General features: G+C 40.1%; 2 protein-coding genes, 1 non-coding gene and 3 pseudogenes across 30 annotated transcripts in view; 2 read left to right on the forward strand and 4 right to left on the reverse strand.

Moving 5' to 3' along the window:
* The first annotated feature begins 49891 nt into the window (after positions 1-49891).
* GRIA3 (glutamate ionotropic receptor AMPA type subunit 3) lies at positions 49892-361367 on the forward strand. 4 transcript variants are annotated; one of them, XR_011385359.1, is made up of 17 exons: positions 49918-50262; positions 51438-51596; positions 135583-135822; positions 211445-211632; positions 243594-243647; positions 267080-267241; positions 270495-270662; positions 275790-275894; positions 278375-278482; positions 279623-279829; positions 292783-293159; positions 303513-303711; positions 335791-336038; positions 336602-336716; positions 351221-351335; positions 353941-354188; positions 359166-361367. XR_011385359.1 is itself a non-coding variant. In XM_008273165.4 (16 exons), the coding sequence occupies exons 1-15, from the start codon at positions 50154-50156 to the stop codon at positions 354184-354186; spliced, it is 2685 nt and encodes an 894-aa protein (XP_008271387.1). In that variant the 5' UTR covers positions 49892-50153; the 3' UTR covers positions 354187-354188; positions 359166-361367. The 4 variants fall into 4 exon arrangements, 3 of the variants coding, with proteins under 3 accessions (XP_008271387.1, XP_002720316.1, XP_017205348.1); XM_008273165.4 differs by lacking the exon at positions 336602-336716 and having other exon boundaries at positions 49892-50262; XM_002720270.5 differs by lacking the exon at positions 351221-351335.
* LOC127485104 (U6 spliceosomal RNA) lies at positions 76255-76361 on the reverse strand. The gene has a single exon (XR_007912277.1). It is a non-coding gene; the product is annotated as a U6 spliceosomal RNA (small nuclear RNA).
* Positions 189464-191855, reverse strand: LOC127484941 (UPF0690 protein C1orf52-like; annotated as a pseudogene).
* A 30835-nt stretch (positions 361368-392202) lies between the features above and the next one.
* LOC100342238 (peptidyl-prolyl cis-trans isomerase A pseudogene) lies at positions 392203-392683 on the reverse strand (annotated as a pseudogene).
* A 27214-nt stretch (positions 392684-419897) lies between these two features.
* On the forward strand, positions 419898-462354 carry LOC108178708 (tyrosine-protein kinase Fer-like; annotated as a pseudogene).
* THOC2 (THO complex subunit 2) overlaps positions 459332-576716 on the reverse strand; it is a 119067-nt gene continuing 1682 nt past the window's right edge. The window contains exons 2-41 of one of the 25 annotated variants that reach the window (XR_007912187.2): positions 558724-558782; positions 556645-556736; positions 550874-550925; positions 545680-545750; positions 544728-544849; positions 544067-544200; positions 535912-536078; positions 529332-529424; positions 527984-528139; positions 526188-526360; positions 524750-524945; positions 507627-507827; positions 507090-507131; positions 506547-506677; positions 506346-506447; positions 499987-500071; positions 498958-499051; positions 498123-498203; positions 496103-496199; positions 494586-494703; positions 492995-493174; positions 490383-490547; positions 487239-487400; positions 484558-484833; positions 483075-483216; positions 482463-482620; positions 481468-481596; positions 480978-481109; positions 480707-480891; positions 480014-480192; positions 479645-479747; positions 478318-478748; positions 477348-478126; positions 476515-476550; positions 471238-471375; positions 470837-470906; positions 470597-470754; positions 469684-469760; positions 469227-469272; positions 459332-462168 (exon numbers count right to left, since the gene is read on the reverse strand). Coding sequence is in view for 23 of the 25 variants with exons in the window: in XM_051827766.2 (XP_051683726.1) it covers positions 469245-469272; positions 469684-469760; positions 470597-470754; positions 470837-470906; positions 471238-471375; positions 476515-476631; positions 478068-478126; positions 478318-478748; positions 479645-479747; positions 480014-480192; positions 480707-480891; positions 480978-481109; positions 481468-481596; positions 482463-482620; positions 483075-483216; positions 484558-484833; positions 487239-487400; positions 490383-490547; positions 492995-493174; positions 494586-494703; positions 496103-496199; positions 498123-498203; positions 498958-499051; positions 499987-500071; positions 506346-506447; positions 506547-506677; positions 507090-507131; positions 507627-507827; positions 524750-524945; positions 526188-526360; positions 527984-528139; positions 529332-529424; positions 535912-536078; positions 544067-544200; positions 544728-544849; positions 545680-545750; positions 550874-550925; positions 556645-556736; positions 558724-558782 (5155 nt within the window). In the remaining 2 variants the exon portion in view is untranslated. Of the gene's footprint in view, positions 462329-469226; positions 469273-469683; positions 469761-470596; positions 470755-470836; positions 470907-471237; positions 471376-476514; positions 476632-477275; positions 478127-478317; positions 478749-479644; positions 479748-480013; positions 480193-480706; positions 480892-480977; positions 481110-481467; positions 481597-482462; positions 482621-483074; positions 483217-484557; positions 484834-487238; positions 487401-490382; positions 490548-492994; positions 493175-494585; positions 494704-496102; positions 496200-498122; positions 498204-498957; positions 499052-499986; positions 500072-506345; positions 506448-506546; positions 506678-507089; positions 507132-507626; positions 507828-524749; positions 524946-526187; positions 526361-527983; positions 528140-529331; positions 529425-535911; positions 536079-544066; positions 544201-544727; positions 544850-545679; positions 545751-550873; positions 550926-556644; positions 556737-558723; positions 558783-576716 lie in introns of those variants that run through there. The other 24 variants (XM_070066517.1, XM_070066516.1, XM_070066513.1 and 21 more) reach the window with 24 other exon arrangements.

A 576716-nucleotide genomic window follows, 5' to 3' on the forward strand; every position in this document is an offset into this window, starting at 1 on the left:
TGAACTTATGTATGTGCTGCCATCAGCCATGAGTCCATGAAAGTACCATCACGTCTAGACAGCACACCGATATCAGTAATAGAAACAGAGTAAACCATTTGGATTTATTGTCAATATCTGAATGTTAATTTGCAAAATACGTAAACATTCTTCATGCTGAAACCTAGGTAAAAAATTTTGTGCCTATATATTGAAATTCTCATTAACTGATTGAAGTGTAAATGTATTTGGTATTGCAGTAATAAGATGTTATAATAATCGATAGTGATTATGAAAACTATTCATATTATATACAAAAAACCATTATTAAAGATACCCGGTGGGTTATATAAATAGGGAAAAAACTTGAAAATTAATATAAAGAGGGTGCATTAACCAGATAACCTTAAGGGGAATATTATATAATTTGAGTTAGCAAATAGCATACATCAATATATAATCTTAATATAATAATTATAAAATCACAATAGATTTTATCATAATTTTAGTCTCTATAAAACTACTTAGTATACTAGTTAAATAAAATGGAATTTTAAAACTCCATTTAACTGACTCATTTAGTTATATTCATTTCAAGAAAAAAGTCATAATGTGGGTACTATGCACATCTTATGAGAAAAAATTAAAAGCAAAATGTCAATTTTGTTATCTCAAATTTTCATGACAGGGGAAAGAAATCCAAAATCACATACAAAAACCACTTCAGTAAATCATCCTTGATCCAAACAGAATAAAGAATATAGAGTATGAACAGTATCAAAGTATTAGAGAAACCTGAGTCACCTTATTACTCTAAATTTCTACAAACTTTAGCTTACAATGATCACCTGTTAGGATCAACAATGTGTAGTAGAATCACCCAGTAGTAATCTAGTATCAGACAATACTAAGGAATTATTGTTCCTGCAGTATAATGTCAAATATTTTGACTATTAAATGTATAAAATAAAATTATCATAATTAATTTGAGGAAGGAATTTAACATTTATCCTTATAACATTTATCCTTCTATTGTGATAATACTTGGGGACTTTCAAGCTTTATATTGATTTTTTTTTTACCATTGACTACTTTTCTTAAATATTGATGTAATTCTCATACCATAACGTTCATCCTTTAAAAAATACAAATCCGGGGCCAATGCTGTGGCATAGTAGGTTAAGCTACTGCCTGCACCACAGGAATCCCAGATAGGTGCCAGTTCAAGTTCGGCTGCTCCACTTCAAATACAGCTCCCCGCTGATGGCCTGGGAAAGCAGTAGAAGGTGGCCCAAGTCCTTGGGCCCCTGCACCCACGTGGGAGACGTGGAAGAAGCTCCTGGCTCCTGGCTTCGGATCAGCTCAGCTCTGGCTGTAGCAGGCATTTGGGGAGTGAATGGAAGACCTTTCTCTCTGTCTCTCCTGCTCTCTGTCTGTAACTCTGCCTCTCAATTAAATTAAAAAAAGTCTTCTTAAAAAATGTACAAATCTGTGGTTTTTAGTATATTTATGAAGCTGTACAACCACCACTACCAAATTCTAAAACATTTTTATCACTTTAGCAGCCACTGTCTACTTCCCCCTATCTCCAGCCCCAGGCAACCACTAATCTACTTTTTGTCTCTTTCAGTTTGCCTTTTGTAAACATTTTATTTAAATGAAATCATACAAGATGTGAACTTAAAAAGAAGTGTATTTATTTATTTGAGAGGCAGAATTACAGACAGAGGGAGAGACAGAGCTCAGAGGTCTTCCATTCGCTGGTCACTCCCCAAATTGCTGTAACAGCTGAAGCTGGGCCAACCCGAAGCCTGGAGTCAGGAGCTTCTTCCAGGTCTTCCACATGGATGCAGGGGTCCAAGCGCTTGGGCCATCTTCTGCTGCTTTCTCAGGACGTAAGCAGAGAGCTGGATTGGAAGAGGAGCGGCCAGAACACGAACTGGAGCCCACATGGGATGCCAGTGCCACAGGTAGAGGCTTAACCTACTACACCAGAGTCCTGACCCCTAGCCTTTTCTACCTGGCTTCTTTTACTTACCATATGTTTTCAAGTTTAATATATGTTATAGCATATGAAGGCATCATCAAAAAGTTCATAGAAAGGTATATTATTAAATAATTATACATGATTTCAATTTTTTTCACCATAATAAACTTTTCTTTTAATTTCATTCTCCATGAACTTCTTGAAGCACACTCATATGTCAAAACTTCATCCTCTTTTATCACCAAATAATATTCCATGACAGAGAAATAGCATATGATATTCATTTATCACTTGGTGGATATTTGGGTTGTTTCCATTTGAGGGCTATTATGAATAAATGCTGCTGTGTAAATTAAAGTGTAAGTTTTTGAGTGGTTATATATTTTCATTTCTCTTGAATATACACATAGAAGTAGAATTACTGAGTTATATGGTAATTCTTTATCTAATTTTGAGGATGTGCCAAACTATTTCCAAAGCAGCAGCACAGTTTTACATTTCCACAGAAAATGCTTGAGGGTTCCAGTTTCTACTTCTCATACTGGCCCCTCTGGTATTGGATAGCTACCAAAACTAAATAGGATTTCATCACTGCTCCAAATACTTGGACTACTGGCCACCCATACCTTGGACTACGACCAGTAGGTTCAGTCCTACTTCCACATCGTAGTTTATTGCTGTCTCCTCCTGAAAACCATCCACTAAACTCCCCCATATGCTCTGTGTCCAATTCCACATAACTATGATATGTTTGGGGTGATTGCTTATTCAAGTTATAATGACCTACACAGAAATTCTTAAGCAGTATAATTTCTTCTTGAGTAGCCCTTTAAAATTCATAAAATATTATTTCATTTATTTCTTACAATACATTGATAAGCTAAGTAACAGTATTTGAATTTTAAAGATAAACTAAATCTCAGATAAGATAAGGGATTTACCCAATGTTAGAAGCCAATTAATGGTAAAACCAGGTCCCAAATTTTGACTCTTTTGAATGCAATTCCAGTATACTGATTACCTAATACTGCCTCTCTAATATAAAATTGGTTGCATAAATTGTACTGTGAGGACATCTTCCCAAATTATTTTTGGCAGCTTCAACATTCTCCAAAATCTTTAAAAGAATTGTTCTAGTTTGCTTATGATGAAACATTGTCCAACGTCCCTGCCTATCATCAAATTCATGCAATTAAATATTCTGAAAGAAGAGTTTAGTCAGTATTGGCATCAGAGAATGGGGCAAAAGTCTAAATTATGGTTTCTGTCTATAATGTCCAACTAATAATCACTATAGGTCCCCCCATAATATGTTAGTTCTTACTCATTTTATTAGGTATTTGTAATATATGCTTTTTGTACCCTAATTGGGTTGAATTCAGACTCTTTAGTTTAAAATGCAACATTTTCATAAAATACTTTTGCTTCACTCTACTTTTCAAACTTTATTTTTTCATATGAAATCTGCCTTCAAATTAAACAAATCTCATTGATATCCTCCATATACATCATGCTCACTACTACCTCAGAGTTTTTGCTCATGCTATTCCCTCTAAAGGAAATACCTTACCCTTTCCTCTGACCAACAGAATATGTACATCTTCATAAGGCCTGACTCAAATACCATCCAATCTATAAAGCTTTTCATTCCACAACTGTAGCCCTTCAGTAGCCTATCCTTGCTTTGGATTCCAATTGCATCATAATAGGAAATAAAGAAAATATAAATGGGATTGCAATTCAAAATATATGTTCATAAATATGTACAGATGAAGTACATGAATCTTGTATAACTTAAATAAAATTTTTTAAAAATAGTATATTCCTTTGGAGTACAAGTTCCAGTACTTTCACAATCTCTAATATTCTTAACAACTTTAAAGCATCAAGATAATCAGTCTTTATTATCTTCTTGTGATAAAACTGAGAATAACATAATCATTTTCAGTGAAAAATCTATTGGAAAAGAAACTAACAAAGACCCTTAAATAGAATTCTTTTTGTATTCAACTTTGATGATAATGAGACAAAATACAAAATAAGCTAATTTACTTTTTGATCACCTTCCAAGGGGGTATCTTGGTCTTGGTAGGCCTCATGCCCATTCCTACCACATATTTATAGAAATTGGGAACAGATTGTTCAAAGGATGAGTCGATGAACCTGTAAATGTATTCATTGGATGAGTGTTTGGCCTAGCAATTGAGATGCCTCTTAAGACACCTGCATCCCATATCAGAGTTCCTGGGTTCAAGTCCTGACTCTGCTGCCAATTTTATTTTCCTGCCTCTGCACGTACTGGGAGGCAATAGGTGATGGCTCAAGTGGTTGTTCCCTGCCACCCATGTGGGAGTTCTGGATTGAGTCCCTGGCTCCTGGCTTCAGCCTGGTCCAGTCTCAGCTGTTGCTGGCATCTGGGGAGTAAAGCAGCAGATGGAAGACCTCCCTTTCCCCTCTCCCCCCCCCCTCCCCTCTCCCTCTCCTCTTTGAAATAAATAATTTTTTAAAAAAAATATTCAGTTTGTTCTACTTTCCAAGGCAGGAAAGTAGACTTAGATTAAAGAACTTCCAAGAACATAAAGAAAAAATAGGATTTCAATTCACCAAGACAGTCAAGATACACTATTAAAAAGTGTAAGTTCCTTGAAGACAAGAACTGTCTTAATTGTCTTTGTCTGTCCTGACACATGCTGGAATCTCAGTGAAGAAATTCCCTATACAGAGATTTTCAATGGATCCATTTGGATGTTTTATTTTAAAATCTCCTCAAAGGCTGAAAATTTCTGCTGCTTTCAATTTAATAGCTTCGTTTACATATATCTCTTCAAGGTTTTTTTTTCTTTCTTTCTTTAGCAATTTCTTCCTCTCTTTTGCTCTCTTTTCTCGTTGGAATCCTTTTCTTTTCTTTTCTAGGGACATATTGAGCACAGCACTCTCAGTAATTTTCCATTTTTCTTCTTGTTTTTAAATCAACTGTATGTGTCCCCCCCCCCATTAATAACTGAAGTTCTCATGATGCTGGCTTTCCCCTTTAACAAAATAGTTGTGTTACAAATCTCTCTCATAGATACAGGGCTCACCTAAAATGGAGATCCCTTATTTTGGTATTATTAAATGCAATATTTTACAATGGAATATATGGGTACTCTCTCCAAAATTTCACCAGGCAAAAGCCCCAGTTTGGAATGCCTTTACATTAATCAGCTTTCCCGGCAGCATAATGATGCTGGAAATTAGGAAAGCAATGGAGGATTCTTAGTCAGATTTAATAGGCTCGGGCACTTTGCTAACACACTGCAGTGGATCAATTGAAGTTAATTATTATACAAGATTAAACCCCAAGTAAGTACAGTACATCAAACCAATGCAAAAAGCTCTGACTCAGGAAGGAGAAGTAAACAAACATGAATTCTGGAGGCAAGACTTTTCTATCTAGTCCTTACGTCACTACATTGCATATAAACATAGTGGACTAATAGAATATGAAATTCAGAATAATAAATTCTGAAAGTGAGTTATAAACTTCACTTACTATCTCTATGGAATACTTAACCTGGAGACCTGCAGGAATAGCTGTGAATTTTCTTAACATTTCCATTTATTTTGGGGTAGTTGATTTGTCTTCTACTGTTTGCCCAGATTTTACATTTTCACTCACCAGGGACTCAACCTTTTATGATCATTGACCATTGTAAGAAAAATAAATATATGAGGAAGCCACAGAAGCAAATAAATCAAGCCTCACATTTATTCACTGTCTGAGTCACTTTGAGGGAACATGGCTAAGGCTGCAATAGGTATTTAATAAATAACTATTGATAAGTTGAAAGAGAGTGATTTAAGTTCTTTAGAGTCATACCTATAAGAGACAAAGAAATATACTAAAAACAGAGGTAATAATCACAAGGCACATGTCTGCTACTCTGGGTCCATGAAGTGATAGTGATGGCCCTTACTGGCAGGATAACATTTTGAAAATATCAACCATTTCTTCTGGAGAGTTCTTTTTTTCTCCTTGCCCTTCCCTTCATTAAACAGCTAAACAACTCTCTGCTCATTTTGCTTTGGCAGACAGCGGACAGCAGAAACAGCACAAAGCAGTGGGGAGCAAAAGGTTTCTCATCTTGGCATTTAGGTTTCAAAATCCCAGAAAAGGGCTCACAACATTGACAATATTTGTGAGAAAGCAAAGATTATCCCAACCTTCCTTCACAGCAAAAGATTTCCCAGGATGAGACAATAAGAAAAGTTAGAGTGGAGGCAATCAGAAGATAAATGTCAAATGATCCCAGGGAAGGGACCAGAAATAAAGGCCACTTGGGATTTTTATTTCCAAGACATAGGGAATTTGGGCCTCAGTTTCAGATAAAGACCTTGGGGACAATAAGATTTACTGGAGGCAGAACGAGGCACAGACAGCATCACAGAAATTGGCTGTACCTCATCCTGGTACAGGAACAGCTGAATGATCCCCATGAGCAAAAGGGCAACATGGAAAGTAACAGAAAAAAACATTAACCTAAAGGAACCGTGAAGATCTGAGCAAGGATCAGACCCTTGATGGTGTCTTTGGAATCTTGATATAGGCTCTAGTGGGAGCATGGAAATAGCAGGCGCTTACCTAGGCAGATGATATTGAGGCTATAATAGATTACCTTCCATTATCTTGGTACGTTCTCCACTTACCCTTCAATAACTTGGAAAAAACCCAAAGGAAAGGAGTGTGATATCCCCACACCAACTACAGTTAAATTACAAATCCTGTTAGAATAAAGATTCTAAACAGAAATTTATCAGAAAAGTAAAATTTCATTCTATGTCCATGTGAGTTGTTGAATTGATATTCATGTCTATATACATGTAAACATGAGTGAAACAAAATACAGGCTAAGATATTTAAAATAAGTGTGGGAAATTCACTTGTTCTATAAACTTTTATGGCTGTCACCTTGGTTTTGTTTAGGGGCGGGTAAGGGAACATAATGGTAGGGAGAATTTGGTGGAAATTCATAGAGCCCTAACCAAAACATTGTAAGTTCAAAGGCAGTACAGGTGGTAAAAAAGGCAATATAGGAGATTCTGACCTAGGAAGAAAATGATAATCACCTAGGTATTTCACTGTATGTTAAAAGATTGACTCCTAACCTTTGATGCAAAAAGGTTTGAATTTGATTTTTTTTTTCATAATACATACAGCCAGGCCCAACTACCAGAGATTTTGCTTCTGAAGGTGTAAAGCAAAGTCAATGAACTTTTTCCATAAAGGTTCAAAATAGAAAATACTGTAGGAATTTTTGGTGGACTCTGTCAAAACCACCAATTTTGTACTGTAGTGTGAAAGCAGTCACAGACAACACATCAAAGAAAAAAGAGGTCCCTGTGTTCCAGTAAAACTATTTACAAAAGCAGGTGGCAGCTTATAATTGACCCCCAGGTCACAGTGTGCAGAGATTTGGTCTCAAGCAAGACCTGGAAATCCATAATTTTTTAAAGGTCTGCAAGTTATTCAAATGCACAGCAAAAACTACTGGGAAAACATTGAATTAGAACATTATTTTCCAGAAAGCCGTGATTTGAATACAAACATGTTACCTATGAGGGAGTAATAGATTAATCCTTTATCAATCCTCACCAAAGTTGCAATTTAAAAAAAAAAAAAACAAGCAATTGGTATAAAATGTTCGTGGGTCTCATTTATGAACAGTTAATGCAAAATAAAAATTATACAAAATATCCCAAATATTATCAGAATCGAATAGCACATTAAAAGAATAAATTGGCATGATTCACTGGAGCTAATTCCAGCAATACAAAGATATTTCATACATTCTGTACCAATAATTATTAACAGGAGACTGGTTGAAGCTACATATTGAGTATGCATAAATATCTCTAGAAGAATATACTACAACCTGATAAAAAGTAGATGCCTTGGCCGACGCCGTGGCTCAACAGGCTAATCCTCCGCCTTGCGGTGCCAGCACACCAGGTTCTAGTCCCGGTCGGGGCGCCGGATTCTGTCCCGGTTGCCCCTCTTCCAGGCCAGCTCTCTGCTGTGGCCAGGGAGTGCAGTGGAGGATGGCCCAAGTGCTTGGGCCCTGCACCCCATGGGAGACCAGGAGAAGCACCTTGCTCCTGGCTTCAGATCAGCGCGGTGCGCCGGCCGCGGTGGCCATTGGAGGGTGAACCAAGGGCAAAAGGAAGACCTTTCTCTCTGTCTCTCTCTCTCACTCTCCACTCTGCCTGTCAAAAAAATTTTTAAAAAAAAGTAGATGTCTCTAGGAAGAGAAACTGATTGACTGAGAAACAGTTGAGAGGGAGAATATCTGTATGTACTTGGAGGAATTACAGTTTTATATAATGTGTAAGTACTATATATTCAATTCCATCAAATGTATCAGACAAAATGAGTTATTTATAGAGAAAAGAGACTTAGACTCATATTAAACTTCACTTACTCAACACTGGAAACTGGAAGACATTGGACATTATGTACATATTTTTAGGAAACAAGGATTTAATCAAATATACATATGTGGGGGTAAAAATAAACCAGACATGAGTGACTTCAGAAAGCCTACCATTAAGATATACTTTATAAGTAAATTACTCAAAGGAAGATTTTTTCAAATAAAAATTAAGATTCCTCAAATAATTCAAGATAAGGGAAGATAAAATGTATACAAAAGAATGGTAAACTTTGTAATTAAAATTTAAATTAATAGCAATAATATCAAACTGTACTAAGAAATACTATCAAATACTAAGATATACTATCAAATAATAAGAAAGGTATATTGAACTTTAATTAGATCTTGTAAAAATATAATAATATACTGGAAGCAAAATTTGTATATATTTCTGGTATACAATGTGATGTTTTGATATGTATAATTAACATATACAATCCTTCCTTATCATTTGTTTATGATAACATTTAAATCTAATCTTCTACCCATTTTTAAATACACAATAAGATATTGACTATAATCACCATGCTGTACAATAAATCACCAGAACTTATTTCTCCTAACTGAAAATGTATATGCTTTGACCAATATGTCCACATTCCCTACCCCCATCTCCCACCCCCACCCCTCAGCCCCCAGCCTCAGTTAACTATTGCTCTATGCGCTAGTTCTACAAGTTCAACTTTGCAATATTTATTTATTTATTTATTTATTTGAAAGGCAGAGTAATAGACAGGAGAAGAGACAGAGGAGAGAGTGATCTTCCTTCCATCTGCTGGTTCACTCCCCAAATGACCACAAAGTCCAGCTCTGGGCCACACCTAAGCCAGAAGCCCGGAATTTCATCCTGATCTCCTACATGGGTGGCAAGGGCACATCTTTCAGTTGTTTCCCAGGTGCACTATCAGGAAGCTGGACTGGAATCAGAGCAGCTGAGGCTTGAATCAGAACTCATATGGGATGCCAGCATCACAAGCAGGGGCTTAGCCACAATGCTGGTCCCACAAGTTAGTGAGATTATGCAGTATTTTTCTTCCTGTGCTTGGCTTATTTCACTTAACATAATGTTCTCCAGGTTCATCCATATTGACTAACGTGACAGGATTGCATTCTTTGTATGGTGGAATAATATTCCATTGTATATACATACATTTTATTTATACCTTCATCTGCTGATGGACACTTTCTTTGCTTATAATTATAATATATTGGCTATTATGAATAATGCTGCCATGAACATGGGAATGCAGATATTCTTCAACATACTGAATATTCTTCATTTAGATATACACCCAGAAGTGGTATTGCTGGATAATATGGTGATTCCAGTTTTAGTTTTCTGAAGATGCTCCATCCTGATTTCCATTGTGTCTTTACTAATTTACACTACTACCAATAGTGTGCAAGGGTTCTCTTTTCTCCACATTCTTGACAAGACTTGTTATCAATCACCATTTTGAAAACAGTCATTCTAACAAGTGAGGTGATATGTTATTGTAGTTCATTATAGTTTTCATTTGCAATTCCATGATTAGTGATGTTGAAGATTTTTCCATATATCTGTTGGGCATTTATATGTCTTCTTTTGAGAAATGTCTATTGATGTCAGTTGCCCATTTTCCTTTTTTTAATTATAACACTTTATTTTTTTTTTATTTTTTGACAGTGAGAGAGAGAGACAGAGAGAGAAAGGTCTTCCTTTTGCCGTTGGTTCACCCTCCAATGGCCGCCACGGCCGGCGCGCTGCAGCCGGCGCACCGCGCTGATCCGATGGCAGGAGCCAGGAGCCAGGTGCTTTTCCTGGTCTCCCATGGGGTGCAGCGCCCAAGCACCTGGACCATCCTCCACTGCACCCCCTGGCCACAGCAGAAGGCTGGCCTGGAAGAGGGGCAACTGGGACAGAATCCGGCGCCCCTACCGGGACTAGAACCCGGTATGCTGGCGCCGCTAGGCGGAGGATTAGCCTAGTGAGCCGCGGCGCCGGCCAATTATAACACTTTATTAAAAATTACATTTTTTGCACAATCTAATTGCCTTTTCTTCTTGCTATTGAGCTGTCTGAATTCCTTACATGTTTTGGGTTATAGCACTTTATCAGATGTATGGTTTGCAAATAATTTCTCTCAATTCATAGATACTATTCTTTTTTTTAACTTTGGACTTAGGTTTTATTCATGTATTTTTTTAACTTTTATTTAATGAATATAAATTTCCAAAGTACAGAATATTGATTACAATGGCTTCCCCCCCATAACGTCCCTACAACCCGCAACCCTCCCCTAATCCACTCCCTCTCCCCTTCCATTCATATCAAGATTCATTTTTGATTCTCTTTATATACAGAAGATCAGTTTAGCATACATTTAAGTAAAGATTTCAACAGTTTGCTCCCACACAGAAACATAAAGTGAAAAATACTGTTTGAGTACTAGTTATAGCATTAAATCTCAATGTACAGCACACTAAGGACAAAGATCCTACATGAGGAGTAAGTGCACAGTGACTCCTGTTGTTGACTTAACAAATTGACACTCTTGTTTATGGCCTCAGTAATCACCCTAGGCTCTTGTCATGAGTTGCCATCATGCTGAGTGAATTAAGCCAGTCCCAAAGGGACAAATATCATATGTTCTCCCTGATCGGCAACTACTAACTGAGCACCAAGGGGGAAACTTGATGAAGTGAAATGGACACTATGAGAAACAGTGACTTGATCAACTCTTGTCCTGATGGTTGATGTACAATGTAATACTTTATCCATTTTAGTATTTTTTTGTTCTAGTACCATTGGTTGAACTCTGTAATTAACACACAATTATTCTTAGGTGTTTAAATTTTAACTGAAAAGTGATCCCTGTTAGGAATTTGGAAAACATTATGTTGAGTGAAATAAGCCAATCCCAAAGGGACAAATACCACTTGTTCTCCTTGATAGGTGACAACTAACTGAGCACCAAAAAGGAAACCTCTTAAAGTGAAATGAATATTATGAGAAACGGTGACTTGATCAGCCCTCACCCTGACTGTAGATGAGCAGCTTAATATGTTATCCCTCTTAGTATTTTTTTTGTTTGTTCTACTTAATACTTTTGGTTGAATACTGTAATCAATACACAATTCTTCTTAAGTGCTGAAACTTAACTGAAAAGTGATTGCTGTTAAATATAAGAGTGGGAATAAGAGAGGGAAGAGATGTGCAATTCGGGACATGCTCAAGCTGACTTACCTCAAACAGTAGAGTTAGAAACATACCAGGGGATTCCAATTCAATCCCATCGAGGTGGCATGTACCAATGCCATCTCACTAGTCCCAGTGATCAATTTCTGTTCACAATTGATCACAATGATAGGACTAAGAACCAAAGGGATCACATAAACAAGAATAGTGTCTACAAATACTAGCTGATAGAATCAAAAAGGGAGAGAACAATCCAACATGGGAAGTGAGATACACAGCAGACCCATAGAATGGCAGATGTCCTAAACAGCATTCTGGCCTCAGAATCAGCCCTTAAGGCATGCAGATCCGGCTGAAATGCCCATGAGAGTATTTCAGGCATGGAAAGCCAAGACACTCTGGGGGAAAACAAAAACCTAAATGAAAGATCTATGTGAGTGAGATCCCAGTGGAAAGAATGGGTCATCAAAGAAGGAGGTACCTTTCTCTGAAGGGAGGAGAGAACTTCCACTTTGACCATGGCCTTGTCTAAAAATGATCAGAGTCAGTGAACTCAGGGGGCTTCCATAGATACTATTCTTAAGTCTGTCAGTCAGAAAACTGTTAGTTTTCCTTTGCTGTAATTTTTAATTTCATGCAATCTCATTGCTATATTTTGCTTTGTTGAGTATACATTTGGGTTCATATTCAATAAGTCAGACCAATAACTATCAGACCAATGCTCTGATAGTTTTCTCTGGTGTTTTTTTTCTCTAGTTTCTATAGATTCATGTCTTGGTTGGAGGTGAATCCAACTTTATTCTGCTGCATTTGGGTACCCAACTCTCCCAACACCATTTATTGAAGAAATTGTCCTTTTCACATTGTTATTGGAATCCTTGTAAAAATAAGCTGATTGTACATTGATGTGCATTTCTATATTTCTGCACTGATCAGTGTGCCTGTTTTTATGCCACCATCAGACCAGTTTGATTACCATAGCTTTGTAATATTCTTTGAAATTGGAGAGTGTTCTGTTTTCTTAAGATTGCCTTAGCTATTCCAGGTCTCTTTTATTCAAACAAAAATGTGAAACAAATAGCTTCATAGCAAAATTCTGCTAAACATTTAAAGAACTTATACTAGGCCTTCTGTAACTCTCCTGCAAAAAAATTGAAGTGTAGGGAATATTTCCAAACTAATTTCATGAGACCAGCATTGCTCTTATATCAAAATCAAATGAGAACACACAAAAAAGAAAATTACAGACCAATATCCATGATGAACTGAGAATCAAAACTCCTCAACAAAATACTAGCAAACAAAATTCACCAGCATATTTAAAGAATTATTCACCATGACTAAATGGGATTTATCCTTGTGATGCAAGGATGGTTCAGCACACAAATCAAAAAATATGGTACATATTAACAAAATAATGGAAATCATATTCTCACATCAATAGATTCAGAAAAGTCAATATATTTTCATGATAAAAGTTCTCAACAAGTTAGGTATAGAAGTAATGTACTTCAAAATAATAAAAGCTACATACAACAAATATACAACATCATATTAAGGAAAAGATGCTCACTTTCACCACTTCTGTTCAACATTGTACTAGAAATCTTGGCCAGAACTACTAGGTAAAAGAAAGAAATAAAATTCATCCAAATTGGAAAGGAAGTGGTAAAATCATTTTTGTTCGCAGATGATATGATCTTATATGGAGAAAACCTTTTAGAACTCCATAAAAATTGAACTGATGATGAATTCAGCAAAGTAGCAGAATCCAAAGTAAACACACAAAATCGTTAGCATTTCTACACATTCAAAATGAACAATCTAAGAAGGAAATTCAGAAAAATTCTATTTATAATAGCAGAAAAAATAAAACTTACAAATGAGCTTAACTAAGAGATGCAAGACGTATACATTGAAAGCTATAAAATATTTGTTCAAAGAAATTAAAGAAGACACAACTAAATGGTGAAAGAAAAAATATTTCTACTCACAGCACTTCCAACAGCAAGTATTTGGGAATTCTTTTCCTATAACCCAAGAAATTCTCGTTTTCTGCAGGCACCAATTGGGTGTCTAATGATTTAATTCAATCTTGAAATTGGCAACCCAGAGATAGTGTCAAACCCCATGTGAGTCAAGAGCTCAGTCCCATTAGACAGATCTCCCACTTCAGTTGTCAGTTGTTAAGTAGTGGGTTGCCAGGTTACTCACATTTCTGATGTGGCTATAAATGAGAGGTTCCAGTGATTATTTCCTCAGGTTTAATAGTTTACAATAGCAGCTCATAGAATTCAGAGAAACACTTTGCTATTTCCTTATATATAAAAGTGCATTCTAAGATGTATCATTCTTGAGTTCTTCTTTAAATTTAATAAAGTTTCTCAAAAAAAGGAATGCTTAAAAAAAACTGATGTTAGTGAAATGCTGCTGTCTTATCTAAAAGTGCCATCCTCAAGTCCTAGATGCCATCTTGGCATCCCCAGGACGCAGCCTGGCTTACTAGGAGTCAGGTGACCAAATGGTCCAACCACAAGCATCAGTTCCACCCCCACCCTAACAGGATTTGCTGCTCCCAGTTCCCTACCCACTTCAAGGCTATAACAGGACCTACTTCCCCCATACACACACGCACTCTTGACCTGACCTCTCTCTCTCTCTCTCTCTCTCTCTCTCTCTCTTGACCCCTCTCTTTTCACCCTCTTTCACCCTCTCCCTCCAGCCTGTGGAGTTTCCCCCACCTGACAACAAACCTTTCCATTGTCGCTCCCCCTCTTCATGGAGGAACGACACAGGACCCTGCGCTGTTCTTTCGTCTGCTCGGCCCTCCCCGGGTTTGCTGCTGGTTCTTCCCGGGTTGGCTACTATCCCTTCCACCTCCGTGGAAGGGCAGTTCCCCCTGGCCACATTCCCCACTTCCGCAGGGGAGCGGCACACCGCCGGCCGGCTTTCTTGGGGGCTGCACGGGTTCCCTTAGATGTTCCCCATAGATGTTCCTGGTGCATGCCGTTTCTCTCCTCCTTTATAGTCCTTCTCTGCCAATCCCAACTCGGCTGCCCACACGCCGAGTACGCTGCTCTCCAATCAGGAGCAAGTCCTACAGTTAATTGGTTGAACTGGAGGCAGCTGTGCGGAAGCTGTTTACTTCTCTCCCAGCGCCATATTGTGGGAGAGCAGATGCATGGAATAAGTCCTAATTCGAGTAACTTAGTCTAGTCCGGATTGCTCCCCACAGATCCCCCTTTCTTTTTATTTTTTAGCGTTGATACGCGCCTGTCTTCGGTGTCCCGCGGCACACACTAGAGTTGCCACAGGCTCTTACAAGTCCTATCCATCAGGCAAACCGAATCCGGGTCCTCTCTTCGCCATGTTGTGAGGAGGTTTTTAGGCGCTGATGCGTGCCTGTGTTCGGTGCCCTGCAGCGCATACTCTGCTCTGCTAGAACTGCCTGCAGGTGTTTACAAAACCTATCAGGCAAACCGAATCCAAGCCTTCTCATTGCCGTATTGTGGGGGAGACTTATTAGTGTTGGTTCGTGCCTATCTTCGGTGACCTGCAGCTCATACTCTGGTCGAGCTTTGCTGGCGCTTACCGCCTTAAATCAGGCAGACCGAATCCAAGCCTCCTAATTGTTGCATTGTGGGGAAGCTTTACTGATGTTAATTCGTGCCTGTCTTCGGTGACCTGCGGCTAGCCGCCCAGGTGCTCATCGCCTCACTAATCGGGCAGACCGAATCCAAGCCTTCTAATTGGCATGTTGAGGGGAGGCCTTATTTTTCTCTATTTCTCTATCTCCGGGCATTCCTACCTCTCCCATTTCACTTCTATCTTCCAGCATTCCCATTTCTCTTTTACTTCACTTCCAAACTTCTGTTTCTCTTATCCCCGCAGCTTCCCGGCACCTCGCCCCGCCGGCGGGTTCCCGGCACCTCGCCGCTTCAGCCCGCGTGCCTCTCTCATCTGCGCAGCTTCCCGGCTTTGCGCGGCTCGGCTTGGCTTTGCGCGCTCCGCGGTCTCCACGCTTAACCCTTTCGCGTCTGAACCACGGCCTACGCCAGCGTTCCCTATCTATTCACGCCCCGTGCTCTCTCTGCACGCGGCGGCTTCCGCGAGTAACACAGCGTAGCTTGCGTCTCCGCCACTAGGATTCAATCTAAGTTCCCCGGGCTAGCCTGGCGAATTCAACCCAGCGTACGTCTCCGCCCCACGATTTGGCTTCCCGTCCTTTGCTCCCCGGGCTAATCAGACGGATCCCAATCTGGCTTACGTCTCAGCTTCTGGTTTCAACTTCTCGCCCCCTATTCCCGGGCTAACTTGAGAACCCCAAAGTGGCTTTCGTTTCCGCCTCGGCCTGCCCCCCGTGGCTTCAATTTCCCTAACATTTTTCTCTACCCGGTATGTTTCCCCAAGCTTTCTTCCAACAATACTCCTCCCTCATTTCTCCTGGCCTCTCCCCACAGTCTGCATCCGAGTCTGTTTGTTCTAGCTTTCACTTTCGACCTTAAAGATTTCTCCCAGCTTCCCCCCGTAGTCCGTATCTGAGTCTATGCCTAGGCTTTCAATAGCTTCTTCCGGCACCCTTTTCGTCCGGCTTTTCCCTAGGCTGTTTGCTAGTCTCTCTCTCCGGTATTTTCCCTAGGCTGTTTGCTAGTTTCTCTCTCCGATATTTTCCCAGTTCTTCCCGTTTCTTCCCTCCTAAGTTTCATATCCGTCCTAGGTTTCCTATCCGAGTCAGGTTTCCTATCCGAGTCACGGCACCATTATGTCGCTCCCCCTCTTCATGGAGGAACGACACAGGACCCTGCGCTGTTCTTTCGTCTGCTCGGCCCTCCCCGGGTTTGCTGCTGGTTCTTCCCGGGTTGGCTACTATCCCTTCCACCTCCGTGGAAGGGCAGTTCCCCCTGGCCACATTCCCCACTTCCGCAGGGGAGCGGCACACCGCCGGCCGGCTTTCTTGGGGGCTGCACGGGTTCCCTTAGATGTTCCCCATAGATGTTCCTGGTGCATGCCGTTTCTCTCCTCCTTTATAGTCCTTCTCTGCCAATCCCAACTCGGCTGCCCACACGCCGAGTACGCTGCTCTCCAATCAGGAGCAAGTCCTACAGTTAATTGGTTGAACTGGAGGCAGCTGTGCGGAAGCTGTTTACTTCTCTCCCAGCGCCATATTGTGGGAGAGCAGATGCATGGAATAAGTCCTAATTCGAGTAACTTAGTCTAGTCCGGATTGCTCCCCACATCCATTAACTCCAGTTGTGTGTTTTGTGGTGTCCTTTCAAGTGAAATCAACTTCGAGATGCAATGAGTTTGAACAGCCTTTTCTCAACTGTTGAGGAATGGTTTATTTTTTTCCTTAGAATTTGTTGAATTCTTTACTTAGTATAGCATTTACCTTCTATGCATAAAGTTAATTGAAAATAGATCTAAGTAAAAAATAAGCCTGGAAATAGGAGAGGGAGGAAGAAGAGGGAAGGGAGTATGGGTTGGAGGGCAGTTCCAGTGGGAACTGGGTCCCACCAACTCAAAATTAATTCAAGGAGGCCAGAGTGTGGCACAGTGGTTTAAGCCACCACCTGGGACACCAGCATCCTGTATCAGAGCACTGGTTTAAATCCAAGCTGCTTTGCTTCCAGTCCAGCTCCCTAATAATGCTCCTGAGAAAGCAGTGGAAGATGGTCTAAGTAACTGGGTCCCTGTCACCCACTTGGGAGACCTGGATGGTGTCGCTCCCCCTCTTCGTGGAGGAACGACACTAAACCCTGCCTAGGCTTCATATCCGAGTCACGGCACCATTATGTCGCTCCCCCTCTTCGTGGAGGAACGACACAGGACCCTGCGCTGTTCTTTCGTCTGCTCGGCCCTCCCCGGGTTTGCTGCTGGTTCTTCCCGGGTTGGCTACTATCCCTTCCACCTCCGTGGAAGGGCAGTTCCCCCTGGCCGCATTCCCCACTTCCGCAGGGGAGCGGCACACCGCCGGCCGGCTCTCTGGGGGGCTGCACGGGTTCCCTTAGATGTTCCCCATAGATGTTCCTGGTGCATGCCGTCTCTCTCCTCCTTTATAGTCCTTCTCTGCCAATCCCAACTCGGCTGCCCACACGCCGAGTACGCTGCTCTCCAATCAGGAGCAAGTCCTACAGTTAATTGGTTGAACTGGAGGCAGCTGTGCGGAAGCTGTTTACTTCTCTCCCAGCGCCATATTGTGGGAGAGCAGATGCATAGAATAAGTCTTAATTCCAGTAACAGTCTAGTCCGGGCTGCTCCCCACAGATGGAGTTCCAGGTTACTGGCTTTGGCCTGGCCCATCCCCTGGTGCTGTGGCTATTTGGGTGCAAACCAGTGAATGGAAGATATTCTCTCTCTCTCTCTCTCTCTCTCTCTCTCTCTCTCTTTCATTTGTACCACCTTCTTAGGGTGTAAATAGATTCACCAATCTGAAAGCTCCCCAAATTCTGTTGTTTAAGGTTTTTTATTTTTTTTTTATAATGAAGATTCCCTTACTTAAGGATGATTGACTAAACTGCTGGCCATTGATTACTGAATTCAATCTCCACCCTCTGTCTCCACATGGAAGTCATGGAGTAGGGCTGAAAGTTCTAACCCTCTAATCACATGATTAGTTCCTTTGCTAACCAAACCCCTTCCCAAAGCTACCCAGGGATCCAGCAACCAGTTACTTCACTAGTAAACAAACAATCTCACCACTCCAGAGAATCAATAGTTCTTAAAGCCTTTTCATAACAAACAATGCTTCTATCATCCCTATCACTCAGGAAGTTAGAAAGATTTTAACAGCTCTGTGTTAGTACCCAGAGAAAAGACAAATATATATTATGTCAAAAATGGATAGCCATTCAATATTCATGGATTAGAGAACTTAATATCATTAAAATTTCAATATTACCATTGTAATTTCAAATTCCCAATGATACTTTTTTGCAGAAATAGAAAAATCCATCAAAAGTTGTGTGAAATTTCAAGACATCCAGAATAACCAAAGAAACATTGGAAAACAAAAACAAATTTGGAGGATTCATACTTTATGATTTCAAAACTTACCAAAATTTTATGGTAACCTAAACAGTATGATACTAGTATAAAAACAGACATATAGATCAATGGAATAGAACAAATAACCCAGAAATAAACTCTCATATATATGATCAAATGATTTTCCACAAGTGTTCCAAGATCATTTGGTGGGGAAAGGACAGTATCTTCATCAAATGGTAGTGGCAAAAGTGGATATCCACTTCCAAAAGAATGAAATTGGACCCTTTCCTAATACCATTTACAAAAATTAACTCAAAATTAATCAAAAGCCTAAATGTAAGAGCTAGAAAAATTCAAATCTTATAAGCAAATAGGGCAAAAACTTCACTAGATTTGGCAATGATTTCTTGACCAAAAAAGGCATAAACAAAATGAAAAACAAATTTTATTCCCTAAAAATGTTTTTAAATAATGTGCATAAAAGGACTCTTCAGCAAATTGAGAAGGAAACCTATGTAATGAGAGAAAATATTCAAAAGTCATGTATCTGTGAAGGAATTAATATCCAGAATATATAGAGAACTCTGACCACTCAGCAACAAGAAATCCATATGACACAATTTTGAAAATACATGAAAAAACTTGAATTGATATTTCTTTAAAGAAGATATACCAATGTCCAATAAACATGCAAATATCAACATCACTAACCAATTGGACACTACAAATCAAAACCACAGTGAGACACCACATTATATCCATTAATATGGCTATATAAAATAACAGAAAATAAATATTGGCAAGGATGTAGAGAAATTAGAACATTTGTGCACTGTTGATGGGAACATAAAATGGTTAAACCATATGGAAAATGGCATAGATGTTCCTCAAAAACTTAAAGTAGAATCATCATATCAATATACACCTCTATGTATATCTCCCAAAGAATTGAAAGCAAGTTCTCAAAAAGGTTTGAACAGCCATGTTTATAACAGTATTATTCACACTAACCAGAAGGTAAAACAACCAAAATATCCATCGACCAATGAATTGACAAATAAAATGCAGTAACTCCACACAATGAAATACCACTGAACCATAAAAAAGACAGAAGCAATGATACTAGCTAAAATATGGATGAAATTTTAAAACCCATTCCAAATGAAAAATAAGTCACAAGAAGTCATGTATTACATAAATAATCCAGATATTTTAAAATAATTTTCGAATATAAAAAATAGAAAACCTCCCAACTCTTTTTACAAAGTGTTCATAACCCAAAGTCAAAACATTATAATGAATAAAAAATGTGAATCATACAAAAATTTTAAACAAAATAGTTTTAAAATTCCTGCAGTATATGAAAGACACTAAGAAATCTATCAATGTAGTCTATATTTTAAAATTAAAACTAACTACAGAAATTTGTTTCTTTTTCTTTAGAAATTTGTGTCTTACAGAGATTGGGAAGTTCATCAAAGTGATGGCAGACACAGTGTCTGACAAAGACCCATGTTCATTTATAGATGGTGCCTTCTTGCTCTCTCCTCACAAAGTAGAAGGGACAAGGGTCTCTTTGGAATGCCTTTAAGGGCACAAACCCCATTAACGAGGCACTCTCATGGTTAATGATCTTCGAAAGGCTTCACCTCCTAATACCTTCACCTTAGTAGTTTGTATTTCAATATATAGATTTGGAGGGGACAAAAACATTCAACATTCTATGGTAATTTTCTGCATTTGAATTGTACCATATTTAATAAGCAGTAATTGTAATGCACTGTTTTTTATCCCCATAATAATCTGTAAATTACAAAAGCCTGGTATATATAGCACTAATTGGATTTAAGAAAAAAATGAAGACTGGAAAGGTAAAGCCATTTGTCTAAATTCACATGCCTAGGAAGTGATAGAACTGAATTAGAAAAGCTTTCCATGGGGCCAGCATTGTGGCACAGAAAGTTAATCTGAGGCCTGCAATTCCAGAATTCCATATTACAGCTGCTGTTTGAGTCCTGGTGCTCCATTTCCAATCCAGTTTCCTGATAATGTGCCTGAAAAAGCAATGGAAGATGGCCGAAGTGCTTTAGCCCCTGCTACCAACATGGGAGACCACAAAGGCACTCTAGGCTCTTGGCGGGCAGACATTTGGAGAGTGAACCAGCAGGTGGAAGATCTCTCTCTCACACACACACACACACACAAATAAATTAAATAAATCTTAAAAGAAAGAAAAGCTTTCTACTTCCTTTAGTGTTTATGACCAGCAACTGAATATTTCAAGAAACATTAATTCACTTTAATATTTATTTATTTATAATATGTTATCATACAATTGCAGAACTGGTACACAGATGTCAATACAATCATGACCATGCATTACTTATAGGATTCTCCAAGTAGCTAGTTACTTCTTCTACTAAATTTTGCTCATGTAATGCTTTTCTAATTCTAACCAATTTTTAATAAGTTACTAATAGCGGCCATTTGGGGGGTGAGCCAACGGAAAAAGGAAAATCTCTCTCTCACTGTCTAACTCTGCCTGTCAAAAAAAAAAAAAAAGAACATAGTGATTCTTCCCACCCTACTCTTCCTCCCCCTCACACTCCTCACTCTTCTTCCACCTCCCTCTCCTATTCTCATTCTCATTTATAAAAAAAAAAAAAAGTTACTAATAGTGTTCCTCAAAACCCTACTACCAATTTGCAGAATTTCCATTTTAAGATTTATTTATTTACTTGACAGGCAGAGCTACAGAGAGAGGGAGAGACAGAGAGAGAGAGGTCTTCCATCTGCTGGTTCACTCCCCAAATGGCTATACCCCTGAAGCTGGGCTGATCTGAAGCCAAGAGCCAGGAGCCTCCTCCAGGTCTCCCACGTGGATGCAGGGGCCCAAGCACTTGGGCCATCTTCTACTGCTTTCCCAGGCCCTAGCAGAGAGCAGGATCAGAAGAGGAGCAGCTGAGAATCCAACCAGCACTATTATGGGATGCCAGCACTGCATCCGAATGTTTAATTTAATACACCACAGCACCAGCCCCAGAATTTCCATTTTTATTTGCTACAAACTACAGTAAATAATAATAATGTCATCATTAAATATTTTCAGTTTTGGAGGTCTCTGATTTCTCTCATTTAATATTTTAACATTATGTGTGTAATTTCAAAATTGTGAATCATGCTATTTTAAAATTTTTTATATTTATAGAGCCTACTAACCATGGTGTCATCATTGGATTCTAGTGATAAAATTTAATTTTGCAGCACCATTCGCAATAGCCAAGATATGGACTCAACCATGGTATCCATAATTGGATGAATGGATAGTGTGTTGTACAATGTGAAGTAATGCTATAACTAGTACTGAAACAGTATTTTACACTTTGTGTTTCTGTGTGGGTGCAAACTGATGAAATCTTTACTTAATATATACTAAATCGATCTTCTGTATATAAAGATAATTGAAAATAAATCTTGATGTGAATGGAATGGGAGAGGGAGCGGGAGATGGGAGGGGTGTGAGAGGGAGGGAAATTATGGGGGGGGGGAAGCCATTGTAATCCATAAACTGTACTTTGGAAATTTATATTTACTAAATAAAAAATAAAAAAATAAAAAAGAAAGTGTAGTAATATACACAATGGAATATCACTCAGGCATAAAAGAGTGAAATTCTGTCTTTAGCAGCAAAACTGATAGAACTGGAGGATACCATGTTGAGTGAAATAAACCAGACACAGAAAAACAAATACTGCATGTTCTCCCTCATATGAGAGCTAAAGAAAAAGAACTGAATCTGATTACAGAGGCTGGGAGAGGTGAGGACATATAGAAAGTTTGGATAGCAGCTTTCAAATCAGTTATAGAAAAGAAATCAGTTCCCAATGTCACACAGCAAAGTGGGGAGACTGCAATTCTCAATAACCTAGTACATGTTGTATGAACAGTTAGAAGCTCCAAATCTCCAACCATAAAGTAACATCAAAGAAGGGAAATGTTGATTACTCTGTTTTGATCAGTACACATTGAATACGTGTATTTACATGTCACAATGTAGGCCATAAGTACGTACAATTATTGCTAATATTTTAATTGAATAGAAAAAATTCATACAATTAGGTAACAAATAATAATTAAAGATACTAAATTTTGTAGCCACTTCAGATAAAAAGTTCAAAGAATAAAGGTGATATGATGTTTAAAGGCAAAAACACTAGAACCTAAACTACCTGGGTATGAATCTGGGCTCCAATATTCCTAGGTGTGAAGTTAATTAACATCTTTGTGTCTCAAGTTCATCAATTTTCAAATTGAAATTATAATGTTAGTTCATTTCTGAATTAATATATGTAAGATACTTGGACTTCTACCTGCTTTCCAGAAAGGCAGAGTGATATAGTACCTACCAGTGTTCAAATTCTAGTCCATATCCATGAGCTGTGTGACTCAGAAAGCTAACGTCCCTCTGTTTTTCCTCCTTGTATAAAAGAGGGATAACACTAAATCTACGTCTGTAAAATAGGTAAAATAATAAACCTACTTCTAATAAAACCTTTTTTAGCAGTATTTTGTGTATAAAATTAAAGCCAAAGGCACTTAGGCTACTGCCCGGTACATGATCAGAGCTATTATGACAACACACAAGTCTCTGGATTGCCTCTCCATGGCTTCATAGCTATGGCAACCTATCACACAAATTGCAGTCTCTTTAGCAGTCCCCAAACTATGATTTCTGCCTCTTCTGCTCACTGGAGCCACCATTTCCTGGTTGGGCTCTGCCATCCTGGGAAATATACCCTGGGAGCCTGGGTGACTATTAGCCTTGAATCATGTACCTTCTCTCAAAGATTGTACCACTGCTTTGATTGCTGTCAAATGTCTTAAATAGTTGTTCTTTATATTTTGTCAACTTGTAGTTGCTTATGGCAGGAGAATAAGCCTAATACCAGCTACTTTTTCGTAGTCAGAACTAGAACTCATGACATTAAAAAAATAAAAGCATGCTGTGCTATTGAATGTTTTGGGAAGTATGTATTCTCAGATGCTGTGGGTAGAATCATAAATAAATATTAGGCTTTTAAAAATAATAGTGACATTTATGTTGCATAATTTCTAAGCACTTTATATAAATGTGCTATCTTGTTTAACCTTCACAACAAACATGAGATAGATATTTCCTAATTATAGAATTGGAAACAGTAAGGCAAAGAAAATTAAATAACTTGTTTATAGTTACATAGCTAGTAAGTGGTAGAGTCAAGATTTAAAATGCAGCACTTTTGTTCTGGAGCCCATGCTGTCAATCACCATACTATACAACCAATGTGGAAATATTCACTGAAAGTAAAATATGTATAACTATTTTTCCAGCAATCCTACTACTGAGAATTTATCCATCAGATACAAAAGTACAAATACATTAAGATATATATTTTTATATACTTACTGCAGAATTTTAATCATCAAAAATGTAGACGACTGTCTATTGATAAAGGAATAGTTAAATAAATTATAATACATTTGTATACAATATGGACTACTATACTAGTAAGGCTACAAAATGAGATTGATCTGTATGTATTTAATTGAGGATGCATGTGACATATTAAGGATGAAAAGGAAATTACAGAATGTTATGTATCGAGTGACTCATAAATGACTCAGCTAATTAATGTTCCCAGTGTAGACCTTTCCCCTGAACTTCAGACTTCCCACTCAACCTCTTGCAGCCTCAAAAGCACTGCAAATTCAATATGTCCCAAAACTGAATTTAGAATTTGTATCTCCAAACCTAATTGCTTCTAGTGTCCCATCTTCCTAGTTAATGACATTTTACCACCAGCACACCTTCTGCACACTGTACACATATGGAAAGTATCTCATAAAAAGCTGATGGCAACATGGAAGTAAAAGACAAATTTGGGGGGCTGGCGTGGCATAGTGAGTAAAGGTACCACCTGTGATGATGGCATCTCAAATGAGTGCTGGTTCGAGTCCCTGCTGCTCCACTTCTGATCCAGCTCCCTGCTAATGGCCTAGGGAAAGTAGCAGAGGATGGCCCTGTGCTTGTACCCATGTACCCATGTGGGAGACCCGGATGAAGCTCCTGCCTCCTACCTGGCTTAGTCCTGGCTGTTGCAGCCAGTTGGGGAGTGAGTCAGCAGAGGGAAGATATCCCTCTCTCTCTCTTTTGACTTTCAAATAAATAAACCTTTTTCTAAAAGATAATTTCATTACAAAGTATTTTTAAATCCATGCACAGTTTTAATATACCTTTCCATGAACTTTCAGAAGACACAGCATAAAACCCTTCACCAATTTCTGTTGATTTTATAACTTAAATATATCCCCAATATATCTACTTATTATTTCCATCATCACCATTCTAGGACAAATTACCAACACCTCCCAGTTGCATTGCTAAAATTTTCTAACCCTACCAGTTTCTTTATGTGCATTCTAGCCCTCCTTAATCCATCTGTTCCCTGCCTTGTAAAAGCAAAGAGAGTTGTCAATTTTGAAAGCTTTTGCCCTAATCACTCTTGATCAGACAGAAAACAATACAGAATTATCATAATCACAGCCTAAAGAATTCAATTGTCTTTTGTTATTAAAAGGAACAACAGCTTTACTATCTGGAAAACATTTTGAGTTATAAATCCCCTTACCCTAACACATTCAGGGAGCACAGGAAATGTAACAATAAAATCCACTTTAAATTCTTCCTGAAAATTTGTCCTTGCGGGGGAGCGTTGTGAAAGAATTTCTTTCTAGAGAATTCCTCCAGCAACCATGCCCCATTTATTCATCTACCTGTTGTTATTAAATATATATTTAAATATATATTGTTAAACATTAAGTATATATATTCTCTTGAAGGTTAAAATCTAAGTTTATGAGTGGGGAGAGGAAAGAGAAAACAATAGCATGTGTTTTTCTTGTATAAATAAAAGAAGTTAGAGCAAGTAGTCATGAAGTAAATCTCAGTCCCCAGGCCTTCAAGCTCTTGGTAGGGCAAACACATTGCACAACTCCAGGTGGCACCACTCACGTGGAATACAGCAGCCCTGTTCTCAGGAAAGTGTCCATATACCTAGAAAGGTATTCATGAAAAAATTCTCTGTATCTTGATAATATCCTCATAACATACAATATAGTTTTTAGACTATCCACAGTTAATAAAAGCTCTTGCTGAGGATTCAGGATGATTATTGCTATAATTTTGGAGTCCAACCACCTAGAATGTTTTGTTGCTTTAGTTACTATTAGGCATTTTAAGCTTAGCAAGGGAAGAGAGAAAAGTATGTTTGTGAGTGGGGGCTGAACGGAATTACATATTGATATTGGTGTTAAAACCAAGTACAGAGGAAACAAATAGGCAATTTACAAAATAAGAATGGCCAGAAAAGCATATAAACATGCTAAATCTCAACACTAAACAATGAAAAATACAAGTAAAACTTATGTGAATTTTTATTAAGGAAATTAACTGGTGTTAAAAACCATGGATGACAGCCAGAATTGGATAGATTCAGGGAAACATACACTCTCACACATAGCTTGTACAAGCATAAATTGATAAAAATTTTTCTGGAGGAAAATTTAACAATAAGTAGTAAAAAAAAATCTTAACATTTTGCATATCTTTTGACTCTGCAATATCATATCGAGGAATCCATCCTGTAGAATGAATCACAAATGAGGAGAAAGATATATGTTAATAGGTCCTCACTGCATCTTAACTTGCCATAGTGAAATATTGTAACCATCTTATATAGCCAATAATAAGAGATTGATTAAGTAAATTGTCGCATATATATATACATATATATATATATATACAGCTATTAAATAGCACCTCATAGGAGAAAATTTAAGGACATGAAAAATTTTATTTAAAAAATATATTGAGGTATAAAGCTAGTCGCTTTATATCATACAATAATATGTAGAGTATGACTTTTTTTTAATTTGCATGCTTCTGCTAATCATTAGGATTGTTCATAAATATTCCCATGCTCTCCTTCAAGGGACATAATATAATTGTGTATCTCATCCCTTCTGAAATTAAGCAAGGCCATGAAACATAATTTGGCAAGTGAAATATGAGCAGAACTGTGTGTGGAACAGAAAAACAGAAGAAAAAAAAATCACCTAGATTTTTTTTCTCTGTTAACTTCTAGGCATTTTATGTTTCTGTGTTTACATTAAAGTCATCGTTCATTTTAATTTAATTTTTGTGAAGAGTGTCGGGTCTGTGTCTATATATATATATATATATACACATACATTTATATGTATATATATATATTGTATATGGATATCCAGTTGTTCTGGTACCATTTGCTGAAAAGACTATCTTTGCCCCATTATATTGTCTTTGCTCCTTTGTCAAATATCAGTTGATTATACTTCTGAGCTCTGTATTTGGTTCCTTTCCTCTATTTGTCTACTCTTTCACTAATACCATACCATTCTGGTTACTACAGCTTTAGAGTAATTCTTAAAGTCAGGTAGTGTCAGACTTCCAACTTTGGTTACAGTTTTCATTTCTTGTACTGTCATTGTCAGGTTTTGGTTTGAGAGGAATGCTGACTTCATAAAATAGGACAAAATGTTTTCTCTCTGCTTCTGTCATTTGAAAGATATTATAGAGAATTGATGTAATTATTTATTTCTTAAATGTGTGGTAGAACTTGCCAGTGAATCCATGGAGGGCTAGCACATTCTGTTGGGGAGATTATTCTAAGTCAGTTTCTTTAGTAGATATAGCTCTACTAAGATTGTCAGATTCTTCTTGAGTTTTTGCAGACAGTGTTTTTCCAGGAATTGGTATATTTCTCTAGGTTATCAAATCCGTGGGCATAAATGCATTAATACTCCTTTATTATCCATTTAATGGTCATGGGTTCTGTAGTGATGTCTTCTCTCTCATTTCTGACATTAGTAATTTGTGTGGTCTCTCTTTTTTTGCTAATTATCTTGGCTGGGGACTTGTTAATTTTATTGATCTTTTCAAAGAAACAACTTTTGGTTTAATTGATTTTCTCTATGGATTTTGTGCCTTCAATTTCAATTATTTCTGCTCTAATTTCCAGTATGTTTTACTCCTGCTTACTTTGGATTAATTTGCCTTTTTCTTTTCTAGTTCCTAAGGATGCAACTTAGATGATTGGTTTTATATCTTCTTTACTAAAAAGAGATGCATTCAGCGCTATAAATTTCCCTCTAAGCATTGCTTTCACCAGATTACTCAAATTTTTTAATGGTAGGCCAGTTTTGCAACATTTTTTAATATTTATTTATTTATGTGTATTTGAAAGCATGCTAGGGGAGAGGGGAGAGAGGAAGAGAAAGAAAGAGAGAGAGAGAGAGAGAGAGAGAGAGAGAGAATCGATCATCTGTCTGCTAGTTTATTCCCCAAATGCCCACAGCAGTTAGGTCTGGGCCAGGGTGAAACCAGGAGTCTGGAGCTCTATCTAGATCTCCCACAAGGTAGTACAGACCCAAGTACTTGAACCATCATTTTCTGCTTCCCAGGATGCATTAGCAGAGCAGGAAGCTGGATTGGAAGTGGAGTATCCAGGACTGAAACCAGCATTCATATATGGTATGTGGGAATCCCAAGCCAGCAATTTAACCCAATGTGCCACAAAGCCCACTCTAGAATTATAGAAATTTTGATTAATTGCATTCTCATTTTTACTTAGTTCAAAATATTGTAAATGCCTCTCAATATTTCTTCTTTGACTTACATCTTATTCAGAAGTATTTAGTACTTAGGGGATTTTCCAGCTACCTCTGCTACTAATTTCTAGTTTAATTCCATAACAGTCAGAAAGAACACATTCTATTATTTCTACTCTTTTAAATTTGTTAAGGTGTGTTTGATCGTCCAGAATGTGGTGACTGTGTCATGTGGGCCTGAAAAGAATGTGTATTATTCTCTTGTTGGATGAAATAGTCTATAGATGTCATGTATATCAATGATAGTGTTGCATCAACTATGTCCTTACTGATTTTCTGACAAAGGGTGTTGAAGTCGTCATCCATAATAGTGGATTCATCTAATTCTTAAAGTTATATCAGTTTTTTTAAAGATTCATTTATTTATTTGAAAGGCAGAGTTACAGAGAGAAGGAGAGGGGGAGAAGGAGGGAGGAAGGGAAGGAGAAAAAGGGAAGGAGGGAAGAAGGGAGGGAGGGAAGGAGAGAGAGAGAGAGAGAGAGAGAGAGAGAGAGAGGTCCTCCATCTGCTGGTTCACTCCTCAGATGGCTGCAAAGACTGGGGCTGGGCCAGGACAAAGCCAGGAGCCAGGAGCTCCATCCAGGGTCTCCCACGTGGGTGCAGGGGCCCAAGCACTGGGGCCTTCTTCCACTGCTTTCCCAGGTGAATTAGCAGGGAGCTGGATCATAAGTGGAGCAGCAAGGACTCATCCCATATGAGATGTCAGCGTCACAGACAGCAGTTTAACCTGCTATGCCACAACTCCAGCCTCATGTTGTTAGGTACAAACACATTAAGCTTTGTTACACCTTTTTGGAACATCAACTCCAGTATCAACATATGACAAGCATATCTTACTCCACTTATTCACTTGTAATTTACACATGTCTTCATATTAAAAATTAATTTCTTATATACTATATATCATAAGGTCTTATTTTTATGCACTCTGACAATCTCTATCTTTTAATTGGTGTGCCTGCATAATTGATATTTAAAATGATTGTGATATAGTTGGTTAATATGCACCATATTTATTACTTTTTGTTCCTTTTTTGATTTCTCTTGTTCCTTTTTTAGAGCTTTTAAAATTTTTATTTATTTGAAAAGAAGAGAGACAGATGGAGATCTTTCACACACTGGTTCACTCTCCAAATGTCTGCAACAGCCAAGACTAGGCCAGGACAAACATAGGAACCAGGAACTCAATCCATATCTTACATATGTGTAGCCAAGACTCAATTACTTGAGCCATCACCTGCCAAACCTGGGGTGCCTATTAGCAAAAGGCTAGAATCAGAACTGGAGCTAGGGACCCAGCACTGTGGTATAGTGGGTAAAGCTACTGCCTGGAGTGCCAGCATTCCATATAAGTACCGGTTCAAGTCCCATCTGCTCCACTTCTGACCCAGCTCCCTGCTAATGCACCTAGGAAAGCAGCAGAAGGTGGTCCATATCTTTGGACCCACGCACCCATGTGGGAGAACTGGAAGAAGCTCCTGACTCCTGACTTTGACCTGAACCAGCCCTGCTGCCATTTGGGGAGTGAACCAGCAGATAGAAGATAGATTCATTCTCTCTCTCTCTCTCTCTCTCTCTCTCTCTGCCTCTCCCTCTCTGTAACTCTTTCAAATAAAATAAATAATTCTTTTTTTTTTAAAGAGTGGAGCTAGGACTTGAACCCAGGCACTCTGACATCGGGTACAGGTATCTCAACTGTTGTCTTAACTGCCACACCACACATCTATCCCTGCCCTTGTTCTTTGCTCCTATTTTTGTCTTTCACACTTGTTCTAGCTCTTGTATTTTAACTGTGCATTTTACAATTCCACTTTTTAGTTTCTCTCTCCTCTCCTCATATCACTGCTGTTATTCATTTAGCTTACACACAAGGATACATAAGTGTGTATATGCATAAGTATACATAATTGGATATATCCTTGCTATTATTTTAAATGAACTATCAGATCAATTAATAAGTAAAGTTTTTATTTTACCTTCACTTATTCCTTCTTTGATGATTCTCACTTCTTTATATAGGTATGAGTCTCTGACATCTATCATTTTGTTTCTCTTTGAAGAACTTTTAGCATTTCTTGAAAGGATTATCTGATGGCAATAAATTCCCTCAATTTGTATTTATCTGATAGAGTTTTATTTCTCCTTAATTTATAAAGGATAATTTCACGGGGTCTATCATTCTGGATTGGTGTTTTTTCTCTCAACACTTTAAATATTTCACAACACTCTTTATTTGTTTGCCTGGTTTCTGAGCAGAAGCAATATTTACTTGTTATCCTTGCTCTTCCATATGTACAATGTTTGTTTTCTTTTGGCTTCTTTCTTTACCTTTGATCTTGTAGAGCTTGATATGTGTAGATATAGTTGTGTTTGGCATTTATACTGTTTGGCGTTCTCTATAACTTCTTAAATCTGTGCTTTGGTGTCTGAGATTAATTTGAGGAAATTTGTGGTCAGTACAGTTTCAAATATTACTTCTTTCCTTTCTCTACTCTCCTACAATACTATTATGTGTATTTTATATGTTTTGCATTTGCTTCACAGTTCTTGAATATTCTGTTCTTGAGGATTTTTTCAGACATTTTTTCTCTTTGATTTCCAAAGTTTCTAATTCAACAAATTATTTCCTCAGTGGTGTCCAGAGATTATTTCTTCAGTGGCATTCAGTCTACTAATGAACCCATCAAAGGCATTCTTCATATCTGTTACAGTGTTTTTCATCTCTAGCATTTATTTTTCATTATAATTCCCATCTTGTTAACATTTTCATTATTCTTGCACGTTGTGAACTTTTTCCACTAACACCCTTAGTGTAATGGTCATAGCTATTTTCTTTAATTCCCGGTCTGATATTGTAACATTCCTGACATACCTATATTTGGGGCTGATACTTGTTCAGTCTTTCCAAAAGTGCTTTATGTCTTTTCTGTTTTTGTTGAATGGTGGACACCATGTACTGGGTAAAAAACAACTGCAGGGGCTGGCGCTGTGGCACAGTGCGTAAAGCCGCTGCCTTTAGTGCCAGCATTCCATATGGTTCCAGTTCAAGTCCCGGCTGCTCCACTTCCGATTCAGCTCTCTGCTATGGCCTGGGAAAGCAGTAGGAGATGGCCCAGATCCTTGGGTTCCTGTAACCATGTGGGAGACCCAGAAGAAGCTCCTGGCTCTTGGCTTCGGATTGGTGCAGCTCTGGCCATTGTGGCCATCTGGGGAGTGAACCAGTGGAAAGAAGACCTCTCTCTTGCTCTCTGCCTCTGCCTCTCTATAATTCTGCCTTTCAAATAAATAAATAAATCTTTCAAAAAAAGAACTGCAGTAAGTAGGCCTTTCATGATGTAGAGGTAAGATGGGTGAGGAAGAGAAGTGTTCTATAATCCTATGATTATGTCTCAATCTTTTGGTGAGCCTAGAAATTTATTCTATGAACTGCATCACAAGCTTCAGTTTTTTCCACTCTTAAGTAGGACAAGAGAGGTACATGGGCTGCAATTGGCTATTTCCCTTCCCCCAAATTGGTTAAGCACTTATAAAACCCCAGTAGATCAGGCTGTAGTAAAACAGTTTCTCCTGAGAGTAAGTTCTTTTAAGGAGAACAAAGTGCTCGGGTGTATTTCAAAATTATTCATTTTTGTTTAATTCAGCTAGAAGTTTGGAGGAATTTTTCCCCGATATTCACTGAGAGGATATAGTAGAGATTCTGGAGATAAAATTCACACAAAAAAATCTGATAGAATCCTATAACTAAATTCACCTGTAATTTTAACCTCTTGGACTTGTCCATACTGAACCTCCAGTAATCTGCCAATTACAGTTCAAATTTTCCTACCCTGGGCACTGGTTCCCACAGTGGTTTCTGCTCCTATATGTTACAATTTTCTATATCTACCTGTCTCGCCAATTATTGGGACAGTAATTTTTTCTGAGACTTTACTTCTCTGATGGATCTAAGACAAATTGTTGGTTTTTCAGTTTGTTCCACTTTGTACATGTTCATGAGACATAGTAATAGTAGCAATTTCTAACTATTTTACATGCCAGAATGGAAACTAGAAATGGCTATGTGCAATATTGATCTCAAGAAAAAATGCTTTAAAAGTGTGTACAATTTACCTTTTCCTTTTTTCATCCACTCTGGTCCCCTCAGACTTCCATACAGTTCTCCTGAACCCTTAGGAGAATAAGATGAACTTTACAACCCTAAGTAAATCATTTAGTCTCTCTTGCTTTTCCTTCTATCTCAGTGTCTGCTTTTCAATTTCCTTTGCAGATTCCTCTTCATCTCCCTAATGTTTCAATGTTCATGTTCTTCAGGGCTTGGTACTAAACTCTTTCATCTATTCTCCCTAATCCTTTTAACTAACAGAATTCATCCATTTCTCTGACTGAATTACATTTATACACTGCTGAGTTCCTAATCTGTATATCTGACCCAAACCTTTCTTCAGGGCTATAACGTCTCTTATATTGTTATCTACTTAATTTTTCCACTCGGCTATCTCACAAATATCTCAAACATAACATGCCTAAGTATTTGTTAAATGAGTGATTAAATATTACATCCTATGGAGACTCAACTACTTGAAATCCATGGATAGTTTTTTTCATAATATGCATTTTCATGAACTTTTAAAGACCCTCCTCATATACTAAGAAATAAATTACAATTGTCCTTTGAAACTGATTTCCAAAAGAATCCTAATGCCTAATATTTTAAACTTCAATTTCAAAGGAATCTAGATGGAGGAGATACTAAAATGGAGGGTTGGGAATTTTACCTCAAAGAGCTCTTGTCCATCCTCCCAGCAATCAATGTTTCATCATCCGAAGAAGGAAAAAAGCAATTCTACTCCCAAGGTAAGACAATCATTTCTAGACCTCTACTACTTTAAAGTTAGTTCATGTTCCTTCCTGGAGCAGATCAGGCACAAACCTGGACTATTTTACTCTTTCATCAACTTTAACTATTATGAAAAGCATCTTTATTGCCTTTTCATAAGCAAATCTAAGATGATGGTACAATCCCATAGAGCATGCATCTAAATGGTGGCAGGAGGCTTATCAAGAGGCATTATAGCTTATCCAGCTTTAAAACCCTCACCAAGACAGGTTCTATGTGGCATGATTCAGATCATACTAAGATGTTATATCTTCTAACCAAAAATTACCCTTAATTTTGCCAAGGTGTCTGAATTCCTACCATTATCACTGATTCATTGAATTAACAAGCTTATGTCTCCAGAAGCCCCCTTTTTGAATGTGAATATATTGCCTAGAGAAGCTAATATGTTAATTTTTAACATTAATTTTTTAACAGAAGGCAAAGTCCTAGGGGAATGGAATGCTGTAGAGAATAGTGACACTTTAACAGATATGATGAAAGAAAGAAAATTATGGATATAGGAGGAAACACAGACACTGGGGAGCCAGAGAAACAGAGAGTAAGGAGATGAGGAAAATATCAAAAGGGAAAACCAGTAAAAACTCAAAATCACTTATTTTCTCCAGGTCCCAAATGGCCCTGGTACTAGCTGATTTCTCACTTATGGAAACCTAGCAGGAAGAAAACATCATCAGTCTCTTATGTATCTCTTTGTGAAAAATGGTGACTAGAGCAAAACAAAATAATATTAGATGATAGTAACTATATAAATAGAAAGTCATATAACGAAAAGGGCTAATGGATCAAACAGATTAGAAAGGTACACATTTCAGAGAGATCTATCCTCAGTAGTGCTAGTCCAGAAAACTAACCTGGGATAAGGTATGATTGATTTAGGTGATCAAATTTCCTAGTTTGCCTGCTTTTCTGGCTTAATTATTAATAGTGGCCCTTCCCAAGAGTATCCAGGTTGCATGATAAATGGTATAGTTACCCTTATGGAAGACTGGTTATGGTATCGTGTGAATAGATTAGAGATGTGCTATGTCAGTAATTCCCTTCAGGCCTCAAGGCCTGGAGTGGCCACAGTCTCCCATTGTGATGAGTTGACTCTGCTATGTTGTAAAAACATTGGGAATAATGTACCATATGTAAGTAGCACTGCTATTTTAATAGAGTTCCCAAAGAAGTAAGTGAAAATGAGAATTTCAGAAAGCACAAGGCTAGCATTGAGAATGAAAAAGGCTTAAAATAGAAGCGTTAGTAGCCTCTCAAATCACAAACAAAAGAATCACTCACCCACTCTACCTATAGGTAGGGCTAGACCTATCTATGTATATAAACATTTGCCTTGCCCTCCATTCCCACCCCAAAAGAGAAAATACTGTTTGCTCTACACAGGATCACTCAGTCACAGGCTGTACTAACATTCACAGATGGATCTCACCACTTATTTAGCCTTCAACTGGTTAGAAATACATCAGTCCCCACATAGTGCCAAGTCCAGAACAGCAACTATTACAAACAACAACAAAAATGTAATAGCCCATGCACAAAGAAATATAAAAGCTGCTATACTGATATGTATAAAAATACTGATTTGATTATGAACATTGGATTCTAGTTCTCATCGTGCAGCACCAGAGACGAAATTGTTCCAAAATTGCTAACTTGTGCTTTTCCTTTCCAAAGTTCATGTTCCCACTCAAATTGCATTAAATCTTTAGAGACATTGCCTTCTGAGCCCAAAACCGATTTCTCCACCTAATTCTCATCTCTCGGTAAATACTTGTAATGTATCCATGAAATCAAAGATATAATTCCTTTTCCAATATATGCAAAAGGCATTTGTCTCCTGTGGTTGAGGGGATGAGTTAAATGCTGCAGAAAATCAGAGGAGAGCGGATGGAGGCTTTGGTGTAGCTCCTTGTCCCTCTGGCACTGTTTTTCTTTTCCTGCAGCAGCACCAGTGTGTGGAGGAAAAATAAGGTTCTGGCCTCTTGGCTGCTGCCCGAAAAAGCCAGCATTATCTCAATGTATGCTGAGGTGCAAGTGAGCAGAGGGAAAAAAGAATTAAAGCACTCACACCACTCCCTTGCCTCTAAAAGAGCCTCAAACTCTTCTGTTCTATCTTTTGCTGTGTGCATAGAGAACAGGTAATCAGCAAAGCTAATCAAAAAATACATTCATTACTGCGGAGTGGCAGTGGGAGAGAGTAAGTGCAGCTTTCACTTGGCAAAAGGTCTTCAGACTGGTACAACCCACTTTCCTTAACTCTTCCGCAAGCCTTTCACATCCTCCTGCTCTGTCCCCTCTGCTCAACAGCCCAGTAGTCTCTGCTTGCTCAACTTGGCTTCTCTGTTAAAGGCAATCTAATTCCTACACTTGACAGTGTTTTTTACTCAGTAACCACAACATTGCTCTGTGAAAGCTGTTTTCAGACTAATAAGTCTTCTGAGTATTTTTATGAGCCTTTAAAGGTGTTACTTCACTTGAAAAATACATTTGTTTTCTTTGTTTTTGAAATAGAAAGCCATTTCTTGCCAGGGCTAAAAAAAAAAAAAAAAAAAAAAAAAAAAAAAAAAAAAAACCTCAAATGCGAAAGATCCTTATAATGCAAAAACCTTTCCTACTTTCTCCACCTTAGCAAAATGGACTCTCTCACAGCTTCCAGAACCAAAAGCAAGTCAAAGGGAATTGTACTAAAATATGCTAATGAATCTGGAGATAATAACAACAATAGCTAACATTACTGAGCATTTATTTTGTGCCAGGCATCATTCTTTGCACTTTAATGATCTCGTTAATTCTCAAACAGCCTTGTGAAGTATGTGTCACTACCAGCATCCACATGTATAGGTGAGGACAGTAAGACCCAAGGAGATCAAATCAGTCTACAGCTAGTTGGAGATAGAGGATTTTGAACTCAGGCATGTGACTCTTCCTCTAAACACCTCCCCACAGAGGAAGGAAGCATAGCACAATCCACACCGCCCCACCCCTTCTCAAGCAGTGACATTAACCCTTTCAGCACAGGTAGTTATCACTCAGAAAAAAATGTTTTCAAGGACACAGACACAAAACACTCTTGAAAACAAAAATAAATGTGCTTAGCTAAAGTGAAAAGGGAAATTTATTTGAAAAAAAAATCCTTTCCCAAGTTTTTGTCACAGTCTACTATGCTGCTTGAGTGGCCAATGAGTTTATATGGCATACAGGCAGCTGTCTTGCTCTCCACCCTTTGGGAACACACAAAGTAGTTGGAATGTCAGAATACACACACACACACACAAAGATACAACATAATGTGGAAACCTCGTGAGGCCTCTACCACTTAGGGCTGTGTAGGCAATTCATTTACTCTCTGTGCATTTTTTCCCTCAGCTATTAAATTGAAATAATAACAGGACTTACTATTAGGATTATATGAGCTAACATATTAAAGTATTTAGCTCATGCCTGGCACATAGTACTTGAAAATTATAATTTATGCTATAATTCTTTCCCCCCAACATGATATGTATAACTTGTGTTGTATATCCAAGACACCAGTGAAGAAGAGACTGGTAGCAATGTGGGGTAGGGTGGGAGCACAATACTTGTCTGTATCATTAATACTTCGATTTTGTCCCAAATAAACTGGCAAATTTCTGACCATCATTCAGAATTGTGCCATGAAAAGATACCACATTGGAATATTGGGGATTTAAGAACACCAGATACTCTCTTATTTAACCTTTGGTAACACTAAAGTTTTGAAAAATAAATATTCTGGAGCCGGCGCCGTGGCTCAATAGGCTAATCCTCCACCTTGCGGCGCCGGCACACCGGGTTCTAGTCCCGGTTGGGGCGCCGGATTCTGTCCCGGTTGCCCCTCTTCCAGGCCAGCTCTCTGCTATGGCCAGGGAGTGCAGTGGAGGATGGCCCAGGTGCTTGGGCCCTGCACCCCATGGGAGACCAGGAAAAAGCACCTGGCTCCTGGCTCCTGCCAGGATCAGCGCGGTGCGCCGGCTGCAGCGGCGGCCATTGGAGGGTGAACCAACGGCAAAGGAAGACCTTTCTCTCTCTGTCTCTCTCTCTCACTGTCCACTCTGCCTGTCAAAAAAAAAAAAAAAAAAAAAAAAAGAAAAATAAATATTCTAAAACTACCTCTTTTAATTCAAAGGAATCTGCTTCTTAAATTATGGGGGTATATATTTTATTTTTAGTACTACAAGTAGGAAACCACAAAAATGACAAAATTATCAACTTTTTACTTGAAAAAAATGATTTGCTTCAGGGTTCTTTAAGTGGTAAGCACCTGTCCTGAATTGAAAATAGGATTCAGTTTACCTACAGTCATTTTCCACTCATTTTTTAGAAGCATGCCTATTACATAAAGTAATATTTGTTCACATTATAAGTTATAGAAACAAACTGCTGATGTCCATTTCCACTTTGTTAGAATTTGCAACCTAGTCTCTTATCATACAGTGGCCAGCTACAGACCTGGTCAGCCAATTTCTATGTTCTTGAGAAACAGGAAATTTTATACTAGCTCACACCTTCAATTCTTCTCAACTGCCATCTTTCTTTTCATGGTAACATAAGGACTGTTTTCTACCAAGTATCTACCAACCACTTTTATCTAACAGATTATTGACAAGAAGAGGGAAAGGAGGAGTAAGTTTTGACAGTAGGAGGCAAGAAAATGTATTTCTTCTTTCCCCTCTTCAGTTCTACCCTCCATTTTTCACCATGATCACCACTTCAAGAGGCATTGTCCTGAGCATAACGTATGGCCATTGCTCTCTAAGGGCTTGCCAAATCGAATTCCCCAGACAGAAGGGCATTTGATATCTTCTTTTTTAGTCCGTCTAAATAATCAGAAATGTTTTCTCACTTGTGTTCCTGATACATGTACCATAACATTAAAAACAACACCACTGAACCTTGCCTTTGGCTAATTCATACACTTATCAGATTTGAAAAAGAAATATTCAGCAACTCATCTGTTCCAGACATTTTTCTGGGTGCTGTGTACACAGAACAGCCCCAAAACATACCTGCCCTCATGGACCCCACAATCTTAAATACATAAACAAACTTAGGAAAACATCTACTTCGAGTTCAAAGAGTTACGGTATATCCCAATATGAAAAAATTAATCCTGATCTATTGAGTTTCACCCTAGTTAGAAGACTAATAAAATATTTATATTTTAAAATGGATTATCTCGGAAATCTAAACCTTACATTCATTCTTTAATCCAAACATTTCATTCATTGTAGTTATTAATTATGGTGACAATTCCATAAAGAATTTGAAGCAGCCTAAAAGACATAGAAATGTGTTTATTACTATAAATCTAAGTCAAAAGTCAAGTAATATATTCGATGAGAAGAACAAGATCACTGTTTGTCTACTTGGGTAATTTGTCTGCAATTATTTCAAACTTCCACAAGGTGGTGATAACAATTCCTTAGCTTATAACCATATCCAACAGGACAGGTTCATATATCATAGGTATGATTTATCTGAAACGAAGATACAGCATATTTCTCCAATCACAAATTTAGTTTCTCAAAAACTTTCTAGCAGAATTCATGTTTAAAGAGTTTAGGGTGTGGGGCCGGCGCCGCGGCTCACTAGGCTAATCCTCCGCCTTGCGGCGCCGGCACACCGGGTTCTAGTCCCGGTCGGGGCACCGGATTCTTTCCCAGTTGCCCCTCTTCCAGGCCAGCTCTCTGCTGTGGCCAGGGAGTGCAGTGGAGGATGGCCCAAGTGCTTGGGCCCTGCACCCCATGGGAGACCAGGAGAAGCACCTGGCTCCTGGCTTTGGATCAGCACGGTGCGCTGGCCACAGCACTCCAGCAGCGGTGGCCATTGGAGGGTGAACCAACGGCAAAAGGAAGACCTTTCTCTCTGTCTCTATCTCACTGTCCACTCTGCCTGTCAAAAAAAAAAAGAGTTTAGGGTGTGTTCATAAAACGTCTTATGAAAATTTTGATCTTGAGTCCATGAAAGTCTTCATTTATTAATCCATTCATCACATTTTTCTTGAGACGTCTCTAGGTATCAAGCATAGTACAAAGCATTTAAAAATAAGTTTTATGTTCACAAAAATACACGATAAGGGAAGCATTCCAAATAAAAGGGAAAATCTATCACACTTTTCACATTCTAACTTGTTAATAATGAGAACTAGGCAATTAGTTTCCATTTAACATCCCTTGTTTGATAGATGCTTTTTAGGGTCTGTTTCAAGGTTTGTATGAAATGCTTCTAATTTTAGATTCCATTGAATGTGGGGATACAAATGGTTCTTACCTCAAAGGTTGCTGTAATAATTCAATGAGACAATACATTTATGCCCTTTAGCAGAGTATCTGACATGAGGTAAAAAAATAAATGTTAGCTATCATCATCATGACAGTGGTCTACATTATCATCCTTATAGTCATCATGATCATCATATCATCATCATCATTATCATCATCAGGAAAAAAGTATCAAGTTAATCTCAATATTCTAGAAATGTGAGTAAAGTGAATTCAGAATTAGAAAGAAGTCATTACTTTCCCTCTGTTAGCAAAATGTGACAATGTTCTAAACTCTAAACTCTTAACCACGATTTTAAAGGGAAGGACAGGTTTGTTTATCTGTTTAAGCTTTGTTTTATTTTGTTCTGTCTTGTCTTGTTTTTTAGGCACTGCCTCCAGAGAAGTTTCCCAGTGTGGTGCCTCTGGATATAGAATGTTCTTCCCCCCAGGGAATTCAATTTGAGTTTAGATAGCAAGGCGGGTAAGATGGGTAAGACCACCTTTGACTTACCTCCTACCAAGATACAGTGATTTTAAGTGATTTTCTCCTGCTATGTAGCATGGGAACTTCTCCTGGGACTGGGGCTACCCACTGAGGGAGGCTGGGAAAAGCAGTGAGGAACTATTTGCAGTCTCCCTAAAGGAAGCCCTTTCATTTCCTTTGGACCCTGCTGGGCCCTTAGTGGATGAGCTTTCTCCCTGGGGCCTGGCATCATGAGCGCAAGAAGTGAGGAGAGGACTACTCCATATTAAGCCATTTTCCTCTAGAGTAGACCCTGCCTCAGGACCACCTGTGTATCTGTACAATGTCCCATGCTAGAAGTTCCTGAGATTGGTTTAATGCTTTGCTATCACTGTCTTGAAATTCTTTTTTTAAGGTTTATCTTACTTATTTCAAAGGCGGAGTTACAGAAAGGGGGGAAAGAGAGAGAAAGAGAAAGAGAGAGAGAAAGAGAGAGAGAGAGAGAGAGAGTTTCCATCTGATGTTTCACTCTCAAAATGGCCATATCGGCTGAGGCTGGACCAGGTTAAAGCCAGGAGTCAGGAGTTTCTTCTGGGTTTCTCACATGGCTGTAGGGGCCCAAGCACTTAGGCCATCTTCTGCTGCTTTCCCAGGCACATTAGAAGAGAGATGGATCGGAAGCAGAGCAGCTGGGACTTGAACCAGCATCCATATGGGATGCCAGCTTTTCTAGCAGCTGCTTAACCCATTATGCCTCAACACAGGCCCCATTGTCTTAAAATTCTTAGACATGTTTGAAGAAGGGGCCCAGCATTTTCATTTCACTCAGGACTCCATAAATTATGTATCCAGTCCTGGCCACTCTGAAGACATTCTAAACACTAGATGGCCTTTGTTCTTAGCACCACCACCCTCACCTACCTGCTGCTGTTTAGCAGAATCCACCTCACTTCCTGCTCTCGAACCCCCGTCACTTTTGGCTCAGCAGAATCCAGCTTTCTACTTAACCCTGAGCTCTGAAGATCACTGTAGAGATATTTTCATTATTGCTGCTTTCTCTAAACTGAGAAAAAAAGAGCATTAGTAACAACAATAATAATATTCCTTAAAGTACTGATAACTAGTAATATGCATTGTAGGTACCTTGATGTGATTTAAAGCAAAAGAGCAGCATAGGAAATCAGAAAGCCTAGACTTCTGCTTCGAATTCCTGATCTGCCTCAGATTTTCACCAGTGAGCCAGTGAGAATGTCTAGAGAAGTACAAACAATAGAAATCTTCTTAGAAAGCTCAAATTCTCTTTTAATTCTATGACTTGAGCTAATCTACTTCATCAACTCAAATGCTGCAATATTGAAAGGATAGGAGCAATGATCTTTCTCCCTTCTCCCCACTTGTCTCTCTCCCCTCACCTTCTCTCTCTAGTGTTTTATATGGAAAAGTACATAGACGTATTCCCAATTTACAGATCAAAACACTGAGGAGCAGAAAATTTAAATGATTTTCTGAGGTCCCATTTCTAATAATTTTGGCAGAACTCTGATAAGAATCTAGGTTTTCAAATTCATGATACAATATTCACATTTCAGAAGAGATACATATAAATCATTTCATTTTTTAAAGCAACTATTCTGAATACATTTGCATGACATTTGGAACTGGATAACTCATTATTGTGGGGAGCTGCCTTGTACATGGGGAGGGGTTTTGCAGCGTTCTTGGCCTATACCCCTGCCCCCATGCCTGTAGCATCTGGGCCTCTACCCCCAGATGTGACCATCAAAAGAGAAAACTGCTGATTTTAATTTTGTGGGTAATTACCCAGAAAAATTTTGTATGATTAATTTGCTTTTCTTTTCCCTCAAAATATTATTATGTCCATGAAACTGATATCTCCAAAATTCAAAAGAATATGCCCATAGCACACAGATTATAACATTAAACTTTAGGAACACCAGCCATTGCGATTCTGCTTTAAGAACTGGCCTTAGGCAAGTATCCTGAAATTCAACTGTTCCCAGTTATCTTTTCATTCCCCTAAATACTCTGAATTCTCTTTCAAAGCAAGAAACCAGGACTTCCTGTATCTAAAGGAGTGTTAAAAATACCTTATTCCTCAAGACAGCTAAGTCAAATCTCCAGATGACAAATTAGGAAGCAGAAATTAAGAGGTAGAAGTAGGGCCAGCGCTCTGGCTCACTTGGTTAATCCTCCACCTGCAGCACTGGCATCCCATATGGGCACCAGGTTTTAGTCCCAGTTGCTCCTCTTCCAGTTCAACTCTCTGCTGTGGCCCGGGAGTGCAGTGAAGGATGGCCCAAGTGCTTAGACCCCTGCATCCGCATGGGAGACCAGGAGGAAGCACCTGGCTCCTGGCTTCAGATCGGCACAGCTCCGGCCGTAGCGGCCATTTGGGGTGTGAACCAATGGAGGGAAGACCTTTCTCTCTGTCTCTCTCTCTCACTAACTCTGTCAAATAAATAAATAAATAAAAGAGGTAGAAGTAGCCAACAGACAGCAAGTCTTCCATCTGGCCCTTAAAGCAGCCGCATAAACCCCACGTGGCCTCAGCTAGATTGACCATGCATGTTATCATCCAAAACAGGATACTTTTGTGCCAGGAAAATGGACATAAGTTGGAGGGTCTTGGGCAAACAAGGACACATGGTCATCGCAGCCTTGGCTCTCTCATAAGCACACCACTGCCAGAAGCCTGCTGTATTAATTAGATACTGCTATGCAACAAGATACCCCCAATTCCCAGTGGTAAAGCCACAATCATTTGTCCTTTCTCACCCATCTGCAGATTGTATGTGGTTCAGCTGATCTATCTGGACTGGCTCTGCTTCTTCAGGTCCGTGGGACAACTGGAGCAGTTCTGCTCCACATGTCTTTCATCTATCTCAGGCCAGTAAATTAGCCTGAGCACGTCCTTCTCCCGGCACTGACAGTACATGAAGTTTCTTAAGACATAAGCTGTAATTGCTGCACTGTAATTCCTCCCCACAAGCCATTGGCCAACACAAGTCACCTGGCCAAGTTAAAGAGCAGCAAAATAAGCTGCCCATAGTGAGGTCATGACAAAGGCATGCATTCAGGAAGGTGTAAATAATGAGAGCACTCATTCAATGTGCTTCACCCATCCCAACACTATCGCAAGCATCCCTATAGGTACATACAAATCAAAAATGAGAAAGGGGCAGGGGAAGAGGGCAGGGAATCTATTTGTCTTCATATGCTGTTATCTAGCACAATGCTGACTCAGTTCCTTGCATCCAGTCATGATAATTTCAGAATTCACAGTCAGTTTCCAATTTTCATAAGTACTCCAAAAATGAAAATGTTTCCAGTTGAGTATAAAGCATAACTCTTCAAACAATTGGCACTCAGAATTCCTCTATATCTCTAAAACTCTCAAATCTACTCCAAGTGCAACCCCTCCCCAGGTAGGGCTAGGAGGCTGAGCTAGTTTTAGTGAGGAGGCTGAGGCGGGTGTGGGGGGCTTACTTGCCTATGTTGTTACACAGTGACAGTCTTTAACCTTCCCAGAGGGGTAAAAAAAGGTGTATGCTAATAAGAATTCAACAATATCATCTCTGGGAGGTAAGCTGAAATAATCCACAATAAATTGACACTCGGATCAGAGAAACTTCGCAGTTTATAAGAATGGCACTTTGTGAGAAGTGGGAGTCCAGGAACCACGTGATTTCCATCTGCAGTTTTCGAGCCCATTCAGAGCCCATCAGGGGATAATTACTTGCTAAGATGTACCCATCTCAGCAGAATATATTTGTTATGATTCAATCCTCTCACATCCTCATTCTCACAGCATAAAGGAGACTCTGGTATGATGCAGAAAGCCCAAGAAGGATAAGAAATTCCATTGTCACTTGGCTATGGGATCTTGGGCTTTTCATTTTACCTCTCTGACTGATCAATTTCATAGTCGATGGAGTGACACCGTAAATCTCGTTTGTCCTGAGAAGGATGTAGTAAGGAGTAACCAGATCTTTATTGGAAAGGCTCTGGAAGACTATTTACCTCCTATTTACCTCCCAGCTAAAGGACTTATTTCCATGATGTTAGTCACCTTGGACTCTCAATGTAACAAGAGTCTTAAGAGCAAAATTAGATATCAGGCAGATGCGTCTTGAACTGAATCTAGGGGGTTGAGTTACTAAAGTTATAGGAGCTCACCATTGAGCAGTCTACCTATTACAGACCAAAGACAATTTTAACAATTCTGCAAGGACCTCTAGCCATTTTAAATATTTATTTATTTATTTATTTATTTGAAAGGAAGACTTATGGAGACAGAGAGAGAGACAGAGAGAGAATGAGAGAGAGACGGAGATAGAGAGGTCAGTCCTCCATCTGCTGGTTCACTTCCCAAATGGCTGCAATGGCCAGAGCTGTGCTGATCCAAAGCCAGGAGCCTGGAGTTTACTCCAGGTCTCCCACATAGGTGCAGGGGCCCAAGAACTTGGGTCATCCTCTGTTGTCCTCCCAGGCCATAGCAGAGAGCTGGACCAAAAGCGGAGCAGCAGGGATTCAAACAGCACCCATATGGGATGCTGGCATCGAAGGTGGTGGCTTTACTCGAAATGCCACAGTACCGGCCCCCTCTAGCCATTTTAAAAATAAAATGATTGGTGCTGGCGTTGTGGTACAGCAGGCAAAACTGCCACCTGTTATGCCAGCATTCTGTATGGACATCAGTTCGAGTTCCGGCTGCTCCACTTCTGATCCAGCTCCTGATAAGAGCCTGGAAAAAGCAGCAGAAGATGGCCCAAGTGTTTGGGCCCTTGCACCCATGTAAGAGACCCAGAAGCAGCTCCTGTCCTGGCTCCTGGCTTTGGCCTGACTGATCTCTGGCCATTGTGGCCATCTAGGGAATAAAAGAATGAATAGAAGATCACTCTGTCTCTCCCTCTCTCTTATAACTCTAACTTTCAAATAAATGAATAAATATTAAAAAAAAAGACTAAAATTATTACCATGGATAATTCTTAGGCATCAAACCTTGAGGAAGGCAGGGATTTTAGTGACTATTGTGGTTGTCTCCCAACCTACACACACACACACACACACACACACACACTGTGTCAATCATATGGTTTGGTAGTAGAAGGACTGACTCTACACTAAGCTGTCTGGATGGGGCTTAATCTTGTATTTCCATGCCATGGTAATTGGTGCAGATAATTCAGGACTAAGTATAGCATTGCTTGGTCACAGGGCTAGATTGGATATGGTTATGAGATTGAGTTTGAATCAATACAAGATGATGTGATGCAAATATGAATCCAAGAAATGCTAAAGTCATTTTGACATCATGAGGAAAACAGAAAGGAGACAGGAAAAGAAATTAGGCCTTTGATAGAATTGTTGAACCACTGAGTATAACAGTTCTCAAGCTATCCCTGCCTCTGGCCCTTCCAATTATGACAGCCAAATTCTGTAGCAGTTGGTGGGTTTGTTCTTACCTGCAGCATGGAGCATCCTAAATTATACAGAAACTGAAAGGATCAACAACATAGCCACTAGATCTGAGGGTACCTAAAGGAGAAGTTGTGAAAATGTTTAGTCCAGAGATAAAGATGTTGGAAGAGAGACACTAAAGTATTACCTCCAAGTAATTATGCCTCCAAACAACTCCTGGACATGTCTTTGGGGGTCAAAAACTGAGTTCTAAACTCCTTTACCATATAAAAAAGCAAGAAAATCTGAAAATAATCTGAGACAAAAAGAATTGCTCCGATGACCACTGCTCAATTTGTGTTACTGCCTCCTTCTAGAAATTTCTATGGATACATGTATGGGCATATTAAACCAAAATTCATAAGGTTTCTTCTCTGACTCACACATATACTCCCACCAGAAGTAGCTCCAGCTAGGCCCATGCCTGGAATCTCAGCTCCTTAGAGCTGTACATTTATTGAGCAATACCAAGGCTGACACCCACATAGAAGAGTTCTACAGTGTTTCTGGAGGGATGATTGAATAAAGAAGCTGAGATAAGAGAGAAGTGGGATAGAGGACTTAGCTTTCTTAGATGCCATACCCAACGTGAATCTCCAGATGTGCCTGACCTCTGTTCTTCCCAGAGAAGCTGAGATTCGAAATGCAAGAGACAGCAATAAAGAATCAGTTGTTCTTAGCTTAGTCTCTTGATTAGAGCCCTAGCTTAAGTTTGGATGGTTTTTATGATCCTAAAATAATCCCAGTGCATGGAATCATAGAATGTTAGAATATAAAAGCAGGAACTGTACTTAGAAGTCACCTTATTCCATCTTCTCTTTTTAATGGTTTTGGATTGAATCTGGGATAAGGGAAATACTTTTTTTCACATATGTAAACACTCTCTGTGCTGCCACGTTACCTGGTATTTATTGTTTTCAGAGCACTTATATTGCATTGTCACTGCTAGTGAATACATCTGCTCCTTCTCTGAACATCAAATTCATTCAAAGTAAAAACTGTTCCTTCTTTCCTTATATCCTTGGTGCTTAGCAGGGTCTGTCATACAGCAGGTGGTCAACAAACATTTGGTCAAGAAATCAAAGTTTCATGTTAAAAGGTGAGAAAATTACCTTCCCATTGGGCAAAGGATATAGTATCTTGGTTTCACTATCTTTAGAGGGTAGAACAGTTTCCTTCCAATGAATCAGGATGATTTCAGTTTCTAGTTTCCTAAGTTGCAAGGTACCAAGTTAGCACTTATGAGGCTCAATGTATGAAACAGATACCGTCTCCAAACTTCACTGGCCAACATCTCAATTTTTTTTTTATCCAAGTGTATCTATCCTATGCTTTAAGGAAGCATCAGCCTCACAAAGAGAAGTGCTATTCTCACTTTTCAATATAACTGAAATTAATTGTTTACTTGTTGCTTAAACCATATAATAGAGCTTATTTAAAAGTCCAGGCTATAGAGTCTATAGGAGGTAATCCTGAATCCAGCAGGGATACCTCTTAACCACAGAGGGATAGCTAGATTTGGGGATTTGTTGGCAGCTCCTGGTGGCTATGATGCTGCTAGTATAATCTCTAGCCCCTCGGTGGAAAACCAAAGAGGAAATTCAAAGAGAGTCTCACTGTTCTCTTGGGTGAGGGATCGATTGCAATAGAATTTGCATGTATTATACAGGCTTTTCAACCAACAGCAATATGCTTAGTCTACCACTGTGCTCCTGCTGGCTCAGATGAGACTAGTCCAACTCTGCCAACAGCTGCCACTGACAGCTCAGAGTTGACAGAGTGGCAACAGATGAAAGAGAGGGGGAAAGGTAGTGGGCAGGGGAGGATGAAAACAGAAGGGATGGGATGTAATTATAGTGATGACTTCAAGGAAGGATTTTCAAGTGCGAAGGCACTGAATGTCCACCTTCCCCTCGTGTTTTGTTACTGACCCACCCTCATGACTCTTCAAGCCAAATGACAGTGAAGGTGGCCGCAAATCTCTCTTTAAACCTTTTCTCATGGCTGGTCAGGCATGGGTGGGGACCTGAGTGCTTCCAGGAGTGGAGTGAGGTGTGCTGAAAGCCACCTTCCCCAGTACAAAATACATTGCTCACCCACATGAAATCAAAACTGAAACCTCACTAGAATTATTCTTGGGGGGGTAAGGCATTGAAAGCTCCTATTAGAATGCAACCATGTTAGCTAAGAGAAGGAGCATATAGTGCCTGGCACAGAGGAGAGGTTCTCTTAATGTCACATTATTGAATTGTCATTGTCTCCCATTAGACCCTTAGTAAAGATCCATCTATCAGATTCTTCCCTGTCTCCTAGGATTCTTGAGGAGCTACCACGGGGAAATGTTGATGTGGAACATGGGCAAAGACTTGGCAGGAGAGTGCGGTAGTGGGGATGATGGAGAGAGGACAGTGAGCATGAGAAATTTTTGAGAAAAAGGACACTTTCAAAAGGTGAGAAAGAGGGAAGGGAGTTTGGAAATGAGTATTTATTGATTCTTCAATGAGTCAGGTATGAAATTAGATGCCTTCACATCTTTATCTTATTTAATCCTCATAATTACCTTGCAGGCAAAGACATTAATATTCTCTTTTTGACGAAGAGAAAACTTGTGTTCAGATTAACAAATTTGTTCAAGGTCAAACACTGCCTGCATGTCTGCACGGGATGGAATTTAGATTTGAACCTGAACCTATCTCCTAGGCCTATATTCCCAAGCAATGCTATTTCACTCTCCACATTTGTCAAGGAGTGGCCAATCTTGTCTATGCTACCCTCTTTGCCATAATGCTCCTTCCAGTGGAAAAATGAGTCTGCTCAGGCACCCAGATCTCTCCCTCATTCCTCACCATGGACTACCAAAATATAAACAAAAGATTTCTATTGGTGGGGTATAAAGAGGTTATGCATTATCAGAATGGATAGAAATTTTGGAAGAGTCTAGAATCATTTGTTTTGTTGTTCCCAAATGGTTCGGAACCCTTTTTTTTCTGGGCCTTAGTCATCTTACTAAATGCAAAATTCCTGAATGATCAGAGTGTTAGCTGGGCCTCTATCCCCTGCCCCACATGTAACAGTTTGCTGTATACTGTCAGGAAGGCACTTATACCAGGAGGAGATAATGTGAAAAGAAGAAAAGCAAGTGCAGGGAGAACAACAAATGCCTTCCAGAGTAGCTGTGTGGTAGGAAAGACTTGGGAGATAAAGAGGATCTTTTTTCTCACTGCTGGAGAAAGGGGCTAGGGAGAGGAGTCTGTAGCCCAACACACTGTGCAGCAGAGACCCAGGCTGGACTGGATGACTTCCTAGATTCTTTTGCCCCCTTAAAGCAGAGACAGGAAGAAGAGTTAGGGAGAACGGATAACCTCTGGGGTCATCAGAGGCTTGCTACCTAGAGAGACAACACCGAGGGAACAAGGCAGCTAGGGCCAGTTTCATCCCACGTTAACTTTCAATCCCCACCGCCATCCCAGCTCCTTCCCACACCCCTTTCCTCCTTGGTCCTTGGGACTAAGTGTCCTTTTCATTAACCTTTTAGTTACCACCTCCACGCACGTACTTTTCTTCTATGCGCTCCAAAGCAGTCAGCCCCACTCTGCCCAACATTGCCTCCCTCAACCCCCACCCCCCGCAAGCCCGCCTCAGCTCTCGGGTGAGAGGAGGGGCACATCTCCCGGAGCTGCGGGGATGCGGATGGGGGTTGTTCACTCGCCCTCGGATCTCTGCTGTAAAACTGAGCGGCACAGACCGGGCATGCGCAGCATCTCCGGGCGCATTGTGATGGGAACTGCTTCTCCGAGTCTCTACAAAGACTCCCGAGTAACCACTAACCGCCCCCCTAAGACCCCCCTTCTTTAAGATAGACACGCAAAACGCAGAGGCAATGCAGCTTTTTCTAAAGGGAAGGTTTGCCAGTTACGGTTTGAAAGCCTGATCCACGTGAGGACTGGTGTGTTTCTATTGATCCCATCTCTTGTGTTGACAAACGCCAGCGCCTATGCTTTGCAGTCCGGGGCTGCAGTTTGCAGTGGAGCTAAGCGGTGTGCGGCTTTAATTCCACGTCAGATCAACTTTGATCAATATCCCCCTACCGGCCCAATTGGAAGAGCCCAATTCACGGGCGCTGAGCCTTTTCACTCTTACCTTCTTCACCCCCTCTTTAGACCCTCCATCTTTTAGGAGGGGGGAGTTTAAGGCTTTCTTTATAATTTCTTTCTTATTTGTTTCTCTATTTTTGTTTATCACTGTTTTGTTTGTTTTGTTTTTGGGATTTAGGTTTTTATTCTCTCGCTTGCTCGCTCGCTCTCACTGTGATAGGGAGAGAAATCGCTTTGGCGAACCCAGCTTGCAGCCAATGAACCCGCCTTCCAGATTGGTGTGAAGACAGAAGTGAAGTGGGGGGCGGGGAGGGGGGTGTGAGAGATCCTGGGAGCGAGAGGGAGAGAGAGGGAGCGAGAGAGGAAGAGAGAAGAGAGAGAGGGGAAGAGAGGGAGAGAGAGAGAGAGAAGAGGAGGAGGCGGCGGAGGAGGAGGAGGACTAGTGTGGGGTGGAAAGGAAGAGTGAGCGAGAGCAAGTTGAGGGGAGGGGGTGTAAGAGTCAGCGAATTCTTTTTCTTTTTCTATTATTATTTTGACGACTCCCGAGTTGCGCCCATGCTCTCGTCAGCTTCGTTTTAGGCATAGCATGGCCAGGCAGAAGAAAATGGGGCAAAGCATGCTCCGGGCTGTCTTCTTTTTGGTCCTGGGGCTTTTGGGTCGCTCTCACGGAGGATTCCCCAACACCATCAGCATAGGTAAGCGCTAGGGAGCCGGCCAGTCGGCCCAAGAGCTCCTTCCCCCGAGACCACTGCCCTGGCGGGGCTACCGCGGCTGCTGATCCTTATCCTGCATGGCCTGGGGACAGTGACTGGGGACAGTGACCAGGAAGAGATCGCGGGGATCTGAGTCCCCAGTGAACTGGCCGGTGTAGGAAGCATCGGGGACGAGGGAAGGGTCTCCTGGGGCCGGTGGGGTGGACTGCCGGGTTTTCTGAGCTAAGAAGAGCCAGGGACTTGAGCAGGAACCTTGAATGCAGCAAGGGGGCAAAGAGTCGCGGCTTTTTCCGCTCGCCGCTCTGCACTTTACCACGGTCTGTGTGCAGCCCCTGGAAGTTGTCCCAGGGCGATGCTGCCTGTCTGGATGCTCCAGGGCGCGTAACCCCGGGCCGGGGGCTCTGCGTCCCGCGTCTCTGGCTCTCGGGAGACGGGCTAGCGCTGGGGGAAGTGGAGCCCACGCTGGATCCCCTAGACCTGAGCAGCAGCCGGGGTCTGGGTGATTGGGGCGGGAGGAGGGGGTGAGACAAGGAGCTGAGCAGGAGAGTGGCGAAGTCATGCAGACCATGAATTCATGAATTGCCGCTGTGTCTGGTCTGGAGCCCGGCTCCTGGGCACTGGGAGGGAGTTCTTTCAGCTTCTGTCTGTATTTACAAGTCAAGAAGTTAGAATTGTTGCCATTAGGGAACCAGCCCCTGTACTGGAGCGGGGGAAGGTGGCTGTGAGGAACGGGATGGGGAAACAAGGGGAATGAAATTGTTTTTCTTCCCAGCCTTTCTCTTTACCCCGGGAAAAGATGAACCAGCTGTGCGGATAGGCGCGGGGCGGGGGGTGGAGGAGTGGGGGTGGGGGGTAAGAAAGCTGTTGCCTAAGAAAGAACCAAATCCCACTCTGAGTCCCATCGTCCTACCCCAAAGCAGCCCTCCTCGTCCCTTTCTCCCTTCTCTCTAGCCTCTTCTCTTCCGTGGAGAGAAACAAGGTTTCTCTTGGCCGAAATCTGACTTCCCAAGTCTTGAAAAATACACAGGTTGAAAATCAGTCCTCAGTCATGCAAGCCGGTATCACAGAGAGGTATCAGTAATCGCTAGTATCCTCGGCTTTCTAACTAGTCCAGGGGTAGGGGACACAAACCAAATTTCGGTTCCCTTTGCTTCTAGGTGGACTTTTCATGAGAAACACGGTGCAGGAGCACAGCGCTTTCCGCTTTGCCGTGCAGTTATACAACACCAACCAGAACACCACTGAGAAGCCCTTCCATTTGAATTACCACGTAGATCACTTGGATTCCTCCAATAGTTTTTCTGTGACTAATGCTTGTAAGTAAGATCTGCTTTTCCTCCCTTTGGGACCTTGAGGATCTCGTTTGCATTTTGCTTGGGGTCCGCGTGTGTGCTGGGAATGATTGCCTCAACAGAGCATTTTGGGGGCTCTAGTCAATCCTGGTTTCAGGCTGCATAAATCAACTCAGGAGGATCCTGCTGGGAGGCTTTAGGCAGTGGGCAAAACTCAAGGCACTGGGCGAAAGTCGTTTGTAAATAATGTCTGATGCAAAAGTTTCATTTTTCTCCCTGCAAAGCTGACATTCCTTCCCCCATGCCATATTTTGCTGAAGGAAAAAAAAAAGAAAGAAAAAAATAGCATGGTAGGTTGGGGAGATTTCTTCACACAGGATTTTAAAAAGCAACAGCAGCAGCTTCTTGATTGAGTCAATTCAGGATCTACATTACTTGACTGTTAAAGCTAGTGCCTGACTGTAGCCATGAGCTGAATTTGACACATGCCTAATATATAGGAACAAAATATGAGAAAGTCTGCAAATAAATGACCTTGAGGGACAGATCAGGCCGATTCCCTGGCCTCTTTCTGTCCTAGAATATCACCTTTCTTACCCAGCGAGTTCTGATAGGAACTGATAAGACCACAAACTGATTGCAAGTGATGAATGCCTGCCAAACTGAGGGGAAGGGAGATGACAGTGCTCAGGTGAATATTTCAAAAGCTAGTTCTGCCTCCTCCTAGTATGGTTCACTCCCCTGATTGTTAAGGACAACATCGTTGTTCTTAATTTAGTACAAGAGGTCAGGGGTGGTGGGAGAAGACAGGCTGGAAGCAGGAAAATGGAATATAAAAAAGGAAGAATTTCAGCAGCCCCAAAGCCATTTCTGAAACCCATAATTGTGCTCCATGATTGTTTCTCTGCAAAGCGGACATTTCGAGAAGTAAAATCAAAGGAACTCAACTGGCTAATAGCCTGTTGGGCCCAAGGTTTTAGTTGGTTTGAATGCTTTATGAGAAAGAATTCTTCATTGAAGCTTATTTCACCAAAAGTTTTCCCAACAGTGAAGCTGATGATGACATAAAATATGTTTTGCTCTTGTGGCTGGTGCAGTTTGGAATGTTTGTCCTTTTTTTTTCATTTTTCTTTCAAGAGAGGAATGATATTTATGTTTGATTGGGGGTAACTTTAGAGTGATTTTCTTCAATTCCTTCTGCCTCAAAGGATATGCGATTTCCAAAACACTATTGAAAATGTCCCCAGGGCGTAGATTCCTTAGATTTGAAGACTTGGGCCAAAGGGATGGGAGTGAAGTGCTTTGCAAGAAATGTGACAGTTATCAGCTTTAAGAAAATTTTAGCTGAAGTTACAGATCCTTATATGAACATGTTCTGAGATACTCTGTGTATTTGACATTCTTTGGCTTTCCGACATTGACAAAAATAGGAATTTATTAATTCCAGCTAAGTGTGAAAGTTATAAAATGTCTGTCTATACTTTGCATCTTATTTCAATAATCCTAGCCTGTCTCCACAGCATTTACAACACACATCTGACTCTTAATCCTGCAGCACTGTGATCTCATCAAGAGGCTGAGTCTCAAATTCAGCTTCCTAAATATCAATTAGAACAGATTTAAAGCCAAATACATGAAACTACTAGGGTTTATTGACATTAATAATGAATAATATTTATTTCAACTTACTTCACTATCCCTCCACTGATGAGGACGTTGATAAGAAAGACATTAACTTCTCAGGAATGATTGATTTCCCAAGTTTCTGGTCCTATTCTTATGGTCAAGCCAGAATGACACCTGTCAGCTCAGGGCCATCAGAACCCTACTCAAGGAGCAGACAAGAAACAGTCCTTGCCACATTAAAATCCAAGGTTTGGGAACAGGCAATAAGTCACTCATATTGGGGTTGAGTTACCTTAATGCCTTACCTCTCACAGCAATAAAGAAACCACCATGCAAAGGAAAAGAAGTTGATCAAATTCTTTTACCTTAAATCCATAGCACTTACATTTTAAAAGGTGGGTTATGCCTAGGGGCTTGAGTGTGGGAGCAGGCATGTGGCTCTTTGAGCAACAAGAAAAACACAAAAAGATGACTTTGCCCTTTGTCATGCCAAATGTACACATATGCATACACAGACACACACAAAGAAATATCTAGAAACCAGCGATTTGTACCTAGCTGCCTGTTGCACTCTTGGACTTCACAGCTCAAAAGACAGAGGAGAAAAGCTGTCATCTTCTCTGGTTCCAGAGACAGTCATCTCTGAATGTCACAATCACTGAATGCGGGGCCAGATCTCAAGGCTATCTCCCAGCAGCTGCTTAGTATGAGTAAGGAAAATAATCCAACCATAGTTTCTGAATGCAGAAACCAAATATTTCAAGGGCCAGGGAAGCCTTGTAAGTGTATCTCATTTCTCCCACTGGCCTAAATTGTTCTTTTTTGCTGATGGTTCGTGGATGGGGGAGGGGTGTGATTGGAGATGGAATATTTCAGAAGTCAGCAAAAAATTCTACTTCATCACTGTAGCCTACCCGGTGAACCCAGGTTCCATTCCTCCAAGTGACTACCCTGATGGTGCAAAGAAAAAACTCCTGCGCTCTCTGGCCTGGCCCTCTTGAAAGCCCAGAGAGAATTCAGGAAAACCCCAGATGAGTCCAAAGCTAATCACCCACCCCCTCCTTCCTGAGCAGTATGGAATGGGCTGGCACAAATTAAAGAAACTTTCCCTGGTTGCCATGCAGAATTCCTAGTTCCAGCTTCCTCTAGCACCAGAATGGATCTCTTCTCATTATATTTCTTACAGCCTCAATGCTGAGGCAGGCACACACTTTCTAGGGTATGGGTATGCAGGTAAATAGAATCATAAATAAACAAAAGGTAGCAGCACCTTCTGTGTGTGCTCTCTGCTCTCCCTCCATACTGTCTCCTCGCCCCCACCCGCCCACCCACGCATAATGTATTCAGAAGATCTCCTTGCAGACAATCTCAGGCATCAGTTATTTAAAGACTCTTCTTCACCAGCAACCTTTTTTTTTTTTTTTTTGGCATAACCCCCAAGAGGTTTGCTTAAGACAGACTCCAACTTCATTCTGTGCCTTAAGAGGCCAATAAAAGCCTCCCTGGCTTTGAAAGGTGGTTCACTTGGGATCTAAGCTCAGAGGTGAATTGAAGTTTATCGAGGAGACTCATCTGATTTGGAGCACATGTTCCCATTTCATAGGGATTAATAGAGTTTGCTGCCTTACTTTTCAATTTAGCTAGATAACCCCAGAAAGAAGAACAGCGTGAATATTCTGGCTTCAGGATACTTGCATACACACACAGACTCACACACACACATACACACACACATACACACACAAGCACTCATATACCCACAATCAGTTTATATGAAGAGATGTCCACACATGTTGTTGAATGATGTGTCTGTTCTTCAAAAAACAGATCTGATCATCCCAAGGCTTTGTGGGGGGTGTGTGTGTGTGCGTGTGTGTACACCAAGGGACTGCGAGTCCCCTTTTGTGGCTTTGCTGTCCTGGTTCCTCAGGAAATGTTGCCGATTCCCTTGAAGTCCCCTCCTGTGTCTTGCTGCTGTGCACTTGTAGTGCACTCCACACTACACCGCCCCAGCCTCTGCAGTGTCAGCTCATTAGCACACAGATCTCATATTCCCTCTCCGCACTGTCATTGCAAAAATTGCTGTTGTACACCTTTACAGCCAACAAATGTGCTCGTGGATTACGCACTGTTTGCAGGAAGCAGGGAAAAGGCAAACGTAACCTTAAAGGTTATTCACCACGGAATTGTGCTCTAAACGTTGGTTTAAATAAAAAGCTGTTGATGGAGGTGCAATGGTGATGGTGAGACTGAGTGGGACTTAGGAGCGAAGGCTCTAATGGAGCCCCAGGCAAAATCCCTTTTGCTATTTAGACCTAACCCATCAACTGCACATTTTTCTTACATTAATTTTTTCAAGTCATTTGAAATATACCTGCTAACTGAGAACATGCTCCTTTTATAACTAAGAGCATTTTGTTACCAAGTGTACTTAGCCGAGACAGGTTTCGGTCTCTTGCCTACAGAGAGTCACAATCTAATTATCTAATTATTCTAATTGGCAGGATCCATTTAACCATTTAGGTCCACTTGGGAAGAAAATGCCTCCCTTGATCCCATTCTCTGCCTGTTGGTGGGTTTGCTTTGTTTTGGTTTTCTTTTGGTGTTTGCCCCTTCCATGTAAGCTTTGGATCCAGGGTGAAGACCCCAGGGGATCACAGCTCCTGCCTTGGAACAGATCTTCACATATTAAACCCGTGTGTGCTCTGGCTCCACCTCCCACCCTCACTCCCCCCATCTTTGCGCATTTGCTGTTCTCCCTCTCTCCTCTGTCTGCTGGCCAGTCTTCAGTGAGCTCACTGGCTTAGCTCACTTCTCAGTCCCTCTGGCTAGCTGGCTGTCTTAGCCTACTGAAGCACAAAGAAGTCGCCTCAGTGGTGCCAAAGATTTAAATCACCTTCTCACAAGGTTTACTGTGGTTTTTTTTATTCATTTTTATAGGGGGAGGAGGGAGGAAGGTGATGCTGTTCATTTGGGCCATAAAAATAGATGGCAATCAGCAGGCTGTAAAGGTGAGCTTCCTGCAAAGTGTAATACTTCCCCTAGAAGGTAGCTTACTATTGGTCTACTACTTGGGAGGATGGAGCCATAACGGGGGCGAGGGGGGGGGTTGGTTGGAAGGGTTGTGAGGAAGGAGTGAAGATAATTATTTTGTTATCTATCTGTGCTTACTGCAAAATGGGCCATCCTTTTTCTTCCTCTCTGCAATTGCAACTTTTTTCCCTAGAATAAAAGTAGTTTTCCACATCCCCTTACTTCTGCCTCTACAGAGGTTGTTTCCTTAATTTTTCATTTGCCTCCCTAGTCCCGAAGATTGAACGAGAGTAGTGAAAGTTGGTTGAGATTTTTATTTTGTGTTTCTGGCTCTGGATATATTTTTAAATTTCATTGTTATGTGTAGTCAGAGGTGATTGGCTGGTTTCATTTTAACAAATTGAAAAATAAATGAAGCTAAAAAATATAAATAAATAAATAAAGCTGCTGAGGCATTGTTATTTGTCTTCCTTGGTAGACAAGAGATTTGTCATTTTTATACAGTTGGTTTAAGGATTAAAATATGCCATGCTTTTTAAGAGGGGGTCAGAATTTCAAGAGGTAAAATTCATAACTTTGGAGAATGAGTAAAACATACTTATCCAGATTATTTACATTTGAGCTTCTTAGATTGAGACTGTAAATATATTTGAAGGACCTTTCATAAAACTTCCTATCTTCTAAGATCAAGAAAAACATCTCTATACTCTATCTGCTTCCTAAAACAATCAAGTTTTGACTTTATTCATTTGGCTTTGAGACTTTGGGTATAATTAGATGAATTGTCCACTGGAGGGTGCAATTAAATGTCCAGGTAGGGGTTATGAGTATCCTTCAGCAGGAATGTGGGAGTTGCAAAGACACAAAAGGAACTCCCTCCTGCTGAGGAGGTGCTCTGGAAATGTCTGGGCTCCAGACACAGAGCTACAAATAGCTTCAGCCTGTGGGTGGGATGAGGCCTGGGCTACAGCATCAGCTCCAGAAAGGGGCCAGCCCTTAGTAAAAGGTTAACATGGACAGAATGTGTCTTTCTCATATTTCTCCCTCTTATTGCCATTATGTTCTCCTGCTGTGTCCATCTTATTCCCTTTTGCTGGTCTCCAACTGCCTACTCACTAACTGACCCCTGGCCCTTGTATCCTATGCACACTAAACTTACCAAGGAACTTTCTCTGCCCTGAACTTTTCCAAATATAAATTTTCTTTTCCACCAAACACCGCTGTTTTTGGTCCACCCTCCTCAGGGCCTGAACTATACTTTGGAAGTGGCAGCTTTTTATTCAGTACAGGAATATAGCTGAAAGTGGAAGATAAAAAGTGAATATACCTAACTGGGGAACATTTGCTTTAAAAGAGACTATGAGAACCATAGTGCCTCAAACTCAAGGAAAGATAGTTAAATGAGGATATTTCTAGATTTGAGGTTCAAAGTGACTGTTCACTCTAACCCAAGCAAATGGTAACTGGCTTTGGTTGTGGAAGAGCATCACAGGCCACAATCAAAAGGTAGCTGCATAAACTGTTGAAATCTTTACTTAGTATATACTTACTTAGGTGATCTTCTGTATATAAAGATAATTAAAAATGAATCTTAATGAAGAATGGGATGGGAGAGGGAGTAGGAGATGGGATGGTTTGAGGTGGGAGGGTGGTTATGGGGGAAAAAACCGCTATAATCCAAAAGTTGTACTTTTGAAATTTATATTTATTAAATAAAAGGTTTTTTTTAAAAAAAGGAAAAAAGGTAGCTGCATATAGATAGAAGGCTGAGTGTAAGTATACCCAAGGCAAAGGTAGATTCAATTTCTCTGAGTTGAATCTAAAAGCTTTTGGAGTGATTTGGGAAGCGAGCTAAGTTCATAGGGATCCATTTTCTTAAAAAGATTGTTATGGAGTCTGGAACTGCCTCTGTGGGCACTCGCAGGAGGTGCACTGGCACAGAAGGAAGGTCACAGGAGAGGAGACGGGTGGTGGGGAAGCTGAAAATCAGGCTGAAAGTTTCCTTTTCCTGAGATAGCATGAGGAATGCCATGTTTATGGGGCAACAGGACTCTCATGGTCAATAAGTGGTAGCTCTGGAGGCGCTCGGAAGGCTAGCTGAGCCATATCTCCTCCTCTTCCTCCACCCCTCCCTTGCCTTGTTTCAAGCATACTTTTGGCCTCCCTCCCAATGGTAATAACCAGTAAACTGTCTTCTGGACTTCCATGAGGGTACTGGTCACAGAAGTAAGTGTTTATTTCCTTCTGTCTTGATCTCCCTGCTCTTCAGTTAACAACTGTCAGTGGCTCCATAAGCAATGATCTTCAACATGACCATCTTTATTTGGAAGAGATACAGGAGCAAAGATACAAATGAGGAGAAGAAACACAGCTCGTAATGATCCCTCGACCCTATGGGACACAATTCAGTGTATAGCATTTTTCAACCTTCCACCTGTACACCAATCACCTGGGGATCTTGCTCAAATGAAGATCCTGATTCACTAGGTCTGCAGTGGGGCTCAAGAATTTGCATTTCTCAAAAGTTCCCAAGTGATGCCAATGCTGCTGATTCTTGAACCACGCTTTGGAGGAAGAGTCCAGAGTAAGGAGGCTGTGATCACCAAAGAAAAATCTCTTCCAAATAAGATCTTCCCACATTTGTAGCTTCTTCCAAAGAAAGTTCTGTACCAGACATATTTGGTTCATTCTGACTCAAGAATGTATCATATTCCCAACAACTGTGGCCATTTCAACCACATGTAGGTGGCAAGAATAGATGTCTGATGAGAGCACTTACTTATAATTGCGTTTTAAAGGGATATGGAGTGGGAACTGGAAGGCAAGCTGACAGTGGAGGTAGCTCATGACCTAGGGTGAGAGTTTTCTGGATTTTTGCCACACTGCAAAGTACCCCTTTTTGAAACAACTTGCTCAAGAGAGCTACTGTTGGTATGCAGTTCCAACTTCCTTTCCACTTAGCTTCCTGCGTCCCTTAAGGTGTGCAGGAAGAAGGCATATAACACCTGCTCCTCAGCTGTCTGACTTCCCTTAAACAGGGTTAAGAACAAGAAGTGCAACTCAACTCAAATACTATCTACTTACCTAAGAGCCTAAAAAGTTTACCATTTTGAAGGTCTGTTCCAGATACTCACTGACAGGAGAAAAGGAAATAATGTTGCTTTCTAACATATCTGAACCAAGACTGCTCCCAGGAAGTCATTAAAAGCTTACCTAGTGTCATTTGAGGAATGCAAAACAGTACCTGATTCCCTCAAAATACTAACTCCCAACAGTCTGACATTAGTTTAAAATGCTACAAATGCATTTATTTGTGTTACTGCACTGCTACAATGGAAGTGTACTATCTATCTGGAAGGGAATGAGTTGAGCCCTTTTCAGCAATTAATATTTCAACCAGAATTCTTTGTTCAGATTACAACCCATTATTTTGCAGGATACTCAAGGGGCCTTTCCAGGACAGGTAAGTGACCCTGCCCAAAGAGGTGGGCCAATAAATTGGTGATGGGAATTTAGGGGGCACTTGGAAACCCTTAAGGATGAAGAAGAGTCCTCAAAGTACACTTCACCTATTTTCCAACATTTTACTTTCTCCAGGGATAAGTTCTAGACTTGGATTAACTATGATTTTAGTTGCCTTTGACTATTTTATTTGCCTTTGCTCCATCAAGTCACACCCTTCTGATGGTAGTGCACATGCCACCTATTCTGTGCATAGTTGTTTGCTGCAATAGATGGACTCAGCCTCTGTATTCTCCAGTTACAGTGCAAAACTTTCAGAAGTAAAGTTAGTTTGTGATGGAGGGGCAGTATGGAGGCAGGCATAATGGTAGTCAGGATTCTTTAAGCTTTTAAACATTGTTGGGATGAAAAATAGTCCCCTCTCAATTATCCATGATTAACTGGTCTACCTTGCCAATTACTCATTGCAGCCAGGGTCCAGGGCCCTCATCTTTGCAGCTGCCCAGAAGGAAGCCAGGCCAACAGCAATAGATGAGACAGAAAGGTATCAGGACCCAGGCCACAGAGGAGTAAATGCATGGATATGCATATGCATCAATTTATGGGTAAATACCCTTGTAAATTTAAGGTACTAAGGGCACTAACATCCACAAGCAACCAGAATCTGTTACAGATTCTCAAATATCCATATATTTCATTGTAATTTCCAAAGCTACTTGTTGATTAGTTCAAAAGAGTATTTCTTGATTTGGGCCATCTATATCAGAATCACCAGTAATGCCTGTTAAATATGAATTCATAGGTCATACCCCAGATGTATTGAATCAGGACATATAAGAATAGGCCTTTTTTTGCAAACTCTATGGAGGATATTAATGCATACTCAATTTGGGAATCACAAGTTTATTGCAGGCTCAATTTGGGAATCACTAGTTTAATGAGCCCTAGTACTGCAAACAGAGATATACAGATACAAACTGAATATTTATTGGGCACCTACAAGCACCAGGTATTGTGCCAGGAGTTTTTTGCATGTTATATCTCTATCTAAGTGAGGTGCCATTGGCCCAAGCAAGTATTAATGAGTTTGGCTCCCAGTCTGGAAATCCAAGAGTTAAAATAATAAAAAGACCACATTCAAGGCACAATCTCTAAGGGAAACAAAGCCAAGATGCTCTTCTGGATGATAAGCAGAGACAAAAGAATGCTCTTCGTATTAACAATGCTGCTTCCCTTCTTTGCTTGGCAGGTAATGATTGGTCCTTAGCCATGCTATAAACTATGTGTCATGGAAAATGCCAACGCATTTGTTATAAATAGATGCATTGCAATCAGTTTATTATAGCATTTGGTGTGCCTTCCTCTACATCCTTGCTATCAATGAACTTAAAACTAGAGCTGAAATAATAGTAACAATGATGGTAATAACCGCCTTTTATTGAACCTGTGCCACACAGAAGGCACTGGATATTTGATATGCCTTATTTCATAGAAACTTTACAATATTGCTAAAAGAGAGAAACTCTCTTCCCCAACTTACAAAAGAGGAATTAGATCAGAGGTGGTTCAAAATGTAGAAGGGTATTTCAAATGGTTCATGGAAAAGTTAATTAAAAGAGAAGTTTATTTTGGTGCACTTAAAGCAAATCTATGCATAGTTTTTTTTCATATTACACATTTTTCATGAACTTTTGAAGACCCTTGAATAAGGAACTAGCTCAAGGTCACACAGCTGACTAAGTAGCAGAGCCAGAATTGTACCTGAGATCTTCCTGCTACTAGAACCTACTAGAATCTCAACCGGGGTTGAAATCTAAAGTGATTATAGAGGCGAGGCAGATCACATAATTGGGGAACTGGGTTGGGTTTGTCATAATAGGGAGTGGTAGGGCTTCTGGCAATCTGGAGAGCCCACGCCCCTACCTGAAAATTTTCAAATCCAACTTTTTAAAAAATGTTGTGAGATAAACAAAATGCCTACAACAGAATCTGAGGTGATCAGAAGTGGAAGTTGCAAGCTTCTACACTATACTAATCCTTTCAGCAGCTAGGTTACTGGTTAAGGTAGCTCCATTAACCGGTAGTTACAACTACTGAGAACAGCAGAGAAAAGCTCCTCTCAGAAGAAACCCTATTTTGAGTTTCTCCTCTTACTGTGCCATCAAGGTATCTCAATACTGTGGAGCCTTCTCTTCCTTGTGCATATGCTTATAGTCCTTCTCATATATACCTTGTTGAATGCAATCTCAACTCTAAATAATCTCTCCCCACGCAATGCTGAGGCCTACAGTAAGGTCAGAACACTGGCACAGAGTCATTAAGAAGTACTCATCAAGTTAAAAGAGACACTTCTAGAGGGGCCTGTTTGGGGGTACCTGTTTGTTCCAATATATGCAAACCATAGGCCCACAGTTGGGAAGCCATTGAATTAAGTAAGGATCTGTCAACAGTCACCCATGGTAGGAGAATCCCACATACTCTAAGAAAAGAGGTTGGGAGCAGGCATTTCGCCTAGTGGTTAAGGAGACCATATACCATATCAGAGTACCTGAGTTCATATCTGACTCCTGATTCCAGCTTCCTGACAATGCACACAGTAGGAGGCAGAAGTGATGACTCAAGTATTTGGGTTCCTGTCATCCTAATGGGAGGCCTGGGTTAAGTTCCAAACCCCTGGATTCAGCCCTAGCCCAACCCTATCTGTTGTGGGCACTTCGGTACTAAACCAATAGATGGGAGCTCTCTCTCTCTCTAGCTCTCTCTCTCTCAAATATGTCTTTAAAAAAAAGAGGCTAACCACCTTCAGGCCAAGGTCCAAAATAAAGATGTATGGGTGTAGTTGGTTACCTGAAGTTGTAAACTGACCTAAGCCAACTTGATCATTCACATTGATTAGGTACTTTTTGTTGAATATTAATAGCCTGCCATAGTTAGAGTGGGAGGTATAGGTCTTCTCCCCCATAACCTCACTACCAGGTATAAAAGCAAGCCTCAGACAACATTCTACTTCCTATTAAAGTAATATCAAATAGAAACAAAGCACTTGTGCAGCCTGTTTTATAGGCTCAGTCGAGTTCAGCTTCTTTTCCTTTTAGGTGTTCCAACAGCACCTTGCCTGAAGGTTCACTTAAGGCAGACAAGACGGCATTCTAGTGGCAGAATTCAGCTACCCAAGAAACCCCATTAGTGACTGCCCACGGGACAATTTACAAATTGAACCTAGGATACAATTTCTAAGGGATAATACTACAGAGCTTATTAGAGCCTTGTATATTCTTTCTGCAAGTTTGGGAATACCTCTACCATATTTCTAGCTGGTTCACATATAATGAACACTACTAATTTCATCAATGATATGAATGTTAATTAACAAAGCATCTGGTGTTCAGTGGAGATAAACTCCTGAGATGCTTTTAGAACTATCCTTGATTTGAATTTTTTAAGTGGACTCAGTATTCTCCAATGAGAGTAACTGACCACTTCTAGGGTATAGATTAAGAATAACCTACCCACATACATAGTACACGATTTATGTCAATGTCTTATAAATTACAGAAAACACTTGGGATACCATGTTTTTTACAGCTTACGAAGCTGTAAAGGGGTTATGGTGCATTGGAATGATCAATAGGCTAGGAATTAGGAGATCTATGTTCAAGTCTCAGTTCTGACATCAACTGCCTGGATGACTTTGAACAAGTCTCTCCTGTCTCTGACTCTAGGTTTTATCATTTGTGAAGTGGAGGAGTTCTTCTGGAGGGGCTCTGAGATTTCCATCTTTGATATCCTATCATTAAGTCTTATCTAATTTTTCAGTTATCACCTCACTTCATTTCTTACTGAGAAAAGATCATTCAAAATAGAGCCCTCAAATTCTCTTATAAGAATTTCTATAGCTAGAAATTTCTATAGCTAGAAATTTCTCTTCATATTCATCTATTCTTGGCCTTCATGACACTCTATGATCCTTGCTCATCTCATCTCTTCCACTTACAAGCTGTGAAACCTTGAGCAATTCACAATAACTTCATTTTCCCTCAGTTTCCCCAAATACAAAGTGAAAAAAAAAAACAATAGTTCTTACCTCCGAGAGTTGTTGAGAGCTTTAAATGAAATAATTCACAAATCCACATAAATCACATAGGATAGTGCCTGGCACATATTGGATATTACTATCAATATCATTATTAGTTGAAGAGCTTTGGAGCTTTTCGTCCTATAAACAGAAACCTAGTTTCATCTGAAATGTAAAATCTCTTGTCATTTGAGGGATCAGATTTCCTTCCTGAATAGCTGGCTTCTGAGCCTTTCTAGCTTTCAGTTCTTCCCCAAACCCAAAATTATTTTTGCCTGCCAACAAAGCCATCAAAGCACCCCTTCAGATCACCAGTCTACCACCCTGCCCTTGTACATCTCTATCCATGCATCCAAACTTGCCCAGCCAGTTTGCCTCTTGACAGCAACAGCTACTCAGATATTCTGTGGTCAAAGAACTCAGCAATTCATATTTCTTCATAATCTAAAGGCTAACAGATTCAAGGAAAGCCTAGAATCTTCTTTCCCAAAGAAACTATATTCATCTGGAATTCTGTCTGCTTCCAATCAAAATGAGTCATCCTTTTGGCTCTTTTTATGACAATTCATTATCCAACGGTACACAAGTAGCCCCTGTGACTTCCAAGAGACCCAGGGGACATCTATTTGTACTCCTAAAATTGATTAGGAAGAAAACACTTAGGCCAAGCACCCAGGGGACTGGCTCTGCAGTCAGTCCTCATAAATTTTGTCTTGGAAATGGGGCTGCCCACCGATGGGCTTCAGAAAAAGCTCCCTTTCCTGCAGGAAGCCCCCTCACTTCCTTGGATGCAACAGAGCTATTAGTGAGCAAGATTTCTTCCTTGACCCTGGAGTTAAAAGCCCAGGGCACTGAAGAGAGAAGCATGCCATACTGCCCATTCTCCTGGGGAGAAGGCATTGCCCTGGCACACACATTGGCTACATCTTCCCCTGGTTCTTTCCCATTTCCTGGTGACACTTAGCAGTTGATAATCATTTTAGACTCTTGTCATTCAGATGATGAAAGCTCAACAGAGACCCACCTTTGGCACATCTCTGAGTCTAAGAATTCTTCATCTAAATATCATAGACTCTTACAAGAGATCAGTCAGCCTTGTGCAAGACCTACCAGTGGTGTCCCTCAGCATCATGGCTTCTTTCACACCTAACTCTTACTGTCCCTAATTCTTCCTTCCACAGACTATAGATCTGTAAAACATGAGAAGAGGAAAACAATGAGGAAAGGTGACCTTTCCCCTGGGTAAAAGACCTGGTACTACCCAGCTCTTAAATCACTAACTCCTGTCTCTTGGGTTTTACACCTAACTCTCTGGAAGAAAGGATTATTCTTTGACCCATGCCTAGTGGAAGGCTGTTTTTTATACTTATTTAGGGAGCCATCAAAGGGCAGAGAATGTCTCTACACTGGACTCTCTGCATTTGAATCTTTCTTCTCTTACTAGCAATATGACCTTGGGCAAATTACATAACCTCTCTGAGCCTCATTTTTCTCACCTGTGAAATGAAGGTGCATTCAATAGTAACTATCCTTATAATGTTACTGTAAAAATTATGAGATTATACATGTGAATATTTACCACAATGTCTTGCATATAGTAAGTCTTCAACAAATGTTAACTATTATTAACGCAGAGTAGTGAGGTGGTTGATAAATGGAGAAGAGGAATCAAATTGGTGAGAACCAAACTGTGAGAGATTTTTCTCATGTGTAGCCATCCATATAGCTCTACAAACTAGCTGGTAACCCCTGAATCTGTAGCTGAGAAGAAGCTGGATGGGGTAATTTTTGAATACGTACTGCATGTCCTTGGCATTGGAGATTTGCCTTGAGACAAAAAAAGATAGAAAAAGAAATAAGTGATAAGATACCTAAAAAGCCAGGGCATACATACTTCAAGGCCTAAGCATACCACCATTGAATTGGAATTGTCTAGAAACCAGATCCCTTCTGATTTTTTCCTCTGAATAACATATGAAATTATTAATTTGAATAAAACCACATAGGAAGTAAGATGATAACCTTGGCACTTGCTGGCTTGAAGGAAAGAACAATTTTCTTTAAATGTAGAGTCCATTTTAATGTACTTGAAATGAGAGAGTGGCAAGCTAGATCTTGAAGTTTTTCACTCAGACAAGGAAAACTGTGCTGCCAGTTGAACTGGTCCAGCCATGACTTTTCTGAGTTCTTTAATTGCATGTGATGTGTAGATGGAAATTTAGAGCATATCCATTTGAGTGGATGGATTTTCCTCATTTGATGGTGCTTGCCAAAGTCAAACTGCAAGTAGCAAAAGAAGGAGATATGGAAAAGCTGAAAGAGAAATTTTGCTAATGTGATTTTCCAGCATTTCAGTCTCCATTCTCTCCAGAGCAAAGGTTAACTAGCTGATTCTACAAGCATAGATTCACCAGAAAGGATTCTGCTGAGGACCACCAGGCAGTGCAGACTTTCCCCACCCACTCTGGTTCTCAGTCTTCTGCAGCTGATCTAACAGCATGCCATCTCCAGCAGGCCAAAACCTGGGGGATGACCAAAGGCAAATGTATTCCCTCCAGATCCCAGGAACCCAATGCTCCACAAGTACTACCTTGTCTCCTCATTTCTTACCCAAGCCCATTGCTGTGTTGTCTTAGGGGATCACAGATCATATTTTTTAGCTGAGGAAACTGAGGAACAGAGAGGCTAAGTGAGTAGCCCCAAGTCACACAGCTATTTGATAGGTGAGCTGGGATTAAAGTCTTCTAACATTAGGAACTTCTCCAAGATGCCTTGCCAACACAATGCTTCTCCTCTTAGCTTTCACTGCTGCACAATGATATTGCATATGACAATGACAACCCTGTCAGTTTTAAATAGGTGGCAGAGAAGATGAATAGATGCACAGCAAATGAAGCAGAAATCCAGTAAAGTGTGAGTTTCAGGGGCCATGGTTAATAGCATCTTCTATTCAGCACCTCCAGTGTTAATCTGTAATCATTTTACCACCTTCTGATTTATAGTTGGGAATGAGCAAAACAATGCCATCACATTCCATTATAGATCACAGACTATTGGCACTAGGTCAAGTAGTTCTAGTCCAGCTACGTCATTTTGTGGATGAGTAACATGAAGACAAGAAAGGAGGAGAGATTTGCCAAATGTAATGTATCTCCCTTGTAACAGAGTCAAGATGAGAATCTAGACTGGCAGATCCACAGAGTGGGCTATTTTCCACCATGCTTTTCATCTTACAGGCAGAAAACTGTACTTAATATTTCAGATTTTATCACTTTACTATTTTCTGTTTCTCTAATTGTTGCATATAGGTAAGACATATTACCCCAACCTGATTTTTTTTCAAATTGTAAATCATTTGGTGATCTTAGACATTAAAGTGTAATATTAATTCATGTTCACTGTGAAATAAAAAAATAATTAAAGACATTTATTTGTTTGAAAAGCAGAGTTACAGAGAGGGAGAGGCAGATGCTTCATCCAGGTTTGCCATGTGACTGCAGTGGCCCAAGGATCTGGGCCTTCCTCTGAGGCTGCTTTCCTAGGCACATTAGCAGGGACCTGGATCAGAAGCAGAGTGGCCGGGACTCGAATCAGTGCCCAAATGGGATGCTGGCGCTGCAGATGGTGGCTTAATTCTGTACCACAGTACCAGAATCAAAAAAATTATTGATGGGAAGACTCACCCAGGTAAAGTAAGAATCATACAAAATTGAGTTTTACCATATGCATCTGCATCTTGCATTTTTAATTTATATTATATTGGCAACATTTTTCCTTTTTTTCCCCTTTAAAAGTCCTTTAATTTTTTTATTTTTTGATATGTATAAATTATTGTAGCACAGTTATTTTATGACATATATGTATATTTCAAACCAGTATCCAATTTTATGTATGCAGGTGGACTCCCAATTCACTAAGGATTACAATTATCCCTCATCTTCCTATAGTACCTGCATACAAGCACAGTTGTGTGAGCATAGTAATAAATGCCTTCTGACTTTCCATTGCCTTGGTCTTTCTGAAATGACCCTTATTTCTCCACCAGATAGGGCAACAAAAGTAGCAACTTGACCTTCCATTCTCTTTAAGGCGCATGCTTTATAACTCAAGACCAGCCATAGAGCAATGACGGTTATGCTCAGAAACTTGGCTCTCAGGGTTCCAACCCGAGATCAGTATCTTTCTAGTCTTAAAGCCACAGGTAAGGAACTTCATGCCTCCAGGCCTCAGTTTTGCTGTCTGACTAATAGAGAAGATAGTGGTATTCACCTCATAAGGTTGTGGTAAAAATTTGATTATAAAATATACAGAAAGCACTTGGCATATTTGAATACTCCAAAAATATTAATTGCCATTCTTATATTTGCCAAAGGAAAAGGGCACCAGACTTGAAGTTAGAAAACCTGGGTTCTCAAAATAGCTAGGATAGAGGCTTTTCAGTGTTCCCAATACCAATGATAAATGCTTGAGGTGATGGGTATACCAATTAGCCTGATCTGCTCATTACATATTGAATACATGTACTGAAATGTCACACTCTACCCTGTAATATGTATAACTTTGTGTCAATTAAACTTTTTACATTATACTTAAAATTTCTGAACTAAAAAAGGAAACCCAGGTTCTTGTTTCCTCTTTACTATTATCTAACCCTCTGACCTTGCGTGAGTTGTTTTTACTAATGTAGCTCTCAAAGTTTCTTCATGAACAAAATGGGGATGATAATGCCTTAGCTGTGTGCCTTGCAGGGATGTTATCAAGATCACATGAGCGAATAAATGTGAAAGCACTTTGAAAACTAAGAAATGTGATTGTTAGGTACATGCAATTACCTGAAGTGGATGATTATCTCATGGGAGGACTGAAGATGGAGATGACCCAGGAGACTAGTCTGAATATACTAAGCCTTGGGAGATGTCTTGACAAGAAAACCCTCAGTGTTGCAAAGCTAGACCATGACAGACAGAAGGGACCTTAGAGATCAACTATGCCAACATATTTATGTTATATGCAAGAAAAGAGATTGAGACAAGAGAGCTCAACCTCATAGAGCCAATCAGAACTGCCACTAGAACTCAGTTCGCCTGATTTCCTAAGAACAATCCGAAAGCAATCATTGCAGCTCTTTGTTTGTTGACCGTTATTGAAAAGGGAGAAAAGAAAAAAAAATCCAGTTGCCTGTGGATATCATGTAAGTGGGACCTAATTAATTGGGTGTTTGTGGCCAGAATAAGCCTCCACTACATTTCAAAATGCCAACTTCATTGCAGGTGAGGGAGAGTGAGGGGGCAGGAAGGTAATGGGAAGGGTTCAGTCAGGTGCGGAGAATGCCTTCAGGCTTGCCCAGATTCCCAAGAGACTTCTGTTGTCCCAGCAATGACCACTGCAGCAGATGGCCTCTCTCCGATGATTCATATTTATCTTCGCAGCCAGTTCTTGCTTTATGTGTTTTTGGAAAACTTAGTAAAGTGGATGAAATTGCCAGTTGCTTGAAACTACAATTGCCAATTGTTTGAATGGAGTACATAGATTACAGCCAGAGTGTTCATTTCACCCTGACACACATATGGTCCCACATCAGGCAAGGGCTATGTCCCTGATGGCAGCTCAGATATTGCTGCACCTCCTGAATAATATCTCTCCAGGTACTCGGTAAATATACACGCTGGGTACTTTCATCTTTACATTATTTTAGCTGAGATGAGAACAGGTAAACCCTTCCGTCTGATAACCTTTTCAAGTTCACTTGCACAGAAGGTTATGCTAAAAAGAAACAAGAAAGGAGTTTTTCAATAGCAGGCTCCAAAAGTGACTAACAAATCCTATCTGACAAGGCAGCCCCTTAAGAAATGTAGTGTGAAATGTGTTAATAGAATAAGCCCAAATGAGGTTTTACTGTCCTTAGTTTCAGAATTTTGGCTGCCTTCCACAGCTGCCACCGTGGTCCAGACAGTGTCCATCCAGGTTCATCTCCTCCCTCCCCCAACCCGGAAGTGCCCCCTTTCTGCCCTTTAGCCTAAGGGGACCCTATTGCCAGTGGCAGATCACAGCTCTTCCTGAAAGTGCCTTCCTACTTTGGCCAGGGAGTACTGGAGAAAGCAGTCACAAAGCACCCTATGTTGTAGCAGAGACCACTGACCGTTGGGCCTAAAATGTTCACCAGGCAAGAAGCATCCCCAAGGGGGCCCCTTATGTCTGTAGTAAGTGGCCATAGTCCACAAGATGAAACGAATAGGGAAGCAGCCTTGCTCACCAAGCCCTGTTTTGCCACAACAACAGGCTCCTACCCCACCCCCACCCCCACCTCTAGAAGCTTGAAAGGAACAAATTTCGGGCAAGTCAAAGTCAGGCCTACTTTACCCTGTGGGGAGTAAACATATGGAACCCCCTCACCTAGAGCTGGTGCCAGCTGAAAATAAATAAATAAATTCTGTCAGAGAAGGTTCAATGCATTTATGACTGCTAAGGCAATGATAGGTTATTAAGGGAAACGAGGCTGTTTGGGGATGTGTTTAATCTCAGAGCTCGAAATCAGAGGACAACGAGATCCTCTGACAGCCTCAGTGAATGAGTGCTGAAAACACACACGGTCTGAGAATTGTGATTGTGTTTTCCGGTGAAGCGGGAAGTGGGGCGGAGGTGGGAAAGGTGTGGTATTTCGGGTTGGTTGGCTCAAACTGAGAAGCTGAGATGGCTGGGGCTGGTTTGTGCAGGGTGATACTGTTCAAGGCCTATAAAGGAATCAGTATGTTATGGAAGAAAACGTTCTTACTTCCCGCACCTGGCCCTGCCACTATCAACTAGCTGGGTCATAGGTCACTGCCACATCTTTTCCTATTGATAAAAATAGAGGCATTAGACTAAGTTACCTCCAAGGTCCTTTCTAGCTTCAACTATGTTTAATTCAGATCATCTCATGGGAGAACTCCGCCCTCTTCCTTGCTCTTCCTCGCCTTTCGTTGCTAAGGAGCCCAGGGCATTGAGGATGCTCAGAAAATGCCCCTAACTCTACCAAGGCATTGCACTCAAGTCTGGTCTCCACAGCGGAGGCCCACACTCTGGAATTTATATTTCATGACCCATTCTCCCACTCCTCAAGTCCCTTGTAAGGACGGCATGCTGTTTAGATAATATGGAGTTTTCTTTTGTTCAGTACAGTAGGCAAACTTGGGCTCCAAATATTAAAAGCACCATTATGTGAGCTTTAAAGCTGGAGCTGACCTGGGTTAGAATTCTGGTTCTGCCTCTTCTCTTCCAGCTGTGTGGCCCTCAGCAAATTACCTAACCACTCTGGGCTTTGGTTCATAGTACTATCTCCCTTATACGTTGATTGTCAGGATTAAATGAGAAAAATCACACTGGATGCTCTGTTTGATGCCTTGCACATAGTAAACGCTGTCGCCAATGGGCATCCTTCTCCATCCTCCACTGCATAGATGCTGAGCTAAAAGCCAATACCAATCAATCGATACACATTGTGCTAGTAATCAAGTCCATAACTTTCCAGCCATGGCAAAGTATTGGGCTTTTCAGGGCTCCTGTATCCCTGAATAGGGGGATGAGGCAGATATTATTACTCTATCAATTTTACGGTTAAAGGATCAGACTCAAAGAAGTTCAAATGTTGTTTCCAGTAAGTGGCAGGGGTGGGACCCAAACCGAGGCTAATACTGTATTCTTTCCGTTCACCATGCTATCTCCGTTTAACTAGCATTATAAGGGAATGAGTGGTTCCATCTAAGCTAATTTTCCAGATAATTGAAGCACACATCTTTCAGCAGTGCAAGTGCTCTTTTTATTTTAACCATTTTCAAGAAAAACTTTTGACAATGCATCACACACCTCCACGCCTTATTATGCAGAGGATACAAATCACCATGCTTTTTAATCTTTTTTCATAGCCTTCTATCTCTTCTCTCACAGTGGCTGACAGTGTTCCATCCTTGCTAGATTACCCAAGATAGCATATTAGAAATGGGGTGCTCCTAAAAGAGGACATACAGAAATGTGACAGCTGACAGCGATAGAACAGCATGCAGAATCACCAAGTCTGCTGCTATTTCGTGTAGGAGCAAACATTTCAGAGGGCAAATAGACTCACAGACAGCAACTGGGTGCTAGAATTGAAGTGCTCAGTAAAGACCCAGAACAATCCATGGAAAACTGAACTGTGTTCATTTGAATGCACTGAGATACAAGGGGTATGGGGTTATGGGAGAGGTCCCTCCAAGCCATCAGTACTGTTTCCACTGATACTGTTTAGAAATGCCTGTGCCTTGTGACAATTAAAAAGCAGACTTTAACAGCACATCACTGCCTTTCAGTTCTCTACAGTGCACTGGGCAGCCCACTCCCACCACCCCTGCCTAGATGTGCCAGTGCTCTACTGTGTTTCAAAAAGCAGAGAAGGAGCTTTCCATTTTAGAAAGATTTCAGTCTCAACTGGTTCAAGAGCTGGTATGTCTAAAGGGCTAAATCTTCACTGATCTGGAAAACGGAGCCCTTGTGAGATGCATAGCAAATCAGTATGTGTTTAGCCTGTCGCTCGCCTTTTCTCCGTTCCACCTGTAATTTCAAAGGGGAAAAAAAACTCTACAAGCACACCCTCCAAAGATTGCTAGCCTATTGGCCTACTGCAAGCATTCGGATCTTTTGAAATTCCAATCAGAATGGGCTCTGCTTTGCCTTCTCCATCTCTGTCTCCTCTGACCCGGCAAAGTTTCCCATCTTTCATCCTGTCACTTAGCTAATGGTGTGTGTCCCTCTTGCATACATTCCATAGTCACCAGCTTCTTTCAGTAGTGGAGTCGTCAGCGAGATGCTCGGCAGATGGCTCACTGGCTGCTGTTCTTGTCCCCTCACTGCAGCAATCTGTTGTTCTAAATCAAAATGTTAATGAAAAATAAAAGAACGCAGCGCCAGTCTCTGTCTGATTTAAATTAATATAGAGTCATACCTTTGGAGGCAGTTTTTACTGGCACGAGGTTCTCCATACAGGCTACCCATAGTGTGTGTGTGTGTGTGTGTGTGCGTGCATGTGTGCTTCTGTCTAATTAAAATGAAGCACTTTCATTTATCTGAGTCTCTCTTGGTACCCTCAACCTGTTCTTTTTAATAATAATAAAGGCCTAACAAACAGTTGATTTCAGCATTCCAGGGAATGGCATCTCACCTGGTGGAACATAATTTGGAGAGATATTATATGTGATATGTAATTATAAACATGCTTTGATTAGATTCTGTCTTCAATACTGAGATGACACATTTGCTAAATGCTTCAAGTGCAGCTCTAAGTTAGGCATGCCGTTATTGAAATCTCTTTCAATCCATTTGTTTTAAAACTGCTGGCAAAATCATTGCTAATTTGCTACTTTATTTACAAGGGCCCTTCACTTTCTGTGTACTCAGCACACTGTTCATTTCTGCTGCAGCAACAGGACTGCTCTCCTCTTGGAGGAAAATGTATGTGTCTGCAAGATCATCTCTGCAAGACAAATTTCAACTTCCGTTTAGAGAAGAAGGGACCACAGTGATTTGAACACACCTGGTGGGGGGAAGGCCTTTCAATATCTTCATTTGCAAAACAGTCTAGGAACAGAAAGAGTGGCAGTTTCAACCAATTCCAGATGACCACACCTTTCAGTTTGTTCTTCATTATGACCACTTTGTAGGTGCTAACAATAGTATTGGAAATAATAGGAGCTAACACAGTGCTCCCTACATACCAGGCATCCCTCTAAATGATTTATACTTATTTACTCTTCCAGTCATCAAAACTACATATGACTTAGATCTATTTCTAGATGAGGAAAGTGGGTATGCAGAAGTTAAGTCATTTGGCCAAGGTCACATAAATGATGGAGCTAGAGATGAACACAGACAGGCTTAAAGCCTTCTTTTTTAACCATTATACTATTCCACACTGTGCTGGAAGGACTATGAATTCTAGCATCTTTGGAAGAAATCTGTTGTCTTCTTTCAGATTGGTAGGAGGGTTTCTTTGCTCAAACTACTATGTAAGTTACAGGTGGGCTTCTACTTTAGTGGGGCTTGCTCCTTGATGAATGCATGTGCTATTTGCATGTCTCACTGCTATGAAGACTAAAGTGAGCCCGGTAAATCAAACTGAGGCAGGCAGAAGAAAACCCTGCCTGGGACTTTGGGTAGGATGTGAGACTCAAGTCTTTAAGTCAAGCATCTCGGGGATGTGCACTAGTCTGCTCAACAGTCCTGACAAGGGAAGGCCAAAAGAGGCAAGACCTACAAAGTCCACATCCGAACCAGTAAATAAAAAGGGACTCCCTGCTAAGGACACAAGTTAGATCCCTCAGCTTCAGGCTCAACTCTTTTCCCTACCTGCAGGCAGTACCACCATACAAACCCAACAACACTGAAGATCACCTTTTCTCCTGATTCTCAAAGGCCAGCTCAACCAGAAAAGCAAAGAATATGAGATGGTTCTAATTAGATATATAATATATAATTATATGTGATATCAAGCCCAGTGATATACTGGGGTATCAAGTTTTACTAAAGAAAAAAGGTCCTAGTGGGAAGAGATTGAGTAGAGAGGCAATTATTTCTCTCGCTAAACCTCACTTTGATGGTTGTATTTTTCTGATCTTTACTGGAGACTAAATAAAAATACAAGTTTTGAAAAGGATGTTATCAAACAGTGGGGTGGGCTGGGAGCCCGGTATCCTGGGTTCCAGTCCCAGCTCAGACTCTTAACAAATCATGACATCTCTGGATCTCAGACCCTCTGTGAAATGAAAAAGCCCTGTGAGGGCTTTTCCAACATTAAATATTATCTGATGAAGCATCCCTCCCACCTCCACTTCTTAGGGAAAAATGATTCTCCCCAAAGAAACAAGGAAACTCAGAGGATGATTTGACCAAATAAAGCAAATATTTGAGCTGTTTTGCAATGTTTCTGAGCAAGTAACTCAGATCACTAGTCAGTAGATTGCTTTTTGGCCTGATCTCTCCCAGCTGAAACCATTAAACAACTGCTCTCCCTCCAAGTCATCACATCAAGGACTTATTGAATCCCTGAGAAGAAAAGGACCTCAAAGGTCATCTTTTCCCATCTTCCCTCAAGGCTGGGCTCCTTTTCGTCTAAACACAGCCAGTCTAGGTGGTGGGGCCAGCATCAGCTTTGTATATAGGAAGAAAAAGTGCTGGTTACTTCGCTGGATGTCATAGGTGCTAGAATGGACCATCTAACTCTGGCCCCAAAGAGCTCTTCCCTCCTGCTCCCTGATGTCACGGTACCTTGAACAGAGAGCCTAGACTTTCATTCTACACTGAAAATATTTAAGATACAAATTCCCTTGAAAGATGTAGCACAACATATCTGCAGATTCTATCATGAGAGTAGATTTCAATAGGGAAGAAAGCCAAAAAGAACATGGAATTCTTGAAAAGACTCAGTTTCCCAAAGTGTAATATGGAGATAATAATATCTACCACACATAGTTGTTAAGGATAAAATGAAATGATCATTCAAAGGCATAATTACAGCATGATTCATTTAAGTATATTTTCAGCCCCAAATCTATAATATCATCATAGTTTAATTGCTTTTGATATGTTTATCTTTAACTCTGCTTCTTGAACACTTATGGGTATGAATGACATAGATGCCCAGGTCTGTAGCCACCAGTACTATTTTTAACTCTCTTAGCCATCCATGCAACTAACTAAACACCTGATTCAGACATCAGCCAGAATATCAATTGTCAAGCAACAGAAATGCCCACCTAGAGCTTGATTGACATTTGAACCCACAAAGAGATCAGTTCCATGCTAATAATTTGAGAGAAGCCAAGATTTTCAAGATTGTCCCAATTTAGCCCAAGCTAAATAGGAGTTCCAGGTGGTTCCCCTAATTAATTGGTCCCAACAACAAATAAGCATGCACAATGACTTTCTTGAAAAATGTTCCCAATGTATATTTCATTTAATATGGGAGAAGAAGGCTAACAAAGTAAATGCTAAGCTCAGTATGAATTCTAGATTTAGAGAAGATAGTAAGCCCAAGTGCTTTTCAAAGATAACGACAGGAAGATTGGAGGTTAGCACCTGATCATACTACTGGATGGCCTTCAAGCCCCTGTGCAATTTTTTACACTATTATCTTGAATGATATCAAGTTTGGGACAAGGTCTGGCTCTGTATGTGTGTGTGTGTGTATTTTATGTGTTTTATTTGTAAATAACAAATTCTTTTCTTAAAATTTTTATTAGTATATAGTAATTGTACATAATTATGGGGTGTTGTATGATTTTTTTTTAACACTTAAGAAATTTTATTGAAAACAAAATACAGAAACACCAAATTCTCAAAGTAAAACTGACAGCATCTTCCAGAACTTTGCTAGTACTGCACCATTCTTGTCACTATCAAAAAATAAAACCAAGTTCTAAATCCAAAGTAACAAATGAACCTGCTGGTAAACATTCTTTTCATGGTCCTAGTTCCTACAAAAATATGGAACGCTTCACAAATTTGCGTGTCATCCTTGCGCAGGGGCCATGCTAATCTTCTCTGTATCGTTCCAATTTTAGTATATGTGCTGCCAAAGCGAGCACTGTTGTATGATATTTTAACACATGTATGCAGCACACACCACTGTGTTTGTTTTGGGAGGTGTTAGATTGAACAGGCTGATGAACTCTAAAATTCATTATTTTCTATCATAAAAACAGGAAAAGTTTGGGATCAATATATCCTTTTGTGCCTTTCCAAAATGCTCAAAACTCCCTATTTTTTAAATCATTTTCAACCTGCTTTTTTATACTTTTTTTCTGCTTTTTCTACTTCTTTAACTCCTATAATCTGGGAATTATGTGAGTTGCCTCCATTTTCTATCCCACAATTTGTATTCTTGCTAATATATGACCAATTTTCTTTTGAGTTTGCCAAAAACCTTTTTCTTACCCAATCCAAAGGCTACTTTTCACTTTTTCATCTTCCTAAATCTCTTTGAAGCATTCAACACACACTGGTTTTATCTACTCTTGAGGTGCTGTCTTTCTTTGGCTTCTGAAACTGTACTATCTTGTTTTTCCTCTGATTTTCCACCTACTGCCTTTTTGCCTGTGATATCAGACAAGTCTTCTTTCTGGGCTTGAGTTTCTTAAGTAAAATAAGGTGTTTAAACAGGATGACATCTAAGGTCCTTTCCATATCAAGCATTCTGTGGTGAGAGAATTAATGAGATCATGTTTTTGACTTTAAAAGGTTATAATGTTTTTAATGTTGAAGGTTTTGTAGCTAATCCTGTCTACTGTAGTGTTCCAGTAATTAATGCAAGTTTTACAAACTTTGTAAGGCTGGGTCTTTGATGGTTTATAAATATCTAATTTGTGTTTGATGTCCTTTAAGAGTGTGTATACTTGAAATATCTGGATACTACACTATGTCTTTTTTTGAAAATAGATGCAAGGCACATTCTAGAACAATATCCTGTTGCTTATGCTTTAATATTAATCCTCAAAAATGTATATGGGTCAGAAATGTTTTATATTGTTCAATTTAATTCAGATATTTAGAAAATGAGGCAACAATCTTTTCATCCAAGTAAAGGCATTATGACCAATCATATGAGCCAGAATTCACCAATGTGATCAATAAAGATCCACAAGTAATATATTTGACACCTTCACGCTGAATTCATATGTTACACACAGGTAAACTGTAGTGGTTCAGTTAACCCTTAGTGTGTGTCCATGTAACATCACTTGAAGATATTGAAGAAAACATATTACTACTAAGATTTTTTTCTCCACCTACGCTTTACATGCCATACCTGATGTTCTCAAGAGTTTTCTGAGACCCTCAGGCAAAAGATTGGCTATCTATACTTACCTGGCAGGAGAGATACCATGATCATGAAGATTGGCCATCTATGCACTTAAAGCCATACTCACAAATGCTAGCATAAGAAGATTCTCTTGTACCAATTAAAAGGGAGGAATGCAATTCCCGAATCCAAAGGATAGCAATAAATATAATCTTGGTAATAACAAAGTTGGACAAAGAAAATTTTGAGTGTATTAAGTAGAAATTGCCCACCCTTGCTAAAGAAGCCAGTCAAGAGTGGGGATAAGTATGGGGATAAGCAAGCCATATAAAAAAGTAGCTGAGGTTATTATTGTTATTATTGGTGGTGGTGATGTTATTCATCAAAGCACATGTGATTTGAATGACCTTGCACACAAAGGAGTTCTCTTGATCCATGGAATATGAATGTGTCAGTCTCTTGATGAGGCATGATATAACATCACCCCTCCTTTAATAGAAGAAATTCAATGACATAACCAAAGTTCTAAGAGTCAATTACTTAGTCAACAGGCCCCCAAATCTATATCAAAAATTCAAAAACTGTTAATTTATATAAAATATGATAAATGCTAGGTGCCACTTCTCACACTTACTCTCTTCTTTCCTGCTTCTCCCCTTTTCTCTCTCTCTCTCTCTCTCTCTCTCTCACACACACACACACACACACAAGCTACATAACACCTAAGTGATTCTCAAAATCTTCTTGATGAACTGATTTTTATTATATAATCTAGTTTTGTTATTGAGAATCATCAGGGATCAAAGTGTTCAAATGAATAGACTCGGTATTCAAGCTGATAGAGAACCACTAACCATGCAATATAAAATTTACCAATTCTAAAAGTCATAATAAAATAAAATTTACTCATGACTAAAATTATACTGTGCATAAAGTTTGCTTACATTAGTGACTCAGCACTTCCCCAAAAGGACTTCCTGCCATTAAGTAAAAGGCACCATATTAGGAATGACAGGACCATGAAAGTCTGTGTTAAGTAAAATAACTGATCTCTGTGTCTCTGCAGAAAGAAATAACCCAGAGAACTTTGAGAGTAAACATTGTGAGAATCATTATATAAATGTTTTTAAAAATTGTACCCTTGGGGACCGGCACCATGGCTCACTTGGTTAATCCTCCGCCAGTGGCGCCAGCATCCCATATGGGTGCCGGGTTCTAGTCCCGGTTGCTCCTCTTCCAGTCCAGCTCTCTGCTGTGACCCGGGAAGGCAGTGGAGGATGGCCCAAGTGCTTGGGCGCCTGCACCCACATGGGAGACCAGGAGGAAGCACCTGGCTCCTGGCTTCGGATCGGCGTAGCTCCGGCCGTAGTGGCCATTTGGGGAGTGAACCAAGGTAAGGAAGACCTTTCTCTCTGTCTCTCTTCTCACTAACTGTCAAATAAAAAAAAAATTGTACCCTGAGATTGCAAGCTCAAATATTCTTGACCTCCTTTTAATTTCAAATCAGAAAACCCAACTCTAAGTTCTTAAAAATAATAATGTGGTATTTTATTTTATAGCTAAGAATGTTTACTTCTCTAGAAATGTCCACATATTTGGGGCTTTTAAGATATTACCCTAATGAGGTCAATTTTACTATATTGCACTGTCACAACTTTAGGCTTAAATGGAGTCAACAAAGTGCCATTTTATCAATCAAGAGCTCCAGGTGGGATGGTGACAGGGACAAAGCTTTTGTTGTTGTGTACCAAGAGTTATATTTAGGTTTCTGGCACAAATTAATAATTTATTGATAATATTTTATAAAACCAAGGCATTGTCCCCACAGTCTTTTTTTTTTCTTTTTTTTCTTTTTGACAGGCAGAGTGGACAGTGAGAGAGAGAGACAGAGAGAAAGGTCTTCCTTTGTCGTTGGTTCACCCCCCAATGGGCACTGCGGCCGGCACGCTGTGGCCAGTGCACCGTGCTGGTCTGAAGCCGGGAGCCAGGTGCTTCTCCTGGTCTCCCATGCAGGTGCAGGGCCCAAGCACTTGGGCCATCCTCCACTGCACTCCCAAGCCACAGCAGAGAGCTGGACTGGAAGAGGAGCAACCGGGACAGAATCCGGCACCCCGACCGGGACTAGAACCCGGGGTGCCAGCGCCACAAGGCGGAGGGTTAGCCTATTGAGCCACAGCGCCGGCCATCCCCACAGTCTTTCATCTAAAGCAACACCATTTGTTCTGTTAGATTGGGGAGTTTGTGCAGTATCAAGGAGAAAATGATGGGTAATAATATCTGGTGCGCCGGCCGCAGCGCGCCAGCCGCAGCGGCCACTGGAGGGTGAACCAACGGCAAAGGAAGACCTTTCTCTCTGTCCCTCTCTCTCACTGTCCACTCTGCCTGTCAAAAAATAAAAAAAAAATAAAAAAAGAAAATCTTTAAAAAAATAATAATAATATCAGTAATAATAGCTACTAATATCATTCTGTTTTATAGTGCCACATGCTTTTACATGAATTTGGTCATTTAAGTACATACAACAAACTCTGACATAGGTACTTTGTTAGCTTCATTTTACAAATAAGGACACTAAAGCCTAGAGGGCTGGGAGTATCTGTGGGATCTTTTGCTCAGACAAAATGACTTGGGTGAAGAACTGCACAGATTGTTTCCTATGGAGGAGCACTCATATTTAGTGAGCATCTACCATGTGCCAGAAACTGGGCCAAGTGCTTTACATAAGTTGCCTCATTTAATATTCCCATTAGCTTTATGAGGCAGCTATTTTTAAACATACTTTACAGAAGAAGGGAAGGGGATACAAAGAAGTTAAGGAATTTTCCTAAATTCATGCTACTGATGAGGACAGAGCTGAAATGTTTGTCTACCTAAGTTTGATCCTAAAGTTGATGCATTTCAATTTAAAGTGAAAAGAAAACTAGAAAAAGGGAGGAAATAAATTTAGTTTGATAAAGCAGTCCATATTGTTTCCTTGGAACTAAAATTTTAATCACAAAAGTCAATCCTCAACTCAGTGCCAACACTACATTCCTGTACAATGAGCTTTTTATACTGTGGAACTAAAGGTTACAACATTCTGATCACTTTTAGAATGGGAACAGGTTGAAGCCATTCTCCATAACTCGTTTCATGCAATAAAGAAAAAAAATAGACAGTGAAAGTGAAATGATCCAGACATGTCAACATGCAGCAGGGCAGCTTCCTTTGAGATGATGAATTAATTCTTCCATGCCATTAGATCTGTCCCTTAGTACAAGAAGCCAGTCAGTCCCTCTATCCTCAGTGGCCCAAATAGAAGCACATCATCAGTATTTCTCTTCGGAATCCCTTTGTCAAAAATTGCAGATTCCCAAGCCCCAAGTTCTGAGAGCAGGACTAACAACTCTTGTCTCAACCAGCACCCCAGATCACTTGTATAACACAGCAAAGTTTGAGAATCACTGCCTGCACACAGTGATAAAACTCTCAAGCCTAGTGTTCTGAATGCTCAGGCACAGATAAGCTGAATTTATTTTCACCCTACACAAGGAAGGAAAGGCTCCTTTGAGTTAATTAATATTAAGAAGCTACTTAACATAAGCTATTAAGATACTTTAGCAGCACTCACTGGCAAACAAAGGGTAGAGGTCAGTTGCCATTTTTCACATCCATTCACTATAGCAGACATAGGATCTGCAATGTGTCCATGCAAAATACTTCAGCAGTCCCCCTATTAGACTTTAAAGGTCTGCATATAAAGATCAGTGTTCACCAAAGAACACTCTGAAACACAGACTTTAGCTTCATTAAGAATGACCTTATGCCAATTTCATCCTAAATAACCAAGTTTAACAATAATTCCTTTCTCACGATTGAGATCAAATCTAATGCAAGTAGTAGCCTCCATAATGAACAGCAATTAGCTGAGTGCTTACAGTGTACCAGGCACTATTGTGACGTGAAATACTCCCTAGATCAAAGGAAAAGAAATCAATTTCTTGTTATTAACTCAGAGATATCAGAACTTATTTGATCACATACCTTTTTTATGAGGAAAACCTGACAAACCTGACACACACATTGAGAGTGGGCTACTAGATGCCAGTATTCCCCAAGGCAAAGTCAGGAGCCCTACCCAGATCTGTAAAATCCATTACAGTGGGGACTTCAGAAATCTGCATTCTTAGGTCACTCTTAGGTATACTGCTCTAGGCTGTACCAGGAAAATCAGTGGTTGTCCTAAAGGTGACAATTGAAGGCAATTGTTACAGCTGCATTGGCAAGGGTGATGGAAAAATCGAACTCAAAAGTCCGTATAGGGAAACTTCCAAGTGACAACATTTTGACACTTGATAGTTCATCATCTAACTCATCCCAAAAACCAGGATGCTTAGAAGAGTGAAATCTTTGCTCTTACACCACTGAGGTCCAGAAATGACACATAAAACAAGTCCAACTAAATGTTTCCCCAAATTCGGCTGCCCCATTGGAATAGTAAGAGAACACAGATAGGTATATCTGTTTTCCTACCTTGCTAAGTTGTAGCACTTTAATAAAGCCACTTCCCTCTCTCAGCTTTCCCATCTATAAAATAAGAACAATTATCCCTGCCCCCAGAGAGCCACTGCGAAAATTAAATGAGGTACCTACATACAAAGCTTTTGTGACAAACACGAAGCTCAAGAAATGTCTGTTTCTGTTGCCCCTTCCCTCATCCCTCCTTCCCCTGGTATAGTATTGTGATACCAGCTTCAATAGTGCAGGGAGACAGGGAATCTTGCTGTTGGTTTTAGAGTAGCTACTCTCTGAGAGTAATTTCCTTTAATGGGCTCCCATGTCAGTGAGGCAAGGTCAAATGCAAGGCACTGAAGCAGCCATTCAGTTCCGTGCACTAGGAGTCGACAGGTACTGGAGTATATAGAGATGAAAAGATGAGTCCTGCCCTCCAGTTGCTAATAGCAGATTAAGGAAAATACCCAATATGCCTAGCATGGCAGAAAATGGCAACTCTTTATCTGGGGCTAAAGAGATGGATACAGCTGGTCACAGAGGCAAACCAAGCAGATGCAAACTGCTTCATGGCTAAGTTCAATCATGGAGTCCAAGGATACCCAATGTCATCTTTATCTACCCAGAAAAGCCAAGCACTGATCTAACCCAGGGCTGCAGTTCCAGGGCTCAGTTCCAGCAGCCAGTGCAAACTCAGTCCCAGGCTTTGTACTTTGTGCCCAGTGCTGCACTACATATAGGACAAAGCCACTAAAGTAGAGGTGACCCCTGTCCTCTAGGAGGAAAGTCACTGACAAAGGCAAACTGCTAGACAAAAAATAATCTAAAATTAGCAAAAATTTATAAATAATCTAAAAGCATCAAGTAAACAGATAAACACCATATTCACTCACACCATTCCCTCCTTGGGATCCTGTTCATTTTTGTCTAAGATGAAAAAATCTTAGATGAGACCAAAATAAGTAATCCTCAAATCCCCAGATATCCCTACCTCAGAAACTTGTCAGGAAGTTGGAGATTCTCACCACCATTATGACGTCCCCAGAACATTGATTTTATCAGGGTTTCATGATAATCAGTAGTCAGACTAATTGGAATATGGCTTTTCCTAACATGTCTTCCTTCTTTTTACAATTCTTTGTGCTTTGCTGTGCTGTGCTGTGTGTGTGTGTGAAGAGGGGAAAGGGAGAGAGTGAGTGTGTGTGTATATGTGTGTGTGAGAGAGAGAGGGAAAGAGAGTGTGTGTGTGTGTTAGTTGAGGTTCCAGCAATGCTTGCAAGGAACATTTCCTTTTCTATCAATGCTCCCATCTGAGTCTTAAGTTTCTTTGGTCAGTGGGAGAAACTCCAAAAAGCTGCTGTAGTGCCCTCTCCACTTGCACTTCTTCCCATATCTAAGAAGACTTTGGGGATCCCCAAGGTTTCTACTCTTCAGAAAGGAAGAAGAGGAGGACAACGGTTGAGAGGCAGGACAAGAGGATGAAGTGCACACTTGGCCGGCAACCTTTTGCACCTCCCATGTAACCCTATGCCAAGACTCCACTACCACTGAGGATGAGGCATACCACAGTGACCGGGGGTTGGGGGGGGGGGGGTTTGAATGATTCAGGTGTTGTTTCTAAATAGGAAAAAATGGTGGGGGAAAGGGGTTATAGGAACCAAACCTTTGGGAGCTTTATCCCCTGATTTGCTTTCAGTGTGTAGAGAGACTGCAATGAAGCACCAAAGCTGAATAAGACTTAGACGGAACTGTGTAGACCATCTCAAAGTCTAAGCGGGGTTTAAAGCTCTGGTCTAGTCACACTGTTCAGCCTAGAATCCACTGGACACCTGTGTCTCATTGCTAACATCTAACTCCTCAAATAGCGTTTCAGTACTAACTAGCTGCTGCTGCTGCTGCTGCTGCTAAAGGGCAAAAGGTGCCGACGGGACCGCGGACATTTTGGCAATACCTTTTTTCCCCCAGCAGAACAAATAGTGTTCAGATCTTGCAAAGCCAACAAAACCGCAGCATAGGTCAGCTGCAAACTCCCCCTCATCTGAGACCTCCCTGAGCCAGCAAAGTTAAAGCCGTGAGCTTCAGGCCCTCAGAAGGTCGCTGGAGAGGACAGTGAGTCTGCAGGATGAGTCAGGAGAATTGAGAAAGCCCAGTCAGTCCCCAGAGCCAGGCCTCTCATCAGGCAGCCAAGGAAAAAGCTCAGTAAAAACCTGGAACACCCTGATAATGGAAGCGAGGGTGGGGGAAAGAAGCAACAGAGAGGCAAACGACCTATCCTCGGCATCAGCAAAAGAAGGAAGCATACCAGCAAAACGGCTTTATCCTTGACATGTCCTTAGCCTATTTCAATACCCTCTTCCTTCCCAAAGCACCCGAGATGCCCATAGTGGTGCCAGCTGATCAGACGTTTCCTCCCACCCTTGAGTTATCCCTTCTTCCAACAGGCTCAGACATCCCCTCAATAGCCTTCTGTATTTCAATGCAGTGTCTTGCTTCCTCAGCTCTGCTCTGTCTTGTCATTTTCATGATAACTGACCTGGGCCAGTGCTCCAGTTCACAAGTTACTGTGGCCCCCACTGGGGTCACATACTGGCAATTAAACTACTGTCTCTTTGTGATGGGGTTCTTTTACTCCAAAGAGCATGCACATAGTGAGAGGATTTCTAATGAAGGGGGGACCTCAGGCAGAGATATCCCAGGGTACCTCATATTCAAGTTCATGTGCAGGAATACCTCCCTATCTCCTTGTATAAGTGTAAGCCAGCCCAATAGATAGTCACCTGGCCACAAGCCTAAAACCAAGGGCACCAAGGTACGTTCTTAATATGGGCTCCAAGATGTAAGAACTTCATCTGATCTATTTCCAACAGATTGCAAACTACTAATTTGTGAGGGTGGGGAGAGAGGAATATATAAGAGTTAAGAGAATTGGCCATATTATCAAAACGCGAGGAAGAAAATGTCCAAAGCAACCCACAGTATTACAAAAATTTCCTGCTTAAAAGTTTTTGAAATCCTACAGTCCTCCAAAAGTGCCAAAAAAAGAGAGTAACTGGGAAGGCCTGCCCATGACATCAGCTTGTGTGCCTGGCACCTGGGAACAAGTTGGCACAGTGAGGGCTAGCTGGGAGGAAGAAGGTAATGATTGGCTGGGGAGGCTCTTGGTAAAATGACTGAGGATGAGATAAACAGCTGGCATTTGGTTATCCAGCTTATTAGAGGCCATAGACTCTTTAGGATACTGTTGGACTTGTGATGGGTCTGAGCTGCAGCTGAATTTTCAAATAAAAACATCTAGCAATGCTGATTCCACTTGGACATTATTATAGTTTAATGAGACTTCTCAGGACCAAGAATGCTGTGATCTCAGATTGCTTGTGCAAGTGGACTTAACTGAGCAGGCCTAGTGAATGGACCAAGCTTGCCTTTGCTTTCCTTCTCCTTCCTATTCCATAGCTGAGTCTCCCCACACCCCTATCACTGAGATCCATTTCTCCCCGACACCTGAGGGCTCCCATGGCTCTTACCCAGTACAGGTTGCTCCTGATGCCTCCACAGTCTGCAGTCGTTTGTCTCCCTGCTCCCTCACATCACAACATCCCTGAATCCATTCTCTGATGGCCTTGTGCTTTCCAAAGAGACCCATGAGCTATTATGTGTTACAGGATCATGGTTGAAAATGAATTAAATTCCTGAATGAACTTCTAGTGCTAGCATTTTTTGCTTGTAGTAAGTTAGTGGGATGGCACGTCTGGATAGGGTAACCATTTGACAAACCTGTCATACAGTGGAAATGACTGCCTACTTTTCCCTAAACTTAGGAGGGAGGACATGCCTTGACTTGTATTGGAGATGGAAGCAACCAACCTATAAAGGGTGCAAAATTCACAAATGACTTTTTGGTATGGCCAAGATTCCCTTCATAGGCAACTGTACACCCCTAAGAAGACTAGATATTTTCCTATGTTTTTTGCTTTGACTTTTTCATTTCTGTCTTTCTTAACTGAGTACACTTGAGGCACAGCGGTTGCTGAATTGATATCACATTTACCCTAGGTCATTTAAAAAATTGTCTTCCTAATGTTTTGAAGTGAACTTTACCCTAATCCCCATCCCTTACTCCCTTTCAAGGCTCAAGAGGTACACCTCATTTTACCCAACAATTGCACTACTGAAAAGATGTATATATGAGAAGGGTCATACCAATAGACACATCACATACCATTGAATCAATGGAAAATGAAAATTGCTGATCTTTGGCCAAATTGACCAGTAAGAAAGGCAAATCTGTTTTCAATGGGTTAATAGCCACTAACCCTTGCCCTGGCTGCTTCGGTCCCTACTCTGAGATCCTCAGAACTTTACAAGATTCAAGAACTAATAGAGCAATGCCTGGCACAACAAAAAGTCTCCAGGTACTTGCTCCAGGACTACACCTGGAACCTATTCTGATTTGTTGTTTCCTGTGCCTTTCCACGTGAATATCATCCACAATATGAAACCTACCAAGTAGCAGGTACTGGTTGTGGCCATGCATGTGGATCCAAATCACTTTGCTTAAAGCATTACAGAGCTACTGAGGTTTATCTTAGTTCACTGAGCCCCATGTGTTCCCATGAAGCAGAACATCCACGACCTTCAAAGGATGGACGACTTGAGCCCTATTTCCAAAATAGCACTTGGCAGGCAGCCTAGACTCAGATGAGGACAGCAGACACAGGCTGTGGGCATGATGGGCCAGCCCCCTGTCACATCACCTCAGGGGATCCTCAGCCCCGTGGGACTCACCAGAAAATCCTACACATTTGAAAAACAGAAATTATCTAGTCCACCTGAGCACCCTGGGAGCAGGTTTGTATTCTTAGTCTCATGCTTCAAGTGCTGAGTTTAGAACATAAAGCTTCTGTTCAAGGTCATATGATGAGTCAGCTACAGAGAGGGGAGTGAAAAGACTGGGGGAAAAACAAGCCACAGCAGGGTTCGCTTAAGTTGCCTGCACCTATGAGAAAAGCCTGGCCAAACCATTCATATTCTTCATACATAGGTAGTTTGAGGAATTGCCTTGGAAGAGTGTTAATGAACATAGGCAAGGAAGAGGGATGATAGTGGGATGTTTCTCTTTGATCTGCAGTCCCAGAGACCCAAACCAGTGGTAGCCTTGCGATATAGGTGACTAATACAGCAAACTTCTCCTTGCTGCCCTTATTTGTTTCTCAAGAAAGAACTCATTCATCCTGCTGCAGGTAAAAGCTCACTCACAGCACCAAGGCTACTGTCAGTGTTAAAATAGTATAAATTAATTTCCTTTGTGGCAAAGGGAAGCAGAAAGAGCTCTATGTATAAATTTGGAAGACCTGAATTCTACTCTTGACTCTACTAACTCTCTTGGTAACGTTAAGGGATGCACATTGTCTCACTTCATTTTCATCACTTATAAAATAGGAATGACACCGCTACCAGCCACATGACCTGGCATAGGGAGAAAAGATTACTATAAACAAGAACACTATTTGAATGGTCCAATAACCTCCAAATATATAGGGAAATATGACTGCCTTCAGAAATGCTCCGGAGATGCCTAGAAACCACTGTTTATCAATCACCTATTATGTGTCCATCACTTTCACATCCATTATTTTCATGAATCCTCACAATGATCCTATGCAGTACATACTAGTGTTTTCCATGTAAACATACCAATAAAATAAATCATTGGGTTCAAATGCCAATGATATTCCTATACATGATTTCAAAATTGTTCACACAAAAATAAACATATCTTTTCATTCTACTTCCCACAAACTAATACTTTAGAAAGAAGTAGATTTGGTGCTTGCATACACACACACACACTAACTCAGAGTATGAATGACAATGACAAAACAAGTCAGCTAACATCGACTTGTATCTATAACATAAATTTGAAAGTAAACATGCAATTCCTTCCATATTTCATTTTGCAAAAGCATAATATGGTTTGTAGAAAGGTGGAAAACATTTAGAGTAAGGATTATTACCATGGGAGGAATGCAGTGGTGCTTAAATGGAAGTCAATAAATCCAAAGAACTTCCCATGTTAAAATGACATAGTACACACACTTGTAGAAATACAAGTTTATATGTGACTTAAAGTAGCAGCACTGTAGGACCTTCCAGGAGGGCATACAGACTGCCTTGAGGAAGATACTGTGTAGAGACCCAAATGGAAATACAAGGGGAGATAAACAAAGGGAGATTGACCTGTAGAAAAGTAAAATGCAAGCACACATGTGTGAGAATAATCAGGGTACCACAGACCTGTACTTTCTTCCCTGACCAGTGACAGGCTACTGCTATAGCTAACCCTGTTCCTTACAGCCTTGATCAAAGGAGAGAGGAGACCCCTGAGGGGGGAGAGGGGAAAGACAGTGTTCTTGTCAACATTTTTATCCTCACCTAAAAACAAAAATGGAGCTCGGAGAGTTGTTTCCCTAGGCATATATAGCTAATATTGGGGGAAATTGATGTTCAAACCAAAGCACAAAGGGTCTTCAAAAATGTTATGGGAAATGCCTAGTATGAAAAAAACATGAATTTCAAAAAATTGCAATAAGATAAACCTACCTTTTAATTCCATGTTTCCATGCAATACTCTACCCTCATACCTTCCCATACCCATTCCCATGTCTTTTCCAGAAAGATGAACCACTTCCCCAAACCACATACCCTGCCTCAGAAATGCTGCCAAACCTTGGGACATAATGAGACACTGTTCCTGGTCCTTTCTTACCTAAACACCTCTCATGATGACCACCCTCTAGCCATACATGACTACATTCTGCAACCATTCATCCAAGTGCTAAACATCACTGATGCAGTGTTCAGTGAGAGTGGGTTGTGTGACCCAGAAACAGAGCTGTTCTCCATTAACAAAGTTAACTGACTTTTCCAGGGGCTGAAACTCATCCCTGGCCTTAGTCTGTATCCCTCTTCTTTTCTCAGCCTCCCAGGCTCAGAGACATTTGAAGGCCAAAACCTATCTGAAACATTCAACCCAAATATCCCCCATAGCATCCAGCACAGGACTTAACATATAGCAGACACTCAAAATACTTTATAAGTGAATGAAGACCATGTGCATCCCTCACTGTGTGCAGGGAGGAGTATGTCATCAACGTCTTCATTTTATTAGAATCATTGAGAAATTTTATCAGAGATCATACACACAAAAGGCAAGAAATTAGATGAAGATACTGATTAACTTTTACTAAGAAAACTCTGTGTCACCAATCTTATACCATCAATCAGAGGGACTAGAAGAAAACATCTCCCCTCTTTAAGCCTCAATGTCCCCCACTTTAAAAGTAACTGTCTTGAGCAGTGTTTCTCATCCCTGACTTCAAGGTAGAATCACCAGGGGAGCTTTCAAACCTATCCTTGGGTTTCGGATTTAATTACTATGAGGTAAGGCCTGAGCATCAGTATTTTTTAAAAGCTCCCCAGTGAGTCTGATATGCTGCCAGGAATGAGAACCAGTGGGATAGATGGTCCCTGAGGTCTCTCCTTACTTTGAAAATCAATACACTGACTACAGCTGGATCTCTCGTGGTATCAGGGCTGCCCTACCTGTTATCCACTTTCCTCTCTAACACTACACACCATGCAATCTATCAATCGAGTTGCTCAGTAGCCTGACATCTTGTTTCACCCCATTTACCTATTGACTTAAAACTCTGTGTACTCTTGGGGCACCTAAGCACTGCTGTTGAGATCTATGTTTTTATTTGAGAATCCAAGGGACAAAGAAAAACAGAGAAAGAGGTCACATTTGCTGGTTCACATCCCAAATGCTGTCAACTGCTGGGGCTGGACCAGGCTGAAGCAGGAAGGGTAAAACTCAATCTGGGTCCCCCATGTGGGTGGCCAGAACCCCAATACTTGAATCATCACTGTTGCCTCCTAGGGTGCACATTAGCAGGAAGTTGGAATTAGGAGTGGAACCAGATGTTGAACCTGAATACTCTGATACGGAATATAGTCACCTTAAACAGCATTTTAAACTGCTAGGCCAAACACCTGCCTCGAGATCTACTTTTTAATGCTATGTGGGTTATTTTGTCACCAAAGAAGCTACCCTGATACCAGTAGGTATCCCCAGAGCACTAACTGGCCTGCCCTGATTCTGGGCTGGGAAAGCCCAGCAAGCAAGTCTGAGCAGCCCAGAGTGCTCCTGCTGGACTGCAAGGAGTATATAAGCACAACACACAACTTTCCATTTCACTGGCTCTACCATGGCACTAAGCCTGCTCCCTCCATTCAGCTCTTTGTCAAGAATGTCCTTGACACTTAAGGAATTGATTTCTTCTTGCCTTGCTTTAAATAATAAGCCAACAGTTACGCAGGAGTTTTATAAGGTATTGATTTAACATACAAACCACATTATGGCCCTTGAATGCTGCAGCAAGAACCAATGCCTCAACAGCCAGGAAGACCAATATAGTGATAGCTTTGGTTTTCTTAACCTGTCAAAACATTCCTGAGCTCTGGGCTTACTGAAAAGCAGGCATGCCAAGGATTTTGAAATGTAAAATTAAAATATTCTGGGCTATTTTCAAAAAGACATGAGTCTTTTTCATCACTAGTGTTATACCAACATTTTTTTTTTTCAGAACAGGGGCTGCTAAAGGAAGGCTGTCTCTCAGAAGAAAAGTGTGAACATTATACAGGGAACAGAATCCCTCAAGGTCATAAAATGGTCTTACTCTAGAAGCACTCTACCAAACATGCACCTGATCAGTGGGTGCGCAAATAAAAAGGATTGGAAATGCAGCAGGATAAGACTGGAAGGGAGTGTGGGGATCTGAGTGAAAAATTCCCATGCTATCAAGATCCTAAAAACCAAATTTGAAAAATTGAGATCTGGCATGGCCTTTCAGTGACAGCTTATGGGTGGGAAAATGCAGAGGTGCTTTGTTATAGACTCCTGGTCAAATTTCCAAAAGTGCATGAAAAAGTGCATGAGATCATTCTTCCCTTCATTGCCAAATGCCTTGGAAGAGTGGTCATCTATTCACCCATGTCTGTTTATTTGAAAGGCAGAATTACAGAGAGGGAGGGAGGGAGAAAGAGAAAGGGAGGGGGAGAGAGAGAGAGAGAGGGAGAGCGAGAGAGAGAGAGAAAATCTTGCATCAGTTGGTTCACTCCCCAAATGGCCACAATGGCTAGGGCTCGGCAAAGCCAAAGCCAGGAACTTCATCCAGGTCTGTCATGTGGGTGCAGGGTCCCAAGTGCTTGGGCCATCTTTTGCTGCTTTCCTAGGTGCATTACCGGGGAGCTAGATCAGAAGTGGGGCTGCTGGGACATGAACCGATGCTCATATGAGATGCCAGCATCACAGGGGATGACTTATCCCTTTGCACTGATGCAAGTCCCTGATTCATTCTTCAAATTGTTTCCCATATTTGCCACTCGGCTGAAACTGCTCTCACCAAGATACCACTGATCTAGCAGCCAAGTCCTGTGATCAGTTCTCAACCCTCATTCTGATTAATAACTCTATAATCCTTTGATACTCTTGTCATTCCTTCCTTCTTTGAATTCAATAAGATAATCTCTCTCCAAATTGTCCTCTCATTTCTCTGCTTTTACTTTCTTTTTTTTATATTTTTTTTTTGACAGGCAGAGTTAGACAGAGAGAGACTGAGAGAAAGGTCTTCCCCAAATGGCCGCTACAGCCGGCACACTGCGCCAATCCGAAGCCAGAAGCCAGGTGCCTCCTCCTGGTCTCCCATGCGGGTGCAGGCCCAAGCACTTGGGCCATCTCCCACTGCACTCCCAGGTCACAGCAGAGAGCTGGACTGGAAGAGGAGCAACCGGGACAGAAGCAGTGCCCCAACTGGGACTAGAACCCGGTGTGCTGGCACTGCAGGCAGAGGATTAGCGGCGCCGGCCTTTTTTTTACTTTGTTAGCTTCTTAGACTAGTCTCCCTATATCCATCCCTTAAATGATAGACATTTTCTTGGCCCTTTTCTCACTTCTACAAAGGCTTCCAAGCTATGACAAAATCTTTATCTCTTGCTCCAATCATTCTTCCAAGTTCTAAGCCCATAACTCAACTCTCTTTTGGACATTGTCACCAAGAAATCCAGCAGATACTAATCCCCATTCCCAATCTGCTCCTTTTCTTGGATTTACTCAGTTGCTATAATAACTTCATAACTAGTATCCCAATCTTCAGTCTCTTTCTCATCTCTGGTCTAGCCCCCTCATTTTTTTCCCAGAATTTTCTTTGGAAACACAGGTATCTATATCTATATCTATATCTATATCTATATCTATTTATAGATATATAACTATATATATCTATATATAGGTATATAATTATATATATCTAGTAAGTATATAGATATAGATATAGATTATTACCATTATGTTTACAAACTTAACTGGGGCTTTCTTCTACCTATAAAATAAATCTACTCCTCACCTCATAACATTCAAGGTATCTAATATGTTGGTCATATTGTACCTCTTTTTTTTTATTTCTTGTACCTCACCTATAGTCCCCACTACTTTCCAATAACTCATTCTCATCTATCCTATGTTGTCACTTGTTAAATATACCATGCTAACTAAGTTAAATGATTTGTTTCCCACTGTTTCTTGTAGCTTGAAGAATCCTCTCTCCATCCCATTTCCAAAACATGTTTTTAAAATGTCACCTTGTCTAACTAAAATGTCACCTCTTATTTAAAATACCCTGGCATAATTAATAGTTGTCTCCTCTGAACTCTGAACTTTCTATAGACCAGGCTCATAACTCTGGCACTCATGCACACTGTTTTACAATTAGGTGTGTGAGAACTCTTCAAGAGCTGGGGTTCTACTTCAGTCTTCATGTTTACTACCCGAGCCTCTGAAATCAGATGGACCTAGAGTACAGGCTCTGATACTTACTGGATACGTGATCTTGGGCAACTAGTGTTTCTAACCCTCAGAAAAACAGTGTTTCAGGAAGAATAAATGAGATAATGCATATCAAACATTTATAGTTCCTAACACATAACCACTCAACAAATGTTAGCTATGACAATTTTGTTCTGTGTCTGGCATGTGGTCTTGCAGAGAGCAAGTACTCAATAAACGGTTACTGAATAAATTAGTCTTAGTATGAAAGAACTTTAAAACCCTTGATAAATAAATAGACAGTTTCTTCTTTTCTTGGATCTTGGGATTTCTATCAGAGGCACAAAAATTAGATTATCAAATGAATTTCGTTCTCTGTAGTAAAATCATTACATATCAATTGAGGCAACTAAAAGCTTTGTATGTGCACTTTATCACTTGAACCTGAACTTACTACATTTTCATTCCAAGTAAATATGTTTTAGAAGTATACACTTAAAACTTCTTTTCCCAGATGACTCCCAGATAAATCCAAAGACTTTTTTTCTACTTTAACATTTCACAAATAGGATGATTCAATTAATGTGATAATTGTTTAATACAGCAAGCAATAACGTTTAAGATGTAATGGTAAATTGAGCCCAGCATGCTTGAAAATACCATTCTCTGAGTCAGGTTCAGCAACATATGTTAAAGTTGGGACCTTGGAGGTTTAATTCATTTTAAACTCCTCTACCAATAAAAATTTAAATTAGTGGCATTTGTGATTTTTGTCCCCTTTCACCTATAATCCCTCTAAATCTCTTGACCTTCATTTTAGTCATGAAATCCTGAAAGATTACCTTTCATATTCAACCTATAGTAATCTGTTTAATATCCCTTGACAAGGAATATCCTTTAAAAAAGCCAAATTCTCATATTTTTGAAATGAAAACCCTATTGGTTGAGAAAAGACAAATATTAATTGTCTTTTTCCATTACTGGGTCCTAGAAAAGGCCTAGAGGAAAATACATGTCAAGTCGATTGTAACTGAGTATGGGAATATGGAAACCAGACACTTGAAATGTTACCATCATCATCATCACCATCATCATTATAAACCACAAAACAGCAGTTCAAGAAGTTTGAAAGATGAGAGTAGGGTTACATACAGAACTCCAGGATCCATGTACAACTAGAATTATACTAGTACATAATTCTTTTGCCTATAGTTTTTAAAAGCTTTCTTCTGAAACATTCCCAGGTATGCTAAGGATATTTTAAGAACTTCAGAAAAACTGTAATTCTAATTGTATGACTACCTAGAAGGTTTCCAATGGTTTTCTGTTTTTCAGAGAAAGAAATTCTAAAAGTACAGATGGCTTAATGTCTCGAATCTACATCTTATAAGACAAGGTGTTGGGGAATCAGCTGATGAGCTGATCTTTTATGTCTACCTGAGGACCAACCATGCCCATTACTATCCTGGGTAAAGGCAAGGACCATCATGCTTTATTTCAATTTGGACTCTGAAACAGAAATTGAATGAGGACAGATAGGGATTCTCTAATGATAAAACCTTTAATATTCATGATATTAAAAAATAAGAATCAAAATATGAACACTGAAAATTCCACTGAGATCTAAAAAAGAACAAGATAATATGCAAATATTCATTATTGCATCATTGACAAACCATGAAAAAAGAAAGGAGTTGGAATTTTGGAGTGCAATGAATGCTATTTACCTACAATTTTTAACTTCCTGTCTCCTTTCTGGTCCCTTCCCCCGAACACTTAGGATAATATTTGCATGAGATAATGTTTTGTACATTCATGAAAACCAGATATTGGTATTTATGAAATCTTAGGTTTAGGGCCTTCTTAGTTTTGTTTCTCAAATTTATCATCCTTCATCATCTTCTGCAACTACTGAAACCCACACAGAGCCTTTATCCCACTTCATTGTCTAAATTAAATAATTTAATTTTGAATTTTATAGTATGTTATTTTTTAACAATTTGATGTGTTCAAACCTTGTCTCTCTAACTAGCTCATGAGTTCTTTGACATTTTATACCTAGTATTTCCTTTCTGTCTGCTGTTGTCCTTTTCATGTAGACTATGAGCTACCGGAGAAAAGGACCATGCTTTGTTCACCTTTGTATCCACAGCACTTATTGCAGTACCTGACAGCAGAGATAGTCATAACATTAATCACTGAATGAATCATGGAAAAAATAAATAGATAGATAAAATGACAGCATCCTAGAAATGTTAGCTAGTTAATTAATGCATTTAAGAACACTTACCAACAAGAAAGGTGACCACCAAGTATTGAAATGTCAGTCAACAATTACATATTCTGTTCCTAACATCTGCCAGAAACAGATATTTCTTGGTACAGGGGAAGAAGAGCCAAGAGGGTATAGCCCTAATATTGAAAATCAACTGTGTATAAGTCACAAAGTGGAATACAATTGCCCAGTGGCCTTTTATTCTGTTTTCTATGTATAGCATGGTGAATATTTTTCTCTACCACATGAAGTAAAATAATTTGGGAGTCAGAATACTGCCATTTTTTAGGGTTCTCTAAGGTTGAATTGAATGACTCAACTATTAGGATGTGTAGTCACTTCTTACAGTGTCTTCCCTGCTCTATCACCATCCCTTTCAACCAATGAGAGCATGAGTTAAAGACAATCTGGGTTCTAGTGAAGTCATTGAAGCCATATGGCCCATGACTAATAGGTAAAGACCTAGGGTGTGAGGAAGGAATTTCATTTCAGGCTGTTTGTACTTCCCCTGTAAAGCCTTTGCTTCCATTTTAGAGACTGGAGCTTGTCTGCTTCTGCTGCTGTCCTTCTGGCATCTCTTGGGAAAATTTTGCTTCAATAACAATAATGGGCAGCAAAAAAGGAAGAACAGAAATTGTCATAATAGCATGGGCTTTTTGCCCCAACATTGTCAGCCTCTCAGCAGCCAACCCCATGGAGCTGCCCTATGCTTGTCAATGAGAGGATATAAAATATATGGAGGAGACATTTTATGGGGCCAGTTCAGCTGTTCATTTTAAATATACCCTCTATCAAATATTGTGAGCTGGGATTTTGAGATCGCAGACAGCTGGGCTGCTTAAAAAGGGAAAAGATATTATGGGAAATTGTATTATGGCGCATTTACTGAGTTCTAGGGTATCTGGGAGGGCCTCAAAGGTCCAAGGGAGTATTTCTAACCAGTAACTTGAAACGTTGCTAGGCTGGAGGTAAGCCCAAGGCCAGCTGATGGGTCTAATGATATGAGACCAAGATTTTGGTGGTTTAGAATTTGGTTAGTGTTAGCATGAACATGTTTTAAAGTAGAAGCACTTGGCATGCAAGCCCAAAATGAATATTTTCATGGAAAGATTTAGTAATACCATTAAGTTCACTGCCTGGACTCAGTGATGCCTTCTGGTATTCAAGATCAATTCAAAAGCAGATGTTGGAATCTGAGGTTTTATGACAATGCTTCATCATGTCCACATCATTCACTGTTATCCATCATTCCTTGGCACTTAGGCAAGCACATGTAAGATATATCTAATCCAAAAGCACAAATCAGACAATTGTCCTAGCACTGCTAGAAAAGGTAGCTGGCTTCTTTAGATTGCCAGACACCTGGGAAAATCAGGATCCTGCTGATGGAGGGAAGTTAGGGTTGCCAGAGAAGGAGGGAAGTTTATCACAAAGGTCAGTAAAGCAGTTGGTCTAATTAAATAACACATGTGACAAAATGGAGCACATGCTTTATTGAAGCCTGAAAGCCTCTGGAAACATACTCACTTAATTCAAAAGGAGAAACATCTCACTGGGGGTGAAATGCTGGAAATGCTGTGTTCAACCCACCAGGACACTGCTCATCTCTCTATACTGGATAGTGAGAACTTGCAATGGGAAAATATGAGAGCTGGAAGATTCCTTCCAGAGAAGAGACTAACCTCTCTTTGCTGATAGAGAAATTTAGGCCCAGGGGTCTACCCAGGGTTGCATTGCTATCAGTACAACTCAGGTCATCTGACTCCCTGAAGGAATGACTTTCCACTATACCACATTATCTCTCACTCTTTATAGCACATTCATCATGAAGACCTTAACACCATAAAAGACCCTAAGGTAACTTCTAAATTATTAGAGAAAACCATAAGCTTTTCCTTCTATTGCCAGGGTGCCACAAATTCTATTGCACTAGCTTCTCCCATTTATTTTTAGAAAAACTCTCCAGTCAACAAGATTTTAAACTAATATGAGTAGACTATTCCCTAATCTTGCTAGATAGTATATTATACTAAGAAATGGAATGTGCCCATTCCCTCAGCCTTCCCTGTTCTGGCTTACTTGGGGGATCCATGTCTCTATCCAAGAACTAGAGAAAGGAACCTAGGAGTAAAAGACACAGGCCACCTTTCAGAATGAGGACATGTCTGGTACTATATTTTCTCTTTCTGATTCCTGCGTGGTATCTGGAGCAATGTGGGGGTACACAGTTATTTCTGTAATTGCTGGTAGGATGGATCACAGAGGTCCTCAGTCTGTGATGCTCTATTGGAGCTGGGGGGAAGGGCATGGGCTTAGTAAAATGAATCACTGTAACTTAGCAAAAAGATTGCACACTAGTACTTAAATGGCCCTGCATTGAGATAACACATGTAGGGCTCTAGCATGGTGTCTGGCAGCTAGTGAGTGCTCATCAAATGGCATTCATCATTATGATTATAATGAAGCAAATATGTGTTCCATAAGAACTAAAGCTGCAAGGGGATCCGGATCACTGCCAGGATGCTGAGGAAGAAGTGGAAACGCTGGAACATAGGAATCTTTGCTAAATGCAAGAATTTGAGGAGGGGGTAGGAAAGAGAATGAAAGAATTCCCCTTTCCTATAGTTAAGGACCACCTTTCCGTGTGCTCACCTGATGTGCACAAAGTAGTAGCAGATGGGTTTCAGTGTCCCACTGGACTTTTGGTGGCAATTCCATATAGTGGAGGACAAAGCCCTCATGTTGAACACTAGCTACTTGAGGGAAGCTTACTGTGATACTCCCTACTCTCCTGAATAGGCCTCTATGTTCTACAGTTGTAATTCACCCCTGTGGTCCTAACTAGCCTACCTTGTGTCCAACACCCCTAGGTCTCACCTTAACTAATACAAACTCTAATTCAGCCCAAGGTGTTAATGATCTCCAATGCCCCAGTTTTTCCAGGTGATCCAGATGTAGCATTTTCACTTTAATGAACCTCCTGGCCTATCTAGAGCAGTTGGTAGAAATTTCTGGTACCTGAGAAGGCTGGTGGGGCACTATTCATGGCCAAATAGGAACATTTCATTAGTCCTTAAATCACACTATGTGGGCAACTCTGCTTCAGACCACTCCAGAAAATAAACCAGATATAATTCATAAAAATTAAAATATCAAAAAATTGCCCACCCAACCTATGTGTAGGTTCTCCCAGCTGTCACCTTATTTAATTCTGTAGACATTTTTAATACCTACTCTGAACCTGGCATTGTGCTGGCTGTTGTGGATACAAAGATAGTTGCAACACATTTTGGAGCACCTGGTTTGATGGCCCAGCTGAGCCCTAACAAAACTTAGAGCTGCTTATTTGATCTCTTGGCAAAGGAAATAAAACACCAGAAAAAAAACTCGCAGCTGTTTGCTTATAACCACTTACCATCAAAGATTTCCCTCTCTGGATTAAATACTTCTTTTTGTTTCAAACACAAAGAGAATAGAGATTTCCATGTGAAAGCAACTAATCTTAGAGGTAAAAGCTAAACAAAGAGCAAGTGATCAGAGAAGTGAATTCTGTGGTGGACAAATGGCTAGTCTTTTCCCAAAGAAACCAACATTGTCTGCTACCAGGCAAGAGCCTTTGAAGAAGAATCCACTAATTAAATGTTTTTCCCATGACTAGTCAAAATATTAGCACACTGGGGATCCCTGGGAAAAAGAGGCAGCAAATTCCAGGTAGTTTAACTGAAATACTTTCTTCCACCAGTGAAAACCATAAACCTGACTTTATTGACATCATAAAATGCTCAAGCCGGAAACAATCTTAGATCTCATTAGTTCTTCATTTTTCAGGTGAGGACACTAAGGAAAGTCAAGTGATACACCTATGGCCACACATCCTGAAAATGACAGAGCTAGCACTAGAATTCAGGGCTCTTGTGTGCTATGTATTCATTCCTCTACCAGTCAACCAAATTTCTTGAGCATCTACTATGTATCAGGCATTGAGATAAGGTCTGGTGGTGGTGGGCATACAAGTAGTCCCACTCCTTGGCCTTATGGTGCTGGTAGAGACAGACATTAAACAAATGACAAAATACTCACTTATAAAGCCATGCCGTGAAGGTTAAGTACAATGTGCTATGAAAGTGATCTAGCCTTGTGAAGGTAGGAAAAGAAGTTGTAGTTTAGGCTAAGAAATATGATATGAGAGTAAGTCCACTAGCTGGGTAAAAATTGTCCATGCGCTTACTGGTGAAGGGTTTGAAGAAAGAGAATATTCTATATAGCATATGGAGAGGTACAGTTAGTCTAAAGTTATCTCAATTTCCCCATTCTGCCCCTCCCAGAATCCAGATGTCTTGCCCTTTTTATAAAGCAGCAAGATCTCTAATACATTTTTTTTTTCAGAAATACAGGTAAATAATGGAAAGAAAGGCATTGTAGCCATCTGAACCTATTAAAATACTAATTGAATCACTTCTCTGATTAAACAGTTATTTTTTCTTAGCAATGCCATACACCTAGGCAGATAATCAGCATTTTGAGCTTTTGAAAAGGTCACATCCTCATTCTTTTGCATGGAACCTGAAAAGAAAACAAACCTACATTCAAAGCAGTAGATTTTAAGTGATGCTTACTGAAAATAAGTCCACAGTTCGAAATAGAAATAAAAAAAAGATAGAATTTTCACGTATGTATGCAGAAGAGCCTATACACCACCATAGGTCAGCAGATAACAATCAGGACTTAACCCCTCCGGGCTCGCACTAGAAGTGGTTTGTCTGCAAGGGCAAGCAACTAAAATTATGTGGCAAGCGCTGTCCCCACAAGGGGTATGGAGTCCCACATCCCGGATGTGGAAGAATAATTCTGAATCTCTCACAGATCTTCCTTTCCACTGTGTCACTTTGAATGTGCCTATGACCCAGAACCCCACTTTCACTTCAGGTAAAAATTAACTGTTAATAAGAAAGTAGAGGAGCCGGTGCTGTGGCAAAGCTGGTAAAGTCGCCGCCTGAAGTGCCGGCACCCCATACGGGCACCAGTTCGAGTTCTGGCCGCTCCACATCCGATCCAGCTCTCTGCTATGGCCCGGGAAAGTAGTAGAAGATGGCCCAAGTGTTTGGGCCCCTGCACCCGCATGGGAAGACCTGGAGGAAGCTTCGGGCTCCTGGCTTCGGATTGGCGCAGCTCCGGCCATTGCTGCCAATTAAGGAGTGAACCAGTGGATGGAAGACCTCTCTCCTCCTCCTCCTCCTCCTCCTCCTCCTCCTCCTCCTCCTCCTCTCCTTCTCTCTCTCTCTCCCTCTCTATCTCCTTCTGTCTCTGTATAACTCTGACTTTCAAATAAATAAATAAATCTTAAAAAAAGAAAGTAGAATGATAGTTGCAAGAGGATTTGGATAGGAAGGCATGGAGAATTATTTTTTATTGGTACTGAGGTTTAATTTTACAAGGTCAAAAATTATGGAGATACATGCTGGTGATGGTTGCAAAACATTGTGGATATATTTTAATACCATGGGACTTTACATTTAAAATGCTGAACATAGTAAATTTATGTTATTTATACTTTGCCACTATAAAAACTATTTAACAATTGACTGCTAATATTTAACTGTGACCAATCAAAACCAGCACAGTAATAATGAAAGCTTGTCTATTACAGGCACTGTTTATTTTATATGCATTATGTCATTTAATCCTTACAACAGCCATTTGGCATGGGCTGCATTCTTGTCATGTATACAAGTGAGAAAGCTGAGCCTCTGAGAAGTTAAATAATTTGACCAAAGTCAAACAGGTACTAAATCAACCCCCACAAGAATATAAACTCCATGATGTCAGAAGTTTGTGTCCGTTGCTCACTGTCACATCCCCAGCACTGAAAACAGTCATTTGCACAAAGCAGGTGCTCAGGAAATGTTTGATGGAGTTGGAGCTCAACCAAAGCAGGCTTCTTCTAGTATCTAGTTAGCCACTACAATAAATGCCCCCAAGGTCTCTATCCTTTAGTCCCCATCCACTTAGGTCCCTATTATCTCTTATCTGGAAACCACAGTGTGCTCCTAACTGCTGTCTTCACTGCCCTTACCAGGCTTCCCAAGTTTTGCAACTCTTCCTGACATAATACTGAAACCTAGGGATACCGGTTGCCGACCAGCCTTCCAAATGTCACACTCCTTGCTTGGCCACTGTTAGGGCATTTTGGATGGTTCCAACTTTACATTCTAGCTCTGAGATGTGTTAGCTATGTGACATTGGTCAGGTATGTTAGTTCTCTGAGCCTCCATTTCCACATCTGTGGAAAGGGAAATCACTTGCGAAATCACATGTCTCTCAGTCTCAGTTTCCTGTCTATCTCCAGGTTCCTACTTTCCCTCCTGTGTGACTAACAACACTGCTTCCCAGTTCTCCAGCTGTCCCAACCCTGATGCCTCACCTTTGGTTTGGCCAAAGTCCTGCACATTGGTCTGATATCTTGAGAATTTGCTAGACTTTTCAGATAGTGATGAATCTGCCTGCATTTCCAAATATGCAGAATCCAGTGATTTCTTACCGCTTTTGAAGAGCCACACTTACTATTTCTGCCTTTATCCCAACCCAAGTCCTTTTATGCCTAACTTCTAGAAATGAAAGAATGAGCAGGATGTCTTCTGCCAGGGAATTTGATGATCAGAGGTTGAAACCATGAATAGTAAGTAGTTGAGTAGAAGTATTAGCTATATAAAGCTGTTAGCTTGTTGGTGAGGCCTAGAAGGACTCCTATGAATAATTCCTACATACTTACTTTTGTCATATGTTCCTTTTCTGAAAGGAAATATTACATTAAAATTAGGAAAATAATAGTTCCTATTTTATAGCCAAAAATATTTCATTCATTTTCTTCTTGCTTCCTTCCATTTTCATGAGTAATACTACTAGGAAAATAATGTTATCCTTGTAGATGAAAATGCTGCTGTTTTCCCAGCCTTGCCTGGAGCTATTCCCTTCTGTGGCCCCATCCTTTTTATGAGCTATCACCCTGCCACATACTGCCACCTGAGAGGCAGGAATTTACACAGTGGTGGAAACTTAATTGGTCCCCTTACAATCTGGCGTGGGCGCAGAATTTCCAGCTACTTCTCTCATTGTCTCTGTGTATATCACTTTGCATGTACAGCAACAGTCATTCCCATGACAAACACCCTCATGGTCCTTATGCCACTCCCCAAGCATTATACCCTGAGAGGATTTGTGTTTTCTCCCCTGGAGTCCAATTCACAATTGTTTCCAATCCTGGAATACTGATGGTGTTATTGTAAGTACAGTGGCAAAGTGATATGTAGGGCAATAAGTATCCACAGGATGGGCCAGTTCAGGGTGAACATCTTAGAGGAAATTACATTCCAAGCCAGCAGCAAGCAGTGCCATTCTGGCTTCCTGAAATTGATTGGATGACAATCCAATTACAACATGTATCTGATCATTTCATACATCGTGGCAACATATTGAGATCAGGAGACCCTGCATTTCAGGGGAGTAGAATATTCCCCCTCAGCACTTGGCTCACTGCTAATGGGAGTTTAGCATACAAATAAGGCTATGACATCAAATAAAATAATAACTCTGCTCATTAAGAACTAAGGAATCCACTGGCAAATGTGTTATACCATAGCAACAATATGCCAGGGAATAAGGTAAGAGAGTGCAAATGGCAAAATCTCTTCTAAAGACGCATAACTGAATTGTAAGCTCCAATAGCAAATATGCAATGAGGGCCAGGATAATTGGTCCTTTATCTTCTCCTTATAAAAACAAAGGTTTATTTGCCCTTTAAGTGGTCCCATAAAATTAAATTGGCACCCTATGGTGTGTGCTGAATACATAATCAGAAACAGGAAGCAATAAAAAAAAGAGGGAAAAAGCACAAAAATCCAAAATTATGAACGTTGTGCAAAAACAGTGTAGGAAAATAATGCAGTTCTCAAGAATGCCTCCTCTGGTGCAGCAGATCCAGAACAGCTACTCCTTCTCCTGAAGGCCAGAGATCACTAACTTGATTCAGAGTACCTCAAAGGAAGAGGCTGCTAGGCTTTGCAGCACCCCAGAGGAGGGGAGGGGCAGGGCAGAGCAAGGCCAGAAAGGAAATGACTCTCCACCAAGGAGGAATTCACAAAACTTTGAAAGTAAATGCAGGACTCATGAAAAGGAATTCTTTGTGCTGCTCAAAATATCTTTTAATGTATATTCCCTGTAATCTTTCCAAAGCTGCTCATGTTAAGATCTTCAGAGAAAAAAAACACAACAAAAACTTCACAATATGTAAGCATACAGCAATCCAACCTCCAAAAAAGTCAGTGTTGCTAACTGATGAACATGAAACATGACAAACTCTTTTTTTTTTTTTTTTGACAGGCAGAGTGGACAGTGAGACAGAGAGACAGAGAGAAAGGTCTTCCTTTGCCGTTGGTTCACTCTCCAATGGCCGCCACAGCCGGCGCACCACGGCCAGCACACTGCGGCCGGCGCACCGCGCTGATCCGAAGGCAGGAGCCAGGTACTTCTCCTGGTCTCCCATGGGGTGCAGGGCCCAAGCACTTGGGCCATCCTCCACTGCACTCCCTGGCCACAGCAGAGAGCTGGCCTGGAAGAGGGGCAACCGGGACAGAATCCGGCGCCCCGACCGCGACTAGAACCCGGTGTGCCGGCGCCACAAGGCGGAGGATTAGCCTAGTGAGCCGTGGCGCCGACCCCATGGTAAACTTTTTAAAATATCATTTTCCGCCTGATTTCTAATTTTGATGGCCAGACACATAAGCTTTTTTAAATGAGTGACAACACATTGATAATACTTTCCTGTATTAACTGGATAGATGAAAGAGAAGGGAAATGGTATTATCATTCAATTATTTTTGTACCTAATATACTCACATGCTGTACTCACAGAAATTCTTAATCATGTATACAAGAATTTTGAGTTGGAAATCTCAGAACACGTTATAGAAATTCATTGCGTGCAATGATCCAAGCAGTCAGATTTTTAAGTCAGGAAAATGAGGATACAGAATGACTTCCAAAAGAGCCTTTACTTTAAAATGTCTTTCATTTGGAGCTTCTTAGTGAAGGTGGAACTATCTAGAGCTCATCTCTATGTCTCTAATCAGGAAGATATGGTAGCCATCCTAAATAAATTAAATGCATTGACTTTCCATGCTGAAAGCTTCTTCAACCTTTCTAGGGACCACCCCTAGTTTTTCCCAGCCTCAATAGACCAAAAGATCTTTTCATAACTAAAGGAATATACAAAAGATCTTTTAAAAGTTTGTGTGAAATGTGTATTATGAAAAAACTAAGTAAGGATTTCAAAACTTTTTGCAGCAAAATAAACTCATCTTTTTCTTTTAAGTCCCTTTTTTCCACACGATTTTTGAAGTGCCTTCATGTTTTATATCCTGCCTGTCTCTCTCAGACATTTGCCAAAGGGCTCTGTATTTGGTGTTGCCCTCAAATGGCATTGATGCCTAGCTGACACTTAAGTTCAGCGCCACCCACACCACTCTGGAACTGAGATTCCTTCTCAGAGACAGAGAAAAGCCAACATGGGAAGGAACATTGGCTGCAGTGAGAGCCTCAAAGGGGAAAGATAGTCAAACGCAGGTATAGAGTCACTAGGTCTACAGCATTGCTTTGGGAGGCCTGGTCCCATAAATAATCTTTAACCAACTAATCTTTAACCAACTTCACCAGGGATTCTATTTAAAAGGCAAAGAGGCCACTAGGCCCCAGTGGTGCACAGAAACAAAAATCACAAGTAAGAAAATAAAATTAAACATCATAATTGCCTAATTACTGGTACAGTTGGCTGCTTACCCCCTCCCCCAGAGAAGGCATCTTTGTATGTACAGCTGCAATTATTATTATTCCTATAATAATAGGGTTGCCACAGATCTTCATATTTTTACATGTTTTATACTCATTATGGCTAATGCACAAAACATCTCTTTAGGATATGTAAATACTGCCCTTGCCAGTATGCTATAAAGGAGCTAGAGCTCAGAAAAAAGGTAATAAGAAAGTCACAGATTGAGTCAGTAGTGGCTTAAGAAATAGAACTGGAGAATTCTGCTTCTCAGTACCAATTTAAGTCAGCAGCTCTTTAAGTGCCTACAGTATGAACCAAATTATACTGACACTGACAGAAAACTAACAGAACACGAATTTCCTGGCTCTCCAAAAGCTTCTTGGCCATTGACAGCAGTTCACATTGATACCCACGAGGCAAGCCGGCCACAGCTCAGTCCAGGCATGCTGTATTCAAGTGCCAGAATGGGGGCTGCAGGCCAAGTGCTGCTGGCTCTCAGAGAAAGAATGGGTCTCTTAGGGGATGAAGCAGCCACCAAAAGCTCCGTGGAGGATGGAGCTTCAGCCAGGTTTTGAAAGGTGCACGGGAATTGGACTGACATTCCAGGATGGTGATGCAGCGTGATGAAATGTTTAGCAGAAGGGATGAGTAAGAAGCATATGAAGCATAGAAAGACCAGCTAGGCTGGGACACAAAGTTCCCACTGGCGGGTTATGGCAGATAATTTTGGATAGATCATATGTCTCAGTGGTGGAGAGCCACGGGATACAAAACAAATACTATGTATTGAGCATCAATTTTGTGTAGTCTGGTGCTTCCTGATTTCTTAATATGAATTCCAAGTTAAAGGGTTTGGACTCTGACAGGCAATAGCAAGTTTATGGTCAAGTCACTGGGTCCCAATACCTAAAATAAGACAGTGTGTGCTCAGTTGCCTCACTCACGTGTCCTTGGCCAACCTCTGAAAACTCACTTGAGTGCTTTTATGACTAAGCGTGCAGTTTCTCTCAGGCAAATGCCATAGTTATCTGAAAGCATGAAGTCTTTAATTTTGCATGGCATTGCACAAAGAGTATTACAGAGGCCTAATTCGTCTACTCTTGCAGAAGAGGGACAACTCTGAAGTGGTCAGATACATTCAGCAGCAGCACAAAAAAAGTTCCATGTTAATACATGACTGAGCAGCCAAGTGCTGCAGGGGGCTACTTCTGCAGAGGAAACTACACTCTACAATTTGTGTGTATGTGCTTAATCCCAGCTATTCTTAGTCAGATTCTTCCCCGTGGATTAAATTGGGAACTTTGGGAGGCACAGTCTTACTCTGAAGCCACTGAAGGGGCATCTGTAGCCTCCACAGAAGGGGACTCTGCTGTTCTATTTTGCTGCAAGAGGTTGAAGTAGGAATTCACATGAATGACACCATGCACCAGTGATTTCTCTTAGCACCACGGGAATGGAAATAGAAGATGTGCAATCTTGCTAGGATACAGGTAGTCTGGTTACCAGAGCTGCTGGTTAAAGCATGTGGCATGCATGCCAGAACTAATGTACAGCAACTGAACCTGACCCCACTGCATGCTCATGTTTATGTGGGAAGATGTGTTCCCCCTTCCCAACCAGAAAGTTCAGTGACACATGTCCCCAGATCACTCCCGTCTGAGACAGTGGGAGCATAAATACCCCCTTGCTTTCATTTCTAGGTGGCAATTCAATGTGATTTCAACTAGACAGGAGATGAGTTCAGATGGAATCTCAAGGGAGGAAGGATGGGTTGTGAGAACAGGAGAAAGAATAAGATAGGACCTCTGCAGGAGACAATAAACAGTAAGGACACAAATGTGAACCAAAGAAGTACTTGGCTTGGAACAAGGAATGGAGCTACAATGGTGTAAGGCGGAAAAGAAAGGGATTTTCTTTCATGACTTACAACACATAAGTACACATTTGACAACCAAACCATAGATTTTATGAAACAATATTAACCCTTATTACAGGGCTGTACTTTTTTTCTGTTCTATTTCATTTACATTTTTCTAAGTGGTAGGTCATGCCTCACTACTATGATTTCATAAGGCACTAATGTGTTGTATCCTGCACTTCGCAAAACATTACTATATGAAAAGAGAAAATACAATTAGTTTCTTTTTATTCTTTTCCTTTCTCCTTTATCATAGACTCCGACCTAAAGCAAACCATAATTGAGATTGGAAAACCGGGAACTGAGTTAAAGGGAGTGAAAGTGGGTTGTGGGTAATACACAGGGAGACGAGTCCAGTGGGGAGGAAGGTGAGGTTGTACTTTTGCCAACTTAGCAATGAGTTCCCTATTAGAAGCTCATATGAAAGGGAACTTGGTAACAGAACTCTGTATCCAGCACCTGGCACGGTACTTGGCACTGTTCAATAAACAAATTGGGGAGGGAGAGTGGGAATAAGGGAATATTATATTCTGAGAATGGCATCTATGAACTATATTGAATATTAAAAGTTAAAATACTAAAAATAAAAATTAATTTAATAAAAAAGGTTTACTGAATGGGTGTAATTAAGTTAGAGGCTGCAGGCTGGCACTGTGGTGTAGCAAGTAAAGCCTCCTCCTGCAGTACCAGCATCCCATATAGGGGGCATCAGTTTGAGTCCTGGCTGCCCACTTCCAATCCAGCTCTCTGCTATGGCCTGGGAAAGCAGTGGAAGATGGCCCCTGCACCCTCCTGGGAGACCTGGAAAAAGCTCCAGGCTCCTGGCTTCAGATCAGCCCAGCTCCAGTCTTGTGGCCATTTGGGGAATGAACCAGTGGATGGAAGACCTGTCTCTCTGCCTCTGCCTCTCTGTAACTCTGTCTTTCAAATAATAAATCTTTAACAAAAAAAAAAAAAACACAGAAGTTAAAGGCTATTTGAACATACATACTGGATCAAAATATGGTGAAGATCAGTATCTGCCTTTGGAAAAAAGCAGTGCTATCAAGGTTAGTTGTTAGCAACTTGACCCGTCCCCCTTTGTCTCTGCCCTGAAAGCATCCAACATTGCCTTCAGATGGCAAAAGACCCTCATACTGAGGTGTTCCCAGATGAAACTATATTTTCCTAAGGGATAACAGAAAGATTTGGATCTTTTCTGATTCTCAAAATTTACCTGACCTGTGTCCTATTCCCTCAGTGCCTGACATTCAGTCAGAATTAAACTTATGAGGCAAATTGGGTTAAGCCACTACTGTGACATCTCCATCACATAGGTTCACATCCTGGCTACTCTGTTTCCAACCATATCCTTTCTAATGCATACTGGAGAGCAGCAGATGACAATGTAAGTGCTTGGGTCACTGCCACCCACATGGGAAACCCAGATGGTGTTGTGGGCTCCTGGCTTTGGCCTGGTCCAGCCTCAGCTGTTGTGGCCACATGGGGAGTAAACCAGCAGGTAGAATCAATCTCTCTCTCTCTCTCTCTCTCTCTCTCTCTCTCATTTTCTTTTTTTAATTTTGACAGGCAGAGTTAGACAGTGAGAGAGAGAGAGAGAGAGAGAGAGAGAGAGAGAGAAAGGTCTTCCTTCCGTTGGTTCACCCCCCAAATGGCTGCTACGGCCGGTGCACTGCGCCGATCCGAAGCCAGGAGCCAGGTGCTTCCTCCTGGTCTCCCATGTGGGTGCAGGGGCCCAAGCACCTGGACCATCCTCCACTGCCTTCCCGGGCCACAGCAGAGAGCTGGACTGGAAGAGGAGCAACAGGGACTAGAACCCAGCGTCCATATGGGATGCTGGCGCTGCAGGCAGAGGATTAGCCAAGTGAGCCACAGCGCCGGCCCCTCTCTCTCTCATTTTCTAATAAATAACTAAACAAATCTTTAGAGATTGGAATTAATGTGACAATCCAATCCACACTGAGGTTGTCATGAGTAATACTGACAATATATTCTCCTTCCAAGCCACATTTATAGTTTAACAGAGGACTTCCCACTCCTAGCTTACAGAGGTGGATGTGTCAAACCTTGTAGTAGTCAATGGAGAAGACAATAAAGGCAGGCTGTCTTTGTAAAGGCTTTCATAGCACACTACGAGGCCTGTAACTACTGTGCCTACAAATTGGTAATTTCTACAATCATTAAACAAAGTGCCCTCCAAAAAGAATGAAAGTTGGCAGCCAAATGCCTAGAACAGAGTGAGTAATGAATAAATGCTTGTTTAATTAGAATCTAAAACATTTAGGTGGCTAATCATAGGACCTACTAGACTGGAATTATCTGTGATTATAGAAATGTTATGCATTGCACTGTTCAAAATGGTAGCCAGTAGCCACATGTGCCTATGGAACACTTGACATGTAGCTACTATAACTGAGAAATGGAATCTTTAATTTTATTTAATTTGGATTAATTTATTTATTTTTGATGGTATGGCTAATTTTATTTTTTATCTCCTCATAAAGCAAATTTTTTTTTCTTTTTTATTTATTTATTAAATATAAATTTTCAAAGTATAGTTAATGGATTACAATGGCTTCCCCCCCCATAATTTCCCTCCCACTCACATCCCTCCCATCTCCCGCTCCCTCTTCCATTCCATTCACATCAAGATTCATTTTCAATTATCTTTATATACAGAAGATCAATTCAGTATATATTAAGTAAATATTTTATCAGTTTGCACCCACATAGAAACACAAAATGAAAAATACTGTTTCAGTACTAGTTATAGCATTATTTCACATTGGACAACACATTAAAGACAGATCCCACATGAGAAGTAAGTACACAGTGACTCCTGTTGTTGACTTAACAATTTGACACTCTTGTTTATGGCATCAGTAATCTCCCTAGGCTCTAGTCATGAGTTGCCAAGGCTATGGAAGCCTTTTGAGTTTGCTGACTTCGATCTTATTCCGACAGGGTAATTTGGATTAATTTAAATGTCAATTGCCACAAATGGCTAATGGCTATCAGGTCTAGACAATCACTAGACAGAAGAAACACATCTTGAACAAGTATCTGTCTCTCTGCTGCCCTTGTAAAAAAGCTGAGTCTTTTTCTGAATTAGTCCCATGATCCAAAATGCCTCTACCCCACAGGATATCTTTTTCTTCAGTACAAAAGGGTGCAGGGTGGGGAGGTCATGGGAGCTGATTTCCAAGGACCTGGTTCTTACATTCCAGCTAGAATACCTAGTCCCAATCAAAGCAACTTTAAAGAGTAGCAGAACTCTGCAACATCATGCAGGGGCCACTTGGTGTTGCCTGGATGTAAACCTTACATGTGACAAACGCCACTGCCTGGAATTCCTTGGTACCTATTATGCACAGACCTAAAGCCTTCTCCCAAGCCAAGATTGAGGAACTACTTTCAAAATTCCAACCAAATTCAAGTTAGAAGAAATGGCTTTAACTGAAACTTGCTGTTTTCCCAGATGGAAAATGGGCTCTTCGTTCTTTAGGCTGTTGAGACATATTTGAAGGAACTGAGGTTGTGTAGATTTTTCATGCAGCAATAAGATAAATGTTGTGTATAACTATTGATCATGGGTATTGTGAAGATGGCTTGTTAAGAGTGCTTTTCATCAGGTTTGCATGTGGGAAATTTTATAAGGCTGCTTATAGTTTCTTTAAAGTCTCCAAATGGGCAAAGGTTTTGAGAACCATGGACCCTAGGAGCTAATCACACAGCAATTATTCTACCCATAAAATGGATGGGCCCTCTACTTTGTGACAACAAAGAGTGATAAATAGTCCTTTTGCAATTAGGTAATGAATACCCTGAGTTAATGTGTAAAAAAAAGGATTTCCCAATTCTTCTTGTGGCTCCTTTTTTACCAAAGGGTACTTTTGTCTCATTATACTCTCTCCTCTCAGCATCCTCTTCTTTTTTAACTTCCTCTCCATAAAACTCAATGGTAAATAGTAAGCATACATCATCAGAGAGGATAAAACCAGAAGAGAAGAAAATCATGCCAGTTATTTTTTCTGAGATCCAGGCATGTGGATGTGTCTGAAGAACCAAGGTCAGAGTTAAGGGTCATTCATATTGCCTTGACTGTAAGTGTATTAAGATACATTTGGGACAGACTGAAGAACTATAGCCAGAGAACATTTATTACCTAATTATTTTCATCCTGGATCTACAGGGGTGAAGAAGGAAGTAGCTTGCCAAGCAATTCCGTCCTTGACCCTGTCCTCTTCTGAGGACTTTGGATAATGCTACTCAAAGCAGGCTGATCAAATCTGCACATGACATATAACTGGTAGTGACACCTAATAAACTTGTTAAGTAAGTCAAGATTAAAAGTGGTCCCCAAGAGGCTGGGTCAAAACCCTGAGGACAATTTAAAAGGGTGAAAGTCTATATTTAGGTACAAAAGGATCAACAGCACCTATCCAAGGTTAGGGTAGGCCTGGCTTGGTAGAAGTCCCTTAATAAGAAATCTTGGGATTTAAATTCAAGACTACAAGGTAAGAGTAGATTCCACAGGTTCCATGGTGAACCATTAAAAAAATCAATACAATTCCAGGCAGCTCAGATGGGGCAGAGCATTAGTTCACTGTTATCTGAACTGTTTTCACCAGTTTACTAGCAGTTTGGTGCTAAGTCTTGGGCCCTAAACTCTAAGAGCAACATCTGACAGACTGGAACATGTCCAGAGAAGGATGGCCAGAGCGGTAAAGGGCATGGAGCCTATATTATACATCAAAAGAACAGTTGGTAGAAGAGATGAGTAGCCCAAAGACAAGACACAGGCAGGTGCAAAGCCTGCCTTCATATGTCTGCTGCTCTGTCATTAGAGAAGAGAGTAGATATTTCCCAGGAGCTTCAGACCAAAGAAAGGACCCATAGATGGTAAAAGTTACATGGAGATAGGTGCAATATAATGAAGAAATTTTTAATAATTAGAGTCATCCAAAAGTAGAATATTACTGCTTTTGGAAGTGGTGAGACATTCAAGAACTAGTCACTAGTCACTCAAGCAATACAGGGGATTTTTTTGCTCTTTAGGAGGCTCAAGAGGTCAATGTAAGCCTTCACACACAAGATTAAGCAATGTAATGCTGAGGACTTCAAACAGAATGGGAATTAAAAGCATGTCTTCCTGAAAGACAATGGACCTGAACATTTTATTATTTTTATGTTGCTTTATTTTTAATTATGAAATATTTCAAGCCTATAGAAAATAAATATAATAGACAGCTATTAATTAGCTTTTAAGAATACTTTTTTTTGGAGGGGGCAGCTCATCATCCTTACAGCATGGGCTGCAAAATTCAAGAAAATTATTTTCAAATGTTACATGGCAATGACATAAAACTTGCAGCTCTTATCTGTCCATGACAAATCTTGGGTCTTATTCAAAGGCATCATAGGACTTCATCACTTTCCTGCCCAGATTTAGAAATTGTTTCCTTGAATGTAATGGGATCACCAGATCAATTATTTTTTCAATTAAGAGTCCTGTTAAATCCCATGTAAAATGAGTTGCCAATCGAGATAGGACCTTGAATACATCAGATGATTGATGAGATATGTGGATGAATGGCAGAGACTAAGGCTAAGAATGACAATTCAGTTGAGCTATTTGTAATGGGGGTGAGTACTGGGAACCAAGTACAAATACTACTCATCAACTAATACTCAGATAGCAGATTCTATAAATTTTCAAGAGGGAGTTTCAACACATTTATTTTCTTCACAACTTTGATAAGTAGGCAGGGCAGGTATTAGTACTGCTGGCTTACAAATGACAGACTTGTAGCCCAGTGAAGGGACTGGCCCAAGCATAAACATCAAATTATTAGCTGAGCCGCCGGCGCCGCGGCTCACTAGGCTAATCCTCCACCTAGCGGCGCCGGCACACCGGGTTCTAGTCCCGGTCGGGGCACCGGATTCTGTCCCGGTTGCCCCTCTTCCAGGCCAGCCCTCTGCTGTGGCCAGGGAGTGCAGTGGAGGATGGCCCAGGTGCTTGGGCCCTGCACCCCATGGGAGACCAGGAAAAACACCTGGCTCCTGGCTCCTGCCATCGGATCAGCGCGGTGCGCCGGCCACAGCGTGCCGGCCACGGCGGCCATTGGAGGGTGAACCAACGGCAAAAGGAAGACCTTTCTCTCTGTCTCTCTCTCTCACTGTCCACTCTGCCTGTCAAAAAAAAAATTTATTAGCTGAGCCATATAAAAACCTATCTCAGTGCAAAAGCATTGAAAAAATAACTTTCAATTAATAACAGATAACGTTTATCAATTTTACATACACTGTATGAGAGTCATAAACACTTTACCCATATTCAATTAGTTTACGCAACAATGCTATGGGGTAGGTATTATTATGGTAGGTATTGATATGGTTATGTAAATGAGGTTTTGGAAGTTTATTATCTAGCTCAAGGGTTTTTTTTTGTTTTTTGTTTTTTTTTTTTTGTTTTTTTGACAGGCAGAATTAGACAGTGAGAGAGAGAGAGACAGAGAGAAAGGTCTTCCTTCCATTGGTTCACCCGCCAAATGGCCACTACAGCCAGCGTGCTGTGCTGATCCAAAGCCAGGAGCCAGGTGCTTCCTCCTGGTCTCCCATGCAGATGCAGGGCCCAAGCACTTGGGCCATCCTCCACTGCCTTCCCGGGCCACAGCAGAGAGCTGGACTGGAAGAGGGGCAACCGGGACAGAATCTGGCGCCCCAACCGGGACTAGAACCCAGGGTGCCAGCGCCAGAGGCAGAGGATTAGCCTAGTGAGCCACGGTGCCAGCCTAGCTCAAGGTTTTTTAAACAACAATCTAACATCAAAACTCTGCACCTTCATTGCTACAACCCAATCCAAGCTATTATCATTTCTCACCTATACCACACCATACCCACAGCAAAGCTTCCCAAATGTATTTCCTGCTTTCACTGATGCCACCTTTCTCCCCATATAGCAATCAGAGAAATATCTTAAAAATATAAATTAGTTCATGGTATACCCACAATCAAAGTCCTTCTAAGATTTCCTTCCACGGACCTTAGCAGAACATCCAAAAAACCTACAAGTACTCCATGGTTGTTTCCCTGCCTTCTTTTTTTAACTTTTATTTAACAAATATAAATTTCCAAAGTACAACTTTTGGATTATAGCAGCTTTTTCCCCCCATAACTTCCCTCCCACCCACAACCATCCCATCTCCCACTCCCTCTCCCATCCCATTCATATAAAGATTCATTTTCAATTATCTTTGTCTACAAAAGATCAATTTAGTATATACTAAGTAAAGATTTCAACAGTTTACACCCACACAGAAATACAAAGTATAAAGTACTGTTTGAGTACTAGTTATACCATTAATTCACATTGTATAACACATTAAGGAAAGAGATCCTACATGGGGACTAGGTGCACAGTGACTCCTGTTGTTGACTTAACAATTGACACTCTTATTTATGGCATCAGTAATCACCCGAGGCTCTTGTCATGAGCTGCTAAGGCTATGAAAGACTCTTGAGTTCGCCAACTCCGATATTATTTTTTTTTTTTGACAGGTAGAGATATAGACAGTGAGAGAGACAGAGAGAAAGGTCTTCCTTCCACTGGTTTACTCCCCAAATGCCCGCCATGGCCAGCAATGCACGGATCCGAAGCCAGTAGCCAGGTGCCTCCTCCCATTCTCCCATGCAGGTGCAGGGGCCCAAGCAATTGGGCTATCCTCCACTGCCCTCCTGGGCCACAGCAGAGAGCTGGGCTGGAAGAGGAGCAACCGGGACTAGAACCTGGTGCCCATATGGGATGCCGGTGCCGCAGGCGGAGGATTAACCAAGTGAGCCATGGGGTCAGCCCCCGATATTATTTACACAAGGCCATAGTCAAAGTGAAAGTCCTCTCCTTCCTTCAGAGAAAGGTACCTCCTTCCTTGATGGCCCGTTCTTTCCACTGGATCCCAGTCACAGAGATCTTTCATTTAGGTCATTTTTTTTTTTTTTTCCAGAGTGTCTTGGCTTTCCATGCCTGAAATACTCTCATGGGCTTTTAGCCAGATCCACATGTCTTAAGGGCTGATTTTGAGGCCAGAGTGCTGTTTAGGACATCTGCCATTCTATGGTCTTCTGTATATCCCACTTCCCATGTTGGATTGTTCTCGCCTTTTTAATTCTATCAGTTATTATTAGCAGACACTAGTCTTGTTTATGTGATCCCTTTGACACTTAATCCTATCATTATGATCAATTATGAACTGAAACTGATCACTTTGACTAGTGAGATGGCATTGGTACATGCCACCTTGATGGGGATCCCTGCCTTCTAAAAGACACATCTTGCACCACCTTCCTCCTAACTGACCACACTCCAGCCAGGCTAGTGTATCAGCACCTCAAGTGCACTGAATGCTGTCCTGCCTCAGGGCCTTGTCATGTGCTATTCTATCTGCATGGGATTCTCTTTTACTCTCAGGTGCCAGATCAAATGTCACATCAATACACAACTGTTCCTTGACCAAATCTAAATTGAAGTCAAGGGCTCTTGTCAAGGACTCTCATAGCACTCCACAATTTCCTTCTTAAACAGGCCATAGGAATCACACATTAGTATGGTTAGTTGATTAAATTATATCTCTACACTAGACTTTAAGCTCCATGAAAACAAGGATGCTGTACACTTTGCCCATTGCTGTATCCTAGCACTTAGACACTGTTTGTCATACAATAGGAACACAAAATTTATTTAAGGGGCTGGTGTGGCACAGTGAGTTAAGCTGCTGCTTGCAATGCCAGCATCCCATATGAGAGAAATGGTATGAGTTCTAGCTGACCTGCTTCCAGTCCAGCTGCCTGCTAATGTACCTGGGAAAGCAGGAGATGTTGACCTAAGTGCTTGGGCCCTTGCCATCCACATGAGAGATCTGGATGGAGTTCCTTAATCCTGTCTTTGACCTGGCCCAGATCTGGCTATTGTGGCCATTAGGAGGGAACCAGCAGATGAAAGAATCTCTCTCTCTCTCTCTCAATCAATCTCTCTCTCTCTCTCTCTCTCTCTCACACACACACACACACACACACATACTCACTCTTCCAAATCAATACATCTTTTAAAAATAGCACAAATTAAAATGTGTTTAATGAACAAATATATTAATAAGCAAAGAAAATTAAAACCCACATCTCACTCTTGTGCTCCAATGCTTAACCATATTGTCTGGGTATAAAAGGACCCAAAAGCACCATCTTAACCCCACCCATTCCAGCACATCTCCTGCCACTCTGATACTGCTATGGAAGCGTAGTTTACACTTAAATTTGCAAAAATGAACTTTCCAAAATATATGTGTATGTTAATGCCTACATTTGCAAGCCCTTATATTCAAGTAGGATCAAGTGTTGATAATGAATGTTTTCTTTGCTAGCATTTAGATACATGCCATGTAATTGCAAAAATAACTGGTTAGACTGTTGGAAAGCAGTGTACTCCTGAGAGCAGAACAAAATGTTCAAGGGAATTAATCCCAAGATGATAATTAAACCATGGGATCATCAGTTACAGAATGGAGCTGACACCTTGTTGTGATTCTGGAAACTACAAATACCCTCTGTGGTACTAGGACCTAAGAATAAAGGTATCAAGGTGGGCAGTGGCTGATCTATGTGATCCCAGGGAACTATGAGCTGACCTCACTCACTGTACCACATCCATCCTCTAGCTAATCCCCCCTTTTCTACATCCACAGGTTAAACACAAATAGCCGGCTGGCGCCTGCAGCACTGGCACCCCAGGTTCTAGTCCCGGTTGGGGCGCCAGATTCTGTCCCGGTTGCTCCTCTTCCAGTCCAGCTCTCTGCTGTGGCCCGGGAAGGCAGTGGAGGATGGCCCAAGTGCTTGGGCCCTGCATCCACATGGGAGACCAGGAGGAAGCACCTGGCTCCTGGCTTTGGATCAGCACAGCGCTGGCCGTGGCAGCCATTTGGGGGTAAACCAACGGAAGGAAGACCTTTCTTTCTCTCTCTCTCTCTCTCTCTCTCACTGTCTAACTCTGCCTGTCAAACACACACACACACACACACACACACACACACAAATAGCCAATTAAAAGACAGCACCAATAAGGCAGCTGCCTATTTGGTGGACTTTGAAGAGAACAAGATACTCATTCTTCCCAAGTTTCCACCATTAAAACAACACCTTTGGAATCTTCCATATCTGTATGCATTTATCTTGGGCTAAGGCTTTGTTCTCTACAAGGCGAAAGTTATATACTAATCATTTGGTTCTCAGTGTGGGAGTAGGGGTGATGTTGCTCCCCCAGGGGATATTTGGTGAGATTTTTCAGGCATGTTGAATTGTCACAACTGGAGGTGGGGGTAGTGCTCCTGATATGCGGTGAATAGAGAAGTGCTGCTAAACATCCTACAATGCACATGACAGCTCTCACAACAAAGAATTCTCCATCCCACAATGCCAACAGTGCCAAGGTTGAGAAATCCTCAGCTGACTTATTTGCAAAGATTCATCTACCAGGCCATTAACAACTCAAACAGGGCAGGTTCTTGCAGAAATGGGAGTCGTGGTGGGTCAGATGGAACAAAAAGGAGGAAGAGTAACCTGATAGCAGTAACAGGCAGGCTAGGAAAAGACTGGAATCAGGTGATCAATTAAAGAAACTACTCTCACTGTCTAAGAGACGGAAGGTGGACCTGAACTGAAGATGACCACAAGGTGAAACTCCACGTGCCTTAGAGGCATAACTGCTGTAGCATTACAAAGGAACAGTATGGGGTAGTGAGAAGAGAGCAAAAGCAAAGATGACCATTAAGTTTCTTTCTAGTGTGGCTGGAAGAGGAGTGATGCATTAGAAGAAATAAAGACAAGAGGAGCAGACCCGAAGTTGGAGTTTGGGAGTGGAAAAACAAGATGCTTAGGTGCTGTTTTGAGAGCAGTTGGAAAATGAAGCAGCAACAGCTGGGACTGCAAGGTCCTCATCATGCCATCATTAGTGAAGATGCTAAAGGAATATAGTGATGGTTTATGGAGGCAACAGGGATTTATATTTAGGGGGAAACGGGATCTTTTGAAAAGGCAGCAATAGAGAGACTACAGACATAGTGCAATGGCTACTAGCCATTACATATATCCTGAGTATATCAACTAACTTTTTGAACTTCCTGAAAAACTAAGGTGAGGGCATATGAAAATGGAATTACCTGAGTCTGTATATATGAAATTTATATACATTAAATAAAATTTTAAAAATAAAGGATAGAAAATAAAATGATTTTTTAAAAAATGGAATTAGATGTATCATGTGCCATTCAAGAGGCCCAGGGGGTAAAGCTGGCTTCAATTTAAGAAAGAGTTTGCCAGCCATAACAGCTGCCCCACACACAGGAGGTAGTGAGCTTCCTTGTTACTGAGCATATTCAAGAAGAGGCAATATGACCTTATGGGAGGCAGTTCCTGTGTTTAGTGGGAGGTTGGACTAGATCATTAGTTTCCAAACTCCTAAATGTCTTAAGGAAGTAATATTTTAAGGGGCAAAATGGTGGGAAGAGTATAGATTGATCCAGGGACTTACAACCTTTTTTTTTTTTTTTTTTGCTATGCCAAGTACATTAGTTCTCTGTTTACTGTTATAACAGATCACAAAATTATCAGCTGCAAATGACACAAATTTATCATCCTCCAGGTCTGTAGGTCAGCCATCTGGCATGAGTCTCACCAGGCTAAAACAAAGGTATCAGCAGGGCTTCCCTCCTGCCTGGAGTCTCTAAGGCATAACCTGTTTTCTTGCTATTTCCTTTAAAGACCACCCACATTCCTTGGCTTGTGGCCCCCTTTCACTATCAAAGTTAGCAATAGGGCTAACAAGGGCTTCCCATATCATATAACGCTGATATCTTTTATTTTTATTGCCTCTGTCTTCAACATTTAGGGAGTCTTGTGATTGCATTGTGCCACCCAGATAATCCAGCATAATCTTGTTCTTTTAGGGTTAGCTGATTGGCAAACTTAATTCCATCTGAAACCTTAATTACTCTATACTGTGTAAGCTGATTCACAGATGTGGGGGGATTAGGATATCGACATTATAAGGGAGGGCTTTATTTTGTCTACCACATAGGAGATGATACGGATATAGATATGAGAGTGCCTCAAGAAATTTGTGCCTTGTGGCACAGCAGGTAAATTGATGCTTGGGACTCCTGCATCCTATATCAGAGTACCATCCAATTCAACTTCCTGCTAATGCATCAAACAGGAAGCAGATAATGGCTCAAGTTGGGACCCTGCCACCCATGAGGGAGACATGGATTGAATTCCAGACTCCTTGTTTCAACCTTGCCCAGTTCCAGCTTCTTTAGGAAGTGAATCACTGGATGGATGCTCTCTGTCTCTGTTTTTATCACTCTGTCTTCTAAATAAACGAAATTTAATAAACATTTTAAAAGTTCATGCAAATTGAATTAAAATATAAATCTATTCCGGTGTAAATATTTAAAAAAAAAGAACAAAGTATATTAAAATGTTGCTTGAAATTGAGATATCAAATGTTTTATTTCATATTGCATTCATCTTTCTAAAAAAATTTCCACATACACGGTTATTTATAAAAGTTGATATAAGTATTAAACTTTTAAAGCTTTAATACTTTGAAAGGAATCCAATGAAATAAAGTCTAAGGTGAGGAAAGATCCCACTTAAAGATACTACTTTACAATCATCCCACATTAATAGTCTGTTTGAAAGTTTTATTGAAAGATATAGTGTTTTAAACAATGATTTTGGTTTACTGGTTCTTTTTTTTTTAACTTTTATTTAATGAATATAAATTTCCAAAGTACGACCCGTGGATTACAATGGCTTCCCCCCCATATCCGGTGTAAATATTTTTAATGTGAGGGAATGTCAAGAAGTTCATGGAAAATACGCATTGTGAGAAACTGCATGGATTTCACATTTTTTGCACTAAAATAAACTTATTTTTAAATTCTGTTTTACCATGAACTTTTTGAAATGTTCTACTACATCTGTAGATACACATGTACACGTATGTCCTAGGTAGTAAGCATCTCACCACTTATTATAAACATCACCACCATTTTAGAAGAGAAATTATTCTATTTACAGTACTAAACACTAGGAATGATACAAAGAAAAAGACCATCCTTCCTAAAAAGTAGCTATTGATTTTATCTCAATACACTCACACACACACACACACACACACACACACACTTATGTCAGCAGACTGCAAACTTCACCATGGACCAATGCCACAGCTTCAGAAAGCACCAGACTATATGATCTCTTAAGATCCTTCCCCCTCTAAGCTTCTTCAGTCTACTGGAATTCACTGTACTATGGTATTACTTAAAGAACCTTCTTGTGATATATCTATCAGTTCCTTCATAGCTATATTTTTCTGCTTCCTGCTTGCTTCAAATGTGATCATTAAGTCAGCAAGAGACTTTCCTTTCCTTTTTCCCCTTGTTTCAAAAGAGTATGAAAAGTGCTCTGTAAATGATATGCAATATTGTTACTCTGATCTTCGGGACAATCAAGTTGTTTGACATTTTGGTAATGATGCCTTTTGGAATGTGGGTGGTGTAATTAGCTGCCACACTGTACATGAACAATACCTGTCCCGACCCTACAGACTTGGGGCCTATAAATAAAAGCATGACAGCTGGCTCAAGCCTTGCTTGTCACTCACCATTGAAGGGAATGCAGCTGGGGAGCTACACTAGAGCCCCCAGGAATCCAGGATGAGGTCAGAAATGACATCTTCAGTGAGAAGAAATTGGTATTTTGCTTGTGGGAAGAGATGGAGACAGGTACTTTTAGGAAGCAGACAGCCAAGCTATTTCCTACTGAGAAGGCACAGAGGCCCCAGGGAGAGGAGAGCATTTTACCAGTACAAGGGCATTACCCAGGAATGGGAAGAGACAGAGGACAGCAGCTTGTTCTTCAACCAAAGTAGCAGGGATTCGTTCTTAACCCATTATGATCCAGACATGAGAAGAGAAGGAAAAAAAGGCACTGAAGAAATGATACAGTGGAAGAGAAGCAAAAGTGTGCATGTCTGGGGACTCAGTGTGAGACTGAGGGCAATAATTACTGTGGGAAGGATAATGTACCGAAGCTAATAGAGGGCAAATATGTTAACAAAGAGATCAGGCCATGTGAAGCTGATGTACTTTAAAGCTTACTTATTTTCTTCATTTCTTATATTCTGTATATATGTTCTAACAGGAACTTTTTCTCACTCCTATGTCTCCTATTAGCCATAGTAGATGCTCAATAAAAATGCATTAAATGGTTGAATTAATACATAGCTAGTATTCATTTAGTATCTCTATTATATATGTCAGGCAGTTTTAGGTGCTTCCAATCAATGAATTAATTTTAACTTTCACAGCAATGTTGAGAGACACTATCATCCTCCTCCCAATTTTTCAGTTGAAGAAACTGAGTCAGAGGTACAAAGATACTAAGTAGCTGGCCAAATAAAATGATGGATGTAGGATTTCAACCTTTATGGTCCAACTTCAGATCCTGCTTGCATAAAAATGATCATATAGTGCAGCTCAGAGAAGTTAAGTAACTTGCACAAGGTCATGCAACATGTGATGGGTAGAACCATGACTGGGACCAAGGTCTACCAATCACAGAAGCTGCTGCACATCAGAAGCCTTCTTTACTTCCTGATGTCCTAAGATTGCCAAGACAAATATTTCTTCTATCACCATTTTACCAAGGATGGTCTTCTCAGATACAGAAATGGGCTCAACCAAAGGAAAGAGATATTCCCTTAAAAGAATCAGGAGTACCAAAAGATCACCTATCAGCCACAAGCTCTCACTGTTGAGATTTGGAGCTGCACAGAGCATGGGAAGCAGCTGGCAGATGAGTCATGGGAAACCCCTGGTGGATCCATCTATCCTACCTTGGCTGAGAGCTAGAGCTAGATTTGGAGGGTAAGTCGCTTTCATGCCAGGCAAATCCTGACCCTTGCTGCCTTAGATATCTCTGGAGTATCAATGGAAAGGAGATGCTGATAAAGCATTTCTAAGACTCTGGTTCATAGTTAATTGTGTGACCTTGTATAAGACACTTCATTTTTGTGTCACAATTTCTTTAAGACAGGGAGGCATCAGACCAGTGGGACTCTGTTCAATCAGAAGAGAGCCACTTCATATTATTTATATAGTGGACTTTTCCACATAAGATTTTATTTGCATAAAAAGGATCCCACAACTAAGAAGCATGCCTGAACTGCCACCTCATAAAAACTCTAGATGTTCCATCTAGCTCAAAAATTTTAAACATTTGAAAACATAGACACTGCCCTATGGCTCAGTTCAGTGTATCATTCAACTCTACTTTCTGCAGCCAAAATTGGGCAAGGATCCTCTTGAGAGCACATGCATGGATCCCTTACTCCCCAGTTTCTTTCAGATGCTATCAACCCCATCCTCATATGACAGTTGTCTTCCCCATTGGTCTACTGCTCTCCAGGCCTTTGATTTATGTTACCTGTACATGCATATGTTGGAGTGTATGGAGTAAAATCAGTATTTGCAGGACAGCCATACCTCTGTTTTATATGCTTACATACTGTTTTATCTGCTTATTTAGTCTCTCCAAAGACTTCCTTTCCATGTCCACCACCACGTGTCTACCTTTGGGGCAAAGGTAGCATTTTATTCCCTGAGGATTGTAACTAATCTTTAATGCTCCTGAATTCCTTGCCTGGACCACAACCAAAACTGCATGCTTAGCTTGGATTTTTTTCTTTTTTTTATTTAGTAAATATAAATTTCCAAAGTACAGTTAATGGATTACAATGGCTTCCCCCCCCCCCATAATTTCCCTCCCACTCGCACCCCTCCCATCTCCTGCTCCCTCTCCCATTCCATTCACATCAAGATTCATTTTCAATTATCTTTATATACAGAAAATCGATTTAGTATATATTAAGTAAAGATTTCATCAGTTTGCACCCACATAGAAACACAAAGTGTAAAATACTGTTTCAGTACTAGTTATAGCATTACTTCACATTGGACAACACATTAAGGACAGATCCCACATGAGAAGTAAGTACACAGTGACTCCTGTTGTTGACTTAACAATTTGACACTCTTGTTTATGGCATCAGTAATCTCCCTAGGCTCTAGTCATGAGTTGCCAAGGCTATGGAAGCCTTTTGAGTTCGCTGACTTTGATCTTATTCCGACAGGGTCATAGTCAAAGTGGAAGTTCTCTCCTCCCTTCAGAGAAAGGTACCTCCTTCTTTGATGGCCCCGTTCTTTCCACTGGGATCTCACTCACAGAGATCTTTCATTTAGGTCTTCTTTTGTTTTTTTTTTTTTTTTTTCCAGAGTGTCTTGGCTTTCCATGCCTAAAATACTCTCATGGGCTCTTCAGCCATATCCAAATGCCTTAAGGGCTGATTCTGAGGCCAGAGTGCTATTTGGGATATCTGCCATTCCATGACTCTGCTGTGTATCCCGCTTCCCATGATGGATAGTTCTCTCCATTTTTGATTCTATCAGCTAGTATTAGCAGACACTAGTCTTGTTTGTGTGATCCCTTTGACTCTTAGACCTATCAGTGTGATCAATTGTGAACTGAAATTGATCACTTGGACTAGTGAGATGGCATTGGTACATGCCACCTTGATGGGATTGAATTGGAATCCCCTGTCACGTTTCTAACTTCACCATTTGGGGCAAGTCCGATTGAGCATGTACCAAGCTGTACATCTCCTCCCTCTCTTATTCCCACTCTTATATTTAACAGGGATCACTTTTCAGTTAAAATTTAAACACCTAAGAATAATTGTGTGTTAATTACAGAGTTCAACCAATAGTACTAGAACAAGAAAAAAAACTAAAATGGATAAAGTATTACATTGTACATGAACAGTCAGGACAAGAGCTGATCAAGTCACTGTTTCTCATAGTGTCCATTTCACTTCAACAGGTTTTTTTTTTTAATTTTCAGTGGGTTCTCTCACATTTCCTCCCCACAATTCTTATAAGGTCTTCTTTTGTCTCATTCTGCTTATCATATACACACACTTAAAGATCTCACTAGACAAATGTTCCTGGAAACTATTCATAAAATTTTGCCCAAGTCTGGATTCCACAATACAATGTGATTCCCTTGTTATAAAACTTTAAAAAAATCAAAAGCTACTATTGGTGGGAATGTAAACTGTTACAGCAATTGTGGAAGACAGTATGGAGATTTCTCAGATATCTGAAAATAGATCTAACATACGACCCAGCCATTCCTCTCCTGTGAATTTACAAAGAGTACTTAAAAGGAAACCTGTAGAAGTGAAATGGACACTATGAGAAACAATGACCTGATCAGCCCTTGTCCTGACTGTTGAGGAACAACTTACTATTTTATTCCTTTTAGTATTATTTTGTTCTACTTAATATCATTGGTTGAACTCCTTAATTAACACACAATTACTCTTAGGTGTTTAAATTTAACTGAAAATTGATGCCTGTTAAATATAAGAGTGGGAATAAGAGAGGGAAGAGATGTACAGTTCGGCACATGCTCACTCGGATGTACCCTTAATGGTAGAGCTAGAAACGTGCCAGGGGATTCCCATTCAATCCCATCAAAGTGGCATGTACCAATGCCATCTTACTAGTCCAAGTGATCAGTTTCAGTTCATAATTGATCATAATGATAGGATTAAGTGTCAAAGGGATCACATAAATAAGACTAGTGTCTGCTAATAATAACTGATAAAATTATCCAACATGGGAAGCGGGATACACTGCAGACTCATAGAATGGCAGATGTCTTAAACAGCACTCTGGCCTCAGAATCAGCCCTTAAGGCATTCGGATCTGGCTACAAAGCCCATGAGAATTTCGCAGGCATGGAAAACCAAGACACTGTGGCAAGAAAAATGACCTAAATGAAAGATCTCTGTGAGTGAGATCCCAGCAGAAAGAACGGGCCATCAAGGAAGGATGTACCTTTCTCTGAAAGGAGGAGAGAACTTCCACTTTGACTATGGCCTTGTCTAAATAAGATCAGAGTTGGTGAACTCAGGAGGCTTCCATAGACTTGGCAGCTCATGACAAGAGACTCGGGTGATTACTGATGTCAAAAATAAGAGTGTCAATTGTTAAATCAACAATGGGAGTCACTGTGCACCTAGTCCCCATGTAGGATCTCTTTCTTTAATGTGTTGTACTATGTGAATTAATGGTAAAACTACTACTCAAACAGTACTCTATACTTTGTGTGTCGGTGTGGGTGTAGTCTGTTGAAATCTTTACTTAGTATATACTAAATTGATCTTCTATATATAAAGATAATTGAAAATGAATCTTGATGAAGAATGGGATGGGAGAGGGAGTGGGAGATGATATGGTTGCGGGTGGGAGGGAGGTTGTGGGGGGAAAAGCCTCTATAATCCAAAAGTTGTACTTTGGAAATTTATATTTATTAAATAAAAGTTGAAAGAAAAGGAAATGAAATCAGAATACAAAAAGAGCTATCTGTACCCCCATGTTTAGAGCAACTCAATTCATAATAGCTAAAATATGGAATCAACCCAGATGTCCATAAACTGATGACTGGATAAAGAAAATGTGGTGTATGTATACTATGGAATACTACTCAGCTATAAAAAGTATAAAATCTTTTCTTTCTCAGCAAAATGGATTCAATTAAAGGCCATTATTAGTGAAATATGCCAGTACGTAAAAGATACATATCATGTTTCCCTGATCTGTGATAACTAATATACAGAGTACATAAAAATATATAGGAGCACATTGACATTTTGAGATTTGGTTATTGTTTATAGCCTTTGTCTATACTCTTGAAGAGCATTGGTTTTTCTACTTACTACTGGCTGAATTCTTTATTTAGTGGAGGGTTATACTCATAATTATAAAAGTAAATTGAAAATATGTCATGGTAAAAATTAAAAGAAAAATAAGAAAGCAAGGAGGAAGGAAGGTGGGAGTGTGAGCGAAGAGGGTAGAGTAGGAAGTATCACTGTGCCCTTAAAACTGTATACATGAAATACATGAAACTTGTTCACCTTATATAAATAAAGGAATAAAAAAACCCATAATGTATTATTTGTGCACATGTTTGTGTATTTTTAAAAGACCAAGGCAATAGGGGCCGGCACCATGGCTCACTTGGTTAATCCTCCGCCTGCGGCACTGGCATCCCATATGGGTGCCGGGTTCTAGTCCCGGTTGCTCCTCTTCCAGTCCAGCTCTCTGCTGTGACCCGGGAAGGCAGTGGAGGATGGCCCAAATGCTTGGGCCCCTGCACCCGCATGGGAGATCAGGAAGAAGCACCTGCCTCCTGGCTTCAGATCGGCGCAGTGCCGGCCGTGGTCGCCGTTTGGGGAGTGAACCAGCGGAAGGAAGACCTTTCTCTCTGTCTCTCTCTCTCACTGTCTATAACTCTACCTGTCAAATAAATTTTAAAAATTGTTTAATAAAAAAATACCAAGGCAATAATAAATATAAAAGATAGCAGTTACCTGACAAAGAGATAGAAAAACAAGTTATAAGCAATGTTTTTTGGTTAGGTATAGGTTCGTGGGTGTTCCCTATAGCCTAAATTAATAGATAAATGAATGCAATAAATATTAAAATTCTATGTATTAACTAGTAAGGATTTATTAATTCTATACACTGGAAGTTCAAAAACAATGATTAGAAGACCAATAGAAGACTTTTTTATTAACAGAATCTCACAACTATTAACATTCTTATTTATTTCTTAAAATATTTTTAAAATTTTTAATTAATGTGCAATATTTGTACATTTTTATGGGATACAGTGCAGTATCTCGACACATAAACCAATCTAAGTAATTAGCTTTTCCATTTCCTTATCTTTTCTTTTTCTTTGGTACCTACGAATTCCTACTTTCCAGTTCTTTGGACAATATACAATACACTATTGTAAACTATAGTCACCGCACTATGCAACGGCGCCACAGAACTAGTTACTTTTATATGATTGTGTTTTGGTACCTGTTGTCCAACTTCCCTCTAATCTCCCTCCTCCCATCCTACTTATCCTCTAATAATCACTGTAAGTTCATATTCTAAGTCCTAGTCTCTAGTAACCATTCTAATTTCAGATTGTCTATTTCTGTTAATTTCCACATATGAGAGAGAACATACAGTATCTTTGTTTCTGTGCCAGGCTGATTTCACTTAACATAATGATCTCAAGTTCCATCCATGTTGCTGAAAATGTCAACATTGGGTTATATTCCATTGTGTATATATACCAAATTGTCTTTATCTATTCATCCTTCAGTGGACACCTATGTTATTTCAACTTTAGGCTATTGTGAATGATGCCATAATGAACACGGGAGTACAGGTATCTCTTGCATGATGATTTCATTTCCCTCAGATATATATCCAGAAGTGGCATAGCTGGGCTATACGGTAGGTCTATTTTTAGTTTTTGTGGAATCTACATACTGTTCACTGTAACAGCTGTACTACTTTACAATCCCACCAACAGCATGTGAAGGTTCCCTTTTCTCCCCATCCTCACCAGAATTTTTTATTTTTTTGTATATTTGAAAATAGCCATTCTAAGTGAAGTAAGATGACACCTCATCTTGCTTTTGATTTGCATTTCCCTGATGGCTAGTGTTATTAAGCATTTCTTTTGTGTATTTGTATTTAAGATAGTTGGTTTCATGGCCACTTGTACTTCTTCTGAGAAGTCTATTCAAATACTTCGCCCATTTCTTAACTGGATTTTTTAAATTATTGAGTGTTTTAAATTTCTTATATATGCTAGATAAAAATTATGTTACATGTATAGTTTCCAAATATTTTCTCCCATTTTGTCAGTTGTCTCTCCACTCTGCTCATTGTTTCCAGGCTGTGGAGATGCTTCTTAGTTCGATATAATCCATTTTATCTATTTTTGGTTTTGTTGCTTTTGCCCTATGCTTTCTTCTTGTAGTTTTGAAATTTCAGGACTTTCACTGGGATCTTTCTTCCATTTTGAATTGATTTTTGTATAGCGTGAGAGGTGGGGGCGTCAAAGTTCAATCTTCTGCATATGAATATCCAGTTTTCCTAGCACCATTTATTGAAGAGATTGTCTTTTTTCTGGCATATGTTTCTGGAAACTTTAACAAAGATCAGTTGGCTGTAGATGTGTGGATTAATTTCTGGGGTCTCTGTTTTGTTCCATCACGTTTTCTGTTTTTATGCCAGTACCATTCGGTTTGGTAACAATAATTTTAGTATGTCACAATCTGGTCTTGTGATGCCTTTTTAGCTTTGTTCTTTTTGTTCAAGATTGCTTTGGCTGTTTAGATACTATTGTACTTCCATATGAATTTTAGGATTGTTTTTTCTAGTTCTGTGAATAATATCATTGCTATTTTGCTGTGTTGAATCTGTAAAATGATTTGGTTAATATGGATATTTTAATAATATTAATTATTTTAATTTGAGAGCATGAGAAGTCTTTCCATCTTTGTGTCTTCTTCAATTTTACCCATCAGTGTATCATAATTTTCATTGTAGAGGTCTTTGATTTTGGTTAAGTTTCTTCCAAGGTATTTTTCCTATAGCTATTGTGAATGGTACTGCTCTTGCAATTACTTTCTCAGTGAGTTCATTATTGATGCACAAAAATGCTACTGACTTTGTGTTGATTTTGTATACTGTAACCTTACTAAATTTGTTTACCAATTCTAATAGTCTCTTGGTGTAGTCTTTAGGTTTCTCTCTATAGAATCATGTCTCATCTGGAAACAGGGAAAATATGGCTTCCTCCTTTCCTATTGTGTGCCCTTTATTTCTTTCTTAATGGCTCTGGTTAAAACTTTTAGTACTATATTGTATTGAACGAGTGGAAAGAGTGTACATTTTTCTTTGGTTCCAGAACTAAGTTTTCTGCTTTGCCCCATTCAATATGGTGTTGACTATGGGTTTGTGATATATAGCCTTTATTGTGTGGAAGTATGTTCCTTCTATAAACTATGCTGTTTTAGATATTCATCATAAATTGATGTTAAATTTTTTGCTGAGATGATCATGATTTTCATACTGCATTATGTTGATGTGATGATTTATGTTGCTGATTTGCATATATTTAACCATTCTTGCATCCCTGAAATAAATCCCACATAATCATAGTGGATTTTTTGAGGAGTTGTTGGATTTGATCTGCTAGTGTTTTATTGAGAATGCATCTATGTTCATGAGGGAAATCAGTCCACAGTTTTCTTTTTTGTGTGTCCTTCTCTAGTTTTAGAACCAAAATAATTCTAGCCTTGTAGAATGATTTTCAATAGGTTCTTTCCTTCTGCATTTTATAAAAGTTTGAGAAGGATTGGTGTCATATCTTCCTTAAAAATTTGGGATAATTCAGCAATAAAACCACCTAGTCTTGGGCTTTTCTTTTGGAGAGACTTTTGATAAGTGATTCAACCTCATTATTCATTCAACTTTTCTATGACTTCATGGTTCAATTTGGGTAACTTATATGTATCTACAATGTATTTATTTCTTTTCAATTTTCCAATTTTTTGGCATACATTTGTTCATAATCAGAGATTATTCTTTATATTTCTTTGTTATCCACTGTAATACCTCATTTTTCATTCCTTGATTTATCAAATTGACTCTTCACTCTTAGTCCAGCTGAAAAAATCAACATTTCACAAATCTTTTGTATTTTTTAGATTCTATTCATTTCTTCTCTGATCTTTGTTATTTCTTTCCTTCCACTAACTTTAGGTTTGCTTTGTTCTTGTTTATGTAGATCCTTGGTATGCATTGTCACATTGTTTATTTAATATGTTTCTATATTTTTTATGTAGGCACCTATTGCAATAAATTTTCCTCTTAGTACTGATTTGCTGTATCCCATAGGTTTTGTTGAGTGTCCATTTTTGTTAGTTTCAAGGAATTTTTTCTGATTTTAGGAGCACATGTGTGTGTATACTTGCCATAAGTTCTCTTACTGTTGATTTCTAGGTTTTTTTTTTTTCCGTTGTGGTCTGAAAAGGCACATGATATGATTTTAATTTGTTCAAATTTGTGGAGATTTGTATTCTGGCCTGATACATAGTCTATTATAGAAAATATTTATCTGCTGATAAAAAGAATGTGTATGCTGCAGCTCTTAGATGGAATATTCTCTAAATGTCTTTTAGGTCCATTTGGTCAATAGTACTTTGGTATAGCTTAACTCTCAAGTTTCTATGTTGATTTTTTGTCTTGGAGTTTATCTCTCATTTCATAACTAATAATGTTTGTCTTATAAAACCAGTGTACCAGCTTTAGATGCATATACATGTACATTCTTCATATCTTCTTGTTGAATTGATTCCTTGATCATTATATAATGACCTTTTTTGTCTTTTTTTTTTTACAGTTTTTGTTTTAAAGTCCATTTTGTTTGATATAAGTATAGATATGCCTGCTCGTTGTTTCCATTTGTATGGAATATCTTTTACATATTTTCAATTTCATTCTCTGTGTATATCTTTAATGATGAAACTATTTTCTTGTAGGCAGTATTTCATTAGGTATTGTTTTTAATCCATTCACTCAGTCTATATCTTTTTTTTTACTTTTTTTTTAACTTTTATTTAATGAATATAAATTTCCTCAGTCTATATCTTTTGATTGTGAGATTCAGTCCACTTGCATTCAATGTTATTATTAATAAGTTAACTTAGTCATGTCATATTTATTTTTTTAAGGGAAAGAGTTTATTGGACAAAATCCAGCAGACCGGAGGGAAGGGGCAAAGAAGGAAAAGAGGGAGGAGAATGTAAGACAGATCAAGAGAGATAGACAGAGGTATCAGGAGATGGAGAGAAGGAGAGAAAGAGAGCAGAGGAAAGACGAGGAAAGCAGAGAGAAGAGAGAAGAGAGAGAGCCACGTGTTAAAACCCAGCAGGACAGAGGGAAGGGGCGAGGAAGGAAAAAGGGAGAAGGAGAGTGTAACAGAGAGGAGGGAGAGAGAGAGATCAGGAGATGGAGAGGAGAGAGAGCAAGAGAGCGAGGAGACCAGAGAGAGAGTGGAGGAGCAGAGAGCACAGAGAAGCCATGTCATATTTCAAAATTTATTCTGTCTATTTTCAATACCCTTGGTTCTTTTTCTAGTGGGCTTTATGATGTCATGTTTTCATGATAGTTGTTATCTTTCTTTTGCTACTGTATACAGGACTCCCATAAGCATCTTTTGTGAGGCTGATGAATTCCCTCAGCTCTTGCTTATCTTTGGGAAAGATTTTACTTCACCCTCATTTATTAAAGATAACATTGCGAGGCTGGTATTGTGGCATAGCAAGTGAAGCTTCCACCTGGGATGCCAGCATCCCATATGGGCACCAATTCTTGTCCTGGCTGCTCCACTTCTGATCCAGCTCCTTGTTGATGGCCTGGGAAAAGCAGTGGAAGATGGTCCAAGTGTTTGGGCCCCAGACACCCCCATTGGAGACCTAGATGAGGGTCCTGGCTCCTGGATTTGGCCTGGCCCAGCACTGGCTGTTGTGGCCATCTGGGGAGCGAACCAGCAGATGGAAGACTTTTCTCTCTCTCTCTCTCTCTCTCTCTCTCTCTCTCTTGCTCTCACTCTAATTCTGCCTTTCAAAATTAATAAATAGATCTTTTTTTAAAGAAAGAAAGATGGGGCCAGTGCTGTGACATAGTGGGTAAAGCCACCACCTTCAGTGCCAGCATCCTATATGGGTTCCAGTTTGAGATCTGGCTGCTCCACTTCTGATCCAGCTCTCTGCTAAGGCCTGGGAAAGCAGTAGAAGATAGCCCAAGTTTTGGGGCCCCTGCACCCGTGTGGGAGACCTGGAAGAAGCTCTTGGCTCCTGGTTTCTGATTGGCACAGCTCCAGTCATTGTGGCCAATTGGGGAGTGAACCAGCAGATGGAAGATCTCTCTCTCTCTCTCTCTCTCTCTCTCTCTGCCTCTCTTTCTCTCTGTGTATAACTCTGACTTTCAAATAAATAAATAAATAGTTGAAAAAATATAACATTAGTAAGGTATTCTTGGTTGACAGCCATACTTTGGAATATATTATTCTATTCACTCATGGCCTGTAAGATTTCTGTTCATAAATCTACTGTAAATCTAATGGGAATTCCCTTAAAAGTAACTTGGCACTTTTCTCTTGAAAAATTTGGAATTTTCTCTGTGTTGCACTTTTGAAAGTTTGACTATAATGTGTCACAAAGATCTTTTCTGGTCATGATACTGGGAGTTCTATGGGCCTTTTATACTTGGATGTCCACATCTTTCTCCAGATTGGAAAGTTTTCAGCTATTATGTCATTGAATTTATTTTATAATATTCCACTCCTCACCCTCAGGAATTTCTCCAATTTGAATATTTGCTCATTTAATGGTGTCCCAAAGGCACAGGAGGCTGTTTTCTTTCTTTTTAAATCTTTTTTCTTAATCTGACTGGAATATTTAAAAAACTTCATTCCCAAGTTCAGGTATTCTTCCTTCTGTTTTATCTAGCCTGTTATTGAGAACTTCGACTGTATTTTTATTTGTCTTATTTATTCCTTCATTTCTAAGATTTCTACTTGGATCTTTTGCAAAATCTGAGTGAATTTCTCATACATGTAATGTATTGTTTCTCTGATTTAAGTTGTATTTTTTTATATACAAACATTGAATACTTCAGGAGGCATCTTGTCCATCTTATCCTCTTTTAAGTCTGTTACCATAGCATTGTGCTTCTTTGGAGGTGTAATACTGACTTGCTTTTCATATTTCCTGTGTCTCATATTGATCTTTGTGTTTCTGGTAGATGAGTTATTTATATCACTTTTGATAAGTGGCTTTTTCCTGAAGATCTATCATCAAGTATCCATTTGGTAGCTGATTTTGGTTATATTTCCAGTTGGACACTGTAGTATAGTCTTCCCTATATTTTCCTCTACAATAATTGGTGGCAGCAGCATTATATGGTGTGTTCTTCTTGGTCCCAGAAGCAGTATATGGGCCATGGCGACAAACCATAGGGCAGGATCTGGAGTTGTGGGAACACCATCCCTCAGTCTACTATGGCTGGGGTTGTGAGAGTACAGGCCTGGAGATCAAGTATACATGTTAGCAGCAGAAAATATTTACTTTTACTTTCTGTTTCCTTCCAAGATGTGAATGGCTTTTGGAAACTCACCATGGATCACAGCTATAGGTTTTTCTCTTTTTCATTGGGATTCTCATTATTGAAAATTTGCTGCATTTCCCCAAAAGGCTCTTTCTTCCATAGAGTTCATAGATCCTCATTTTTCTCTTGTAAGTTGATAAGGGTCTGAGAGTTATTGGCTACCTTCTGAATCATTTCAGTTGAAAGTCCATGAGTGCTTGTTCCAGCTTTCCAGCCTCATGATCATTATTAAGGACAGCTTCTTTCTAGGGTTGCAAGATAAGCTACAGGATGCTCAGTTAAATCTAAATTTCAGATAAATAATAAATAATTTTAATATATATTATTTGGAGCATAATTATACTAAAGATAAAAAATAATTTGTTATTTATCTGAAATTGAAATTTAATTAGACAGCCTATATTTTTATTTGTTAAATTTGGAACCTCTATCTTATACGGAATAAATTACTCTTTGATGACACTGTTTGAAGTGTGAGTTTTGAGATTAGATTCAAATTCAAATTCTGGCTCCTCGACTGACTAGCTAGAAAATTTTTTTGTCTCAGAATTCTTACCTATTAAACAAGATAATTTAAATACCTCATAAGGTTGATAGAAATATTGAATCAGATAATTCTTGTACAGTATTTAGCATAATCCTGGCTATTATTATTACTGGCTGTTACAATTACTACTGATATTTTAATAGAAAATTATGTGTACTGGTCAAAATTTATCCTGGTACTATAAAACTCTCCTTTTAGAAGATGAATTTGAAAATGAGACTTTCTTTAGTATCTCCAAGACATCCTTTTTCTTTCTGAGTACTCCATTTGGCCTTCTGTAATAAAGTACCCTAAATTCATTCTCTAGTTGGCTTTTTCCTTTTAATATAAAGACCTTTTCTGTGCATGCTTGTGTAGGCCACTCAGAATTCCTTTTGGAGATGGCCAACTGAGTAATAATCACCTTTGAAATGCTACCCTCAAGCCAATAATTTGAGTGTGACTGATAGAGAACAGGCCTGATCTACTTAGATTTAAACAGGATGCAAAAAAAGCAAGATGACACGGACACTGAGAACTCTATTTCTCAGAACAAGGTCAACAAATGAATGATATCGGTTATTACTTGTCTCCATCCTACTTTCATTGACACCCTTCTTTTAGGTGTGCCAATGCTTTCATTTTGTCTCCTCTCAGGAAGAGCTTCATACCCTCTCTTCAGACACATTCTGTTTTTTGATTCACCCATCCCTATCAAAACTTACAACCGTGGCTTTCCCTACTTGTCTTGATATCTAAATAGGTCATATTAATATATCTTGACATAATAACAGCTTTAAAATATTCTATTTAATCCCTCCCCAAAGTCACAAACTGTTTTCAACACCATGAACTTGAAGAAGTGAGCTTACCACTGGTATTTAGGGTTTCCTGGAGATCATGCAGGACCCCTTAAATCATACCATATTATGCCTGTTATGTTTCCTTCGCATGAATGGAATGGAGCAATGGTGCAGATAATCTGAAGATCATTTCCACTTGGCTTGGGAATGCACCACACGGTGTTGTTGTAGCTGATTTGTTTTGCTAATTACATTCTACTGAAGCTAATATTGAAATTGGTTCATATTTTTAAACTCATCTGGGCAAAAGAGGGATGAGGCAGTGGTATAGCCCACTTTGGAAAGAAGGAAAGCTGACAACAACCATGAGGGAGACATGAGCGTTCTGTAGGTGGGCTAATAGAGTAACACAAAAGGATCAAGCTAGAACTTGGCTGATTATATACATGGGCAGAATAGGCAGCCACCTACCCTCTGTGACTCCACAGGCACTGAAAAGCTAGTCTCTCCCATTACCTGCCCAAAATCTTAATTTTTTTAAATTAGTAGCATATATTAATGGTCTTAATCATAATGTGACCATGGTTAAAGCATAGTGCCTAGAACAAGTAACATATTTCCTTGCATACATGTGATTAGTTAGTCCAAATCTGCAGTCATTATCATCCCCTAGGGGAAAAATCACTGAAGGAGTAGGACACGAGCCAGTTACACCTTGATGGGGGCTTAGTTACACTAATAAACCCCTGGGTAGCTATGGTGGTAGTACGAATGCAGCAACTGCCACAGAGGTGAGTGAGGAAGGGCACAGAAAGAGGGTAATACAACTTTCACCTCTTCCCACAATCTCTTAGCTTGCTGCTCATGGTAAACATAGTAACATGTAACTGTGTCAGATAAATTCTTCCCTTTCTTACTTTTCTGTTGGGCGACTGAACTTAAAAGGTTTTTCAAGATTTTCTGAGGTCTTGGTTTTCTTATGAGGCATGTAATTTAGAGCCTAACTGTGCATTCTATTGCCAATCTTACAAGCTGCAGCAAAAGACCATGGGGCTATTGACATTTGTTTCCTTTTCTCATTGCAGTCTGCTCCCAGTTCTCGAGAGGGGTGTATGCCATTTTTGGATTCTATGACCAGATGTCAATGAACACCCTGACCTCCTTCTGTGGGGCCCTGCACACGTCCTTTGTCACGCCCAGCTTCCCTACTGACGCAGATGTGCAGTTTGTCATCCAGATGCGTCCAGCCTTGAAGGGCGCTATTCTGAGTCTTCTGGGTCACTACAAATGGGAGAAATTTGTGTACCTCTATGACACAGAACGAGGTAAGAAGGGGTATCTGCCCTCCTCTTGGACATTTATGTGGTTGTGATGTTTAAAGATCCTCAACTCATGTGCCCTTTCCTTCTAATAAATAAAATCAAGTACTCTTTTTAAATTGTATTTGATATTCAAAATAAATAAAATATTAAAGCCTAAGACACAAAGCAATGGTACTTTTAAAACCTAATTTTTCAGCTATATATGTCATCCCTGGAATGCAGTTTGAGATACCTTCCTGGTTGACTTAATGCTGTTGAAAAAGGAACCCCCCCCCCCCAGCTCAAAAACTTTATCTGATCTAAAATTCACAAAGTCAAAGCAGCTTAATGTAAAGTAGAGACCTAAGGTGGAAAGTTTTGGAAACTTAATCCTGCCAGAAACTATAATTATCCCTATTCATAGAGGAGCTCAGTAAAACCCAAAAAGGAAATGTGCCTTTCTCACAGCAGTTTAACCACAGAAGTAGCAATGTCTCCTGCTTCCAGGGCTTGTTATACCATACCACATTAGGTCTTCAGATTACAAAGCCTCAACAATTACCTGATGGAAATGAGTAGATTGGCTAACCTGGGCTTTGGGGATGGACGATTTTAATACTATTGAGATAATATATTGGGGACACATTCTATTTTTTTTAACACATTCTATTTAAACAAACTGCAAAATTAGGCCTGATCTTCATGTACTGTAAAAATGTCAATTGATTATCTAAACCATAAAAGTTATAATTCGACTAAACAGACTGCTCCAAAACTCCATTATCTTTGAGGGGTTCCTCAATAAAACAGACCCCATTACAGTGACATTCCAGACCATGTTCCTTTATCCATGTTTGCCTCTAATTCTGGTTATAGACTGGGGATTGTTCTATCTGGCTCAGGGTTTTCAGATTCAGGGAAAGAAGGAGCAAATGAAAAGCCTGTCTTCCTGAGGAGTATCTGGGAGGAGGTTCTTCTTGGTAACAACCTGATAAGCCATTTTGTTCTTGGGAACTCAGAGTATTAATCACTTTCCTCTCGTTTTGCTGTATTCAAATGCTATCAGGAAATGCATAGGCCCACAGTTGCCTGGCATACTTACCTCCAAAATACCAAATTTCATGAACCTGAAACAGTAGACCAGAGTTCTAGTCTAAGCTATGCCACTAACTAGCTCTTTGACCTCGAGCAACTCACTGAAGCTCTTTTGGCCTGCATCTCCTCACCTAAGTTGTATCCCTTCTTAATGTAAAATTATATGATTTTGCAGTTTTTTGAGATGTTATGACAGACACAGCACACTTTGTATCTTGCTGCTAACTCTAACTTATATATTATCAGCTAATTAGTCAATTTATTCTACAAGCCATTATCAGTCCCAATGGTGTGTTCCAGTCCTTTGATAGATGCATATATAATATGTTTCCAGTAGAAGAGAGCAGAAAGTGGTAATCATAAAACAATTTATGAACAAGGGATAATATCAAATCAAAGTCTACACTATAGACTCAGATTGCTTTAACATTTGTGGAAAAAGGCCATACTCCAGAAATGCCAAATTGTCAGAAATGGCTTGCTAGAGGAGCCAGCATTGAAGGATTCGTAAGACACAGATTGCAAGACAGGTGGGAGGCGGGGGCTTAGGAAGAGGAAAAAGAGCAGGAACAAAGGGCAGAGTCAGGAAGGAGTACTCTGTTCAAACAGAGCCTTGTCTGACTCAAGTACTAAAATAGTTTGATTGTTCTAATTCACATTTCACTAAATTTGAATGTATTTCACTTTGCTCAAACACTACCAATGAATTAGCCTATTTCCATGTACTAAATATAATGTAATCTAGTGCATAGCCATTTAATCTTCAGAACTGAAGTTTGTAAATTTCCTGATTTTTTTTAAAAAATTAAATATCAGCTGTACTAATACCATAACCTCTCATCTGTTCAAAAGAAGAGACTACAATGAATGTATTTTCTCCTCATCTCCTATGACCCATCTCTGATTATTAGCTCTCAGAGGGGGAAAAAAAGTCAAATCATGTGTATTTCTTATCTCTACATATTTTCTCATTAATTAGGTAATTCTATTGACTTGGAGCTGAAAGAAACCTTTCTGACTAATATGAGTTCGTATGTTTTTTATGTAACCATTTAGTTGGTAGGACTAATTGTTTCTGATCTAAGAAACACTTTCTAAAAACTTTTAATTTCCTCCTCAGAAAGCCTTCTCCAAATACTGCCCAGAATCCCACACCAAAATTTCTCAGTGACTTTCTATTAACCACATTGAAAAAAATAAAAAGCAATCATAAGACTCAACATGATTACATCTGAACCAACTAATAAACCTGTTCTCCCTGTGCTACCTAATCAGAACCTTCCAGCACACATAGCTCTCATTTTCCACTGCTGTCCAAATGTGCCAGAATCATGCCTGCCTCAGCAACTTCACTTATACTGCTATCTGGAAATTCTCTCTTTCATCTTGATTATGAGAATCTTTCCATTTTTCAAAAACTTATCTCAAATCCTTCCTCCCCAAGTTAGCCTTCCCTGACCACTCTAGCTAACAATGATTCATTGGCTCATTCATTCAATAAATTCTAAGGTTACAATGATAAACAAGATAGATATGGCCCTTTCTGTTATAAAACTTGCATGCTGATGAGAGATATAAACAAAAATCAAGGAAACTGACAAATAATTACACATTCAAAGAAGGTGATCTGAAGAAAAGAGACAGATAATGGGATAAGATGGGATCTAATTTTAAAAGTATGCTCAGTGACATCCTCCTAGAGAAGGGGAATTTAAGCTAAGAATTAAAGGATTGGAAGGAGCTAGCCATATAAAGAATATAGAGAATGAGTTTCAAGTAACGTAAATAGCAAGTGAAAAGGTCCTGTGGTATGTCTAAGTAACCAAAACAAGACTGAAATTGCTTACAAAGGATAATGAGAAGGTAGAAAATCACCTGAGAGGAGACTATAGAGGCAGATGGAAGTCAGATCATAGCCATAGAGTATAAACAGCAGTCATTTATTCTAACTGCAACAAGAAAGTCATTGGAGAATTCTGAGCAGGGGGTCACATGATCTAAGTGTCAGTAAAGAATACAGCGCAATATAAGAGTGAAAGAAAGAAAACCAATTAAAAGGTCATTGTAGTCATCCATATGAAAAAGGATGGCAGCTTAGACTAGTCTAGAGATGAAGAAAAGTGTGTGGAATTGCAATATACTTGGAAGACAAAAATCAACAGAACTTGGGGACAGATTGTGAGATGTGAAGGAGAGGAAGACTTAATGGATGACTACTACACTTTTGGCTTAGGAGACATGGTAAGATGGTGATGTTATTTAGTGAGGGTCCTGGGCAGGAGGAAAAGCAGTTTTGAAGAGCAGAGATCTTGCCTACCTCCAAACACCCACAGAACCTTGAATCCACATCACTCCTTTGACACTTTCCATAGCTACTTTCAATTGTTATTTCACTATGTACCTTCCCAAGCCCTTCTCTCCAGTGTGATAATAACCAATTGTTTAGCTCCTAGGTTTATATTTTGCACCTCCTCTAGTACATAGCATAGGTCCATGTACATACATAGTGTTGTCCAGCCTCCATTACTGATTCACCCAGAATAAGCCCATGTTTGTTTTTCGGTGCTAGAGTGAAAGAGGAAAAGAATGAAAGGAAGGAAAGGAGAACATGGGAAGGAGGGAGAATAGAGAGGAAAGAAACAAAGAAGATGGAAAGGGAAGAGAATGGGAGGAAGAAAAGAGTGAGGGAGGGAAACCAATTTATAAATCAAGCCATTTGACACATTTCTTTAAAATATTCAGTAAAGTATCCATTCTGTATTTTCTCATTGTCTGGAATGATCATTTATTGCTTCAGTAATAAAATTTATGGGGGAAATTGAAGTGGCAGATTATATTTTTAGATTATTCAAATTACATAAGACTTGGAAGACAGAGATAGACGGGAACACTTATTATAACATTCAAATAAGCTAAATATATAACTGATATGACTCCTCTGCATAAGGGCAGGGATGAATGAGGTGCTTAGCAATGGGTTAAATATTTGAGGTCATTTAAAAGATTTGTAGCACAACGAGGGTAATGTTTTTCCTAGAATTATGAAACACTTTATGGATTTTGGAGCTTTGTTGCCTTGGCTGGGATTTCTGTCAGCAGAGAAAGATCTGATTTAAGGTTTGCAGGTCATTACTTAGTTACCAAAATACCATCTTGGTTCATTAATACCAAGTTGAAAATTATGCTCTTGGTGCTATATTCATAAAAGACCAGTTCCTGGCAAAATTATGAGGTTGACGAAGCATGTGATCTGTCCCCTTGTACCTCGTCTTTATTGACACCCACATTACTTATTTTCACAGGACTCCTCACTCTGACACATGTATACACCTGCCCTCCCTGGCAGGAGCAAAACCTCACCCTTTCTGTCTCAACCTGCCTCTCACCTTCATAAAAATTGTCCGCTCCTGCATTTGTTCCCACTGATTAATAATCTTTCTCAGCTGGAACACAGCTCAGCTGACCAACAAATTCATGCTAATTTATCTATGGCTGTTAATGACTGGACGTGTTACTGTATCCAGGGAAGAGGAAATTTCTATTCAGGCAAGGATCTCCTATGGACATAGATCCTAAATCCAAAATGTAGCTTTCTAACTCTGGGATCCCAGGCATCATGAGTCCAGTATAGGAGGTCCTTTGCACATATGCCTTCCTATATAGAAAGGCCTAAAACCATGTTAAGGAGGTTATCACCTCTTCTCATTGTTAGACCTGGTGTTAACATCTCTTCTAGAACGGCGACATACTTGAGAACTGCAGTCAGACTCTCTCGTGCACCTGACAACTCTCCTTGGCTTCAATGGGCACAGCCCACAGAGATGAAAGAGCCCAGCCCAGCTGTGACTCTCAGTTTAGATAATGAAATAATAGCTGTGGGTGCCCTTTGAGGCAACTTGTCCCTACCTTTTTGGCAGTGTTCAATAAACTCCTGCTGTCTTCCATTCTCAACCTGAAACTCCCTACTCAGTTCCCAAGTAACTTCCTGGAAGTCAACAGCCTTCTCACAGGTCTTTCTATTCTCTCTGGAAGGTTGTGGCAGGAACATGGGCCATTGTAATAATAATCCCATCAGTCAACAGCAATGATTGGGCTTTCCCTAGTGCTAATTTAGGCTTGGTTTCTGGTGAGGTTTAAAAGGAGCATAATTAGGGATAGGTATTTGTCCTAGTGGTTAAGATGCCAGTTAGGATGCAGCACCTCTTATAAAAGTGCCTGGGTTCAAGTTCTGGCTCTACTGATTTCAGATTCCTTCTAATGTGTATCCTAGGAGGCAGTGGTAATGGACCAAGTAGCTGGGTCCCTACCACCCATATGGGAGACCTGGATGAGTTCCAGGCATCATGAGTCCAATTTAGGAGGTCCTTTGCACACATGCCTTCCTATATAGAAAATCTTAAAACCATGTTAAGGAAATGATCACCTCTTCCCATTGCTAGACCTACCTTTTGGGTGCAGGTGACCTAGTTCTCTATGGTGCTAACATTTCCTCCAGAGCAACGACATACTGGGGAACTGTAGCCAGACTCTCTTGTGCACCTGACAACTCTCCTTGGCTTCAATGGGCACAGCCCACAGTTCCAGCTGTTGTGTGTGTTTGGGTAGTGAACCAGCAGATTGGAGAAATCTCTCTATCTCTATCTCTGCCTCTCAAATAATTAAACATTAAAAATAAATTAGGTATTGCCTTGAAGAAACTGACAATTCTGTTGGAACCATGACTTACCTCAGAGACCTGAAAAAAAATCATTTTTACTCAACTGTTCCCACACCCACAAAAGACATGTGCATTCATTAGAGCAGGCAGCTCCTGAAAAGATCAAAGGTTGTCAGATAGCAGAGAAAGTAGAAAAATGGAAGGTCCTGAGGTAGAGATTCCTCAAGACAAGGAGAAAAAGGCCTTTCTTTAGAGGACTATGAATGTTTTTAGAGTGGCTGGATTTGAACTCTACTGAGGGATAAAAACAGATTTTTGATACCTCACACCTTCCTGTTTGTTGTCATTCACCACCTGTGTATATAACCTATCCACATCCCTTCCTCATTCCTTCCATCCAGTTCTACTGCCCAAAACAAAGCACAGAAACTTACTCTCTCTCCTTCCCTCCCTTCTTGTTCTCTTTTCTTCTCTCTATCTCCTCTCCTCTCTTTTCCCCGTTTTCCTTACACACACATACACACACACATACACACACACACATCCAAATAACAGTCCATATCACAAATCAATAAATCCTTCTTATTTTCATGATTTTATTATCCTATTTTGATAAGAGCAGCTGTCATTTCTTAATCACTAATTCTACACTGAACCATGAGCTATGGCATATCATATTGAATCCCAATAGCATCCTGGAATCTTTACAACTAAGGAAGCTGAGTCCTATAAATGTTAAATGATGGTTCCTAGGGTCATACAGCTACAATGTAATGCAACCATATCTCAACAGAGGTCTACCAAACTCCAAAATCTATGTGTTTTTTCCCTGGCTATCACACTGCCACACACATGTTTAAAATTTGCAAAAAGCTATTACCTCTGCCTTTAGCATTCCATTTAGCCATTCTTCAGAGGCTCTTGAGTTTAGACCCTTCTTATCCTTGTGGTCTTTCTGTGGATGTAATCTAGTTGTTAATTTCCTTAACAAAGCATGGAGTTCACAAATTAATCCAACATCTTGTGGTACATGAGTACTAAGGTTCCAGATAGGCAGCAGGTCAAAAATCCAGACAAAGGGGCAGATGAGTCACAAAGGTACAGGCAGGGAAAAAACAGAACTCCATGGAGTGTTGGGGTAAGAACCAGATTCTGAGTTGAAGGGAATTCATATATATTTTTCTGAGACAGAGAAAATTTACAGAGCACAGAAAGATATGAATGTGCAGGCCCTCATTACTAAGAGGCTATTTCTTATAGAAGAAGAAGACAGCAAGAAGTGGACAATGATATGTTACTATGTTACTATCAGGACCTTTATAGAAAGTAACAGGTACACTGATTTAAAAAAAAAAAAGACAAAGAAAGAGAATAAAAGGACAATCGTGGGTTTTTTTTTTCCCTCCTTCACTTTAAGAAGTAATTAAAGGGGGGTCCCAAGATGGTGGTATAGCAACAGGATTATCCGAGTCATGTGGGGCAGAATAGGTATTTAAAAAGGAGAGAAGATACATGCCAGATATAGAGACATGGGAAATTCACAACGGGAAGCCCAGAAGACCAACAGAAACTAGGCAAGTCCAGAATACTGTACCTGCAAAGCTGTAACTTATGAATGAAGGTGAAATAAAGACCTTCTATACCAAACAGAAATTGAAAGAATTTGTCACCACTGATCCAGCCTTACAAAAGATGCTTAAGGATCTGCTACTCACAGAAACTTAGAAACACGGTCATCACTACGAAAGAAGGTGAAGGCAGAAAAATCTCCCAGTAAAAATACAAAATAAATTCAAAGTAAAAAATAAGAACATTTTTGGGGAAATGGCAGGGCCAAGTCATTACTTATTAATAGTCACCTTGAATGTAAATGGCTTCAACTCTCCAGTTAAAAGATACAGAGTGGAGCCTGCAATGTGGTGTAGAGGGTAAAGCCACCACCTTCAGTTCAGGCATCCCATATGGGCACAGTTCAAGTCCCGGCTGCTCCACTTCCAATGTAGCTCTCTTCTATGGCCTGAGAAAGCAGTAGAAGATGTCCCAAGTCTTTGGGCCCCTGCACTCATGTGGGATACCCAGAAGAAACTCCTGGCTCCTGGCTTCTGATCAGCATAGCTCCAGCCACTGTGACCATCTGGGGAGTGAACCAGCAGATGGAAGACCTCTCGCTCTCCCTCCCTCCCTCTCTCTCTCTCTGCCTCTGCCTCTCTGTAGCTCTGCCTTTCAAATAAATAAATAAATCTCTTTTTTAAAAAAAGATACAGACAGAATGAATGCATTGAAAAACAAAACCCATCTATTTGCTGCCTACAAGAAACACATCTTACCAACAAAGATGCATGCTGAGTGAAAGTGAAAGGAAGGAAAAAGATAATCCATGCAAACAGAAACCGAAAAAGAGATGGTGCACCAATACTGATATCAGACAAAATAGACTTTAACACAAAAACTATTTAAATCCAACATGGGAAGTGAGATACACAGCAGACCCATAGAATGGCAGATGTCCTAAACAGCACTCTGGCCTCAGAATCAGCCCGTAAGGCATGCGGATCCGGCTGAAAAGCCCATGAGAGTATTCCAGGCATGGAAAGCCAAGACACTCCAGCCAAAAAAAAAATTGACCTAAATGAAAGATCTCCGCGAGTGAGATCCCAGTGGAAAGAATGTGTCATCAAAGAAGGAGGTACCTTTCTCTGAAGGGAGGAGAGAACTTCCACTCTGACTACAACCTTGTCTAAATATGATCAGAGTCGGTGAACTCAAAAGGCTTCCATAGCCTTGGCAACTCATGAAAAGAGCCTAGGGTGATTACTGATGCCATAAACAAGAGTGTCAAATTGTTAAGTCAACAACAGGAGTCACTGTGCACTTACTCCTCATGTAGGATCTCTGTCCTTAATGTGCTGTACATTGTGATTTAATGCTATAACTAGTACTCAAACAGTATTTTTCACTTTGTGTTTCTATGTGGGTGCAAACTGTTGAAATCTTTACTTAATATATGCTAAACTGATCTTCTGTATATAAAGAAAATCGAAAATGAATCTTGATGTGAATGGAAGGGGGGAGGGAGCGGGAAAGGGGAGGCTTGTGGGTGGGAGGGAAGTTATGGGGGGGGAATCCATTGTAATCCATAAGCTGTACTTTGGAAATTTATATTCATTAAATAAAAGTTTAAAAAAAGAAAAGAACAACAGCAACAAAAGACCGATCATAACAAATGCCAATGCAGACACAGGATTGGAATTCTCAACTTTGTTGGTGTGAATGTGAACTTGTAGAACTACTATGAAAACCAGTTTTTTTTTTGGTTTATCCAAGAAAAATAAAAGCATATGTTCATACAGAGAAAAAAAAGACAAAAAAGGACACTATATAATGATTAAAAGAGCAATTCAACAGGAAACAGTGACTATTATAATATATGCACCTAGGAGATGGTGCTGTGGAAAGCAGATTAATCCTAGTGTAACAACAGACACCACAGAAATAAAAAGAATTATCAGAAATTATAACAAATAAATCTATGCCAACAAACTAGGAAACCTAGAAGAAATGGATATATTGCTAGACACATAAAACCTACCTAAATTGAGCCATGAAGACATAGAAAACCTAAATAGACCAATTACCAAGACAGAAATTGAATCAGCAATAAAGACCCTCCCAACAAAGAAAAGCCCAGGACCAAATGGCTTCAGCACTGAATTCTACCAGATATTTAAAGAAGATCTAACTCCAATTTTTCTCAAGTTATTCAAAAACAATTAAAAGAGAGGGAATCCTGCAAAATTCTTTCTGACGCCAGCACCACCTTACTTCCTAAACCTGGAAAAGACCCAACAGAGAAAGAAAACTACAGCCCAACTTCCATGATGAACATAGATGCAAAAATCCTCAACAAAATTCTGGCCAATCAAATCCAACAACACATCAGAAAGCTCATTCACCAGAACAAGTAGGATTTATCCGTGGTATGCAGGGATGGTTCACCATTCGCAAGTCAATCAAGGTAATGCATCACATTAACAAACTGAAGAACAAAAAACATATGATTGTCTCAATAGGTGCAGAGAAAGCATTTGATAAAATACAATACCCTTTCAGGATGAAAACTCTAAGCAAACTGGGTATAGAAGGAACATTCCTCAACACAATCAAGGTAATTTTTGACAAACCCAGGACCAGCATTCTACTGAATGAGAAAAAGTAGGAGACATTCCCACTGAGATCTGGAACCAGACAAGGATGCCCACTCTCACCATTGCTATTCAATATAGTCCTGGAAGTTTTAGCCAGAGCCATTAGGAAAGAAAAGGAAATCAAAGGGATTCAAATTGGGAAAGAGGAAGTCAAACTATCCCTATTTACAAATGTCATGATTCTATAAATAGGGGATCCAAAGACTCCACCAAGAGACTATTGGAACTCATAGAAGAGTTTGGTAAAGTAGTGGGGTGTAAAATCAATGCACAAAAAACAACAGCCTTTGTATACACAGAAAATGCCATGACTGAGAAAGAACTAAGATCAATCCCATTCATAATAGCTATAAAAAATTAAATACCTTGGAATAAATTTAAACATGTCAAAGATCTATACAATGAGAATTACAAAACATTAAAGAAATAAATAGAAGAAGGTACCAAAAAATGGAAACATCCCACATGTCTGTGGAGTAGAAGAATTAATATCAACAAAATGTAAAAAGTACAAAAGCAATTTACAGATTCAATGCAATACCAATCAAAATACAAAAGATATTCTTCTCTGATCTACAAAAAAACGATGCTGAAATTCACACAGAAACACAGGAGACCTCGAATAGCTAAAGCAATCTTACACAACAAAAACAAAGCTGGAGGCATCACAATACCAGATTTCAAGACACATAACAGGGCAGTTATAATCAAAACATCCTGGTACTGGTACAAAAACAGATGGATAGACAAATGGAACAGAATAGAAATGCCAGAAATCAAGCATCTACAACCAACTTATATTTGAACAAGGAGCTAAAACCAATCCTTGGAATAAGGACCGTCTCTTCAACAAATGGTGATGGGAAAACTGGATTTTCACATGCAGATGTATGAATTAGAACTCCTACCTTACACCTTGCACAAAAAATCCATTCAAAATGTGTTTAAGACCTAAATCTATGAGCTGATACCATAAAATTAGGGGGCACTGGGGAAATCCTGCAAGACATTGGCACAAAGAGTTCTTGGAAAAGACCCCAGGCACAGGCAATAAAAGATAAAATTAACAAATGGGATTACATCAAATTGAGAAGCTTCTGTACTGCAAAAGAAATACCCAACAACATGAAAGGGCAACAGACACATGAAAAAATGCACGAGATCACTAGCTCTCAGGGAAATGCAAATCAAAACCACAGTGAGGTTTCACCTCACCCCAATTAGAATGGCTTTCATACAGAAATCAACAAAAAACAAATGCTGGCAAGGACATGGGGGAAAAGGTACCCTAATCTACTGTTGGTTGGAATGTAAACTGGTAAAGCCAGTATGCAAGACAGTTTGGAGATACCTCAGAAATCTGAATATAGTCCTACCGTATGACCAAGCTATCCCACTCCTGGGAATTTACCCAAGGGAAATGAAATCAGCAAATAAAAGAGTTATCTGCACCCCAATGTTTATTGCAGCTCACTTCACAAAAGCTAAGTCATGGAATCAACCCAAATTCCCATCAATGGAAGACTGGATAAAGAAATTATGGGATGTGTACTCTATGGAATACTACACAGCATTAAAAAATGAAATCTGGTCATTTTCAACAAAATGAATGAATCTGGAAAACATCATACTTAGTGAAATAAGCCAGTGCCAAAGGAACAAATACCATATGTTCTCCCTGATCTGTGATAACTAATAGAAAACTTAAAAGGAAATCTGTAGAAGTGAAATTGACATTTTGAGAAGCAATGACTTGAACACCCCTTGTCTTGTCTGTTGAGGACCAGTTTTTTTTCTTCTTCTTAATGCTATTGGTTGAATTCTTTACTTAACATAGAGTTGGGGCCGGCACTGTGGCGCAGCAGGTTAACGCCCTGGCCTGAAGCGCCGGCATCCCATATGAGTGCTGGTTCTAGTCCTGGCTGCTCCTCTTCTGATCCATCTCTCTACTATGGCCTGGGAAAGCAGTAGAAGATGGTCCAAGTCCTTGGGCCCCTGCACCTGCATGGGAGACCTGGAGGAAGCTCCTGGCTCCTGACTTCGGATCGGCACAGCTCCGGCCATTGCAGCCAGTTGAGGAGCAAACCATCGCATGGAAGACCTCTCTCTCTCTCTCTCTCTCTCTCTCTCTGTGTGTGTGTGTGTGTGTGTGTAGCTCTTTCAAATAAATAAATAAATAAATCATTTTTAAAAAAAACATAATCATATGTGTATGAAGTCAATTGAAAATAGATCCCAGTAAAAAATAAGAGTGGGAATATGAGAGAAGGATGTTTGTAACTGTAAAGCTGTATAGTTCTGCATACATTCCTATGGACTTACTTCTAAGGGCACCATTTAAAAACTTGCCATGGGACCCCAAATCCCATTAAGCTGGGTGGTAATAATGCCATCTTAAGTGTTAAAGTGATCATATTAAGTGTTAAAGTGATCATACAATAGGATTAAGTGGTTAAGGGATCATATAAATCAGATCAAGTGTCTGGTAATAATAATAGATAGAATTAAAAAGGAGAGAATGTTCCAACATGGGAAGCAGTCCACACAGCAGACTCACAAAATGACAATCACTTTAAACAGCACTCTGACCACAGAATCAGCCCTTAAGGTATCTGGTCTGGCTGAAAAGCCCATGTGAAAATTTCAGGGATGGAAATCCAAGACACTGTGGTAAAAAAAATGTCCTACATGAAGGATCTCTGTGAGAGAGACCTCAGTTGAAAGAAGTGGCCATCAAAGAAGGATGTACTTTTCTCTGGAGGAGAGAACTTCCGCTTTGCTTATGGCCTTGTCTAAATACTGACAGAGATTGTGGATTCAAAAGGCTCCCATAGCCTTGGCAGCTCATGTCAAGAGCCTCAGGTGATCACTGACATCATAAATAAGAGTGTCAATTGTTAAATAAACAATAGGAGTCACTGTGCACTAACTTCCCATGCAGGACTTCTGTCCTCAATGAGTTGTATTGTGAGAATTAACTGTAAAACTTGTTCCCAGAGTTTTTTTCTTTTGTATGTGTGTGCGCAAATTGTTGAAATCTTTTTTTTAAACTTTTATTTAATGAATATAAATTTCCGAAGTACGATTTATGGATTACAATGGCTTCCCCCCCATACCGTCCCTCCCACCCACAACCTTCCCCTTTCCCACTCCCTCTCCCCTTCCATTCACATCAAGATTCATTTTCGATTATCTTAATATACAGAAGATCAACTTAGTATACATTAAGTAAGGATTTCAACAGTTTGCTCCCACACAGAAACATAAAGTGAAAAATAATAGATGATTTTTTTTAAATGATGATGAAATCAGATCAGACCTATTGTCATGTTTAATCCCAGTGAGAGTCAAGTTGGGAGTTGATAATTTCTTTTTTTTTTTTTACAGAGGATCAGTTTAGTATGCATTAAGTAAAGATTTCAACAGTTTGCACCCACATAGAAACACAAGTGAAATATATTGTTTGAGTACTCATTATAGCATTAAATCTCAATGCACAGCACATTAAGGACAGAGATCCTACATGAGGAGTAAGTGCACAGTGACTCCTGTTGTTGACTTTACCAATTGACACTCCTGTCTATGGCATCAGTAATCTCCCTATGCTCCAGTCATGAGTTTCCAAGGCTATGGAAGCCCTCTGAGTTCTCTGACTCTTATCTTGTTTAGACAAGGTCATAGTCAAAGTGGAGGTTCTCTCCTCCCTTCAGAGAAAGGTACCTCCTTCTTTGAAGACCTGTTCTTTCCACTGGGATCTCACTCACAGAGATCTTTTGCCAGAGTGTCTTGGCTTTCCATGCCTGAAATACTCTCATGGGCTTTTCAGCCAGATCCGAATGCCTTTAGGGCTGATTCTGAGGCCAGAGTGCTATTTAGGACATCTGCCATTCTATGAGTCTGCTGAGTATCTCACTTCCCATGTTGGACCACTCTCCCCTTTATTTATTCTATCGGTTAGTGTTAGCAGGTACTAGACTTGTCTATGTGCTCCCTTTGACTCTTAGTCCTTTCATTATGATCAATTGTGAACTGAAATTGATCACTTGGAATAGTGAGATGGCATTGGTACATGCCACCTTGATGGGATTGAATTGGAATCCCCTGGTATGTTTCTAACTCTACCATTTGCGGCAAGTCAGCTTGAGCATGTCCCAAATTATACATCTCTTCCCTCTCTTATTCCCACTCTTATGTTTAACAGGGATCACATTTCAGTTAATTTTCACCACTTAAGAATAACTGTGTATTAATTACAGAATTAAACCAGTCATATTAAGTAGAACAGACAAAAAACTACTAAGAGGGATAATGTATTAAGTTGTTCAGAAATCTTTACATACTATAGTTGGTCTTTTGTGTATAAAATTAATTGAAAATGAATCTTAGTGGTGAATGGGATTGGGGATGGGATGGGAGGAGGAGGTTGGGTGGGAGTGGGGGTAGGAGGGCAGATATGGTGGGAAGAATCACTATATTCCTAAAGTTGTACTTATTTGTACTCATTAAATAAAAGGTTTATTTGAAAAAAAAAAAAAAGAAGTGATTAAAGGATGTGCATAGGTAACAGATGGCTCCAATTCCAGTCATGTCCATTTGCCTTCCGGGAAAAGTGAAGTCAAGAGAGTTTTTATTGAAATTCAAGCTACTTTTTACATCTGAATAAATTAGAAAGACCCAGAGAGTACATTATCCTGTGAGAGACAGATACTAAATTCCCCTGTTTGAGCAGCAATAATCAGGGTTGACAGTACTTGAGACATTTGGTAGTTTCTGCAGCCTGCCTAACCTTTTATGATGAGTCTTCAACTATGAGAGCATCCTAAGAACCTGAACAATAATAATAGTGAATGACTATTTGGACTAGATTGTGAATAAAAGGCTATACATATGTCTGTAATGAGAATTTCATTGAAAATGAAAATACTGAAGCTGTCATATTTTTTAATACTTCGATTTGCACATCCTTGACTGCTTTGGGGCATAAAAAGAGAAAGTGCCGAGCAATTTGTTGTCAGCTCTTGAAATAAATTATCATTTAAACACTTCCTCTCCACAAAGGTTATTAGCTTAGTAGCTTGTTCCTGGGGTTGGACCATCAGTAGGGGAAAAAGAAATCACAAGACATTAAACTATCCTTTCTAAAGCTGAATATGAGTTACTGTGGAAATTGTTCTCTCAGTAGCTTAACATATTTTGCTGTAGCTCTCCAATGCTGCAGATTAGACTGCAGCGACTATTAATAAATACTGTCATATTTTACAGCTGTCATGCAAAGCTGAAAAAAAGGCTTCTCTGTGATTAGATCCTGTTTACTGTAATATTTCCAGCTCAGACTCAGAAAAGCAGTTTTCCTATAAAGGTATTTTCCATAAGTAGAATATTTCTCTGTCGAATGACATGACTAATTTTAATATATCATTAACTCCTTGGTGGCAGTGAATCTGAGGTTGAACTAACTTCCCAGTCACAGATACAGTCCTCTCTAAAGCTAAATGTCAGATTTTCTCCTTTGGGTTGTCCTTCCTAGGCAGAGATAGCTTGACTGTCAGGACATGGGCTTTCAGTAGCTCTCTCCCCCACGGAAGGACAAATTGTCACTGGTTTATCCCTCTTCTTTTACCCCGTCCCTCTTGTGACCGATTGCATTGTTTTCAATACAGCTGGTCAGGATTTAGGTTAGGAATGTTACTACAGTGCGCTGTCTAGAAATTCTGCCTCCTGAGCTAAAATGTCATCAGATGAGAAAAAGAAATAGATCTCTAGCCCCCCTACCATGCATTAGCTGTTTGGAACAGTACTCACATTTCTGAAAAAAAGGAAGTGACAGCTGGCAGGGTTGCTTTTGCTCTGACCTTCCAGTGCTTTCATCAAGTTCCTGGAGGAATTAACCCTCACTAAGCTGAATATCTGATTTTAAGGAACGGGTAGTCCTTACACCATTAAAGGTTAGTTGGAGTGTTCTATTAAGTCAGGGTTTTGCGTTCAGAGGTCTTAGAAAGGGTCTTCTAAACATTCCTTGGGGAAGGGGCAGACTGCAGTGTAGACTTGCAGTTGTGACTGCACATTTCTCCCTTGAAGCCCTTTAAACAACAATGTGAGTCAAGGGAGAATTGTTTTGGGAGTTAAACAAAGGAATGTGTAAATCTTTAATACTAAGCTGAAGATGGTAATATGCTCAATGGATTTCAGCTCCTGTGATTACCGTTATAGAACAGTGGTCCTCAGTGGAGAGGGAGACTAATCCCCCACAGGGCACATTTAGCAATATCTAGAGACATTTTGGTAGTGAACAGGGGCCAAGGATGCTGCTACACATCCTACAATGCAGAGGACAGTATCCTCCCCCCAACAAAGAATTACCCAGCCTAAAATGCCCATAGTACCAAAGAAGCCACAAGTCAAGGGAATAGTTGACAGGCATTCCTCCAGGGATTGTCAGTGAACCAATCCAGCATTTATTAAGTGTCTCTTACTGTGCCTAGATCAGGATTAACAGCTATGTTCAATAAAAGGGAGAGCCTTTGACTCCAAAGAGGTTACAGCATTGTCTGAGAACCAGGTTAAGATTAATGCACATGAAGCAAAGATTAGAATGAAACAGCAGTAAGACAAGAGCTAGAGCATGTGCTACATATTTGAAGCACTGTGGGAGTCCAAAGAAGAGAGTTCATGGTAGGCACGCAGGACTAGTCTTGGAAGGCTTCATGGAAGAAGCTATTGGTATTCATGGGCCCACCACAGAACTATCCATCCTAGCAATCACTTTGCCTTCATTGCTAAGGCCAAGATGATGTCTAGAACCCAAAAAAGCATGGCCTTCCCATCAACACTCCCAAACATCAGAGATCTGGGCAAGAAACATAGTTAAAAAATCAGAAAAGGAACAATGTTCCTTTTACTAAATGGAAAGCAATTACCGGGCTGTTGAAAATAGGCAATAAACAAAAGGAGGGAGCAAAATACTGGCGAAATTCCATTTTCCCAACTAATCCTATAGCAAAAGTGCAATTTGCAACAAAATCAACAGCACTCTTTCTCCTCTTTCTCACAAACATATTGGCATCAGCACAGCTACATGTGATGCCTCAGTTGAAAAGTATCTGCAAGCTGGGAAGACAGAATATGGAATGGGGAGGAGGGGGGAAGGGCAAAGGTAAGGTGGAGAGCACAGCTCACTCCGCACCCCAACCCCGCACCACAATCTCTGCAGAGCATCTTCATTCAAAGGGAAAGGAAGGGGGCACAAATAGAGACTACTTTACACCCCCCCAATCTTCCTGGAGCCTTTCCAATCAATAAGTTGCTAGTGTCAGCTGCTGTCCTGCTTTGTCAACTCCACAAACGATCTGATTAATTCTCTGGCGCTAACTGCCTCAGCGGGCTTTCTCGGCAGTAGAACAGAGGCTAATTAAGATCATGTCAGGCGGCGAGTCTGACAGGTTATGTTGCTGGACCACACTGAACTTTTAGAGGGTGCTTCGACTTCACTGCAGGCATCCAGTGCTTGGTTAGGCATCGATTCCGTAGCAGGCTGCCCATTTATTTCCACATGTCCCTGCATCTGCATCAATGGGCCTCCGTTCCTCAAGGATTTACATTCTTCTCCTTGGGGTAATTAGCCACGCCTGTGTTCGCTTTCAATGGCATTACTTCAATGCCCTTTCAGTTGAATTTTCAGTATGCTTGTAAACAAAGACAACAATTACTAACTGTCATTCGCCCTCCTAAATCCTGTGGATGTGTGTCTGAGTGTGTGTATGCTTGTGTGCCTTACCAAAATATGCCTACAGAGGTGAGTTTAGGACAAATGGAGGAAGCTCTACTTCTCACAGCAGGTAGAAAATGGAGGCAACATATGGAACTCCTTACACCAAGTGGTGGGTTAGACTGAAAATATAAATAGCTTTCCCCTCCCCCTAAATAAAGGCAGAGATGAATTCACGGATGACAGACCCATAATGAGTCATTAAAGTACTGACATAGTTTGAAGATTTCTCTCCACTGAGGTGGACAAAACTCTCCTAGAAGATTTTTGAGGCCCCATTCACTTTCTCTAGGAGTTCTTAAAGATAGTCTTAAGAGTCTACTATGCATCTAGGAGGCATGGAGGAACGTTTTGAAATATAAGCAGAGGAAAGTTTCCAGGAACATTGTTTAGTCTCATCACATAGGAATCTCTAACCACAGTCAAGGATAAACACGACTAGACACTGGTTAAATAGTAAGACAGACTGGTCAGTAATACACTACTGCGACAGAGAAGAGTTCCATATAAAATGAATCTGCCTTCAGGGTATAGAGGTGACTAGACATTTTAGAGGGAGAAAGAGGCAATGGGGCAGGAGCTCAGTAGAATCAGGAAAGTGGGGAGAGGGAGTTGGTCCTTGGGAAAGCCATCTGGGATTGTTAACTGCCCTTATTGAAGTTTAACTCCTTGTCTTCCACAATGACTGGGAGACAGGGACACTATATTTGGGTGTTGGCTGGGACAAACAGTTCATTCTTTTGGCTGTCTTGCATTTTCTCAGGAAGGCACTTTTAGGGGGCTAGGGACATCCTAAGAATGGCTCATGAGCTGTCAGAAACTATGTCAGTGTTTGTTTCAGTCTGTACCAGCCAGCCTTGGGGCCTAGCTGAGCAGTGTTCTGAGGAGCCTGGTGGGAGTTTGATCAAGGAGAGAATCTTTGTCACCACATATCATGAACACCCTGCTCTGAGAGGTGAATGGCCCAGCTAAGGGTGTTGAAAAGTATCATCCAGCCCAAATGTCAGTTCTGGGCCCAGCTTTGCCACTAAGTATTGATGTGATGCTAGACAAATCACAGACTTTCTGGTCCTTGGTTTTCACATCTATAAAATGAGGATCATCAATCATTTTGCAGCCACCAAGTTCTAAGTGCAGGAATCTTGTGTCGGGCCCATTACTGAGGTTATAGAAATGAATGAGACAGAATGCCTCCCCTGAATAAGCTCACTTTAGAAGGGTAGCATATACGCATGTAAATAAGTCAGTAGAATCTTTTTTTTAAAAGATTTATTTTTTATTTATTTGAAAGACAGAGTTGCAGAGAAGGCAGAGACAGAGAGCGAGGTCTTCCATCCGATGGTTCACTCCCCAATTGGCCACAACAGCCGGAGCTGCCCCGATCCGAAGCCAGGAGCCAGGAGCTTCTTCTGGGTCTCCCATGTGGGTGCAGGGGCCCAAGGACTTGGGCCATCCTCTACTGCTTTCCCAGGCCATGGCAGAGAACTGGATAGGAAGAGGAGCAGCCGGACTAGAACTGGTGCCCATATGGGATGCTGGCACTTCAGGCCAGGGCTTTAGCCCGCGGCGCCACAGCGCCAGCCCCGAGTAGAATCTACAATGATTATTTCTGCTTCTAAAATTCTGGGGATTGTTATAGCACTTCCATTTGTTTTTTGTTTTTTTTTTTTGTTTTTTTTTTTTTTTACAGGCAGAGTGGACAGTGAGAGAGAGAGACAGAGAGAGAAAGGTCTTCCTTTTGCCGTTGGTTCACCCTCCAATGGCCGCCGCTGCAGCCGGCGCACCGCGCTGATCCTGGCAGGAGCCAGGAGCCAGGTGCTTTTCCTGGTCTCCCATGGGGTGCAGGGCCCAAGCACCTGGGCCATCCTCCACTGCGCTCCCTGGCCATAGCAGAGAGCTGGCCTGGAAGAGGGGCGCCCGGGACAGAATCCGGCGCCCCAACCGGGACTAGAACCCTGTGTGCCGGCGCCGCAAGGTGGAGGATTAGCCTATTGAGCCACGGCGCCGGCTAGCACTTCCATTTGTAATGAAACTAGAACTCCTTTTCAAATGACCACTGTGGGGATGGTTATAGAGACACAAATAACTACCCACTTTAGCTTTGGAAATTAGCCAGAGACCTTCAGACCATTCACATGTCTCCTCCTTCCTTGCCTCTTTGTGTTCAGCCCTGAACCTTTCTGGAATCCTTCTAGGTAGGGAAGAAAAGGGAAAACCTAGTTACCACTTTAGGATGCCCAGTAGACCTTAAAATCCTCCCTGGTAGATCTCTAATCCAAGGACTACCACAACACACTTCTAACAAGTTTTCTTTAACAAGGTTTTCTAGAATTCTCAGCAGTGGCCTGCTCCCCTCTCAAGGCCTTTAGTGCCAGCACCCTTCAAGGACTCCAAACATGCCCTTACACAGTCATCTGCAATCTGTGGGCCTCCTTAAAAGGAAAGGAGTGTTTCTTACCAAAATTATATGGATTTCTGAGACAAAAATAAAGCAGTTTTGTTTCTTGACTATATTCAATTTCTCTAAAAATTCAAAATGCTTCACTAGACAAAGTATAATTTCATGTGCACTTCCCAGGGACCCAGGCCTCTCTTCCCAGGTCTAGATCCAAAGTTGGAGCTTCCCTCTCCCACTTTTACCTGGTTTCCCTACCTGGACCTCAAGCTCAACATTCTGAACTCGGAATTTATTCATGTGTTCCAGAAAGCCAACACCTATGTTCCCAGGCTCAATGAACAGCATTGCCCAGTTGCCCAAAGTAGAAATCTCATCCTTGAATCTTCCCTTTTCATCATCCCTTACATCACATCATCAAAGATCATCTTCTACTTTTCCACTACTGTACTGACTTGAGTTCAGGCTCCCATCATCTTCTGCCCCATCCTCCTAACTGAGATTTCCCTGATCTTAATCCACCACTGCCCCAAACGCAATCTCCCCATCCCCTGTCTAAAAGGTTTTAAGGGCATCCCATTGCTCAGAAGAACAAGTCCTAATTTCTTAGAATGCCAGAGAACGCCCTTCATGATCCAATTAAACTCTAACCCACTTTCTTAGTCTCACTGCTGCTCATCCCTTACCTACTAGTGCTCCATACTGGAACCACACAGTACTGTACCACTTTAAATATGCCACATGTACCATGCTGCTTTTTGCTTCCATTCCTTTCCACATGCTGTGCCTTCTTTCTAGCACTCAGCCCCCTTACTCCACTACCCCAAAACACACACACACACACACACACACACACACATACAATCTGATAATGACATATCCTACAAAACTCTGTTCAAATATTTGCTTCCCCAGAACTAGGTCTCCTTGTTCTCCTACCAACTTCACCTTGTGTCCTCACAACACTGGCAGCACTATGGTAAGTGCTGGGTATAATACAGTGTCTGGATGATGATAATGGTTGTTATTATTTTTTATAAATTGAATAAATGAATAAGTGAATAAGAAACCTTTACCTGAAAACAAAATGTGGGATCATAGAGGCCTGGAGGAGCTGGCAAAGTACAAGGAAGTGGACTTACTGTGCAGTTTGGGTATATTGTGTTCTTCTGTCATCATTAGAGAGCAACTTACCTCCTATGCACTGGGCTAACTCTGATGGCAAGTCCTTCCATGCCCACCTCTGTACCAAAGACATCACCAACCAGATTCAAGCACCTTAGAAGAAGGAAAGATATTTTGAAGCTGGGAAACTTAGTTATGAGTTTTCTGGCTAAGGGACAAACATGAAGTACACTAGATGGTCCCTGATTCTCAGCCAATACGGAGTCATTAATATTGGAGGACTGTCAAGAGCTGGGGTGGAGATGTTGCAGTATTTCATACAAACCAATGCTATTTAGAGATCCACATGAATTCTCTAAAGACAAGGGCAGCAGGATATTAATTTCCACAGCTCCCAGTGAAAAACTAAAGAAAGCATATTATTTCAAAATGTCTGTGTGTGAGCAATGTGACAAAAATGAAAGGTGATGTGATAGCTGATGAAGACAGTTTTTAGCTATCCACTCCAAGGCGGGGGGTGGGGGGGGATGGCGAGCCAGTCACAGATAATTCAAATGAGTTTTCTGTGGGCAGGAAATAGCAACTTTTCCTAATGGATCTTTGGCTTGGCTGAGCATGGGAAGTGAGCGAGTTGTCCCAGGGTAAGGGGCCTTTAGACCGTCTCTTCAGTGACTGATTCCCAAAGGGCATATACAAAATAGTTGTTTGGGAAAGAGAAGTGGCCGGGTGGACACAAAAGAAAGGAAAGGGGCCCTGAAGCCAGGGAAAAAAGGAGCAGTGTTAAGGATTCAAAGACAGACTTGGACGGTCTTACACAGTGACCAGCCCGGTTCCTAAAGCTGTAATGACTGAAAGACATAAATAAGGAACATGTAAAGCAACAGGGAACATCACAAGCCTAGGAACTTTTGCGAAAGCTTTATATTGTTTAAGAAACCCAAAAGCAATGCATGTGTTGTTAAAAAAAAAAATAAAAACTCCAAATTCCAACAAGTAAACTAAAGAATTATTCCACAGAAACATTTAATACCTCTGAGAGGCTGAAAACAGGATTCCAAAGATTAGTCAGGTCTCTTTCTCTCTTGGGACACTCTTGGCAGAAGTGTATTTCTTCTGAAAATCTAAAAGAAGGAATTACCGCTTTCAACTTGGACCAGTATGGAAGGAGGCGAGACAATGTTATTTACCAAGACTACCCACTATTTCCATTTTTTACTCCTTTTGATAAAATAAATGTGTCTGGTTCATCAGTGGAATGAAAACATTGAAAAGTGGGGCCCAGGGCTTTTGTAAGTGATTTTTTTTATCCCACCACTTTTATCCACCTAGCATAGTGTTGAAGAGCAGCAGTAAAAAAAATGATCTCAGGCATGTCAAGCTAAAAAGGTCTTTAAAGTTCTTAAGGCTGAGGTTTCAGGTTCTGAAAAATGAATTGCCCTGTACTTTGTCAAGATGGTGAGTCTCCTAATCTATAATTCTGCTTAAAACATGGGATTCCAAAATCTAAAGGCTAGCCCCAGATTTATCGTATTAAGCCTTTTCTACCCTGTCTCAATTCTTTTATCTGCATAATGGCAGTAATGTACTTTGCACTCTGTCTTGCTGGAATAAAGAAGAAAGGCCTAGTGATGTAAGCTAAATCAAACGCTGAGTATGACTGAGCAATTGCCTAAAGCCAAAAGAACTGCTCTGTAGATAAGTGGTTAAGATGCGAGAGGAAGTCTCATCCTTTTGTGCCCAGGGTCATGGTGCTTTGTGTAGGGCTTTACTCAACAGAATTGAAAGAATCAGTGTACCTTCCCATGTGCGCTCTGTACTCATCCACTCAGACAATCCAGCCAGTTCTCCATTCTTCACATTAGCAAGTCAACAAGCCACTGCATTGTGTTAATTATCCCTAACTCAGGATTGTCATACAAATTACATTACAAAAGGCACCTAGGACGGTTCTTGGCACATGGATAACATTCTGTGTTCCCCATTTTGTTCTTACTATGGTTACAGGAAAGCAATGATGCTGAGATACAGAATGAAGAATTGGCTGCCCCCACTGGTCCTCCTGTGCCTTGGGACCATACTGCTCATCTCTCCAATGTGCTAATTTTGCTTTATTTCTATCAGAATCTAAACTTGTTTCTATGAAAGGAGCTAGGAAACTCATTTACATTACATGGAGGTGGAAATAGCTGATGCAAATCTCTCTCAGACATCTCTGCATTTTAGGCAAGTGCAGAAATCTTGGACCACAGGGAGAAAGCCTTGCTTTTGGAATTAACAATACTGTAGATCAGGAAGGGGGACTCATTTGCTGCCTGCAATCCTAGCTTCAGAGCCAGCCCTCCATCTCTCCCACACATCGCTAAGCCTTGGCTTATTGCTGAAGAGAAGAATATGAATCAATGTGTTTTTGTCGGTTTCCTGGACACAGATTTTGGAGAATAATAATAATAATAATAAACAGCATTTTTATTCATAAGCAAATGGAAATGCCTAAAAGCAACTTAAACTGAACAGACAACCTCTTTGGAGAGCATGGAAGTCAGAGGCTCCACCAAAAATATAAATATACGTTGTCATCTTTTAATAAGCTGACAGAAAGCAGAGTATATGTCTTTTCTAACACATTTGTAGGCTCCTCTGGACTCAGAGTATTTTGAATGCTAGAATTGCAAAGCCCAGTATATGGTCTTGCATTTGTTTGGCTTAAGCTGGTAAAGGTAAGGAATTAGGAAGAATGAGTGGTCTCTAGTTCCAAATCTCTCCCCTCACCTGCAGACCCATTCCCTGAGGTCACTGCCAGTCATTTTTGTGCATCACCCACCCTGAGAGCTATGAAAAGAAAGCAAAGGACAAGCATTACAGAGTATGAGAATCTCTAGTCATTTTGCAGGAGATCACAGGAAGATTTGTGCGTGTGTGTGTGTGGCCTTAAAGAGGAACAGCTAAGCAGATAAGACAACAACTACCCTCACTGACAGCCAACAAAAACCACAAACTCCTGCTTCCCTCATTGCTTGGTCTTAGGGACTGTACCTACCCAACAGAGGTTCAAGAGTCTGGCACAGTGGCCCACGTTTTCTGAATGTAGAAAGAAGACACTTGATTTGAAAATCTGTGTTCCTTTGTTGTTTTGCCAAAGACTTGAGGTTTCAGTCTCAGTTCTGACAATAATCTATGTGACTGTGGGCAATTACCTCTGAGCTTCTGTAAAATGCCAATGATTGTAGTATCCATCTCATTGAGCTGTTAAGAAAATTCAGTTTGATATTGTGAAAGTATTTAGCAGTGTCTGATAAAGACAAATACACTCAATATATGGTAGCTATTCTGACTTATGATCATGAACAACATCTCCCAAAAGCATCAACATGAAATCACATTTAGTTACCAAAGTCAGGAATCACCTTTATAGAGAAGGGAGACACATAAAATTCGGACTGCTCCAGAAAATCCTGCGTATCTTATTGCTGTATCTTTAGGCTCAGCCTCCCTTTACGTTTAATAAAGTATCTTAGAAACACATGCAAAAATACAAAGATAAGAGGCAAAGGCAACCTTCTCACTTGAACCCATAAACCCTGATAGCTGCTGATAAGCTGTTGGGAGTTCTGTTGCCCTGATTTCTGTTCACAGCACCCATCTTTTGGCTCTCTGAATGTTCCAATCTGAAATTAGAGAAATCATTTCCATAAACTATTTCCTTTCATGATCTCACTTAATAGTTACTGAGAGCTCAAAATTATTGTTCAACTGGAACCCACTGAAATGGAAAAAGCTTCAGTTATTCTAATTGATAATGTTCAAAAGAAAGCCTATCCGTTTCAGATATGTCATTGTCGGTTTACAGATAAAAGAAATCTGAATTACCAGTGAGGGGAATGATTGGCCCAAGGTCACACAGCTAATGAGCAGTGAAAGGAGGACTAAAGGGCAAGTTTCCTAATACCTAGCCCCCTAATTTCTCCCTCAACCAGACTGCTGAACACCTTGGCGACAAGGGATTATTTTCCTTGCTGACAATGAAAGATTTAGAGTTTTGGAGGAAGTTTTGGAGCTAACAAATAATCGGTTCCTCAGACTAATGTCTGGCCTTGACTGAGCACTCTGCTCTAAGCCGCTTAAATGCGTCATTTCCTTTAATCTTTGGAACAGTTTTACCAGGCATGTACTGTCATGATCCTCATTTTACAAATGCAGAAGTAGAGGCATGAAAGGCTGAGTGATTTGCTCAATGTTGCATTCCCATGGAGCCAGTGCTACACACATAATTTCCTAACTCCCAGTTAAAGTGTTCTTCCTCTTGCTCCACATCGACAGTCACTTTCAGCTCTCTTATTAAGGAGAAAAGGATGTTATTTTTTAAAGATACTTTAGGGCCAAAAGATAAGGTGGTCCTCTCTCAATTCCTCACACTGATAGAGGGGAGAAGAATGGAAAGCAAGCACATCATGCCTAAACTCAAAGCCATGGATGTGCAGCTGTGGAAGGACAGATAGGGACATGGGGTCCAGCGAGGAGAACTCAGGGGAAGGGATATATACTCTGTCGCCTACTTGTGTCCTCGACTCCATCACAGCTGGTTCTCATCCAGATAGAAGGGTGATGCGGGAGTAGCCCTTTCCTCCCATGCGGAGCCCGTGGTCCTGACCATGTTTCAACCAATCCCGCCAACCCTCCCAATGCCTGGGGACTGAGCGCTCATGGCTGTGCACCTCTATGACATGGACTTTTTTATGAAGTGTCTTCTAGGCCTTCACCTTTGAGCACTGAAATGGGGGATGCAGGACCAAGTTGCCAGTTATGAGAGGGTTAGGGGGAGAGTTGCCATGGCTAGTTATTGAAAGTTGACCATCCTTATTTTCTTGCATCCAGAAAGCCTCTCCTGAGGCTACAAATGTGTGCAAATCACCCTAAAGACAGGAAAGGTGAAGCTCCAAGTACACATTTAGACTGGCAAAGGGAAAAATCAGTTCATTATTTCAAGATCTCTTGAGATGCTGTAAATACACAGTCAACACAGAACAAAGATCCCTTTCTCCCCCCCCTTACATTATTTATGTGCCATCTAAAAATTACATGCTCGTTCTCTTTCCAGCTCTGAGGGAGAGAAACATGCATATTCATGATCTGATAAATATTTAAGTGGGATTTATTTAAATGAGAGAGTCCATTTACAAACATTCCCTGGCTCTGAGATCTTATCCTGGGCACACAGAGGGAGGATAATTTCCTCTGGTAGATTCAAAACCTCCGCTAGCCACCTGTCCCCCTAAACTTGGAGCTCTTCCTTGAGAGCTCGTGAATGCCACCCGCAGTATTTCAAGGGAGTCTTCCGTACCTCCTCCCTCCAGTCCAGCCTTCCTGCTCTGAGCTCACTCCACGGGAGCAGTCATTGGCAAGATGCTAAAACTGGCAGTTTATCTGAGGGCAGAGAGCTGGCCACAACTTGCTTTTCCTGGGCCCTTCTTCCCTACCACAGCAGCTCCACAGCAGCACCCACCACTGATATCCCTTGCCTTCCTGCAGGTCCATCTAGCCCACAAAAAAGACAGTTACATGATACACTGGATTGCTTGGCTGTGCTACCCTTACCAGGAGGACATGCATCTGAATGCTTTCAAAGCATTTTGTTAGTACTTGTTTTCAGAGGACTTACACAGTCTGCATTCACTCGTCACAACAATCCTACAAGACTTTCAAGTCAAGAATTGTTTTCCCAGCCTTAGAGATGAAGAAATCAAAGCAAGCACACCCAGTTTGCACAGCTTAAATCACACAGCTAGTGAGTTGTCGAGTTAGGACTCGAACTCAGTTCTGACCATAGATCCACCATCTTTTTATTACACAAGGCTGCCTCTCATCTGGAACGATACCTGGCAAGTAAGCAGTAGTAACCCAGAAAAAAGACTAATGGTGACCTATCTGGCACTGTGGCTGCAGGGACAAAACCTTTACAATCCTATCATAAAGGTGACTGTTTATGAAGTTAATTCCAGGATCTCCATTCTGCTGGCCATTATTGGACAGCATTCTGACTCTAGTTCTCTCCTAGCTGTCTCTCTCACAGGTTAAATTCTCCTGCTCTATTCTCATTTCATCTAGACTTTATAAGATGATCATTGAACTCACTAGTAGGATTAATGTGGGCTAGGGCATTAAACGCTAGTCAGTGGCTCAGTGCACAACTCCTTCCAGGTGATATACAAGTTTTCGCAGAACCTTCTGATACCTTAATGTAAGGACACTGTATATGGAAAGAATTTCAAGTAACGAGCCAGGCCAGTGAAAGCGGTATCATAGAGCAAATGGATTTCTTAGAACTCTAACTTATGCTGTATAAGTGACAATTTATTCTGTGTAAGTTAAAATTTCTAGATGAAAAAGAAATACTTTGGAGTGGGCATTGTGGCTGACACTTGGGATGCCCAAGTGTCAATATCAGAGTGTTTGGAATTAAGTCTACATTCAGTTTCCAATCCAACTTCTTGCTAATGCCCACCCTGGGTGGCAGCAGATGATGGCTCAAGTGCTTAGGTCCCTGCTACCTATGTAGGATACTGGTTGGAGTTCCTGGCAGCCTTGTGTTCCAGCCCTGGCTAGTTAACCAGTGAATGGAAGATCTCTCTCTGTATGGAGAGAGAGAGACAGAGACACAGAGAGAGAGACAGAGAGAGAGAGATCTATATAGATATAGATGTTTGTATATATATATATACACATTCAAATACATACACATATATACACACATATCTCTCTTTCACTCTGCCTTTCAAATAAATAAAAACAAATACCCTTTAAAAGAAAGAAAAACAAACACTTTTGCATTCCTAAATGTCACATGGGACACGTTTACAATAAGAAAATTATTTACCACACCAGAACTTATGCTGCTATCTACTTGAAATTTTGTACCCATTGACCAACCTATCTCCATATTCATATACCTCATTTCCTCCTAGTCTCTGGTAACCACTAGTCTACTTAGTGATTCTAAGAGTTCAACTTTTTAAGATTTCACATGTGAGTAGGACCATACAATATTTGTCTCTTTGCTAATGTTTTTTTTTTCCAGGTCAGTTTATTTAATTTAAATTCTTTTATTTATGTAAATGGGACAAATTTCATGTATCTCATATATACAATTTTAAGCACACAGTGACACTTCCCACCACATCCTCCCTCCCTCACTCACTCCTACACTTCCTCCTGCTTCATTTCTTATTTTTCTTTTAATTTTTGCGATAATATACTTTTTTTCTTTGAGAGCAGCTTTGTCATTAATTGAAGAAGCACCTAAGGAAACAATCAATGGAGCTGGGCAATTAGGCTTATCTAAAACTTATGAGACATAAGAGTATCCTCCACTTAATACGTTAACACAAAGTAAATCTTTGAGAACAAGTTTTACTATTAACTCTCATAATACAACTCTTTGAGGACAGGGGTCCTGCATGGGAAGTTAGTGCACATTGACTCTTGCTGTTACTTTAACAATTAACACTCTTATGTATGATGTCAGTGATCACCCAAGTATCTTTTTTTTTTTTTTTTGGACAGGCAGAGCTGACAGTGAGAGAGAGAGAGACAGAGAGAAAGGTCTTCCGTTTTTTGCCGTTGGTTCACCCTCCAATGGCCGCCATGGCCGGTGCGCTGCAGCCGGCACATCACGCTGATCCAAAGCCAGGAGCCAGGTACTTCTCCTGGTCTCCCATGCGGATGCAGGGCCCAAGGACTCCCGGGCCATAGTAGAGAGCTGGCCTGGAAGAGGGGCAACCGGGACAGAATCTGGCACCCCGGCCGGGACTAGAACCCGGTGTGCCAGCGCCACAGGCAGAGAATTAGCCTATTGAGACGCGGCGCCAGCCCCAAGTATCTTGACATGAGCTGCCTAGGTTATTGAAGCCTTTTGAATCCACATACTCCTTCAATATTTAGACAAGAATTTTTTAAAAAAAATACTTATTTAAGATGGAAAGAAAGAGAAAAAAATAAAATACATAAGTGCCATTTATTTGAAAATCAAATTTACTGGGCATCTTGTCTTTTTATTTGCTAAATCTAGCAACCCAAACTTAATTGTAAGACATGACCCACTGAGAATCATTGATCTTATAGCATGTCACACTGTACTGAAAGAGTGAAGGCAATGAGGGAGAAAAAGAAAAGGCAGATATGGGAGAAAGAAAGCTATCCCAGCATGAAATTTCTCTTTTTTAAATATTTACTTATTTATTTATTTACTAGGAAGCCTAAGTGACAGAGAGAGAAGGAGAGTCTACTATCCAAGTGCCAGTAACAGCCAGGGCTGGGCCAGGCCAAAACCAGGAGCCAGGTCCATACAGGTCTCCAACGTGGATGGCAGGGGCCCAAACACTTGGGCCATAAACTGCTATTTCCCAGATGCATTAGCTGGAAGCTGGATCAGAAGCAGAATAGCTCGAACTTGAACCAGCCTCCTCATGTGGGATGTTACCATCACAAGCAGCAGCTTAACCTGCTATACCACAAAACTGTCCCCAAAACGTGAGATTCATCTTAATCACTTGGACATAACATAAAGGTAATGACATTAGGCCTTTTCAGAAAATAGAACTAATCCTGTATTTGCCACTCATCGCCAAGCCCCTCTACACGAATCTGGTATGATATTCTATTCTGTTCCTTGATAAATGATAAAGGATCCCATTTTGGCAAATGCTCATGTTCTATAACAGTAATCTGGGCCTCAGAAGGTGTATCACAAGCAAACAGCAAGGTAGGCTGGAGGGCAAACAGCCAGACCACTGCACAGACAGCAGGGCTGCCCAAATGTAATTATGCACCAGGCACAGACCCCAGGAGTGACAGTGGGAAGAGTTCCATGACAAGGAAAATATTAGAGAAGTGAAGTGGAGAATGTTTACAAGCCTAATTAGCAATTTGCACAACTCCAGAATTAAAAGCGGTGCTAGCATCAGGCAGCGTTGGAGAATGACACTATGGGAGTCAAACTGAGTCCGAGGAAAGGGGTTGATTGGCCCTATTCAGAGGCTAATGCACCTACAAAGACAGTGAAATTGAGAGAATGATCAAACTAGAGTACAGTGGGCTAACTCACATTCAAGATCATAATGGGCTGGTGCAGTGCCGTAGTGGGTAACGCAGCTGCCTGTAATGCAGATGCCTAGCATCCCATATGAGCATTGGTTCATGTCCCAGCTGCTCCACTTCAATCCAGCTTCTTGCTAATGTGCCTGAAAAAGCAGCAGAGGATGGCCCAAGTCCTTTGGCCCTGGCACTCACATGGGAGATCCAGAGGACACTCCTGGCTCCTGGCTTTGTTCCAGCCCAGTTCCAGCCATTGTAGCCATTTGGGGAGTAAATCAGTGGAAGGAAGATCTCTCTCTATCTCTCTCCCTCTCTCTGTAACTCTATTTCAAATAAATAAATAAATATTTTAAAAAAAATCATAACAGAGGCCAAGGAAGGCAAACTCAAGAAATGAACCTTGAGTAGTAATAATAATGAAGATGTTAATCATAGCAGAAGCCAGCTTTTTTTAAAGATTTATTTTTATTTGAAAGGCAGAGTTACAGAGAAAAAGAGAGACAGAGAGATCTTCCATCTGCTGGTTCACTCCCCAAATGGCCACAACAACCTGGGCTGGGCCAGGCCAAATCCAGGAGCTAGGAGCTTCTTCCAGATCTCATGCATGGGTGCAGAGGACCAAGGATTTGAGCCATCCTCTGCTGCTTTCCCAAGTACATTACAAGGAGGTGGATCAGAAATGGAGCAGTTGGAACTCAAACTGGCACCCATATGGGATGCTGGCACCGCAGGCTGTGGCTTTAACCCACTGTGCCACGGTACCAGCTCCCAGCCAACATTATTGAATACTTATTCTGTGCCAGGAAATGTTCTATGTACTTTATATGAATTAATCATTTAATCCTGAAAACAACCCTATGAGGATTGCAATCCACATTTTATGAGGTAGAGGGAGATTGTATAATTTGCCTAAATTCATACAAATATTAGATGATGACACAGAAAAGCAAACTTAGGCAGTTGTTATTGAAGATATTTTCCCCAAAGTAAATGGACTTACTGAGCTTTTCTCACCACCTTTTCCTGGATGTTGCTGGTATAGGGGACACCTATTTGTCAATCAGACATAACGTTTAAGGGTACGTCCCATAGACCTAGGACAGAAAGAACCCAGAGACATTCTCAGCATCATCAGTTTCTAATTAAATGAAATAACGTCCACTGTGCTCTTGAGAGAGTTCTAGAACTAAGAATCCAGGCCAAGTGTGGGGAATGTCCAGTTCATGGGTCATATAAGGCCAGTGAAATCAGTTGGTGTGGCCCTTCCAAAGCAACTACAGATGGAACACAAAATTCAATAAATCTATAGCAGGCTAACTTTCAAGTTCATCACTTTGTATGGCCCGTGAAGGATGTTATAAATATCCACATGGCCCTTGGCAGAAAAAAGTTCTCCACCCTTAATTTTGGGTATGGCTTACATCAGCATGGTGGACACTAGAGAGACCATACATATCTGATAGCACTTTGGAACTTAGAAAGGACATTGGACAGCATGTAAGTCTGTCAATATTTTAGCTATCCTTTAAGGCCCCTCTTAAATAACAGCACTTCTTTGAAGCCTTCCCTACTCTCGCAGATGGAATTGTTTGCTCCTTCAGGCTCCAACTGGGCAATTTTCTCCATCACTGTATCTAGCACACATCTGTTTCTCCCACAAAAATACAAATATTTGAGGCCAGATATTCTTTTATTCTTTTTTATATCTGGCCTACATTTCCCCCAAACACATTAAGTCTTTGTTAAGGAAATACACATAAAGCTAATTTAACCCATCATTTTACAATATGAGAAGACAGAGACCAAGAGGTGGGAACTGACATACCTAAGGTTTCAGACATACACACACACACACACACACACAGAGGTCAATGGCTACTTCCTGACTCTGAATCCTATATTCCTTCTAGCATCTAAGAATGCATTTCTGGGGATACTAAACATACACAGTTTCTCTCTTCTGTATTCTTGCTCTTTTAAGTGTATTTTCTTTTAGTTCCAGAACATGCTGGTTCCATGCTTTCCAAGCTCATTTGGAAAGCAGCCTCTGTGACTCCTCTACCCACAAGCTATTCCCCTATCTTGGAATCATTTTTTTCCTTTGTCACTATAAACTCCCATATCTAGGTGATTATTTGCAAAACATTCAATTTTTAATTGACAAAGATGCAGCTGGGTCCTGTGTAACAGCTGAGCAACCCAGGACTCCTCCCTCACTCATTGGTATGCTCACTGCATGTCAGGCACTATGCTCAAACAATGCATGCACTTGATCTCAACTCATCCTCACAATAACCCTATGACGTGGGCAGTATTGATGTTCCCAGTTAGCAGGTGAGGATCCTGAGGCTCAGGGGGCTTAGGTGATATCCCAAAGTTATTCAGCTAGTAACTAGCACAACTGGAATTTGAACCCAAGTGGTATAACTTCACTGTCCATGCTGTTGTCTTTACATGATTCCTCCTGGAAAAAAATGACATACTGCCACCTTCCCTACAGTATGCCATCATCATGTGTCCTTCCCTACTACTGTCTCTAGATCTGTGCTCTCTGATACATTAACTAGCTGCTTGACCTATGTGGCTATGGAAATACAAGTTTAAATCAGTTGCAATGAAATGAAATTTATAATGCAGCTCCTCGGTCCCACTAGCCACATTACAAAGTAATGTAAAACTGTAAAGTAGAGCCAATAATATCTACTCTCCAGGTTTTTGTGACAATCAAATAAGATAATGAGGAAGGTGAGATAATTGTCTGTGCTAGGGTAGAGACTTTAAACTCTTTCATGTTATTATAAAGAGCATCTGAACAATTTGGTAGATTTTTTTCATACTATTTTTTGAGCTCTACTTAGTATAGAATTAATCATATGTGTATAAAGTTAGTTGAAAATACATCTTAGCAAAAAGTAAGAATGGGAATAGGAGAGGGAGGAGGAAGAAAGGTAGGAGTTCGGGTGGGAAGAATCACTATGTTCTTAAATTTGTATTTATGAAATGCATGAAGTTTGTATACCTTAAATAAAAGATTTCTGGGTAAACAAAAAAATTCATTCACCAGAAAGATCTCTGAGGTCACGTCCAGCTTTTAAACTCAAGCCTTGATCACAGTAAGAAAGGCTATCAATCCGTTTGGACAAAATGCTGACCTGGGTTCCCACAGCAGGCTCATTCAGTGATCCAACCTTTAGGGATGGCCTAGATTTGCAGGCAAAACAGCCTGTTTGATAAGAGTATAGGGCCCGTGTTGGCTTCTTGACAGATTCCTTTCCCATCAAATGGCACATGCATCTGGAACCTCCAGCCCAGAATTGTACCTTCATTGGTTTGTATTGTCCTCAAAATTAGCCATTTAAAAGATCCATTGGATTTAGAGTTTGGATATTGACTGAAAGGATTGTCTTATCACATGGATTTCTTGTTTTAAGGAAACAGAAGTTTCAAAATATCAAACAGATAGAAATACAGAGGTATGCAAAGTGAAGGGGGCTGAGAGGAGCAGGCAGGGGGGAAGAGAAATGAGAGGGGATATTCTAATTCAGATAACATCCTGTCATGTCCCCATAGAATAGCACAGCCAAAGCTAGCTTCCCAACATTTTAATCTTCCAAAGACTTCTCTATCAGTCAGCCCTTCTAGATATGAGCAACACATGGAGACTTGGCATTCCACCTCACAGCTCAGGAACCCTTTACGGCCTCAAAGTGTCTCCTAAAACCACCAAGTAAGTACCTAATTATGCTCAACATAATGCAATATTATTAATTATAATTTGCTTTCTATTAACTCTGAAAATCACAAATCCCTGAAGGGTGATAGGGAAGCATTCTGTTAAAGTAGACCACTAGGCACCCATTCCCAGCTGTGCATAAAACTGAAAGTTTGCAGAATTTCAGGCAGTTGTAATTCCATCTTGCAACTAGAGAAAAAGAATCAAATGGAGATGAGCAGCTCTCGCTTCACAAATGAATGTCATGGCTCCAAAAAGGGCTCCCGGGGCAAATCGATCATCATTGCCTTGATTCTCAATCACAGCTGCACTCCCAAGTTCATCTCAAAGAAATACGCCAAGGTTTTAGACACCAAAACCAAAACAAATCATGTAGAGATTTCTTCTTTCTACTATATTCTCTATTTATTGTTCAACTGTTGCCCCTAAACTATACAGAAAACACTTTCTCTTTTTTGTGGTGCTTTTGGGCTTGCCTATCGAACTGTTTCCATGGCAGGAAGCCAAATTAAATACACTCCCTTTTTATTCTTAAAAATAAGGCAGCTGAGAATTAGTTCATCAAAATTCTCAGGGAATGGACTGTTCTAATTAACAGAGTCTACTGATAAATGGTTTAGTTAAAACAACTCATTTAGTTTGGTCTACTTTTGGCAAATTTTCTGAAATGCCTGATATTGAATCTTTGGTATTTGAGGCTCTTGCAGGGTCTTTGGGTTATCATTTTGAACACCTGTCAATGTCCTGGGTTAGAAATGACAAAAAGACAAGGCTATCACATGAACTGGAGCTCTCTACACAGCATTGCCGAAACCTCCAATTGCAGAGGTTTATTGCTTATTGTCTCTTTTAAGTCAAGGACATAGGAAGAGGACAATCTTGTCTATTGAAGGTTCTGATTACATCAAATTTAATGTAATGATGCTTTCAATTTTATGCCTGAACTCACTTGATCTCCATTACCTTAGTGAAGGCAGACTACTTGTTTTATAAACTGAGGCATAGAGCTGCTCTGGGACTTATCTCAAACTGAGATTAGCTTGCCAGGCTTCTGAAGTGTCAGTCTAGTGTTTCTTTCAGTATACCACACAGTGATATCCATATCAATTCTACTTACACTATATTTTTATTGACTTCCTCCCACATAGCTCACATTGGGTTCCACTAATCTCACTGCAGTAGGAATAATATCTGAATGTGTACTCAACTTTCATAGCACTCAAAATAGCTTAGGTGAAAGTCATGACTAAGATAATAACAGTTGCCATAATAGTGTCCTTAAGCATCCCAGTTGAGAGCCATTTATTTTGCATAATATGATCTTGGCATACTAAATGCTCATTTGCATCTTTGTGTTGAGGATACTTTACTTGTCTGTGGCATCATTGTCTGTGGGGATAAATTTTCTTCAGGAAGTTTTTATTGTCTCCAACAATACACTGCTGGACTTCTGAGTAGCCCAAGAATACTAATATTTGAAAAGAAGGAATAACACACATTTGTGTATCCTGAAACTGTTTGTGTGTCTTTTATGTAATATAAAGGAATCATGTCCATTGATCTTTAAAGTAGTCTTAGGAAGAGGGTAGAGCATTTATCATGACCCTACTTTACAGAGGTCAGTCTCCAGGTTCAACTAGGTTGTCATGGTACCCTAAAACTAATCGCACATCCCTTCTCTCTACAGTGCTTACTAAAGCTCACTTATCATCAGAATGTCCTGGAATCTTGTTACAATTAGAGATTTCCCTGCCCCTCCCCAGAGCCATTGAAAGTTGAGTGCAATGCCCACTTTACAAGATTAGTATCAAGATCAACTGATTTAATTTTAATGCTTAAAATGAAGGAGTTAAGATACTAGAGAATGCAGCTGCTTAGAGCAGCAATTCCACGATCACTTACTCTGTGATCAGCACAATATTCCATACAGTAGGTTGCATGGGGATGAGGACCCACAAAGTACAGAGGACTTAGACGTTGGCCTTAGAAAGTTTATAAAGTAGTTTGTTGCCTAAGTCAATGGTTCTCAAACTCTAGCATGAATTTGAATCATCTGGATATGTTAAAACCAATTACTGGGTCCAAGCCCTAGAGTTTCTGCTTCAGTAGGACTGCAGATGGGACCTTGAGAATTTGCATTTTCAACAAGTTGCAGATAATGACAATTCTACTAGTCCAAGGAACATACTTTGCAAATCACTAGCACAGGCATCATTTAAACTCTATGACCGTCTTAAGGTTTAAAAGAGATTATTCAGAATATATGTTGAAAGTAAATTAAAAGGAAATAGAATGATCTGTACTATTCCATTGCCTCACATGTGCCCCCCTCCTCTCTCCCATCACTGCTCACACAGGATCACATGTCCACACACCTCGGTCACAGAAAGAAATCCTCCTGACATCTGATAATGTCCTCTTACCACAAAGGCACTGGCTGGCATCATTTCAAATGGAAACATTTGCTTCCTCCACTGCCTGGTTTGTCCAGATATAGAAAAGCCCCCTGCTCTGGAGTCCAGAAGGAGGCCGCAAAGAGAACCAGTTCTCTTCCCACTGTATGAGGCAGTGCTTCTTATAGTCTGATTCCCAGATCCACAGTGGCAGAATCACTTGGCATATTTGTTGAGCTTATGAGGATCCTCTACCTTCCAAGTGAATCCGAATTCCCAGAATTGAGAACTGAGAATGCAGTCCTGTTGTGTCATCAGGCATTTCTGAGGCATACCAAAATTGGGGAACCACGAGTAAAAAGATTTAGCCAACATTAGGTTTGAACAAGTACATTGAGGAAGGTCTCATTTCCCTTAAATGACCACTATTCCCCTTTCCTGGATCTACAAGTTCCATATTAAAACCTTAGGAGACCAGGGGAGACACCAGGCTCCTTCTGTGTTCACTTTTCCACATGACCTTACCCCAGTCATGTAAATCCATTGGCCTGGGACTTTTCTCAGCTTGCTAAAGCTCACAGGGCAATGCCAAACTCCACCCATGAGGGAAAGATTCTTTTCTTTCAATGTTTTGTTTTGTTTTACTTTCTCTCTTTCTCTCAATGTTTCAAATGGTTTTTTTTTTCTCTCCTGCTTCTTTATTACACATTCTGGAGTTAATCCAAAGCAATTTATATTCCATATTGGCTTTGGTCTCTTTAATGTTCTGAGAAATGTGATAGTTTATATTGAAATGATGCATTAAGATATGAGAGAAAAGGAGAGAGAGACGGAGGAAGGGAGGGAGGGAAGAAGGGAGAGAGGGAAGGAGGGAGGGAGGGAGGGGGAGAGGGAGAGATGGAAAATAACTGAGAGCAATGTTGATAAGAAAGATGGTCAGACACAAGGGTTGGAACTCCCCTTCTACAGCACTAAAATATTGTCAGTTCATTATCTGATATGTACTTTTCCTATCTTTCCAGAGTAGGGAAGACTTTGGAAGCTTGTGGATGAAATGTGGTCCTTTCCCCTTTTGGCAGCTGTGAATCTGCCAGTGTTTTTGCTTCGGGGTTCATTGTTGAATTACAGTAAATATATATTTTGTGCCCCCTGGGATAGTGACTGTATAATTTGTGTTTTTTCATTATGAGTTTCTCAATACAATTCCACACTGAATAGATTAACTAATGAAAGTCAGAAAATACTATGAGGCATAGGTTGCTAGGATACAGAAACAAACAAATGAATCCTCCATATGGGAGGGAACCCATACCAAAGGCAATTCATCAATACTCAGCTTTAATTGACTTCAAAATTTTGTTTTCTTTGCTCCCTCTCCTTAAGTCAGGGTGGGGAAACAGAAAAAGTATATCTGTATTAGACTTCATAGTCATGCTCTCAATTTATATAACACAATAACTTTTATAATTCTGCAGAGGATCACATCCAATGCTCTTTTTTTCTGCATTACTTTTTTGGGAGCATGCAAACATTACAGAGAATTTCAATAAAAGATAAAAGTAACAAAAAGTCATCCCCACAATAGTTCAAAACTGAGCTAGGTGTTTTGAATGTAGCCACATCCAAGCTGAGATTGATTGGCATCCAAAAATCTTTCTCCAACCCAAAATGTGTCCTTTGATTTACCTGCCAAAACTATGGAAACCCAATTGCTATAATGAAAGGGATCACTCTCTGAGGCTAAAACACTGGACAACTCTGCTGTATGCTCAATTCTAAAGCTTTAACACAGAGACCTTTTATTAGCTTCTATCCACTTTACAAGGCCCTGAGGGAATAAGACATAGAACAGGTTAAGCTTCAGTTTTGTTGGTGGTAGTGGATAGAGGTCAGGAAAGGCCTAAAACTGGGCAATCTGGCATAGCAGGCTGACCTAGATGAAGTGCCCTGGTAGGGAGCACTGAATAGCCAAGAGCCAACATGAAAGTCCTGGAATCCTGGCAGTAAGGAGCTATGTATCTATTATGATCACATTAGGCTCCTAGTAAAAAAAACTTGACTATCAATGATTTTTAAAAAATAGTGATTGTTTTTATTTGATAAATGCCTCTACATATGTAATTGTAGGCATCGGTTCTACTGCTCAGGAAAGCCATCCCCATCTTTAGCATGCTGGGTCTCACCTGCATGCTTGTTACTTCATGGTTACGAGATGACTGTGAACAGGGCAGGTGTTGTGGCATACCAGGTAAGGCTGCCGCCTACAGCGCCGGCATCCTACCTGAGTGCCAGTTTGAGTCCCAGCTGCTCCACTTGCAATCCAGTTCCCTGCTATCAACCTAGAAAAGCAGTAGAAGATGGCCCAAGTGCTTGGGCCCTGACACCCAAGTGGGAGACTTGGAAGAAGCTCTTAGCTGGTCCAGACCTGGCCATTGTGGCCATCTGGGAAGTTAACCAGTGAGTGGAAGATCTCTATATCTCCACCCTCCTCTGACTTTCAGATAAATAAATTAATCTGTAAAAAAAAAAAAAAAAGACTGTGACATCACTGTTCCTAGAGGTAGGAAACCATGTTTGTTTCCTTTAATCAGGACAACAAAATCTTGCCAGAAACCCCCAACAAACATCCATTTACATCTCATTGGCCAGAACTATATTGCACACCCCACCCACCTACTTAACACAATTTGCAAGGGAGCCTGGGAAAGTGAGTATTTAACTGGGCATATTGCCACCTTGCACAAAACCAGGATTGTGTTAGCAAAGAAGAAGGCAACATCAGAATCAGCCCTAAAGGCACTCGGATCTGGCTGAAAAGCCCATGAGAGTATTTCAGGCATGGAAAGCCAAGACACTCTGGCAAAAAGATCTCTGTGAGTGAGATCCCAGTGGAAAGAACAGGTCTTCAAAGAGGGAGGTGCCTTTCTCTGAAGGGAGGAGAGAACCTCCACTTTGACTATGACCTTGTCTAAACAAGATAAGAGTCGGAGAACTCAAGGGGCTTCCATAGCCTTGGAAACTCATGACTGGTGCATAGGGAGATTACTGATACCATAAACAGGAGTGTCAATTGGTAAAGTCAACAACAGGAGTCACTGTGCACTTACTCCTCATGTAGGATCTCTGTCCTTAATGTGCTGTACACTGAGGCTTAATGCTATAACGAGTACTCAAACAGTATATTTCACTTTGTGTTTCTATGGGGGTGCAAACTGTTGAAATCTTTACTTAATGTACACTAAACTGATCTTCTGTTAAAAAAAAAAAAAAAAGAAAAGAAACTATCAATTCCCAACTTGACTCTCACTGGGATTAAACATGACAATAGGTCTGATCTGATTTCATCATCATTTAAAAAAAAATCATCTATTATTTTTCACTTTATGTTTCTGTGTGGGAACAAACTGTTGAAATCCTTACTTAAGGTATACTAAGCTGATCTTCTGTATACTAAGATAATCGAAAATGAATCTTGATGTGAATGGAAGGGGAGAGGGAGTGGGAAAGGGGAGGGTGGTGGGTGGGAGGGACGGTATGGGGGGGAAAGCCATTGTAACCCATGAGACGTACTTTGGAAATTTATATTCATTAAATAAAAGATAAAAAAAAAAAAAAAAAAAAAAAAAAAAAAAAAAGAAGAAGAAGGCAACAAACAATTCCTGCCAAAGACTAAAGGAGAGCCTTAGCTGCTCTAATTCAGTGCAAAAAAAAATATTCATTAGCACCTACTAGGTGACAAACACTCTGCCATGGCTTGGAGATGTGGCTGTTGCCCCAGGCTACCATAATTCAAAGAATGAAGCTTCTCCAGAGGGGTACATTACCAAAAGGAACATCCAGCAGTGTGTCAAGTTTTATTTGTTTCATAGCCATCAAGCTACACTGAGTTTTTAGGACCTAATTTCATCTAATCTCTCAGATATTCTGGGGGCAGAGATGCAAACATCAGCGAATCTGCTCCATATATGGGCCTTTACAAAGAAAGGCCTTTGAATTTTAGCTATCAGGGTCATTTTTTAAAACCATGCATCAGAGTTATTTTATGCATGCAAATCCCTTTCTGCTTTTTAATTGGATTTGTGCCTGGATGTACTGCAAATTGCTTTTGAAGATGGACTACAGAATAGGTTCCAGCTATGGACAGCAGTACAATGGCACAGGCACCTTAGATGCCAGCTCACCTCCATACCTTCTTTTCCACACAGCCTCCAATCTCATCCCACTTGCTGACTAGTCAGCACAAAGAAATTCTTATAACCTGAAAACGAGCTGCAAAGACCTCTGCCCCCACCTCGAAGAAAAGGCAGAGGCAAATGATTAAGAGCTCGAGAATGATTTTTATTAAGGATTTGTTCCTGGGGATTCTCTCTCCCAGGCAAAAAGAATAAATGGCTCTCAAGAAAGAAAGGGTCTTGGCTGCTTTGATGTGGATGGGGCCAACCAGAAAAAAAAATGCTTGCAATTAGAAACCCAAGCTCAGTATCAGCTTGTTTTTAGTAAAGTCACAATGGAGAAAGACTTTTTGAAAGTCAGGGAGTGGCCTATAAAATGTGATTCAGAAAGGAATTTCGTGCCCACAGATTGCTTTTTCTTTAGCCTATCCTGGTAAAAGTCTCATTGGTGTTGTTTCTTAAGGGCCTTCTGGTAATGTGAACTCTACTCCCAGCGGAGGATTATCTGGTATATCTGCTTGGTCTATTGTCACCAAGAAGATATTAGGGCCCTAAGGGCATGGAGGAGGTGGTAGAGAAAGGATAGTTTGCAGTTTCCTACCCAGGCAGAATTCAGTGAGGCATCCCAGGAGGAAGTCCAGGAGAAGCAAGGAAGAGAAGATAGCTGCTAGACTTTTGAGGAGAGGGGTTGCTCAAAGAGGAGCTGGGTCCTGGAGTGAGACAATCATGACATCGGTCCTTGACAAGCTTCTGTTTCAATCAAAGGACTAAATAGCTGGGCTATTTAGATCTTTTCTTGAATGAAGCAGAGTTTTGTAAAGCACCCAGTACAGTATCTTTCAGAGACTTATAGAAGATAGGAAATAAATCCTACCTAGGAAACATGTCATAGAGAATGAGTTTGAAAGGGAGGATAAAGTAGATGGAGGGGCAAAACATCAGTGGAATAAACGAAAGCCACCAATTACACTCTGCATCTTCCAGTATATCCCTGTACTTTCCCTGACCCGCAGCTGATGTAAAATCCCACCCAACAAAGCATTTCTACAGGTAAGAGTCATTGCAATTGAGGGATGGGGAGGGTGATGGTAACTTGTGGAACAGGAGAAAGAGAAAAGGTAGGAAAGAGACAGTAGGAAAAAGAATAAAAGAAGAAGTTTCAGGCAGAAGCAAAAGAGAGAATGGGTGTCAAGAGGTGAAGGGAAAACATTGGGAAAAGGTTTTGAATATTACAATAAAAACAGCAACAACAATAACATAATGACAGCTAGCACTTAGGTAAGGTATATGATGTGCCAAGTCCTATTGGAAGCCACCTCAAATGCAATAACTCATTTTATCATCACAATGATTTTATTTTATTTTATTTTACTTGAAAGGCAAAGTTAAAGAGAGAGAAAGGGAGATGCAGAGAGAGAGAGAGAGAGAGAGAGAGAGAGATCTTCCATCCACTGATTCACTCCCCAAATGGCCACAATAGCTGGGGCTAGACAGACCAAGCCTAAGCCAGGAACCTGGAACTCCATCAAGGTCTCCCACATGGGTGCATGGCCATCTTCTACTGCTTTCTCAGGTACATTAGCAGGGAGCTGGATCAGAAGTGGAGCAACTGGGTCTTGAACCGGTACCCATATGGGATTCCAGCAATGCAGGCCACAGCTTTACCCACTACACCACAACACCAGCATCATAATAATCTTATAAGTTTTATTATTGTTATTATTATCCCATTTTGACAACTAAGACACTGAGTCACAGAGAGTCTAAGTCAAAATCTGGAGTTTGTGAAGCAGAGACAATGGATGAACAAAGAGCCTGAGTTCTGAGGCTTTTCAGTTTCTTAAGCCAACAATTCCTACTTTTCTCAATGCAATTTATGTGCCTTGCAACCAAAAGAACCCTAACTAACAACAATAAAAGAGCATTAGCTGTTCATAAGGGATAAAGCTCTGAGTTGAATGTCTCATATATATTATTTTATTTTATTCTGACAACCCAATAAGTTAGGTACTGTATTATCATCCCTATTTTGAAAATGAAGAAACTGAGGCACTGCAAGGTCTAGTAGCTAACAGGTAGCAGAACTGAGAGGTAAACCCCTGTTTCTGACTTCAGACTCTGTACTTGTGACAGCTATACTAAACTTTGGTTGGGCAGACTAATAAAAGAAGAGTGTGTCACCAGTCAGCTGTCAATAGCTGAAGGCAGCTTAATTCCAAGTGTTACCTTTTAATAACTAATCTGACAAACTTTTATAACATTAAATAAAGTGGCTATAAAGTTATAGGCACCCTTTTGTATTTCCACCCTTTTGTATTTCGTCTTTTTAGAGGCTCCTTACTCTTGGGAAGCCATTATTTGTGACACCATGCAGCCTTGACTCTCCAGTGTGAACTCACTTAGCACAAACAGAAGCTAGTACTAGAAATGCCTGGGCCCAATGAGACTCCCTTACAAACAGGGAAAGAAGGAAGTTACAATGACAATACCTCAGTGGCTATGGCTGGGAATTCTTCTTGTAACAGGAAACGAGTAGCATCCCAGCCTGGGAAGCACCACACTAGGAAGCCAGCATGAATTGAGCAAAGTCTATTTCTGTTCCTTATATGCCTAGCCTCCCCTATAATCGAGTCTGGCGTCATCCTTGGGGGCTTTTAGTCAATCCCTGTGAGCCTTCTTTCTTCCGCAACCATCCTACTCACAATTAATTGCTGCCGCTTCCCTGTAGAAAAAAGGAACTGTGTGTATGTTTTCAATGCTTTTGTTGTTTGATTTTTAATGCACACAAAAGCCTGTCTCCACAGGATAACTATTGGCTGAAGAATGATAGTCTGTCCAACCAGAATTCAAACAGTTAAAGATAACAAGTGGCTTTCATTGTTTGTATAACTATTAGGAGGCTTCCCTGATAATTTGAAGCTGATTTATATCTTGGCCTCTATTTCTGCATAGAAACCATAAAAAATAGTATGTTAAATAATTTCATGTTAAAAACAAAACTAGGACTTAATCTCCACTGAAGGGGCAAACAGTCATTTTTATCAGCCTTTGCGAATGGGCCTTGTTTTCCATTCATTAAATGTCTATAAATGTTTGCTAGTTCTTAGAGGTTGAATGATTAAAAGGATAGAAGAGATGTGAATTCTAAAAAATCAATCACTGTTTGTAGCTCCATCCAAAAATATATCCTGCATGGCACGGTAGATCTTCTCCATGAGACTAGTTAATAACAAGCATTCTGCATATTTTATAATTATGTGCACTGCCAGCAGAGTGCAGTTGGATTTATTGTACATTTGAGCCCCCAGAATCAGAGTCGTGCCTCACAGCACCTATCATAACAAATGGCACGGAGGGGTGCTTTATGCTGCAGGATGCTGAGTTGGATGTTTAAATAGCACACCCCAGAAGTGTTCTGAGTTATGGTCACCCTGCAAGAGGGACACCATCCAAAGTACACTGTGATTTAAGTGTCATGGCCCATGGCTGCAGCTAGCAGCTCACTGACTCAGAATTAGCATCTATAAAAAGGAGAAGGAATAACTGTTCCAACAAAACCCTAGTTGATTAGAAGCACATTGAGCAGAAACATTTACTGGTTCTGATTGGGTTTTTGGCACACTCCAATTTTTAGATATATGAGGTAAATCACACAAAGATAGATACAAGGCTCATGTTACTTTTTTTTCTTCAATCAGGGACATATTTGGTAGAATATAAGACAGGTTCCATCCTCCTATATTCTTTTGCTCTGTACATCCTTTACAAATGTTGGAATGTATCAGTAAGGTAAATGGTATGTAGGTAGAGACCCTTTCATTCTCTGGCATGGACGATATTCTGCATAAATATAAGCATTTCACCCATTCCTTTCCTGGAATAAAGGGAAAATGACCTTTGGTTTTCCGTTACATGAAGAGTTTGAAGAACAATTTTTCATTTAAATGTGTGTCAAATAATTGTTAATGCTACCCTGGGTTTTTATACCATTTTTTGCTTGTCAACCTAGTATCCCCGGATAATGGTTTTGGAACTGAATATTAACACTGGTATGATTAACTCTCCTTTGACATGCTTAGAGGAGTGAGGCAACTTCTTTAAGGTCCCACCTCCAGATTGATATAAAGGACAAAGTAGCTTGCAGGTCTGACGTCTGGCCCAATGTTCTTACTCTGGTACTATGTTAGTACCAGCTTGTACCACCTCTGGTTAATTTACTTTGAGAAAAATATGTAAATAAGTGTCTAGGATGTTGTTTGTTTACCCTATGCTCATGAATCAAAGTTGCTATTATTCTTCCTCCTCCTGTTAGTAACACTCTCCCCATCCACCACCCGGCCTCCACACATACTATTTAAAGTCCATGTCTCCTACTACTGTTCAAGACAGTCAGACACTCAGATTATCTAAATGGGACCTGATATAAATTACACTATATTCCCTCAGAAATTACCTTGACGAACAATTATGCCAATAATAAACAGCAGAAAATATAGTTAAGAAAAATCAGCCAATCTCGATGGCCTTAATTGGCATTAGTAATTATTGCACATAAATAAATCATTAAGCCATTTTCCTTCCAAATTTCAATTTGGACATACAAAGTCAACATAGTTCACTGAAGCATAAAACAGAAGCCTTTACCAAAGTTGACAATCCACGTGATAATGTGTAGCCTACACTTTAAGCTCTTCTTCATATTGTCTACAATAACTATCAGCACAAGTCTTTGCATGTAGTTGGGGGTTTTTTAATGAGGGTTAATTAAATGAATGTATTACCTCATGATAACAAAATGTTTGATTTCACCTTATATTGTGATATGTAACAGGAATCCTTACATACTTGAGCTTATTAAAATAGATGAAATCATGCCTCCCCTAAAACATCAATTATGGAAAGACCCTAAAGACACTACCCTATAGCTTTGCTAACACTTGAAGTTAGCAAAGTGTGGTGCATAGATCTGAAATATCAGCATCACCTGGGAACTATCCCAGATCTATGGAATCAGAATGCACATGTACAAGATTCTTTTTTTTTTTTTTTTTTTTTTTTTTACAGGCAGAGTGGACAGTGAGAGAGAGAGACAGAGAGAAAGGTCTTCCTTTGCCGTTGGTTCACCCTCCAATGGCCGCCGCGGCCGGCGCACCGCGCTGATCCGATGGCAGGAGCCAGGAGCCAGGAGCCAGGTGCTTTTCCTGGCCTCCCATGGGGTGCAGGGCCCAAGCACCTGGGCCATCCTCCACTGCACTCCCTGGCCACAGCAGAGAGCTGGCCTGGAAGAGGGGCAACCGGGACAGAATCCGGCGCCCTGACCGGGACTAGAACCCGGTGTGCCAGCGCCGCTAGGCGGAGGATTAGCCTAGTGAGCCGCGGCGCTGGCACATGTACAAGATTCTAACATGATTTGTATGCATGTAAAAACTCAAGCTCCACCATGTGAACACCTGTTATTCATGTTACCTGACACCAGCAGTCACACTGCATATTCCAGTCCACAAATATTTCTTAATCCCCTATGGTTAATTATGCACTAAAGAGAATACAGACAAAGGGGAAAAGCTAGATTTTATCAGGATGACATATAATTTAGTCCTAAATAAATAATGCAATCATTGGGAACAATGCAATCACTGGGAATATTAGGTATGTTGGGTTATTTAGGGAAAGCTTTTTGAAAATGGAATAATTTACAGTTTACTAATCAGTATTTAGGGAAAGAGGGAAACTGGTAACAAAAGTTAATGTTTATTGAGTACCTACTATTCAACAAGAACCTAGGTTACACTTTTTCATATATCATTTCACTTATTTCTTATATTAACTCAATGAGTTAGATATAGTGTACCAGGTCTAAAACAAGCTAGTCTGAGTTTGAATCCCACCTTTACTATTTCTTAGCTGTGTGATCTTGGGCAAGATTTTAAACTCTCTGTGTTTTGGTTCCTTATCTATAAAATGGAGACAACAGTAATACCTACCTCACAGGGTAGCTATGCTATGAGTATTAATGGAGTTAATATGTATGAAACTCTTAGAGCAATGCCTAGCACATAATAAATATCCAATAAATGGGATATGTTACCATTTTCATTCTATAAATGGGGAAAGAGGTATATAGAAAAGTTAAATAACTTTTCCAAATTCACAGAGCTAGTAAGAACTAGAACTTGATCCCTGTTTGAGATGACTATGGAGCTCAATAATCTTAATTCTATGGTATATAACATAAAATATTTCAGAAGAGGGAGTAGGGGAAAATTATTCTAAATCAAATCTTTTCAAATTACTGTGAGCCCAACCCTGCCCTGGAGCACTGGGCCCATAAAAGAATTAGACAATTAGCGAAAAATGCTTGTTGTAGTGGCTCAGTACAAGATTTCAAGCAGATTTCACTATTTGAAACAATGTTCATTAAGATTTTGAGTTATTTTTCCAGCATTGGTTCTGGCTTTACCGAACAATTCAAATATATTTTTTGGACAGGATAACTCCATGACCATTGACTTCCTAGATAGCTGATTAGATTAGGAGGATGCAGGCTTTACCCGAGGCCTAGAAGAAGGGCATCTAGCCCTCATAAGACCATGATGTAATGAATGAGCTTTCTGAACAAACCATATCTTTCAGAGATTTAACAACAGGACATGTTCGGGCTAATTGGGAATCAGGGTTTAGACATGGAATCAAATGTCACTGGATTAAAGAGTAGATTTTGGTTTTATCTGATTGCTGATTCCTGTTCAGATGAGATGAATTCTGAATTAAAATCTTGGCTAAGCTCTCCTTTGTGTGACCTTGAATCACTCTTTATCCTTTCCTCTGGATCTCAGTTTCTGTATTTGTAAAATAAAACTGATTAGACAGTCTCTAAATGTCTTTCCAACACTGATATATTCTTTATAGTTTTGCAAGCATCTTTTATCCACATCACTTTTCTCCTCACCATCCCCTAGTAAAGTGGAAAGAGCAGAGACTTTGGAATTAGACAGATATAGGGTTACCTCCTTGCCATTGACTTATAAGCTGGGTGATGTTGGCTAAAACCTGACTCTATCTATGCCTCCATTTCTTCCTAGAAATAATAATATTCCCACCTCACAGGGTTACTACTGGGAGTTGAATGTTGTAGGAGGCATGCAGTTCACTGATATATGTCTCTCATTAACTTTCTGAGGATCATCATGTGGGTCTATTACTCCATCTGCACTGAGCCACTGCTGTGTGCCAAGCAAAGTCAAGGGTAACATGGGCCCATGAGCTCCCCTAATACTGAAATATTTTCTTAAAAGCAGAAGGCTCCATTGAAGGGTTTTGATCTCTTGATAAACTCAAAAAAGGGCCAGGAAAGTACCTGTTTCAAAGGTCATGACTTTCCCTTTGACAATTTCATACTCTGTCTAAGCCTAAAGGACAAGTGTCCAATATCACACAGCCACAATAAGATTTATTTTTTATGGGCTGAGCTTCTGGGAACAGTTTAAAATCCAAGCTTTTCAGAACATAAAACTTCTACTTCCAACCCCTTCATCATTGATGCACCCCAGAAAGGTCTCTATTGCTTGCAATATGTCTTTAAAATCAAATTAATTTTAATGCATCTAGACTTTATTCACATATGCCCCGCAGCACTTCAAAGGAAAAGTAGACTGCAGGATCTAGCTACAGGGCATGTAAGCTCCTGATCAATCACACTGGAAAGCAGAGTTACTCAGTAGTGAGCAGCATCTAGATTTTGCATTGACCCACCAAACTCATCACAAAATCTCTCACTTGTTTTCAAAGCAGTGCTTTGGTCCAGGTAGGAAGGCTTAGTTCCCCCTGGTTCGGAACCATCCAGAAAAATGAAAGGCAACATCCAAGGAATATTTGTCACCTTGGTTTGGGTAACTGTGTGATGTATATAGGAAAGAATTTTAAGGTGAATTAAAATAATTCATCCAGTGGGAGTGACATCTACTGCTGGGAATTGTTCGTCACCCATTGATGAGAACCAAATGTTCCACTGCTTAAGCATTTTAAGGAAACACATGTCTGGGGAGGCACTGTGGTTAAAAGGTTCATCCTTTTCTCTAGGTTCCCTCTCCATGCTTCATGATTTGCATCATTACTAATTTCAGACACAGTCAGTACTGGTCTAGTACTACTCTTTGCAATGAGAACATGATCTTTGGCCCCATAATCTCAACCATACTACCCCAGCTCTGTCTTCCAAATCCCTAGAGCATCCCAGCTCACTTCAGATACTTCCTCTGCAGAGAGGACCTGCTGCCAGCCCTAAAGACCCCAGTTTGAGTGCTAAGTCCAAGGAGAAGCCAATGAAGGCATACCATGTGTCTGCCCTAATTTCAGATTCCAAAATAGCATTCCACTTTCCTTTTATAGTAAAATCTCAGTCAATCAGAGTCTGGTAGGTCAGAATCTTCAAATAGCCAGAATTTCTGCCCAGAATTTTTAGAAATGAAACAAGTGAGTACAAAATAAGCAGGTAGTATCAGATATTTAGTAAAAGTGACAGTTTCCTTGGGCTGCTCCAGGGTCAGGGCACATTTGGCTGACTATCTCCACTTCTAACTTCTATATACCTGGGTAATGAATACCTGTGTTCAGAATGATGACCCTGATGCATTGCAAGATCCTTCAAGATTCTTTGGCAACAGGAAAGATTCTACTATATTCATTTACTTACATTTATTAAGGAAGACAAGTGTACTTAGAGAAATATTCAACAGTACTTCAATAACAACAAGAAAGAACTTTCTGCTTAGCACTCAAGTACCCATAAAATTCCATACACATTACTGAAAAGCACTTTTCTCCTTCTCCTCCCTGTGCAATTCTTTAAGCATGCCACATTCTCCTCTAGCCCACAGTATGTACATCTATAAAAAAAGAAAAAAATGAGATTTGAAGATACACTAGTGTTCTGTATTCATCTCTCTGATCTCTTACATAGCCTCTATATTTTTGAAGTTATGCATAATTCGAGTACAGCCTAGCTCGGAGGAAAATAATTTCAGCAATTCCTTCTCATTCAATGCCTTTGAAGTGCCAAAGGTCAGGAGCAGTCTCAGGAGTAGTAGCTTCAGTTGACCAAGGACAGAAATTTTGCTGGTCCCATTTGTGGAAGGCTATCGGAGTCCTTTGGATTTCTATCCTCCAGAGACCTGATGAGGATGACTCTTGACTCTAGTGTAAGAACAGAAGTCCATCTGATGAGTGTAGGGTTGTAGTTTGAAAAATTAAAGAAAGGACAGTTTAGCAGCTCCTTCCAAAAGGCCATATTGGCCTGGAGCTAGTTTGAAATTAAGTTTGTATTATTAATTGAAAGGCAAGAAGAGAGTCTTAGAATAAATCAGATAAAATAAATAGATGATTTTACTTACTGTCAGGAATGCCGCAGGCAGTCTTGGGATTTGGTGGCAGTCATAACAAAAATGCCTTATCTTCCTAAGGTTTTCCTTGCTAACTCTCAGCAGGTTCAAAATGCACTTCTAGATTCTCTTTCCCCCCAATGGAGATAAAGCTAAAATGACAAAAAATATCAAGGCTTGCAATTCTATAATGTTAAATATTTCTGAGAACACAACTCACCCACCAAATAGAGCTGGCACCTGGATATTTCTTCCCACAAGAAAGAACTGATTGCTCTAAGAGCTAGCTTAAACCACATTTGTTAAATTTAGGACTCAGGCTTTTAGGTATCTAAGGAAAACTTACTTTCAAATCAAGTTTATATTAGATGACCTGATTTGGGGCCTACACCCACACAAACACAAAGTAAAACTCTGCTACTAATTTGGACTACTGGAAAGTGATTTGTTCCATTTACCAAAGAATGTGACACCAAGACTTAGGAGCCAACAAAAAAAGACCAAGAAATCAGAAATGTAACTGCCTAAGCCCTGTATTTTCTGTGTAAGTCTCATATGCCAACATATAGACATTTCTGCACAGATCCAAAGATACATCTTATAAAATAAACACTGAGACTTTGGAAGATTTGTCTCCTGTATTATCCTTGTCCTATTACAAAGGATTATTTACAATGCCAATAGTACTTTTGAACTTGACCATTAGCAAACATTTTTATCTTAATATTTTATTATTTGAGAGGTGGAGTTCCAGACAGAGAGAGGGAGATATAGAAAGAAAGGTCTTCCATCCCCTGTTCACACAATAGCCAGAGCTGGGCCAATCCAAAGCAAGGAGCCAAGGAGCTTCCTCCAGGTCTCCCATGCAGGTCACGGGCCCAAGCACTTCCGTCTTCCACTGCTTTCCCAGCCCATTAGCAAGGAGCTAGACACGAAACGGCATCCATATGGGATGCTGGCACCACGGCCACAGCGCTGGCCCCTTGTAACCACTTTTTAAAAAAAAAAAAAAAGATTTATTTATTTATTTGAAATTCAGAGTTACACAGAGAGAGGAGAGGCAGAGAGAGAGGGAGAGAGAGAGGTCTTCCATCCAATGGTTCACCCCCCAATTGGCTGTAACGGCCGGAACTGCACTGATCCAAAGCCAAGAGCCAGGAGCTTGCTCCGGGTCTTCCACCGGGTAGAGGGGCCCAAGGACTTGGGCCATCTTCTACTGCTTTCCCAGGCCATAGCAGAGAGCTAGATCGGAAGAAGAGCAGCTGGGACTAGAACCAGCACCCATATGGGATGCCAGCGCTCCAGGCCAGGGTGTTAACCCGCTGAGCCACAGCACCAGCCCCATGTAACCACTTTTTAGAATTACTTTGCTGGATTTAGGGGAGGGCAATTCTACATGGATATGTTATATAAGTCTAAGAGATGAGTACAGAAAGAGTGGGGAGGACTATAAAACTTACAACAGATAAGTATAAGAAATTGAGTTTCCCATCTCCTCTAGCATTAGGCCTTCATGCCAAAATTCATTCCCATATCATGCAGATGCATTCAAATATAAAGTATAAAAATGGATTGCAAAATTAAATATAAGTGTAAGGTTAAGTATACCCACTATTTGGTACTATTCACACTTTGGATTCACTGTCCTGGTCACAAATAATCAAGAAGAATACATCTTCGAAAGCAGATAGATAGGATGGCTGGAGATGAAAGATGAGGCAAAGCAGGGTTGGATAGACTATACAGTCTACTGAGACCTCCACATGCTCTAGCATTCTGTTAGGAGTCATTGATGGTAATGCTCTTTGTTCAGTATGAAGAAGGCAAATTGTAACAGACTCAGAGAGTGATCATTCAGCAATCTGAGGCCTGTTTTGAAAGACTGAGCTTAAGTTCTTTTTTTATTCATCTCTTGGGTATGTGGATAATTCAAAAGCAAGCACTAGACATATCTGATGGGTCTGTCTGGCTAATTGGCCAGTTTGATCTTAAATACTAGACAGTCACTACTCTAGCTTAATCTAAGGCTTTATGCTTCTCTGATGCCACCAGATCACAAACTGACCAAATATCATACATGCAAATACAAGCCTCAGAGAGCAGAACATGTGATTATCATGGTTGTAGCCCATACACACTCTTCTCTAATAGCAAGGGAGTAAATAAACATTTAGTAAGCTCCTACTGTGTGCAAAACATTGTGGTAAGAATATCCAGATAATGGAAGGTGAAAAGGAAAGAGGAATTGGACAGGGGTGTTGCATATAGAAATCAATAAACCCAACAACAAAACACTGATCCAAGAAGTACCAGTATCCTCTGTCCTGAGGATTTACCTTCCACAAAGATATCCTCACGCCTCAGTCAGCTGAATATATGAATGTCAAAAGGCTCAGGGAAAGATGCCCATCTCTAGAATGATCACAGCAGCCGTATTTCTCTAAGCTACACTGAGCTTTCTTGGCAGCACCGACAGAGTAGGGTAGCCTAGGGTTGGACCAACACATATGTACCCATCCAGCTGTGCCCACATATCTACCACTTCCAGAAAACCCTCTCTCTGGTCCTGGGGCAGAAGCTGATTACACACCATTTCCTGAAAAGAATTCTCTTCTGTCTTGCTCCAGGGACTCTGGCAGAGGATGGAGGATGGAGCTTTGTGTATCCTCTGGCATTCAAGTAACTATCTAATGCCCAGAGCTTGGAGCCAGAGGAGGTTTGCCCAAATGCCTGACCTAAAAGGGCCATGGCTTCACTTCTTTTCTAATTAGGATAATTAACCTCTCCTGCTCATTCATTCTATTCCAATCCAAAAAGCTCAAATTTAAACAGCACAGGGGACTGCCAGGCTCTAGGGACAGAAAACAGTCTACAAGCCTTTTATCTCCATGCAGTCACCATCAAGGCAAAGCCAGCACAAGCTTCGTCACAGCAACTTCACCCTTGAAACAACCTCGGATTGTCTTGAAGGCCACTTTCAGAATTTTCATTAGTGTAAACATCCCATCAGTTAGAATATTTTACACAGTTCCATAACACTTGCTGACCAAATTGGGGTGGGGAGGTTGACAGTGAGAATGCTAAGAAGGTACAACATTTCTCCTTGTATTGTCACGAGGCTTTTGTGGCTCATTTAAGGAGAATAAATCCTGGATGGCCTTGAGTTGGTAGCATTTAATATGGTATTTATAGAATTTATTCTTTGGGAACAACCACCGGAAGCAAACCTTCAGGACCATTTCAAAAACTGGGCTTGAATAGCAGCATTTCTTTTAGCAATACTGAATAAGTAATTTTATTTTCATGAACTATTTACACCGTGCACACACCATTGAAAAGCACCCTACAGGTTCACAGTACAATATGTTACTTTAAAAATATATTCTTTTATAAAAGGTTCATATGGAACATTGGCATGTTAACATGTGACAAAACTCTCAAGCATGTCACCAGTTCTGTGTGAATGCTTTCCAATGTTGTCAGTTTCACAATCACAGTTCACTATTTGCATTTTAATACATACAAGTTTTAAATAAACAAATGAATTCTACAGTGGAAAGTTCTTGAGGCAATATGTATTAGTTCATTAACATATAAAGATGTTCTGACACAATAATCCACAATATCAACTTAATCAGCCCAAAGACACATTTTCACACGTCTAGCAGCACAGAAATCCCAGGCAGTTGTTGTTTTCTAGTTTTTTATTCTTTGCTGGTTCTCCTGGTTCTACTTTGCACTTTTGAGAAGTATGCTCATCTTTTTCATCATCTGACTCCAATGTCTCCTCCCCTTCTGGTAGAAGCCTGGCTTTCTTAGCGTTCTGCCGGGCATCATCGGCATTGTCCTCGCCGTATATGTTAAACCATCGCATTGCCATGTCCAGCTCTGGAGGCAGAGGTTTCTTCTCCGTTGTGTAGGTCTTCTGTGGAGGCACATAGTCTGACTTCCATATTATGAACTCCTTTGGAGGCAAAGAAGAACCCAGTCTCCGAGATACGACACCAAGGCTGACCCCTCCAGGAGGCTACAGCAGCCACTGTCTTGGAGGCAGCACCCAGCACCGCAGGCACTTTGATGTCAAAGGAAAGGGGTCTCGGGGAGAAACTCCTCCAGTGCCTTGACGATGTGCCTCTTCCAGTCTATCTGCCTGTTGCGTGGATTGTAGACAAAGGCAGAGCAAGTCACACCTGTTCTATAGCCGCCCACTGACTTCGCCACATCCGGGGCCCCGCGACCCGTCTCCTCCAGCTCTCTGTTGTCCTCCTCTCCTGAGGACCTCAAGCTGCTGCTTCCCTAAGCTATGAAGTAGCTCAGTGGGTCCTTCTCCTCCACTGCCGTGATGGCTGCACGGGACCACCTGAATAGCAGCATTTCAAGAGGTTGGATTCACACTGAGCAGGTAGCAGCACTGCAGTTCTCCCTCTGCTGGCTTTAACTGCCCATTTCCCACCTGCTCACAGGTCTGAGAGTTTCCCATCAGGCATCTGCAGACTCCCTGCTGCCTAGGCAGACAGGAACAGAGGGCAGTCCTCTGGATCTTTTTCTCCTCCCCACTACAGAATTCAGTCCAGGGTCTTCCCTACATGCAGCCCTTCCTACCTGTAGAGGAAGCCACTATGTTCTGTAGTCTCCATGCCAAGAACGCTTTGACTGTATATCTTTGGGAGCCTCTATGGCAGGTGAGAAGGGCAAGAGAACAGGGTAATATGTGGGATTGGACTGCCCATTTGGATTTAGTTATGCTCCAGTAATGAAAGGATTTTCCCTGGTCTGACATACCTTGAGTTTTAGAATATCCCCAGCAGAGGAGGGCCCTTTCCACTCACTATGTAATAGAGCCCTATAGACAAATTTCTCAGCAAGTTGTTAAGAAGTTTTGGGCGTAGGCTGAGAAAATTAGTCATCCTGCAGGATTTTCAAATTCATGCATTGTTCCCCCCCCCAACACTACACTGTTCACTTCCCATCTGTAATCTCTACTGCAGCCTGGGCCTGCCATCTTCCCTTCCACCCATCTATGTTAACCAGGCAAAATGTAGTTCTCAGTAGATACACAATAATGACTAGAACAGCACCTCTAAAATTCTGATGTGCTAATGAATCACCTGGGGAGCTTGTTAAAATGCACATTCTGGTTCATTAAGTATGGGATAGGACCCAAGAGTCTGCATTTTAACTATCAACCTTGGTGATGCTGATGTTGCTGGTTCAAAGACCATACTGTAAGTAGCAAAGGTATAGCATCCTTAGGGTCTTCTCTCTTTTTTTAAGATTCATTTATTTATTTGAAAGGCAGAGTTACAAAGAGGCAAAGGCAGAGAGAGAGAGAGGTCTTCCATCTGCTGGTTCACTCCCCAATTGGCCGCAACAGTTGGAGCTGAGCCAATCTGAAGCCAGGAGGTTCCTCCAGGTCTCCTATGTGGGTGCAGGGGCCCAAGGACTTGGGTCATCTTCCATTGTTTTCCCAGGCTATAGCAGAGAGTTGGAACAGAAGTGGAGCAGCCAGGACTCAAACCAGAGTCCATATGGGATGCCAGCACTGCAGGCAGTGGCTTTACCCCTATGCCAGAGTGCTGGCCCCCTAGGGTCTACTTTATAACTAGTATGTTGATATAAGGTCCATGCTTTAAGTATCAAGAACATATACTCCCTTTCTGGATGAGTTAAACTCAACTGGGCTGCTTAGAATCAGATATTGTGGCATATCAACCTCTCTTCTTATCAGTTAACAATAGCATTTATTTCATACTGAAGCTAAAAGTATCCTTTAGTGTAAGCAGAACTGGGCAGAGGGTATGGCAAATATGAACCTTGGCATCAACTCTCCTTCCTGGGACCTGGATTATTGGAATAAGCCTTCCTGGGCACTTTTCCTGCTTCCTGAAGCCAATCCTGCAGGCCAAACTCATTTTCAGTCCAGCCACTCCATTCATTGCATCCACTTTCACATAGTAGCTCTGGATGGCTGCTGCTGCCTTATCACTCATGCTGTGATCTGCATCAGTGGTTGAGACAATGGAAGCAGCTACATCATCCAAGGCACAACCCATTTATTTCAGGCTGGAGAAAACAATCTCTTATCCAAGTGAGGTCAGCTAAGATGCACAGTTGCCAGAGCTTTGAGGTGGTAAGAAATATGCCTTTTGCATTACTTAGCTCCTCAGTGGCAAGCAATGTACCCCTTTAGGAGGTCCCAGTTGTCACAGAATCAGCACCATGCTGTACCAAGCAAGTCCATTTCTCCCCTGAGGTGTAAGACATATAATTCCAGGGTTAGTTAAAGTATAAAATTTTATGGAGACATTGACTGTCTCATATCTCTCCTAAGGTAATTCTAAAATCCTCTCCTCATTAGCATTGCTGCAAATTGTGTTCCTTGCTCAAAATAGCTAATAAACTTTAGAGAACATCTGTATTTTGTGTTTAAGTTTTATTTATTTTTTAGATTGACATAACATTGCATGCTTATTTTATATTATACAACAGGATACTATGAGGTCCATATACATTGTGGAATGGCTAAGTCTATCTTATTAACAAATGAATTACCTCACTTATTTATCATTTTTGTGATGAGAGCACACACTTTATATTTTTTAAGACTACACTAAATAATCACTAACTATTCCTCCAGGGCCTGGTGCTGTGGCATAGCAGGTTAAGCTGCTACCTACAGTGCCAGCATCCCATATGGGCACCAGTTGGCATCCCAACTGCTCCACTTACAATCCAGCTTCTTGCTAATGGCCTGAGAAAAGCAGCAGAGGATGGCCCAAGTGCTTGGGCCACTGCCACCCACGTGGGAGACTCTGTTCAAGCTCCTGGCTCCTGACATTGACCCGGCCCAGCTCTGGCTAGGGAGTGAACCAGGAGATAGAAGCTTTCTATCTGTCCCTCTCTCTCTCTCTCTGTAGCTCTGACTTTCAAATAAAATAAATCCTTGAAAAAATTATTCTTCCTATCTAAAAGTAACCATATATCTTTTGTCCAACATCTCTTCATTCCTTCACCCTTCCCAGCCTCTGATAACCAATAGTCTCCTCCCTACTTTCATATTGAACATTTTTTTAGTTTCCACATGTAAATGAGATCATGCAGTATTTGTCTTTCTGTGCCTGGCTCATTTCACATAATACAGTGACTTCCAGTTCCATCCATGGTGCTACAAATGGTCAGATGCTATTACATTGGCATTCACAGAGTTAAATAGTGCAGGTGGGAAGGTTCCCTTAAGAAGATTCCAGAGCATTATAATTGTGTGGTTTCAATCCAAAACATAAACTTGCTTTATGGCCTAAGGGGGTTGTCAAATAGTTTTTTAAAACACACTGGAAAATTTAAAACAGCCTAAAAGTAGGCCAACTTGAAGATCCAGAATGGCTCCATACCTACACTTCCCAATGGCTGTGTGGAAACAAGTCTTGGAGACTGAATCATTACTGGCTCTGATGGGGTATCCAAGCTAAAGAAATATTCATCTTTAGCTGTTTGCCTCTTGTCTACTTATCTTTGCCCTCCTAAGCTGGTTACTTAACTCTCCTGGAGAGCCTGCTACTTTCATCTACAGAGGATCCTATAACTGCCTCTTCCTCAAAATGACACATAAAACCTAGCATGCTGGCTGGCACCACGGCTCAATAGGCTAATCCTCCACCTGTGGCGCCAGCACCCCGGGTTCTAGTCCTGGTCAGGGCACCGGATTCTGTCCCGGTTGCCCCTCTTCCAGTCCAGCTCTCTGCTCTGGCCCGGGAGGGCAGTGGAGGACGGCCCAAGTGCTTGGGTCCCTGCACCTGCATGGGAGACTGTGAGGAAGTACCCAGCTCCTGGCTTCAGATTGGCACAACACCGGCCGTAGCGACCATTAGGGGAGTGAACCAACAGAAGGAAGACCTTTCTCTCTGTATCTCTCTCACTGTCTCACTGTCTCTCTCTCTCTCTCTCTCACACTGTCTAACTCTGCCTGGCAAAAAAAAAAAAGAAAAAAAAACCACTATAGTTGGCAACTTTAAGCAATTTAGGGTTCCCCTTCTGAAAAACCCTCAGGTTCTAGTTCCTAAAGGACTCCTAAATTCAATCATAGCCATGTGGCTGTTTGCCTATGCAAATAAGTTGTCCCAGCTTGGTAGATCCTCTGGCTAAATGAAGCCAAGGTCATGACTTTGATGGCTAATAAGGCCAGTTAGCTTCCATCTAGTCCATGGGTATAGAGCTTTTCCTATACCTTGGCCAAACAATTTTCTTATTTACTTATTTGAAAGGCAGAGGGAGGGAGAGGGGAAGAGAGACAGAGACAGATACAGAGACAGAGAGAGAGAATATCTCCCCATCTGCTGGTTCTTTCCCCAAATGCCCATGAGAGCCAGAGCTGGGCTGGACTGAAGCCAGGAGCCCAGCACTTCCACATGGGTGGCTCAGACCAAGCACTTGGGCCATGATCTCTGCTTTCCCAGATGCATTAGCAGGAAGCTGGATAGAAAGGGGAGGAGCTCAAACTTGGACTGGCACTCCAACACAGGATGCAGTTGTCCCAAGTGGCAGCTTAACCTAACGTGCCACAATACTTTGCCCTCAGCCCACCTTCTTGTTTTTTAAGAAAACTTTTATTTAATAAATATAAATTTCAAAAGTACAACTTTTGGATTATAGCGGTTTTTCCCCCCATAACCACCCTCCCTCCCACAAACCATCCCATCTCCTATTCCCTCTTCCATCCCATTCTTCATTAAGATTCATTTTCAATTATCTTTAGATACAGAATATCAATTTAGTATATACTAAGTAACGATTTCAACAGATTGCACCCACACAGACACACAAAGTATAAAGTACTGTTTGAAGACTAGTTTTACCATTAATGCTCATAGTACAAGACATTAAGAATAGAGATCCTACATGGGGAGTAAGTGCACAGTGACTCCCGTTGTTGATTTAACAATTGACACTCTTATTTATGACGTCAGTGATCACCCGAGGCTCTTGTCATGAGCTGCCAAGGCTATGGATGCCTCCTGAGTTCACAAACTCTGACCTTATTTAGACAAGACCATAATCAAAGTGGAAGTTCTCTCCTCCCTTCAGAGAAAGGTACCTCCTTCTTTGATGGCCCCTTCTTTCCACTGGGATGTCACTCACAGAGATTTTTCATTTAGATCATTTTTTTTTTTTGCCACAGTGTCTTGGCTTTCCATGCCTGCGAAACTCTCATGGGCTTTGTAGCCAGATCCAAATGCCTTAAGGGCTGATTCTGAGGCTAGAGTGCTGTTAAGGGCATTTGCCATTCTGAGTCTGCTGTGTATCCTGCTTCCCATGTTGGATTGTTCTCTCCTTTTTAATTTTATCAATTATTATTAGCAGACACTGGTCTTATTTATGTGATCCCCTTGACATTTAATCCTATCTTTATGTTCAATTATGAACTTAAACTGATCACTTTAACTAGTAAGAGGGTATTGGTACCTACCAACTTAATGGGATTTGGAGTCCCATGGCACGTTTCTAGCTTTACCATCAGGGGTAGGTCCAAGTGAGTGTGTGCCAAACTGTACATCTCCTCCCTCTCTTATTCCCACTCTTATTTTTAACAGGGATCAATTTTCAATTGAATTTAAACACCTAAGAATAATTGTGTGTTAATTAAAGAGTTCAACCAATAGTATTAAGTAGAAAAAGAAAATACTAAAAAGAATAAAATAGTAACCTATTCCTCGACAGGACAAGGGCTGATCAAGTCATTGTTTCTCATAGCGTCAGTTTCACTTCTACAGGTTTCTTTTTAGGACCTCAGCCCACCTTCTTAGTAATCTGGAAATTGATGGAAAAGGAGGCTGGCCCAAATGATGGGTTTAATATCTCTTTGCTTTATGTCTCATAATCAAAGCATCCATTTCCAATTAAAGCATTAATAAAGGATAGTAAGGATGAAAGTGAACAGAAATTTTTTAAAAATATTTTTCTATCTGCCCCCTTTCAGATTATCTTTCCTTTTTATCTATATCCTGGCCTCCACTTGTCTCTTATCCAGGTAGAATTCTCTTGACCCTCCCTCTAAACTCAGTCAAACAGTACCTATTTATACACTCTTTTGAGGACCCCTAAAATAGAATAGCATTTTACAGATGAGGATATTGAGTTCCAGAATGGGAAAGGAACTATTGCAAGCTTGCCTAGTTCAATGAGCTGCTCAAGACTTTCTGAAAAGGTAAATCCTAGATTGCAGGCAAGTTGAAATATCTGTGACATGTACTCTGCACTATGTCCCATGGGTGAAGAAAAATTTTTAAATTTTGAGAATAAACATGGACATAGCATAATCAAAAATGATGACAGTAAAACTTGCTTTCTAAGCAGCTTAATGGAAGGGAGAGAACTATTGCAGTTGCCCACAGAACTACCAATAGTAACTTCAAAATAGCTGGTATTAATGGGAATACAAAGAAAGAAGCAGAGACATGAAGGATGAATTGACTCCATGAATGCTGAGGGCAATGGAAGAGTCCAAGATAGTGTTCAGATTTTACAACTAATGAAAGAAATTAGAAATCAAAGAAAATTTGACAGAAATAGGGAAATCAGAAGAAGCTGCTACTATGGGAACAGAGGAGTACCTGAGACTATGAAAAATAAGGACACAAGCAAGGATAAAACCCACTGAGTCTAGTAATTCTAACTCAATCCCAAAGCTGTTAACTGATGGGAGAAATACCATTACCTGGAGAACCCTAACTGTGTTTCTGCTAAGCATTCACCTACAAACGGCTGCATGGCATGTGTCCCAGTAGGCCTCCAAAATTCTGGAGTGTCCTCAGGTAGTTACACATAAATGTTTTCTAGAGATTTCCCTGCCATGGAGAAACATATAGAAAAATATCTGACTCCCTCCCTATCTGCTGGGAAGTCACACATGTCTGAGAAATTTCATTGCTGACGAGAGGAAAGGAGAGAGTGTATACTTAGAACGCAGACCTGGATATAGATCATAGCTCCAAAACTTACTAGTTACACGCTTTTGTTCATCAACATGGACCTTGCTGAGGCTCCATTTCCTCATCTGTTAATAAACATAACTACCTACTGCTTAGGCTTCTGGGGGATTAAATGTGATAATGTATATAAATAGCACAGTACTCAGCCCAAATTAGGCATTCAGTAAATGCTAGTTTCTATCCTTACCCCGATCTTACCAATGAAAGGAAAGGGAGTTCAATTTCAAATCTAAAGGATGAGAGAGAGAGATTTATATATAACAACACAGAAAACAAATCTCTTATTCAAACAGAGACTCAATTCCTTAGAAGTCATGCACATCTTCTGTAACCTAAGATTTTCAGGATAAAAGAAGATGGATGTGAGTGCTTGGACCCTTCATTTCCCACCATCTCCATCAGGTTATCTGCTCAGTAATAAGTATTTTGAATAGAATCTCAATGAATGAGAGGTTATTGGGATGGGAGTAAGGCTTTTCCAGGAGGAGAGGGCAGCCATGGGAAATCACTAGAGGTTGCAGATGCCAGGGCAGGCTGTGACCTGCAAGGAAATTTGTGTGAATAAGCAAGAGGAGCCAAGCCATGGGCTTCAAAGCCCGCGTAGTTTAGAATAAGCCCCAAATGGGAGTCCCAGCAAGATTTAAGGAGGAAGACGGGCTTTAATGTATAAATTTGTTGCCAAGCACTCTGATTCCTCCATGAGAAGTCATTGAAGGAAAAAAGGTTGGAGCCTTTAAGGAAGTCACAGAAGTCCTGGAGGCAAAGTTGCAAAGAATGTAACTGTCTTGATATCCCTGTTGGATTTTAACTTTTACTCTATTTCAAAATGAATCTTTATCCAAAAATCACAAGAATATCACTAAATATTAATATTGAAAATGAAAGCAAGACAAGGGTTGTGGTTATGGCCAAATTTAGGACCTCTCATTGAGTAAATCATTTGCCCTCTCTATGCTTCAATTTCTCATTTATACCATGAAGAGATTGGAGTCATCACTAATTCTCACTCTCATATCTGAGAATTCTAAGATACTTGGAAGGATTGTGGCCAATGAAAAGAGCCTGACTTTTCTACAGATAAGGCAAGATTCCGTCATTGTTTCTGGACCCCAAGGCCTAGGGGAGGTGAAATATTAGCCTATAACCCTCCCCCATCCTGCTAAATCCATTCTCATATCCCCATTGGAATAACTCAATCGAAAGAAAGTGATCAAAGTGAATTGCTCTTGTTGGTGCTTTTATGTGGGTTTTTTTGTTTTTTAGCATGGAGGAAACATGAATGTATATATTTACTTGGTGAGTTTTGCACATCCCGCTTTGGATCTTTCCCAAGCAAGTTTTAGACCACAGTGTTAAGTCCAAGGGAACTTTTTTTTTCTCAAGGGAAAAGTGTTATCTGTTGCCTTCAGGACTGTATCTTTGGCCCTTCTCTGTCCTCTAGGCAAGAGCTTGCCCTTAATATCACCTTTGACAGCCTTCCAATAGTATTAGGATCAAGAAATCTCAGCACTCGTGGCAGGCACAACATGCAGAATAAGCCACTGACCTCTGCAAACAGCTCCATCCCCTTTCATCTTTGGCATATACTTGCCCCCATTTTTCTATCCCTTTCCTTAACACCGTTAGCCATCATCCATATCCCTCACTCCAAAAGGTTAAGGTTTGTCCTAGCCTTGCTCTCTAAAATTTAAGAGTGCTGAAGAATGTTCCAAATAAGGCACTTTCCTGATAAGAAGCTGTCTGCTTATTGAAAGCAAAGCGCATAATGCCAGGTCTTCCAAAAGCTTTTTGAAGTCCCCTCATAATTTCCAAACTCAAGACCCAACTGGGTCAGTTCACTTTACTATTCCATAGGCACATGCCACAATATAAGAACTGTTCTGCATAAAGCAAGGCCTAAGGTGTAGATGGTCAATGCAAAATATACCCACTTCTGGGTATCTCATCAAAATCCATCCCCCTGAAGGGAAGTGAGCAGGGTGGGCAGGCATTTTATTAGTGGTCACAAGATTCCATCTGGAATAAATTGGACCTGGTAGTACTCCTTCCTCCAACCTGTAAGTGGGTCCCTTTTTAATCACACAAAAGGCTTACCTTCCACTGCAACTCAACCAGAGCTGGCTACTACATTCTCTAGTCAAAATCTATGGCTAGCTCTCTACCTCGTACTTATAAAGCGTCTAGTAATACTCAGACCACTCACTGCTTGCTTGGCCAGGACACTCAGTCATGTGATTGGCGCTGGAAATTACTGATTTCAAGAGGATTAAAAACCCAAGTGAGGAAATGTAAGAACCCTGTTAATGGGCATGATCAATCATCAAATGACATCTATTAAGTGCTCAGCAGCCCACAAAGCAGCTTTGGAGGACTTCTGCCCCCTGTGAGTTTGCATTGCAGGCAGTCTATCCCAGGACAAATATCCAGATACCCAACAGAAACATGAAGAAACAATACACAAGTGTTATACTATCCCCTTTAATCTAAACCCCAGTTGCTTTCTGTTGTTCTGTTTTGTTTTGAATATCAGACCTTGTGTGGTTGAGGATCAGAAGCTCAGCCTATTTTGCTTTTCCCAGACGTTAAACACATGTACTACAGATGGTCTTAATTTCCTTTCAGCTGACAATGCAAAGTAAGTTTACTTTCACTCAACAAAACTGACACATCTATTTGGGCACATTTTCTCAATTTATGATGAGGAAAATGGAGCTACGTAATTCACCAGCAGGAAGACAAAATTCATAACGAAGAACAGGATGAAAGGGAAAAGTGGAAAAGGCAGGGTTACATGCACTGCCAGCTTCAGAGCCAACTTTAAACTTGACAAGTAGCCAGCAATTGCCTCCTCAAGAGAGGAGCTACCAGGAATACCTCAAGTCGCTTAATCTTGTCCACAATTTCTCTATTAGAGGTGGCTCCATTTAAGTCTCCAAAATTCTAATTTCAAAACATGAATCTTTCATGGAGGGGGTCACAATTGAAGCTATAACTAGTCATGCACAGTATAGTATAAGTAATGAATTTGACTTAGATTGAGGAGGATTTGTATTGGGGAAGAGGAGAAAGAACACAGGACTGGGAAACTATGGACACCTCTACTCACCAATTCCACAAGCTTAGGACCCACCCAATCATGCAACTGCAAGGAAAAGAAGACGTGCAGTCATCTCTTAATTAAAGAAAAGCTTAAGTAAACACAATTGTGAGGAATGAAGGCCTCCAGGAAATCTTAATTTGCCACGGGTAAATTGGACTGAGTGTGGGTGAATATTTGTTTTTATACTGTTCCATAAAATTCACAGACTGACATCCATATGCAAACACAGAGGGGTTTTTGATCTTCCCATCTCAAGCTCCTCACAGAACAGTTTCTGAATTAGCATCTCAAGCTTAGATAATCACTATAGTGATTTTGATGGAAACCAAAAGTGTTTAAATCAAGTTAAACAAAAATAAAAACAACAAAATGTGGATTCAAATGCACTAATGGGACTCTTTCAATGAATTATTTTAAAGGAAAATACACTTTGTAATATGAATAATCATACCCTGAAATATTGGCTCTGAGTTCACATTTTTATGTATCAGGTTTCCTATTTGAGGCAAAATATAATACAAAATAACTGAATTGGGCTCATTGTCTCTCTTTCCTCTGCCTCTGTTTTTACACTCTACTTCTGTGTCAGAAACCACCTTCACAGTCCTTATCTAGTTTCCTCATCCCCTTATTTTGCCACAATCTGCAAGACAACTTTATTTAGAAGTTCATGGAAACCAAGAAAGTTACAATAAATAGAGAATGTTCATATAAGATTTGATTGTAAAGTCCAGGTGAACACTAGAATAAGAGTAAAAGAGTAATTTTCATTTGCCTCCTTACACCACCATGATTGTTTTTGATGAACAAGAAGATTAATTTCATAAGAATGTTAAATTTCTGTTCATTGAAATGTATCAGAAGCATTAAAAATCAAGTAAACTGTGTTAAAATATATAACTTCTATTACAGACATTTAATATAAATAAGAAAAATATTACTATCACTAGAGATGTGAACAAAGGAAATAAACAGGCAGTACTCAAAATAAGGAACAAACTTGGACAAAAAAAAATGGAAAAAATGTCACTAACTTCATTAGCAAAGAAATGCTAACCAAAAAAGAAAATCCTTTTATTCACTTATCAAGTGGACAAACACTGCATTCAAAGCTGACAAGGAGACAGAGATACAAGTATTCTCTCATATTCTGCCGATGGGAACAAAAAGTAGGACAACCTTTCTAGTGGGCAATTTGTCAATATGTATCAAGGGCCTCAAAAACACTCATAAATGTTTGGCTCAGTGGTCCTACTTCTAGACATTTGTCCTAGAGAAATAATTAAAAACATTGTGTGAGTATTATTATCACAGCATCATTCATAATAGTGAGAAATTAGAAGCAATCAAAATGTTCATGTTGGTGAATGGTTAAATAAGAAATGCCTGAGTCTATCATTGATTTGTCAAACACTGTTTTAAATATTTGTCCAAAAAATTGGTAGGAATTACATACTAACTATTTTAATGATTTTGTGATTATTTTAAAATTTACTTTACATGATTGAAATTGAACATAGCTTCCTTTGATTATTGTGTATGGTCTTGTACTTATTTTACTTCTGGAATATGGCCTTTTCACTTTATATTTGTTGAGCTCTTTATTTATAGTGAAGTCAATAAACCTTTAACTATAATGTAAACTTAAAATATTCTCTAAAAATAAATTTTAAATTTTTAAAATTATAGCATGTCTAAGGGATGGAATATTATATAGTCATTAAAAATAATGTTTGAAGACATTTAATGCTGTAAGAAGCTGTTCAGAATATAATGTTGGGTTTTTTAAAGGCAGGATATGAGTAGTACAATCTATTTTGCTAAGTTGAGAGCAAAGTATACTTACATAAAATAGAGTAAAAAAATAAAATAGAGCAAAAAGAGGGAGTCCTCCATACTTTGTATTTTTTATATTTTTCATGTTTTCCCAAATGTTCCAAATGAGCACATATTAATTTTAAACTTAGAGAGAAAAACACAGATGCTACCTCCAAAGAAGAAAGACATTTATAAAGTGTTTTGAGTACATTCAGGTCTGTTTCCTATATACCGAATATACCCAGATTCATCATTTATGCAGGAAGAGGCAATTTGTAACTCTGGTCCCATCCCTCCCTTCTTGCCTCTGTGCCTTTGTTTGTTGATTTCTAGGTGTATACAGCCTTTCTCACCTAGCATGTTTCTGTCCATCATGGAGGACACCTAAGGAAAGAGGCCTGCTTCATATGCCGCATTTGTTTGATTGCCCTCAAGAATAGATCAGTAGTTCTCAACTCTGCCTGTTCATGAGAATCCCATGTTGGGTTTCAAGTAAAACAAAGCAAAGCCTGGGATTCACTCCCAGAGATTCTGGTTTTATTGCTCCAGGGTGGGGCCTGGCAATCAATTATTTTAGAGCTTTAATGTAAAACTAGGGTTGAAAAACCAGAGAAGTAGGCAAAGACATAGAAAGGGAGACCAGTGCTTTCTTCAGGTGAATTCAGTTGAGCAACATAGACAGGATGGGCATTGACCCTCTAGGGATCTATCTCACTATTGTCCTCCCATTTTGCCAGCCCCTGAGATATCTATAAGCTACTACCTGTTCATTTATTAAATGCCAAAATATCATAAAGCAGATAATCAACTTTCATATGCATCATCTGAATGACTGCAAAAGATGAGCAGACCCCAAAAACAATGATCAACATCCCTTTTCCATTCCTTTTTTTAAAAAGATTTATTTATTTATTTGAGAGGCAGAGTTATAGACTGGGAGAGGGAGAGACAGCGAGAGAGGTCTTTCATCTGTTGATTCACTCTCCAAATGGCCACAACTGCCAAAGCTAGGCTGCTTTGAAGCCAGGAGCCAGGAGCTTCTTCTGGGTCTCCCATGAGGATACAGGGGCCCAAGCACTTGAGTCATCTTCTATTGCTTTCCCAGGCACATTAGCAAGGAGCTGGATCAGAAGTGGAGTATCCAGGATCTCTAGCCATCAGGGAACTGCAAATCAAAACCACAATGAGGTTTCACCTCACCCCAGTTAGAGTGACCCTCATACAGAAATCAACAAACAACAAATACTGGAGAGGATGTGGGGAAAAGGGTACCCTAACCCACTGTTGGTGGGAATGTAAACTGGTAAGGCCAATGTGGAAAACAGTATGGAGATACCTCAAAAATCTGAATATAGACCTACCATATGACACAGACATTCCACTACTTGGAATTTACAAAAGGGAAATGAAATCAGTAAACAAAAGAGCTATCTACACCTCCATGTTTATTGCAGCTCAATTTACAATAGCTAAGACATGGAAGCAACCTAAATGTCCATCAACCGAAGACTGGATAAAGAAATTGTGGGATATGTACACTATGGAATACTGCACAGCAGTAAAAAAAAAGATGAAATCTGGTCCTTTGCAACAAAATGGAGCAAGCTAGAAAACCTCATGCTTAGTGAAATAACCCAGTCCCAAAGAGACAAACACCATATGTTCTCCCTGATTTGGGACAACTAATAGCACAACTAAAATGAAAGCTATAGAAGCGAAATTGTCACCTTTAGAATCAATTTCTTCAAGAATCCTTGACCTGATTGTCGAAGGACAGTTTACCATTGTTACTTTTTACTGTGTATATCCTTTTTGTTTTGTTTTGTTAGTTTTTCTCTGTTTTCTTTTTTTCTCTCTCATTTCTCTACTTCACACTATATGCTGAACTCTCTATGTAACACAGAGTTAATTATATGTATTTTAAGGCAATTGGAAAAAGATCCCAGTTAAAAATAACAGAGGGACTAAGAGATGGAGGAGGTAGTGTAAAACTGTAAAACAGTATAGTTCTGCATACAGCCATATAGACTTACCTCTCAGGGTACAGCCTAAGAACTAGTCATGGGGCTCCAAATTGGTGGTATAAACGCCATCTTCACTGTTAAAATGATCATATTAAATGTTAAAGGCAACAGATAGACCGGTCTAAATTTAAAAGGGACGATATAAATAACATCAAGTACCTGGTAAAAATAATAGAATTAAAAAAGGAAGGAAGCACCAACATGGGAAGCAGTCCACGCAGCAGACTCCTAGAATGACATTCACAGTAAATAACACTCTGACCTCAGAATCAACCCTTAAGGCTTCCTGGTCAGGCTGAAAGGCCTGCGAGAGCATTTCAGGCATGGAAAGACAAGACTCTGTGGGGAAAAAAAAATCCTACACGGAGGATCTCTGTGAGACCTCAGAGGAAAGAAAGGGTCATCAAAAAAGGAGACACTCGTATCTGAAGGGAGAGGAGACCATCCACTTTGCTTATGGCCTTGTCCAAATACCAATGGAGTCTATGGTCACAAAAGGCCTCCATAGCCTTGGCAGCCTATGGCAAGAGCCTCGGATGATCACTGAGGTCATAACAAAAGGGTGTTAATTGTTAAAGGAACAACAGTAGTCATTGTGCACTTGCTCCTCATGTAGGACCTCTGTGCCTATTAAAGTGTAATATGAGAATTGACTGCAAATTCTCTCCCCAAATTGTACACTCTATGTTGTGTGTGGGCGTGGGTACAAATTGTTTAAGTCTATGATTAGCATAGAGTTAGTCCTCTGTATATAAAGTCATACTAAAAATTATCCATAATGAAGAAAGAGATGAGAGAGGGAATGGGTGGTGGGATGGGAGCTGGGGGGGGGGGGGAGAGCATGGGGGAAAGAATCACTATATTCCTAAAGTTGTATCTATGTAAAAATATATTCATTAAATAAAAATTTTTTTAAAAAAAGAAGTGGAGTAGCAGAGACTCAAATTGGCACCCATATAAGATGCTGGCGCTGCATGCCAGGGCATTAACCCACTGTGCCACAGCACTGGCCCCCTCCTTTCCTTTCTTTTTTTTTCTTTTTTAAAGATTTATTTATTTATTTCAAAGTCAGAGTTACATAGAGAGAGGAAATGCAGAGAGAGAGAGAGAGATCTTCCATCCGATGGTTCACTCCCCAGTTGGTCACAAAGGCAGGAGCTGTGTCGATCTGAAACCAGGAGCCAGGAGCCTCTTCCAGGTCTCCCACGCGGGCGCAGGGGCCCAAGGACTTGGGCCATCTTCCTCCGCTTTCCCAGGACATAGCAGAGAGCTGGATTGGAAGCAGAGCAGCTAGGACTAGAACCAGCGCCCATATGGGATGCCAGCGCTTCAGGCCAAGGCATTAACCCACTGCGCCACAGCACCGGCCCCTTCCTTTCCTTTCAAACTCACTTATGCTGGCATCTGGAAAAGGGCAAGGTGCTAAGAGAATTAGAGCTAGGACAGAGAAGTTTTGAAGTGAGGAAGGAGGAACTAAAAAGCTGAAAATGGTGGTAATAGGCCTAGTTGGGGCACTGGGTAGACAGCAAACATCAGGGTTGTGTGTCATCAAAAAAAGCAGATGAAAGAGTACACAAAGAGACAAGCCCTATGCACTTCACAGTGTTGCCAAGGGTCATCCTGAAATAAGACCTATAAAGTAAGCTGGACAGCATGATGTACTTGAAAGACCACTAAATTGGAAGTCAAGAGACTTGCTTACAAGGCCAAGAATACCATGAGGCAAGCAAAGCTGTGCTTGTGCAACCCTGAGAAAGTCCTTTCTTAAATTCTGTGCCCTGGCTACTTCACCTGCCTCACCGTAGCTCCAGCCTGCTTCCTCGTATTCTAATCTTGTTTCTGACCCTAAGCTAGCTGTGTGGGCTGGTGCAAGTCACTTCCCCTCTCTAAACACAGCTTCCTCAAACCAGAGTAACTCCACTTTTATGTTTATCGTACACACACACACACACACACACACACACAGAGAGCTTCTATAAAAATTCCATTTCAAAAAAAAGCTACACAGTTTTAAAAGTTGTCTCCTACTTCTTCAAGTCATCTGTAAGACTCCTTATAGCCTGGAATCCTGGAATGCTCTGATTCTGTGTGACAAGTACAGGCCGCATGAGTTTTCATGCACCAGTTTGAGCCTCTCTTTTACAACCTGAAAATATTGCAAAGGCAGTTTCTAACATAGGCCACTGGACAAATAATGAATTACCCTCTGGGAAAGAGCAACTTGCTCCTTTTGAGAACATTTCCAGAGGGTCAGTCAACCCTTTTGGGGTCTCATAGCAAACCCTCTGAGAATGCAAGCCTGACACAAATTGCTATAAATGTCAACATTTGTGTGAAGCCCATTCATCAATATCAGAGACTTGCATCATTTGGGAGACTTCTAGAGACCATGTCAGAAGTACAGATAATGTGGCTCTGAGAGATCTTGTACAGGTGCATGAGCAACAACATATGATGATAGCCCCTATTGGAAGATGAAAAAGAAAATTATCTTCAACTATATTTTGCTGGCTGTCTTCACTACCAACTTCCATATGTTAATATCCTATGTATTGTTCTATGTTTTCAGATGAAATACTCTATTTGCTCAGCATGGAGTGGATTTGTATTTTGTTTGTACATTGAACAAATTCATGGCCTTCTCTCTCTCTCTCTAGGATAATGATTTTGACAAGTGTAGATTTGAGATATTTTTGCGTCTGTTGTCATCCCTGGCATTTGATCAAACTACTAGTCACAGACTGAATGCCTTGGGAGCAGACTCTGAGATGGAAATGCCCATGCAAGGTGTTTGTTAAGGTGTACTCCCATTATAAACCCTTATGGGAGGAAGAGAAGGATACAGATTTGGGCAGATGGAAAAATGGGCTATGCTGCAATCATAACAAGGCCTCAGCCTTACCCCTCAGGGAGTTGTGAAATTGGGATGACCCTTTAGAGTTATCCCATTGAGCGTGAGATGACTGTGCCTTTACATCCCGTGGCAACCAGTCATTGGATGCAGACTGCCCTGGGAATGGGGCGAAAGCTGAAGCCAGGCAGCTCTCTTCCACTAACAGCTTTCCCACGCAGAAGGAAGACCTGGGCAGTACATCACAGTATCCACTTCATTGCCCTTTACCAAGATAGTCTCGTTGTTTGCCAAGAACAGCCTAACAACTTGTCCAGTAGGGTTAGACTGGTCATGGCTGCAGTCCAGCTCCTCGTCTATAACTGTCTGGATACTCTATTGTCACACTCCCCTGTGATCTTGGCTGAATGCGGATGACAATCTAGCACGCACCTGTATGATAACTCCCATCCCTTAAAATGGGGAAGAAAAAGTGGAAGGCAATGCTGGTCTGGAATCAGGAGAGAATTTCCTGCTCAAAAGAAGGTAGAGTTCAGCGTGGCAAAGTTTGGCATGTTAAAGCTCACACAGAGCAGATGACAATTTGGAAGCTGCTAAAACAGCAGGCTTATTTTTACAAAGCCAGGGCTTTGTTACATACCTCACCTCCCACAAGTACCAGCGCCTGCTTTTGCTCTGCCTCTCAAGTCTAATTTTTTTCCTTTTTTTTTTTTTTTTTACTCCCTCAAGCCCCTATGCACTCACTTTGGTCAGCTGCCATGCCCAACAGTCAAACCACAGTAAATTAGCTATAAAGATAAATAAAAGCATTTCTTCAAGTGCTTCCTGACATGCACTGAACTGAAGTGACCATGTAGTGTCCGAATTTCCCAATCAATGCACAAGGCACAGTCGCGGATGCAAAAGCAGAGGTTTATTTGTTACCAGCCGGCTGGGGCCCCTACCTGCACACAGCCATTTAGCCATGCACAGGCAAAAGGCCCTCTCGTTTGCATAAGAGAGGTTTTTAGAGCCTCACACTTACAAGGGTGTATGTCATCTCCTGTATAGGTTACCTTCTTATTCTCTATATGGCAAGGTATTGGGACCTAACATGTTCATTGGTTCATTTAAATGTAAAGACTATATACGTTATGTGGTGGGAAGGCCACACAAAGGAGATGGCACGGGGAGGAACTGGCGGGAAGCATTGGGCCATAAATTCCGGGGGAGCTGGTGGGGAGCAAAAAGTCATAAATTCCAGGAGAACTTACTCTCTTTGTTCTCAAGGACCCAGCCTGCCCCCTTCCTGGTCCAGGATGAGGCCTGTCATGGCATTACAGCAGGCAAGCAAGCAAGCCAGAGTACAAGCAAAACCGGCATTTAGCAAGCTAGGGACTCCAACTCCCACAACCATTCCCCCACCTCTCCAGGGTCCTAGAATGCACAGCCCCATAGTGCAACAGACACAGACAACCCTGGCTTGGTAAAGACATGGCAGTGGGAAGCCACATTTCTGACTTGCTCAAAATGTGCGAGCAAGTTTCTAGCCTAGGGGTTCCCAGACGCACACTCATTAAGAAATCAGTGTGCTTTTTCTACTTAATTTTTGAATAAGTAATGCATTTGCATAGTTCAAAGAACAAAAGCATAAAAAGCCCGGAAAACATCAGTGTTTATGAAAAGGCCTCTGATTTGTGGCAGCAAGCAGCATAGAGAGGAGCACTCATCTGCCAACCATGTCTTCCAGGAGCTTAGGTTTTGAGAGGACAGCATGAGTCACACACTTTGTAATCTCTGTTGTTTTGGAACTTACAGAAAATACTGCCTGCTTCTTGTAAAATTTTCAAATGTTATATAAATAAATGAAAGTAGAAGCTCTTGACAATCCTACACCTCACAGATAACTCCTGCCAATTCCTTCAGGTTTTTTTCTATACATATATAAAACCTGGGAGGCTTTTTTTTTTTTACAAAAATGGAATTACACTATAAATGTTATTTTGAAGCTTTTTTCTACTGTTACATATTACATAGTGTGTCACATACATTGCAGAAATCTTTCCATATTAATATGTGCAGATTGAGCTGTCTTTTTAATAGCAGCATAGTATTTCACACATATGTATTACAAAGTATTCAGTTTGATTTTGAATTTTTAAATGTCTATAAAATAGTTCTTTAAATCAGTTTCTCTATTGGTTGTAATTGATTTACCTTGGATTAAAATCCATTCATCTCTGGAGAAGTTAATGAGAAGTCAGTAAAGGAAGTTCAATGGGTGGGCAGAGAATCACCAGGAAATTTCCACAGGTAGCAGGGGTGTGCCCAACAAAGACAGAGATAGCTGCAGTCTCCCTGAGTAGATACCACTGAGAGTACTGAAGAAGTGGGTGAGATAATTTTCTAGATTTAAATCAATGCGGAAATAAGGGAGAAGTGAGGCATGGAATGGAGTGAGGAATTAAAGAAATGAAATAAAAGCAAGTTAGAATGGAATTCATCTTGATACACAGATTATGAGTCATTGCAGAGCAAAAGTTTTATGGGAAGAACTGTCATGTTTTAGTTGAATTCAATTTGTTACTAATGAACAATATAATCTGGCAATGTAGAAGTATTAGCGATCCTAGGCTTTAAGAATAATAACCCAGATCAAAGCAATCTATAATCCCATTTTCATCCAGATCCAATTACATCTAGAATATCAGGAATAATTAAATATTGACAAATATCCATAGAAGAGAGACAGAACAATGAGGGAACTTGTCATCATGTCATGGTAGTTGAGAGATTCTAACATCTTTAACCAGAAGGAAAAGAAGGTTAAAGAGACACATGTTAATTGCCTTCAAAAATGTAAAGGACTGTCATATGGAAAAGGGGTTACATTTGTCCTGTATTATCCCAAACTATGGAGCAGGACCAATGAGTATAAGTTATAAGAATGCAGATTTTGATTCAACACATGAACACTTGTATTTTGCAAAAGTACTTTTTTAAAAAAAAGTTTACTTTAAACATATCAAAGACTCACTGTGTAATTTCATTACCATTATTATTCAGCAAATACATCTCCATAAATAGCAAAGATATAAACTAAACTTTGTTGAATTTCCAACAATTCTTAATTAGTACGATTCAAAATAATGAGGTCCTATTGTACACTGCTTAAGAAAGAGTTTCAAATGCTTTCATCTCTTTCTTCCTATGTTTATTTCTTAATCCCATGCCCTCAACTCCCACTGAAGCAGAGAACACATCAAAAACCCACAAAAAATGGAAATCTGAGAAATCAATATGTGTGGTTGGTTTAAAAAGAGTAAGAATTAACATTTAAAGCAATGGCAATTTACTGTGATCTGTAATTTTGAGCTCCTATTCTGAAATAGCTCATTTGGAAATTACCAAGTGCTTAGATCTCATTTGTGACCTTCCTGCACACACCCAGCACACAAAGGAGTTGTAACGGTTGAGTCACCACTACCATCTCCCTGAAGCAGGCTCTCCAAATGTCAATATCATTTTCAATCCAGGGAAGAAGCTTCTAAATTGTAGCCTGCTTATACTACAGGATAGCCTGAGAAAGCATAGAACCTGGAGTATGTTCAAAGGGCAGCACAGTCTTCCTCCATTCTCTGCTGCCCTGCTGACTGAATTGTTATGTCACAGATCAGTTTGGTTTTGCAAATCATTCGTATCATCCATTACCATGTGTCATTCATTACTTGACTATAAATGAAAAACTATTTAAATTATGTGGGAATGGAAGACCTCTCTCTCTGTCTCTACCTGTCTCTCTAACTCTGTCTTTCAAATAAATAGAAATAAATCTTTAAGAAAAAAAAAAGACCTCTCTCTCTCTCTCTCTCTCTGCCTCCCCCTCTCTATAACTGACTTTCAAATAAATGAATCAAATCTAAAATAAATAAATAAATTTATGTGGGAAAATCGAGCTGCTTTTGACAATACTCCAATAAAATGGTGTCTATATTGATGGAATTATACTAGATTATGTAATCATACCAGAAGCAAAAACATTGATATAATATTAGAGGTATAAATACTCTAAAAGACCAGTATATAGAAAATACCTATGCTCTTCTTGTGGTATATTGAACTTCCCAACTTCTCAAACCCTAAGCCCAAAAATGTTACCCAAAACTGAAGCATCAGATCTTTTTTCTTTCCCCTTCAACAGAGATCCAGGGCGTTAGTTGCTAATAGATGCCTGATTTAAATTAACTAAAAAGAAATCAGGAATTCCTGGTAAGCTTAATTGAGAAAGAGGAAGAACTCATGAAGACTTAATATGATTGAACTTTCTCATAATGTTGTGATCAAGGGACAAATAAAATCCTTTGTTACAGACTATCAGACTTTCAGAGGGTTATTTTGCTTGGGAGACATCATTTTTACCTTGTTAGATCATCATATCCATGTAAGGATCAGCACTAAAGTTGTTTCTCGGTCTGAAAAATGCTTATGTAGAAGATGAAAGAAATAACCTTCAAATGCAATAGGAAAAAATGCAGCCAGATATAAGGAGTAAGTTTTTGACATTCATTCCCTAGATATTTTGATAATGCATATCAATAAGAGCGATTAAGTACTAGAATTTAGCTGTGATTTCTTTGGTAAAGGCCTGATGACTACCTGGCCCAGTGTGGTGCGCACAAGTTATAGAATCTTCTTCCCTTTAAAACAGAACGGAGGTGCCAACTGTGTAGGTTAAGGCTGAGGTTATGAGTAAGTCTGCTCTGCACAATGGATAAGGTTCAAAGGGACCAAATGGACTAGAAAGAGCAGCTCAGTGGGATCTTTAATACCTACAGGGAGATTTTTACAATTTAAAAAGTCATTGTAGCCGTTTTCCCTTCTACAGGATTTTCCATCCTCCAAGCGATTATGGAAGCAGCAGTGCAAAACAACTGGCAAGTGACAGCAAGGTCTGTGGGAAACATAAAGGACGTTCAAGAATTCAGGCGCATCATTGAAGAAATGGACAGGAGGCAGGAAAAGCGGTACTTGATTGACTGTGAAGTCGAAAGGATTAACACAATTTTGGAACAGGTGCGTTGAGATTTATTCCATCCCCAGCCAACAATGTTAAATCATCAACCTGAGGCAGTTCTCATATCTGCTAATAAATTAAGTAGCCAGCAGACTAAATGTGCCACCAGTTCTTCTCTAACCCTTTTTTCCTCCTCAGTGGCTGCAGAGGTGATGGAAGCAGGGCCTCGGGGCAGGGGGTGTGGGGGCAGGGAAGAGGGGAAAAGAGGAAAGAGAAGAAAATCTAAACCATTGAAAATTGCATACCATGATGAATCTGAAAGTTTCTGCGATTTAATGCCACCTATCAGATTTAAAAAAAAACACACGTCCACACCTCTGTATCATAGAAAACTTTTCAAAGTAATCCCCTTCCTTCTCCATACCTTATTCCCATTACAGAAAAGATGAAAGATTAGGAAGGGTAGGAGGAGAGGATTTTGTTGCAGGAGCCTCATTGCTAGAATCTATGCACTATTCCCAGGCTCTTCCAAAAATCACCAGCCATTCTTGATAAATATGTGTACGCAGAGTGTCAGGGAAGTACTCACTAAGGTCAAATTTGTCAATATTTTTGTAGATTATCCCTCAGGGTGTCAGGGGAGAGAGAAAGAGGGAGAAATTTAAGGTCATTTGTAAGATAAGATGGTATATGAGAAAAGATGTTCATATTTTCAAAATGTGAACAAAGTGAAAAAGTACAGGAGGGAAAATTCAATGGGCCACAGGGTATTCATTATTAAATTTTGGATATGTAAATTTCAGGCCAAAAAATATTAGAATAAATGTTTCACCCTAAACTAAATGGATACTCAGTTTAGGGTGAAGAGTCAAATTGAAATGTGCTAAAACTTTATCATTCCCCTTAGAGGTCTCAACTTGCCAGTTAATAACAAAGTACCTATGCTGCCATAAACAAAACTGTAAGGAAAACATTTCCATTCTAATTCAATACCAGCATACCTGGGGGCCAAAACAGCTTCAGAGATTGAAATTATAGTGAGCACTCTTTGCCTGCGAGAGCTGCTTTATAGCAAATTAAGCATTAATGATTTGTCAAATATGCCACCATAAGGAGAGAGTGCACAAAAAATGGTTTTCAAAAAGGAAAGGAAGGGAAGGGAAGGGGAGTGGAGGGAAATTGCTGAGTGTATATAACAAAGCAGTCCCCTTGTTAGGAACAGCATCACTCTGCTGAATCACACTTCAGATAGGGAAAATCTAGAGCACTAGCCTGGTTAAATCAAGTTTCCCAACTAACATTCTTTTGAGATACTCAAATGATCCCATTCTCCCCGTGCCCTCCCCCCCCACCACCAAAAAAAAATCTTCCTTTGATTTCCTTACATCTTAAAAGTGAAGAATCAGGTCAGTGATGCTGGTGTGTGTACTACATGCCCTCTAAAATTTTATACCAAAATAGCCTTTTAGTGGGTGACCTACTTAATAGTCCAAAGCAGAGGGAACATCTTCCTTGTCATTCTTTGTTTTTCCTCTTTTTTATTAGTGAATTTAGCTTTCTGAATATCTTACCTTCTGTTAAGTCCTTTGGATTTTATGGACCCTTGTACTCAGAGTCCGAGGTTTCTTAGCAGGACGTGATAGAAAAAGCAGTGTAGAGTTCTGACTTCTCTCTAGCTGCAGGACTTCAGCTACTTAAATGACTATGCCTCAGTTTTCTCATCTAGATAATGGAGAAAATAAAATTTGCTTTACCTCATATGGTTGGTATAATTGCTTCAAAAGATACAAGATGCTATAGAAAAATAACCATTATTACTACATACTTTCAGGAAAACTGAGTTAGCATTATTTAAAAGCTCTCTACTCTTCATGCTTCATTTCTCTGGCTTTCTTCTATATGCACAATATCCCTCAGAATTACTTGATACACAATTTTTCAGAGAACATTGCCAAAGAAACATTTTAGCAACATCTGGGTAAGGGGTAGAATTCATTTCATATATTCCTTTTTCCTCTTTCAAAAAATTGCCACAAAACCATCAACACGTGATTTCTTTTCCTACCATTTAAGGAGTTCCTACTACACCATCATTTCTATGAGATAGGGACCAGGTTATCTTGCTCACTGTTTTATATTCAGTGTCCAACAGAGTATCTGGCACATAGTATTGGATAGATGGATGGATATTGAGCAAGCACATTTCAGTAAGTTCCTCTGAAATTTCATTATTTTCATTCAAAGGCAAAAAGTGCCTACAGCCCCATGATGTGATTATAGAAATACACTTTATTAGAAAGGTTTAAGATGCTGGCTCTCTGCTTAAGTCTATTCCAAAAATATCATGAATTTGCCATAATTTATTTCTTTATATAAAAATAAATTTCTCATTAAATAAATTATTTAAAATGAGCTATACTTCAAATATTTCTTTAGAGAAAACCTTTTTTTTTTCAAAAGTTGAATGCTACAATACAGAGATATTTTTCTCACTGGTTTTTAACCATTCTTTTGACAAACTTACCAAACACAATTCACTAGGAAGATCCTGGCTAGAATGACAACCTTTACAACTCAATCAGTGTCAGGTTCTCCCTAGAGATGTCCTCATTCTCCAAGAATGTTTTTGACTTTGCTTGGGGTTATTTTCATGGAAGGAAACTTCTACAGTAGCCCACAAAATGATACTTCATACCACCATTTAAAGTAGAAGAACCTGTTACACTATAATCCCACTACTCCTAATGAATCAGATTTTAGCATAAAATAAGTTTATACTGCATTCTATATCCAATGGGTGTTAGTGAAAATACTTCAGTATGGTATAATTTTTCAAAAATAACCAGACTTTCAATGTGGTGTTATACAACATAACCTTCCCATTTCATAATATGAGTTTTGATTTTTCCCTGTGAATAGTCAAACACTTATACAGTAAATCAAAATTCTTTCACCATTTCTTTCCAAAGCTGTGTTTTAAACTCTTTCAACCCTTCAGACTACAGCACAGGAAAAGACTCAATTAGGTACTAATATGTCCTTAATATCTCTCTTCACCAGTTCATCTGCAAGGGAGGCTTTCTAAATTTAGTTATAAGCATTAACAAAGAGAAAGCAAAAGAGACAAATGACACCATGAAAGACTGTTGGATCTCATAGACAAAATTTAGAAACAATAGATTCTGAGTCCAAAACTTAAGAGTACTTTCTACAGGGAGGTTGAATTATACTAAGGAAAATGTATCAATGACCTGAACCAGTATAGAATTTCTAGCAATGTGTTGTATTCATGATCCTTTTCCTACTAATTGACTGCTGCATTAATTCAATGATCAATCTAAACAAGAACTTTTGAAAAGGTTGCCCCTCAACGAGTTATCTACCCATGACTCTACTCCAGTAGTATACACACCTGTGAAGAGCAGGTCCCCCAAATAAAATGGCTTTGTTGGAACTATAATGTCTATTTGGAGAGGCAGCAGAGCACACCATTTCAGACCATAGACCCTGCAGCTAGCCTACATGGATTCTGTCACTTACTAGTTGTGTGACCTTGGGCAAGTTCCTTAATTCCCTGTACCTCCATTTTCTCACAGTAAAATGAACATGACAACCATACCTTGGTGAGTTAATAAACACTAAGCAGTTAGAAAGGTGCCTGACACACAGTGTTTGTATAGTGTGTTGATGCCAAAACAAAGTGTTTTCACATAGATTATCATATTTAAGATGCAATGTGGGAAGTAGGCAGGTGTAGATGTGCTTATCCCACATTTACAGATGATAAACAGGCTTAGAGACATTTAGATGACTTGTCCAAATGCAGCTCTCTGTCCAATCCTAGTCAATGGCAGAGTAAGGACAAAAGTCAAATCATCTGACTCCTAGACCCCTCCTCTTGCACCACCACCCTTAATTTCTAAGTCATTCATTAAACAGATATTCAGCAGCTGCCAAATCCTGGCTTTGGCCTGCTCATCAGTTTACATCTTCAAACAGTTGCAAAGCAATTAGAGGCGATCCAAAGAAGAGCAGCAAAAAAATGATTAAAGTATTGGAAAATAGGACCTGTGAGGAAAGGCTAAATGAGTTGGAGTTGTTTAGCCCAGCGAAAGAGAGCCAAGAGGCAGTTTAATCACTGTCCTCAAGTATAGCGAGTTACCATAAAGAGGGCACTGACCAACTGTTCTGCATACCTAAGGACAGTATCACAGCAAATGAGCTTAACTAGACTAGAGAGAGAATCAGCATTAGAAAGAACTCATTATAAAGGAGGGAGGAAACTGGAAGAAAATAAAATATCACCAGTTCAGGCTATATGAAGGTGATGCCATGCTGAATTAGTAAAATATCAGATCTGGAAAATTTATGATTGTTTTCAAGAATATATAAAAATATCAAGATAATCCAATGTGTTCACAAGTAAAGATCGTTGCAGAAGACTTGTGTTAGAGATTGATTGATCTGAAAGAGTAACAGAGAATGAGAGCGAGACAGATCTGCTACTCCCTGGTTCACTCTTCAAAAGGCTGCCAAAGCCAGGTCTGGGCCAGGCTGAAGCCAAGAGCCAGGAACTCCATCCTGATCTCCTACGTGGGTCACAAGGACCCAACCAGTTGAGCTATAATTGTCTGACTCCCAGAATGCATTTGCAGAGAGCTGGATTAGAAGCAGAGCAGACAGGACTCGAACTGGCACTCTGATAGGGGACACCAGTGTCAACAAGTGGCAGCTCAACCTGCTGCTCCACAATGCCAGCCCCTAGAAGACTTATTTTAATGCACAGAAAAGAGTATTTCCTAATTTACCTGTCCATTAAATACATAATAGTTTGTCCCCATAAAGAGATTTAAACATTGTTCCTTCAGTCTTTTTTTAAAGATTTATTTGTTTGAAGGCAGTTACAGAGAGAGAGGGAGAGATGGAGACAGAGATCCTCCATCCACTGCTTCACTCCCCAAACGGCTGCATTGATTGGGGCTGGGCCAGGCTGAAGCTAGGAGCCAGGAGCACCTTCTGTGTCTCCCATGTGGGTACAGAAGCCCGAGGACTTGGACCATCTTTTGCTGCTTTCCCAGGCCCATTAGCAGGGAGCTGGATCAGAAGTGGAGCACTCAGGACAAACCACTGCCCATATAGGATAACAGCACCACAGGCAGCAGCTCAACCCACTATGCCACGTAGCCAGTCATGCTCCTTCAGTCTTTACCATGTTCCCTTTCTCCCATAGGTATTTCCAAAGTAAACCTCAGCATGTCTTCTGCCTGAATTTTAACATGTGCAAACTGAGTGGGCCTGAAATCAATACACTTAATGTTCTACCCAGGAAAATTACAGAATATATGAATTCCCCTGGAGATATTCCAGGTTAAAATTGCTTCATCAAGATGATGTAGAAGTAGCACTTCTTAAGTAAGCACTAGCCCTGAAGCAGGTCAATCCCTTAAGTCTCTTTCATTTGAAGAGCTCTAGGTGTCACCTCGAAGACAGTCATTTTGAGAAATGAAACAACTAAGTTAGTAAGCCAGGTTTATAAAGTTAACAATTTTAGTAGGACGGACAATATTAGGGGCCCTTCTAAAGTATGAAGCTGTCAGACAAAGGAGACAGGGTTCACTGTAAAATATGTCTAGCAAGGGGCCAGCACTTTGGCGCAGCAGGTTAATGCCCTGGCCTGAAGCGCCAGCATCCCATGTGGGCGCCAGTGTGAGACCCGGCTGCTCCACTTCTGTTCTGGCTCTCTGCTGTGGCCTGAGAAAGCAGTGGGAAATGGGCACCCGTGTCAGAGACCCGGGAAGAACCTCCTGGCTTCGGATTGGTGCAGCTCTGGCCATTGCGTCCAGTTGGGGAGTGAACCATCGGATGAAAGACCTCTCTCTCTCTCTCTCGCTCTGGCCATTGCGTCCAGTTGGGGAGTGAACCATTGGATGGAAGACCTCTCCCCCCACCCTGTATGTGTGTGTGTGTTTAACTCTGACTTTCAAATAAATAAATAAATCTTTAAAAAAATATATGTCTAGCAATCGCAGGCACCACAGCACGGCTGCCAACAGCCTGACCTGGTAAAAGTGAAGCAAAAATGTTAGGGTTATGCCTGCTCCCTGCCTCACCCTCGGCTCAACAGAAAGTGGTTGTTGTCTAGTTCCTCTCCCTTTTGTCCAGCTCTCACTCTCAGTGTTCCCTGTAGAACATTTGGCCGACTTACCAGTTCATTAGCTTCTTTTGGTTAACAGCCTTTCCTCTTGGAGTAATTTGTGGTACAGGTGAGGAAACACATGTTTCGAAATCAAACAGACGTGACTTTAAATACTAACCCTGTCAAGTCCCCATTATGTGACACAGGAGAAAGTGACTTGATTTAGCCAAGGCTCAATTTTCTCATCTTAAAAACAGTTCCCATACTGCCTTTCGTGGTTATTATGAAGATCAAATGACAAAATATGTGACGAGCACCTGGCATGGTGTTTGACACCCAGTAAACACTCAATAAGTGGTAACCATAGCCATTTACTCACAAATGGTGAGTTTCTGTACTTATATAAATAAGATATTTAAGGACTGTCGGTCAAGAACAGTGTCTTCATGGCTTTTCTAAGGTAACAGTTCAATAGAAAGTCGTATCTTAAGAGCAAATTCAGAGACTTGAGAAATGCATAGATTTTACTGAATGTAGCTAGTTTTAAGACCTCTTTTTTTCTTTCTGACATGATATTGGGTAACATGTTGATTCATAAGGGAAGATTATTGGAAGAGTAACTAGATTTTTCAGTATCACTTGGAGTAAAGACACTAAAACTTTGAGCCACATGTGCTAACTGGATGTTTTTAATAACAAATATGCATTAAGTGCTTACGATGTTCTATATACTATTTTAAGCAATGTCTTTGTGTATACACAAGGGTAATTCCAAAAGTTCATGGAAAATGAGTATTATTAAAAAAAAACTATGCCTAGACTTAAATGTTTTTGCACTCAAATAGACCTGTCTTGATTCCATTTTGCCACAACCTTTTTGCAGTACCCTACTATATCTCATGTGAGTTAAGCCTCATCGTAAGGTAAGGAAGTTGTGATTTACAGGTTACAGTGCTAAGAGGTGGTGGAGCTGGAATGTGAACCCAGGGAGTTGGACTCCAGATGCTGACTGTTAAACACAGCACTAATCAGCCTTGCATATGATGACTGAGCTTTCTGACAGGAGTAGATTCAACCAGTTTTAAGAGACAGGCATCCTGATGAGTCCTGGAGCATCTTCACGTATGCCACAAGCATCTCACAGATATTTTCTCCACTTAATGAGGAGCCACATCCCATTAACACACGGAATTGAAAATATGCCCCTTAATTCCACCCTTTGGAGAAGAGTTCATTTATGAATAGATTCATTTGCCTATGGTACCAAAACAATCAAACTAAAAAATGGGCCCCAGAAGAGTGGAATAAATTGAAAAAGGTACTTTTGCTCAGAGTCACATGTACAAAAGTACTTCAAAAAATTGATGGAAAATGGAATTAAATGTTAAGATTATTTTAATGCAAAAATCTGGGAATCTGTACATAGGTTTTTCATAATATTGATTTCCATTAACTTTTTGAAAGCTCTGTGTATACATGGATTTCAATTTTTTTACACCAAAATAAACTTCCTCTTAATTTCATTTTTCACAAACCCTTTGATGTATTTTCATTTGTACAACTGGCATTCCCATCTGCACGCATTTCTTCTCCAGTAAAGAACCACAACCTCCATCGTTTTACCAAAAACTGTCCTAGGTGTTTCTCAGTTCCTCCTTCCCTTGCAAAGGAATAACTCAAATGTAACTGGCAATGTCTGGCAGGTACAGCTCCGTTTCCCCACCCCATTAGCTTCCAGAAAAACCAAGCATAAAGTAGGACTGGTCACGGGGAAGCACAAATGCCCATAAGATAAGGATTAAGGGATGTCGTTAGCTTTTCTGGGCCACCAAATCTGAGCAGCAGTGCCCCAAGGTGCATGTTTCTCCCTCCCACACAGGCTAACCCTTAGATCCAGGTGAGAAAGGCTGCTGTCCAGACTCATAGAATGACAATCGCTTTAAGTAACACTATGACCTCAGAATCAGCTCTTAAGTCTTCCAAGTCTGGCTGAAAAGCCCATAAGAGCATTTCAGGCATGGAAAGCCAAGACACTGTGGCAAAAAATGTTCTAGATGAAGGATCTCTGTGAGTGAGTCCCCAGCAAAAAGAAGGGGCCATCAAAGAAGGATGTACTTTTCTCAGAAGGGAGTAGAGAACTTCCACTCTGCTTATGGCCTTGTCCAAATACTGATGGAGTTTGTGGACTCACATGCTTCCATAGCCTAGGCAGCTCATTTCAAGAACCTTGTGTGGTCACTGACTCCATACTTAAGAGTGTTAATTGTTAAATTAACAACAGGAGTCACTGTGTGCTAACTCCTCATGCAGAACCTCTGTCCACAATGAGTTATATTAGAGTTAACTGTAAAACTAGTTCTCAAACTGTTTTGTGTGTGTGCGTGTGTGTGTGTACAAGTTGTTGAAATCTTTACTTGGTATAGAGTTGATCTTCTGTCTACAAAGTTAATTGAAAATGAATCTTAATGGAGAATGGAACTGGCAAGGGGAGAGGGAGGAGGAGGAGGGGTGGGAGTGTGGGTTGGAGGGCGGGTATGGTGGGAAGAATAACTATATTCCTAAAGTTGTGCTATGAAATTTGTATTCCTTAAAAAATTTTTTAAAAATTTTTTAAAAAGGCTGCTGCGATGAGCTTAGTGCTCTAGAGAGTTCCTCATAGAACAGATAGTGAAATACAAAGACTTTGTTTTCTTTTTCTTTTGGTCTTCAGAGTTTTTTTGAAAAGCTAATAACTGGTTGAACATCAAGGGGAAAAGGGAGAGGGACAGAAAAGCGAAATTGGGTGCCACAGATCAAAGCAGGGAGTCCCATCAAATTTTGGGAAAATTATGTCCTACTTTTCCGGTCTGTCAGGAGGGGACTATAGGCTACTCCTGGGAAACCTTTCTGATATCTTTATATCATTTATTTTATTCCATAGATATTCCATTTCACCTTATCCAAAGTTTGAGAGATAAGATAATCAGGAGGCATTGTTAGAATAAATTACACGTCTGGATGGACAGACATATCAAATCTCTTCTTCTGCACTCCATACCCACTGCCGCAACTTACACCAAAGCACTATGTCTGCTTATATTATTTTCAACACTAGAGTTTAATCTAAGAAAAAAAAATTATTCTTAGAATTCCAATGTTCTAGAAACCTGCTGCCATGTGATTATAAGCTGAGGGCTAAACATTCTTCTACCACTACAAAGTATAGTTCTATAGTTCACATGTATGCCTGTGTCCTTCATGACATTCAGATTATATGGTGGTGGGATACCGGACAAGAGGCAGGACAGCAACACTGGGGTTACATGAAACCAAAGCAGGATGCCATTTCTTTGCCTGCCTGGACTGGACGGCTGGTGAGCAGTCATACAGAACCTTCAAAGATTTGGCAGATGATAATTAACTGGATTTCAAAAGGTGATCTGAGTTCATGCCTCCATGAGAGGAAGAAGGGCTGTATGGAATGGGACCTATTGGAGTAGATGAGGAATTACTCAGCTACCTAATAAAAATCACTGTATATTCAGGAGGTAACTCATGAAAAAGAGAAAAGGCAAATGGGATCAGATCACTAGAATAGGCATTGTAACTGAAATGGAAATTTTTCCAAAGGTGAGCTAACTGTTCTGAGGTAAAAGCATCACACAAGGGCTTATATTCAGAACACTACACTAGGCACTGTTGGGAGAAACAAAAGGTCATTTGTCTGTCGTTCCTGCCTGCCTGCCTTCCACTGCCTCCATCTCTCTCTTTCTCTCTCTCTCTCTCTCTCTCTCTCTCCCCCTTTCTTTTCCTTTAGAACTTTTAATAATCCTTAGCAATGTGGATCAAGTTGAAGAACAGCATCTTGAGGGGTGCAAAATAATATCAGGCTAGGTATATAAGTTCTGGTAGAATAAAAGGAATTAGAAAAAGCCTAGAGGTTTTTTTCATGTCATTAATCACAAAATGTAAAGTCAAAGTGTTTATAGTACCTATAAATGTGTCTCTGTCGTCTTCTCCCAGGTGCATATTAATGCCCATGTGTGAAAGAAGAGACCCATTTCTCTTTGCTTTCTCTGCTCCCAATCTCCTAATGAGCAAGTTTGCAGACATCAAACAATATATACCCATTGACCTTAGTTCACCTGCTATTGTACATTTCCAGGTTGTTCCCCTTCTTTCCCTGCCTCCAACGAATCCAAGCTTCTCTCTAAAATTGGCTGCTTTTCAGGAACTTTTTTGGTTACTAACTAATCAAGGGGTCCAGCAGTCTCTATTACTTAATATGGTGATTTTATACTTCTTAACATATATTGGACTGTCTAAATAAATATTTGGTAACAAAAATTTACCTCCAAACTACACAGTGGTGTCCCATAGAAAAACCCCTGTCTTCTCTTCAGTCTAACCTCATGTCCTCCCAGATCTAAATGAGTGGAACTCTGCATTTGCAGTAAAAAGCTTTTACTTCAACATGTTAGCGACTTCGACATTCACTGGCAGCCTTTTATAAACTTGTTCCCTAAAATGCAAAGATATTTATCCTAGGAGTTAGTAGCAGACATAAGTATTCTATATTTAGGGGTTTTATCTTCGGCTTATTAAAAAAGATGGCCTGATTCTTTGGTCATACTTCACATTAGACTAGCTAGACTGACTTTGTGACTATTTAGAAGCAAATCCCCTCTGGGAAAATAAAGAGAAAAAACTCATTCAAGATCATTACTTTGAATCAGCAAGACTCTTGTTTGTATCAGATGATAGAAGCTTTGGTCTTAAAAAGGAAATGTTCCTACTCCGCCAACAATTTCCTCTTTCCATTTAAAAAAATTGTGATACCTCATTATTTGCTTGATTATTTTCTGTGAGGTTTGAGGGTTTTTATTTTAAAAATCAACACAAATTCAAATTAGGTTTTATTAGGGAACTTCATGAGAGTCCTTAGGATGACTGAAGACACCGGGGATTTGGTAAAGCTGTGCAGGGAAGCCTCGAGGCAAGAGACTTGAGTTCTTGCCTCAAGCAGTATGATTTAAAAAAGTCAATCTATCTTAGTCTCCATTTCCTAAGCTATAAAGTAAATGTGTTGAATATGATGGTCCTTTCCAGTTCCAATAGGCTGTGATTCCCAGAGCTGTGAAAAACAAGGTAGGAAATTCAATTCCAGACATATCAATTGAGTTTCCAACCCATTTTGCCATACTCAGTGCTAGCTATGGTATTTTAGGGATGGGGAGAAGTATATATCTTCCCTGCTAAAGCAGCTCACAATCTAATAAGGGGATAAAGCAACACAATAATTCTCTAAGGCAGAATATCTAAAGAGTTGTGAATCAACGTTCCTGCTTTCTCAGATTGCCAGGCTAGCTACCATCATTAAATGTTTCTTTGCTGCCTGAGACTCTTGCAAACCCCAACGTGAGTGAGCTTTGCTGAGACTTGTAGATAGAAATGATAGGGAGATTGAGATAATATGCCCTAAGGCCAAGACACGGCCTGGAAGTTTATCATTTACCTGTCTCTCACAGAACAACAAATGTCCCCATTAATAGGAGTTTCTGGTTGATCAAAGCTGTGCCACATATGTATATATAAATATCACATGAGCCCTTCTGGAAAATGCCTGGGGAAAATTCCTATTAATTAAGGGCTTCTGGTAGTTGGACTCTGATTAACTGAGATTTGTTCCTCACAAGCCTACCATAATTCACTCATTATATCTATATCCACTGTTATACTCCTGCTCAGCTGCCCTTTGCACACAGCACCATACAGTAGATTCCAGAAAAACTGTATTCAATCAAGACCATCTCTTCCACTCATTAGCACCAGCATTTTAGGATGAAGGCTGGCACCTTATTTTAAAATTATAAAAATCTGAACCAATTCAAAGGGAACAAATTTCGAGTTAACCCTATCACTTAAATCAAGTGAGATCTCAGATCCATTCTTTAAAAAATATACAAAGAAAACGTTAACCATGTACAGCTATTTTATACATCCACAGGCAATGAATATGTTTTCACTTGGCATAGGAGGGAAGCACCCTGATACATCCTACTTTTTGTGGCTTACGCTGCGAACACCCTGGCTAAGTCTTTGCAGGCACTGAGAGGTTGACAAAGTCCAACGGGTTAGAATTACCAGCTTGTAAACATTAACAAATTTTTAAAAATCATCATCCAGCTGTATTAGGAAATTTTCCCAATTAAGAGCAACACAAATGTAGCAATTAGAAGGTTTGTCACACAGCTGCATGATTACACGAGTCCTGTCCTAGATTCTAACAGATGCTTTAACAGTTTCATGAGGGCTGTAAGAACCATATTTTACAACAACATTACAAAAGCTAGTGTTTGTTCAAGTTCACCAGGACCCTTACGTTTAAAATAACTTAAACATCTGGACTCCCCTACAGAGAAGAACCAAGCAAATGCAAACTAAGAGCAGTAACAAAAAATAAAATGTGCAGTCACATTCTTTCTGCACTCATACTGCAAAGACCATTTATTGATACATGCAGAGTTCTAGACTGCTGTGAGATTGACTGTGGATAACAGCCCTGGACCACTTTGATGATACTGTTACCAGCCACCCACCTGAATGCTTCTAGTCAAATTAACCCCATCCTTGTTGGAACAATTTTCCTTCAGTCCAGATTTGACAGGATCACACTGCCTCTACCCAAAGGTTACAATAAATTGACAAGTGATGGGCACCATTCAGTAGGACAAGGTCAGGGTTTGGGGAGATTGGTGATAATTAGTGTCATGTCACTAGAGGTGGAGCTAAAATGGAAGAGATTAGTAGCCAGATACCAAGATTCTACCTCCAACCTTTTAAAATAGATAGATACAAAATAGCTTCCCAAATATACATGTACCACCATCATCCTGCTCTAAACCAAAATAATAAACTGACCAAGTGCTTTGTGGAGGAATCCAGTGCTAAACCAAACTAGAAATCAGGCTGAGTTATATCTCAAGATTATTGGATGAACTTGTATATCCACCTCATGTTTTATCATCTTAGTGACTTTCAGCCATAAAATATTAAAATCTTTCTCCACCTTACTAGGATGACATCAGGATGAATCAGACAATTTCTCTAAGGTATTCTAAGATCCTTGAGTGGGTAAGTCTACAAATACAAGGTGTAATGGAATTGCTGCACCTAATTTCTTAAAGGGAAGAAAATGCATGAGGAAAGGAACGTGTGGTCACTGAGCCTGAGAACTCAAAAAGTTCCTTCTATAATCTGAGGCAGAAATCAAGAGAAAGAGACTGACCTGGTAGAGTCCTAGAAGACTTCATTAAGCACCTTCATCTGGCTCATGAAAGCGGTTAGGACATGCTCCCAGGACATTAGAAGCTCTCTTACCTGTCTTCAACAGTATGATGCTACCTTACCATGATCATCAAGGTATAGACTTATGAGTACTACTAAGACAGTGGCAAGCATTTTGAATATAGTTGTATAGGCCCAACAGGTCTTCCCTAACAAAATGGGATGAATGGATCAAAAAAAAAATGTAGTGCATTCAGATTTAAGAGGTTTGATTTAAAACTGTTTTCATGCCTTTAGCTGCCTCAATAGCAGTAATCCTAGCTCTAGTTCTAACAGGCTTGTTATTGAGGACTGGGACAGGAAGGATGTGGCTTAGCATTGGCAGAAAATGTGCCTTCCAATCTTAGTAAAGGGAATACAGAAACATGGTAACTGAGTGAACCAATTTGCAAATCAGAACCTGGATATTATGCTATCTAAAAGACCTACTGTACACACTTGCAGGGGTAAACATAATAAATAAAGACAGAATTGAGTGTGACATCAGTAATAGCATATCTCAGATTAAGAGTTGAGGACCCAAGGACATTGATGCAATGGAGTCAAAGAGGGTACTACAGAAGGTTTCTTCATGACCACTCTTAAGTGCCTTGCCTTCATTGCCATCTCTTCAGCAGCTCTGAGAGTCCCCTGCACTTCTCTTGACCTATTTCAAACTACTGCTCATGCTTAACTTGAGAACCTCCTCCTACTCAATAAATTACTCCTCCTCCCTCTTCCCTGGCCAATATAAATCGATTGTTGCTTGAAAGACTTCTTTGTTGCAGTTTTCTTAGAAGCAGAAACAAACAAACAAAAAAGATACCTTCTGTTTACACACATTAACTTCATTTCAATCCCCCTCACTCAAGCACAGCACAATCCTTCAAACTCTAGCCTAAGCCTCCTCGCCATTTGGTGTCCATGGCAACCACCATCAAATCTCTCAAAGAGAGTTGCAGGAAGTGGCAGGAAATTGCATCTCTGTACAGAGCCATCAGCTCTTCTGCATTCACCACATCAATAACAGGTGTCAGCCAGCCCATCCTTGAATCCTCAAGCATTCTCCTTTGTTAGGGAAAAGTAATGTTGTTCTTGTCTCCTTCCCAGAAAGTGAGAGTTGGATGTAGCTACTTCTCACATCTAACCTGTTGAGGATAAGGCACTGAATCTGCATTATTGAACTAAGTAGGAAGATAGTTTCACCTGAGAAAATTTTCTAGTGTTGCTTCCCCCAATGACTCAACTGCAGCCTTCACCACAACACCCTGCTTGCTAAACAATAGCCAGTTAACCTTGACCTCCCAAAAGACAGTATATATGAAATTTTAACCACTTTCTTTTATGGTCCTTACCACACAATGACCTGCAACTCATACTCTTTAACTTTCTTAACACATGTCAAGAATGCAGGCATGCCAATATCATGCCATCAAATTCTATTAAAGAAAAAGAATAATGTTAATAATGATTCAGGTACTGGAGGGTTTATGAGTTAATACAAAATGATATGGTTTCTCCAAATACAGAGAAAGCTGTTCATGCAGCAAACTGTTTTCTTGAAGTCTATATCATTTGCTTTGCTCAGAGCTTAACTGAAAAGTTGTCAGATAGAGATAATTTTTCCTTTATTGTACTCTAGAGTAATATGGGGATCGTTTGTAGGGATGGTTCTTTTTGTAATTTCATTACAACAGAATGCAACATATCTAATAGAAACACTGCATAGAGAGGACCAGTGCAGACTCCTTTCCTTGGGGAAACTGAAAGGGACACATTATTCTTGTGTTCCTTTCACAGAAACTACATAAGTATGAGTAATATTTGAAGTGAGAAAAACAAGTGAATGGCTTTGTCTTCTTAACTGTACAAAAAAAGAAAAAGAAAGGATGCTATTATGCATAATTTTTTCCAAGAGATATGTTGAAATGTAAGGAGATGGTTTCAGGCTCTCCTCGAAAGCAAAACAGCATTCCTATTCATGCTTGTATCTCTGTAGTCCTTGATAAGAATTAGTATGCTTAAATAAAAAGTAAAAAACAAATAAGGCACGATGCCAGCGCTTAAGGAGCCATGATTTAGTAGAGGGCCAGCCAAGTAAACAGATTATCATGGTCTAGTGTGAGAAGTGACAGAGAGGAACACAGATTGTAAAGGGGATGCAGAAGAAACACCTTAGCCTGACTCAGGGATCAGAGGGGGCTTTCCTCTCATAAGTTATTGAACTGAGTCTTCACACAAATACTCATCAAACTTCATTTAGTTTGGGGAAAGGAGATGGAAACACATTTGCCAAGGTATGACAATCCCCATTTACTTGTCAGGGTAAATGCTTATAAATAGTACCAATTAAGAAATTGGGAGGGTAGCATTTGACATAACAGTTAAGGTGCCACTTGGGATGTCCATATTCCATATTGCAGTGTCTGGTTTGAGGCCCTGGCTGTGCTCCCAATTCCAGCTTTCTGCTAATGTGAACCTTAGGAGGCAACAGGTCATGGCTCGAGTAATTGGGTTCCTGCCATCCACATGAGAGACTTGGGTTGAGTTCCTGGCTACCTGGGGCTCCAGCTGTTGCACGCATTTGAGGAGTGAACCAGTATTTGAAGGCGCTCTCTCTCTCTCTCTCTCTCTCTCTCTCTCTCTCCCTCTAATAAATAAATAAATACTTGAAAAGAAATTGAGATGGACTCAGATGTCATAAAGCAGAATAGACGTCTCATACCAATAAAAACAGCATACACAGAGTACAACTTGACCTTTCATCATGGTCTTCAGAGCCACAAGAAATATTTTTCCCACAAGCCAATACAGTAATATGGTATCTTACTTGAAAAGATTCTGCTTAGGCTTTAAACTACCCCTTCGTTTTACAATGAGAAATTGAGGTGCTGAAAGAGGTACTCACACACATAATGACTACATACAACTAGTGAGTCAAATAGCAAGGATTTAAACATAGATTCTGCTCTAGCACCCATACTATTGGTGCCACACCACCCAAGATAATGGCAATACATGTATTAAATAGACATCTACATATTAGTTCCCTGAATAAGTCACTTGATTTCTTACCCCATCCCATTTCCCACCCAACTGCCTTGAATTAGTGTTTAGGTTAAGGTGATCTGTTCATCCGAAAGCATACTGGACCAGAAAGAAAACATTTAAAGGGAATAGCACTTCCCAGCCTTCGTCCCTGTTTCTGGAGCCCTTTCCTTTATCATCATTCCAAGCAGCCACGGAATATCTGTCTCCAGGGCACTGCATAAGGAGTGATGTGCACACTCAGAAGTATGAAACTGGGACTGCCCCCAATGACTTAAAGTCCAATTGGGATGGCAGGATATTTGTTGGTTAATAATTAATAATAAGTTGGGTTAATAATTAGTAGGCTGAGAGAAAAATGAGAGGTAGACACCACTCAGGAACTCACAGGAAGGAGTGTTCACTAGACAACTGAACTATAACATAGGCTTCATGAGGGCAAGGTCTTTTCTGTTTTGTTCACTGCTATATGCCCAGCATCTAAAATGGCTTGTAATCTGGAAGGTATTCAGTAAATATTTGCTGAATTAAATAAATAAGCTTTCTGACTCTTTTAGAGGAAAACAGTCCAGACATTGATTGTTTGGCGAAAAATCACTAGTCAGGTATGTGATGCACATTGTGGCTTTTTTTTTTTTTGACAGGAAGAGTTAGACAGTGTGAGAGAGAGAGACAGAGAGAAAGGGCTTCTTTTTTCCACTGGTTCACCCCCCACCAAGTGGCCACTATGGCCGGCCGGCGCGTTGCGGCCAGCGCACTGCACCGATCCAAAGCCAGGAGCCAGGTGTTTCCTCCTGGTCTCTCATGTGGGTGCAGGGTCCAAGTACTTGGGGCATTCTCCACTGCCTTCCCGGGCCACAGCAGAGAGCTGGGCTGGAAGAGGAGCAACCGGGACAGAACCCAACTCCCCAACCGGGACTAGAACCCGGGGTGCCGGAGCCACAGGCAGAGGATTAGCCTAGTGAGCCACAGCGCTGGCCCATTGTGGCTTTTACTCATGGTGTACAACAGGAACTCCGTAGGGAGACGTATGGGGTGACTACATAGCCACAATGTAAACCTTTGCAAAATTCTAGCAAAGCTTTGTTCTCTGATGCTCCCTGCCATCAATCAGTGTTTTATAGAGATGATGGGTAATGTGGAGCCAGGGCCTTTTGTTCCATTGATTTATTTGTTTGGACCTCAAGCTCTTTTCGGCAAAGGGAACAGCCCTAGGATAGTAACAGCATTCTGAGAGATTCAACTCCCCTTATTTGCTTAGCTCATCTAACAAGGCAGAATGCAGATTCTGATTTAAAAGCAAACTGCTTTAATGAGTTTTGGTTAGGGTTGAAGGATAAACAGTTGTGATTACTGTCAGTAGGCATAGGTTGTAAATCTCTGTTCAGATGCTTATATTCCATTAAGGGGGACTCAGATGGGCATAAAAACACAATTTCTCTTAAAAAGTGCAATTGGAAAAGAAAGGCAGTTTCAAATGTATTCATTTTGTGCATCCCCAAATGGCCAAATTCTTCATCTTGTACGGTTTTTTCATTGGGTTATGATTTTTTCATTTATTTAATTTTTACCATTGTACAAATTCTTATTACTTTTAGCTCCCAGAGCTTAGGAATATATGGGCAATTAGAATGTATCAGAACACTAAAGGGAAACCCAAGTATTCATATGAAAAAATCAGCGGGGATAAAGCCATCCCACTGTCACTGTGACTTACTCTCACCTCATGGTACCCCAGTGCTGTGCCAGAACATATTTTCTTTTTATAAAAAAGATTTATTTATTTATTTGAAAGTCAGAGTTACACAGAGAGAGAAGGAGAGGCAGAGAGAGAGAGAGAGAGGTATTCCATCCACTGGTTCACTCCCCAATTGGCCGCATCGGCCAGAGCTGCGCTGATCCGAAGCAAGAACACATTTTCAAGGAAAAGATTTATATTAACATGAATATAGAAGAATCCAATTTTGTAATTAAAAAAAATACAGAATTTGTGTGCTCTCTGACTTCCCCCCAAAGCCCACAAAGCCCAACTCATTTTCAGTTCTGTGGGTGCTTAACACCGTGCCTCTATGATCTTTTCACCTTTTGACACAGTATCTGCTTCATGGAAAAGTCTAAGGAAAAACATTTAAAGGCCATACCTAGAGTAACCATATATTCTAAAATCAAAAATCTTTGATTAGTAAACTCTATTGAAGTGAAGAATATATATTGCCTTGTAGAGCTGTCCATATTTTTTCAAAGCCTTTTCATAAAGTACCTTCTTCCATCCTCTCAGGTAGGTAGGACCAATATGGTTTTTTTTTTACATTGCACAGAAGAGAAACAGACATAAGAAAGTAAAATAACTTGACTAAGACCACATGGTTAGGAGTGCTGAATTCTAGTCCTTATTTCCTAAAGAGCTAGACCTACTTTATTACCATATCTAAAAGGCTGCATTTGGAAAGATAGCAAGGGAAGTCTTGTTGTACAAAATTAACTGTGCCATGCCCCAGTCAGCTCCCCTATTTCTTAGAGGTATGGCTAATAACCTGTACTTTGGACTTAGGAATTTTCTCTTTCCCCTTTCCCCACTCTGTTTCCTGAAATAACAATTAAGATCCATGTGGGACTAATTATAGCAATTCTTGAATTTGAACTTGCAGCCATTACCCAATTGAGGTCACTCATTTTAAATTAACTTGCCTGGTCAGAACACAAGTTTGGTTCTCTTCAGAGCCCAGTACAGAGAGGCACCAGCTTACTCAGACTTTTAATTAACTAGCTAAATAACCTGCACTGTGACAAGCTGCCTATGATTTGATGGAGTCATTCATTTGCATTCAGACAAGGATCAAAATACATTGTCAGAGCTTCAGGAACTGAATCCTAGAAACCTGTGCAGTCTCTTGTTCAAGGCTGTGAGCCACTTCTCTTTGGTTCCCTCTAATTATTTTTCCTATACTTTTGTTCTGATTATCCAACATTCATCACAAGTACAGCTTGTGATTAAACAATGACAACTCATGTCACATGCTGATAGCGGATGGAAAATTGGAGTCGTGATCATATGAACCAAGCACAAATCTTTGCAAAATAATTAGAGGAAGCCAAAGGGATATCCCCAGCAACAAAAGGAGAATTTCTGAAGATTGAGGCCACAACTGTTCCTTACTTGGGTCATAATACATAATAACAGTAGGTGTTCAGTCTTTGTGAAGGGAATTCATGGTGGGAGCTGACCATCCCACAGCCATATAGTTCTTATCACTAGTAATGATTATTATTATCACACCAACACTTAGTCAATGGGTTTTTGAATTGCACAAATCTGATTTTAACTTCAGGTTCCATCATTGTCTGCCTGTGAGGCCAGAAGCAAATTACCCCCACTTCTCTGGGCCTCCATTTCCTAAGCTGGAAAATAAAATGAATAATAGTTCCTACCTTAAAAGGTTTTGGTAAGGCTTGAATGTGATAAAGTAAAAACCATTTAACACAGTGCCCTGTATACAATACATGCTCAATAAATGCTAGCTTCTGTGATCTCCTGCTATGTCGCATTACCAGGGCATCTTCCCACCAGGGAACTTCTCTTTCCTTATCACTGCCAGCGACAGCCTCTCCCTCTCCCCATCATTCAAAACCTGGTCTCAAAGATGCCCCCTTCCTCTCCAGGAGAAAACCTTCCCCAGTCCTCTCTTCTATATCTCAACCTGTTCAGTGCCCATCCCTCACTATGCCTTTTTTCCGGGCTGCATACTATTTTTTTAAGATTTATTTATTTATTTGAAAGGCAGAGTTACAGAGAGACAGAGAGAGAGAGAGAGGTCTTCCATCTGCTGGTTCGGTCCCCAAGTGGCTGCAACAGCCAGAGCTGAACCAATTGGAAGCCAGGAACCAGGAGCATCTTCCAGGTCTCTCACAAGGGTGCAGGGGCCCAAGGACTTGGGCCATCTGCCACTGCTTTCCCAGGCCACAGAAGAGCTGGATCAGAAGTGGATCAGCCAGGACTTGAATTGGTGTCCATATGGGATGCTGGCACTGCAGGCACCAGCTTTACCTGCTATGCCACAGTGCCAGCCCCTCTGCATACTATTTTAAACGGCACCATCTTCTGCTTCATCAGCAACCTGGACTTTTCTCCAGGGTACGCTATCCTTTAAGCCGTCCATGTTAGAAACACTACCTCAGTGTCACACACTGCAGGTTTAAGCTGTGGGGTTACACGAGACGAGTGAAGAGTTAGGGATGGAAGAAAGCGAAACAGCACTGGTTGAATCCCTTTACATCCCAGGCACTCTGCTAGGAATTTTAACTGCGCTTTCTCCCTTTAGGCTTCACAATAACCCAAAGAGCAGTACCATAATGATTCCTAATTGACAAATGTGGAACCTGAGGTGTGGAAAAGTAAAATGACTTGCCCAACGCCTCCTCAGCCAGGAAGAGGAGGAACTGGTCAGTCTCACTCCAGAGGCCAGTCTCATCTGCTATGCTTTCTTGCCTACTTCATGGATTGGTTTGGTTTGATCACTTGCAGTGATGTATGTCAAGGCAACGTGTAAACTTTAAAGTGCTGTATATGTGTGACGTAAGGGTCATCGCAGTATAGCAAAGGTGTCCTACCCGTATGTATCCCCTTGGCACTAGCCTTTCCTGTACATGCCAACAGCCTCCTATTGTAAGTACATGCTGTTCTCCACTTGAAGACTTTGCCTCAAGACAGAAATGTTGGGGAGGAAGTAATACTCCTGACAACAGCTATCAGCCCACGGGGAATGGGAATGGAAAGTCAAAGACACAACTTCCTGGCCCTTCTGGTGGATGTGTTCCCCACCACTCCCAGAGGTCACCAGAGCTAATCTGCTCATTCATGGACCTGTATGGGTTGCTTGCCCTTCCCTGTCTCATTTTCCTCCTCCCTGTCCAGTTCTTCCTGGAATTACCTCCAATTACACTACTGGTCCTTAAGTCTTTGTGGCAGTATCTGACTCTGGGGGAGTCCTATTTAAAACAAAAAATCGTTCAGAAATTCCTCCTCTGGCTCTTTTCTCAGCAGGCTGGTTGAGTGCCTTCATATGGCTCCTGCCTGCCCAAGGTTTCTCATGGGAGAGTCTCATACACTCACTGAGCACCTGGAACACTCAGAGTCTCCCTTCATACCCCCCTTACATGAGGATCACATCATTGAGAGTCCTGCTGTTGGGTTTTCCAAGTGCTTTTATTATCAGGCAAAGAGTGGTTCCTAAATTTCAGTGTGCATCAGACTCTCTTGAAATGAAATGTTAAAATGCACACTCCCTGGCCCTAACCCAGACTTGTGAATTCGACTCTCTGGAGAGGAGGTCAGATGCTTGAATTTCCACAGATTTCCCAGGTGATCCACTTTGAGAACTACTATTCTAAGACATTCATGTAGCCTGGGCCTCCAGGGAATATACTTTGTGTTCCATAGTGTTCTCTCTACCCCAAGGCCCCTGTGGATACAAGTAAAAAGGCCTGGCAAAGATACGCCTCCCTGCTTCTGAAATGAAGTGTGCATAGTGCCAAGGTCCAGTTGTGACTGTCAGAGTGGGGAAGCCCTAGACCCCCAGGCAATGTTCTGCAGTGCAGAGGAGAGATCCATCTTACTGACATGGTCAGATTTCTTTTCTCTCCTCCTTCACCACCTGCCCCTACCCCCAATCTCCCCTGTGGTAGAAACACTGGGATGACTGCATATGCCTACTTAGGTTAAGACCTGCACATAGAGGCCTTTCACACACACACACACACACACACACATCCTTCCTGAGCCATGGTTACTGTAACCCATCTGGAGCTAAGAGAGGAGAGATTAGAGGAAGATGGAAGGGTGGACTACTTTGTTCCTGATGGTTTACCCTCAAATTTTTATCCTTTTTGCACCCTGAACTCAAATGTCCAAATGCAAACCCCATACTTTCCCTCCATCTGTAACCTAGTGCTATCCTAACCAGTGACCCCACACACCTCTGCACCTGAGCACTGATGCCTGTCCATATCCTCCACCCCATAGCAGGAGCAAACCTCTTCTCTAGCTTTTGGGGTTGGAGGACCTGAAATCAGGGGAGGCTTCATGGAGTAGGCTCTATATGAGCTGGGCCTTGGTGGATGGATGTGACTTCAGTAGGGATGGGGGACAGGGTGGGAGGAGAAGGGGGCATTGCAATAAGGAATAAATAAGATAGAACTTAACTAATGTAGGATAAGCATTGGTCTTCATGCTAAGAACTACAGATTACATTATTTCACATATTCTTCCCCGCAATTCTATGAAGCAGCTACTAGTAATAGATTCATCTGACAGATAGGGTACTGAGACCCCTAAAAGTTTAAGTTAATTGCCCAAAGTTAGGCCAGCGCCGCAGCTCAATAGGCTAATCCTCCGCCTTGCGGCGCCAGCACACCGGGTTCTAGTCCCGGTCGGGGCGCCGGATTCTGTCCCAGTTGCGCCTCTTCCAGGCCAGCTCTCTGCTGTGGCCAGGGAGTGCAGTGGAGGATGGCCCAAGTCCTTGGGCCCTGCACCCCATGGGAGACCAGGAGAGGCACCTGGCTCCTGCCTTCAGATCAGCGTGATGCGCTGGCCGTGGCAGCCATTGGAGGGTGAACCAATGGCAAAAGGAAGACCTTTCTCTCTGTCTCTCTCTCTCTCACTGTCCACTCTGCCTGTCAAAAAATTAAAAAAAAAACTGCCCAAAGTTACACAGCAAAGTAAGAACCCTGTAGTCTTGACCACTCTATTGTACTGCCTCTCGACTATCATGTTTTCTGTTTCACAGATGGACAACTGGGGCTGAGAGGATACGTGATTTGCCTAAGGTTATCCAGGTTACAACTGCCAAGGCTGGGCTATGCTGCCATTCTATTTACTATCTCAGCACGTATTCCCCTTCACGCTTAGCTTTTCTCACAAATCATTCCAGTCACAATTTCTTATGGAGTTAGCCCTGGATACCACCACACTTAATGCTTTTACTTGCTCCAAATAAAAAATCTCTCCTCTAGTGTGTAAGCACTGGAAAACAGCAAGGCTCTCATGAAATCAAGAGAAATAGTCTCCTGAAACGCATCTCTCTTCATTTTCAAAGTAGCATTCTATTTAGCTTACCTATTTGTCGGGTTCCCACTTATAAAAGCCTCAGGAAAAAACAGTGATCAGATCTTAGGTCAGAGACAAAGTTCTTTCGATGTATAGCAGGTTTTGAGTTCATCCTTCTCTCTCAGTTGTACCTTGTTCATATTTCTGTTCTCCTAGTGGCTTGTAACTGTCTGTTAGCTTAGCTGTCTTTCTCACTGGAGTGTGAGCTCCTCCAGGCTAGGGACAAGCTTTTGCTGACCTCTGTCTCCCCAGGGGCTAGCCTCAGAATTGGTACAGAGCAGGCACTCAACAAATGTTCATTAAAAGAAAAGAAGAATCAAACATGGTTAATAGAGGCAGCTCCTCCAACCACTAGAGACCTCAATCCATAGTCCTTCTGAGCCCAGTGGCGTGCTGGAAAACTAACTCTTGGAAAAAGAAAAACAAAAGCCCTGGTTTGTAGCACTGACCAATTTCTGTGATATTAATGCTCCCATCATAGCTGATTTCAAGCTATCAGTGGTTAATAGCTGGCTCACAAAATTCCTGAATGCTGAACAGTTGGCTTTCAGGAGCCCCCTGTGTTGAGCTGAAAGTCTGTAATTCTGCCTGGAGTGCTTGAACTGTTTGTGTGTCCGTGTGATCACAAAGGTCTGTGAGCTGGCAGAGTGGGGAAGATAGTGCCAGATCCAGACAGCAAGTGTGGAAGGACCCAAGCAAACATTTGTGAATTAGGAGAATCCTCTGTTTTACCTCCCATGAACTAAGCCTCTGTCATTTGTCATCCATTTGCAAAATGAGACCTACTTGAATGACATGGCTCCCAGAAGAGGGAGAAACCTGCCAAGTAAGCAATTACCCTGAAAATCAAAGGCCTAAAAAGCATATTGAGTATCTGAGAGATATTTGCTTTTATTTGAAAATATAAATGTGGTCACTTACCTACTTCAGTAGTCAAAAAAAAAAAAAATCAAAGAGGAGCCAGTGTTGTGGTACAGTGGGTTAAATCACCACCTGCGACACTGGCAACCCATATGAGTGTCGGTTCAAGTCCCAGCTGCTCCAGTCCTGATCCAGCTCTCTGCTAAAATGCCTGGGAAAGCAGCAGATGATGGCCCAAGTGATGGTCCAAGTGCTTCCAAGACCTGGAAGGCTCCTGGCATCAGCCTGACCCAGCCCTAGCAGTTGTAGCCATTTGGGGAATGTACCAGCAAATGGAATATTGATCTCCTCTCTCGCTCTCTCCCTTTCCCTCTCTCCTTCTCTCTGTAACTCTGCCTTTCAAATAAATAAATCTTTTAAGATCTCACAGATTGAATGCTGGAGACAACATTGCAGAAAGAGAAAATGCATTCATATGTCTTAGGATACATACCTGCACCTCCCTGTTTTTTGTTGTTTTTAACTTTTTTGTTTGAAAGTCAGAGTTAGAGAAAGAGAGACAGACAGACAGACAGACAGACAAAGACTGATCTTCCATGTGTTGGTTCACTTCCCAGATAGCTACAACAGACTGCCTTGGGCCAGGGCAAAGCAAGGAGCCAGGAGCTACATCTGGGTCTCTCACATTGGCCCAAACACTTGGGCCATCTTCTACTGCTTTTCCCAGGCCCTTACCAGGGAGCTAGATTAGAAGTGGAACAGCCTTCCAGCCCTCTCTCCCTCTCTCCCTCCCTCTGTAAGTGTTCCAAATAAATAAATTTTTTAAAAAGCACTATCTCAGAGAGGGCATTTGGTACAGCAGTTAAGATACCACTTGGGATGCCCACATCCCACATTGTAGTGCATGGGTTTAAGTCCCAGCTGTGCTCTCAATTCCAGCTTCCTGCTAACACACACCCTGGAAGGCAGCAGGTGATGACTCAAATAATTGGGACCATGCCACCCACTTGAGAGATCCGATCAAGTTCCTAACTCCCAGCTCCAGCCTGGCCCAGTCTGGCTATTATAGGCATTTGAGGAGTTAATTAGTGGATAGACGACCACTAGCTGTCTACCTTTCAAATAAATTAAATAAATAAATAATTTTAATGCACTGGCTAAACTAAATCTATCATGAATTTGGGTAGATACCCTGTACAAAATACAGAGACTCTACAAAAGTCATATATAAGGACATGTTCAAGAGAAACTAATTTCCTTCTGCTGGACTACTCTAGATTGGAGACTGAAACCATTTCAACCTTCTCTCCAAAAAAAAAGTGACTGGAGTATTTACTGATATAAATAAGGTGCTAAAAAAAGGTTCTCTAGATGAGGTACTCCAAGAAAAGGTACAGTGTTTGAAATGCATTGTACTAGATAGCATTATTCTACGGAAGCTGGCTGGTGGAAAGATCCAGGTGCTTAATGTACTTATTATTGGCCCAGGACTAAGGACTGTAGCTGATCGAAGACGCAATGCTTCCTGGGAAAGGCAGTACATGCAAATTGCCTAAGAATGGTTGTGTGAGTCTAGATGCGTCAGTTGTACCTAATCCCAGGTATCATTTGCTACCTCCTAAACTGTCCCATCATTTGGCTGCCTTACAAGGCTCGAGGATCTTTAGAAGTAGGTGGGAATAATACTTAAGATTTGAACCAGAAACTAAGGCAAATTAACCTTTTCTTCAGGACAATGGAATGTGATCTGCAGTCTCTTTCCTAAAGATACAACTATTTCCCACCACTCCTGATGGTATAAGAGAGGACTTGGGCTGACACTTGCCTGAATGGATATATTTTCATAAGTAGCACTTATTTTCTTACATGTGGTTTCATGGTTGTTATCACTTTGGATATGGCTAAATGTTGGTAAATAGGTAAGTTAAAAATGTTAAGTAAATAGTAGTAGTGTGTTCTACAGACAAGCTACAAAATCACTAAGGAAGTTTTAGGAGTGAAATTTGAAAACTCTTGTTTTAGGGCTAAGACAACCAAACATTCCCACAAAGGTCGAAATGCACTTCAGTGGTTCCTTATCCCCAAAATTACAGTCTTGATAAAGAGTAATCTGTTGCGCCTTTAACTTAGTTGTAGTCATTTATTGCATCTTACTTGTATGAGTTATTTGTCTTTCCTGCTGTTTAGCATTAAATCTTCCACATATTCCATTCGGTCGTGATGAATGCAATAGTAAAACATGGGGAATGAAACTTCCAACAGACATGTTCCTTGGTAAAATCCTTGTCCTCTAATCCTCACATCCTAGCATTGTATGTAATGCCTTCTTCAATTGCTGTCTGTCTGCATAAGCTTCTGTGTAGACAGCATAAGCATCAATGAGAGCTCATGGTTTTATCTCCATTCTCCTTCTTTCCAGAAAGCTTCAGCCTTTATTTCTCCATCTGCACCCTCCCTACCCCCATTGCCATTGGACTGACTTTGGTACGCGTGATTGGCTCCTCTGTGCCTCACTAACCCAGCGCATTTACTCCAGTCAGATGACTGCAATGTGAAGCACTGCCACTCAGTTATAGGAGAGCATGTGTGTGCAGACTGAGATTATTAGAGAACAAGTCTAACAGAATGGACTTCTGATATGTATTTACTAAGACTTAAGTAATTTCGTAGATTGGAGTTTTCATTCACAGTGATGAGCACCTCTTACCATATCTAAGATTTCTTCTGAGAGGTGTGACATGTTCTAAGGCTGCTCTCTGTAGCATACCATTCATTACACTTGCCACACTGCCAAAATGAGATAGGGTGCCTTGGGCAATGGGAACTATTTTTTTTTTTAACTGAGTGCAGAAAAGGGAGAAGGAGGCTAAAATGTCTTCTCATTGAACATAAATAATATAGTTTAATAGCTTTTTCTTACCGAGAAAATATTCATACAATAAATGAGGAAAACCAGCTAAACTAGAAACCAGAAACCCCTGCACACTCACACTTCTCCCCCAGCCGCCCTGAATCAAAGAAAAACTGATTTTTTTTTTTTTTTAAAAAAAAAAAAAAAAAAAAAAAAAAAGAAAAACTGATTAAGGTGAACATCAAGGAATGGTCTGTACCCAAAGCAAGATCAATCTTTATACATAGATCCTTTTTTGGCACTGATGTAGAAAATCCAAACATGGAGATACTTAGGTCTGCAAATAACCTAATCTGCATACCAGATGGATCTAAGGGGGAAAAAACATACACACTTCTCCACACATATTTTTTTCTAAAATGTGAGCATAGAAAAACAGATGCTTTTGCCTCCCAAAGGATCTGTGGGCCTCTCTCAAGTAGTCTTGTGGAGCAATTTCATTTCAAATTTCTAAAATTATAAAAAGTGTCTAGATTAAACATTAAATTGAAAAAGAAAGGGCCTCTTATATAAAAAACCAACTGAATATTGTATAAACTATTTTTAACCAGTGATACCCAGAACCTAATGGCACGGATAAGTGGGTGAGTGGGGTAGGTAAGGGGAAATCTGGAAATGGGTAGATGATGATTCACTGACTTGACAAGAAATTTGGTGCTCTATGCATGGCAGTGTTACTATGTAAGACCTTCTTCTTCGGCAAATTGCTGTTTAAGCTTCAGTGAATGAGACTGAGGCATTTTTTCTTCCAGATCCCACATTTAAGAAGAAAAACGGATTTCTTTAAACCAATGAATTTTATCTACATCTCACACATTTCCCCATATTGCATTTATCATACCTGTCATTGTATCAATCCATCCGTCCTCTCCAACAAACCTTAAAAGGCAAAGTGAATGCAGAACATGGGTTGGGGAACTTGGTATTTTTTTCCTTAAATTTCATAGTCAACTGTAAAAACAGCTTTTATACTTAAAGTTCTGAAACTAATTCAGAAAGAGCTATTATAATTACTGTAAAAGCAAAGTTGAATATTCTCGTGGTTACCAGAGTCATTATATAACTGAGGGTACAATTTATACCTCGATCATCCATGAAAAGAATAAAGATTCAGGGCTCATTGAACAAGAACCATTCCCATTAACTATATAATTATTTTTATAGCAAATACAATACTCCTAGCCCCCTCTATTTCCATAACCCTTGTACCAAATTTTTTTTTAAAAAATGGAAATGCCAAGAGCAAGATGTGACATTTTTGGCAGTGAGGACTCACCTACACTAGCATGGTCCTCAGCAGGGTCATAGCTGCTTCACAAAAAATTTCATGGTAACTGAAATTGCTCTCTTAAGGGCTGTGACTTTGTCCAACTGTAGGCTCATATAAGTGCTCTCAGTATGTTTAAGGCAGGCTAGGCTAAACCATGATGTTTTGGAGATGAGGTGTATAAATGCATTTTTTGCATATAATATTTCCAATCTATGATGGGTTTATTGAGATGTAACCTATTCTAAGTGGCAGAGCATTTCTATGTGCTAAATACCAAAAGTCCATACTTGCTTTAAGTTCTTAGAGAAGAGGAAAAAGAGATGTCTAAAGCCACAGATAGGGAAGTCTTCAGGAAGAGACAGGTTCAAGGTGCTCCAGAGAAATGGAACCATACATCTGAATGTTGTGCTGGCAAGGCAAGCCCTTAAGTAATTTCAACTGGAGAGAGGGAGGGATTGGGGGTGGGGGTGGAGAGACAGAGAGAGAGAGAGAGAGAGAGAGAGAGAAACATGATTATGAGATATCTGTTTTCAATTAATTTAAACTATGAGCTACATTTCTGACTGATTATTTATAGAGGAAATGAAAGGTTAATGAATGTCTTGAGGAGGTGATTTCTCATGCTGCCATGACACAAAATGAGTTGTTAGGTACCTTCTGGGACATATTCTTCAGTATCTGCTTGTGAGAAACATCCTTACTGAGGACATTTGTCAACTTTGGGTGGCAAGTTGGGACCATACATTTGTTAAATTTTTAATTCACTGACAAGCCTCAACATAATAAAATCAGAGGGCTTTGAGTCTGCCAGAAAAATGAGCAATATTCCCAAGGACATATGATAGAGCTTAGACAGAAATAAGGAAAGAACCTGAGAGGAAACAGCGTAGGTCTCTCTCACCAGAGGCAGAGTTTACAGTCCTTTGCTCACAGGGAAGGTGAGAGGAAGCAAAAGAAAACCACGGGGTAGTGAGAAGAGCCCCGAAGAAGCCAAGAGCCCAACCTCATCACTCACTGTTTGTAGGCAAATCACTCACCTTGCCTGAGCCCCCATTTCCCTGCCTGTAATCTGGCCTTCCTGTCTCAGTGGGACCTGACTGTACAACATCTACAAGACTGTTTTGAGAGGTGCATTATGTAAGTACATAATGGATAGAAATGTGGGAACAGGTCATTCATGAAGACATTGTTTTTCAGGTTCAGAAAAACTTGAAACGATTACAATATCTGCTTTTAATCCAGGCACAGATGGTCTGTTCAGAGCAAGCTCACTTATTTGAAGGTAGCTCTTTCACATCATCCTTCCAAAACTTAGCCTTAAACTAGAAGCCATGGGAAAGTTTGCTAAAGATAGGAACACTTAGGTGTCACAAAGCTGCTGTACTAAAGCCCATAATTAATTCCTCATCCTTGCTTCCAATGCTTTCTTAACTCTTTCACATACGATTCTTACCAATCTTAGTTTTCCAGTTCAGAGTAAATTAAAAGCTGCAAACAATAAGGGGTGTAGATGCAGGCAGGGAGTGATATTAGAAAGAGGTACATTGTTGGCAGAGGAAGTGACAGACTGACTTAAAGAAGAAGGAGGGGACAAAACGAAGTAGACCATGTTGTACCACTGCACAGTATAATCATGGATATTTGTTGTGAATGCCTGAGTCATCAGCCTATGGTTTATTGTGTTCAGTAACTTCTGCTGAAAAACTCAGGGCTGTGTATATTGTATTTTAGGGAAAGATTCCATCAGAAATGCTCAAAACCCAGTACTTAAGAGAGTAATGTCTATTATTTCAAATTCTTTCTTTTATGCGGCAGCTATGACCCTACTGATGTTGAGATAGGTGAGGTTTCACTGCAAAATGTGTCATGTTTTGCCCTTGGTCTTTTCTTTTTTAGAATTTTTGGCATAGGGCTTGTGGGAATAGGGTAAAATGGGAGTATTATGTGTAAAATAGTGCGCAGAATTATGAAATCCTCCATTTGCCAGAAATTTTGCTGTGCTTTTCTACAAGGAAGTAAATTTAAACCAAGTATTTAGTGAAAATCTTCCAACTTCCAACCAATACATTTGATTGCAAAATAGTCAACTCACATACATATGTTAAGATAATAAAAATGGGGGCAGTGTTGTACAGCAGATTGGACCACCACCTGCAACACTGGCATCTCATTTTGGAGTGCTGGTTCAAGTTCTGGCCGCTCCACTTCTGATCCAGCTCCCTGCTAATGGCCTGGGGAAGCAGTAGAGGATGGTCCAAGTGCTTGGGCCCCTGACACCCAGATGGGAGACCTGGATGGAGTTCTGGGCTCCTGGCTTCAACCTTTTTGGCTGTTCAGGGAGTGCACCAGCAGGTGGAAGATCTCTCTCTCTCTCTCACTGTAACTCTGCCTTTCAAATAAATAAATAAATCTTTAAAAAGAAATAAATCTAAAAATAAATAAATATTTTAAACATCTCTAACTCTGCCTTTTCAATTAATAAATAAATCTGAAAAACACATAACATTTTAAAATAACAAAAATGTCATCTCTAAACTAGAAGGTGTAGTATTAATACAGTTTCCTCATGAAAGCTGTGATAAGAATGATGACCTCGAGGAAGGGGTTCTCTGCCTCAGCACTACTGACATTTTCATTGGTTGTGCAGGCTGCCTTGAGTGCTGCAGGATGTCTAACAACAAGCCTGGCCTCCACCCACCAGATGCTAACAGTACACCTCCCAGTTGTGACAACCACAAATGACTCCAGGCATTGCCAAATGTCCCCTGAGGGGAACCCCCTCCCCGACTGCCCTAAGGCATGGTGATCAGCACCAAAAGATGTGCAGGGAATCACAGGTGTTTCATATTCAGGTAGGAAATGGAAAGAAAGCCTTTTAGGAAAGTTTTCAATAAGCAAAAGCAACCTCAGTTAACCTGAAAATCCCATTAACCCCATTCTTCAAGTGTTCTATTCCCTAAGCATTCCAGATAACCACAAAAATGTACAGTACATTCTATTTTCTAATTTGTATGCAAAGTTCAGCTCATTTTCTATCTCAACAGCTAAGTACAGAAATCCAGTTCATGGGTGGAAGAATCATCAGCTTCATTGCTTTTGCCATCTATTTTAAGTGACAATGATGCTACTGACCTGGAAGTTTAGAGGATTTTTGCCCCTCTTTGTTTTGACATTTTAACTTTGATATTGTCAATTCTTCCTGTTTTATCTGGCTGCAACTGAAATGCATCAACAAGGAATCTGGTCCAATTAACTGATTGTACTGTATTTAAAGTCCTAACACCACTTTGTTCATCATTTAAAAGCATGTTCCAGCCATTTCACTGTTTGTGCAGTTGAAAATGCCCTTCCTGAATAAGTAAAATTTCTTCTTTCTTCTTTCTGTAGGTCGTGATCCTGGGAAAACATTCAAGAGGTTATCACTACATGCTTGCTAACCTGGTAAGAACAAGCAAAGTGTCCCTGGGCAGCATGCTGTATTTAGTTTGTGTCATCTGTAATCACCCAAAAAGGAAATACATGAAGTACCTAATGTATTCTCTAGGAGCTTGGAAAAATGACTTCAGTAAATACTAAAACCTGAATGCAGTAGCATTCAATTATACTGTCTTCATTTTATCCATGAAGATACATTTTCTCCTCACTTAAAAATTATTCGACATGATTCCTCACTTATTATTCTTGGATTCAATTTAGATTTATAATGTAAACTATAGTTTAATCAGCTTTAAAATATAAGCCATAGGACAGATGACACAGGAAACCGACTCTGTCCCAATTAATCCAAGAATATATGCACATCTCTACAAGATTTTTTCTTTCAGAAGATGAAACCAAATCTTTTCAAACTAGATGCCAGAGAAGATTTCAACGTAGTGTATTAAGTGACCCTGTCAAAGTGTATAGCCACCTTTCTACTTACATGCATCACAATTTGAATCTTTACCTTCAAACTTACCAGGCCTTTTAAAGGTGTGATATTCTAGATGCCAATATGTCATTAAGGTTTATATTATAGTATATTTCTTCTTTCCCTGTAAGGGCAGTTTGTTTAGGAATGAACAAAATGGCTTATAAATTAGTAATATCTGTTTGGCAGAGGCTCTGAATAACACTATCTCCATAGAATGAAAGAGAAATATGAAATTACAACAACAATACTAAGAATCTATTCAATTAATACAAAACATGAGTTCTAACCCCAATTTTGCTTCATTAGCACAACAGAATCATGATCATTATAAAGCTCTTAAACCAAAAGAATAGCAACAAAGGTGAAAGATTATTGTAATTATATTCTCAGGTTCCTTAAATCAAAGGAGAGATCTTATTTTAATAATGAGTATTTTCTAAATGAGAAGCCAAATGTTACTTAAGCTTCTTTCCTAGGAAGTATGTACAAACACTTTATAAGACGAAGACTAGAGCTACTACTTTGAAATGTAGTGTGCATCTTCTCTAATAATTGGCTCCAAGTGGAGCACTTCAGTCCATTTTGGGGACATATGAACCAAGTTTTTATGAGGACAAATCTCTTAATCTGAATACATTCAATTTGCTGCTTAGGTACTCGATTAAGTAAAAGATTGTGGTTCTTTTTCTCTCAATGCAGTTTAGATTAAGGCTTGGCAGAAAATATAGATGTCACAACAAGGTACCTGACACAATTATTGATTTTTTTTTTCATTTCTGCCTCACCAATAAATATTCTGCTCTCCTTCCTCCCTCCTTCTTCCTTCCTTCATCTCCTCTTTCCTTCTCTTCTACCTTATTTGACCTAGAAAGAGAGTATACATTGCAGTGTTTAAAAATGTGGGGTCGGCCAGTGCCGCAGCTCAATAGGCTAATCCTCCGCCTGCGGCGCTGGCACACCGGGTTCTAGTCCAGGTCGGGGTGCTGGATTCTGTCCCGGCTGCTCCTCTTCCAGGCCAGCTCTCTGCTGTGGCCTGGGAGTGCAATGGAGGATGGCCCAAGTGCTTGGGCCCTGCACCCCATGGGAGACCAGGAGAAGCACCTGGCTCCTGCCTTCGGATCAGCATGGTGTGCTGGCCACGGCGCGCTGGCTGCAGCGGCCATTGGAGGGTGAACCAACGGCAAAGGAAGACCTTTCTCTCTGTCTCTTTCTCTCTCTCACTGTCCACTCTGCCTGTCAAAAAAAAATGTAGGGTCCACTTATCACTGACAGGACATAATGTGACTTTACATAATTTTAATGGAAATATATTTTAATATGTATTGGCAAAATATAAAACTAGCTTATCAAAATCAAAACTATAGATATTATTACTTCCTACAGGGCTAAAGTAGTAATTTAACAGAAATAAAATATTTTTTAGGGGCTGCCATTTGGCCTAGTAACTAAGACACCTGTGCCCATATAAAAATGCCTGGGTTTGATACCTGGCTCCACTTCTGACTCAGCTTCCTGCTAATGTTGACCCTGGGAGGTAGCAGTGATAGCTCAAATGACTGGGTTTTTGCCACCTTCATTGGGAAACCTGGATTGAGTCCCTGGTTTCCAGCTTCAACCTCAGTCAGGTACTGTTGCGGGCATTAACCAGCAGGTGGGATAGAGGGGTAGAGGGGGAGGGAGGGGAGTGACAGAGATCTGTTTCTTTCTCTCTCCCCTGTTTTTAATTTAAAATACATTTATTTAAGAGTCAAAGAGAAAAGAAATGAACATATTTTTTAATGTTCAAGTACTCAATAGCATAAACTATAGAGAGATATATAAAAATCCGCTTTTTGTATATGTGATTGTGGTTGTACATGGTGCTGAAGTTTAATATTGAATCGGGGGTTGGAATGTCTGAGTTGTCACACAGACTACAACCAAGAAGCTATGGATTTCAGTTTTTTTAATATAAAACTCATGTGAGAATGGAGGGAGTTCATTCATATGTTGAATGAGTCCTTTGGATGCAGAAGCTAAGATAATAAGAAGTTCAAGATATATGTTTATGAGTAATACTCATGAGAGATAAAAGGGAGGGAGACACAAATATACAGGGAGAACTTCAGACTATAATACAGGTACGAAGGAGGGAAGGGGAAAGGAGGAAAGTTCGGTAGGAAGGGCTTCACACTGTGGCATAGCTCTAAGAAAGCGCCAGCCTACACAACTGAGAGTTCCAGTGCGAAGATTGCCCCTAGAGGAGCCACATGCTGCCCCCAAATGACAAACTATTGCATACTGCATCCTCTCTCTGCTCAGTCATTGACTGGCAGCTGCCCAGCAAGCACACACCTTGAACGCTGAGGCAGACCCTGAAGGCACCAGAAGCTGGAAGCTGTTGCCTAACGTTACTCCCTGATGCAAGCTCTGTCCTCAGGAAAGATCTGAGCCATGGTTGTTTCAGTTGGCCTGGGATGAGCAGATAATCTATAAGGACCTTTACTGGTCTAGAATTCTGGCTGATGCTTCTTATTCCTACTGACAATCCTTCAGATAAGCTTTTGTTTCAACTTCGAGATACGGACCTGTGATAAATAAAAACTTGTGTGATGAAAGTCCAAGAGAGAAACACTAGGACAAGGCTATGGGAAAGAATCATTAATTGAATCCTAACACACAACTCAGAATCATGAAACCTTGTACTGAGTGCTGCCAACAACCCAGTGAACCCTTCCCTTGTTGAGCCTCTGGATGGGAATCCAACCCTGGATTACAGCCTCATGAGATCCTAGACAAAAGACCCAATTAAATTTTGCCTGGACCTCTGACCCACAGAAATCATGAGATAATAAATGTGAGAAGTTTTATGCCTCAAAAACTAGAATTATGGAACCTTGGGGGGAATGTCTACTATAAGAACAAGCAAAGTCTGTTCTTTCAAAAAGTAAGTAATATATAGTATCATGTCAGTCTGAGTAATGAAAACACGAACTCATTTATCATGTCTTGAGCTGCCACCCTTTCTGTTCCTCTAGTGACTTTCTTCTCATTTGAACTCAGCCATGTGTCGCCGTAAGTTCCTGTACTCTATATTAAATTGTATTTGGCAATATAGATAAGAAATACTGTCCATCTCTGATAATAATAATGAGACAGATTATCCCCACTATGGTTTCCAGATTTTTTTAAGCAGATGAAAATATCAAAAATACCTCATGCAAAGACACAAACCCAAAAACTAAATGAAAACCACTTAGAAGTCTTGTGGATGATCAAAAAAGGGAGAAGTGGAGCTAAGAAGATGCTTCCTTTTCAAATGAGTCAGCAGGCTGAAATCTGAGGATATATAAACACACACACACACACACACACACACACACACACAGGAGCAAAGTCTAACCTAAGTTTTGGTGTTGCAACATCACAGAACCACTCCTTTCTTCTACAAATACAAATCCAAGAATATTCACATTGCCTGACTAAGCTTCCTGGAATCATCTGCACCATAGTTTCTAGTTTCCCCATTGATCCTGGGCTCCATCTATCTAGCAAAGACTTCTTTGTGCTTTTACATGGACCTTCTCTAGTAACAATCCTAAAGTGAGAAGGCTTGGCTATTCCATGAGTACTTCAACAAAGTCCTGTCACAGATCAGGGTGCACATTTCAGAGTGGACAAAAATCTGCAGAAAATTTTAGCTTGGTGCAATTCCTGGAAGAAACAAAAGATTACACCAGGAATAAGGCCAGAGGTGCGATCTGTCAAGGCAGAAGTGGATATCCCAACAGAGAAAGTAAGTCTCTTTCAATTCTGTATTAGTTAGTGATGCCTTTTTTGAAAAAAAAAAAAAAGGATTTATTTTGTTTATTTGAAAGGCAGAGTTAGAGAGAGAAAGACAAAGAGAGACAGAGAGTCTTCCCTCCACTGGTTCACTCCTAAATGGCAGCAACAACCAGGGCTGGGCCAGACCAAAGCCATAACTCAGGAGCCAGGAGATTCTTCTGGTTCTCCCACATGGGTACAGGGGCCCAAAGACTTGGGCCATCTTCCGCTACTTTCCCAGGCCATTAGCAGGGAGCTAGATCAGAAGCAGAGCAGCTAGGACTTCAACCCATGCCCATATGAGATGCCAGCATTGCAGGTGGCAGCTTAACCACGAATGCCACAATGCTGGCTCCTGTCTTCTTTTTTTTTAAGAAGTTTTCCCATAATCTTATTTTCTCTTCCAGGACTGTAAGATGTTGTTGTTTTTATACTCTGGTCCCAGAAACAATCAGCATGTTCAATGGTACTGCAAAAAGTTCATGGAAACTGGAATTAAAATATAAGTTTATGTGGTTGCAAGCAATTTTGAAATCCATGCATACAGGCAGTCTTCAAAATGTTCACAAAAGTGCATTTTATGAAGAATATGCATGATTTCAGATTTTTTGCATCCCAATAAATCTATCTTTTGATTCTATTTTCTAGGACATTTGTGAAGTGCCCCTGTAGATACTCTATCAGTCAAGCAATCTCTTTTGCTCATGTTAAGGTCCTGGATTAGGATCCTTAAAACTGTATTCCTAGGCATGTTATGTATCATAATTTATTTTTTATATCTGTCAATAATACTATCTCAGTGATTGTATGAAGAACCCTAGACTTAAAAAAAAAGGAATAGATGATGGAGACAATGTGGTATAATGCAATAAAGCACTAGACTGCGAACTAGGAATCAGGTTTGAATCCCAAGACTTCATCCAACTAGCCTTATGGCAAACCAAACCTCTGTGAGTTTATTTTTCAATCTATGAAATGGAAGAGTTTTACCTGATCACTATCTCCAAGAATGTGCTATTTGTATATGAGATGGCAAAACTTTTTTAACTCACAAGTTTTGAATTTACATTAAATGTATACTAGGAAAAAAAACTATCCAATCAATTCTGCGATTTTACAGATACTACTCTAAAGGCATGAGGCTAGATACTTATGTTTAAAAATGTAGTCAATGTAAAGAAAACTATTAAGTAAATTGTATTTCAGGTATTCTACCTATACGGGACAAGAACTACAAAGAACTATAAAGGTATAGTAATGCCTAAAATTTGGAAAACACTATAAGATCACTTTGAGCTCCACATTTCTTCACTTTTGGAGGTCAGTTTGGACTAAAGTAAAACAGGAGTAATTACATAGGCAGAGCAGCTGGGTGAATGCTGAGGACACGAACAGGAAGCAAAACCAAAGCCCTGTCATCCCTGAGGATATAAAGTCATAAGGCACACTGAAGCTTTGAAATTAGTCCAAGTGGGCAAAAGTCAAGAGAGGTATGTGTACTCTTAGCCAGGTTCTAAGCAGAGCTGAGAATCTGAAGGACCAGTGAAAAGACACAAGGCAGACAGGCTCTGGGTTGAGATGACCCAACAGACATTTAGTAAACCCAAAAGACAGACCAAAAAAAAAAAAAAAAAAAAAAAAAAGAACCCAAGCAATTGAGGTGCCCAGAGGAGAACACGAGCAATAACAGGGCTCATTCAGTGCTGTACTGATCAACCACAGTCTCAGAAGATCTGATAGTTTCCCTGCTGAGGTCAACACCAACCCCAGACAGTTGACAAAGTTGTTGACGCTGCAAGTGGCAGTTAGGTAATGTCAGCTGTCAGCCATAGCAGCAAGCAAGCAAGTCAATCATTGTACTAGGGGAAAAAAGAGAAGGAAGTCCATGTATCTTACACTCTTTCTGTTGTGCTAGCTATTTTCTTTGGACTTCTCAATTAATCATCTCAAAATGCCTATGAGGGAAGACTTCCTGCCCACTTACCACCCTGAATCTTTTTTTTAAAAAAAAGATTTATTTATTTATTTGAAAGGCAGAGTTACAGAGAGGCAAAGGCAGAAAGAGAGAAAGGACTTCCATCTTTTGGCTCACTCCCCAATGGCCACAACAGTGGGAGCTGGACCTATCTGAAGCCAGGAGCTTCTTCCGGGTCTCCCATGCGGGTGCAGGGGCCCAAGGACCTGAGCCATCTTCCACTGCTTTCCCAGGCCATAGCAGAAAGCTGGATCAGAAGTGGAACAGCCAGGACTCGAATTGGTGCCCATACGGGATGCTGGCAGTGCAGGCGGTGGCTTTACCTGCTATGCCACAGTGTCAGCCCTCTGAATCTCTTATAGATCAGGAAATGGGCTCAGAAAAATGTATAACTTGCCCAGACTCTCTTGGCTGATCCAATGCCAGTCTAGATTTTCAACCCCGGTTGGTTAGATTCCTAACAAAGCACCTGGCTCTTCCTGCTTTATCCACTCAACCATCTCAGTGAAACAGAAGGCCAGCCCTCCAAAAGTAACATAAGAGCACTTATAAAGACAAACACTAATGAATGAAGCAAAAGCTGCACATTCATGATGGTGAAATGGCAAAAGATAAAAGGGCTTAAACAACAAAAACAGCTTTGCAAATCTTGGCTTGAAATCTGTCCAAGGGGCCAGTATCTTAACTGGAACCAATCACATCTTCATCACTATCTCCTATCCTGTCACCTTCTCCCCCTCATTTCACATACACACACACACACACACACAGAGAGAGAGAGAGAGAGAGAGAGAGTGTGTCTCATGCCCCTTCTTTCTTTCTCACTCTCTTCTCTCTTTCCCTCCACAACCACCTCATTCACATTATTAGTATGCCAGAAAATAATGATGGGAGCGTGCACTAGATGAAATCTAATTTTCCCAAAATTTTACTAAAATAAAAGCTTACTCATAAAATAGAACCCAAAGAGACAGACAGAAATAAACTAGGAATAAGAAAGTGAACTCTGTGGCGTACCAGATCTTAGAATGTTCTTGAAACAGAGAGGAGCTTGCTTTGTTTAGGAGAAAAAAAATGAATTAGAATGAGATTGAGTCATGCTGTTTGGCTTGCCAATAACAACTATTCCTTATGCTCCCTTCCCCTTCCAGGTCTTCTTGTTCTGTTCTCTACTTTCCCTTCCTTTGTTCTCCCATTTGTAATGTTCTAAATACAAAATTCAAATGCTCAAAGCCACGTGTTGTGATCCCTGACACCTCAGCAGATGGCATGTAAACACAGAGCGCATTGGGCTAGAGCCTAGCTTTGCAAGCAAGGGAGAGGGCTTTGGAGGGAAAAACTCCCACTGGTCCCAAGTGCCAGAGAGCCCAGTCATCTCCCCTGGGTACACAATGTCTCTGGTAGCTCAGGATTCCTTTTCTTCTCCAAATGGATATAGGATGCTGCAGAACACCAAGGACATGAGAGTGGAGACTGGGCTGAGGTCCAGCTTCCTACTATGCATTTAGAATGTCACAGGCACTTGTCAGCTTAAAGTAGCCAACTTGAGACACTCATTCTCCCTCTGCCAAGATGCTCCCATTATAGTAAACACTCTCTCCTCCCCGCTCTTGTCTCCTCCTTCCCCTGTCTCTCTCGCTCTCTTTCTCTCTGCTCTTGCTGTTTCATTGTGCTGCATGAAACTAACAAGGAAAGATCACCTCTAAACCAATATTCTAACAAGTTAGGGTGAACAAATTCCGTCTTCTCCTCTATGCTTCTTGATCATGTCCTCTAAAATAGTGCTTTTTACAATATCTGTGAAGATGGGCCAGGCTTTCCTCCAATTTTCATGGACCAACAAAAATGCAGTTAAAATAAGTTATAAAAGAAGGAAATAAAAAAACAGGATATATAAAATATACTCCAAATTTTAGTATATTCAATAGCCATAATATTGCACTGTCAAATTACTATAAAGGTTTGGAAAGGCTTACTTTCAATTTCTTTCTTTATATCATCTCAGTCTGGTAACAAACAGTGAAACAGCCATCAGTAAGCATGCACTTTGTATAGCAATGTTCTTTTCTTTTTTTTTTTTTTTTTTTTTTTTTTTTTTTTGACAGGCAGAGTGGATAGTGAGAGAGAGAGACAGAGAGAAAGGTCTTCCTTTCGCCATTGGTTCACCCTCCAATGGCCGCCGCGACCGGCGCGCTACGGCCGGTGCACCGCGCTGATCCGATGGCAGGAGCCAGGTACTTATCCTGGTCTCCTATGGGATGCAGGGACCAAGGACCTGGGCCATCCTCCACTGCCTTCCCGGGCCACAGCAGAGAGCTGGCCTGGAAGAGGGGCAACCGGGACAGAATCCGGCGCCCCGACCGGGACTAGAACCCCGTGTGCCGGCGCCGCTAGGTGGAGGATTAGCCTATTGAGCATGGCGCTGGCCGAATAGCACTGTTCTAAACACCTTCACGATAAGTCTTGTTTCTCTCTACTGCCATGTGCCCAAGACCTTGTTCAATTTACCACAAAGGAGACAGAGCATAGTGTCCTGACAAACCTTATAATTATATAGGACAACAAAAAAAATATATAGGACAAGTCAAACTTGCATAGCTTGTGATAGTTAGCACGGGGATAGAACAGGTGCTAGGAGAGGGAATGAAGAGAAAGTAGAGAGGGGAATAAGTACTCTACAGTGTGGCCACAGAAGACCTTTTAGAAAAACATGGCTTTTGAAATAATGATGTGAAGAGTGAGAAAGATACAACTACATGTAGAATCAGGAAAAGTTTATACATAGAGAACAACACACGTGAAGGTCCTGAAATGGAAAAAAGACTGATATATTCCCTTACTGTCAGAAGGCAATTTTGGCTACAGTGGAATGAGTGACAGTACAGATTATGTAAGGTTTTATCAGGCCAGATTAAGGAGTTGAGCTTTTTTCAACAGAAACAGAAATCCATTGAAGAATTTCAAGCAAGAGGTGGGGGTAAAGACATGATCTGATTTATGCTTTAAAAAAGATCATTGTGAAATTAATGAATTTTATGATATATAAATTATACCTCAATAAAGTTATTAGTAAAAAATATATTAGTGGATATTTTTCCCCACTAATAAGCACATATATCAAGTTTTGATTATTTGTTTACTCATACAAATAACTCCCACTGGACTGAAGTATCATGAGGACAGGGATAAAGTTTGATATGGTTCACCACTGTACCAATAGCTAGTACTTAGAAGATTTCAAAGTACATTTTTTGATTGGATTCAAGAATAAAAGAGTAAATAAACAATTGAAACAACCTGTAATCAAGTGCTAATTCGTATGGTGTAATCTTCAACTCTACACACTACACCCTCCCAGGAGGATGCACCAGCTTTCTAGAAAAAGACTTGTATCTCTCATAGCAAACTGATAACTGAGTCACCACAATTACTCCGCAATTCCTTATTGAAGCATCACCCAGATGAACAATTCAAATAGTAATAAATGAAAAGCCAACAAACCCAAATTATGAGATAGATAGATGTCCTTGGAACTCTTCCAATCCTCATCCTACTACGTCTATCTTCCCAATAGGCAAGTCATGTTTCCCATTCCTCAAGCATAATCAATCATCAACTCTATGAACATTACCCAACTTATCTTGTCTCTATTTGCACCATGTGCAAAATGTGCCCTAAGAATAGTACTATATGAAGGAAATCGTGTATCATATATTGAAAATAAACACTTTAAAAGCCTTGACTACATTGATTTCCAAGTTTCAATTATCCACACTACTGGAGGGAAAGTGACTTATAATATGTACAAATGTAGAGAGAAGGGATAATACCAAACTCATTTGAATCTTTGGAAGATTCCATCTGCTTGAATGCCAGTTGTGTAAACAATGTCTGTGTAAAAGATAGCTTCAGGGAACCAACCAAGGTTGCTTAAAGAGTCCTGTATGAACTTCTTATGTACAAAGTTCATAGCTTTATACAGTTACATTCAAATGTGGGCATCAGTGTACTGAATCAAACAAACAGATGCAATGTGATTGAGACATTAAACTAGTGATGAAATAAAGCATAATTTAAAAATCCAAATGAGAGTCCTGGCTGCTCCACTTCTGATGCAGCTCCCTGCTAATGTGCCTGGGAAAGCATCAAAGGATGGCCCAAGTGTTTGGGCCCCCGCCACCCACATGGGAGACTAGGATGAAGTTCCAGGCTCCTGGCTTCAGCCTGGCTCAGCTCCAGCCATTGCAGCCATTTGGGGAGTGAACCAGTTGAAGAAGGATCTTGATTTCTTTCTCTCTCTCTCTTTCTCTCTCTCTCTCTCTCCCCCCATCTCTAACTTTATCTTTCAAATAAATCAAAGAAATCTTTTTAAAAATCCAAATGAGTAGTTTCCTTCCCAAAGAAATTACTTCTGCAGATTTTACCCATGTTGTCAAAAAATATCACTATTGTTGCACAGAGGTGAATAATTAAATGAACAGATACTTGGTACATAGAAAGTAAGAAAGTGAAGTTTCGAAATGCCATATCTATGAACATAGAATTGCCTCCAATATTCCCCTGCCATTTCTCATATCCTCTAATCCCTTCCTTCTGCACACAAAGTTTACTAAACCAACCAATGGAAACAATACCCATATGGCCAGCAAAACCATAAGTATCGACCAAACAGAATTGGTGAAACACAAGCAACACTAAAATTTAATAAGTTCAGGCTAAGCACACAAAAGTCATTGAGTATCTAATTCTCACTTCTAGTTATAAACTTCCTATGAAATAATAAAATGAGTTTGACAGAAATTCCACTTATCACAACAGAGAACTTGGACTTTGGAGTCACTTAGTAATGATGTTGTGGAGCATTTACATATATTTATTGCATATAATGCATGGGAAGTAATACAATAAAGAAGACAAAATCCACAAGCCTACATAAGAATGTACAACTAAGGAGCATAATTGACTCTCTTACTACGTGGTAGAGGATACAGTGACAAATTTGATGGAGCTTTTTCTTACCTATTATTTTACTAACTTAAAATACTGGTGAAGATACAGGGGAAAGGGAACTCTTAGACACTGTTGACAGGAAAGCAAATTAGCACAGCCGTTATGGAAAATAGCATAGAGTTTCCCCCCCAAAAAAAACCTAAAAATAGAACTGTCAAATGATTGAGTGATCCCACTTATAAGTATATATACAAAGGAAATAAGTATGGGGAGGAGATATCTACATTGCCATTTTCATTGCAGCATTTCTCATGATGGCCAAGATATGGAATCTGGAAATCAACTTAAGTATTCATTAGTGGACAAATGGATAAAAAATATGTAATAAATATGAACAAATGTACATATATATATATATGAATATTTAGTCTTCAAAGAGGGAAAATCCCTTCCCTTGAAACAACATGGATGAATCTGGAGGACATTATGCTAAGGGAAATAAACCAGGCACAGAAAAACAAATACTGCATGATCTCACTTCTATGTGGAATCTAAAAAAATTGAACTCATAGAAGTTGGGAGTGGAATGAGGCTGGGGAGGTAGGGAAGGGGGAGTGGTTGATGAAAGTGTACAAAGTTTCAGTAAGCAGGATAAATAGGTTATGAGATCTATTGCACAGCAAGATGATTATTGTCAACCATAATGTATTCTTTATTTCTAACTAAGCAAATTTCAAGTGAATCAACAAAAAATGATAGGAGAGGTGATTGATGTTAATTCACTTTATTTAATCATGCCACATTGTATACATGTATGACAACATCACATTGTATATCATAAAGGTATATAATTATGTATCAATCAAAATAATATTGATAAGAAATAAGTGGAAGGACAGGAGAGTCAAGAAAAAATAAATTTCAATAGAGGTTCCTAGAGCTATTCAGTATGAGATAGGAACTATTTCTAGACAAAGAAACCAAAGTTTAAAAGGGATATGATGGTAGGAGCCAGTGTCGTGAATAAAGCCACAGCCTGCAATGCTGGCATCCCATATGGATGCCAGCTCATGTCCCAGCTGTTCCACGTCCAATCCAGCTCCCTGTTAATGGTCTGGGAAAAGCAGCGGAAGATGGCCTAAAGTGTTTGGCCCTGGAACCCATATGGGAGACCGAGATGAAGGTCCTCGCTCTTGGCTTCAGCCTGACCAAGGTCATTGCAGCCATTTGGGGGGTGAACAAACAGATGGAAAATCTTGTGTTCTCTCTCCCTTTCCCTCTTCTGCTCCCTCTCCCTCCCTCCCTCTTTCTGTAACTGTGACTTTCAAATAAATAAATATTTTTCAAAAGGGATATGAAATGGCTAGAGCATGATGTCTCCTTTGGGGAAAATGGTCTAGGAGTAGAGGGGAAGAGATCATGAAAACTCTTGAAAGTCAAGCTAAGATACTTGGCTGTTAATATGCATGGAGAAAGTAGGGAACCACTGCAATAATGTGAGGTAAGGTTTATTATTCTCTGATTTTTAGGCTGGCAAATTTACTTTGTGAAGGTTAAACTGGAGAGGTGAAGAACTGCAAGTCAGAGTAGCAGCTAGGAAGCTAGGACAAGAGTGTAGTTCTGTGGTTCTCAAAATCTCAGCTTGTGCTTAAAACTCACTTGTGCTGTTGAGTTAGGTACTTGGGTCCCATACTCAGTAGGTCTAAAGTGCCACTAATTAAACAAAGGGATACAGAAGAACAAAATATTTTGAGGCAATGCAATAAGTTTGTATGGAAGCATATTCTTTTTAAGTTGCACAAGGAATATGGAAGTGAATTTAGTCAGCAGGCAGTCAGAGAAAGTGGTTTCTTGGAGCATGAGGATCTAATTGGAGAGTCATCGGTGTCTCAAAGTAAATTCAAGTTGAAAATTCCAAAATCAAATAAGGAATCCATTTGTTTTACAGATTATAACTGCCTCAAAGTATAATAAATTCATTGACTGAAATTCTTGTGGCATGAAGATTATCCTCTTTTTAAAAAAAAGCAGACTCTGTGAGCCCAGCTACAGAACTCATACCTGCTCTCATACTCAAACACTCAAAGTGAAAAATGAGAAAAAGGAAATTAAGAAAGGAGAGATTGTAATGTCTTTGTGTGGAAAGGAGATGCCAGAAGAAGAAACTTGTTTTCAAGCAGAAATGAACTGCTAGTGAAGGGATAAAGCAGTTGCTATAAAAGAGCAATCTGCTAAAAAAAATCAAATAAATATACTGGAACACATTTTTTTCTTTGGTGGAAATGTGTTTTTTTTAAGATTCATTTATTTATTTGAAAGGCACAGTTACAGAGAGAGAGGAAGAGAGAGAGAAAAGGAAGGGGAGCAGAAGGAGAAGGAGGGGGGAGGAGAGAGAGAAAGTGATCAATCTTCCATCTGCTGGTTCACTCTCCAGATGGCTGCAACAGTCAGGAGCTTCATCTGGGTCTCTCACGTGGGTGGCAGTGGCTCAAGCACTTGGGCCATCTTCTGATGCTTTTCCCAGGCCATTAACAGAAAACTGGATTGGAAAGGGAGAAGCTGGGATTTAACCAGCACCCATATTGGATGATATTGCCATAGGTAGTGGCTTAACCTGTTACACCACAATGCCAGCCCCACTCATTATATATTTAAACCAATAATCAAACTCATGCTTTTTCTAAAGACATGATATTTCTGATAATTTTTTAAAAACTGTGTGTTTTCACGTATGTGGCTGTCTTGGTGGTCACTGAACTGCTGCTCACAGAACTCAGGATACACAGGGAAAATGGAGCATAGAGAGGAGACAAGACCTGTGGGCTAGAGAGATACCTGAGTGGCAGCAGTTGGAGTATGTCTGATAACAGGAATATTCATGGAAGTGGTCAGAGATGATTGGCTGAGGGAGTCATGCCCCACCCACAGGTGTTTCTGTCAGGAAGAAAGAGTGAGGATGGTAAACTGTTATATTAGTTCTTTGCTGAAGCTGTCCAAAAAAATCTAGTCTCAGTTTTCTCTACCTGAGCACTATGCTGTGCATAGTCCCAGTAGAATCTAGCAGTATGTGATGGAAAGGTAACATGCTTTGGGTCATGTTAGAAGGGAGACAAGTGAACCAGAAATTAGTTAACTCCTAACCTTAGCGCTTAGATCCTAGCTTTCTTCTTTCTGCCAATAGCCTTTTGCACATCTATTTTTACCTTTTCTTATCAAGATATTCTGTAGTTGTTTCTGTTGTGTTATTTAGGGAGATTTCAGTCAACTCAGCCAGATATCCCCACATCAGAGTATGCAAGTGGTCAGCTCAGGAAATGAAACCTGACAATTTTTTTTTTATCAACTAAATGCCTTAGAATATTGTGATACTCTTCATGGGAAAATGGTCTAGTAATACACTCATTTGTAGTGTACCATTGTCCCTTGCCTTCAATTCCCATCTTACATCCTAGAGAAGTACTGCTCAGCTCTGCTTCAGTGGTATCTTTGCTAAAGTTGTCCAAATAATCTAGTCTCCCTCTCCTATACTTTGCATACTCTATTTGCACCTGTCAGCCACACAATCTAGAAATATGTGGCAGAAAAATAACATGCTTTTTTAATATTAGAAAGGAAGCTGTTAGACTAGGAGACAGACAATTCCCGCTATTTATAACAAAACTAGATTCCTGGTATTCCCCACTTGCCACAACCCACCCAGTTTTTGTTGATTACATCCTGAGTATTTGGTAGTAAGTTGTTACATTAGCATCTTTGCTGAAGTTGTCTAAAACATTGTCAGCGTTCTGTATCTTCAGACTCTCTTATGCATATCATGAAATCTAGCAAGTATAACGGAAAAGACAACATATTTTGAACCATATTAAATGAGAAGTAGTAAACCCAGAGTCAGCATTTCTCTCCTACTTTCCTTATGTCTACCAACACCCTTCCTGCTTTCATTCACACTTTTCAACTTCCTGATATTTGGTGGCTATTTCTATGGCATTATTTTATTTATGGATTTCAGATGGACTCAGTCCAGTATCCCAGTTGTAGTTCTGATGAAAAGGTGAAATGTCTTAAAACATTCTGACAAGAGGAAAAATGTGGTAAATTCCCAGTAAATTTATATCCTGTATATAAAATCATTCTTCTAATAATAACATTTTTTACTATAACCTCATCCCCTTGTGTCATTGCTTTCATTTCCTGGCTATGTGGTAGTAGTACCCAGTAGTCAACATTTCCTTTCCTACCTTCCTGTACTCTACCCATGGCCTTTCCGCTTTAATTTCCACCTTTTTCCCTCCCATTGAATCAGTGTACACTTCCATTGCAATTTTTTAGAGATCAATGGGTTTCAGCCAAATATTCATACCTCTGTGATTTGTTGGCTCTAGAAATGAATTGTGGGTAGCATTTATGTACAAGCAAACTTCTTTACATATGATAATAGGCAAGGCAATACAAGAACATTCCAACATCCTCCCTTAACTATTCATCGCTCAGCATTCTCCTTCATGTCACAACCATCTCATTCCCCTACCTTCTTTTACATCCTAGACACTTTTGGTAAGCTCTGCCATATTATTGGTGTCTTGGCTGAGCTTATCCAAAAAAATCTACTCTCAGTATTCTGTATCTATGTACAGAAGCTAGATGTATGACAGAAAGCACAACATACTCAAGCCATGTTGAGTAAAAAAATTCATGAACCAGGAGTTAGCCAACAACTGCCCAAGAGTCATCCTTTCTCTTTTAACTTCCTTATTTCTTCCACTGTTCTTCTGAATTTTATTTTCCTCTTTTATGCTCCAAATATCCAGTGGTTGTTTCTGTTGTCTTATTTTTAAAGGGAGATTATGGGGTCAGACCAGATATTCTTGCTTGTTGATTTGCAAGTGGCAAGCTCAATAAGTGAAACCTAGGAAGAGGTTATGAGCAAATGAAATGCCTTAAAATCCTGTCATAGGAGGAAAGACAGCATCAGATGCCAGGGAACTCCTGCCCTTTTTACAAAGTTTGTTCCATAATACTTCTGTTTTTATCACTCCCATTTTTCATTCACTGTCTTCCCTTGTGGATATTTACTAGTCAACTCTGTTATATGACTTTCTTTGGGAAGCTTTCAGGAGACTGATGCTTCTTTTGTTACTTGGAGCTTGTATTTGCACATACCAGTGGTTGAAGCTAGCAATATGTGGTATGAAGCAGTATGTTTGAAACCCTGTTAGAATGGAAACAGGTAAATGATGAATCAGCCAATTCCTGCCCCTGGGTTGGCAATTCTCTCTGCTAAGTTCCTGATTTCTTTCAGTGATACTTCCAATTTTATTTTCTCATTTTTCCATTTGGATTGTATTTAATATATTTTTAACATTCATATCATTGCAAAGATTTAGGAGAGAGTCCACCTCAATAAACTCACTTCGAAGTCTGAAGTCAGACTCAAATGGAGAAGTTTAGAGAGAATTATAGACAAGTAGAATTCCTTAAAATCATGAGCAGGAATATGTGAACCATGAGTCAGCCAAGTCTTATGTTTGTGCCCGACAATTTCTCCTCATTTCCATCATCATGCCACTATGTCCCCTGAATCAACACCACTCTGCTTCCATCTTCATAACCCTGGTTGTTGTCTGTGCTCTCATCTATATTACTGCCTTTACACTGGTTCCAAGGATTCCCAGACTCACCTTTACCAATTTGACTGCTGTGGGTATCTTCTCTGATGGAAAATATATACAAGACATTATAGAAATGCGTATTCCCTTAATATTTTTGGATATTAACAAAGGAGTTCCAGGAACCAGATATCACCTCTCTATCAAGATCCTCATTCCTAAAATACTATGATCCTCAGTTTCTCTCTTTCACTCCCTTTTAATCTATCTTTTCATGCTTACTAAATGCTTCATGGTCATCTCTCCCCCATTAGTGTCTTGGCTAAGCCTGTGAGAAAAGTATGGCCTCTGTTTTCAGTCCTTGAAGGTGCTAATGTGTGGAGAAACGCAGTTCATGCATTACAAAGTGAAATTCAGGTGGAAAGTGGCCTGGGAGCCAGCTAGCCCCTGCATTTTCTTCAACATCTCTCCCCTACTTTCCATCTTCCTATCACTGACCTTCCTCCTTATTTTTTCCCTTAATTGTCTGAATGGTTAATGTTCATTTTTGTTATCATAGGGTACTCACACAGGTTTTAGAGTATCAGTATTTTCAACTTTAAGGCCCTTTTGCAGCCAGCTCTTAAGAAGAAATCTAGGGGCCGGCACTGCGGCTCACTAGGCTAATCCTCCACCTGTGGCGCCGCACCCCGGATTCTAGTCCCAGTCGGGGCACCGGATTCTGTCCCAGTTGCTCCTCTTCCAGTCCAGCTTTCTGCTGTGGCCCGGGAAGGCAGTGGAGGATGGCTCAGGTCCTTGGGCCTTGCACCCGCATGGGAGACCGGGAGGAGGCACTTGGCTCCTGGCTTCGGATCAGCGCAGCGCAATGCACTGGCCATAGCGGCCACTTTTGGGGGGGGGGGGTGAACCAATGGAAAAGGAAGACCTTTCTCTCTCTCTCTCTCTCTCTCTCTCACTGTCTAACTCTGCCTGTCAAAAAAAAAAAAAAAGGAAGAAATCTAGGAAGAGCTGTGGACAGGTGAAATGCCTTAAAATAACGAGATCATTCATGAGTGTGGACTAGAAGTCAGCCAATTCTCGCCCCCAACTTGTAGCCTAACTTTTAATTTCTATAAATGTCTGTCATCTTGGATTTTCCCCTTCACCATCCACATTGTTGAAGGTCATTTTCATTGCAGTAATGCCTGGACAGACACCTTGAGATTTCTGTGTAGCCAATCAAGATCTGAATTCTACACAGCAAAAGTTTGGTATAGCAGTTAAAATGTTGCTAGGGATGCCATCAGGGTGCCTGGGTTCAAATCCCAGTTCCACTTCTGATTTCAGTTTCCTGTTGTTAGGCACCCTGGGATGTAACAGTAGATGGCTCAAGTGGTTGAGTACCTGCTACCCGTGTGGGAAACCTGAAGGAGGTTCCAGACTCCTGTCTTCAGCCTGAGCCAGTCTTAGTTGCTGTGGGCATTTGGGGAGTGAACCAGCAGATGGCTCTCTCTGTGTATCTCTGTGCCTCTCAATTAAAAAAAAGTGAATTCTGGCAAGAGTAATGGACAAATGAAATGTCTTCAAATAATCAGACAAGTGGAGAAAGTGAACCAGAAGCCAGTTAACTTCTCCCCTGAATCAGAACATTTCTCCTAACTTCCATCATCCCACCGTGGCCCTCCCTGTCACTACCATTTTATTTCCCTTTTTATATACTCGCTTTATGGTCTGTTTTAGTATTTTTACATTGGTTTGGCACCATTATAAACACCATGAGGGTTGTTTACTGAATTCTAACAACATGTCACAGAAAAGTACATTGCTTTAAAATTTGGATAGCAGATAAACAGGACAGGACTGATGACATTTCCTGTTTTCTAGCCAGAACCCACCTCCTACATTCTCCATTCCTACCACACTCTTCCCTTCCTTATTTCCTGCCTGCTTGTATGTTTGCTGCTTAGCTTTGTTGCATTAGTTATTATACCAAGGTTATGGGTAGACTCAAGCCTCAAGTTGTAACTTTTCCACTATGATTACACACAGCAATAGACTCTAGCAAGTTGTTTTAGGATTTTTGAAAAGAATGCTTTTAAAAATAGAATCCATGTGGGAAGTGGAACAGGATCCAGCAAAATCTTCCTCCTTAGCTATCTCCTCCCTCATAATTTCCATCCTTCTACCACTGACAACACTTTCATTCTCCCTTCTTACCATCCTTGTGTTTGGTGGTCCTCTGCTTTATGTCAGTGTCTTTCGAGAGACTTTAAGAGACTCAGCCTCAGTGTTACCACTGTGAGGAATGTGGTACACCAGCCTAAGACGAATATCTAACAAAAGGTTATGCATAAATGAAATGCCTTAAAATAATGAGATAGAAGGAGAAGGATAACACTAGCTCTTGGACCTTAGCCACTAAGTCTCTCCTATCCTCCATCTCTCTTCCACTGATGTCTATCTACCCTTTTATTTACTCCACTTGTCCTTTTTGGATAATTATATTATCACCTTTGCTGTGTTCATGTCTTAACATAGTTTTGAGGTGAATATTTGACCTGGCTTAGGGTTATAGGTATCATAACCATAACAAATCATCAAAGATTGTTATAGAAAGCTACAATGTCTTAAAATGCTGGGAAAGGAGAAGGCAGCCCAGAAACTAACAGAATCCTGCTATTATGGAGAAACTCCCTGCTAATTTCCATCATCCTACCCTCTCTCTCTTTCCTCCTTTCCCTTCCTAGTGCTGGATGTCAACTCTGCCGTCTTTGTGTCTCAGAAGAGGTTGTGGAGAGAATCAAGCTTGAATTTTTATAATCCTGTAGACTCAATGGTCACTTCAAGCATAGAGTTTCTATTTGATTTATTTGATACAAAATAAAATAGGTATTTGATACAAAAATAAAGACCTTTTTTAAGAAAGCATCATGAAGAGAAGGATGACCAACAGCAAACTAACTTTTGCCTTTTGGCCAGCAAACAGTTTTCTTTGTATACCCTGACACCACTGCTCACCTCCATTCTCTTTTCTCCTCCCATTTCTAGGATATTTGCTGGTCAGCTCTGCTGCATTAGTGTTTAAGAAAACTCAGCCTTAGTTATCTCAACCTTGAGGGCTGTGGGTTGATTTATCTAAATGCTGGGCACCAGAGTGACATGCAAATCACAGAATCTGACAAGAGATTACAGTCAGCAAAATGTATGCGAATAACAGAGAGAAAACTAGGACCAGGAGCCAGCCAACTCTTGCCCTTAGCATCAAGATGTCTCCTTTTATCTCCCTAAACATCTGTTACCTCCTTTCTTTTTCTACCTTCCTTCTGCTCTCCTCACACTGTCAACCGGGCTGGGTTAGTGCTATCTTCCTGTAAAGCCTAATAAGCTTTCAGGGCACTCAGTGGAGCTATTGGTCTACAGTTCCTATCACCCAGAACAAGTCAAGTAACCTCCCCCTGAATTGGTTTGTGCTGTTATGGATGCGTTTCATCCCTTGATAACAACCAGTCTAATTCAAGCCTGACAGGTGCCAGATACATCTGTTTTAAAACATAGATTGACTAAGAAACGTTTAGGTGCTCAGTGGTACATTTGAGGAGCAGTAGAGAGATCAGTGCACAGTATTCCTATAAAGATGTTTCCATGGGGCTGACTGCCTGCAACGCTGGCATCCCATATGAGTGCCGGTTCCAGAGCCAGCTGCCCAACTTCCGACGCAGCTCCCTGCTAATGCATCTGGGAAAGCAGCAGAGGATGGCCCAAGTGCTTGGGTCCCTGCCACCCATGGGGGAGACCTGGAAGAAGCTCCTGGCTCCTGGCTGCGGCCTGGCCCAGCCCAGGTTGTTGTGGCCATTTGGGGAGTGAACCAGCAGACAGAAGATCTCTTAATGTTTTAAGTAAATTTTTTAAAATAAAAAAATAAGATGTTTCCAGATTATAATATGCTCATTGACGTGGAAGACACCTAAGTGGGAGCATGCAGGGCCTACACGACTGGGTGAAGCCTTCAGGGAGTGAGGAGATGATTGCTGAGGGGAACTTGAGCTGGACCCCTCCTTTTAGTTTATTCATCCAAGAAAAAAGTACTGATGGTAAATATCTAAGAAAAGAGCAATATGTTGGACAGTAACCAGATTGAAGTGCTGGCTCTTGGGCCATTAAGACAGAAATGAGATTTCTGGAATCCTCTCTCCCTTTTGTTAATCTACTTTCCATCTTAACATCCTGAGGGTACTAGAAAAATAGGAGTGTGATGTAATCAAAGTGAGAGATATTGCTTTCTAATGCATATTTTGTCTATTGACCCTGGGGACCAGGATGGTGGCAGAAGCATTCTCAATCCCTTTTCTCTTAGGAAAGGAAGTGCCACTTTTCCATCCCAGGTTTTTAAAATACAGGCCAAAAATTGGGGCCGGCGCCATGGCACAATAGGTTAATCCTCTGCCTGCGGCACTGACATCCCATATAGGCACCAGTTCCAGTCCCAGCTGCTTCTCTTCCAATCCAGCTCTCTGCTGTGGCCTGGAAAAGCAGTGGAAGATGGCCCAAGTCCTTGGGCCCCTGCACCCATGTGGGAGACATGGAAGAAGGACCTGGCTCCTGGCTTCAGATCAGCACAATCTGGCCATTGAGGCTATTTGGGGAGTGAACCAACGGAAAGAAGACCTTTCTCTCTGTCTCTCCCTCTCACTATCTGTAACTCTACCACTCCAATAAATAAATAAATAAATATTTTTTAAAATACAGGCCAAATAAGCACCAGAGAGCCTACCCATCACCTACAATAGCAGACAAATGGGTTGTTGGTCCCTTTTTTTGATGTAATATTTGTTAACTGCCAAACATGTTCTGGCATGAAAAATTAATTAAAGCTATTGTTAAAGTTTCATATCAGCCTTTTGTTTATATGTTTAGGGGTTGGGAGTGGGGAGTCAGCTTAAGCCCCAACAGTAGTCAGCAGGCGGCAAATGGGAGAAAACAGAGTTTAGATTTTCTAATAAAGGAGGCTTTGGGGAGAAAACTCACCATAACAAGTTAATATTAATTTTCAAAACAATTTTAGTTATCAGAAAGGAGGAGTCTTTGTGATGCAAACTATTTGGCTCTTTGTCCAGTCTCCATTGACTCAAATTCCACTTATGAAATCAAGACAAAGGGGGCCGAGTAATAACTGGAAACCTTATTTCACTAAAATATTTTCTAAGACTGCCTGATTACCCATGCTAAAGAAATGTAAAATTAAAGACAGCAGAGGTTGGGGTGGTGCCTGGAGAAGCACACAAAACAGGGAGTAGAGAGGGCTTCTGGAAATTGGTTCTATTAACATTTTCTGTTTGTAAATAGTCATCAAGCTATACACGTAAAGATATGCGCACTTGTCTATATGATTACTATACTTCAATAAAACGTTCTTAGAATTAAAAAGGAAGGAAAACTAAAGAATTGATGGAGAGCTGAGTGATTCAGGTGTGCGCATTTATCACAACTTACTGAATAGCACATTTAAGATTTGTGAATTTCACTGGAATGTAAATTTTACCTGAAAAAGAAAGGAAAACAAAAAGAACTGTACACAAACACTGAGCTCTAATTAATGGTTTGCATGCTGAAATCTTCAGAGGTGAAGAATACTAAATACTGCAACTTGCTTTGAAATGCATCCCAAAAGTGGAATGGATTGATGAATGGATAAAAATATTAATTATAGAATCTGAGTAATGATTATATTGGTGTTCACTATGATTTTTTCAACTTTATTGTATATCTGGAAAAATATTAAAATGTTGAGCATAGGTCTAAAGAAGGGAGAAAGAATTCTCTCCATTTCTCTATGACTAAAAATACCGACTTCAATCCTTTGAGGCCCCTAATTAGCAGCAATTAGCGGGAGCTAGGTTTCCAGCAGAAGCGGCAGCAGTTCCTGGCCCAGTTGTCCCAGAAGACAACAACGCCCAGTAGAGCTAGTGGGGCCCAGGTAGAAATGGCTGAGGTGTGAACGCTGGAGAGATTCCTTCAGGAGGTTTAGGTGGCAGAGGCACCAGATGGTAAACAGAACAAGTTAAGAAGAAAATGGTAGATGCTATGCAGATGTCAAGATTCATTTATGGACACATGTGAGATGTACCCTGGGGTTTGTACCATTGTATACAACCACGCTGTCAGTTTCACTCATTGGCATTTCTATAAATCACAAATGTCTAAAGTACTTGTTACTAGAATCTGAAGCACTCTGCTGGGTTTGGCATGTTAGGCTGAAGAAAAGGTTTTTATATCTCTTGTGAGGGTCAGACTTACTCAGCACTTTCCAGTTACATAAAGCATTGTATTTGGAGTCAATGAAGAAAGGCTGAAAATACAAGCAAATGAAACCAATTGAAATATTGGCTTAAAATCAGCACCTATGTTTGTCCATGTGGCAGCTACACTAAATAAAGACATGGGCACTAAAATGAAGGAATTTCTCCGTCACGAATCAATTTTCTAAGACATATCACCCTAAGGATTAATTTTATAGCCAAGGCTTTCTTCATTGCTAGTAAGTGGTCCCAGGGATGGAGATTTCACTTCATGCTCAGCACTCTAGTGGACGTGGTGAGTAAGAATACTCAGCTCCCACAATCATGACTTCCTTTCAATGTCTTTCTAGGGTTTTACTGATATTTTGCTGGAAAGAGTCATGCATGGAGGAGCCAACATTACAGGTTTCCAGATTGTCAACAACGAGAACCCTATGGTTCAGCAGTTCATACAGCGCTGGGTGAGGCTGGATGAAAGGGAATTCCCTGAAGCCAAGAATGCACCATTAAAGGTAACAGATAAAGCCAAGGCCAGCTTTTCCAACCATCTGGGTGTGGTCTTCATATACTTGCAACCATCCTGTGGTCAAGTGGTCTTCCCTCAGAAATGATTCAAAGAAGCTACTGCATTTGAAAAATAAGGCACAAAACAAAGAAGCTGTAGAGAATGAGATCTGAGAATTCCGGGTTTGGGAATAAGTTAACTTAATTTTTTAATGAATTTCATTTGTAATATGCTCATACCAATTTACAATATTGCAAGAACCTGAGCCAGGCAAAGGGTGGGGGCAATGGGAATAAGTGAGGAAGACTGATAGCCTGAAACAGAAAATTAGATTTTACATTATTTATGTGATTGCTTTGTGTTAATAAGTTCCATGAATCTCAGAACACCCAGGTGAATTAGGCTCTAGTACAGAGTGTGTGTTGCCTATATGTGTATTGAACAGAAATGTTTTCCTGCCTGCAAAAGTATCTTTAGAAATAATTAGATTGCCTTAGTTACTCATTTTCACAAAATCAAGATAAGACTATTAAAAGCAGAAACTCATGCTTAAGGTGCATATTTCCATATATATATTCCCCTAGGGCTAGAAATCCTATTATTTAAAAATCAGGAATTAAAACAGATAAATTAGAGGAAAGCTACTAATATTACACAAAGGCTCCTTCAAATGTACTTTTTAAGTAACTCATTCCCTCAGTACATTGATTCAAGTATGAAAACAACTTTAAATTCTTCCTTCCTGGTATAGTGAAAGTATGTGTCACAGCTGTGACACCAGATGAGGGATCAAGTAGAGTGGGAACCTTTCCTTAAAAAAGGGACATGGAGGGGGGAGTCTCCTTTCTCATGGCTTTAAGACAGGCATCTTCACATCCTTACCCTCTGGCAAGAATAGAGGATAACAGAGAATACAGACCAGAGAAAAGGAGATACAATCTTTACCATCTGTGTAGGTCCACTCTAATTGGGTCACACTAGAAAGTAATCCAAGTGGAACTTTAATTACACACTTGGTATGTCCTAGAAAAGTTGTGAGCTAAACAAAGTTTTATGATCAGTTAAGTCATTCATTAGCTAAGTGGTACCCTGTTGGTGTAGGAATTATACATGCCAGATTTCTCCAGGACAGTCTTGTTTCAAAATATTCTACCCCATGATCAGTTATCCTAATTTGCTTCAGTTAATATAGCCACAGTCCCTGTGAGGGATCATTTTCTAACAAATCTTTTTTTATGTACTAAATAGTATTTATCCTTTCACTACACTTAAGTAAGTTTATATGAGAGTACTTCAAAAACTTCACAGGAAATGAAATTGAATGCTCATTTCAGTGCCAAAAACTTTTGAAATCCATGCATACATTTTTTATAATATGCATTTTCCATAAACTTTTTGAAGGCCTCTTGTACTCATGCATTTCAAAAAATTTTATACCAAAATAAGCTTACCTTTTAATTCAATTTTCCAAGAACTTTTTGAAGTACTATTACACAAATTTAGATTTTCATAAAATTTCCTATGTGCATTGCTTTATGGTCCTTACATGTAGCTGATAATAGATGAGATAAATTCACTTATTTGAGATTTTAGGAGGGTACCTACAATGTGCCAGGCACTAGTAGGCACAATAAAACAGACAAAAATAAAGAGTATGAAAACAGTTCTACAAAGTAATTTATGCCTGTGCTGAGATACAATTTGCACAAAGAGAAGGAAGAAATCTCAGCTTTGGATTATTCACTGATGATATGGTATGGATAACGTAACGTTCTAGAACCTGCTGAGAACTTTTCTGGTTTATAAGTAAAAGCCCTTCAAATAAGACAAATATTTAAACAGATAGTTATAACTTTCAGATTTCCTTGCTTAGTACTAGTCACTTCAGAAGCCTGTACTGAATGAATCAGACAAAAAAAAAGTTCACTTTAAAAATTGGTGTAAAGTGTCATTGATTTGGAAATAAAATTGTCTAAAGATTAAAATCCTGATTGCTTAATTTAATCTGTTTTAGAAACACTTCCTTTTAGGGCATTTTTCAGAAGGGGGCATTCTCATGAATTGGTCCTTAGAAGTTAAATAAAGTAGAAAATTAAACGGTTTTTATGGCATGGCTTAGAAAGGACTATATTAAGATTGCTGACAATTTATGCAATCTTCTGGAAAGAAAACCACCACTATGTTGAGTTTGCACAGGACAACAAAAGACACAAAGATTCTTCTTCACGAAAGAACATATGGCCCCTGTTAGTCATACTTGATGATTTGCTTCTGAAAGAAAAGTAGCATGAGAAATGTCAGAAAAGTAAATTGATAGTTGTAGAGACAACCATATACTCACTCCCAATTGTATTTGTACATAATATATAGCAAGAGAACTCTCTCTAGGACTTTTAAAAAAATCAGCAATATTCTATATTCTACCAGTATTTGTCAGCCTTACAGAATGTGTCAGCTCATTTTAATCATACTTTGTTGATTTGTTTAATGAAAAACCATCTACCATTTCAAAATTGCAGATAATCAAATCCCCTATATTAAGTGACTTCATCCCTAGAAGAGCATAGCAATATATCCAAGAACAGAAAATAAATATTCTTGCTTGAAAGAGATAGCATCATGGAGTATTGCCTATGAATTGTCAACATTATCAGATTTAAAACTCAATAACAATTGCAATTTGCTATAATCAAAAACCAGCTTTACTTTTTGTGGCCCCCCCAGGAAACAAAACTGATTTATTGCTGGCCACAGGTCCTAGCTCACTAGAAACATGGTCCGGACAGAAATGATTAATGTTCCCCTCAAAATTAATTTCAAGCTGTCTAACTTAGCTATTTTCATTTTCCCCTAAGTAAACACTAGATCTGAATTTTCTATTATAAACAGCAATAACCCAGTCTTGCTTTAGGATATGCTGTTTCCTCTCCCATCTATATATGCCATCCCTTAACTTCACATTGTAAAAGACCTGGGCTTTTAGTAGTCACTCACTCAATGTGAAGCACAGTTTGGAGAGCAAGAGAGGGATTCCCTTGAGCCATTTCATCTTAATAATCTTAACACTTGCACACATGAGGTAAAAGGCATTTTCCTAGGATGAATCAAAGCCAGGCTTGCCAGAGAGATCTCTTGACTCAAATAATTAGAAGAGTGACTTCATAGAGCAAGAGGTGGCGATGAATGAAAATTATAAGGAAGAGGCAAGTTTTGAGGATGTCACTCGTCATGCTATCTTGTTTTCCATGCATCTATTTCAGTATACATCTGCATTGACACACGATGCGATACTGGTCATAGCAGAAGCATTCCGCTACCTGAGGAGGCAGCGAGTGGATGTGTCCCGGAGAGGCAGTGCTGGGGATTGCTTAGCAAATCCTGCTGTGCCCTGGAGTCAAGGAATTGACATTGAGAGAGCTCTGAAAATGGTAAAAGACCACAATGGGTCACTGCGGGGCCAGGGGTTGGGGGGATAATAGAGACACCAAAAGATGAGACTTGGATCTTAAGAAAAGACATACTGAAAGGAGTAGGATTGGAGTCTATAGAATCTTGGCATGTGCAGATAGGATGAATATAGATATTTATTCACCCAAAACTAGAAATCTAAAAATAGGACATTCTTTTTAAAATAAAATCACATTATTTATTGGAAAGGCAGAGCAACAGAGTGAGAAGGAGAGACACAGATCTTCCTTCTACTGCTTCACTCCCCAAATGCCCACAACAACCACCAGGGCTGGGCCAGGCCAAAGCCAAGAACCAGGAACTCTAGCCTGGTCTTCCACGTGGATGGCAAAGGTCCAAGTACTTGGAGTCATTTTCCACTACTTTCCCTGGTGTATTAGCAGGGACCCAGATCGGAGGCAGAGCTGCTGGGACTCAACTCAGTACTCCAGTATGGGATGATGGCATCACAACCTGCTGCGCCTCAACACAGGCTCCAAACATTTCACTCCTGAAACTTGAAAAATGTGGGGTTGATGCTGTGGAGTAGGGGGTAAAGCTGCTGCCTGCAACCCTGGCATCCCATATGGGTGCCAGTTCTAGTCCCGGCTGCTCCACTTTCAATCCAGCTCTTTGCTATGGCCTGGGAAAGCAGTAGAAGATGGCCCACATCTTTGGGCCCCTGCACCCACATGGGAGACCTGAAAGAAGCTCCTGGCTCCTGGCTTCGGCTCAGCCCATCTCTGGCCATTGTGGCCATTTGGGGAGTGAACCAGCAGATAGAAGACCTTTCTCTGTCTTTCCCTCTCTCTATGTAAACTCTGGCTTTCAAATAAATAAATAAATCTTAAAAAGAAAATATAAAGAATTGAAACAAAAATTTTTAAAAACTTGAAAAATGGCAAATTCAGAGCAAATGTATGTTCATTTCTGTACTGTACTGTGGATAGTAAACAGAATTCAGTAGTACCCTCAGAAGTTATGGACTAAATGTATAAATAGTTTCAAAAAATTTCAAACTTTCTAGAAAGATGGTGTTTCATACAGAGATTGGGATATTGTGTGAGACATTCCTAATTTCACAACAGACATTTAAAAGAACAACAGCATCCTCTGGCTCATCAGACAAATCATTAGCCTGGATAGAGTGCGGAACTGAGCCAGCATGGTAGTATTAATGTTGCCAAAAAGAACACTTATACTGTTCTACAAGAAGAAATGCAGGAACATGATACATTTGTAGGCCTACTTAAGAGCCTTTTGCCCAATGCCTCAAAGAAAACGCCTGTAGAAAAGTACAAGGAATCAATGGAAAGACAGTCAAATAGGTCACTTGTTTTTACTATTTACTGGGTAGGGGATCATTTAAGGCTCCAAGCAGTGTCTTTTGAACAGATTCCATTATTTACACTAGGAGCAGCATCACCCATTCATTGCACTTTTCCAAGCAAGAGCTCTTTCCTGAATATTTTGCTTTATGCCTGCCTCATGTGCCTGCATACATTAAAATGAGCCTTCAAGAATACAAGAAACGCTTATTTTTCCTTATTTAATTATCCTGATGTTTGGGACATCCAAATAAACAAAAAGATAGGCCATGATAAGATAATTCTGTGTATAACCCAGCAATGAGGAATTTGTAACAGCCTCATAGCGTACATCATTCTGTGTAGTTGGCTCGCTTACTGCTGTCTTCAATTTGCCAAGTTGGAAGCATTCAATCAAAAGGGGTTAGTAGCCCCTGTGTCTCTCTCCAAGAAAGAGATATGACTCATTCTCCCATCATGCAGATTTTGATGTCATTATGTCAGTTCCCTAACAAATGCCCTAAGTGTAGTTTTATGGAGGTAGCACTACACAATTTTGAAGAGTAGTTAATTAAATTCAACCTTCACAGCGGTTACAAGATTTGTATTGTCAGGTGAAACAGAATGATGAGTGAGATAGAAAACTCCCTCAGAATGAATCAGAAGGATTTTTTATCAACAAAATCTCAAGGGATAGGAGCCAGCATCTCCAAATGACTTGCCATGTATGACACAAACAACCACCTTCCCCAAATAAAGAACTGGCTACCAGAATGAAAGACAAGAAATTAATTTGGCTAGAAATAATTAGATTGGTCACAGTATTGCAAAGAAAAATTTCTGCACATCTAACTCACTGATAAAGCTCAAGCTATAAGGCAGATAGGTAACTTTGCTCTCCAGGCCTCCACACACAACTAAAAGGATGCTTTACCTCTTTTACAGGACCCCTCCTCCTATTGCTCTAGAAAAACTAGAAAGCATCAACCTTTTCCAAAAGCAGACACTAGAATTGCACAGGGACTGGGAGGGAGGCTGGTCTAAAGTGCTGAGTGTTTTATCATATTAAAAGAATTCCCATTTTATTTGAGTTCATTAAAGTAAAATTGTAGAACATAAAGGCACTCCTCATTGTGACTATCACGTTGTTGTTTCTCAATAAGTCATTCTCTCTTCATTCAAAGAAATCTGCCAAACAAAATTACTGTCTGATAGGGGTTCCTAAGGGACCTGTGCTAATGAATAAAACAAGACATCATTCATTGACCAAATATTTATTGATCACCTATAACCATGTATCAAGCTCCATATTAATATATGAACACGAGAAAAGATGAGGGAGTCCACATTTAAATTGCAATATCTAAACAAGTGCTTTGAAATATTTGAAAGCCACTTGCAGATTGGATAATCATTCTCTCCACAATCTGCAAGTATTGCCAAGATCAGCTTTAGCCCTTGTCTGCTGAAATATCTGTCCCAAATTTAAAGTCATTGAAACTTGTTCAATAAACATGTGTTGAGCACCTGCCCTATCCCAGTCACTATATTATTTGCTGAAAGCACAGAAAAAGAATGTTTCTCATCTTGAGATGTTGTCAGTCTAGCAAAAGAGTTGGAAATAGAGAGGAGGTTAGAATATTCTGGTTAAGACCTATACAGGGTGTTAAGAATTAAAGAAGGGATCCCAGATGGGACTGTAGAAAACTGTCACTGACATTCAATACCAGACCACATCTTTAAAAGCAGATTCCTCTCTTAGTGATAGTCCAATTCTACTTCTACCCATTAACCATTAAAATCATGGGGTCTGGAATCTCTTGGATATATTTTGCCTGTCCAGTTCATACAGCATATTCAGATAGGCTGGATCTTTTGAAATATATTATTTTTTAATTTTATTAATTTTCATTTTATTTTAAAGTCAGCGAGAGAGAGAGAGAGAGAAAAGGGTGGGGGAAGTCTTCCATCCACTGGTTCACTTCCCAGATGGCCACAAGAGCTCTGGCTGGGCCAGATGGAAACCAGGAGGGGCCCAAGTACTTGACCCATCACCTTCTGTCCCTAAGGGAGGGCATTAGCAAGAAGCTGGAATCAGAAGTAGAACCAGGATTTGAACCCAGGAACTCTGATATAGGATACAGATGTCCCAAATGGCCTCTTAACTGCTGTACCAAACACCTACCCATAGAAATATACAATTGTTAATGAGACTTGAATCCCTTGCTATTTCCACTAATGAAGAATTTCCTTAATAAACTCCTTTGCCATTGTCTCTGCCCTAATTCCTCTCCAAGAATTCAATGCTCAAAATGGAGTATAAAGAGTTCCTCACAGCATGCATTGGTCCCATCCTACTGGATAAGTAATTTGTATCTCAATCAAAAGTCCTTTTATTTAGAAGTATGATGTCACTTTCTCTGCAAGCCTATGCTGACAATAGTACTTAGGTTGGTTCGGTCAGCTGGACAATTATCTTGCTTCCAGTTAGTTATGTTGGAGAATTTCTCCTTCAACAGAAACAGGTTCCTACTAATGATGTGCAAAACCCCTTCTCCTTAAAAAGATGGTTCCTAATATTTGACATCAATTTTCCCTTCTACATCACAAGCCCATTTACCTCTGACAGCTTGTTGTTTTCTGTGAGGGAAAAAGTATTCCATTCTTTCTTTCATTCAGGATAATGAGAAATTCTTTTTCTTTGAAGCAAAATCTTTGACCCTTATTCAACAGACGAGTAGTGCAAGGGGTTAGCAATGATGACATATTTAGACAGGGTCTTTCATCCGGTGTTCTATACCATAAAATAGGTAAGGAAAGCTCTCCTCCCAGCAGAAATGGCCTCCTATTAGTTCAAAATACTAGGCCTACATCTATGAAAAATTGTGGCATACACGAAATCTGTATTTAGTATCCCAAAAAGGTATTAAGGCTTCCAGAATCTCTTTCTTGTCTAGTGCACCATATACCTGGTCCATTAGACTTGAAAAATCTCATCAGTCTTTGGATTGTTCTTCAATGGCTTAGCTCTCTGCTACATGTCTGTAGCCAGGCAGAGGTTCAATAAGAGGGCAAACTCATTTCTATTGCTTTAGTAGCTGGCAAATGTGTAACTCTCTCAAAAAAGTAACTAAATTAACTTTTATTAATAATAATAATGAATATAGCTAGGATGTATTGCAGTGCTGACTACTTGCCAGACACTGTTCTCAACACCATATATGTATAACTCATTTAATCCTTCCCAAAAATCTGAGGGGTAGTTACTTTAGTACATATCACTTTAAAGATTAGGCCACAGAGGTTTTAAAAATGCATTAAGGAGTATGGCTAAAGTCTTCCAGTTAGTAAGTGATAAGGCTAGGAAATGAATCCAGGAGGCCCAGAGCCCAAGTTACTGAAATCAGATCATGTTCAGGTATCAGGGATACTAACATAAGACACACCATGGTTCCCAAGAAGCTCACAGTTTAGTAAAATACATTAGCTTGGAGTAGCCTGAAGAATCTTCTTCAGAAAGAACTAATGGAAATTTCAGGCCCTTGAATAAGTGGTGGTAGCATTGTCACCATATAGGTAACTGCCTCTCACTCAAAAATTCTTAACTTTTTCAAAGCCATACCAAGAAAATACTGTGAATGAAATGAAGAACTGTATAGACTTGATCTAGTGTATAGAGCTCAATGACTCAAGATAAAAGTTCCCAAGATTTCAAGATCTGACATTGAACCTCATCCCAGAGACCTACAAGGCAATAATGAGATGCTATTTACAAATTTTACACTTTTCCCTTTCTACCAGGTACAAGTACAAGGAATGACTGGAAACATCCAATTTGACACTTACGGACGTAGGACAAATTATACCATAGATGTGTATGAAATGAAAGTCACTGGTTCTCGAAAAGTAAGTAACCAAAATGGACATCCAAAGAAAAAGTCTTTTCAAGGTTGACAGCACTCAGATGCAAGAAAATAGATATTAGGAAGCACACACAAAGCAAATGCCCACACATCATTTTTGCTTTTCTATTTGGTGAGAAGTATAAGAAGATATGATATGCAGAGTTTTTTTGATAATAAAAATGATCCAGCCATACACTTTTTTGAAGTTTAATCTTTTATTTGTGGTTCTAATCATTGCATATTATTATTTATTAATAATATGTATTATTATTACACAATTTAATATGTATAGTTAATCTATAGGGTTTTTTAACTTTTATTTAATAAATATAAATTTCCAAGGTACAGCTTTTGGATTGATTACAGTGGCTTCCCCCCCCCATAACTTCCCTCCCTCCAGCAACCCTCCCATCTCCCACTCCCTCTCCCATTCCATTCACATCAAGATTAATTTTCAATTCTCTTTATATACAGAATATCAATTTCGTATATACTGAGTAAAGATTTCAACAGTTTGCACCCACACAGAAACACAAAGTGTAAAGTACTGTTTGAGTACTAGTTGTAGCATTAATTCACATTGTACAACACATTAAGGACAGAAATCCCACATGAGGAGTAAGTGCACAGTGACTCCTGTTGTAGACTTAACAATTGACACTCTTGTTTATGGCATCAGTAGTCACCCGAGGCTCTTGTCATGGGTTGCCAAGGCTATGGAAGCCTCTTGAGTTCGCTAACTCCAATCTTATTTAGACAAGGTCATAGTCAAAGTGGAAGTTCTGTCCTCCCTTCAGAGAAAAGTACCTCCTTCTTTGATGGCTCTTTCTTTCCACTGGGATCTCACTCACAGAGATCTTTCATTTAGGTCTTTTTTTTTTCCCAGAGTGTCTTGGTTTTCCATGCCTAAAATACTCTCATGGGCTCTTCAGCCAGATCCAAATGCCTTAAGGGCTGATTCTGAGGCCAGAGTGCTATTTAGGACATCCGCCATTCTATGAGTCTGTTGTGTATCCCACTTCCCATGTAGGATCATTCTCTCCTTTTTAATTCTATCAGTTAGTATTAGCAGACACTAGTCTTGTTTATGTGATCCCCTTGACTCTTAATCCTATCATTATGATCAATTGTGAACTGAAATTGATCACTTTGACTAGTGAGATGGCATTGGTACATGCCACCTTGATGGGATTGAATTGGAATCCCCTGGCACATTTCTAACTCTACCATTTGGGGCAAGTCAGCTTGAGCATGTCCCAAATTGTACATCTCCTCCCTCTCTTATTCCCACTCTTATATTTAACAGGGATCACTTTTCAGTTAACTTTAAACACCTAAGAATAATTGTATGTTAATGAAAGAGTTCAACCAATAGTATTAAGTAGAACAAAAAAATACTCAAAGGGATAAAGTATTAAGTTGTTCATCGATAGTCAGGACAAGGGCTGATCATGTCAATGTTTCTCATAGTGTCCATTTCACTTCAACAGGTTTCCTTTTTGGTGCTCGGTTAGTTGTCACCAATCAGGGAGAACATATGATATTTGTCCCTTTGGGACTGGCTTATTCCACTCAGCATGATGTTTTCCAGATTCCTCCATTTTGTTGCAAATGACCGGATTTCATTGTTTTCTACTGCTGTATAGTATTGTATAGAGTACATGTCCCATAATTTCTTTATCCAGTCTACTGTTGATGGGCATTTAGGTTGATTCCAGGTCTTAGCTATTGTGAATTGAGCTGCAATAAACATTAAGGTGCAGACAGCTTTTTTATTTGCCAATTTAATTTCCTTTGGGTAAATTCCAACAATTTTAAAGGGAGGATTTCTCTCCGAGGCTGGTCCTATAAAAGTGACAGAATCAAAAGTTATAAATAGCTTCTTGCAATAAATGAAAAAAATCACAAATGTTATAATATGTTGTTATTTAATCAGAGTCTTCCAGAATATGTAAGATTTTAGCAAAAGAATTGAAAAACAGTTATCTTTCCACTTTGTCAACTCATCTATCAAATGGACTCTGGATAAAGTACCTTTATCTATAGCTGAATTCCATATGACCACTCTACTTCTATCACACTAAGGGTTGAGTTAGACATGAAGTGGCAATTTAATATGCATCTGATAAAACCCCTCAGAACATAAAATATATTTGTGCCATTTCTATAAGATACTCACTGGTTTCCCAGCCATCCTTCATCTCCCAGCCAATAACCCTACAGTGACACAAATTATTTAATAAAACATAAGCAAGGGTGAGGTAGAAATGGGAACTCCCAAGATGAAGGAACAGTGCATCTGTGTGTGTCAGTGATGGGGTACTGGTGGGAGTGGAAAGACAGAGGGAGATAGATGGATCCTTATAAAGGTCAAAATGCTTTAAAAAAAAAAAAAGTTCCATTCTACAACAGCACTTGAATTTCTTGCAGTACTTTTTGAGTGAAAAATACGCATCCAGGTCAAACATGTGCTTTTTCTAGGCTGGCTACTGGAATGAATATGAAAGGTTTGTGCCTTTCTCAGATCAGCAAATCAGCAATGACAGTGCATCAGCAGAGAATCGGACCATAGTGGTGACTACCATTCTGGTAAGTGTGGACAGAGGTAAGCAGGCTTTCCATTCAGCAAGATTGCTGTATTCTGAAAAGCATTATTCAGCAGTAGGAAAGACTGAAAGCTCAATCAGTGAGAACTTCCAACAGGACATCTCAGGAACCCCTTGCCATGACAAGAACGGGATGTCATTTTTTAAAAGAAGCAAAGAAAGAAAAAGAATATTAATTTGGAGCAGTCTCAAAGATAATACTCCTCTTTTTACCTCCTCACCCCATACATCTGATATTTCTGGACTTGAAATCTAATTCATTGTGAAGGAGGCAGCACTGTGTGGAGGACAGAGCAGATCACTAACCTATATAACCTATATAACTCTGGAAGTTCCAACTTCTCTGACCCTCATGTTGTTGTTGTTGTTGTTTAATTTATGGAATGGGTAGAATAATAATCTCCTACCTATGTCACAAGACCATTTCAAGGTACAATTTACCATATAAACATTGTCTGCAAGATTCAAAGTGCTATTAAAATGTGAGATAGTATTTTAATTTATTTTTATTTTTTTTCCAAAAGCTTATTTGTTTTACTGAATGAAGTACAACCCTGGCTTAAAAATAAGTATGCCACTAGGTGTGAAATTGTGATTAACTGAATGAAAACTTAGCTCTATTTGACCTTTCATTTAAATATACATAGCAAATACTCACTTTGTCCAAGGTACTGTAGTGGGCCCTAGGGATAGAAAAAACATGTAAGCTACAAACTTTGACCTCAAAGATCACAGTGTTTCCCCAGAGCTTGTCTGGGCTGCTTCTGGATCAAACCTGGAAAATTCTGAGAAATCAAAAGCAGTTCACCTTCATGTAACTAAGGGAAATACCTCTGCCCAATTTGACTAAATCAAAGACTTTACAGGCAAAAACTGATGCCTCTTTCAAACTCTGAAAAAGAACTTAAATCCTCCTCTATTTCCCTCAATCATCAGGTAGGAACTGCAAGGAATATGTGACCCAGTGAATTGTCAGTTGAGGCTCATCTGCCTATTAAGTTAAATACTTTCAAGGCACTTTTCATACACCAAACCTCAATAGACACAAAGGGGAAAGTATTAATTTTATTATCTCTTAGAAAAATACTTAAGTAATCCTTTGATCTTCCTTTTGATCCCAAAGGAATCACCATATGTAATGTATAAGAAGAACCATGAGCAACTGGAAGGAAATGAACGATATGAGGGCTATTGTGTAGACTTAGCCTATGAAATAGCTAAACATGTAAGGATCAAATACAAATTGTCTATTGTCGGCGACGGGAAATATGGCGCCAGGGATCCAGAGACTAAAATATGGAACGGCATGGTTGGGGAACTTGTCTACGGAGTAAGTTTATTTTCAACTGTGCTATCATTTATTTCTGTGCTTTCTGATGAACAAAAATAGATGGTTCAATTTTCAAGTGCATCACATATCCAAGTGTACAGTTTTCATATAGGCTGCAAAAAAAACATTCTATTCAACAGTTGAATGCTGTAAAGGCAGGGTGTCAATGTCATCCTTTGGGCAACAGGATTATTTTACTCAAAGGAAAGTAGAAGTGGGGAATTTTATTTGGCAACATTCAGCACAGCCTGCCTTCTATTGAAAACCTGTTCCTTCTGTATTCTGTGTCTCAGGCAGCAAAGTCACCACCCACATAGTTGCCTAAGCAACGTTGCCCAAGCAACCCCATCATCTTTCCTTATTGTTACCCTCATACCTAATCAGTTACCAAATCCTACACATTTTACTCTTAAGTCTTTAAAACCCAGACACACTCTTCATCCTCGCCATCATTATCTTAGTTAAGGTTCTTACCATTTGCCAGGTACTGAAATTGGGTTTTTTTCCTGCCTCTGTTCTTACCTGGCAAGTCAGATTTCCACATTACTATAATTTCCCACTTTAAAAAGTCAAGGATAAAATTCAAATTCCTCCGCATAGCAAATAAGGCACTTCATAATCTAGCACCCGCCTACCCCTCTAGCTTCATCTTGTACTCTTTCCCCTCCACACTCAATGTTCCAGCTATAGCAAAGTATGTACTGTTCCCTGAAGATGCTGAGCTCTCACTTACAGCATGCCTGGAATTACTTTTGCCTCTCTTCCGCCAACTACCACCACCTACTAGTCCTCCAGAAGTCAGGGGTGGGACCTTTTTCAGGAAACCTTCCCTAATCCTATCTACTTGCCTGCAGTCTGAGTTAGATGTCCCTGATTTTAGCCTCCTTACAGTGCTGTTTGCATTCATATAGTACTTCCGAACCTGTACTGGTCAGCCGCCCTATTAGATAAACTATGAATTTCTTGAGGACAGAGACATATCTGATTCATTTCAATATCCCCATGCTTGGAACATGGAAGTTCAAGAATTACTTTTCAAAATGATGAATTAATAAATGAATAGGATGGCTCTGCCCAGGGCTTGGCCATGGGCCAAGCACAAAAGATAACTAGGATGTTTAAGAAGAGTATAATGGTATCTTTAGAGTTTTTCAGTAGCTTATTTTTAAGTTGGGCTTTGATTGAGAATGCCAGACATTCAGCAGCTCCATGAGGCATATGGAGATAAGCAAAACTGGATATAAAAATTGCCCATCAAGTGAACCAATTGCTAACCAAAATGCAGGTAGTATTGACAGAGACTTAGTTCTAACAGAGAAGCATTATTTGCAACAATCAGTCCCTGTCTAGAAAACAAATAAGGGGAAGACAGAGGAATCTAATGGGTAGAGATACTGAGAAATCCCATCTGACAGGAAGCAAAGAGCGGTTATCTGTTGGATAGTGCTCAAAATGGGAACAAGCAAGAATAAGATATAGCTCTCTAATCCCAAGAGAGTAGTAGGGTCATGAAGTAAGATTTTAGAACTGGGCCGTGGCTCAATAGGCTAATCCTCCGCCTGTGGCGCCGGCACACCGAGGTACTAGTCCCGGTCGGGGCTCCGGATTCTGTCCTGCTTGCCCCTCTTCCTGTCCAGCTCTCTGCTGTGGCCCGGGAGTGCAGTGGAGGATGGCCCAAGTGTTTGGGCCCTGCACCTGCATGGGAGACCAGTGGAAGCACCTGGCTCCTGGCTTCAGATCAGCGCGGTGTGCTGGCCACAGCGCGCCGGCCACAGCAGCCATTGGGAGGTGAACCAACGGTAAAGGAAGACCTTTCTCTCTGTCTCTGTCTCACTGTCCACTCTTCCTGTTTAAAAAAAAAAAAAGGATTTTAGAACTGGCCTTTGGGAACAAGCACAAATCTAGAAACTCATTTCTAAAAATAAGGGCATAGAAAGGTAACTAAGGCTGGGGCCGGCGCCGTGGCTCACTTGGCTAATCCTCCGCCTGCAGTGCTGGCATCCCATATGGGCGCTGAGTTCTAGTCCCGATTGCTCCTCTTCCAGTCCAGCTCTCTGCTGTGGCCCACGAAGGCAGTGGAGGATGGCCCAAGTGCTTGGGCCCCTGCACCTGCATGGGAGACCAGGAAGAAGCACCTGGCTCCTGGCTTCGATCAGCGCAGCGCCGGCCGTAGCGGCCATTTGGGGAGTGAACCAACAGAAGGAAGACCTTTCTGTCTCTCTCTCTGTCTATAACTCTACCTGTCAAAAATAAATAAAATTTTTAAAAAGGTAATTAAGGCTTAAAATGAGGATGGACTCGAGGTATCAAAACTGAGCCACCATCTGTAGTCAGACAAGCAGCAAGGCAACTTGAATCTGAGCCCCCTTCTATGGAGTAGACAATCATCTCCTGTCTTAGGTCAAGATTAATCCTGGGAAGTGGGATAGGTTGAGTTGTAGATGAGATTTGAGTGAAACCATCAGTGAGAAAGAAGATAATTTCTAATGCCAGAGAGATCTGAACGAGGGGCAGAGTACATGACATAATTTGTGAGGACTCTGAGAGACTCCAAATCATCGTGACACAATTCTAACCTCTTATTTTACAAGTTGTTAATAGGTCTTCTGTTGTCTGTCCCTCCTCTCCCCAATATCCAGTTCCCAAGAGCTTTTGTCTTGCTTACAGCTCTCCCCTGCTTTTAGCACATTATCTGATGCATAGTAAATGCTCATTTTTTTGCTTTAATGAATCAGTCCCTGGCATACAGTAATTCCCTAGACAATATTCATCAATTTGAGTTCATGGTGGGAAATAATCCTATAATATTTTTATTATACATTATTATTAGCTACCATCTGACATATAATTACTGGTTGCCAGATACTGTACTAAGTGCTTAACTATAGGCATTATGTAACTTAATCCTCAAAACATGTCTCTGAGGAATGTACCCTTTATTAACCTCATTCTACATGTAAGAAAATTGAGGCTAAAAGGTGAAGTCACATGCCAAACACCAAAGACCTTGAAATGACTATCTCAGCCCATTCAGGCTGCTATAACAAAATACCATAAATTGGGGGCACACATTTGATCTAACAGTTAAGATGTCGATTAAGACTCCTGTATCCCATATCTGAGTGCCTGATTTTGAGACCTGCTACCAGGTGCTGACACCAGCTCCCTGCTGATACAGACCCTGGGAGACAAATGTGATAGTTTAAGTAGTTGGGTTCCTGCCAATTGCATCAGAGACGCGGACTGAGTCCCCAGCTCACGGCTTTGACCTCAGCCAGCATCAGCCATTGTAGGAATTTGGAGAATGAACCAATGGTTAGGAGCTCTTTCTCCCTGTATATCTGTTTCTCTGTCTCTCAAATAAATGTTTTAATACTAAAAACTGGGTAGCTTATTAAAAAAGAGAGAGAGAGAGAAACTTCTCTCACCGTTCCAAATGCTGGGAAGTCCAAAATCAAGGCAAACTTAGTGTCTGGTGAGGGCCCACTTTCTGGTGTGTCCTCACTTAGTGGAAAGGGTGAGGGTCTCTCTTGGGTCTCTTTTATAAGGGCACTAATTCCATTCATAAGAGCTCTGCCCCATGACCTAATCACTTCCCAGAGGCCCCACTTCCTATCACCTTAGATGTTGGAATTTCAACATATCAATAAAATTCCAGAGAACATTCAGACCACATCAAGGGTACAATATTTTGCACCCAGATCTTTGATTATAAAGTGGGTGCTGTTTAACCATTATACTATACCACCCAATAGACACAGTACGGTTTCAGGCCCATCCCATCCTGAAAGATAGTCTAAACTTACTAGAAAGGCCTTTGATACCTTAGCATTCTGGAGAGAAGATTGTTTGGCCACAGCAGCACAGCAAGAAATTGACAGTGTCCATTTCTTCTGGCCCAGGGTATCTGACATGAGCTATAGCATGAGCTGTACCAGCTCGTCACATCGGAATGTCCAGAGTTCTCAAAAGAAAACCTGTCATGCTTTCTAAACAGATCAATGCCCTCCCGGCATTCAGCAAGACATTAGACATAGTGATATAGAGCAAGACAGATTTCCTGACATTGTTCAAAGATCATTTTCTCACTGGGTTTTGGTTTCTCCTCTGGCATGTCATCGGCACTGCACTCATTCAATTTCCACATGGTTGTTCCCCTTTCCAATTCCCTCATTTTTTGTGAGTGAAAGAGTTTGAGAACTAGAATGGCTTATTTGTTTTTGTAATTTAGATGTCATCTCTGCACTTCTGAATAGTTAAACATTCTCCTGGAGGAATCTACTCATCTTGTCCCCGTAGTTCTTTCTACTAAAGACAAATGCAAAATAGCCAGGGAAGGCTCTTCTGGAAATGTCCTTTTCTCTCCCGTCAACTACAAGTTTCTGATACTTTCTGAGCTTGCCACACAAGATGATTTCAGAGACCTGACAGAAAACAAACCCATTGAAATGGACTGCCTAATTCAACTTTCCTCTAAAACCCATGGTTATGAAAAATAGACATTCTTATCCTGCTTGGAGTAATAGCTGTTAGGGAAGATGATCTCATAAGCTAAATGTATCTTCATCTTCATTTAGAAGTTTTAATCTTTCAGCACTGAGAAGTTTCCAGCTACTCTGTCAATGAGAGAAATTGAGAAAAATTACAGCACAGGCTTTCATTTCTGGCAGGTTTGCTTCTTGTGGTTTGCAAGTTGCTTAAGAAAGAGAAGGGCCAAAACCCCTAATGATTTCCCTAAGTGTTTATAGAGCAAACGGATGGAGAACTGGGAACCATTTCTTGCAGTGAACATGCAAAGTACACAGACAGGTATTGCTTTACCTTTAGGGTATTTTCTCTTAGGCTTTTAGCATGTAAAAGAGATCAGAGCAGGGAGAAAAATGAAGACAAAGATGAAGAAAGCTTTGCAAAGAATATTTCCGTATCTACCATATGATTTTAAGAAAAAGTCAAAATGAGTTAAATCTGTTAAAGAATGAAGAAACCAATCAGCCTCTTTTCAGATGATTCCTAATTTTTTCCTCTAAAAGAAATTCAAATCAAAGTTGATGTCAGGGCACCTTGTATTTCTAAGAAGTCTATTTTTGAAACCAACGTCAGTAGGATACAGTGTGCCCCATTATGTAAGCCCTTCAGAACATTATGGACTTGAAAGTGTCCACCTGCTTTGAGCAGTTTTGATTCAGAACTGAATGTCTGTAATATTACCACATGGTAATTGTCTCAGCTCAAATGGATTACAGACCAGAAGTCTTTATGGCTACCAAATAGTGTGTATTTTAAGATGACATTTGAAAATAGCACTTGGTTGCTAGCAGGGCTCCTTAGTATATTTTGGCCTGTCATTCCATTCATTTTATCCGTGACTCTGGGGATTAGCCAGGACTAAACAAGAGAACCACCCCTACGGTAAACTAGGAAACCAAAGCCTGATAGACAGGAGTGCAAAAGTGGTGGCAGGATTGTGATAAAGTCATACAAACAGCTTGGCAATTCAGTTTCCATGACTCTTGGTCTACTACTCTCTCCACTGGGACACACTGGCTCACTTTGGTAAGCTTGTTGAATTATGGGAAGATTGGTGGCATATGAGTCAGATACGGCATCCTTGACTCACTTCAAGGGACTTACATTCTAGTTGAATTTTAAGCTTTTCTATCCAAGATACCTATCCTGCTTAACTGTGGCCTCCAGGATAATATAACACACACCTCTAGGTATCATTTAAAATATATGGGAACCCCATCGAGACAGCTGGGGAGTTCTGCCCTTCCAGAGGAAATATTACCTAACCACCAAAAAAGAGAGGCAGGAAAAAGGCTAGGAAGAAATTGAGGACCTAATTAAGATGATGCCTCTCAGTGGGCAGCAGCCATGTTCCTTACACTCCTAGTGCTTAGAACTAAGGATAAAGGTAGGGGAAGGGGTTACTTTGGGAAAGGCCAGACATGCTACCACTCAGGTTTCTGTTCTGGCTTAGAAAATGGAAGAGAACTTGGAGATGACCACAAGGCTAGGGGTACAGTTGATTTTAGGTCACATTTCCTGAGGGTCCCCAGATTCCATACTCCCAGGACAAATGGTAATTTTACAGATTCTATTCACACTAACATTTCTCAGCCTAGAAGAAATTCTCTTAGGTTATCACCATTCTGAGATAGATTCATTTTCTCATTTTCTGCTGAGAAAGGCAAAAAGTTGATCCATCCTATCTAAAAGGTAGTGAAGCAAGCAAGGGTCCAGTAACAAATGCCAAGTAGTCTATTCTTCAGGTGATTACATTGGGCTTTGGCAGAAGCACGGATGATTTGATTTAAAATGTCCCTCTCCTTCAAATGATGCCTATGAAGTCCAGGAAGGAGCATTGATGACACATGGAAATCTGCCATTCTGAGATGCTGGAAAAATATTCCCAACAAAATTTAGTCTCTCAAGGCCTTCCTCAAGCTCTAGGGACACTCCTTTATCTTCACTTTGTCTTTAACTCTCTCAGTTCTCCCGAGGACAAGAAATTCTAATCGATAGATCCAGACTGGGACATCTGTTCTGGAGAAAGAAATGAGGAGATCCTGTTGTGACACTGCTTGTTGTTGCACAGATTTAAATAGACCTCATCCCTTTCTCCAGATCTTAACAATCGCAGACAGAAAATATCCCATAGAGTACATCCAATAAAGCAGTTTAAGTCCTGTTCCCCAACACACAGCAATTATATTCCTACTGACCAGCGTGATTCTTCCCCATTCCTTTCTCCAACATATTTCAACTTCCAAAAGAAATATTTGTCAAAGATCACAAGAGCCTATGGTTGATACAGGGATAAGGGATCAGGTCATGTCTGCTTCTCAGATAAGATACGCTACCTTATGCTTTGCACAACAAGACACTGTCTGCTCCCTCTCTCCATCCTCTCCCCTGCTTTCATAAAGAGCTTTAAAATGGTAGCTGACAAGCTGCTGCTCATGCGCAGTCTCCAGGTGGGTAACAAATTTTCTATCAGCTAAGCAGATGGGAAGGCTTTAAGATATCACAAGCCTTCCAGCTGAAAGAATTTTTAAAATTACATTTAAATATCTGCCTAAAACCTGTGAGATTCCTAAGTGCATCATCCCTATACGTATGAGTTTGTTGGTTTTTAAGTTTCATGAAATTTACAACTTTGGCAGCCCACCTATGAAAGGGATTATAAATCCCCTCAAGCTAAATCCCCTCCAATAATGCAGTTGCTCTGGGTTTGCCACTGGTGAGTGGAAAAATCAAACCTAATTTAGTGTGTTTACTGAGCCCACACAGCCACTCGTAAGCCGCTTGATTAAAATCCTTTAAGTAGTCAGAATGCAAGAAAAAGCACTAGCAAACTCTTACCCTGAGCTCTTTCCATTTGCTGGTTTTTGTCTGTCAACTGGAGCACCCTCATAACACCTACTTACCCACCTAGGTTCTGAAAATGACTTGCCTACAGCTGTTGCCTGCACAGGCAGAGGCTTGAGGACAAAAGGCTGCTGGAGTGGTTCAGGACACCACAAGAGAGGCACTTCATTACTGAGTCAAAATTTCACCTACTCCCTAGCCCCATCCATAATTCTTCAGGCTCTCTCCCAGCCACAGCTGGCTTTCATAAGAGCAGAGACCAAGAGTACAATCCATTCCGGGAGTTGGCTTTTTCAGTTCTTCATCAATGTTGGCTTCCTTGTCTTGAAAATAACCTTTCCCCTCCATCTGAGTGCTATGGTAGAACCAGGAGGGCTAAATGGGTATTTGGGGACACTTAATATTGCTCCTCTCCATTCCTTTAAGACGTAAGTTCATAGTTCCACAAACATTATACCAAGCGGGCTGGTGCCGCGGCTCACTAGGCTAATCCTCTGCCTTGCGGTGCCGGCACACCAAGTTCTAGTCCCGGTCGGGGCGCCGGATTCTGTCCCGGTTGCCCCTCTTCCAGGCCAGCTCTCTGCTGTGGCCAGGGAGTGCAGTGGAGGATGGCCCAAGTCCTTGGGCCCTGCACCCCATGGGAGACCAGGATAAGTACCTGACTCCTGCCATCGGATCAGCGCGGTGCGCCGGCGGCAGCGTGCTGGCCGCGGCAGCCATTGGAGGGTGAACCAATGGCAAAAGGAAGACCTTTCTCTCTGTCTCTCTCTCTCACTGTCCACTCTGTCAAAAAATTTAAAAAAAAAATTATACCAAGCGGATCTTAAGCCCTGAAATAAACAATCATCAAAACTACCTTTAAATATGGAAGAGGGGATAGTGGTGGTAGAGGGTAAGGGCTTCTCTGTGGCTGGCTCTGAGCAGACAAGATGGTTCTTCTGCTTTGTTCTCTCACCAGCACACTCATATGCATGGATTTCAAACTTTTTTGCACCAAAACAAACGTATATTTTAATTATATTTTCCATTAACTTCTTGATTGTGAACTCCCCTTGAACAAGAGATGGGAGGAGTTGCTAAGTCTCTTATTTAGCTGACTGTCCTTGGGGCTCAGTCAGTAGCTCCCTTCCTTTCTGTTGCGTGAGCGCTCTTCCACCTGCTTTTCTGCTTTCCCTCTGCCTTTCTGCACCTGAAATAGATATTTTAAAGGTGTGGCATAGGGAGTCGCCTTTTGGAGCCAGGTGTACATCAGTGAGGCTTAATTAAGCACAGGTTTCACGCCATTCTTAGCTGGGGGAAAGACTCCCAGAGACACAAACTCTGCCTTCTTTGAAAAAGTTCCTCAGAAAGAAACAATTCAGAAAAGGTAGAAATGGTAGGGGATAAAAAGGCAATGCCTGAAGCGAGTAGATTCTCCCTTTTATGATTTCCAAAACACATCAAACTACAAATGGCCTTCTCTGGGCATTTGTTTTGTGGTTGAATGTTCTTGGGAACCAGACACAAAAAGTGCTGCTTTGTCCATCTAGCCACCTCACAATAGTATTTACTAGTGCTTACAATGTAGTGGGGCTTCAGTTCCAGGGCTGACTTAGGGGGCTTTATTTTTCTTTTGAAGGGGATCAGGATTCTCAAACTCTTTTCTACACCCGCTTAAAAATAGTTCAGTTCCCCTAAACTCCTTGTAAACTGATTAACTGACTTTCTCACACAAATGCCCCCTTATTTCTTCCTTCCAAAACAAAGAAGTGGCAATTGCTCCTAGAACTATCTCAAAAAAAAACTAGTTACATTAAATAATTATATTCCAATGACATCAAATGGGTAATGATCAAATGGTATTTGCGTGTTCTGAGCAGGAGGCAGAGACATGTTGGCAAGAGGAGGAGGCTGCCCTATCTGTGAATTCTCTTGGCATGACAGGACTCTTTGTAGATGACTCAGATTCTCTGCCAGAGAAACCCTGCTAGCTTCCTGGCCTCCTCCATTCTCCCCAGTAGCCTTGCTTTCTAGAACCAGGTCTAGCACCAGGTAAAAGGGTGAAATAGATTAATTTTGTCATTGGCTCCCCTCCAGTTAGCATGAGGAACTGGATAATCAGGAGTCACCTGGGAACAGAGAGGTGCAGCCACAAGCAGTAATGCTGAGGGAAGCAAGGGAAGGCGAGAACCTGATAGGATCTTTCTTATTCCACAAGCCTTCACTGACTATCACCTATGCCAAGCAGAACAAATGGACTCTGATAGTACAAAGATGCACTATGACTGAGAGAGCAGAATTAAGAAAAAAAATCCAGGGAAGGGGCATTCAGAGAAGAGAGCAACTTACAGTCTTTAGTATCAGAGAGCCAAGGAAAGAGGATACATACTCGGGGCCAGTGCTGTGACATAGCAGGTTAAGCCTCTGCCTGCAGCGCTGGCATCCCATGCGGGCACCGGGTCAAGTCCCAGCGGCTCCTCTTCTAATACAGCTCCCTGCTAGTGGCCTGGAAAAAGCAACAAAGCAACGGAAGATGGTCCAAGTGCTTGAGCCTCTGTACCCACATGGGAGACCCAGGAAAGGCTCCTGGCCTTGGCCCTGCTCAGCCCCTGCTTTTGCAGCCATTTGAGGAATGAACCAGGGGATGGAAGTTCTCTCTCTCTCTCTCTCTTTCTCTTTCTCTCTGCCTTTCAATTAAATAAATATTTTTTTTTAAAAAAAGGGTACATATTCCAAAAGGCTATGAGCAGTGCATATTCAAGGAAGGTCTTTAAATTTGGCAACCAAGTATACAGTTCAAGAAACCCGTTCAGTACATGAGAAGGGCTAGATGTTATATCTCAGGTATAAAAGAAGAAAATGATGTTGCAATAGATAGTAAAGGTAGTTCTTCAAGAAGAATGGTGCTATAAGGAGAAATGTAGTGAGGATAACAGAGTAACCGAATATAAACGTGGGTGGAGTGATTTTTGTTTCTTTTTTGTTAGAAAACAGAATTACATGAGTATGATTTTAAGCAAATAAGACAAGTCAATGGTTTTCAAATTAAGCATTATAATTTCCTGGAAGGCCACCTGAGTCCCGCCCCCATAGTTTCTGATTTCATACACGAGAGGCCTGAGAATTGGCACTTACAGCAAGTTCCCAGGTGACCCTTTTGGGGCTAGTCCAGAGACCACACTTTGAAGACCACTGGGACAGATCAACAGAAAAGTAAAAATTAAAGATGAAAGAGAGACAACAGCTGGAGCTGGATATTATGGACAGAAAATGAGATGTATGGAATGAGTGGAGTAAATCTTAGAGTATCACGTTCTATGAAATGAAAATTGCACAGAAGGAATGGAGGAAGATTCAGCAATATGATAAGAAGGAGAGGGACACTGAGGTGACAGAGCCCATATCAAATGGCCTGCAACTTCTCAGTATAGAAAGAGGCAAGACCATCTGCAAAGAGGATAGGACTGGTAAGGATTAGGAACAGGGAGAATTTGGAAATAAGCATTATTCACAGACTTAAAGGAGAATCTACTTTGGGGTGATACATGATGGGTTTAATTTTAGCAATGATGAGTTTGAGATGCAATGAGCCGCCAAGGTAGATTTGGTCAGTAGACAGTTGGCTTCAATAAACACATGCTTTCTGCAACGTCCACTGGGATGTAGAGGGTGTAAAATATCCTCTTTGCAAGGAAGTATTTTTGTCTATTTCATCTGTCTTGTTCAGTGCTTCATCCTACCATCTAGAATAGTGCTTGACACAGAACAGGCACTCAATGGTGCATTACGAACCTAATAAGGGTTGATAGAGGTTTATAATTGCAGATAAAACTAGTATATAGTGTATAGGAGAAACCTGCAAGTGAAAATCTGTGGTTAGAACATTATGCTGGTTAAGGGAGTGGGTACTGGAATCTGAAAACCAGGATTCTAATCTCAGCCTCTCAGTACTCCAGTTTCTCCTTCTCTAACATGGGGATGGTAATTGTACCAACATTAAGACTGCTGTGAGAATAAATGAGGTAATATGTATAAGGTGCTCAGTACAGGGCTTCCCACAGAATGAGCACTCAATAAATGTTAGCTAGCTGTTTATCATCTGCATTTCCCCTTACATTAATTAAGGGGCTTGAGTTACCATCGTAATTCAAGGCACTAAAACAGCATTCTTTGAAAAGACAGTCTATCTCAGCCTTCATCATTCTTCTTCCACTTCTCCTCATTAGTAGGAATATTGAGGCATAACTCTAACATGGTAAAAAATTAGTCCACATTGGTGTTTTCATTTCCTATCTGATATACCATCCCAAAGCCTTTCCTTAATCAGAAGCATTTTTCTATGTTTGTATTTTAAGACCTGGATCCAAACTAAGGCCTGCTGCTGTTCTAAAGGAGAACAAAAGAAATAAGGGCAGAAATTGCTAGTGTCCATTTTCATGGGACTATTATAACAACGTGGCCTCTTTTGCCTGAGTTAATTATGTAGTGCACTACTGACATTGATTTTATTGATCTGATACATGTAGGTGCTATACTAATATTTATCACTAGAAAATATAGCTACTCTATACATTAATATGTATCCTTATAAATGTTTTACCTTATTATTGTCCATGCACGAATATATCACATGTTCATGTGTGCAAATATCACAATTATCAACATATTTTCTAGGCATCTACAGCTTCTATAGAATCTGTTGCAGTGATAGATACAAAATTAGAAGATTGAACAAAGAACTTATGTCTTAACAGCCATACTCTTGAAAAAATAATTCAGGAATAATACAAGATGGCAAACACCAAAGAATTATTATACTGACTACTGTGGCCCTCTATTGCCCTTCATGGTGGAGAAGGAGGCAGATACAAGAATTATATGCTATTATGCTTGCGCCTCAAGAGTTTCCAGTCAAATGAGGGAGATAAGACATAAGAGCATGAAAATTGAAAGAAGCAAACAAGAGTTAGACAGTTATATGTCACAAGGGAATGCAAGCTGAGTTGCAAGATAGCAAAAAATATTAGGACAATAATATGGAGGCAGGGACAGGCATTTGACATAACAGTTAAGTCATAGCTTGAGATTGGATGCCCGCATCCCATATCCAAGTGCTTGGGTTTGAATGCTGACTCTACTCCTGATTCCAGCTTCCTGCTAGTGGACACCTAACAGGCAACAAGTAGCTGGGTTCCTGCCACCCATGTGGGAGACCTGGATTGAGTTCCTAGCTCCTGGCTTCAGCTTGGCCTAGCCCCAGCTCTTGCAGTCATTTGGGGAGTGAAGCAATAGATGGGACATCTCTGCCTGTCTCTCTGCCTTTTCAAATAAAGAATATAATAAATACAAATTTTTAAATGGAGTCCATTTCCCCTAAAGTGCTGTGTCTCAGAGGACAAAACGCCAGTGCCCTGCCCTTATTTTATCATCAAGTAAAAACATTGTAGGCCCACTGAATGCTAATACTTTTCTAAACCAAGCACTGACAAATTGATTGGTTGCAGTGATTTAAGACCTTATGTTTCCACTGAAAAAGTATATTTGGTGACAAATAACTGATTGAAATGCTGACTCTAAAAGTCATATATGTATTTGTTTTTCAGAGAGCTGATATAGCTGTTGCTCCGCTAACTATAACACTGGTCCGTGAAGAAGTCATAGATTTTTCAAAGCCGTTTATGAGCCTGGGCATCTCCATCATGATAAAGAAGCCTCAGAAATCAAAACCAGGCGTATTCTCATTTCTGGATCCTTTGGCTTATGAAATCTGGATGTGCATTGTCTTCGCTTACATTGGAGTTAGTGTAGTTCTTTTCCTAGTCAGTAGATTCAGCCCTTATGAATGGCACTTGGAAGATAACAATGAAGAACCTCGCGATCCGCAAAGCCCTCCTGACCCTCCAAATGAATTTGGGATATTTAACAGTCTTTGGTTTTCCTTGGGTGCCTTTATGCAGCAAGGATGTGATATTTCTCCAAGGTTTGTTTCCATGTCATTCCCAGTGCGTCCTTGCATTTTATGGCCATACTCCATTCCGTATGCCTGGCATTCACCCATCTCAACTCCAGATTTCTTCCATTCAGCATTCCATCCAACGACAAATTATCATTAAGCCATTTTGTTTGCTTGCTTACATCCATGAGCTGAGTGGCTACTGGTATGGATTTGATGTCTTTCATGAATTTCTATGGTATCATATATTTATATACATTTAAACTGTGGGTCAAAGTAAACATTTAAACTGTGGGTCAAAGGCAACATTGCTGGCTAACTAACATTAATGCTATTCAGATAAAACAAATACTAAATCTTAGATAAGATGTGGTTTCCTCATTAAGTGAGCTAAAACATTTTCTCATTTTTCATGAAATTGTATCTAAACAAAATTTGCAAGAAGACAGAACTCTTTTTCAAACCCTCCTATCTTCTCCCTTTCAGCGCTCTCCTGTTTTCCGTTTGCTCTCAGACTTGCTAGAAGTATCCATTCTGATAGCCCACCCACGTTTTCTGGTTAAAACTAGAAAACTTCTTAAAGGAAACGTGAGACAATCTGTGTGACTTTGGATTGGAGAAAGAATTCTTACAGAGAATATAGAAAGCACAATTCATTAAAAATTTGATAAACAGAACTTCATCAAAAACCAAAATGTGACATTGCCAAAGACATCCTTACGAAAAAATGGTGCTACAGCATGGATAAATCTTGAAAAAATGCCAACTGAAATGAGCTAAGCACAAAAGGCCACATGTTATATAACTCTATTTATTGAATGTCCCATAATATATTATTGCATATTCCAAGATAAACAAATCCATACAGACAGGAAGTACATTGTGGTTGCCGGGCCATGAAGGGAGCAGAGAGGGGATAATCAGAGCCAAGGTTAGTATGAGGCAAGTGAGCCTGGGAAGAAAATATTAGCAAGTTACATAACTGATAAAGGACTTATATCCAAAATATATCACAACCTCTTGCACTCAATAAAAATAAGACAACTCAATTTTGAAAATGGACAGAAGATTTGAATAGACATTTCTCCCAAAGAAAATGTACAAATGGCTACTAAGCACTCGAAAAGATTTTCTACATTGTTAGTCATTAGGGAAATACAAATTAGCCACAATGAGATAGCTCTGCAGGTGCTCTAGAATGGTTATAATCCAAAGGGCCGAAACAAGTGGTAGTAAAGATCTGGAACAACGGTAACTCCCATCCATTAATAGTAGGAATGCAAAAGCCTACTGTCACATTGGAAAATAATTTGGCAGGTTTTGATAAAAGTAGACATATGCGTTAAAATATGACACGGCAATTCTATTCTTAGGCATTTACTTAAGAGAGAGGAAACTATCCAAAGACTTACATACAAATGTCCATAGTAGCTTCATTATTAATAGCCAAAAAGAGGAAACAACCTAAATGTCCATCAAGTAGTGAATGAATAAACAAAACATAGTATACCCATAAAAAGGAGTACTATTCAGCAATTAAAAAGAACAGAGGGTTGAAACATGGGTAAACCTTGAAAACAAGCCAAGTGAAATAAGCCAGACAGAAAGGGTCACCTATTATACAATTCCATTTATTAAATTCCATTTATGAATATTCTATAATGTATTATTCCACTTGTCTGAGATAGACAAATCCATAAAGACAGAAAGTACATTAGTGCTTGCCAGAGCCCTGAGGGAAGTTAGGGCATAATCAAGGCCAAGGTTAGGATGAGGCAAGTGAGGCTGAGTAGAACAGGTAAGGGATCAGATCCAAGCTTTATGTAAAAATTAGATATTGTACTCATCATGGGCCTTTTGCATTCATTCTGACTCTTTAAAATATTGTACTCAAATGCTATTTACCTTAATGAGATTTTGACACCCTCCCTCCTGTTAAATGTTGCCTGTGGAGCAAATGCCTCACTTGCCTCATGCTAGTCTCAGGCCTGCCAAGATTAACTGCAAATGGGCATTTTTGAAATGTCAAGGTTATTCCAAAACTGTACTATAATGATACCTGCACAACTCTAACTTTTCTAAAATCATCGATGGCACATTTACATTGGTGAATTTTATGGTATGTATATTTTGTCTCAATAAAGCTAGTGAAAATATTGAAAATCTTGCTTTTAAAGCTCAAAAAAAAAAAAGAAAATATTGAGTATGAATGTCCTGGGTCACCCTCACCCACTTAAAGTGTCAGCTCACTGTTGGTGAATTCATAATAACAAAATGTTATAAGTCAAGGTTGCATCCTTATTTCAGGAAGAAAACCAATTTTTTTCTCAAACAAAAAGTGCTATATTTTACAAAAAAATTGAACATTAACAAAATACTGACGGGAGTCAATCACACAGAGGTATAGGGATTTCTTTTGGTTCCTTCCATGTTTTCACAGTGTATTTCATTCTGAGATCATCTTCTTGAAACATAGGACATTGAAAATGCAACTTTGCAGCATAACTTGCTGTTAAGCATCTGTAGTAGCTTTTTATACTAGCCTGCATGTAAGTCACATGTTTTCTGCCACCCTCAATGTGCTTAGTCAGGTTTTCTAAATTATTTCACTCCCTGTTCCTTTTGTGCTAAGATTGTGTCATTCTGTGATATCATCTGGGAGTTCATTTGTTTTGCTTGTTTTTTTCCCTTTTTTTATGTTTTGAAATGTTCACTTCAAGAGAATAGGGTTATTGGATGAGCCTGTAATTGAAAGATTTTTAACAAGGCTGGTAATCTGTGTTGAGACAATGCTGAAGAGTCATTAAGGCTGGAGATTTTATTAGTTTCTGTAAATGGATTTTCAAAACTAAATTTGTGATAACCACACTGGAGTGCTGATTGCTATTCTGCATACTCAAACAGGTCTCAAAAAAAACATTTTTAGGAATATTTAAGCATATTGCTTTGTTAAGTAGTAACTTCAAGATAATAACCTAAAATAACAAGTTAGATCTTTTTTTAAAAAAAAAATTTATAGCAAAAATTTAGGCTGTGGCTCTTATAGGGCACTGAAATACATCAAATGCTTTTTTCAAAGTACAGACTTATATACTTCTAGATAATGTCATATGGAGCAATGGCTTTCGTTTTTTTTACCATGACCCAGAGTAAGAAATGCATTTTTCATCATAACTCAGTAGACATACATGTATATAACAAAACATTACCCTTAGCATGTGCCATGTACTCTGATATTTCCTGCTCTGTTTCATTTTTTTTTATATGCTGGTCATAACTCAACCCAGCATTTAAGGCCCGGTCTATGGACTAACACTGGTCTCAAGGAACAATTATTATCCTGATTGTGCTTTCCAGTAATAAATTATTAACTTTATGAGCTCTATATTTTCCACCATATGGATGATCCCTCCTCTGATACTGTCTTTTGTGTCCTTTCAAAGAAATTATGTCTTTAAGCCTTTTAATAAAATCTTATACTTCTTATCATATTTATTATATGCCAGTAAGGAGGAAACATGTTTCCACTTATCTTGAGAGCTGTATTGATTAAATAGTCGTGCTCAATTGTGTAACAGCCAAACCCCTACTGTAATGTGTTTTTCAATCCACAGATGTAGGAATTCCTGATAACATAGTTACACTCAAGATTTGTGGTTGCCTTCACTGCAAACACCAGCATTATAATTTATTTCTGCTTAATGGCCATATTTGGAATGCAGAAACTCTCCAGAAAGCCCAGAATGTGAGCAAGCATTGTCCATTCTGACTTTTCTCAAAATTGAAGCAATTCAAGGACTTATAAGAGAACACATTTTAAAGTAACATTAACAAATATTAGAGCAGGAGGTGTCAGAAAGAAATTGGTCCAATTGCTGTTATTTACTGGAGGCTAGGGACCAACAATCTTCACTGAGCTCCCACTGTATGGGCACTTTACCTGCATTGTCACATGGATCTTAATCATCAAACACTGCCAGGAGGCAGGGCATCAGCCTTATTTTTAAGCTGAAGAAAGTGACAGATTAAATGATTTGCACAGGCCCATAGCTAGTGGCAGAGGCAGAATTCAAATCTAGTTCCAATTCCAAAACCTATCCTTTTTCCACTTTGTGGTGCTTTTTCTCATATCACAGACAAAGTAACAGTAACTCAAATAGATGACATGCTGCAACCAAAAGCTACGGAGGTTTGGAAGCCAACAGAACAGTTGCAAGAGTACTTCAACAAATTCATGGAGATTGGAATCAGGTTGATTTGGGTGCAAAAAAAATATTGAAACTCTTGCATAGTTTTTTCTTAATACTCCTTTCCATGAACTTCTGAAATTATTTTAGAGGCAGAGAAAGGGAGAGAGACAGACAGACACACAGAGAGTTCCCATCTGCTGGTTCACTTCCCAGATACCCATAATGGCTGGGGCTGGGCCAAGCCAAAGCCAGGAGATAGGAATTCAGTGCAGGTCTCCTATATCAGTGACAGGGATCCAACCATCTGAGCCATCACTGTTGCCTCCCAGATTCGCAACTGCAGGAAGCTGGAGTCAGGAGCCAGAGCTGGGACTCAAACTTGGGGATGCAGTGGGATGCAGATGGCTTAACCACTCAACCAGAAACTTTTGAAGACCCCTCATATGCATGGTTTTCTTTTTTCTTTTTCTTTCTTCAAGTATCTCGTGCTTCCACTCCCACACATTGCTTCCCACTACCGACCTGGAGATCCACTGTTTGTTCCATTCCTTTTCTCAGGCTGAGGCACAAGAGCTTTATTGCAGCCTCCCAACCTCTGAAGAAAGTCTGCCTCTGCCCTGATTGTTAATGAAAGTAGGCAGTGAGCATTCAAAATGCTGCCAAGCATGTATTCACTCGAGGTAAAAGACTGGAAAATCAGCAATGAGACATCAAAACTTCTGGCATCATTCCATTTCTATCAAATAAAGTTATTGACAGTTACACAGAGGCTTAAAGAGTCTATGTCAATATTAGGTTTGATATTTTCAACTACTGCAATTGTTCAGAGCAAATTACTTTGTTCTACATAAAGCTGGGGGCTGGCTCAACTTTAGAGAGGGTAATCAATGTAATAAGCTGAGGCTCTATCTATACCTGAACTGATTTGTTGTGGGCAATGGTGGGGGGAGGTGTAAAAAGATTCAATTCAACCCTCCTCCCTTTGAGTGGAGGGTGGAGAGATCAGCAGTGGGTGTAGCCAGATGGAGGGAGCCCGCTGGTTAAGCATGTGGGTGTTGGAATTAGCCTCACTGGATTCACAATCTGCTTAGCAGTTGTGTAACCTGGGGCAAATTACTAAACCTTGCTAAGCCCCAGTTCCTTATCTGTAAAATGTAAAACACAGTGCCTAGAGTATACATTTGCAACAAATATTACCTATTGTTATTAAATTGGCATCTCTTAATTATCCCAGATTCATAAATACTAATGGAACCAAATGCACTTGCATTTCAGTTCCTAAAACTCCTTAGAAATATGGCTGAAATACTAGGCAGTAAGAAATAGCTGGCCTCTGATGAGAAATAGCTGGCAACATTCCTTCTTGATTCCATATACTGCTTTCTTTAAGGATTATGCCTCTTACAAATACTTTGATTGCATTATTCCACAATGCTTTACTGACATTGGCATGTCACAACTTTCTTTTAATCTGAAATTTATTTCCTTTTTAAAATGTTGATACAGCCACTAAGCAGTATCAACTAAGCAGAGCCCAAGTCCTTCCAGGCAAATGCTCCCCCTGCTGACATCCTGTGAAGCTGCAGGGACACGTGAGAGCTTAACCAAGATGAAGAGGGTTGGGGGAATTAGTACAGAGAAAATGGAAGAACAGCTAATTTGAACCCAATTACTGTGTGCAGATTATTCCAAAGGTATTACTCTCCTAAGTTTTCAAGATACCTGATACGTGGGAGAACAGTAGAGGGGATCCGTCCAGGTTAGTTGACACATAGATCCTCCTTTAGAATGGAAAATGTGCGCAGAATAATAAAAAGACATAAGGATATAAAATGAATGGGATCAAAGACAACAGGAATTTTGGGCTCCATTTTAAGCACTATCTTTGCCTCTGCTGATGTATCACCTCTGTCTTAACCCTCCTGCAAATTCACTTCAAAGCAGTAGTGATGTGGTAATAAATTAATGATGTAATAGCAGAATTTTTATTACAACTATTTCTTGACTTTTCTGGATGAGAGCTGTAGTTTTCAGTCTTTGGAACATGGTTACTTATTCTCATCAAAGAAGAATGTAAGAGCTAGAGATTGATTCTTCCCATTTTTAAAAAATCTGTCACAGTCACAGCATCGAATGGAGTGTAGAAATGATGCATTCCTTGGAAGAAAGATTTAAAAAAAGAAATGATGAAGAGTTTGTACAAAAGAGAAGTGGTTTTCAGTTCCAGCACTTCATCTTATGAAGCTAGTAAAGTACAGATTGCAAAATTTATTTACAAGATGAAAGTTATAGCAAACAGCTCCCTTTCATTATAATTTCACATGTCATAAAATGCATTCTACTATTAACTCAGAAACTCTATTCTCATGATTACAGATAACAAGAGTATTAGATCTTATTTGATATACAGATTTTGCAACGTTTTATGTCTGTTTTTTGTTTGTTGCTAATTTACTTTCATTAACATCACGCCATCTCTTACATTGCTTCAAAAGGTATGATATGTGTGTTATAATGCACTTTTATAAACACAGAATTGCAGCATCTCACAGCCATTTCATTATGCTAAACGCAAAGTCTGTCTTGTGCAACAGAACTATTTGAAATTAATGTTGAACATTTTGCAGCTACATTAATGGAGGGAAAGGTACTGGAAAATGACAGGTCTTTTTAATTTAACTATAAAGTCTGGTCTTATTTTAATAGATGCTTTATAAAATGTGATGGGGTTGACCCATCAGTCACTTTTTATACAGCCTCCATGTGAAATGTGGGTGTAAAGTGGCTGCAGTTTTACTAATGAGAAAAGGGAAATGTAAAAATGCTTATAGAGTTTCTTCACTGTGGGTTCCACTGCACTTTTTCTCAGGGAAAGGAATTAGGCATCCTAGCAGTAGAAATCTTTTGTCAAAGCTGCTCCCATCTTGGGAGGTTACCGGTGAGTGCAACCTCATACAATCCACATCAAGTCCACAGAAATGTTTTTTGTTCCATCTATGCTGAGATTTCTGGATACTACTATACGATTTCTGCGTGGATCATCACTCAAATGCTCCATGCCCATAGGTATATGACCACAACATTAGCCACATAATTGCCAAAGTTAATAACCATGTAGACAAGAGGCCACAAAAATGAACATTTTGCATTTAGGTTTATTTTCAGTCGTGTCAACAACCAATCTCAGCTGAGTCATTCGGATTAAGCACATGATGATCTGAGTCAGTATAAAGGTGGCCAAAATCACCAGATGATGATGTGCAAGCTTGATTTTAGATCAGACAGACACAGCCACAGTCCATTAGTCTCAATAGAATGGGACAATGTAATTTCCAAAAATTACAGTATTTTTCTCCACATTCCAAGTAGATAATGCATAAACTACCATTAGTATTCACAGCAGCAAAATATACCTCTTTCTGCATCAAACTGTGGTTCTGGAATTACTCCAAAGCCATTTTGCCTCTTGGTCCAGGCAAAACCCCATCATTCCAAATAAGGAAGACATTGACAATTCCACTCGAAGTGAACAACAGATAATAAACAATAACTAGCCACACATATTTGGTTCCCCTCCAACTGTACTTTCCAGTGTTTGCAGAAAAATAGCACCTTCTATAATTTATACACTCTTCTGGATTGTCTCATCCAAAATAGGGGTATTTTGTACTAAGAAATGTGGGTGTTTATTTCCTAATGTGTTAGTACAGATGTTTAATTTCCACTTTCTCTGTTCTGTGCCTCAGTGTCTGTCTATAAAACACCTCCTTTTATTTACCTATAAAATAGTACCTGATATAGGGATGATTATAAGAGTTGTACATGTCAAGCAATTAGAACAGAGTCTAGCACATGGGAAGTACTTACTAAGCAATGGCTATTATTGTTAGCATTTTTATTTTCCTACTGCTATGGATGGTACTTTGGAGCGTTAACCTTACAGTGACATTATTTCTGAAGTCAGATTAGTCCACAATAAATTAAATGTGCATGGCAACAATGAATAAAGACTATAAAAGGCCTGAATTACTAATTGAAACACTGAATACTTTGAGCATTTGGAAGTGGGACACATTCTTTTCTGACTCATCCAGATGTTTTTACCTCTTCTGATTAAAAGAGAAGCATTCCCGGATGAAATCCTGAGAGAGTATAACTAGTAGTTAGAAAAATCTGTTGCAAAGCAAATTTTCACATCTGAAAAGTTAAAAGTAATCATGTTCAAGAAAAAAAGAAATGAGTTGTTTCAGGCATTCAGGGACCAATGGGAACTGCAGACAAATTAAAAAATCAAGTAGGTTTGTTAGAGTTAACTAATGAAGAATATTATTTAGCAAAACCCCTGCCAAAATTATTTGATCAGAATGTAGCATTTAAGTCAACTGAATCTTCCAGAGGCTGGGAAAAGGTTATCTTGGGACACAGAAATTTAAATTTGCTTCCAAGTGGTAAAATGCTAGCACAAAGAAGAGCTTGCTTTTCCAGCTCTCAGCCCAGACTGCCCTCTTCCCACAGAGTCTGGAGATGGGCCAGGCTCCTACGCCTATTCTTGACTTTATGACAGAGTGGGTTCTCTTCCTGTGAGCTTTTCTGGGCCACAGAGAACACAGTCCAACCAGGATGGAGCTCTGTCACACAGAACTCTCCTCGGGATGATGTGGCAATACCTCAGAAAACTTAAGGAGCAGATTTTCTTTTCTGCAGACAAAAGCTGCCTTCAGCTTCACTGTGAAAGAGATGAAGGTTTCTGAGCATAAGCCATTATCCAACGCTGAGCGTTAGGGGCCCTTACACCGCCCCTAACTGCCCTCTCCTTGAGCAGCACTCAGGAAAGATGACCATAACTTGCAATCCTGGCTGCACCTGGAGAGTTTTATAAACTGCAGCTGCTTGGGCCCAACCCCCAGAATTCTGATTTGATTGGTTTGGAATAGAGCCTAAGCAAGTGAGTGTGTGTGTGCGTGTGTGTGTGTGTGTGTGTCACTTTGTTTTGTTTTGTTTTGACTCAAGCCCCCAGATGATATTAATACGCAGGCAGAGTTGGAGAATCGCTGATGGAGACGATTCCATTCTCAGTTTGGGCTGTAGACCGCTTGCAGCAGAATCACCTACTGAAGTGCAGATCCTTGGCATTCGGTGTGCATTTTAACAAACACTCCAGTTAGTGCAAGGCACAGCCACATTCCAGAACAAAATTTTTCCCTTATTAATACTTACCCATCTTGTATCCCATTCCCTACTCATTGGATAGATGTTGCTTGCTGGTCAAGTAATGTGGTACATGATCAAGCCTCCTAAATACAATACAGAAGGTGATTCCAATAGTAAGGATTTCTGGGGCAGGCAAAGAGAATGGCTTTGTTTGATTGAGGGCTTATTTTGGCATGAGGCAGGTGGAGGAAACAAACTTTTGAGGGCTCTCAAATCTTACTACACAGATAGTTTCCAACTTCACTTGGGGCCTGCCCTCAGTGGCTAAGGCTTGCTAGGGATAAAGGAAGCTTTGATCTCCTGAGTCCCACTAGCCATTAGCTTCGTGCATCCGTGGGTGACCAACTCCTCCAAGTGGCTCATTTACCCATTTCTCTTCAAATGCTGAAAGAACTTTGACTCTGTTTCTCTCATGACATCACCTTCCATCAGTAGTTCTCAACCTTACCTGCACAGTTTAATAACCTGGGGAGCTTTAAAAAATACAAATGTCTTTGCTCCACCTCCCAAGTTTTTATTTAATTGGTCTTGGCTAGAACCGGGTTTGATATTTTTAAAGAACCCAGGCAATTCTTTTGTGTAGCCAAGGTTGAAAACCACTTGCCCACAGTTATGACTAGCAAAGCTCACAAGAAGATAACACAGTAAGTTCATGACTAGCAAAGCTCACAAGAAGATAACACAGTAAGTTCAGCTAGCACATGTAAGCAGTAGATGGTCAAAAGATTTTTGTTCTGCCTTAAAAAAATACTGCCTTGAAACCTGTACAGGCCTGAAGAATAGTATGCATGCATCATCATCATTTTCCATCATGACCTGGGGTGTTGTTACCATGTGACTTTTGTGTGCTGTTTTGATTCCTTCACCTGGCTCCTTGCTCAGCTGTACTGAAATCACTCCTCTTGCTAGAAATAAAGACAAAGATTTCATTGCAAGCTGGCCCCTCCTGGATTTCTTTTTGCTTTGTTTTGTTTTGTAGATCCCTTTCCGGGCGCATTGTTGGAGGGGTTTGGTGGTTCTTCACCCTGATCATAATTTCTTCCTATACTGCCAATCTTGCTGCTTTCCTGACTGTGGAGAGGATGGTTTCTCCCATAGAGAGTGCTGAAGACTTAGCTAAGCAGACTGAAATTGCATACGGGACCCTGGACTCTGGTTCAACAAAAGAATTTTTCAGAGTAAGTGCTTTGTAGTTAATTGGGCCTGCTGGTGTGTATTTTATCATCTCCTCTTGGTGCTTTTAAAAGATGGTTGGGAAAGGGTGGGAATGTTATCAAAGGAGAGCATCTTAAATACAGCACTGCTTTGTTGGTGATCTAATTCAGTGTCCTTTAGAACTGAGACGCTTGTGAGAAATAACAGGTGGCCTATTGAGAACACTAAGTTTGAACTCCTGGGCTTGAATCCTAACCCTGCCACGAAGTGATTATTTGTCCTTGGGCAAGTCATTTAACTTCTGTCAGCTTCAGTCCACTTACTTGAATAATGAGAGTATTGAACTAAATAATATCTATTCTCCCTTCTAGCTTTTAAGAAAGCAGCGATTTTATGTCTCAATGGCTCACAGAAGTTAGGTAATTGACTCTAACACTCTGATGAGTGAGGGACTATAAGAAATGACCGATTCTCTTTTAGACATTGGTTTTCTGTTGAAATTGCATTTATTTCAAGTATTCATGTATGTGGTGATAATTCAATTTTAAGGGCAGCCGATAATTGTTTTAATGTCTTGAGTAGGTTTATTCTCCCTGCCCCACAGGCCAAATTTTATAGAGAAAATGGCAAATTGTTCACTAGAAAAAGTAAAGCTATGTAAACTCAGTCAAGAGGAAAGATGAAAGGCGATTAAAGCAGAAAATGATAGGATAATATGATGGACAAGCCACATTTACATAAACTATCAAAATCTTCATTCTGCAGGAACTGGATTATAAGGAAGAATAGCAATAGGGTTTTAAGAACTTGCATGTTTTTCAGTTTTGCCCCAACAAGGAAATATGTTGGTTTAGATCATTCTATACATTGCCACTGTCTCCTAATGTAGCCACAATGATCCAGAATTTATAAGTAGGTAGAGAGGAAATTTTCAGTTACTCTCTTCAACCAATAGTCAAGTTATTGGATGGCAGTTATAATTACTGACTTTTCCTCAAAGGTGCAGAATAAACAGATGTTGGTTCTAAACCAGCTTATTGTAATAAATCAGTAAGAAATAGATTTCTACATGTATTATCATGAGATTTGTCCAATTATTTCATGGAAAACCAGGAGGAATCTGTTTCTTGACATTATGTCAACTAGTTAAAAACCATTTTCATTCCCTGAAGGAGAAAGAGTGAGTTCTGGGACCCTTTCCAGAATGATCAGTGGTTCAGGATATCCATATCTCACCTCGACCACCTGTCTACAAGAGCAAATCATAATCCCCAACTGGGGAGAGGGCCTCAATGTTAGAAGCATCAAAATGATATGAACACCCTCTGGAACTAATCTGGCCTTGACCCTCACTATAATGGCAGTCCCAGAAGCTTATTAGGGAACATTCACTACCCTCATAAAACCACTCGCATGTGTCAGGGTTGTAAGCCAGGGATTTCTATCCGCTGAGCAGCCAGCATATTATCAGCTCTGTGAAAATCTGGTTTGGTATCAGCCTTCCGCAGAGCTTATGTTCACCATCCCAATAAGCACCAAGTTGCTCTATGAGTTAATTGACCACTTAGTATATCAAGACACACACGTGGACCCTCTGATAAGAGATTCTTGTTCCACTAAGATGCCCTCTTCCTTCAACCACAATTAAAGATTAGGAAGGTGTGTTTTAAATGGTAATGGATAGACGGCATCAACTCCCATTAAACTTTCAAAGTTCATTCATCCATATTGCAGGCAAAAGGGGGTTCTCTAGGAAGATTCGTTAGCACAAAATCTTGACAAAATAGTCCTGTCACCACACCCAGACCGCATCCTCCACTCATAGGTGTTTCTCTATCTACTAATCCATTGAATGATGGTTTCCTTATAGAACATTGTATTACCAGAGCCCATATAAATCAACATTCATTTGTGAGCAAAGCTATTGCCGCAGTCTAATTGGTTTGTGGTTTCTAATGCTCACCCACTCTTAGTGGCCTTTACAACCAATGAGTGATTCCTATGGTAATAGAATTCTTTTGAAAATCTGATTAAAGATGGAGCTAGATGTTTCTAAGTATAAGGAAATGAAAATCATTTTCTAATTCCCACATGCCATTTCTTTTTACCCCAAATGGTCTCTGGTAACAGCATTAAGTACTCTGTGGAGTGGTTATTTAGGACAGCACACAAAGGTTGATGATCTAAGAGTGCAACTGAGCATTACAGAAAACTCAACTCTTTCATCTGCTTGTACTGAAAATGTTATATAAACCTAACAAAGGGTATGCTTGGTATTCACATAATACAGGAAGGGCCAGCCAATGGGTCCCCAAGCCATTTTTTCCCACTATGTCCTCCACTCCCCTCCCCTTGAACCCAATGGGTACAGAGGATGCAGCCAGAAAAATCACATCATCTTTCACTCATGGACTTGACTGCCATAGCCATGTCTTTCCCCCTCAATCCTCAGTGATCTCAAGGCAATTTTAAGAACAATAACTACACACACTCAATTGGGGACCTCTGTGGCATGCCTTTCAGACTGTAGAGGATGAAACAAAATCACATACAATATTTACAAACATAATGTGAGCTCAATTCTTCCCATTCTCACTCCATACAAAAACCACAGGGACCAAATAGTAATACCGTGAAACAGCCTGAGGCTAGCCCTCTAGTTCTTCCACTAAGAGAGAAATAAATAAAATAAAATTCTTTTCTAATTGCCCTGAAGACATTTTTACTCATCCTGGGTGAGGCTGCCATTAAAATGATGGTATTTTGAAATGATTACTTTGTTTCTCTCATTTTTCTAAACTTTCCCACCTGTCATCTTACAATCACATACAGTCACTGGCACAGAGGGACCTGTTCCATCAGGAAAGACAGGGGGCTGAGCAAAATACACGCAGCTGGAAGAGACATCTGGAATATTACCATTAACCCTCTTGACTTGAAAACTGATTTCCTTAGACAGCAGCTCCAGAACTAAATAATACAACCAGAGGTGGAGGCACACATGCTAAAAAAAAAAAAAAAAAAAAAAAAAAAAAAAAAAAAAAAAGTCGACAGCTTTATTGCCATTGCCTAGAGAAATGCCACTATGATTTGGAAAGCTGCCCCAAAATGTTCATTCTCCACTAAGTTTCAGAAATTTAACCTGATACAGAGTCATGTTAAAAGGTAGCACTGGGGGTAAAGAAACAATTCAAAAATTCTCCCTGCCTACACACCCCTGGAAATACTAGAAGACAACTAGGATGTTCGATTTCTTTTCAATACTTGATTATATCCCCATTTAAGATAACTTGGGAAATAAAGGGAGTGATAGTTTTTTTAGTGAAATGTTTATACTAAGTTAAACCCCTTTAAGAAAGTAAAGGAGATAAGTGGAGACTGGAGGGTTGCTCCAGTGCCCTAGGCAATAAAACAGAATTTAGCTTTACCAGGAGACCACTGAGGGGATTATCCTGTCTTCTGAGTTGTAGACATTGTTAGCCCCATGAAGGCCAGCTGAATTATAAGGAAGAATGTTCTGTCAAGACTCTTTGACTCTTGTCTCTGTCATTTAATTTTTAATGAATTGAATGTAGGTGGTGAAAGGAGGGGCCCTTCCAAGCTGATGTGGGAAGCAGTCATTGCTAATAGTATTTAGATTCTGCTTACACATTCAGACTCATACTCAAAAAGCCTTATCAATTAGGGTACTCATTTTTTCAACGTTTATTGGTCATCAGTAATAAGGTTTTTGAAGAATATAGAGAAAGGAGAAGAAAAAACTTTCCACAAATGCACCCATGCCGTGTATGTTGACATTTTGACAAGATCAAGGAAATCAGCCATTAAGCCTTAAGCTTTATTGCCAGCTGAGTTGTGTACATAACAGGCCTCCCTGGCTCTTAACCCATCCTCTAGCCTTAGGAAAGCCATAAAAAAGTAAAAAACCTTTTGGTTAAAAATTTTCTCACAAAATACTATGTGAATTTGAAATCTTAACAGAAACTTATCTGGACAGCAACAAATACATTTCATTAGTTTGAAGACATATACGACATGACCAAATGTTTGAGACATAGCCAAACCATACACCAGGGAACACATAACATCACCAGCAAGAGATAAGTTGACACCAAAGGATAATGGGTCAGAGATATCTGTTGTACATACTACTTGGCAATTTTTAAAAGGAAAAACTGTCTCAATTTTGAGATGGTTGTTGTGATGCCATCTTATTTCTAAAAAAAGTCTTACTTTCTTGTGTCACATAATACATTATACAGCAAAAGCCATAGACCTTATAGGTCAGGACTAGAGGTAAAGCAATAGCCACAGTATAAAAATGAGAGATCTGGCCAAATATAACTCTGGACAAGGGACATACTCATTGAGAGAACAGTTGGCCTTTGTCATCCCTCAGCAGCTAGGGATCTGGGTTTCTAAAGGGCTTCCCCGCAGACAAGTCTCAGGCTGAGTAGAAAGAGCAAGGAAGCAGAGATCAACTGGACAACTATACATATAACTGAAAACAGATCTGATATCTGTCTCCAAGAGAAAGGAGACAACACAAATATAATGACAGGCTAATAACACTTTGGAGCCCATTATTTATATATCATTCTTTTAATAACATTTTTTCAAGCAAATTCCATGTGCCAAGCTCCATGCTAAGGACTGAAGATCCCTACATCTCTATAAACAAAATTAAATTCCTACTTTTGGCCAAACTACAAACCACCTGAAAACACCTAGACAGGCTTCTTCACCATATTTGGAGTGTTTTTTTTTGGGGGGGGGGGGAGGCTGGCAATTGACTTAAAATATAGACGTCTCAGATAACTTAGATGATTATCCCTCCAAAGAAACTGATGCTGTTTATGTCTATGGAGCTACGGACCAGATTGGACCAATCTATGGGTGTGCTTCATGGTGCCTAACAACAAACTTAGTGATTCTCTATGACCATAGTAGGAAGGTCAACTAGTTAATGAATTAAGCAGAAATGTTCTCTGCCCTCTAGAAACTTACAAGTGTAGTGAACTGTCACTATTCCACACCCATTCATAATGCGCTACCAAATTCAATCCCCACAACAGCTGTGTGGTGCAGCCAGAACAAGTACTATTACACCTATCTCATGGGGGAGACAACTGAAGCAAAAGGACGCAGCGACTCGCTGAACATCACTTAGCTCAACGGAGAAGAACTGGGACTATAATAACCCTGATGCTTTGCATCCACATTGGGTCCTCTTCCCACCCCCACCCCCCACTCAGTGCCATTCTGGTATGAGTACTCACAGAAACATTGGGGCATTCTGCATGAATCAAGCCTCTGTATCCTTTCCTCTTTGGTCCTTGTTTCAATTCCCTGTGATGGCTCAATTAGAAAAGGAAGCCTGTATCTGTCTTTGAAAGACATCCTTCCATGCTCTGACTACTTCAAAGGGAGCAAGACAAAGAAGGCAAAAAAGGGAAGGCATCCATAAAACTAGAGTGAATGCTATAGCAACACAGCGAACCCCTATTATTGCATGGCTTTTTATAGCTTCTGATACGATAAAGGTTGTTATGTGTGTGGATAAAATCGGACAGAACAAGAGAAAGATAAAAAGCATTTCTAGTTCCACTTCCACCAATGACTTCCTTGTTTTTCTTTGGATAAGAAATATTTGATGTCAGTTTTCTCATTTATCAAGGAGAATATCACAAAAAGCTCTTCAAAACTATCAAGGGTTCTACAAATCCCAGGAGACATGAGGAAAAGGGCCCAGCAACCGTGAAATTAAAGACTCTCCAGACCAGGTGCTGTAGAGATGTAAGGAGTACTTCTAAAAATAAAATTAGACAATCTCTGCTTTCTCAGAGATACAAGGTTTTATTTTTTGTTTTGTTTTTTTTTTTTTTTCTTTTCCTGGGTTTGGGAGAAGAGAGAAAGCTCATTTACATCCTTCAGCCATTCTCTCCACTCCTATGCCCTAATTTAAAAACATCACTACTGACCTCATCTCCTAGTAAGTCCATCTTCAGCCATTTCTTCTGCCCTGCAGATTTCGACAACTTTAGCCTGCACAATTTTGAACTGCCCTTGAAGACCACCTAGAAACTTGAGGTATTTCCAAGGTGGCATGTGGGCCATCTGCCCAAAGTGACCAACCATATGGATTTTATTAGCCTATCTCTGTTAGTCCTTTCCAGGTAACCTACTTGCTTATGAGAGCATTTCATAGCCTGAAAAGCCTAAGGGGATTACGTGTCCATTCTCTTTGAAGCTGCCAACCTTCTCAGGCATCATCAGGGTAATTAACATCACACAGGACCCCCAGGTCTTCACCAAAACTCTAAAACTAGAAAAACTCATCTTAAGATCTCACTTTCTTTTCTCATCTGACAAAGTCAAATCATCTAACAGCCTTCCAGTTAAAGCATGAGACCCGTGTGTTTAACCAGACTTTCCTTGGGTTCACCTAGCAAGCTTGCACAGGTTAAGAATTTTACAGTTCTTCTTTATCACCAAGAAGAAGGCTAAAAACTTGACCATAAAGATCAAATAAAATGTCAGCTTACTGAAACTCAACTCACAAGAACAATGAACTGGAACGCTTGGTTGCACTCCACTTTTGAAAGGAAACAACAATGTACACCAAAAAAAAAAAAAAAACCTTGATACGAAATTTTTTCTTTTTTTTTAAGATTTATTTATTTACTTGAAAGTCTGAGTTACACACAGAGAGAGAGGAGAGGCAGAGATAAAGGTCTTCCACCCAATGGTTCACTCCCCAACTAGCCACAACAGCCAGAGCTGTGCCGATCCAAAGCCAGGAGCTTCTTCCAGGTCTCCCACATGGGTGAAGGGGCCCAAGGACTTGGGTCATCTTCTACTGCTCTCCCAAGCCATAGCAGAGAGCTGGATCGGAAGTGGAGCAGCCAGGTCTCGAACTGGCGCCCATATGGGATGCTGGCGCTTCAGGCCAGGGTGTTAACCTGCTGCACCACAGCACCAGCCCCCGAAATTTTTTCTAAAAGGCTACAAGGTGATGTCCTGCAATCAGATTTGTTCCAGTCTTCAACATCTTCTATATTTTTACTCATAGAGTAAATAAGTATTGAATGCCTTCAATAGCAATTTAGGCACCTGGGCTACAGTACCAGAAACATGACAGAATTCCTAACTTTAAGGAGCTTGCATTCTGTTGGAAGGAGACAAATGATAAACATGTAAGCAAATACAAGGGGACATCAAAAAATTCATGGAAAATGTATTTAAAATAGAAACACACTTTGTTGCAAAAAAATTTCAAATCCACACCTGGGTTTTTTGGGTGCATTTTCTACAAAGTTTTTGAGGGCTCTGCATATGCACAAATTTCCATTTCTGGCACCAACATAAAGTTACTTTTAAATTCCACTTTCCATGAAGTTTTTGGCATGTCCTTAGAAATCTAAGAGTGAAACTGCTGAAACATGTCAGTTATCTGTTTATTTGCTATAACTTTTTGAAAGTCTATTTTGAAACAAGAAGGATGAAGGCAACTGTTTTCTTCCAGTTCCTGCTTAAGCAATCCTAGACTTCCCTGAAGCAAGAGATGCTTCTGATTTAATAGGAAAAGAGTTATTGGGTAACTAGTGTGGAGAGCAGAACTAAAGTTAATATCACAAAGCTTCATCTTTCGCATGACTGAACTTAAGGAAAGGTGTATATATGTATGTATGCATATGTATCTCCAAAACAGATCTAAGTTCTTGTCCACATCATGCATTTGTGCAGAAGTACTGAACACTTTTTCCTAGTGACTCTAGCTTGTAACAAAAATTCAGGGGGAGCGTGCTTCCGCTGTCTGGGTTGCAATTCTAGACAGCATACAGGCAGAGGGTGGTAAAATGAAACCCGTTGTCCTCCTCTGGTTCTGAATGGTTTAGAATGTTACCTGTTGGAAGAAAGGGGCTTGGCTAGAGATAACCTAGTGTGTTTCTTCCCAGCTTGGGATTGCAGGCATCTATCTGTAAACTACCCTCAAAAATCAATATCCTATCTCTGTACACAATTTGGTGCCCCAGTGAAGATGTAATTCGTTTCTATGCCTAGAGCAACCTGGATTCCAGAACTGAGTCTTACTTCCTATTTTTTATCAAAACTCTTACATGTTCGCAGCCTGATTTATTTGCCTCTGAACGTTTTTCATTCAAAATTATTTTATTTTTAATTGAATATGTTTGTGGAATGTTTTGTGATTACTCAATACATTCAATGACTCCCAGTTTTATTTCCTTTTAAACAGTTGTATCATAGTAGAAATCAATATATAGACTGCCAAGGATACATTGGAACTCATTGCTCAAAACCAAGGTGCTCTGAACACTATCTTATTTCTGGCTTTATAATTTACATCTTGCACATGGAGATGAGGTTCATCAATAAGGTACTTTCCAAAAATACCTTGCTCTCATTTAAATGAGTTAAGGAACCAATATTAAAAAACAAAATCCATCTATGCTTTGGCAAACATTGTCAAATTAAATATTTCATAGAAAACCTTTCATATTTAAAAACAATCCCATTACATTAGACATTGTTTCAGATGAAATAAATAGCCACTTTCCTGTATATGGTAGAACAAATTCAGTAATTAAACAGAGAATCAAAGCCCCTTTGCACAGTAGTTTTAAGTTTGATTTCTTTTTTAAGAATTTATTTATGTATTTGAAAGGTGGAGTTGTAGACAGAGAAAAGGAGAGATGGAGAGAGATCTTCCATCTGCTGGTTCAATCCCTAAATGGCCACAATGGCTGGAGCCAGGCCCATCTGAGGCCAGGAGCCAAGAGTTTCTTCCAGATCTCCCATGCGGGTACAGGGGCCCAAGGACTTGGGCCATCTTCCACTGCTGTCTCAGGTCATTGCAGAGAGCTGAATTGGAAGAGGAGCAGCTGGGACACAAACTGGCACCCACAGGGGATGCTGGTACCTCAGAGGCTTAGTCCACGCTGCCACAGCTCCAGCCCCTAAGTTTGATTTCTAAATTTCTAAATTTATAAATGCTGTCACTTTCCTCTGGATACACACACACACACACACACACACACACACAACTTGGCAGTTATTAGCACATATGCCAAGACAATTAACATATTATTGGATTTTTCTATATATGAAATAAGCGGAGAGTAAAGTGCCCTACCAGCCAGACCCTGAAAAATATTTTTGCTCCATTTTCTTGACCTGGAGTTATAGCCAATTGCACAACCAGGAAAGTTAAGAATAGCATGCTAGTTCAATAGTTGAGGGGAAATATAAATAAGTTCAAGGAGGCTTGAGTAAATTCATGCAATACAGATCCAAGATAAGAGGCAAGAACTTGGAGGACACCTCCAATTTTAGAGTTAACATTCAGAGGATAACCATGGCTTCTCCTAGTTCATTTTGGTTTTGTCTTAAAACTTCCCTATCTGGAACTGTCTCAAGAGCTGATCTACAGGGCCTGGCTTATAATCTTTCACAAGATTGTTTCCCAGCATTACAAGAACTGAGACTATTTAGTATGAAAACAAATATGCAGCAGCAGCATATATTAGGCTTGTCTTCAAATATTTGAAAGGGAGACATTCTTAAGATGGACTTGTTCTGTGGGACCCTCAGGGACAGAACAAAAATCAAAGAGTGAATATCACAAGGATTGTAACTTCAGATAAGTGTAAAACATTTCTAATAGAACAATCCAAAGATAGAATGGGCTGTCTCCATAGATAGTGAGCTGTTCATCTCTGAGGGGGTTCAAGAATAGGCTAATGGCCAGCTGTCAGAAACACTGAATAGGGAACTCAATAACCTGATGAATGGCTGCACTCAGCCCATGTTTTCCAACACTGGTTGCATATGAAATCATTTGGGGAACTATTTTAAAACACAGCCTATTGGGTCTCATGCCTCTGCTTCAAGATGATGATTTTATGGGTTCTGGTAATCCATGTTTTTAAACCAGCACCCCAAGTCATTTCAACACAAGTGACCAAGAGCCACTCTTTGAAGAATATTCAATTACACAACATATAGGAGAAGTTCTGCTTTGGTGTTTTAAGTTTGTTTGTTTGTTCTTCCTATATGAAGGATGCCGGAAGGAGGCTGGAGGCTAGACCTGCCCGGCAGGAAAAGGTATCTTGAGAGTGATCAGAGCTGACTGGCTGAGATGCAGCCCCCAACCCTGAGTGTCTTTGTCAGAGAAGGAAAGAAAGGACACATTTGCCTCTGTTCAACAGAGACCAATGGAAACGATCGCTCCAGGAGCTAGTATGTGAGGCTTAGCTGGCACTGTTGCATTAATGGTTCGCCAAAGCATTAGGGAGCCCCAAGCAAAGCTCTCTATAGGGAAGCTCAAGCTATGGGATCTGGCTGGAGACCATGAATGATAGAACACTGAAAACTCAAAGTGGGAGAAAATGAAACTGCAGGAGAATAATGCCCAGAAACCTTGAAATGTTTACAATTTTGTCCTTTTTTCTCCTATGATCCAGATTAACACCCTTTCTTTTCTACGGCTTGTTTACCAGGTGGGTCTTGGATATCTTTATACACTCTTTAAGGAGCCCCAACACTCAAACTCCCTATCCTAGAGGACTGCGGGTTGCCAGGTCCAAATGCTGGTTACCAGTGGAGATTTTCTGTCAGTATGATGGGCATAAAGGCATTTAACCTAGATTAAAATGATCTAGGTTAAAGGGATTTTTTTAGGGGAAATGGAACAGAAATTGAAGACAGACAAGAAACCTGGAAGTTTCTACCCTTGACAGAGAAGCTCTCCCCTACTTTTTGTTAACTACCCTTTATATGTCTTTTCTTTCCTTTACTTACTTGGTGTTGAGTGGTCAGGGCTAATATGTTAGTGTTTTTTCTAGAAGCTTCAGGGAACCTCTTACCTTAAATATCACTACCTAGAAGAATTTGGGTGAATATTCCCAATGCTAGTCAGCATGGAGAAACCAAAACCACAGAATGGAAGAAGTAGGGACACAAGAAATCTCCTAAAAAGAAAGGAGAAAATGGGACAGAAAGAGAAAGTTGCTCAAGAGATTGGAAACTCGAGCCAACCTGACAAAGCCAACCTGCAAGCCCTCCCTTCTGCCATCTGATGCACTGGGCTTCTGTGTTGGTGTTTGTACCAAGTTTTCAGGGAGTCCCATGCTTCAGACTTCCCCAGCATGGAGGACAGTAGGCATACAAAGAGGAGAGCTGACTTTCACATGTGGAAGTTCTGGTATTAAAACATGATTGCAAGTGATGGGCAAGAGAAATGTCCTTAAGAATTAAAAGGGACAGAATGACAAATTGCACCAAGAGCTTTAAATTCTTAGCCATTAGCCAAAGCTTCCCCTACTGTCCCATTGCCAACCCCTGATTTTCCCTGTTTGTCCCTTTACATGCCTTTTATGAGGAGGTGGCTCTATTGTGTTGCTGCATTTCAGAGGCTTCTGGGTGCCTCATGCCTCAAAGTTCCCAAGCTAGAGGACTGTGGCTGGGTAGACATGAACCTCATCACCAGGAAAAGCTCAAAATTAGAAGTATGTCAGTGCTGTCAGGAAGAAGAAAGATTTTCAAACTGGTACAGAAGGAAAAGATGGGCCAGGAGTCTGGAACTTCCCACCCTGTAGCCAGAAGCACATGCCTAATGTACCACTTCCTATTCCTATTCCCTTTTTGCTTTGCCTCCTTGACCTGCTGAATCTGAACACTGGATAACCAAGATAGTTGTACTAGTTTCTCATAGAGGCACTAAGGAGATGAGGAGTCTCTTTCCCACATAAAAGACTTCAGGGTGAGGAGTTCCAAGTGCCTACATGGCAGTGTGAAGCCTCCTGGAAGTAAGTGGAGGTGATTGGTGGGGGGAATAAGAGCTGGATGTCGTCCTTTTAGTATCATCTACCAAGGAGGGTTAGTGAATGCCCATCTTTCTGGAAAGCAGTGGTCTTGTGATTGGTAACCAAACAGAAGTACTGACTCTTAGGCCTTAAAGGAAGAAGTAGGATTTCTGTGACGCTTTCTCCCTCCATCCCTTTTGTTAATTCTACAATACCATTTCCATTTAAATATGCTGTATAGTATTTAAACAGAAATGTAATGAATGTCAAAGGCATCCATCCATGAAGTAGGTGGAATATATCTATTGAATATGGGTTCCAAGTTGATGGTGGAAGCATTCAGAGCCTCAAGAAATAAAGAAATTCTTTCCAGCCCAGAGGCTAGACTGCTCAGCCTTCATCCATATCAGTGGTCACCAGCAGCTGATCAATTTTCTAATCAGTACAACCTTTGCCAATTATGATTAATCCATGGACATTGCTAAGATTCATACCAGGTTAAGCTGGAACTGTTAATAAGGTAGTATTTTTCCACCACAGTTTATTTGTATCTCTGATAGATACTTAAGAGGAAACATTCTTTTTTTAAGATTGATTGATTAAAAAGGCAGAGGTGAGGCCGGCGCCGCGGCTCACTAGGCTAATCCTCCGCCTAGCGGCGCCGGCACACCGGGTTCTAGTCCCGGTCGGGGCGCCGGATTCTGTCCCGGTTGCCCCTCTTCCAGGCCAGCCCTCTGCTGTGGCCAGGGAGTGCAGTGGAGGATGGCCCAGGTGCTTGGACCCTGCACCCCATGGGAGACCAGGAAAAGCACCTGGCTCCTGGCTCCTGACATCGGATCAGCGCAGTGCGCCAGCCGCAGCGCGCTGGCCGCGGCGGCCATTGGAGGGTGAACCAACGGCAAAGGAAGACCTTTCTCTCTGTCTCTCTCTCTCACTGTCCACTCTGCCTGTCAAAAAAATAAAAAATAAAAAATAAATTAAAAAAAAAAAGGCAGAGGTGGAGAGGAGAGAGAGAGAGATCTTCCATCCATCACCTGGTTCATTCCCCAAATGGCCACAAAAGCCAGGGCTAGGTGCGGCCGAAGCCAGGAGCCAGGAGCTCCATCACAGTCATGGTTGGAAGGAACTCAAGTACTTGGGATATCATACTCTGCTTTCCAGGTGTGTTGGCAGGGAGCTAGATCAGAAGAGTAGCCAGAACTTGAACCAGCACTTCTATATGGGATGCCAGTATCACAAATGGTGGCTTAACTCACTACACCACAACGCCAGCCCCCATTCCATTTTTCTAAATACCTTTACGGTGCCATCATCTCCCCAACAAAAATTTTGATCTTGACTACTCCAGAAAGGAGACCTCCATCTTCCCCCTTGTTGGAGAATGATTTTCTTTCTCTTTAATGAAGACTAGATCAGTTCCTGCAAGGCTAGGGTACAACCTTTTGCACTCCATTCCAGTGTGACCCTTGTTTTTCCCATGGATATCTCTTTCTGCCCTTCACTCTTTGGGGAAGCAGCATAGCATTCATTTTATCATGCCCTCTGACCTTGAATCACCTTGAACTGGCTTTTTTGTCTCATCCTCCCTAGCTATTTGTGAACTTGTCATTCTGCCAGACCAAAGATGAACAAGAACTAGTTAGAAACATTTGTTACCTTTAAAGTTCTTTCTTACAAAATCTTTGCCCAATATAATACAGCTGGGCCCTACCTTAAGCAATCTATACATCAGAAAATACAGAACTGATAAAGGTAATTAATAATAACTACTCACATTAGAAACATATTCCTCCCTATAATATTGAGATCCCATAGTGCATTTTGGTGTTGACAGATGTTAACCGCTTGTGAAACAAACTAAGAAGGCTTTCAAAAATAAACACAAAAACAGTCCACAGATTGATAAACAAATTTGATTTTCAAAGAGGAATCTAATTATGGCACAGTTTTTTCTAGTAATTCATCTGTTACATAATGGAAGTCATACTCTTATTTAAGCAAGGCAGCACAAACTAGTGAAAAAGTTCAAAGGTATTACAAAACTGACTTGCTGGGGCCAGCATTGTGGCACAGCGGGCATTGTGGCACAGCGGGCTACCCTGCTGCTTGCAACACGAGTGTCCCATGAGTCCTAGCTATTTCACTTCTGATCCAGCCTCCTGCTAATATGTCTCAGAAAACAGCAAATGATGGCCCAAATACTTGAGCCCTTGCCTCCTACATGAAAGACACAGATTAATTTCCCAGCTCCTGGCTTCAGCCTGGCCCAGCCCTGGCTGTTGCAGCCATCCAGAGAGAGAACCAGCAGATGGAAAATCTCTCTGTCTGTCATTCCCTGTCTGTAATTTTGCCTTTTGAATAAATATATAAATCTTAAAAAAGAAAAAAAAAAAGAAAAGAAAAGCTGCTTGCTGAGATTGAGCCAGTCTACATAGGTATGGCTACCTCATTCCAGAAGTCTCAACAAGTCTGGGAGTTAATCTTGGAGTCTTCCTGACACACACTGAACATTTTTAAAACATCTTTGGATTCATGTCCTCCTAATGTGTGCTATATATCCAGCATTGCCACATTGCTAGGCCGGAAACAATGAGAAACTTAAAAGTCCTGAAGTCTTTGATTTTGTGTTTAAATTCATAACCTTAATGTTGCATTAAGGGCCTATTTTGCATACCTGTTTGATTGTACCATCTTAAAGAACCGTTTAAACCTGGAGAAGACAGCATGACTCCTACCTTTCTTCTCATTAATAACATACTTTCCAGTGAGTGGATAATGAGTGACTTGGATAGAAATCAGTAGAAAAGCAGATTGCCATTAGATGGGGGGGGGGGGGGATTCCCTCTACAACACTGACAAGTAATTTTGAGACTGATGGTAGAGAAAACAAGCCTCAAAGAAAGATGGCTATCTAGGAAGGCTCTTAATTAAGTATTCTGTTGTCTTTACATGTTGGGTTGTAAAGGAACAGTCATCCTATGGAAATTATATTTTGCAAGTGATTTGAAAAATCTCAGGCTAATGGAAATAAGTTCTTTAATTATAGAGGAAAAAAAACAGGTAACTCTTGGCCACAGATTATCCCTAATGGGTTCTGAAAAACATACAAGTCTGCATAAGCATTCTTTAGTTTGAATTAACTACAGTCAGAGGCATTTAGCTACAGTTAGAGATGCTGATGGGAGGTGGGAGGTAGTGGACAGTAAGCATTCTAGCTGGAATATAAGGCAGAGGGGAATCTTAAAGGAAAACACAGGACATTTTTTTTGAAAAAGTAGTATGGCCTACTCCACTTTTCTGGAATAACAGATAATAATGCTCTTACTCAAGATACAGAGGGCCAGTTTTTCAAATTACTATAATTCTCTGGTAATACATTGCTGGCACAGAAACAGGGTCTTACTGGAAACACATTTCAAACCAATGACTGCTAATTATCCCACAGTCCACCAGATTCACGTACCAGAAAATACGTGACACTTGAAATGCAACCCAGGCTTTCAGTTGCCCTTTATTCCTCCAAGTCCTTTAGAATGCACCAGGGCGTCCTCCTACAATTTGACTACTGATGCTTACACTATAGGGTGAAACTATACCAATGAGAAACTCAAATCAAATGAAATAATAGTACGGATAGGTTGACTCTGGAGGGTTTTCTGACTTGGGGTTTGTTTCTGTTCAGTACTGTCAGTAAATATACAGGCCTGAATATAAAATAAAATGGTTTTCTAGTTGAGAGAGAGAGAGAGAGAGAGAGAGAGAGAGAGAGAGAGAGAGAAGAAGAAGAAGAAGAAGAAGAAGAAGAAGAAGAAGAAGAAGAAGAAAGAGGAGGAGGAGGCGTCACGGAAGATAGGGGAGGGGGGGAGGGGGAGGAAGGGGGAGGGCGGGGGAGGGAGGGAGGAAGGAAGGAAGGAGGAAGAAAAGAAAGAGAGAGAGAGGAAAGGAGAGAAAAGAAAAAACAGCTCTGCTTCAGATCATGGTTCTGTTCCGTTTTTGTTTTCTGATGGATTTGACTTCCAAATCTGAAATCTGGCAGCATGCATTTCAGTTTGGGGTTTTGGTATAGCTGGTATGACAGCAACCAAGCTGAATACAAGCTGCCTATTTCCCAAGGACTTAACTCCATAGGAAATGTTAGTTACATCCCGCTTTGATGACTCAAATAAAGCAAATTTACAGTTTTGACCTTAATGGAACAGTAACACAAAAGCATTTAGAAGTTATTTGCAATTTTTAGGGAAAACTATTGATGGAGATTCTACCATTTTCAACTTCGATGGTACTCAATTCTGTAGCCCACCTATTAGTGCTGATATAGGGAAGAACACTTTAAAAAAAAACTGGGGGCAATTGTGGCTGCTCATCTCAACTGGAATTTTTCCCTTAGAAAGGATTCAGAGACAGAAAGTGGAAACAACCAAATATAACAATGCACAGGGCCAGACAAAGAAAACCAGCCTGGGTAGAAATTCAATTCTATTTTTTATTCACAAATGTTTCCTTGCTCTTATGAAGCAAACTATGGTTCTTGATCAGGAGTAACAAGAATATTCTTGCACACATACCTAGATCCAAGAGCTCATTTACTTTTAATTGTACACACACAGGATAAATTTAGAGGAAATCATCTCTGCATGTGCCTAAAGAATTTCTGCCCATGCAAATATAATAGCAGACCTTTCTCTAGAAAGGTCTTCCATAAACACATGCTGAGTAAGCCCTTCCAGAGCCACGCATTAGCTCCCAATAGAGCAGGAGTTATATTCCTCCCTTGCCCTTTGACTAAGGCTATGGCCAGCCCTCCAACTGGTGCCAGCAAGACTTCCATTTGTTGCAGTCATCACCTGCACATCAGGGTAAACTATAAAAATAAACAATGTTGTTCTCGGTGCCCTTTTGCTGCTTTTTTGCTGTTGTTGTTTATTTATTTGAGTGGCAGAGAGAGAAAGTGCACATAATTGAGTGTTAGCTCCTTTCCACTGGTCTGCTCCCTAAATGCCTGTAACAACCAGGGTGAAACCTGGGAGCTTCGAACTCAATCCAGGTCTCCCATGTGGGTGGCAGGAACCCAAATACTTGAGCCATAACTTCTACCTCTCATGACACACATTAGCAGGAAGCTAGAATCAGGAGCAGAGTTGGGACTCAAACTCAGTACTTCAATATGGGATGCAGGAGTCTTAACCACTAGGCTAAATGCCCAACACCCCCCTCCCTGGCCTTTGCTTGCCTTTTGGTGCTTCTCTGGTTTTTCTTTACTTATGCTATGGACCTGCGCTGTCCAATATCTAGCTACATGTAATTATTTAAAGTAATTTAAAATTCAGTTCTTCAGTAGTACTAGCTACATTTCAAGTGCTCAATAGATATGTGTACCTAAAAGCTGCCATGTAGGATAGCACAGATATAGAACATTTCACAAAGTTGTATTCAGTGACAATTCTGTTAGTTCCTTTAGCTTTTTGAGCATAAGGACCACCTCTCCCACACTCACCTCCCCCACGGCACCTACCACAATACTTGTTACAATTGTTGAATGGGTCAGAAACTCACCAAGTGCTTGCTATGCTGCCATGAGCTATGCTAAATTCATTATAAGCAGTCTATCATCATCCCATGAACATTATAAAGGGGGTCCTATTACTATCCCTGTTTTTCAGATGAGAAAATACCAAAGCCAGGTCTTTGTATGTTCAGGACCTATGTTCTTAACCACCGTTTTATATGCCAAAACAAAACTTCAGGTAACTGCAAATTTCATCACAGACAGACAGACTTATTCCAGGACACTGATGACTAGTAGCTTCTCCACAACATTCATACTGACCAAGGCAGACTAAAGATAGATTGGAATTAAGGTCGGAGCATGCATATTAGGGACATAGAAAAAGTATGCTGATTTGTGTTTAAGTGTGGGTATCAGATTAAGTAGCTATCTAACTGCCTCTATAAATGAAATAACAGAAAATTAGTAGTTTTACTGGCATTTTGCATATAGAGCTCACTGCCTTCACCCCAATAGTGAAATCTAATCATTTGTGAAGTCACTTCCATTTGCTATACTTACTAGAAGTTTCTGTAACTTGAACTTCCATGCTGCACAGTTTGTGCCAAGACATGCAAACGCCAGAAAATCAATTTTCCTGCAGCTTTCACAGTCAATGTGTTTGCCAGACAAAACCCCAGCCAACCACTTTTTTTTTTTATCAGCATAGCGCCTTTAGAAATAATACTTACCGGAACGCTCCTAACACAGCAAGAAGGAAAAGACTTAAATCTAAGCCCAACTGTGCAAAATGGAGAGCCACAGGAGAAAGTAAAATGTGAATATACTGAAATTGAACATTTTAGTGGCCCCATTTGGCCTTATAAGGTATTCAGTGCCAGGCATCTAGCGAGTTAGCTTTGATTCTAGTCTATGTCTCTGTAGCACTGATGACGCTTAACTTGATACCTGTCACCTACTTGTGCCCATGCCCTCATATGTCCCCTGACTTAGCAGGGCAGCACTCTACCTTACCTGCCTCCCCAAGACCTATCTCGATTTCTCTTCCTTTCAATAATCGTTTGGCACAAATTCTCTAACAAACCAAATCATACAAAGGTGGTGCAGATGGAATCTAATAACTTCCTGTTTGCAACAAAGGTATAATCTAATTTATTGAGGGATCACTACATGTTCAACAGTATGATGAGCCTTTATACGATTTGTCGTATGTAATACCCTATCTCAAATTCAGAGATAATTATTAAAGTCTTAGAGAAATTTAAGTAACTTGTCCAGGTCAAACAGAAGGAATCTCTAAAATGGCAGGATTGAAGGCCTTATGACAGGCGTGGTGGGTTACAATATCAGTGCCTCTTACCTCCAAGAATGTTGCAGAGACTTCAAAGCTGAACAAAGAAAGAAGATTAAGACATGTCAAAACAACAGGTCAGGGGCCGACGCAGTGGCTCACTTGGTTATTCCTCTGCCTGCAGTGCCAGCATCCCATATGGGTGCCGCGTTCTAGTCCCAGTTGCTCCTTTTCCAGTCCAGCTCTCTGCTGTGGCCCGGGAGGGCAGTGGAGGATGGCCCAAGTGCTTGGGCCCCTGCACTCTCATGGGAGACCAGGAAGAAGCACCTGGCTCCTGGCTTCGGATCGGCACAGCGCAGGCCGTGGCGGCCATTTGGGGAGTGAACCAACAGAAGGAAGACCTTTCTCTCTGTCTCTGTCTCTCTCTCTGTCTATAACTCTACCTATCAAATAAATAAATAAAAATTTAAAAAAAAACAGGTCAAAGAAGTAAATTTCAGTCAATTCATTGACATTTTGGTCAATATAGTCACTAGCAATTTCTCCACTGGGAGGCAGTGTGGAGTAGCAGGAAAAGCACAGATTTGGAAGCCAACATTCCTAGATATTAATACTAGTCTAACACTTTGCATCTATGTGGCCTTGGAATTACCACTTCACCTCTATAAGTTTTGGAAGGAGAGGGGAGGGGACGATATAGATGTAGGTGTCAAATGATCTGGGTTAAAATCTTAGCCATTCATTTATTCACTTAATATATATTGAGTGTATGCTAATTGATAACCATTGTTCTGAGTGTTCAAAGCAAAACAAAATCCTTGTGTTCATTATAGTGGGTGAGACAAAAACAGCCTAAACAGTGTAAATACCGCATGTTTCAGTTGGTGTTAAACACAATTTTAAAAAGCAGAAAAGGAGACAAAATGTTGGGACTGCTATTTCATCTTGGCTGATTATGGAAGACCTTTCTGCCATTTGACCAGACACCCAAATGAACTGAGGGAACCGACCAGGCTAACTTGAGGTGGAGTGTGGTGATGATAAAAGCATTCCATATAGAGTAGCACAAGTGAAGGCCCTGGCATGGGAATGTGCCTGGCTGGTCTAAGAAAAAGGGCCCATGTTACTGGAATGAAATGAGAGAAGAAAAGAGTGGTAAAAGATAAAAGTGATGAAGACAACAGAACAGAGCCTATTGTGCTCTGTTCTAAGACCTGGCAAAGATGTTGGATTTTATCCTGTTTGATACAAAGTCATTTAGAAGGCTTCAGGCAGAGGCATGACATGATCCAATTTATGTGAAAAGCTAACTCACATTGCTATGCAAGGACAATAGCCTAAGGAGCAGGGAATCTACTTGAGAAGTGATTGCAATATTTCAGGTGAACAATGATTGGCTTGGTTTAGGGTGGAAAAGTGGTTGCATTTTGACTATATTTTGAAGCTTGAGCCGACAGGGTGTGGAACGTGAGCCCAGAGAGAGAAGTCAGGGATGACTAGAAGGATTTTGGCCTGAGCAGCTACACAGATTGGACGGCAGTACTATTTTTTTGCTGCTGGAGAACAGTGGAGGAGTAGCAAGCGGAGGTTGGAGAGAACTAGGAATTCATTTCAGCCATGCTAAGTTGGAGATGTCTATCAGATGTCCAGGTAGAGATGTCAGGCAGGCAGTTGGATAGACAAGTCTGGGGTATAGAGAGGTCAGGGCTAGAAATTTAACCAGCTGTATCCTCTGAGCAAATAAATTCTATAAGCAATATAGTTGCTGCCTCAAAAAAAATGGAGATAATATTGATTTCACAAGGTCATTTTAAGGATTAACAACAATGTATGTAACACATGAAACACCATTCCTGGTACATGTATGAATTGCTAAACAATGGTCACCCTGTCATTAATAGTATTCATTGCAATAACTGGCAGCTAGTTGTTGTTATTATAGGATCATTGTATATCTAATTATTATTATTCTAATTATTGTTGTTATTGTAGGATCTAATATATTCTATATTAGAACGTAGACTATTAGAATCACTTAGGGGCCGGCACCGCGGCTCAATAGGCTAATCCTCCACCTAGCGGCACTGGCACACCGGGTTCTAGTCTCGGTCGAGGCGCCGGATTCTTTCCTGGTTGCCCCTCTTCCAGGCCAGCTCTCTGCTGTGGCCAGGGAGTGCAGTGGATGATGACCCAAGTGCTTGGGCCCTGCACCCCATGGGAGACCAGGAGAAGCACCTGGCTCCTGCCTTCGGATCAGCACGGTGCGCCGGCCACAGCGCGCCAGCCGTGGCGGCCATTGGAGGGTGAACCAACGGCAAAAAGGAAGACCTTTCTCTCTGTCTCTCTCTCTCTCATTGTCCACTCTGTCTGTCAAAAAATAAAAAAAAAGAATCACTTAGGAAGCATTTTTTTAAATGTTGGCCCCACTTTGCGCAGAATCACAGAGCGGAGATCAGCAGCTTACCAGGTAAATCCTACAGATAGAGACCAGATGCGTCAGCTGTAACATAACGTCCCTTCAGGTTAGTTCCTGCTCATCTTTTGGAAAACTAACATTACAAAAAAAGAAAACACTAAGTGTAAATTTTGGGCTCTTCTAAATATCCCTGAGCAAATTGCTACTGCTTCCTTTCATTTCTCTGCCTTTTCATGAGATCATGAGAATAGTTCTTGCTGTGGAAACCTGGAAGAAACCACCACTATGGAAACTCAAAATAGTACATCTCCAGAGTAGATTTTTTGTCCCTAATAGAATATTTTTCTTCTCATTTCCTAGGACCTGCATTGTCAGGTTTGGCCTCTGCACTATAATTAATTGAGTCAAGGATAACAAGAGTACTGAAATTTTTTTTTTATTCATATACATTTTATTTTTGTACTCTGTATATTAGTTACCAGAAATCAGGGAAAACATAGGTATGTGTCTTTTTTTTTTATCTTTTATTTAATGACTATAAATTTCCAAAGTACGACTCATGGGTTACAATGGCTTCCCCCCCCATACCGTCCCTCCCACCCACAACCCTCCCCTTTCCCACTCCCTCTCCCCTTCCATTCACATCAAGATTCATTTTCGATTATCTTAATATACAGAAGATCAGCTTAAAATACTTTAATTATAGAAAATAAAAATACAGTTGGAGTCACAAGGCATTTAACCTAGTGGTTCAGATGCTAGTTAGGATAACCGCATCCTATATTGGAGTACCTTGGTTCAATATCTGCCTCCAGCTCTTAGCTCCAGTTTTCTGTTAATGTAGACCTTAGGAAGTGGCTATAATGGCTCAGGTAATTGGGTTTCTCTTCCTGCCATTCAAATGGGAGACCAGGATTGAGTTCCTAGCTTTAGCCTGGCCCAGCCCTGGCTTTTGTGGGCATTTGGAGGCTGAAATAGCAAATGGGAGTGTTTGCTCTCGCTCTTGCTCAAATAAATAACATTTCTAAAATTGTTTTAAAAATGCAGCTGGAAAATTAAATCCAATTAGCCAAAGGTGATAGGCTCTGGATTTCTGAAGACAAAATTTCATTGAAAAATAGAACTCTGGCCAGCTGAAGGAAATGACCCTTGTAGTGTTTAATAGTGACAGCAGGTCTAGGAGCAATCCACTGCATGAAAGTCAGTGAATTTAAGGCTCTTCTATAGTGGAAGGGGGTGGCAGATACATTTTCTCTGTGGCCCATTCTCTGTTCCAAAAATGGATTCTGCAGTCTAAAGGTCAGGATATGTAGTTAGGAAAGTTAGCTTTCCTATATACACACATACAAAACCTCTCCTTTACCCAGTTGATGTGTCCGCCATTAGACAATCATTCCTTTAGCTGTGTCTTGCCCTTTGGTAAGATGAAAACTCTTCTGCAGGGGGATCACACTTTCAACTGTGAGTTATACCTCAATGTGAATGCTTCCAATATTTTTCTGAGAGCAGGATGGGGTAGGGAAGTGTATCTTGTACCTGGTAAGGCAGATGGGAAAGAGGTAAGATGGCCCAGGAAAGAGAGTGAAAAATGAGGAGCATCTTGTAACAATAAAAGACGGCTCACAGTCCTGTTTGGTAGTCCATATTTATATATTTTCATTGTCAAAAAAAAGGAGAAAAAATTTTCTCTACTTCTAGTTTAGAAAGTAGAGTTTTCAAGTGGATTAAGAGTGAGATACCTTGGTCCCCAATCTACATTCCAGGAACCCTTGACAGTATGTTAAAAGCATAGGCATCATTTCAAGCAGAATTTGGATGGCCTTTGCCCAGCCCTAGAATATCACTAACAATTGTCCCTTGGCCTACCTGGGAACAGTGTACTGTTTAGGGGCACAGACTCTGGAGGCTGCCTCAGAGAGTTCCCACAGCCCCATTGTACAGCTCTGTGGCCTTGGGCAAGTTACTTAACTAACTTGTCTGTGTCTCTGTTTCTGCATTGTTAAAATGAGTAATAATATATTTCACAGAGTCGTGAGAATTCCATGAGTTAACTAACGTATGTAAAACACTTAAAATAGAGCTTTGAACAAAACATGTGCTTAATTAAATGTTAGCTGTGATGGTCTTCCTCACTTAATGGTGGCTCCAGCAAAGCCCACATTGCAGGCTTTCTCAACCTCGGCACTATTAACATTTGGAGTCAGGTAATTCTTGGTTGTAGGTGCTGTCCAGGATGCTTAGCAGCATCCTTTGCTTCCATCCTTTGGATACCAGTAGCACTCCTCTTCCCAACTTGTGACAATTAACAAACAAGTGTCCAGATGTCACCAAATGCCTCCTGGGAAGCAAAGTCATTATAGACTGAGAGCCACAGGGGAAGAAGACACTGTGTCTCTTCTTCTATTGCCCCCAGAATGGGGCTATGGGACCTTAGAAACATTTTCTCTAAGAGTGTGCTGACTCTGGCTTTCAAAGCCATTTAGCCCCTGGTGCTACCTTCAACGCATTGGACTATGCTTAGTCTGACTCTGCAAGAGAAGCAGAAAATGAATCAGAATAGTAACCTGACTTCGCATGCCAGGGAGGGACACTAGGAAGGTCACTGGAAACCTAGCAAAGTTGTCACCTACAGCTTTGCAAAGGAGACAGCTAAAATAGCACTCTTTGAGCTGGAAGGAAACCTGTCCCTGGACTTCAAGATGGCTTGAAAATGTGAGGCAAAGGTATTTTCAATGAGTATTTGACATTTGAGGGCAAAACTCAATGTCTAGGCAAAAGGTGACCTCTGATGCCACTGAAGTTATCTAAAAGTCCAGCCCCTAAAATAACTCAGCCAGGATCACAACACACCAATAGAAAAGCTCAGAATAGAAACCAGCATTTCTTTCTTCCTCTTTCTCCTGTTTGCACAGTCCACAGTCACAAGGCAGTGGCTGATTGTCTGAAGCAAAAAGAAGCTGACAAGCAATATTTATTTGAATGTTTAAAAACTGTGTGAAGGAAAGAAAGACAGTGAAATTGGGGTTTCGGTCATGCTATAGAAATAAAATCATTTCCTGTGTACCTTGCTCCAAATCAAAATGGAAACCATTTTCTATGCTTTAGAGGGAAAATTGTAAAACTCAATGATTCCTTTCTCCAAATGCACCTCAGAGCTGTTGATTTCTTCAAAGCAGATGTGGAAGGAAAACATGTGTCATATACATTTGGCAAGCCATATGGGCTCTTCGTCTTCTGGCCCAAATTGCTCTGAGCCCTTCATGTAGTGAAGTGTGGACACCAGGGGCCTGCAGCAGGCTTACACTAAGTGACAAGAACATTCATTTATTCCAGTGCATTCGTACGAGAGGATTGGCGTTAATTTGCAGTTTGCCCGATTTAAAAGAAAACAGCTTGGCGAGGAAGTAAAAATGTTTTTGAAGACGAGTTCCTCTCATTCATCTAAAAGAAAACGATCAATGTTAGAGCAGAAGGGGCTGGGGTTACAGAAGAAAGACCTATCTGTGGCCTAGAATTCATAAGACTGGGGTGCAATCTCAGCCTGTGTGACGTGGGGCAAGTGACTGAGTCACTGACAATTCTTTCAATTTCTCTATAGGAGATCCTTCAAGGTGGCATGCTGGTGGGGACTTACTTGGAAACTGCTTTCATAGCAAGCCCATAGTTTTTCCCAGGCTTGTTTATTTGTGGTGGCTTCGGAGTAAGCCGATGGGAACAAGGGGGTAAGCCAAAGCCCTCTCCGGCATCTCTTGGCATTGCTACTGCACTTGCCCTCTCTCCCCCTTGCTTCTGGCATTTATAAAATGTGAATTGATTCTTTCATTCAGCAAATTTAGTGAGCACCACTGGGCCCACATGCTGTTCTCAGTGCTAGGGATGAAGTAAGGAGCACACAATAGCTGCTGCAGCTGCCTTGCAAGGCTGCTGTGGCTTTACATGAGAGAGTGTGTGTAAAATCACGCTGGCAACCTGAAAGCCATATGCAAATACAAGGTTTAAGATATTTGACTGTCTCCTGCTTCTAATGATGACAAAGCTAAGGCCTCTCTGCATAAGGAAAGGGGAATGTGTGAAAGGCAATACGACAGACAACAGTCTTACCACAGAAATCTCCCTTCTGTGGGCCTAATCCAAGGGCTTGAAGCTTCCACTGTCAAGAGCTACAACCTAAGGAATGCCTGCAGTCTTGACACTTATCAAGAACTTGAGACTAGACCTGCCCTGCCCACACTGTACCCCTCCCCCTTTCTACCCAGCCCACCCCACTAGGACAGACAAGCACACTGGCCTTTCCCATCCAATCGAAACTTCGGAACTGCAAAGAGGGGGGCAGGAAGGAAAGGGAGGCTAGCAGCTCTCCTGAGCAGCTGCATTGTCAGCTTCCTTTCCTTCTGCTCCCGTGCCTTGGAGGCATCACCTGTCCAATCCCAGCATTTGATCAACTCTGTGAGGCAACATTTGCTCCCGAATGTTGGGGAGGGCTGCAAGGCACACAGGGTTTCTATAAAGTGCTCAGTTCACACAGGGGCCCAAAGCTGCCCTTTTGAATGTGTGCCAGCCAGCAATGCCATCTGAGCCTTTATTAACAGCAAAATTTTCAGAGGAGGCTAAATGGTTCAAAAGGAAAAAAAAAAACAGATTATAGTTTATAATTATATTCTCTTCATTAAAGATATCATCTAGAGAAGAAATTGACCAAGTTGCCAAGCAATGTGTAGTCTGTAATAAACAGAGAAGCAAAATGAATGAGAAGTCATTTTGTTTGAAATTCTTGCCATATTTCCCTTTCTTCGGGTCCTATACACAGGGATGGCCTTCTCTAGCCCCTAAAAGTCACTTTTTTAAAAAAAAATCTATTTATTTTATTTAAAAGGCATAGTTACATAGAGAGACAGAGAGAGGAAAAAATCTTCCATCTGCTAGTTCACTTCCCAAATGGCTGCAATGGCTAGGACTGAGCCAGGCTGAAGCCAGGAGCTTCATCTGGGTCTCCCATGGGGGCAGGGGCCCAGGGACTTGGGCCATTTTCTGCTGCTTTCCCAGGTGCATTAGCAGGGAGCTGGATCAGAAGTAGAGCAGCCAGGACTCCAACCGATGCCTAGATGAGATGCTGGCATCACAGGCAGTGACTTAACCCACTATGCCACTATGGCAGCCCCCAAAGTCATTTTTTTACAATACCAAGAAGCCCTCTCTACTTTTCAGCATGTGAGTCTCCTATTCAAGGACAAATGAACCTCAGCAAAAAGCCAAATTTCTCCAAAGTTTTTTTACCTTTCATGATTTACTACAAATAGTTGGAACTGTGACTACTGAACCCATGAATGCTAGGGTTCTACCTTATTAGCTGTTTTAAATTCATCTGTTCCTCCTCAGTTCCTGCATTTTTCCTTTGGCTTTTGTTTGCTAATTATCTAGCAGTGCTATGAGAATTTCCCATGTCTTCTCTGCATAACTATTGTTTGTACCTTCTTAGGTACAAAATGGTGCTCTGTGGGGTGAGAAAAAAAATAAAGTGAATCATGGCAGGTTGAAGAAAAATGAACTTGTTGGCCGGCGCCACGGCTCACTAGGCTAATCCTCTGCCTAGCAGTGCCGGCACACCGGGTTCTAGTCCCGGTCGGGGCGCCGGATTCTGTCCCGGTTGCCCCTCTTCCAGGCCAGCCCTCTGCTGTGGCCAGGGAGTGCAGTGGAGGATGGCCCAGGTGCTTGGGCCCTGCACCCCATGGGAGACCAGGAAAAGCACCTGGCTCCTGGCTCCTGCCATCGGATCAGCGCGGTGCGCCAGCCGCAGCGCGCCGGCCGCGGCAGCCATTGGAGGGTGAACCAACGGCAAAGGAAGACCTTTCTCTCTGTCTTTCTCTCTCACTGTCCACTCTGCCTGTCAAAATAAATAAATAAATAAATAAATAAAAATTAAAAAAAAGAAAAATGAACTTGTTATTATACATCTTGCCCATAATTTTTGTAATTTCTCCCAGTTGATTAAGATTCAGTCCCTTTTATTGCCTTTGGTATTTCAACCAAAATAAGACATAGTAGAAAAAAATTAAAAAATTCTAGTGATGTTTTCTTCTTTTTGATCTGAATCTTTTACTATCACTTAAACACTAGTTAGGAAGATAAATGTTTCAGCTTAATTTTTTTCACTTGTGAACCATTTCTTTCACTCCCTTCTAACCTTGTTTGGAATTGAGTCGTCATCTAGGGCCCAATCATTTCTGCCACTAACTAACTTGTCATTTATTGCACTCATTAATATCTGCTGCGTGGACACCACATTTAAAGTGCCCATTTCAAGTACTGCCATTTATTCTGCTAGAAATGCATCATTACCTAAAGGAATAAACCTTTTAACCTGTATCTGCAATCAAAGAGCTCAAGTAAATGATGAAGTAAATGAGCTCAAGTTACAGTACACTTGGAACAGAATTGATGGATCCCTCTGCCCTTGGCTTATAAATTTATATTTGGAAGTAATGACCTGTTTGCAAATAGTATAAGAGACAAATTCATCTAAAGCCCCACACCCCCTGCCTGCTACTGAGGTCAGATTAGGCTAAAATGAAGAACACAAAATACCTTTTTATATGTGTATAAAAAAGATACCTACTACAGAGTTACCTATAATGCCAAAAAACTGGAATGATCTAAAAGTCCGGGGGGGGGGGGGGGGTCAATACCGTATAGTATATTCATTGACTAAAGACTGAAGTACTATACAGCTATTAGAAAGGAGATGTGTTTATTCAAGTAAATGTATAAAGAGGTACAAGGGAACAATAAAGGCCAAAATCAGTATAGTGGTTTCTTTGTGTGACTAAGGAGGGATACGTAACTGGGACAGGTGAATAGGCAAATTTAACTGACTTCATAATGTTTAATTTCTTAAACTTTGTAGCAGGCACACAGTGTTCTGACATTATTTCTACATCTTTCTGTGCACCTGAATTATTTACTTTGAAACTCCTCTGGGCAACTGACTAGGGAATTTTACTGACAAAAGTCACCGACAACGTATTTCATTATAATACTTAGAAATGTTTATGTGTCCAATGAGGATAATGTGACATGGAATGTGCATAAATGACTATGGGTGAGATTTTAATCACAGAAGTCCCTCATTATTGAGGATTATTAGGAAGGAAGTTATTGGTATGGGCTTCAAAGGCAGGCTAAGTGGCATGTATAAAAAGGGCTGTAAAACATATACCCTGGTTGGCTTAGCAGATAAGGCAAGACGACCTTTAGAAATAAGGTATAGAACCCTACAGTGCTTTAAAGCTAGTGCTGGTTTTTAACCATCCTTCTTGTATCTCTGACCAGCAATCCATTTGTTACCCTGAGCAGGCCTAAGCTTCGGTTATTAACTAAACATATCTTTGGTAGCTACCCTGTATCAGGTATTGTGCTGCCTGCCAACAAGGCTATGAAAATGAGCAATACATGGACTTTGTCCACAGAAATATTCAAGTAATGAAGGCAAGACAAACAGCTTCCAGCAATGCAATATCGAAAGCTCTAAAGCAAAGAAGTGGCAAAGTTCTTTGGGAAGACAGCGGAGGAAGCACTTCCACAGGAGTGGGAAAAAGGACAGATTTCACAGAAGACATGACATTTACTCTGAACTTGGTAGGATGAATAAAATAATTCAGGCAGAAGCAACATGCTAACCAAAGACAAAAGACATTAAATTATGTGAACCATAATGTAATCCAGTCTCACTGGACTTCTCTCACATGGGAAAGTTTAGTCAATATCATAAGCCAGGAGCCAGGAGCTTCTTCTGGATCTCCCATGCAGGTGCAGGGCCCAAGGATTTGGGCCATCTTCTACCACTTTCCCAGGCCACAGCATAGAGCTGGATCAGAAGTGGAGCAGCTGGGACTCGAACCAGCACCCATATGAGATTCAGGCACCACAGGCAGATTTAGCTCACTACACCACAGCATCAGCCCCCCAAAGCATATCTTGACTCCATCCTCTCCTCTTCAATTGTATTGTTCATATCCCAGTCCAAGCTGCAATCATGACTCCCTGGAATGGTTAGAATTTCTTCCTAGTGGGAAAAACATTTGATCTAGAAGTTGTCTGTGTCCCATGGAGTGCCTAGGTTCAAATCCCAGTTCTGCTCCTGATTCCAGCTTCCTGCTAATGTAAACCCTGGAGGGTAGCAGGTGATGGCTCAAGTACTTGTGTCCGTGATACCCACGTGGGAGATCCGGATTGAGACCCAGCCCCAGCTGTTGTATTTGGAGAGTGAACAAGCAAATGGAAGACATATGTCTGTCTCTGTCTCTGTCTCTGTCTCTCTCTGTCTCTCTCCCCCTCCGTCCTTCCCTCCCTCCATGTCTCTCTTAAGTAAAAATAAGTTTTAAAAGACTTTGGTCATCATCTGAAAAAGAACGGCCTCATAATAATCCCCTAGCTTCCACTCAGGCACACCTCTCAGTGGCTTCTCCATACGCCCATTAATCATTTTATAAGTTTAAATCAAAATCTTCCAACAGTTTGTTATCACATTTGGAATAAATCCAAACTTTTTACCATGACCTACAAGTCCACACAAGATCAGGACTCTGATTATCCGTCTAAGCTCATTTCTTAGCACTCTCCCTTCACCTATACTGTCTTCTTTTTGCTGCACTTTATGTAAACCAAGCATGTCCCCATCTCAGTGGACAGCTTCAGTAAAACAGTAAGGGCCTCAGTGAGGGTATCATTGCCACAAACATAATGTTTAATTTCCATGCCAATAGCTCTGGGAATTCCAGCCCCCTGGAATTGCTTGGGCAGGACCAAGCAGGTCTTAAGAATGATGCAATGCAGCTGACTGAAGTTCATAGAGGAGCAGCTAAATAATTCATCAAAAGAGGTGGTTTAGGGGCCAGGAAACCACATTAAAAGGAACTTCAAAACACAATGTGTGTGTGTGGCTTCTACCACACTATCACCTCTGGTCAAACCTTACCTTAGAATTTTTCTCTAGGGCTTTCATTTCTAAGGACCTAGCTCCCAACTCAATTGGAAGTTCTGGGACCTTGAGACTGCACGTCCTTTATATTCACCATAATGACTAACAGAGCTAGAAACACACAGTTATCATTTTATCTATGTTCAAAGGCCCACTCTAATTGAGATGAAATTCAATGAGATTAATTTCAAAAAGGTAAAGATGAAGGACATTTGCCATAGTAGAAAGAAATAACAGGTTTGGTTGGCCTCAAGCTGAATTGAAGAAAGAACTCTGTTCATTCCATAATATTCAGTACACTCTCAGTAGGGTGCTCTATCAGACAAGATCAGGTGTGTTCAGGGTGGTATGGCTGTAGACAGTAGGGTGTTTTATCTATAGCAGGTGCTCAAAAAGTATTTGTTGAACAGATGGATGAATGACTAAACACACTAATGCAAGCTCAGGCAGCATTGATAGAAAATAATGTTTCCGTGATAAGAAACTAACAGGGTTCATTCTGGCCATGTGTCCCTGGTGCCATCTTTATTTCTAGACACTCCAATTTGAGAGACATCAGCAACTTGTATGTGCCTATGAATGAAAGACCAAAGTTCTGAGAGCTGGGAAAAGTATCAGTCAGTTGAGTTTCACCTGATGAAGAGATAAGAAGACATAATTTAAGTCTTGCAATATTTGAAAGACCATCAGGCGGAGGAAGGAACAGAATTGCTTTACACAGCTCTAGAAGACAGTTTGAAAGAGAGAGTTATTGAGAAAAAAATCTGCTCAGAATAAGGAAGTATTTTCTTACAATAATTGATAACCCATGCCAGAATGGGCTGAATAAAATGGTTGTACTTTCCCTTCCAATGACCTTTGTCCAGTCAAGAAGAAGATAAATACACAGCACGATTTTGAAAAGACTTCTTTTTTGGCTGGCGCCACGGCTCAATAGGCTAATCCTCCACCTAGCGGCACTGGCACACCGGGTTCTGGTCCCGGTCGGGGCGCCGGATTCTTTCCCGGTTGCCCCTCTTCCAGGCCAGCTCTCTGCTGTGGCCCGGGAAGGCAGTGGAGGATGGTCCAAGTGCTTGGGCCCTGCACCCCATGGGAGACCAGGAGAAGCACCTGGCTCCTGCCTTCGGATCAGCACGGTGCGCCAGCTGCAGCGCGCCGGCCACGGCAGCCATTGGAGGGTGAACCAATGGCAAAAGGAAGACCTTTCTCTCTGTCTCTCTCTCTCACTATCCACTCTGCCTGTCAAAAAAAAAGGAAAGAAAAGACTTCTTTTTTTTGTTATTTTAGGGTTTTTCAAAATTTAGTTTTTAATAGATTCAATGTAGTTCATAGATACAATTCTAAGAATATAATGATATTCCTTTCCTCCCTCCCTCCCATCGTACCCTCTAAGGGAGAGCTCTTCATTGGAAAGAAGATTGAAATAACAAAGTATTTTCTTTCTAAAAAATATTCATTTACTTATTTATTTGAAAGACAGAGTAACAGAGAAAGAGGGAGATGTGACAGAGATGTTCCATCTACTAGTTGCCTCCCCAAATGCCCACAACAGTGGGGGCTACACCAGGCCAAAGCGAAGAGCCTGGGACTCCATCTGAGTTCTCCCACATGGATGACAGTAACCCAAATTCCTGGGCCATCATTCACCTCCTTCCCCGGGTGTACATTAGCAGGAAAGCAGATTAGAAGTGGAGTAACTGGCACTCAAACCAGCACACTGATATGGGATGCAGGTGTCCCAAGCTGTAGCTTAATCTGCTGCACCACAATGCCCACATCAAGAAAGTATTTTTCAAACCAGATTTTAACCAGTTAGTGGGGCCATGGAATGAATTCAGTGGATCCTGATCATCATGTTTTAAAGTGGATTAGAACAGCGTAGGAGCTTTACATGCAGCAAGGGTGAGTTTGGTTTTGAGAAAGCTATTTTGGAAACATGTTGACATATGTCTAACTGTGTATACTAGGTTGTAGCATAACATGTTTTTCTTACTGTGGATTGCGATTAAAATGTGTGAAAACTACCTCACCGAGACCTCTTCCAGATTTCATATCTGGCAGCTTGAAGAACTTTTATCTCTGTGTTGCAGAGATCCAAAATTGCTGTGTATGAGAAAATGTGGTCTTATATGAAATCAGCAGAGCCATCTGTGTTTACCAAAACAACAGCAGACGGAGTGGCCCGAGTGCGGAAGTCCAAGGGAAAGTTCGCCTTCCTGCTGGAGTCAACCATGAATGAATACATTGAGCAGAGAAAACCGTGTGATACCATGAAAGTTGGTGGAAATCTGGATTCCAAAGGCTATGGTGTGGCAACCCCTAAAGGCTCAGCATTAAGGTGGGTGGAATAATATAACAATATCCGTGTTGTTATAGTATTCCACCTACCCTGATGCATTTTGTTGTCATTTTTTTTTCTTGTGGATTTTGAGGTAACTTTTAAAAGTTTAAAATCTACAATATTCCATGGAGTTAAATAAGACGGTAAATTATGGTTTCATCTACTTAATGCATCCATTTTTTTTTAATGTTCTCTCTCTGTGTTGTCCTCTCTGACTGTTTGTTGCTGTTTTAATTTTACAGTTCAACGGCTTTTTCAATTTAAATGGTAAAAGCCAAGTTATGGTGCCATATGTGACGAATGTTAATTGCATGAATGTGGTGTTCTTGTTACTTTTTTTCTCAAAGACAATTTCCCCATCCCGCACACTTCAGTTTTGAGCAAATGTTATCCTCCATGCCACCTTCCAATATTTAACCCTGTATTTGCTGTACAGACATTTTTATAGCTCCACGTTCTGTGAAATTTAGCCAATTTGTCCTCTTGTGCTCCTTTTTATACGTTAACGATTTCCTAAGCATTTGTGCATTTTCTTACAAGTTATGTTTTATCGTTTCAAGAAATGCTGTTAACCTGGCAGTATTAAAACTGAATGAGCAAGGCCTCTTGGACAAATTGAAAAACAAATGGTGGTACGACAAAGGAGAGTGCGGCAGCGGGGGCGGTGACTCCAAGGTCAGCCTCAATGTCACCACAACCGGGTACCCTTAGTGACGAGTAATCGGCAAGACTGTTATCTTATTATTGAGGAGAGAGCACAAGACTCACACATAAAGTGGAATGACCAGGTTGTTCCCCTGCCTGGCAGCTTGGGGAACTAGAAAGACTTTAGGGCACTGCCCACATTTTTGATCTAACTTGGGTCCCTTCTTAAACTCCCAGACAGAGGCACTCCATCCATACCCCTTCCCTTCCTTCAAACATCAACCTTGTTGCCTTATGAGGGCCATGATGTGGGTTTCAATGTCCTAGGCTCTCAAGAGCCCAAGGCTCTCCTCTAAGACTGTCCCTGCCTGCCTCAGTTGAGTGATGTGAGAGATTAGATTCATCTATGGAAAAAGTCAGGTTATGACATTTTTAATGTTTTTAGGATGCGTTGGTTCCTCACAGAGGTTGGTTGGTTGGTTGGTTGATTGGTTGAGTAGGTGCTTCTTCAATTATGTGTGTGAGTGATGAGACATTGTTCTCTATATGTGATGCCCCATTTAAGCAGGCCCCACTTAACTTGAAAGTCAAAGAATGAGCTCGGTTTCAAGTTAAATGGGGTCTTTCTTCAATAGGCCACCCCATATAGAGACTTTGCAAGACATTTTGTGTATTTAAGCAAGTGCGTCGCCTAACTGTGATCTCATGTGTGTATGAATCCCTGATTTGGCTTCTCCTTAGCCATGTTCTTGGTTCAGGTAGGTCTAAATGTTATCCAGGCTGTCATCGTAAGAAAAGCCAATCTTATGTGGCATTCCTTTGGCTCCTAATGCTCTGCGGGGCTAGAATGAATACTTAACCATCATCCAGGCAACAAGCAACAAGAAATAGGGGCAAGCTCAGAAGCCATGATACCAAGTCCTGGAAAGACACGTTGGGTAAGTACAGGAGAGAACCTGACAACAGAATCCTCCATGGCCCAAGGGGCCTGAGAACTGTATTGAAGCATGTAAGATCTGCTCTTGTGCAACCAAGGATACCATTGGCATCTTAAGGTGAAGAACAGTGTTTCCCAACCACAGACGAACAGACAGGCAAGCCAAAACTTTTCTCCTTCAGAGACAATGGTTGTACTGCTGCTCCTCTCATTGCCTCTCCATCCCTCAGGATCCTAATGGAAAAGTTAGTTTGCCAGTCTGCAATATAATATGGGTTTGGAAACACTGATCCAGAGCACATCCAAAGAAATAAATTTAAAAACAGTTTTCTTCATCATAGAATATCTCACCAGGCACTGGCAAGGCCTTTTGATGTAAAACCTTGATTAACCAGAACTCACCTAACCAGTACCCAGCTAACTGAATTGCCCCCCCCCCACCTCGGTACTTCACATTGATGAGAAAGCAGCAATAGTACCCAAAAAAGAAGACTGCAAGGAATTGATTTGTTTTAATCACTTGTCAAGAGATGACCCTGTGGTCAGGCCACATTCAGCTTTCTCCTCTATCTTCTCTCCATCTGGATTGACCCTCAAACATTAGGGGCTGTTTCCCTCAGGCAAGAAAATGGATACAAGCTCTTTAAGAAAAAATATTAGCCAAGAATGAAACAAAAATGCGTGCTCCTATTGAAAATTCCATTCACTCTTTATGGATTCCAATTAATCAAGGTTTTACTATGTATCAAAAACTTCCTTTCTCACCAATGTGAACTGATGACATTGACAACTTGGCCAAGCTTTTGGCTCATTTGATTTTTCCAATGGCTAGCCTGATGCCCAAACTATTTAGCACCTTCTTCTTGGTCTTTTTCTCATGTTATTAGCAGGCCACGGAAAACCTAATTGTACCATTGAAGCGAGTTGCAGAATGAAAATTGAGCTGGATTGGATACATTGCTGTCACAAATTCATCATTCACACTCAGCATGGTTAAAAAGGATCCATGGACTATATGAAGATGACTCTAAAACATCCACATGATGCCAAGTTCCCAGAAGTTTTCAAATAATCAGACGCATGCTGTTATATAAACCAAAACATCTGCACATATTTGGCTGAATTTTTACTTTTCACCCAGATATTTTGGTATCATGAAGAGCCCAAAACCTTAGAACAGCTATTTGTTAATTACAACCAGCAATCAAGGTTTTTTTTTTCCTCAGCTGGTATTGCTGCAAAGTTTCTAATCAAGTAAACCTTATTGCCTACTCATGCTTTCTAGATTATCTGAATTTTAATACACAAATAGAAAAATATTTCAGTCAATCCTAAATATTTCCAACTTCTTTGACTCTAGTGCTATCTGCCAGGAATCTTTCATATCACCTTTCTTGATCATTCCTCCAGCCAGCCCCCTTCTCAACCATGGATCAATGCTGCATATCCAACAATTGCCTTTTTTGTTCCTGGACTACCAAGGAGCTTGCCTTTATCTTCTTCCTCCTTGCTACCTGCTGTTTTCTGGGAGTGAGCAAGAGAAGGGGCAAGAGATGAACTTGAGTCTGTTTCACCACTACTTAGTAGTGATACTAAACACAAATCAATGGCAAAGAAGATAGAAATGACAGTGATACCTCATTAATTTGGAGCCCTCTAATTAAGAATTTGTGAAAAGCTAGACAGGTAGCAATCCATAAGTTAACATTGTATTATCAGGGATAAGAACAAGAGAGGCTTGTTAAGCAAATGAAGAGTTTAGACTAGACTGTCAGTTGAATTTTTCCTTAAGAGAACAACCCCTTTTCAAATGTTGCAAGCACTTATTTAGGTACAATCATATCCATTAGAAATCTATCTGCTAAAGTAGTTCTCATGAGAATTTCCACTAAAGCAACGTTTTATAGTCAGTTTGAATTATAAAATAGACTTGAAGTTATAAAACTGTCATCCTTCAAACCTATTTTGTGATTCAGGACTCACTGTACTCATTCAGACAATCCTTTCCCTCTCTTGATCCACATCAGTGAGGTTCTACTGTATTAGCAAAATGACTTGAGAATTACACTTCCTGATCACATCCCATCCTCATTTAATATGACAATTACATATTGAATATCCCATCATTCCACAGAGAGAATGAGGCCCAGAGATGGTGGTGACTTTTAGGAGGTCACATAGCTAATGCCATCACAAATCTCCACTTTCAGGATCACCACTTATTATAATATTGCAGATGGCAATTTATCACGTGTACCTACCCAATGAGCAATGTGAACCTGATTGCATGTGATACATTTCCATGTGAATCGGGTTCATTCTCAACTACCTTAGTTACCAGGCAAATGGCATATTTAAGCCATTCCTACCCTCAGTACTGATTACTAAAAATGACAATAATCACAAAGCCTGGCATTTATAAGCACTTTTACTTTTTCAAAAACACTTTCACATCTATTATCCCTGAAACGTGAAACCAGGAGAGGAAGAAATACCTGTATTACTTATCTCTCTGCCTCTCTCCTACAACCTTTAAATAACGATAAATGGGCAATTATGTTAAACTGTTGACTTCCCTGGAGTCCTGCCCCCAGAATGAGACATTACACATTCTGAGCCTAATCTACAAGAATTACTATACAATTGAATGGATCTGAAACTTTTTGGGCTCTTGTAAATGTGCACACGCTGAAACTAATGGCACAGATATTTCATTTCGTTTATTTTATTTTCTGAATACAAGAAACTAAGAACAAGATTGGTCACTGAAGCAGTGCTAGAACCATACCTACAGGCTAAAGCCAAAATATTGCTTGGCTTTACCAATTTCCCAAACCCCTGAGCCAATAGGGCCTAAACAAAGCAGGCTTGATCCTTCCTTGACAGACTATAAATGCACAGGCAAGGATCAAGGAAATTAGAGCTGTGATTTGGGAATTTTTAATCTGCAAATCACCCTTTTGTGTTGGTACTTTATCACAACATGTGTGCAAATGTGGTAATTAAGAGCCAGTAGGTTGTTTCAGCCATAACCCCAGTTACCAGGGATGTGTGACACAACAGCCTCCTTCGACAACTGCCTAGCACTTCAAACTTTCACATGCTTCCGACTGCCCTCCCCAACCCCCATCAACCTACTTCATTCTGTTAGTCTTAGGTAAAAGTTGCCAGCTTAGCTTTGCTGTAGATCTTTACCTTATGAGAGGGGGTCAGAAGTCACAAGCTATTTGTGACTTTGGTGACAAGTATTTGCAAACTCCACAATACATCACCCTAGAATTGCACCTGGCTTTAGAGCCATGGTTTTAAATAGACTTCTGGTGTTAATACTTTCTAAGGTGAAAATCAGCACCCACTGTTGTGCTTTGTGCAACACAGGAACAGAATGTTTCCATTGAGGCCGTCGTAAACCCTTTGACTGCAATGAAAAGTATATACTAGGTAGAAGCCTTAATTACTAAGGCATATGGGAAAGTGAGGAGCCAAGACAGGCTACGCACTTAAACCTCTATTATTTAAAAAATAGTAGGAAGATCATTATAGCATATAAAATACTGATAGATTAATGCAGTTTAATGGTCTTTCAAAATACATGGAAACTAGAATAAAGTGATACTAGGAAAAAAAAAAAAACCTAGGGAGTTTCTTTTAATAGATTCAGAAATGCCTGCAATCAAAATGAACTATGTTTCCTTTCACACGGGAGATTTGAAAGCACCTAAAAAGAGTTTGTCCTCTTAAGAAATTCAAACATGTTCCTCCTATTGTGAGCCATCTTTTATTCACTCTTACGCATTTGCTTAGCAAGTCTTCTATTCAAAGGTAGCAAAAAGTTACACTTCAGGACATCCCATTTCCAAATTTACTCCACTCCATTTTTAAAAATTTTTTTGATTGGGTGGTACACAGATGAATGAGGTCGTACTGTGTTTCCCACGTGTATAAATGAGATCTTCAGTTTTGTGTGTATTTCTTCTGTGTATTTCTGCGCTTCTCCTCTCCTATGGCACCATCTCTTAACCACTTCTCTTCCACACCCAGAATTGACATTCTTGGGCCTTATGTAGTGGATATGAATCTGTATCTGCCTTTACCTGCAACAAAATGGACCTTTTATTGGCAGGAGCCATCCCTAATGGTAGACATTTTGGATACCCAGGGTTAAGATGGACCCCAACGACTCGTTATTGACACTGTTATGTGTGTAGGCAAGAATCATTACAGATCGATGGCACTTCCTGGGTCTTAGCAGAAGTTCCTGTGAATTCCCAAGACACTGGTTTGGGATCAAGGAGTAGGGTGAGTATGTTATGCTCTTCGTTGGTTTGCATGTTTCTGTGCTGGTACTGCCTCCTGGAAGTATGAAGAACCTGACAGTTTTCTTTCCTGATAGTGACTAAATTTGCTCCTTGAACTTACTCAGGTCTTCCTCCCAAGAAAAAATCCTCACTTTCTCTCACATGGCTACTTCAAGCAAGGGACCTGTTGCCTTAAGAACTGAACCAGTCCAGTGGCTGCCAAAACCATTGATCTTGCCAAATGGTGTTAAAGAATAGATTCTACCACCGGGAAAAAATGTAATCCAGAAAGAAAACATTTTGAAAAATTATTCCACTCTAGTGATTTTTTCTAAAAAATGACTTTGTGGCCTTAACATGGTTCCTATGATTAGGACATGATTATTTACCTTTGGTGTTGTCATGATAATATGAATGTGTTTCTTATTGACAAATAATGACTAAATGTCCAACACCAGAGCTACCAAAAAGCAGAAGGAGTGAAAAAGCCTGAAGGTAAGAATGCTGTTAATGCGATTGCCAAGATGAAAGACATCATTGCAGTGGCAGAGAGTAAAACGATGTTTGTCAATGCCCTTTCTGCCCCTCGAAGACCCAGTCATTTGGTTGCCTTTCATTTGGAGAGACGGTTATAGAACCACACTCTCTTAAAGATAGGACAGCCATGTAAAACAAACATGAAAGATTTTATGGAACTGAACTACATTTAGTTGGGGTGGGAGTAGGGGTTGGTGGAGCAGGGTGGAGACAAATTTCTTTTATGGAGAACACTTAAAATCCATTCTCTTTTGACTTTTTAGAGAGCGGTATAGCATTTGGCCCTTGGCACACAAAGCTGACCTCCATGGGTCAGAGGTGGCAAAAGTGTGGTCCAAGTGCTGGATTCACCTTTTTGCTTAATTTCATCAGGCACAAAAGCACATATTTCTCAAAATACAGACCTAAGGCAAAAGCACACTCTGTGTGTGTGTGTGTGTGTGAAGACTGCTAGTGTGTTCTGTCTATGTTTGTAGCTGGAAATGCAGATGTGATGCGTTAGATACTAGGGTGAGTGCTAGAAGAGGGTGGTATGTGCCCTGGCATGACAACCAATAACCAGCTTTTAGAACTGATATACAGATCCCATTTGTTGCTATCTGTATTTGGATGTAAGCTAGAACTGATTATTTTTCTGTGAGTCATGATCATTTAATAGCTATTGGAGAAAAAGTAGGATGGAGGCACGGAGGCACCCTTCAGATTTGCCTAGAATCAGGGAAATGAGTTTGATGTCTTCAGAAGCATTGATCGTGTGAGTTTCTAGCAAAGGCCAATCTCAGTCTGTACCTCTCTTAGTGCTGATGGAATGAAGTAAAGAAAACACACTTGTACATAATAAAACTCAGCCAAATTTGATAGTGTGACTTTTTAATGGATCTTAAAAGAGTTTTCAAGTGAACCATATCAATCATATACTTAGCAAATTATCTGAGGCCATTGTTTAACCAAAATTGGCTTCTCCAGAAACTGAGCATCTTCCATGAGCCCCCTTCTCTCTAGCAGGGACAAATTGGACAAGAAGTCTTCCCACTAAAATTGGGCTATGTGAAACTGTCCACAACCAGTAACATTGGTGCTGGATTTTTGTTCTAGAGGGGCAAGTTTGATGGCGGTCTAGTTTGACAGAAATCCATCAGTGAAATTCACATCCTGTGGCATCAAAGAGTCTATTACTTTGAATTTGAGAGGTTATCATTTGGAAATACCATTGGCTTTACCCACATATTTCAAAGTTACTTCTAGAATGGGTGCTTTAGCACAGTCACTCATCAATAGGTTCAATCACTAGCATTATTAGGCACTCAGTAAAATGACTCACAGCTTTCAACTCCTAATGTTATATGCATGCATATTGAATTTGCTCTTTGCACTTATATTAAATTACGATCCCATTAGCAAAGAGCTAAATAGGTTGGAGCTATATTTGTGAACTACATGAATATAAATATTCTCCCAGAGGCAGCTTCTAGCAGCTAAGCACTGTGTAACTCTGCAAATCATTGTAGCTGCCCCTGTGGAATAAGGTCACTTTGGTAGAATCCAGTAATGCCAGCAGTCATATGTGCACATGCTACCGGATTGTGGAGAAACCAGAGGGTGATCCAAGTGTAGAAGGACTGAAATAACTTTAACCCCCATTCTCCTGAAATCCTGCACCCAGGAACTCTGGTGAAAAAAAAAAAAAGGAACAGAGATTTTTTTAAAAAGAGTTGCAGAGCCGGCGCCGTGGCTCAATAGGCTAATCCTCCACCTTGCGGCGCCGGCACACCGGGTTCTAGTCCCGGTTGGGGCGCCGGATTCTGTCCCGGTTGCCCCTCTTCCAGGCCAGCTCTCTGCTATGGCCAGGGAGTGCAGTGGAGGATGGCCCAGGTGCTTGGGCCCTGCACCCCATGGGAGACCAGGAAAAGCACCTGGCTCCTGGCTCCTGCCAGGATCAGCGCGGTGCGCCGGCTGCAGCGGCGGCCATTGGAGGGTGAACCAGCGGCAAAGGAAGACCTTTCTCTCTCTGTCTCTCTCTCTCACTGTCCACTCTGCCTGTCAAAAAAAAAAAAAAAAGAGTTGCAGGTACTAGCATGCTTTAGGACATATTGTGAACTGCCATGGCCTCCAATAGCTGCTACATGGAGAGGTAAATCCCTTCACTACAGCTATCCCAAGACAGCTTACTGAAAAGAATATAAAGAACAACAATAAATCCTTTCATCCAGCAAAAGTTCTTCTCTTACTTGGTCACAATTGGCTTCAACTTACTAAAGCAAGACCAAGCTGGACAGAGATACTGTGCCTGCCTGTACATTCCTGTTGTGCCCTGAGCGATGCCAGGGCTTCTCCAGACAAGGCCAGAGAGAGCGATTGAGAAAGGCAGCCAATAAAGGGAAGGAGAGCTGTCCTCCCTCCACTGGGCCAAAGATGTTTCTGAAGTTGTTCAAAAATCATTAGATACCAAGAAGCGAGCATTAGTAACTTGGAGATAGGGTTTGGATAAGGGATAGCATGAGGGAAGGGCTCGTAATTTAGGTTTTAAGTTTCCGGTTTCGCTGTGTTCTCAGAGCAGGTTTTTAATTAATTATACAAATGTACCCACCGTCTATCCCGTGGATAAATCATACTACATCTTAGCTTCCTATTTTGTTCAGGCCCAGAGCCATATCTATAGGACAAATTCCTCTCTCAACCCTTCCAGAATCGCCAGAATATTTGGAGGAATCCACTTGGTAATTAATTCACAAGACCCGATTTTTCTTCTTCTCCCCTATGGAGAAGCTCAGCACCCTCCTATCACTCTCAACATTTCTTTGCCCATAATAAGCAATCCAACATGGCTCTAAGCTACTTTATGTGCTATTTTAGGTATTCCCTAAAATTAAATTTTAAAGTAAGTGGGGCAGTGCTTTTGAAGTATATCAAACGTTTTGTTTATTTTGTTTTTCCTTTTTTTGAAAAAAATATCCTCTATTTTTCAGAAAACTTACCCTAAAATTGTCTCTATATATAAAGTTTGCCATCACAAAGATAACCTGGATTCTTTGACATGGCTGGTTGGCACATTCTAGGCACTGAGCCTGGCATCTAGACAGGTGTCACCTGCAGGCGTAGATGCCTTGAATTGTGAGTGTAGTTCTTTGTAGCTGCATTATTGCCAGGTGTGGGTGGCACAGATAAGAAATTTGTTTGGTTTGGTTTTTTTAACTTTTATTTAACAAATATAAATTTCCAAAGTACAGCTTATGGATTACAGTGGCTTCCCCCCCCCCCCATAACTTCCCTCCCACCTGCAACTTTCCCATCTCCTGCTCCCTCTCCCATTCCATTCACATCAAGATTCATTTTTAATTATATACAGAAGATCAATTTAGTATATATTAAGTAAAGATTTCAACAGTTCTTTGTAGCTGCATTATTGCCAGGTGTGGATGGCACAGATAAGAAGAAATTTGTATCAGCCAATAACAGTTTCTTCAAAAACAGAACATATATCCTTTATATACCTTAAAAAAAAAACAGATTCCACCCCATGATTATGCCCCAAACTCAGGAATCATCATCCTGCCACAGGCCCACATTACCTTCACATACTTTTAAATGACTAATTCACATTTGCTCTTATCCTTTGCATCTGATCAACAATCCATACATACTTTTTGAAACTACATGCCATAAAACATTTTCCTCTTAGAGGTATCGTATATTCCCTTCCTATCCCAACAGACAATTTTTAAACCAAATTTTTCAGGATGATTTGTATTTCAACAAAGCATGCTGGGCAAACCTACAGATGTGAAAATCTCACAGTGGAACTGTAGGTACTAGTGAGGAAAATATTTTTGGACAGGGGGAATGTTTCCAGACATCCTGAAATTACCTCGCAAAGCACTCCTGTTTTTTTCCATAAGCCTGCTGGCTCATGCCTCTGTCTTGGGAGGGCTCTACTCAGCAAAAAGTTCGCAGCAAGCCCTTCAGAGGGGGAGAATGCTTGACTAATTTCCACGATAGGAATCTGACCTACTTTACTTAATTCTCTCTGTTCTCTATTGAGGTGAGTACAATAAATATTTCTGACTTAGAATTCTCTTAGGTACCAGTTAAGGGTGTGCAGTAATTGCTCTGAAACTTTACCCTCGAGACCTATTTCTGTACCACAGTAAAAGTCCCCAGCTGCAAAATATGCCCTTGCTAAGTTGATAGTTATCTGGAGTATGGTGGTCCCTAAAGAAAAAATTTATTACAAAAACCTGAGCCTGAAGAGCAAAATACAGAGGGCTGCTCCTCTTTTGTGTATTCCATTGGAAAATACATACTACAGAGTTCCATATATATTAATGCACCTCCGGCCTGTACCATAATTTATCATGCAGGCTTGAGAGGAATTGCTAAACCTATATGTGCCTCAATGTCCTTACTTAGAAAGCAGTGGCCATAAATCTATCTGCCTTAGGTGATCATGAAACTTAACCAATAATGAGCATTATAGTAATTATATGAAAGTACTAGGTTGAAGAGCAAAATGCTAAAAGAGAGCTATCAATTTAACAGATCATTATTGAAAAAAGTATTCTAAATGGGGTACAAATACTTAAATCACAGCCCCTACACTTGAGAAGCACACATAGGCATGTGCTTAAATAATAGAGAAAGGTGGAAGATGATGGGAGGGAGATAAAATATTGGGGTGCGAGCAAAAATGGCTTTATAGACAAAGTGACATTTAAAATGTCCAAATACCCACCTACTTCTACTTTGGTTAAAATACTGAGTGTGAGTGTGAGTGTGTGTGTGTGTGTGTGTTGTGAATAGGTTTTCAATACATTCACTTGATTTGGATTGAACTAATAAATACCTCCAATAAGAGCAACAGAGAACCTATGTGAAAAAAAGCAGTTTTTCTCTGCCATCTTGGAAATATAGTCTACCCTGAAGCAATGTAGACTTCTAGGAGATGTGGCTTTTAAAGTACTTTCTTTTCTTGGCAGTTATCCTAACCTTGTTAAGTGGTATTATCTGTGATTTCTGATTACAGCTTTTATGGTCCTGGGCTGTGCTGCTACTTGAAATGTTTGTTTTTTCTCCCTCATTTTTATTTAGAAGTTCCCAAATGCACATTGGCTCCCTTCCAGATTTCATAAACCCTGAGATTTTTTTCCCCCAACAAAGACTCACCTTCTAGGAACAAATCATTCCTCGGAGTTCTATTACAACCTGGGTTGTCTCAGAGGAGGTCTGCATGAAGGTTTCTCAACCTCAGCGCTATTGGCATTTGAAGCGAGATAAGTCTTTGTTGTGGGGGCATTTCTTACGTTCTAGGGTCTTTCACAGCATCCCTGGGCTCCATCCATGGGATGCCCATAACATGCCCCACACACACACCTAGTTATGACAACAAGAAATGACTCAAGACACTGCCAAATGTCTCCTGGAGGACAAAATGACCCCCAGTTGAAAACCAACACCCTGTGGTAACCTCCTCTGTAACTGTGGAGGCCATGGCAGTAGAAGGCACTTACTAGCCATCCTGTGGAAGCCAGAGGGAGGCCTAAATGTGGAGACAGACAATGTGTCAGAGGTAGGATGTTAAAGTCACTGATGTACCAAGACTGAGTTCTGGCAAGATTCCTGACACAGGAAGAATCTTCCTTCCACCAAAGCCAGTGCTTCTTAAACTTGGTCCCAGGACCCCTTTACATTCTTAAAAAATTATTAGAACCCCCAGAAATATTTTATGTGTGTTACATGCATTAATATTTAACATACCAGAAGTTACAACTGAAGAATTTTAGAATAATGTATTCATTGATTTATTTAAAAAATAATAGTGGTGGGCATTTAGCCTAGCATTTAGGATACCCATGTCCCCTTTCAGAGTACCAGGGTTCAGTACCTGGATCTTGACTCCAACTTTCCACCAATGCAGACCCTGGGAGTCAGTGGTGATGGCTCGAATAATTAGATCCCTACCATCCATATGGGAGACCCAGATTGAGTTCCTGGCTCTTGGCTTTGGCCTGATCAAGCCCTGGCTATTGCAGCCAAATGGAGAGTGAACCAGTAGATGGGAGCTCTCTATCAGACTCTCTCTCTCTCTGTCTCTCAAATAAATAGAAATTTTAAATAAAGTAAAATAATGATAAGCCCAATATATATTAACATAAATATACTTTTATGAAAAATAACTATTTTACTATAGTAAAAAGAATGTCACTATTCTTATGTTTGCGATTCTTTAATATTTGACTTAAGAAAAGGAAATGAGATTCTCATTTCTGCTTCTTCATTCACTCTATTATGATTTCACATATCATGCAACCTCCAGGAGACCCCACTGAACATCATCAGGGAATAATAGTGAGACAGACAGACAGTGTCTTGGTATTATTATAAAAATAAGTTTTGACCTCACAGATCAGCCAGGGATCCTGGGACCACACTTTGAGAACCACTGCACTAAACTACCATGCCATACTTTTATTGGCCTAGCCCATTTAAGGGTTGAAAAATGTGTTTTATACCCAGGATCTCCCAGGAGAGTGGAACCTCTCTAGTAGACCCAAGTATGAGTGCCTTTAACCAAACTGCTGTGTTGCTAAGATCTAGTAAGAGCAGCAGTACTAACGAAATTGAAGTAACGTGAAGAACATAGTACCTTTAGGGAAGACAGGGCTCGGCAAGGCCTTAGTCAGGAAGCAGTGTGAGTACACTGGGCCCTTTGCAATTAAAAAAAAAAAAAAGGAGGAAGCCCAGAAAATGGGAAGAAGATATTTTATATTCTTTCCTGTGGTTCTGATGAGCTCAGCCAATCCCTTTGCCATTAGAAAGCATCTTATCCTGCACCCCAACATTACAGATCCTGGTGCCAGTGCCTGGCTTAAGGCCTAGCACTGGGGGAGACGTGGTAGTGATGAGACAACAAATAACGGAAAGAGGAGGGGGAAAGGGACCAGATGGTAGGGAATACGAGAGAAGGCAGCTCCAGTTGTGATCTCAGGACCATACATGGCCTGTCTGGCATTTTGAAAGTCTAAGACTAAACTTCTACGTCCTATAGTATCTTAAAGAGGCTCCAAGTTTTGAACATCTTTTGTTGCTCAGCATTCCAAGAAACTGTGGTTAGTTTTGAGAAGCCTAGGGGTCTGAGCCTTGATTGAAGGAATTGTTTAACTTATAAAAGGACCCCAATTTCCTGGTGAGATACAGAAGGCAGGCCCTATACCTACCAAGAAAAGTGTCCATGACACTAAAGATTTATAGTTTTTTCAAATCTCAAGGACTCTGAAACCGCATATTATTTTAAATGATGATACCTTTCTCAGAGTACCTCGAGATGACCCCTTTGCTTTCAACAGCAAATGAGCCAAGACAGGATATAGGTATTGAGACTTGGTGTGACAGCAGCCAGCTCTTTGTCAGTGATTGCATATGTTAGTGGGTCCAATCAATCCAAAATGAGCTAAGAAATTTTCAGGCATATCCATGGTTATATAAATTTATCTCCTTCCCCCTTTGAAGTCAACAACACTGAGATCAACGTGCCCTGGTATCAGCAGCGATATTGTTCATATGAATCTGAACATACAGTTGATCTCTTTATAACAGAATTACAACACCCTTGCTATACAATGCATTTTTTATCCAATGTTATTAGAGCTTCTTTATTTAAATTGAATAGCTCTAGAAAGAAGACAGGGCAAGAATCATTACTCCCATTTCACAGCTGATGAAATCTCTGAGAAAAAAAAAATCTTTATCCTAGGACCAGTAAGGCTCCCACGTTTGTCTGATGCCTCCAAATGCAGTCCTTATACTTTGAGGCATGAAGGACTAAAGAGCAGTGGTCTGGCCTCCCAGGGTTTATATCAGCCTGTCAGCTAAGAAGTCTTATCTTACTAGAAAAACTTACCAAAACCCAACAGTGGCAGAGTCACATTGCCATGTGAGGTCATGCCCTGTGAATCATCTAGTGTTAAACAATCTGATCCCTGTCTGCCGATCTAACACAGACACGACCAGGTTAGAGACACAGCCAGTTGAGAACTCAAAAGCAATCCACAGGCCAGTTTTTTCCATTGTTGGAAATACTCCTCTTATCCAAAAATCAGAGGTTTACATCCTACTTTTTAAATACTGAGACCAATATGTGCATAAGAGTTTAGAAGACATGCTTGTGGAGTGAGGCCATGGATGTAGTACAGTTCTTTCTGAGGTCATTTCTGCTGGGCAACCTATTTGTGGAATAAAGAACACTTCATTGGCAGGCACGTAACCTATGTAGGATCTGTTCTCTACTCTGGATTCATCCATCTGTCTCAGGCTGCAGTATGGAAACACTGCCCCTCCTGGCTCCGTCCCCTTCCCGACTCCCCCATAAAACTCGCTTTCTGTCTGGAAGTACAACAAGACACCCGGTTAGATCAAACCTAACACGCCTCCATCACAAAGCCACTGCAAGCTGCCGCCGCCGATTGTCACTTGGAGAGAGATCCTCCTCACCACACACAGCCTATCTGAGGAGTGCCTTTGTTTTCTATCCTCATTATTTAACAGTGTGTGCCGATTACTCAAAGCGATATGGGCAGGCCCTGGTAAATATAGCGTTGCTGTAGTGTTAACTTGTTATAAGGTAATGCTCAGGTTGCCTGCAGTGTCTAAACTTACTCTGTGGCCAGGGCCCCCTGCTTTATCGCTTTCTATAGTTTTAAAGTAGTTTGAAGCTTGAATAACATAAAATAACATAATATAATGTTATTTATGTTATTTCCCACGTGAAGAACGCCTGTAAACCTTGCAGTATTGAAACTCAGTGAACAAGGCATCTTAGACAAGCTGAAAAACAAATGGTGGTACGATAAGGGGGAATGTGGAGCCAAGGACTCCGGGAGTAAGGTCAGTCGCTGAAGGTCTTTTTGTACTGCTTAGCAATCACATTTTGACCCACTGTTTATTTTCTACCCTAAAACGGCTTTCCTTCCCAACACACACTGCCTGACACAGTGGGACCCCTTTATAACACCAGCACTAAAGGAACAAGGCAAACCCCAGCCTCTGAGGCCTGCTCCACCTTCTCAGCAAGTGATGCTACCGAGTTGTTGCTATGATCAGGGAACTCAATCTGGCCCGCTCTATTTCCAAAGCCACAAAATCACGAGCTGTGTTATAAGGAGGTTTTACTGTTTTGCACATTTCAAAAGTTCAAAAAAAAAAAAAAAAAACAAAAAACCCACGATAATAATAGCAAAAAGATCCAGTTGTGACAGTACTCTTTTTTAACCTCTCACAGTGTCAGAGACTTTGCAGTTGTATTTACCTTTGCTTATCAATCTATTATGTCAGTCCCATCTGAAAACAGTCAAACCAAAGAATAACAAAGAGTGGTCTCTGTAAAGCAGAATGATTAGCCTCCACCCAACTGCTTTCGTATTGAGTTCAGCAAATATTTGGATCTCAAATCTCATTAAGTCTGTCACACTTCTCTCTTCCAAAGGTGTCATTTGAATCTCTGTACATAATACTTTTAGAATGTAGCGCATGCTCCTGAAGGGTATACATCGTCAAGATAACATCACATTGATAAGCATGAAACACTCTTCCCCGCCTCCTTCCTGCCCCCCTTCACTCCCCTCAGAAAGTTCTTTTTAGTTTCAATTTTTGCCTTTCCTTTTTTCAAACTAATATTGTGGTATCAGTTAATTCATTTCATAAAATGCCACTCATTTTCCCTGTGCAGTAAACCATTTTGCTACTGGTTTTCTACATCCCACATCAGGGAGTCCTGTAACTTTTGTGAAGCTTACATGCATGGAACTTGAAACTGTTCTGGTTGCTACAGCTCACGTACTTACCCCTAAGGACCTCTTCCTCCATGAATACCACATGCGTATACAAATACCAGAAATTGTTCCATTGCCTAACGGACCATGGGACATTCTTGCAGAGAGCTTCAGCAGACTTCTGAGAGAGATGCTCCATTGTTTTCTAAGTAACAGAAGTTCTCACGACCCATCTAGCTCATTGTCATTCAGCCTACAAGAGTGACTATGTGCAAGGTTGTTGTGGACAAGAGGCAGCCCCCGCCATACTTCCCTCACTGAGTGTGATTCAATTTCTATTGGCCTTTTCGTTATGACAAACTAGTGTAGGAGTGGTTCCTGTGAAATTAGAATCAGAGAGACGTGGCCATATTGTCTTTACATTGAATTTTCAATGATTCCATGATCAGCTAAAGCAGCATGGTGAGGATCGGCAATGGCCACTGTCTGCTCACTCTGCTATCATTTCAATAAGATGCTCAAAATCCACTGGTTTTGCAATTTGCATATTCCATTCAATTACACTCAGCAGCAAAATGGTTACATTCCCTCTAAAAAGACTACAAAATGCTATTTTATTTTATTTTTTTCAAAGAAAGACTCCTGGCCCTTGGTGTGTCCTACCCCAAGGTAGGACTCAAGACACCAACTTTTTTCCTTCCATTGTTCAGCAGCTCAGTTCTTGCTTTTTCATATAGGCAGACAGCTTAGTCAGGTTTGCACAGTTTGACCTGAAAGTCACCGACCGGCTCCCCTTAATTTTTCCCCTTATGTTAAATAAAAAGCAGATAAGTGTAGGTTTTTTTTAATTAATTAATCTCTACATTCCCTGGAGTACAAGCTAAAAATGAGCTGGATGTTTTTTAGTCATAAGCCTCCTGGAAAAGCTTTTGAGTTGCATGGAGCCAATCCAGGACCCAATGGGTCCTCCTGACAGTTTCTGTAAACTCTAAGGAAGATGGAACAGAGCCAGTTCTTTGTGTTGTGCCCTTGTTCCAGCAGCACAAAGACTTGCTGCCCTGATTTTAACTAGGATGCGAACTTAGCAACCAAAGCCCAAAGGGAGCAATTTCTAAGCCACTGGGGGGAAAAGAGGAGAGTTAACCCTTTTTACACAGACCCTTGTGAAGTAACTCCCCAGACAAGACCATCAGGGAACTCTACTACTCTCACCTGGTTTCTTAAAAAATGAGTCGTTGACAAAGTTTGTCACAGGGAGGCCAAGGGAGAAAGGGGTGTTGCAGGGCAGAGAGGGGAAAGAGTGCTTCAAGTTCCCAAATGAAAAGTGTGTTACATTTATAGAGATTATGTCACAGCTCAACTCTGGAAAATGGTGCTTATCAAGGCTGGCAGAGGATTCCATTATGCTTGTGTTTACCCTTTTGCTCCCATGGCCAAGTGCTGTTTTATTTAGCTGTTGAATGCCATTTTGAGGTACAAGGAGTTGTGTAAGGAGTCAAAATGGAAGGACATTTCAGGTGAGGTTCAAAATGGTCAACAGAAGCACAATCTGCCATCTTGTTGGTCATGGTGAAACATCAGCCAGTTGCCAGAGTTGAGGCATAACACATCAATATTGAGTGACTTTGCAACTTAGATCTATCCTATACTGTTGTAATATATTATAATGTCCCATCGCCTTGATTTTCCCAAGAACTAATTGCTTTGTTCATTTCTCTTAGGACAAGACCAGCGCTCTGAGCCTGAGCAATGTGGCAGGCGTTTTCTATATACTTGTCGGAGGTCTGGGGCTGGCCATGATGGTGGCTTTGATAGAATTCTGTTACAAATCACGGGCAGAGTCCAAACGCATGAAACTCACAAAGAACACCCAAAATTTTAAGCCTGCTCCTGCCACCAACACTCAGAACTACGCGACATACAGAGAAGGCTACAACGTGTATGGAACAGAGAGTGTTAAGATCTAGGGGTACGGTTAAGGTCTAGTAAACTAATCAGTCTTACATTACTATGTGCTAATCTCTTTATTTTTTGTTCTTTGTTTTTTATTTCAGTTTGTTGTTTCTAATGTTGTCTCTTCTTTGCAACCATTCAATTCTCTGAAAACAATGATGCTTTTCTAATAGTGTAATTGCAATTAAATTATGGTCAATGACCTAAAAGGAAAGAAAAATTCTCTAGAGCAGTACTATTCAATAGAAATATGTGTGAGGTACATATGTGAACCATGTGTATACTTTTAAGTGCTCTAGTGGGCACATTTTAAAAAGTAAAGAAGGGAAATTAATTTTAATGACATTTTATTTAGTCTAATATATCCAAAATGTTATCATCTCAACATGGTATCAACATTAGCAAGTAATGATATATTCTACACTCTTTCCTTTATACTAATCTTAGAACTCTAGAGGCTATTTTATACTTCTAGTAGATCTCAGACTACACTAGCCACATATCAAATGTTCAATAGTCACTTGTGGCCAGTGGCTACCATATTGGATGGCACAGCTCTGCTCAGATGCCCTGGAAATAATGTCAGGAATCTAAGAAAGGTACTGCCACCTAGAGTGATGTAGTTCTTCCGTAAGGGAAGCAGTAGTTCCTTTAAGCAAATTGTGTAAGCCCTGAGATAATGTTCTTCAAATTGGAACCAAACTCAAATTCATACGTAGGTGAACCTAACTGGTGTCACCTTAACTCTGGCAACTACAGCCAAACCCCACTAATAACTCAGAGCTGTTCAATGGCAAACTTGCATTAAGACAATGTCTTCATTCTGGAAGTGTTATAAAGAATATAGCCTTGTTACCTCCAAGTGCATGTGTCATCATTAACATGTCTATCTAAGCATAACAGCACGGTTAGCACCTTCATATGCCTCATTTTAGGTGGTCAATTTTGACCTCAGGAGTCAATGTGCTAGAATTTCTACAAATGCATGTGTGTTTCAATTTTCTGATATTTCCCGTTGTAGGTCTAAATTCAGCCAATTTTTAAATATTTCGTCCTAATAACTCATGTGTCATCACCTATGCCGTTCAGTGAAGTCTCTGGTTGTTCCTTCCTACTGCATACTGCAGCCTTTCATATTCAATACACTGAACTAACCTGCTGGCAAAATGTTCCCATCGCACTGGCGAATGCACAGTGCATGCATTCATCTGTAATTAGCACTGTTTGCATGCAAACACTTAATGTTCCAGTATGCTTAAACCGCTTTACTTTTGAGTAGGTGGTAAAGGTCCATTACAATTTGGGGCATGCCATTTGCTTTTCCATGGAATAGCACATAAGTGATTTCAGGCTTGTTCAATTATCCCAAATTCTGAGGCACTTGTATTCAAATATGGGTAGCCACTTTCCAAGTGCTCTCACATCTGTTGCTTCCTTTGAGGCGAGATGAGTCAGGTAATATTTTCCCTTTAGGGAAACATCAAGTCACCTGCTTAAGGCCACACAACTAGGTAGTGGCAGCTCTGGGAGTAGAACCCAGCCCTTTTCCAACTATATCTGCATTCTTGACTAAACCATGCTGCCGCTAATAATTGATGGCCTGATGGTGCCCAGGAAACTTGAAACCCCAATGGAATCCTGTCAAATGGAGAGTAGATCTTAAGTTTATGTCTCATTTGTCCACAAAATAGTCTGGAGGGACTTCACCAAGTCTCCACATGCGTGACTTCTTATGCACTCCATATGAGGCTGCGTATTTATTCACTCCTACTTGGCCTAGAAGGAATCTATCTGGAACAGAAGTATATGAGGGCTCAGGACCGCACAGCCTCCAGACTCTCTTTATCTGTTAACCAGTTCATCTGAGCATCTATTCCCCAACTACTAGAGCCCCAGTCTCTTGTCAAAGCCCCAGAGCAGTGCTGCTTAAACATCAGTGCCCACGTGTGGAAGTCTCATAACAATACAGATTCTGATTCAGCAGATCAGGGATGGGGTCTGAGATTCTACATTTCTCACAAGCTCCCAGATGTTAAGGTAGCATTCTAGAGAAAATCTTAGAGGATGTAACTTAAGAAAAGAAAGAAACGAAGAAGAGTGATGAAGGCAGGGAAGGGGAGACAGAGTCCCCCAGCTACAGGAAGAAAGGAGGGAAGGAAGCAAGGAGCTGGGGTCAGCAGACCTTTGCTTTGTTTGGACCGAACGTCAAGTCCTCAAGTAGAAGCCTGACGCATTGAATCTGGAGCAAACGTCGCAGAGACTGACTGGCCACAACTTCCGACTCTCTGGCTTTCCTACACACATCTTGCTTGGTCCACGTTTGTGAAGCAAAAGGCACTTTTTAATAAACACCAGTGCCAGTGTGGTTACAGTCCAGTCGGCCAGCACCTGGGCAGCCATCTCTGAGCTTGTAAGAGGACCTGGGGAGAGTCTGGATTACAAATCTGTCCTCCACACCTCAGAAGATGTCAGGATAGCCTCACTGTCAGTTAAGGGGCACAAAACGGGCTGAGCAAGAAACAGAATCCTCTCTGTCGTCAGGAATGTGATGTTAGAACAGTGTTGGTTGAGTGAAGAGTGAGTGCCTCACTCATTTCTCGTTTGTTTCCCAGTAAGTTCTGGAATATCTCCTAATGACTTCTAATTTGCTATCTCATTATTAGGCTTCCAGTTCTCTGCGTTGGCCTAGATCTGTCAGGGTACATTCAGGGCCACAGAGATCCAGAGGCACCCTGAGATTTTGCTTTTATTGCTAATTATCAGAGCCCGCCTTGGGGTTTCTAATACCACTAATTGTTCAGGAAGAATAACTCCGGGCAAATTACCTGCAAAAATATGATCCTGTGAAATCTGGTTAATAGAAGGACACCCTTGAAAGATGAGAGAGCTGTCTCCCACTTTCTGTGGGTGATAGTAGCCTCAGGGTTAGTGGACTCATTAGAGCATGCGCCTCGCCGTCAGATCATGTCGAGCACTGCTAGGGAGCAGCCAGCCTCTTGACTACCTGATGCTTCTCTAGGTTACTGGCCAGCCACTGGAAGTGTGACCCCCACGCCTGCTTTGGCAGTAATCAGTCACCAACAGCTCTAGATTCTCTGCACCCTAGGGTCGACTTTGCTAAGTGTTTCCAGAATCCTTTCCGATTTCCTCATTGTTGCTCAGAATTACTTCTGGCTGCTTTGGCTTCTTCAACAACATGTTTGAAACTCTTCTCATTTACAAGACCTCAAGATGCCTGACAGGCCGGCGCCGCGGCTCACTAGGCTAATCCTCCACCTTGCGGCGCCGGCACACCGGGTTCTAGTCCCGGTCGGGGCGCCGGATTCTGTCCCGGTTGCCCCTCTTCCAGGCCAGCTCTCTGCTGTGGCCCAGGAGTGCAGAGGAGGATGGCCCAAGTGCTTGGGTCCTGCACCCCATGGGAGACCAGGAGAAGCACCTGGCTCCTGGCTTCGGATCAGTGTGGTGCGCCGGCCGCAGCGCGCTGGCCGCGGCGGCCATTGGAGGGTGAACCAACGGCAAAGAAAGACCTTTCTCTCTGTCTCTCTCTCACTGTCCACTCTGCCTGTCAAAAAAAAAATAATTAAAAAGATGCCTGAAACTGGAGGAAAAAGTTTCCACTTTTCCTCTAACACTATTTAGTTTAGTCCTCCTATAAAATGTTAACTTTGTTCATGCAGCCCACTGTCGAAATGATCCATTTTCCTTCTGCAATCCATGCCAAGGCATTCTTAAGCAGGAGACCTTTTCCTGATTAAAAGAGTTAAGTGGGAGAAATTCTGGCTAACTGAGGTAATGACATTCTTTCTCCCCTATCGCCTCAGTGATAACACTTCATTTACCCCGCACTCCAAAGCGGGAAACCGAAGTGGGAAACTGTTAGATCACCTTGCCAAAGTTATGCAGCCAGGCAGGGATACCTCATGGCCAGTGGGGAGGGAGGAGGGCCCTTTGATGTTTCTGTCATAGCTATAAAACTTCTCCAAGCTTCTGAGCTAGAGAAATGATTCAGGACTAAGGAGTCCCAAGGAGGAGGTTGGCCCATTTCTTTTTCTGCCCTCCTTGGGACTTTCACCTTTTAGGTGCACCTTTGACACTCTTCTCACCGATACCCTTATTGGAGGGCCAGTGGGAGATAATGGCTATGTAGCCCCTCTAGGCTAAAATTCAGTGGTAGCTCATGAGAAAAGGAAGTGCTCCGTTAGTGTAGAGGGAAATCGGGGTCAGGGGGAGGTTGTTGAGGTCAAAAAGAAGGCAAGAAAGTAGCCTTCATTTTTCAGGGTCAAGAGCAACTGAATCCCCTGAACTAGTTAATTCCTCCAAATGGAGGGCACCATCAGCATTTCAATGAGGCCCATAAGGTCAGGGCAGAGACCCCATGGATGCCAAGCCCCTTCATGGTTATCACCATCCTGACCCTCTCCGGGAATATACTGTTTCTTTAAAGTCTATGCTATATTCAGACTTTAATAACTAAGGTTGCAGGTATTAAGAGAAACAAATGGTTATCTTTCTGGAAACCATCAGCAAATTTTCTTCTCACAGTCCAAATGGATTTCAATTCAGTAAGCCAAATAACACTGTTTACTCTCTGCCCTGGGCGGATAGTCTTTCGTCATAGATTCTGCAATGAGAATACACTCCGTGCTATAGTTCTCCCAAATATCACCCTTTAAACGTCACTAAGACTTTCTAGTACACCTACAATTCTAAGTGATTGAAGTCTGGAATTAGATTTCATGCAATGCCCATATAATCCTTAGAACAATGCATCTAGCAGAGAATGATCCTAATTTAATTTATTGCAAAACATTTGTACCAGCTTAAAGAATTTAACGAAACCTGTTGCCTAAATCCAGTCAAATGGGGCACATCCCCAGGGATGCCAATTGAAGAAAAGAGCCATGGTTTTTGTCCAAGATCACTTGAGCCATAATAAATTTCTCCATTCCCAATAGCAAGCCTCATCAAATGTCAATTTCCCCTTGCTTTGCAGATCCCTTCCCACTGGAGGCATGTGATGAGAGGAAATCACCGAAAACGTGGCTGCTTCAAGGATCCTGAGCCAGATTTCACTCTCCTTGGTGTCGGGCATGACACGAATATTGCTGATGGTGCAATGACCTTTCAATAGGAAAAACTGATTTTTTTTTCCTTCAGTGCCTTATGGAACACTCTGAGACTCGCGACAATGCAAACCATCATTGAAATCTTTTTGCTTTGCTTGAAAAAAAATTAAAATACAAACCAACAAATAAATGGACATGCAAGATTCCAGTATGCGAAAAAAATCTTATTAAAAAAGTCAATTCAACAAAAGCCATTCTTTGATACCACTACACAGTATAGAAACTCCATGTTCATTAATACACACACACACACACACACACACACACACATAAAACTCCAATTCAGCAACTAGGCCATCTTAGCTAAAAGAATTAATTCTTCCTGATTAAAACAAAAATCAAAATCTCTGTCTCCCAGTGTTTGGAAAGACAGCCTGGCATTTCTTCTAGGATCTGCTGACCAGATGTTTTTGGTATTTCCTGTTGGTGGTGATGTTCTGTGCACCCTATTTCCTTTCAACGTTGCTGAAATGTGTATATCTTTAGAACGTATATTCAATACTTAAGAAAATTCAGACGCTTTGGAAAGGGAACTAAATGGTGACTTCTCTGTGTTCTTGAAATGGTTTTGTGAAAATGATTCGCTAACTTCCCACTTGGTGAAGAGATTAACAGAGCTTTCAAAATTGACTTTTGTGTGTAGCAAGGGACGGGGCACTATCAGGCATACCTCTCGGTGCTGACCTAAAATGGATCCCGGGCCTTTCCAAGAAGCCTGGAATTTCAGCTCACAGATCTGTTTTTCTTGCTTCAGTGTGCATTTTGAGTCACTGCAGCTGAGTATTTAGCATTGAGGCGAGGGAAATGCTGCCTATACTCCCAGATGTGTTTAGAATCTCTCAGAAACAACACTGTGTTTAGCTCTGCTTCCTCTGCTAAGTATGCCTTCCAATTGTACACCACGGAGACAGGACCGCGCTGCAAGGCAGGCCAGTGGGTTCAGACCACAGTTCTCAATCTGACTTGACTCTTGCTAGGTCTGTCTACCAGCTGCTGCCTGTGACTGCCCGTGGCTCTCCGTCAGACTGCATGTGTCCTTTTCTAGTTTGCAAAGACTCAAATGCATTCCCAAACCTACTGCTAATCCGAGGACCTTAGCATCACTCCCAGGTCCTTGCTTGGAGCAGCCTCTCTACTGACTTTCTCAGAAGATCGCTCCACTGCTCCGCGGGCTATCAAGTAACTAATTGCGTACCTGCCATTGGCATCATCAGAACAGTCAGAGGAAATAGTCTCTCCTCACTAATTACCTCCTATATAACGACGTACGCTTTCTGTAGTTCACTAGTTGGCTCTCATCAGTAACGTGCATTGGGAAGTTTCCAGACTGTAAAAATTAGGAGCTCGCATTCATCTCCCAAGTGTGACCCTTAGATGCTTAGTTGACTCGCTGCATATTTGCTCTTGTCTTCAGAAAAGAGGAAGAAGTCTCGTTCCAACGAAACGTTTCCGGAAAAGTGTAATATAAACTCTCATTCCAAAAATTGTGTCATAAGCAAATAACTCACCTGTCAAATTTTAAATGGTATTGAGCAAAAAGGAAAGCTGTTGTGTTTTTGTTCTGTTTTGTTTTCATGAAACTGTGATTTTCAACTTACGAATGCTGTAATGTCCCAGCTCGGGAAGCTAACGCTGTGTGAATATGAAGTTGTATAAAACAAACCAACCAACCTACACATGTTTTCGTAGGCACTGTATAAAAGAAATGTATGTTTATTGACTCAAATCAGTTTTTCAGAGAGGAAACTTCACTGGGATAAAGAGGCGGGTAAATTGGTTTGTTATTTTTTAAAAAAAAACTTGCATGTTAAAAAAAAGTTGATTGCTTCAAATTTCTGCTACTAACTTCAAGCTATGGGAGTTTGGCGGTAGTCACTTGAGGATTTTTCTTTCCAATTCTTTTCTTTTTGTTGTTAAAGCTGTACTTCGGTGAACAGAAAAATTGCCAAGCAAACTAATGGCCGTAAAAGCATAAATTGCATGTGTGGGCATACATTACAGAGCCTCATTGCCATGAGGTATTGTACAAAGTTTTAATACATTTTGTAAATAAAGTTGTAAAGAAAGAATTCTGCTTGTGTGCTTGACTAAATGGTTAAAATTTACTTGGGTGCGCATGACAAGAAGTCCTTATTCTCCACTCAACTTCCCACCGAAGCTATGCTGATGCTCACAAAGAGCGCATATCTTCTCATCCCCAATTGCAATCACAATCGGGCTCAGCCCTCTCAGCCTAAATGGCACCATGCCTCCAAGACCTTACATCAGTTTGTCTTCAAGGCCTTCCATGCCCTTTCTTTGCCTCCTCAACCCTTTGTGGCCCTCTCCCTAGAGGTCTGCCTTGACCCTAACCTTGGTCTCCAATTCTCCCATTTCCATTCTTGGAAGTGTCCAAATTAAGGATTGATGACTTTCAGAAAATACTTCTAAGTTCTTTCCTCTGTGATCACAGGTGTATGTCCTAGTACTATGTTACTTGGCTAAATTGTTGTGCTGCTGCTTTAATAACTAATAACAACTTAATGTTCCCCCAAAAATTCCTTATTCCACCAAGGGTTACTGATTGAGTATCAGGAAAGAAATGATGAATTTAGGACTACACGGATGTTAGAACATTCCTGAGAGAAAAATTAAAGGCTAATGATGTAGTCTGATCTGAAGATTCTGAACACAGGATACAACTTTACCCCATACATAAAGCAAGTGTTTAAATGATAGGCCAGTTTTATAATATGATCACCACAGAAAACAGGGGATGGTATTCACTGCAGCATTCACAACAGCCAAGATACAGAATCAACCAAGATGCTATTCAACAGAATGCAGCTTAAAAATGGGATATATACACTATTCAACAACAAAAAGGGATGGAAGCCTGTCATTTGCAGCAACATGGATGGAGTCGGAGGACATTAATTGAAATAAGCTAGGTACAGAAAGACAAATACCACATATTCTCATTCATTTGTAGAAGCTGAAAAAAGTTGGTCATGTGGAAGTAGAGAGTAGAGACTGGAAAGGGTGCAGAGGATAGCATCAGTGCAGAGATACCAAACTACAGTTGGCTGGTGGGAGTAGTTCTAATGTCATACAGCACAATAGTGTAACTCTAGTCTCTAAGAACTAATTACACATGCCAAAATAAGAGGAGAAAAGTTTGAAGGGTCCCAACATACAGAAATGATAATATTTGAGGAGATGAAAATGCTAATTACCCTGATTCCATCATTACATATTATACACATGTATTGAATTGCAATGCTGTACCATATAAATAAGTACAAATATTATAACTAATTTAAAAAGAAAATATAGGAGTAGCCACTGTGGCACAGCAGTTTAGCTACCACATGCCCATATCTCACATCAGAGTGCCAAGGTTCAAATTCCACCTCTGCTTCCAATCCAGCTACTTCCTAGTGTGAACTCTAGGAGGCAGCAGATGATAGCTTAAGTATTTGGGTCCCTGCCACCCTTATGGGAGACCTGGATGGAGTTCTAGGCTCCTGAATTTGGCTTGACCCTAGCTGTTGTGGGCATTTGGGGACTGAACAAGTTGATTGAAGATTTCTCTCTCTCTCTCTCTCTCTCTCTCTCTCTGGCTCTTGCTCTCGCTCACTCTTTCAAATAAAAGAAAACAAATATTTCAACTAAAATTACAAATTTATATATTTATATAAAGCTATTTTCCAAAAACAAAACAAAGGATATGATAGGAGGAAATGAAACAGCATGGTTTACAACTGAGCCAGACTAAACAAAAAGGTACATGTACAGTTCAGATGCTAGAGGGAAAAGGAAAGAAAGATATCTAGGGTTAAGGAGATCCAAGGGAAAACAAAGACCTTGGAGAAGAAGAAAAATAGGAGTGGGAAAGGGAGACTCTCAGGAAATTCTAGCTTACACAATCAAGTTGCAGTCCACTTGGCATGTGGGCTTCAGCATGATTACTACCACTTTGCTGGCCTGTGGAATGCTGATTTGCTGTTGAACAACTTACACTTTATAACTCTTCAACCTGCTTTCCATGCCTTTTTATCTTAATTAAGGCACCTGTGAGAGTCCCGCCAGACAAGAACTGATTCTCTAGGGAGAAGGTTTAGTGACTAGACTAGAATGATGGCCCCCTTGAGGGTTGATGAAATCAGTTGAAGCACCAAACCGTGTCCCCAGATCTTCCAAAATAATAGATTTCTGTTTTAACAGGAACATCAAAGCTAATTTCAAGTGCTGTGGCCAGCGATAGTAGAGCACTACTTTGACTTAGGTGGGGCTTGGAGGTTTTCTCCTTGGAGGAAGGGAGAAGTGAAAGGGAGCAATGTTAGCGTTGCTCACATTGCACTGCAGGTAGCTACATATGTTTGCTTACACATGGGGTAAGCCTTGCCAACCAGGTGTGCAAAAAGGCCTTTAGCTTCACATTGCACTATCTCCGTGTGCACAAAAAGAGAATGTCTCATGGTCTCTGTGCTGATTTCCTTGCACTGTTAGAACTCACATCTGATCACACTCTGTCAATAGAACAATCTTCAATCAGGGAGGCAAATGTATTTTAAGGAAATCTTGGTAGGATCATGTGAGAAACAGTGCTGCAAATTACCTTTCTGCTATTGGATGGGGAAAACAGTTGAATGTGACTTGGGAAGGTGCACACAGAGGAAGAGAACAAATTAAAAAGCAAGAAGCAGAAAGCTGTTCCTCAGAATTCAGACTCAAGAAAAAGCAGCAGTAATGTGCTATCCCACAAAGGTCAGAAAGCATATATTACACAAACGCCACCAAAACCTGTCATAAAGTTACTTTCAGAACTTGAGCCAGTTTCTCAGCTATGCTTGATCATACCCCTCTCCTTTTGCCCTTATGCTGTTGGACTGGGCTTCCTGGGCACCAATTTATCATCAGATCACTTGGCAGACCTGAAACTCAGCAGGAAAATATCCTCACTCAGTTGTGGGGGCACACAGAACGTAGTATCCCATCAGGAATCTCCCTTGAATCTGGGGGCTTGGGACACACTTAGAGTTTTACCTCTATTGTTCTACACTGAAGGAAGGGCATAGTCATGGAAGAGAGTGGTAGGTGGCATTAAGAATTTTTTTTAAAGATTTATATATTTATTTGAAAGACAGAATTACAGAGAGGCAGAGAGAGAGAGAGAGGGAGGGGTCTTCCATCTGCTGATCAATCCCCAGGTGGCGGCAATGGCCGGAGCTGTGCCGATCCAAAGCCAGGAGCTTCCTCCAGGTCTCCCATGTGGGTGCAGGGGCCCAAGGACTGGGGACATCTTCCACTGCTTTCCCAGGCCATAGCAGAGAGCTGGATCAGAAGTGGAGTAGATGGGACTCGAACCAGCACCCATATGGGATGTTGGCACTGCAGGTGATGGCTTTACCCACTACACCACAGTGCCAGCCCCTGGTACTAAGAATTAATGAAACTGGGGCTGGCCTTGTGATATACCTGGTTAAGCCTCTGCCTGAGATGTGGGCATCCCATATGGGTGTCAGTTCAAGACCTGGCTGCTCCACTTCTGATCCAGCTCCCGGCTAATGGACCTGGGAAAGCAGTGGAGGATGGTGCAAGTGCTTGAGCCCCTGAACCCACAGGGGAGACCTGGAGCTCCTGGCTTTGACCTTGCCCAGCCCCAGCTGTTGCAGCCATCTGGGGAGTGAACCAGCACATGGAAGGTCTCTTTCTCTATCTCTCCTCCTCTCTCTTTAACTCTTTCAAATAAATAAGAAATAAATCTTTTAAAAAAAGAAAAAGAATTAATGAAACATACCTCCAGAACAGAGAAAGAATGAAGTGCTAGAAGACTTCTTGCATAGCTAAGACTAGGAGTATGGACAAGCCATTAGTACTAAGTACTAAGTACTAATGGCTTAGTAAGTACTAATAATGCAAGGCACTTGGGCTTTATCAAAATGCCCCCCTGGAAGGCATTCTTGTAAGAAGGGGATGGAGAGAAGCATTGGTGGGGGTCTGTCCATGTCGCAAACCTACTGCCACATTCTCTACGTCTTCAACATGGAGGAATCACAAACCCATTTGAATGAACAGGATTCCCAAGCTCCTTGAAAGCCACAGTCATGGTAACCAAACATCACCTGGACGAGATGGTTTGGGGGAGGACATTCACTCTTCCTCTGCTTACGGAGGAGGGAAAGGCAAACCTGGCTTCTGCTGTCAGGGAGCTTGCATTCTTGATGGCAGGGTAGACGATGGCTGCAAAGAATGTGCATCTAAGCATGTCCAATACTCTGTTCAGAGAAAAATTCTGTAAGAAGCCAAAGATTTTCCTTTGGGCCCTTCCCTTGAACTGATTCGTCCTATCACGATCAGGTGGAGTCTGAATTTCCCTTTGTATTTCAAAAGCTATGCGCCTTTGCAGCTGAGGAGTCCTACCAGGCTCCAGTAAGCCTTTAGCTGCAGAGAACCTCTGAATGACCGCTTTCCTGCCAGTCCGCTTGCCCTCGGAGCAGGAGGTATTTGATTATTTGTTCACTCATGATGCCCTCACTTTGAAAGTGCAAAAGAACTTGCAATGAAAGCTTAAGAAATAATCCTCTCCCCATGTGAGCAGCTTTGGAAAATTACCCCTGCAGTGGTTTCATTGAGCTTCAATCCTGTAGCTAAATGGTTGATTTACAATTTTCCTAATAAATATTCATTAAGCCTGAACAAGTCAATTAAAGTCCTGGCAGCAGCTCACAAGAAACTTGAACACAGGCAAACAACTTTTACAAAGATTCCCAAATAGCACTGCAATATTCCTCCATGAGAGCAAAAGAGTTTCCCTGAGAGAGGCCAAGCCCTCTCCGCACCGGCTGAAGCCCTCTTAGCGCCCACATTTCCCTCCCCCATTTACAGTACTCCATCAGAAAAGCTTATTGTGCCCTGCAGATCCACTTCCTCAATCATTACAGTATGGAGTCTGCCACCACCAGTCTATAGGAACTTCTCTCGCCAAAGTCACCAATAAACTGTGATTCATACTTTTTAGTAAAGGATGGCAAACTTTGGCCTACCATCTATTTTTGTTAATAACATTTGGTTGGAACACAGCTACCTCCCTTGTCTATGGCCAATTTTGTGAGCAGGGGAGGCAATAGGCAGTCAGGATGGTCCCAGTGGGAAAAGAGGAAAAGGCAGTCCTCCTACGAGGGTGCAAAACTTATCTTTAGCAAGAAAAAGTGCTGAATCCCACTGCATGTTTATCCCCTAAAGCTTTCTTTAGGAAAACAAAACTACCTGTCCCATTCCTTGAAGGGAGTGGTGATTCCACCCTTCTGAGTTCCCAGTTTGTTGCAGTTGATTTCTCAACAATGTTGCAGTGGATTCCTTTCTGAGAGGAGGAGCATGGTGGGGGCAAGAGGCTCCGAGTCACCACACAGACCCCGGGAGTCAGGTGAAAGCGAGCTTGAGGCAAGCAACCTGCAGACTTGTTTATTTCAGTTGGTACAACAGCTTATATAGTCAAGACCAGCCAATCCGGTCAAGGGCGGTCTATGCCCTGACCAATCACAGCCTGTTGCCAGGCAGTTTCCGAAGCCATCCAATCACGGCCTGTTGCCAGGCAGTTTCTGTCAGTGGCCATCTTGGCATGACCGTTTCACCTCAGCAGCCATCTTGGCATGAATTTTCCACCTCATTCCACCACACCAGTTTACTTTGTTCTGTTGTTGTTTGTTTTTGATTTTTTTTTAAGATTTATTTATTTATTTGAATGTTAGAGTTACACAGAAAGAGAGGTCTTCCATCTGCTGGTTCACTCCCCAATTGGCCACAACGGCTGGAGCTGCACCTATCCAAAGCCAGGAGCCAAGAGCTTCGAGCTTCTTCCGGGTACCCCACACAGGTGCAGGGGCCCAAGTGCTTGGGCCATCCTCCACTTCTTTCCTAGGCCATAGCAGAGAGCTGAATGGGAAGTGGAGCAGCCAGGACTCAAACTGGTGCCCTTATGGAATGCTGGCACTGCAGGCGGCAGCTTTACCCACTATGCCACAGCGCTGGCTCTCCAGTTTACTTTGAAAACAAGTTATCTATACAACTCTCCGATGGCTCTTTTGTCTTATGAACAAACCAGACAGGGCAAATAAGATTACAAGTTATATCTTTCTATGGATTTTGTCCTCACCATGTTACTGATTGTTAGTTGATTTTTCAGGTTTTTCCCCCAAGAATTGTTCTTAAAACCCTACTACCACCAAACCCTCAGGTCTGCCTCTCTTGGAGCCCCTCCTCTAGGCCACCTCGGCAAGAGGTGTCTGCTTTTCTCTTGCCTTGTGGAAACTCTTCTCCCATGTGAGACAAAGAATCCAGGTAACCTTTCTCTTCTGCCTTTTCACTGGTAACAATTTCACCACACAATGACAAAGCTGACCATTTGCAACAGTATTGCTCACAAAAGGTAAGGTGTTTACTAGGGGAAAAAAATCTGCTATACTCTACTTTATGCAGTGGGACAGTCATTACTTTATCTGACCTCTTTCCTGAATTTGGTACCATTAACTTTCCACATCTTTGAAATCTCAAATTTTTTCACTTCCATGACAGCACTCTTTCCTAGCTTTCCTCCTACCCTGCTACCATAATTTCTCGTGTGCATCCTGCTCTACTATCTCCTAATGTCAGTACTCTCCTAAATTCCATCATGTTCTCTCCTTCCCACTCTGTACCATCTTCCTTGATGCTGCCCCGTGGTTTCCACTTATACGTGTGTTAGGTCAGAAGTTAGAAATTAACCTATGAATATGAGGGGCCTCGGGAAAACAAAGCGTCTGCAGAAGCTCACCTTGGAAGGAGCCCAGTATTTTACACTGCAAATTCCTGCCCAGTCTCTGATAACTTCAGAGACGGTCTCAGCCCTCCCCCCTCCAGGAAAGCTCCCCAGGAGAGTTCTCTCTCAGCACCAAATGGGTTACCTGGCCTGATAACATTGAACAATAAAACCATTATGTCCGGCCTGCACCACGGCTCACTAAGATAATCCTCCACCTTGCGGCGCCGGCACACCAGGTTCTAGTCCCAGTCAGGGTGCCGGATTCTGTCCCGGTTGCCCCTCTTCCCATCCAGCTCTCTGTTGTGGCCCGGGAGTGCAGTGGAGGATGGCCCAAGTCCTTGGGCCCTGCACCCCATGGGAGACCAGGAGAAGCACCTGGCTCCTGCCATCGGATCAGCACGGTGCGCCGGCCGCAGCGCGCTGGCCGCGGCGGCCATTGGAGGGTGAACCAACGGCAAAGGAAGACCTTTCTCTCTGTCTCTCTCTCTCTCACTGTCCACTCTGCCTGTCAAAAAAAAAAAAAAACACATTATGTCCAGGGACACGCCCCCCTCCCGACCCCCGCGCTGTGGCACAGTGGGTTAAAGTCCTGGCCTGAAGCACTGGCATCCCATGAGTGCCGGTTCTAGTCCCGGCTGCTCCTCTTCGAATCCAGCTCTCTGCCATAGCCTGGGAAAGCAGTAGAAGATGGCCCAAGTTCTTGGGCCCCTGCACCCACATGGGAGACCCGGAAGAAGCTCCTGCCTCCTGGCTTCGGATCAGCGCAGCTCCAGCCGTTGCAGACATCTGGGGAGTGAACCAACAGATGGAAGACTTCTGTCTCTGTCTCCACCTCTCTCTGTAACTCTTTCAAATAAATAAAATAAATCTTAAAAAAAAATTATGTCCTTCCTCCAAGGCAGGCACCCTAGGGGAAGCGCCTCTGCCCAGAGCCAGGGGGCTTCCAAGTCTGATAGCACTGGGCAGTGAAACCTTGGGAGGAATTTTTCCTAATTCACACTCAGCAAACCCTTTGTCCTGAAGGGTGGAAAGGAGGTGAAGGAGAAACAACAGGAAGAGCTGGACCCCTTTCCCTTATAAGCCCCAGCTCTCTGCTGAGCTGCTCACTTGGCCTGCCAGGTGTATAATCTCCAGTTAACCCTGTAACTCTTGCTTTCCCTCATCTGAATGACTGGGCACGCTCTCGGATTCTGTCCCATCCTTTCAGATGGATGCTCTATCCCAATAAAGCCTTGCTACCTTGCTTACCGCTCTTCTCTGTCTCACATCTGAATTCTTGCTTTTGTGAAGACAGGAGCCTACCCCACCCATCTCCCACTAACACCTGTATTATGATGCCTTCTAAATCTCCACTTCGATCTCAAACCTTTCTCATTAACTCCTAACCAGTATATTCAAGTGTCTATAAGACCCCATCACTAGCACTTTTTACAAGCACTTGAAGCTCCAAATTTCCAACACAGAAACTATTCTGTCTACTCTTAACCTCTGCCTGCCTACTGCTAAACAAAAGCTCCCCCTAAGAGTCTCTAACTTGATTTAAAACCCCATTTATGGGGACTAAAATAAAACATAAATCTAATAAACTTTAAAGTTGATGGATGTGACAACCAGAGAAAACCAGGCTTTACCTTGAAAGCAGAACCCACAGGACAACGACAACATGGAAATAAATGGATCAATTTGACATCAACTTGTACATCTACAAGGTATAGTGAAAATTAAGCCCTTGGTTCTTTGCATCTTTTCGATCCCATAATCATAATACGGCCTATGCTCATGTGAAAGAAAACCAGCTAGGGTTGTCACGATAAAAGGAATGTGCATGCCTCTAGCAAGATAGTAGCAAGGGTCCCAAATCACTCTCCCAAACATCACAATACAAGCACAATACAAGGTTCCATTCACCCTGAGGGAGATAACAGGTGGAATCTGGGTAGAATAAAAGAAATAGCAAGAACAGAACAGGTGGGGGATATGTGCATTCGGTTTCTATGTACCCAAGCATCTATTTCTGCGAGTATGCATGTAGAGGAAATACGGCCGCAACCAGAGTCAAAGAAAGAAAAGCTCCTCCCAACACAGACCTTGAAAAGTGGCTGCTCACAATTAACTAGTGAAGCAGCTGCCCACTGTGATCTTGTCTAGGGAGGGAAGATGTCCTAAGTTCTGCTTCTGTAAACTCCAGTCATAAATCTGTCCTAATAAATCTGCCCCTGGTATCTCTTTTACAAACATACCAGGCCCACCGACCATTGGAAGCATGGTACTGTCACGTAGGCTGCAGTTTCAACCCACTAATGCTGTAACAGCTAAGGTATGATGCTGATGAACCTGTAAATATTGTAAGGAACTTGGGATTGTTGCTCAGTTCTCAGGAAATGATTCCAGCTGAGCCCACTGGCGTAATAAACTGCCTCGATCCTCCACTGTCTCCGGTGCCTGTTTGAATGGAGGGAGTTTTCCCACCTCAGGTTTCTGTAACATTCAAATCGATCCATTCTATAGATTTCTTTCCTTACCTTTGCTATGTACCCCCTTCAAAATTCGTATGTTGAGCCCTAACCCTTAATGTTACTAGATTCAGAAGGTAATAAAGATCAAATGAGGCCGGCGCCGCGGCTCACTAGGCTAATCCTCCGCCTAGCGGCGCCGGCACACCGGGTTCTAGTCCCGGTCGGGGCGCCGGATTCTGTCCCGGTTGCCCGTCTTCCAGGCCAGCTCTCTGCTGTGGCCAGGGAGTGCAGTGGAGGATGGCCCAAGTGCTTGGGCCCTGCACCCCATGGGAGACCAGGAGAAGCACCTGGCTCCTGGCTCCTGCCATCGGATCAGCACGGTGCGCCGGCCGCAGCGTGCCAGCCGCGGCGGCCATTGGAGGGTGAACCAACGGCAAAAAGGAAGACCTTTCTCTCTGTCTCTCTCTCTCACTGTCCACTCTGCCTGTCAAAAAAAAAAATCAAATGAGGGGGGCCAACATTGTGGTTTAGTGGATAGAGCCACTGCCTGCAATGCCAGCATCCCATATGGGTGCCAGGTCAAGTCCCAGCTGCTCCACTACCCATTCAGCTCTTTGCTATGGCCTCGGAAAGCAGCAGAAGATGGCCCAAGACCTTGGCCACATGGGAGACCTGGAAGAAGCTCCTGGATCCTGGCTTTGGATTGGCCCAGCTCCAACCATTACAGCCATTTGGGGAGTGAAATAGTGGATGAAAGACCTCTCTCTCTCTCTCCCTCCCTGTCTCTCTCTTTCCCTCTCTCCACCTCTGTAATTCTGCCTCTCAGATAAACTTTTAAAAAAAAGATTAAATGAGGTGTTAAGGGTGAAGTCCTAGTTTGAAAGGATTGGTGATCTTGTCCTGTTTTTGTTATGCTTTTAATTTTAAGTTAGTTTTTAACAGTCAATATACTTTGTTTTTTTACTTTTATTTAACAAATATAAATTTTTAAAGTACAGCTTATGGATTACAGTGGCTTTCCCCCCCATAACTTCCCTCCCACCTGCAACCCTCCCCTCTCCCGCTCCCTCTCCCATTCCATTCACATCAAGATTCATTTTCAATTCTCTTTATATACAGAAGATCAATTTAGTATATACTAAGTAAAGATTTTAACAGTTTGCACCCACACAGAAACACAAAGTGTAAAGTACTGTTTGAGTACTAGTTATAGCATTAATTCACATTGGACAACACATTAAGGACAGAGATCCTACATGAGGAGTAAGTGCACAGTGACTCCTGTTGTTGACTTAACAAATTGACACTCTTGTTTATGGCGTCAGTAATCTCCCTAGGCTCTAGTCATGAGTTGCCAAGGCTATGGAAGCCTTTTGAGTTTGCTGATTCCGATCTTATTTAGACAAGGTCATAGTCAAAGTGGAAGTTCTCTCCTCCCTTCAGAGAAAGGTACCTCCTTCTTTATTGGCCCCATTCTTTCTACTGGGATCTCACTCGCAGAGATCTTTCATTTAGGTCATTTTTTTTTTTTGCCAGAGTGTCTTGGCTTTCCATGCCTAAAATACTCTCATGGGCTTTTCAGCCAGATCTGAATGCCTTAAGGGCTGATTCTGAAGCCAGAGAACAGTCAATATATGTTGTAGATACAATTCTAATATAATGATATTCCCTTCCTCTCTCCCACTCCTTTCCTCCCTTTCCCTTTTTTTTGTGTGTGTGTTTTTTGAGATAAAATCTTTTAAATTTACATTCCAGTAGAAAAGCTTAATGATTCACCAAATAAGAAGTTTAACAAGTAAAAAGCAAAAAGACTTAGTGTAGTGGGAATATCGACAAGGGCTTAAACAATGAGTGGGAAAATGACCATTTCACCCGTGTACAGTAAATGTTAAAGTAATCACAGATCATTAAAACTACAGTAGTAGAACATTCTTCACCGTTGGCCAGGATTGGTGGTCTCATCGTTAAAGAATGAGATAGAGATCTCTTTCTCTGTCCACATACGTGCCCCAAGGAAAGACTATGTGAGCACGTGGTGAGAAGGCTGCCATCTGGCAGCCAGGAAGAGAGCCTTCAGCAGAGCCTCAGCGTGCTGGTACCTCGCTCTCAAACTCCTACCTTCCAGTACTGCGAGAAAGCGCACTTGTGTTGCGGAAATCCCACCATTGGTGGTACTTTGTTAGAGCAGCCCAAGAAGACAAAGCGACCTTGCCACTACTCAGAGGACTGAGCCACACAGAGAAGACAGTGGAAAAGGGCATCAATCACCACCATGAACTCGATCACCCAACTCAGAAACCTGAAAATCAACCTTTCCCTCCCCTCCCTTCCCCTCCCCTCTCCTTCTTTTGGCACGTGGTAAACCTTTTCAACAATAGAAGTTACATTTATTGAGCATTCATATGTCATTCACTATTTCTAAACTCATTGCAAACAAAGTAAAAACTTTCAAGATTCAACTCCCTTGAAATCTCTGAAACCCATCTACTTCTATGAATCTCTACCATAGTATTAACTGGTAATATTTTCTACACAAAAAGTTGGAGGTCAAACCCAGGATTTGATCATTAGGAAGGCAGAACTTCAAAGATAAATGCCCAACTTTAGCAGGTATCCTATGCCAAAGTCAAGTTCTTAGCTGAGCAAACCCAGGACTCTAACACGGAACATGGACACTTTGATGAACGCTCTTGAAGATTTTGACTCCTCAGTCTTTGCTAACATTTCTGAGCCTATAGAAATGGCTCACTCTTCCCCAACCAGAGCCAGTATTTCCTGTGTATGAGAAAACAATACAGAGGTCATTCATTCACAAAGCAATGAGCTTGTACTCAACATAGCCCTTCCAAGTCCAGTTGGACTGGCTAGGGGTAGAAGAACACTATACTCCAAAGGTCCTGGAAGAACTAGCCAGCGTGTGCTGGAAGGAGTCGAGGGGTAGCCATGGAACCAAGTTCTGAAGGTGCTTGATCAGGGGAGCTTTATGGCGAGACTGGATAAGGGAGAGTTTCTTGGTTTGGGTGGGGTTTCTTGGGATTCAGAACTTACCCCAGAGGTTCGTGTAACTTGTTGCTAATGTGTCTCCTTTATACCTGGAAAAAACCAAAGGCCCACATTAAGTGATGTTGAAATTCTGGATTGTTGAGGCAGATGGTAGAAGGAATGAGAAGGCTGAGGCAAACAGGCGGGCTGTAGTGGGTGTACTGCAGAAGGCAGAGGACCCGCTGGAGGATTACGCTGCCCAGGAGGAGTCCGAGGACACATTCACTAGGCCATCAGGAATGCTGGTGAACGCAGCCGCAGAATCACCAAGAAGCTCCGGGTTGGCTTTCCTCGACAAGCCAGAGCCAGAAGTGAGCCCTTGATCTGCTGACAGAAAGGGAAATAATGGCTACCTTTCCACTCCAGCAATAAAGGCTGGGTCATAGCACTTAACCACCAGAAGCAGCCAGGGATTTGTAATTATTCCAACAGAATGGCCACAAGTAGGCCTGATCTTTTGAGTTAACGAGGGGGTTAACAGACACAGCAGCCCTAGAAGCAAAATAGATAGGCAGCCAAAAAGGGTAACGCTTAACAGAAATACATTTTTAAAAATTTTATTTATTTATTTATTTGAAAAGCAGAGTTACAGGGAGAGAGAGGGAGAGACAGACAGAGAGAGAAAAGTCTTCCATCTGCTTGTGCAATACTAAAATGGCCACAGTGGCCAGGGCTGGGCCAAGACAAAATCAGAGCTTGGAACTGTATTCACATCTCCCATGTGGGTGGCAGGGGCCCAAGTACTTGGCTACCTTCTGCTGCTTTCCCGGCGCATTAGCAGGGAGCTGGATTAAGGGCATACCATAGTCAGTGTGAATGAACCTATGTAGCAACACCGGTCTGAGAAGGGTATGTATGGTTGCCAGGGACTCTGATATTTCAGAATGAGGGCTTGGATCAAACCACCACACAAGCCATTAAAACCTACCAAGGTGACAGTTGAGGGAAAGGGCAATTTTTTAAAACTTTTATTTAATGAATATAAATTTCCAAAGTACAGCTTATGGATTACAATGGCTCCCCCCCCCCATAACTTTCCTCCCACCCGCAACCCTCCCTTTTCCCGCTCCCTCTCCCCTTCCATTCACATCAAGATTCATTTTCAATTCTCTTTATATACAGAAGATCAGTTTAGCATATATTAAGTAAAGATTTCAACAGTTTGCACCTGCATAGAAACACAAAGTGAAAAATACTGTTTGAGTACTAGTTATAGCATTAAATCACAATGTACAGCACATTAAGGACAGAGATCCTACATGAGGAGTAAGTGCACAGTGACTCCTGTTGTTGACTCAACAAATTGACACTCTTGTTTATGGTGTCAGTAATCACCCTAGGCTCTTGTCATGAGTTTCCAAGGCTATGGAAGCCTTTTGAGTTCACCAACTCCGATCATATTTAGGCAAGGTCGAAGTCAGAGTGGAAGTTCTCTCCTCCCTTCAGAGAAAGGTACCTCCTTCTTTGATGACCTGTTCTGGGAAAGGGCAATTTAAAAAAAAAAAAAAAAAAAAAAGCATGGGTAACAGACAAGGAAGGGAATAAGTATCAGTTGTATCAGATGGTATCAGGTGGGCTGGTGGTAGGGGGGTGCATAGTGTATCCCACTAAACTTCCTCTTTTAAGAAAGGCCCACAAGAACTCTAAATGAACATCTTCTTGAAAATGTATGGACACATGGAGCAGTATGTTACATGATGTGGACTGTGGCAGACCTAGAGATGTGTCACACAGATCACTCTCCAAGAAACAAGTCACTGGGGTGGGCATTTGGTACAGGAGTTAAGATGCCACTTGGGACACCCACATCCCATATCAAAATGCTTGGGTTTGAGTCCCACCTCCATTTCCAGCTTCCTGCTGATGTGCAACCTGGGAGGCAGCAGGTGATGACTCAAGTAGTTGAGTGCCTGCCACCCATGTGGGAAGCCCTGATTGAGTTCCTGGCTTCTGGTTTCAGCCTGGCCCAGGGCTGGCTGTTGTAAAGCATTTGGGGAGTGTATCAGCAGATGGAAGATATCTCTCTCTCTCTCTCTCTCTCTCTCTCTCTCTCTCTCTCTCATTGTCTTTCAACTAATAAAAAATGAAAATAAAAATGATAAAGTACTCTTTCCGGCTGCAGGAAGAGTAATTATTTGACAGCCCACCAGCTCTTGGAATTTCCAGAGTTGACCTCAATTCTTGAGTCAAGGTCATGCTCTTGTTAGAACAACTCCTGGACAATGAGTAAAAAAAAGGCCGTGGTACAAGGGCCTAGCTATTTCTGTCCAGAACAGGACTCTTCCAATGGAGATTTGCTCCAGAATTCCCACTGGGCTAGCAGAAACTTTCTCAAGTCTGTATGGAGTCTGCCCCAACCCCCACCCCACACACACCCAATCCTGTCACAGGAGTCACTCTACAATAAATCGTAGTGTCTGCTTCGCAGGCAACTTGTCTAACTTCCTTCAACAGTCTCATTTAAAATAAAGTGCCCCATCTTCAGGAGTTCTGCTCCCTGCCTCTCCTCCAGGTATTGGAGTTAGTGTTTGGCCTAAGTGACGTTTTGGTAGCAGAGGCTGCCAAGACCCCAGTGAATGGTCTTGTGCTGTTCAGAGACTGGGCTGGGTTTCTCCTGCACTGATGGGCCCTAAGTCACAATGCTCCCTCTCCTAGACTTCCTGATCATGCCTGGGGCAGGAGCTTACAGCTGGGGTCACTTTTCCATCATTTTGCCTGTAAAACTGATTGCAGCCTGGGTAATTTCCTTGTTGGCTCATTCTCACTAGACTCACTGGTGCTGTGGACCACTCCCTGGAAGTCTGCCTGTAAGCCTCCCCTGGTTTTGTACCAGGTACGGGGTCACTGTGTCCCTGCCATGATGATCCACTCTTTTTTTAAGATGTATTTTATTTATTTGAAAGGCAGTCACAGAGAAAAGGAGACAGAGAGATCCTCCACCTGCTGGCTCACTCCCTAAACGGTTACAATGGCTGGGGCTGGCCCAGGCTGAAGCCAGGAGCCAAGAGCTTCATCTGGGTCAACCTCGTGGGTGCAGGGGCCCAAGCACTTGGGCCATCTTCTGCTGCTTTCCCAGGTGTATTAGCAGGGATCTGGATCAGAAGTGGAGCAGCCAGGACTCTAAACAGTACCCTTATGGGATGCCTGCATTGCAGGCAGAGGCATAACAAGCTACACCACAACACTGACCTGATGACCCACTCTTGCAAGCTCAGTAACCATAACCTCTGCTACCCTATGGCTATGAGAGTCTTGACAGGGACTGGTGCTATGGTGCAGAGGGTTAAGCCACCACCTGCAGCACCAGCAACCCATAAGGGTGCCATTTGGAGTCCTGGCTGCTCCACTTCCAATCCAGCTCCCTGCTAATGTGCCTGGGAAAGCAGTGGAATATAGCCAAGTGCTTGGGGCCCTGCATCCACATGGGAGACCTAGATGAAGTTCCTGGCTCCTGACTTTGGCCTGGCTAAGCCCTGGCTGTTGCAGCCATTTGGACAGTGAACAGCGGATGGAAGATTCTCTCTCTCTCTCTCTCTCTCTCTTTCTCTCTCTCTCTCTCTCTCTCCCTTTCTCTTTCCCTTTCCCTCTCTGTCTGTAACTCTGCCTTTCAAAGAAACAAATCTTTTTTTAAAAAAGAGAGAAAGAGAGAGACCTTACAGTCTACCTTCTGTATTGCAGAGACCGGGTGTGGGGAGCAAACCGGACTAGACTGTTACTGGAATTAAGACTTATTCTATGCATCTGCTCTCCCACAATATGGCGCTGGGAGAGAAGTAAACAGCTTCCGCACAGCTGCCTCCAGTTCAACCAATTAACTGTAGGACTTGCTCCTGATTGGAGAGCAGCGTACTCGGCGTGTGGGCAGCCGAGTTGGGATTGGCGGAGGAGGACTATAAAGGAGGAGAGAAACGGCATGCACCGGGAACATCTATGGGGAACATCTAGCTGAAGGAACACCCGTGCAGCCCCCCAGAGAGCCGGCCGGCGGTGTGCCGCTCCCCTGCGGAAGTGGGGAATGCGGCCAGGGGGAACTGCCCTTCCACGGAGGTGGAAGGGATAGTAGCCAACCCGGGAAGAACCAGCAGCAAACCCGGGGAGGGCCGAGCAGACGAAAAGAACAGCGCAGGGTCCTGTGTCGTTCCTCCACGAAGAGGGGGAGCGACACCGGGGTGGGGGTGGGGGAGCTCTGAAGAGCTATCCTCCAGCACTCTCTCTGCAGAACAATTCTTGTCCAACCACATTTACTTTGCAGCTTTTATATTCATCTCCTCCCAGGGCCTAAAGTGAAAAAAGAGTAGATGCCTCATTATTCTAGAACTTTGCCCCAACCAGGGGAGATCTCTGCTACCTTGCCTCCCTCTCCTATTCCTCCTACATTCCAGAGGAATCAGAGAAGCAGGCTCTATAATCCCTCTCCCTCTACTTTGTCTGGCCTAAGGGGCCCTTAGGTTAAATTCCGTGATTACCTCAATTCAGGTCTTCTTTATAAGATAAAGAAGATAAAGGAATTTAGAAAATCTCTTTCCGTGTTAATAAAGTCGGGCTTTCAGGCCTCTTTTCTTGTTTTGAACTTGAGAATCCTATTTTGGAAGCCAGAAATGGAATACCACTTTTTTTTTTCTCTTTAAATTCTTGCTATTCAAGTCCTAATTCCACCTTCCTCCCACCACGTCTGGGCAGACAGATACCATGAGTCAACTAGAAAGAAGCTTACGTGTCTGAAAAAGTAAAAGAGGAAAGTACATTAATACATCTCTGGAGGAAAATGACGTCCATTACAGAACTTGTTTTCCTCTAAATTTACTAAGACCTTGCTTCACAATGTCATATAAGAGATTTGATGATATCATAAAAATCAATCATGTCTTGGTATGAGAAACACTTTATATATTTAGCACAACAAATCTATGACGTATGTACGCTTATAAATAAGGAAACTGAGGCACAGAGAAGCTAAAAAAACTTGTTAAACACAACTTGTAAATGAAATTTCAATCCTGCCAATTGGCAAGTTCCCAGAGGTGACACAGTAGACAACATCCGACCCAGCCTTTTGTGAACATTCTTTCCTAAAGGAATTCATTCCTAGATCTTCAAAGACCCTGATTGGAAGCTCTAACCTCGACAAATACTCCAGTGAGTAACAAGGCTTCTCTGAAATGGTTCAAACATGGAGTGTGATACCATAGACCTTCCTTTGCCCATAACTCCTGGCCTAATGAGAGGCCAAGACTTAATGCTGTCATTCCTGGTAGAAGCTGAAAGCCCTAAAGCCAACTGAGAGGAACAGTTTGTAAGTCTTAAAGGGGTTTTTTCCCTCTTCTATTTTCTCTGGTGAGATTTTCTTACAGACACAAATACGAAAAATACGTATCACATATGATGATTTACAATTATTAAAATTAAATAAGAGAAAATCTTTGGCATTCACATTCATCTTCTTTTTCAGAAGAGACATCCCATTCTACTGATTGCAATATAAATAAGTTTGGAATGATGATTGTGATATTCCATTAAACTAATGGATTCAATCTCATAAGTCATTTTTATGGATAAAATTTAAGATACTGTATTAATTCAAAACAGAATACATTTGCAGTTTGTTCCAGGAATACAGATTACTACATGTAATGCCAACAGTCATTACTTCCTGGTGTTATTTACCTGATCCCAATTTCCTAGCTAATATCACCGTGTGTGTAATGAATAATGCACTGTGTGAAATGTACACTGTGCAAAAACACATTTTATATATAGTACAGTTACTGGTATGTACATCACCTAATAAGATAATTTGTATTCCTTCCCTGCCTCCCACCTCCTTCCCATTATTTTTAATCTAATATACACCTAGAAGAAATATTTAAGAGACGGGGGGAGGTCCAAAATGAAGATTTCCTTTTCTCCTGATGCTTTATTTATTATTGAGATGTAAATGAACATACAAGGAATCACCATTCAGATCAAGAAATGGAAAGTTTTCAGCACCCCAGAAAGCTTCCTACCTATACCCGAGAGGTAACCACTATTCTGATTTGCGTCAAAGTGAGCACCTGTTTTAACATGCAAGTTTGGTGCTTAGAAATCTCCTGAAGAGTAAACTAAAGGTATTTGCCATTGAGGTTTAACAACAACCTCAGGAAGTTGTTTTCAGGAGTCTAATTAGGTAATTCAAAATTATCCAAACCTCTGACCTTGCTCATACTTCAGAGTTTTTAAAAAGTGTTCCTTTGCTTTTCCATTTTATATCTGCCCTCTCTCATACCTTATTCTGCTTCTCTCTTCACCAGTCCCCACACCAACTGGTGTACTGGAGCCTGCTTGCAGGGGCTTTTGAAAGCTCATAATATATATGTCCTCCTAATTCTACATTCGGTGATGGCAAATTGGCCGCTTCAATTTGACTAAGGTGGAAGTATTTACACTATGGAAATTGGCAGCTGGTGTGAATCAGGATCCTAGAGCCTGCATGATGAGTTCTAAACATCTGCCAGCATACCACTAACGGCTATACGACACACACACACACACGCGCGCGCGCGTGCACACACACACACATGCACACACACATGCGCACACACACACGATATATTCAAATCACGTCAAATGACTTCAAAGACATTTGGGGATTGAAAATGCTACCCAGTCATACAAAGCAGAATTAACCATAGAAAACCTAGCAGGAGCAAGGTTCAATTCAATCAGTCCTTGTAGATTTACAACAACTTGCCATCTGTCATGGTTTGGTTTTGCAACAATCACCATTTTGTGAATTGGCCCCAAAGCATTTCAAGGCGTGGTTCAATTCCTTAATTGTGGATATCCAGTTCTCTAAAACCAATTTGTTGAAAATATTGTCTTTTCCCCCATGCCATGGCCTTAGCCCTATTATCAAAGCTAATTTGATCATACATGCAAAGGTTTCCTTCTGGGCTCTATATTCTTTTTTTTTTTTTTTTTAACTTTTATTTAATGAATATACGTTTCCAAAGTACGAATAATGGATTACTATGGCTTCCCCCCCATACCGTCCCACCCACATCCCTCCCCTTTCCCACTCCCTCTCCCCTTCCATTCACATCAAGATTCATTTTCGATTATCTTAATATACAGAAGATCAGCTTAGTATACATTAAGTAAGGATTTCAACAGTTTGCTCCCACACAGAAACATAAAGTGAAAAATAATAGATGATTTTTTTTAATGATGATGAAATCAGATCAGACCTATTGTCATGTTTAATCCCAGTGAGAGTCAAGTTGGGAGTTGATAGTTTCTTTTCTTTTCTTTTCTTTTTTTTTTTTTTTTTTTTTTTACAGAGGATCAGTTTAGTATGCATTAAGTAAAGATTTCAACAGTTTGCACCCCCATAGAGACACAAAGTGAAATATATTATTTGAGTACTCATTATAGCATTAAATCTCAATGCACAGCACATTAAGGACAGAGATCCTACATGAGGAGTAAGTGCACAGTGACTCCTGTTGTTGACTTTACCAATTGACACTCCTGTCTATGGCATCAGTAATCTCCCTATGCTCCAGTCATGAGTTTCCAAGGCTATGGAAGCCCCTTGAGTTCTCCGACTCTTATCTTGTTTAGACAAGGTCATAGTCAAAGTGGAGGTTCTCTCCTCCCTTCAGAGAAAGGTACCTCCTTCTTTGAAGACCTGTTCTTTCCACTGAGATCTCACATATGTTCTCCCTGATCGGTGACAACTGACTGAACACCAAAATGGAAACTTGTTGAAGTGAAAGGGACACTATGGGAAACGGTGACTTGATCAGCATAGCCCTGACTGTTAATGAACAACTTAATACATTATCCCTCTTAGTAGTTTTTTTGTCTGTTCTACTTAATATGACTGATTCAATTCTGTAATTAATACACAGTTATTCTTAAGTGTTGAAATTTAACTGAAATGTGATCCCTGTTAAACATAAGAGTAGGAATAAGAGAGGGAAGAGATATATAATTTGGGACATGCTCAAGCTGACTTGCCCCAAATGGTAGAGTTAGAAACATACCAGGGGACTCCAATTTAATCCCATCAAGGTGGCATGTACCAATGCCATCTCACTAGTCCAAGTGATCAATTTCAGTTCGCAATTGATCATAATGAAAGGACTAAGAGTCAAAGGGAGCACATAAGCAAGTCTAGTACCTGCTAACACTAACCGATAGAATAAATAAAGGGGAGAGTGATCCAACATGGGAAGTGAGATACTCAGCAGACTCATAGAATGGCAGATGCCCTAAATAGCACTCTGGCCTCAGAATCAGCCCTAAAGGCATTCAGATCTGGCTGAAAAGCCCATGAGAGTATTTCAGGCATGGAAAGCCAAGACACTCTGGGCTCTATATTCTATCCCATTGTTCTAAATGTGTGTCCTTATGCCAGTCCCATACTGTTTTGATTAACCTTACCATAATACAATGTAAGTACTGAAATCAGAAAGTGGGAGGTCTTCACCTTTGTTCTTCATTTTCCAAATTGTTTTACTAATTCAAGGCCCTCATGAGATACCCCAGAATTTTAGGTTGAATTGTTTTATTTCTGCAAAGAAACACTGTTGGGGTTTTGACAGGGTTTGTACTGAATTTGTAGATCACGGAGTAGTATTGACATCTTAACATCAAGTCTTCCATTCTGTAAATTGAGATGCCTTTCCACTTATTTGTGCATCTAACATTTCAGGAACAATTGGTAGTTTTCACTGTACAAGTCTTTCATCTCCTTAGTTTATCCCTAAGTATTCTATTCTTTTTGACAATGTTATAACTGGTGCTGTTGTCTTAATTTCCTTCAACGATTGCTCATTGTCAGTGTATAGAAACACAGCTGATTGTGTGTTGATTTTGTATCTTAGAACTTTGCTGAATTAATATCTTTTTTCTAAAGGTTTATTTTATTTATTTGAAAGGCCAAGGACAGAGGGAGAGAGAGAGAGAGAGAGAGAGAGAGAGAGAGAGGTCTTCCATCTGATGGTTCACTCCCCAGATGGCCACAAGGACTGGAGCTGAGCTGATCTGAAGCTAGGAGCCAGGAACTTCTGGGTCTCCCACATGGGTGCAGGGGCCCAAGGACTTTCTCAGGCCTAACAGAAAGCTGAATCAGAAGTGGAGCAGCTGGGACTCGAACTGGCGCCCATATGGTATGCCAGCACTGCAGGTGGCAGCTTCACCCACTATGCCACAGCACTGGCCCTGAATTACTATCTCTTAACAATTGGATTCCCAATATCTATTACCTGTCACATAGTAAGTGCTCAATAAATTCTGTTAAATAAACAAATACAGTCTTTTGAGAGAACATTTTGCTGCTGCTAATGGTGCTTCTCAGGAAAATGTTCATTCCAAGGCTATTGTTTCACCAATGAGAAAGGCCCTTTCCCTGATACTGCATTGCCCTTTTTAAAAATCTTTTTTATTACCTTTTTTTTGACAGGCAGAGTGGACAGTGAGAGAGAGGGACAGAGAAAAAGGTCTTCCTTTTCCGTTGGTTCACCCCCCGATTGTCACCACGGCCGGCGTGCCGCGCTGATCTGAAGCCAGGAGCCAGGTGCGTCCTCCTGGTCTCCCACACGGGTGCAGGGCCCAAGCACTTGGGCCATCCTCCACTGCCATAGCAGAGAGCTGGACTGGAAGAGGAGCAACCAGGACAGAATCCGGCGCCCCAACCAGGACTAGAACCCTGGGGTGCCAGCACCGCAGGTGGAGGATTAGCCTAGTGAGCCGCGGCGCCGGCCATCTTTTTTTATTACCTTTTTTAAGAAAGCTTTTATTTAATGAATACAAATTTCATAGGTACAGCTTTAGGAATATAGTGGTTCTTCCCCCTACACCTGCCCTCCCACCCCCACTCCCATCCCACCTCCTACTCCCTCTTCCATCCCATTCTTCATTAAGATTCGTTTTTAATTAACTTTATATTCAGAAGACCAACTCAATACTAAGTAAAGATTTCAATAATTTGCACACACACACACACACACACACAAGTATAAAGTACTATTTGAGAACAAGTTTTACAGTTAATTCTCATAGTACAACTCATTAAGGACAGAGATCCCACATAGGGAGTAAGTGCACAGAGACTCCTGTTGTTGATTTAACAATTAACACTCATATATGATGTCAGTTGTGGGGAGCAACTGAGACTAGACTAAGTTACTGGAATTAAGACTTATTCTATGCACCTGCTCTCCCACAATATGGCGCCGGGGAGGAGTAAACTTCTACACAGCTGCCTCTCACCAACTTGACTGATAAACTGCAGGAGCTGATCCTGCTCCTGATTGGAGGAGAGCAGCGTACTCGGCGTGTGGGTAGCAGAGTTGGGATTGGTGGAAGAGGACTATAAAGGAGGAGAGAGACAACATGCACCAGGGAATATCTGAAGGAACACCTGAGCAGCCCCCGAGAGAGCCGGCCGGCGGTGTGCCGCTCCTCCGCGGAAGCGGGGAAAGCGGCTGGGGGTGCCGCCCCTCCACGGAGGTGGAGGGGTCGGCAGCCAACCAGGGAAGGACCAGCAGCAAACCCGGGAAGGGCCGAGCAGACAAAAGAATAGCGCAGGGTCCTGTGTCGTTCCTCCGCGAATGGGGGAACGACAGTCAGTGATCACTTGAAGCTCTTGACGTGAGCTGGAAAGGCTATGGAAGTCTTTTGAATACACAAACTTCGTCAGTATTTAGACAGAGCCATAAGCAAAGTGGAAGATATCGCCTCCCTTCAAAGAAAAGTACCTCCTTCTTTGATGGCCCCTTCTTTCCACTGGGCTCTGACTCACAGAGAGCCTTCATGTAAGACATTTTTTGCCACAGTGTCTTGGCTTTCCACGCCTGAAATGCTCTCATGGGCTTTTCAGCCATATCCGAATGCCTTACGGATTTAAGGGCTGATTATGAGGTTAGGGTGCTGTTTAGGGCGTTTGTCATTCTATGAATCTGCTGTGTAGACTGTTTCCCATGTTGGAACATTTTCTCCTTTTTAATTCTATCAATTGTTATTACTAGACACTGGTCTTATTTACGTGATCCATTTGACACTTAATCCTATCTATATGATCAATTACACACTTAATATGATCACTTTAGCACGTAAGATGGCATTAGTACCACCCATCTTAATGGGATTTGGAGTCCTACGGCAAGTTTTTAGCTTTACTCTTAGGGGTAAGTCCATGGGAATGTGTGCCGAACTGTACAGCTCCTCCTCTCTTATTCCCACTCTTATTTTTTTACTGGGATCTATTTTCAATTGACTTTATATACCTATGATTAATTCTATGTTCAGTAAAGAGTTCAAAAAAATAAAATAAAATAATAAACTGTTCCTCAACAGTCAAGACAAGGGCTGTTCAAGTTATTGCTTCTCATAGTGTCTATTTCACTTCTGCAGGTTTCCTTTTAGGCTCTCTGTTATCACAGATCAGGGAGAACATATGGTATTTGTCCCTTTGGGATTGGCTTATTTCACTAAGTACAATGTTTTCCAGATTCGTTCATTTTGTTGCAAATGACCGGATTTTTTTTTTATCACTGTGTAGTATCCCATAGAGTACATATCCCATAATTTCTCCATCCAGTCTTCCATTGATGGGCATTTAGGTTGATTCATGTCTTAGCTATTGTGAATTGAGCTGCAATAAACATGGAGGTGCAGATAATTTTTTACTTGCTTATTTCATTTCCCTTAGGTAAATTCCAAGGAGTGAGATGGCTGGTTCGTATGGTGGGACTATATTAGATTTCTGAGTTATCTCCAAACTGTCTTCCATAGTAGTTTTACCAGTTTACATTCCCACCAACAGTGGATTAGGGTACCTTTCCCCCCCACATCCTCGCCAGCATTTGTTGTTTGTTGATTTCTGTATGAAAGCCATTCTAACAGGGGTGAGGTGAAACCTCATTATGGTCTTGATTTGCATTTCTCTGATTTCTAGTGATCCTGAGCATTTTTCATGTATCTGTTGGCCATTTGTATTTCCTCTTTTGAGAAAGGTCTGTTTAAGTCCTTAGCCCATTTTTTGACTGGGTTGTTTATTTTGTTGTTGAGTTTCTTGATCATTTTATATATATTCTGGTTATTAATCCTTTATCAATTGCATAGTTTGCAAATAATTTCTCCCAATCTGTCAGTTGTCTCCTTAGTTTCCTGTTTCTTTTGCTGTACAGAAGCTTCTCAATTTGATGTAATCCCATTTGTTAATTCTGGCTTTTATTGCCTTTGCCTCTGGGGTCTTTTGCAGGAACTCTTTGCCTGTGCCAATGTCTTGCAGGGTTTCTCCAATTCTCTCCAGTAATTTGATGGTATCAGGTCATAGATTTAGGTCCTTAATCCATTTTGAATTGATTTTTCTATAAAGTGTAAGGTAGGGGTCCTGCTTCATACTTCTGCATGTGGAAATCCAGTTTTCTCAGCACCATTTGTTGAAGAGACTTTCCTTGCTCCAGCAAATGGTTTTAGCCCCTTGGTCGAATATAAGTTGATTGTAGATGCTTGCATTGATATATGGCATTTATATTCTGTTCCATTGGTCTATCAATCTGTTTTTGTACCAGTACCAAGCTGTTTTTATTATAACTGTCTTGTAGTATGTCTTGAAATCTGGTATTGTGATGCCCCCAGCTTTTTTGTTGTTGTTGTTGTATAAGATTGTTTTAGCTAGTCAAGTTCTTCTGTGTTTCCAAATGAATTTCAGCATCATTTTTTCTAGATCTGAGAAGAATGTCTTTGGTATTTTGATTGGTATTGCATTGAATCTGTAAATTATTTTCAGAAGAACGGACATTTTGATGATATTGATTCTTCCAATCCATGAATATGGAAGTTTTTTTCCCAATTTTTGTGCCTTATATTTCTTTTTTTAAAGTTTTTTAATTCTCGTTGTAGAGATCCTTGGCATACCTGGTTAAATTTATTCCAAGGTATTTGAATTTTGCAACTATTGTAAATGTGATTGATCTTAGAAGTTCTTTCTCAGCTGTGGCATTCTCCGTGTATACAAAGGCTGTTCATTTTGGTGTGTTGATGTTATATCCTGCTATTTTACCAAACTCTCCTATGAGTTCCAGTAGTCTCTTAGTGGAGTCTTTTGGGTCCCCTATATATAGAATCATATCATCTGCAAATAGGGATAGTTTGACCTCATCTTTACCAATTTGAATCCCTTTGATTTCTTTTTCTTGCCTGATGGTTCTGGCTAGAACTTCCAGGACTAGCAATGGTGAGAGTGGGCATCTTTGTCTGGTTCTAGATCTCAGTGGGAATGCTTCCAACTGTTCCCAAATTCCATAGGACACTGGCCATGGGTTTGTCATAAATTGCCTTCATTGTGCTGAAGAACATTCCTTCTAGACCCAATTTGCTTAGAGTTTTCATCATAAAAGGGTGTTGTATTTTGTCCAATGCTTTCTCTGCATCTATTGAGATAATCATATGGTTATTGTTCTCCAATTTGTTAATGTGATGTATCACATTGATTGATTTGCAAATGTTGAACCATCCCTGCACATCAGGGATAAATCCCTCTTGGTCCGGGTGAGTGATCTTTCTGATGTGTTGTTGGATTCAATTGACCAGAATCTTGTTGAGGATGTTTGCGTCTATGTTCATGAGGGAAATTCTTCTTCTGTTCCCTTCTTCTGTTGTATCTTTTCTGGATTTAGGAATTAAGGTGATGCTGACTTCATAGAAAGAACTTGGGAGGATTCCCTCCCTTTCAATAGTTTTGAATAACTTGAGAAGAATTTGAGTTAATTCTTTAAATGTCTGGTAGAATTCAGCAGTGAAGCCATCTGGTCCTGGGTTTTTTTGTTGTTGTTGGAAGGGTCTTTACTACTGATTAATTTCTGTCTTGGTTATGGGTCTGTTTAGGTTCTATGTCTTCATGGCTCAGTTTAGGTAAGTTTGTATGTGTCTAGGAATCTATCAATTTCTTCTGTTTCCCAGTTTGTTGGCATACAGCTCTTTGTAGTAATTTCTGATGATTCTTTTTATTTCTGAGGTGTCTGTTGCTACATTTCCTTTTTCATCTCTAATTTTGATTTGGGTCTTCTCTCTCCTTTTTTTGATTAGTTGGGCCAATGGTGTGTCAACTTTGTTTATTTAAAAAAAAAAAAACAGATCTTCATTTTACTGATCTTTTGTATTTTTTTTTTCATTTCAATTTTGTTGTTTTCTTTTCTAATTTTAATTATTTCTTTCCTTCTACTGATTTTGGGTTTGGTTTGCTGTTGTTTTTCTAGATCCTTGAGGTGAATAGATAGTTCATTTATTTGGTGGCTTTCCAGTTTCTTGATGTAGGCACCAATTGCTATAAACTTTCCTCTTAACATTGCATTTGCCATATCCCACAAATTTTGGTATGTTGTATTGTCATCTTCATTTGTTTCCAGAAATTTTTTGATTTCTCTTTTGATTTCTTCTATGACCCACTGTTCATTCAGGAACATGTTGTTCATTCTCCATGTGTTTGCATATGATGTAGAGATTTTTGAGTTGTTGATTTCCAGCTTCATTGCATTGTGGTCCAAGAAGATACATGGTATGATTTTGATTTTTTTAAATTTGCTGATACTTGCTTTATGGCCTAGCATGTAGTCAATCCTAGAGAAGGTTCCATGCACTGGTGAGAAGAATGTGTATTCTGCAACTGTTGGATGGAAAGTTCTGTAGATATCTGTTAGGTCTATTTGTATATATTTTGTAATGTCCAATAAAGGTAAATATATCATCTCCTCAAACATTTAGCATTTCTTTATGGTGAAAACATCCAAGATCCCATCTTCTAGTTCTTTTTATAGAGAAATGTACAGCACATTAACATTATCTGTAGTCACCCTACTGTGCAATAGAAACCAAGAACACCTTACATCCATCTATCTATCAGTTAGTACCTGCTATGCAACCTTTACCCATCCCTCTCTCCACTGTTTCTGTTCCAGCTTCTGGTAGCCACCTTATACTTTCACCTCCTATGAGATCACCTTTTATTTTTTTGATGCCACATATGAGTGAGATCATGTGATACTTGTCTTTCTGTGCTTGGCTTATTTCACTTAACATAATGACCTCCAGTTCCATTCATGGTGTTGCAAGTGACAAGATTTCACACGTTTTTATGGTTGAGTAGTATTGTATTGTATCTGTGAACCACAGACTCTTGTGAGATGTATCACATGAAAATATTTTCTCCCAATTACATAGGGATCCCTCTGTTGATTGTTTCCTTTGCTAGGCAGAACCTCTTCAGTTTGATGAAATCTCATTCGTCTATTTTTGCTTTTGTTTCCTGTACCTGTACTTTTGGAATCCTTCTCAATTCCAGTGTCATGAAGTATTTCTCTTGTGTTTTCTTCTAATAGTTTCAAAGTCTGTTCTTTTTTTAAAATATTGGTTTTAGGCCGGCGCCGCAGCTCACTAGGCTAATCCTCCGCCTTGCGGCACCGGCACACCGGGTTCTAGTTCTGGTTGGGGCGCTGGATTCTGTCCTGGTTGCCCCTCTTCCAGGCCAGCTCTCTGCTGTGGCCAGGGAGTGCAGTGGAGGATGGCCCATGTGCTTGGGCCCTGCACCCCATGGGAGACCAGGAGGGGCACCTGGCTCCTGCCATCGGGTCAGCGCGGTGTGCAGGCCACGGCGGCCATTGGAGGGTGGACCAACAGCAAGGGAGGACCTTTCTCTCTGTCTCTCTCTCGCTGTCCACTCTGCCTGTCAAAAAAATATTTATTTTATATATTTGAAAGAGTTACAGAGAGAGGTAGAGACAGAAAGAGAAAGATCTTCCATCCTTTGGTTCTCTCCCTAAATGGCCGCAACAACCAGAGCTGAGCTGATCCCAAGCCAGGAGCCAGGAGCATCTTCTAGGTCTCCCGAGTGGGTGCAGGGGCCCAAGGACTTGAGCCATCCTCTGCTGCTTTCCCAGGTTTATTATCAGGGAGCTGGATCAGAAGTGGAGCAGCTGGCCTTTGAACAAGCGTCCATATGGGATGTCGGCACTGCAGATCGAGGCTTTAACCCACTGTGCCACAGTACAGGCCCCTCAAAGACAGTTCTTACATTTAAGTGTCATCCATTTTGAGTTGATTTTTTTGTACATAGTGAGAGATATGGGTATAGCTTTTTTTCTTAATTATTTATTTTAAAGTCAGAGTTACACAGAGAGAGAGACAGAGAGAGAGATTTTCCATCAGCTGTTTCACTCCCCAGATGGCTGCAATGGCCAGCGCTGTGCCAGGTCAAAGTCAGGAGCCAGGACCTTCTTCCTAGTCTCCCACATTGGGTGGCAAAGGGCCCAAGCACCTGGGCCATCTTCCATTGCTTTTCCTAGGCCAATTAGCTGGATCAGAAGTGGAACATCCAGGACTTAAACCAGTGCCCATATGGGATACAGCATTGCATGAAGAAGCTTTACCCACTACACCACCAATGCCAGCACCTATGGTTCTAGCTTCATTCTTCTGAGTGTGGATATCCAAATTTTCCAGCACCATTTATTGAAAAGACTGTCATTTTTCTATTGCATGTTCTTATCACATTTGTCAAAGATCAGTCAGTTGTAGCTGTGTGCGTTTACTTCTCGATTTCTATTGGTTCCAATGGTCCATGCATCTGTTTTTATGGCAGTTGCATCTATTTTTTTTTTATCTTTTATTTAATGAATATAAATTTCCAAAGTACGACTCATGGGTTACAATGGCTTTCCCCCCCATACCGTCCCTCCCACCCACAACCCTCCCCTTTCCCACTCCCTCTCCCCTTCCATTCACATCAAGATTCATTTTCGATTATCTTAATATACAGAAGATCAGCTTAGTATACCTTAAGTAAGGATTTCAACAGTTTGTTCCCACACAGAAACATAAAGTGAAAAAATAATAGATGATTTTTTTTTAAATCATGAGTTGCATCTATTTTAATTACTGTAGTTCTGTGATAAATTTTAAAGTCAGGTAGTATATTGCCTCCTGCTCTGTTCTTTTTGTTCAACGTTCCTTTGGTTATTCAGGGACTTGTGTGGTTCCATACAAATCTTAGTAGTTCTAGTTTTATGAAATATGTCATCGGTATTTTGATAGGAATTTCATTGAATCTGTAAATAGCTTTGGGTAAACATTTTAATGATATTAAATCTTCCAATCCATATACACAGGGTATCTTTCCATTACTTTGCATCCTGTTCAATTTCTTTCTTCAGTGTTTCATAATTTTCCCTATAGAGATCTTTTATATGTTTGGTTAAATTTATACCTATGAATTTTATTATTTTTTATAGCTCTTAGAAATGGGATTGCTTTCTCAGATAAATTCCTTTGGTGTACTGATTATTGTACATTGACTTTTTTAACTTTTATTTAGTAAATATACATTTCCAAAGTACAGTTTATGGATTACAATGGCTTCCCCCCATTACTTCCCTCCCACTCGCACCCCTCCCATCTCCTGCTCCCTCTCCCATTCATTCACATCAAGATTCATTTTCAATTATCTTTATATACAGAAGATCAATTTAGTATATATTAAGTAAAGATTTCATCAGTTTGCACCCACACAGAAACACAAAGTGTAAAATACTGTTTCAGTACTAGTTATAGTATTAATTCACATTGGACAACACATTAAGGACAGATATCCCACATGAGGAGTAAGTGCACAGTGACTCCTGTTGTTGACTTAACAATTTGACACTTGTTTATGGCGTCAGTAATCTCCCTAAGCTCTAGTCATGAGTTTCCAAGGCTATGGAAGCCTTTTGAGTTTGCTGACTCCAATCTTATTCAGACAAGGTCATAGTCAAAGTGGAAGTTCTCTCCTCCCTTCAGAGAAAGGTACCTCCTTCTTTATTGGCCCCTTCTTTCTACTGGGATCTCACTCGCAGAGATCTTTCATTTAGGTGTTTTTTTTTTTTTTACCAGAATGTCTTGGCTTTCCATGCCTAAAATACTCTCGTGGGCTCTTCAGCCAGATATGAATGCCTTAAGAGCTGATTCTGAGGCCAGAGTGCTGTTTAGGACATCTGCCATTCTATGAGTCTGCTGTGTATCCCGCTTCCCATGTTGTACATTGACTTTTTAAAAAAAAATTATTTTATTTATTTGAAAGAGTTACAGAGAAAGGTAGAGACACAGAGAGAGAGGTCTTCCACCTGCTGGTTCACTCCCTAGCTGGCCTCAATGGCCAGAACTGCGTTGATCCTAAGCCAGAAACCAGGAGTCTCCTCCAGGTCTTCCATGTGGGTGCAGGGGCCCAAAGACTTGGGCCACCCTCCACTGCTTTCCCAGGCCACAGAAGATGGCTGGATTGGAAGTGGAGCAGCTGGGACTTGAACCAGCACCCATATGGGATGTCGGCTCTTCAGGCCAGGGCCTTAACCTACTGAGCCACAGCGCTGGCCCCTGTACATTGACTTTTTCACCCTGCAGCTTTGCTGGATTTTTTGACAGACAACTGTTACTCATTTTTTATTTCATGATCATAACTTTAACTCTGCAATCCAGCTTGACTTGAAGGAAAGATTAAGGAAAACATGGAATCCAAAGAACTGGAGTGATGGCACAATTATAGGATATTATAAGGAGATGGGATTGAGGGATACTCTCTAGAAGCATCAGCAATCAGATGAATTAGAGTTGCCCACAGTTGGCAATGGTAGTCTTCTTGCTGATCTTGCCATTCTCAGGCCCAAGTGCTCAATGGCTTGCATGATATTCATGCTCTCTTTCTCTCTGCCAAAGACCACATGCTTGCCATCCTACCATTCAGTCTCGGCAGTACAGATGGAGAACAGGGAACCATTTGTATTGGGTGCAGCATTTGCCATGGAAAAATGCCAGGGCCTGTATACTTCAGGATCAAGTTCTCATAACCAAATTTCTCTGCATAGATGAACGTGCCACCAGTGCCATTATGACATGTAAAGTCATAAATCCTGGAATAATCCTGTGAAAGCAGGAACCTTATAACCAAATCCTTTATCTCTTGTGCTCCGAGTGAATGAAAGTTTTCTGCTGTCTTTGGAACTTTGTCTTTAAATCGCTTGAAGGAGACATGGCCTAAAGGCTCACCTTCCATGGCTACATCAAAGAATCTGGTGGGGTTGACCATGGCTGACAGCAGACAGCTCTGGGTGACAATGGCATCTGCCAGAAAAATAAGAGTCTGAATTTGTTTATTCTAATCAATGTTTTGGTGGAGTCTTTGTGTTTTTCTACATTAAGATCACGTCATTTGCAAACAGTGAAAATTTGGCTGCTTCTTCCTTTCCAATTTGGATGCCCTTTATTTCTTTTTTTTTTTCACATAATTGCTCTGGCTAGGACTTCCAGTACTATGTCAAGTATAAGTGGTAAAAGTGAGCATTCTTGTCTTGTTCCAGATCTTACAGAGAAAGCCTGTAGGTTTTCCACATACGGTATAATGCTAGCTGTTTTCCTGTTATATATGACTTTTATTATGTTGAGGTATGCTTCTTCTATACCTAACTTGTTAAGAGTTTTGTAAATCATAAATGGATGTTGGGTTTTATCAGATTCATTTTCTACATCTCTTGAGTTGATCATATGATTTTGCCCTTCATTGTCTTGAAATGGTATATCACATTTATTGATTTGCATATGTTGAACCATTCTTGCATCCCTAGAATGAATCCTCCTTGATCATGATGAATAATCCTTTTAATGTGCTGCTGGATTCCATTTGCTCGCATTTTGTTACAGATATTTGCATCTAAGTTTATCAAGGGTATTGGCCTAAAGCTGTTAGGATATGCTCAGTGTTGGGTTTTGTCAGCCCCGTACTGGGAGACATACTCCTGTGGTTCCTTGCTGCCTGCCCGAGGTTGGAGGAGGATGACAGAGGAAACAGCCTGGCTGCTCAGACTGGCACCAGCCTGGCTGACAGCCACCAGGCCACATGAAGTCCTGGGAATTCACGCCAGGCATGCCAGGCCTGCCTAAAGCCACTGGGGATTCACACTGGAGTCCGCCCCACTGGAGCCCAGGCCTCCATTTCATGCCAGGCAAGTCTCGAGGTTCTGCAAGCAACAGAGGCTTTAGGACTTTATCCGATGCTCAGTCTCAAAATGGAAGGCCTAGCTCGGAGCTCCAACGCACAGTCCTAAACTCCTTCTCCAGTTCTCTCAGAAGCAGCTCAAGGTTCGTGGAAGTTCCAAATCCCGTCTACAGGTGTAGCCCCACAGCCCCAGTGCAACTCTGATTTTGTTTTGTTTTGTTTTTGGCTGCAGTGGGCCTGACACTGTGATTCAATTCTCCCTCCATCACCCAAGCAGGAGGCATCTCACTTCGTGCTGTGTGGAAAACTCTTTCTTTCCTACTTTCTTAAATTCCACTTTTATCATTACTGTACTAAAACCAGGCACTGTGGTCTCTCACCTAGCTTCTGTAGTTCTTGTGAGAGTGACTTGGTGTGCGAAAATCTGTTCAAATTGGTGTCTCTGTGGGAATATGATCACCAGAGAATCTTACTCAGCTGCCATCTCACTCTGCCAGCCTCAAAGATGGTAGTTCTATTTTTAATTTCTTTAAGGAATCTCTATACTGTTCTCCGCATTGTCTGTACTAATTGACATTCCCACAAACGGTGTTCAAAGTTCCCTTTTCTCCATATCCTCACCAACATATGTTCTCTTTTGTCTTTTTGACAACTGCCAGTCTGACAGGTGTGAGATGGCATTTCCTTGTGGTTTTAATTTGCATGTCCCTAATGATTAGTGATGTTGAATATTTTTTCCATATATCTGTTCTCCATTTGCATGTCTTCTTTTGAGAAATATCTGTTCAGATCTCTTGTGCATCCTTTTTAGTTTGTTCTTATCATCTTCTTGATCAAAGTTAGATTATCATGGGTTGAAAGGTGAAGAAGTCTTATTAACTCTCTTAAGGCCTGGAAATGGCACACATCACTTCCATTCACATTTTCCTGGAATGAACTGAGTCAAAAAGCTAAATCTACTACATAAGGCATGATTGTAGGTATCAGTACCAGTCAAACATTTTCCTAGGCAGAAAATAAGAACATGTTGACAGTCACAGAGAGAGAAGGAGAGACCGAGAAAGAGAGAGAGAGAGAGAGAGAGATCATCAATTTGTTCAATCCCTAATTGGCTGCAATGGCCAGTGCTGGACCAGGCTGAAGCTAGGAGCCAGGAGCTTCTTCCAGGCCTCCCTTGTGGGTGGCAGGAGCCCAAACACTTGAGCCATCTTCTGCTGCTTTTCCCAGGCCATTAGCAAGAAGCTGGATCAGAAGTGGAGCAGCCAGGACATGACCTGGTACCCATTTGGGATGCCAACATCACAGGAGGCAGCTTTACCTGCTATGCCACAATGTGCACCCCAAAGAACATGTTTCTGTAATTAGCTGGCAGTCTTTGGCACATATGGAAATTGGAGACCATCCTACTTAGCTGTTTGCATACTCAAAACATTCACTGGGAGGAAGAGCTGTTGCAGCAAAAGTTCTACGATGGCATGCAATTTTTTAAAAAGTTTTATTTATTTGAAAGACAGAGTTACAAGGAGAGAGGGAAACTCACACACACACACACACACACACACACACAAGAGAATGAGAGAGAGAGTGAAAGAGATCTGCTGGTTCACTCCCCTAAATGGCTACAATAGCAGGGAATAGGCCAGGCCTAAGCCAGGGCCCAGAACACAGAGCTACAAGCTAGTCTCCTATGTGGGTGCAGGGGCCCAAGAACTTAGGTCATCATCAGCTGCTTTCCAAGGAGCATTAGCAGAGAGCTGTATTGGAAGTGGAGCAGCCAAGTCTCAAACCAGTGCTCATATAGTATGCCAGCATCACAGGCAGTTACTTAACTAGCTGTACCATAGCACCGACCCTGGCACGTAATTCTGCTAGTTGACACCCTTTACCCAACCAAAGCCACGAACTAGAGAAAGGAAGGTGAGCATGAGAAACACAGACAAGAAAAATGATGAATAACTGCACTGTTCTCCAAATATGTTAATGCCAAGATCCCATGTGGGCACAGATTGTGATAGGTAGTGCTTGCACCTTTTTCCAGCTCCTCTGGAACAGAGAAAGGGGGCGCTATGAAGGAATAGAGATTTGTAGTATCCTCCTCTGATCTGACCAGAGCATCACATTTTGTAAAGCCTCAGAAGTTCTGACCTTAAGTCCTCTACAACATTCCTCCTCTTCCCCCCACCTCTCTCCCACCAAACTCCAGCCTGTCATGAAAATATGATTGGTATATTAAACCGAAACCAGCATCCTTTCTTTGTATCCTGTCTTAGATCAGAAAGATTTACTACCATGTTGACAATTCTCAACTAGAGTTCCTGTCCTTTCACTCTTGTCCATCTGTCTACCCCTTCACCCTGTTTTCAGTAGGTATGGGCCCACATCCAAATGACCAAGACACATTACCTTTGTGGGTTTTTTTGTTTGTTTGTTTTGCTTGTTTGCTTGTTTTCCAAAGAAACCTTTTATTTAAGGAATACAAACTCCATGCATTTCATAAATACAAGTTTGGGAATACAGTGATTCTTCCCACTGCACCCACCTTCCCACCCACACTTCCACCTCTCTTCCTCCTCTCTCTCTTATTTCCAGTCTTATATTTTACTAAGATCTATTTTCAATTAACTTTATATGCAGAAGATTAACTTTATACTAAGTAAAGAGTTCAACAAATTGTATGAAAAAAAAAAACTGTTCCTCAACAGTCAAGACAAGGGCTATTATCCCTGATTATTTATATCTAGGACCTTTCTGTTCTGTGATTTTGAGATTTGAATACATTGTCTCTGAAGGAATGGGAAGCCAACATCAGTGAAACAATATTTAAAAAGTTAAAATAGCCACTTTTTCTAATAATCTTATGATAACTTTACAATAATGAAAACATAATACAACATGTATTACATTTATTATGTAAAAGCTGTGCATGGGTTTTTTAAACTTTTATTTAATAAATTTAAATTTCCAAAGTACAACTTTTGAATTATAGCGGTTTTTTCCCCCATAACCTCCCTCCCACCCACAACCCTCCCATCTCCCACTCCCTCTCCCATTCCATTCACATCAAGATTCATTTTCAATTATCTTTATACACAGAAGAAGATCAATTTAGTATATACTAAGTAAAGATTTCCACAGTTTGCACCCACACAGAAACACAAAGTATAAAGTACTGTTTGAGTACTAGCTATACCGTTAATTCACATAGTACAACACATGAAGGACCAGAGAGCCTACATGGGAGTAAGTGCACAGTGACTCCTTTGTGTTTACATTCTGAGACCCGCATGACCAAGCCAACTTGTGGTCCCAGCAACAATCAGAACACCAACAAGCAACAATTGATACTTGGTGTGTACCCCTCATTCACTAAATTTATTACAAATAGCCATTCGTCTTCCAAAGCCAAAATTTTGAGTATAACACTATCAACCACTTGGGAATTTCTGAGGCTGCTCTGGTATTCAGAGAGGCCAACCTACTGGCCTGGAACCTCTTCTTCCTATACTCTGGAATCTTTGTGTCTGTGTTCCTAGTACGCAGGAAGCCATTAGAAGAGGCAGAAGTCTCATACCCATGCAGGCATAGAGTAGCCTGTGTTCATACCACAATCACTGAGGCTTGTCCAGCATTCTCCTCTAGACGAATTAGGAGATGCCTTGTTCCCTTGAAGCGTGCTCATCTGCAAAGCTGGAAATATTATTGATGTTCACTTTAAACCAGCTCCCTGTTCAAGTATGCCAGAGGCAAAAGAAGAGGGGCATTGGCACATATTAGCAGCCCCTTACACATTGGCATGGATCATTCAAGCCAAGGCATCTGGCTTGAAAGCCCAGGATCTTAACCACTGTGCCCTGGCTCTCATACATCCATTCCTTCAACAGAAACTGAGCGAGCACCTGCTATGCTCAAGGCATGGTTCTAAGTGCTGTGAACATAAACGAAAATAAAACAAAATCCCTGTTTCCACAGAGTTTATACTTGAGTGGAGGAAATAGGGCAAGGACCTAATAAACAAGTACTATAAAGAAAACTAATGTGAAGAAAGGCATAGAGAGTGACAAAGTTTATTGGAATCCTCTTGTGCAAAAATTTCAAATCCTCTTGGATTTACCCTTTAACCCAAGCACAGCTGTGGTGCCTAGTTCCATGCAGGCTCCAACCAGCTTCACATAAGCTCGGTGTGACCCTTTCTTGCTGGAGATGTCCACTAAGGCTCTTGGCCCTTGCCCCAAGGGCCTGATACTGCCTGATACTGCCTGATACTGCCATCTTCAAATTCACAATATTTTTTAAACAAGGCAAACTGCATTTTTATTTTGCACTGGGTCCTACATTTTTATTTTGCACTAGATACTGTATAGGAAATGAGGAGCTGATGGCCAAATGCTTTCCCCTTTATAATTTCCAGCAAATGGTGTTAATGCACATGCCATAAAGCGTCTCAGACATCCAGTAGCACTGAGGAAACAGTTGCCCACAGCTGTGGTCGATTCCATAGCTCATGCTTATGTGGACTCTCCCTCCTTCCCTGTTTCCATTCCCTTGTCCACCACTCTTGCTTCCTGAGAGCACCTGCCCCAAATTAGTCAGCTTTTTATTTTTACAACTAAACACCTAAGCAAGCTGCTTAGGAAAGAAGAAGGTCTATTTTGGCTCATGTTTTAGAGGTTCATAGTCCAGGATGAAGTGGCCCCACTGGTCTGAAATCTAATGACAATGGTGGCTGGTGGAATGTGTGGGGTAAGCCTCCATCCTCTTTGGTACCTATGATTTGGGGTTTAAACATCTGCATGAGTCAGGGAGCCAAATCTTGTTCAAAGCATAGCCTTCTCAAAAAAAAAAAAAAAAAAAAAACCAACATGCATGAAAGCTGTTGTGATCATCACTTGAGCAGAGATCTTCAAATGATGAATGAGCTTTGCAGTTAGCTAAGAGGATGTCATTGCAGGAAGTGGGAATATTAAGTGCAAAGGCACTGAGGTAAGAGAGTACCTAGTATATTTGAGGAGAAGCAAAGAAGTTGCTGGGACTAGAGTTCAGTGATCAATAATAGGCAAGAGTGATAGGAGATGAAGTCGGTAAGGTCATGGAGGCTCACAGATCTCCATAAGGATGATGGCTTTTACTCTAAGAGAAATGAAAACCTGTTGGAAAATTCAATCAGAGTACTGATATTATCTGATTTAAGTTTTTAAGGGCCATCTGGCTGCTATATTGAAAATAGACAATATAAGAGTAGGAGCAGGAAGAACATTTAGAAGACTATTGAAACAGTCCCAGTAAAAGAGATGATGGCTTGGACTAGAGGCAGTAAGCAGAGATCAGATGCTGGGTATATTTTGAAGTATAGCAAAAGGGTTTTCTGATGAGTTGCATGAAGGCTGTAAGAGAAAGAGAGGGGTTGAGGATGTCTAGAAGGTCCTAGGCCTGAGCAATTCGAAGGATGAAATCACTCATGAACTGAAATACAGAAGATTGTAGGAGGATCAAGTTTGCAAGGAGGCTCAGGAGTTTGAGTTTTAGACATGTTAAATTTTAGATTCCTATTAAATACCCAAATACAGATGTCAAATAGGATTGTGACTATGTAAGTCCAAAGCTCAGGAAAAGATATGGCCTATAGACATAAGAGGCAGCAAGACACTGAAGCGATTGGACACAGCACAAGGTGAGGATGGTCTAGAAAGGAAACAGAAAGAGCTAGAGAACAAGCCAGGAAGCATCCAGGACAGAAGCAATAGGATTCCTAGGCCAGGATAAATCTCTCTGTGTCTATTTGTCCTCCTCCTTTGCTCCAAAAAGTGTGACTAATGAGTAATTGAAAGTAGTCAGTTAAAGAGAGGTCAGCATCACAGAGGTAGCCACTCACTGTATGTACACTTCAGGGTGACTTTGCACAAAGATCTCTGAGGTCTCAGATACAAGAATAGATATTATGGCAGCCCTATATAAATAAAGACAAATTTGATTTCCAGGAAACAGCATGAGACTGAGAGACATGTACACAAGCTTACTGCAAGCCACACACTAGCTACCCTCATGGGCAGTATCTGTTTTTGCCCATTAACTTTGATATCTCTTCATCCACCACCCCAAAAAGGAAGTCTATTGAAAAAGCACTGAAGATTATACTGACGATTGCACAGGGAAATTGGCGAAAACATTTACACCACACACAACTTCATCAATCACTCCTCTAGACGTATCTCCTATTCTCAGTCTCTTTCTCTCTAGTCATCCCACTAATGGGGTATTTTTTCCTTTGCCCACCGCAAACCTCACAAACAGCCCCTACTCCTGGCCCTCTCATACTGCCCCTACCTCAACCCTAGCTTCTTCAAACTTGTAACTCAGCCCATTTTACCAAACGACAAAATAAAAAGGTTCTTCTGGTTCCTACAATTGTTTGGGTGGTGGATGGTGGATGGGGAGAGCTTGGAAGAATTATGGAAAGCTTGTTTCTCTTTTGCACTAAGAGCTGAGAAATGTCAAGACACAGTCCCTAGACTCAAGTACATAACTAACATGTAAATGGATTGTTGTAAGTCTCTGCCATAATGTTATGATAAAAGTAAACACAAGGACCGGCGCTGCGGCTCAATAGGCTAATCCTCCGCCTGCGGCACCAGCACCTGGGGTTCTAGTCCCGGTCGGGGCGCCAGATTCTGTCCCGGTTGCTCCTTTTCCTGCCCAGATCCCTGCTGTGGCCCGGGAGTGCAGTGGAGGATGGCCCAAGTGCTTGGGCCCTGCACCCGCGTGGGAGACCAGGAGAAGCACCTGGCTCCTGCCTTCGGATCAGTGCGGTGCACCGGCCGCAGCACGCTGGCCACAGAGGCCACTGGGGGGTGAACCAACGGAAAAGGAAGACCTTTAACTCTCTCTCTCTCACACTGTCCACTCTGCCTGTCAAAAACAAAAAAAAAAAAAGTAAACACAAGTACTATAGCACCAAAAAAGATGGGGCACCTAATCAAGACAGAAGAGGAAGTAGTCGGGAAACCATTGCAACTTCTTCTGCACACTTGGTGTGTGCCAGATCCTGTATTCCACAGCAGCAATGTGGAAATGAATCCTACACGGCCTCTGCCTACAAGGAAGGCATCACTAGTTAGTGCCCTTGCTTCGCTGGTGTCCTGAGCATGTGCTTAGCTTTCCCATTAGCCCTTTCTGCCCTATGAGGCTGTCCTCTGACTCTGAGCTCAGTTTCCCCATCTGTCCCTTGAAGGAATCTGACCAGGGTCTCGCAGAATCAAGATCATATCCTGGGGCTTTTGGTTCTTATTACATAAGGCTTAGAAAGTCTTGGAGGCTGAGAAGTGTTGACTCAAACACTTCCATTGCTCATTTATCAGCCCGAATGTATTGTTAGTAGAAACAGAAGGCTGTAGGCATTGCGCAGGGCCCATAGAGAATTCTGGAGTTGATTTGCCTATTTATTTTTTCTTGCGCCAGTCTCCGCATTCATTGCCAAGACCAAAGAAGTGTTATTTTCATTGTATTTCCTTGGAACCACAGTGACATTCAGTGGCCACTGGAGGTTGAAAACAAGTGTCAGGGAAACCACTTTTCTGTATGCTGCAAAATGGAGTAAGGCGACTTTCCCAGCAATTTTCCCACTTAAACGAACAATCTGGCTCCTGCTATTGCTTATAGAAATTTAGCACAGGAATAATAAGCTACAGGCCAGACCCAGCCCAAGACTACTGATGAACACAGACTGCTTGCCCTCACTCAGTTGCCTTTATAGACAAAAGAACACACCAAAAGAATTCACCTTTTAATAGTAATTTTGCTCTAAATAATGCTTCCTTAATAGTAAACAAATTCAAAATGAAAATCTAAAACAAGAAAAATACTAAAATCGTCTACAACCTCACCACCCAGAAATAACCGTCATTAATATGTTTATTTACTTCCTATCTTTCTATGAGTAAGAAAATGTTATTACTCAACACACACTGATTCGTTGCCTGCTTTTTTGCGTTTAAGGATACATCATGGACATTTTCCCATGTCATTCTTTTATAACATTTTTATGATAGCCAAAGAATAATCCAATATATGGATACAGCGTGATTTATCTATGGATGCATCATAATTAGCTGAGTCCACATTTTTAAGGTATTCAGATAGCTTCTATATTTTCCATATTGTGAAATAATATGGGAATTTCCTTATACATGACATACCTAGTTATTCCTTGGTATCAGTTTCTGCTATTTTGATGACTCAGCAACTTTTGAAGCTTATTAGCAAATTAGCCTCCAGAATGATAATACCAATATATTCTCCCAAAAACCATATTTGAAAGTATATATTTCCTCAAGCTCAGGTCAACATTGGGAATTATTATTACTTTTATTCTTCATCAATGATAAGCAAAAACAAAAAATAGACAAAATTTTAAATGACATTATTGTGTAAATTTCATTTATTACCAGTGAGTTTGAACTGCTTTCATTTTTTTCTTTTTTTTCTTTTTAAAGGTTTATTTATCAGTGCCTGCACTGCAGCACAGTGGGTTAAGTGGTGGCCTGCAGTGCTGGCATCCCATATGGGTGCTGGTTCAAGTCCTGGCTGCTCCATTTCCAATCCAGCTCTCTGCTATGGCCTGGGAAAGCAGTAGAAGATGACCCAAGTCCCTGGCGCCCCTGCACCCACGTGGGACACCTAGAAGCTCATGGCTCCTGCTTCAGCCTGACACAGCCCTAGTAGTTGCAGCCATTTGGGGAGTGAGCCAGCAGATGGAAGATCTCTCTCTCTCTCTCAATCTATCTCCCTCCCTCCCTCCCTCCCTTCTTCTTTCTCTCTGTAACTCTACCTTTAAAATAAACAAATCTTTTAAAAATCCACTCTACAATATTAAAATACAGGAATCTAGACTTTAAAAAAGGATTTATTTGAAAGTCAGAGTTAGAGAGAAAGATGGAGAGAGGTCTTCCATTCATTGCTTCACACCCCAGATGGCCTGTAACAACCAGGGCTGGGCCAGGCCAAAGCCAGGAATCAGGAGCTTCATCTGGCTCTCCCATGTAGCTGTCAGGGGCCCAAGTACTTGGGCCATCTTTTGCAGCTTTTCCCAGGCCATTAGCAAGGAGCTGGATTGGAAATGGAGCAGCCAGGACTTGAATAGGCACCCATATGGGATGACAGCTTCATAGGCAGCAGCTTTACCAAGTATACCACAACACCAACAGTTTTTCATTGGCTATTTGTATGTTTCTTTGTAAATTGCCTATCCTTCTCTTGTCCATTTTTTCTACTGGAATATTTACCTTTTTTCTTTACTGATTTGTACAAATTCTTTATGTGTTGGCCTTTTGTCATACAGTATAAATTGTCTATATATGTCCTTGTTTTCCTATATATTCGACATATAAAAATAGATTTTTGTATATTTGAATGCATATTTTCCATTATGGCTTCTTTCTTTGGTGTCACATTTTATTAAATATTGATTTGTTTATTATTTGAAAGGCAGAGTTGCAGACAGTCAGAAAGAGACACATAGAGACATCTTCCATCCACTGGTTCACTTGCCAAATGCCCACAACAGCCAGAGCTAGACCAGGACAAAGTCAGGAGCCAGGAACTCTATCTGGATCTCCCACATGGGTACCATGAACCCAAGTGCTTGGGCCATCATCCACTGCCTCTTAGGCACAAGAGCAAAAAGCCAAATCAGGAGCATGGAGTAGCTGAGACTCAAACCAAGTACTCCTATGGGATGTGTCCATCTCAAGTGGCAGCTTAACCCACTGAACCACAGTGTCTATCACTGGTGCAATGTTTTTAAAGGCCTTGCCTTTTATGTAACTATATTCATATTGGGTTTTCCTAGGGCTCTCTTGTTGGGTTATTCACATTTAACTATTTAATCCATCTGGAATTCATTTTGGTTAAGTGTGACGTCAGGCTATAAGTTCATTGAACAATGGTCTTGAAAGGATACAATAAGATATTCCATGCAAATGGAACTCAAAGCAAGAATAAGCATAATTAAATTGAATAGATTTTTAAGTCAAAAGCAGTAAAAAAGAGACAAAGAAGGTCATTATATAATGATAAAGTGTTCAATCCAACAGGAGAAAATAAGAATCATAAATAAATATACACCCAATATCTCAGCACTCAAGCATATAAATACTAACAGACCTAAAGGGAAGGAGACTCCAATAATAATAGGGAACTTTAATGCCCAGGTTTTTTTCTTTAAAGATTTATTTATTTTTTTGAAAGGCAGAGTTACAGAGAGAGAGAGAGAGAGAGAGTCTTCCATCCGCTGGTTCACTCCCCAGATGGCCCCAATGGCTAGAGCTGTGCTGATCCGAAACCAGGAGATAGGAGCTTCTTCTGGGTTTCCCATGTGGGTGCAGGGTCCCAAGTACTTGGACCATCTTCTACTGCTTTCCCAGGCCATAGCAGAGAGCTGGATTGGAAGTGGAGCAGCCAGGACTCGAACTGGTGCCCATATGGGATGCTGGCGCTGCAGGTGGTGGCTTTACCCACTATGCCACAGTGCTGGCCCTGCCCCACTTTCAGAACTGGACAGATAACCCAGACAAAAAAATCAACAAAGAAACAGCAGATCAATTGGACATAACAGGTATCTACAAAACATTCCACCCAAAAGCTGCAGAATAGATTTTCCTCAACAGTGTATGGAACATTCTCTGAGAAAGATCATATGGTAGGCCACAGAACAAATCTCAACAAAGTTATAAAAATAGAGATCATATTCAATATCCTTTGTGACTACATTGTAATAAAATTAGAAATCAGTAACAAGAAAAACTTCGAAAGCTAAGTAAATACATGCAAACGAAGACTTACTCATGAACAGCCAATGGATAAAGGAACAAATTAAGAAGGAAATTATTAAGCTTCTTGAGATGAATGAAAATAGAAACACATAATACCAAAATTATCATATACATCATCAGCAGCCATGCTAAGAGGAAAACTTATAGCAGTCAATGCCTGAATCAAAAAAGCGGAAATTTCTCAGGTAAAAAACTAAATACTGTATCTCAAGGAATAAGAAAAACAAACAAATCAAATACAAAATCAGTAATGGGGAGAAATAATGAAATGAAACTCAGTACAAAAATAAATGAAATTGAGATTAAAAATTACTCAAAAAAATCAATGAAATAAAGAGTTTGTTCTTTGAAAAGATAAACAAGATTGACAAACCCTTAACTAGACTAAGGAAAAAAGAGAAGATTCAAATACATAAAAGCAAAGACAAAAAGGGTATTAGTACAAATGACACCATAGAAATCCAAAATATTATTAGAGATTATTATGGACAATTATACAGCAAAAAGTTTGATAACCTAGAAGAAGTTACCAAAGTCTTTGGCACATACACCTTCTCAAGATGGAATCATGAAGAAACACAATACCTAAACAGACCAATAATGAGCAATGTGATTGAATTGGTAATAATATGAAATGCCCAGGACCAGATGGTTTCACTGCTGAGTTCTATTTAACATTTAAAGAAGAATTAACACCTATTATTCTTAAATTACTCCATAAAATATGAGGGGAATTCATCCAAACTCATTTTACAAAGCCAACATATCCTTGATATGAAAGCCAGAGAAGAACACCACAATAGAAGAAAGCTACAAGCCAACCTTCTTCATGAACATAGGTGCAAATATCTTCAACAAAAATTCATCCCAGGGATGCAAGGAAGGATCAAGAAACACAAATAAACAAGATACACGATATGAAAAATATGAAGGACAAAAATTATATGATCAATTCAACAGATGTAGAAAAGACATTGGGTAAAATTCAGCATGACTTCATGATTAAAAACTCTGAACAAATTAAGTATAGAAGGAACATACCTCAACATATATAACAAGTCTATATATAATAAGACAAACAGCTATCATCATAGTGTGTGGGAAAAAGCTTAAGGTTTTCCCTCTAAAATGTGTAGCAAGACAAGCATGCTCACTTCTACCACTGTTATTTAATACAGTAATGGGAGAAGTCCTAGCCAGAGCAATTAGACAAGAGAAAGAAATAAAGGGCACCAGAATTGGAAAGGAGAAAGTCAAATTGTCACTGTTTGCAGATGACATGGTTTTATATATAGAAATTCCAAAGACTTCACTAAAAATCTAACTACTAAATGAATTCAACAATGTTTCAGGCTACAAAGTCAGCCCAAAAAAATCAGTAACATTGTTATACACCAATTTCAAGTTATATGAAAATCAAATCAAGAAAGCAATCCCATTTCCAATAGCTACCAAAAAAAATTACCTAAGAATAAATTTAACCAAAGAGGTTGAAGATCTCTCTGATGAAAACTACAAATCATTGATGAAAGAAATTGAAGAGGGTAAAATGAAATGGAAAGCCATCCCATGTTTATGGATTAGAAAATTCAGCAGAGTTAAAATGTGCATACCACCCAAAGTGATTTATAGATTCAGTGAAATCCTTATCAAAATGCCAATGACATTTTCCACTAAAATAGAAAAAACACTGTGCTGTGGCATAGCGGGTAAAGACGTTGTCTGCAGTGCCAGAATCCCATATGGGCACCTGTTTGAGTCCCGACTGTCCACTTCCAATCTAGCTCTCTGCTACGGCCTGGGAAAGCAGTAGAAGATGGCCCAAGTCCTTGGGCCCCTGCACCCTTGCCAGAGACCCGGAAGAAACTCCTGGCTCCTGGCTTCAGATTGGTGCAGCAGATTGGTTGCAGCCAATTGGGGAGTGAACTAGCGGATGGAAGACCTCTCTCTCTCTCTCTCTCTCTCTCTCTCTCTCTCTGCCTCTCCTTCTCTCTGTGTGTAACTCTGACTTTCAAATAAATAAATAAACCTTTAATAAAAAAAGAAAAAACACTACTAAAATTTATGTAGCTGAGAATAAACCCCAAATAGTCAAAGCAATCTTTAGCAAAAGAAACAAAGCAGGAGGCAGTATGCTGCCTGACTCTGAAATATATTACCAAAATAGTAAAATATATTACAAAACCACAGCAATTAAAACAGCATGGTAGTCACATAAAAACAGATACATGGATCAATGGAACAGAATAGAGACCCCCAAAGCAAACCCATTCGTCTACATCCAATTCAATTATGAAAAATGTCTTAATAACATGCATTGGAAAAGGACAATCTTTTTAATAAATGGTACTGGAAAATTGGATATCCACATGCAGAAGAATGAAACTACATTCCTTTGTCCCACCAACTCAAAATTAATTCAAGGAAGCCAGAGTGTGGCACAGTGGTTTAAGCCACCACCTGTGACACCAGCATCCTGTACCAGAGCACTGGTTTAAGTCCAAGCTGCTTTGCTTCCAGTCCAGCTCCCTGATAATGCTCCTGAGAAAGCAGTGGAAGATGGTCTAAGTAACTGGGTCCCTGCCACCCACTTGGGAGACCTGGATGGAGTTCCAGGTTACTGGCTTTGGCCTGGCCCATCCCCTGGTGCTGTGGCTATTTGGGTGCAAACCAGTGAATGGAAGATATTCTCTCTCTCTCTCTCTCTCACTCGCTCTGCATTTCACATAAATAAACAAATCTTTTAAAAATGGATTAAAGGTCTAAATGTACAACCAGAAACTTTAAAACTAGAAGGAGAAAATACAGCAAAAATGCTTCAGGATAATGGAATAGACAAGGATTTCTTGGCTGAAAGTCAACAGCAACATAAACAAAAGCAAAAACATTCAAATGAGATTTCATCAAACTAAAGAGCTTCTGCACAGCAAAGAAAATAATCAGCAGAGAGAAGAGACACCTAAACAATGAGAGAAAATATCTGCATGTGATACATCTCACAAAGAGTTAGGAACCAGAAAATATAAGGAATTCAATTCAAACAACTGAATAGCAAAAAATAAATAACCCAGTTAAAAACAGGCAGTAAATCTAAACAAACATTTCTCATAGAAAAAGGGATAAAATGCCCAACAGATATATACAAAACTATTCAAAAATCACTAATCATCAGGGAAACACAAATCAAAACCACAATGCTACCTCACCTCTGTCAGATTGGCTATTACCAAAAGGACAAAACATAACAAATGTTTTGTGAGGATGAGTTAGGAAAGACACCCCTGCACACTGCTTGTGGGAATAAAAATTAATAGAGACATTGTGGAAAACAGTATGGAGGTTCCCCAGAAAACTAAAAATAGAACTACTATATGATCCAGAAATCCCACTATTTGGTATATATATATCCAAGCAAAATGCAATCAGTATATCGAAGTGACCCATCTGCACTACCAAGTTTATTGCATGCAGCACTATTTACCATAACCAAGAAATAGAAGCAATCTAAATGTCCATCCACTGATGAATGGATTTTTTTAAAGAAAAAGTGTTATACACACACACACACACACACACACACACACTATGGAATACTATTTAGCCACAAAAAAGAATGAAATCTTGTCATTTGCTAAAACACACGTGGAATTAAAGACCATTATGTTAACTGAAATAAGCCAAGTACAGAAAGACAAGCAACATATTATCTTACTCATATATGGACTCTAAATAAGTTGATCTCATAGAAATTCAAAATGTAACAGTGGTTACCAGAGACTTGGCAGGTAAGTGGAGAGGGAGGAATAAAGAATGGTGTTACTAAGTTTTAGTTAGATAGGAGTTAACATTTCTTGTGTCTTATTGTAAAGCACTATGGATAGTGATAATGTGCTATATATTTCTCTAAAAAACTTGAGGGAATGTTTTTTTGAGTGTTTGTATAGTAAAGAAATGTTAACTGGGTCCCTGGTTGGTCATTATACAGTTTATACACATGTAGCAACATCAGGTATCACATAAATATTTTCAACTTTTGTGTCAGTTAAAAATGAAATTTTTTAAAAGATGGATTTTTTAATTTTATTTATTTGAAAGGCAGAGGGATACACAGAGGGAAAGAGACTGGCAGAGAGACAGGTAGTCAGAGGCAGGGACACAGAGAAAGCACTCCCATCTGCTGGTTCACACCCCAAATGCCCAAAGCAGCTCAGCTGGGGTTAGGCCAAAGCTAAGAGCCAGAAACTCAACCCAGGTCTCCTGTTTAGGTGGCACTTGAGCTATCACCTGTTTTCCCCCAAGGTGCATTAGCAGGAATCAGGAATCGGGAATGGAACCAGGACTCAAACACTAAAACTCCAGTATAGTATGTGGATGCCCCAACTGTCTTTGCCAGTATGCCCAACACTCTTCCCAAGATGGACTTTTCTATATTCAAATCTATATTTTTCTTGTGGTTTCTGTCTTTGATGGCATGGTTTAAAAGACCTTGCCTTCTCCTTAATTACATTTACATTGCTTTTCTTGTGAGTTTTTTGTTATTTATAATTAACAAATTCATCTGGAATTTATTTTGTTCAAGTATAAGGTCAGGTTCTAAGTTTATTGTATAATGGTGCTACAATGATGCTACAAAGGAGATAAAAATTTCTCTTTAACTTTTGAATTTAAATGCCATCTTCAATTATTAAGCATTGATTTATGATGCTGTATCTAGATTCTTATTGCCCTGATACATCTTTTACCTCACTCATAATCAGCTGGACATTTCACAAAAGGGGAGACATGTGCCATGTGACAGAGTAGATTTGTACAGCTACTTTATTAATTGATTTTCTGAACGAAATGCCTGAGGTTCCATTCTTTATAAAGTAAAGAGATTCAATTAGCTCGCAGTTCTGGAAGTTCAAGGACACTTGCCAGCATCAGCATGGCTCTGGAAAGGACCCCCTTGAGTGTCAAATGATGGATGATATAATGGTGGAAGCACATATGAGAGAGAAAGATCACATGGTGAGACAGGAAGCTAGAGAGAGATCTGAGAAGAGCCAGTCTTATTCTTTCATAACAACCCTCCCTCGAGAACTAACAAATATCCTTAATCTCTTCTAAGGGAGATGGCCCCAGAGAACCTAATTTCCTTGCAGTAGGCACCACTTCTTAAAGTTCCCATCACCTCTCACATCAGCACACTGGGGACCCAGCTTTGAACACATGGACCATTCAGAGGACAAATCACATCCACACCACAGCACCTGCATACTTACATATCCATATATGTAGGTATAAGAGTAATATCTTCCATTTTGAGCCTTCTCAAAAATGCAAAGATACAGCTTTGGAGCCAAAGACGAGGACCTTCATGGCTATGACACTTCCGTGAGGCCCAGTCAGACAGTGGCTACCCTCATGCCTATGCTGAATGTCTTCCATGCACCCTGCATATCTATTATCTAACCTTCTCTGCCTGCCATGCTGTGTGTCACAAGAAGGCTAACCAGGATGGACCCATCAATGGATTCCCTTGTCTTGTGGCTTCTGCTGGACTTTAGCAAATAGAAAACACCAGTAGGAGTTTGGAGGGTAGTAAAAGAGTATTTACTTACTCAGCTCTCTCTCTTTTGGAGGCCTACTGGAGGCCACAACCCCTATGGAGAAGCTCCTTCCAGAATGTCACATTCTGGTAAACAGCTAAATCCTTCCCGAGAAGCCCCTTAGGGCATCATATATAACAACTTCCACTGTTGGTAGTCCTATAGTATGTACTATACTGTCCCTTGATGATTCCTTAAGCCTACTTAGGTTTCTTCTCAACTATTCTCAAACTACTCAGATTGTGGCAACTATTTCTTGCTGGGACCTTGGCTGATGCATACTCCTTCCAATCCTTTCACCCTTAAGGATGCGGGCATTCACTAACACCTAGAGGAACGATCCTAAATCTAGGGACAATAATGTCTGTCCCCCCTCCCTCCCTTAAATGAACTAACAGCATTACCTCAAACCTCTAGAGTATTCCAAAGACTTTCACAAAGAAACAACACCGGGAGTCAAACATGGAATAGTTTCCCAAAGCTCTAAGTAGGTCCCCAAAACTTTAATCGCATAAAATGCAAGTTCACAGTATTAGAAAGTTAACAAAAAGCAATATTTTTTCCATCAGCGTCTACTATCTCAAAAAGCACAAAAGTAAAAAGATCACAAGGAGGTCACTTCTAACCTCATCCTTCTCCTACCGTCTCTCACACGTTTTCCGGGACCTTGGAGTCTGTTCCTATTTGAGAACTGAAAGTGGATTAAAAACAAAAAGGCACAAATGACAAATGTGTTTTATCAGATTTAGCGTCATCATGAGTTTTTATACACTTTAGAATTCCGAAGGTACCAGGTAGCAGGTTCCATAAGAGGGAACAGCTTTCACTGACGAATCTGGAAGGGGAATGTCTTAGGCAGTTTGGACTGTAGTAGCAAAACATCACAGACTGCCTATCTTAAACAACAAAAATTGACTTCCCCAAATCTGGAGGCCATGAAGTCCAAGATCAAGGAACTAGCAGGTCTGGTGTCTGGCGAAGGCCTGCTTCCTTATAGGCAGATGGCTATCTTCTTATTATACCTTCACATGGCAGAAGGAGGGCAAGCTAGCTCTCTGGCCTCTTCTTATAAGGGCGCTAATTCTTTTCAAGCAGCCCCTAACCCCCATGACCTTGTCACCTCCTAAAGACCCTCAGCTCAAAATACCAACACACTGAGGGTTAGGATCCAACATATTAATTTCAGGGGACACAAATATCGAGCCCATTGAAGACAGGGTGGTAGATGTCATGGATGCTTCTCATCCTTTATCCTCACTTCCTTCTAGAGTGTCTTCTGTGTTGCAAAAAAGTGGAAACTTCATTTCACAAACTCTTTCTTAGGTGAAATTTGGAAAGGAGAAATAAAAACAAAATCCTCTTCCCTGCCCTTTTGGGCTCTTTTATGATGGCGACCAAAGTCTCATGCAGTCAGGAAAATCATCTACAACAGAGTACTGGAGTCTAGTTTTCTGCTTCTTGCATGTCAACAGCATTTCCTGATTCCAGCTTCTGTTCTGGGGCCACAGCCACGTTCTATTCTTGAATTCAAGCACTGCAGTGATGTTCTAGAGTTTGTAGCCAACTGGGAGATCACCTCGATGAGATTCTGGGAGCCATTCCTTCCCACCTAGAGTGCACTCTTCCAATCTTTCCAAAGATTTTTTTTTTAAATCTTATTTCCTTATGAAATCCCTTTCTATTTAAAATACCTGGAGTGGTCTGTGTTTCTTACACTAAATCCAAACAGATATAGGCAGCCAGTCAAGTCTAGAATCTTTTCTCAATTCTCCTCAATACCTAAGTCTGGGAAATTATGGATTACAGAGAGGGGCCTATAAAAGAAGAATCTTTAACCATTGTTGGTCTGTCTGAGCCACAGATCTGGCATCCTGCTCTTGGCTAAGGCCAACACTAGATGTAAGTACATGAATGGTAGGAAAAGCAGAGAAGGGAGTCAGGAAGGTAGCACTAACTGCCCACTGTGTGTCAAGTTCTGACATAGGCACTTTCAAATGTTCTCATGTGATTCTCATGACAGCTCTGCAAGGTAAGTAAAAGTATCCCCCACCTAACCACAACCCTGCACATACACATTTCTGGACATGTGTCCCTTCCCCTGTTAAAGCACAGGAATCCAGCGGGAGAGGGGTGTAGAGTCTCAGGCACTCTGAGGACTTCAGTTGTAGAAATTTGTGATGTCCTGTAAAGTGCTCTATGATGAACACAACTTGGCTTCAGTCTCCGTGTCGTCTTCTTTCTGCCCTGCTACCCCTAGTGCATGTCCCTTGTGTTGTGGATCAAACTTCCTTGGGAAGTAATCTGTTCCTATGCATTTCATTTTAAGGCTGAGTTTCCAGGGTCAGCTGCCAGGCTATGCATAGCAGCATCACTCAAAGACATCTCTCCATGGTCCAATCAGCTATGACAACCAGGAGGAGTGCCAGGTCCTGCTGCCTACTCAGCACGAGGATGGACAGAGAAGGAAAGATTTGGGCATCATTTGAAAAACCAGAGCACTTGGAAATACTGAGCCCATATATCAAAAGGCAACAGTGTGGCAGGGGGAGCCTCTTTTATATTGCAGTTTACTGTCTGTCACTCATTTATGTTAATTGCTTGGCCCTTTTAGACATTTGAATTTGTAAACGCCTAAGTTCCTTTCACCTCTAATAATCTTTAATTGGAAAGCGTTATACTTTTCTGTATTCTTTTACATCAACAACATTCTGGATTGACATGAGCCTCATTGAACAGATAATTTGGAAACAAGCTGGAAATGCATTTCATTTATTCACTGATTTGATTTTTCAAAATAGGGACTCTACATTTCAACATTTCCACACTATGAAGCCATTATACCCCTTACTAGAACTGCAGTAATTCTCAATGTGCCATGGACTATCATCATCCCATAAAAATGAAAATCTTAGAGAGCCACAAAGACTTATCAAATCAAGTGGAAATGATTAGGGACAGCAGAAAAAAATACAACAATTATATATGTGCTATTAAATAATGCAAAGGATGAGAATCCAACCAATCTTCAGCTTTTGAGAAGTAGGGTTTGCAATTTAATATTTTGTTGACTCAATAGCAAATTGTCAATTCATTAAACGATTAAACCATTTCTCAAAACTGTGAATGACAAAGCAGTCAGAGACTGGGATAATCACACTCCGAGTCTGTTCTTTGTGTAAAATTCAAATGCACCCAGCACAATACAATTTTGTATTTAATGTCAGTCATCTAATCAGCATATTTCTGATCAGATGTGAGATCTTTATTTAAACACGAGATGCAAGGGATATGGAAGCCACAAAAATCTCATTTATATAATCATAACAAGCATGTTATCATGGTTGTCAAAATTAATTAAACCTAATCTGCTCTATTTTCTAAACTTCAAATTGATACAAAATGCTTTTGTTAAAGGCAAAAATCTTAAATAATCCCAGAGATGGGCATAAAAGTGAATTTTTTAATGTTTGCATTTTGTTTAGGTTAGAGAGCTAGCTAATATTGACTATAACAGATTAGATCTATCAATTTTAAGATTGATTGATTGATTTAAAAGGAAGAGTTACAGAGAGAGAGGGAGAGACAGAGAAAGAGATCTTCCATCTGCTGGTTCACTCCCAAATGGCTGCAACAGCCAGCATTGGGCCAGGCTAAAGCCAGGAGTCAGGAGCTTCATCTGGGTCTCCCATGGGGGTGCAGGTACTCAGTACTCAGGCCATCTTCCACTGCGTTGTTGGGTGCATTAATAGGGAGCTGTACTGGAAGTGGAGCCGCTGGTACACAAACTAGCGCTCATGTGGGATGCCAGCATCACAAATGGCAGCTTAACCCATTACACCACAATGTCAATCTCCCATCAAATACTTTTAAAGATCAGTTGAACGTGAACATGCACTCTGTGAGCATCTTAACCTTTGGCTTCTTTATGTAATGATGAGTTCAACTAGCACAATTATAATGCAGGTAAACTTGGAAAACCACTATTAACACACAAATCCTCAGAAAAATGCTCTTTCTGAAGACAGGATGTGCCTTTATTTCAGATTACACTGTCATACTGATTAGCCTCCAGTTAGGGCCAGAGGCCTGCCTATACTAGCCCTTCTCAAACTTCAGTGCACATCAGAAATATTTGGAAAGTCTGTTAAACATGCAGCATCTGAAGCCTCATCCAATCTTGGTTCAAAAGAACAAGGGCAGGGCCTGCACTGTGGTTTAGCGGGTTAAGTCACCGCCTGCAGGGCTGGCATCCCATATGGTTGCTGGTTCAAGTCCCCATTGCTCCACTTCCGATCCAGCTCTCTGCTGTGGCCTGGGAAAGCAGTAGAAAATGGCCCAAGTCCTTGGGCCCCAACACCCATGTGGGAGACCCGGAAGAAACTCCTGGCTCCTGGCTTCGGATCCGCGCAGCTCCGGCCATTGTGGCCAATTGGGGAGTGAACCATCAAATGGAAGAACACTCTCTCTCTCTGCTTCTCCTTCTCTCTGTGTGTAACTCTGACTTTCAAATAAATAAATAAATAAATGTTTTTTAAAAAGGAAAAGAAAATTGAATAAAAATGTTTGTTTTGGAGCAAAACTTTGGCAATCCATACATGGGGTTTTCTTTCCACAGTACTCATTTCCATAAACTTTTTGAAGACTCCTCATGCTTACTGTACAACCCTTTACATAAAAGGTTTGCTGACCCTGGTCTAGCTGAATTCACTAACTGAATTAGTCACTTGCTCTTTAAGATGTTAAAGAAAAAGAGTATGAGAGGCAAAAGTCAGACTGTGAACTTCTATTCTTTGATTTAAACCATTTAAATGAAGTTGAGACATCATAAAGGTGTGACAATCCTCTGAAAGCCAAAACATACTCTATTACTTCACTAAATTATACCATGTACATGACAATATACACTTCTTTCCCTCACGTTAGGAACATTGTCATGAATCCCTCATTTTGTGGTATTAATATCCCTGTTTTCAAGAAAAAATAGTGTAATATATGTATGTATATAATATCTACATATGACTTACATGTGGAATATGTTAAAATTATTAATAAAATAAATGATGTATAAATTTAATAAAATTAAGTTTTAAAACTAAAAAAATAGAAATAATAAAATATAATAAACCCTTTTTAAATCCCAAAAGGAAATAAAAATGGAGAAGAGTGGGGAGAGATGGACATGAAACAAGATTCATTATGTTCTAATAAAGTTTAAAGTTGAATAGGTACATGTGTATCCATTACATTATTCTCTCCCTCATTTTTAACTTATTTTGGAAATTCAATAATAAATGAATTTTTGTTTAGTTAAGAAGAAAAAATCTTCTTCAAGTGCCAGATGAGGCCACAAACACTTCTAATCAAAAAGGAAAGATCAGGTTGGTACTGTGGTGTAGTTGGTTAAGCCTCCACCTGCGGTGTGGGCATCCCATATGGGTACCAGTTTGTGTCCCAGCTGCTCCGCTTCTGATCCAGCTCTCTGCCAAGGCCTGGGAAAGCAGTGGAGGATGGCCCAAGTGTTTGGGGGCATGGTGCCCACATGGGAGGCCCAGAGAACGCTCCTGGCTCCTGGCTCCTGGCTCCTGGCTCCTGGCTCCTGGCTTTGGATTGGCCCAGCTCTGGCCTTTGTGGCCATTTGGAGAGCAAACCAGCAGATGGACGACCTCTCACTTTGTCTCTTCCTCTCTCTGATATAAATCTCAAATAAATAAATAAATCTTTTTTCTTAAAAAAAGGAAAGATCTTCAATTTTCTTCTGAAGCAATATTTTTAATGTTTTAATTGGTTGGAATTTGATACAAGAGGAAAAAGTTATGCCAAATTCTTTACTCTTTAATCTGTTCTTGACAGTGCCTGGCATAATGTAGACACAAAATAAAATATTTATTGAATGAATGAACAAACTTTAGAACCTTTATGCTGCAGGATCTTCCAGAAGAGTAGTAACAACAATGATAGCAGCAATAGCTAATGTTTATTGAAGATTTATTATGTGCCAGGTACTGTACCAAACATTGGGAATACATCATTATCTCATTTAATCCTCACTACAACCTTATAAATCTAAGTTCAACAAGGACATGAGTTTTTTTTTAAACTGTTTTACTCACTGATAAGGCCCTCATGGCTGGAAAAATATTCAGTGAGGGACTCTACATACAGATTCTTTATACTGATGTGGAATCTGGGACTTTAAAGGGTTAACTGATTTGCTCAGCTAGTTAACAGCATAATTGGATTCAAATCTAGATAATATAGCTCAAAACATCTCTTTTAATCTCCAGCTATACTGACATTAATTCACCCTTTAAAATCCAGTCTATTATTATAAATGTGTAAATCAACCACTTCCAAGGGCCTTAAAAGTACAATATATGAAGGAAGCATTTTTAATAGAGAGTACTGGAACTGAATAGACTTCAAATGTGTGGTAGTGCTTGGAGCAGGAATAGAAGGGACTTTAAACATAACAGTAACCTCTTCGAGATTATTGTGAGGGGCCAGTGCTGCGGTGTAGCAGCTCAAGCATCTGCCTAAGACACCAGCATTCCACATGGGTGCCGGTTCACGTCTTGGCTGCTCCACTTCTGATCCAGCTCTCCTCTAATGGCTTGGGAAAAGCAGTGGAAAAAGGCCCGTGTTTGTGCCCCAGAGAACTGGATGAAACTCTTTGTCTCCTGGCTTCGGTGTGGCCATGTGGGGAGTGAACCAACAGATAGAAGATTCTCTCTCTCTCTCTCTCTCTCTCTCTCTCTCTACCTCTCCCTCTTTCTCTCCCTCTCCCTCTGTGTCTCCCTCTCTCTCTGTAATTCTTTCAAAATAAATAAATAAATCTTTAAAAAGATTACTGGGAAATTTGACAAGCATTTTTGTTAAACACAGGGTGAAAACAAGGATACCTTGTCAAAGACAGCTTATTACCATTATCGTCATTGCTCGGAGGTCATACACAAAGCACTAAGACAGTAAAATAACTGATAGTTATTAGAATTAGAAACCATCATTGTTTTCAGACAATATAATAACCTATTAGAAAATCCACAAAAAGCTAAAAATGATTAAAACTCAGAGTTTGACAAGATTATTAGATATGACATCGTGTCCTTATACATTAGCAGCAACCATTTAGAAAATGCAAGGCTAATTTTAAGAGTTTTTTTTTAAGTTATTTACCACATTTTCAAAACTCTTTGGTATCTACAAGTAAATACATTAAAAACCATGTACGATATTTATGAAGCAAATAATAAAATTGCATTAAAGGATATCAAAAACAGATATTTAAGTACATCATGTTCATGGATAGAAAATATATATAGAAGTCAATTGTCCTCAAATCAACTTAATTTTGCAATTTCAACCAAAACTCCAACAAGAATTAAGAATAAAATGTCAAGAATAGACAAAATCACTTTGGACAAAAACAAGGAATATTCCTCTATCAGATGTTAAGATTTTTAAGGAATAACATGTGTGGGATTCTTTTTTAAAGATTTGCTTATTTATTTGAGAGTCAGAATTACAGAAAGAGAGGAAGAGAGAGAAAGAGAGGAAGAGAGAGAAAGAGAGAGAGAGAGAGAGAGAGAGAGAGAGAGAGAGAGAGAGATCTTCCATCCTCTGCTTTACTCCCCAGATGGCCACAATAGCCAGGACTGGGCCAGGCCAAAGCCAGAGGACATGAGCTTCTTCCAGGTCTCTCACATGGGTGCAGGGGCCTAAGCCCTTGGACCATCTTCTACTGCTTTCCCAGACACAGTAGCAGGGAGCTGGATCAGAAGTGGAGCAGCCAGGACACAAACCAGAACCCACAAGGGATGGCAGCATGGTAAGCGGCAGTTTTACCTACTAGGCCACAGCACCAGCTCTGAATAATATGTTTTTAATGCAGTATTGGTAACCATTCTGTTGGAGGGAACCAAGATAACTGAATAGAGAGGCTCTGAACTCACATCTGCCACAGAGAAGAATCAGAACAACAAAGGAAGGACCATATTTCTGGATTTAAAGGGAAAACTTCAGTAAAGGAGTGACAGGAACTCTAGAAAACCAACTCAGAGAGAGGAACGAAACACACTGCAGCCCCTACCCCAGCTCCCTGACTGAAGGGGTCCAGGGGAGACTCCATCCTGCCAGGCAAAGGTAAGCGAATAGCTCTACAACCCCCGCCATCTCCACAGACTGGCATCCACAGCGAAAGGATAATTCTACAGGCCTCACTGGCTTTCAATTCAATCTAGAAAGATGACAGGGGTCCTAATGACGTCCTTGCTTCAAAAAAGGAACCCACATTGCCTTCCTCTGTCCGCAAAGCCACAGCCCTGAGCTGCTGTGGTACAGCCATTCTGTCTTAGAGGACAGCAGGCAGCCTCACTACCGCCAGAAGCCCCTGCCAGCAGTTCTCTTCCCAGAGCAGACAACAGGCCCTTGGGCACCCTGCATCTTCAAGGCTGCTGGGAATAAGCCACAGAGCCGTGCTTGCTCACCTTAACCCATACAGGGAAGTTCCCCTCTGCTACTTGGGGCTCGGGGCCAGTGGTAGCCAACTCACAGGCTCAGTGGCCAGAACTGAGGAAGTCCCCTTCATCTCTTAACACAGAGTTTTGGGTGGCCGGAGCACAAGCCCCAGTATCACCCTTGCATGCTGTGTGGGACCTGTGGGCAGTCCCTTCTGGGTCCTGCAACTCTAGGACTGTGGCTGTTGGTGCTACTAACTCACTCACTAGGGGGATGTGAAGGACCCTATCTGTATTCCTCTGCCTCAGGCTGGTGACTGCTGGTCTACAGTCCCCAGCATAACCAGCCCTTGACCTGTGAGACATGGGTTAAGAGCCCACTGCATCCTGCAGCTTGGGATTGGGACTGTTGCAGCTATATTCCACAGACTCACCTGAATCTCCCCATGGGACCTGGGGAGGACCACAACTGCATCCAACTGCTCCAGACCTGTGCCCCCCAGTGCACAATCTCCAGCATAACCTGTGTGTGAAACGTGAGACCTGGCTAAATTCTCCACTGCATCCTGCAACTCTAGGAGTGTGACTGTTGCCTCTGTAAGTCCCAGAAACAACTGAACTTGTCCTGTGGTACTTGGTGAAGATTATATCTCCATTCCAAATGACAGGGCACAGTCCCCAGCATAACCTACATTGTTCACATGGGACCTGGACAATGAAACCATTCCTTCCTTGTAGCTCTAGGGCTGTGTCTATTAGTACTGCATTCCTCAAAGTTACCAGAACTCACCTGCATGCCCTGGGGAAGACCCTAATCTGTGTTACACTACTTCAGGCCCACACTTGCTAATGCACAACCCCCAGCATAATCTAGTGAGAATGGGGCAAGGTCCCCTTCACATACCCCAGTGCTGGGACTAGGGCTCTTAGTGTTATAAGGCTTAACATCACCAATGCTCACACAGCATGACATGGGGAGAATTTATCCACATCACAGAGTTCTAGGGCCATAGCTCTTGGTGCCACGAATCCCAGCATCATTTAGGCTAGCCTAATGGGACAAGAGGAAAGTGCCACCTGGATCCTACAGCACCAGGAACATGGATACTTCCAACATAAACCCTAATGTGACCGACACCTAACTCTCTGGGGTCTAAAGATACACATTTTTGGGAACCCATATCCATATCAAAATCATATGACTACAACAAGAAATAGACAATGATGGTACTCATAGACTGCTAACATTGATTACAGCTAGATAAATCACTCAGCCTTTACACCTTAAGGGTTAACCTAAAACAAAAGGCAAAGAAACCATCCAACTGACATCCTGAAAAAGTATTTTCCAAAAAACTATGTCATAAAGAACAAGGAATGGTTACACCAGATGTGCAGATGTCAACGTAGGGAAACAGGAAACATAAAGAAGCAAGGAAGAATGACACCTCCAAAAGAACACAATAGTTCTCCAAAAATAGATCCTGATTTGAAGAAGATCTATGAAAAGCCTGAAAAAATCCAAAGTAATGATACTAAGAAAATCCAATGAGATGCAAAATAATATAGATATACAATTTTAAAAATGAGAAAAACTATGCATGATATCAATGAGAAATTTAAAAAAGAAATATAAATAATTTAAAACAACACATCAGAAATTTTGTAACTTAAAACTTTAATTGATGTAATAAAAATACAGTTAGAGTTTCAACAACAGAATAGACCAAGGCAAACAAAGAATTTCTGCTCTTGAGGACAAGACTGTTGAAATAACACAATCAAGTAAAAATAAAGTGAAAAGTAAGAAGAATAAAGAAAGCCTATGACACATATGACATACCACTAAGTGAACAAATATTTGTATTATAGGATACACCTAAGGAAAAAGGCATGAGAACCTGTTTAATGTCATAATAGTTTAAAACTTCCCAAGTCTGCCAATTAAAATTGTAAAAGTTAAAAATTCCCAAGTCTAGAAAGACATATGGACATCAAGAAACAGAAGGCTCAAAGGACTCCTACTAGAGTCAACCAAAAAAGACCCTCTCTAAAGCATATTGTAGTCAAACTGTCGAAAACTAAGGACAGGAGAGATACATAAAGATGTGGAGAAAAAAATATAAAGTTACATTATAAAGGAAAACCTATTAGACTAACAGCAGACTTCTCAGCAGAAACCCTGTAGGCCAGAAGAGAATAGGATGATATATGTGTGTATATATATATATATATATATATATATATACACACACACACACATACATATAAATACACACACAGACACACACACAAGGTCTTGAAAGGAAAAAAAATCCTTTGAGCCAAGAATATTATATGGAAAAAAACTAACCTTTAGATATAAGGGAGAAATTGGGGCCAACATCATGGCATAGCAAAAGAATCATAACAACCATCATCAGAACACACAGAAGTACAAAATTCACTAACAGAGCAGACATACAAAAGAGAAGCTAACCTTATCATGACAGAAAGCTACCCAAAACACATTGATAAATAATGAGGGGCAGGAAGATACAAAGAACATATAAAACAAACAGTAAACAATCAACAAAATGACAGGAGTTAGTTCTTATCTATCAATATTAACCTTGACATAAATGGATGAAATTTCCCAGCCAAAAGAAATGCTTGCCAAATGTATAAAAGCAAGATGCAACTAGAGGTTGGGAGGGGTGGGGACATATAGAGAGTTTGGATAACAGGTTTCAAATTAGAGTTAGATAGATGGAATCAGTTCCTACACTGCAGTGGGGAAACTGTAGTTCACAATGACCTAGTATATGTTGTAAGAACAGACAGAAGAGAGCCTCTCCAAGTGTCCAATCATAAAGTAAAGTCAAAGAAGGGGAAATGTTGATTTCCCCATTTGGATCATTTCTCATTGTATACATGTATTTAAATATTACAACATAAGCCATAAATGTGTACAATTATTGTTAATAAAGTTTTTTACTCAAAAATGTGCTTTTCAATGGGTGATCACTGATGTCATAAATAAGAGTGTCAACTGTTAACAACAGGAGTCACTGTGCACTTGCTCCCCGTGTAGGACCTCTGTCTTTAATGAGTTGTACTATGAGAATTAATGGTAAAACTTGTTTTCAAATGGTACTTTATACTTTTTGTGTCTGTGTGGATGCAAACTGTTCAAATCTTTACTTAGTATAGAGTTGATCTTCTGTATATAAAGATAATTTAAAATGAAACTTAATGAAGAATGGGATGAGAAAGAGAGTAGGAGGTAGGGCAGTTTGGGGGTGGGAGGGTGGGCATGGGAGGAAGAACTGCTATATTCCAAAAGTTGCACCTATGAAATTTATATTTATTAAATAAAAGCTTTCTAAAAATGTGCTTTTGCTAATGTAATACACAAATGGAACATATTAGAAGGTTGAGAAACAGTATCATTTATATAAACAGTCAGTATATGACAGAGATGAGATTATAATTCAGTAGTTAAAAAATAGATCACCACAATTTGGATTAGAACCAGTATCTTTTGGGGTTGAAAATGAGGAAATTAGAAAACCAAGCTTTATATTACACACATCAAATAAATTTGAGGTATTTTAAATACTTAAAAGCAGTGGAGGTGGGAACTTCTAAAACATTTTGGAAACAGATATGAGCACAAATGTCAACAAAGACATGGAAAATGCTCAATACTCTGATCTATTAGGGAAATGCAATTTAAGACCACCATGAGAAACTGCTTCAAGTCCACAAGGATGGCTATGATTTGAAAAACAAGTCACATGAGACTCTAAATGGCATAGGAGATGATTTATTAGACTGAATAATAAAAATACAAACCCAATAGGAAAAATTAATGAGTTTGACTATGTTTAAATTTAAAGCTTTTATATGACAAAGGCCACCATTAGAAAGTTACAATACAAACCACAGAAAGGGGGAAATATTTGTATAATGATATATGTTTATATCATAGTATTTATGACATTAATATATTAGTAGCTAGGATATATAAGGAGTTCATTAAAATGCTAAGAAAATGACAATAGAAAAATAGGTGGACTTTGTCAGGTAATTCATAAAGAAGAAGAAACCAGACTGGCCAATAAAAATATGCAAAAAGATACAGGCAGCCTCACTTAAATTGAAGTAATATAAAACAAAAATAAGATTTGTGTCACATCCAGGATATTGGCAAAATTTTTTAAATCTAATAATACCAGGTATCACTGAAGATGTGGGGAAGTCGGAGACCTGATGCCTTGCTGGTGGGAATGTGAATTGCTACAAACATTAGAAACAACAATTTGGCAATATCAAGTAAAACTGAAGATATACATCCCTATAACTCAATAATTCCATTTTCACCTACATACCCTAGACTTGCCGTTCTGAGTATGGCCCATGGACATGTGGGGACCCATGAGGCCCCTTTAAGGGATACATGATACCTCTTTTCTTAATATTAACAAGTTATTTGTCTTTTTCACATTGTTGGTATTTGATGTGTTATGGTAGGCTGAATATTGGTCCCTAAAGGCATCCAGTCCTAATTCCTTGGAACCTTGTGAATGTTACCATATATAGCAAAAGGAACTTTGCTGATGTGATCAAGTTACAGATGTTTAGGTGGAGAGATTATCCTGGATCATTTGTGTGGGTCCTAAATATTATTACCAGCAACCTTATAAGACAGCAGCTATAAGAAATCTGATTCCACTTTTGGATGTTTGCTGACACTTTTTGAGCCTGAGCCCTTCCTTTGCTCCTGCTGCCTCACATCTGTGAAAGATGGTAAGAAACCCTGGGTGCTACCTCCTTTGGCACAGATGGGACATTCAAACCATCCAAGCCCTCTCCCTGTGTGTGGGAACTCTGATCCTGGCTTCACCCCCCAATCACGATAAAACATATTCAGGGTAGGCTCCTTCAGTGGCTTTCAAACCATTCTGAGACCTGTTTAGGAGGCCAACCCTGATCTTCCCCAGGAAAGCCTCAATTGTGTAAGTAATAAACTTTTCCATACCCTCAAAGCATGTATATGGCATATTCTTGACACCCAAACCAATGTTCATGAGGGCATCCACAGTGTTTCTTTAGGCCGGTCACACAGAAGCAGAGGTTTGAACAGGTGAAAGCAATCTAATGGCTATAGTACGATGCTATGCTGCTGCCTTGAAGGAGGAGGAAGGGAACACAAGCCACAAAATGTAAGGACTACAGCTCCAGGAGCTGGAAAAGGCAAGGAAACAATTCTCCCGCCTAGAGTCTCTGGAGGAAGTGCAGTCCTGCTTATGCTTTGATTTCCATCCAGTGGAACTGACTTCAGACTTCTGATCTCCAGAATTATAAAATAAACAAAGGTGTGCTCTTTTAAGCCACCAAATGTATATTAATTTGTAATAGCAGTCCTAGGAAATTTACAGTGGGTAAAATTACCAGTGCCATGTCAAAAATTGCAGCAGTTGCACCACATGGTACTAGTAGTCACTGCACTTGTTACCGCCATATACAACTTTCCAAAACTCATCAGTTCCACTTGAAAATGTCTTTGATGAAGCAGTGAAAATCATGAGTGCTATAAATATTGACCTTTGAGTATGTGGTTTTTAAATATTTTGTATGACAAAATGGGAATTATGTTCAAAGCAATTCTATGCTTCCTGGAGAATAATAGTTGCCTCAAACACTTAAGTGTGCAATTTTTTAAAAAGATTTTTATTTATGTGTTTGACAGGTAGAGTTACAGACAGTGAGAGAGACAGATAGAGAGGTCTTCCCTCCGTTGGTTCACTCCCCAAATAGCCACAATGGCTGGAGCTGCGCTTCTTCCTGGTCTCCCATGTTGGTGCAGGGCCCAAGGACTTGGGCCATCCTCCTCCGCTATCCCAGGCTATAGCAGAGAGCTGGACTGGAAGAGGAGCAACCATGATTAGAACTGGCACCCATATGGGATTCCAGCACCACAGGCAGAGGATTAACCCAGTGTACCACAGCACCAACCCCTAAGTGTGCAATTTAAAAGCAACTCTTTTCATGAAACATCCTTTTTAGTTAAAATAATTACTGGCAAGCCTTAGTTATTCAGACTTGGGTTTCTGGCAATAGAGTGAGCCTGTCAGTTCAAGAAAAACAATTGATAGCATTTTTGCCTATTATAAAATGCAAGTTATCAGGTGGAAATCAGAATTTTTGAAATGTATCTTCGATCATGAGCATAACAGCTGTCCAAAACATAAATGCTTTCCTGATTAGATCAATATATGATGGTTGCAGGTATGATTGCTTATATTAGATCATGAAACATGTCAATATTTGGAATATCTGCATAATTCAGTGACACAATCATCTTCAGATAAATAACACATGATATTTCAAAATCATGCATGGGTAAAAAATCCATTGCAAGTGAGGACAGACTAATGGATCTTCCATGTACAAGAACACAAAAAGTTCATGGATATGACTTCAGTTTCCATATTCAAGCTAACCTCTATGAAACTTCAACCTGTCCAACTTCAGTAAACTATCAAACAATACTCACAATTATCTGAAAAATCTAATAAAATACTTCCTTCTTTGGGGCAGAAGTTGGCACAGAGGTTATTTGCTTCTTGGAATGCCTACGCCTCATATTGCAGAGTTTCTGGGGCATAAGCACCTTAACTGCTAAACCAAATGCCCACCCTGGAACTCCTGATAAATTTTATGAGTAAAATCAAAATGTTGGAGAATTTCTGTGCATGGAAATATCCTAAACATTACACCAGAAAGCTGTTGGAATAAACCAATTCAGTGAAGTTGCAGGATAAAAAAATCAACAAACAAAATGCAACCTTTTTATATACCACAAATGACCTTGCTGAAAGAGATATCAAGAAAGAAATTCCATTTACAATAGCTGCCCCAAAATTAAATATTCAAGAATAAATTTAGCCAGAGAAGTGAAAGAACTCTACAAACAAAACAAAATTATAAAACACTATGAAAGAAATCAAGTATATGGAAAATGAAAACATATTATTTGTTCAAGAATTGGAAGATATTAATATCTTAAATTGTCCATACTACCTAATACTATATATATATATATATATATTCAATGAAATTCCTATTAAAATACCCAGGGCTTTCTTTATAGAATTAGAAAAACAATGCTAGCATTCACATGAATTCACAAAAGACACAGAATAGCCATTGTTATCATGAGCAAAATGATAAAGCTGGAGGCATCACAATACTATATCTCATAGCATGCTACAAAGCTATAGTCATTAAAACATCATAATAGTAGCATAAGATACAATGCATAAATCCAGGGAACAGAATAGGGGGCTCAGAATTGAATTCACATACATACCACCAACTGATTTTTGACAAAGTTTCCAAGAACATATATTAGAAAAAAGATGATCAATAAATGGTTTTTGGCAAAACTGGACATACAATATATAAAAACTTTAGATTCCTACCTTTCACAAAATATAAAAACCAACTCAAGATGGAGCAAAGACCTAAATGTAAGACTCGAAACCATGAAACTACTAGAAGAAAACATTGGGGAAACATTTCAAGACATTGGTGTTGGCAATGATTTCTTTGATAAGACTCCCAAAACACAGGTAACAAAAACAAAATTAGACAAATAAGATTATATCAAACTCAGAAGTTCTGCACAGCAAAGGGAATAAACAATTGAGTGAAAAGACATCCAACAGAATGAAAAAAAATTTACAAGCTACTTATTCAAGAAAGGGTTAACATTCAGAATATCAGGAACTGAAAAAAATTCAATAAAAAACCCAAAACATGCATTTAAAAATTGGGCCAAGGTCCTGATTTGACAGTTCGAAATACATATGTCCAACAAATACATGAAAAAATGCTCTCAAGGAAATAAGCCATCAAGGAAATGCAAATCAAAAGCACAAGGACATACCACCTTAGCCCTGTTAAAATGGCTATTATAAAAAAAACTCTAAGTAACAAGTGCTAGCATTGGTGGGGAGGAAGAGGAACTCTTACACAACAGCTGGTGGGAAAGTAAATTAGCACAGCCACTGTAGGAAACAGCATGGAGATATTTTTATAAACTGGAAATACATGGGGCCAGCATTATAGCATTGCAGGTTAAACTGCTACCTGGGACACTGGCATTCCATGTGAGCTCTGATTCTGGTTCCAGCTGCTCTACTTCCAATACAGCTCCCTGCTAGTAAGCCTAGGAAAGCAGCAGAACATGGCCCACGTGCTTGGGCCCCTGCCACCCACATAAAAGGCATGGATGGAGTTCCAGGCTCCTATCTTCAGTGTGGCCCAGCCCAGGCTGTTGCTGCCATTTGGGGAGTGAACCAGTGGATGGAAGATATCTCTCTCTCTTTCTCTCTCTCTGTAATTCTGCCTTTCAAATAAAATACATAAATCTTTTTAAGAAAAAAAACCTGGAAATAGAACTACCATATGATCCAACAATCCAAAGCACTTGAACACAAAGAATCAAAGAGATACTTGCACCACCATGTTTCTAGCAGCACTGTTCACAACAGCCAAAACATGGGCTCAACCCAGGCATCTGTGATCAGATGAATGGATAAAGAAAATGTAGTGTGTATACACAGTGGAATATAATTCAGCCACAAAAATGAAGAAAACTTTGCAGCAAAATGGATGGAACTGGAGGACACCACGTTAAATGAAGTAAGTCAGACACAGAGAGGCAAACACAACATGTTCTCCCTCATATGTGAGTGCTAAAAAAACTTAATCTGAACACAGAATGTTAATTACTAGAATCTTGGAGGGATGGAGGTAGTTTGGATTAAAAAATAGATGAAACTTGGGGTGGTTCATTATTTTTTTTTTTTTGACAGGCAGAGTGGATAGTGAGAGAGAGAGACAGAGAGAAAGGTCTTCCTTTGCCATTGGTTCACCCTCCAATGGCCGCCACGGCTGGCGCGCTGTGGCCGGCGCACCGCGCTGATCCGAAGGCAGGAGCCAGGTGCTTCTCCTGGTCTCCCATGGGGTGCAGGGCTCAAGCACTTGGGCCATCCTCCACTGCCTTTCCGGGCCACAGCAGAGAGCTGGCCTGGAAGAGGGGCAACCGAGACAGAATCCGGCGCCCCGACCGGGACTAGAACCCGGTATGCCAGCGCCGCTAGGTGGAGGATTAGCCTATTGAGCCGCGGCGCCAGCCAAGGGGTGGTTCATTAATTGTGACAAACATATACTAACATGAGATATTAATAACAAGGGAAGCTTGGTGTGAGTATAAGATAACTCTTGGAACTATTTCACAATTTTTGTTGTGATAATTTAAAGTTATTCTGGAATAAAAAGCTAAAAAATTAAGGAAGGGTCATAAAGACATGTTACAACATTCTATGTACAGGAGCATAGATTTGTAGACATTTTTAAACAGTTGTCTAAAGTCAAAAGCTTTGTAACAATACTAGATTTTGTCTATATCTACTCATATACATATGTAGTAAAATTACACGTGCACACACACACATATATACATACATACTTATATTAAAAATGAGATGAATGCCCACAAATTTGAGGCTGTGCTTCCTCTGTAAATGAAGAGAATGATTAGGAATAACTACAAAGGGACTTCACCTGTACCCATAATACCTTATTTCTTTAATAAAACTAAAAGACCTCAAACAAACGTTGAAAACTATTTACTTAGCTGAATAGCAGAGGGTAGAGCCATGGATCTTACTGATTAAATTCTCTTCCCTTTATATTTGACACTGCTGCTTTCTCCCAGTTCATATGTCACAATCCCAAGGTTCCAGAGAAAACAGCAAGAGTTCTGCAGGGCACAGCATGCCCAGTGGCACGCTCACCTCTGCATTTTCTTTCAGAAGTGTGCAATACATTTTTCTTTCCCTGTGACTCATGAAGAGGACTTCTAATCACATTAGCCAGTTTTAAATAAACCACCCTTTAAACATAGATAAGTGGCTTGAATAGATTCTTGCAAATAAAGTAACTGAAAACAATTCTACAAATTGCAAATAACTGGCAGTTGAAAATAATTCTAATAATGATGTAAGCACAAACTAATAACAAGAAAATGGCAGAGCTGACATTCCTCCTTCTAATAGGACAAGCACTTTGTCAATGCCAATGAACAATCTACTCAGACCAGATGATGTAAGCCTCCAAAATGGAAGTAATCCAGAAGAATTTAAGAAATATTTGTGGATCTATGTCCCATATTGTGGGGAGCAATCCGGACTGGACTAGGTTACTGGAATTAAGACTTATTCTATGCATCTGCTCCCCCACAATATGGCGCTGGGAGAGAAGAAAACAGCTTCTACACAGCTGCCTCCAGTTCAGCTAATAAACTGTAGGACTTGCTCCTGATTGGAGGAGAGCAGCGTACTTGGCGTGTGGGCAGCCGAGTTAGGATTGGCGGAGGAGGACTATAAAGGAGGAGAGAGACGGCATGCACCAGGAACATCTAAGGGGAACATCTAGCTGAAGGAACACCTGTGCAGCCCCCGAGAAAGCCGGCCGGCGGTGTGCCGCTCCCCTGCGGAAGTGGGGAATGTGGCCAGGGGGAACTGCCCTTCCACGGAGGTGGAAGGGATAGTAGCCAACCCGGGAAGAACCAGCAGCAAACCCGGGGAGGGCCGAGCAGACGAAAGAACAGCGCAGGGTCCTGTGTTGCTCCTCCACGAAGAGGGGGAGCGACACCATATTACTAATGCTAAACAACTCCCCAAGCCTATTATTTTCTTGAGACAATAATTTATGATCTTATGTATTTTTAAATATTTATTTATTTGAAAAGCACAATTAGAGACAGAGACAGAAAGAGAAACTTCCATCCATTGGCTAGTTCACTCCCCAAATGACCATAGCAACTGGGGCTGGGCCAGGCTGAAACCAGGATCCTGGAACTCCATCCCAGTCTCCCCTGTGGGTGGCAGGGCCCAAGCACTTGTACCATCTCCTACTGCTTTCCCAGGTGCATTATCAGGGAGCATCCAGGTCCCAAACTGGTGCCGATATGGGATTCCAGTGTTGCAGGCAACAGCTTAACCTGCTGTACCATGTCTCCAGCCCCTGATCTTATACATTGTTTGTTTCATCTTAGTCTCTTGAATTTACACTTCGTGTCAGTTTATTATCACATACATAATATATCAGTATAATAGTGAATGCATACATCTCGTAAATATATATACACAAACACTGCCTCTTCATTTTTTAGTGACAGCTGTATGCAATCAGAAACACTAAAATCTCCTGGATGTAGTTCATGAGTGGATACACGGCTTTATGGGGACTGAAGATCAACAATTCAAAGGGCCCTCTTTGAGAAAAAAAATTTTAAATACAAAATTATGAATATAAAATTAGATAAGAGGTGAAAACTTATGTAAAGTGAGAATAGAAATGCATTTTTAAGCTCACAATTACCTCTAGCATCACAAAATTCTGACAAACAAGGTAAAATTTTCTTTCACTAACTTCCTGACACCACTACACAGGCTCCCAAAATTCTACAAGCAAGAAACATTCTAATGCAACTTCTCTGTTCCAAACACCTGCTACTAATCATGAAAATGGAAGGACGGGGGCCGGAGTTGTGGCCCAGCAGGTTAAAGCCCTGGCCTGAAGCGCCGGCATCCCATATGGGGGCCGGTTCCTGTCCTGACTACTCCACCTCCGATCCAGCTCTCTGCTATGGCCTGGGAAAGCAGTAGAAAGTGGCCCAAGTGCTTGGGCCCCTGCACCCGCATGGGAGACCAGAAGAAGCTCCTGGCTCCTGGCTTTAGATTGGCGCAGCTCCAACCATTGCAGGCAATTGGGGAGTGAACCATCGGATGTAAGCCCTCTCTCTCTCTCTCTCTCTGCCTCTCCTCTCTCTGTGTAATTCTGACTTTCAAATAAATAAATAAATATTTTTTAAAAAAAGAAATTGTGTAGATCTGATGACTCCTTTTTTGAACAGGAATGTCTGACTGGTGGCCTATTTCTATTCCAACCTTGTATTTTCAGAACAGATAACCTGGTTTCTATTTCCACGGATCCAAAAAAGGAGAACAAAAAATTGTGCTGTAATGAATTGTACCTGGAGCCTAACTCGTGCCTAACGTAGATGATTTATATGATACTTGTTGCTACTTTTAAACTGATGAGACTTAGATGAGATTTTGGACTTGACATTTTAATGGGATAAGATATTGGGGCACCTTGGTATAAGGCGATTGCATTTTGCATGTGGGATGGAGGTGAATTTTTGGAGGCCAGAGGGCAGATTGTGGTAGATAAGTAACACCCCCCACAAGAACTCTACTTCCTAATCTCAGAACCCTGTAAATATATTCATTCATAGCAAAGGGGATTTTACAGATGTGATAAATTAAGGATCTTAAGATGACGAGCCTGTCTTTTTTTATCTGGGTGAGCCCAATGCAATTACATTCTCCTAAGAATCCTTCTAAGAGGGAGGTAGAAGGGTCAGAGTTAGAGGAAAGAGATGTGACAACAGAAGCTGGCATGGTAGACACAGAGAGATTTGAATGCAATTATGCTGTCTTTGGAGATGGACAAAGGAGGCAGGAGCTAAGGAAAGGGGCAGTCCCTAGAAGCTGGAATAGGCAAAGAACGAATTCTCCCCTCTAGCATCCAGAAGCCTGCCATCACCTTGAATTTGGCCCAATGAAACTGATTTCAGTCTTGGGGTCTCCAGAACCTTACAATCTTGTAATGCTTGCGTTGTTTTAAGCTATTAATTTCATGGCCACTTGTTACAGCAGCAGTAGGAAACTAACGGAATACCCTAAAACTACATCTCTATCAGGTTTCAGAAATGCCTCACTTGTTTTATTGAGATAGGCCAAAATATTTTCGAAATAGCAGCTAAATGGTCATAAGTACTTTATCACTCTTTTGAATAGATTTTTGTATTTTGTTTGTACTTGGATTTCCTTCCAAGTCTTTATAATATATTTTAGAGTTCTTAAAATGTCATTATACTCATGTTGCAAGGCTGGAAAATCTTATAATAGACGGTGTATGGCATTACACCTAAACTCTTACAAGAAAAATCCAAAATGGCATGTATATTTAATAACTACTACATGCCAGAAAAGAAGACAAGGGAGCATAATTTTGACAATATACCAAAGTAGTAATAACTCCAAGTATTATTCAGGCAGCTATTTCATTAATTACTAAGGGAAGGAGCTTCACATTATCAATACCTCTTTAATTTTTAGAAAGAGTATTTGCAGCCCTTTGTCCTACCTAACATTTCCTAACAGCTGCACTGTCCCGACTGCAAAAGTTAGTCAATGGCAGTTTACAATCATCCAAAGCCTTGTTTCAGCATGTTGAATAGTCACTGGTAGATAGTTTCCAGTTGCTGAAACTATTAAAGTAACAACAGTATACAATAACTCTGATCCACATTGAATTATTACATCCAATGTAGAATACAGAATAATTGGGCAGTATTTTGGGACTTATTAGCTTAATTTTCTCATTGAGTCCACTAAATTTTATAAATTGCTATGGATAAATACAGTTTTGTAAAATTTTGTTCTATAACTTTGTCAAACCAAATGGTTAGGAATCTTACACTACTATATTTTCAACGATCTGTGATTACTTTAAAATTTACTATATATGGGTGAAATGGACAGTTTTCTATTCAATTACTGTTTATAGCCGCTGTCTATACGCCCACTAAACTGGGGTCTTTTTGCTTTTTTCTTGGTAAACTTCTTATTTGGTGAAGTATTAAACCTTTTTACTGTAATATAAATTTAAAATATGCTATCTCAAAAACTAAAAAAAAAAAGTGAGAAGGAAGGTGGGTAGGAGGGAAAGGGAGGGAAGAGAGAAGGGAATATCATTATATTCTTAGAGCTGTATCTACAAATTCCATTGACTCTGCTGAAAACTAATTAGAAATTAAAATTTAAAAATATTAGAAGTCATATTTTAATTGATTTTGAAATTGTTCCAAGTGCTTAAGTGATAATTGGTCAAATTCAGCAATTTGTTTAATGATTTCTATAAATTTCTGTTTTTGTTACCTCTGAAGGGAAAACCTTTTTCACTTAAAATTTTAATAAGCACAGCTACCTTTTTATTTTTTATTAATGAGAACAGATTCCATGTAGTTCATAGACATAATTCTAAGAATACGATGCTTCTTTTCCTTCTTCCCTTTCTCCCTCGCCCTTCCTTTATAATTTTTGTGATGTTTTTAATTTACTTAATAGTCAAAGGCTTACTTCTCCACTAAATAAGTGACTATCCTTTCCTATCTGTTCTTCCACACATTGAGTCAATGCATTTTTATTTGATTTTCAGATATTCCATAGCAGACATAGACTTCTGGTACTTTGTATAGTCTTGTGACTTAATATATCCACGCAGTCTGTTGTGTTGAAAGGGATTTATAAGCACAATAATAATCTTTAGTCTTAGACTAATGAGGATCTCAGAACAGTTTAATTTAATCTTTTGTAATGGTGAGTTTATATTGTTTTGTAATGTCTAGTTTAATTTAACCCTTTAATGTCAAATATATATATATATAAACACTATTGGGATAATGATTTGGGGAAATCTACTTTTTTTTTTTTTTTTGACAGGCAGTTAGAAAGAGAGAGAGACAGAGAGAAAGGTCTTCCTTCCATTGGTTCACCCCCCAAATGGCCTCTGTGGCCGGCGCGCTGCGCGTATCCGAAGCCAGGAGCCAGGTGCCTCCTCCTGGGTTCCCACGCGGGTGCAGGGCCCAAGGACCTGGGCCATCCTCCACTACCCTCCCGGGCCACAGCAGAGAGCTGGACTGGAAGAGGAGCAACCAGGACTAGAACCCGGTGCCCCAATTGGGATTAGAACCCGGGGTGCCGGCACAGCAGACGGAGGATTAGGCTAGTGAGCCATGGCACTGGCCAAATCTACCTTTTTTTAAGCAGTGTTGAACGAAATTGTTGTTCATAATAGTTCACAATGAAAGATCACAGTTCCTGTTGAAGTCAACAAATTCTGACCTCTTTATGTGGTCTGTTGACTCAACAAACTTCATCTTCTACTTTTTTGGTTCCTCTTGAGGTATGTCTGAGACTTATCGTCTTCCCTTTTTTCTATTGTCATTTTAATTATCTATACGTTCTTGGCTAGAGTGATTCCTTTCCTTAATTTCATTATTTTTGGTCTTCAGAGTGTTTAGTTTCTCTTGTAATCTAAGAGCTGTTAACATGTTGAAGTATATGCCAATCTTCTTTCAGTTTTTATTTTGACTTCCACTAAGATACTTTCTTCCTGTCATATTCGAATTTTGGTCAGTGAATATTCCTGAATAAAAATACACAAAACTATTATAAAATTTTAGTTTATGTGCTGTAGAAGTGAGCACAAAACTAATATAAAATTAATACATTCACTGGGGCTGGCACTGCGGCTCGCTTGGCTAATCCTCTGCTTGTGGTGCCGGAATCACATATGGGCACTGCGTTCTAGTCCCGGTCAGGGCCCCGGATTTTATCCCGGTTGCTCCTCTTCCAGTCTAGCTCTCTGCTGTGGCCCGGGAGTGCAGTGGAGGATGGCCCAAGTGCTTGGGCCCTGCTCCCCCATGGGAGACCAGGAGAAGCACCTGGATCCTGGCTTCGGATCGGCGCAGTGCGCCGGCCATAGCGGCCACTTGGGGGGTGAACCAGCGGAAGGAAGACCTTTCTCTCTGTCTCTCTCACTGTCTAACACTATCTGTCAAATAAAAATAAAATTTTAAAAAGTTTAAAAATTAATACATTCACAAGAGTAATTCACATGTGATTGCATTATATTGAGCCATGTAATTGTCCAGTGTGTATCAAATTACTCTTGAAATGCCAACAAATACATATAGGTGTTTTGTGACTTGAACATTTGTTTCTTTGAGTCGTTTTGTTGCACTGGTGGCAATTTGGCATGCTGTTCCATGCAGAACTGCCAAACTTCATCTGGGTGACATTCATCATATATACTAAAACAAAGTTCCACACGTTGGGATGCATAAAACATAAGACTTTGCACACACAATCACGCTGTAGTTCTGCTACAGATATGGACCTTGCAAAGACAGGAACTCTGATATATGCTTTTTAATTAAATGTCCATAAAAGAGAAAAATATTTATAATGCATTTGCAATCATTTATGCTGCATTATTGATTTTATTCGTAGAAGACCAGAATTTGTGTTTTGACTAGACACTAATAAGAACCAGATCTGCCACATAAAATTTTACGTGTCTGGTAATAGAAAAAACTTTCCAAAGAAAAGTTTCTGGCTCTGTACATTTCAAAACTTGTGTCTCTTCCACTAATCACATATTCTCTGTGCTAGGCAACACAGGCACATTTATATTGCAGCACAAACTTGAACCTGTGTTTGGGCAAAGCAGGTAATAGGAATAATCCTAAAAGATGTTCCTACTATATTAATAAGTATACACAGAAATAATTTTGAATCTCGTTAAACCCAAGCTAAATGCATCTCCATCAACTATCCATTAACCTGATCCCCACAATTCTTAGACCCAGTAGAAAGCCCACCCAACATGAAATATGCTAGAGGGGAAGATGGAATGGAAAAATATGCCAATCTCAACTGATAGCAGTTTAAAACACCTTACCTCTGCATACATCACAAAAACATACAACCATGTTTCATGGGAAATTCATCTCTTTAGCAGCTAAAGTGATTTTTTTTATTTTAACTGATACATAAAAATTATACACATTAATAGGGTATTATATCGGGGCTGGCGCTGTGCCACAATGGGTTAACACCCTGGCCTGAAGCATTGGCATCCCATATGGGCACCGGTTCTAGTCCCAGCTGCTCCTCTTCCAACCCAGCTCTCTGCTATGGCCTGGGAAAGCAGTAGAAGATGGCCCAAGTCCTTGGGTCCCTGCACCCAGGTGGAAGACCCGGAAGAAGCTCCTGCCTCCTGGCTTCAAATCAGCACAACCCCAGCCATTGCAGCCATCTGGGGAGTGAACCATCAGATGGAAGACCTTTCTCTCTCTCTCTCTCTCTCTCTCTCTCTCTCTGCCTCTCCTCTCTCTGTGTAACTCTGACTTTCAAATAAATAAATAAATATTTTTAAAAAATAGAGTACTATGTCATGTTTTGGTCCATGTATATGTTGCAGAGTGTTCAAATCAGGGTAAATATATCTGTCACCTCAAACATTTAACATTTCTTCAGGGTGAAAACACTCCAAATCCTTTCTTATAGATTTATTTATTTATTTATGTGAAAGTCAGAGTTAACAGAGAAAAAGGAGAGACAGAGACAGAGACAGACAGAGAGAGAGTCTTCCATATGCTGGTTCACTCCCCAAATTGGCCGCAATGGCCAGAGCTGTGCTGATCTGAAGCCAGGAGCCAGGAGCTTCTTCCAGGTCTCCCACGCGGGTGCAGGGACCCAAGGACTTGGGCCATCTTCTACTGCTTTCCGTGGCCATAGCAGAGAGCTGGATCGGAAGTGAAGCAGCCGGGTCTCAAACTGGAGCCCATATAGGATGCCAGGGCATTAACTCCACAAATGAATGTGATCATGTGATACATATCTTTCTGTTCTTGGCTTATTTCATGTAACATAACGACCTCCAGTTCCCTCTATGTTGTTGCAAATGACAGGATTTCATACTTTTTATGGTGGAGTAGTATTCCATTGGGTGTATGTACCACATTTTATTTATCTATTCATTGGTGGATGGACACTTCATCTGTTTTCATGGCAATGGTGAATAGTGCTGCTATAAACATGAGAGTGCAAATATCTGTTTAAGACTGATTTCATTTCCCTTGGATATCTACCCAGTGGTCGGATTGCTAGATCATATGGCAGTTCTGTTTTTATTTTTTGAAGAACCTCCACACTGTTTTCTACAACAGCTGCTATAATTTAAATTTTGCAAACACTTGTTATCTTTTGTCTTTTTCAAAATAGCCAATATAATTGGAGTAAGGTAATACACCATTGTGGTTTTGGTTTGCATTTGTCTGATGATTAGTAATACTGAGAATTTTTTTCATATATCTGTTGTCCATTTGTATGTCCTTCTTTGGGAAATATCTGTCTAGATATACTGTCCATTTGAAAATTAGATTCTTTGTGGTTTTTTGCTATTGAGTTCCTTGCACATTCTGAATATTAACTCCTCATCAGATGTATAACTAGAAAATATTTTCTCCCATTCTGTGAGTTATCTCCTCACTCTGTTGTTTCCTTTGCTCTAAAGAAGCTCTTAAGTTTGATCAAATCCTGTATGTCTATTTTTGCTTTTGTTTCCTGTGCTTTTGAACTCCAATCAAAAAAAAAAATCCTTGCCAATTCCAATGTTTTGAAATGTTTCCCCTAATTTTCTTATAGTAGTTTCAAAATGCCAGTTCCTTTTTCCAATGCATGTTCTTAGCACCTTTGTTAAAGATCAGTTGGTTGTGCTCTCTGTTATGGCCTGGGAAAGCAGTGAAAGATGGCCCAAGTTCTTCTGGCAACACAGATGAATATTGTACCCACTGGGGCTAGCACCAAGCCACTGGTCTCCTTGGGGGAGAGGAGGTGACTATGAGACTATGCCAACAAAGCTGAACAAACCTCCTCTGATAAAAAAAAAAGAGAGAGAGAGAGAGAGATTTACCCCACCCAACCTGGGTGTCATCTGGAATACTCCCCTCACCCTGGAGCATTGAACAGAGCCCCCCGACCACACCCAGTACATGCCTCTGGGTATTCACTGAAAGAGCTGATATTCCACTAAGCCAAAGAGGCGTAGTCCAAAGGTAAAAGCCATCACAGGACTAAAAAAAAAAAGTAACTCCACAAATGCCTAAAAATAAATGCAGCAATTCAAGTAACAAGGATAATAAGAAAGACCACATGATGCCACCAAAAGAGTACAACAACACTTCAATATTAGAATGTGAAGATGAAAAGATTGAAGAAATGCAAGAAATGGAATACAAAAATATTGATCATAGGATTACTTAGAAGTAATCAGAAGCAAATCCATGAACTAAAGAAATTCATACATAACATGAATGAAAATTTTTCCTATGAAATTTAGATATTAAAGAGAAATCAAAACAATATATTGGAAGTAAAGAATTAAATACAACAAATCTAAAAAATGCACTGGAAAGCCTTAACAACAGACTAGGCAAGGCAGAAGAAAGAGTATCTGAATGAGAAGACAAATCTCTGGGAATTTTACAGTCAAACCAAAAAAGAAGAAGAATTTAGAAAACTAAAAAACAGTGTTGGAGATTTATGGGATACTATCAATTGACCCAACATACAGGTCTTAGGAGTTTCTGAAGGCATGGAAAGAGAGAATGAATTAGAAGGCCTTTGCAGTGAAATAATTACAGTAAAGTTTCCTAATTTAGAAAAACAAAGGGATGTCCAAGTATAGTAAGCACATAGAACTCTGAGTAGGAAGCACATAGAATTCTTAATAGGCATGACCAAAAAAGATGGTCACCACAATACACTGTAGTCAAACTTTCCACACTAAAACATAAAGATTCTAAAAAGTGCACGAGAGAAACACCAGATTACTTTCAGAGGATCTCCAATTAGACTCACAGTGGACTTCTCATCAGAAACCATACAGTCTAGGAGAGAATGGTGAGATATATTCCAAGTCTTCAGAGAAAAAAAACTGTCAACCCAGAATACTGTACCTGCAAAACTCTCATTTATGAATGAAGGTGAAATAAAGACCTTCCATTACAAACAGAAACTGAAAGAATTTGTCACTACCTGTCCAGCTGGGCTGAGTGAAGGGCTTTACAGCTTAGAGCAAACAACGTCTGTGGCTCTGACCTGGAGCCCTTCAACTCTAGGGCAGGTCCATTTCCAGTGACACAACTTTTGGCTGGCACAGCTGCCAGGGCTCTTCATAAGCCAACTTCTGCTGAATCCCTGGCTTCCCACATAGAAAACCAATGCAGTGGACTGGCCTGTTGGGTCTCCTTGATGGCAGATCATTGTGTAAAGCAGCCATTAATTGGCCTGCCACCTATCTTTACATTGCTTCTGCAGCCTAGCTTCATCTTCCTCCTGGTTTTTGTTAAAACAGACCAGAGGAAACTTTTAAGAGGATGCAAGGCAAGGGGGTGCTCTGTCCCTAATCTTTGGTGGCCTAAACTAGAAATCTCTAGTCATAGGCATGTTCTGATAGTGGTTTGTCTTTTAGGTAGACAATGCCCATGAGGAAAGCTATGTCAAAATGATGACCACATTATCTATAAAATTTTAAGTCATTAGTAAAACTCTCTCCCTTTGGTTGAAAAAGGGAGGTTTTGCCTGTTTACTATGTCCATGGCAAAGTACTCTAGCTGTTGAATCATAATTTAAGTTCTCACTTTGGTTATGCTATTATTACAAAAAAATGTTAGCCATCCCTTTTATAAGGTCTAAGGATCAAATTGTACATCCTAGAGAGTCTTTCAGAATAGAATTAGTTACCCATCTTGAAGAGAATAGAGAAATGAGGGAACAGGTCAGGCTTCCCAGATCGCTTACTGACAATAACAATATCAAATGAAGACTTAACAATTTTAACTGTTAAATAACAACTTATGAAAATATTTACCTGAAGGCCCAATGCATTCTATAAATTTCAAGGCAAGAGTGTGCATTTTTGGAAACACTGCTTAAATATCTAACACAAGTGTAACTTGTTTGACCAGTAAACCCAAATACAAACATGTCAACAAATTTAAAACATCTGGTACAGAGATTAAGGTCACACAAACCAAAAAGGTATCTTTGATTATTTTAGAAGTTTGAATTTATGAGCAGTATTTAAAATGGACCTCTTATACAAGTGTTTTGCAGAAAGTCCAAAGCTGGCGAAAACTAACCATACCTGTTGTCTCCTGGTCATGGTTATTGCCACTCTCATCAAAACCCCATTTTGCCAGAGTACCAAGTCTCTTTGTTCTTTTAATAACATGAATCCCAAACATTTTATCTTGGACTGGGAAATTTGAGCTTTATTCTGAGAGACCTTATAACCTTGCTTTGTCAAAAAAAAAAAAAAAATAAAGCAGTTACAATTAAAAAAATAAAATGGAGATCTTAATAAATTTTCCCATGTAGACATACAATATGTACACACATGTAGTGCAACATACAAGATAGAATAATACAGCAGCTTCAGTAACAGTTTCCCAAAATCCTTAGCTGTTTTTTTTTAATTATCATCAACCAATTAGAATTATTTTCCACTCCTAGTAACCTGAATTAACCATACTTTTTCTGTTGGAACCTATAGTACATTATTGGCCTTATCTGCTTACAGAACTGTCCCAGAGTATCGAACACAATAGAGGTCAGGGAAAAAGAGGTCCTTTGGAACCTAAAAGGACACATTTATACACAGAACAAATAATATTTTAAGTTTATGAGCAGTAAATCTGATTTTTAGGGTTAGGAGAATACAACACTGTGGGTGACAAAGGATTCAAATAGCCTTGTTTAAAATTATTATAAGCTCATTAACCAACAAGAAGAGGCACTTTCTTATTCTACACAGTATTTTGAAAGCACCTTTAGGATTGTATAAAACATTTAACCTATTTAGGCCTCTGGGCCTTTTTCATTAATCATCATATCTGATAACAACACAAGAACATGACTTTTTAACTTTTGAACATTTATATAAGTAGCATTTTACATTGTTATAACAAAATTTAGCAACACACATCTTGATGGTACCTTTAATATAATCCAAATAGCCTTATTAGTTGGTATCTCTACAAAATGAGAGATATAGCCCTTGATATTTCCAGGAGCCCAACTGAAAATATCAAAGTCCAAGAATTTGGAACTTTGAATTTTTTTTCCTGAATGCCTGTCAAGGATGCCAAGAAGGCTCAAAATATCTGGTTGGAATAGGATCCCTTAACATCATGATCTAATATAGACCAGATTTAATCATTGATACAAAGTGATTACTCAAATGCTTTAAAATAAGCACATATTTAAGCAACCCATAGCTCTTAATAAAAAACTCAGCTGTTTTTAAACAATCAAAACTTAACAGGGTCATAAAGAGAATGTAATAGATAACTTCAACAGAACACAAAATCTATCTTTGGTCATTCCAAAAACTGAAAATAAAATCTTAAATATGACTTGGAACAATTTTAACAGAGTCATAACTAGGGAAGAGAAAATAGTTTACTGGAGCTGGCTAGAAAACTGACAGACTCACCAATTAAATAAAACTATTAAAAGGAGATGCTGCAGTTTTTAAACAGATTTTTAAGACTATTTCAAAAATATTTACTAACATATATGCATTGCAAAAACCTCATTGCTTTAATAGAGGATCAGATTTTAGTTCTATGTCAAAGAGACTAATAGCTTTTGCTTTCTATCTGCTGATTTCCTTGATTTACATTTTGAAATAACCCTTTAGAAATCTCCAAATCAAGACATTTTCTAAATTAGATAACATCGAATGTCAAGCTTAGTTACTTATAGTGGTATTGAACTATTTTCATATGGACAATTTATGAAAACATGCTAGCAAACCCAAACAGTTTTTCCATCCATAGAATATAAGGTGCTAAGAGTATCAAAGTTTATATTTAGACACATTTATCTTATTTGCTTTACCCAATTTACATTTAGCAATTACACCTAGATGACTGAAGATGCTATTATATCATATCTCTGTCTGAATTAAGGTCAAAATTACATTTATGGGGAATTTTATTCCTTTTTATAAAACTCTAGCTATAAATCAGTGATATTAAACCAGAGATTGTAAAATTCACCTTAGGGGGGCTATTACAAGCATTGATTACTCATTGCTGTCAGAAACCTGTTAAACCAAGTTGTAAAAAATGTTTGGCAAGTTACAAAGCAATATTTTTAAAGACTGTGATCTTCCTAGTTCAAAAGAGAGAAACCCAATGTCCAGTTACAGTTGAATCAAATTATCATGCACAAGGATAAAAAATACCTTAGGCCACTGATGCCTAGTCAGCAGTCAGCTACTTGGGACTGCCTCTGAAACAAAAGATTTAGTAGCTGTGAGATGAGTCTCAAGGGTTACTGTAGGCTAGGGACCATGTGCCAGGGACGAGAAATCCACCGGAGATTGTTCACCAGTTAGGTTTAATGGGAGAGGGCGTCCACCAGAGCAGGAGGGCACCCCTCCAGAGATTCATAAGGAGAATCTGATAGGTGATAGAATAGAGGGCAATTACTAGTAGGAGGCTCCTGCCCCCTCGAAGGGGCAAGCTGGAGGAAAAAAAGAGAAACTGGAGGCCCTACAAAGAGACAATAACCTTATACTCCAAAATCAAAAGCCAATACTGGGGGGCCAGTGCCATGGCACAGTAGGTTAATCATCCGCCTAAAGTGCTGGTATCCCATATGGGTGCCGGTTCTAGTCCCGGCTGCTCCACTTCCAATCCAGCTCTCTGCTATGGCCAGGGAAAGCAGTAGAAGATGGCTCAAGAGCTTGGGCCCCTGCACCCCCATGGGAGACCAGGTAGAAGCACCTGGCTCCTGGCTTTGGATAGGCATAGCTCCAGCCATTGTGGCCATTTGGGGAGTAAACCAATGGAAGGAAGACCTTTCTCTCTATCTCTCCCTCTCACTGTCTGCAACTGTACCTCTCAAATAAATAAATAAAATCTTTTTTAAAAAGCCAATATTGGAAGTGTCTAATTGTGAGGTTGTCAAACCAGTCTCAGGGATGAGGAGTCAGGTCAAGAGGTGTCTCAAGAAGTCATCATGTGGATTAATCCATATGTATTCAATAGCATCTGAAGTTATTGGGCCTATATTCTTGCCTAGAAACCCCAAGGCAAAATTAAAAGAACGGGGGCAATGGACAGCCTATAAAAAAATTCTCCTACACTGGGATAAAAATCTCAACAACAGTCACAAGCAGTAACAGAAGAACCCTGGTAGCTCACTGAATAGACCCAAGGACTCTGTCATACTCTGGAAAATAATTTCATGCATATTGGAACACATGCAGGCAAACAGAGGCAAGAGGCCAGTTAGCAAACAGAGTTCTGAGGTGGGGAGCCAGAGTAGAGGGGCTGGCACTTTTTACAACTCACTTAGGCTAACTTCTCCAGCCTACACCTTGTAAGCAGGCCAGGTGGTGGTGCAGAAAACATGAGGCATTTTTCTGTAAGCTCAGGGGTCAAGGAAATAAAGTAGATGGTTTGCCTCCTGGCTGGAATGAGAGCATAAAAATGGAAGTGTACTCCAGGTCTTATGTCTCCTGAGTTTGACACATCTCTCAAAACTCTCTGGCTGCCCATGGCACCAGATGTGCACTGAAGCCCACAGGGAAGGAAGGTGAGTGTGGGATTAGTATGTGTCACCCACTCTCGCTCAGCCTTCCACACCTGTAGCCTAGGGTATATATTTGTCAGAATAGCACACACAGGGAGTGATCAGTTCGCTTACGGGTGGTGTGCTAGACTGGACCTCTGCCTGGTTGAATATATACTGTAGCTTTGTTCTTACACTTGAGGAAAAATAGTTGTTCTATGCCTCTTAACCTTGAGACTTGTCTAATAGGCCTGGCTTCAACAATGAGCCTTCGTGGAGGGATCCCTAGCAGAGGTATTAGTAAGCTAGAGTTTGGTAAAAGAGTGCCAGTCTTGGTTTCTACCTAGGTTGGTGACTAGGCAGGTGAAGGAATAAAGGAACCTAGGAAACTTCCCTGCGGTAGGTACTACATAGGAAAAGTCTGGCACAGGGACCCAAAAGAGCAGACACGAGAAGGAAGGTGGCAGATACCAGAAACATGCTGAGACTTGTCTATGCCACATGGGAACTGCAGCTAATGGAAGTCTAGATGGAAACGCTACCTATCTGCAAATGGGATAATTAAACTTTAACCCAGAACGAATGAACAAAATATCAAGGAAATACTTGCTAATGGGACCAGGAAATTGAGCTTGTAGGAATTGAGGATGCCTGACGAGATACAGAAAGCATTTAGAGGAACAGAGAGAAACTTTTAAATTGGGCTATATGTTATTTTATTATTGACTTGTACACTTGATCTTAGCCAAAAGGCCAAGAAGCAATTTTTTATTTTTGACAGGCAGAGTGGACAGTGAGAGAGAGAGACAGAGAGAAAGATCTTCCTTTTCCGTTGGTTCACCCCCCAATGGCCGCTGTGGCCGGCGTGCTGCAGCCAGCTCACTGTGCTGATCCGAAGCCAGGAGCCAGGTGCTTCCTCCTGGTCTCCCATGCGGGTGCAGGGGCCCAAGGACCTGGGCCATCCTCCACTGCCTTCCCAGGCCACAGCAGAGAGCTGGACTGGGAGAGGGGCAACCGGGAAAGAATCCGGGGCCCCGACCGGGACTAGAACCCGGTGTGCCGGCACCGTAGGCAGAGGATTAGCCTAGTGAGCCACGGCTCCGGCCAAGAAGCAATTTTTATTACTGACTTGTTATCGCTTCTTGGCCTTTTGGCTAAGATCAAGTGTATTACTGACTTGTAAGCTTGCTTGTATAGTTCAGCTCCAACTCCCTTATCAGATATGATTTGCAAATTTTTTTTTCCATTCCATGGATTTTTTTTCACTTTTCTGATAGTGTCTTTAAAAGCACAGTTTTTACTTTTGATCAACTCCAATTTATCTTTTTTTTTTTGCTAATGCATGTGGTGTTATATCTATGAAACAATTTATAAATCCAAGTTCACAAAGACTTCCATGTTTTCTTGAAGAATTTTATAGTTCTGTTATATTTAGTCTAAGATCTATTTCAAGTTAATTTTTAATATACTGTGAGGTAGGATCCATCCTCATTTTTTTGCATAAAGATACCCAGTTGTCCCAGAATCATTTGATAGAGACTATTCTTTCCCCCACTAAGTGGTTTTGGTACACTTGATGGAAATAATTGACTATAAATGTGAGGGTCTATTTCTGGATTTATCTATGCATCTGTCCTTATTACAGATCCACACTGTCTGAATTGTTGATTGTAAAGAGTTTCAAAATCAGAAAACATGTGTCCTTCAATTTTTTTTCCTTTACAACATTATTTTGGGTATTCTGGGTCCCCTGAGTTCTTATGAATACTAAGATCATTGTATCAATTTCTGCAAAGAAGCCTATTAGGATTCTGTTATAGTCTGGGTCGAATCTATAGATCAATTGGGGAAAATACTGCCACATTAACAACAGTAAGTCTTCTAATCTGTGAATATAGGATGTCTATTTAGATCTTTTATTTTTTATTCTTTTTTTTTTATTTTTTGACAGGCAGAGTAGACAGTGAGAGAGACAGAGAGAAAGGTCTTCCTTTGCCCTTGGTTCACCCTCCAATGGCCGCCGCGGCCAGCGCGCTGCGGCCGGCGCACCGCACTGATCCGATGGCAGGAGCCAGGTGCTTCTCCTGGTCTCCCATGGGGTGCAGGGTCCAAGGACTTGGGCCATCCTCCACTGCACTCCCTCGCCACAGCAGAGAGCTGGCCTAGGAAGAGGGGCAACCGGGACAGAATCCGGCGCCCCGACTGGGACTAGAACCCGGGGTGCCGGCGCCGCAAGGCAGAGGATTAGCCTAGTGAGCCGCGGCGCCGGCCCTATTTAGATCTTGCTTAACCTCTTTCAATGTTCTTAAGAATATAAGCTTTGCTCTTTTCTTGTTAAATTTATTCCCAAGTATTTTATCTTCTCATGCTATTATTAATGGATTTTCTTAATTTCACATTCGATTTAGTCATTGCCTATTATGAAGAAATACAATTGATTTTTGTATATTAAATCTGCATCCTTTAGCTTTGCTGAATTCATTTATTAGTTCCAACAGTCTTTAGTGGATTCATTAGTATTTTCTACATACAAAATCATATCATCTGCAAATACAGTTTTGCTTCTTCCTTTGCAGTGTGGATGGCTTTTATTTCATTGTCTACTTACCTGGCTAGAACTTCAGTACAATGTTGCCTAGATGAAGTGAGAGTGGACATTTTTGTCTTGTTCTTACCCTTAAAGGAAAACCTCAGTGGCTTATGATCTGTGCTTTCTGCTCATATTACATGTAAACTGTGGGTTGACTATAGGTCAACTGCAACTGTGCCCTGTACTTCTTAGCTTTATTCCATAGAAATAAATGTCTTATTCTAGGACACTCACCTGGGCTATTCCCTTGGCGGAGAGCAAAAACAAGTTACCAGTTATCACCTTAAATCTCTACTTGGATTGGCATATGTCATATCTGCCCACATTCCTGGTCAAAGCATGTCAGTAGAACCCAAAATGAATTAGGCAAGGACCTGTACTCCTCTCACAAGACACACAGTGAGTCACTTGGCAATGGGCAAGGACATATAATCCTCTCATAGAAATGGTAGGAAGTAAATAACTGTGAACAATATTAATCCTATTAAAGTCTAACTTGTACTGCTTTTAAGAATTATAGAATATTGGGGCAGGCTCTGTGGTTCACTTGGTTAATCCTCCACCCCGCGGCGCCAACATCCCATATGGGTGCCAGGTTCTAGTCCCGGTTGCTCCTCTTCCTGTCCAGCTCTCTGCTGTGGCCTGGGAGGACAGTGGAGGATGGCCCAAGTGCTTGGGACCCCTGCCCTCGCATGGGAGTCCAGGAGGAAGCACTTGGCTCCTGGCTTCGGCTCAGCGCAGCGCCGGCCGTGGCAGCCATTTGGGGAGTGAACCAACAGAAGGAAGACCTTTCTGTCTCTCTCTCACTGTCTATAACTCTGTCAAAGAAATAAATAAATAAAATTAAAAAATAAATAAAAAGAATTACACAATATTAACTGAGAAATAAATTTAATGATCTTAACAAAAAACAATGCAATCAGCTATTTTTTAATGACCAAGAAACTATTCAAGGTCACAGAGAATATACTACAGGAAAAGCAAAAACTTGAAAATCAGGAAAAATGACTGCATGATTTATTAAATCTGACAGCTCATTTTCAAATAAGCTGGCCTCAAGGTTTGTAACTTCCTAACTAGAGTTCAGATGATTTTAGTCTCACAAAAATAGAAGTTGGGGCTCTATGCTGTGGCATAGAGGGTAAAGCCACCACCTGCAGTGCTGGCATCCCATAGGGGCACCAGTCCGAGTCCTGGCTGCTCCCCTTGCAATCCAGCTCTCTGCTATAGCCTGAGAATGCAGTGGAAGATGGCTCAAGTCCTTGGGCCCCTATACCCGCATGGGAGACCTGGAGGAAGCTCCTGGCTCCTTGCTTAGGACTGGCACAGCTCTGGCCATTGTGGCTGTTGGGGAATGAACCAGAGGATGGAAGACTTCTCTCTCTCTGCCTCTGCCTTTCTATAACTCTGCCTTTCAAATAAATTAATTAATTAAAAAATGTGGATACGCTGTCTCTCTCTGTCCATAACTCTCTCTATGTCTCTCTAACTCTGCCTGTCAAAAAATAAAAAAAAATGTGGATACTTCACAAAAATAAAAATAGAAGTTAGATTGCAGAAAACTATGTGATTTACTTGGAAAGAACTTGGTTAAGTAGAAAATCCAAAAATTTTCAGTTTACTGCGCAATAAAACAGTAGCCTATTCCCCCCAACTCACTACATGAATCCCTGTTTTCCAAATGTTTTTTGAGCCAGAATTTTTGTGTATCTGCTGGTTCTTCCATTAATTGGTTGGATAAATCTTTGGTGCATGCTAAGAAATTATTTTCCCTCAGAATCATGTTGTTATAGACATCTATTCATTCATCTAGAATCCCTCTTCCTCCCACTGACCACCGTTCTCTGTGCACTATTCATACTGTGTAGGAACTCCCCAGACTGTGAGCCCCTTGAGATCTTGCCTTACTTTACTGTGGACCTGAAAGACCAAGGGCAGTATGTCTCCCATACTGTCCTTGCTCAATCATTGTAGAATTAATGGTTGTTTTGTAATTGCTCCAAGGTGACGACAAATAACTAAATGAATAGATGAATTTTAAAAACTTGGTCTCTAGAATGCAGTGGGAATTATCTCAATAGACATAATAGTTAAGAGGAAAAAAACAAAGAGAAAAAATACAGTATAGTTGGTCCTTTCAGAAAAGCCAATAAATGAAATTCAAATACAGGACACAAGAGTATACATTCATTCTCCTAAAGCTTCTTTGTTTCATGAAATAATTCACTAGAGTTATATGAAATAATAAAGTACCTGTTCTCAACTACATGACTGGGTTAAGCTTTGGAATCTTTCGACAAAAAAAGATCAGGAAAGAAAGTGTTAGTGGAGAAAACTATTTGATGTGTGTGCGCATGCACATCTGAGAGAGCTTTCAAGGAACATATTTATTGTGAAAACTGAACCAGAAGTACCTGGGGTAATGAAGAAATTTTGCTTACAGGGTAATAGCTCTCTGATTTCTAAGTGCCTGGAATAAAAAATGAGGACGAGGAGAGAATATATGCCGCTTCTATGCTTCATTTTAACACCTAGAAGAACATTTGCCATCTTATTTTATTTTCACTGGGTCCAGGCCCAACCTCCACCTTCAAAACAAAGTGCTCTCCCAACTTTCTTCAAAAAAAGACAATAAGTTACTAATGATAACATATAAATAAGCTAATGGATTGAAATTTTAACAGAACATCATTTGCCACTTCAATTTCAGCATATTCTCCAAATATGGCAGATAAACAGAAGTCGGTTAGCTGAACCATGGTTTATAAAGCATCTTAAGGAACCTTTCTAAATATGAAAGCAAATTACTTATTTCATACCTCAATGACTCTAAGCCCTCATCAAAGTAAAGAATGCATGCTGAAAATCTATCAAAGTTCTTCAAAAAGTTCATGGAAAGTGGAATTAAAAGATAAGTTTATTTTGGTACAATTTTAAAACTCATGCATTTTTTTTCTTAATATGCATTTCCATGAGCTTTTTTGAAGTTCATTTGCATGAATTTTTTGCATTAAAATAAATCTAGCTTTTGATTCCATTTTCTCATGTATTTTCTGAGGTGCCCTCATATGTTACTTGAGAAAGAATTCATAGACTTTGAGTCAGTAGACAAAGTCAGAATTTCCCTGCGCACATATCTCACAGAGAGAAGTGGGACGTGACCCTTGAAACATCCCTACCAACTCTGTCTTTCGACATGCTAGCTCTAAAACGACTGTAAGAATGAATGTATGAAAGGTCCCTCTGATTTCAAAACTCAGCATATAGCCATTTCTAGGACATTAGACATCTAGAGTTTAAGTCTACCAACAGAACTGAAGAATTTAAAGAGACCCAGAGAGAATCTGGCTCAATGAGTGTTATTTTAATTATAAAGAGAAGAAACCTTATTTAAACTCTTTAAATTGCAAATGAGAAGGGTGGGGAACATCTGGCCTAGCCACAGACTACGTAAGGCCCATGAAATCATTTGGCCTGGCCCTACCACCGCAACTGAAGGTAGAACGTGAAATTCAGTAATTCTATAGCAGGCTAATTTTTAACCTGATATTTTTGTATGGCCTACAAATGATGCTATAAATATCCAAATGGGTCTTAACAAAAAAAAAAAAAAAAAGTTCCCCACCTCTAACCCCTAACATCCTTCCCAAAATGATGATCACTGCAGCCCAAATTAAAGTAACCAGACAATTTTCTTTAGTCAACCCATCTTCTGGCAAAAAAAGTTAAACCAATCTGGAAAAGAAAATTCTCTATCTGTCCAGTTACAGAAAAAGAGTGACACCCATTATGATATACATACCAACCTCCAAATCCACTTACTCCTGCTCCCTAATGGAGAAAACATGTCTGTAGCTTGCCAGGCATAAATTTATCAATGGGCTATCATCCAAAATTTATTTGTAAGTCAATTGTCTGAAACTCAGAATACATTTTCTCAAGAATAAAGTATGGGCCGGTGCCACGGCTCACTAGGCTAATCCTCCGCCTGCGGCACCAGCACACTGGGTTCTAGTCCTTGTGGGGCCGCCGGATTCTGTCCCGGTTGCCCCTCTTCCAGGCCAGCTCTCTGCTGTGCCCAGGGAGTGCAGTGGAGGATGGCCCAAGTGCTTGGGCCCTGCACCCCATGGGAGACCAGGAGAAGCACCTGGTTCCTGCCTTCGGATCAGCACGGTGCGCCGGCCGCAGCGTGCTGGCCGCGGCGGCCATTGGAGGGTGAACCAACGGCAAAGGAAGACCTTTCTCTCTGTCTCTCTCTCTCACTGTCCACTCTGCCTGTCAAAAAAAAAAAAAAAAAAAAAAGAATAAAGTATGATTAGAATCTCCGACCAGCTCCCCAAATCCTATGAATTGTAAACGGACCTCAACCACGGAACTACTAGTACTAGTCTGTATTCTGCCTTGCGAGAGCAGAGGCTTCAAGTACAGAAAAGAGGAAAATGTTTCCTTGCCCTTCCCACTGTAGAACAATTCAGAGAAAAATTTTCCAAAATTTTCTTAGGTATGGTATTCTCTGGTCTCCTAATATTCTCTCACAATGTCATCAACTTGTCTCAAACTGCTCTAGGACACAACAAGCCATAGTTTCATATACATGTTATGAAAGGCAGTAGGCTGAGCAGCAGGTCCTAGGCAGCTAGCTATGTGATGGCTTATATATGAGTGTGTTATGCCCAGTTTGATTGTCCCCAAAGACCACCAAGGAGCCAATACCATTGTAAAATACATGAGAGTTTTACTGCAGGCCCAGGTCTGGACTCTCAACCATCACCGACGCAGATTTGAATTGAGAGCCCTGACTCTTCAGTTAACGGGATTTTTACAGGGTTTTCAGAGACATTCTATACATTATAGTACCATTTAGCAAATCACCTCATTCTGCGGGAAATTCAAAGAACATCTCTTAGAAGTGATTAGTGCATCCAGTGGCAGGAATGCACCTAGTAAAGGTGGCTGAATGGTTTTGGGGTTGATGCCTTTTAAATTGATTGGCTAAAGTACAGGGTCCGAGCCGCTAGGATGTAGATGCCAAACTGCAGGATGTTATCAATCACCTTAACTGCCCTGAAAAGACACCTGGAACTTTAGGTATTTCCCTGCTATCTGCTGATTGGCTGTTGCTTGGGAAGCTTATTGCAAGGGGAGTTCATTTATTCATTTTTAGGAGCTTCTGGCTCAGGGTTCAGGGCCCAGTCAGGCCCAAGTTACAAGATGGAGGTCTATTTTAAAATAGCTGCAACTTGATCCAGGCTCAGGTCTCTCAAGTGTACTTCAAAAAGTTCATGGAAAAAATTAAGATATTTGGTGACCAGCGCCGCATTCTGTCCCCGGTGCTCCTCTTCCAGTCCAGCTCTCTGCTGTGGCCTGGGAGGGCAGTAGAAGATGGCCCAAGTCCTTGGGCCCCACACCCACATGGGAGACCAGGAGAAGCACCTGGCTCCTGGCTTCAGATCAACGTGGTGCGCTGGTCACAGCATGCCGGCTGCAGCGCCCACTGGGGCATGAACCAACGGCAAAGTAAGACCTTTCTCTCTGTCTCTCTCTCTCTCTCTCTCACTGTCCACTCTGCCTGTCAAAAAAAAATTAAGATATTTGGAACACAAATATTTTAAACCTATGTCTAGTTCTGTCTTATTTCCACAATCCTTTTTCTTTTTTTTTTTTTTTAAGAGAGAGAGAGACAAAGGTCTTCCTTCCATTGGTTCACTCCCCAAATGGCTGCCACGGCCGGAGCTACGCCGATCCGAAGCCAGGAGCCAGGGGCTTCTTCCTGGTCTCCCACGCAGGTGCAGGGGCCCAAGCACTTGGGCCATCCTCCACTGCCTTCCCGGGCCACAGCAGAGAGCTGGACTAGAAGAGAAGCAACCAGGACTAGAACCCAGAGTCCATATGGGATGCCAGTGCTGCAGACAGAGGATTAACCAAGTGAGCCATGGCACCAGCCCCTCCACAATCTCTTAAAAATATGCTAGTATAAGACATGAACACCAACTCTAGACAAACAGAGATGCAGAGCAAAGACTGTCCATGGCACATGGGTACACAGGTGGGATTAGTCATAAGGAGTAGAAGAAAAGTCCTATTACTGAAACTGTACCCAAGGTTGAAGCAAGACCAGCAGCAAAGCTAATGCTGAGGCGATGAAATGCTTGTCTAGCACTTTTCATACTTCTCCAATCCTGGGGAACGACTGGGCCAGAGTTTAAGTTTGGGGCTTAATTTGGAGGATGATGGCCCAAGTAAAATGAACTGCAGACCATTATATTAGGGCAGAATGTTGAGCAAGTGAGAATGATGTTAATCTGATGAAAAGAGAAGGTTCTATTCATTGGAATGAAATAACGAGTATTTTTTGAATACCTACAATATGCCACATACTGTGTTGGGTGCTGGCATCACTGCTGTCATGGAGCTTATATTTTAGATCATGGTCCTCAATGAAGAGGGAAAAGCACAATTCCTCCCAACCTGCTACTGCTTGGACTTCCAAACTGGCCACCTCATGCCTCAGGAATAAATTGCAGATTATGACCAAGCTGACTATTTTTTTTAAAGATTTATTTAGTTGAGAGGTAGAGTTAGAGAGAGGGAGACACAGAGAGAAAGGTCTTCCATCTGCTGGTTCACTCTCCAAATGACTGCAACAGCTGGAGCTGGGCCAATCTGAAGCGAAGAGCCAGGGGCTTCTTCTGGGTCTCCCACATAGGTGCAAGGGCCCAAGGACTTGGGCCATCTTCTACTACTTCCCCAGGCCACAGTAGAGAACTGGATCAGAAGTAGAGCAGCTGGGACTCAAATTAGTGCCCATATGGGATGCCGGTGCCACAGGCAGAGGTTTAGCCTGCTTTGCCATAGCATCAGCCCCAACCAAGTCGACTATTAAAGAGTTAAATATCCATCCTGACACATTCCTCCAAGAATGAAACTGGAGGAAACCAGAAAATACAAAATCCTGATATTTCACTTCACAAACCAACCTAAGATAAAACCAAGTGTGCTGGGTTCTTTTTGGTCACTTTCCCACCTCTCCTTTAACCTTCAGAAAGGAGCTACATGGGTTGCCCGCCGTCATGCGTCCTTTTCTCTGACTTGGGCCTAGGTACACTAACCTGCTCAACTTCTAAGTGCTTTCCTAGGGAATATGAGAGCATGATGGGGTATCATCAGAAATCACTCATGCTTCAATGCTACTGATACATGATTGTCCTTTCTCAGAGCTTAATGGATATGTGTATTTCCAGAATCCTTGTAAAGTTTTTAATTGTGAGAATGTCACATACCACAACTAGCTGGGAGGCAGTTTGGAACCAGAGCCTATGAGTGTCCACACTTGCAGAAAATTACCTATCTCACCTATGTGTGTACATAGCTAGGTTTAGAAGATAAAAAACATTTGAAAAGCTGATATTCCAAGGAGTTCTCTACCCAAGGAGTTCTCTATCCTGTTTTTAAATTTACACAAATGTACCAGCATCAGTCTCACTACTTTGTATAAGTATCTCATTTAATACATAGCAACCTTACAAAATGGTTTTTGTGATTAGCCTTGTCAGGAAAAGACTATATAGGAAAAACAAAAAACAATAGCAATTTAAACCCTATCAGGAGCCTGTGTTTAGTCACACTTGAACTGCTCACATCCCATATCCAAGTGCCTTGTTGGAGTCCCAGTTTCTCCACTTCTGATCCAGCTTTCTGCTAACATGCACCATAGCATAGAGCAAACAATGGCTCAAGTAGCTGGGGCCCTGCCACCCATATGAGAAGACTTGGATTGAGTTCTGGGCTCCTGGCTATTGCTTATCCCAACCCCAGCTGTTGTGGATATTTGGAGAGTGAAACCACTAAATGGAAGTTCTGTCTTTCCCTCTCTCTGTAACACTGCTTTTCAAATAGGAAACACTAAATCTTTAAAAAAAATTGTCAACCCCAATCATATTAATAACTATATTAATATGAAACACCCCAACTAAAAGGCAGATTCTCAAAATGGATTAAAAAGCAAGAAGTTCATTTTAAACATAAAAGAAAAAGATGTGAAAATGTACTGTGCAAGTATAATAAAAAGTTGGAGGGGCCAGCACTGTGGTGCAGCAGGTTAAGCCTTCGAAGCTGGTATTGCTACTCACTCCAGCTTCCTGCTAGTATGCCTGCAAAGGCAGCGGAGGACAGCCTAAGTATGTGTGGGAGACCAGGATGGAGTTCCTGGCTCCTGGCATCACTCTGGTCCAGACCTCACTGTTGTGGCCATTTGGAGAGTGAACCAGCAGATGGAAGATATATGTCTCTCCTGTCTGTTGCTCTTTCAAGTAAATCTTTTTTAAAAAATGTAGACAAGCTACATTAATATCAAAGTAGACTTCAGAATAAGGAATATTATCAGTGATAAACACTTTATTTTGATGAGACAATTAAACAAGAGCATATAATCTTAAATGTCTTTCAAATAAAATTTTAAAAGCTTTTTACTTCAAAGTTACTTCTTATCTTGGTAGTAGATACTTATAGCTTACATGAAGGCTAACAAGAGGTTAGATCCATCCAGGTCAGAAAAGACCTTAGGCTAGAGAAGGCAGAAGATCAGTAAACAAGAACAGCATGGGCTAGCAAAGTTGATGAAGTGATTCCAGGACTGAGGCTGTTACTCATGCTTTAAGAAGATTCTTTGCTAGATACGGGTTGTCTCTGGTGTCTATATTCTTATCATCCCCAGAAATAAAAAGCCTTTAGGTGGGCCTTGCCCCAAATTCAGTAGTAATAAAATGCTAGGATTGTGTACTGATTAAACTCTAATTCTCAAAAGTCATCCCTACTTTAGAACCACGTAAGGAATTGTTTTATATTATTTTTGTAATACTCTAGGGTCCTACCCAAGAGAATCTGATTAAATACTTTTGAGGTGAGGGCCTCCTAAGGCTTCAAAATTCTGGCTCTCAGTTTGGAAGGAAGCTACTAATATATTTAATTTTTTTTTGACAGGCAGAGTGGACAGTGAGAGACAGACAGGGAAAGGTCTTCCTTCCGTTGGTTCACCCTCCAATGGTCACTGCCGCCGGCGCACCGCGCTGATCCGAAGGCAGGAGCCAGGTGCTTCTCCTGGTCTCCCATGCGGGTGCAGGGCCCAAGCACTTGGGCCATCCTCCACTGTCCTCCCAGGCCATAGCAGAGAGCTGGCCTGGAAGAGGGGCAACCAGGCAGAATCCGGCGGCCCGACCGGGACTAGAACCCAGTGTGCTGGCGCCGCAGGCGGAGGGTTAGTCTAGTGAGCCGCGGCGCCAGCCAGAAGCTACTAATATAAATATTACCACTAATAACAACTGCTACAAGTTTGAATACCTGCCAGGTACTTTATATGTACTGTTATATTTAATTTATTGCAAAAGGGAATTATGAGGAGCAGGTGAAACAAGAAAGTAGTGGAGTTCATCTCCACTGAGAATAGGAATGGACAAGGAAAGTAATCTTGACATATCAGCAGTAAATTTTCAATTATCGATGAAAATATGAAAATTGTAATTAACACTGATTAAAGTAGTAAAATGACTGGCAATGTCGGGCTTAGTTACTTAAAAAAAAAGAAAGAAAAAAGAAAAAGACCAAAAAGAGTGTTAAGTCTTGAGACACTACAGAATAGTATCCAAAGAGGTAAAGCACTGTCTCTTAAATATGATCCAATCTCAGGTTAGCTTCAAGGATTCTGCACAACACCAGAACTAGTCTGAATTCAAGTTCAACATTCTCTGCCACTGCCAATTTTGGGTAAATCAGACCTCAAAAGACACCCTCTAGGTCTAAGTAGAAATAGACTGCCTTCTTCCAAGTCCTAAATCCTTCATGGAGGCTTCATCTATTAACCTGTTGTGAACAAGACTTCCCAAATCAGGGAATTCTAAGTATTCACCAGCCCTTTAAACATTACTCCAAATGTGCTGTATAAATACCTTACTCATTTTATATTTTATTTCCTGCTTATATTTTGTGAGGTCTTTTGTGTGTATTATTAATGTCTTGGATTAATTATCCTAGAAAGCACAAAAGGTGTTTGTGTTAACAGTAGCTGGCAGTGGCATATCCAATCGCAATTCCTAAGCGTTACTTAATAACAATGATGTTTACGGGACGTAAGTACTATTACAAAACCATATGAAATTAGGATCTAAAGGCCTTGAAAATAGTATAACATTGTTCTGGATAAAATATGAGAAAATTTCATGAGAACAGGAAATAATGGCTTTTCATAATCTGATACTCAAGTATTAAGGAAATCTAGCTGACATCTGATTAAAACCATGTCAGTCTAAGCTAGAGGTCAAGTATCAGGTCATTGTCTAGCTCCAAAATCTGAAATGAAGGCTATCTCTGATTTGCAATTATGTACTCCTCAAGTTTATGTGTCCTGTACCTGAACAGAATCATCTCTTCTCCCTCTCCTTCCTTCATTAGACACCTCCATTCAGCAAAACATCAAAAGAATTAAGAGTTGTAAGCCTGACCCATGCAGAAATGGCCACTACAGCTTATAACAGTATCTAGATATCATAAAAAAATGCACACACACACATACACACAATTATTCTTTTTTTTTTTTTTTTGACAGGCAGAGTGGACAGTGAGAGAGAGAGACAGAGAGAGAAAGGTCTTCCTTTTGCCGTTGGTTCACCCTCCAATGGCCGCCGCTGCAGCCGGCACACCGCGCTGATCCGATGGCAGGAGCCAGGATCCAGGTGCTTTTCCTGGTCTCCCATGGGGTGCAGGGCCCAAGCACCTGGGCCATCCTCCACTGCACTCCCTGGCCATAGCAGAGAGCTGGCCTGGATGAGGGGCAACCGGGACAGAATCCGGCGCCCCGACCGGGACTAGAACCCGGTGTGCCGGCGCCGCAAGGTGGAGGATTAGCCTATTGAGCCACGGCGCCGGCTAATTATTCTTACATTAAGGTATCTCTTCTCAGGTTGCCCTATTTCCTTTAGTCATTACTTCCAATATCTCTTTTTCTTGCTCTTCTTAATTATCTACTTGTATCTATAAATACAATAAAATCCATTCAACTAGCATAAATTACCATCCTTTAAGCAGCTTCTCTTTCTCAACTCTAGACACAATAAAACCTCGTTGACCCTGGAATAGTATCTCCAGAAATGCTACTACGCTTTCAAAAACTCAAACATGTAAATCATGTTTGTGATAGTAATGAAGCAGAATATTAAATGGTTGTATTATTATAAACTTCACTCTACCTAAGAGAAAGCCTTAGAGATCAATATACACAAAAATAAAAAATACAAACAGAAAGCAAAGACTGGGCACAGCTTTTAAACTAATGAGATCCTATCCATACTACTTGTACAATGGGGGTGGTAGGTGGGGTGGGGAATGGGGGAAGTAGGGAATGGTGGTTTGACATTTTTGATCTTCAAAAACAGCCTTATAAGAGCAAGGCTACCATAAGCCCCAATTTACAAACCTTGACCCAAATACTAAAAAATATTTTTCTGGACCATGCCAAATCATTAGAGACCTGTGTGTCATCAGAGACTTGTGTGCCTGTACTACATGTTTTGGGGTCATCACCAAATTTTTCCAGAACACACTGAGATGTTGGCCATCAGCTAAAACCAGGGGTTATTACAATATGTCTCTTTGTTTTATTCACTAAAGAGACATGGTTTGCTTGAGAATGCAAGAAGTTTCTTTAAGGTCTCAGTACCAGGAAAGATTTGTTTCTACCATAACCAGCTTTCTGATAGATACCACAGTTCCAGTAACTGTCCATATTACTATCTCTGTGTCCTGTCAGTTTCAGAGCCGATTCAGGACCCAAGTGCACTTGACATTTTTGGATAATAATTTTACCCAGAAACCAAATTTCCTCATGAATGTTTATACTATTATATACTACATACTTTTTCATAAATTCTTTTTAGAACATGGTGGGATAGAAATAAAACAATTACATAATTGTTAAAAAAAAATATAGCTACTTGGTTTAAGTGTTTCCATGAAATAGAAGATAGTTCTATACCATGAACCAGTTACTTTCCAACAATAAACTACAAATCACTTCTAGAATATTTGCCAAGGCAAGGAAAGCTGTTCTAACTTTTGCCCCTATACATTTAAATCCAAGTTAAGACAGAACACTATCTTCCAAATTTTCCCAGCTCCAGATAGATTCAGGGAAAAACACTCATCACCTTAGATCCATCATTTTGAGAATGGGGTGAAAGCTATAAATCTAGAAAACCTGCACACATCACAAACTGTATTCAATTTCAGAGTGGGGGGGTCCAGAAATATCCCTCCAATCCCATTAATGAGTGTAAGGTGAACAGCATTCTAGAAAATGCCAAGTCTAAATGCCATTCGCTGGAACGCAAGATCAATATCCTTTATATTATTTTCACATAAAAGTTGTTTTCAAAGATGGGTCCTGGGGATCAAGGATAGCTCCTAGTTCTATTTCTTGGTAATAAAATATTCACACTGTGGTAAGCCTCAAAATACTTGGCTTTGTTCATTTTCACCCCACAATCACCCTGTATGTAAAGTATTAAGCCCTGGCTTACCTAGTCCCTTTTACTGAGGTTTATTCTTCCACACAGCATGTCCCTCCACTGACTAAAATGAAAGCTCCATCACTGCAGGGACCTGTTTTGCTTAAAGATTTATCTCTGGCACATTAAAAGTACTCAAATACCTTTTAGATGGATCTCCTAAAGGATCTTCTACTCCTTGTAGTTAGCGAACTACATTGTACATTAAGTTTTCCTGGATATCAGCCATTCTCATTCACTGAAATAGTTAGGACTACTTTCACACTACAAAGGCAGTGCTGAGTAACTGCAACATGAACCACAAGGCCCACAAAGTCTCAAAATACTACCTCCACCTTTAGAGAAAGACTGTTGACTGCCCATAGCGCTGGTTTGGCTCTTATTTTCCAAGCTAGATCGGAAGCATCCATTGTACCCAGAACACAGCAGATGCTCTAAAATGGCTGTCACTATAAAATTTTACAGATTTGTTACTTACAACATATATTACTTTTGCAATTAGGTTACTACTTGCATTATCAATGTGTTTCTAGCCACACGCTAAGGCCACAAAACTTACCCATGTTAAGAAAATTGAGAAGCAACTAGAATAGATAGTAATATTAAATAATTAGGAGCAAACTTCTTAATTCAAAATCACAATTGTGTCATCTTTAAAATGCAGATGTGACAACAACTGGAAAGATGTTTCAGACAAATGATTCTGAGGTACACCATAGTTATTTCCTCAGTCAAAAATTACTCTAAAAAAGTATTTCACTTGTATCAGGCACACATGATAGATATCCAACAGTCATGCAATAGGTCATTCTCCCATAAATATACTACTCATCAATTTTTACAAAATAACTGAAAAGGAACATCTAGACTTATACCCTCTTGCCAGCTGTAAGACATGCTCAGCCCCTTCCCTCCCCTGCCTCAGATTCCCATTCTTAATTTTTACAATGATCTATTATCAGTTGGAATCTGGGTGGGAGGGAAGAGAAGCCCCACTTTGTTCCTAAATCTGTATATATGAAATATATGAAACTTGTATAACTTAAATACGATAAAAAGAATAAAGAAAAAAAAGACATGCTCAGCATTTCTCAATCCATTTAAAAATTATATCCTTCCTATTGGTCTCTAAAACTTTTAATTTGTATAGATACCACTTGTTTCCAAGAAAATGAAGATGAAATAAATAATTCTAGGCATGATTTCAGCCCTCTGTGTACCCCACATGTCAAGGAAATCAAACAAGATTTATTTTTCATATTTTTAGATGATATATCATTTGAAAACCATGCAGCCCATGGACTAAGACAAAAGTGAAAAGGAAGGATAAGAGGCTTATTGAATTATCGCTAGTTATTCTGAATAAGCAACAATATACACAATGATATACAATCATATGAGAAAACTATTGTTTATTTAGAAAAAAAGTTACACAGGTAGAATTCAGTAGATAAAAAAATTCTCTTAAAAATGTCACTGTGAAACTTTTCCAGATGAAAGCGCAGCAATACAAAGCTCCTGTAGCTGTAGACTTAAAACACAATAAACTTCTGATCCCCCGCCTCTGCCAAGATTTGTCTAACATAATTACAGGGGGAAAAATGGCAAGGGACAAGTGAGCAATGGTATCTTTTCCTTTTTCAAACAGATTTTAATGTTGCACATGTACTATTTTATAAAATGATTCCTAAGCATTACATAAGACACTTGCTCCCACTTTTTAGTGACAAGTATTAAAAACAGGCCAAATAATAAATTAAAACTAAGTTTTAAAATGAGGTAAATTCAAAACAGTTCAATAATTTTTTATTTTTGAACAGTAAAAAGGAAATGGGTGGGGGATGGGAGGGAAAACAACTAAACCCAGGCAATATTTAGTTAACCAAAAGTGAAATTCTGTACACATGTAACCTTATTTGCTTGTTGGAAACTGTATGCAGCACATTGTGCTAAAAATATCAAACAGTTTTACACTTTCAGCCATTACTGAAAATAAACATGTAGAAACCAAACAACAAGTTAAAATACAGTAATGTACAATTCAACAATTTTAAGTTTTCAGCATGGAGCAATAAAGCTGATAACTGAATAATTTAAGGAGATGAAAATGGGCCCTCTTCGATTCATAATCCCCGGCAATTTATTCAGGAAAATTAATTTCTGGTCACAGATGAACAATTTCATTCCAATATCACCTGAAAGAAACAAAGTGATTATATTGATAGATAAGGAATAAAGGAAGACTGGAAGGGAAGGAAGGAAGGAGAAAGGAGGAAACAAAGAAAAAGGAGGTGGGAAAGAGAAGGGAGGAAAAAAGGCAGCTAGGTTCTTTTAATATAAAAAGAGAAAGAAAAAAAGAAAGGAAAATTAGTAAGTTCCATCAATAATAAAGACTTGAATCAAGTCCCCAGAAAGGGATGAAATATTTGAGTATTTCTTATTATTGCCCACTCTTAGAAACCACTAAAGTCAGGCACATTATGACTTTTTTAAAAAACAAAAAGCAATGAATTTTTTGTGTTTGAGAAGGAGGGCTGGGGAAGAGTAGGGAGAAAAAATGAAATAGCAGTAAGGAAACATTTTACAAGCATAAACAATAGCTTATCAAAAAAGAAAACCATAACATGTAGCAAAGAATTCATTTTACATGATCAACAAAAGAAAAATGACATCACATTTTTCATAAGGACACAATTTTAATTGCGACATATTAAGATGCAATGTCTGCTAAATTATAAAAATTGCTTTAAAAATATATTGACTCAATTATACTCATTTCCTTTCCTTTATGTATTGACATTTTTCAAATACTGTATATTGAAATAAATTCAAAACATGATCATTACAATATGTGGCAAATAACTTCATATCTGCCTAACATTGTTCTCAAAGTTAAACTAATGCTTAATGCATTACTTTATTGATGAAAATACTACATTCACATATTTCATAAAACCAGAACTAGAAGGGGCCTTAGAAAATAATCACACTTCCATGAAATGCTGACAAATAATTTACATATCATTTCTACAAAGCATTCTGTTCACACCATGTATAATCTTGACATTGTCAATGATAATCATAGATACACTAATGTTGAACTTACAGTTTTAATACTTAAAAAGTCATTGTTCCTATCCATCAAACAATGAATGGATAAACACAATATGATACACATTCATTCAATGGAATATTATTTAGCTATAAAAAGGAACGGAGCACTGACATGCTACAACATGGATGAACCTTGAAAACATGATGCTAAGTCAAAGAACCCACATACAAAAGGCTGCATATTGCATGATTCCATTTACGTGAAATGTCCAAAACAGGCAAATCCATAGAGACAAAATACATCAGTGAATTACAAGGGTCAGGAGAAGAAAAAGAATTCAGAGTATGGTTGACAGACCTGGGATTTCTTTTCAGGGTGACAGAAATGTTATGGAATTAGACAGTGGCGATGATTGCACAACATAGTGAATATACTAAAAACCACTGAATTGTACACTTTTAAATGCTGAATTTCATCACAATTTTTTAAATTGCAAAAGAAAAAAAAGACTCAGTTCCAATAAGGAGCATGATCCTATCAGTATGGCCATAATTAGGCAATAAGAAATGGCTTCTCAGTCACGAAGATGTCACTTTAGAATTAGTGGACAATCAAAATTTTGACAACATAATTAATGGAACATTAAAGGATAAAATTGCTGTTAAAATATATAAAGAAGATCCTTCCCAGGAAACGAAATTAAAATTTTTACAAGAAGCCAAAATCCTCAAGCAATATAATCATCCCCATATTGTCAAACTTATAGGAATTTGCACACAATGATAGCCTATCTACATCATCAAGGAAGTGGTTCCAGGAGGCGACTTCCTCTCCTTTCTGAGAAAGAAGGATGAACTAAAACTCATCATTTAGTGAAATTTTCATTAGATGCTGCTTCTGGATGGCGTATCTTGAGTAAAAATTGTATACACAGGGACCTTGCGGCAAGAAACTGCGTGGAGGTGGAAATATTGTTCTGAAAATCAGTGACTTTGGAATGTCTCGTCAAGAGGATGGTGGTGTATATTCATCTTCTGACTTAAAGCAGATTCCCATTAAATGGACAGCACCAGAAGCTCTTAAATATGGGAGATATCATTCTGAGAGTGACGCATGGAGCTTTGGCATCCTCCTCTGGGAGACCTTCAGCTTAGGGGTCTGTCCATACCCTGGAATGACAAATCAGCAAGCACAAGAGCAAGTGGAAAGAAGATACTGGATGTCAGTCTCTCAGTAGTGTCCGGCAAGTAATCATAAAATAGTGCTGAAGTGTTGTGATTACAGACTTGAAAACCTCCCCCAAGTTCAATGAACTTCAGAAGGAGCCAGCTGCCAACAAGAAGTTAGTCACATAGTGATGAAATAGTCCTAAACTCAGCCTTTCGGACTTTATCTTCAGCAAAGTAATATTTTTCTTTTCATTGAGGTTATACCACATTACCTGCCACATTCTTCTAAGTTGTTTTTTTTTAAAGTATCATTTTAACCATTATATATAAGCAAGCATAGGTTCTGTACGTAAGTCGTCACACACACACACATCTCTTTTTCACACCTAGGACAGATGTGACTTCAGGAGCAGTTCAGAATCTGCATAGTCTCCATTACAGACCCTATACTGTTATTGGTAATACTATGTCTGCAGGGCACATTTCAACAAAAGGTGGTCTCCACTCTGCTGAAACAAGGTTACATTTATAAACATCATTTTATATTGAAAGCTATCTGGATCTCCTAAGTTTTCTTTTTCTTATGCCAGCAATTGGTCCTATATCGTAAGACTATTATTTCCCTACATTCTACCATGCCTTCCTCAGGGAATCAGAAAACTAAGTACAAAATGTCTTCAAAGAGAACTCTCTCAGAGTTGAGGCAGCTGACCAGCTGACTTTAAGAAGGATTACAGAGCTGTTACAACAAGAGGCAAATTTGAAATGCACAGTGGTCTGGAGAAAAGAGCAGCTAGAGACCAGAAAGAGAAGAAAAGGCAGACAGAAAATCAGTCTTTTTATCAAGGCGTGCCTTTCTAAACATATACATGATTTTTAATTTTATGATCAAACCAAAAAGGTGCTAAGAAAGGTTTCAGCAATTCACAGATTACTCATACAAGAGCCTTCTTGATGGCAACGAATTTTTTAACAAAACTACAAAATACAAGCCCACCAAAACAAAACATATAACATTAAACTAAAATGTCTGGGATGTCCTCAAAGACAGCATCCCAGAATTGCTGCATTCCCTGCATCCAAAACTGTAAGGATTTCACAATCCTAATTTCCTCCCTCCCTCTGTCTCTCTCTCTCTCTCTTTCTCTCTCTCTCTCTCTCACACACACACACACACACACACGAGTAAAAAGGCATAAGGATGAAGTTAACTTTTCAAAACTTGAACACACATTTATAAGGTAGAAAAAAGTTTGAAGGAGAAAGACACAGGGACAGCCACTGTAATTCTACTTTACTCCTGCATTTATCTTTACATTACAACCAAATAATTCTTACAACAAACATAGTTCCTGAGATATTTCATGTGGATAAAATATAACAGAATTAAAACTGGGACTCTAATGAGCTGAATCTTAAGCATATTCAGGGATGCCTCTCAGGATACATACATATATTTGGGATAGTCACATTCATGGCCAAATGTGGCATGACAGCCTTTTGTAAGTGCTCAACCCTGTTAGGTTTAACCAAAAACAGAACACCACACACACACACACAATCAGCACCCTAATGAATACTGGGCCTAAAAGAGCAAGGAAACAGAAAAATTCCTCCCATCCTATTCAACTGTACAGCACTGATGAATATCATTGCCAAAGCCCATACCCAGTTTAAGAGTCTAAAAGACAATAATGAAGAGAAAAATGGATTGTGTCTATTATTTCAATTCTCTAATAAGTTTTACAAATATTAAATGTTTATCATATAAAGAACTAAATAAAAGCACAACAAATTTGCCTTCAAAAATATATTGCAAAACATATAACAAATTCTTTTTCATCAGTATGGTTTCCCATCTATCAAACACTGTAAATAAACTGAACCTTCTTTTGATGACAAAAAAAGTCACTGTTGCTGTTCATTATTTTCACACTCATGCCAAAGAGAAAAACTTAATATTGCTATAATGGTCTCTCTGTAAAGTTAACAAAGTATCTAAGACATAGGACATAATAAAAAAATACTTAATTGGAAGACTGGAATGAAGGGATACAGTTTCAGCCTTCAACAAAATCACAGTTTGGGAGAGGGGTACACAAGGTACTCTACATAGGAACCTGTGACTAGAACTTGGAAGGCAAGCCCACATGCACACATATTAGCAAGGGGAGGCTACTGAGGAAGCAACTTAATCAAACACTCCCTAGCCCTATACAAGTTACTACCATCAGGAACCTACTTCAAAATGACAATACATTCCTAAAATAAAAAATCCTTCAGAGCTTCGAGGCCAGTTTTCAAGTATGGACTGAAGGAAAAAACAAAAAGCTTAGAGCAGGAATTACACAATCAATAGTCTACAAGGGCTAGGAATGTAACAGAAATAAATGATGTCGCTGAGTGAGAACAGACTGACCTTTTTTTTTTAAGGTCTTGGCTTGGGGCCAGAGTTGCACCATAACAGGTAAAGCCGCCACCTGGGACATGGGCATCCCATATGAGGGCAAGTTTGAGACAAGGCAGCTCCACTTCTGATGCTGCTCCCTGCTAATGTGCCTGGGAACGTAGTGAAGGATGGCCCAGGTGCTAGGGCCCTTACACCCATTTGGGAGATCTGGAAGAAGCTCCAGACTCCTGGCTTTGGGGAGGGAATGAACCAGTGGAAAAAGCAATCAATTAAAAAAAAAACACAAAGCATTGTGTGATACACTCCAGCAAGCCACATTCTACCAAAGGGCTGAGAATTTGCAGCCTTGGGATAGAACTCAGGTAAGAGTTAGGGTTCAGGTATGAAATGGAGATGAGAAATGAATCTGCAATATATATTCAGCTTGCTGAAATGGAGGATTAGAATAGGAATGTACTAGATTTAAAATACAGATGATAGTGTGGGTATTTAGCCTAGCAGTTAAAGATACTGGTTAGGGGGCTGACGCTGTGGCGTAGCGGGTAAAGCCGCCGCCTGCAATACCAGCATCCCATATGGGTGCCGGTTCAAGTCCCAGCTGCTCCACTTCCAATCCAGCTCTCTGCTACGGCCTGGGAAAGCAGTATAAGATGGCCCAAGTCCTTAGGCCTCTGCATCCATGTGGAAGACCCGGAAGAAGCTGCTGGCTTCAGACAGGCGCAGCTCTGGCCATTGCAGCCAATTAGGGAGTGAACCAGCGGATGGAAGACCCCCCCCCCTCTGCCTTTCCTTCTCTCTCTCTATGTAAGTCTGACTTTCAAATAAATATTAAAAAAAAAGTTTTAAAGATACTGGTTAGGAAACTGGCATCCCATGTTGGAGGGCCTAGACTAAGTTCCCAACTCTGGCTAACTCCAGCTTCCTGGGAGGCAGGAGGTAATGGCTCAAGTAGGTGGGTCCTTATCACCCACAAAGAACTGGATTCACTTCACCCTGGCCCAGTCCATCAGTCTTTCTCTCTCTCTTGACTATATTAAAAACAAAATGAAGTAACATTATGAAAGTTGGGTTCAAAGGACTTAAATAGTATTCACTTATGCAAGTTTTAAAAATACAGATGGACAGGATATAGCTAATTGTTGACACTCTTTAACATCAAAATCCTAGGTCCAAAATAATAAAGAAAGGGCAACTGAGCACCTCAAGGTCTGGGAGCCAAGTGTCAGCTTAGCACAGCAGCTCAATCACAGAAAGGACTCTCAAAAGCGTGACAAGCTCAACATTCCTGTGTTGAGGAACACACATATCAAATTAAAATCGATAAGCCAAAGGTTAGTTCTTTGGGGACAATTTTAATAGGCAGGAATTTTTAAAGAAGATTAAAGTAGAGAAAAGATTAGAAGCAAAACAGCTAGTAATGTTCAAGAGACTAAATCAAAAAGAGGTAAGATGAATTTGGACAAAGATGTTACGGGTAGCAGAAGATATAGAAAAAGACAGGATCTTGCAAACAAAAACAAAAAACAAAAACAAAAAACAGGCAGGGCAGGTGTTTGGCCTAGTAGTTAAGATGCCTCTGTCCCATACAGAAAAGCCTGATTCAAGTCCTGGTTCCAGCTCCTGACTCTAGTTTCCTACTAATGCACACCATGAGAAACAGTGGATGATGGATCCTACTACCTGCTACCCACATGAGAAACCTGGATTGAATTCCTGGCTCCTGGCTTTGGTCTGGGCTAAGCCTAGTTGTTGTGGACATTTGGGAAATAAGCCAGAGAACAGGTGTGTGTGTGTGTGTGTGTGTGTGAAATAAAAAAAAATACACAAGGGAAGAAGACAGAAGACTTTACAAGGAATTTAACTGAGTCACATTTATATAGTATATTTTCTTAATAGAAAATAAAAGGGGAGTATGGAGATTTTGAGATAGCCTATATAGCTAGATGGAACCAGTTAGAAATAGTAAGACCTCTAAAAAACAAAAAGGAACACATACAAAAAGACTTGACCAATCCTAGAATGAACCCAAACAGAAAGCGGCAGTCAGAAAAATCAGACCCTCACATAATTAAGAGTTTACTCAAGAATAAACTATAATACACACTTTTCAGGAAGAAGTTAAACAGGATTACCATCAAGCTAAATGTTATCTTTTAAAGGATATCTGAATCTAAAAGCTCTGCTATAAAACTATCAGCCAAACACCTCACCCTAGCCAGTCTTTTCATGATTTTGTTCCTGATAGATTATAGACAGGTAAAAGTACAAATGCATGATCAAGGGAAGAATTCAATGAAATTTGTAACAAAGCCTCATATACAAAAAAATACTTAGATACTAAGTAAAAAGACATGTATAAATTCACAGTAAAAAATTGTGACAGTAGTTGGCTCTTTTCCTAATGAAGATGAGAGGCAGGCTTCTTGTTTCTTTAATAGAGAGACCTACCTCATGGTGAAAGCAAAATCCCAAATTAAAAGAAAGGCTAAACTCTGGCCTCAGAATCAGCCCTAAAGGCACTCGGATCTGGCTGAAAAGCCCATGAGAGTATTTCAGGCATGGAAAGCCAAGACACTCTGGCAAAAAGATCTCTGTGAGTGAGATCCCAGTGGAAAGAACAGGTCTTCAAAGAGGGAGGTGCCTTTCTCTGAAGGGAGGAGAGAACCTCCACTTTGACTATGACCGTGTCTAAACAAGATAAGAGTCGGAGAACTCAAGGGGCTTCCATAGCCTTGGAAACTCATAACTGGTGCATAGGGAGATTACTGATGCCATAAACAGGAGTGTCAATTGGTAAAGTCAACAACAGGAGTCACTGTGCACTTACTCCTCATGTAGGATCTCGGTCCTTAACGTGCTGTACACTGAGGCTTAATGCTATAACGAGTACTCAAACAGTATATTTCACTTTGTGTTTCTATGGGGGTGCAAACGACTGAAATCTTTACTTAATGTACACTAAACTGATCTTCTGTAAAAAAAAAAAAAAAAAAAAAAAGAAAGAAATTTTCAATTCCCAACTTGACTCTCACTGGGATTAAACATGACAATAGGTCTGATCTGATTTCATCATCATTTAAAAAAAATCATCTATTATTTTTCACTTTATGTTTCTGTGTGGGAGCAAACTGTTGAAATACTTACTTAAGGTATACTAAGCTGATCTTCTGTATATTAAGATAATCGAAAATGAATCTTGATGTGAATGGAAGGGGAGAGGGAGTGGGAAAGGGGAGGGTTGTTGGTGGGAGGGACGGTATGGGAGGGGAAGCCATTGTAACCCATGAGTCGTACTTTGGAAATTTATATTCATTAAATAAAAGATAAAAAAAAAAAAAAAAAAAAAAGGCTAAGGTAAAGAATGAGAGAAGAAAGATTAAGTCTACCAGAGACTATAGCTAGTTGTCAGAATGAGGGGTGAGGGTAATGAAGACTAGAATTGAAGAGGAGTAATATTTCTTTTACAATCTTCAAATTTAAAAAGATTTAAACTACAAATGCTGGTTCCTAGCTCTTGTTTAACCTACTTTACTTAGATAACTAGCCCAAAATAACAGAACAGAAACAGCATGCCACTCAGAAGCAACCTCAAATCCCTGCTTTATAGCCAAAATAAACATGAAAAAAATCCACACCCTAAAGCCCGTACCCTCAACTAGAACTAGCTCTCAGACACTTAACTCACCTGTACCTGTAAATAGCCTGGTTTATCTATCTGGCTTCATAAAAGGTTAGAAGTAGCTAATAACATTAGGGAGAAATAATAGATAGTAAGTATACTTAATATTATTAAGAAATGGAAACTAACATGAAAACAAGAAAATGGACAATAAAAAAGCAGAGTCAACAACTTCAGATACATCTCTCTGGAACCATCAAATAAACCACTAAATGTAGGAGCAAATCATCTTACACATTTCAATAATCCTAAGGCATCAGCAAATAGTAACTATTCTGATAATGATGGACACAGAATTTATTTAAGATGGTTAAATCACTTTGTAAGTCTCACATAACACATAAGCGAATTTCCTTGAAAACAAAGTTGCACATCTTAAATTCTAGAACTAAAAGCAGAGACCTTATTTTCTAGCTTTGTAAAACATGGGAAGTAGTAGAAAAAGGCAAAAAAAAAAAGTTAAAAATCTTTGGATTACATGTCTGCATGAGAAGGCATAAAGAACAGAAAACACTCAAGGAATAAAACCTAAGTTTGAGTATTGGCTCAATTGGACAATATCTCTGTGATCTTCATCAACTTAACCCTAAGAGCCTCAGTTTCTTTACCTGTGAAATGCAAATACTAATACTACTTATAGGACCACAAATACTTCAAAAAGTTAATTAACTACCCAGAGCAGATGGGAATGAGTGGTGAAGAGAAAACCAGATATTCTTAAATACATCTTGGTGTTTAAAAAAAAATGCGTGGCAACTCAGTAAGCTTAAGTCAAAAACAGCTTTAAAAATAACTATGAGTCTTGTTTCACATCTATATCCAAAGACTTTATCCTTATAGTTAGGTGAAAAAAAATTAAGTAGCTATATCTTGCAAAATGGATCTAGTTTCTTAAACAGTATTAGTTCTTTAACATGACAGTACATACATTTATATCTTTAAATAAAAAGGAGATAAGAGACTACTCACCTTGATTTAAAGTCTTCATTATCTGTGTTTATCTGAGGACTTATGAGTAGATGAAAAATTAAGGGAAAACAACTTTGGAGGAAATAAAGAATAGTGTCTCAACCTTCAGGCAATTCCTCAGGTTGCAGGCCTAAGCATCTGGATCAGCCTGATAGCTGCAAACTTCCCAGCCCTGCTCCTAACTTGGCCCTTCTATTTCCCATGTTCAGTCACCATGGGAGTCAAAGAACAAAAATCCCAAACATCAGGTTTCCCACTTCCACATTTCATATATTTGAGAGGGTTACCTTGAAAGACCACTAGAGGGGAGGGGGGTTATGAAGCATTTAGCATTTAGACCACAGACTTCAGGGTATAATTCTAAATACATGCAGTATCAAAATTTTTTCATTATACCACCACCACCACCACCACCACCACCACTACTACTGAAAACACCAATAAATGAAAAGGATATTGTTTCTTTTCTTCCTTTCCTCCTGAACTGTCCCGTTTCTCTTTCTTTTCTATCTTTTCTTTATCATGCCTGGACTCCTATAAGGAATGGTGCAATTAGATGGGGAAGAGAAAGCCAAATGTAAAAAAATCAGTTCAAAATCCCTTTTCATCACCTACAAGCCAGAATTTTTCTTCAAAGATTTACTTAATATGGTACCAAAAGCACAATCAACAAGAGAAAAAAAAAAAGAAAACTAGAAACATACACTGGACTCCACAAAAGAACAAGGAACTTTCTTGCATCAAAGTATGGCTAGAGAAAAAAATAAACTTCAAAAAAGGCAGGCTAAAACTCAGGTGAACAGAAAGTGATGGAATGCAACTTTTAGAGGTCACTAATTACCTCTCAATAATCTGAGACTGAACTGGCTCTAATTCCCCAGTTAACCTTGCGGCCTCCCTCCCCCCAATGTCTCCTTTCTTCCCACACCCAGGTAATTAACAAAAGAAGACTCAAAAAAACTCTAGGGCAACCTTGCAGTTCAGTGTGTTAAGCTGCTCCATGCAATGCCAGCATGCCATATGAGCACTGAATGCCCACTGGAGTCTTAGCTGCTCCACTTCTGATCCAGCTCCCTGCTAATGCACCTAGGAAGGCAGCAGAGGCTGTGCCAAGTGCTTGGGCCCCTGGCACCCACATGGAAGACCCAGAAGGAGTTCCATGCTCCTGACTTCAGCCTCGTTCAGCTCTGGCCCTTGCAGCCATTTGTGGCATGAACCAGCAAATAGATTTCTCCCTCTCCCTCCAACAACACTGGTGTCTTTCAAATAAATAAATATTTACCAAAAAAGAAAAAACTCAATATTTGGTAAATTCTCAAAAGGATGATTTAAAAAAAAATAAAGAACATTGTTTTGTTTTCCTAATTTACCTTTTTGCCACCGGAAGAGATTTTATCCATCTTCTCGGACTTAAATGAATCACCACCTTTTTCTTTGCCTGAAGATTTTGACTTATTTTTTTCCTTGTCTTTCTCATTTGGGTAAGGAGAGTCACATGGACTTTCACTTTTGCGTTTTGATACCCCCACTACAATTACAAAAGAGAATCATGAAAGCCCTTTCCAATTCACATTGACAATTGCTTCAAAGGCATTAATAAGTCTACCTACTTGTTCCATTTTCCTCTTTACGCCTCTTGGCTATGTCCGGTGGCACTTCACGGTCACTGTTTGAGTGATCCTAGAACCGAGAATTGTGAACTACATTGATCAAGGGTTTACATTTTTGCTTTAAAGTATCGCTTTTATACAAGAAGAGTGAAGCTAACTAGCTTTGGAGAACATTTGCAGTAGTTTCACATACTTGGTAAAAATGGCATGAAAGACAAGCACAGCTGGTACAGATTACTAGGCTGAAGATCCTTATTATTGTGAAGACGCAAACACACTTCAGGGTGAAAATACCAGTTAGAACATGAAATAATAAGCTGCTATGGAACAAACTAGTATTTTCAAAGAAGCAACAAACATGATAATGAGTTTTCCAAACTAGTTGTAAAAAAATTACAAACCCTTTTCCGCTCTTTCCTGTCCTTCTCATCTTTTTTCTCTCTTTCTCTGGATCTTTCCCTCGACTTGTCCAAATCTTTCTTGTCCATTTCTCTCTCCTTACTCTTGGATAGTGGTGGAGGAGTATGATTAATGTAGAGCTGTTAAATTAAGGTAATATTACTAAAGATTATTAATTTTCCAGTATTGGCATCACTTGTTTGTTTATTAAGTGAAAGACAATTGGTAGTTAGACCCCAAGTCAAAACTGGTCAGCTGTTTAGACTCTAAAAGGTTAAAAAAAAAAAAGGCAGGAGGAGGACATGGGACAAATTATACAGAGGTTTTAATTCTTGGCCTTACAAAAATTGTCACTTAAACTCAATAAGTTTGTTACTACCTCAATTGATATTCATTAGTAAATTAACAGCGAGAATTTACTGTTCTAAAGACCTGTAACCATTATTCGGAGAATCCATATGTGAAAAAATAGGGACTTGATTTTTCTCTACCATAAAACCATAAAAAGTAAGCCTCTACACAATCATGGAAATTTTAAACAGTCTTTCCAGGCACTGAAAGGCAGTCAACAACAGTGAGTAAAGGTGCAAAAATAAAATCTAGCCATAATTTTACTAGTTAAGCCTTTTCTGCCTCAGTGTAAACCATGCAGAGATTACCCTAAGTTAGCTTTACAAATATAAGGGCTACATATTCTTCTGAGCACACTCCAATTTCTATAAAATAGCCACAACTGATGGTAAATTCTGTTATTGGTTCCAAATAACTCAGAAAAACATTTTGACAGCTGAAAATTATGAAACTCAAAGAATGAAAAATGAACCAATATTCTCTGCCAAAAGGCATATAGGAAATAAAACATCCAAACACCAAGGATATTCTAACTGTAAATAATCTGAGAGATAACCCTACTTATACAAGGTGTAAATTCGGAAATTCACTATAAAAGAAAATATTTAGGAAGTAGGAAATATTCAGATATATAACTTTATAGCATTTATATCCAAACTTATGTTTAATAACAGATATTAAGAGTATCAGGAAGCAGAATGGTAAATATAATTCATTATGTAACTACACAATTCTAGATATACCTCAAGAATAAAATAGTGAATCTAAAGTCAAATATTTTTACATGAAGAAACCCTTTGGTATTCAAAGGAATACATGAAAAAGAAGACTCTCAGTTTGAGAACTAAGCACTTTAACACCACCAAACATTTTCAATTCAGTTGGCTCCGAAATACTGGCAGAGCAAGGCAGAAGTATATTCTTTAAAATTTTAATGTTTAAAAAGCTGATGATTAACTGAAATAGACAGTGTTTATTAATAACAAAGAGCAAGAGAATGATAAACAGTCTTGCTGGATACAATGCCTTAAATGACAAGTCAAGATTTTTCTAATTGTGAGGTTTATTTCTAACTGTGAGTTAATATTACTTATGCAACTGTTAAGACAAAAGAAATAATACTGCAATACTCAAAGTTTCTCTAAGAAAAGTATTGGGGGCAGAGGGAGGCTTGTGATCACAAAAACCACACAACCCTCCATAAGAATGAAGTTTTAACTGTGCCTACTTCAATCCTGTATTACAAGGAATTGAGAAACTTTTCTAGGACTTCCTTCTGGTATTAATGTTCAAATATTTCATTCTTGACATAAAAAGTCAAATAGTTCAATTGACACACAATCAGACATTCTTAGTACAGAAATGTACCCAATTCAATTCCTTTTCTCTACCATTTGGAGAATAGTTTTGATCATAATACTTCTTTCCACAAAGCCATAAAGTTTCTCAATGCCTACTGAATAAATGCATACTCCTCAGGCTTAGGCATCCCAAGCTCTCTACATTTTTATAAGTGCACGCTACTATACAGCAAACCAATGCATTCTATTTACTATCATTGCTCCCTGTCCTCTGTCCTTTCCAGCAGTTCTCTTTATTAGAATGGCCACAAACTTTCATCTCCATCTCTTAAAATCCTACTTAGCCTTCAAATATAGCCCTCAAAATTCTGCAACTCAATTTTTGGAGAAATATTGTAGTATTTTATATTTTCCCTTTTTTGTGACAAGTATTCCCTGATGATTTCAGATCACTTATTTTTTTTTTCCATCCACAACACAGTTTCCAATATAGCAAGAGAGCTAAGATGCCATTTCTAGTTTTATACACTTCTTAGTACCTTGTAAACACAGTGAGTGCTCAATATACAGCTGCCAAATAAAATAATCATTTCAGAGTAGGCAACTGGCACAGTGGTTAAGACACTGTTTGGGAGTGCCCACATCCCATATTGGAGTGCCTGGGTTTGAGTCTTGGCTCTGCTTCCAATTCCAGCTTACTGCAAATGCAGATGCTGGAAGGCAATGGGTGATGATTCAAGTACTCAGGTACCCGCCTTATAGCTCTGTTGAATTTTATTCTTGATTTGCTTTCACTCCTGACACTGGGATCAAGATCTAAAAGAGAACTTGACCAATTTTCAAAAAAAATCTGTTCAGGAAAACACTGCTGCACTGAAGATTCAACAAACAAAGATGGCCTCACTTTTAGTCTTGGGTTTGGCTGTAAATCCTCATTTTAAAATGGTGAATAAAATTAAAAGCTAAATTCTATCTTGAGCTAGTTACAGCTGTTCTCCTAAGTTACAGAGTTTTGGTTAGACTAACATGCCTACGAGAACTTTTTTCATCAAATGTACCTACTAGGATTGGTAGTTCAAAACACAACTGACCAAAACTGGAAATATACCAGGTGGAAATTAGGACTGGTGGCTGAACTGACAGAAAAGATTTGGATACTAAGCTAAATTTTTCTCCCCTTTAACTAATCGCACTTGACAAGCAAAATCCATGTATTACTTTTAACATGGATTAGAAAGTGAAAATAGCAAGTAATAAAACAGAATCTCTGAGGCAAAGCATAACTAAACAGTCAAACGGAAGCAGGGAAACAGGTTTATATGTACAAGTGACAAGATAACATGAAAAATAGACACGTATCTTCCAAACCCTCTGAGTAAAAAGCTACCCCCAGAACAGTGAGGTCATGATCAATTTGAGATCAAAGTCCAGCAGAAAAAAAGTTTTCTAAGACATTCATGTGCTATTAAACTTTCTAGACACATAAAAATGCCAACATCAGCTACTACACAAACCAGTACATTGAGTGCTTTACCAAAGTCCAAAGGATTTTAAGAGTTCATGTCAAATATTTACTGAATATCTAACTTTATTTCCACATAAGTGTCTAAAAAGGAGTATGAGCCACATAATTTTCAGAAGTGTATTCATATGCCATTTTGAAAATTTTCTCCTTGTATGTGGAATAAATCTATGAAAATTTACATGCCCACAAAATTCATTTTTTTAAATGGTGGGTAGAATGACTTGAATCACTGTACCTAGAAGACAAGACAAACACACTAAAGGAGCTTCAAACCCCTTCAACCATTGTTGAAATGGCACTGAAGTGGCTAAGAATGGAGGAACCCTAATTTTGGTTCACACTGTGGTACTAAGAAGTTGTATATGGGGCCAACGCCATGGCTCACTTGGTTAATCCTCCGCCTGCAGCGCTGGCATCCAATATGGGCGCCAGGTTCTAGTCCTGGTTGCTCCTCTTCCAGTCCAGCTCTCTGCTGTGGCCTGGGAGGGCAGTGGAGGATGGCCCGAGTGCTTGGGTCCCTGCACCTGCATGGAAGACCAGGAGGAAGCACCTGGCTCCTGGCTTCGGATTGGCGCAGCACCGGTCGTGGTGACCATTTGGGGAGTGGACCAACAGAAGGAAGACCTTTCTCTCTGTCTCTCTCTCACTGTCTATAACTCTACCTGTCAAAGAAATAAATAAAAAGAAGCTGTATGCTACTTGGAAAAGCAAGAACATTCTCAGTCTCTCATCTGTCAAAAAAGACGCTATCACTATCCTATTTATCTCTTAGCATTTTTATGAACAAGAAATGAGATATGTCATACAATAATGCATTTTCAAAAGGCTTTTGACAAATTTGAGGAGCAATAATCATCATTGATTAGAAAATCCAGTTACTTTTAACAGCAGATTTCAAATTGCTTCAAAGGATGTTTAGTAAATAAATACTCACAAGTTACCACTATTAACCCCTGAATTAAGATAGCCTACACAAGTCACTGATGGTTACTACTGACAATACAATCCCAAACTGGTTATGAAGATTGACTATAGTGCAATATATATTTAATTTAGCTAATAAGAAAGTTTTACTTTAAACAAAGTACTTATAAGTCCAACTGATACTCTTCTGAATAATACAGCATGTTCACAAACAATGCTACAGTTTTAACACACAAGCATGTTGGCTAATCTAAACTGTTGGAATCAGTGCTCACTTGCCCAGTATCCACAGACATTTCATTTATAACACTATGGATCTAAAAGCAGTTAATAACATCAATTGGTTCTGTTTTAAAGTTCCATATGGCCCATAATTAGCAGATTTAAGAGAAGGCAAAAGCAGAAAATCAAAGCAAAGGAAAATTCAAATTTTATAATGAAGACAACATAAACAATGGACAATTCAACTATAATGCTGAAATTAACTTTGTAGTAAGATACACAAACTGTACACTATGTTCAATAGCAGAATTTTCAAGAAAGTAGACTAACAGGTAAGATTGAATACTGACATGTAAACACAACCAACAACTTAAGAATTCCCGGGATGATTATTTTACATTTATTATATCTCCTAATATGCTGCAACTTTCAAATAGGTACCTCAGCAGAGGAGATTTAAAGGCAATATAAAGAGCTTTATGAATGAAGAAGGGATCATGTTTTAGAATAGTTATGTAAATGCATCAGATTTATTTTTTGGATCTTTTGGCTTGTCCAAAAAGAAGTCAGAATACAGCCTGGCAGATTTATTTTGAGAAATTAAATAAACCTAATCCCCAAAACAAACCAATAACTCCTCCCCAAACATTAAACTTATTTCCAGATTTTGAAGCAAAAAAGGAAAATGTATAACACAGCAAACAAGGAGAGATTATAGAAAGATTGCCACATTACACATATTTTATAACAATCTCATTAAAAGAGACCATTGTAATCTGTTGCTTCAGATTGTGTTAGGTTGTTTTTTTTTTTTTTCCTTTTTTAAGGTTATTCTAAGGAAGCAGGATACTTCCTACTGATCCTAGGTTAATAATGAACTTACTAATGTGAGGGTATCCATTAAGTAAAAGTACGTTTTGGTTTACTTAGGCATGATGATTTTAAAAGACTCAAACCTTTGTTGAAGACTCCTTGAGTTCGATGAGACTGTCCTGTAGAAAATGAATGGAGATGACAGGTGAGCTGGCATAGTTCTCAGAACCCAGAGGAACTTTTGGAAGTATGGCTGTAACCTGGAAATAAACCAGCTACTTCTTGTGAGGATAAATTTCGTGATATCATTAGCAATATGAGTATCAACAGTAAAACAAAAACAAAATCATGTAATGGAGTTGTAATGTTTAAAAAAAAAACTAAATTATATGTACTCAGTGTGAGAAATAAAAATTTATTCTGCTCAGAATTCAAAAATAAATGTCAATGCCACATTTTTCTTATCTTAGTACTTAATAGGTAATTAAGAACACAAAACATTTTTCTCCACAAAAAGCTTAAAATAGTGGAGGTCACTGTGGAAGAACAACACTAATTTGTATTTTTATAGTTTTTCTTAATTGGGAGGCTTCAAATTTTACTTAGGTTGTAATTCTAACATAAATACATACAGTTTCGATCTCAACTAGAAAACTCAGTGGCATTATTAAAAAGAAAACAAAGTACAGTCTATAAAAGAACAATCACTTTTTTTGCAAAGTGCCTATAATGATGAATCATATTACCTCCCACCAAAAAAAAAAGAAAAGAAAAGAAAGAAAAAGTAAAAACAAAAACAGAAAGAAAAAAAGGTATTTTAAAAAAAGAAAAATCAATTATAATATTCCACCACAGTGTTCTTGATGAAGAATAAATAACTTACAGTTTTAAAAGTTCAACGTACTGCAAATTCAAAGATTCCATGAAATTAGATGACTTTAGAATTAAAATTAAATATGGAGCAAGGAATGGCTACCCTGAGTCTTCAAGAAGGCTACACCCACGATTTTGTGCTGCAGTTGAATGCCTGGGGTTTCTCTTTGCTGGGTGGTAGGATTGGATGCCACATCTGCTTTTATCGTAACGCAAGGTTCAACTTGTTGGGAACCCAATGGGTATAAACAAACCTCCAAGGGAAGATACAACAGAAGCTGCATGCTCACTGAATATACACAACTACAGGAGAACTGATCACCAAGGAGACTTTAAAATGGAACTCCTTTCAAGATTCCTTCTTAGAAGGCACATCGGTATGATGCTCATCAAGAAGCTTGATGAATTCAGAGGTATCTTGTTTATCCTGTATCATCCAGGGTGTCTTCAGTACTAAATATTCTTCAATATTTATGCTGAAAAATAGGCTTCATTCTGCTGAAAAGATTCATTTGCTTGTAGCTACCATTGCACTCCAAAAAAGACTGCTTAAAGCAGCGAGGCACTTCGTGGTAAAATTTCTCTTGCACTTTGAAACACTACAAAATTAGTGCTAGGTCCTTGAAGTTTAACATTTTTATAACAAAAATTATCAATGGGAAAAAATCAGTCCACCGATATAGAAAAATTCATTTTCTAATGCAATATAAAACCTCCAGTGGCTCCAGTGAATACTTGGCACAAGACTTGAAGGAAGTCAGGACACTGGTATTCCAAACAGGTGAGCCTAATACGGACGCTGCCTTCCTCAGGCTATACTAACCTTTACTGCGGAGGAATGTGATGGAGAAGGGTGAGTATCAATTTTGCGGCGTTTTTGTTCTGTTAGGACAAAAAGAAACAGAATAAAGTCTATCTCCAGTTTTTCCAAATAAAAATTATGAACTTTCAAGATCATCAAGTGTTAGTTACCCTAGCAAAATCCCTAGATTGCTTACCAAAACAAGGAGACAACAACCAAGTATATGCTAAAATAACAAAAAGTAAACAAATATAAAGAAAAGTACACTTGCCCCTTTCAGGCTCTGCAAGATCTGATCTGGGAACAGGTGACTTCAACGACCCAGAAACTGGCGTTTTTTCTCCTCCTTTAACATTTTCCTTTGATTTCACTTCCTTTGCTATATCTCTTTCTCTGGATGGCTCCTTTTCTCTTTCCCTCTCTTGAGATGATTTTGCTTCTACAATGGGGACAGCGGTCTTAAACTTCTCATCTTTAGCTTTTTCTTCCTTCTTGAATTTTTCTTTCTCTTTGTCAGACTTAGGTGTTCTTTCCTTGGTCTCTCTTGCTTTTTCTTCTTTATTTGGCCGTTCTTCCTTTGGTTTTTCTTTACCATCTTTACCAAGTACCCTGGCCTCTGGAGTAGTAGCTGGAGTCTTTTCTTTTTTCTCTTTTTCTTTCTCTTTCCCTTTTTCTTTGTCATTTTCTTTGACAGTTTTGCTGCTTAAGGATAAAAACACAGGATTTTAAAATACAAAAAATCATAAAGTACATACCATGTTTAAAATCAAAGTTTGCCATCAGCTTCAAAAATTCTGGAATTAAGAAAAGCCCTTTGAAAACTAAAGGAAAACTTTAAGACAAGTAAAAAGGAAGTATTTCTTTATCCATAAAATAATAATAGGGGCTGGAGCTGTGGTATAGAGTACTAAGCCTCCATTTGCGGTGCTGGCCTCCCATATGGATGCAGGTTTATATTCTGGCTGCTCCTCTTCAGATCCAGCTCTCTGCTATGGCCTGAGAAAGCAGCAGAAGATGGTCCAAGTGCTTGAGCCCCTGCAACCTTGTGGGAGACCTGGAGGAAGCTCCTGGCTCGTAGCTTTGGATCAGCCCAGCTCTGGCCATTGCAGCCACTTGGGGAGTGAACCAGCAGATGGAAGGCCTTTCTCTCTGTCTTTCCCTCTGTCTGCAACTCTCTCTCAAATAAATAACTAAAATATTTTTTAAATCAATAATAAACAAATTCATTAATAGATGAAAAAGGATGACTAAAATAATGTCAGGTTCTTTTTTGAGGATAACAAGGCAACAATCAAAACTATATCCCACAAACCAAAATGGAGTACTACTATCAATAAATGGATTACTTAGCTGGATGGATTACTGAATTACTGTAGGCTTTTCTTACATATACTAGCCTTATTCAGACCATCCACAGAAAGCACTCTGTATTAAAATAATTTTTAACTTCACTATTAATACTCCCCTGCATATCCCAGCAAGGCAAACAAACTTATTACATAAAATAAAATTAGGATATTAAGTACATCATCAAAACAGTGGTTCCTACAAAATTTCAAAGTCCAACAGAATTCTGACATAAAGCCCAGTGTCCCTACCTGGTAGAGCTACTATTTCCATTGCTTGAATTCCCTTTTGGAGTGGCACTAGAAGCTTTATTAACAGCTTTCACACCACACTGAGATCTCTCCCTTGATTTATCTGAAATAAAAGTAAGGTTTTATTTAACAAGCATTTAAAAGTAAATAAGCATTTTCACAGCAAAACTATTAGAGAATAATTAGAAACAAACAAGAGGCTGATTACTTCTTAACAGTTATTAAAACTCCCAGCTAGGGAATTAAAAAAAAAAAAAAAAAAAAAAAAAGAGTAATACCAAACAAGCACTGTATTTGTCATGTGATACAAAACATTTCACTGTGTTGAAACAAAATGCATTACTTTTAAGTTTCTGCAAATAAGCATACCAGTCTCCTCAGTACTGCTTTCATCCGATTTAGATGCACTTCCTATCGATGATGAAGAAGGCCCACCACCAGGCCCATTTTGTACACTGGCGACAGCATTCCTCGGAGGGGGGTCTTTGTGATGAAACTCATTTTCAGGTATCATGTATGACTTTCTACTTTTCAACTGCCCAGAGTAGCTGAAAGTCGCACAAAGTGTTTAAATATACAAACACAAATCAAAAAGCACAAACATGGGGTTCAAAAGAACAAAATCAGTACTTTATTCACTCTACTACTTGGTTCCAGAGAATAAATAAATATTTTCAGTAACTTCTTGAAGATCTTTAAAGCAAACCCTGGAAAACTGCCTTACAAATAAAAAAAAATTTTCAGTGTAAGCTGATCCTAAACTAAGACAACTCTACTTCTTTTTGTCCTTTAAGATCTGATAATTCTATAATGACAAAATTACATTTCTTGCCAATCAAGATAGATTATATATGACTTTTGAAACTATCATCCAGTATAGACCGGAGGTTGACAATCAGAAGCAACAACTCTCACCAGCCTGTGGGAACATGATCGCATAATCTCCCATAATCTCCTGAAATAAGGCAGAAGATAAACTTCAACACTGTAAAACATTTTCAAGTCTTCAGAATCCTTCTGTCATCTAATCTCATAAATCACATTAAAGTATAATTTTGTTACCCCATAGCCAATGCATATAGATCTGGCCTCTTCTCTTTTTCTTCTTGGCAGATTTTGTGCACTCTTCTCTCCAAAGCCTGACCCAGATTCAGAACTTTTGGGTACCAGGGAAGTATTTTTGTGAGTACAATCAAGATATTCCTGATGTGAGTATATTCGCCTGTTTCAAGGCAATGTACTGATGCCTGCAATAAACGTTTTATGATCCATTATTAAAACGGTACAAGTATGAAGAGAAAAAATTCCCCTTTGAAAATCCGTTTTTGCTTACCTTGGTTAGTTTGTAATGCCATTTGTGTACCACATGTCGAAAATTTTCATAGTCTAGTTGATCAGCTTTATTTCCACCATCAAATCCAGTCGCCCGTAATATGGTAAGGAATCCGGGATAGTTACCACATTCCTAAGGGGAAAAGTTGGCTTCTGAAGAAAAACTATGTCTCACAAAACAGCAGAAACTGAAAGTAGACTAGATAAATGATTACATGTAAAAACGTGTATTTGGGTGACAGGTAGTTTGCACAGACAGGTTCAGCTTGTTCAGTGTTTTTTTAATTTAGAATATGTTATAAGATAAAACTGTATAGCACTTCTCACTAATGAGTAATTATGTTTTTAAAATACTGTTTTACAACTGAATCTTAAACTTGGCTACTCTTTTAAAACTCAACCATCTAGAGATTACTGGAAGTGGTCATTATATACATGGATAAAAGGTAAGGGAATTAACTAGTCATACAATTTCATATCGAAAGTCATACCTTTTCATATGTGGCTCTATCGCTATGCCACCTGGTCACAGTCTCTAACATGCAGCAAAGAAATCTCCCGTATCGACTAGCTTCATTTTCAGTACAGCTTGCAACTGTGTAAATTATATCAGAAAAAACCTAAGGGTAAAAAGTTTGAAAAATAAAAGCAAGTCGAAGTCAAAATCAGTTGACAATATTAAAAGATCTTCTTATAGTGAGTCATATCAGGTAAGTTTAATCAAAATGTGCTTTTCCCATTATATTCACACTTGCAGAGTCCTATGGAAATTTGACCTTTGTGCAGAAACACTACATTTGTAAAGCAATTTAAAAAAAAAAACCTTTTATATAAGAAAGCAGATTTCACAATGACAGAAGAAAAAAACTGTCACTATTATCATACAATAGCTTCTTAAAGAGTCAGCCATACGTATTACTCGAGTTAGGGAACAGTAAGCAGAGGCAAAACTGATAGAAATTAGAAATAGGCAGCTGACATGTTGTAACACATATTGATGCACAGTAATTTGACAAGAGAAAGATATACAATTCTGTGAATATGACCATCCTGAAAAGCGTCCCTGCTTTTATCAATGTGTGCTATTATTGCTGTTTTCAGGAATGAGGGTTAACAAAGAGTTCTACCTACTATCAAACAACATGTAAACTCAAATGTTTAGTTAACAGCTTGATCTTAAGTGCTTACTACATATCAGGTAATACCCAAAGTGCTTTTCATGTGTAATGACTCATTTTATCCTCACAATTTTATGAAGCAAATACTGTAAATCCTGCTATACAGATAAGAATACTGACGCACAGATAGGTTATATAACTTGCCAAAGATCACATAGCTAGAAAGCAGAAAAGCTAGGATTCAAGTTCGGGCACTTGACTTTCTAAATCATGCTTTTAACCACACACACAATAATATGTCTATAGATTATAATGTTTAGCTATGCTTGTGTGAGACTTTTTTTTAAAGGTTGCAATAAAAAACTTACTCGATCATAGCAAAGAAGTGTGGAAAAATTTGGAGTTTTCTGTTGATGTACCAATTCAACAAAACGAGCACAGTAAACAGCATCAATTGCTGAAAAAATACATCGAGGAAATATACACAGCTGTAGAAATTTTGTGATGGTCTCATTTTTGGTAGATTCTAAAAATAACAGAAGAAAATATTAAGTGGTAAACTTCTTCCTCAAGTGCCTGAAGGCCACTAAACATGACAACATACTAACTTTAGCGTAGAGAATGCCATAAAACCACAAATTATTTATGGTTTGTAACCAAATTGCTATGCCTAGGATAAGAATATCTTTTTACTCTGTGGTCATTTTTCTATCTATGATTTCCCCAGAACATGACTTTATACAGAAAATGTGAATGGTATGCTGCCAATATTGTAAGTTAATTAAATTCACCAGCAAGCTAATATCAGTTCCTTCCATGACCATGTGAAGTTGATTCTGCATCAATGAATAACCAAAAAACAGAATAGTGAACACTGAGTTGAAATATAATCATTATAATATACTTCAACGTCTCCAAAGTGATAAAGATTTGCTTTTTGAACTTAACAGCAGCAGAATGTAACAATTCCAACAACTTACTTGCTAAAAGCCAGTTGTCCTTTTCCAATTTCAGTCTTTGCAGAACTCTCTGTACATGTTCCATCTGTTTCTTTTCTTCTTCAAGAAGCTTGTCCTGAAGGGCAGTACAGCGCTCCTTCTCCTTTTTCTTTTTATTTGGAGGCTACAAAGTATAAGTTAGATATACACATTACCTCCCTTATTTTAATTAAAAAATTTAAAGAGATAAATGCTGATGCTTTATAATTATTTCAACCTGGATGTATAATCAGTCCATTTGGATGTGCTTTCATATCCGTCCTATACATCAAAAACAGTGCCACAGTTTTCATAAAAGTATCAAAACAGACTACCTTCCCAATAGTAAGTAATATTAGTCTTGGAGATAAAGCCATCTTTGACTCTTCTCCTTCACTCTTATATTCTATTTGACAAGTCTTGTGCATAATTAGTACCTCCACTGCAGTCTAAACCCTCGTAACCTCATGATGAATTTCCCCTAAAAAAAACCACCTACCTGGGCTACTACTAGTCTCCTCCCTCATCAAAAGCATCTTTCAGGGCCAAGTGCTTGGCACAGCAGTTAAGATGCTGTTTGGACATCTACATCTCATATCACAGTGCCTGGGTTCAAATATTGCACCTGATCCCAATTCCAGCTTCCTGCTAATGCATATCCTGGGAGGCAGCAGGTGATGGCTAAGGTACTTGGATCCCTGTCATCCATGTGGTAAAACCAGATGGAGTTCCCAGCTCCTGGCTTTGGCCTGGCCCAGCCTCAGCTACTGTGGGCATTTGAGGAGTAAACCAGCATATGGGAGATCTCTGTCTGTCTGTCTCTCCCTCTTCTTCTGACTTTCAAATATATAAATATTCTTTAAAATAATACATTATTTTAAAAAAGCATCCATCACACCACTGTCATGAGTTATCTTTTTAAAGTACTATTCTTTATCATTATTACTTCCCTATTCAGGATTCTAAAATAGCTCTCAATTTTATCCAGTCAACTTTTCCTCCTGACTTTAAATATCCTACATAATATAGCCCCATCCTAACTATTCAAATTTGTCATTAAACAAGATCACTAAAATGAATGTAGTCTAAAAGCCCAGACTGTTTCCTGACTCTGTTGGACCCCTAGAGTGCCTTATTTGCATCTGTATTTCCAAACCTAATTGACCATAAAGGCCTGCTCAGCTCAAGACTCAATAAAGTCTTCTCCTAAAGAGTTCAACTACCACCACTCTTGCAATTCAAGTCATACAGATCTGTTTATCTTAATAGCATAGCCTTTTATAGAAAGACTTCTAACTTCAACCCATTCATCAACTCCCTGCTCCACCCACTGAGGTTATACCATTAAACTAACTTAAGAAAACATTGTATACAATATCAAGATCACAGCCTTAAGGAGCCTGAACTAAAACAATTTCAAAGTATGGGTATTAATAAATTAACATCACAAAGTTATTGTACTTGAGCAATGAGAACAAAAACCTACCATTTCCTGATTGTCATCGATTGCTTTCATCTGGACTTTAAGTTTATTGACTTCTCGTTCATAGCTGGTATGTGGAACTGCAAGGTCATACATTGTCAATGACCAGAATGTGGCATAGAATTGAGGGCTGATATCATCCCAGACTTTGGAAACATGTAAGGAGACCACTGCTTCATGGACAGGAGCCATCACCATTTCACACGATGTGATGTACTTGTGAACTTTATGTTGCTGTTTACTTCCCTTTTCTGATTTTTTAAGTTCATCATACTTCGACTGAAGATAGAAAGTAAAAACACATACATACATAGAAACACAATATAATTTATAGCTTTTGACTTTCAAAGTATAAAAACCTACAATCTTTTTTAAGGAATCAAAAGATGACCAATCTCAAAACTATTACAAGAATTTTACTTTCTTACCAGTAGCATTTATTTTAACATAAACCATCCCTGGAAGCTGTTCTAATTGTTATTCCCATATTCTGACTATGAGTTTTTCAACAGATTCTTATTAAGTCTGACCCGTTGAGTAAGTGAAGAGGGAATGCATACCCCCCACCCCCCATCCATGCCTCCCAACCTATTCCCTCTTACTGCAGTATTAGGGATTGAACAAGTAGAGCTTCCAGTCCTGCTTTTGAGATATTCAATGGAACTAAGCGGAGGGTCTTAAGATTAGTAAAGAGGTAGAACAGAAGGAGTAACAGCCAACCAAGATAGAAGGTAGTATCATTACTTGAAGTTCCTACCAGATGTTAACAATTTGCCAATTAAGAAGCTGGATCAGCACTAAGAAACGTTAGGAAGAAGTTACAATAAGACCAATGAGTACGTTGACCAGCTGTTCAGGTTTGCAAAGATTTAAGGGTTTCCCAGGATGCAAGATTTTAGTACTAAAACTGGGAAAGTGTCAGGCAATTCAGGAACAGCTGGCTAACTTACTCCTTAGCCAAATAAAATGTCCTATGAATAGCTGTGGTATTGAAGTTTAAAGAATGTGAGAAATGATGCAGCAGCTTTTTTGAGCTGAATGGTATATCCTAATTTGGGAAAGAGTCAGAGGAAGGCCACATTCTACTCTGGATGAGAAAAAAATTGTTAGTACAATGGTAGGTAATGCATGTTATATCACAGAGTGTACACCAAATGTAAAAAAGAAAATACAAACTACAGTCATTGCTATTGCTTCATATCCTTAGTCTCCTTAGGATAAAAGAGCTCTCTCTCATCAAGGAAACTCCATTTGGATTAGACATCATCCTTAAGGCAAATCCAAGAGAAGTCCTAAAACCAGCTTCTTTGACAGAAAAGAAGCACTTAAATTATTCAATTTATGCTAAACATGTAACCACAAACTAGAGTCTGCTTCCAGGTCTGTTATGTGATAAGAAGAATCTCAGCTCCTTACAGTCCAACTCTTTTTCCTTCTAAGTGCTCTGGGTACCACTGTACCCCCAGGCTTGCTGAACTGAAGGCATACCAAAATCTTTGTTTTCAGACAGTATCTCAAGCAGAAACTGAAAAGCTTACATCCATTTTAGAGAGCATGCCAACAACTGAGACCACAAAAGTGATAACTATAAAGAACACCAGTTATGAGAGGGCGTAAGAGAGAGACACCAGCTGGGATAACAATTTTTTTTTTCAATTTAGAAAGTGAGTCTTTTTGAAGATAACTAATACAAATCTAGGTGAGCAGAATGACATCTGCTAAGGGTATAAGAAAACATGAGATAATAGTGCTAAAACTATCTGTATAAAACAATCTAGCCTCCCCCCCACCCCCAACAAAAAAGATAACTTAGTTATCTGATTTGGGCAAGATCTAGAATATGAACTGGGGGAAAGGCTCTCTTTCTAGCCCATAACTCAAGATAGATTTCAACAATTGAAAACTGAAATTAACAGGTTTAAGAGGGTTATAAAATAGCTCCAATCTCCTTAGTCCTCCGGTTCTGAATCTATGACTTCTATTGCTGGGCATCCCCTTAGTCCCTATCGTGTTAGAAAAAAAGAGCTGTACTTCATATTTACCTAGGATGAAAACTTCCATGCCTAAGGTTAGTTTAACTTCCACTTTAAGCTCACATCTTCAGTCAAATGGAAAGCTATAGAGATAACAGCTCTATATTTCAGGACACTTGAGGGAACTAGAAGAATGGAACAGAACTGATATCTACATTATTGCTATACTTCTGATTACTACTCAAAAAGCTGTTACCTCAAGAAACAGTGTTTGGCTGAATTATTCCGAAGAAAGCCTATTGGCAGTTCACTTTTATGGAAGAGACCTAGCAGTCCTCTAATGCTCATGCACTTGCACTACTTCATTGAAGGTTCTTCAAGAGAGGCTTCTCAAGAAGCAAAAGCAAGGATCTCCAAGGCAACTTGAATGCCCATCCAGTGCAACCAGGTTGCTGAAGAACTCCCTTTCTAGAGAGTGACTTGTAGATTATAGATAAAGACTTATCTCTGATGTAGCTATATACACAAGGTTACTTCAAAAGGTTGGCAGAACTGAAAAGTCAAGTTTATTTTGGCACAAAAAATTTTGAAATCTGGGGCCAACACTGTGGCAGAGTGAGTTAAGCCACTGCCTGCAGCACTGGCGTCCCATATGGGTGCTAGTTTGAGTCCCAGCTGCTCTACTTCCAACCCAACTCCCTGCTAATGCACCTGGGAAAGCAGCAGAGGATGGCCCAAGTGCTTGGGCCCCTGCACCCATGTGGAAGACCTGGAAGAAGCTCCTGGTTCCTGGCTTCGGCCTGGCCCAGCTCCGGCCATTGCAGCCATTTGGGTCGAAGACCACTCTCTCTGTGTCTCTTCCTCTAACCCTGCCTTTCAAAATAAATAAAATAAATCTTAAAAAAATGAAATCCACACAGATATTTCATAATAGGTATTTTCCAAGAACTTTTTGAAGATTCCTCATAGTTTTGTTTTCTTCCTCAATTCTGAGAGGGAAATGCCACTTTTTTTGCTATCACTTAAGAGACAAAAACACAATATTTTACAAAGGCTAGAAAAAAGATACCTATGTGTATGAATGACTGGTTCTACTTTCTAAACTAGGGAAGTTCAGCCAACCGGGTGTTTCTGTTTTCTAGGGTTCACTACTGTTGATCACTGTGCTTACTTCTCATCACAGCACAGGGCAATGAAGCAACTCTCCCACCTCAGTGCTTCAAGTAATCAGGTCCTCTATTGTATAGCTGAGACTGATCTGTGGGTTGGCGCAAAAATAAGAAATAACTATACAAAGACAGCATACAATTCTCTGGACTGAGAGATTCAAGAGGGAAAAGGTTTAACTGACACTCCCTTATCTAGTCTATAAGACAGCATCTGCTGCAATAAAGAGATGATCAAATCAAATAATGTTTAAGGTGTTTTTTGGGGGGGTGAGATAAGAGACTGTGGCAGTTGACATATAAACACTAAGTTTGGTGGGGGAGGTCAGCGCTGTGGTACAGCGAGTTAAAGCCCTGGCCTGTAGCACTGGCATCCCATATGGGCACCTGGGCATCAGTTCAAGCCCCAGCTGCTCTACTTCTGATCCAGTTCCCTGTTAATGCACCTGGGAAAGCAATGGAAGATAGCCCAAGTCCTTGGGCCGCTGTAACCAACTGGGAGATCCAGAAGAAGCTCATGGCCTCTGATCAGTTCAGCTTCTGGCCATTGTGGTTATTTGAGGAGTGAACCAGCAGATAGAAGACCCCCCCCGCCACCTCCACCTCTCTCTGTAACTCTTTCAAATAAATAAAATAAATCTTAGAATCCAAGTTTTTCTGCACTTCTTTGACAGACAAGCTCTTCTACAGAGTTCTGTATCGCTGACAAAAATTGGGATTCAGTTTAAGAGAAAGGGTCAAGACCTTTCTCAAACTTCATAATGAAAAGCCTTGTACAGTATATAATTTAAAACAACATAAGCATAAAGACCAGAATCCAAGCCTATAGAAAAATAAACATCCTGGGGATCCAGTCACTGGAGTTAGTAAACTACTATGAGTTTACTAACCATGGCTCTGAGGGGAAAGGAAAGCTGAATTCACACTAACAGTCACTGTTTTTTGGGGCTGTCTCCTCTCCTCCCACATCCTGACTTGAATTCAAAGTCACTACAGGGATATCATGCTTGCAAAGTTCTCAGTTTACTTTTGGGTGGGTTTTTTTTTCCAACAGTTTTATTCAGCTGAAGAGAAAACAAAACCGAGAATATACCCTCCCTAGAAAGTACACAACAGAGAAGGCAAGGCTTTTTATAGGATTGGGTAATGGAGTCTTTTTTTTTCTTTTCATTATTTCTTTGCTTCTTTCTTTCTAGGAAATATGACTAATATCAAGTCAACTATCTGACAGGAATATTCTTACTGAAAAAATATTACTTTGTAGTCAACAAGAGATATTCTCAGATCCATTTGTTTCAGAATTACCTAGCACTTGTTTAAAATAAAGGATACTCTAGGGTAGGTGTTTGGCACAGCAGTCAGCGCAGCACTTTGGCTGTCTGCATTCCATGTCAGAGTCTCTACTCTCAGCCCCTGCTCTGCTACTGACTGCAGTTTCCCACTACTCCACACCCTGAGAGCCAACAGGTGACACATGGCTCAAGCATTTGGGGCTCTGCCACCCACCTGCCATTCCAGGATCTTGGCTTCACCCAGCCCATTCCCTGTTGTTGCATATATTTGGAAGTTAAACCAGCAGATGGAAGATCTCCCTCTCTCTTTGCTTTCCAACAAAAAAAAAAAAAGAAAAAAAGAAACCTAGGAATTTCCAGACATCCTTAAAGTTAATGAATTAAATGTTTGGGATGCTTTAGCAGGTTAAATTTTGGTGTGTGGTGTGGCATAGCAGGTTAAGCTACAGGCTACAGCTTGGAACGCCAGGATCCTATATTGGAGTACCAGTTCCAGTTCCAGCTGATCAGTTTCCAATCCAGCTACCTGCTAATGTTCCTGGGAAGGTGAAGGATAATGGCCCAAGCACCTGAGCCCCTTGCCATCCATGTGGGAGACCAGGATGAAGTTCCTGGCTTTGGCTTGGTCCACATCTCACTATTGTGGCCATTTGGAGAATGAACCAGCAGATGGAAGATCTTTCTCATTCTCCCCTGACTCTCTCTCACTACAATTTTTAAATAAATCTTTTTTTAAAAAAAATTTTAGTAAGTTTGAGACACAGGGTTCTGAGTTATAAAGATGCTTCTCTGGTGATTCACATCTACATTAATAGGGTTCTCTAGTGTCCATGAGATATCAATCTGGACAACTGGCAGAGTACAAAAAGTAAAGTAATAGACTGAATAAAACATACTTTTTTTTGAAAGATGCATTTATTTATTTGGAAGGCAGAGTTGCAGAGAGGCGGGGGGGGGGGGGTCTCCCATATGCTGGTTCACTCCCCAGATGGCTGCAATGGCCAGAGCTGCACCTATCCGAAGTCAGGGATAGGCGCTTCCTTCAGGTCTCCCACATGGGTGCAGGGGCCCAAGGACTTGGGCCATCTTCTGCTTTCCCAGGCTATGGCAGAGAGCTGGATCAGAAGTGGAACAACCAGAACTCAAACTGGCGCCCATATGCTGCAGGCTGCAGCTTTACCCGCTACGCCACAGCACTGGCCCCTAAAATATACTCTTAAGAAGGGACATTTCCATTGAACACTACTTACATCCGAATATCAACAGAAGATAGAAGTAACTCTCCAAGGGACATAAGTTAAACATATCTGTGTCAAATTAATATGCATTTAAAAGCAAGACAGCTAAGAAATAACTTACAATCATTCTTGAAAGGCAGCAAAGATAGTTGTACTTACCGAAATATGGTGTGCATACATTGGCCTAGACAGGAAAAATGCCGCATCATGGGGTGTATGAAATTCATTACAGAGCACATCAATTGAAGGCACTCGTTTTATATAATCTTCTGTGCTTAGGTTAGATGCTAAAAACCCACCAAACTGTACCAGGGTATCGTGACACTAAATTAAAAAAATAAGGCAGAAAACATGAATGTGCTATCATTTTATAAAACCATCAAACACTTTCCAAAATGAAGAAGGTATATCATTTTAATATTAATTAAAAATCCAAATTTTACAATTTAAAAGGATGTTATAGGACACCAAGTAAAATCACAGGATCATATAAAAAAGATGCTAATAACCTGAAATGTTGACTAATCCAAAGCTTTAAGAATACACCAAGTCCCATAAGTTCCAAGTTAATGTTCATCACTTTTAGGAGAATATAATTATTTATGTCACATAAACAATATGCATGGGGCTGGAACTGTGGTATAGAGAGTTAAGCCTCTGCCTGCAGTGCTGGCATCCCATACAGGCGATTGTTTGAGTCCCAGCTGCTCCATTTCCAATCCAGCTCCCTGCTAATGTGCCTGGTAAAAACAGTGGAGGATGGCCCAAGTATTTGTGCTCCTGTACTCATGTGGGAAACCCAGAAGAAGCTCTTGGCTTTGGCCTGGCCCAGCCCTGGCTTTTGCAGCCTTTTGGAGAGTGGACCAGTAGAAGGAAGATCACTCTTTCTGCTTCTGTGTCTCTGCCTTTACAATAAAAAAATCCTAAGAAAAATATGCATGAGGTGGATCCAAGATGGCTGAATAGGATATAGCCATGCTGATTTCAGATGCCTTGGGGTATGAAAAGAACAAAGGAATGACCTGTTTCCAGGAGCCTGACTGGGAGAAATTTTCAGTGGAAAAGTGACAAAACAATGAAGACTCCATGAGTCAAGAGAAAGGGAGGACAGAGATGCTGTCTGCACACCAAAGGAAATGATCAAGAGTGAAGAGACATCCAACAAAATGGGAAAAAAAATATTTCCAAGCTACCTATCCAAGAAAGGACTAATATACAGGATGTATCAGCAATTTAATAAACTTAACAACAAAAAGAAAATCTGGTGAAGAAATGGGCAAAGGACCTCAATACACAGTTCTCAAAAGAAATGCAAATTGTCATCAAATATATGAAAAAATGCTGAACATCACTAGCCATCAGGGAAACGCTAATCAAAACTCAATGAGATATCACCTCACCCCTGTCAGAGTGGCAAAAATCCAAAACACAAAGAGTTGCTAAGAACTCTGGTAAGAATATGAAGAAAAAGGAACACTAATACACTGTGGTTGGGAATCCACTATGGAAAACAGCATGGAGATTTAAAATACTAGAAACAAACTTGCTGCATCATCCAGCAATCCCATTTCTGGGAATATACTCAAAAAACAGGAACGCATTGTTCCAAAAAGATACCTGCAACCACTATTGTTTACAGAAGCACTATTCACAACAGCCAAAATATGGAAATCAACCAAGGTGTCCATCAATAGATGAATGATAAAGAAAATGTGGTATATATATATACATACAATGGAATATTATTCAGCTATAAAAAATAATGAAATTCTACCATTTGCATCAATGAATACAATTGCAGGACATCGTGTTGAGTGAAATATGTCAGATACCAAAAGACAAATACCACATGTTCTCCCTCACACGTGGGAGCTAAAATTAAAAAAGAAAAAATAAATTAAAAAAAGAGAAAATGCCTGTATCAGTATGACTGAAAATATAGTTTTGCCAAACTTTGTTTTATACCTTGTCAAGCCAATGGTTAAGAATATTATACTACTATAGTTTTAATGATTTGTGTGATCACTTTAAAACGTAATTGGGTAAAAGGGTCATCCTTCCATCTGACTACTGTTTTTTAGTCCTTGCCCATATTTGTCAAACTAGCATTTTTTTTGCTTTATATCTGTTGAACTCTTTATTTAGTAGAGAATTAAGTCTTTGTCTGTAATGTAAATTAAAAACAGGTTATCTCAAAAAGGGAGGGAGGGAGAGAGAAGTGAAAATCATTGTTTTATTAGAATTGTATCTATAAACTATATTGAATGTTAAAAACTAAAAAATTAAATAAATAACAATATGCATAAGGCAAATAGAAATCAACTCCTTTGCCCTTAAAAGATGAGAATTTACTTATGTAATATATATTTATAAATGTTATGCAACAAAACCTATGACAGCCAACAAAATTTGTTTATCACCAGCTATATTACAAAGAAAAAAATGAGATACCATCTACTTTATTGTGCTTGACATTCCAGATTTCCAGAGATCAGGAAAGATGAGGCAAACAACTCAAGATTGCAGAAATTTAATGACAGAAAGCCTAATTAACTGAAAGCCTTATACATGTAAAATCTCAGAATCATTTCTTAAATACTATAATTTGCATAGAAATATGCCTTATTTCCAAAATATCTGTTTTATATTATAACTGTTTCATAATTATATAAAGTACAAAACATTTTTGTTTTTCAAATTTTACCACATTCTCTATTTTCCTTTATCAGGTTCAAAAATTTACATCAACACAAAAGTCACTGTTAACTTGCCTGGTCATAGAGCTTTCCCACAAGTTTCAAATGCTTCTCTCCACCTTCTTGAAAGATTACTCCATTCCTCTGCTGAGCCATAAGCAAACAGAGAGGAAGAGCAAGATCATGGTCCAATAGTGCATCCTTTAATCTCTGAGAGGATTTCTTAGTGTTTCTGATCTGGCCAAAATAACCACCCTAAACAAGAAAGACACAAATTTACCAGGATACAATACATAACCCATGCCACCTTATGTGAAAGTGAAAAAAATTTCAGTTACAATCCTTAAGACACGAAATTCCTACGTTCTATGTTCCTTCCCCTTTTCATAAATTTATTTTAGTGACACCATTACTAATTATAATGACTTAAAGGTAAATGTCAATCACTTTCCCCCTTGCTGACCCCTACCTTCACAGGATCATTCTTTATTCACTGTGGATCAGATTAAGCAGAGTAGCAACATCAAGATTTATGGCAATAAAGATATCAAGGACCACAGAAGATTTGGTATTTACTTTCCTCACAGGTGTATCACTTAGTGTCTTTTACATTATGCTTTAGGTTTTTAAAAAGATTAAAATGGTTTGTGGAATGAGTATTTGGCACCTATTAAGCTGATGCTTAGGACACCTGCATCCCATATCAGACTGCCTGGTTCAAATCCCAGCTCTCCTTACAACCCTGCTTCCTGCTAATTTACATCCTAAGAAGCAGCAAATGATGGTTCAAGTCCCTGCCACCCACACGGGAAACCCATAAGGACTTTTAGGCTCTTGGTTGTTGCAGGCATTTAGGGAGTGAACTTGCAAATGGAAGATCTATCTCTGCCCTTTGTCTCTGCCTTCCAAATAAAAATGTATAAAATAACTAATATATCTCAATCTCACAAAGAGAGGTAAGTGGTTGTGAGAGAGTATAGCTTTTGACATTCGGCTTTATGTATTCGTATTAAAATATTCTTTACTATGGCCATGCATACAGCAGTACCTCCTTATCCACACAGGATATGTTCCAAGACAAACAGTGGATGACTGAAACTGTTAATAACACTAAATTATGCTCACCTTTTTTCCCTATATACACACATATTTATTATCTGTAAGTATAATTTATAAATTAGTTGCAGTAAGAGATTAACAAGGGCTAATAATATAATTCAGTGGATGCAGGCTCACTCTCAAAATATCTTACGATATATGAGATGATACAATGCCTACAAAATGAGATGAATGAGCCAGCACTGTGATGTAGCATTAGGCTACCACATAAGGGTTACTTGAACACAAGTAATGTGATACAGCCTGATAAACCAAGACAGCTACTAAGTGACTCTTGGGCAAACAGCATATACTCCCCCTGGACAAAGGGAAGGTAAGATTCCCATCCTGGGCAGGAATGAGGGGCACAGCATGTGATTACATCCTGCTACTTAAACAGAAGACAATTTAAAACTTCTAAATTTTTTATTTCCAGAATTGACCATTTAATATTTATAGATACCAGCTGACCACAAGTAACTAACTACAGAAAGCAAAACTGCAGAAAATGTGGTACTACATACATTTTCTATTGTAAAAGTAAATAACCAAAAATGACAACTCTCACCTCAGCTTTTAGCTGCTCTCCACCAGTCATAGCCTCTAGTTGCTCCATTGTCATTTCCTCTGTAATTTCTATTCCTGCCATTTTTTGTACCACTTCTTTCAATATAAGAAGGTCAAAACTATTCAAAATAAATGGTCTACAATTACAACTTCAAATATATGTGACAATGTATTATAATTAATATAGCAAGAATCTGTAATTATTTGTAGATGAATATAGAGGAGGTTGAAGAGGTTTTAAAACAACTACATTCTTAGAACCAAAATGAAAAATATTTCTTGTGTATGTTTATATTTAATTCCATATAATGTTAACCTTACAGATAGTATCAAAAATAAAGGTACAAAGCAAGCCCATATAACCTTTCCCTCAATTTAATTATTAACATTCTTATTGCCATCTGCTTTATCATTTGTGTGTCCCCCTCACTTCCTCCTCTCTCTGTACACATATACAATTGGATGTCCAATATATTTTTGATGGTATAGTCATCTCTCGAAACAATTCAATTAATAAAAATGAATAAAGAATGATCAAAACACACTTGGAAGAGGGTACACATTAAAGGAAAAAAAAAAACAAAGGGAAGGCAGTTTCCAAGTGTACTATTTGAGCCTGAGATGGCAGCTGTTTGTCCTGATTGTTTGAAATACTAGATCATTTTTTATTTTGTTAGCTTTCTACCAGAAAGCTCTTGGAAACAATTTCTAGTTCTTAAGAGTCTCGTCAATTTCCTGCTGCTGAGGTTTAATATTTGTACTAATTCAGGTTCTGGTGTTGTGGCTTAGCAGGTTAAGGTACCAGCTGTGATACTCAGCATCCCATATGACTGCTGGTTCAAATACACTTCCAATCCAGCTCCCTGCTAATGTACCTGGAAAAGCAACAGAAGATGGCACGATTGCTTAGGCGCCTGTCACCTACATGTGAAACCCAGATGGAGTTCCAGGCTCCTAGCTTTGGCCTGGTTCAGCCCCGGCTTTTGTGGCCATTTGGGGAATGAACCAGTGGATGGAAGAACTCTGTCTCTCCCTCCCTAACTCTTTCAAATTAAAAAAAAAAAAAAAAACTCTCACACACACAAATTCAAACTTTAAGCACTGACACTGGCCCAGAATAGCTAATATTTATAAAGAAAAAGACTGCCCCAAAGCTATGCAGACCTTACATATCTCTAAAGTTCAAATATAAAAATATGCTTTGTGTTTTGTCATGAGATTATACAATGTACATATTACTCATTTACTCATAGTTTAACAGGTAGTCAAAATAAGCAAAAAATGTCTTTTTAGTGAGTTACATATAAAGTCAAATATTTATTCCTATAGAAAGGGTCTGTGTATCAAGTTATAATTTCTTTTAATTACAAAATTCCACACAGATAAATAAGCAACTATTTTACTTGAGCCTACAACAAACAAGTAGTCTTTCAGGATAATATATATCTCAGTATCTCAATACCTCCCCCAAATTCTCTAATTACTAAATTTCACTTATATATCATTTTCTATAAATACCTTTTGCCTGCCTTTAGCTGATTGGCCACATATTGAAGAAGACCAGCAAGATCAATTGGATATTTACGAAAAACTGCACCACAAAAACTAGCCAGGCCTATATGAAGTTAAAAAGAAAAGAGTAAGAATAAAAAGAGTTCATAAAAACAAAACAAAAAGCACACGTAGCATCATTTCTTCAACTAAGTCAATTTCTAAAACAAAATGAAGTAGGAATAACTACCTTGCTGATATCATTGAATGGAGTTCTATAATAGCTAATATTTCTTAAACATGTCAAGCATTATACCAAGTACTTTACATTGATTAATTCATTCAATTCTTATGATGATCATCTAAGGGTGATATAAACCTATTGATGAGGCAAATTCAGAAGATACATCATGTAACTTGCTCATGGTCACATGGCAGAAAGTAGTACACTGATTCTAACCTATGCAGCCTGATTAATTAGGACAGATCAAAATCTCACAGATTACTCAGTAAACCTAAATAAATAACCAAATACCAGCCCTTTAAACATTCCAATCAAAAACAATTATCTGGGGCCGGCACTGTGGCACAGTGGGTAAAGCTGCCACCTGTGATGCCGGCATCCCATGTGGGCGCCAGTTTGAGTCCCAGCTGCTCCACTTCTGATCCAGCTCTCTGCTATGGCCTCGGAAAGCAGTAGAAGATGGCCCAAGTCATTGGGCCCCTGCACCCAGTGGGAGACCCAGAAGAAGCTCCTGGCTCCCGGCTTGCAATCAACACAGCTCCAGCCACTGTGGCGATCTGGGAAGTGAACCTGCGGATGGAAGACTCTCTCTTTCTCTTTCTCTCTCTCTCTCCCCACCCCCTCTCTCTGCCTCTCCTCCTCTCTGTGTAACTCTTTCAGATAAATAAATAAACCTTTAAAAAAACCAATTATCTGCTTTATCTAGGAACATGCCTTGTCAAGGAACTTATCTAGGAACTACTTGTCAAGGGATACAGAAACAGGTAAAATATTGCCAGGCCAAGAAACAGACAAGAGAATAATTTTAACCAATAGTCCTTACCATGATTAGGGAGGAAACCCCAATCAAGACAAGAAAAGAAAATCCTAGTTAGGTTATCCATAGTCTATTCAACAATTACTTGCAAAGCACCTAAATTTTACTGGACAAAACATGGGTCCTGTCCTCAAGGAGCCTAAGTCTAGTGGGAGATACAGAAAATAACTTAAAATTGAGTTGAATAAAAAATTCCATGGGAATACAAAGAAGTTGCATTTAATTCTGACTTTTGGGCAGGAAGATTAACAGGAAAAGCTTTCCAAAATAAATGATCTTTAAGTTAGAATCTAATAAGAAGATGGAATAAGGACGAGTGGTCACAGAGGAGTATTCTATACAGAGAAAGCAACAAATGTAAATGAGCCAAAAAAGTCCAAATTCAGTATTAATGAAAGGTAAAATACTGGAACAAGGGGAATGCTGAGGCTAGAACAGTAAGGACCTGATTCCAAAAGAACTGAGTTGTATGATTAATTAAAGATTTCAGCGTTTAAAAGACAATGGGAAGCCACTGCAAGATTCAGCTATCAGAGATGATAGAATGAAAGACTGGGAGCTGGCTTATATAAAACAAAAGAACAAGAAATAAAAAAGAAATGTGGTGTATTTTTGGTTAAGCAGGCAAGTTTTTGATCTTTGAAAATGACTAGAACCTTGAATAGAAAGGGAGAAAAGTGAGGTTATTTCCCTTAATAACAATTCCTTTAAAATAATAACTAAAAAGAAGAGGATCTTCAACTCCCTTGTAATGCTTACCCAAATTCTCTTACAGTCAATAATGATCTAAAGTTTGGAAATTTGAATTATATGAACTCCATTATACAGCCAAAGATTTGGATGCTCTATAAGCTGAGTGGCTAGACAGCTTTAAAAGGTCTTGACAAACAGACTCTTAGGAAGTCTCAAAATACAGGTGATGGAATGTATAATATAGCAGTTATCACCAACAGTAATTTCACTTTTGGAAAAACAAAAATACTTACTCTGAAGCCAGTTTGAGATGGTTGTGTCATCATGTTTCATTCGCTCCTTTTCTGGATTAGCTAAAGCTTCAATGATACAATCTTTCATTACATTTAGGAAAAATGCATCACTAGCAGAGACCACTAAAATAAAACAATAAGCCACATACTGGAAAAAACTAAAACTGCTTGCTTCAGGCTGTTACAAATTAGTGAAAGACACTCACTTTAGTACCAACTTTTCTTTTTTAGCCTCTTTTCCATCTTAAGAAAGCATGATAAATTCCACCTAAGTCAAGATGTTTGGTAAACCTAACATCTCTCCCTTTATACAACACAGATATATGTGCACACAGACACTCAATCACTCTCATAGTCTTGACTAGTCAAACTTCAGATCAGTCACCTGAATCAACTTCATATCATTGCTTAAGGAATGGTGAATAAAAATAAAGTATGGGCCAGTGTTATGGTGCAGTGGGTTAAAGCCCTGGCTTGAAGCACCGGCATCCCATATGGGTGCTGGTTCTAGTCCCAGCTGCTCCTCTTCCGATCCAGCTCTCTGCTATGGCCTGGGAAAGCAGTAGAAGATGGCCGAAGTCCTTGGGCCCCTGCACCCATGTGGGAGACCTAGAAGAAGCTCCTGGCTCCTGGCTTCAGATTGGCACAACTCCGGCCATTGCGGCCATCTGGGGAGTAAACCAGCAGATGGAAGACTTCTCTCTCTATCTCTACCTCTTTCTGTAACTCTGTCTTTCAAATAAATAAAATAAATCTTTTTTTTTTAAAAGAAAATGTTCACCATACATTTATGAAATGTGAAATCTATGTGTTGCTTCTTCACTTGAAAGGATACAGGCCAAGACATCATAATTCAATGAAGTGAGGTATTTCAATGAATCTACTACAGGTGTTATTAAGTTATCGTACTTCTGTATTTGTGACAAGATCTGGAAGAAAGCAACAAGAACAGAGGGCATAAACTAATCAAAAGATGGCATCTACTATGCCAACTAAATAATACCTGCAAATTTTATTTTTCAAAAGAAATAATGCTTATAATTTAAGTGGCTTCCTATCATTTCGCATTTATATAAAACATACTATTTTGTCACTGCATCAGAAATTTTTCTTTGAGAATGTTTTTCCAATTAGGAAAGAATTCCAGAGGGCCTAAACTTGGATTTTCAATGACAGAGGCTACTATTGCATCAAATGTGTTTTAGACATCTTTTGAAACTGAAATAGTGTGTATCTAAATCACAATGAAATGCCATTCAATATTTCTAAAAGCTAAAATAAAAAATAATTATTTCTAGAAATTAAAATGTGGTAGGCCAGCATTGTAGTGCAGCAGATTAAGCTGCCATTTATAATACCAGCATCCCATATCAGAGCACTTATTCATATCCCAGCTGCTCAGCTTCCAATCCAGCTCCCTGCTTATGTGCCTGGGAAGGCAGCAGAAGATGGCCCAAGTACTTGGGTCCCTGCCAACTACATGGGAGACCAGTATGAAGTTCCTGGTTCCTGGTTTTAGCCTGGCCCAGGCCCAGATGTTTTAGTCATTTGGGGGAGTCAACCAGTGAATGGAAGACCTCTTTCTTTGTTACACTGCTTTCAAATAAATAAATCTTCAAATAAAAATATATTAAAATGTGGTAAACTGTTTACAACAGAAGCACTGTTCCATGTTACCAGAAAAATACAATAAATATAAATACACCATATAAAGTTCTTTATATCTGGCAATCTTTCAATGTTCCAAGTATTTTCCCCCTAACACTACCAAACATTTTAAAAACTACATTGTTCTTTTTCTGCTATGCCAATTTAAAGACACCAAAAGGAAAAATCCCTGAAAATATTAACTTCAAAAACATACATAATCAAACAAAATTGTTGGATTGCTGTGGCTCAACTTCCCAATTTGTCTTCCAGAAGGCTTCACATTTTCCTTGGTTAGTCGCCTACAAGGAAAGAAAAAGGCGGCAGAGGTCATCTTAAGAGACAATCCTCATAATGTTGATAGCTTTGTGATATCATGTAAAAAATAAAATTCTTTCCCAAATATTCAAAATGGATCCATGTAAACAACTGTATTCATCATCATATGCTTTACTATAGAACTTGGATTATTTTAGTTAGCGATTCTCCCTGAGGGTATTAAGATCTCGATATTAAAAACTTAACATTTAGAAAACATACATTTCCATTTTATCATAATAGCCTAATAAGTATTAAAAATTTTACTGTACTCTGCAAGTACACAAAATTCTTCCTGCAGAGAATCTATTATTTTATATTTAGAAGGGCTCATTTATCAGGCTAGGTATTAAGGTATCAAGTTTAATGTGATGTAATGAAATGCTTCATGCCATCTGGTTCAGTGACCCTAACAGAGTAATAGCTAATGTTATACTACTCAACATCAAAGGTTCTCTGCTTTTTCAAGGTAAACATTTTTTAAATAAATTCTACTTCTTTTTTCCCTATTTTTTCTCCTGCTTAGGATTCACTAACATTCAGCAAATTTATAATCTGTTACATTTTTACAGTTCAAAAACAATTATTACACAGAATCTAAAACTCCTCTGATGAATCTGTTACATGATTAACCCAGGAAATGTAAAACTTGAAAAGGTCGTTAAGTGACAGGAAGGAAACTTTTGCAAATGAAGTATATTATGAATTCAGTTCAAAATGTGGGGAATGTGATCATTCTTGAAATTATGAAGAAGAAACTTCAGAAGTTTCTCATGGCGAAACCGGACCATCAATTAAAATTGCTTCATCATCAACTTCCCCCCCTTCACATTGTTCCAGGCCCAGTTTCTTTGGCTATCTTCTGTTTTACCTTTTTCCCTATTTCTATATCAAGTGGTCCTCCTACTTGTCATTACAACCCACTACCCTTTTTATTCCATCCCTTACTGCCTCCACTACCTGGGCAGGAAAAATGAAAGAAATATTTTCTTGATTATGTCTGCCCCTTTTATCATGGTATCTGACAAATAAAACACAATCAGTGAGTATTTTTATAATTAATTATTAGATGCCCTATGGCAAGCTCATGTTTTAAGTAGTATTCAAACTTTGAGAAATTCTACAAATAATAAATATGTTCCATTCTCCAATTCAAGCAATAACAAAATCATATTGCTAAGGCCTGGTGAAATATGTACAGCTTACTAATATGACAAAATTCTAAGTATATTAAAAATTCTGTACATTTTGTATTGTATAAATTATATCTTATTAATTTCATAATATTGATACCTACTATGACAGCTAATGTGCTAAGCTTTAGGAACATAAAGATGAATAGCAGTTCCTGCTGAGATTTCTTAAAAAGAACAACAGAACAGTATTTATATGCTATCAATATTAAAAGTGAGGATAATTACTTGTATTACCTTATACACAGATAAAAGTATCTGGGAGGATAAATAAGAGACTAAAAATTAGTTACTATATATTTTTTATTGAGGGGGAATAGAGTGAGAGATAAACCATATGGCTTTTTTTTGCTGTGTATATTTATGGAGTACGATGAAATGTTCTAATCATGTATATACACACTGTAGAAAAATTCAGTAAAGCTAATTAACATACAACACCTCACTCATTTATTTGTAGTGAGACTGTTCAAAATCTATTTTTTCATCCATTTTGAAACATATGTATATAATAACATACATTATTAATTATATAACAATACATTATTATTAACTATGGTTATCATGCAGGATGACAGATCACTAAAACATTCCTCTAAAGTAAAAATTTTGTGTCCTTTGATCAATATCTTCCCCTTATCTAACCCACCCCTGCTTCTGATAACAACCTCAACTTTAAAAAAAAGGGAAATTCTGTCATTCTCAACAACATGGATGGAACTGGAAGACATTATGCAAAGTAAAATAGACACAGGAAGACAAATACCACATGACCTCACTTAGATGTAGACTCTATATACCAACTTAAACTGGGTAAACATATAAACTATTCAAAAACTAGAAAATATTAAAAAGAAAAATGATCATGGCAATGTACCTACTAAGTAGAATGCTAGGATTTTAGGCATAAGGGATATTGGTGTCACAAAAAAAGAACTATCAACTTGTGTTGGGCAATATGTGCTAGGTTAGTCTTCACAGCAGTGACACTGGAGCTCACTCTCCAAAAATGTTACCAGATGGAGTAAAGGGAGGTAAAGGAAAATCTGCACAAAGAGAGGAAACAAAGGCACAGTACAGCTGGAGGTGGAATTGACAGGAAATGAGGTTAGATAGAAGGAGAGACAGATCAAGCAGTGTCTCTTACTTAGAACATCATGCCATAAAGATTGACATACTCCTGAAAACAAAAAGGCATTATAATTCTCTATAAGAACTAAGGTGGGGCCAGTGCAGTGGCCTAGTGGGTAAAACTGCCGCCTGCAGGGACAGCATCCCATATGGCAGCCGATTCAAGTCCCAGCTGCTCCACTTCCTATCCAGCTCTCAGCTATGGCTTGGGAAAGCAGTAGAAGATGGCCCAAGTCCTTGGGCCCCTGTGCCCATGTGGGAGACCTGGAAGAAGCTCATGGCTCCTGGCTTTGGATCAGCCCTGCTCCGGCCATTGCAGCAATTTGGGGAGTGAACCAGCAGATAGAAGACTTTCTCTGTTGCTGTGGATTCGTTCTGAGAGGAGGAGCGTGGTGGGGGCAAGAGGCGTGGAGTCACCACAGAGACCCTGGGAGTCGGGTGAAAGTGGGCCAGAGGCGAGCAGACCACAGGCTCTTTTATTTCAGATGGTACAGCAGCTTATATAGCCAAGGCAGCCAATCCAGTCAAGGGACGGTTTATGCCCTAACCAATCACAGCCCATTGCCAGGCAGGCTCCATTGCCAGGTGGTTTCCCAGGAGATTTCCCAGGGGGTTTCCGAAGCCATTCCTGAGGCTCGGTTGCCAGGTGGTTTCCCAGGGGGTTTCCGAAGCCATTCCTGAGTAACTGATGCTCACTTGCCAGCGGCCATCTTGGCATGGCCTTCTCATTCCGCTACATTTTTCTCTCTCTCTCTCCATCCCTCCCTCCCACTCTGTAATTTTGCCTTTCAAATAAATAAATAAATCTTTAAAAAAAGAACTAAAGTAAAATCTTTAAAAGAGGGTGGTGGTGGTGGTGGGCAGGGCAGTGCTGTGTCACAGTAGGTTAAGCCACCATCTGCAGCACTGGCATCCCATATGGGTGTTGGTTTGAGCCCCAGCTGCTCCACTTCTGATCCAGCTCCTTGCTAATGTGCCTGGGAAAGCAACAGAGGATGGTCCAAGTGCTTGGGCCTCTGCATCCATCCAGGAGATTCAGATGAAGCTCCTAGTTCCTGGCTTCGTCCTGGCCCAGCCCTGGCCATTGCAGCCATTTGGGGAGCAAACCAGTGGATGGAAGATCTCTCTCCTCTCTTTTTGCTGTAACTGACTTTCAAATACAATAAATAAATCTTAAAAAAAAAAAAGAACTAAGGTAGTGGGGGCAGGTATTTGGTGCAGCGGTTAAGCTAACAGATCCCATTTCACAGTACCTGGACTTGAGTCCTGGCTCTACTGCTGATTCCACCTTCCTGCTAATGCACACTCTCGGAGGGAGCAGAGGAAGGCTCAAATACTTTTGTCTGAGGTGGGCATTTGGCACAACTGGTAAGATGCTGCTTGGGATGCCCACATCCCATGAGTGCCTGGGTTTGAGTTCCTACTTTGCTTTCAATCTAGCTTCCAGATAATACACATTTTGGGAGGCACCAAATGATGATATAGCCATGCCATCCACAAAAGAGACCCAGATGGAATTCTGGGTTCCTGGCCTCCTAGCTCAGCCTGACTCAGCCATGGCTGTTGCAGGTATTTGGGGAATGAATCAGCAGATGGAAGATATTTTTCTCCATATCTCCCCCCACCTCTTGCAATGATATTCAAATAAACAGAAATAAATAAGTACTTACAGGGACCAACACTGTGGCAAAGTGGGTAAAGCCACCGCCTATAATGCCAGCATCCCATATGGGCACTGGTTTGAGTCCCAGCTGCTCCACTTCTGATCCAGCTCCCAACTAATATGCCTGGGAAAGCAGCGGATGATAGCCCAAATGCTTGAAGCTCCTGACTCCTGGATTTAGCTTGGCCCAGGCCCAGCCCCAGCCATTGAGGCCATTTGGGGAGTGAACTAACAGATGAAAATCTGTCTCCCCCTCTCTCTTTATAACTCTCCTTTTCAAATAAATATTTTTTTAAATAAAAGTACTTGTGGGGCTGGCAATGTGGTATAATGGGTGAAGCTGACGGCTGTGATGCCAAAATCCCATATGGGCACTGGTTCAAGTACTGCCTACTCCATTTCTGATCCACCTCCCTGCTAATGGCCTGGGAGAAGGAGCAGAAGATGGCCCAAATGCTTGATCCTGCCACCTATGTGGGAGACCCAGAAGAATCTCCTGGCTCCTGGCCATTAGGGCCATCTGAGTGAACCAGTATACAGAAGATATATATCTCTTTCTGTAACTCTTTCAAATAAATAAATAAATCTTTTAAAAAAAATAAGATAAAAAGTACTTGTGTCCCTGGGTGGGAAACCCAGTTTGAATTCTGTGCTCCTGGCTCAGCCTAACACAGACATAGCTATTGTAGCCATGGCGGGGGGTGGGGTGGGGGTGGGGGTGGGTGTCAATCAGTAGATAGAACATCCCTCTTTGTCTCTTAAGTAACCAGAAAATAAACAATATTTTTTAAAAGAAAAATAACTAAGGTCCTAGTAGTAGAGAAAAAGATGACATGGATTTAAGGAATGTATTAATGCTTGACATATTATTAAGTAATATATATAAATCACATAGTTCAGGGAACACATAATAATGACTCTATAAAATATTAGCTATGGTGGTTAAACTAAACGCTGTTCCTGGAGAATTCTTTAAAAACCAGAACTCTTTTCAGATGAACCTGTCCTAATATCATCTTCTGCCATAACTTCCTTAAGTAAAATAATTTACTCTCCTGTCTATCCTCCCATAGCACTTCATACATACTACATAATAGCACCTAATAAATAAGACTCTGATCCTGCACACACCTGTTTTTACAGTACAGCAGCATGACAGTTATCATGTGGCAAAGACAGTATCAATGCATACTGTCAAAGCTAGTTAAAATATAGAATGCAATGCTTTTAATGAGAATAACCACACCACTGCATGAATTTATACAAGGAATGACAACTGACAATAAATAACCTTGCAGAAACACTTGCATTACATTGGTTAAGTGTATTTACTATATAAACTGATACTAATCTGAAATATATAATTTTCATAGTAAAACTTTAGTCTACCAGAAAGTAGAACTAACATCAGTCTTATGCTTCTATGATATGAAAGTAAAAGCATACAAATGAAAACAAAGTTTCTCAAAAGTCAGCACCGTATGGAGAAATTTCTACATAATTCCAATAGATCATCCTAACAGAGCGTTAAAAACCTTTATTATACCATTTGTCAGTTGAGGATATTCATAGAATATCTATTACACTGCACAACATATTAAATGTATTATTCAAGTTGAGCAAAGGCCACAGCTTTTTTAAAAACAAAAAGGCAAAAACTGAATCTTACATGTATTACGGAGAATTGTTTAAGATTTTATATCTATATAACTTAACAACTATGGAAACAGTAACTTTGTACTCAAAATAAGCTAAAACTGCGAAAATTGACTCATCTTACCTGTAAACTAGGATCAGCTATACCTTTAACAAACATTCATCAGGTTTTTTTTTTTTTCCCCAAAATTGAGGCTCAGGGGGCCAGTGTTGTAGTGTAGTGGGTAAAGCCATTGCCTGTGACATTGGCATCCTATATAGGAGCCCATTTGAGTCCTGGCTGCTCCACTTTCAATCCAGTCCCCTGCTAATGTGCCTGGAAAATCAGCAGAGAATGGCCCAAGTGCTTGGGCCCCTGAACCCACTTGAGAGACCGGAGGAAGCTCCTGGCTCCTGTCTTCAGACCGGCCCAGCTCTGGCCATTGCGGCCATATCGGGGAGTGAACCAGCAGATGGAAGATCTCTGTCTCTCCCTCTCTCTGTAACTCAGCCTTTCAAATAAATAAATAAATCTTTAAAAACAATTGAGGCTCAGACATAAGCTAGCTGAAAAAAAAGTAAATTAAATCCATATATAATGTAGATTAATATGAAGAATAATGAATTACAACTTACTTCATGATATATTTGGCTCTGTCTATTGTTTGAGCTTTAACTTTTACTAAAAGTGGGTGACTGTTGTAAGTTTCATTCTTCCACTGGCCATACAGACGATATCTTAAAAAATGAGATGAAGAATTAGAAAAAGTTAAACATACTTAAGAGGTTAACACATTAAAATTACTAGTAGGTAAAAATGTGAAAATATATATTTACCTATGCTGATAAGGAAATGTTTTAAACATTCCCCATAGCTCTTCAGACATGCAAGCATTGCAGTCCATCAAAGAAAGAGATGGAAGAAGTACCTGGTCAGTTATGCTAAGCAAACAGCTTAGGATAACTTCCTAAGAAAGGAGGAAAAATTATTTCACAAAGCTGTCCAGACCAATCCATCCCTCAAAATAAATTTATGATAGTCAGGAAAACTGTCCTTTCTTGATCTGCTAACACAAAATATAATTCCCCACCTTACAACTTCCCTTATTTATGCTTCTCCAGGCAAGATAGCACATACAGAGAGAAAGATAAGGATTACTAAGGGAATGATTTTTATCCCTCATTCGCTTCTAAACATGCTAATCTTAAAAGGGGGGTTAATCTTAAAAATATAACTTTGTGTGAGCTGACAAAAGAGAAAATAAGCATGTCAAATATAACATAATTACCTATACAAGTGACTAAAGCTTATTCACAATAAAATTTGCACTGTTATATCTAAACATTTGACATATTATTGGATTTTTTCTAGTTTCTTACCGTTTTCTCTTTATCTTCTTGTTTGCTTCCATCAGACTGAAACTAAAATTAAAAAAATATTAAAACAAAACAGAAAGGTTAGCATCATGCCATCATAATTAGTTTTAATTCCAAAATATTAACTTGTACAATTATTTTAAACTGTATTCATATTTAAGGTTTACATATAGACTATTACCAATTAACATTTTAAAATTTTATCTCTATTTCTAGCATCCAACTCATTCTTGACATCCATACATTTTAAATGATTGTATAGGCCAATTTTCTCACTCTCATCACAAACTAAGCATCCTAAATCGATCTAAGTATCATAAAATAAAATTAAAGCTAGCATAATAATTTATAGTTCATTTGTACTATCTGATCCAGGTTTTAGTTATTCCTCTATAGAATTAGTAAAATCAAACAGTAAAATAACAAAAATAGGGGCTGGCATTGTGGCACAGTGGGTTAAGCTGCCAACTGCAACGCCAGCACCCCATAGGAGCACCGGTTCTAGTCCGGCTGCTCCAACCCAGCTCCGTGCTAACCCACCTGAGAAGGCAGCGAATGATGGCCCAAGTACTCGGGCCCCTGCCACCCACGTGGGAGACCCGGATGGAGTTCCAGGCTCCTGGCTTCGGCTTGGCCCAGCCCCAGCCATTGCGGCCATCTGGGGAGTGAACCCCAGCGGATGGAAGATCTCTCTCTGTCTCTCCCTCTCTCTCTGTAACTCTGCCTTTCAAATAAATAAATCTTTAAAAAAAAATAAAACCAAAATAAACACAATGAAATGTAAAGGCATGTTTTAATACACTACTAAAGTCCTCACAGAAAAATAAGCAAAAATATTAACAACATTGCTGAAAAAAAAATAAAAACCATTAGTTAACTTGAATCCATTAATAATAAAAAACTGGGTTAGCAGATGGGTCCCCAAAGTGTTTGACAACATTGTATATTCATTCAATATGAAATAATGAGTGATATGTGTATGTGTACAGCAGGTGGAGGGTTGGGAAAGAGTGCAGAGGCAAAGGGACAACTGAAGCACTGACACCTACAGACAATTTAGATTTCCTGAAAGAATTAGCTCAATAGCAGGGAAGGGAAAGGGAAAAGCAAATAAATATGCAGCTAATAAGCTTACTATTTTCCTAGTAAGCAAGGTTATTTTGTGTATGTATGTACTTTCATACTTGAGCAATGTAATGAGTGTTAACATGGTAAAGTCTAACTTCTGTGTCACATTTTCAACACCTACCATATAAACTTTATGAGGGAAAACACACACCTTTTTTTTTTTTTTTTTTTTTGGAACTGGCAGTCAAAAAGGTATGATCATTTTCAAAGAAACAATTATTAGGTTACCTTGGTCAGTAAATAAGGAATTGGGTTACAGGAGAGTGGCCTGGTAGGAAAAAAGCTAGAGAGTCATCTGGGTTTTTGGAGATGGGGGATGGAAATGTGTAATTCTGGTGGCATACTGAGTGTACATTCCGGATGGAAATAGGGTAGACCATAACTGGAAAAACTTCCTTAATTTCCAATATAATACATGATAAACATACCAAAAGAGGTTTCAATATTGCCTTATAAAGACAGAGCTACTAATGGGGCTACATAACAACATAGGTTGAAGATTAAGGGGAAAGTTGCAGACATAAATCAGATGAATTACTTTTATGGCTAGATCAAAACCTGTAGCCATACCTATATGAACTATAGCATTACCTTCACCATCCTTATTCTTCTCATTTTTAATGACAATTATTGAATATCCACCAGGTCCATGTACTAGAATAAAGACTTCATATTTATGTTTTAAAACTATGAGGAAAATCATTTTGCTAAAAATTATCCAAGTAAGATTAAAACAATTTAGAAATCAGAAAATATACCTATAGGGAAAAAATTATCTAGGGAACAGGAGATTAACAAGTCTAGAGAACAGATCAATAAACCACCTTCCTTATATCTTTCAATTAAAATTTAAGACTTTATAAAATTCTTAGAAATACATTGTTAATACTACATTATTCATGAAAAGATAGATACTAAATGACAAAATATTATCTCCTAGCTCCTGGCTCCAGCTCTGGCCGATGCAGTCATTTGGGAAGCGAACCACCAAAAGGAAGACTTCTGTCTCTCTGCCTCTCCCTCTGCCTCTCTGTAACTCTGTCTTTCAAATAAATAAATAAATCTTAAGAAAAAAACGTACATCGGGCTATGCATTTGGCCTAGCAGTTAGGGCACTAGTTGGGAAGCCAGCATCCCATATCAGAGTGATTAGGTTCAAGTCTCAGCTCTCCTCCTGATTTCAGCTTCCTGCTAATGAGTACCCATGGGGGTAGCAGATGATGACTCAAGTGGTTAGGTCCCTGATACCCACATGGGGAACCTAGATTGCATTCCTGGCCACCGGTGTGCATCTCTCTCCCTCTACTTCTACCTCTCCCTATCACTCTCCTTAATAAAGAAATTCTATGTACTGATCTTTCTTATATAAAATGCATTTTTAAAAATAATGTACTGTTTTCATCTAGTCTATATATGCCTCGTAATACTTAGTAATACTTAGTAGCTGCCTATCCTTGTATGTTTATATACCTCTTTTAGTTAAGCAGAATAGCTAATGAGGAAAATGCTAATTAAAGTATGATTTGTAATTTATTCCCTTAAGTATGATTCTACATCTTGATTAGAATTGTAACAGGAAGATATTCAGTACGAGATAAGCTGATCTTAATTCAAACCAATTGTTAAAGGTGAAAATACAAGAGCAAATATAAACATCTTAATACTTCTTTGATCACATTCATTAAATACAAAAGATGTTTTTAGATTAAACTTGGTTTCTAACTCTAGAGCTCCTCATTTTCTTTGTATGGACTTTTTACAATAGCAAAAATACATCAGGGAACTTGACAGTACCAAAAAGAGCAGTGTTTGCCTCTATGTGTAAAATAAGAACTATATTAAAAGATTTTGATGTTTTTAAGGTATTCTTACAAAATGCTTTTTACTTAAAATGAAGAGATACACACTCATACCTACCCTTGAATAGTTCACTCACAAAACCCTAGCAATAAATATTTTCTTCATAAAAATTGCCAGGGCTAGCACTGTGGCATGGCAGGCAAAGCCGCCACCTGCAGCACCAGCATCCCATATGGGTGTACTGGTTTGAGTCCAGTGGCTGCTCCACTTCCTATCCAGCTCCCTGCCAGTGCACCTGGAAAAGCAGTGGAGGATCACCCCTGCACACATATGGGAGACCGGATGAAGCTCCTGGCTCCTGATCTTTGAGGCCACTTGGAGAGCAAACTAGTAGGCAGAAGATCTCTCTCTGCCTCTGCCTCTGCCTCTCCCTCCCTGTTATACTTTAAAATAAAATAAATGAATCTTTAAAAAAATTGTCTTTATTTTGTGTTAACTAATTTATAAAATAAATAGCAACACTGGTGGGGTAAAAAACCACCTGATTATCATTAAAAAGTAAACAAAGAAAGTCCTTGGGGCTGGCGCTGTGACATAGTAGGTTAAGCATCTGCCTGCAGTGCTGGCATTCCATATGGGCCCCGGCTCTAGTCCCAGCTGCTGCACTTCTGATCCAGCTCTCTGCTATGGTCTGTGAAAGCAGTGGAAGATGGCCCAAGTACTTGGGCCCCTGTATCCGCATGGGAGACCTGGAGGAAGCTACTGGCTCCTGGCTTCAGATAGGCCCACCTCCGGCCACTGTGGCCATTTGGGGAATGAATCAGTGGACGGAAGATCTTTCTGTCACTATCTCTCCCTCTCCCTCTGTCTGTAAATCTGCCTCTCAAGTAAATAATATAAATCTGAAAAAAAAAATGAATTCTGGGGCTGGTGCTGTGGCACAGTGGGTTAACACCCTGGCCTTAAGCACCGGCATCCCATATGGGATGCTGGTTCAAGTCCTGGCTTCTCCTCTTCCCATCTAGCTCTCCGCTATGGCCTGGGAAAGCAGTAGAAGATGGCCCAAGTCCTTGGGCCCCTGCACCCAGATATGAGACCCGAAGGAAGCTCCTAGCTCCTGGCTTCGGATCGGCACAGCTTCAGCCATTGTGGCCAATTGGGGAGTGAACCAGAGGATGGAAGACCGCTTTCTCTCTCTGTCTCTACCTCTCTCTGTAACTCTTTCAAATAAATAAAATAAATCTTAAAAAAATGAATTCCTACATATAGTAGACAAATGTGCTCTTGAGTGAAATAAAGCTATTACCTTAACATGAGAACTAAAAATTTTAAGACAAAAAAAAGCTTGTAATAGTTTCAAACAAATCATCAAAGTCTAATGAAATAATGACTTACTCAAAAAAAGCAATATCTATGATCTTAAGAATTCATGACTATTCACATTTTACACTATAAAGCTAATTAATGTTAAGAAATACTTGATTTGATCCTCATAGCAATTCTGGGAACAAGATAAGGCAAATATCACCATCCATCTCTGGCTTAGAAAAGTGATCAGCTCAAGGTCACAGAACCAGCAAGCAGCTAGCAGTTTATCCTGATGAAACCAATTAACCAAATGATCAATTTTTAGCTCTTTAATTACTTTGGAGTACAGTCATAACTCAAGATGCTTTATGGGTAAGTTAGGTTCTAAAGTCGGTACAGAAAATGAAAATTACACATGCTCACAATTATTCTTAAAAGTCCCCTAAATTATCCATAATGTACACAGGCATGCCATCTTTTAGGTAAGTCTAACACAGACTATTTTTCCCTCTAGTAAAAATAATTCACTGTTAAGTGAACAGCAGACCTAAACAAGAGATGAAAGAATTTCTTTGCAGTTGAGGCTAGGTCCCATGAAAACATATTAAATACTAGACTCACACTCTGGTGTGAGACTCTGTAAGAGATCTGAGAAATGGAACCAAAGTACCAAAAATGTCTACCAATTTCAAGCTTACTCCTGGGCATACACACTAAATATTTTGAAGGTACAAGTTTGGCTACATTGACATAAATTAAAATGCAAGCATATCCCAATTCCAAGCCCAGACTTCTATACAAAAGAAATATTAATTTGGGTTCTAACCAACACAACCACTACAGATACTCAATTTCAAAAAGAAATAGGAAGAGTAAGGCAAGATCACACACACACTACTCCTAAAAAAAAAAGTAGTGAACATCAACCCCAAAATTCTATGACAGTTTGTTCATAAGCAAAATTTTGAAGTCACTGGTCTAAAGTACATTCTCTACCTACCAACTCAAAGATAGTACACCATCTACCGTCTAGATTCAATATCTTGTACTTTCTGTGACTGACCCAAAAAAATGCAGACATGAGAAACACAAAATGGGCATTCAGGGTATACCCCATAATTATAAGGACATTCTTCTACATTACCATAATATCATTACTTCACTTATTTCCTAATATCATCTAATACCCAGTGTGAGGTATATACTGATCACATGAGTTCATGTTTCTAACAGTCATAAAAAATTTATGCAAACAAATAAATTAAGATGGAAGCAGATTGGCGCAATGGCTCACTTGGCTAATCCTCTGCCTGTGGCGCCAGGATCCCATATGGGCGCCGGGTTCTAGTCCCGGTTGCTCCTCTCCAGTCCACCTCTCTGCTGTGGCCCGGGAGGGCAGTGGAGGATGGCCCCAGCGCTTGGACCCCTGCACCCATGTGGGAGACCAAGAAGAAGCACCTGGCTCCTGGCTTCGGATCGGCACAGCGCCGGCCATAGCGGCCATTTGGGGAGTGAACCAATGGAAGGAAGACCTTTCTCTCTGTTTCTCTCTCTCACTGTCTATAACTCTACCTGTAAAAAAAAAAAGATGATAGCAAAGTAAAAACACAGAATCTCTCCCCAAATCCCTGAAGCAATGAGCAAAGTAAAGGATGGGTTTTTAAAGGCACAAAATTCACCATCATCAACCAAGGAAAAAAGGAACCTATGCTGTTAACTCTGAGGGGAGGGGAGTTGCCAAACAAGAATCCAATTCTATAAACAGTGTGGTATGGCCCCAGAAGTAGTACTAAGGAAGCTTAGCCACCAAAATCCATTAGGCAACATGGCCTATAGTTAAGTAGATAGCCTGAGGAAAAAATCCTTGTGAATAGGAGCCTAGCAAGACTCCGTAAGGGCTGCTACCTTTCAAAGGCACTGTGCTTAAATCTGTGAATGAGTCAAAGCTCAAGGCAGTTAGGTATGTACTTGGTTGGGTGGGCTATCACTACTGTAAAAAATTTTGGACAAAATTCTGCAGACAAAAAAGCAACAAGGTATTCATCTTAAGTTTGTACATGCTGACTTCCAGCTTGTCATGTAAGAAGCTTAGAAGTGACCACACCATACTAACAGGTAAAAAGCTGAACAAATGAAAAGCCAACAGCTCTTAATGCAGTCGCCAGGCAAACCACTATCCCCAAAATTAGAGACAGACAAGCAAACACAAAGAATCACAACTTGCAGTAAACAGAAACTTCCAAGGAAACCAGTGGCCAGGACAGAAATATCAGGCTTGTAAATCATAAATCACAATATAGACAAGTCTGGGAGCTTAAAAACTCCCATTTGGGGGTGAGAGGTGGGCACACACATGCACTGTCCTGAGTTTTACCTAGCATGAGCTCAACCTGGTTCTCACAGTGAATATCAGAGAAAATCTTGTGTTTCTAACAGAGGGAAGGAAAAAGGAATCATTTAAAATTACACCAAAGCATTCTGTCCTCCTTAACAGGGTCTGCTCTCAGGATAAACTAACCAGAGCCTAACCTGCTGGGATTCTATCAATCTCTAACTGACCTGTGAGAAAAAACACCCAACTCAGGCTACTCTACCCATCCTGTCTCACCTGGGGGAGGCTGGGAGGCAGCTCCTCAGAAATATTTGTGAAGTTCACAGTCTAGGGTCACAGACAAGGTCACTGAAAGACTGACACTTTACCACTACATTACTAAAGTCCTAATTACGGTTCCTTTTACCAAGGACATCATGCCTAGCTACCAAGAAAAAAAACACAGGTTGAAGACACAGAGTTCGAAGAATCAAAACCAGACTCAGATACAGCAGGGATATTGAAATTACTGGGCCAGGAATTTAAAATACTGATGATCAACATGCTAAGGGTTCCAATGATAAAATAGGCAGCATGCAAGAATAGATAGGCAGTATAAGTATAGAGGTAAAAATTGGAACCAAGAAGAGATGTTAGAGATCAAAAACTCAGAATGAAAAATGCCTCTGATAAATATTTTAGACTGGACATGGCTGAGGAAAACTTCTGAGCTTACGGCTATCTCAATAGAAGCCTCCAAACCTGAAAAGCAAATAGAGAAAAAAAATGCTTGGAAAACAAAAAATAATCAAGAACTGCAGGATGTGAAACAACTATAAAACAAGTAACATGTGCATAATGGGAATACTTGGAGAAAAGAGAAAGGAACACAAACAATACTTGAAGTATTAAATACTGCAAGTTTTCCCATAATTAATTTCAGACACCGAATCACGGATCCAGGAAGCCTAGAGAAAACCAAGTAGAATAAATTCCAAAAATAACTACACCTAGGAATCATACTCTAACTATAGAAAATCAGAGAAATGGGAAATATAAAATAAGCCACAAGACAACCATCTTACCTATAGAAAAATAAAGGTAAGAATTACCAGGCCTCTCCTCAGAAACCATACAGAGAGTAGTGTGAAATATTTAAAGTGTTGAGATCGGAAAAACAAAAAACTATCAATTTAGAATTCTGGGATCTGTGAAAATATCCTTCAAAAGGAGAAAAAATAAGAACTTTCTCAAACAAACAAAAGTTGAGGGAATTTGACGCCAATGGAACTGCCTTGGAAGAAATGTTGAAGTTATTTAGAGAGAAGGAAAATTACAGAGGTCAGAAACTCAAATTTGCATATAAAGAATTTTTAAAAACGTAAGTTAAGGCAAAATAAAAACTTTTATGCTTCTTACTCTTAATTGATCTAACAGGTAACAATCTGCTCAAACTACTAATACCAACAATGTATTTCATTATATGTTTAGGGGTATGTATGCTCATTGATAAAATGACAGCAAAGACACAAGCTTCAGAAGAAGCAGGATTATTCTGACAAAGCACTTGCAGTAAACATGAAGCAGTATAATGTATTTGAAAGTAGAACTACATTAATTGTAAATGTTACTGGAAACTCTAGGGCAACCAGTTTTGGAGGAAAAAAGAGACATGAAGAGAAAATGGAATCATACAAAAATGCTCAGGTAGGGATGGCGCGCTGTGGAGCAGAAGGTTAGTAAGTCTCTACCTTTAGTGCCAGCATCTCATATGGGCACCAGTTCCAGTCCCAGATGCTCCACTTCCTATCCAGCTCTCTGCTAATGCAACTGGGAAAGCAGCAGATGACCCAACTGCTTGGGCCAGAGTACCCAATTGGAGATACACAAGATGTGCCTGGTTCCTGGCTTCAGCCCAGCCCTGGCCATTTGGGGAGCGAAACAGTGGATGGATGATCTCCCTCCTCTCTCCCTCCCCCTCTCAATCTCTTTCTCTCTCTCTCTCAAGATTTCATTTATTTGAAAGACAGAGTTACAGAGAGAGGCAGAGACAGAGAGAGAGGTCCTCCATCCTATGGTTCATTCCCCAGATGGCCACAACAGCCAGAGCTATGCCAATCTGAAACCAGGAGCTTCTTCCAGGTGTCCCACATGGGTGCAGGGGCCCAAGGACTTGTGCCATCTTCTACTGCTATCCCAGGCCATAGCAGAGAGCTGGACCAGAAGAGGAGCAGCCGGGACAAGAACCGGCGCCCATATGGGATGCCAGTGTTGCAGGCCAGGGCTTTAACCCACTGCGCCGGCCTCTCTCTCTCTCTCTCTACCTCCCTCCCTCCCTATCTCTCTCCCTCTTTCTGCTCTCCTTCTCTCTCTGCATCTCTGCCTCTGAAACAAATAAATCTTTTTTTTTAATAAAAAAGCTCAGGTAAAATAACATAAGACAGAGAGTGGAAGACAAGTATGGAAACAAAGAACAAAGGCAAAATATAGAAAACATTAATATGGAAAATATTAATCCAAATATATCAATAATCACTTTGAATATCAATGCTGTAAATGTATCAATTAAAACACAGAGACTATCCACATGAAAACCTGTACAGACGTTTCAAGAATCTATATTCATAATCACCAAAACTAAAGCAACTAAAATATTCTTTTCCATAGGTAAATGGATAAGCAAACTGCTGTTAATCCAGAGACAATAGAATATTATTCGACACTAAAAAGAATTGAGCTATAAAGCCATGAAAAGACACTGAAGAACTTTAACTGCTTAATACCTTACTAAATCAAAGAAGTCAATCAGATGAGGCCATATAATGTATATTTCCAACTATATGACATGCTGGAAAAGGTAAAACTATGAAGAAAGTAAAAAGATAAGTGGTCGCCAGGGATTGTAGGGAGGGAGCTAAAAATAGGCAGAGCACAGAGGATTTTGAGATACATGAGACTAGTCTGTATGACACTATAATGGTAGGTTCAAGTCATTCTACATTTTCCAAATTCCAAGAGTGTACAACACCAAAAGTAAACCTGAATGGAAATTACAGACATTGGTTAGTAAAAACTCGTCATTGTAGGTTTGTCTCCTGTAATAAATGCATCACTCTGGTAGGGGATTTTGATAATGGAGGAAGCTATGCATTTGTAGAGGCATGATATAAATGGGAAATTTCTGTACCTTCCTCTCAATTTTGCTATAAATCTAAAGCTACTTTAAAAATGTCTAATTTTAAAAGTGTGTAGGTGCTATGAAGAACATTTAAATTAAGTAGGTCAAATGATCATGTCAAAGCTGGGCTCAGCAATTAAAGATTTTACAGCAGCAAAAGGTATCTTTTCATATGTAACTAGTCTATGAATCACCACCATCATCTCCCTTTAAGCCAAAAAAACAAAAATCAACATTGGTTAATATATAACAGAACAATAATTCTCAGTTTATTATTTGAACCAGCAGGATCAACATCAACAGTGAGGGCCCAGTGTTGTGGCACAGAAGGTTAAGCTGCCACCTATAACATCAGCATCCCATTTGAGTGCTGGTTCAAGTCCCAGGCTGTTCTACTTCTAATCCAGCACCCCATTAATGTGTCTGGAAAGGCAACAGAAGATGTCTCAAGTGTCTGGTGCTGTCCCCAACGTGGGAGTCCGCCTTGGCCGTTGCAGACATTTTGGGAGTGAACAAGCAGATGGCATCTCTCTCAAGCTCTGTCTTTCCCTCAACATGACTCAGCCTTTCAAATAAATCAATAAATCTTTTTTAAAAAATCACCTGAAATTTCGTTAGATATGCAATTTTTCAGTCACACCCTACATCTTTGGATCACAAACTCTGAGGAGAAGGCACAACAATCCATGGTTTAACAACTCTTTAGGAGGTCAGATTTATAGGCACCTGCAATGCCAGCATCCCACATGGGTACCAGTTCAATTCCCATCTGCTCCATTTTTGATCCAGTTCCCTATTAATGTGCCCGAGAAAGCATCAGAAGACGGCACCAGTGCTTGGGCCACTGCACATACATGAAAGACCCAGAAGACACTCCTAGCTCCTGGCTTTGGCCTGGAGCAGCCCCAGCAATTGCGGCCATATGGGAAGTAAAACAGTGGATGGAAAATTCTCTCTCCTCCCCATTTTTTTTTAAATGAAAACACCACCACCATTTAATGGTTGTTCTGAAACACATTTTTTTCAAATTTATTTATTTATTTGAAAGGCAGAGTTACAGAGAGGCAGAGGCAGAGAGAGAAGTCTTCCATCTGCGGGTACACTCCCCAAATGGCCGCGATGGCTGGAGCTACGCCAATCTGAAGCCAGAATCCAGGAGTTTCCTCTGGGTCTCCCACATGGGTGCAGAGGCCCAATGACTTGGGCCATCTTCTACTGCTTTCCCAGGCCACAGCAGAGAGCTGGATTGGAAGTGGAGCAGCCAGAACTCAAACCAGCACCCATATGGGATGCTGGCGCTGCAGACTGGGGCTTTAACCCGCTGTGCCACGGTGCCCTCCCAAAATAAAAATTCTTAAAAGACATGCACTCCCCCAAAAATCACATTTATAAAAAAAACTTTGAGGGCCAGCACTGTTTAAAGCCCTGGCTTGAAGCACTAGCATCCCATATGGGCACTGGTTCTAGACCTGGCTGCTCCACTTCCAATCCAGCTCTCTGCTATGGCCTGGGAAAGCAGCAGCAGATGGCCCAAGTCCTTGGGACCCTGCATCTGCGTGGGAGACCAGGAAGAAGCTCCTGGCTCCTGGCTTTGGATCAGTGCAGCTCTGGCCATCGCAGCCAATTGTGGAGTGAGCCATGGGATGGAGGATCTCTCTCTCTCTCTCTCTCTCTCTCTCTCCTCTCTCCTCTCTCCTCTCTCCTCTCTCCTCTCTCCTCTCTCCTCTCTCTGTGTAACTCTTTCAAATAAATAAATAAATAAATCTTAAAAAAAAACAACTTTGGGCGCTATGGTGCAGAGGGTTAAAGCCCAGCCCACTGTGCCAGCATCCCATATGGGTGCCGGTTCAAGCCCTGGCTGCTCCACTTATGATCTAGCTCCCTGCCAATGGCCTGAAAAAGCAGTGGATGATGGCCCAAGTGCTTGGGTCCCTGCACCTGCATGGGAGACCTGGAAGAAGCTCCTGGGCTCCTGGCTTTGGATCAGTCCAGCTCAGGCCATTGCAGCCATCTGGGGAGTGAACCAGCGGATGGAAGACTGGAAGATCTCCCTCCCTCTCTCTCTTTCAAATAAATAAAACAAATCTTTAAAAAAAAACCTTTAAGAGATTCTGATATGCTGAAAATTGAGAATCACTGTATTAGGAACTTAATCTTATACTACATGTCAAATTAAAGATCTCCCTCTCTCTCTTTCAAATAAATAAAATAAATCTTTAAAAAAAAACCTTTAATAGATTCTAATATGCTGAAAATTGAGAATCATGGTATTGTATTAGGAAGTTAATCTTATGCTACATATGTCAAACAGAAATGATTACAAGTAACCAAAGTTTAGAAGACTTCTGTTAATGTTATCTAATTTAAGTAAAAAAGCTACTTTTTTTTTTTGGACAGGCAGAGTGGACAATGAGAGAGAGAGAGACAGAGAGAAAGGTCTTCCTTTTGCCATTGGTTCACCCTCCAATGGCCGCCGCGGCCGGCGCGCTGCAGCCAGCGCACCGCGCTAATCTGATGGCAGGAGCCAGGCACTTATCCTGGTCTCCCATGGGGTGCAGGGCCCAAGCACTTGGGCCATCCTCCACTGCACTCCCTGGCCACAGCAGAGAGCTGGCCTGGAAGAGGGGCAACCGGGACAGAATCTGGCGCCCCGACCAGGACTAGAACCCAGTGTGCCGGTGCCGCAAGGTGGAGGATTAGCCTAGTGAGCCATGGCACTGGCCAGAAGCTACTTTTTAAAAATATGCATAATTTATACATTCAAGCAACCACAAGGCAATAAGTGAGTCTTATATAAGAAGTTAATTGTGGGGCCAGCATCATGGTGTAACGTGTTAAGCTGCCACCTACAGTGTCAGCATCTCATATGGGCACCAGTCTGAGCCCCAGCTGCTCCACTTCCAATCCAGCTCCCTGCTAATGCACCTGGGAAGGCAGCAGAAGATGGCACAAGTCCTTGGGCCCCTGCCACCCTCGTGGGAGCCGCAGAAGAAGCTCCTAGATCCTGGCTTTGGCCTGGCACAGTCCTCGTTTTTGCAGCCATTTGGGGAGTAAGCCAGCGGATGGAAGATCTCTCTTTACCTCTCTAACTCTGCGTTCCAAATAAATAAAATAAATCTTAAAAAAAAGTTTAATTGAAAATTTTTTAGAAACAATCTTATAAATCTTCTTTGAAATCAAGCTAGGGAACAAAAGACCAATATACCTATAAACACGAACAAATGATCTGTCATAGTGCAATATTTATAGGGGCAAAAATCAATCGAAATTCTAACCCAGATTATCAGAAATATTCACTTTTCATACCACGACCCTAGTCATGAGAAAAGACAAATTTCTTCCCACATTGGCCTGAGTAGTCCAAAAGAACGCATTTTTTCCTTCCCTTCTTCCTTCAATATCTCTGCAAGAATAGACTGGAGTTGGGACTGGGGCCAGGTCCAACCAGGACAGAACCAAGGTACAGCAGTCCTAACAACTGTGTATCTTGGAAGCAATATTGTACATATTGTGTGCACACATATATATAATGCTTATGTATTGGACAACTTCCATAAGTTGGATATTTGGTCTCCTGCTTACAAGTTTTTAATTGTTGCCAAACAAAGACTTTCAAAACAAGAGATCTGGATATCAAGATTCTCAATTAAGAACACCATCTTTGGACATTGTGGCATAGGTTAAACCACTGCCTGCAGCACCGGCATCCCATGTGGGTGCTGGTTTGAGTCCCAGCTACTCTACTTCAATCCAGCTCCTTGCTAATGCACCTGGGAAAGCAACGTTTGGGCCCCTTCACCCATGCAGGAGACACAGAAGAAGCTTCTGGCTTCGGCCTGGCTCAGCCTCGGGCATTGCAGCCATCTGGGGAGTAAGCCAGTGGATGGAAGACTTCTCTCTCTCTCCCTAACTCTACCTTTCAAATAAATAAAATAAATCTTTTTTAAAAAAAGTCTTTTCATTTGAATATTGTTTGTAGCCCATTCCTGCTTTCCTGCTGGACTATTGTCTTTACTTCTGACTTTTTTAGCTCTTTATTTAGTACAAGAGACAGACCAGCACTAGGTAGGTGGAAGTATGATGAGAAACAGGCTATTTACATTCCCAAAAGTATCTCCTAAAGGGAAAAACAGTAACAGTACAGCTGAAATGCTGGTAGCACTCATCTTAACCAAGTGATCAAAGTTAAAATCATCAGTAATAGAACAAAATGATTTCACATGCTTCCTGATAGGATGCACTAAGACATAACTCTGCTCTTTGAGAAGGCACTAGTTAAAATGGCATTCTTTCCAGACCATAAGGATCAAAATGTTTAAACGTTGTCATGATTCCCTTTTATATGCACGTTATATAATAAATGATAAATACAATAACTAACTACCTAACATATTTAGAGAACTTTTATGCTATTTTCATTTATGGGCATAAAAAACTAGTATTAAAAGCCAAGTTAAACATTTCAGGTGTTAAAGGATCAATATACAACAGCTTTTAAGTTTTCAAGAGTTATTGTTGTTTAAAATTAAAATTAGCACAGGTGTTTTGCACAGCTGTTGAAAAGCCAAAGCCACTTGGGACATCTGCCTCTCATTTCCAAGTGCCTCAACTCCCGCCTCTGCTCCTGGGCCCAGCTTCCTGCTAATGCTGCCTCTCATTTCCAAGTGCCTCAACTCCCGCCTCTGCTCCTGGGCCCAGCTTCCTGCTAATGCTCACCCTGGAAAGCAGCAGGTGATGGCTCAAGTAGCTGTGTCTCTTCCACACACAAATGAAATCCATACTGAGCTACTGGATCCTGGCTCAAGCCTGGGCCAGCCCAAACCATTGCAGGCATTTGGGAAGTTAATCAGCCAGAGAATGGAAGAAATCTACCTCTCTCTCTCTCAGATAAATGAGTTTTAAAATCTAAATTAGATGCAGGAACAGGCATTTGAAGCAGCAGTTAAGACACTAGTTAGGATGCCCACATCCCATACTAGAGCACCTGGGTCCAAGTCTCAGCTTCACTCCCAGTTTCAGCTTCCTACCAATGTGGACTCTGGGAGGCAGCAGGCAATGGCTCAAGTGGTTTGAGTCCCTTCCACCTGGACTTAGTCCTTGGGTCCTGGCTTTGGCCTGACCCAGACCCAGCTGTTGTGGGCAATTGAGGAGTCTATCAGTGATTTTTTTCCCTAAAAACTTATTTGTCTGAAAGGCAGAGTGAGAGTGAGGTATCTTCCATCTGCTAGTTCAGTCCCCAAATGGCCACCAATAGACAGGACTGGGCCAAAACCTAGAGCCTTGAACTCCATCCAGGTCTCCCACATGGATTACAGGGCTCAAGTACTTCAGCCATCTTCTATTGCCTTCCCAGGCATATTAGCAGGGAGCTAGATGGGAAGCAGAACAGCTGAGACTCAAACAGGTGCTCATATGGGATGCTGACATTGCAGGTGGCAGCTTAACATGTTATACCATGACGCTGGTCCCACAATTAAACTTCTTATACAAGATTTACTTATTGCCTTGGGGTTGGCCGACACCACAGCTCACTAGGCTAATCCTCCACCTGCGGCAGCGGCACCCCAGGTTCTAGTCCCGGTTGGGGCACCGGTTCTGGTCTTGGTTGCTCCTCTTCCTGTCCAGCTCTCTGCTGTGGCCCGGGAAGGCAGTGGAGGATGGCCCAAGTGCTTGGGCCCTGCACCTGCATGGGAGACCAGGAGGAAGCACCTGGCTCCTGGCTTCGGATCAGCACAGCACGCCGGCCATAGCGGCCATCTGGAGGTTGAACCAACAGAAGAAAGACCTTTCTCTCTCTCACTGTCTAACCTGCCTGTCAAAAAAAAAAAAAAAAAGGAGCTGCCGTACTTAAATTAGATATCATTAACAGAAGTCTTCTATACTGTGGTTACTTGTAATTATTTCTATGATTATGTGTTTACATATTTCTTTAATTTGACATATGTAGTATAAGATTTTCATCCTGAAAACCTTGGGTTGAGCAAAGATTTCTTACAGCACAAAAGCAAACACAAAAGAAAAAGACTGTTAACTTGGAATTAATTAACATCTAAAAATTTTTGCTATTCCAAAGATAACAAAACTTAAGAAGTAAATGTGACTGAGAAAAAAAATCAAAATCAAATATCTGATAAAGGTCTTGTATGGAGAATATATGAAGAAATTTACTCAATAATAAAAAGATAATACAACTTAAAAATGGGCAAGATTTATGAACAAATCACTACAGATGATTACAAATGGCAAATAAGCACATTAGAAGATGCTCAACATCAATAGTCACAGGCAAATGCAAATTAAAATACAACACCCACTAGAAAGACTAAAATGTACAAGAGTAAGAATACCATGCATGTATCAGCAAGGATTTGGAGCATCCTATAAAGCTGCACCTAGAAAAGCAAACTGGTCCAGTATGGACCATTTGGGTAATTCCTTTAATTCCTTAAAGAGTTTATTCCTATGATCCAGTAATTCCACTCCTGAGGACATATAAAATTATGTCCCCCAAAAAAGTCATACAAGAATATTCAAAGCAGCTTTATTAATAATAGCCCCCAACTACAAACAACTCAAACATCCATCAATTTGGTGAGTGGATAAACTCTTGTATGTCTATATAATGAAATATTACCCAGCAAGAAAGAAATTGCTGACGCAATCAACAACTTTGATGAATTTCAAAAGTATTATGTGGAAGAAACCAGACAGAAAAGATTACATACGACACGGTTCCACCTAAATTAAGTTCTACAAAATCTACAGTGAGTGACAGAAAGCCTTTCAGAGGTTACCAGAAACTAGCAATAGAGGGAGAAAACTTATAGCAGAGGCAAGAGGAAATTTTCAAGGGTGATAAAAAACATTCTCTACTAATTGTGTTGATGGACATGCAACTGTATAAATTTGTCAAAACTTACTGAATAATACATTCAACATTGGAAATGTTTATATAAAGTATACCACAAAGCTGATTTTTAAAACAACAAAAAATAGGGGGCCAGCATTGTAGCACAGTGGGTTAAGCTGCCCCTTGGGAATCTGGCATCCCATATCTGAGTACTAGTTCAAGTCCTAGCTGCTTGGCTTCTGATCCAGCTTCCTGTTAATACATCTAGGAAGGCAGCAAATGATGGCCCAAGTGCTTGGGTCCCAGCCACCCATGTGGAAGACCCAGATGAAGTTCCTGGCTCCTAGCTTCAGCCTGGTCCTTTTTCCTGCTTAGCTTCCTGCCTGTTGTGGCCATTTGGGGAGTGAACCAGCAGATGGAAGATATTTCTATCTATCAAACGATATATATATACACACACACACACATATATATCCTCTCTCTCCCACTCTGTCCCTCACTCAGTCGCCCTCTGACACTCTGCATTTCAAATAAATAAGTTTTTAAAATAAAAAAATTGCACAGATGATAATACTTGGGGTAATGACTTGAAGGGAGTACAAAGGAGACCCTGGGTTGCTGGTAGTCTTTGTTTTATCTCTTGATTTGGGAGGTGAACACATGGGTGTTTAGTTTGGGAAAAGACAGTGAGCTATACAATTATGTTTTATTTCAATAAAAAGTTTACTTAAAACATATAAATAGGTCTTCAACATTCTGAGGTTGAAGACCCTTCTTAAATATAACAGTAAGGATTGAAAACTGAAGGCATGTAAATGAGTAGAAAACAAGCAAGAGAAAAGTAACCACTAATTATAAGAGGATTCATAAAGCAGCCACTTGTCCATAGCATATTTTCTGAGGAGGGGAACTCAGCTAACAATCTTTACATAAACGGTTAAGACACAATGACTTTCCACAAATCTTACTCAACATAATCTTAAATTGGGTTCACTTTAGTTTTGTTCCTAGAATACCTGTAATACAAGTATACTCACAACATTTTCATTTCAAAATTTAAATTTGCTTGAAAGAAAAATCTTACTGACCTCCTTCATAAATGACTTGCCTATGCGCACAACCTTTGCAAATAAAATGGGATCATGAGAAAGGTGAGGACCAAGATAACAGAACATATTGAACACGTCTCTCCTCAAATCTTCATAGCTCTCTGCTTGTTTTGGTGCTCTCTTGTTTTGCAAAGCATTAACAGGTGAGCCTTTAGCACCTTTAGGAACGCCAACTCTATTTAAAAAGAGCAAAATATTTATACATGTATATAGATATACACTATACAATACCTTCCATTTTAAGTTAACAGTCATCTTAATTAGTAAGTTAAACTCCTGCTCATATTTGATTTCTGTATTTCAATTGTGCCTAATGTTATTGTAACAGATAATTCTCAACTGGTAGAAAAAATACAAAAACAATATTATAGGAAAAAAATACAGCTAAGAGGACAGTGTTTCAAATTAACCACTTAAGAATAGGAAATCCAAGAAACGTAGATCCCAAGTAACATTCAATACATATCATTTGTTTTCAAACTTGGACAGTATTAAGAATTTGGATATAGAAATGGGGAAGAGGGATGGACCTCTGAGACACTGGAAAATGAAACAGAAAATTATGGATATAACAACACTGATTCATGTCAATTAACATTTCTTAGTCTGGGTTCCAATACCCAGACCGAGTATGAGGGAGGTGGTGGCAGGGAAGGTGAGTTGAATAATGAAGGAAGGTGTGACACTAAAAAGGATAGAATGCCCAGAGTTCTCACCTGCTGAGCAGGTGTCCCGCTGTGGAGTCACAGGGGTCACTCTATGAGAAGAAACCTTCATGTTCCACAGCCCAGGTGGCACTGAAGGCAGCAATCAGCAGCTATGCACGATCACAAGGCTGGGGCTTTTGAGGCAGGCTCTGATCTGTGGGCTGAAGCCAGAGCTGCTGCCAATAGTGCTCTTAAGTATTCTGCAAGTAGGCTGAGGGCTACATGACTGGTCAACACAGTAACTAAGGATCATGAGAGAGGCTTTACTGGTAATTTCCAGAACACCATCTTATACACCAGGAGAGATAAGGCCAACAGAGACAACATCCTCAGAGCCACTCAATCCAGGGTAGAGGAAAATTACACTAAATAAAAATAAAAACAGGAATTCCCTGCTCCAAGAGAGGAAGACAAGTCAAAAAATAGGAAAATGGAGTTTTCATTCCTAACGGAACAAACCAAACCTAGAAATTGAACCTATCATTTGTAAATTACACTCCAATAACATGTTCTAGAATACCTGGTCTAGGCATGAGGAGACAAGTCACTCATTAACATTTATCAGACTGAAAATTTCTGGGAATAATTCTAATCTCTTGATAAAATGCACTAGAGTGTATGCTTGGTTTGAGGAGACAAGATAAATATGCAACATTGCCTTTGTAGTCCTAAACAATTTCTATCTCAAAGATGAGTATACAGTAACATACCTTCGGTAGAGAGGCTCAATAGTTATGTGAATAAGCTTGCAGATAGCAAGGGCTATTAGCTTATGTGAAGCTGCATAGTAGGGAGGCATCTGATCCATAATGTTCTGGGCATGCTGCCAATCACCAATCTTTAACAAGGCTTCCAATAAACCAAGCTTTTGGTTGTCAGGTGGCTAAAAATAAACAGTCACATCAAAGATACTTAAGATACAGGAATCAAAAAAATATTAATACTGTTTCACTTTAAAAACTGAGCTACACAATACAATTGATATCAAAAATAGTTGTCATTAATGGGAAATTGAATAGCATTGTCCTGAGAATACAATCCAAGGTTTTTAACTGAGAAAAAAAAAGACTCCACTTTTTCATTTAGCAGGCACAGGTATTATAGTTTACAGACTTGGGATTAAGTTCTACTTAACATTATATTGTGCCATAGGCAACCAAAATTCATTCATATTTGAGAATTCCCTGGGGGCCAGTCTTGTGGCATTGGGGGTAAAGCTACCATCTGTGACACCAGCATCCAATACAAAAGTACCGGTTGCTCCACTTTTTTTAAAAAAGATTTTATTTATTTATTTGAGAGGAAGAGTTACAGACAGAGAGAGGGAAAGACATAGAGAAAGGTCTTCCTTTCATTGGTTCACTCCCCAACTGGCTGCAATGGCTGGAGCTGCGCCTATCCGAAGTCAGGAGTCAGGAGCTTCTTCCGGGTCTCCCACGTGGGTGCAGGGGCCCAAGGACTTGGGCCATCTTCTACTGCTTTCCCAGACCACAGCAGAGAGCTGGATTGGAAACGGAGCATCCAGGTCTCAAACCGGCACCCATATGGCATGCCAATGCTTCAGGCCAGGGCATTAACCCACTGCGCCACAGCACCAGCCCCTGCTCCACTTTCGATCCAGCTCCCTGCTAATATGCCTAGGAAAGCAGCTGAATGGCCCAAGTGCATGGGCCCTTGCACCCAAGTAAGATACCAAGAAGGAACTCCAGGCTCCAGCTTTTGCATGGCACAGCCCCAGCCACTGGGGCCATCTGGGAAGTGAACCAACAGATGGAAGATAGATAGCTCTCTCTCTGCCCCCCTCTCTGTAACTCTGCCTTTCAAATAAAAAAAAAGGAGGGAGAATCCCTTTACGAATGGAACATTAATACAAAGACCATAAATATATTTTGTGGTTTTACTTAAAATACATTTTGAAACTTACTAAGTAAAAAAATATGGCAGCCCTTTGTAGGAAGATGACATCAGATAATCACTTTTGCTTCCTGTCTGTTTTGGTTTCCTATATTAACTTTTTAAAAATGCTTTTTTGAGTATTCTGAAAATCCATTCTCAGCAAAATTAAAAAACTAGGAGATTCTGCATCCATCCATAAGCTGATTAATTATTAGAAGTTTAAAATTTTGTGGCCGGCGCCACGGCTCACTAGGCTAATCCTCTGCCTTGCAGCGCCGGCACACCGGGTTCTAGTCCCAGTCGGGGCGCTGGATTCTGTCCCGGTTGCCCCTCTTCCAGGCCAGCTCTCTGCTGTGGCCAGGGAAGGCAGTGGAAGATGGCCCAAGTGCTTGGGCCCTGCACCCCATGGGAGACCAGGAGAAGTACCTGGCTCCTGCCATCGGATCAGCACGGTGCGCCGGCCACGGCGGCCACTGGAGGGTGAACCAAAGGCAAAGGAAGACCTTTCTCTCTGTCTCTCTCTCTTACTGTCTACTCTGCCTGTCAAAAAAAAAATTTGTGACTTTAAGTCCAGAAGACATTATTAATTTTACTAGAATGAATTATATACCTTATCTACTTTCTCTTCTTCTTTTTCCTTTTCTCTCTCTCGTTCATCCATTTTTTCAGAAGACAATACAACCATCGTAAGTTTTCTAACAATTTGCTTAGCTTCCACAATTTCCCGTTTATGTTCATCCATAATACAATTATCAGCTGGAAGAAGCTAAAAATAAGTCATTAAAATTTAATGAAACAGCTAATATTAACCACCTGCTCATATAAAAGCAAACACTATTCTCAACTGAAAAAATGCAAATAAGAAGTCTCCTATTCACGACCATGGTTTCCCTTCCAAATAAGTTTGTTATTTTCTTAGAATTTAACAAGTACTAAATTTTGTACACCTCTTAAAATGAGTTAGCAGTTCACAGTTTCATATTTTCAAATCAACAAATTGATTTTAATCTCATCTGATAATTGTCATCATCGTAACAATAGCACTTAGTCTGCTTGCATTTATTGTTAAACATATCAGTATTAAATCTATCATTTTTGTATTTTCCATTTGCTATGCTACTCTATATTAGCCTCTAAATTCATACCTCTCTCTTCAAATTCTCCCTTTTCTGACAAATTTTTTATATTCTCAATTTGTACAACACTTCTCTTTGTTAAAACCTGAATGCCACTCTACTCCCAAGAGAAAAATCCAGACTTCTTACTATGTCATTAAAACCATTCCGTATAGCTTACCCCCAACAACTTCTCTATCCTCATTCCCTATATAAACCATTCTAGGCTCCAACCACTCTGAGCTTCCTGATGTTCTCCAAAAAGCGATAGTAAAGTCCTTTCAAACCTCCTGCCCTTACAACATTCAGTTAATTCTACCTAAAAATCTTCCCATCATTTAAGCCTTAGCAACTACTTCTCATTTATCAAGATCCCGGTTTGACATCACTATTTGGAAAACTCTTCTAAACTACTCCCTCTAAATATATGAACACTATCTACTCTGAGATCAAACAGCACTTTGTGAATACCTCCAAAAGAGTACCTACTATGTATGCAAAACTGTATTTTCTACCTTGCTAGATTATGAGTGTTTCCAAGTTAGAGAAAAAGACTTACTCCAGATAGGCAAGGAAGTTATTTCCTTACTGACACTTAAGAACTTAAGCTTTATATCCAATCTTAAACTCCATAGAGGTGATGAAAAGGTATTTGATTTCTGTGATTTTTTTCAAGGAATTAAATTCATTCACTTTATAAATGCAAAGCAATAATGTATTGGTGCTTCAAAAAAAATACTTGAGAGCCTAGCACCAGCCTTGGAGTGCTATGTAGATGACTACTCCCTCTTTCTTACCCGAGAGTTAGACATCAAAATATTTTTAACATCCCACTTAACTTACATGTACATAAAGATCATCTAAATCAATAAGATTAAACTGCAGAAGTACTGCTGCAACTCTGTATAAAGATGATGGAGTCTCGCCATTTGGCTCCTTAAAAAACAGAAAGAAAATTTTAGAGTGTATAAAGTACAGCAATTAAAATCTATCAAATAACTCTAAGCCAAGAACACACTTCATCACTCTTTCTCATCACACCAATCATCTGAATTTAGGACAATGATTATTACATCAACATTGGAACCATCTTCTGATGAAAGGAAAGCAGTTTCAAGATGGACACATTCTACAATGCAAGTTAACTTTTGAATAAAATTAACAACTGAATAAGCATGACTTTATACTGTATAATAGTATGTGTTTCTGTCTATTTATGTGTTTCCTTCACTTGTTTTTCCAAGTAGCTCTCAGTGGAGATGCAGATATATTAAGACTGATAAATGTGTAAGGATAGAACCGTACGTTTCCTTAATACTTTCCTCCCTAAATCTTTTATTGATCTTATCGATCGCCAGCTAATCTCCCCTTTAAAACAGGTGTCTATTACAAATCAATCAATAAATTTTGGTAGACGAATCAGAAACTTTAAGATATAGGTATGAAATCAAAAAGCATTCAAGCAGTAGTTTCAGAGATGTAAGTCAAAGTACACAGATATCACTTTAAAAGCAATTGTGAAAGTATGCTGTAGAACTAGGACAGATTCAATAAGTTTCGTAAAAATAAGACATATGAAAAACTATTAATCTGAGATCATTTACTTCATTTGGATGGCTGAAGAATTATACAGGATCTTTTAATTTTTTAATAGAATTTTTAACAGATTCAATGTGATCTGTAGATGGAATTCTAAGAACATAATGATATTGTCTCCCTCATTCTTTTTCCCTTTCTTCCTGCCTTTTTTTATTTTAAGATAACATTTTAAAATTACATTACAGTAAAAAGTCTTAATACTTCACCAAATAAGAATTTTAACAAGTAAAAATCAAGAAGACCCTGGTTTACTGGGACTACAGACAACAGCCATAAACAATAAATGGAAAAATGACCATTTCACCCATATACAGTAAATTTTAAATTGATCACAGATCTCTAAAACTACAGTAGTATAACATTCTTAACCATTGGTTTTGCAAAAGTTTAAAAGTTTTACAAAACTACATTTTCAGCAATACTGATACACACAGACATCTCTTATTTCTTTTTTGTTAATTTTTAAAGTTTTAGCTCCCAAATGTAAGGGAGAACATGTGGTAATTCTCTTTCTGAGTCCAAACCAACCCACTAAAGTTGCAAGTTAGAAAACATATCAAAAAACAGTAGCTTTTTTACATGCTAATGATGAGCTCACAGAAAGAGAAATCAATCAAGAAAGAAATCCCATTCACAACAGCCACAAAAACAATCAAATATTTAGCAATAAATTTAATGAAAGTGAAAGATCTCTACAAAACCACAAAATATTGATTAAATTATCAAGGATACAGAAAAAGTTTGTTTTCCATGCTCATGGATAGCAAAGATCAATATTTTTTAAATGTCTATACTACCTAAAGTAATTTACAGACTCAATGCAAGTCCTATCATGGCATTCCTCATAGGATTAGAAAAAAACAATTCTATTTATGGAATTACAAACGAGCACGAATACCCAAAGCAATCCAGAGCAAGAAAAGCAAGGTGGAAGCATCACAATACCTGATTTCAAAGCATACTACAAAGCTATAGTAAGTAAAACAGCTTGGTATTGTCATAATAATCGACACATAGACCAATAACAGAGCAGAGAGCCCAGAAATTAATCCATGTACATACAGCCAACTTATTTTTGACAAAAGTGCTCAGACCATACAGTGAAGGGTAATCTCTTCAACAAGGTGCTGGCAAAACTGGATGTATATATGTAAAAGAATGAAATTAGATCCATACCTCTCACCATATACAAAAATCAACTCAAGATGGATCAAAGACATAAACTTAAGACCTGAGACAACAAAGCTGCTGAAGAAAACATAGGAGAAACACTCCAAAACACAGTTGTAGGGGACCCCTTCTTGTACAAGATCCCCAAAGTACAGGCAACAAAAGCAAAACTAAACAAATGGGGGAGTGGGGGCTGGTGCTGTGGTGTAGTGGATAAAGCTACTGCCTGCAGTGCCGGCATCCAATTTGGGCGCTGATTCCAGTCCTGGCTTCTCAACATCTGATCCAGCTCTCTGCTATGGCCCAGGAAAGCAGCAGAAGATGGTCTAAGTGCTTAGGCCCCTGCACCCGCCTGGGAAACCTAGAAGAAGCTCCTGGCTCCTGGCTTCAGATCGGCTCAGCTCCAGCCATTGCGGCCATTTAGGGAGTGAACCAGTGGATGGAAGACATCCATCTCCTCTCTCTCTCTCTCTGCCTCTCCGTAACTCTGCCATATAAATAAGTAAATAAACCTTAAAGAAAAAAAGTAAACAAATGGGACTATTATCAAATCCAGAAGCTTTTGCACAGCAAAGGATGATCAATAGAGCAAAGAGACATCCAACAGAATGGGAAAAAAATATTTGCAAACCACCTATCTAACAAAGGATCAATATCCCAAATATATCAGCAACTCAAAAAACTCAACAGGGGGCTGGTGCTGTGGCTTAGAATGCTAAACCTCCATCTGTGGCATGGGCATCTCATATGGACACTGGTTCATGTCGGGGCTGCTCCTCTTCTAATCTAGCTCTCTGCAAAGGCCTGGGAAAGCATTAGAAGATGTTCGTGCTTAGGCCCCTGCAACCGTGTGGGAGACCTAGAAGAAGCTCCTGGCTCCAGGCTTTGGATTGGATCGGCTCAGCTCCAGCCATTGTGGCCATCTGGGGAGTGAAACAGCAGATGGAAGATCTTTATCTCTCCCTCTGTCTGGAACTCTTACCTCTCAAATAAATAAATAAAATCTTGAAAATTCAACAACAAAAACAACCAATCTAGGTGAGAAATGGGTAAAGGACTTCAATAGACAGTTCTCAAAAGAAATACAAGTGGCCAACAAATATTTGAAAAATTGCTCAGCATCACTAGCCATCGGGGAAATGGAAATCAAAACCACAATGAGGTATCATCTCAACCCTGTCAGAATGGCTAAAATCCAAAACACAAAGAGAAACAAATGCTGGCAATGATGTGGACAAAGGGGAACACTTACATACAGTTGGTGGGAATGTCAGTTAGGGCAGCCACTATGGAAAACAGTGTGGAAATTTCTTAAAAAACTAGAAATAGACTTGCTATATGATCCAGCAACCCCACTTCAGAGTACATATTGAAAAGACTTGTACACAATGTATCAAAGAGATACCTACACCACCATGTTTATACTAGTATTGTTCACTACAGCCAAAATTTGGAACCAACCAAGATTTCCATTATCAGATGAATGGATACAGAAAATGTGGTGTGTGTGTGTGTGTGTGTGTGTGTGTATATACATACACACAACAGAATATTATTCAGCTATCAAAGAATGAAATTCTACCATTTGATGCAACTGGAGGACACCATGTTGAGATAAACTAATATTTTAAAATAGGGATCACAGGGTGGTGTTCAGCCTAGAGGTTAAGATAATGGTTGAGATGTCAAAACCACATCTCATAGTACCTGGATTTGATTCCCAGCTCTGGCTCCTGACTGTAGCTTCTTGCTCTTGCTAATTCAGACCCTGGAAGGTAGCAGTGATGGCTCAAGTAACTGGGTTCCTGTCACTTTGCCACCAGATTGAATTCCCAGCTCCTGGCCCAGCACCAAATGTTGTGGGCATTTGGGTAGTGAACCAACAGCGGTGCACACATATGCATGTTTCATATATATATATATATATATATATATATATATATATATAAATTCTTTAAACATGTTAATAAAATAAAACACACAAGTGGCAAAGTCAATTCCAGGGCAGCCATGAGGGCTCTCCACAGAAACGTATCTTTGAATGCTAGCAATTTTCAAAGCTAATTTTTAAATTGCTGGAGAGTAAAGTGAGAATAAGTGACAATAACTAAGTGGCTACAAGTATATAAAAAGCAAATAGTGGGGCGGATGTTATGGTGCAACGGGTTAAGTCACCCTTGTTGAATGGGACTCTGGCATTCCCTATCTGAGTGCTGGTTAGAGTTCCAGCTACTCTGCTTCCGTTCCAGTTTCATGCTAATGTGCTTTGGGAAGGCAGACAAAGATGGCCCAAGTACTTGGGCCCTGTCATCCATGTGGGAGATCAGGCTGGACATTCCGGCTCCAGGCTTCAGCCTGGACCAGACCCAGCTGTTGTAGCCATTTGGAGAGTAAACTAGCAGACAGAAGATACATAACTCTGTTCTCTGTCTTCTCTGTCTCTGTCGTTCTGCCTTTCAAATAAACAAACAATAATTCTTTTTTAAAAAATAAAACGCCCCGGTTGCCCCTCTTCCAGGCCAGCTCTCTGCTGTGGCCAGGGAGTGCAGTGGAGGATGGCCCAGGTGCTTGGGCCCTGCACCCCATGGGAGACCAGGAAAAGCACCTGGCTCCTGGCTCCTACCACCGGATCAGCGCGGTGCGCCGGCCACAGCACGCCGGCCGCAGCGCGCTGCCCGCGGCAGCCATTGGAGGGTGAACCAACGGCAAAGGAAGACCTTTCTCTCTGTCTCTCTCTGTCACTGTCCACTCTGCCTGTCAAAAAAAAAAAAATGCAGGGGCCAGCACTGTGGCACAGGGGGGTTAATGCTCTGGCCTGAAGCACCGGCATGGTTCGAGTCCCGGCTACTCCACTTCCGATCCAGCTCTCTGCTATGGCCTGGGAAAGCAGTGGAAGATGGCCCAAGTCCTTGGGCCCCTGCACCCACGTGGGAGACCTCAAAGAAGATCCTGGCTCCTGGTTTCAGACTGGCACAGCAGCAAACTGGGGAGTGAACCATCGGATGGAAGGACTCCCCCCACACACACACCATGTAACTCTGACTTTCAAATAAATGAATTAATCTTAAATAAATAAATAAAATGCAAATAGTAACAATACACTATGTTGATTCTAACGAACACTGAAAATGAGGCCTTTGTAGGTGAGGGTCCTCATCAGAATTGTGTGGCTTCAGACAGGCCCAGCTCCAGCTATATGGAGAGTGAACCAACAAATGGAAGATCTGTCTCTCCTTTCTCTCTCTCTCTCTCCCCCCACCCCCCACCCCACTCCCCGTAACTCTTTCAAATAAATAAATCAATCTTAAAAACAAAGAAGTATATGTGAAGTTTTGAGACTACAGATTAAGAAGTACACAGATGAAGTGTCAGCTAAGACTTTATAGAGCAATATTTGACCTTAACAAAGAGCTGACAAGATGAAAAGAGAAGTGAGAGGGTTGGATATGGATAGCTTTCTAGTAATAAGGAATCCTACAAACAAAACAATATTTATAACTAAATGCAGGCAATGTCTGGTCATTTGATAAGACTAGAATATTAGATTTAAGGGAAAAATTACTAAAGAAAGAAAAAACAGTGCCAGATTGTGAAGGGCTTTTTCTGACATGTTTACCAAGATTGAATTTCATCCCACATGCAAAGGTTTTTGATCAGTGAAATGCTTCAGATCTCTTTTAGAAAGTAACAGTAGAAGGGCCAGCACTGTGGTGCAGCAGGTTAAGCCACCACTTACACTTACACTGCTGGCATCCCATATGGGTGTGGGTTTGAGTCCTAGCTGCTCCACTTTCGATCCATCTCCCTGCTTATCTGATTGGGAAAGCAACTGAAGATGACCCAATGCCTTAGGTCCCTGCAACCCATGTGAGAGATTTGGAAGAAGCTCCTGGCTCCTGGATTTAATCTGGCCTAGCCCCAAGCACTGTAACCGTTTGGAGTGAACCAGCAGACAGAAGATCTGTCCCTGGGTATTTCTCCTCCTAACTCTGCCTTTCAAATAAACCTTTTAAAAAAGAAAATAGCAGTAGCAATGTGAAAGATGGACTGAGAGAAATAATCAGAGGCACAAATTATCTTGATAGCAATTATAATTTAACTGAAAAAAGATATAAAATATGCCTCATTTATTCACATCCAGAAAAAAATTCACAATAAAATTCTAATACAGTATTCAAGGTCCATGACAACCTAAAAGGTGCCTACCTTTCCAACCTCATTTTTTGTCCCATCTTTTCCCATTTTACAATGCAGCCTTATCAGACCATGGACCATTCCTTCAATCTATTATGTATATTCACACCACTACACCTTCACTCTCATACTGTTATTCCTGCATAGAAAACAACCAACAAATTCCTACTTATCCTTCAAGGATCACGTACAAGAAAAGAAAAATGGTCACATCTGTAAAGTCTTTTCTGACTTTACCTTTCCTGAGACAAAAATTAATTATGCTTTCCCCTAGGCTTTCACATCACATCATTCATTGTTAGCTTTCCACTTATCTATCTACTCTGCTCTATAGAATGCCTAAGCCGAAACCAATCACTTACAAATAAAATTCAAAGTATACATAAAAAATTATGGGATTAACCTACACACACACACACATCCTCTCCCCCCCCATACATACACACACATAATTTTTTACCTGATAAAACTTGAATTTGAATCCAAGAATATGACACAGTGTTTGCGGTTCACACATACTCATGTAAGATTCTAATAAAGATATAAAGAAGTCATCGTGTTCTGGCCTGCATTCAAACACTTCTAAAATGACATCCAAAACTCTATTGGGATCCAGATTAAAGCATCCTGCAACAGAGGAGATATACACAAATTCAAAAGTGATTATGCATCATTTATAGTAAAGCCATTAACTTTCAGGTATAACATACAGGCAGGTAAAACTTTTTTTTTTTAATAACTTATTACAGTTTTGCTTCCTCTTCCCCATAGGAACATCTTCATAACTTTCAAGATCATAAAGTGTACTCTACACATATTACAGAAAGAAACGTGACGTGCCCTGGATCACAAAATATATTAATGACAGGTCTGAGGGTAGAGTCCAGGATTTGTGACACTATTCAAGTAAGCATTCTTTGATGCCACACTGTCTCACTAGTTCTTGACTACTTAGGCTAGTCAGAAGTATCCACGTTAATTCCTAGCTAAATATGAAAACCAAACAATGCTGGTTACATGTTAGACAACTAAAGAATTTTACTTTTAGACATAAGTATATAGAATGTGATAAACTGCTAAAAGTTTAGATTCACAAAAAGGAGACCATTATTTGTAAAGGAAATTTGAGTTTATTTTACATGCATAACAGAGCTATAAGATATACCTATACCACTGATTTATATTTATGGTTTTTAATAGCATTGTAAAGGGAAATGTGATATACTACTGGTACTAAGAGAACAGAGAATATCAAGGGACACAAGAAAGGAGTATAGATGACACACATAAAAACAAAAGGAAGAAGGTAACCTCAGTAGAACAGGGAAAAAAAGGCAAATAAATACTAAATAAGTGTTCTTGAGTACTAGACTTAACTAAAAAGGGTCAATGGACATGAATTTAACAAACGTTCCTACCAGCTACCCTATACTCAAAACATTATTAACTCTATATGCATTCATCCTCAGCTATTTCCATAATTATAATACAGTGCAGTCACATCATATGCACATTTCAGTTAGAAGAATTCAACTTCTGCACACAGGGAAAAAATAGAAAAATTAATGTAAATAATATAGGTAATTCCAAACACCATTCCTCTCAATAAAAATTACTCTACTCTTAGGACCCAGAGTAAGCATGAGATAGCAGTTTTCTGTATCCCCCTTCCAAATTAATAAACTCTCCCCCTTCCAAACTAATAAACCTTTTGTTTAAAAGTTCATGAAAATGCATATCATAAAACTATGCCTGAAATTAAAAAAATTTTGCACCAAAATAAACATCTTTTATTCCATTTTCCATGAACTTTTTGAAGTTCCCTCATATAACCCAGCCCTATGCTTTTTTTGTAAAACATTTTCCCAAAGTTATTTATATTAAGCACTGCAAAACTGAAGTCTGCTTCATAGTATCTTAGAGTCACTTAGAAAAGTAAATCCAGGGCCTGCGCTATGGTGCAGTAGGTTAATCCTCTGCCTGTGGGGCCGGCATCCCATATGGGCACTGGTTCCAGTCCCAGCTGCTCCTCTCCCAGTACAGCTCTCTGCTATGGCCTGGGAAAGCAGTAGAGGATGGCCCAAGTCCTTGGGCCCCTGCACCCACGTGGGAGACCCAAAAGAAGCTCCGAGCTCTTGTCTTCGGATTGGCACAGCTCCAGCTGTTGCGGCCACTTGGGGCGTGAACCAATGGAAGAAGATCTTTCTCTCTGACTCTCCATCTGTCTCTAACTTTCTCTCTCAAATAAATAAATAAAACCTTAAAAAAAAAAGAAAACTAAGTCCTTCTCCAAGTAACTATTTTTCCCTTTATGTGATCTAAATTTAAGAACACATTTTCTTCCATTTTGCATTCCAAGGTATAGAAGGATTAATGAGGCAATCATGTCCTGTTGAATACAGTTCCAGATTTTCATAAGATTTTCAAAAATGTATTTCCCTAAAGTTTGGAGAAAAGTTTCTCAGTGTTTTGCCTCCACATGTACTTTCAAAAAGTATGGCCTCTATAAATTTAAAGAGTGAATCTAGAGGCCAGCATTGTGACTCAGTAGGTTAAGCTGCCACCTGCTGCTCCACTTCCAATTAAGCTCCCTGCTAATCCACCTGGGAAAGCAGCAGATTATGGCCCAAATTTCTGGACCCCTGCCACCCACTTGGGAAACCCATACAGAGCTCCTGGCTCTGGCTTGATCCAACCCTGGGCCATTGCGGCCATTTAGGAACAAACCAGCAAATGGAAAATGCTTTCTCTCTCTGCCTCCTCTTCTCTCTATGTCACTCTGCCTTCCAAACCAACAATATCTTATTTTTAAAAAGTAAATACAAACTAGCAATCTGATTCATTAACTGCTACTGATAGGAATGTAAAATGATGCAAATAACTTTTCATAAAACTGGCAGATTCTTTAAATGTTAATCCCACACCTGCCATATGACCCAGCCATTCCATTCCTAAGTATTTACCCAAGAGAAATAAATGTCTATGTTCATACAAATAGTTGTATACAAATATTCACAGCAGCTTTATTTGTAATAGGAAATACACACACATGTCCACCAACATGTGAATGGATCAACAGACTGTAGTATACACAAGTACAGTGGATTAGTACTCAGCAGTAAAATGTGAAGAACTACAGATACAGGGAACAACAAGGAAGAAATCACCAAATAATTGTGCTGCATGACATGTAGTATACACAAGTACAGTGGATTAGTACTCAGCAGTAAAATGTGAAGAACTACAGATGCAGGGAACAAGGAAGAAATCACCAAATAATTGTGCTGCATGACATGTCAGACCAAAAGAATTTACACTATATGATTTTATAGAAGAATTCTAGAAAAAGCCAATTAAACTACAGAACAGAAAGCAAATTTTCAGCTGTGTGGGGAGAAATAAAGGGATAGAAAGGGAGATGAACACAAAAGAACAAGAGGAAATTGGGGTGGAGGGTTGACAGAATGTGCATTATCTTGTCTATGATATTTTCACAGATGTACTTACGCTAAAATTCAGTTTCAACCTTTAAATACATGCAGTTTATTGTATAACAACTAAAGCTGAATAAAACGGAAAAAATACCACCAAATTGCTATAATACTAACAACAGTATATTATGGAAGTAAGATCTGGCAAATTCTCCAATGCTATAACATCCATATTTACAAAATATAAAAGTGAAGTCACTAACAAAAAAAAATGAATAGCACCCTATTCTATCATAGAGAACAGAGAGATACTTAATTTTGAAAAACTCGAGAGCGTAAAATTACCCGTAAGTCTACATATGCACAATTTGTGAATAAGGACTACAACAAGCAACATATTATATGGACATCTTTAAAGTCATTCATTCACAATTCTTTGAAGTTTATATTTTCAATGTGCTAGAACGTGAACCATTGAAATTATGTTTATTTTATGTTTCTCATCAAGACTATTTTATCAGTAATCAGTACTGTCTAGAACTCATTTCTTTCTACATTCAATTTAAGAATATAGAAGAAGTAGGCCGGCGCCACGGCTCACTAGGCTAATCCTCCGCCTTGCAGCACTGGCACACTGGGTTCTAGTCCCGGTCGGGGTGCCGGATTCTGTCCCAGTTGCCCCTCTTCCAGGCCAGCTCTCTGCTGTGGCCAGGGAGTGCAGTGGAGGATGGCCCAAGTACTTGGGCCCTGCACCCCATGGGAGACCAGGATAAGTACCTGGCTCCTGCCATCGGATCAGCGTGGTGCGCCGGCCACAGCGCACCGGCTGCGGCGGCCATGGGAGGATGAACCAACGGCAAAAGGAAGACCTTTCTGTCTCTCTCTCTCTCACTGTCCACTCTGCCTGTAAAAAAAAAAAAAAGAATATAGAAGAAGTAGCATGCACTTTCACTTATAACAGATATCAATCTTCGCATCTTTCTCAAAAGAAAAAGTGGCCGGTTACTTTTCTATTAAAATCTCAGGTGCTGTAAGTTAGTCCAACCAATATCACCTATAATATAGAAAAAGTAGCCAAACTGAAAGTTTAGAAAAATCATTTCCAAAACCTTAGTTTCTAATAACAGTTAACTTATTTCACATATAATAAGACTCTAATAACAATCAATAAGACTGAATAGCCAAAAAAGTATTTTCTAGTGGAAATTGAGGTAGAATATAGACACTCTTGTATTCAAGCATCTTAGAAAGGATTTCATCCAGCTCAAACATCTACAATCTTATGATCTAGAGAGATCAGGACCAGCTTGCTCCCTACCTCTACCACCATTTACATTAAGGAATACATATACATACATACATACAAACACACACACACACACACACACACACAGCTTTTATGTCTTTTGAGGAACCAACAGGGAAACATACTGGAAGGGAACAATGGAAAAATAAAGAAATGACAGACTTTACTATAATCATTAAATCATTCCTTCATTTAAATAAATATTAAGTAACTACTAGGTGCCAAGTGCTTATAACACAGAGCCTCCTCTACCCTTGAGAGTACACGCCTCCTGGATGATATTTTTAAAGAAATGCATTGGACAGTAACTGAAGTTTCCTCCCAAAGATGAACAAGATGGTCGTATATTGGAACAACTGCAACTACAGATAAGAGCTGTGATTAAACTGACAGTGGCTTTTATAGCAATACAGCCAAACTGAGCTTCTAAACAGGAAAATAAAACACCAGGAAAATACTGTAAACATGACCGGAAGAGTTGTCTAGTGTATACATTTCAGACAAAAATAACATAATTATAGGTTGACAATGTGGCTTAGCATATAAAGCTGCCACCTGCAACATCAGCATCCAACATGGGCACCAGGTTCAAGTCTCGGCTGCTCCATTTCCAATCTAGCTCTCTGCTAATTGGGTGGAAAAGCAGTGGAAGATGGTCCAAGACCTTGGGCCATTGCACCAACATGGGAGAACTGCAAGAAACTCCTGGCTTCAGTCTGGCCCAGACCCAGCTATTGCTGCCATTTGGGAAGTGAATCAGCAGATGGAAGACCTCTCTCTGTCTCTCCTCTCTCTGTAACTCTGCCTTTCAAATAAATAAAATAAATCTTAAAAAAGATTTTTATAGTCTCAGTAACCAGACAAAATGGGCCTTAAAATATAAAGAAAAAACCAAGCTTTCAACAAAATGAAACAACTTGGAAAGTAGAAAGAACTCCTTTTGAAGCAAGCTAATAAAAAATACTATGGGCCCAGTGCCGCGGCTCACTAGGCTAATCCTCCGCCTGCGACACCAGCACCCTGGGTTCTAGTCCCGGTTGGGGCACCGGATTCTGTCCCGGTTGCTCCTCTTCCAGTCCAGCTCTCTGCTGTGGCCCCGGGAAGGCAGTAGAGGATGGCCCAAGTGCTTGGGCCTTGCACCTGCATGGAAGACCAGGAGGAAGCACTTGGCTCCTGGCTTCAGATCGGCGCAGCGCGCCAGCCGGAGCAACCATTTGGGGGGTGAACCAATGGAAAAAGGAAGACCTTTCTCTCTGTCTCTCTCTCTCTCACTGTCCACTCTGCCTATCAAAAAGAAAATACTGTGTTAAATAATTTCTGAGAAATAGTATTTGCAAAAAAACTGTACGTGTCACTGTAGGAACCAATAAAATCAAGATGCAGAAAAATACACCTAACAAAATAAAAATTATTCTAAGAGAAAAGAAAGCCTTTACTTCAAATCACCAAGAGCTGTGCTCTTTTTCATGGCAGGGGGTGAGGGGGAGGGAGGATCTCCAACTAACGTATTGTTAAGAAATTTTAATAAATCAAGAAATTATGTAAAAGAGGCAGCCAAATGGCCTTTCAACAAGATAGAGGAAACCTGACACAATGATAAGATGTATCTAGGCTGACAAGACCTTATATTGATTGATCCAAAAATAAAGTACTAAGTACACTCAAAATAACATGGTCAAAGGAATTCAATGTCTCAAAATCTGTCCAAGAATAAAATGGCTCGGTTTGTTGTTTTTTTTGTTTTTAATGTTCCTCTGGTCACCTGACAAGCTTCAAGAGTACTTGTGAGACTAGAGGGCCATACCCCTCACCAACCTTAGACCTTAGGCAGCAAATAAAAAGCCCTGAGGCTTGGTGAAAAGAATTTTGACTCTGAGAGAGATGATAAAGGGTTAGAGTTTGGGCCAAAAAGATCCTAGACAACTAAACCCAAAACCACGAAGAACAATTTTCAATCCATAAAACAAAGTTTAAGGATGCTCACTCCAGGAGCAGCTTACAGCTAGAACTTTTATTTAGAGCAGGAATCAAGAAAGTATCACCCATGGTGGATTAAATCCATTTGACTGTTTTATAAAGTTTTACTCTAACAACCAAACTCATTTATTTATGTACAATCTATGGCTTTCAACACTGTAAGACAGAGCTGAGTAGGTGCAACAAAAAACCATATTATCCACAAAGCAAAAATGTTTTTCCTAACTTGCCATTTAAAGAAAAATTATGCTTCACTACTGAATCAGAAAAGAAAAAAAAAATCTAACAATCACTTTTTTCACTGTATGTTTGTAAGGTATACAACATGTTTTGGTTTCTGAAAGGCACACAAAAAGAGGAGAGTACACTTAGTTTAGTTTAACAAAGTGTTTAAAGGAGTACAACTCTGATACCCTTTCCTCTAAATTATAAAATGTGCTTTTTGCCATCTTGATACAAGGATCACTGGTATAGGGATCTATGAATCGGCAGCTCAAAAGTATACTAATGAGCTGGCACTTTGGTGTAGTAGGTTAAGCCTCTGCCTGCACTGCCAGCATCCCATATGGGTGCCAGTTCAAGTGCTGCCTGTTCCTCTTCCAATCCAGCTCTCTGCTAATAGCCTGGGAAGTGGAAGACTGACCCAAGTGCTTGGGCCCTGGCTCCCATGGGAGACCCTGAAGAAGCTCCTGGCTCCTCCTGCCTTTGGATGGGCCCAGCTCTGGCCATTGCAGCCATTTGGGGAGTAAGTCAGCAGATAGAAGATCTCTTTCTCTCTCTCTCTCTCTGCCTCTGCCTCTGCCTCTTAATAATTCTGCTTTTCAAATAAATAAATAAATCTAAAAAATATTTTAAAAAGATTTATTTTATTTAAAAGAGTTACAGGAAGGGGGAGGGAGAGGGAAATCTTTCATCCACTGGTTCACTCCACAAAAAGCCACAACAGCTGGGCTGGACCAGTCCAAGGCCAAGAGCCTGGAACTCCATCTAGGTCTCCCACGTGGGTGGCAGAGGCCCAAGAACTTGGGCCATCTTCTGCTGCTTTCCCAGGCATATTATCACGGAGTAGGATCAGAGGAGATGTAACCAGGACTTGAACCTGTATTCATATGGCATGCTGGCATTTGCAAGCAGCGGCTTAACCCACTGTGCCACAGCACCTACCCAATATTATTTTTGAGATAACATTTAATTTACATTATAGTCAAAGGCTTAACACTCTACTAAATAAAGAGTTCAACAAATAGCTGGCGCCGCGGCTCACTAGGCTAATCCTCCGCCTTGCGGCACAGGCACACTGGGTTCTAGTCCCAGTCGGGGCGCCGGATTCTGTCCCAGTTGCCCCTCTTCCAGGCCAGCTCTCTGCTGTGGCCCGGGAGTGCAGTGGAGGATGGCCCAAGTACTGCACCCCATGGGAGACCAGGATAAATACCTGGCTCCTGCCATCGGATCAGCGCGGTGCGCCAGCCGCAGCGTGCCAGCCACGACGGCCATTGGAGGGTGAACCAACAGCAAAGGAAGACCTTTCTCTTTCTCTCTCTCTCTCTCTCTCTCTCTCACTGTCCACTCTGTCAAAAAAAAAACTTTAAAAAAAAAAAAAGAGTTCAACAAATAAAAGGCAAAAACACCGTAATTCAGAAAGAATACAGGCAAGGGTTAAAAACAATCAAATGAAAAGAAATTCAACTCATTCATATAAATTTTTAAAATAGCCACAGATCATTAAAACTATAGAAACATATAATTTTAACAATGTGTTTGACAAAGATTTAAAACAAAGTTTGACAAAACAATAAATTTTCAGCAAAGCATTATATGAAATGCACTCATTCTGTCTCTATGAATAATCTACAAGCTTTAAAAAAATCTTAACACATAATGCACACACATATAAATCTTACCTATTAAAGACTTGATATTTTCTAAGATTAAATCACTAGTAGCATTTCCAGATAAATCTTGCCCCAATTCAGCAATCAACTTGGCATAACCTTCATTCTCCTCTCTTAGCAAATTGAATTTTTGCTGTTTATAACTGAAATCAGATAAATATCATTAAGAGGATAAAACTAACTTCAATTAACAAGCCTGTATACCATAATGTAGTCTTATTGAATATCTCCCACTTTAAAATAATCATAAGAATAGCTATTAAATGTTTAACTTCTTTGTATCATTTTTAACAGTTCATAAAAGAATATGGAAGTTACATGGGTAAATCAGTAACAAAAGGAAAGAATATTGCTAACATCAAAGAATAACAATACACCACTATTTCTATCATGTGCTCTGATTATAGTCATAGTCCCACACTACTTTATTGCTAAAAAGAACATTAAATATTATTTAATGTTGAATACAGACAAAATTAACACTGGTTTTGCAGCAGTAAACCTCACTGATGACTCAATCTTAGGCTACTCTTTGAAAGCAGAAAAACACAAAAGATCCACACTAACCACAAAAATTTCTTCAATGAGCCTTAAAAACTCATAGTATTCAAAATGAGAAGTTAAAAAATATCCAGCTACTTGATGTCCAATATAAGATACATATACTTACAAGAGCTTTGTCTTGATTTTAACTGATTTTTGATTAAATTGCTGTGATTGCTTGATAAGCCCTAATGATTCCAGTGTTTCTGGATCCAGGCGTTCCTTTAGAACTGTGTCTGAAACTAAATACTGTATTAAAAAATATTAAGTGTCATTTACTTCTTAGCATTCCAACTACGCAATCTACAATCTAAATATATTCTAAATAACTTTTCCCAAATGAGAATACAAACATTTCATTCTATAAATATCAACTTATAAAATGTTTTTGGACTTCAATTAAAAAAAGATGACTCTCCAAATATTGAAATATATAACATACAGCTCTCCCAAAAATTCACTTAAAAATCATATGCATAGTATACATAGCCAACAAATGACAAGCACAACAGGTGAAATTCTCATTAAAACTGAGTCTGTCTCAGCTGAATTTTAAGATAATATAGCATTTCAGTTTTCTTTAGTTTCAACTGTTTAAGTCAAATAATAGCACCACAAAGACAAGGACAAGGACATTCTTCCAGGTCTGGGTAATGTCATTCTCTTTAGTTCTAAATTTGTGACATATGGTTTACTAGACCATAATTATGAAAAGTTTTAGAATTTATTACATGAAAATTACTTCCATTATTTTTCTCCTTGCCTAATAAAGAGTTTAGGAAAATTCTTTCAGTTTAAAAGCTGTCTATAGTCATTTCTATTTATAGATGCTTACCTTTCCTTAGGAACTTACTAGGTCAGGAATATCACTAAAGGTTTCACGTGAACAGTTTAAGAGATACGGTAACATGTTTATTTCACAGAAATATCACATCTAATTTCAAAACACATTCCATTTCAAAACCCAAATCTCACCTTATGTGAGCTGTCACCTGAATGTCAAAATATCCTCCATTAACATAATTAACTGCAATGATGACTCCAATGAAAAGTTTTAAAAAGTACTGTTTAAAACTTACCAAACATGCTAATACCAACTGTGTAAAATAGTCTCTCTTGCTTTTTTCTTCTAAACAGTTTGTCTCAATATCTACAATGATGAAAAAAAGATAAGTTTGATTGATTTCTCTAGATTCTAACACTAAAATATTTTGTTTAAAACTTCCTAATTCAAAAATGCCTCATCATAAATTTGGAAAAATTTAAAACTATGGCAACTGGAGACATCTGACGTATGTATGAGTGTTTTAATATCTATCCATAAAGGGTAAGTTGATTAACAAGCGCTACCTGCTGTGGCAATGGAAGCAACAATGCTACAAAAAATATTGTCCTTAAAATGGTAAACAGTCAAAGTTTAAACTACTTGTCAAAGATGCTGAAAAAATAAATTCTTTCCTTAAGTAAGAAGTTGAACTGACTGACAACAAAGATCTCTTCTAAATCTGAAGATCCTCTTGTTTATAAAGATCAAACCCTTGGCCGGCGCCGTGGCTCAACAGGCTAATCCTCTGCCTTGCGGCGCCGGCACACCGGGCTCTAGTCCCGGTCAGGGCACCAGATTCTGTCCGGGTTGCCCCTCTTCCAGGCCAGCTCTCTGCTATGGCCCAGGAGTGCAGTGGAGGATGGCCCATGTGCTTGGGCCCTGCACCAGCATGGGAGACCAGGAAAAGCACCTGGCTCCTGGCTTCGGATCAGCTGCAGTGTGCCGGCTGCAGTGTGCCGGCTGCAGTGTGCCGGCTGCAGTGTGCCGGCCGCGGTGGCCATTGGAGGGTGAACCAACGGCGAAAGGAAGACCTTTCTCTCTGTCTCTCTCTCTCACTGTCCACTCTGCCTGTCAAAAATAAAAAAATAAAAAAAAAAAATTCAAAAAAAAAAAAAGATCAAACCCTTGACCTTGGCCACCTTAGTCAAACCACCATGTTCTAACAAAGCTACCTGGCCACCAACTCTCCACAAAGATATTTTGAAAAGATTTTAAAATATCTTTTCAATTACAATTCTAGTAAATAAAGTGTATTCAAGATTTTTATTTTCTTCCCACTGAAATATTTTTTAAACTGAGACCTTAAGTTTTAGTAAATTATTCAGAAAATTTGTCAAACAGTCTTCTGATCTGAGGTATGGAGGAAATATAACAATGCTAAATAATAATCATCAAAAATTTCAACCACGATTGGCAGGATTACAAACAAGATTATCTCAGGGGCTGGCGCCATGGCTCACTTGGTTAATCCTCCACCTGCGGCACCAGCATCCCATATGGCACCGGGTTCTAGTCTCGGCTGCCCCTCTTCCAGTCCAGCTCTCTGCTGTGGCCTGGGAGGGCAGTGGAGGATGGCCCAAGTGCTTGGGTCCCTGCACCTGCTGGGAGACCAGGAGGAAGCACCTGGCTCCTGGCTTTGGATAGGTGCAGTGCGCCAGCCATATCAGCCATTTGGGGGGTAAACCAACGGAAGGAAGACCTTTCTCTCTGTCTCTCTCTCTAACTGCCTGTCTAAAAAAAAGAAAAAAAGAAAAAAAAATTATCTTGAGATTATTGTTTTAACTGATTACGTACTATTAAACTATTTAAAAGTCAACTGATACTTTAGAATGTGCTGTTACTAAGAGGCAACAGCTTTAGCAAAGTAATAAAAATCACCCTCCAACACACATCCTACTGCTGTTTTGCTTGTTTACTTTCTACTGACAACACTAAAAAAAGGAAAAAAAAAATAAGAAGAAATTTATCATCAAACATATTCACATTTTCCCGGCCTTTCTCCACTTTTCCCTTCTTGGACAGCTGCCAATTCCCCCATATTTTGGCCATTGTAATTAAGCATACAGCTCAAATTGTGTTAAGGATATTGTATTGTGTAACTTATGTAATGTAAATAGTAGTTCAATTTGAATTTCTCATCAAGACTTTTTTTTAATTCATATATATTTTGTTAATCCTTTCTAGGAACTCTCACCTGTTATCCTGGTATCTCATCTTCTGGTCCCTCTCTCAGTCTAGAACTTCAAGGAAACTGATCTTAAGGGGTTGGGACTAAATTAGGCTCATTCGTTTAACCAAGATCTGTCAACTCTCTTGGGCCCTAAAGTCTCTAACATCAGGGCGCCTGATAGCAGATTCATCCTCTACAAAACCAATCTGCTCACCTCAGCCACCTGACCTGCTTCAGATGCCATCCTCCTGGGTTCTGACCATGTCAGCAAACACTTAATAGGACCTCAGTGAATTTCTTAGTTGTCTCAGTCAATGCAGTACTCTAATATCCCAACTGTGCTTTTCCTGTTTACTTTATCCTTTGATTCTTAACTCATAACAGCATTCTAATGAATTCATTTTTTGTTATTTTTTAAGGATTTATTTATTTGAAAGGCAGAGTTAGAGACCATCCAATCATTCACTCCCCAAACAGCCACAACAACTAGTACTGGACCAGGCTGAAGCCAGGAGCTTCTTACAGGTCTCCCACATGTGTGCAGGGGCCCAAGCACTTGGGCCATCTTCCGCTGATTTCCTAGGGGCATTAGCAGGGAGCTGGATCAGAAGTGGAATAGCTGAGACTCAAACCAGTGCTCGTATGTGATGCTGGCATCACAGGCAGAGGCCCTACTTGCCACAATGCTGCCCCCCGCCCCCCGATTCCTTTCTATCCTAAATCTACTTACCTTTCCATCCCTGAATGAAGTTACCTTTCATTTCCCCTATAATTTTAGATTTTAATAAAAAGCCCTCAACCATTTCCAGCTGTAATTCTCTGAGTTACCAACTACCTACCCCCAAGCAGATGTCCCAGCAAGGCATCGAGTTATATCAAACTTGCCTTTTCAGGTTACTAAGGTTCTCAGGCTGGGGCCAGCTTTGTGGCAAAGCAGCTTAAAAGCCGCCACTTGGAATGCTTGCATCTCAAATCAAAGTGCTTGTTCGAGTCCCAGCTGCTCTGCTTCCAATCCAGCTCCCTACTAATGTACCAGAGAAATCAGCAGAAGATGGCCCAAGTACTTGGACCCCTGCCACCTACATGGTAGACCCAGATGCAGTTCTTGGCTTTGGCTTGGACCAATACCAGTCATTGCAACTATTTGGGGAGAACCAGTTTATGAAAAATTACTCGCTTGCTTGTTCTAACTGCCTTTCAAATAAATAATTCTTTTAAAATAAATAAATAAAGCTCTCACGTCCCCTCACCCTCACACAATTAGGCTTTTTAGCTATCTTAACCTGGAAAGTACAATACTGATTTCCCTTATACTGTTAACACATTGCAAACACAAAATGATGTAATAAAAAGATCACATGCTCTAGAGCTTGCAGGATCCAGGTTCAAATCCTATCCAGATTCAAATCCTGCCTAATTAAATACATGGTCTTGAAATGCCACCACTTCCTGAACTTCATTTTTCTGATCAGTACAAGCCTACCTTACAGAAATTGCTGAGGATTAAAGTGAAATTAAATGCTTAAGCACTATGCCTAAAACAAAAATTCCTCCAAAAACAGCACCTATATTATTATTATTACTATCATTACCATTATCATCATCACCTTCAGAGATAGTTCATATTCTTTCTCCTATTCCCCTACCTTGAGCTGGGGTCACCCTTGATCATGTTTTTTTTCTGTCAAAGTCTCACATGAGAGTGATTGTGGGAGGGGGCAGGTGAGGGAAATTTTCAAGTTTACAGTCCTAATGTTTCTTATAAAAACAGACTGGATAGGCTAAAGAAATTTCCCAAGAGCAACCAAACATCATCTTCATGGATTCATGTTACTAGTAAAAAAAAAAACCAATGACTTGTAGTAATAACTCATATTACTAATTAACTATGAAGGGAAAACACAACCCAGTAAGTAAATAATTTACTGCAACTGGTAAACTGATACCTAATGATTACCCAAAGATAGATATAACATAATCCTGAAACTATTAAGGAACAACAGCTTTTACAAAATGTTACATACAAATTTATAGATAGCAAATTTCAGCTTTTTAAGTTGGAATTTGTTTCATGTTATGTTCATTTTTAAAATAATGTGGTATCTTTAGTGCATGCTTCAAAAACTAAGGGCTTTTAATTGTTGTTAGTATAAATCAATCAATCCAACAGATACCAAAAAAATGTACTTTATAACCCAAAGAGGACAGTTTTGAGAGTGACAGAGGGCACTATTAACAATTACGCTAGGGAAAACAAAATGGGAACATATAGTCACCCCATCAATGGTCTGGTCTTTTCATTTATCACTACAGTACACACATTCTGACCTGTTCTCAGTATCACCACTATTATGAAATCTGTAACATACTAGGATCAAAGTACCAGGCACTTGTACTTATTAAGGCCAAATTCTAGAGTCTCAGTAAGTTACTTAAGCAATTTAACTAATTTTAGGAATTAAGATTAATGAGCTAAAATAATTCATTCCAACTTGACAAACTTTCACAGGATGTCTTATTTTAAAGTGAACAGAATGTCTGATAATGCTTTCCCCATTAGATTCAAAGTCATTAAAAAGCACAAAACTAATGGAGAAAAATGTGCTAAGTTATTTTAATCCAGATGTAAAAATAGAAAAAATAAATTGTAATATACATTGTTTTTTAAATCCATGCTTCCCATAGAGGGACACTACCTTCTGTTCTAAGTCAAAGAAATATTCCTTTTATGGCTTACATGAATTCTTATTTATTCTGTGCAAATAGAGAAGTTGCTATTTCCAAAGCTGGTTTCTTATCCACAAAACAAAAGTACTTGAATACTTTGTCTCTTCTTGCTCTTTCTAAAATTAAGAAGAATCAAGAGTACAATAGCAAAATAAATATCTCAAGTGCCCCAAATTCGAGATTCTGACATCATTCACTGAAAATCTACACTGACTACAATTATTTTGTTACTACAATCTAAATAACTCAGAATAATTTCATGCCAGAAAACTTGTTTTAACTTGAAATGACTTAATTTAGCTCAAATTTTTATAAATATATGTTGCCAAAAACTCCAAAAAAGTTGTTATACACTAAAGATAGTTTAGAAAGTGACTATACTGACATCTGACATAGAATACTATACTGTTTATTGTGTGAAAAAGAAAAACTATTTCCAGATTTGCAGAAACATTTGTAAAATTCTTATTTTTAAAGAAAACATTCTATTCAATATGGCACATCAACTTACCGTTACACAGCACATGTTTACAGGTAACTTAATACTTACCTAATATGCAGAATACATCAGCAAGAATGGAGGGCATATCCTCACGAAATTCCTAATTCAAAAATAATTAAGTAAATACCAGAACAATACACAGCCAGTACTAGGGTTTCAGAATAATACTCTTAAGTAGAACTTAAAAACAAACCCCCAATATCACTGTGCTATCAAATATTAAAATTCTTCAAGTTTCATAAAAAAAAAAAAACAGGAGATAATAGTTGGAAAAAGTTTCTTAATGTCTACTATCAAATAACTTGCTACAAAATGGAAACTTAAGCAAAGGGAGGGAGAGGGAGGGAGAGGGAGGGAGAGAGGGAGGGAGGGAGAGAGGGAGGGAGGGAGGGAAACAGAATCAGACAGAGACCAAGTTCCCATTCAATGGTCCACTCCCCAAATGCCTTCAAGGGCCAGAACTGGGCCAGGCCAAAATCAAGCCAAGAACTCAACCCTGCTGCCTCCCAGGATCTCTTTGGCAAAAAGCTAGAATCAGGAACCAGAGCCAAGAACAGAACTCAGCACGCTAATATGGGACATGAATGTCCTAACTGGTGCCTTAACCACTAGCTAAACTACCATCCAACCTCAGAAAATATTAAACAGTACAAGTGAGTAACATTTTTCCAATTCACATTCAGGTTAGAAAATGCTGGAATTTGGGGCCAGTTCTGTGGCACAGCAGGTTAAAGCCCTGGCATGAAACACCGGCATCCCACATGGGCGCCGGTTCAAGACCCAACTGCTCCACTTCCAATCCAGCTCTCTGAAATGGCCTTGGGAAAGCAGTGGAGGATTGTCCAGGTCCTTAGGCCCCCGTAGCCACATGGGAGATCCAAAGGAAACCCCTGGCTCCTGCCTTCAGATCAGTGCAGCTCTGGCCATTGCAACAATTGGGGAGTGAACAATCAGATGGAAGACCTCTCTCTCTCTGCCTCTCCTTCTCTCTCTGTGTTAACTCTTTCTAATAAATAAATAAATCTTTATGGCCGGCGCCGTGGCTCAGTAGGCTAATCCTCCGCCTAGCGGCACCGGCACACCGGGTTCTAGTCCCGGTTGGGGCGCCGGATTCTGTCCCGGTTGCCCCTCTTCCAGGCCAGCTCTCTGCTGTGGCCAGGGAGTGCAGTGGAGGATGGCCCAGGTGCTTGGGCCCTGCACCCCATGGGAGACCAGGATAAGCACCTGGCTCCTGGCTCCTGCCATCGGATCAGCGCGGTGCGCTGGCCACAGCGCGCCGGCCGCGGCGGCCATTGGAGGGTGAACCAACGGCAAAGGAAGACCTTTCTCTCTGTCTCTCTCTCTCACTGTCCACTCTGCCTGTCAAAAAATTAAAAAAAAAATAAATAAATAAATCTTTAAAAAAAAAAAAGAAAATGCTGGAATTTAGAATACCTCACACATACCTGAAACAAAACTATTAAAAATGGTATATTTTTCATCTAAAACATTAAAGGTATTCATACCTGAGTCAATATTTGATCTATGAAAAATCATAATGCTATCACAAGAACATAAATCTAAAAATCACAAAACTAAACACTATTGTTCCATATTGTACATTTCTTTGAAGAGGAAAATAATTTCTGGAACCTTATTTTATTCATTCTCATTTGTATCCTTTGGGAAAACGAGCCCAAAATTCTGTTTCTGGATGAAAACTTCAGCATTAGACGAGATTTGTTTCCTGTCTTCCACTCTCATGCTCAATTTTAGAGCCATTTTCCACTAGTAAGGATCACAGCTCAATTACTGCAATTTGTAGTTTCCTGGTACTATAGCAGCCCTAAAATTAGCCTAATTTCAGAGACTAAAAGAAATTCTAAAGAAAAACACACAAGAGACGTTTCCATAGCTAAGATATTTGACAATGTATATTATGAGCAAGCCATGGCAAAGATAATCAAGCTCAGGAAGTGTATGTAAAGATATCACTAAATATTCAAAAGAAGCTAAGTAAAAACTGAAGACACATAAACAAGGTTCATTTGGACTATTTTCAGCAATCTGAAAAAGAACTATAATCAGATACCATAACATAATGAAACCTATATCAATGCCCATTTTACAGAATGAAGTCACACCTTCATGGTCAACCAGATATTTTTCTCTGGCTACATCTACTTGAATGCAAGCACTCAGGCTACTTGAAGACCAAAAGAGAGCAAGGCAAGAAACTTCAAACACAGAATATCACTTGCTTAAGAAATAGACCAGGGGCTGGCCCTGTGGCGCAGCAGGTTAAAGCCCTGGCCTGAAGCATCAGCATCCCATATGGGCGCCAGTTCTAGTCCTGGCTGCTCCTCTTCCCAACTAGCTCTCTACTATGACCTAAGAAAGCAATAGAAGATGGCCCAGGTACTTGGGCCCCTGCACCCACGTGGGAGACTTGGAAGAAGCTCCTGGCTTCAGATCAGCACAGCTCCAGCCATGTGGCCATCAGGGGAGTGAACCAGCAGATGGAAGACGTCTCTATCTCTACCTCATCTCTATCTCTACCTCTCTCTGTAACTCTTTCAAATAAATAAATAAATAAATAAATAAATAAATAGAAAGAAAGAGAGAGAGAGAGAGAGAGAGACCGACCAGATGAGTCCAACATGAACAGATCAGTCCAACTGATGTTTACAGCTGGTAGGAATAAAAGGGAAACTTATACTCAACTCTACTACTTAAATGTACCTGAATACGGAGAGAAGAAAATCACAAAAGCTAAACTTATGACCATCCCTGGGAAGCACAAAAATTAAACAAAGGAGATTACCTTCCCTTAGTAGAAAAAGGCTACAAAAGCTTAGAATGCAACAAGGGAAATTCATACTGAGATCAAGAAGTCCCAGATCTCACCTCAATAATATTTATTATAAAAGCTGTTCTAAACTGGAAAGATAATTTTATTCATACAAGTTTTACTTAAAAAATTTATTAATTTGAAAGGCAGAGCTGGGGGGGGGATACATACATATACATATACATACACATACACATACACACACACACACACACACTCTGATCTTCCATCTGCTGGTTCACTTCCAAAATAGCCATGAGGGTCAGGACTGAGCCAGGCCAAAGCCAGGAACCTAAAACTCCCTCCTGGTCTCTGATGTGGGTGGCAGGGACTCAAGTACTTGGGCCATCTTCTGCTGCCTTCCCAGGCACATCAGCAGGGAGCTGGATCAGAAGTACAGCAGCTGGGACTACAACCAGCACTTATGAGATACCGGTATTGCAAGCAGCAACTTAACCCACTGTGCCACAACACCTGCCCCACATACAGGTTTTAAAACCAGCCTATCTGGGGCCGGCACTGTGGCACAGCGGGTAAAGCTGCTGCCTGCAGTGCTGGCATCCCATACGGGCACCAGTGAATGGAAGCTATCTCTTTATCTCCACCTCTGGATCAATCTCTCTCTTTCTCTCTCTCTCTCTCTCTCGCCCTTCCCCCATAACTCTGCCTTCAAATAAACAAAAAAGGCTTTTTGAGGATACTGGGGCTGGCGCTGTGGCGTAGCGGGTAACACTGCTGCTTGTAGTGCCAGCATCCCATCTGGGCACCGCTTCAAGTCCTGGCTGCTCCATTTCCGATCCAGCTCTCTGCTATGGCCTGGGAAAGCAGTACAATATGGCCCAAGTCCTTGGGCCCCTGCACCCACATGAAAGACCCAGAGGAAGCTCCTGGTTCCTGGCTTCAGATCAGCACAGCTCCGGCCACTGCAACCAATTGCGGAGTGAACCAGCGATGGGAAGACAGACCTCTCTCTCTCTCTCTCCCCCCCTCTCCCCCCCTCCCCCCTCTCTCCCCCTCTCTCCCCCCCTCCCTCCCTCCCTCTCTCCCTCTCTCTTTTTCTCTCTGCCTCTCCTTCTTTCTCTTTGTAACTCTGACTTTCAAAGTAAATAAATAATTTAAAAAAAAAAAAACAGCCTATCGGTAACAGAATAACATATCACTCGCAATACCTCAAAGTTTCACAACAAATACCCTTAAAATCTGACAGCTCATTTTCCAATTCAAATGCCAAACCACTATGAGAAGTATCTGGTCTAAATCTCACTTAAACTAAGATATAGAATAACTATAAGGTTAAAAAAAAGTCTCATTAGGGGGCAAGCATTTGGCCTAGCAGTTAAAACACACACATCCTATATCAGAGTGCCAACACAGACTCTGGGAAGCAGCGGTAATGGCTCAACTAGGTTCCCACCACCCACATGACAGACCTGGATTGAGTTGTTGGCTCCCAGCTTCAATCCAGTCATTGCAGGCATTTGAGGAGTATGCCAGCAGATGGAAACAAGCTTGCTCTCCCTGCCTCTCAATTTTTTTTATAAATCTACCTAATATTTTCTCTAAAACAAACAACAAACAGATGAAAAACAGCAAGTCAACAGTATAACTACATAACCAACATTTAAAATAATTTAATCCTCTGGGGGCTGGCGCTGTGGCACAGCAAGTTAAAGCCCTGGCCTGAAGCATCAGCATCCCATATGGAAGCCTGTTCTAGTCCCAGGTGCTCCTCTTCCCATCCAGCTTTCTGCTGTGGCCTGGGATAGCAGTGGAGGATGGCCCAAGTCCTTGGGCCCCTGCACCCACATGGGAGACCCGGAGGAAGCTCCTGGCTCCTGGCTTCAGATCAGCACAGCTCTGGCCGTTGTGGCCACCTGGGGAGTGAACCAGTGGATGAAGACCTCTCTCTCTGTCTCTACCTCTCTCTGTAACTCTGTCTTTCAAATAAATAAATCTTTAAAAAAAAATAATTTAATCCTCAAAAATTCAAAATCTCATTAATTTCTAAGCATAAATATAAACAAAAGGGGCCGGAACTGGGGTATAGCAAGTAAAGACACAGCCTGCAGTGACAGAATCCCATATGGATGCCAGTTCAAGTCCCAGCTGCTCCACTTCTGATCCAGCTCTCTGCAATAGCCTGGGAAAGCAGTGGAACATGGCCCAAGTCCTTGGGCAACTGCACCCACATGGGAGACTTAGAAGAAACTCCTGGTTCCTGGCTTTGGATTGGCCCAGCTCTTACTGTTGCGGCCATTTGGGGAGTGAACCAGCGGATAGAAGACCTCTCTCTCTCTCTCTGTCTCTCTCTCTTACTCTGCCTCTCTGTAATTCTTTCAAATAAATAAATAAATCTTTATATATAAATAAAAATGGCACATTATACTACATTGGAAGAAAACTAATTTCAGATTTTTAAAAAATTTAAATGGCAGAGACAAAAAAAAAGAACTTCCATCTGTTGGTTCACTCCCCCAAATGCCTGCAACAGCTCAAGCTGAACCAGGCTGACACCAGACCTAGAACTCAATCCAGGTCTCCCATGTGTTTGGCAGGGAGGGACCCAAGTAGTTGTGCCATCACCTGATGCCTCCTATGGTACACATTAACAGGAAGCTGGAATCAGAAATAAAGCTGGGACCTAAACCAAGGCATTCTAATATGGGATGCAGGCATCCCAAATGGCATCTTAATCACTCAGCTAAACACTCAATCCTCAATTTATTTTTAGATTATCACTTTAAATTAAGGATACTTCAATTTTCTTACAGTGCAGGCACCTTTTTTCATCCTCCCAACTTTCCCATTATTTTCTACTTTACTCATAACCAGATAAAAGGAATTAAAATATCTTTACTACCTAAAGATAGTCACTTTACTACCTTAAGATACCCACTTTAGAATGAAATATAAGTATATACTTCAAGGATGTCTATGTCAAAGGCAAGAGATGTACCAACTAATTTTAAATATACAAATATATACTTACACTAATGTCATTAAGAACATTAGATGCCTGTTCATGCTTTAGATTTCCTTTAATGACATGGTATGACAACTCATAGAGAGCTTGCTGGAAATCTGTTGAACATAAAAGAAGTAGTGTAAGAACACAGTCTCTTGACATGAAACGCAGACTTGGAGGGAATCTATTTCCAATTTCTCAGATATAAGTGTCAATAACAAAAAGAAAAATATAATTCTAATGCTTTTCTCTGGCAGTTTTCCTTTTATTTTCACAAAAACATAACACTAACAGGTTAGACAAAAGTTAACCATTCCTCTAATATTGTAATGTTACTACTGGTTAAGCATTCCTTTTCAGTATTTTCCCATAGACTATAGATTTTACATATCTGCAATCACTGTGTATATCATTTGGTATTCTGATTCTTCACCACTTTCAAATACATTTTTCATGCTACTAATGTAGCCATAATTATTTTCAATAACTGCTTTGAACTCTACCAAGTTTATATAAACTAATCATTTTCTTCACCAGGTGAGTTCACAGATTTTCCTAAACATATTCAAAATACACTCAATTAGATCTTAGGGCTACAATGACAACAGAAATAGCAGAAAACAGAATACTGAGTTTTATCCATATCTTACAGTCAGAGACATTTCTCTCAAAATCAGATTTCAATTGCCACTAGAATTTAAACAAAAAATAAATGTATACATATATACTTTACATTTCAAAAATGGCAGTTCTATGAGAAATGTTAGCCACAAATAGCTCTATTCACTATTAATTATCACAGCTTCATTTCTTGGAAAAAAATTTACCTATGGAGACGGTTGTTACTGGTCAAATGAACTCCTTCTTGTCATCTTTTTATTTAGTCTCATATATTAAAACTTTACCTCTTTCTAACCATTAAAAATAGGAAAACAAGCAGCTCTAAAAATGTTAATATAAAATAAAGTCTTTTTTAATAGCCTTTGGAGGGGCCAGAACCATGGCGTACTAGGTTAATTCTCAGCCTGCGGAGCCAGCATTCCATGTGGGCACCAGTTCTAGTCCTGGTTGCTCCTCTTCCAGTCCAGCTCTCTGCTATGGCCAGGGACAGCGGTGGAGGATGGGCCAGGTGCTTGGGCCCCTGCACCCGCATGGGAGACCAAGAGGAGACACCTGGCTCCTGGCTTCGGATCAGTGCAGCTCTGGCCATTGCAGCCATCTGGGGAGTGAACCATCAGATGGAAGACTTCTCTCTCTGCCTCTCCTACTCTCTGTGTAACTCTGACTTTCAAATAAATAAATAAATCTTTTTAAAAAAGTATTCTGTTCTGATCTATTCACAAAGGCATAATTTAACTATAATAAGTCCTAACAAATTTGGCTCAAAATAGAATAATGATTATAAAAATATATTCCCCATATTGAAAAAAACATTGAGTTTCATCCCTAACTAAAGCTACGTATAAAAATGCTCTAAAATTACTAGACACAATCTCTTTTATTTTTGCCACTCCTTTGCCAAACCTGTATACTTAGGTTTAAACTAATGAATATTAAGTAGTAAAGTCCTTTAACACTAAAATTTACATCCTGCCTCATTATGTAATATCTTAATTAATCCTATTTGGGATATGCAGTAAACAACTCACTTGCTTTTCATGTTTTCCATGGCAACTGCCCTTAACAAGATCCCCAGATACCACCTGAACATAACCAGCTCTAGTAAAAACACTAAGCTTCAGTTTCTGGAAATTTTCTAGTGCAAGTAAAATCAAAGCCATTTTTCTTTCCATGCCAGCTTTTCTCCCACATTTATGACTGATACAGCTAACAACTGCTGAAATCCAGCTAAATATACCAAGTCTCAATTACAAAAGTCAAGCAATATCATATGACTGTACTGCAGGTCAAATAACAAGAGCATACAAGATGTACAGTCTTACTGTAGTTTTAATCCTGACTGTAATGGATTCATATAAAAGCTTGATATAAGGTGAACTCTTACACTTTTTGTTTTTTATACATAGCAATGAATGGAAAGCAAGAGTTAATAATTGTAATCGAACCAAAAATAATGGTTTATTTTACTTTTTGATATCTTACCTCTGTAAGTCGAACTATCATCGCTTTTATTTTCACTAAGGAGCCGGCACAAATGCAAGCTAGAAAAAAAGAGAAATAATCCATATCAATTTCCAAGATTAATACTTGGGATTCTGAAAGCAAATTATATCAACTAAAAACACACAGAAATATATAAAATATGCTTTAATGCATTAGTTTATAATGACAAAACAAACCTAAAAACTCTAATTGGTTAGAACTGGAGGATGCTGGGCTGGTGTTGTGGCAGAGCACATTAAGTCACTGCTTGCAATGCCAATATCTTACATAAGTGCCAGTTTCTGTTCCAGCTGCTCCACTTCCAATCTAGCTCCCCACTAAAGAGCCTGGGAAGATAGCAGAAGATGGCCCAACTACTTGGGCCCCTGCCACCAATGTGGGAGACCTGGATGGAGCACCAGGCCCCAGTTTAGGCCATTTGGGGAGTGAACCAGTGGCTGGAAGCTATCTCTGTATCTCTACCTCTGGATCTGTCACTCTCTCTCTCCCTCACCCTTCCCCTGTAACTCTGGTTTCAAATAAACAAAAAAGCCTTTTTGAAAAACGAGGATGCTGTGGCCTAGCAGGTAACGCTGCCGCCTGCAGTGCCAGCATCCCATCTGGGCACCAGTTTGAGTCCCCGCTGCTCCACTTCCGATCCAGCTCTCTGCTATGGCCTGGAAAAGCAGTACAATATGGCCCAAGTCCTTGGGCCCCTGAATCCGCGTGAGAAATCCAGGAGAAATTCCTGGCTCCTGGCTTCAGATTGGCCCAGCTCTGGCCATTACACGCTTCTGGGGAGTGAACCAGCCGATGGAAGACCTCCTTCTCTCTCTTTGCCTCGCTGTAACTCTGACTTTCAAATAAATAAATCTTAAAAAGAAAATGTAATAAATACACACAACAGAAGACTATCCATGCATACAAGGGAAGAACTCCATCATTTGCAACAATCTGGATGGAACTGGAAGCCATTATGTTAAGTGAAATAAGTCAGGCACAGAAAGACAAGTACTGCCTGACCCCACCCATATGTGAAATCTAAAAAAGTTGATCTCACAGAAACAGCAGGGGGGGAGTGCTAGAGAAAGGGAATGGGAAAAGTTTGATTAATGGGTACTATGTTATAGCTAGGAGACAAAGAAGTTCTGGTTTTCTGCACAGTAGGGTGATAATACATATTTATGTTGTGTATTTCTCTTTAAATATTAGAAGAATTTTGAATGTTTTCACCATAATGAAATGTTAAAACGTTTGAGGAGATGTGGTTACTCTGATTTGAATATTACACAACATGTACATGTGTTGAAACATCACAATGTCTCAAAAATATACACATTTTCACATATCAGTTCAAAACAAAAACATTTTCAAACAAAATAAAATAATGTTTAAGGACACTCTTTAAGCAGGACAACAATGATTGCGCAGAGAATCTTAGAGTTGCAGGAAAAAAAACTCACAGATAATTCTGAATGTTAACTCAACAATACTTGTAATAATGATGTCTTATGTTATTTAAATATAGCACTAAATATACATATATAGCTATAGACAAATACTGATACACATCAAAACTAAATGGGTTTATCTGGAACATCCAAGATTCCGCCAAAGTAATTTATTACATTTTTTTTAAATCACATGATAGTTCAGTAGATCCATTAAAAGGCTTCTACAAAATGTAAGATTCATTACTTTTTCAATTTAAAAGAATCCTAGATAAATACTCATGGAAGAGAATTTTGCATATTATCTATTTTATTTTTATTTATTTAAAAGGCAGAGTGAGTGATAGTGAGAAAGAGCAACAGAAACAGAGATAGCCCTCCTATTTGCTGGTTCACTCCCCAAATGTTCACAAGCTAAGACCATGTCAAAGCCAGGAGTACAGAACCAGGTGAGTTTCCCACATGGCTGGCAGGACCCAAGTGCTTGGGTCATCACCTGGTGCATCCCAGGGTACACATTAAGAGGAGGCTAGATAGGAAATGAAGCAGAGACTCGAACCCAGGCTCTGATATGGGATGCAGGCATCCCAAGTGGTGTCTTAACTGCTGTGCCAAAAGACTGCCCCTTTTTTTATTATTTTTTTTAATGTTTAGAAGAGAACTTTTTTAACTCAATAAAGCAGCAGTTGTTAGCATCTGCTTCACAAACCCCTGATCCTGAGGACTCACTCTTGAGATCTACAAGGTCAAAACTACTTTCATAATACCAAAACATCCTTTTCCTTTTGCTCTAGACATTCTAAATAATAGTCTGAAAACAATGGAGAGTAAGACTGCTGATCAGCCTTAGCACTATCAAGGCAGTGGCACCAAACTGTCCCAATAACTTCTTCAAGATCAAAAACTCAAAGCAAAGAAAAAAAACCAGTCTCACTTAAGATGTCACTAAACTATTTCATTACATTCTTCATGATCATACACAAATAAAAGCCAGCTTACTTGTGAATGTTTTTGATGGGAGTGTCATCAGTAAGATGACAGAATAGGAAACCCAAAACTTTTCTTCCTGGCACTAAGTCAATGAATAACACACAAACCAATTCTCTTTATCATAAATCAGTTAAGAGACCCAAGTCAAATATCAAACCACATGGAAGTCAATAGAAAAACTCATAACACACTCTATCCATATCCTCTCCCCATAACACATGAAGCCAGGAGCCAGGAGCTTCATGCAGGTCTCCCATGTCGGGTAGCAAGCTGCTTTCCCCAGCTCATTAGCAGGGAGTTGAATTAGAAGTGGCGTAGGGGTGCTGGCACTGTGGTGCAGCAGGATAGAGCCCTGGCCTGAAGCGCCAGCATCCCATATGGGTGCCGGTTCTAGTCCCGGCTGGCCCTCTTCTGATCCGGCTCTCTGCTATGGCCTGGGAAAGCAGTAAAAGATGGCCCAAGTCCTTGGGCCCCTGCACCCACGTGGGAGACCTCGAAGATGATCCTGGCTCCTGGCTTGGGATCAGCACAGCTCTGGCAGTTGCAGCCACTTAGGGAGTGAACCAGCGGATGGAAGATATCTCTCTCTCTCTCTCTCTCTCTGCCTCTGCCTCTGCCTCTGCCTCTGCCTCTCTATAACTCTGCCTTTCAAATCTTTTAAAAAAAGAAAACAGTATGGCCGGTGCCGCGGCTCAATAGGCTAATCCTCCACCTAGCAGCACTGGCACACTGGTTCTAGTCCCAGTCGGGGCACCGGATTCTTTCCCGGTTGCCCCCTTCCAGGCCAGCTCTCTGCTGTGGCCCGGAAAGGCAGTGGAGGATGGCCCAAGTGCTTGGGCCCTGCACCAGCATGGGAGACCAGGAGAAGCACCTGGCTCCTGCCTTCGGATCAGCGCGGTGCGCCGGCCACAGCGCGCCAGCCGTGGCGGCCATGGGAGGGTGAACCAATGGCAAAAGGAAGACCTTTCTCTCTGTCTCTCTCTCACTATCCACTCTGGCTGTCCAAAAAAAAAAAAAAAAAAAAACCAAAAAACAGTATGTCAAAAGAGATCCATATTCACTACAACATTATTCACAGTAGTTATAGTTGGAATGAACCTAAATTTCCATCAATAGATGGATAGAGAAAATATGGAGTATATACAAAAAGAAAATTACCCAGCCTTTAAAAGAAGGAAATTCTGTCATTTGCAAAAACATGGATAAACCTTAAGGATCTTAGAATAACTGAACTAAGCTAGGCACAGAAGAACAAATACCACATGATTTCACTTATACGCAGAATCCAAAACACTCAAACTCACAGAAGCAGAGAACACAAATAAAAGTGATTACCAAAGGCTGGGGTTAGAGATAATGGGAGGTGATGGCCAAAAGATACAAAGTTTCAGTTAGAGAAGATGTAAGTTTTTTGAGACCTTTGGACAGCATGGTGACTAGTTAATAACAATGTATTACATTATTTCAAAAATTGTTGAGAGCAAATTTTAAATGGTCTCACCACAAAAAAGGTACTTGAGGTGAAGGATGTATTCTTTAGCTGGAATTTATCAGTCCACATCGTATACACAAGGTTTTCAAAAGGTTTTCAAAAAGTTCATGGTCAGTGTATATTATAAACTATGCAGATTTCAAAATTTCCTGTACCAAAAAAGCTTCTCTCCCAATTCCATTTTTCCATGACTTTCTAAACTACCCTCATATGTCATAACATCACTTTGTACCCCATAAACATATATAAAAGATACTACCATAAACAATTATATGCCAACAAACTGAAAACTGAGGACAAATGGATAATTCTTAGAACCATACAACCTATCAAGAATGAATCTTCCTTAAAAAAAATGAATCTTAAAGAGAAAATCTGAAGAGACTATAATTATAAAGGTTTTAATCAATAATTTTTAAAAAAGTAAAGTTCAGGAGCAGATGGCTGCAAGGTCAGTTCTATCAAACATTAAAAGATGAATTAATCTTTCTCTAATTTGTCCAAAATATCAGAGGGACCACTTCCAAACTTATCTTGTGAAGCCAGAATTACCAAAGACAAAAAAAAAAAAACCCGACATTATAATTACAGACCATCTTCCCTGGTGAATATGCACATAAAAATCCTCAAGAAAATATGAGAAAATTAAATTCAATAGCTCACAAAAAGGAATCATACACCATGACAAGAGAGATTTCTCCCTGGGATGAAGGAAGGCCCAACATACTAAAATCCACCAACATGATACACATTAACAGAACAAAGGACAAAAATTATACAATCGTCTCAATAGATGCAAAAATGCTGACAAAATTCAACCATCCTTCATGATAAAAAACACTTAACAAACTAGAATAGAAGGAAATTACGTCAACATAACAAAAGTCTAGTAAGAAAAAAAGTCTAATATGAAAAGCTCACCAATAACATACAGAATAGTGATAAACAAAAATTTTTCCTCTAAGATCAGGAACGTAGTATAAATGCCCACTCACACTACTTCTATTCGTCATATTATGGGAAGTTCTAGACACAACAATTAAGCAAGAAAAAATGGCATCCAAATCAGAAAGTGAAAAGTAAAATTATCTCCATTCACAGATGACAAGATCTCCTATGCAGAAAAGCTTAAAAGATTCTACCAAAAAAACCTCTTAAAATAAACAATTTCACTGAAACAAGATACAAAATATACAAAATTCAGTTGTGCTTCTATATGCTAAAAATGAACAATCCAAAAGGGAAATTAAGAAAGCATCATTTACAACACCAAAAATAATGTATTTAGGAATATGTGTAAATGCAAGCTAAGAATCAAGACTTTAACATTGAAAACTTCAACGTACAAAACATTTCTAAAAGAAATTAAAGACAAAAATAGCATTGTGGTACAGAGGGTTGTGCCAGCTTCCCATATGGACTCTGGTTCAAGGCCCAGATGCTCCACTTCCAACCCAGCTCCCTGCTAAGGGCCTGGAAAAGCAGTGGAAGATGGCCTGAGTGCCTATAACCTTGCCACCCATGTGGGAGACCCCAGTGAAGCTCCTGGCTTCAGCCTGGCCCAGCCCTGGCTGTTGCAGCCATCTGGGAAGTGAATCAGCAGATGAGAGATCATTCTGTCTCTCCCTCTCTCTGTGTAACTCTTTCAAATAAATAAATAACTCTTTTTAAACTGGCGCCCCGGCTCACTAGGCTAATCCTCCGCCTTGCGGCGCCGGCACCCCGGGTTCTAGTCCCAGTCGGGGCGCCGGATTCTGTCCCGGTTGCCCCTCTTCCAGGCCAGCTCTCTGCTGTGGCCCAGGAGTGCAGTGGAGGATGGCCCAAGTGCTTGGGCCCTGCACCCCATGGGAGACCAGGATAAGTACCTGGCTCCTGCCATTGGATCAGCGTGGTGCGCCAACCGCCGCAATGGCCATTGGAGGGTGAACCAACGGCAAAGGAAGACCTTTCTCTCTGTCTCTCTCTCTCACTGTCCACTCTGCCTGTCAAAAAATAAATAAATAAATAAATAAATAAATAACTCTTTTTAAAAAATCAACTCAAAATGGAATACAAGCATAAAGTTAAAACTTCAAACTGTGAAACTCCTGTGGCCATCATCATGGCACAGCAGGTTAAGCTACGGTTTGGGATGCTGGCATCCCAGATCAGAGTGCCGGTTGAAGTCTCAGCTGCTCCAGTTCCCTACTAATGAGCCTGGCAGTGGAGGATGATCCAAATGCTACTGCTACCACCCACATGGGAGATCCAGATGGAGTTCTGGATCCAGCCCGTCCCAGCCTGGGCAATTGCAGCCATTTTGGGTGAGTGAACCACAAGATGAGAAGATCTCTTTCTCACTGTTTGTCTCCCTCTCTGTCACACTGTCCTTCAAATAAATAAAATAAGACATTAATAAAAAAAACTACAAAACTTCTAGAAGAAAGCACAGGAGGAAAGTTCTGTCATTGTTTTAGCAATAATTTCTAGGATATGACACCAAAAGCACAGGAAACAAATCAGAAAAAAACAAATGCAACCGCATCAAATTAGCAAGCTCCTGTGCAGAACAGGAAACCCTCAACAGAGTGAAAAGGGAGCCAACAGAATGGGAGCTCTGGCCATTGCAGCCAACTGGGGAGTGAACCAAAGGATGGAAGATTCTCTCTCTCTCTCTCTGCCTCTCCTTCTCTCTGTGTGTAACTCTTTCAAATAAATAAATAAATCTTTTTAAAAAAGAGAGAGAGAGAATGGGAGAAAACATTTGCAAACCATATACAGGATTATACCTTAGTAAAAACGATTGAGCCCATTAGTATTTCAGAGTTTGAGATATCTCGAAGATGGGACCAAAGTCAATATATAAAATTCATTTAGTTTGATACAGACCTTACACATCAGCCTAAAGGTAATTTTAAATTTTTAATTATTTTCATTTATTTGAAAGGCAGAGCAACAGAGCCAGAGATCTTCCATCCACTAGTTCACTCCCCAAATACTCACAGCAGCCAGCACCAGGCTTGGCCTAAGCCAAGAGCCTAGAATTCCATCAGGGTCTCCCATGTGGGTAGCTGGGACTCAAGTATTTGAACTGTGACCTGATGACTCTCAGGGTGTGCATTATCAGGAAGCTAGATCAGAATCAGAGTTGGGATTTGAACCCCACCACTCTGATATAGAATACAGGCATCCCAAGCAGTCTTAACCACTATGCCAAATATTTGCCCCTGATACAATCTTTTCTCCCTTAGGGATACTGAATAAACTGTGCCTTATGCATCTGCATTTTGAGTGTAACCCATCAGAAAATCAGGTGAATTTTTCACTTGGGCCATCACACTGGTACCCAAGAAGTTTTGGACTTTGGTGCATTTAGGATTTTCAGATTAGGGATACTCAACCTGTATCTGATAAGGAGCTAACAACCCAAAACATATAAAGAACTCCAACAGTTCAACTGCAAAAAAAAAAAAAAAAAAGTAACTATTTATAAAATGGGCAATGTACTTAAGCATTTCTCCAAAAGCATACGAATGTCCAGTAAGTACATCAACAAGTACTCAATATCACTAATAATCAGAGAATTACAAATTAAATCTACAATGAGATACATCTCATTGTATGATCATTTTTGTTTTAAAAAACAAAATAATCATCATTATTGAGGCGATATGGAGAAACTGGACATTCATGATTGTTGGTGGGAATGTAAAATAATATAGCCACTATAGGAAACAGTATAGAGGTTTTCATCAAAAAATTTAAAAATACAACTACCGTATGATTTACCAATCCCACTTCTAGATATTTATCCAAAAGCACTGAAATCAGAATCTCAAAGGGTTATCTACACTCTCAGGTTCACTGAAACATTACTCACAATAATTAGGAGGTAGAAATAATCCATGGATTAATAAAAGGGATAAATCTGTGTGTACATACATATAAATGCTTATAAATTTACATATGTATATATAAATTATTCAGTCATGAAAAAGGAAATCCTGTCATGTGCTAGAGCTAGGGAAAGGGGGAGAGTCTCAGCTGCTCCACTTCCAATCCAGCTCTCTGCTGTGGCCTGGGAAAGCAGTAGAAGACGGCCCAAGTGCTTGGGCCACTGCACCCGCATGGGAGACCTGGAGGAAGCTCCTGGCTTCGAATCAGCCCAGCTCCGGCCATTGCAGCCATTAGGAGAGTGAACCAGTGGATGGAAGACCTTTCTCTTTCTCTCTCTCTCTCTCTCTCTCTCTCTCTCTCTCTGCCTCTCTGTAACTCTGCCTCTCTGTAACTCTGCCTTTCAAATAAATAATCTTTTTAAAGATACAGCAAGTTCCCTATTATAATTTAAATTCAATGTTATAACAAACTATCAAGAACTGCCCCTTTGTCAGAACTCTGACATGACACCAAAGAAGAATATAAACAATTATTCTAAGAGGCTAACAAAATTCTCCTTCAGCCAACTAATTATCTGTGTGAAGCAGGAATTTCTTCATCTATGTCAACCACAACTTATTGTAATGTCTACCTCACAGCAAAAGTCAACACCAGGTAGACAAAACTTAAAAATGAAAAGAAAAACTAAGTTCTCAGAAGATTATAGAAGTACAAGTTCATTAACCTTGGAGCAAAGAAAATTGCTTAAACAAAAAATATCTAATCATAAAGCAGATGACTAATAAATCTGACTACATTAAAATGATTAATTTCTGTTCATCAAAAGTCACCATTAAGAGTGGATATGGGGGCCAGCACTGTGGCGCAGTAGGTTAATCCTGCGGCGCCAGTTCTAGTCTCAGCTGCTCCTCTTCCGATCCAGCTCTCTGCCGTGGCCTGAGAAAGCAGCAGATGTCCCAGGCACTTGGGCCCCTGCACCCACATGGGAGACCAGGAAGAAGCTCCTGGCTCCTGGCTTCAGGTCGGCGCAGCTCCGGCCATTGCGGCCAGCTGGGGGGTGAACCAATGTATGGAAGACCTTTCTGTCTCTCCCTCTGTCTATAACTCTCTCTCTCAAATAAATAAATAAAATCTTTAGGAAAAAAAGAGTGGATATGTAAGCCAAAGAATAAGAAAAGATGGCTGCAAAAATTATAGTGTAACCCACCAGGGCTCAAACACACACTCTATCAGGCTTCAAGAGGCCAGAGTTGGGGTCGGCGCTGTGGCGTAGCAGGTTAAGCTGCTGCCTGCAACACCAGCATCCTATACAGATGCTGGTTTGAGTCCTGGCTGCTCCACTTCCAATCCAGCTCCCTGCTAATGTGCCTGGGAAAGCAGCAGAAGATGGTCCAAGTGCTTGGGCCCCTGTACCAACCTGGGAAACCCAGATGAAGAATCTGGCTCTTGGCTTCCACCTGGCCCAGCCCCAGCCATTGCAGCCATCTGGGAAGTAAACCAGCAAGTGGAAGATACCCCCCCCCTTCTCCCCCTCCCCCAGCCCGTAACTCTGCTTTTCAAATATAATAAATAAATCTTTATTTTATTTTTTAAAGAGGCTAGTGTTGTAGCATAGCAGGTTAAGCAGCTCCCTCTCAAATTCAAGTCCTAGCTGTTCTGCTTCCTATCTAGTCCCCTACTAATGTGCCTGGGAAATCAGGAGAAGATGGTCAAAGTACTTGGGCCCATGCCACCCCTGTACGAGACCTAGATGGACTTCCAGACTCCTGGCTGCAGCCTGCTCTAGCCCTGGCCATTTGGGGAGTGAACCAGTGAATGGATCTCTGCCTCTATGTCTCTGCCTCTCCTCCCTCCACCATCACTCTTTCAAATAAATCGTTTAAAAAGTGTTTTTAGAAAAATGTAATCAAGTTTTGTTGTAAAAATTTTTAATTCATGCATAGTTTTTTCATAATATACATTTTCCATGAACTTGTTAAAGATCTCATATATAATGAACACCCACAAATCAATAGAAGAAATGCAAATGATTCAATAGAAAAATAGGCAAAATATACAGAGACCCTTTACGAGGTAAAATCAGAACTTAAAGACACTGAAAACATATAAAAATATGTGCACAAAAAAACAGAGCCACAATAAAATACCATTATATATGTATCATATTGACAAAAATATTTAAAGTCTGACAATATCAAATGTTAGCAACAGTGTGCAACAATGTCAATTCTCATACATGGCTGGTAGGAGTGTATATTGCAAAAGTCTGGCAATATCTATTAGAGCTGAAGTACAGTATAAAATCCAGTGAATCTATAAGTAGATACCCTACAAAAAAGACAAGCTTGTATACACCAAGACAGTTATGTATGAATGTTTCTATTGGCACTGCTAATGTTTCAAAAACTAGCAACAATAATAGTACAGTGATGCAACAGAGTATCTTGCAGCTATGAAAATGAATGAACTGCAAATACAAAACCACATGGGTGGACGGATCCTTAAGACAAAAAATCTCGGCAAAAGCAGCTCGATACAATAGAATACATACTCCAGCATTTGAAGTACAATAACAAACTTAAGCTAATTGGTTAGTAAAACCATAAGGAACAGTAAGGAAGAGATAAACCATAAATATCAAGGTAATAGTTACCAGGGCCAGCACTGTGGCATAGTGGGATAAGCCTCTGCCTGTAGCACCAGCATCCCATATGGGCACCGGTTCTAGTCCCTGATGCTCCTCTTCCAATCCAGCTCTCTGCTATGGCCTGGGAAAGCAGATGATGGCCCAAGCGTTTGGGCCCCTGTACCAGTGTGGGAGACCCGGAAGAAGCTCCTGGCACCTGACTTTGGATTGGCCCAGCTTTAGCCGTTGTAAGCCATTTGGGGAGTTAACCAGCAGATGGAAGACCTCTCTCTCTCTCTCTGTCTCTCCCTCTGTCTATAACTCTACCTCTCAAGTAAATAAATAAATCTTAAAAAAAAAAGATAGATAATGGTTACCACAGAGGAGGCAGAAAGGGTTTGATCAAGAAAATTATGTTGGGCTGGCGATGTGATGTAGTGGGTAAAGCCACCACCTGCAGTGCTGGCATCCCACATGGGCACCAGTTCAAGTCCCAGCTGCTCCAATTCCAATCCAGCTCTCTGCTATGGCCTAGGAAAGCAGTAGAAAACGGCCCAAGTCCTTGGGCCCCTGCACTCACATGGGAGACCTGGAAGAAGCTCCTGGCTCCTGGCTTCAGATCAGCCCAGCTCTGGCCATCACGGCCATTTGGGGAATGAAGCAATGGATGGAAGACCTTTCTCTCTCACTCTGCCTCTGCCTCTCTGTGATTCTGCCTTTCAAATAAACCCTCTGTAACTCTTTCAAATAAAAAAATAAATCTTTAAAAAAAGATTATCTTGTCTTGTACTGAGTGTAAGTTAGGTGGTTGTGCATTTTACAATGATTCTTTAAGTTCTACATTTGGGTTTTGTGCATTTTACTGTATTTTTGTTAAATTTCACACTTTAGAAAAAGAAATATTATTACAAGTTGAAAAAGGCTTTAAAGACAATAAAGACAACCAATGAATGCATATACAATGGTTTCTTTTTATATCCAGCTATCTTTTTCCTAGTCAATGAAATAAGACATTTTAAGATTTACAGAAGCTGCTTATATACTACATCTAAGGCTAAATATAACACCACATTACCATCATCCCATAGAGATTGTCCACTTCGCAGATTACCCATGCCTATGCAGCTCACCTCTTTTGATTATTGCAATACTTCATCAGGATGAGAATAAGGTTGTCAACGATTAATAAACATTTGCCAGTCAACTTGTAGGTTTCACAAAAAAATTTTTTTAAGTTTACTTTATTTATTTGAAAGGTAGAGTTAGAGAGAGAGAGAGAGAGAGAGAGAGAGAGAGAGATTGACTTTTCACCCACTAGTACTCTCCCCAGATGGCAGCAATGGCCAGGGCTGGGCCAGGTGCAGGGCCCAAGCACTTGGGCCATCTTCTGCTGCTTTCCCACGTGCGTTACCAAGTAGCTAGATCAGAAACCAAGCAGCTGGGACTCAAACTGGTACCCATATGGAATACCAGCATCTCAGGAGGCAGCTTTACCTATTGCACCACAATGTCAGCCACACAAAATTATTTTCAAAAAGCAATAAAAATGCCAAAACAATTATTAAATCAAATCTCATTTAGTTATAAGTTTTTAACCACCTCCCTCCAGAAAAAAAAATCTTTAGAGTGTTCCTTACAAATGATAGAATAAACTGGTTTATGTCCAATCCCAAATATTATCAACTACTTCCCTAGAGAGCCAGACAGGCCTTCTAATGGGTTGAGAATATTGGTTAAGTTTCTAATTTAACAAAAACATGTTAAACTTACCACAAGCTTATCTGGAATATAAAATAAATATGCCTTTCAATAAGCAATAGAGATAATACTTGGGAGCTGGCATTCTAGCCCAGTGGGTAAAGCCACCAATTGTGACACCAGCATCCTATATGGGCACCAGTTCAAGTCTTGCTTTTCCACTTCCAATCCAGCTCCCTGCTAATAGCCTGGGAAAGCAGCAGAGGATGGTCCAAGTGCTTGGGCCTCTGCCACCCACGTGAGAAACCCGGAAGAAGCTCCTGGCTTCTGCCTGGCACAGCCCCGATGTTGTAACCATTTGAGGAGTAAACCAGTGGGTGTAATTCTGCCTTTCAAATAAATAAAATAAATCGTTTTTAAAAAATATAACCTAAAAATGCCTATCATATAGCTCTTTGTTGGATATACATGTAAGAAAGCATATCACTAGTGCTTCGATATTTATTCTGAAGTATTAAAACAATTCCCACTTGTGGTTCTCACTGCCCCTATAGATTCAATTCCCTTTAAATTGTAATACCATGAAGCATCCTGTTTTTGACAAAATTAATTTAAGAGAATCAAGTAATTCAGTTTTCCCTTTGTGTTCAGGATATTAAAATGTAAGATCAAATATCCTTTTTACAGAAAAAAAGGAAAAGATTTTTAAATTCCTTCTTGTAGCAAATGCATGTGCTTCCTCACATTTTCATTAGCTTCATTTTCTACTTGTTTTAAAACTCTTAGTTCCTGTGCCTTTTGTGATAATCCCTCCCCAATGGTTGAGAAGGGAAGGTTTGTCAGTGGTCCAACTCCTACTTAATGGTACAGTCATCATTCCATAGTTTTAATAACTGAAATATAATTCTATACTGTCAATCACTAGGCCAAAAACATATTCATTAGCATGCAGATGATAATCTTATAATGAACTATTAATTAGCATCTCAAAGATTTGCTCAGATTGTGTATTGAATCACTAATGGGTTATGGCAATAATGCAACTCATCTGCGTAACAGAGAATTGTATATCCCTAGTATAAAACAGGTATTCCTTCATTATAGCAGAAAACTAAAAACAAACAGTAAGAATTTTCCCCCAGAGGTAGGCACTGTGGCACACTGTTAAGCTACCTTAAGAGTCCCTGGTTTGAGTCCCAGCTACTACTCTGCTTCCTATCTAGCTTCCTGTTATTGCACACCCTGGAAGGAAGCAGATGATGGTTTAGGTAGTTACATCCCTGTCACATACCTACATGAGACCCAGATGGAGTTTTGGGCTCCTGACTTTGGCCTGGCCTGGCCTGGCCTGGCCCCAACTGTTGCAGGCATTTGGAAAGTAAACCAGTGGATGGAAGATCGGGGGGGGGCAGGGGAGAGGGCACTTACTTACTCTGCCTTTCAAATAAAGAAAAATAAATAAAACTTTAAAAATAGAATTTTTCCCCGGGGCCAGCACAGTGGCACAGCAGGTAAGGCCGTCACTTGCAGTGCCAGCATCCCATATGGAGTCCCTGCTGCTCCACTTCTGATCTAGCTCTCCGTTATGACCTGGGAAAGCAGCGGAAGATGGCCCAAGTCTTTGGGCCCCTGCACCTACATGGGAGACCCAGAAGAAGCTCCTGGCTCCTGGCTGTTAGAGCCATCTGGGGAGTGAACCAGCGGATGGAAGATCGATTCTCTCTCTCCCTCTCCCTCTCCCTCTCCCTCTCTCCCTCCCTCCCTCCATCTGTAACTCTGCCTTCCAAGTAAATAAATAAATCTTAAAAAAAAAATCTTTCCCTAGTAACTACTGCAGATTTATCTGTACTCTTCTCCCTAAGTAATCTTCTAATAAAAGACCATCAAGTATCCAATGTCCTTAAAGAATGAACTTTGTGTCTGAATGCTGCATTTGTCTTACTACATATCTGTTAAACAATTTTACAAACACTAACCTAAATTACAGGGAAGGAACAAACAAAACTACCTTTAACAGTTGCCTATTTTAATATGGCTTTAAGGGGTCAGTGCTGTGGCGTAGCAGGTAAAGCTGCCACCTGCAGCGCCAGCAACCCATATGGATGCCAGTTCAAGTACCAGCTGCCCCACTTCTGATCCAGCTCTCTGCTTTGGCCTGGGAAAGCAGCAGAGGCTAGCCCAAGTGCTTGGGCCCCTGTGCCCACATGGGAGACCCACAAGAAGCTCCTAGCTCCTGGCTTCAGATTAGCCCAGCTCCAGCCATTGCAGCCATCTGGAGGGTGAACCAGGGGATGGAAAATCTCTCTCCGCCTCTGCCTCTCCACAACTCTGCCTTTCAAATAAATAAATCTTTAAAATAATATGGCTTTAAAATAATCAAATTCTATGTCTCCACCCAACTTCAGATTATTATTTTAGTCCCTTAATTAATAACCTCCAAATATTTGAATTTACCATTTGTTCCACTTTTAAAACAATTTAGGAGACAAGCATTTAATGTAATGGTTAAGAAGCCATTTAGGACATGTGCATTCCATATCCAAGTGCTGAGTTAGGGTCCCAGCTCAGCTCAAACTCTAATATGCCCCTAGGATATAGATGTCTCAAGTACCTGGTTCTCTGCCACCCACATGGGAGAACTAGGTTGAGTTCCTGCCTCCTGGCTTCAGCTTGGCCAAGCCCCAGTTGTTGAAAACATTTGACAAAGGCAGATGGGTAACTGGTCTCTCAAGTAATTAAAAAAAAATTAGCATCACTGTGGACATGCTCTCAGGTCCCTGAGAACAAGAATAGAATTTACTTTCAGCTAAAGATTCAGGAAAAACTGAATAAAATGTCTCAACTTCTTCCAAGGATTATGAAATATTTTGTGAATACTTATTAACACAAATATTTAGCTTTCACCTTATTTGCTCACATTTTCCAGTACAAAGAAAACAGCACAATCCTGAACTATCTGATTATGCTGACATCTCAACGTTTGCTTCATACATAAAAGGCAACCATGCTTCACTTAATTCTTTAAAACGAGGCACAAAAACCATTAAATTCAATTAAGTAAAGTGCTACCTCTATTATCAGTGTTAGAAAAGAGATATAACCAACAAAAATGAATACTGGGATAAAATAGTTTTATCTTGTGGAAACAAGCATTCATGAGGTAGGAAACAGGAAATGTTTTTAAAAAAAGACAACAGAAGTTCCTGCACTTACAGTAGAAAAAAGCACAAGTATATTAATAGCACTCACTTTACCTCAACATCTAAGTGTTACAGAATATTTTTTAACAAAGAAAGCAGTATCCTAGATAATCTCCTGATACTGCTTCAACATTTTCTGAAGAATGAAGGAAAACAAACCAAAACATATACTTAACTCATGAATACAGGTTAAAATGAGAAACCAAATGCCAAATGGGAACTAAGACATGAAAGAAATGCTTCAGATAAAGCTTTGACTGATTTGCAGCAATTTGGAAGGGGGAGGCACCAAGACTAAAATTCTCCTCTTAGTTCCCTCAGAAAAATTCAGGTCAGACAACATTTACTGAATGCCCAAATGTACTTAAATTCCAGAATGTCTAGAATCATGTGGCATAAGCAGAAGAAAAAGAATTGTAACCAAAACAGTTGGCAATGACATTTATTATAACTATCAATAATTAATGAAGACCAAAGCAAAGTTTCTAATTGGGATATGTAAGTTTTTTAAATGAAAAGAAAGTTCTCAAATAGAAATAGATGATATTTGACAAATCTATTTCAAAATTAGAACAAGTAGTGACATGAGGCTAACACCTTCAGATTAAGAGCTTGGGATATAAATCCTCCATTAAGGTTGCCTGTGACAAAGAAATGCTGAGCTCACTGTGCTAATGATTTCTACTAAAAACATAATTCTCTGAACTACCAGTACATACAAGTTTATTAGCTTAGTCATGGCAAGTCCTATGCTGACATGGATCTATCAAGAAGCTAAAACTCTAATTCCAAACTTAAAGTGGTTAAATCTGTATCCTGTATATGTGCAGAATTTGAGTTTGCATTTAGAAGTGAAACCTGTTCAGAGTAGGTCTGAGTATTACTGGAAAGGACACTTAATAAATAATTACATTTTGGTAGTGCTCCCTGCTACTTCTTGGAAAAGATCATTTTAAAAGGTCTATAGAGACAGACATTTGCATCCCATATGGAAGTGTCTGGGTTAGTCTTTGCTCCCAATTTCAGTGCATCATGGAAGGCAGCAGGTGATGGCTCAAGTAGTTGGGTTTCTGCCACCCACACAAGAGACACACACTGGGTTCCCAATCCCTGCTTCAGCCTCAGCTGTAGCAGGCACTTAGGGAGTGAACCAGCAGATGGGAGCTCTCTCTTTCTGACTCTGTTTCTCAAGTAAAAAAAAAATTTAAGTTCTATAATTTATCATTAAAAACATGATCGGTATCTCTGGAAACACAATAAGGTAGCTAAGTATGTGATGGATCATTCAGACAGGAAAAATACAGTTTCACTTTTCAGCTTAATTATCTGACAAAACTTATTCTTCAAAGCCAAGACCCTCCATCCAATACACAGTTGCTTTTCATGTGGCAAAATTAAAGTTACAAACTGCCCCATATCACCTGTTTGTTTTTAACACAGTTATGCTCAAGTCCACTATAACACCCAGAATAGACTTATGCTGTTAAGAGACAGAAATGAACAACCTCATAGAATATATCATACATTTTTTAAAAGATAATTTTTAATCATGTTAAAGCTTATCTGAAAATTTATCACCTTAAAGAGGAAAAATCTGCCCAATATATAATTTTCGATATTAATAAGTCTAAAAGCCAAATCTATAAATGAGTCCACTAATAATTTAATGGGACACTACTTTTGCTTTAATGTTTTGAGTTTCTCTTTCATATTTAAGAGGTTCTATTTTCAGGCAAAGGAAATGATTATTTCCAATATAACACCATTTGTCCTAACAAAATGAAAATGTTAATATGCATCTTTAACAAGATACAAAAATTCCCATGTTAAGCTTTATATAATTAAGCTTTCATGAAGGAAAAAGGTTAAATAAATGAAAACTAAGTACTGGATATTTATGTGTCTGGCTACTTGGAATGTTATGTCACATAATAACTTTAAATTATCTTCATGTAACAAAATACAATCATAAAACTGGCTACACATCTATCACATAAACCATATTCCACAAGCCTTGTAATAACTTCCTACACATTAAGTCCTTAAAAGCAGCTCTTCAAACATAGAAACTACAAGTATTATGGGTAGCATGGATCAGGCAAATACATTTAAAATGATCCCAAAATTCCATTTGAACTAGGTATGTCAACCCCTACATAACTTGTTTTTTTCTCCAACCACCGCCAGTTAGAAGCCAAGCAGAATTTCACCTCCTATCCATATATCATTCATTCTAAGGCAGAAGCAATTATAATAAAACTGTCAAAAACTGAAGCTGGAATAAGGAAGCTGAGCAACCTACAAAGATGACAGCCCTGGAATAAAAGAGTTGGCTTTAAAAGCGAACAACAGTCTTGTCTGGGTTTGGGGGTTACCCTAATACAAATGAAGATGACGGTTTGGTAACTTTCCATCCCACCTTCCTTGCACATGAGGGACTTGACAGCTACAGCTGCTTGCTAACCAGCACATACAAGGATTTGGAAAATGTTTTCTAACAGTTAGCAAGAAATGTTTATCAAAAAAAATTCTCTGGTCAGTTAACAAACCAATAAGCACTATAAGCATAAGCTGGGGTGGGGGCTGAGCCAAAAGGAATGAAACATAGTTCCTATCCTCCAACAGCCTCACAATTCATTAGAGTACAAGACTAAATACAC

The sequence above is a fragment of the Oryctolagus cuniculus genome, chromosome X (genome assembly GCF_964237555.1).
Source record: "Oryctolagus cuniculus chromosome X, mOryCun1.1, whole genome shotgun sequence".
Lineage (NCBI taxonomy): Eukaryota > Metazoa > Chordata > Mammalia > Lagomorpha > Leporidae > Oryctolagus > Oryctolagus cuniculus.

Excerpts from the sequence above, each read along its gene's own strand:
- GRIA3 (XM_008273165.4), top strand. The coding sequence starts at position 50,154 with ATGGCCAGGCAGAAGAAAATGGGGCAAAGCATGCTCCGGGCTGTCTTC. Across the intron at positions 243,648-267,079 it reads ACTACATGCTTGCTAACCTG|GGTTTTACTGATATTTTGCT; the intron begins GTAAGAACAAGC and ends ATGTCTTTCTAG. Across the intron at positions 267,242-270,494 it reads CCAAGAATGCACCATTAAAG|TATACATCTGCATTGACACA; the intron begins GTAACAGATAAA and ends CATCTATTTCAG.